At 30.9% G+C, this 576716-nt stretch overlaps 4 protein-coding genes and 1 long non-coding RNA gene across 14 annotated transcripts; all 5 read left to right on the top strand.

Moving 5' to 3' along the window:
* The first annotated feature begins 17682 nt into the window (after positions 1 to 17682).
* On the top strand, positions 17683 to 452094 carry LOC142325967 (uncharacterized). Of its 7 annotated transcripts, XM_075367953.1 has the most exons (17): positions 17683 to 17999; positions 20499 to 20633; positions 67902 to 67986; positions 136552 to 136610; positions 216619 to 216642; positions 345246 to 345476; positions 400599 to 400664; positions 401540 to 401671; positions 404356 to 404520; positions 411296 to 411789; positions 419805 to 419924; positions 420852 to 421017; positions 422868 to 423014; positions 424095 to 424336; positions 426251 to 426723; positions 430343 to 430502; positions 433515 to 434163. In XM_075367953.1, the coding sequence occupies exons 6-17, from the start codon at positions 345350 to 345352 to the stop codon at positions 433905 to 433907; spliced, it is 2685 nt and encodes an 894-aa protein (XP_075224068.1). In that variant the 5' UTR covers positions 17683 to 17999; positions 20499 to 20633; positions 67902 to 67986; positions 136552 to 136610; positions 216619 to 216642; positions 345246 to 345349; the 3' UTR covers positions 433908 to 434163. The 7 variants fall into 7 exon arrangements, with proteins under 7 accessions (XP_075224068.1, XP_075224066.1, XP_075224067.1 ...); XM_075367951.1 differs by lacking the exon at positions 20499 to 20633; XM_075367955.1 differs by lacking the exons at positions 17683 to 17999; positions 20499 to 20633 and adding an exon at positions 56064 to 56173.
* Positions 434539 to 437250, top strand: LOC142325963 (uncharacterized). The gene is made up of 2 exons (XR_012756635.1): positions 434539 to 435778; positions 435818 to 437250. It is a non-coding gene; the product is annotated as an uncharacterized LOC142325963 (long non-coding RNA).
* Positions 452095 to 469186: 17092 nt separating the features above from the next.
* Positions 469187 to 480693, top strand: Uba3 (Ubiquitin-like activating enzyme 3). Its single transcript, XM_075367943.1, has 2 exons — positions 469187 to 470057; positions 479724 to 480693. Exons 1-2 carry the CDS (start codon positions 469428 to 469430, stop codon positions 480441 to 480443), a joined length of 1350 nt encoding a protein of 449 aa, XP_075224058.1. The 5' UTR covers positions 469187 to 469427; the 3' UTR covers positions 480444 to 480693.
* Positions 480694 to 496342: 15649 nt separating this feature from the next.
* On the top strand, positions 496343 to 520565 carry LOC142325965 (enoyl-CoA delta isomerase 2-like). 3 transcript variants are annotated; one of them, XM_075367945.1, is made up of 7 exons: positions 496343 to 496445; positions 499797 to 499893; positions 501244 to 501428; positions 507750 to 507870; positions 513895 to 513984; positions 514683 to 514826; positions 518936 to 520565. In XM_075367945.1, the coding sequence occupies exons 2-7, from the start codon at positions 499807 to 499809 to the stop codon at positions 519086 to 519088; spliced, it is 780 nt and encodes a 259-aa protein (XP_075224060.1). In that variant the 5' UTR covers positions 496343 to 496445; positions 499797 to 499806; the 3' UTR covers positions 519089 to 520565. The 3 variants fall into 3 exon arrangements, with proteins under 3 accessions (XP_075224060.1, XP_075224061.1, XP_075224062.1); XM_075367946.1 differs by having other exon boundaries at positions 496399 to 496548; XM_075367947.1 differs by lacking the exon at positions 496343 to 496445 and adding an exon at positions 496652 to 496843.
* A 4547-nt stretch (positions 520566 to 525112) lies between these two features.
* Positions 525113 to 563028, top strand: U2af38 (U2 small nuclear riboprotein auxiliary factor 38). Of its 2 annotated transcripts, none has more exons than XM_075367949.1 (9): positions 525113 to 525300; positions 537637 to 537724; positions 540742 to 540808; positions 546071 to 546153; positions 549798 to 549869; positions 555055 to 555188; positions 557409 to 557510; positions 561087 to 561247; positions 562865 to 563028. In XM_075367949.1, exons 1-8 carry the CDS (start codon positions 525257 to 525259, stop codon positions 561205 to 561207), a joined length of 711 nt encoding a protein of 236 aa, XP_075224064.1. In that variant the 5' UTR covers positions 525113 to 525256; the 3' UTR covers positions 561208 to 561247; positions 562865 to 563028. The 2 variants fall into 2 exon arrangements, with proteins under 2 accessions (XP_075224064.1, XP_075224063.1); XM_075367948.1 differs by having other exon boundaries at positions 561087 to 561241.
* The last annotated feature ends 13688 nt before the right edge of the window (positions 563029 to 576716 follow it).

The following is a 576716-nucleotide window of genomic DNA, read 5'->3' on the forward strand; positions in this document are numbered from 1 at the left end:
CTTATTATGTTCCCAATCCCAATTTGTTTCTGATAGCAAGGTTCTCAAGTTTTTAATTGAATCATTGATCACCTCTTGAAAGAATAAAAGTAATCATTTACTAACTGCATATTTTCATTAATAAATGATGCTATTATTATTGACAATTATGATATGAAAGTCTGTAATCTGCACAAAACGATTGAAAGTTATCTTTTGGTAAATTTATAAAAAAATTTGACTGATTGGAAGCAGTAGAAAAGAATTGGTATTATATATTACCACATTACTAGGCTATAGTTCGTTTAGGTCACGTTTAACAAAACAATCTCATATGTAGATTAAACTATTTTTTGAACAAATTTAGAAAAGAATGCTCTAGACAGAGAGACTTGTTTTATTGAAAAACCTGAGATGCGAATTTGTGCAAGCACTTCAAGGTGAATGAAAATGCATACTAGGAAGTATGTGAAATAAAAATACATCAGTGATCTAACCCAGGTTAAAACTATAATAAAAAACGGAGGTGGTCGAAGAGCTCCAGATTTGGGTCACTATAACCTAAGGAGCCTGGATCAGGACAGACTGGTGCAAGTGCGCAGTTGCCTTCCATGGCTTGGAATGGCGCATGGAGCACAGGGAAGAGGTGGAATTGATGGCTGAACAATTCAGCCGGGCCATCAAGACTGGTAGTGATAGGGTGCTATGGTGGCCTTGGCCAGTAGATGGACCCTTAGGTAGTTGCCAGTCTGCTGATTGGAGAGTACTTGGAGCTGTCATGACCGCTGCTTCCAGGGTACCATCTGTTAAACGCAGGCAGAAACCTGGGAAAAAGTGGTGGTCCTTTGACCTTAGCGTGCTGCGTGCAACAGTTAGGTCCACTTGGAGAAGATACCAGTGTCATCCCATAACAGGAATTATCAGTGATGACATGCACGCTGAGTGTCCTGTGGATTTACCAGTGTGCCTGTAATGAGTGTGTTCATGCCAACAAGGAAGCCAGACTCAAGTTACAGCAAGACTCCATGTGCGAGTTGCAGTAGAACCCCTGGCAGCTCGCAAAATCATGTTACTGGCCAAATTCATTGCACATGCTGTCCAGGGTTCAGTGCGGGTTTGGTGGTTGTGACCACACTAACATTTGTGGCGACCTACCAGGTGTTCCTGGATACTCTGTTTCCAGATGCTCCAGAGGTGAAACAGAAGTCGGCGTCAGAACGGGTGAGACACCATTCCCTGGCCTGCGAGCTGTGAATCTCGTAGATATAGACAGAATAGTTTCTCAAATGGTACCGAGAAAGGCACTGGGGATTGACCAACTTGATCCGGATATTTTCTACCATCTAATGCCTGTCATAAGAGAAGCCAGCCGCTTGGCAGGCAGTTCTCGAGGTGCTTTAGCTGGAGCTGCTTCCTGACTTGTTGGAAAGTGGCTTTGGTGAGGGTGCTCTTAAAACCAGGAAAGGATCCTAGTGAGGTTGGCAGTTATCGACCCATCAGCCTCTTGCTGGAAAGGCTGGTCGTGGAAGAGCTCTGAGAAAACATCGATATGAACTGATCTCAATTGAGGCTTCATGAAAGGCTGAGGATTGCATCTTAAATGCTCTTGCCAAGCTGGAAAGCGCCGACTGTAAATATGTTTTGGCAATTTTTAGTGACCTAGAGGCAGCATTTACTTTCTTGTGTTGGAGTTCTATCTTCTATGAGTTTGAAAGCTCCAATGTTCCCGTAGACATACAGGCTGTAGTGCATGATTATTTGTCTAATCGTATGGCTCTGATTAAAGATGCGCACCTAGTTACAGAAAAATCCATCACCAGGGGAAGCCCGCAGGGTTCCGTTCTTGGTTTGGTGGATTTCTGGGATTGACATTCCCAGAAGGGGTCACGTCCCAGGCTTTCGCCAATGACTGTCTCCTTTTAGTTCATGGTAATTCACGACCACAGCTCCACAGCTAGAAGATCGAGTGCAGGTGACTTTATCAACTGCAGAGGGCTGGATGGACATGCAAAATTTAAAGATTTCTGTACCAAAGATGAAGTATATGCTTCTCAAGGATGCAGACATTATCGTACAGTCGTAACCCCCATATTAAATAATATAAAGGCTATGTAATCAGCCAAGTGAGGGTTCATATGTATCTAGGTGTTTTGTTTGATGAGAAGTTGCTGATTAGCAACTACATTAGGCAAGTAGCAGAGGACACCGTCTCTGTGATGCACAAATTAGAAAAAACTATGAGTAGTCGAGCTGTCAATTGTACATGGTGTACCGAGGTGTCTTTGAAAGCATGACCTCTCACTCGGTGCCTGTCTGGGTGTATAGGTTAAATATGAATAGAGCACTTGTTTAAAATTTAAGTAGAGCCTTAACTGTATGCACTGGTGTTTTTAAAATAACCTCCTACGAGGCTACCATCATATTGGAAAAGGCTCTCCCAATAACAATGGCACATCACATATAAGGGAAGATCCTTGTATAAATTTATACAGGATATAGGGAGATGGTATTGCTCAACTTCGTTTTTAAGGGCAACAGTTGACCAGGTGCTTACCAACCATGTTAATTTGAACCAATATCTGTCTTTGTTCCACCTGGCAGCTCAAGTGCTCTGTGTCTGCAAGGAGGTTCAGTCGAATGAACACCTGATGTTTGACTACCCTGCTCTTGCGGGGGGGGGGGGGCAAAGACCAGGCTACCCTGGAATTTAGAGGGAGCCGCATTCACAATGTGGCGGGAGCCGCATTATCGGACCGTGTGGGAGTTTCTTAATGCGGTTGTTTTGTTCAACTGGCATCGGTAGTTTACTTAAGGGAAAGACATACTGCATTGATGGGGGAAGCTAACCCTGAGTGTGGCTGACCACCAGCCAATTATGGCGCCAAGCGCTGTAAAATGGTGGACAGGTACTTGCTGGCATTCAGTGACCTAGTTGTGGCAGCGAATTGCTGCCTAGATGAAATAAATTTTAATTTATTGGTGTCGTATATCTTTTAGTAGTTGGCAGGGTGTGCCCCAACCCATTTTAGCTATATATGACAAGTGAGTGGTGGGACATGCAAGCCAGTGGTGTATGGCACTGTGCTTAGTCCGTTCACGCTGTTAGGTAAGCTCTAGGAGTTATTTAGGATACTGATAACAATACTGTTTTGATACTTAGTTGCCATTTGTGGTATGGAGATTCGGTCTTATGCTTTAGGGCAACCAAATAATTGATGTCCGGAGCCTTGCGTCTTGGTAGGTCAGGTGGGACAAATCCCCCACAGGTCGCTACACGCATGGTATATTTCCTATAGTATCTGATTTAGGTGCGATTAGATGGGTCTTCCCCAATCTGTATATCACACAGTTTCTCTCCGGGCGTGGTGCCTTTCGGGCGAGTTTGGCTAGGTTTCGTTTGGTGGATTTGAGTCAATGCACGGATTGTGGGACTGATGATACAGTGGACCACGACCTCTACATCTGTCCCCGATACGAGGTCGAATGTTCATGTTAGGGAATTTGAGAGCATACATTCTTTTCTGGATCTCCGTATTAACTGGGTGATCCGTGAGGAGTGGTCTAGGCTGGTTTTCTTAGTGTCCTTGCGGTGTGTAGGTCTGCAGAGAGAGTTTAATTGAGTAACTCGATTAAACTCTCCCGGGTGGCTAGAGTTTCGGCATAGGCATTGGATTGGTTACAGGTAAGCGCATTGTCATCGTGCCATGGCTATATTGGTATTGTTTATGATTCGATTTGGAGCTCCCGCTGGTGAGGGTTTTCGCTCTGCCGGGGTATGGTAATCCGTGTGACCGGGGCCGTTGCTTCCCTCCGCCGGTGGCGGTCTTGATCGTGACTTGGTAATGCCATGCAAAACATCATGATGGGACCGGGTGGTGGTGCGGGGTTTGTCCCCGGCTCCTGCGCAACCCGGAATGAGGTTACGTTCCCCTTGTTAGGTGATCTAAGTTGGTCGACTTATTTGAGTGTAGGTCAGAATTTTTGTGTTGCGTAAGACATAGTTTTGATTGGTATGAACTTAGCACTGATTTAACTTTAAATTTGTTCGTTTTCTGAGGCATTTACAGTAACCAACTGTTCTGTCATATCTGGAGTTCGCGTTTCTGCGTTTTCGGTTAGTTAGTTTGACGGAATCATGTTAGGTTGGATGTGAAGATGTCCGTTTGAGGCCTACATGAAGGCGAAATTTGATATTTATTTTACTGATGCAAATGTAAATGCCGAGGCCTGGCTGATGACTGTGAGATGCAATCAGTTTCACTGTAAATCAAAGTTACCAATTATTAAATAATTTAAAATGCCGATATTATTGCTACATAATCTCAAATTGAGATTATGTTGTCGATTTTAAATAGACTGTAACTGAAGATCGTCTCAACCAACCTTCGTAAAATTTTCTCATACATAACTTTAGTTACACTTTTACAACATATCTAAATTTCAGTGAAAATAATGTAGTAGTTTTAGAGATTTTCGAGCCAGAAAATGTTATACATAAATGTTATTTTTGTTCTCCTCATATCTAAAAACTTAAAGAAAATTCAATTTGACGCCCAATCCCAACATGCAATCAAAAGTAATACATACTTTTGTTCAAAGTAAATAAATACATATTTAATAGGTCTCCCTAAGATCTAGCATATTTAATAACTACAATGTATAGCTATACTATTACACTGCAGCTGTAACATAGCAAAACCGAGTATCTCATTTTTATTCTTGGATTACATAAACACCTACGGCACACACATATTCAAATACAAACAGCACTTAGTCCTTAGCAGCTGAAATTCTTTCTTTTATACACACAATAAATAACACTTGAGTTGTTAAAATAACCCCTAGATATTTATACTTATTAACAATCTCTATTTCATTACTACCAAAAACCATTTTTCTTGTGATGCTACCTGACCTCTCTTTCTAAAAACCAATATTTAGCTCTTCTCAGAGTAGGTTTCTAATTTCCTCTTATTACAACGCAATTTCAAAGTTATAATTTTTTGCAAATCTTTGGGTGTATGGGTAAGCAAGGCAAGATAATTTCAATAAATTAACATTCTTACATTATGTTCACTCCACCATACTCATCCCTAACTCAACCATGAATATCATAATAAATAAAGCGAACAATAGTTTAGAGGAGGTAACTGGCAGTCTTACTTAATACCATAGCTTGTTTTAAAACATTCTGTTACTCTGTGTTGCCCCATATTCCCTCACTAGTATTTCTGTATAAATCTGTTAACGCTTGTGTAAATTGATTAGACAATCCCAATTCGTGTAATTTATAGAAAGTGCACTCCTAAGAAATTGATCAAAGGGTATACTCAGATCCAAAAAACATATGATTTTTTTACATCTATCCTGCAGCTTCAATTTAACAATGTGTAAAATTAAAAATATAGGCAGTGGTCAAGACCACTGCCTATATTTTTAATATACCTTATCTAAAACCAGTCAGATATTCATATAATTCTTATTATTGTAAACTCAAACTTTCAATCTCCCTAACAACAACCTGAGAACAACTTCCCTATCAGAGCTATCAAACTAATTCTACATTAGTTTAACATCTGAGATATTGCTTTTTTTTTGAAAAGAAATATAAACAATATTTTAAAGTTATGAGGCTAACGGTACTCCTAAAAACACAATTAAAGAAGCCAATGACAAGTTGGGTGGGGCTGCGTTGGGGCACACGTCGTTAGTTTAACATGAAACTTTACCGACCTTGGATGAAGTTCCTCCAAGCTACAGATCGACCAGCTTACCTGCAGAGTTAAATGGGAGAGCCACCATCGCATTTTTTTTAACAAAACTGAAAGCTTCCAATGGAAAATTTTAGTTCCTTCATGTGGCCGACTCTACAGATAAATTTGTTAGTCTGTATGTCAGCAAGTCACTTTTAGTGTACGAGATTGAAATAAAAATGAGACATTGACTGTGTACTACTAAACATAAAATAGACACTAAATGGTACATGATATTTATTTCAACTAATATTTGACAACAAATTGAACGTTGTTGTTCAACGTTGGTCTATGATATGAGAAGTAAGAGACATAAGGCATAATAAGCAGCGGTAGAGGTGCCTGCACCTTCGACGTTGTTCACTGAATATGCCACGCCAGCTTTGCAATGCTCCCAAAACAGTCTCCTTGCTCGGCACTGGACATAAAAAAGGGAGTTTACGGTTATGATTATGGTTATTGGTTATGATAAGGGGCATAACCTCCCCTTTCCAGCGATATGTGTAATTTATATTTAACACATGTTAAATATAAATTACACATAATTTATATGTGCAATTATATAGGGAACACAACGCAATTATTGAACACATATAGGGAAAGCTGGTAAGAGCTACTCTTACCAAAGTAGAGTATATTTCTGGCTGGCTTTTGCTCAGGCTGAGGCTGACATATTGAATTTTTAAACTTTTTTACATGTTTACTTTAATTTTTTACACATAAATATTGTCCAAAATACACTTATTATTATTTAAATCAATCTATCTCGGCAAACTCTAAACACAAACACACGAATCACTGTGCTATCATGTCTAAATGGTGGGCTACACTGAATGGAAATAAGTGAGAGCAGCAGTTTTTGCTGATCTATGCTATGCCCCCTCCCCGCCAACCTGCTCACAAGTGACGTAAACTTGTATCAGCAAGTCGCAAGTATTGGTGAGTTGCGTATTGCAAGTCGTATCGGTGTGCTGACCATGTAAATTATAAAGTGACACCAAATTTATGTCTCTTGAGACTAATAGTTAGGGTGTTGTTAAGGCAGGATGATATAGACCTTATTGTTACACTACAAAATTCTGTTCTGGTTCCTGTATGTTTCAGAGTGATTTTAAAGGCGTTTCACATCAAAATCCTACCAGACTATTCTTATGAAATCACATTTGGAATACCATCAAATCCAAGAGTGCTTATCATATATATTTTCCTCAAAAAACTCAATAACTCATTCATACAAAAATGTTAATGTAAAAATTCATCTTTCCTAAAGTAATCACTATACAACAGATCCAGCTAACCTTTTGTGGCTAAACAAGCTACAAAAATGTCATGTATGTATTTATGAATTGAATGAATGTATTTATGAATGAAATCCATCTCATTGTATTCCACATCCTCATCATCCCTCACAACCTCTGTTGCGCAATACCTCCAAACCTGAAATCACCTCATTTATACCCTGACAATTATGAAATTAGATGTCTATAGTACAGCCTAAATGGTAGGTTGTGGGATAAAAATTTCTAACTCTTAGATTATGCGTATTGTATTGGTGTAATGATACAGAGTTTTAACTTACTCACTTTACTAATGTTAATACTTGATGTTTCAAATGTTGATTGCAGTGAGGTTATATTGATACGGAACAACATTTACATCCACTGTGGGTAGAGTGTTCCATTATTTCTCCCTTATGGGAGAGCGTCCACACTCAACTCCACGATTGTATCTTAAGCTAGAATTATTATTTTTTTACATGTAGACAATACAGTCATATAATAATAATATTTCAAAAGAATTAAAAAAAAAAAAAAATTTTTAACAAATCAGAATAAACACTCTGATTTGTTGTTTATAATGATGGATTTGAACAGGATGATTCACTTGGGAGTACTTTGTGTAAAAACATGAAGTACATACATTTAGTCTACCTCAACAAAGTATTTTTAATACTGACATATTTGCTGTAATGCTGTAATTATGTAATTTCTTCTTTAGATTCCGTTGTGCTGCAACTCAGTGAACACTCTTGAATCATCATTTGATATATTCACTAAGCATCAAACAATTACAGAAATTCATGAGTCTGTTTTCTTGATTCTTGCAATACATATGTGGGTTTTTGCTGGGGTTTCTATTCATGTAAAAATTCCATCCAATTAATGAGAATCACCAAGACTTTTTTGAATCAAGTCCAATTTTACTTTCAAAAATTACTTCTGATTATATAATCTTCAGCTTGACTGAATAAATGGATAAAGGTTGTCAAGAATAAGTGGATAAGTTGTCACATTAAATCTACTGTATTTATTGATTTGGAAGTTGTCAGGGCGATATTATTGCCTTAAATGCTGGATTCCAATTGCCATCTGGTGAAGCTCCAATATCTCTCTTAATATAACTCTCATGTAACTATGCATTACACCAACTACTTGCTTGTGTCTCTTAAGTGGTATTAAGTTGTTGGTTTAAAGCAGCATAGAATTGGTGTTTTATTATATCATAACATTGAAAATGAAAAATTTTGAGATCAGTTAAACTTTTATTTGAGCTGTAATTTATTTTTTTTCTTGTTCTCTGTTTTTTTTTTTTTTTTTTTTTTTTTTTTGGGTAGTTCTATATATAATTTAATGTCCGATGGCAGTAGTTGCATATAAATTATTTTTTTTTACTTTATACTTCTCAGTTTATTTTTTACTTCTTTACATGAAATAAAGGCAGTATTGTAATCGTGAAAAATTTAGGTTTTCAGATTTCAATGGAAATAAACATTTTGACCACCCCTGAATCCATTTCGATTAGTTTCAGTGTGACGTCTGTACATACATATCTATGTATCTTGCATAACTAAAAAATGATTAGCCCTAGGATGTTGAAATTTTGGATTTAGGACTGTTGTAACATCTAGTTGTGCATCACCCCTTTTGATTGCAATCAACTTGACCAAAAATGTCCAAAAAAGAGCCCAAAATCAAAAAAATTTGGATTTAAAAATGTTTCTTAACTGCAGTAATAAGCCCTCATTGAGAACTTTCTTATGATATATCAAAAGTGGTACTTATTTTCATTGATTCCAGAGTTATAGCCAAATAAAATTTTAATTAATAAAATATTTGGATCTTACAAAGGGGAAAGTACATCAGTTTGAATCTGACTTCTTTCCTTTTTTTTCAACTTTTTTTTTAGTTTAAATATATTGATTTATTAATAATTATTAACATCTGATTGTAAAAAAAAATTACAATACATAGTAATCTAATAATAACAATAAAAAAAAATTATGAAAAAAATCAAAAGTTAGTAAAATGAAATTTATGTACTTTTAAAAATGTATATATGCAATTTAATAGGCGTACAAGGAATTCATCTATTGTCCACATCAGATATTTTTTTAGAGGGATTTTCATTTCATAAAACTTCCTTCCAATGTGCTTTGTAAAACATTTCCAAGTTTATTTACTTACAGTCTAGTCTGTACATTACCATGTACAAAGTACATGAATGTATTTGCTTCATTCTTGCTTTATTTGAGAATGTATTTTTGGAGTGTTATATTTAAAAAAAATATTTTATGTTTTTATGTCCTTTGTAACTTTCCATGAAAATTTTATTTAAGTTTAATATAGTTTAAAATACTTTGCCATTTTATTACTTGTGTTTTTCAGGTGATAATAAATCCCTCAATTTTGCCTTAAATAACAAATAATACTTAAAATAAAAGTAAATTGTAAAATAACTTAAAAACACTGCATAATAGCCTGGATTCATACATGCACAGAAACACAAATATTTTGTCACCTGATATCTTTTATCATTAGCTGATGTCACCCTGAAAAGCAGCAACTCTGGTCACTTAAGATAGCTGCAAGGGCAGTTGAGAAAGCTTTGTAATGTAAATTTTAAATAAATTTGTTTATGCTTGTCATTACAAATTAATAGGTTTGCTTAACTAATATGTATTATTTTGAAAGTATTATGCAAACAGTGCTTAATCTATTTTAGTTTAATTTAGAAAGGTTGTGTTGTATTTAGAGTTTAAACTTTATCTAGAGCTTGATTATCTTAGAAGCGGTTTTTAGCTTTGAGTTGACCTGACCCTTCAGCATTCTTTAAAGTTTGTAAAAATGCAGAAATATTATGAAATAATATGTAATCTTATGCATACAGTGCCAATATTTTCAAATAATTATTATAAACTACTGCAAAATGAAAGTTGCTAGCCCAAATAATAGCAGATAATAATGTTGCAAAATGACTGCCCAAAATGCATGTTTTCTGGTGTTTGTTAAAGGTATTGGTATAAAAAAAAAGTTAATTGATGAATTCGTTTCTTTGAAAAACTATATCATTCATCTAAATGTTTCTGTTTTAAGTTAGAATATAACTTTTCTATCATAATTTTTTAATTGACATTCAATAAATAAATCATTTATTCTGATCAGTATTACCAAATGAGATGAAAAAACTTGTTTATATTGAATCAAAACAGAGCTTGCAAGTTCCTTCAGGTTTAATCTTACATTTATATATTAGGAGCCATTCAACTATTAATGTTAGTGCACAACAAAGCACTAACATTAATAACATAACAATGCACAACATTGTTTTTAGTGCATTAATGTTAGTGCTTTGTTGTTGTTAGAGGAAATTTGTGCTTTTCTCACTTTTTGTAACTAGAGACTATTTAAATGCTCACATAATATAAAACTAATATATACAACACATATCAACAAAAGTATATTGTCAGTATTTATTATTTAATGTATAATCAATGATAATAGTAATGAACATTATAATGTTCCAGATATGTTTTACATGCATTTCATTATTGTAATGTTGTAGGAAAATTCTTCATGCATTTCAAGAATAATTTAGGTATTTTGGTAAAATAGGGTAACATCATACTGAAAACTCATGTATTTATTCATTTAAATTAAATTTTTTTTTTTTGTATTGCATTTGATAATTATTAGTTCTAACTAGTATATATACTATTGTTTAATTTATATCTAACATTTAATAAAAAAAAATTGTATAAGTAAATGAACAGTGGACTGTTTTAAATTTTGTGAATGAAAATCAAAGTTATCTAGATCCAGAAGACACTAAACCTTATAGCATGTTACTTAGTAAGTTTTAATATATAGTGAAATAAAAATAATAACTAAATGTAAAGATTTAATCTAAGCAAAGGAGTATATTTATATACAAGTTAGATTCATAAAGTGCCAAGTATTAGTTTATTTTTCAAAAACTGCTTACATGAAAAAGTTTTGGATTACATTTCCTTAAGTAACTATACACACTTATGTCAATACCTATAAATTTGATGGAAACATTCCTGGATCATATTTTGAGATATAATCCTTAGCATCTTCATTACAATGGCCATTACATCATCGATGTACATGAATCTTTTTCCATCAGAGCATTTTTAAAGCAAAGAAAGAAGTAAAAATATGCTGGTACCAAATCCAGAAAGTGTGGTGAATGCTTTAGAGTTGTTACAATATGTTGTGCCGGGTATCTTTTGACAAAAATGGATCAATCAGCTGATGTATTGCCATCCAATCGATTAAAATTCACTTTCCAGCCCTCTTCCTTCTTACTGCATCCCATATACAATGAAGAACATCTACATAGATTTCCTTGTTCACTGCCTGACCATCAGGAATGAATTCAAAGTGTACTATCTTACAATTCAAAAAACTTCCAAGGTAACTTTTCATTTGGTCTTATCCAAATGAAATTTCTGTGACTGCAGAGATGATGTTGATTTCTGTCCTAACAACTGCCATTTTGTCTGTGGATGATACAGAAAATTCCATACCTCTAATCCTCTTATGGTCTTACTCAAAAAATTTTTATCTTGATCAGTGTAATGATATCTCCTCCCAGTACCATGTGAGCTTCTTTCTGAACTGCAGACAACATTTATGGAAAAACATGTTGACAATCCCAGTGCATGTTGAGATAATTATGGAACGTATTGATATGTCTTTTGACTCTCATACCAACTATTTATGCTACTTCTATGATGGTTTTTCTCCTATCACTTCAAAAAATATTTTCAACTTGTTCTATATTTTCTTCATTTATTGAGGTTGGTAGATGGCCACTACGAATGTCACATTCAATACTAAAATGCTTCTGCTAATCACAAATCACTGTTATCTTCATTGCCAATTCTCCGTGTGCTTGTTCAAGCAGCATTAGTATCTATGATAGTGGTTTTTTGCAAAAAAAGTTTTTAAACACAAAATTTGATATCTGTGTGCTGTTCAATTGTTGATATTTTTCTCTGTGAAGTACACTACATGAAGCAAACAGCTTTAGTATTCTTGAACACAAATAGGAAATGCATGATGTGATTTTATTGTAATATCATCAGTGCTAACAACATTACCTAAAGTTTTCTTATTACAATTGATATTTTAAAATGTATGAGGCAACTGATATGCAAATTACTTAAGTAACTTAGGGAACATAATCTCATAAGGTTTAAATTTAAACCATCCATTACACCAGTAGATATCTGTCTTTGAGGAAATTTATCACTCAAGAAACACATTTAATGTCTCTGTGTCTGTTTGCCCTAGCTGTGTATACTGTTGCATTATCAATTTTGGAAGAATAATGGGTTCACTATAATTACAGAACAGAGTTAATGATTACAACCTCAGTCTTTAATTTCCCAGATATGGCCCATATATTTCAATGTAAGACAATTGTAATTAAAAGTTAAGTATGATTGTGATATAATTCTTGATGATTATTTTTGTACTTGATTTCTGAGAATTTTGTTTATTTACAAATCCTGATAAATAAAAATAGAATTGTAACTGTTAATTAAAAATAATTGATGCAGATTGTAAGAAACTTCCATTTCTTGAAGTAAACACATCTTTAAAAAAAGAAATTTAATTCTTGCGTAGAAAGAGATCCATATACAATTATTTGGAAACATTCTTATAGAAAACCCTCAAGATCTGGAGCTTTACTCATTATATTATTATTTACACACTATGAATAAACTTGCTGAGATTAGGGTATGGTGTGCACCATAATAATATTATGGGTTTGTGATGATGTTATTCCTTATTTATATGGTTGTCAATCAGAGTTCATTATATTTTGAACTATTTCAAAACTGGATTATTTTGCCAATCTCTATGGCAGAAAGAAAATCTGTTTTACATCTAAAGGTTCTGGCTTCTGAGTTTGTTGGCATTTTTCATTCTTTATAAAATTCATTTAAATTATGAAACTAATTAAGAGTCAGCCTATTTCTAGAGAAATTAATTCAATTTTATCAAGAACTGTCATTATTTCATTATCATTAAACCAGTTTAGACATCATGATGGTATAAAAATTGACTATGGAAGAAATAAAAGACTACAAAAACCAATTGGATTAAATCACAGAATTTTATTTAAACTGATATAAGAAGGTATTTATTATAAAAAAACCATTTATAAATTATTCACTATTTAAATATTTGAAATTATGCAAGTATTTACAAAAGATCTGCTTAAAATATACTTGAGCTAACATACCAGAACAAGAAATACTGAAAAACAACATGCTATCAGAATTAAAACATAATTAAAATCTAAGTTTTTAATGGTAACTGTCAGTGAAAAGAACTATTTCACATACTTATAAAAAATGTAACTAAGCCATATACACTCTTATACATTATACACTTACACACTCTACTAGGCTAATTTCTAACTTTTTGGTTGAAATTGAGACAAAATTTTACGCTGGTTCTGATATAAAACTATACAAAACTATACTAGATAATCTTGTTCATTCCTCACACACAACAAACCCACTTCACTTACAGATCTCTGGAGAATATTAAACTACCAACTACTCTGTTTCCAGTATTTATTTCATTTATCCAAAACAGACCATATTCACTACTTCAAAATGACAGTAATTCCACCATAACTGACACAAAGTGTCAGTTTTGTTATTAGTAATCCTGTTTAACTAATTCCACCATATTTATCATCCATATACAGCATAAAATTTTTTTTCATTCAAAGTAAATTTCCGTTTCCCTACATTCATGTAATTGACAACCATAATGAAAAGCTCAACACAATAAAACACCTAGCTCAACATGAACTTGGTATTTCATACCTAGCCCACGCAGTAGCAACACATTTTGTTAGACAATGTAAAATATAAATAAAAATAAACATATTTAGCAATAAAAAAATTCATAAATTAACATTCATACAAAATTGCCAACCATTTCCAGGAAAGAAGTTAAAAATTACCAACTTCTGCTTTCAAAAATCAGAACAAAGCACATAAAATCTTACAATAGAATAACTTTGCACACACTGATAAAACACAAAAACTCAGTATTCAGATTATTCAGCAGTAACTACACTAAACAATATATTGAGTCAACCAGATGCATATTCAGCTATAGAAATAAAGTATGTACAAGCGCTGTACATACAACAATATTTGTAATTCACTTCAGAATGAACATTTGTAAATCATGTCGTAGATACTGGCCACATATAAAAAAGATATGAACCACAATAAAAATTAATTATATAGCACATAATGAACTTAATTTTATATGTATGAAATACCACAAGAAATTTATTTAATGACATCCGAAACTTGAAAAATTCATCATCTTTTACGAACAAAACCCAACACATGGTAATATGAGCTGGTCAAATATGATCAAAGACAGAGAGTAATTTAAAATATAATGAATTTATGTTTACATTTTTCAAATATATCTTGTTCTGTTACAAAAAAATCAGCTTAAACTAGAAACTCATCAAGAAAACATACTGAATTTAAGAATATAAGTTAGCGAAAAAATATATTTGGTAGAAACAAACAAAAATCAGTTATGATAAAAAAAGATATTACAAAAAAAGTTAAGGAAAGGAAATTCAAATAGTTAAAAGCTAAAAACTGAAAAAAAGAGCTCCATTGAATCTTAATTTGGTATATGGAATCTAATGAGAGAGGTAGATCGATAGATAGAGAGATATTGAGAGAGTAAGAGAGAGAGAGAGTGAGAGTGAGAGAGAGAGAGAGAGAGAGTGAGAGTGAGAGAGAGAGAGAGAGAGAAAGAGAGAGAGAGAGAGAAAGTGTGGATTAATTTAAGAATTAATGACTTAAAGTTAAACATTTGTAATGAAAATTTATCTGTAAGATTATCAGAAAATTAACCATTAATTTAGTAAGCTTTTTCAGTGGTACAAATATTGATAAAATAATAAAAGATAAAATAGATTCAGTAATAATATCACTAAAAACAAAAAACCGAATGGCATAAATGAACCTCAGTTACTTAAATGCCTTAAATACCTTTACCATATTATTAATACTTAAATAATACTTAATACTTAAATACCTTTTGACCATGTATTTTTTAAACTCTTGCAAAATTTGGAGAATATAGTTATAAAGGATATATTCTATAAATGGCTTAGAAAATATTCTGTTTGTGCCAAATTATGTTTAGAAATAGTACTAAAAACAAAGACAGAAGGAATAATTAAAATTATTAGTCCCAATTGTTGAATTCTATGGCACTCTTCGTCACAGATAACACTTTCATAAATATATAGTCATCTACTCAACATTTCATAAAGTGTAATTTTGTAATAAATGAAAATAAATTAAATTTAAATGCAAAAAGTATAAAGATAGTACTATTATTCATTTCTTTTGTAACAAATTCAAACCATACTAGGGAGTGAGCAGTGCAAAACCGAATCCATAATGAAACCGCTACCCAACACTATTTATGAAAGACTCTCACATAACTAGTACAACTAGTGGATAAATATATTACTACTGATTTTTGCTGCCGTTTGTTGCTGCTGTTTGTCAGTGCAGTATACATTTTGTTGCAGTTGTAATAGTGTGAGTGCAGTTGTGTTTATGTAAAATGCCTTATTCAACCCACTGGTGATCGATGGTAGATTAAAAAAGTCAACCCATCAGGTTGATAAAGGTGAGTGCATCTTTACAAATCAGCTGATTTTGAAGTTGAGAGTTCCAACGTTCAAATCCTAGTAAAGGCAGTTATTTTTATACGGATTTGAATACTAGATCATGGATACCAGTGTTCTTTGGTGGTTGGGTTTCAATTAACCACACATATCAGAAATGGTCGACCTGAGACTATACAAGACTACACTTCACTTACACTCATACATATCATCCTCATTCATCATCTGAAGTAATACCTGACGGTGTTCCCAGAGGCTAAACAGGAAAAAAGTGTGTTATTCAATCTAGGAGAGGATAGCTATAGTTGAGGCCAATATTCGTTCTAGATCATTTGAAGTATCATGTCAAGAATTCTTAGAAAAAATTCCAAATGCCTGTATCCCAGCGAAGCGTAGCATAAGAGTATATGAGTTAAAAAATTACATACAACAGGTTCGATTTCAAATGCAAAACGAAATAGGCAACATTCTGTTAAGACTCCACAGGCCATTGCCGATATTGAAAGGAGAATTACTGGCAATCCAAAAAAATCACTATGAAAGTTATCCCAACAATCTAGTGTTAAATATACATCATGTCGTAAAATTCTTCATGAATTAAAATTGAAACTATACCGCATTACAACTGAGCAACAACTGAAGGAGACAAACAAACCAAAATGACTTGATTTATTACAACTGGCTTCTCAAAAACATTGTTGGTGGACAGATAGATATAATGTCGTATCATTTGTTAGATGAGGCATGGTTTCATTTATCTGGCCATGTTAAATTGCAGAACACCAGGTTCTGAATGGTGAAGAATCCTCATGAGATATTTAAGCGTCTACGATGTATTTGGTGTGCTGTTTCTGGTAATTGTATAGTGGAACCAATATTTTTGATGAACTGTCAATATACAAGTTTACCTCAAAACTTTCAAAGAATTCTATGGTCAATTAATTAAATAAAGGAGTTGTCAGCAGAGGATGGTGGCTTCCCCATTCCCCAGATTTGTCTACTTACGATTTTTACCTTTGGTGCTACTTAAAGGAGAGAGTTTATGCATCCCTACAGTATTGATGAACTGAAGGTGAACATTGAACAAGAAATCAACACAATTGACAACAATGTTTTGCATCAGATGACTCTCAGTCGAGCACAGAAGTGCATCAATGCCCAGGGTGGTCATTTTGAACATCTTTTGTAACATTAAGGTAAATAAATATAACATTTAAATTACGTTTTATATTTTTCTTATTTAATTTATCTGTATCATTCATAAAATTTCATTCCAACATAACCTACCAATTCTGCAGTGGTTATGTTACGAGTTTGGTTCTATGTTGCACTCTGTATTTTTAGGGCAAAATAATTTTATTTAATATTATTATAAATAAGATACATTTCCCTTGATGTGTACGTCTAATTCATTTTCAGTTACCATCAATGTTGGCAAATGTGTTTTGTAAAAACACAGTTCTGACTGAAGCATGGAAAAAATAAAAAATTGTGCTTTATAATTTGTTAATATTTTAAGTTTCAGTAGAATGTATGAAAGCCTTAGTAAAGTAATATCTGCAAGTCAATAAGACTTGCAGATATTATCATTGCCATTATAACTATTGTCAGGATTTAGCAACACTGTTGTGGTGTACTTTGTACAGACTACAAAATATATGATCTAATAGAAACAGAACCATTTTCTTTAAAATTAACTATCTGATAAATTCAGTAGGGCAAAAAGTTGACAGAATATCTCCTACGATCGCTTATTATCAAATAATTACTTTTACAATAATATGGTTTTGGGGAAATAAGATTTTAAATTTTTTGCAAGATTTAATGGTTTTACAAATTCCGCTCGATATAAGTAACGAATAAAATTTTAAATGAATAAAAACTGTAGAATGCTACTATATTGCGACCTCAGGTGGTGCAACATTATACTAAATATATATGAAGTGTCGCGTCAGTGATTTGTTTCCAGTTTCTGTAAAATAGTTATAGTTTGAAAAGGTTAAGATTATCAAACTTTGTTTTTTTGTTAACAAGGTTATTACGGGCATATGTGTTTATGCCTTAGTGGTTATTAATTGTGGATAATTATTATTTTGGTTGAGAATTTACTGGCTAAAACATAATCGTTTAGAAAGAAGTAGGTTATGTCCTTCATGGCTGTCGGTATTGTATGTATTGTCAAAAGTGTATATTTTCAACTGTGCATGTGTTTAATGTTTTGATGCAAGCACATTCAAGATCGTATGTTTTAAATCGTACATGGTAAGCCTATTAACTAATGTATTTTTTTTATTTAGTACTATAATTTTGGAAAATAATTGTAAAAACTGACCGCGCCCACGTATTTAAGTTCTTAGCTACGGTTGGTTATTAGTGCACCATTAATAAATACGCTTTATATGTCCAGAAATTATGTATTTATTTATATAAGAACTATTTTTATAATTCCTAAATTAGTATTGGGTTTCGGTTTCCTAAGCGTTTCAAATGACAGCTAGCTGTACGTTCATTACGATTTATTGAACAAACGCATTCTGTCCAAAATGAAAATTGATATTATATGAATCAATACTATAAATAACGTACTGCAGTTCTAATTCGCAAAAATCGATATTTGATTTAAACTGTGCTTGCTTTAATATTAGTGTTTTGGAAGAAAATTGTATTTTGTTATGCTACTTATTTTTGTAATAACTAGTAGAAATATGGTTATCATCCCGTGTTACCGATAAGTTTTCATTGCCCGATTAAAGAAGCAAGATTTACATTTAAAATTGAAGTATGTAAAGTGTAGTTATATTATACATGATTACAGACATATAGTCTATATGTAATATGGGTATTATAATTTGTAATTTGTAAGAATTCAGATCTGTTGTATACAGTTCTAGTTTGCATTTAGCAGGAAGAATAAATATTGTTACACTGTGTTGAACTACTAATTGGTATTAGGTTGCTATGAAACGTTTTTGTAAACCTGGGGTTTACAAACTTGTTGTAACCTTTTTGTAAATTAGGTTGTCAAAAAACCTTTTTTGTAATCTTCAGAAACTTTTGTTAACCAATTTTTTGTTCCATGGTATTGTTTTATGTGGATTTTTCATTGCAGTATGATACTGTAACAATTTCAATGTGATTTAATCTGTTTAATGTAAGAAGGATTTTTAATTCACTCATTATTAGTTTACTAATATAATTTTTATTATTACTAGTGTTGAAGAGTACACATTCGTATATTGTTAAAATTTCAGTTTTTACCTGAAGTATGGCAAGTACGTTTAGTCATATGGCGGGAAGGGGGGGGGGGTGAAATTAATTTTCTTTGTTTTGGTATGGAAATACCATTCACTTAAAATGTGATTTACTTATTTATGTATTTATAGGCTAATGTATAAAACATTTGTGGCTCAAAAATCTCCAAAATATGAGATCAATTTTATTGAAATTTAGATATGCTGTAGTAGTGTGTCCGAAGTTCTGCATGTGAAAATTTGATGATTGTTTGAATCTTTTTAAGTTAAGCTTAATTTAAGGTCGAAAAAATGTTAGCAAGAAAGTTAGAAGCATTGTTCCTACGATGCTACATATTGAAACGTTGATATTTTTTTATCTTTGTTATTTATTGTTAGCAATATTTAGCATAATCAGGTAGCATTCCCTTCTTTGAAGGTCATGATAACTGTGTAGGTTTTTTTTTATCTAAGGGTTTAACAAAATAAAATAATAAAAAGTTTGTTTTCTTGTGCAGACTGCAAGAGTTTTTATTAACGTATCTTGCTTACGAGTCTTTATTTTCTTATTTCAATCTGTGTGAGAGATCATATATAAGACAGTAAGTTTATTTAGTCACTGAAAATAAGACCCTTTTACTTGGAGATATTTAATTTTTCCCTGAGCAAATCCAAAAAGTCAACACTAACGTAACAATATTCTATTTCTTTATATTTTATTCTAAAGTATTAAGCTGTAAATTAGGATAATTTGGTTACTGTGGTTATTATTTTATTGTTTTTTCAAAGGATTTTTTTTGATTTTGGGATTTTTCTAAATGAAAATGAAGGTGAGAACACATTTTTGAAATTTTCAAAAAATGTTCCTTTTAAGCATATAAATTAATGGTTTTTTTTGTCATTTAATAAACTTGAATAAAGGCTGAACTTTTATCCAATTGATGAAATTGTGGTTCCTTTTTATTGTGTAGGTGATGAAGTTATTTTTTGTTATGTCTCTAAACTTCCTTGTTTTCATTTTTATAAAATAAGAATAATTCTCTGTTTAACACACTAGGTACCGAGTCAACCGGGCGATCGAGTTCGAGACCCAGCCAGACTGAATGTAGCTATTTTTTAGGCATATTGTTCTGTTTTTCCATATTTGATCTTACAATATTTAACTGTAGAATATTATTAAGACTATAGTTATGAACTTACAATTTCTGTTACATTTTTGATTTAGCATTTTGCTTTCTTGAAAAAATAAATCACATGAATTTTGCCCAAAGATTGTTTTTGGTAAAGGCAGTTAAGTATTTGGGTCACTTTTCTTATAATTTTTGCATAGACTAAGTTGGTAATTAAAAATTAAGTAATGTCAAAATGATTTTGTTTAGTTATCAGTTAAGCGAATGGGCTACTGTTTTAAAATTTCACTTTATGCATTCATTTATTTTGTGTTACAGGCATTTCATCTGCTATGACATAATTATAGAAAATTACACTTAGATTATGAAATTTTGCTTTAAGATTCCTTACTATTTTGCAGAATGACATGAAAAACGTATTTTTCGTAAATTTTTCTCTTATAAAGTGGCGCCATTAGAACTCTTAGGAAGAGTGCCTACAATGTAGGCTTCATTCACTCAGCTGCCTCCAGTTTGGTCCTTCTTACACATACTTGGTAATATTAATATTATTGTTTATTGTATATGTTGTAGTTAAAAAAAAAATTAAAAATACAAAAAACTTGGAGGTATGATTGAAACAACTGCTTGACAGTCATAAGTCAGTGATGTTTTTATGCTTGCAAACATTACTTGCATTATTTTTATTAGAGTAAGATTGTTTTTACTCTAGTTAGATCTTCCACAATCAGTTACAGTGGTCAGTTATTGTATTTTGTACTTTGTTTTAATTCTCACTTTATTGTTTCAGTAACATTGTAAAGTTCAGGTTTTTAAATGAAGTAAAAATATATTAAATGCACCATTAACAGAATTATCAGTTAGTGTCATGTTAGGTTAGGTTGTTATAATTTTTTCATTTTCTTAACACCCTACTACAACAGCAAAAGATCATTCATAATATTTACATCCCTACATATACATTTTTGGAACAAATGATCAATCTAACAAACACAATGTTCATAAATGATGAAATGAATGTAGTAAAAAAAAGAGTTGAACATAATTTGTATTGCACAATAAATAAATTGACATTTATGGTACTCACTGTAATCCGAAATGTTTAAATAAAATACACATTTCAAAATAAAAAACTATTTTTGTCACAAATAAAAAACACACTCCACAACTACATAAAATGTCACCCAAACTTTTAAACTTGTACAACTAAAAACCTAAAACGAAAACACAAACAAATATCACTCTAGTTAAATGGTAACACAACAATATCATTATCACTGATACGATAAATAATATAGTTCTTGATTACATTCATGAAAGCAATGTAATAGAATTTGCACAGAATGAAATCAATAATTTCCAAACCACAATTAAATATGTAATTACCTTATCCAAACACCATATACTCAACCCATAACAATGTTTCTTTAAACAAATCACCTTGATGCACCGACGATTCAAGCCTTTCTAAGAATATTCAACCCAACATTTTGTAGCTCTATTATAAATTACAAAAATGACTATAAACTGTAAAAGTTTCCTGGTGCATAGACAAGGTCATAAGAAAACATATCAGAAATAAAACACAAAAACATTAGAAACTTTAACATAGGCTGTGCATAAAAAATAGCACAGACTCATAAATAAATAAAAAATATCAAATATCTAAATCAATATTGGAATCATTTGACATAGCCAACGTATACTTTATTATCCCAGTAACAGAAATGTGTTTTATTCATACAAATTAAAACAACAAAGTACCATAAGAGCACATCTGAGAAATCAAAACATACAAAAAAAATTTACATTTCCAAAAGAAATATTACACAATCCGTTACTCTTCCTTTTTGATGTAAAGAAATATAATTTGTTTACATCAAAAATTAATTTAAATGTCAGGAAAAGATTTTTGAAAGTGTATGTTGGAGTGTCGCTTTAAATGGAAGTGAAACTTGGACAATCGGAGTATCTGAGAAGAAAAGATTAGAAGCTTTTGAAATGTGGTGCTATAGGAGAATGTTAAAAATCAGATGGGTGGATAAAGTGACAAATGAAGAGGTATTGCGGCAAATAGATGAAGAAAGAAGCATTGGAAAAATATAGTTAAAAGAAGAGACAGACTTATAGGCCACATACTAAGGCATCCTGGAATAGTTGCTTTAATATTGGAAGGACAGGTAGAAGGGAAAAATTGTGTAGGCAGGCCACGTTTGGAATATGTAAAACAAATTGTTAGGGATCTAGGTTGTAGAGGGTATACTGAAATGAAATGACTAGCACTAGATAGGGAATCTTGGAGAGCTGCATCAAACCAGTCAAATGACTGAAGACAAAAAAAAAAAACAATCAGTTACTCTTCCAATAGGTTTTCCCCTATTTCCTGCTTTCTAGTTGAATTCTTTCTTCAACACATAGAACAAATACACATACTCATCAGCAACAAAAATGCTTACAAGCTATTACTCGTCAAAGTTTAGAAAGCTCAATAGACATGCAGGGGATGGATTGGCTGGATTGGAAATTTGGCTTTTTGCCACCTGTGACATCTTGTTGCGGTTCACCATCCTCTCCACTGTACTGATAGCAGTACCAACATTTTTTTTCTTGCTATCACCATGTAAGCATGAAGCTTGTGTATGGGACATGGAAATGTAATTTTGTAGTATATGAAAAATGCCATGCCTGACCGGGATTTGAATCTGGGACCTCTAGATAAAAGACCGAGACACTACCACTCCACTGCGGAGATCAGCATTACTTCAGACTCCCTGAGTAGAACTACTGTGCTGTTGTGTTCATGTTTTCCAATCGTTGATAAGTAATGATATTATATTGGCATAGATTAATAAATTTATGCCATTTTATTACACTAAGGTAGAATAAAATAGTCTGAACAATTGTTAACAAACATAAATAACATATACCACAAATTAAACTTTACAGTTAAATATGACTGAACAAATATGAATTATGTATGAATGAATTGTGCATGAATTATGTAGAACAAAGAAATGGATTTAAGAGCACAGTAATCGACTTAAAGTGGTAAAAATAAAAACAAAGATAAAACAATAAACATCAGTATACATAAAAAAAGTTCACAAATTTAAAAGTCTGGATACAACGTAGACTTCAGAACAACAAAGAAAATAGTATATAAGGTTCTGGCTACAAAATGTTTTGTTTCAGTCAAGCATAGATACAATGAATACTTGAAAAAGTTTCCAGAGCAACATAGTTAACACTTAAAAACAACTTTGATATTCTAAAATATACAAAGAAAGAATCATGTTTTAACATACTTGAACATTGTGAATTATATAAAGTAACAAACATAGCAGTGCTATATGAAATGAAGACAATTTAAATCCTGCACACTTAATTCATAATTCTCCTGCACTATACTCTGAATACGTGCCAGGATAATTATAAAAGCTGCAAATAGTAACATCAACTGATCAGTATGAGAACACAGCATCTTTAGGATGCCTTGAGCACCTTGATGTTTTTCAGGATGCCTTGAGCCACTGAGATGGTCATTGTAAACAATTATTTACCGTTTTATTTTTAAATTTATTGTATTTTACCCAGCTGTTGGAATGTAGTATTATTTTTTGCATCGATTGCTACAGCTATGGTTATTGGTAAGCGAGATCGACTGCTTGATGTCTAAGCAAGTAACTGATGTATAGCAACAGCATACATCTGTTTTGCAATGCCTAATTTTTATTTTTATAGACGTTGCTTTTTTATTGTGTTTAAATATAATCTGTTGAAATGCAAGCACCATTTTTCTAGCCGTGGTTTTGTTAACTTTTTGACCAATCCATTTTTCTGGTTTATTTCCCCTAGATATTAATTATTTTTACTGTATCGTTATTTCATGCATTTAATTTTTTTTCATCCAGAATATCTGAGTTTGGAAATTTTGTATAATAATTATTCTAGAAATAGAAACCTGTCAATGTTTTAGTTTGAACACTTCAGTAGGTTGTTTACATTTAATAGTTATTCAGAATATTTAGCCACAGTTTTGCATTTTCCTCTATTAATTAAATCTATCCCATTTCCCTTCCTAAAACAAAAACTAGGGATTGATATTTTGTCAAATTGTTTTTAAAAGCTTTATGAGTATTTCTGATATTATTTTTTGTAAATCATCTTGTATTTGGTTTAGTTGATAATTTTAATATTTCCTACTAGAGTTTTTTTAGAGACTTGTTCCCTAATCCGGATGAAATTTATTTAATCATCTTCTTTCACCAGTGAATACTATTTCCTTCAAGCCAGGTACTCGAATCTAAACTTTGTATTCTAGATTCTATAATCTGTTTTTTTTTTGTTTTGCTTCAAAAAACAATTTTCTTCTGCAGTTCTTATTACATTTTCATTTCTTCCCAACTTTCTGTAGTGTTTTTACCAAAATGCTTTGTTAAGTTGTAAGTCTGTTATTCATTTATCTATATAAAATGTTAAGATTGTAGTTCTATTGAGTATTTTGGGAATGAATTTCAGTTTAACTATGTTTAAATAATTTTTCTGTGTTTATACTTTTTTAACTTTATTAGCATTCATTATTTCTCTATTACATTTTGATATTTTGGAATTGAGTGATCTCCATGTGTTTTTTTTTGCTTTTTAGATATTTTTTTTAAAATTAGTTATATAGTATTTTATTAAAATAAGAAAATGTCATGTGGTGATTGACATTATTCAGCTAAAATACCAGTTTATACTACCACTACCATTGTTTACCATCTATATTTTTATTAAAGTTATGTTTATGGCAAATTACACAGAGTAGCTATTATTCACATTTTGTGTGTAGTCTTGAATCCAGTTTGAATTTATGTTCACATGGTTATTAGTATCTATGTACTTCTGTCATAATAAATAAAATTCTGTTGTTGGTTGTTTTAATTATTAATTGTGTTTCCAAATGTTCTGATGTTCTGAATTAGGTCAGGCTCAGCATTAATTACTCTTAGTTCATGAGCATCTCAGTTTTACGCATGGCGCTGAATCATGTAGGCTATTGAAACTGTTAAAAATTTATCTTCGAATCAATGAATACAATACCTAAGAGATTATATATCTGTTTGCTTTTTCTCTTATTTTAGATATCAGTTTTGTTATTTAACTACGTATATTTGAAACAGATGGGATTATACAATGAGAATCTTAGCTATCTATTTAAAAAAATTCATCAAATATCTTTTAAGTGATTGGTTGTCTATTGATCATAAACAGATTGTGCCAATGTGTTTGCAAAATTTGTCTGCAGCTAATTTTCATAAACTGCTTGATTAATTTTGATTGTAAATAAAATTAACTTTGAAGTACAAGGATGGTCTCAAAACTGAACATTTGTTTAAATTTTCAAAGCGGGAACTTAATTACATATAACATTAACGACTACCAGAAAGTTGAAGACATTTTAAGTAATTTTCTGCCCCTTCCATACCAAAAGTCAATGACTTGTGCTGTTTAATGAAAGACAGTGTAATCCAATCCTGATTAAACAAAATAATATCTAACCTGTAAAAATGATGTAAGTTTACAAAATAAGCATAAAACAAAAAATAATTAAGAAATCAAAGTTTTTAAATTCAGCCAAGAAACCAAAACATATTATGATAGTCTAGGTATATATACATTAAACTGGACAAAAGCTAATATTAATAAATATTAATATTTATAAAATTGTATTATAAATCTGACTACTGTATCAGTAACTGAGTGCTGATTAAACAATCTTAAAAGTATGGATAGTAACTCTACATTCAATGTGTTTGATAGATTATGAGAGTAAGTTGAGGATACACAATATTAAAACGTTAATAGAGTATTTATTCTTAATTGTATGTTCTTTTTTTCGTATTAATGGTTTTAGATGTATTATTATTACTTTTATTTAATATTACTAATATAAAAAGTGTTAAATTATTAATTTTATCGGTAAAATAATTAATTTCGATTTCTTCACGTCTATCTTTATTATTTTTATCTAATATTAATGTTTGAAAGTGCAAATCGAACATTTTATCGTAGCAATTAATTTTGTTAACATTTTATATTTATTTAAATTGGATCTAATTTAATCAATTTTTTTTTAAAGCGCTAACTAAACGACTTTATTGTAAATGTTATTTTGCAGCGAGTTGATTTAAAAATGAGATTGTTGTATTTCGTAGATATTTCTTTAGTGGAAACAATCCAGTTTATGGCTACTTTTTTATTTTTATATTTCGTTTAAATTACACCCTTATAATTAAATTTAGTCATCTGTAATCAAAAGTTTCATTCGATACTATTATATCATGAGGGATTGAAAAATTATTTTAAAGATATACAAATTAATCGAAGTTGCCGTTTATGCTACGTACGAATGTTACATTATATTTAAAAAATTACTATAGCTCACACGACCGTCACTCGAGAGGTAACTTCTAGGAATAGATTCAAAGTAGTCATCCACACGTAATGTATCATAGACTTCGAGGGTTAGCGTAAAAAATTTATATTATTAAAATGACCATCGAAGCTTTCACACTCCTGCTGATCTAACACCGTTAGACTTTTGTGTGTGGGGTTGGATGAAAAGTATTATGTATAACAGAAAAGTTCAAATGAACAGTTTGTTGTTCGTATTACAGAAAGTTACGCAGAATTTTGGAGAGCCTTCAGCGAAATATAGTGAAGTAAAAGGACAAATTTTTGAAAATTTACTGTAAACTTTACATCGGTTGTAGTTTTATTTTTTTAACATCTTATCAAATGTATGTTGATTTTATTTTCTGTAATTAACATTTTACAGTTTTCATACCGTAAGAGTTAAAATATCAAATCTTGAATCTGTCGAAGAAATCGAATTTCTTGAATTTTTATTTGTTTTTTATCGGGCTATGTTACATCATTTTTCTCAGAATTAAATTCTTTACAAGTTTTAATAATAAATTTAACGTATTTATTAGTAATTTAACAACGTTTTTGTATTACAAACGTAAAAAGACGTGTTTTCAGACTGTCATTCATATCGCAGCTGTTACTTTTGGTGGCTAACTGCTCCACGTTCCAGAGCAAACTCCAGTTAATGCTATAAATTGGAATATTGTAATTTTATGTAAAGACTAGCACCTGTGAGATAAATTTTAATTAAACTGGAGTGTCTGTATATCATTTCGTTTGATTTGTTTTTATGAAAGAGCATCAACAGGCATCAGCAGCTTATGCTTGACCGGAATTCGAACCGGGGACCTCCGCACGAAATGCCGAGACGGTACCTATTCAGCCACGGAGGTCGGCTTGTTTGATATTGTACAGCTGCTAAATGTCAGAGTGAATAGTGCAGTTAGAAAACTTATGTCTGAAAATCAGTTACCCGTATGAAAATAGGATGACAATAGTAAAAAGAATACGAATCACAAATTTTAATTATGCAGTGAATTATTAATTTTTTGTTTTTTGTTTTTTTTCGTGAGGCAGTTAAGTGTTTTAATTCTGATTTAGATCCATCTGCGGGCCGAAGGGCTGGATAGACAATGCTTAACAAATCTTTACATAAAGAAAATTTTTTTACCGTGTAAAAAAAATCTTTAAAGAAATTGTAAACGCTAAGAAAGAAGCGAGATTTTTATAGCACCTTTTATAAACTGGATTAGACTATTGTTCCTTTTTGCGTTTAGTATAAAATACATATATTTGTATTATTGACGGCCGATATGATTGTAAGTTTTGGGTATTAACGACAATTCGGATTTCCGAAAAATAAATATTTCCTATAGAAATAATCGATTAGTTTTTCAGTTTAAAAGTGTTACCGGTCGATTAAAAAATGTTTAAAATCGACTATACCATTTATTATTTGTTATATCCTCATATAAACATATGCTTGGTGCTCTCTCTTGTTGCCCGTTTAGTATTTTTATTATTAACCTTTTTTATCTTCTATAACTGTAATTATATTAAATAATTAACTAATTATGTTACTATTATTAACTTAATTTTTATTTTAGACGGTTTATTATTTACACATGAATTTTTTTATTTTTTATTTTTATCTAGTGAAAATGGAAAATGATTTAAGTCAGTGGTTCCCAAACTTTTCCGAGTCGCGGCGTCCTTTTACAATTAAAATTTTTCCATGGCGCCCTACGCTAAGTAAAAGTATGACTACTCATAAGTAAGAGATAAAAATAAATAAAACTCGTGTATCTTCATTATCTTTTTACTTTATTAACATTAAATTAATAATTATAAATGTCTTGGTTCAATTAATTATGAAGCTTTCAAAATATTTCGCGGCGACCCTGTGAAGAGGCAGCGGCGCATAGTTTGGGAATCACTGATTTAAGTAATAAATCCTCGTCATAATCATCGATCGAAACGGGCTTTTAGTTTTCGAGACAAAGAAAACTTCCAGTAGCTATCACCAAGATAGCGAAATTTGTCAAAATCAGTTTCAAAAAGTAATTTGACTGTTACCAAAAAATAAATAGATAGTTGAATATTATGTAGCTTATTGCAATTTCCGAATGGAGGGTATTTCCCTTTTGGAACGTTGATGATATTACTTCTCGGTTTACCGCAAAATGTGTACCTTTCGATGTGCGGTTTTAAGTCAGACAAGTTGGGACAACATCGGCCCAAATATAAAAAAATTCTCGATTGAGGAAATGGCAAGAGAATAATTGCGTTGTATTGTAAGCTTTCTGTCGTACGATTAACCCTTTTGAGATGTGCCAGATCAAAGTGTATGTAGCCATAAAAAATCAAAGTTTTAAAACGAAATCGTTTTGTGTCTACTTCGATAAGGAATCGGCAGATAAACGGCTAAGAACTGGAACAATTTTATCTGTCAAGTTGTGCAGTAAGAAAAGGAACTGTAGGGAGACAGACGGGATTGTTTACTAGACAAAATGGTGATGAGTGTACCGGTCGGTTAACGGAAAAATTGGAATTATTCAAACTGTAAGAAAACCGATTAAATTTAAAATGCAAACTTAAAATTCCGTAGTAAAATATGTACGTATTTCGTTTATAAGTGTTTTGTATAATGAGACGATTTTAGTGTTACTGTAAAATAATGAAGTTAAGATTTCTTTCAGTAGTAACAGCTAATTGTTATTAGAACGCAATTAATTTTAGAACAGTGGAATTTTACCAAGCAGGCGACATACTTGGTAACAGATTGCTATTTCTCAGAGCGACCTCTATTAATGTTAAGCGTTCTATTTTCTAGTAATCTGCGTTTCAGACAAAGCCGAAACGATTTCACTTATTTTTACTAAAGATCAATCGGACGTTAGTATACAAATCTATGATTTATTTAAACATTTTTGGGATATAAAATTACACGATTCCAATAAAATTTAAAAGACGATCTTGGCTTTCCACTCTGCGTAGCAGTTACTGCTGTCTTGATCAGCCGATCTCAGGTTCAATTCTATGCCCGAAGTTGTTATATAAAAATAAATTTTGAAAATAAATAACACGAAATTTTTGTATTAATGCTTTTAAATGTCAATATTTAGTTTTAAAGTATAATTCTCCTTTAGTTACTTTATTTTCTTTTGAATGTTTGATTAGAACTGTATTTGTTATTAAATATATATAAACGTATCTCTTAATAAATACCATTGAAATTTAGTGATCGATAAAAAAATTAAATTTTTTGAATCTTAACCGTAGTTTAAATGTAATTTTGAAAACAGTTTATTATATCTCCCCCTGGAACCTTTTAGGGTTCTACGTAAAGTAAACAGCCGTTTAAATTTGAAAATTACGTATATTGTAATTAAAATCTTACCGTTTTCGCAGACGATGTAAGCTTTGAACAGAGATTAATTTTTCTATTACTTAAATAAAATATTTAATCGATAGAAATTATTAGATTTAATATAAACGGTTAAATTAATAACATTATTACAGTAGGCGCAGACGAACTGACTCGCCAGATTAGTATGAGGAACTAGGCGAAACTGTTACGTTATTTTTGAAAGCTATTTCTGAAATTTTTTAGGTAATTATAAAAAAAATATGTTAACACATTGTTTATTTTATATAAATATGTATGCATTGTAAATGTATTTTAATTATTGTTCAAATTATAAAAACTATTTTATATAAATAAATTGTCTTATATAAAATTTTTTTATAGTGATCCCGCCCCCCTTAAAGGTTACACATTTTTAAATTGTAAACCTTTTTCTATTTAATTACAAGCTTTACAAGTTTTTCTTTTAACTGAACTCTAACCGAAGTGGATCTATCTTACATTATCTAAAATAGTCGACTTTAGAATTAAAATATGAAATATGAATAATAGATCGTTTTAGAGGTGGCGCCTCTGTCCTGTAAGTTGAATTACTCGTATCAGTAATAATTATGATTAATTAAAATGAATTATAAGAAAAAAACTTTCATGATTGTTGTTATTTATTGTATATGCGGATATCATATTAGTGTGCTAATGATGTTAGTCAAAGCTTTTGTATCAGCTGTAAATGAGTGATCTTGACATGAGTTTATCACTTTACTGATAAATGAGTTTCATATGTTATTTTTGTTTCCCCTCCACTATTTTGTATATTTTTTATTATTTAAAGCTATTTTTTCCCCGTTTTTCCCTTTTTAATGGTACATCATGTTTATTTATAAATGAAATAGAATGCAAGTAAATTGTTTAAGAATGTATTTTTAAAACTGAACTTTTTTGTATTTACAGTCTTGAATGTTTCTTTGTTTGGTTTCGAATAGTTAATTTCTGTTTTTCCGTTGTATATTAATTGTATAGCTTTATATAGTTTCATGTTTTATCAGATTTTTTAATGGTTTTATTTCGTTATCACATCGTCATTTTATAATATTGTTCAGTTTCTTATGGCTTTATATTAATGTAACGTTTAAAAGAATTACAGATTATTTATTTTTAACTCCATATTATTCTTTGTGGTTACATTTTAGTATTTCAGTGATAGTATCGGAACTGTTGTTTAAGTTGTTTAGTTTTGTGGATTATTTGGTAATAATAAATTTTTAACGTTCTTACTTGATTTACAATCTTTTTTTTGTAAATTTATTTTTGTCTTTTTGCAGAGATTCAAAATCTCTGACCGGATAAAACACACCGGACTGTGCGGCGCTTCTCTTTAGTCCAGTTATACGAGTACTATGCCTCTAGATCATTCGTTCTCAAAGTGGGCGGTAACGCCCCCTTGTGGTAGGAAGGCCTACATAAAATTGGGGGCGTTCAGGCGGTTTAGGAAGGTGATGGCTGATTAAAAACAAAAAAAGACAGAATTATGTTTTCTTGATATTTCAAATTAAAATGTTAAGTAAAATGTAAGTTTCAGCTCAGAAATAGGATATGCCACGTTTAAAAACAATAATTGCAATTGCTGTTTTTAAGAGCGTATCTTAAAAACAGCAATTGCAATTATTATTTTTGACAGACGGTAAGTTTAAAAATTTTGGGGGCGCTACAAAATTTTTTGATTCCCATTGTGGGCAGTTTGAGAATCGATGCTCTAGACGGAGCTTTTTTTGTATTGTATGTCGTTTCTGAACCGGCAATCGTTATTCCGTTTTCCCTTTTATTAAAAATATTTATCAAAAACAGTTATTTTTGCCTTAGGCGATGATGCTCACAATATTTACTTGCAATACCCTTTCTGCGCCGTAAATAGTTGCTATGTTTCCCAGGTTCAATATTTTGTTATCGTTAATTGTCTGTAAATTTATAAGACTTATAAGGTAATAAAATGTGACATAAAAGAACTTAATGAGGAATTAAACGTATAATAATGGAAACACGATATAATGTAAGTTGGACAATTTTATCGACAGAGGATGGACGAAGTAAAAGGTAGATATCAAAAAGAGATTGACACAAACGACTAGATTTTACGTGCAGTAAAAGAAGTTTGATAGTATCAAATACGTATCTCAGAATGAGAAACGATTGAAAATATTTTTATGGAATGTAACCGTTTACGGTAATGCAATATGAACAGCAGGAAAAACCAAGGTTAGAATTAGAAAAAAAAGATTGGGTCTTTGGATTGTCGTTTACATGATGATGTCGAGGCGTTAAAATGAATGGACCATTTATTAAAATGTTTAAATGTATTTAATTTGGGATAGGGCAATGTGTAGAGAGTAAAATTTACAGGAAAACAAAGAATATATGCAATACATAAAACAGGTTTTAGGATGCGTATTGAGGAAAAAAATACGATCCTTTCTAGATCTAAGTTAAGGCACTCAAAAACCAGTATCAGTTATATCACTAAGAAGATTTCCTTTGAGTACCTTAGTAGAAAATATAACATCCTGAAGCAACTACTGGTTTCTCAGAGAAGTAAGACGCTAGAAACTAAACTGGGTCGTATAATCGGAAGATATTTTACTAAATATCACTGTATCTCAAAAATGAAAAAAAAAAAAAATTGTTCATTGTCATTTATTAATTGTTATTAAATACCAGATATGCTATTAAGTAATAGATAAAGTATCGTAGTATGTACTTTAATTGATTGCCCCAAAATAAATAATTTGATGGTTATAAATCTGAACTTGTCGATGAATAGTTTAAATTGTGGTATACGATTTGTTCACAGAGTAAAAAATCGAAATGTGCCTAATGAGACGATAATATTTCATTGAAACATAAATATTTCGTAATCAAGAGTTAGAATCAACACTAACTCGAGATTTCTTTAGTTTAAAAGTGACAATTTTTCGAGTACAACAATTAAAAGAGTACGGTTGTTCACCAGCAGTTATAATAACTCGTTCGTGGGATCAGTAGGTATGCAGAACCTCGTCCGCGTTTAGTTTAAAATGTATCAGAATAAAGTTAAGAAAATAGTAATATATATATATATATATATATATATTTTTTTAAACTTTAGTTGAAAAATGTTATCAGTGATGTCATGTTACTCTAAAGTAGCAGTTTACCTGTTATTTATAATTTCGTTTGTGATAAATTATTCTTACACTGCACATATACTCTCGCTGCTGTGTGTACTATTACTAATTTTAGGTGGCTCATCTTGTCACAACTGTCTTTCTAATCAATTTAACTGTTTAGTCATACAGAGTGTTTAATGGTGTACAGATTAGGAAAGTGTATGTTTGGTTTTAGTATTTATGCTCGTTTACTGTAGATATACGGTACCTCGCCTTTTGTTTGTGAATTTTTATTTCTCTTTCCCATCGGGAACTTGAAATTTAAATAACGATACGGGCAATCTTCTCATTCATCTTATCCTTGTTCTGAATTCTCCTTTAAAAGCCTGTAGTTGGTCAAATTAAGGTTTTCAGTTTTATATCCATGACACTACCCGTCTAGAAATTGTAAATAAGAGTATAATTTTAAAATCGATTACGGCGGAAGTTTATGCGAGTCTGAGCTAACTTTGGCTGCGAATACGCTTCTTCAGACTTTGCCGCTATTAGCGCGGTGATACGACGGTGAATTGTTTTGTTGGATATTTGTTGTTTGCAACGAATTATTTCAAGAGTGTATTTAAATCGTGTTTATATATTCAGAATGTTATTTTTACGTTCTGTTCTGCAAGTTTGTATACTCTAATTTGTGTTGTTCGAATGTGTAGTTTTCGTCCTTTACCGTTTACTTGCAAGATTTTCATCGATGAGGTCTATGTTTGCGAGGTTTGTTTTAATTAGGTGTTTACAAAATTGAATTCCGTGGTGAAGTTTTTTGACCGTTTTTGTACAGCTCTAAAAAACTGCATCTCTTATGCATAACTTATTAGTTATAGCGGTCAATGTGTAGACTCCTGCTTGATCAATTAAAAAAATTTTTTTTTTGCAAAATATAAACAAACAGGTTTCATTCCTTTTATACCCTGCAAGTGCTTCTTATATAAGCTAAGGAAGAGGTACTAATTTCCTTAAAATATGTTCATTTATTGATTAGTACGAACAAAAGTTTGTATGTTCTCCTAAAAAGAAAAAAAACTCACGCTAATTGAATGAAAATTTGGTTTCAGATGATTTTTTTTTTGTGCTATCGTGGTGCTCCTTCATCTGTATTGCAGCAGGGGTGCATGTATTGTTAATAGCCACTTTCTATGAAATATTTATTGTATTTAATATCCGGTCATTTTTGTAAGATATCGTGTTAGAACCGAAGTTTATTTTGTACGAAATCGGTAAAGATGTAATCGATAGGACAGTATTTCTGAATTTATTATATAGAGAAACATTTAGGAAATTTAAACAGAAAATTTTTCTAAGCAGTGAATGAGTTATAATGTACTCATTTAAAACATACTGTGTACTGTCTTCCTGTAATAATCAATTAATTATCCTAATTAATTGTTAATTAATGATCTTGTTATTATTAACAATGTATTTTATTTTGTTTTGTATTTTTATGTTTATACAATTTATTAGACGTTTACGCCATACCGTAGTTTTAATTCTGTAGGGTGCGTCAGAATTCTAGAGAAAACATTAAATTATGCTATTGTATTTTTAAATGATTACTTAGCGTATATATATGTTTGTGTGTGTGTATGTGTGAATATATATATTTTATTATGTAAACAAAATTAAATATAAAAATGGGCTTGTTATGTTTTCAGCGTGTGAACCACCGAGTGAATCTCGGCGACAGATTTAGAATAAGCTATAGATGTAGGTTTTATTAAAGACAGCAGTAGCAGCTTTAGTAGCTAGGCTTTACAAGTTAACAGTATAAAATGAGAGGGTGTCGAGCGAGCTGTCTGTTCTTTCGTAGTTGGCAGTGTTGTTAACAGATGGCGTTTGAGGGTAGAACCGTCTTGTTTCTTTCTTAATCTAATATTAGAATAGACAATAAGTTGCACGTTTTATTTGCAGGCAGTAAACTAGTAAGCTAGGTGCCAACAATCTTATACCGTTTGAAATTGTGATAATAAGAAGTCTGTCTGGTTTTTTTTTGCAGATGTTCTTCGGTTCATCATACCGATCTTATTATTTTTTCTTTATCTTGCTCCTTATTCTTGTTTAAGTTATCATTCTTCTATTATTTGTTCATATATTTATTTAGTTACTGTTTTATGTTCTGTGGTTAGTTCCATATAAATCTAATCCGCATTTAATAAAATTCTGATTACGTCGTTTTTATGTTCTTCTAGGACGGATTCGGACTCACGACTAATTTCGTTTCAAACGACCCCTGATTTTTCTGCTACATAATAAAAATTTACTAAGTTTTTTTCATTTTCGGTCATTGGCGACTGGAAAATCAATGTGTATTATGAACATTTTATTTGTATTTGAATACGGGGTAGTTAATTATAACTGATGATTATCTGAGACTGTGCTTCAAGGTATATCATAAAATTCTCCGCTGATTGTTAATTTAAAAACGGCTTATGAAAGTATTATTTTATTTATTAGGAATGTGAAAACCATACTGTATTTCTGAAAAAAAGAAGAGAACCGAAAGATCAGTATTTTTTCAGCTCCAGTATTGTTTCGTCTTCTCGAAATATTTACTGTGATGTATTTAATTCGTACACTTTTTAATGTCAACAAGTTTATCTATCTATCTATATATTTATTTATTTATTTATTTTACACTGTAACAACAGGCTTACACCTTCCTACAGTTACTAGATGAATGATAAATTAATTTTGAGAAAAATGCCGTGCCTGACCGGGATTTCCGGATGAAAGGGCGAGACGCTACCACTCCTCCACGAATATATATACAGGGTGTCCTTCGAGGAAACTGACGTACTTGACAGGTGTATTCCTCTCATCAAATAATGAAAAAAGTTCATGTAAACATAGGTCTGGAAACGCTTTGTTAGCGAGTTACGGCTAGCGATATTTCACCCGGAATTCAGCGGAAATGAGTTAGTACTGAAATTTTTAGGACGTTAATTGAGGGGCGAAATTAATGGTTTCCTATTGTTTTTGACCTGAAAAATTGAATAATATAGGTTCCAGAACTGTATCTCCAGTAATTTTCATGATATCCGAAATAAAGCTGAAAAAATTGTCTGAAAAACCGTTCTTTTCGGTTTGCAATTCAATAAGACAATTAAATTATTAAAAAATGCGTAACATTTTATTATCGTAACTTGTAGAGAATTTAATTTTAAAAATAGTGGTGTAAATAAGTCCAATAAAAATCAAATAAACGTTTTAAAAAATCAAATTTTACTGAAGAAGAAACAGAACAAAAATAAATGAAATAACTTATAAAAAAAAATGTATTGTATTTAATTTTGTTTTATTTTTTGAAATTTAATTTTCATACCTTACAGATACTATTTTGATAGTTTATGCAAAATCTAGTTCGACGTATAACATCAAAGGAAGCTTTTCTAGCAGTATCACGGTCGTTCTTAAGATGTTGAAAAGCATTTAAAATTGGGTTCAGTAATTCTTCTTTGGAATTAACTTTTTTGCGTAAACAAATTTCTTTAAATGACCTCAAAGGTAATAGTCCAAGGAATTTTAATCGGGGGACCTAGGAGGCCAATTAATTGGCCCACCTCGACCAATCCATGTACTCGAAAAACTTAAAAATGCTGTCTAACGTCTTGTATATAATGAGGTGATGCACCGTCATGTTGAAATAACATTTGCTGCCTTTTTTCAGGTACATTTAGCAGAACTTGGCATTTGATTTTGTAAAAAATCTTTGTACACAACACCAGAAAGAAGAAAAAAAATTGTCCAATTAACCGGTCGCCAGGTATACCACACCGTACATTTATCGAAGATCGGGTTTGAAAGTTTGACTCATAAATTGGATTCAGATTTTCGGTTGACCACCTGTGACTGTCTTCAAATTTTGTATTCCGTTTCTTGTAAAAATAGATCCATCGGTGAATAAAATGTAATGGAGCAGTATTTCGATATTATTGTACCCATCGACAAAAATTTAATATTAATTCACTGTCACCTGGTTGAAGATTTTGAACAGTTTGCGAACGATGAGGATAAAAGTTCTCTTTCTTTAGTGTTCTTCAGACTTTATTACGAGATATGCCTGTTCGATATGAAATTCGGCAAGTAATGAGACTGCGCTGTATCATTTGAATGATATTTTCTTGTTCTAGTACAGGCGGTTTCTACAGGACGTTCAATTGAACAAGCAACTGTTGGAAAAGATTATTAATTGGTAAGTTATTGAAAACAAAGACAAATGTTTAGTGAGTAATACTCTTCTATTCAGAAATCTTCGTTCATATTCACACGTTTTGCAGCCCGGCTATTTCCATTAGTGAAACCGTAAACGAGAACAATATCTGCACATTCTTGATTTGGAAATTTGATTGGCATTTCATTTTTTTAAAAATCTGATGTGGACACTATATGATTTCCTTGTACGCCTGTTAAATTATATATACAGATTTAAAAAAAATGAAAAGTAAATAAAATTTTTTTCATTAATAACTTCTGATATTTTTTCATATTCTTTTTTTTATTGTTATTATTGAATTATTATTTATCGTAAGTTTTTTTTATAATCGGAGGTTAATAATTATTAATAAATCAGTATATTTAAATAAAAAAAAGGAGATGAAGTCTGATTCGAATCGATGTGCCTTCCCTTTGTAAGAACAAAATAATTCATTAAATAAAATTTTATTTGGCTATAACTGTGGAACCAATGAAAATAAATACCATTTGTTATATATCGTTGAAAAGCTGTCAATGATGGCTTATTACTGCAGTTAAAAAGTCCAAAATCCAAATTTTGTTGGATTTTGGTTTTTTTTTGGTCCAGTCGATCGCAATCAAAAGGGGATGTGCACAACTAGATGTTACAACAGTCCTAAATCCAAACTTTCAACATCCTACGGCAAATCGTATTTGAGGCATGCGAGATACATACGTACAGATGTTACGCCGAATCTAGTCAAAATGGATTCAGGGATCGTAAAAAAGGATGTTTCCGTTGAAATTTGAAAACCGAAATTTTTTTCGATCACAATACTTTCTTTACTTCGTACAAGGAAGTAAAAAAGCACGAATACTTTATACTTACATACAAATCATAAAAAGCGCACGAACACAACACAAATCACAGATAAAGAGACTAGTTATGATTAATAATAAATTAATTGTTGAAGCAGCTGTACAATAACTTCGATTCAAGTCTTTTTTCTGAAAAGAACAGTGTTGCCAACTTTGTTTTTTCAATTAACTTAGAACTTCAATTGATACCGTCTTCTTGAAATTCTGTTTTTGTAGAATGTTTTATAACTGTTTTGCAAGTATTAACTAAATACTATATTCGACCCACCGGGTTGGTCTAGTGTTGAACGCGTCTTCGCAAGTCATTTGATTTCGTAGTCGATAGTTCTAACGTTCAAATCCTAGTAAAGTTACTTTTATACGCATTTGAATACTAGATCGTGGATACCGGTGTTCTTTGGTGGTTGGGTTTCAAGTAACCACACATCTCAGAAATGTTAGACCTGAGACTGTACAAGACTACACTTCATTTACACTCGTTTATATCATTCTCATTCATCCTTTGAAGTATTACCTGATGGTGACTCCCGGAGGCTAAAGAGAAAAAAAAATTCTATACTGTATTTGTTTGTTTTATTAACTGTCTCTTTTAAACAAACAAATGAATGGATTGCAAAACTTTCCAGAATAAGTCACTTCATTTATTTTTTGTTCTGTTTCTTCTTCAGTAAAATTTGATTTTTTAAAACGTTTGTTTTTGTTTTTTACTGGATATATTTACATCGCTATTTTTAGAATTAAATTCTGTACAAGTTTTTTTAAAATAAATTTTACGCATTTATTAGTGATTAAACAAGTTATTTTGTTGCAAACCTAAAACAAAAAACGGTTTTCAGAGAACAAATTTTTTCGTTTTACGTCACGTCTTGAAAATTACTGGTTACACAGTTCTGGAACCTATTTTATTCAATTTTTCCGGTCAAAAACCATAGGAAACATCTATGAAGGGAGGAATACACCTGCAAAGTATGTCGGTTTCCTCGTACAATACCTGTATACATAAGCGATCCCGCTTATATTCCGGCAACCTACAGAGGGAGATGGATCTGGATAAACGGTTTATAGTATACTCAGATAATTCTTCATTTCCGACGATTCCAGAGATGGATGAGGACTTTTATTACTTACCCTGTACCAATGCACGAATGGCTCATAATTTTGAATGGGTTTTTTTTGTCTGTAAATGAAGTACAAGAGCTCTTTTACAGAGTGACCGAATGGAGATATTTTTGTTTTTTCGGCGATCCTGATCTCCAAAGCGGTTTGTGTAGAAGCGGAATCGCCCGACTGTTTGTCGGATCGATTTAGTTAGACACCGGATTCTTAAAAAATGGATAATCGGATACAGTTTTCTATGACAACGGCATAAATAAATAATGCAAACATTTTATGGTGAATGTGTCATCGAATTCAGATCGTAGTGAGTATATTAAACTGTACCCCGCAAGACGAACGATGCCGGTTTCTTTATAAACCAGAAAAAATTATGTACTTTAATAAGCGAGCTACGTTTGGCAGCAAAAGCAGCTTATCTTCAGATCGTGTAAGAATTGTACTGTGATATGTAATTCCAGGATTCCTTTGTAATATATAATTACATGATTGCTTTAGGAACTGTCGATTTTTTTCAAATGAAACTGGAAATCAAACGGTGAACACAGTTATCTTTTCGAAACCGTTCTTCGTTCTTTGACGACATATTCAGAGTACTGTTATTTTTTTGCAAACTCAAGACGGTTTATCAGGCCTGCGGTCAGGAATGGCGATCATCAGGCGATTCATCCGGTATTGGAGGATAACAGGAAGGGAACGAGTCGCAACAAGATGATTTGAGCCTAAGATAGTACCAAATGCTGCTAAGTAGGCCTGCTTAAAAATCTATTTCTTCGTATATTAAACACTACCCAACACTTATTTGTTATTCATTTTATTTTGAGGGTAGCTAATACTAAAGATAAATGCTGTCGAGTATTTTATTACCTTTTATTCACACGACGTGTGTCTCCATTCATCGAGTGACCGATCAGGAACGCTTTACAAACGTTACCGACAAACTGACCTGCAATCTGATAATTATGAAGTACATTATATTCTCTTTCGTTCTTATTAATCTGCTAGTAAATAATTTTTTAAATAAAATGAAATAAAAATTACTTTGGCACAACAAAAAATTATGTAGATAGGCTGAAAAATAGTAATTTTTTTTTAAGTTGTATGTTATAATACTTGTATACTAATGTCTTGTTCGTGTAAATTTTACAACGTATAACTGTTGTCAGTCAGCTACAGATGTTAACGGGTTCATAGTAAACAAAAGTATGGAATGCCGTCAAATACGTAACTTGTGTAAATTTAATATTACATTGTTTTTAACAGCTTCTTTTTAGTTAAAAATAAGTGACTGAATACTTTGTATAGGACTTGTTTGTAACCTTGACCGGTATGATAGATGTAAGTATTTTAAGTTTTTACAGAGAAACATGGTGTCAGAAAAATTAATAACCTAACGTTAGCGACTGTATGTACATGTTCATGTGCACACAATTATGTTATTGCTTTACGACTTTTTTTTACAATGTAGGAAATACATACCAGGTCTTTAAGCTTTTTGTTATAAAATTCAAAAGAATTGTTTGTGTTTGTTTTCGCTTTGTAAACGGCATACAATATACATCTTTTCGTATACATCAGTATGCCAAAAATAAAACAGTAACAAAAAATAAGTATGTATATCGTGTAAACAATCTATGAATAACTTGTAGTTTCAAATTGAATGTAAAATCAATATTCTAGCCGTGTTTTTATATGACACGACCGTATCGGTTGTAGGCGACTTATGAAAGACATTCTCAAAAACACCAAAACCTTTCTCGAGCATTACTAGTATCAAACGGAGGATTTCCTTAGAAAGTGAGATGTGAAGTGAATTTATCGCCGCCTTCTCTGAACCGAATGTTCATCGGTATGCCGAGTCCGGTGGAATGTAGTCACATTATTCAGTCCTACAAGTGATACCGTCATTCTCTTCACCGTACGGTAGGCAGAACATCATTTACCTTCGGGGAAAGCAACTCTGAGGAATGTCAAGAAACTCCCTTTGGTGTAACCAAATTTTCTGTGTGGAAACAGATTTATTAATTCAAAACAAGTTCTTTTTAGAATTAGCCATTTTTATTTATCTACATACAATGGTATTTAGTACAGAATAATGTAAAAATGTGATGTCTTTTTAAATTTTGTTCTATATCTAAAAATTCTGGAGTTTCATCCGGAAAAAGCAATTCTTGACATCCCACAGATTTGCTTTCCTTCTTTCTCCAGAAGTAAAGTGAACAAGAGGTGTACCTTATGTGTACTTTCGGAGAAAGCAACTCTTGATTCTTTCTTAAAAGAACGAGTATTATAAAAAAATTATTAGCTTATTAGCTAATAATTCTTTTATCTTTATTAGGTAATAGTATCGCAGAAGCCAGAATACAAATAAAAAGTATAGAAGAACTTGCGAATAAAATTGAAAATTTCTTACGAAAAGACTAAAATGATGGTTACACATCCTTTAGTTATTAATTCTGTGAATATTAATGGAAACAAAGTAGAACTTGTAGAAAAATTTAAATTTCTTGGAGAGATCATTACTTGTAATTGTAACGAAAAACAAAATTGGATTGAAAGATTTAATTAATTATTTAAAGTGCTACAAGTAACCAAAAATACTTACAACAAAAAATCGCTCTCGATTAACACTAAAATTAGACATTACAAAACTGTGGTTAAACCAGTAATTACTTACGCGAACGAGACTTTATTTAGATTAAATCAGAAAAATAGGACTGAACCTTTGCTTAAAGTTGAACGCAGGATTCTTAGAACCTGCATAAACAAAAAATATAAACACGAAAATCAGTACAGATTATTGCCTAATAAATTTCTGTACGAAAACTTGGAATCCTTAATTGACACTATGAAAAAGAAGCGAATTTCTTTCTGTGCACACTTGTTAAGATTACTGCAGGATAGGATTACTAAGAGAATTATCGATCGATTCTGGTCTTTAAAAAATCCGCCATTATGGATCAAAGAAATTAAAGAAGACATGCAAGAATTAAATTTGACTTACGAAAATTTACTTAATAAATCCGAAAAATTTAAATTTGTTATTAAAGATCCGAATACCAACTTTAAAGTAAGAACTTTTAATTATACAAAAAGGGATTATTCAGAAGAGGATCGTAAAGCAAGATCATTAAGAATGACTAAATGTTGGGAGAAAGCTAAGAACTTAAAGGCCAAAAGATCAGCAAAAAAGACTTGAATTATTCTGACTAAAGTGGTCCTTTGCGGCCTTAAAAGTAAAAAAAAAAAAAAAACAATTATAACACTCCATTTTGTGATTCTATGGAAACTATCAACTCTTTTGTGCGTGTGTATTTTTCTTTGTTTAATATTGTCTTTGGAGCAGACGAATGTACTCGTATCATTAACTCGGTAGTTTACACTCGTCATTGGTAGGTTACTTCTGTAACGCGGGCATTGTTGGTATTAAATGTTATGAAAATTAGACAAGGATGTGGGTTAGATCCTCAATTAACCAGTGTATGCTATCTCGTGGTCGGTGCATTTTTTCGTGAAAACTTCAGGTAGGAACTTTTAGATTTAAGTAGTATCTTTTAAATCTCTCTCATCCTTAAAACCGAAAATAAAAGAAATGGAAAAATATAATAATCCAAAAAAAATTGGAAAAATCTTGATCCGAATGATTTAGTTAACTGGAACGCTAAGACTAAATTTCTTTCGTACCCTCTCCTTTGTACAAAATAAGAAAAAATCACTATAAATGTTCAGGATTTAATTTTTCTTTTTTCTCAACTGGAAATATTATTTTTATAGTGTGGTATAGGACCTGGAGAGTGAGCGTGGCTACAATAATTTTCTTTGGTTTGTGGTCGGACGAGGTAATTTAAGAACATTTTTACATGGTTATTTAATTAATCATTGTAGAATTTAAAAAAGATATTACGTTTCATTAGTCAAGAAAGTTAATAAATAATAAATAGCAAAAAGTAGTTATAAAAAGGAATAATCAAAGGTATTTTCATGTGGATGAGTTTAATATTAAGGTTTATAAAAATTCCGGTAATGTTCAACGACATCGGTAAAATTGTTTTTATATATTTTTACGGAATTCGTCTTTTAAGTTTTTACAAACGACCACTAAATGACCCTATTGAGATGTGACATTACTATTGTTGTAAAATTTGACTTTTTTTATTGTTACTACAGCGACAGTTCAGAAATCGACCGAGTAGTTTGTTTCCAGTGAGCGTTTTAAAAAACAGTTTTGTGAAAAAAAATGGAAATTTCGCGTGAAGGTTTTCGTTGGATGATTTTTTCGATTTGGTTCGGGCCTAATTCAGCAGCAATCCTCGAATTGCTTCGTTTAACTTTTGGTAATGAATCGTATTCAGAAAAGGCTATTTACAGTTGGTTTACAGAATTTTGTTATGGTCGTGCTTCCTCAGCGATGAATTTCGTGAAAGTCGACCAAAATCGGTACCAAAAAACATCGATGCTTTGCGCAAATAGAAGAGGATCGGCATGTGACTTACCATAAGATAAAGTTACCCTTCGACTATCGAAGACTATAGTACATTCGGTTTTGTGCATGAACATTTAGCTGTGAAAAAGATCTGTTCCCGATAGATTCCGCATAATTCGACCGAAGCTCAAAAACAGGCTCGAATCAATTGGGGTAAGGAAATTCTCAAAACATTCGACCGAGAAAATTCAAAATCCGTTTACAACATTGTCACGAGACGAAACGCGGATATATTCGCACGAGCCGGAAACTAAGTAACAATACACTGTTTGGATGTTCGAAGATGAACCGAATCCAACAAAAGTGGTTCGTTCGCGACGCACTTCCAAGATAATAATGTTTTTTCGGTTGTACTGAACGTGTAGCAACCATTGCTTTAGAGATCGAACAGTTAATACTGAATGGTAAACAACAATTTGTTTGCCAGAAGTCATCAATCAAATCAGGAAAAACAACCGAAAACGTAACATCATTCTTCATCATGACAATGCCAGCTCTCGAGCACCACGTGAAACAATTGATGATTATTTGACGGAGAAAAACATTGAATTAATGTCTCATTACCCGTATTCACCTGATTTGATTTATCGCCTAACGACTTCTTTTTGTTCCCGAATGCCAAACAAAAACTGCGTGGGCAGCGATTTTAATCACCTCAAGAAGCTGTTGAATCCTTCCAAAACCATGTTTTTGAGGTACCAACTTCAGAGTGGAAAAAATGTTTCGAGAATTGGTTGGAAAGCATGCAAAAGTGTATAAATCTTAAAGGCGAATATTTTGAGTAACAATAAAACGATTTGTATCAAAACATTTTTTTTCTTTCATTGTTTTAGTAAAAAAATAATAAAAGGCGGCCTTCGTATCAGTTATTAAATTGACTTTTACTAATACTTTCAAGGTCTTTTGTATTGTATTATAAATTCCACTTTCATCAATATTTTTCTTGCATACAAAACCCTACGATATTTATTTTATATCACCTTAGATAATCTTTTTATCCCTTTTATCATTGGATAATTTTTTTCCATTGAAATTACATCTGCAGTTTGCCGCTTTATTTTTTCCCAAATTTTTTTATACAATCTCGCTGTTCAGACGAATCGTGTGATGATTATTTCATAATAATTGAGTTGTTGGTCCCTAATATAAACCCATCGGGTTGGTCTAGTGGTGGTTGGATTTTTAAAGACTCGTCATCGCAAATCCTAAGGTTCAAATCGTAATAAAGGCAGTTACTTTTATACGGATTTGAATACTATGTGATGGATCGTGTGTTCTTTAGTGGTTGGGTTTCAGTTAACCACACTTCTCAGGAACGGTTGACCTGAGACTGTACAAGTTTACACTTCACTTACATTCATACATACCATCCTCTGAAGTAATACCTAACGGTGGTTCCAGAGGCTAAACAGAAAAAGAAAGAAGGGCTCTAATATAAATGTAAGACTTGCAGTATAAAAATTATTGCTAACACGATATAGTAACAGGTTTTTTCTTTTTTGAAAAAACCTTCGTTTAGATTTTAAGCTATCCTTTTTTTTGTGAGTACATATTTGGCAATAAAAATACAATATAACAAGAGATCATATTCGCATATTATTCTGCCGTAAGTGGACTTTAAAAAAAATATATAAATATATATATTTCTATAATGTGTTTGTTTTGTATTAGTGGATTTGTTTTCTAGACAAAATTTTCATTATACCCGTCTGCTTTTGATTTTTCTTTCTTCGTTCATCATCAGTTATTTTACTCGATTATTGTTAATCGCATACGTATAGAATCATGAAACTAAAGTTTCATTAAGACGGGCATTTTTTTATCAGTCATATTAAGGAGTCGTTCTGTTGCCATCGGTAGCGTTAACCTACTATGTTGTTACGTTTTATATGACGGAAACTTAACGAGTGACTAAGCTTTGAATACTGTAGAGAGAAACTTATGGAAAAGGATAACTTAAATATTTTTCTTTTTTAATGAAATGTAAATTTTCTTTGGGGTAAACATTTCGCATGTGAAGTATATCTTTTATCGGACGGTAAAGATCTCCGTATTAAAAAATATTAAAATATGAATATACAGGTGATTCAAAGAAACGGGCAATTTAAAAAATTAAATAACGTTAATGAAAATTTTTTTTTAGAAAATGAAATGTAATTGTACAAATGTTGCCATATCAGGATACATACATTTTAGTTTATTTTTTAAAGATGACATCTTGCAGGTGACCTCCTCTTCTACGTAAACACTCACGAAGTCTCTTCGTTAAATTGTTCATGGTTTGACGTAACATCTCAACTGGAATTTCCGCAATTGCCTCTCGGATCTTTGCCTTCAGTTCTTCCGTTGTAGCAGGTCTACTGTGGAACACTTTGCTTTTAAGGTGACCCCACAAAAAGTAATCGCAAGCTGAGAGATCAGGCGATCTGGGAGGCCATCTAATGTGAAATGTTTTGTGAAATGACACGTTGTTCAAACAATCGGCGTACAGCTGTCATCGATATTCGTGCAGTATGTGACGTTGCTCCGTTTTGTTGAAACCAGGTTGTGTTAAGAATCGGTGGAAATCTCTTTTGTTGTTCCACAACAAAGGTTTCAACCACGGCTACGTAACGAGCCGACGTCACTGTAATCGCAAGACCGTTGTCATCCTAAAAAAAATAAGGGCCTATAACACCGTAGATGACATAGCACACCACACGGTCACTTTCTGGCTGTGCAACGGACGCTGGTGTAGCTGCGTAGGATTTTCTTGTGCCCAGTATCTGAAATTTTGCTCGTTAACAAATCCACTGAGGTGGAAATGCGCTTCGTCTGACATCCACAGTTCGTGAACAAACTCTTCGTTATCATTTATCTTCTGAAGCATTACATTATAGAATTGTACTCGCACAACTGCATCGTTCGGTTTCAGTTCCTGGACGATCTGCAACTTGTATGAATGGAATTGCAAGTCCTTCACTAACGTTCTTCGAACTCTTGAACTATGCGATTGTAAAGATGCTGCGAGACGACGGATTGACCGATATGGACTTCGTGTGACAGCATCTTGTAAAGTTTGAACATTCTGTGGTGTACGGGCGGTTCGCTCACGGCCTGGAGGTTTCTTTTTCATTGCCGAATCGGTTTCCTCAAAATTAGATATCCATGTTTTGATTGCATGTGCTGATGGAACACGGTCGTGCCGTCCCAGATTAAAATGACGGCGAAATTCTCTACGCGCTCCCTCCACACTGTCATTGTTTTTGTAAAACGCTTTGATAGCAAATGCACGTTGCGCACCACTCCAAGGATCCATGACAACTAAATGGCAGGTTAGGTTAGAGAGGCTGGCGCCACTTATCAAGTGGTACCAATCGCCCACGGCTACCAACACAACTTTCAAAATTTCCCGTTTCTTTGAATCAATCTGTATATTCGCCATTTACATTTTAACAAATACGCTTAGATAGAATTCCATATTTACCATTTAATAGATACAGCTTCTTTTTGAAATAAATTATTGACAGAAAAAAGTACGTGCAAAACACTACTACTACGTTCTGGTTAAGGAAATTTTAAATTTAAAAATTGAAATCTTAAAGCAGTCGTGACACCGGCGGTAATAAATATTTAAAAATGACATTTTATCTTTGTTTTCCTCCGATGCATCTGAGATTCCATATTTTTAAAGATTTTTTTGAAATCCAATCTGGAATTTTTTCTCCGCTTCCTGTATCCATTGCCGTAATAAACTCAAAGAAAACCTCCGTTTAGTTTTCTGGAACTGGTTCGATGAACATTTTCCACTATCCGCGTGATAAACTTTCTTCATATCATTTTTGAACGGTCGGTTGGTACCGGTGACATCTGTTATCCTACCGATAGGAATTCCCCGATCGTATTTTCCTGCCGTTAACCTTAGAACGCTTAACTGATAACACACTATGTTTGTTATTGCAGTGTTAACAACATTTTCTCAATAAATTCAATTACTTTTTCCAAACGCATTTCATCCGGTCAAGCGCAAGCCGATTGCCCATTCGACCGTTTTCTTGGTTCTGAATAGAATTCCTTCTGTATATCATCCTTTATACGAAGATTTTTTTTTTGAACGTCACAAAGTGTAAGCAATTTACTATACTCGTTTTGTCATCGGTGAAAATAGTTATCGGTGAAAATTTAGTTTCATAATATCAAATCTTGTTGACGTTTTACTAGCCTGTATGGCAAAATTTTAGACGGCGATTATATTTTATTTTCACGGTTTTATTTACACGGCCCTGACTGTATCTGTAAAGCAAACATATTATTTATTAGAATTCTGTATCCATCTATATTCATGTAAGGGATCTCACGTTAACCATAGAGTGATGAGCGCGCTCATTTTTTGTGAATTCGAATAAATCTGTTATATTCGATGCAGATATTTGCTGGGATATCTTTTAAAAAATTAATGTAATACTGTAATATTAATAAAATATAAATCGTAAGCGGGTTATATTCATTGACGCACTTTAATAGCTCTTAAGAGAAAGGATATGTATTACAAAGTGTTTTATATTACACTTATTATTTACAACTGTCGTTGTTACACTTTCTATTGTTTTATTTTTACTCTTAAGCTCTTAGCGCTTGTTTACTATGTTCGATGATTACATAATTCCTTTTAATAAGTGGTTGTAATGTAACTGATTAACTGTATATTTAAACGCTTAATGAGAATTGATTTGTAATGTTTTATTTTATATTTAACATTGAATCCAATCTGGTAAATTAAATTTCTGTAAAAAAAAGGCAATTATACGTTAGTGTATATAGCACAATATATTTTACTTTTAGGGATTACATGTTTGTCAGTACATTTTGCATTATAAATTTAAAAAAAAAAAAAATTGTAATATGTATTTACTTATTGCTTTCATGGCGATTACATTGGCATTTCTATTATTACAGTATAAAACTTTTATTTATTTGTAATAAATTATTAACGTGATTATAACAGTGAAAAACAAAGAAAAAAGGAGAATTAATTCTGTTATCTTTATCAATAACTCTAACTCTAATATCTATAACAATATTATATTAGAAAAGTAATTAACGTATAATCATTTTTATTATTTTTCCCTTGCTATTACATTAATTTAAACGAAGTATAAAATCCTACGAAGCCGTTTAAAACAATGAAGAATTTTGAAATTAAGAAAAAAATTAAAATATATAAAAAGCAAATTTTCCTGTTTTATTTTTGTGAAGCACCACCATTAGTAGCAAAAACTAGAGCGCCAGTGGCGTTGTTCAGTAGGATTTACATTTTTTTACAATATTAATCCTACTCTTACCTAACCACAAGGACACGGATTCAAACAAACAATGATGAATGTATGCGCGCGCGTGTGTAACTATATATATATATATATATACTATGTGTGTTAAATTTACGTCCATCATTAAATTTCAAATATTTTTTTTTTCTTTTTTGACAGGACGTTTATTTTTGATGACGGTTGATTCTGACAGTAAGCTATCGTGGGTAATATTTTAGTTTTAAATATTTGGGACATTAGGCTTGAGTCCTGCGTATTAAGGGGTATGTTAATGTTTTTACTCATTTATCAAATCAATTTCTGAGTATGCCAGCAATGTCGAGGTCAAACTTATCACAGCTTTTTATTTTCATAATACTTTTTTCTTGAAAAAATCTCTTTTATTTTCAGATTAAAAAAAACTGCAATTTTGTCAGTTTTTATAAAATATTAAAAAAAAATTAAATTTACTTAAAAAAAAGAAGAAATTTGTTGCTATCGTTTGATCGATAATTTATCGTATCGAATCTTTATCGTTTGTTTACTTTAAGTTATTTCCTATCGATAGAATTAAAGTAATATTTTGTTTGTCGTATTTTTCTGGATTACTTCATTCATACAGACTCAGATTTTAGTTGTTTAGTTTTCAAAAATAATGCAAAAAAATTTTTCGCTCCAATATTGTGTTAAAAAAATTATAAAAATGTCTCCTTGTCATGAATAAATATCCTGAACATAAAATATGTATAAAAAGGTGAAGTTCATTTAAAATAAAAATTAGGTCTTTGCTTCGCTCCGTTCTTGAGAAGGAACCTCGATAACTTTGAATTAGATAGGAATCTTACTTTCCTAATATAAGTTAGTAACGTATTATTTTTGTACATGAACGAGAATGCAGATTTTTTCTAAAATCTTTCTAAGTAAAATATTATTTTAAATTAATAGGTGAAAAGATCTTTTAAATAGATTATGATTCCGCTGTTAAAGTGGCATCGGAATGATAATTAGGCTGTTATCTTTTTTTTTTGTACACGAGTACTATAGTAGTTTTAAGCAAAAATAGTTTTCTGCAGCTTGGTTTCATTACGTTTTTTTTTTAATAGGTAAACAATCGAAATGGTTTACTTCGATCGCAATTGAAAAAACCGTTAATTCTGCTACTTTGTGCTCGTATAATCAGAATACTGATACTCTATCTCTTTTAAATTAATAACATTAACAAAATCTTTTATGTGAAAAATGAATGATTTAGTGTCGATATTAATTAATTAATTTATTACCATATTATACTGTAATAAAATAATTTATTTGGAACTTGTTTAATCACTGCAAACAAGCTTGGTGAGCCCCCCGCGTAACCTCTTTAATCTTATATATATATATATATATATGTATTAAACTGTCGACAAAAAAATATGTGATTCATTTTGCCAGGTCTTAATTTAGACTTGCATTAGGTTTATATAGTCGGATGCTATTTTTGCGATATGCAGTTTACGAAATATTATGTCTATAAACAGCTTAACTGTTTTAACTCGTCCCTCTGTTCTTAAAATTATCATCACCGATCATCATTCCCGGTAAAGATTAGAGATTAGACTGTACACTTTGTATTTTTAGTTAATTGTAATTTTTTTCCATATCCGCTTAAATTTTAGCGTAATACTGTATCCGTCGGATCGTATAATCTAATAATGAAAATCTCGTTTCGTCTAATTTATATACAGTTACTTTTTTATATTTATTTATTCATTATTTCTCCTCTCCTCTTTTTTACATAATTTCATAGCTACAATATATTTTCATACAAAAATGTTCTTTTATCATCTTAATTGTTAATTTTACTTAGTTTGTAGTCTGGTTCTGAAACAGTTTGTTGTTACAGTTCCTTTTAAAGGTGAAGAAAAATTAGATACTCCCGAGAAAAACCTGTATGGGAGTTACAATCACATTATTTTAATTGTATTCAATGAATTAAACAAATGTAACATAAAGGTACTGTGCTGCTTATGACAAAAGTAAACGAAATAATACTTATACTTATTACTTACCGTAAGAATTAACATCCAACCTATGCCAATAAACCTTGATACCATTACAATTGCATAAGTAGAAGTTTCCAGTATTTTAACACATCAGAATACCAAACGAAATTTTCTTACATTTTGAAAACATCTGAATTAATGTTATTTTGAACAAGCATCAAATATTGTTGTGGATTAGATATGTGGACGATATATTGGTACAATCTTATTACAAATGACGAACATATGACTATTTTAAATATACGTAACTATCATAATGACTTAAAATTCACGTTTGAAATTGAAATTAACAGGAAAATGGGCTTTTTGGATATTGAAATTGAAATAAACGGAAACAAAATTAGAAAAAAAGGCGTTTATAGGAAACCAAACATAAATCACAGCATACACAAAGAAACTAATAATTTATGGTCACAAAAAATTGGCACGAATTTTTAGAGCGTTGCAATACACAAAAAATAACCCAGATAAACCCAAAAATAAATAGGAGTTTAAATGGCTTTGATAATCGAATTGTCTAAAGAATTTATAAAAAACAAACAAAATCGAAATAGTTATCAAACTTTACTGCGGAATATTAATAATGAATTTAAATAATAGCTATTTCGTACAATACAAATATACGAATAAGATCGTAGAAAAAAATTAATGATATTTACGATAAAGATAAATATAAGAAAACATACAAACCTAATAACCACGTTTTAAAATATTTAAGGGATAATAATAATACCAATGGAGAAAATTTAAGTGGAGTATATAAGATTAAATGTAATGATTGTAATGGTATATACGAGGGACGATCAGAATGTAAGTTAACCCCCCCCCCCCTTGAAACAAACATACTTAAAAGACTATATTTTTTCTTACTGAACAAAAACTACATTTTTTTTAAATTTCTATTTTTTATCTATTTTTTGACATAATCACAAAGTTTTTCTAAACACTTTTCATACCTTGTGACATGTTTTTAAATTCCACCCTCATAAAAATTTCGTCCAATTTCCTTCAACCATTTAAGGACCACTTCCTTCAGTTCATCATCATTAGCGAAACGCTCCCTTTCCAGATCTCGCTTTAGAGGACCAAACAGGTGGTAGTCACAGAGTGCTAGGTGAGGGCTGTAAGGCGGTTGAGACCACACTTCCCACTTGAATTTTTGTAGTAACTCCGTCATATGAACTGATTGAGGATTAACGTTGTCGTGAAGAAAAACGATCCCATCATTCAATCTTCCGGGTCTTCGATCTTTAATGACTTCACGCAATTTTTTTTAAAGTCTCCCAGTAAAATTTGGCATTGTTCGTTGTTCCTCGGGGCATCCCTCAGAACCTAAAAAGACTGCCAGCATAACCTTTCGAACATGTTGGGGATGTTTTCACTTTTTTTTTTGGCTCCAGTGAATTTTTGTGTCTCCATTCACGTGATGCTCGTTTAGTCTCAGGAGTGTAATGAAGCACCCTGCTCTCATACCCTGTGATGATTGTTTCTAAAACTGTGAACCAGTCCAGCATCGGACTTTTGAACGCGCTTCTATGCTGGACGAAACCTCTAGAGGACACGCCATATTGACAACGACATTACACTTGAACTGAACGGAATTGCTGCTGGGGGAGCGTGAAGACAACACAACCAGTACAGCCATCAGAAGACATTAATACATTAATATATCCCTTTCAGTTCGAGAACATGGCAGGGTGTGACGTATTTTTTTATCCACCTCTCGTACATCGGTAAATAATCAACAGACCTTTCAAAAAAAGGTTCGTGGAGCATTATAATGTATACAAGAACAAGAACCATTTGGTACAACATAAACATACTATATCACCGATTACGAACACGACTTAGAAATTTTAGAAACATGCAAAAACAATAAAAAAATCTTAGAACAATACTACATTTATAAATTAAAATAAACACATTAAATGATCAACCAACAAGTAACTTTTGAAGACGATATTTTGATTAGACGCAATAAATTATAACTATTCACATAACAACATAATATAATTCACATCTAGCTGATTTTTATGCTTATTACTCGAAAAATTATTTATATTTTCATTTGTTTATTTAATCATAACATCACCAACTGATCATCGCAACGTCACCGACTGATGATGCGAGTGGTTTGCGAAAGTACTTCTGGAGGTTTAATAAATCAATTCTTTAACTGTGTTTTGGTATTAATTTAGTTTATAATATTATATCAATTAACACAGCGATTAATATGTTCATAAAGTATTTAAATGTTCAAAAAATAAAAAAAAGAAGAATATATATCTGTATAGAGAAGACACATCATGTCAAATAAACATTCGACATAAAGATAAAATCTACGAAATATCTCTTTATTTGGTCCTGGTGGTATGAAGTTCCCGAATGATCGTAGGTTGTGTATTCGCCAACAGTAATTTTGTTGTTTTTGTCCGCTTTTGGTGAAAAAGATTTTTAAGACCTTGTAAAAATATAGGTATCTTAAGGGTAATAAGTCCCACTGATGAAAAATCGGTAACGAATATTCAAGACGAGGTTTTTTAGAGAGTGTCCTGATTATATATTTTTGTCCCACGATCAAGGGATGCATTACGCTGTGGTAAGCACCATCCCATATCGTTAAGCCATATTGCAATTTGCTTTCGATTAAAGCGTAGTACAGAGATTTCATTATAAAATCAGGGAAACTATTGGGTAGGAAAAAGTGTTCGACACGTATATACAAGTTCTTTCTTAAATTTTTCTATATGCCCATGTAAGCTCAGGATCCATGGTTATTCCGAAATATTTCACGCGGTCAGTTTCAGTGATCCAATTACAGTTGCAACCCCAAGCATTACAGCTATTTGTTTGCATTTGTAGGGCCAGTGGTTCTTCTAAATTTGGCCTCAATTTAAAAGCGATTAACTTGGTCTTATCTGTATTCAGCCGCAAAGAGTTGTACTCAAACCACACGCTAAGTTTCCGGAGATCGTAACGGATCATCTTACAAAGCACTTTTCTATAGTTTTCCCTAAAACTTAAAGCTGTGTCATCCACAAATGCTGTGAAAGCTCCGTTAAGAATATCTCCACATAGATCGTTAATGTATACTAAAAAGAGCTCTGCTGAAAACGGAGAGACCTGAGGGATACCACAGATAATGCGGGATTCGTTACTCAAAGAAATTCCAACTATAACTTGCTGGATTTCTAAATTTAATATGCAAACCTGCCCTAGCTAGCAAAACAGTCTCCACAGATCCCTCTGACATCGGTATTTCTTAGGTTTTTTAGAAGGAATCCATGATCGATAGAATCGAAAGCCTTTTTTTTTTTATATCTAGAAATAATGCAGCAACCTTGCAGTCGCTGATTATTCTGTTATAAATACCAGAGAAGAGATTTAGCATTGCCTCGATTTTGGAAAAATCGATAATAAAGCAATAGGCCTGTAATAATTAAGATCATTTTTATTCCCGCCCATATATTTTTGAATAATGACACTTATCTGTCGTGTATCGGCTTATCTTTCAAGTATAAAGATCAAACATTATTTTTATTACAATAATATTTTTATTGTTTTTACTTCCTTGTACGAAGTAAAGGAAGTATCGTGATCGCGAAAAATTTCCGTTTTCTGATTTCAACGGAAATATCCATTTTGACCAAACCTAAATCCATTTTGATCACTTTTAGGGGGGGCGTGAACGTATCTCGCATAACTGAAAAACGATTAGTAGTAGGATGATGATATTTTGGATTTAGGACCGTTGTAACATCTAGTTGTGCTCCACCACTTTTGATTGGAATTGACTGGACCAAAAATCCAAAAAAATTGGATTTTGGACTTTTTCTTAACTGCAGTAAGAAACCCTCATTGAGGGATTTTCAACGATATACGAGTATCATAAGTGGTACTTATTTTCATTTGTTCCAGAGTTATAGCAAAATAAAATTTTAATTAATGAAATATTTGGATCTTACAAGGGTAAGGCACATCGGTTCAGATCGGACTTTCTCTCTCTTTTTTTTAAATTTACTTTTCTTTAACGTTTTTTTTTTAAATTTAAATATGTGTATATAGATTTATTAATAATAATTATTAACTTCTGGCTGTAAAAAAAGTTTTACAGTAAATAATAATTCAATAACAATTAAAAAAAAAATATCGGAAGTTATTAATTAAATAAAATTTTATATACTTTTCATTTTAAAAAAATGTGTATATATAATTTAATAGGTGCACATGGAAGTCATGAGGTGTCAACATGAGCATTTTTATTTAAGTATTTATTTTTTTATTATCAAAAGAAAAAAAAAATTAAATCTATTTTGCTTGTGAAAATATTTTTGCCATTTGATTTTATTTAGATTTAAATACTCGTATTTGTCCTTATCCTGTGATTAAGGCAGAAAATCTTCTATTCTGATAATTCATTTTCTTATTTGGTTAATCTGTCTTTGGACAGGATTATGAGCTGAAAACCCCTTTTCTTGGTACTGAACATTTTCATATCGTCATGATTTACGTTCGCGCATCGATCCCTTATAAGATACTTGATTGAAAGCAATTTCTAGTATGCCCCGATCAATATGCTTGTTCCTTTTCCTTATTACCATTGTCAATTTTTATTCATGCTATGTATTATTCGGTTATTACTTTGTTTCTAATTTCGTCCATCCGTTTTTCACTTTCTTCCCGGCCGTATTTCAAATCTATCCGAGTACTTCTTTTCAGTAATACTTACCACACAAAAATCATTCGGCAAGTCTTCTCCACCTCGGTTCTACCGCAAGCCTTCTTGCAGACAGTAATCCTGTATTTTTTCCATTGTTTTTTAGTTCTTCTTTCTGTTTCAGACTTTTCAAATAGTTTATCTCTTCTACAATTTTTCCTTTCTGCATATCGATCGGAGATCGATGCGAACACCCGAAGCATTGAACGAATGCATGACTCTAAAGTGGCCTAAAAAGAAACGAAAGAGCACAGAACTTCACAGTTTAGTCATACCCCGTCGAATTCTTGCTTCGCCAACACCATCGTGAGGATAAGGTTTTCCCGTAATTCTGTGCTACGTTTCGGAATTTATGCGTCCCAACATCAAGAATTATAAATACTGCATCTTGCATATGTTACACTAGAAACCAAAGGTAAGTAGCCGGCTCACGGATAATGGATAACACCTTTTTTTCTAGATTCATCGAGTCTGTGACAAAGAACTATTTTCTGTCTAGGGACAGAATGTTGTGAGGTACAGCCTAAATCGTACGTAATCTCTCTTGAGAATCGTCCCATATTTTCGTTAAAATCGGATCAGTCGTACACGCTGTGACAATTGAATCAACGGGAATTAATACACCTTCGATCCGTAAGGTAGATGATAATATTTAATAAAGAGTTTTAACCTAAAAAAACCTGTTTTTCGTTACCGAAGTTTTCCGTTTTGCGTTAGATGTTATAGAAACTGCGCGAGATATAGTTCTGAAACCTGTATCCCAACTCTCGAAGTCGAGAGTTCTAAGGTTCAAATGCTAGTGAAGGCAGTTAGTTTTATACGGATTTGAATATTAGGTCGTAGATACCAGTGTTTTTTGGTGATTAGGTTTCAGTTACCCACACATCTCAGGAATGGTCGACCTGAGACTGTACAAGAACATTTCATTTACATTCATACGTGTCATCCTCATTCATCCTCTGAAGTAATTCTTTACGGTGGTTTCGGTGGCTAAACAGGAAAAGAGAGAGATATACTCATCTACTACTGATAGATATAGATCATCAGGATTTCGGAATCCCTTACGATAAATATAGACCAATGCCTAAAGAAAATTACGGCTGAAATCTTAACAAAAATTCCAAACCGGCTGAATTTTTATACGCAGGTCGTAATTTTTGTGGATTAATGTAAAAAAAAAATTATTTATAGATTTCCGGTGATATGTTTAAAAAAACGGCATCAAAGTTGTGTTTTTTGGTTTGACACAGATATTTTCAAAAGGAAATGAATATTTCATATATGAGACGATAAGCTAAAAAAAGTAGAAAATTTCGCAGAAAAAATATGTGTTTATTGTTTTATATTATCGTTATTGAGTAAGATGCAAGATTAAAGTTGTGATTTTTACGAGTATATTTTTGAATAACGTTTACTTTTCTTTAACTTATAAGTTAAATATTATCTTATAAGGGGAGATAATAAATTTCAGTCCCTTTTAATGCTTGTGGTGAGTGGTATTTATTGATCAAAAAGTTGTAAAAATTTCAATCTAAAATGATTGTGATCTAATGATTATAAGTTAGGTTCAGTGTACTTCTGAGCTATTAGTTTGGAAAGTGTTTGTTTTAGTGAATTAATTTATATATATGTGTAAAATACAGTATATTTTTAAATAATATTCATAATAAAAATTACTATTTCCTTAATTCTAAAAATAGTACAGTCAAACGCTGTCCTTTTCGGTTCGATGTTTCGTATTTGATGAAGAAGACTGAATTTTGTCGGAGTTGGAATGTTTTGAGGTGACGTGGGTTCGATATCGAAGATAATTTTATAATACGATATCTTATACAATGATGTGTTTTATTGAGTTGAAGATCACTGGGCGAGACAACCAAATGTTAAGATGAATGTGTAAACTTTACGTACCCGGTATATAAAGTTCCAGAATGGTTTATAATTGCAAGTCAACGATGAAAGCAATGCCAATATTAAAATTTATGTTGTAGCAAATTTTTTAAAAAAATCCTAATATTGTTTTTAATAAATTTGTAATTAAATTTGAGTTATCATCTACTTTATATTTCTCTTAACCAATAACGTACAGGAGATTCAGGAGGAAAGGGAAATAGTTTGAGAATTGATTCTGGAGCTTGAAGTAAGGAAAAAATTTCATACAAACATATGTCCGAAAACATTTTGTTATAGAGTTAAGGCTAGCGAAAAATTTCTCTCGGATTTCCATTCTCTCCGTGAAATTAAATCATTCTGAAGTTTTTAAGACGTTGTATAAGGGGTAAACTTCATGATTTCTAATATTTTTTGACCTGTAAAATCGAATAAAAGGTTCCAGAACTGTGTATACCGTGGTTTTTATAATATCCAACGTAAAATAGAAAACTTCGGTGATTAAAAACACGTTTTTTTTAGGCTTGAAGTTTAATATCTTTGTAAATGCGTAAATTTTATTATCAAAAATGTTTAAATGAAGATTTAAATTTACTTCTGTTTGCCTTTCCTTTTGAAATATATTTATTTAAGAAAGTTTTGTACAGGTGGTTGCATAAAAAAAAATAAAAAAAACGTAATTTCTCATTTAAAAACTGTATGGCAATTTCAATGAATTTTCTATTTTTACACATATTAGTGAATGGTTTCCGTGGTTATAAAATTTGTTTCCATAAAACACACCTTAAAATATTTATATAATTTTGTTTTTCTTTTTGATTCGTGTAATTATGTATAACAATTTTCACAATTAGTATTTTTATGCTGCCTTCATAATTAAAAAAGAATCTCTCAATTTAGTGAATATTTTTAAAAGATGTTTTATAAAAAATACAACTTTTGTATTCCAGTAATACTAAACATGCTGAGTTCTTATCATTTTATGGACAAAAAGGTTTTCAGTTTCAGACATCTATTGTGGATGTATTATAAAAAAAATACGAAAAGATTCCATGAGCCCAGCAGAAATGTTTTCTCAAAACTTTTCTTAAGTAAATAAAAGAAAAGAAAATAAGAAAACGAAGTTTGTTATAAACGTCAATCACTCTCCCTCTTTACCTCTTCTCCTCCCACCATACTCGCACAGAACTGTCTCTCTCTCTCTCTCTCTCGCTCACTCTCTCTCTCTCTTTCTCTCTCTCTCTCTCCAATACAAGTATTTTTGTTGACTGATGATGGTTAAATAAGTAATGCTGTATCAATCTCCGTAAAAATTAAAATTGTTTAGTTTTCCCTTCACCTGTCTTCTTTTTGAAGTTGTCTTACCTAGTTGCATTTTAGTGAAAAACCATTGCATTTTTAAAAAAAAACTACAAAGAAACGGTTTATAAAAATACTGGCTCTTTCACCTAATGATGTAAGCATTTTCCGTATTTATTTTATTTTTAGAGATATTTGTGTGAAAATAAAACAAATCATAGCCGCTGGGCTTTGTAAACATACTGCCGGAAGTCGTGGAAACCTTTTTTTATATTAATATACCCAAATACTGCGATTCCGTTTGCAAAAATTCAGCCGGGTTGTAAATTTTGTGAGAATTTGGCAGAAATTTTACTTCAAAGGCCAGCTAATAGATTACAGTGTTACGGTTATAGTTTCTTCCACAATTCGGATTCTTCAAACGTAGATCAGATCGATTAGTTCTGATAACTCGAGACCTATGGAGCCCCGTATCACTGCTTGTAGACTGTCGTTTCCTTTGTTGGCTCCACCACAAGCCTAACAGTTGAGTACGAATTCGTTAAATCTGGGCTTCTTGATTCCTTCTAGAATAAAGGTTCAAATAAACCTTGAGGTAATGTAGCAGGCTATTTTTTTTCTCGATTAGAGATCATCAGGAAAATTTGATTACTAGTTGATCCGATCTTCTTGTCATATAAATATAATATTACTCAATAAAATGTTTAATAAATTAACTATTTTTAATAACTTTACAATTAACCACTTGTTGTTATCGGTCATTCAGGAAGCTTTTAGCCGCGGTTGGTGTAATATTTTTTAGTTTTTTTGCGTAATGTCGTATTTATTTATTTAATGCAAATTGAGTTTAAAGATGAATAAATTGTTTATAAATAATCCTAATTTATATAGTATTGTGATATGTCTTATTACGAATATTAAAAACATCTTTAAACATTCACATATAAGTATTTTGGACGGTGTACAATAGGTTTTTGAGGATGCATATGCAGTAACTATATGTACGGTAGATAAAATAACAATGATGACGTCCGTAGTTGCCCTCCATTGATGTAAGCTTACGAGGTGGCGTTGGATTTTAGTCCAACATAAACATCTTTATATTATTTGACTATCAATTAGTTTTTAGGTAGATTTCATAAGAAAGCTAATGGTACCATGATTCGACTTCCGGAAAATTTCGATATATCTTCGCGTTTCATATCCCCCATACCCCAAAACCACCGTCAGTTCAAAAGTTTATATATATACTTAACATTTTTTTGGACACGACAACTGCCGTAATTTTGCGCTAATCATCACTTTCAAATTGATACATAAAATATAACGATCCAAAATCTCGGTCGAGTTCGTTAATGGGAAAAATCGGACCATGAGAGTGGAAATGGGGGGCGTTTTCGGAAAAAAAAATCTTTCTTATTAAGTAAAGTATCGAATTCGTTTAAAGTTCTTACTATTCTTTGGATAAGGGACTAAAACTTATATGAGTAAAGTTTTTTTATATCACCAACCATTGGCTCAGGGATGGAAAAAATGGGGTTTCGAAGGCAAAAAAATCATACCTCCCTTAATAGGCACAGTATCGAATCGGTCTAAAGTGGGCATTAGTCCTCTAAACATTACCTAAAACTTTTGTCTGTAACAGTTTTTGATATGTTCAACCTTTACGGTAAGGATGATCAAAATGTTTCTGGAGTTGTAAGAAGATGGGGGCTTGTCGTATGCTAAACGTGAAACTTTTTTTCACATGCAAGCATTGTTGAATTGAGTAAATTGGAAGTTTTTCTTAACTTTAAGGTGGAAATCTTTTTTATCCCTTACTTAGCACCGGTGAAATCTACTTTCGTCTTCCGGCGTGCCAAAAGGGATCTTTGTAAATTTATTTACGGTAGAAAGTTTTGTTAATACTATTTTTATTGGCAAATTTTTTATTATTTTTTTGTTTTTGTTTTATTCTTTCCTTTTACTTTTACTCTTTAGTAATAATATTTCTTTGCTTGATGGATATAAATTTTAATTTTAATATTAACAGTAAATACTCAAGAGACTGTAGAAAATTTTGATTTTTATTAAAATCGTATTCATTTATGTAAAACATTTATTTATATACACAGCAGTGTCAGTGTATTTGCTCATTTTTTACCTCCCACATGCATTTTTTAGTGGTGTTTATTGTATTATTAACCAAATTTCATTCCAATTTACCTCTCTAATAATATTTGGTTTATAAATAAGATTCATTTAGTTACTTTTTTTTTGTTTTTATGACGTCCTTTGTTTTGATCTTAGAGAATGGATGATATCTGATATTTACTTACCAAATTTTACAACATATTATTTAAAAACTATCTCGTATATTTACTAATGCGCGCTTGTTACCTATTAATGCAAATTTTAGCATTAATAAACGGGAAACTGTTACCACAAGTATATTTTTTCTGTTCCGGATTATATTTTATATTTTATTTTGTCTTCAGTCATTTAAGTGGTTTGATGCAGCTCTCCAAGATTCCCTTTCTTGTGCCGGTCGTTTCATTTCGGTATACCCCTACATCTTACATCACTAGCAGTTTGTTACTTTGCGTATTATTTATCGAGAGTTGAACGCCGGGTCTAAAGCATTTCCATAATGCTCCGGTTCGGAAAGAGTTCTCAGTCGCGTGGTTTGTATTCTGGTCCGGTAGTCCACACTCTGCGGAATTACACGATCGGTGAAGATTTTCACAGAGAAACCGGAGCTTGATTTCGGGTGGTCGTTTAACATCCGGAGGAAAGAATTCGGTTGATTACTTTCTTTAGCCGAAATCGCTAATCAGTGATGATCGATCGCTTCGTAAGATGTTCAGGTAGTTTCCAGGTAACTAGTATAACTGTTGAGTCGGAGACCGTACGCTTGGCGTGTAATACTTGTAATAATGTGTGGGTCACTACTTGCTCAGGATGACCGGGTTATTAATAATAACCCGATAACAGTGGTGGACGGCACGAAGTATCGAAAGCCATTTCCCTAGTCGGTTGTCGAGTAGAATTAGGCTTACCAATCTTCTTTCACAGAAATTTACGAACGAAAGGTACTTAATTTTAGCGCCGCGCCGATTCATAAACTTCTCGCTAGAATAGTGAATAAATCAGATTTACGTGGCGCATAAAATAACTTTTTTTTTTTTTTTTTAAATAAAATGGACTTTATAATAAAATGTTTACTTAGACCTAAAAACGGTGATTTTTTTCAATTGGACTTATAAAAATAAAAAAACCTAAAAGCCAAATTAAACACAAACAGCTACCAAAAAATGTTCTCATATTTAATTTGGATCGAATGTAAAAAGGCAGAATTTAAAGAAAAATTGCCTTTGCTCGTGAACGCTCATAAGACAGGAATAATATGTTTTTTTTTCTTGAATTTTCGCTTGAAGATAATTTCACCCGACCTCACAAATGACCTCACGTTTATCATTATGTTGTAATAACAAAGTTTATTGTCCATAAGACAATAACGGAAAAAGTTAAAATTGTCTATGTAGGTAATATAATTCTTTCGTTAAAAAAATTCGTTTTACGTGGATAAACTTATAACAGGACACCAGATGAACTTCCTATGAAAAAAGAAAAACAAACATGAAATGAATCTGTTAATAACAAAATTTTGTTTCAGGATAAAAGATAATTACAACAAATACGTAATTAACATTTTGTAGACATGACCAAACAAAACAAAGATTAGATAATGATATCAAAAATAATCTAAAATTAATAAATAACCTAATTCCCATTAATATCGAAAACCCTTCTGCTGTTAACGGTTGAACGAAATAAAATAAAAACAATAATAATACTACCATACTGTGTACAAGATTTCCATAATTCCCCATCCAATTCACTGAACAAATTCTGATCAATGTAATTTGATTATGACTTGACCTTGTAATTATGAATTTCAGTGCTACGAAATTCGATGATATATGCACTATCTTAAACACAAGAACGCCAAACATAACACATACACACATACATCTATCTACACCGGCACACTCCCTCCAACCACACACTTACTATTATTTTCCTGTTAACTTTTAACAATTTTGGTTCCTACGTATTAAATTCTGCAACCGAACTACATCTGTAAGACCATGCATGTGTAATGAATTTTATCGGCCTTTTCCAATGTTAATTATCTGTTCCTCCATTAAGACACTGTTGCGCAGTTTAGTAGTTTTTATATCCGCTAATGTTGGTCACCTTTCGCTAAAATGCGATTCGTCTTTCTCCATCCTTATTTAATTCACCCGGACTCTTATTTGATCTCCATAGTGCATCCTCGTTCTATATATCACCGACATTTCTCTCCTGTTAAATTTATCAGTAAAATAATTCGGAGGCGACTGTAAATATTATGAATTAAAGACTTTTCCACACGTGCCCTCCATTTCTCTCGTAAATCTCTTTTCATGGATTCATTTACATAATTCAACTGTACATACCAGTCACTCGCGCTATCCACATTCGCTAAACTCACGGCCTTACCTTTCCACCTTTGATTTTCACTCCATACACTATCTCATATTTATTCTATAACTTTAGTAGCAAGTTTACGCGGCCAGCAATCTTCTTCTAAGGTTTATATATTTATAATGACTACTATAAGTAAAATGAAATAAATTAATCTTGTCCGTTCTCAAGTATACTTCATAATTAGGGATGGCCTGCGACAAACAAAATAACTTTTTAATAAAAAACCTTAAGGTTTAATCGGTAGTGCGCAGGTATACATACGCAGTTAATAACATCTTGCGGAACCTGTTAGCGAGTTCGAAACTGCCTAGGCGTCCATAAATGGGGTTCCTCTACCTCTTAAAAAAAAGAAAAAAAGCCGACCCCCTCTCCTTAAAACCATAATTTTTGTTTTCTCCGTATTAATTATTAATCCCTAGCTCATAATGTTCTTTTAGATTATTAATTAATCATTACCTGGAGTGCTTGGTGAGGACGCCACCAGCGTCAAATCATGGGCTTACAATAATCCTTTAAAATTCGGATCGTCAATCTCGCCATTGTAATCCATCAGATCATTGAAGAACAACGAAAATAAAGCGGGTGAAATTTTTTAAAGCGCCTTTTTGTAAAATTCAAAGGTTCCCCGACTGTGCCCGGGACTCATGGGGCACAGTAGTCGTTGCCATTTTACCCTCACCTCAAGGTCAAGTAATCCGAGAAATTCGCGGAAATAAATTGAAAATCGTTAACTGTACTTAACAACTTTGTTGATATACAGCATAAATATACAACTCGATAAACCCCTAAAATAAAAAAAAACCCAATAAAAGTTTATTCATCCCTCTTGTCGCTTCCTGTTCTCCATTCATCACACACAGTTCGAAACTTTCACATAATTCAATGATCCAAATTAATAAACATTTTCTTATTGCCCACCCACCGCCTTAGTAATTTCTTTTCAAATGGCCAAAAGCTTTCCCCTTTTATTCTTGGTTTCCAAGCAAAAGTCCTTGTGAGAACAATCGTGCCAGTTGCTTGTAACCTCCTTATGTTTTTCAGTATACACTCGTTATTGCTATCAAATGGAAAATGTGCGTTAATGGGGGCATTATCCGATGTTTACCAAGTGTATGAGCGCGATTAATTACTACTTGCCGATTTATTTATAACACATCCTCCTAAAGTTCCTCAAAATCAGACGATAGTCCTCATCGGATTTAAATTTCAGTCCTGTTAAATGTGAAATTATTACGGCATGGCTGGTCTTCGTAATTGTCCAGCCGATTCAAAATTTTGGTGTTTACCTTCTTCAATATTTGTACTTTTCTTTTAACGATCTATTTTCCTCCGTCAGATAGCGAATCGCAGCCTATATACCAAAAATATCTTGTTTCGTTGCCAGCTTGGCCAAGTTTTCTTCAAAGAATTTCTTCATCATTGCTTCCATACCTTCTTATTTTCAGATCTAGGGATTCGTTTTATTGCCTGATCTTCCCCTTCAGGCGAATTGAATGCGGCGTTTCAAACTTATCCATAATTTAAATAAATCGTTGTATGGAAACAACCTTACAACGATTTGTAAGGTTGTCAACGATTTGTTTCGGGTTGTCAATCGCTGACAACCCGAAACACGATTTAAAATCTTTATAAATAATATAAAATTCACACTTATTAAAAATAATACTGATTTAAATAATGTTGCATATTTAATAAAATACGAAGAAATTATAAAAACTAAAATGCAAAGCACAGTAAACCATAACAACAGGCTGATAAACGCGTACCACACTACGTTCTCAATCAATCAAGGCTAAAACTCAACTCCAAATGAGTCTGTTTACTGAAAAGTAAGGTTTGAATAAAAAAAAAGGTTGTATGAGCACCTCCGGTTTCATTTATTCATAGTGTCCTGCCATTAGGGCAATTTCTTTGTCACACCCACCGGGTTGGTCTAGTGGTGAACGCGTCTTCACAAATCAATTGATTTCGAAGTCGAGAGTTCCAACGTTCAAATCCTAGTAAAGGCAGTCGAATTTGAATACTAGATCGTGGATACCGGTGTTCTTTGGTAGTTGGATTTCAATTAACCACACATCTCAGAAATGGTCGAACTGAGACTGTACAAGACTACACTTACACTCATACAGATCATGCTCATTCATCCTCTGAAGTAATACCTGACGGTGATTTCCGGAGGCAAAACAGGAAAAAAAGGTTCTTTCTCACGGCTGCGGCTCTTCAACTTGTTCTATTCTTTGTTAACCTCTTTGTTTCAGCTTGTTTTCCCTTTTCCATAATCCCATCCATCATTTGAAATCTCTTCCTTTCCTTTCATTCAACCAAGCCTTCCATCGCATCCACTAATAAAAATATCTTCTTCTCATACAAAATCCTAGCCGGTTTCTTTTGCTACATTCAATCACATTTAGCATCTTCCTGTTCTATTTCATTCTCCTTAATACTTCTTCGTTTGTTACATGATCTTGCCATCTGACATTTATCATTCTGCGCCACACCCGCATCTCAAAAGCCTCAATTCGTTTTCTTTCTGCCTTTCTCATCGTCCACGTTTCAGTTCCATGAAGACACTCCAAATAAAAAACATTTCCATAATCTCGTCCTTAACGTTAATTTTAACTTTCCACACAGCAGTTTTCCCTTCTTTTTAAATGCCTGCTTACTTCTAGATATTTTTGTTTTAATTTCTACTGTGCAAGTCAGGCCATCAGTTATAAAACTCCCTAAGTACTGAAATTGAAGTGCGTTAAGGTTAAGAAAATAGGTTTCCATTTCCATTTGGAAATAGGTTTCCATTTTTAACGATTCAAAAGTTGATTATTAAAATTTAAAGAGAAAATAATCTGTTATTAATTAAAAGTTATTAACCATAAATCGAAAATAAATGTTTATTTAACGGGAAAGAAATCGGAAATGCAGAAATAATGAGTACAAGAATATCAATTTCTTATTATTGAGGGACTTATAAAAATAATTTAAATAAAAATGTAGGCTGTGCCAAAATTTGACCGATTATTGGTTCGGTGAAGAGATTGCTCTTAACAATAAAGATTACTAAGTAACTTTAATACTACGTTATAAATTCAGGGTCTTTTTAATGCATTCATTGGGATTTACAATTCCAGATACGTGGTTTAGAACTAACGGATCAGAAAGTAATAATTCAAAATTTATTAAAATATTGATCTGGGCTATTCTTCCGTACATTATGCGTACATCAGCGTAGATTTTCATAGTGTTCTTTTAAAACGTGTTTGTTTTATAATCATTTCATATAGGTTTTTTAAGGGTGTAGTTGTATTCTCTTTTATTTTTAACACTTAATGTTTATATCCGGTTGTTTTGCTTGGATATTATTTCAGATTTTATAATATAGTAATTGACTGTGTATTACTGTTATACAATTTTTCACTGGTTATCGCGGAGCTGTTCTTAGATTCTTCTTTGACCTCTTTTTCTTTAAAAAGGGGGCAGTTTTTGTTCAACTCATTATAAATAACTTAACTTTTCCTATTTTATTAAAGTGATGTTCACCGGTCTGATTGTTACAAGTACTACGTCGTTAAATCTATTACAAAGAATTTTGTCAGACTTTCGTTTTGAACAAAAAAATATTAGATTTTTATTTTTTATTTATTTTTTAATTCCTTGTACGAAGTAAAATAAGAAGTATTGTGATCGTGAAAAATGTCGGTTTTCAGATTTCAACGGAAATATCCATTTTGACCATCTCTGAATCCATTTTGATTAGTTTCGGCGGACGTCTCTACGTGCGTATGTACGTATGTATCTCGCATAACTAAAAAACGATTAGTTGTAGAATGTTAAAATTTTGGATTTAGAACTGTTATAACATCTAGTTGTACACCTCCCCTTTTGATTATTATCGACTGGGCCAAAAGTGTCCACCAAAAAAGCTCAAAATCCAAAAGAATTTGGATTTTGAACTTTTTCTCTACTGCAGTAATAAGCCCTCATTGAGAGCTTTTCAACATGTCATACGAGGTACTTATTTTCATTGGTTCCAGAGTTATAGCCAAATAAAATTTTAATTAATGAAATATTTCGATCTTACAAGGAGGGGAGGAAAGGCACTTCGGTTCCAATCAGACTTCATCCCCTTTTTTTATTTCTTTTTTCTGATTTAAGTATATTCATTTATTAATAATTATTAATCTCCGATTGTAAAAAAAGTACAATAAATAATAATTCAATAATAAGTGAAACAAAATATGAAGTTATTAATGAAATAAAATTTTATGTACTTTTCATTTAAAAAAAAAATATGTATATGTAATTTAATAGGCGTACAAGGAAGTCATGGGGTATCCACATCAGATTTTTTATTTTTGTTACAGCTGATTACCAAATTTTGTATTCTAATGGTTAATTGTACTCAAAGTTTATTTTACAAATTTATAATTTCATTTTTCTTGTTGCAGATATCGTATGAAAGCAGCGATGCATTTTAGCTTTATTGTATCTGAAGAACTGTACGGATCAAGAAATTCGTTTAAATAAATCTCTGTAAGTTTTTTTTTAAATTAATGTTTTTAAACATAATTTAAAATGTATAATTTACTGAAAAAAAAGAAAATGAATTAAAAACCTGTATTATAGTTCTGCTGAAGAAAAAAAAAAATTAGATTTTGGGATGATATGATTTTATAAAATACCTTTTTTAAAAAAAAAATGTACCTTAAAAAGTGGTATCTATGTACGAATTTATCTGCGTTTTTTAATTTGGTTTAATACAAACGAGTATTAAAATTACAACGGCTCAAACTTGGAGGTTTTCTTTTGATAGCCGGGAATTTTTTCTTTTTCTTTATTAATTAATCCGGTTTCTCACGGGTGGCTGATGACGACTGCGCGACTCACGGCACCTCCCGTTTTTAATTAAAGGTCTGATAAATTTTTTTCAGAATTGATGTCTGATCGCATCGAATGTCATCAGTTTATATTAAGATTTTTTTTAGATTATCTGTTTTCTAAAATAAAAAGTAAGTAAAAATATTAAAACTTTGAGCATGAAAAAATACTGTGTCCACTGTAAATAAAAATACAAGTACTGTAGTAGGAACTAGCAGCAAATTTTATGATCGTCACAACTGTTGACGGTTTCAAGGATGTTTTCGAAAATTAGTTTCCTCTAAATAAGGTGTAATCTGGTTGGTAATAGTTTTTAACCTTTTTGCACGTGTAGAGGACAAATTTTAATTAATTTTTTTTTTAACATAACGCAGCTATTGTAATTTTAAATTTTAAGCTACAATTTATTAATATTACAAGAAACTTATTTTAGCACTTTAAATGAATTTGTTTAAATCTATATATCTATAAATTATACAGAACATAAATTTATGAAAATTTTTATACACGATCTTACGGTGTAAGTTCGCACACTAATAAAGATTTTTTTTAAATACTAAGTTTAAAGGAATAAAATGGTGTAACAATGAAATTTACAAGTTTTTTTAATTCCTCGATAACAAATGAAGATAGCATTTTGATTTTTGGTGTGTAATGTAATCTTTATGCAATTATCTAAAAACCAATTTCTAGTAGATATTTGAAATTCTATCTTGAAAGGGGGGAAGAAAAGTATACAAATTTCGAACAATGATTGCAATTTTATAAATAATTTAAAACCATTTTCTGGATTTTTGAATTTTATTACTTCAGGGGTTAAATATAAATTGTTTCTACATTTTGCCGTTTTATGCTACCGTTATTGAATCTAATCTTTTTGAGGTTTGGTAAAATTGATGTTTTTAATTCTGATAATGAATTTCGCAAGTGAAGTGGCGTCGGGAAATTTAAAATCCAACTAGTGGGTCCTGCAGTGACCGAACTGTTGCTCTGAAAATACTGAATCCACTTATAGTTTTTATAAATTGAATAGGCTTTAATTTTTATTTATCATTCTTATTCTCACAAGCATGAGTTTAATGAACACAGGAGCGAAGCGACCCCTGATCGGCTAAACATTCTCTGATCGCGAAGGGAAACGCAAGTGACCATACAGAACCGGCGAAGCGACGGTGATGCTAGTTATTGATAAGCTGGTTAAAAGGAATGGTTTAAAAATAACCTTTTTTTAAAGAAAAAAAAGGTTATATGGGTAAAACGAAATACAAATTTTATTACTGTCGGCGTTTTGATAGGATTAAATTTTTAATTTCAAGCAAATGCCCGGGGAGTTTAGCAACATCATTGCCAGCTCTTCAAGTTTTATAACCGGTTCACTTTGGGAGCGCTTATGATCTTGTTCATTAGAATTACAGTTTTTATTGTAATCACTAAATCCATTTGTTACAATTGCATTTCTCAGTTTGTGTTTGTAAGACACAGTGTTACGCAGAAAGTACAAAACAAGGAGCTATTTTGCATATAGAAAGCTGCTACTGGATTTATAATTTATTTTTTAAAATCAATTTATCTTGCTCGTCTGTGGTATTTATCACTTTTCGTTTCCGTAGCTTTAACGCAGTTTCTACTTCTCATTAACAGATTTATTACTATCGGTTAAAATATGATCCTGTAACGGATTTTTGAATTTCCCATTTTAAGGTACAAGTAATAAAATTATTACACAATAATTCTGTGTATGTATGCACCGATTGTGTATGTGCACTCGCGTCGTTTGCGGCCATGTGCTTTGATTTTATTCTATGTCGTAGGGACGATTTAGCGCTCACTTTATTTGTTATACTGTTACAAATAAAGGGTATTGTTACCCTTTATATTGTAAAGTACCCTGGGTATTGTTACACTGTTTTGAATCACTTTATTTGTTACGTTTGCAGATAAGGTAATTTTTTTACATGGATTGTTTATTTTATTTTTGAAAAAATGGATGAGGGGATAATGAGATATTGAAAGTTTGGATTTATTCACTTTTAAATGTGGCGACGGCGGCGGCGTTGATAAATATGTTTCTCCTCATGAAATTTTCAGTCTTTTTTTTTTCAATAAAGACATGCGGGAATGTCATCCACCTGGGTATTGTTATCGGTACACAAACATTGATGTAATCTATTAAAACAGATCTGTGGTCACAAATCAATTACCCCGTCAAAGTCTGTATGATTTATTAATTTTAATCACTGTGAGGAACAGCTTAGTTTTGGCTCTTGTTGAAACTGCAGCGTTATGTTAACTCGATTACAATGTTCGAAAATTTATTTGAAACTTGTTACGTGATTTAGTAGAAGTATTATGGGTGGTCTTATAGTTTTTAATTGATTAATTTGTTATTTTTGTTGGATAAATTGAACTAATATTGTTAGTTATTTAGAAATATAAAACAATACGATAGTTATTGATGTTCTACAGCCTTTTTTCACACTTAAACTGTGTTTAGGCTTTTAAATTGAGTCATTATAATAACTAAAAGGCACTTTGCCATTAATGCTTTTAAATTTGTTATGTATAAATGCACTATTTCTTGTTTGTCATTCTTCCTTGTCTCTTTTTTTATTCTCTAAAACTTATCACATCAACATTTTGACACTACCCGTTCTGTTTACAAATTTCTACTTTTCATTCATCTTAATTGATTGTTTAAGAGGAAAATTATTTTAGTTATTTTCGAAGATATTTTTTCTTTTGTTTTTTGATTGAATTATTAGCTACATTTGTTTATGACCTTGTCTAGCACAGTTTGTTGTGTTCATATTGAAAGTAATCGTATCAATGTTGTGAAGGATTGTTTGTTTTCGAAAGTTATATAAAATTATCGTTCAAATAATTATTGTTATCATTCTATAAAATCGCTTTGTTTCGACTAAAAACAAAGATTTGTTGTAAATATTTCCTGGAGGGAAGGTTTTGTTTAGTTGTAATAAAAGATTTTAGAAGATATTGGAATGTTTGATACGTCCGACACAATTTTTCAGGAAAAATAATTTATTTCTGAACATAATCTCCTTTAAGTCAGTGCGCTCTCTTAGTCTTACGATGCTCAAGTTTTTCGATCGCATCTTTATAATATTTTTTTTCTAGGTCTTTGAATTAGGGAGATGTTTCGGAAATAACCTCATTACTTCTATTAAAATTCCTTACAGCAAGCCACTCCAAATTTTTAAACAGATAATAGGGCAGAAGTACCATGTCTGGCTTTTAAGTAGATGCGAAAGAATTTCGTAGCGTAATAGGAACAACTTTTTTTTGTTGCAATCGCAGTAGCCGTTGTATTACTGAAATTAAAAAGAACCTTTTTTTTTTCTTCAAACTTGCTAGTTTTTCTTTATTTTTTCATATAGTTGATCCTTCAAATATGTATAATATGGCCTGATTATCTTTTTTCACTTCCTGAGAAACCCAACGAAGATTATGATGTCTCGAGTATCCCAAATGACAGAAGCCATCCCCTAACCTGCGATGGAACGGTTTTCTCCAGTCGATGCGATACGCCGATTTTCTGTGTGTTCCTTGCGTTTCAGATCACTGGATCGATCTATCCAAGTTTCATCGGCTGTTACCATACGACGCAAAAATTCCTCTTGATTAATAGTCCCGAACACTGCTTAAAAATGTTTACTCGTTCACACTTTTAATCGATTATATCTAAATGGCATCCATCTTCCGAACATTTTTCGCATATGTAAATTTGTAAAATTTGTTGCATCCATTCATTTGAAACACCACGTACTAAGAGAGTCTACATTCTTTCAATCCTCAAACCTCCATCACCAACATATCATGGTTTTTGTTTTACCCGACTGCCCAAAAACGAATGTAATGTGTTTAGGGTGTAAGTATGTACGTTTGTTCCACCGTAAAAGCTCAACGGCTGAACCGGTTTAGATGTATGACCCCGCTTTGGAATCCCTACGTTACCGGGAGTGCCGTAGGCTATGTAAATAAATATATATATATATATATATATATATATATATATTAGTGGAGATTTTCCAATTGAAGCACACACTTTAATGGTTTGAATTAATGAACTGTGAACTGTGAGCTTCTGTCATAGATGAGCTGGGTTTGAACTGAATGATTCGAATCTATTGAATGAATAGTATTACAAAAATAATAGAATTAAATATACGTTGAAGCCAGAGTGGGGTGATGCGAGCATCTCATGCGAGGCTAGACCTGTCATCACCATCAACTGGTAACAAACGGGATGCCCCTGGGGGTGCTGTTTTGGGAGGTGCAATGGGATGCTGTTATATCTCTACAAACAATCGTCCGATTTTCAAAATTCGAACGATGTATTTGCTAGTATAATTAAAAAATCACGATGAAACCAAACCAGAACAAAAATTAACTTACACACTCAGAAATGGATCTTATTACGCGCCTATCAAAAAAGGAGTGTAATGAATTTAGGGTGTAATTATGTTTGTTCCATCGTAGCATCTCAACGGCTTTATCAATTTAGATGTACGACTCCGCGTTGGAATCCTTATGTTACCGAGATTGTCTATGTAATACGTGGCATATTCATAAAAGTATGGGCCGTCGGCTTATATTTAAATATTAGTGGGTCTGAATACAGTTTCACGCATTCAGGACCATCTATCGGCTATTTACGAAGCCACTGCAGTCGTTGTTTTGATTTAGTAGTCGTTTATTTGCCGGTGAATGCAGATGGCAATGTTCGCGACAATCGTTCGCCAGTTGTGAAGTGATGCGCATTGATTCGAATTTTGTGTGCAAAAGTATCTTCAGGTGCTGAAATTCATCGGAATTTAGTGTGTGGACCTACAGTAACGAGTGAAGGAAACGTTAGACGATGGTGTCGAGACTTTAGAAATGGTCGCGCAAATGTACATGATGAGCGGAGTGGCAGGCCGAATATTCAAACGGACGAAATCGTTGAACTAGTGAACCGAAAACTACGATGTGATCGGCGATTGACGATTAGTTCTCTGGCTGATGAATTTCCGCATGTTGGACACACCTCTATCTACACGATTGTCACAGAAAAGCATCACAAATCACAATCACAAATTGTGTGCATGGTGGGTACCGATAATGTTCATCGACCAACACGAAGAGTATAGAATATGCAGTGGACGAGCGTTTTTGGACCGCTATCGACAAGATGGAGATGATTTGTTTTCCCAATTGTTACGGGCGACGAGACGTGGATATCCTACACCAACGCAGAATCAAAATAGCAGTCGATGTATTCAAGTTCTCCAAAACCGATAAAGTTTAAGCAGTCTCCATACTTGAATCGAAGAATGTTGGCTACCGTTTTTTGGGACGAAAAGGACGCCATTTTGGTTGATTTCATGGAGGTGGATCAACAATTACAACTGATGTGCAGTGCGAAACGCTCACCAGAGTGAGACGTGCTATCCAAAATTGACGACGCGGGAAACTGTCGTCCGGCGTATCCTCCTTCACGAAAACGCGTCCTCACACCGCTGCCTTAACCAAGAAGAAGATTCAAAATTTCTGTTGGGAACTTTTTAACCACTCTCCATGTAGTAACCACCTTGCAACTGTCGACTACTTCCTCTTTTTACATTTGTAAAAGTGGCTTGGTGGACAATGGTTTGAAAACGACAAGGAACTCAAGACTACCGTTATCAACTGGTTCAATTCCCAGGCGGCGAACTTCTATGCAGAAGGGTTAAAAAAATTGGTGCAGCGTTATGAAAAGTGCTTAGAACTGATTGGCGATTATGTGGAAAAGTGAAGTAGATATGTAATAAATTAGAACTGTAAGTAAAAACCTTTTCTCACGAGTTAATTTTTTTTTTTAATAACCAAACGGCCCTTACTTTATGAATATACCTCGTATAATAAGATTCAGGTAGCCTATAACAAATAAATTTAGAAGAATGTAAAATAAATTTGTAAAAAATTATACTTCATACAAAATCTTTACCCGCACTCTCTTTATTTATCCTTCATTAAATAACAACAGTGTTTTTCATTAATGTTTTTTTTTTGGCATTCGTGTTTTTAACTTTTAATATTTACATCTTGCTTAATATTCTGTGGAGTTGTGACCTTAACAGGTCGTCCGGAACGTTCCGCGTCGTTTATGCTCATATGACCGAAAATATCCAACCGTTTGTAAACGGGTTTAATCGATGGAACTTAACACCATAATATTTATCTGTCTCGGCTTTAATTTCCTGTGCGGTTTTAGAGTAATGTACCGTACAAAATACTCTTTCGTCAATTTTTAATAAATCACAATACTTTATCGTCTCAAACCGTTTATGGCAACATCATTATAAATGTATCTGGCTAAAATTTGGTGTATGTTCCTACGGAGGTGCGAAAAGCTAAGTACCTCAACGGTGTACTACGATCACCGTCTGCTGACTTTACCCGGAGTTATCAAAATCAATGAAGATGTAAATATGATTTCAGAAAAGATTTGAACGGAAAGCAAGGAAGATATGCTCTGGTGGTCACGGTAAAAATATTACTCGATTTCTCGGTTATTGTCTAAAAAGTGAACAAAGAGTTGATGGAAGTTTTTTCAAGTTATCCAGGCGGAATTCATATACGACAGAATTTCGAAAGATCGGTCTTAAAAGGTTTTTGGAGAAACGATTATAACTTATCTACCGAACTGAGTAGTAATTATGCTCGGGACTGGTTTCATTTTTTAACAGTCATAATTCCCTGATAATTACTATTTACCTTAATATGTAATAATTTACTTATGAAAGGGTTAGGCCAGTTTACATATGAATTCGTACGAAACCAGAATGCATAGTTTTACTCGACCTTCACTTGTTATATCGCACGTGACAGGGTGTTCGTCTTTACAGGTCGGGTAAGAAACTAGGAAGATCATGGTTATCAGGCTCAAAATCTATTGGAAAAAAAAAAGAATCTGAACATTTTTGTTCATTTGACATCAATACTTTGTATGGATTATAATAGCTGTGTAATAGCCTGAATAGCTTTATTTAGAAAGTACGAATATTTGCACGAAACTTTTAAAAAATTGGTTAAATATTGAACTAAAAATAATAAAATAAATACTATTCTAAAGATTTTTTTTATTAGTTCACGCTAATGGTTTTTTGTATCTATATTCTTTTTATTTTTTATCAAGATGCGTATTTTCTCAGTTTACGGTTTTAGTTGTAGGCCTACCGTACTTATAGAGTTAGAAAAGTTTTTATTAAATAATCTTTAAAATAAAACAGATTTAAAAAACTCACCAAAAAGAACGCTTTAATAATAATAATATAGCACCTAATTGTTCTTAATAAGTACTACTTACAAATTCTTAATTTAGCGCCGACAAAGAAAAGTCGAAATTTAAGGAAAAATAAGATAATAGTAGTATTTTTTTTAATGGGTTTTTTACGTATGTTTTGTTTGAAAGTTAATAATAATAGTTATAATAAATTATTCCTATTATTGAATAAATTATGTACAATATCAGTAATAAAATAAATAAAGTTTAATACAATCTTTATCAAACGATTACAGTATTCATATTTATGTAGCCGGCGGGAACTATGTACAAGAAATAAACATTCAGCTACTATTAAAAAAATCTGGTGGACACCACATGACTTCCTTGTACGCCTATTAAATTACATATACACATCCGGCGGGAACTATGTACAAGAAATAAACATTCAGCTACTATTAAAAAAAATCTGATGTGGACACCACATGACTTCCTTGTACGCCTATTAAATTACATATACACATTTTAAAAAAATTAAAAAGTACAGTATATCATTAATAACTTCTGATACCTTTTCATATTTTTTTATTGTTATTGTTGAATTATTATTTATCAATTAAATTATTATTATTATTATTAATTATTGTTTAACTTTTTTAAAAAAAGTTAAAAAAGCAGATGTCTGATTTGAATCGATGTTCGATCGAACCTTGTAAGTTCCAAATATTTCATTCATTAAAATTTTATTTGACTATAACCCTGGAACCAATGAAAATGAGCACCACTTATGATATATCGTTGAAAAGCTCTCAATGAAAGCTTATTACTGCAGTTAACAAAAAGCCAAAATCCAATTTTTTTTTGGATTTTGGGCTTTTTTGGGCACTTTTGGTTTAGTCAGTTGCAATCAAAAGGGAAGGTGCACAACTAGATGTTAGAACAGTTCTAAATCAAAAATTTCAACATCCTACGGCTAGTCGTTTTTGAGTTATGCGAGATACGTACTTACAGACGTCACGCCGAAACTAGTCAGAATGGATTCAGGGATGTTCAAAATGGATATTTCCGTTGAAATCTGAAAACCGAAATTTTTCGCGATCGCAATACTTACTTTACTTCATACAAGTAAGTAAAAAAAGGAGACGAGATCAGTTCTTTAGTTACTGAATATTATTCTTTAATTAACTTCTTAAAATTTAAAATAAAAATGATCCATAACAATAAAGAACAAAAATTAAATTATTTGTAAAAATAAAAAAAATAAGTAAAATAAAATGATAATTGTGGATTTGCACTTTTTTAATAATTTAATAAATTAGTAATTGTATAATACGTAAATAAAAAGCAATTGTATAAATAAGTAAAAATAAAAAAAGGAGAACATTCAGTTTTTCTGATTATTGTTGTACTTCCCAGCTTATTTACCATAACGGCTTAAAATCTTTCATTTTCCTTATTAAAACACACAAATTCTATTGAAATGAATTCGTCAATTAGTTGTCAATTGAATCCTTTATATAAGAACTTTTTTCATTTTCCTCCTTTAAACACTTATTTAATTTGAGCACCGTGAAAATTCTTTGATAATGTTTTTAAATCAGTTCTGCTAACACCGTAAATTGATAAAGTGTTCAATTCCTTCTTTCCTCATATCACAAAACAACAAAATTTTATAATGCAGTTAATTGGTTTGCTTGGCATTTCTCCCCCCACCGCCCCATTCGGTTGCCCGAAAGCATAAGACCGAATGTCTGTGCCACAAACGGCTACTGAGCCCGAAGCAGTTTAGCGACCAGTGTCCTAAATAGCTCCTAGAGTTTACCTAACAGCTACTAAAAGGAGACAGTCATCGGCGATAGCCTGGGCCGTGACCCCTTCTGGGAATATAATGCAGGTAAACAAAAATTTAGTGGTTAAACTTGTCACCGCAAAATCAGCTGATTTTCGAAGTCGAGAGTTCTAAGGTTCGAGTCCTTGTAAAGGCAGCTTGTTTTCATATGGATCTAAATGTTAGGCTGTGGATACCGGTGTTCTTTGATGGTTGGGTCTCAATTAACCACATCTCTTAGGAGTGGTCAACTTGAGTCTCTTCCGAACTACTTGTTTACCGGTACATTTACACTTAACATTCAGTTACTTTAGGTCTGGCAAGCCCGTACTGGTAATTGTATTTTCCTATACACCCACCCACACGCGCGCGCGCACACAGACAAGGCAGTAGCTGTAAAACTGGTTGGAGAAAACAAACAGATTCCGTTCTTGCTTTGTAAAATTTTTTACTAAGATGAAATCTTGACTATTCTTCGAGTTATTCCTAATATACTCCTTCAGATGCGGGTAAGGCTCTGAGCGTTATATATTAATATAACATCGTAATCTCAGTTTAAGTAATTTTTTCCCTTTACTGATAAATGATTAAAATCTAAAACTATTTAAAAGTTTATTTCCTGAAATTTTGTAAAAATCGTTAACAACGTCGACTGAAAGGTACTTTCGGAACTGTACCATTCTATGTAAACAACAAACATATAAAATTTGGAAATTAATATTTGGACGTTCATAAGTTGCAGCATTTGTATTCAGTACGAACCGGTTTTATGAAGTCAAGATAGATATTTTTTTTAACTGTGTCTGTATGGTATTATTATTATTATTAATGCTATTTTTTACTAAATTTCTTGAAAATGATAATAGTAACTATAAACCCTCATTTAGTCCTTTGTACTAAAAAAATGCCTTTATATATTACGGCACTGTTCGCCCGTCATGCTGTCATCAAAAGAGGTGTATGTTCCTGCATTTCTTCCGTTGAATGTCGTTTTAAGTGCTAGTTTATGTATATTTCCAGTATAGTGTAAGTTTAAGTAAAAAGAGGTTATGAGGTGACGTCGACCTTGCTACGGCAGACTAGACTGCTTGGCTCATCACTCCTGTTTATTCTTGTCTAAAGCTCTACTTGTCGATGTATACGTATGAAGAGTAGATCACTCTTTCTACATCGTATTTAACGGTGCTACTATTTCGTTGAACTAAACCTTCTGTTGAAGCTTTGGTTCTATTAAGGAATTTTATTTTTCCTCAAGTTTAAACGGTTTAGGCGAATAAGAATTCACTCGCTTAATTTTGTGAATAAGGAAAATGTATCGAGTATTCGCATTTGACTTACCTTTTGTATAATTTGGATGAGAATTATTTTTATGTTTTGTTTTACATTTTCGTAAGTATTGAAGATTACCAAAAATATACTTCGTACGCTTTTCTCCCATCTTGTGAAAAAATACTGTATCAAACAGGTTAAATTCTCTACAGGTACTAGTTTCTAAGGTTTGTCCGCTAGATGCCGTAAAACTAAGATTGTTGATCGTGATGCTGTCTGAGACAGTCGTTTCAAAAATTGCAGGCATCCCGCGCCATAATGAATGTAACGAGTAAAGTGGTTGTAAATGTCACTTATGTATTTATTCGTTAAAAAATAGTAATATTCACCTCCCATCAAAAGAGAAGACTGGATTGTTTTCGTATAACAGAGCATAAGTACTTTTTCCTATGAGGAAACACCTTTTTTAAGTTTCATTGATTATTGTGTTACCGGTAGTAATAATAAATTACCGATCTCTTTAAAAAAGATTTCTTTAAATTATTATTTCAAACTTATTATTTCAGCTTTATTTCAAACTGGATTAAGTTTTCTTTCGTAGAACTAATATTACTTTAAATAAGTTTTAAATATGGTAACCCCAGCAAAAAACCCGTAATTTTTTGGATTTCCATTAACGTTTACCAATGTATTTTCAAAATCGTTTCCATTTATACATTATACATTTTTATCTGTTGTACTCGGTTTATTTAGTAATCATTACCTATTTTTATTTTTTTAATTGTTAATTAATTTTATGTTCTATTTTGAATATTTTTTTCAATAACTTTTTATGACCCGAGACGTAAGGTTAGCAAGTTAAGATTTGCAAAATATTCAAATAAGAAGCTTTTAACATAGAGTTATTGTATTTTATATTCTCTTACTAAGTGGTATTATTGGAAATAATTCCTTGTTTTCCAACAGAAAGGAGTGCATTTGCTTTGTATGGGAATTTACAGTAATCTTTGCCGGTTTGTACATCTTTATTTTGTAAAAATGAAAATATACAGTTGTTCTATCTTAGGTCTCTAAAGTAGAGTTAGCAGTGGTAATACTAAAGTAAAAGGAATATTGTAAAGACAGCATGAAGCCAGTTACTTAGTTGCACTAGTTTTAATTTTGCCTTCTTCAATTATATGTTTTGTGACAGGATTTTTCAATACTCATCACCAACGATTTTTTTTTAATACCTTCTTATTCACGCTCATCTTCGCAATGCCTCAGTCGTAACATAACTACATATTAAGACCAGAAGGGACGTAGAAGTACAAAGTTACTATATAATAATTAAGATTTAATATTACATTTGAAAAAAATCAGAAATATTAGGTTTAGAAATTCAAGTTCGCAAAGCTGACCTTTGCGGCACGACTACCCTTACGATACGTAAAATTAAAGGAGAATGAAATACACCGGGAGAAAATGGAAAGTTCAATACTCTCGGAAAATCTCGTAAGAGAATAAAGAAAAAATTAAACATTGATAATTTTCAAAGATGTGCGCTAAAAAAAATTGTATACATTTTTCATGTGCGGTATAAAACATTGTGTATCTTAAAAAAGCTATTGAATACAGTACTGGGATCTGCAGATGAATTGCACGCACAAAAGTTTACAGAAAATTCTGAAAGATGTTCGTTTAATACGAATGAAGACTGAAAATAATAGAGAGTTTTGTTAGAAAAACACGATACACGTTTCAAAGGAATAACTTATTTAAAACTGATGATAATTTACAGACTGGAAGGAAGACCAGTTATTTTTTCAGACGAGTCGTACTGTTACTCAGCACTCGTAAGTAGTCTTAGGTTGGATGACTATTAATGGCTACAAAAAACTTCTACTCAAAGGATCGAAGCTGATGCCAATGTATACCGGCAGTGCTGCAGAGATATTCCGAATTTACTTTTAATTTTTAAATATGGCCAGAAGCAAGAAGAATAACGGGAAAACATTGTTGAAAATTAACGAATAAATTGGCCGCAAGCTAAGTTAATACCAAACCTTTCCCCTCGTTCTGATTTGGTGGTTGATAACGCTGTTGTTATAAATTAGATAAGCCCGAATTCAAATTGAAGAAAATAAACTTTTAGATGGCTGCAAAGCAGAAATATTTCGTGATCAACAGATGTTTTAAAAGCTGAACCGTTGAAATTAGTGCGATTAAGTAAGCCCCGCAATGACGACTATTTCGATAAAACATCGAGGATTACGGTTACAATGTATTACTACCCATTAACACTGCACCACTATGAAATCAATCCGGTCGAATTGATTCCAGCTAAAGTAAAAGGTTAGGTTACGGGAGTAAGCGTGTAACGTAGTGTAAAATATAATTTAAAAAAAAAAAACCGCTGTGAAAAAATTTCTGAAGTGCAGCTTAATATTGGAGGCGGTGCTGCGGACGCTCTTAAAACGAGAACAGAATTATTATGAGATAGATAAGAATTGGCGATATGCAATTCGAAACATTTCCAATAGCTAACAGTGATAGCAATAGCATTGTCGATAATGTCAATGAATCTTATCCAATAAATTTTTCGGTTTTTACTTTTTAATTTTGTTACAATAAAGAAATGAAAGTATTTATTCTTAAAAATAAATTAAAAAATAAATAAATAAAATGTAAGTAAATAAAAAAAAGAAAGATATAAAGTTAATATATGGCCAATAAATACATAAAAATTACATATAAAAAGGCGAATAACAAAGGAAATCTCGTTCGCTTTATATCGATTCATTTGTTTGCTTTTATATTCTTGTGTCTCCCGCTCATTTCAGTCCAGGAGTTTATCTCCACTCTGCGCGTTAACTAACCTTTTTAAACTTTGATGAGTAATACTAGCGCTGCACTGTTAAGATTTTTTGTTCATATACGTATGTATTTACTAATGCTACAGCTTGTATCTTGAACGTTTGTACATTACAATCGGATCTCTACTGTATTATGACAATTAAAGTATCATCTATATGCCAAATATTATAATAAGTTTTGTTATGAAAAAAAAGGAAGAAAAAAGCAAATTAATTCTGATGGTCTTATTCTCCCATCCTACATGGCTTTAGAGATTTTATAAATAATAAATAGTACCTATGATCCCCAGTGGGGTCTGGTCGAACGGTTTATGTGTTTTAGTTAGATATATCCGTATCAGACTTAGAAGAGAGATTTTGATTTTATTCCTGAAAATTAATCATTTTTTAAAATGTTAAGTAAAGAGTTCTCTCGAGTTTAACTTTGATGTTTTTTAAGAACAATTAAACAAATATATAATTTTTTGGAGGATATTTTTTTATTAAGTTTAATTATCGAAATACCCTATTTATTTTCTATGAATATATATTTTTTTTATCTTAATTTTTGAGATAATTAAATGATTTTTAAAAACCTCAAACACCTACAAGTGAATAATTTTCTTATTTCGATGAAATTATATATATTTTTCCCGTATAAGCGGACTATAATTCGGATTGTGGCGGTATTAAAATTAAAGAGGTCCAAATTACATACGTTTGATTGCGTAAAAAGAATTACGTTTTTGTGGAAGAATGAAATTTATTTAGAATTAATTTTTTTCTACGGTCGAAATTAGGGGATTGTTTCGTTTGAAATATCGGAAGATGAGCTTTGTATACCAGAAAGTATAATAAAGGAAAGGAAACGGGGTCGCTTAATAAATCTACTTAGAAAGAGTAAATTGATCAACAACGAAGGAGGCGAATGAACTGATTAACTTAGTAAAATCATTCACCGGCATTATTCCATTCATGCTTTTAGTTTTAAGTGCAGTCTATTTTAAAATGCTGTTTGTCGTGATTTATTTACGAATCTTGTTTCCTGGTAATTTTATATATCGTAATAAGCATTGTATACATCAATAAAGTAGTATTTTATTGCATTTAGTAGGTGATCCTTAAAACGAATCGTTTTGATTTTCATTATTTTTCATGGCATTTTTTCTATTTATTACGTAAACTTTTACCTTCTATCTGTTTTTAAAACATCACTTGACATTAATCGTCTGTTGAAAAATTAATTTCTTAAAATTTATTTGTTTTTATACCCTGTTTACTCATTAAAAAAATCAACGGTTATAATTATTAGTTTTAAAACAAATGAATGTAAAGTATTAAGTCAAATGCGGAGTAAAAATAAAAAAAATTCTCGTTTTTTTTACCATAACTTTACTGTGAAGTAATTTGTATTAAAGTAATCCATTATTCATAAAAAAAAAACCTTTCCGTCTGCTAGTTAAACACGAAATACATTCATTTTTAGATATCCAGGAATTTCCCGTTTTTACCCGTAATTGATTCATAACTTGTTCACACTTTATTGTTAACTCAACTATAAAACAGGTTGTTATAGTAAATATTGTTTTAATGTAATTTATAAAGAAAACAAATTTAATAAAAATTACAGTTTCAAATTTAGAATAAATAATTTAATAGTATAATTTAATGGCAATTTATTTTCCTTAATAATATAATTGATGAAAAAAAATTATAACGATCATTTACGATATCTATTTCAATATTAATAATTCACTTGTGTTTGTCGTATTTTAACAGTGAACTTGTTTATTGACTAATTTTCGAAGATGATTTATTGTAATACTTATTTATAGTTTATTGTTGTTGGCCTGTTTTGCTGTACTGTACAGAATATAGTCCGTTATTATACAATAAGTATAGTGTGTGAGAGGAGAGAAAGTATGCAACACTTCAATAACAGCCGAAGATGCAATAATAAATGCTTTTAATCGGTAACACAAGTTTAAAAGACTTTTTTAAATCTTTTTTAAAATTTCCAAAAGTTTTCTTTGAAAATTAACGAGGCTATGAATTATGTATGCAATATTGACAATGTATCAATAGAAATTTCAATAGGAGACTATGACAAAGAAAAAACAGAAAGAAGCCTGAATTCCAAAACTCAAGAATGTGCTTTGCTAAGAAATTAAAAAAATTCAGTCGAAATGAAAAATCGTCAAAAAGGCGTATATTTACATGTTTAAAAATTTGTATTTGCCGTGCTTTGTTTAAGACTTTTTATTTTTAAGCTAATGAAAGTTTGGCCGAAAATGTAATTTTTATATAATGTTTTTTTCTTTCCCGTCTTACGCTAAGGCAATGCTCTAACGCTGGAAGGGAAAGTATTGTAATAGATTCAATTTGGGCACATGCGGTTTTCAATCGGATCTTCACGTTTTGACATCTAAGGAACCCAAAAAATCTAAGAACCGAATGGAAATTTTCCGGATATTCGTATGTACGTGTGTATATTTGTTGTCGTCCTTTAAATCACCTTATGTCTCCAGAACTACTAGATCGATTTTGACCTAATTTTATACATGGGGCATTGATGCCATTAAGTTTTCAACTAAAAAGGTCAATAGGGTGAGGCTGTAGAGTAAGGTCACCCTCAGTATCTCGAGATTTTGCTTAATAAGGTCACCTTTATTAGGCGTAGGATTTTTTCTTAGGCATATATATATATATATATATATTAACAATTAAAAAATAACATTTCCAAAAAATGTTTTTGCAAAATCGCATCCCCACCCACAAAAAAATGCTCTAAATAAACTAGTGGCTAAGTGGGTATATTGCGTCAATAGTACCTCCTCTCACCACAAGGAGTGCTAGTGTAGTACTGACTTACAGCTGCTGTAGTGTATTAGTATGTTGTGACGTCACAGTTGAGCGGTAGAATTAAATAAATGAATATTATTTAAAGTGTAAAAAAGTACTTAAAGCGGCCGCTATTACCGCCACATCCGCTCGAATGAAACACGCGCGTGCTTTAGTTAGATCATTGAATTAAACAAACAAAAAATATATTTAAATAAAATGATAAATATTTTAAATTAAGCCGTGAAAAAAGCCGCGTGTGTAATCAGATAAAAACCGCGTGACGGGGAAGTTCTACTACTGTGTTGTCACCTTTTTTCCATCTATAACTTAATTTTTCAAGGTACAGTAAAGAAAAGGGAAAAGACGAAACGTTTTAGGAAAATATTTTCTAAATAACTTAATTATATTACTTGTTAAATGTTTTTACTATACTTATACTTTACTTTGAAAACGAAGACTTTACTGTGTGTGTTTGTGTGTATGTACGCTCGCGCAACACAATAATGTTGTACTCAGCTATAGCGGTTAGTGTTGTAAATTTTTGTAAACGTATATCAAAAATCCTATATTTAATTTATTTATATTTCAATCGAGTAATAACCAACTGAAATAAAACTACCGTAAATTAGTCAGTTACTTGCATAAACATAGATTATTAAGAAAATGTAGTTGATAGTAATGCACTTTTGTTTTAGGTAGTATATACAACCATATATTGTACAGATGTATATTTTTTTTTAGAAAAAATGGATTATTCTGTTATAGTATTTTTCCCATTTTTTGTATACAGCCTGAATATATGACTAATAAGTAAGCAGCAAATAATTACTCCCACTGCAACAACGTTATTGCTCTGTAACTGAATTAATCTCTCAGTTGAACCATTAATAATAATAATAATATTCCATCAAAATTTTTATAAATAAAATTGACATAAATATCTTTTCTCTTTTGTAAAATACGTTTTATTAAAAGAAAAATCTAAAAATAGGAAAGTTTACTTAAAATAATTCTGAAAAGAAGTCGAGGAAAAGTAATCCAAACAATGGATATTTATTTATAGGTAAAATCAATTAAGGAATGAATAACATTAAAAACATTTTTCTGCTATAAACGGTGCGTTTTATAAAACACACGAATTTAATTATTTCGTTATCACGCGGAGACGTCACGGTCTTTTCTGTCAGATTCGATCGGATTTATTATTATTTATAAAATATTTCCGCGTGTTTAATTTACTAGTGATGAGGCTATCTTAGAAAGTAAACTTAAAAATTTATGATATTTGTACATTTATAATTTTAAAACATATTTACTTGTCGTTTTGTATTTCTATTTTTATTTTATGTGTTTACATTGAACAAAATTTCTGGTTAGGTAAACAGGTTATTTAATTTTTTATTATGAGATGTATGTACGTTGTAAGCTTGTATTTATTTTATTTGTATTATGAGAAAATAAAGTTGTCTTTTCAAAAATTAGTTTCTTAATCGAAAAAAGTGTCTGCTTGTTTGAAAAGTGTTTATTTAAAAAAAATTGAAGTTTTTGAAGCGTTTTTAAAAGAATAATTTTTTGCAAAAAATTGTTTGCCGGATTCGTTTTTATATTTGTTAATAAATCTTTAATGAAAATTTAAGGTGTTAATTTACGAGAAATAATTAATGTTACTCCCATCCCGTAAGTGTATACTGTACTGCTGCATTGTGCTGTTGAACTAGTTGCATAATTACGTTTTTTTTTATTCTCGTCTACTTAATTCCGTATGCTGCTATATTCTGCATATGTCATATCGGTGGAAAAAGTAGACCGAATTATTATTGTCATAGAAGATGGAGAATTTAAACCTTACGTGCAAGTAAGTTTTACACTAGGCAAATACAGCTTGATACTCGATGAAAATCCAAATATCTTGCAATTATGTAAAATTATTATTCAGACTGTATTTTTTATTCAGATGGTCTAATTTTTTCTTTTAGTTCCATTTCTCTAAGAATTTACAGTGATCGGATACAAATTTGTTTTTAAATTTCTAAATTATAATTTTAATCTTGAATAGTATATTGTTTTATGGGATGATAAATTTTAAATTAAAATTTTTAGGTACCGACATATTCAGTTCGAACTCGTTATAACACCTACATATTATTAAAAACAATTCGTCATAAATTAAAAGAGACATCCGTAGCTATTTTGCCAATTTGTTAAAATGGTAAGCGATTACTTGTTACTTGTCAATAATCGTCATTAACTTGTTATTTTGAACGAATAAATTAACGAATATTGTCTGTCAAATATTCCTTAATTTGTAGCATATATAGGTCAGCATGTTGACGTAAAATGTGTGTGTTTTTAATGTCCATTTTAGTACGACTATTTTTTTTTTTTTGGAAAACATTTTTAAAATGTCAGTTTTCGTGATACATTTTAACTATAGCTTTCGTCCTTTATATATAACTTTTATTTATTTATTTATTTGGCTTGATAAAATTAATTCACTATAGAAGCTTGTTCGTGGATTATGGAAATGGCAATTTGTAGCGTATGACAACTGCCATGCCTGACCAGGATTCGAACCTGTGACCACCGGATGAAAGACCAGAATGCTACCGATCTGCAGCGGAAATCGGCGGGGCATTTAGCTGAGCATCCTTTTACAACCATTTTATTTTCATCCTATTTATAAAATATTTTTTTTAATTTTTGGGATCGCTAGTAATTAGACGATATCAGCAGAAATCGGATAAAAAATAACTATATATTGTTAAAGCACTTAATACAATTTTTCTGTAGAAAGGATAATGCATAATGTTAGATGCCTTACGGTCTGTACTGAAATTTTTGAGTCTGATTCAAATTATTATCGTTAAAACTGATGTTGCCCGGGCAAAGCGAGAATTCTTTAACTTCACTTAGTAAAAATTCATCTGCTAGTTATGTACGTGAAATGGGATACGGCCGAACATCTTTTTCATATTTTTATGAAATTCTTCTGTAAAAGGTCCCTTAGTGTTTACAGATTTTTTCATAAACTTTTCCCTTTCAAAATATATGATAATAATAATAATAATATAAGATAGCAGTTGCCATTTATTTTAAATGGGCGGTGGGGAATGCGCCTGGAAGGAAATCCTTATCGCCCGACTACTGACGTTGGTCTTTTGCCGGATGTCGACACCACCTTCTTTTGACGTCACTCACTGCTTCCAACCAGTCTTAGCGGATTAGGGTTATATAATTCACTCGACGTTTGTTGTTATCTTAATATTCTGTTTTCTTACTGCTTTACAACGTTTTTATCGGTATATTATTAAATACTATTATCTTATGTCGGTTTTCGATTTATTTAGTTTTCCCCCCGGAATCTTATTTGCTGAAAAATAAATGGAGATATAGTGAAAGTTCATTTCCAATAATCATCAGTGAATGTTATACGGCGACCCGGAAACGTTGCTTACGATCACGCAAAAAATATTTGTTTACCCTTCGCTGTTCCCCCTGGGATCCAGAACACTTAGGAGTAAAATATTATAAATTTTTTTTCGAGTCTCTGGTATTATAAAACTAAATACACGCCTGACATCGTCAGCGATAAGGAGGATAATCCGAGGAGTCCTTTGGTTTTTCTGAAAGAAAACGATTTAAACATTTTTAAAGATCTCCTTTATTAATTGCTGCGGTGCGGTATCGGTCTACAGGTTATCGTGTTCATATTAATGTAATGAAAAAGGATGAATATCTAATAAACGGGGTGGGATCACGCGATCTCGGCCTGTGTGTTATATTGAAGTCGATAGGGGGTGCATCTTGTATGTTGTCTTCTGCAGCTTCCTTGGCAACAACTACTAAACAAGCCCACTCGTTACCCGGTTTATTTAAAGAAGAACCCTACGTCCACACGCTCGATGCAACACACGCTCTTACTGTGTTCAGATACAAACGTGATTCATTGCTCGCTTTTTGCCAACCCTATAAATTAAAATTTTTAAATCGCACATTACTACTGTTTTACTGATATTATCCTTATTATTGCTACCGGTTCGAGATTTTTATTTTTAAAGCTCTACATTAACACTCATTCCTTCTTGTCGACGGTTTTCATTTAGGTTTTATACACGTATATATATTATCTTGTCGCATCTACGTTTGATGTCGTATCCTTCGCTAGAATGTAATTCTCGTACGTAAACGATTGAGGTGAAATAGTCGTGATTTATATTAATTTTTTTATTTTTGATTTCAATTTTATTTGGCTTTTTATTTCTCTGACGTCGAACATTCAATTTGTATCTTAATCGAAATTTATATTTGTTGAATATTTCTTTTTGTTATTAATAACATAATGCTTTATCATCTTTCCTTCGAATTCGTGTTGAAGAAGCGAACATTGTAGAATAATTAGTTAAAATTGTAATTTCAGTTAAGTAAAAATAATTTTCTTTTCATTTATGTCGATCTGTTGTTAAATATGATCGTTTTCTCATAAAATTTAAACTTCGGTTCAGCTTTAATAATTTTAAAAATAAGATATTGCGCTTACTCATAAACTGCACGAAATATTTATTATATTCTGTATTTACATAGCCTAACAAGAATTCTTTCTCTATATCGCATTTCTATTTTTCACCAAAGATGAATAAAGTTCGTGTAGTTTTGGATTTGAAGACACTGTTTTCGAGTTACCCTTCGATCAATAATTTTTACTTTTCTTTGGACCCACAGGAGCGGATATTAAGGTACTATGTACTACTGTGTTTAACTGAACCTTATAATTACATGAGAACATTATTTATTCTAAACGAAAATAATTATAAAATACTTTTAAAGAAATACTTTTTAAGAAATCCTCAGAAAGTTTCCAACAAAAGTTCGTTAATATATATATCTAAATAAACTCTTGTCTAATTTATAATAAAAATATTTTAAAAATTCGTGATAAAAATATGATGTAGTTTTAAGGTGAAACGTACATTTAAAGAACATATGAATGTGAAGAATAATGAAACCGGTAAATTTATAAGATTCTTTTTATGGCCGACACATAAAATTATGAATGTTTATATTCGTACATCATAGGCGTATCGAAACGAACGGTAAAAATAAAAAATCTAATCTTACCGAGCAAAGAGCCTTGGGAGGGATTCTTCGGTCTATCAGTAAGGTCGGTCTATTAACTGAGATATAGACCGAATAAATTCCCGTATCAGAGAAGTTTAGAAAAATATCGAAGAATTCTTGATCAATAGGAGACGATATAGCTTCTACGTTTTATGAGTCACATTTTGTTGAAAGAAAAGCGTCTATATACAAACATTTTTCATGATAACAATTTTCATATGACATCGGTTAAATTTAAAAATGTTACGATAACGGAGAGTACGAATTAGTAAAGAAATGAGAATATAAATTTTTAATTATTTTATGACATTAATAATTTTAATATAACTGTATCATGAATTTCCGCTGATTTTATACGATTTTTTATTTTCGCAAATTTTATTCGTTTTTTTAAGATAGTAAAATTAGTTATGATTTTTTTGCTTAATTAAAATATATATATATTTTTTAATTCGTACATATTTATATATGTTAAGTATTTGGCGAGAGTTAAGGTTTTTGAAAATTAGGCAGGTGAAACTTAGTAGCGTCGTAACTCATTTCCTAACTAAAATAAACATAATTAGGATCTTAAGCTTCACTTTCATGGACATATATACTTAAGTTATTTATCTATTTTACTTGGATTTCTGTATTTCTTCATATGTGTAAGCTGTTATTTTACACATTTGTGTTAGGGCAGGTCGTATAATTTATTGTTGAACTTAATTTTTATAATTTTGAGTTATTTATGCAGTATTTAAACAGCTGTTTGCCGTTGTTAATAAAAATGTTTATATAGGATCACAACTGTTAGATTATTGTAAATAGTTTGTAATGTATTGTAGTAAATAAATAAATAAATAAGATGTGTCATAATACGTTATCATTATATTAATATTACCTAAAAATACGGCTACTTTTAAATCGCTCATTACTGTAGTAGTAGTGTTAGACAGTGGTAGTGGCGCCGGCAACTGTAAAGATGAGTCATATGTTATTATCATTAACAGTTTTCAAATAATTCCTTCTGAGATTAATAAAAGTTAAAAAAAACTTTTCTGTTTTTTTCATCTTTAGCGAAACATATTTACCACCTCTTTGAGTGATGTTATACGATTACTATTCGAATGAAACCCACCTTTCTTGCAAGTGTTTTTATAAAATGAAAAGTCACATTTTTACGGTTTTGCATACATAAAACACACAAAAATTATTTTAATATATTTAGTATTAGTACCTTTCATTGATGAACTCATGTGAAATAAAAAGATTTTTAACTATAAAAAATTTGATTTAAATTTGACGGCTGCCTGATAATCCTCCATGAAGATCCATAAGGCATTGGTCCAGATATTTGCTGAAAAAATTGATGTATTTCACCAAAACATATTGTTTTCTGTTTTTATTATTGAAGAGACCTCTTTTGATTGATGGTCTTTTTCCTTGCGTTAAGTTTTTTTATACGTTTAATAAACATCCCGTTTGTCGTTGTTATTCTACGCATCAATAAATAAAGGTATAAATGAAAAGCTAGCATGAACTGACAATTAAAATGATGTTAAAATTTTCCATAAATAAGTAGTATATTATATTACTGTAAGTAAAAATAACTAGTAACACGTATAATAAAAACAAAAACAAAAAACTATTAAGCAGACCGCGAACCAAATTTTAGAGAAAATATCTTCAGTAATAAAAATCAGGACCGATAAGATTTTCTTTGATTTATGTTTTTTATTTCTTTAAAATGAATAGGGTAAAAGTGAAATTCCAGATACTAAAATTTTCCATTAAATTTCAGATTTTTTTTTGTCATTTGTTTGATTTAAAGCGCTAACAAAAATAATTTTTTTTTTTTTTAATAATGTAGAAAAATGGTACCATGACAGCGTAAATAATTTACTGCAAAGTGCTTCCTGCAGTTTTTTTGTACCTGAAATTTCGTGAACTGTAAAGAAAATAAACAACCCACCTTTAATCACGTTCTAAACCAGAGTTTCTTGCGTCCCGCATCGGAGAAAGTGAGTCGTGCAGTTAACAATATGACATTTCCACTCGCACAAGTGTAAACATTTAATTTATGTAATAATATAAAATTATGTTTTTGGAATAATTAATTAATATTTTGATAACATTTGTACTTTTGATGAAAATTACTTATTTGACTGAATTTGATAAAAATATGTTTTTAAATTAATTAAAAATAACTTGCAATGATTTTGTTATTGAAAAATACAGTATTAGTTTATATTTGTTATTTTACATAAATTTTTGTGATTTTAAAATGTTCATATAAATGAACAAGTGAAGTTTGTTTATTATCATCATCGCAAAAATGATAAGTAATGTATGCATTTTAAATCCTGCTTTATCTACGAATAAAAAAAATATTTTTTTTTAGTACGATTTGATTTTTTATTTTCCCAAGTTTATACAAATTCTTTGAGGATTTTTTGTCGAAACTAAGCTAATGTTTGCCATACAGTAATGATACTGGAAGAAATAAAAAATGAGTTAACATAAAATGCTATTTTCTTTGTGTTTTTATTATAAGAGACTTATTTCGTGTGAATTAAGAATTGAAAGAGGTAAAATAAGATTTTTCAGTAGAGGTTAGTCGTTATTTCACCTACATTTTTTGTCAAAAAGTATCGTATAAGGAAAACTAACTAAATTTCGCGCTTTAAACAAAATGTGTTTAAAATAATATTAGTAAAAACTAATAAAATTTGAAGTTTGTTACTGCCTTATCCACTTGTCTGTAGCCCTAAACTTAATGTAACACAAATATCATACACAGAAATACGTTATCCTAATTTAAAAAAATTCTTGATGCGGCCCTTCACATTCTACAGGATGGGGCCAAAATGTAACAGAACTTATGTGGGCGAGTATTTTTCTAAGTTTCATGGATGCTTAGTTATCCGTTTTATTAATATCGGGTGTCCGAAAAAGAAGACTTGGGTTTCAAGAAATAGTAGAGTTTTTATATTGCAACACTCAGAAATGTTTCGTGAGTAATTTTGAAACGAGAACAATTAAATTTTAGTTACGTATTCTCCGTCAGATAGCAACTGCGTGTACTGGTTCGCAGTAACAAAATCAGTGACTCTCGTACAAAGAAATTATACGCGAGTGTATCGTTGAAATTCACCGATTGATGAAACCATACATAAGATGTGCGAACAATTTTTGGAAACCGATAGTGTTTTGAAAGGACAATTATCAGGTAGATTTAAAACAAGTGCCAAAAATACAGAAAGGATTCGACTGTCTTTCCAAAGAAGCCCAAAACTTCATATTGCACTGTTAATCATCCACTAAATATTCTTAAAAGTGTTGTCCATGATTTTCGCTAGCTGTTGAACCTAACGAAATGCCTTAAAGAATTCAGTTCGTAACGACTTCATTTCTGCTGATAAAACAACCTGTAGTGCATATTATTTTTTTTCGAAGCGAAATTTCATGTTCGTGGAGTCGTGAATCGCCGAAATTGTTGAGTGTGAAGCTCAGGAAATCCACACGAATTGGTGGAATTCTTCCGTAACTGTCTGAAAGTGAATGTCTGGTGTGGTATCGTGCATACCACACTCTTTTGGGCCGTTTTTTTCCACGAGAAAACTTATGGCCATAGTGAACTGGGAAATATTAGAGAACTTTATGTTTCCGCAGATTGGAAATATTGAAGACCTAATTTTCCAACAGAATGGAGCCCCTACACATCATGCAGAAGTTGTGTGGAGTGCGCTCAACGTCAGGTTCCCAGAAAGCCGGATAGTGAGAAACTTCTATCGCTTGGTCACCTTAAAGTCCCGATTTGCACCGATATATTTCTTCTTTTGGAGCTACGTAAAAGACATCGTGTACCGAGAAAAGATTCATTGACCTTCCATTACAAGTAATAAAACAGCAACCGTGGAAGCGATCCTGCACCTCAGTGTTTGGAATGAGGTGTATTATCTGCAGTGCTGTAAACGGTGCTCGTATTGAGCTGCATTTAGCATTAACAAAAAAATAATGTACTTTCATGTAATAAAACAGTAATTCTAAATGTAATATTGTAAATGAAAAATGCCGAATTCTTTACGGGACACCTGATATACAGGTATACAACAGAAAAAATTAAGCTAATTATATCTCCAACCCGAAGATTTAACATTTTACTGCTGTAAACTCAAAAAGTACTATCGTTGTACCGAATAGCAAGTTTCTACGATGCCTTAATAAAAATTTGAAATTTCAATATGAAGGTATATATCCAAACCTCTTAATTAATAGACTCAAGTCTAATGGTAACAATGACTTTTATTAAAAGTATTTGAGTCAAATTTCAAGTTTTTTAATGTTCAGGCAGTCTGGAGATATTTTTCAAAATACAGACCAACATTCGTACTTACGTATATACATCCTTCCAGAATTTTTTTTATTTTTTTCTGTTTTGCAATTAGAGAGAACACAAAACTTTAAGAGTTGAAAAACTCGCATCCCAGTTTGATTCATCACTATAAATTGCAGGAAAAGAAAATACTGAGGCTGTCTTTTTGTTTAAAATTTTTCCTTGTCGTGAACACGCTTATTCCTTGCGCACCTTTATTACTCATGATAATTTTAGTATATTGTATAATTCATAATTTACATTTCTTTCATGTTAGGGCTGAATCGAATTTTATATTAAACAAGAGTTTTAAATTGAATCTGCTACTATGAATAGTTTCTTAACGTAGTATTTTTAATAGTCAGTTGTTAAGTATTTTCAGGTTCCAGTCCTGCTCCGAGCCGATTCAATTTTGTTATAGAGTATTCAATCTTCGAAACAATATTAAGATGAGAGAGGGGTGAAAATGATATAAATCTATAATTTAATTCAGAAGTGAAGTTTTGATTACTGGCGATGTTTGTTTTTCTTTCCCCCACAAAACTTTTTTGCGATTCAAACGTCCATTATTAGTTAAGAATCGTATTATTTTTTCAGAAATGAAATTACAAAATAAATGAAATGTATTTTCGTTTTTACATTTTCATTTCTTTCTACATTTTTATTTTTACCGTCGTTTTGGTTTAAATCGAAAGTGATAATAGTTTTACACACACACACACACACACACACACACACACACACACACACACACACACACACACATATATATATATATATATATATATATATATGTAGTTTTTATGTGTGTGTGTGTGTATATATATATATATATGTACGTCTATCCGATTGAAAACAAATTAAGCTGTAATTCATTTTGTTAGTCATGCTCCTGGAAGCAAAATCCACTCAAGATTATAGCTTTTGACGAAAAGTTCTGTATAATCTTTGACTACTTGAAATCAGTAGGTTTATAAAAATAACAAAAAATACATAAAAAATATAGTTCTATTGACTTTATGGAAAGTCAATTTACGTAGAAACATATATCCACGCTTCTATAAAAAAAATTCTCTCATACACATTTTATTTTTTACGTCATTTTTGTGATGAGAATCTTATTTTGCTGCAGTATGATTTTCCATCCAATATTTTTTTAGAGCCCACCCATAATGTAAATCGTTCATAACGGGTTTTAAGGTTACAACCTGCAGCTGCTAAAAGTAATAGTATAAATTTAATATTGGACCCGGCGTTAAAGTATTTAAAATTTATCATAAATCGGTTGATAATTATTTGATATTTTAATTTTTTAGGTTTTGCGTTTTTCCAAGGTTAATTATTTTAAAATAAATTTTCGAAAATTTATACACGTATAAAGTTGTAAGTAATTATTAATAAAATAAAATTTTTCGAATGATTTTTTTAACAGACTTCAAAGAAGAAAGTTTTCAGTGTGACTCTTTTTTCCCCCTCTTTTATTTAGTCTATTTAATTGAGAAATTCAGCTTAGGTAAACATTTTTTTATAATTTCGTAATAATGAAGTTTAAAAGCCTATTAGTTATCCAGAACCTTAATCTTGTAATAAAAAAGTACAACTGTTTTGGATCTTACTTGCAAGTAGATGCAAAGATTTGGTAATTAAGATTTTTTAAAGAAAAATCCTGTAATGAAATAAGCGATCAATGGTGGTTATGATGATGGTGCGTATTTTTATCGAGTTTTTTTTTTAAGATCTTAGAGAATTAATTATTAAATTTTTTTTTTTTTGAAAAAAAAATTATTTATTTATTAAAAAGGGATGAAATATTTTCGTGGCGTTTACAATCAGGCAAAGCCTGGTTTAACGCTTATTCATCGTGACACGTTTGTTTAACGTTGCAGTTAATCATTTTCATACAGTGCAGTGTATTTTTTCAATATTTTTATGTATTTTCTCTACCCTTTACTTTATTTCGCATGGTATAAAGTTAATTCTGCTCTTACTTCGTATGAAATTAAATTTACTGTTCTGTACCGTGCTTATTTTTAATTACACTGTTGCGAATTAGGCTGCTATGTCTTTGGCAGATGTTGTATGGGATTAATAATGGTTACACTCTCCTTGATTCTTCGTTAGTAGACATTCTTCTTTTAATACTTATTTTATTATTACTACTGACATTACGTCATTGCATATCATTTCTAAATTTTCTCTCTTGCTTATATTACTTATCACCGAGCACAAAGTTTATAAAATTAATTATGTTTTGTTCACTGTTTTATATTGAAAGTATATAATTCATGTAGAAAAAGATAGAAAAGGAGTTAGCATTAAGATTATGTCACGTTTATTATAAAGTAATAGTTGGTGAGGAACCTGTAGCTAGAGATGTTGAGGGTTCAATTCCCGGTGTAATCTTTATACATTTTTATCTCATATTTTCATTTTAATTCCATTACTCATGTACAAACCCCTTCCGGCTTTATATTTTAGTAATTTGTTAATAAAATTTGTGTAATTGTTTCACTAAAAAGTTGAAACTATTTACCTGGTAACTGTTGTAATCCGAACCGGTCGTAATTTATTCATATAAATGTTGTTCACATGCTAATTATAATAAGAAAAATTTCGTTTTTAGATTTGATTTACTGTGGATGCACTAATAATTTTTTCACGACTAAAATGTTATGGAATAGTAATAAATTTGTAGTAAAACGTTGTGTTCGGAAAGCCTCTTTAAGCTCCCTTAACTTTTTAACGGTTGAAGATGAAAAATATGTTTTCATAACACTTACTAGACCATTATAACTATCTTTTTCCCCGATAACCAAACTCTTCACGGGTTTTGTTGAGTGCATGGGGTAGGGACTCAAAGATTTTAAATGTAGAGATAGGGCTTTTATCACGTGCCTTGTAAACCCTATTGAAAGACTAAAAAATAGTCCGAATCGGAGTTCAATAATTTATCTGTTAAAAAAATGACTGCCGATCAAGTTTGAAGTATCAGTGTTTATAGTAGTTTAAAAAAAGCTGACAACACAGTTATAGAACTTTCCTTTCACGCGGCTTACATACGCATACACAAGTTAATTTAGCACGTCAGTGCTACACTTTTTTCTTTTTTTTTTTTGTTGTTGTAGAGGTGGAGAAATCCCATTTACGGATGCTTAAGCAGTGTCGGGCTCGCTAATAGGTGCTGCAAAATGTTAAGAGTATGCGTCTGTATACCTGCGCACTACCTTCTAAACCTCCACCCCTGGGGCTCTCTTTCTGGTACCGCTAGAGCGGCATTTCTTTAGCGGGTGTTACGCCTATTCACACATTCATACGCTATAATGCAGTGCTGCACATGATAATGTATCATATACATCAAACACTTGTGACCAAACAGCATGCAGATTACATTACAAATAATATTTCAATTATGATGTAATTATATACTATACAAACCTATATTATACAAATATACATTACGTATATATATACACTACGCTAAATAATACATAGTAAACAAAATACATAAACAACAATATATGCAATTATTAACATAATTGCTTATGTTGCATACATGTTTGCATACATACTTCTTATTGCATACATTAAATCGGTATTACAAAACGTTACACCTGAATTGCTACTTTGCACGATCAAATGCGAAATACAACACAAGATAATACATACATAGACAACAGTGCACAACAAATAAAGAAAATCTCAAAATAAAATATCTTAAAACATACAGCTCAACATGATACTTCAAGTACTACGACACAAGAAAACTCAGTCAATTTGTATCATTAAAACAAACTCGTCTCATCATCCGCTCCACAATGGACACACGTCTGCTATAGACTTACCGTCTGCCGTCGCTGATAGACACACAGGCGGAGTGCTCGCGGCCTCATCGCGAACAGGTGATCCCCACACGTTCGGGGGGCTCTCTAGATACTCAACCGGCAGCCTGTCCTCCAGCGTCTCGTGTTCTGCGGAACTCTTCCCATCTTCTTAGATCTTCCATAACCACTCTAGTGTAATTAGTAGTAGCTCTCCATGCTGTTTCAGATTCGAGCAGTCGAATCTGAAACGTCAGTGCTACACTAGCACTCCTTGTGGTCATGGGGTATTATTGACGCAGTATACCCATTTAGCCACTAGTTTAGATTAAACTTTTTTTTTTGCAAATATTATTTTTTAATTGTTAATAAACGTGCTTAAGAAAAATAAGATCTTAATTAGGCGAAATCTCGAGGTACTGAGGTGATCTTGCTTTACAGTCTCATCCACTTGACCTTTTAAGTTGAAAATTTAACGGCATCAATGTCCCATATATAGACGTAATCCGACCAAGTTCGTTCAAAATCGGTCCAGTAGTTCTGGAGATATATAATGTGATTTTGAGGCTAGCACCGAACACACCACGTACATATGAATACTAACATCAGAAAAATTTCCATCTAGTTTTTTGGGTTTTCACCGGACGGGTGAAAGCCGCATATACTCCAAATTGGACCGATTACAATACTTTCCTTTCTACAGCTATAGCTTTGCTTTAGTGTAGACGAGAAAGAAAAAAGGTAAACTGGAAACCTAATAATTATTAACTAACCGACTACTAAAAATTAAAATAAAAGTTCTTAAAAAGGATTCAAACATAATATTTTTATGTATTTACTAAATAGTTTTTATTAAATAGCATACCCTAAGTCACTTATTTAAAAAACAAGTTATAAAGAAATTGTATGATATTCTCGTGTAATAAGTGTTCGAACTGTACTAATAAATTTCCTGACAATAATAGAGAATTATTGAAAGGCTCTATTAACGTTACATATGAAGGTGGCGTTTCATGATAACCTCATTCTCAGTTGTTAAGAAATATGCAAGTTTAGATTTTGTAGACTTCACATTCCCCCAAAAGAAAATATCTAACATTAGTAAACGAGCTTTGCGTTTTACCTATAAATTGAATATTCAAAACTTCAGCAGGAAAGTAATAATGCGCCTTTGTCCCGTCTTTTTTGAAAATTGTTTTCTTCAGCTCTGGCTTGATTGGCGTCGGTAATAGCCTATTACATTCTAAATCGATGTCTACCTTTAACGGGTCCAAGTATGTGGGCTCACTTAGAGATTCGTTGTTGGTAGATGATGGCTTTAAGTTCCTGTCCAAATATCATCTAAAAGTTCTGGGTGGGCCAAATGTGATTTAAAAACCGGTGAAGTTTTGTACTCTACTGGTACAGTGTTATGATGATCAATGATCTGTGCATACGGAAAAGTACATTTCTCATTAAAACATACTTCGCAGATAACCATCGTAGTTCCGACTCTTCACCTTTAGCATAGATTCACAAAACTATGCTATCGTACCATCATCCGGGTAGTCTTATAAAGTTCTTAAAGTAATTGATTGTGATTTATACGGGTGAAATTCTTATTTGTTTATCTTGTTTATCTGTGAAATGAGTATTTTGTTTATCTTCCTTTCTTTTTCCTGTTTTTAGCCTCCGGGAATTACCGTTCAGGTATTACTGTAAAAATAAGTGAGGATGATATGTATTAATGTAAATTAAGTCATTTACACTAATATATTACATAGTAATTTAGTATATAGTACTGTATAGTCTTGTACAGTCTCAGTTCGACCATTCCTGAGGTGTGTGGTTAATTGAAACCCGACCACCAAAGAACACCGGTATCCATGATCTAGTATTCAAATCCATATAAAAGTAATTGCCTTTACTAGGACTTGAACGCTGGAACTCTCGATTTCCATATCAGCTGATTTAAGAACACGCGTTCCACACTAGACCAACCCGGTGGGTATTTTGTTTATCTACCCGACAGACTTTCAACTACTACCTTACGTGATGGACATCATATTGATTATTGTTGATGGATATGAATGTAACTTTTCTAAAAATTTAGACTTTTTCAAGCCTAATGTTGTTGTTGAAGGTTTACCACTTTCAAGATACACTAAAAGTAATTCTTTCACCCTAAAAGTAATTTAAAGTATATATAAATAAAGCAACTTTAAATTAATAAAAGTAAAATTCAAACTTGAGCAGTAAGGAACTGATTCGGTTTATCTGAATACGTTTTATTTGAACAAACAGCTTCATTAGAATATTTTTAAGAGCTTGACCATACAGACTTTTTTCTATCTTGTTGCCTTCATCAGAGTAATTAATTTTTTGTGTCAAGAAAATTTACTACACAGTCAGGTGAGAAGGATTTTTAATCAACGATTTAAAAAAAAGGCCTTCTATAAGAAAGTTTGTTGGATAACGTTCCCTTGTAAATGTTCAAACTGTGTACCCATAGTTCCTTGACAATAATAGAAACATCTGCTAACGTTACGCGACTCCGGAAGGCTGTATTTCGCTACCGTCCTCTGTCTCAGTTCTCAAGAGATGTGCTTCAGTAGAATGGAATTAATCTAAATCATACGTTGATTATGTATTTCTAAAAAAAAAAAAATTAAATAAGATTTTTTATTATTATAAAATTATTTAATTAGTTTTTATTCAATTAATTTATTTTTAAATAATTTTATTTATACGATTTTTTATATTAGCAGTTGATTTTAGTTTCATTAGTATGTATCAGTGTTTGTTGTTGTTTTTTTAATGTTAGTTTATTAAAAAAATCCCAAACAAAGAAGTAAACCGCGGGTGATATGCCATTAACTTAGTAAATTTCCTTTTTATTTTAACTATGGTAAATAGTGCTTCTTTTAACATTGATCAGCCTTCGTTTTTAACTCAATCAATATCCAGCTTATTTGTTTATATCCAGCTTTATTTATTATATCCAGTTTGTTTGTTTTTTATCTAGGTTCAAATAAAATTCGTAAGCATTTAGGCAGATGTAAATCACCTATTTCTATCAATTTTTTCATAATTAAATTAGTTTCAAATTTTGTTAAACGTTTGTACTTGTTTATCGGCAACTTAATAAAGTTAATTTACGTAAAACTGAAGCGTTTTTTTTATCCTAATTTCTCGGGTTAGGAAACAGCTAGAGTAATAATTCTTGGACCTGTTTCATAATAAAAGATTGTTTTTAGTTTATTCAGTTATTCAGACTAAAAACCATGTAGAACCACCAAATTTACCCCTTGTTTTAGGTCTTAAGAATTTTCATTATGTTTACTTGGAACAAAAATCACGGGAGAATATGTGGCTAATCTTAACTGGAAAACAAAGCAATTTCGAACATACGTTTATAGTAACGTTTTTGCTTATCTAATGTTACATCAGCTCCCGAAGTATTGCCGCGTAATTATTAATCAGTCCGTACAAAAATAAACCATAAACAAGATTTCAGTCGCACTCAAGTGCAACACCAACTCAAAGATGGTAATGTAATTTCGTTATTTGGACTTTTCATTGCAGGAAAGAGGTTTTCTTGGAAAATAATAGTTCTTTTAAAAAAAAAAATGTAACCGGTTTTAATTTATGTTAATTTTCACAGCTTTTTTTTGTAATCAAATCAGTTCGAATTTTCATAAATAATCAGGGAAAATTTATAAATAGTAAGTGAAAAGTGTGTACGGTTTAAATAAACGGAACTTCTATGTTTTTTAAAGAGTACTGTACATTAGAAAAAATGTCCCCGGGGAGTCTGAGATAAAATAAACTTAGAAGATTCAAGTCGGTTGCCAACTTAAGAAAATAAATTATTCAACGAGCTGTGTTAATGTTTCTTTTCATATTACGTCATCGTTTAAGTTTAGTTAAGTTAATAATCGAGTAAATACATTAACCGGTAAGAAGGCATATTTAAAATGAAAACCGTCAGTGTACGACGTCTACATAAACGAAACTTAGTATGAAACGAGAGATGAATCTACGATTTTATCTCTGCTATGCGGGTTCACCCGAAATCCTCTGACCGTTACGAAAAGTTCAGAACGTCTGTCTGTCTTTTTATTATTACTAATACATTCTACATTTTATTTTAAAATTATATTTTTAAAAGACTACTTTACGTGACCTTTAACTTTATTTGCGTTTTTTTTAATGTATTTATTTTAGCGTACAAAATAATCCTGTAAAATTGTCGATTTTATTTTTGTAAATGCCAGCCGTAAAGTTAAGATTGTAAACACTTCAACGAGCGGTAGCGTGATGTCGGGAATAATATCCAAGTTTTTTTTTTTTTTTGTTTTTTATTAGTATTTTTGTTTGGTATTTGTATTCATGAACGAGTTCCTGACTTTGGTGTTCTGTATTTAAAACATAAAGAATGAAAATGAAAATTGAACATATTTAAATAGTACAGATTAAGAAATAAAAATAATATATATATATAATTTTCAAAGTCTATGCGTAGGTATTTTGTTAGTGTTTAATATTATTTATATGTGTTTAGTTTACATATTAGCGTTCTTGCCAAAATACCATGGCGATTAGTTTTATTTGGGATTTCTTTTCTGAGAAAATCCCACTAGATATATTGTTTACTTAGTTTGTAAATCGGTAAAATAAAAGATTTGGTTCATGATAAATTGTTATTGCTCTGAAACTCTTTCTACATATATATATATATATATATATATATATATATATATATATATATATATATATATATATAAAATACATAAAATTATAATTAACTATAAATATATATATATATCTGTTACATATAGATTGATAAAGTAATAAGAAGTGGCTATTCCCTGTTGGTTGAGCGAGTAATCCTTCTCCGAGGGTTGTCGTAAAAATACTTATGAAAGAAACTTTTTGATGAAAATAATAAAAATAATATATCTGTATCGATAGAAGTCGTATCAGGTTTAGTCGTCGTCTTGGTAGCCGCCGGTCGAAGTCCGTCAGGAATGCTAGTGGAGTGATGCAGATGATAGGTCCTTGGACGGCCTCGGGTAACTTTGCTGCTTCCTGTCCTTGGTGACTGACAAATGCGATGAACACTGCTGTCTAACTGACTTACTACGGTAGAGTGGGAGTAAATAAAGTAAGTCTTGCTCCTGGCAACTGCGGGGAAATTTTTATGTCAGGACTTCAAGGTCCTTTTCCTTTTTTCTCCTGTTTAGCCTCCGGTAACTACCGTTTAGATAATTCATCAGAGGATGAATGAGGATGATATGTATGAGTGTAAATGAAGTGTAGTCTTGTACATTCTCAGTTCCATTCCTGAGATGTGTGGTTAATTGAAACCCAACCACCAAAGAACACCGGTATCCACGATCTAGTATTCAAATCCGTGTAAAAATAACTGGCTTTACTAGGACTTGAACGCTGTAACTCACGACTTCCAAATCAGCTGATTTGGGAAGACGCGTTAACCACTAGACCAACCCGGTTGGTAACAGGATTTCGGGGTCCTGACAACGTCAAATCTTCCGGAACAATTTCTAATTTCTAATTCTAAGTCTAATTTCTAATTTCTAATTCTAGTCGTGCCTGGATTAATATTAATTATTGAAAAAAAGTAGCAGTGGCTTTGATTTTATTTAATTTAAGATTAATTTCTACGGCATAACAAAAAAATTGCATTGTTTTTCGTTTTTAATAAAATGAAAATTTCTATTACAGAGAGGGTGATACGCAATGCATCATCTATGTTTTAATGGAATAACCCCTTCAGTGTACCGGTTGATTTTAAACATTTTTTTATTAAATATTTTATTTCAAAATATTTCAATATAAAAAGTTAACAACCTCTATTACGCTAGACAAGCATTTAAAAGTAGAAAAACAACTGATAAAATAGGATATTATATTTCATTTGTCTATTAAATAAAATAAAACTATATCAAAAGTTTTATTCGAGTGCTAGTATTAGTAAAAAATGGAAAAATGAAATTAATTATAACTTATGAAAGACATAATAATATAGAAATTAAAATAAAGAAGTTAACAAAAAATAATAAAAAATAAAAATTAGAATTCCGTTTCAAACCCACCGGATTGGTCTAGTGGTGAACGCGTCTTCCTAAATCAGCTAATTTGGAAATCAAGAGTTGCAGCGTTTAATTCCTAGTAAAGGCGGTTACTTTAATACGGATTTGAATACTAGGTCGTGGATACCGGTATTCTTTGGTGATTGAGTTTCAATTAACCACACATCTCAGGAATGGTCGAACTGAGACTTTACAAGACTACACTTCATTTACACTCACACATATCATCTTCGTTCATCCTCTGAAGTAATATCTGAATGGTAATTTCCGGAGGCTAAATAGGAAAAGAAAGAAAGAATTCCGTTTCGACCCAACACCTGTGAAAAAATCGTTTTAGAATTTTTGTTAAAAATTTGAACTAACAATCTTAAGTACTTTAATTGTGAAGTCTATTTATCACTCCTCGTAATTACAATTAATAATAATAATTTATAATTTCAAATAATGTCTATATTATAAATTAACAAAAAAAAGATGATTTTTTTAAAGAAATACTTCGTCGTCAACTTATGAAAGACATAATAATAATATATCAACATAAAAATCAATCAAAAAAAAATAATATGTAGATAATTTGGGGCTATACTAGAGTCATAATCATCCCGTTCAGTATATACACATATTTAGAAATTCTTTCTATTACATTAGAAAAATTACAACATATGTTTTTTCCATTACAAAAGAATGATAAAAATTATTTTAAACTTATTCATTTATTTCAAAGACAAACTGATCAAAGGTTTTTGAACGCCTTTTTAATTACGTATATAAACGTTTTCAGCGCTCTTGAAACCGTCTACTATGAAAGTGTTCACTGAAGTTCGCGATTTTTTTTTTAATCAGGTAGTAACGTATTTAGAATGAATGGATTTGAATTTGTATCTGTTCTATATGTTTATCGTAGTATTCAAATGTGTTAAGGTGTTAAAGTTTTTGAGTATGTATAGGTTGACACAGGGGAATGTACTCATTTTTGAGTGAACATTACACAGATAATTACACCCCAAAAGTTTATTACGTTGGTTTTGAATAGCTGTAGGAGAAAATGGAATTTGTGTTGCGTAGAAAAAATCGCAACTGGAAGGTGATGTCCATCTTCTATAATGCAATTTGCAAGCCGAGAGATGAAGTTGCTCTACATGCGTTCCAGTGTCTGCTGAATGATCTGCTGCACTTCTCTACCAATAACTCTCTTAAGTTTATGTAATGAATGGGGTTTGGTCGGCGTAAAATCGCTCCTTTAATTACTCCCCACAGAAAGAAGTCGCAATACTGAGGTCGGGAGATCGAGGAGGCCAAGGCACATCACCGACCTGGAAATCAAACGACCAGGAAATCTCCTAGAATGTTTATGGAATGTCTGTCGGTGTGGGCTGTAGACCCATCTTGATGTAGTCACACATCTTGTTCCAAGTACAACATATTAAGCTCTGGCAGAAAAAAGGTGTTTGTCATGTGCGTTAACGATTGGGATTCAATGTTATCGCTACACCTTAATCTTCAAAAAAATAGGAACCGATAATACAAAATTTAATGTGGTTAACGTTACGATATCGTTTGATCGAATACGATTTCATGGTAACTGAAATAAATGTAAAATAAACGACATTAGTTCACACACATTTTACAACAGAAATAATAAGGTTTGGTGTTAAATTAGTTGTGTAATGTTCATTCAAAAATGAATTACTCTCCTGTGTCACCCTTGAATAAAATATCAAGGTTTCTTGTCGATGTCAGTAGATTTGTGATGGTCAACTCTGAATTGCTCAGAAAGCTTTTAAATTTTCAATGTATTTTCGCTTGAAGTTGCGTGTTATTTGATCGATTTAAGACATCTTACAATCAGAGCAGTTTAGTTTAAGTACTCTGAGGGAACTGGATTTCTTTCGTAGTTCTGCTGGTTTGTGTTTTGTTTAATTGGTTCTTTTAAAGGATCCGGCGTGACATAACTCTCCGATTTAAAATGTAAATAAAATAGACATTACAACAGAATTATAAAAAAGTTAAATGCAATCTGAAAAAACAGTGTTTGATATTTAATTTCATATACTTTTTATTAATTAAAAAAAAAAAATGTGTAGTTCATATGCCGACCTTCACTATCTATACAGGTCTTTAACCTCTTCCTGAAATTCCGCATTACTTTTCTTGCCATTTCCAATGGTATTGAAGCGATTTGTTGATGGATAAGGAGCTTTTAAAGAAGCTAGGGTTCTTGGTTTTTGTTTAGAAATTTCAGACTTCAGATTTCCCCAGAAAAAAAAAATCATATGCTGCAAGATCGGGTGATCGTGTAGACCGTAGGATGTCTCCTCGTTGTATTAAATAAGACGTCCGGGAAATATTTCTCTTAGGAAATTCATTGATCATCTTATTGTATGAGCAGTGCCCCATCTTGTTTAAACCATACATTTTCGGTTTGATTTCCGAGTTCATTAAGTTTTGGTACCAAGAAGTCGGTAAGCTAATGTACCCGATCGTCTTTCTTCCTTAAATGTATGGCCCTATAATTCCAAATTCAGCAACCTCACATCAAACTGTAACTCGTCTAGAGTTCAGAGGGCGCTCATGAAGTTCTAAGGGATTATTTTCTGCCCAGTATCAAAAGTTTGGTTTGTTAGCACAATCTGATAAATGATAACGGGCTTCATCAATTGGCAGCACAATCGAGCACCGGAAAATTTTCCAGCATACCCTGGCAAGAAGTATTACGGCTCATGTAGCTGTTGCACGACCATCATTTTATAAGGATGAAACTGTAAGTCGCGTGTAAAATTCTCCTTGCAATAAGATCAGAAATTTGTAACGCAGCAGCTTGTTTAACAGCCGAACGACGTGGATTGTGGAACTGTCTGTCTCACTGCTTCAGTATTTTCGGATGATCGAACGCGCCCTACCTGTTGGTTTCTTCTTCAAAGCTGAACCGATAGCTCTAAAATTGCACACCGTAACTAAATTGTCTTCTTATCGGTTATCGCGGCGTATCGACCTAGCCGTAAGTGTGAACGAAGTAATCGTTGCGTGTTGATAACGGTCATCATTATTAAAATACGTTTCAATAACGAAAGCACGACGCTCATCAATTTACGTCACGTTTGTAACTGAAATGGCAAGACATCAACTACAAAATGGCTTGCCGACATCGCGCCCTGTACTATTAGCGCCCCACCAGCAGCGGTGGGAAATCGGGGAGTTATTTCTGCCGGACTCTGTAGTTTTCATTTCGTTTATCATTTTATTTTTATTTTTGGTATGCCTATGTCATTGCTGAAAAAGCTTCACGTTAATTTTTTTTTTCAATTTTTGTTATTTAAACCAAATATCGTTTTATACATCTAAATTAAAAGGAAAAAAATTGTAATTATATAGACGAAAATATTTTTAATTGTACGGATTCTAATGTTTAAAACGATATTCCTTCCTGTTTAATGTACATCCAGATCGTCCTGAATCCTGGTAGTCGTAATTTTTTAATAAGTTTTTAAGTATTTATTCAAAAATACGGTTTTATGTTAATTTAATTACATTATTTATCATTATTTTTAATTTTTTATAATTTTAATTTCTATTTTTAAAGATCCAAACTATTTTATTTTTATTGACATTAATTGTAATAAAAAAAAATGTAATTTCTGCAGAATTGAAAATTTGCGATTTTGATGTGCGAGATATACTACAGCATGATTTGTTGATAAATTTACAGCGTATGTCTGAATATCTATGTAGGACGCCATATGTAAGTACATATCGTTAAACCAAACAACAATAAAACCATGTGTATTAATTTCTATTTTAGTTTAAAAAAATGAATTTATTCGACAATACAAGCTTGAAATACATAATGATCTTGAATTGTTGATAATCGATTTACAGCTTCTGAAGATTTATTTAAATTGAAATTTTATTGTTCTTATTTTATCTGATTTTTACTGGAAATCATATTGTAAATCATTCGTTTCGATTTAAATAAATAAATCATTTTTATTAAGATGCATTTCATCCGCTTCGCCCAAAATATTAGATAAGATAAAATTTAACTTTATAAATCTAAATTTTATGTTATTTTAACAGAAAAAGTTAATGTACAAATTTTTAGTTTGATTTTAATAAATTTAACGGTATAATTAATTAGTAGGCCTACGCATGAACATGTTGATGCGTATTTTTTTCACTCGCATAATCAAATGAAACGTATAGTTTTGGATATGTAATGATGCCAGCTTTTTCTTTTCTGTAAAAGTATGTAGCAGTTATTGTATGTACTGCGTTTATATTTATGTCTTGTAAATTACTTATAAATTCATACAGTCGGAAATAATTACCATCGTTTGTTTACTGTTATAAATTGTAAATATGTGTATTTAAAACAAAGAAATAGTTATTAATTAATTAATTCGGAGATTCTTAAATTAATATTTAAAAAAGATTAACAATAAAATATGTAAATTTCTGATTGTATAAAAAAAATTCTAAATATTTCTGGTCAGCTCGTAAATGTACAGCATGGACTACTCTTGGATCTATCTGACAGCACATATGCAAAGGCAAGTGCGCCAAATGAGCTATTTGACCTTTTTATCTTATAATATATTGCGTCATCTTAAAAAGTAATTTTATGTATTTTATATGTTTGCTTGGTACTTGTGGGTGTGCATTTTGGATATGAGTCCAAAAGTTGTCAGTGTAGCAAATGTATATTACAAAGTTTACACACCCATGTATTAATTATATGAGAACCGCAATTTCAAAATAAATGTGTTCTGTCACCTGCAACAGAAGTACATTTTTTTTTGTAATTATTCTGATACCGTTGTGTTATCTTTGTGAGATTGTTCTCTATTCTTAAAAATTCATTTTCTCTAAATTGATACCCTTTAGGATTTGCAATTTCTATCAGCCGTTCTTTTACGATACTTCATCAAACAGCTTATAATTAGCTACCTATTGTAATAGGTACCATGACTCACTTCCGAAGAATTATAACATATCTTCGCGTTTCACATCCCCTGACCCCAAAACCACCATCAAAAGTTTATTTAAATATATAAATAAAATTAATTAATATAAAATATAAAAAAAAAATAAAAAATATTAAAATATATATACATATACATATATATATATATATATATATATATATATATATATATATATATATATATGTATGTATCTCACTTGCTAGTGGACACGATAACTGCCGTAATTTTGCGCCAATCACTCTCAAATTGATACATCAGTTTTGAGTACTTTCGACCCAAAATCTCGGTCGAGTTTGTTAATGGGCAAAATCGGACAATTTTTCTTCGAAAATACAAAATAATCGCTATAACTATCTTACTATTCTTTGGATAAGGGTCTAAAACTTATAAGTTTTGTGGTATCACTAGTTGGCCCAGGGGGTGGAAAAAATGGATTTCGATAACAAAAAAAAATATTATACCTCTCTCAATAGACTGAGTATCGAATCTGATTAAAGTGGTCGTTAGTTCTCTAAACATTACCCTAAAACTTCTGTCTGAAATACTTTTTGATATGACCAACCCTTACGGCAAGGGATGACCAAAATGTTGCTGGAATCGTAAGAGATGGAGCTTGTCATATGCTAAACATGTGAAACTTTTTTCACGTGCAACCATTGTTGTATTGGGTAAATATGAAGTTTTTCTCGATTTTAAGGTGGCAATTTTTTTATCCTCTGACTTCCGGCGTGCCGAATGAGATTTTTTTGCTTCATCCAGGTGAGAAAATTAGACTGCTTCAAACGATCTGCAAATCGAGTTCTTGCTTCGGTTGAATCGTGTGGGCATTACGAATCCGGTATTTTTTGTGAATTCGATACATAGTGGTTATTTTCGGAATAGCCATTTTTGTGACGCGTTAAAACGTTTCCTCTGGACTCATCGACATTTTCTTCACAATATTTTCAAGAAATGTACTAACACGAGATCGTCTGGGCGATTTAAGATCCATAATTTTACTTTATTCTCAAATTCCTTAATCGTTCAGTTATTTGTATTTTGTCCACCGAAATTCCCATGCACTATGAACATCTCAGCGTAACATTCTTCGTATTTGTAGTACGTTCTTGTAACGGTCCAGAAGTAATTACAAAATAGACAGGTGACAAACGAGAAAGTTTAAGGCCGATAACCCCACGTAATTCAAATTTTGCGTTCTATAAGGAACGCTTTTGTTCTGTTACGCTGATGTTCGATTTAGGTTTTTTAGTAAATTGGTGAGGTTTTATCACCATCATCTTGATTTAGCCCGGAAAAAGTACTGACTGTTACATTTTCGAATATCGCTGGAATTTTTGTTATAGGTTTTTGCGCAATTTCTCGTTCATCTATAAAAATAATTTTCTTTTTTCTTTTATGATTAAAGGGCAGTTTTTGGTATGATTTGAAGTTTAACATAATTACTATGTAGTTTGAAAAAGCAGGAGAAGAATTTTTCAGATTCGTTCTGTATTTATGAGATTATCCCGCCCTTAAGACATAAACTTTGTTGATTGTATATATATTTCACAATTACTCACATGTGAATAATAAATTAGGTGTACTAATTAAACAATTTTGGATTAGCTTCAAATATAATGTTGAATTTTTTGTTGTGGGTTTTGCTTTTCTGCAACTAAAAATAAAAAAAAAGAAGTTATCTATACTTTTCAAGTAGTTTTTTTCAGTTAAGGATAGAATGCACATAATTTTAGTAGTAGTATTCGGTAAAATAATATTTTATTTAGTAAAGCGTATGCATTAATAAACAGTATTAAACTAAGTGTGTAGCGTGTGCATTGTTGACAACCGGCTATAAGTATAGTATTTTTATGAAAACCTTCTTATGCTCACAGTAGTTCGCAATATAAATGTTTGCCCAATCATAGACGATGACTGTTGTTTATCCCTCTTTAAGTGAACCGTTCGATCCGTTGCATGTGATGTGTACTTAACTTCATGCATTTTAAGTGAAGTGATTATATCTGTGAGAAAATCAGATATAAACATTAACCAGATATAATAACTTTTCAGTTCGTTGAACCGTAACATGTCAGTACGAAACTATTTCAACATTTTACATTAACCGTTGTATAAATTTGGTACGAATAAATTCAGTTATTACATTTTATAATCGTAAAAAAAATAAACTTATTAACACTAAATTTTGAGTGTTTATTTAATTTTTTACCGAGAATAATTTTTTTTATATTCGAAGAATTTACTTAAATACGCCCAAGAATTTTTCTTTGTTTTTTTTCGTTCAATTGTCATTTTTATATTTTCAATTAAGTAATAGCATTCCTTTATTGGAAATTGCTCTTTTCTGTGTGTTAAAAAAAATTTAATTTTAAAAACCCTAAGTTCTGGATTAACATCGTATTTATTTATTTTACCAAAAATAGATTGATCTTAATTGAAATTTCTATAAGCGAAATTTTAGTCTTCATAAGACAAGTCCTATAGTTTGATTAGGAATGTGTAAGTGTTAATGAAAGGTTTAAAATATTGTGATGTCCTTTTTTTATATTCCATAAAAGAATTACGGTTTTTATTACAGAAAGTAAATACAGATAATCTTGATCTAGAACAAAGTCAATTTAGTACCGTTGCAATTTTTTTTACGTTAAGGGTAGATATATCCGTTGGGACACTCAGTTTTAGATTTTTATGAAGTTTACAGTTTCAGATTCTATTATTTTAATTATATTATCTATTTATACATAGATTTACATACTTTCATTTAGTTAAGTTATTTTTTTAAATGAAATAATTCTGCTCGCTGCTCGAAACATTAACGTAACTACATTAACACAAATTTTCTATTCGATGATTAAATTTCTCACATTTTCTTAAAGGTATTAAAATTGTAACAAATACCGTGAGGTCTTTTCACCGATATCAAAACACAGCCAACGCCGGAATTTTTTTTTCTTTTTCTTACTCCCTTTAGTTTCATTTTTTTACATTTAAAATTTTTTAAATTGAATTAATTTAATGATATACGCCTTTGTTTATTTTAATAAATGTTTAATTTTTAGTTATATTCTTATTGTGTGTCTTTCTTTTGAAAGAGTATGCGTAAAATATACAATTTTCTAAATTATTATTTTTAATTTTATTTAAAACTAGCAGACCCGGAAATGCTTCGCTGTTGCTAATTTGAGTATATATATATAGATTAAATGAACACAATTTAAGTTTGATTAAACATTAACAAAATGAATATTACGGAACTTCACAAAAATATAACCTTTCCCTTTCCCACTGTTCCTTTTCCTCTTTTCCTTTTCCTCCTTTCACCATTCCCCATTCTCATTTTCATGTTTATCGCATTCCCTTCCCCATTTCCCCTCCTCCATTCCCCATTTTCATTTTACCACATTCACCTCCCCTTTCCCCTTTTCTTATCTCTCCTCCTCCTTTTCCGTTTCCTTTTCCCCGTTTCCCCTTTATTCAGTTTTCCTCTTCTTCTCTTGTTACCTTCTTCCCTTTTCAGATTTTTCTATTTCTCCCCGCGCATAAATCGGTCCAGGAATGTTTTTAGTCTGTAGCGAACACACATATCGGAAACGTTGAAATGGAATCTTAAAATATTTAGTAAAGCGTTTGTTGCTTTACGTCCAACAGAACGCTGTTTTTCAATAAAAGCATGTTTTACCTGTCACAGGTGTGACATCTTAGGTATATTTGGTATTTCTTTGCAAAATGTAGGTATAAAACACGCGCGTATTCGAATGCAACGTTGGGTCAAAATTTCAAAGCAATCGTTGAAGAACTTTCGGAGTTTTAATATTTTGAAAAAGCAAACATTTACATTTTTATTTATACAGATTCAGTCGACTTACGTTTGCAATAGTAATACAAATAACAATTTGAATTTCGGCAAGAATCAGGAGATTGATTTTACTTGAAAGGCGCTCGGGTCGTTAGGCTTATTGTATGGCCATCGAACGGAAGACGGAGTCTTCCGAACGATTTAGAAGCACCGACTCGTCGCATGATATCATGGATTAATTTGTATTCTGCTGTCATGGATAAGACCTCACAGGGTCTTATCTAAACTCTGAACTCAAAACGAAATAGAAGTCATGGATAAGGAAAGGTATGGGGTGATGAGAAAGAGTGACCTACCCTAAAAAAAAAACAAAAATAAGACGAAAATTCTTACTTATTCGAATGTTCAGGCCTTACCCGGCGGCTACCTCTCATTCACCCGCCAGCAACCTCTTAGAAGATCAAGGATTTTTCATACAGTGCCTGGATGGTGGGCGAAGTTATTTAAAATATTTATATTTAAATAAAATATTAAATGTATATTATAATAGTAAATATTATATGTTGTGTAATACTCGGGGTGTTTGATAAACCGTGCAAAGTCAAAAGGTGGTGCTCTTAGTACATTGTTGAGATCATTCTTACTTTCCCGCTTCTCCGTTAGGATTAAACACCAAGGTTTAGTCAAGATACATTTGTAATTTTGTTGTCGCCAATCATTTGAGTTGATCAAGTATTATGGTATATGAAAAGAGGACGAAAGAGAATTTTATTTGGTGATCAAACTACTTTTTTAAAGGCACAACTACACAGAAAACCAAAGCTGAGCTGGATAAATATCGTGGTGATCCACGATTAGAACAGTTTACAAATGGTTAAATGATTTTTGGATTGGCCATGTGGGTAGAAATGATCTTGAACGTTCCCGACGGCTGTTGAAGTCTCAGCTACCGAGAATATTGAAAAAATCAACGATATGGTGATGGAGGATAGAATGAAAGCGCGTGAATTTACAAAGACAATAGGGATATCAAATGAACGGATGCGTCAAATTTTTCACGAATATTTACATATGCGAAAAGTGTTCGGAGATGGTTGCCGCGTTTCGTTTACTCAAAACTGATGAAAAGCGTGATCGAGTGAATATTTCTAAGCACGTTCAGGACTGTTTCAACGTACTCGGGAGGAATGGTTGTATTATACAGTCGATGAACGTTTGATAGATTATTCCTGTAAAACGTAAGTAACAACAGAAAATCGGGGAAGTGGGTTCCAAAGAAGGCGAAAACCAACCGTTTCATCAGCAGATTAGGTGATGGTTGCTATCTTTTGGGATGCTCGTGACGTACTCTTTCTGAGGAAGGATAAAACGGTAACCGGGAAATTTACATGTTTGGTGGAACGTGTAAATATGTAAATAAAGAAAATGTGCGAAAAAAAAGGAAAAAAAGAAAATGTGAAGAATGTGCGCAAGTAAAAACCGACCTTGATTATTATTCTCTTGCGATGGATGGTTTATGATTTAGAGTTTTGATTATTACATATATAAAACAAAATTAATTCGGTATTTTAAAAATTTTAACATTACCGTACGATATTTTCTTGAACGTATGAAAACTCATTTATTGTGTTCTTTACTACTAAGTTTGTTGTTAGAATTTCTAACCGGCTTAACGGTAAAGTTACTGGAAATTTATTTTAAAGTGTTATTCTTTAACGAGACAATTCCAAATATAATTTTGGCGACAGACCGAGAAATGTTAAGTCCGCATTTAAGTATTTCCCTCTCCCGAATCGTACAGATATAATACTATTAAAAACAACCGCTTAAAAAATAAAACGAAGTAATAAATTAAAATTAACGTTATACTAAAATCAATTCTGATCGGACGATTTGAAAAGGGCGTGAGATACTGCCCCTTCCGGTTAACGTAAGTAGCTTATAAGCCGGTAATTGTAACGATTTATGTGGTGTTGAAATGTCATGCCGTACGCTGTACGTCACTAGACAATATGTACGCCTGTGTCGTTGGAAAGTAAATGATCCATGAAGTCGATAGTTCGTCGACACGAACATTGTAATACAGCGGTCCGATCCGACTAAACTAACTTTCTACCGGTATAATTGATGTCTCGCATGCCGCTTTGCAAAAGCTCTTTTTTAAAGCGAAATAAAAATAAATACATCGGGGATTATTCTTGCTGAAAATCCCTGGCTCCGTGGTCAAAAATAAACCCTATTCGACTAATATACTGTCTTTCTTCTCGTGGTATCTCATGTTTTAGGTCTTGTCGAGAACGTTAACTTGTCACGATCTTATGATATTAAAAATGTCTACTGTTTAGTTAATGATGTCGCATAACATACGCGACCGATATTACGTCGCCTTTTTCTCCTACGAACGCCACCCTCACTAAAGAATATCTTAAAAGAGAACTTTTATTTTTCTTTTTAAATAAATACGGTAATTCAAAATAAACGGTCTTTAGTAGATTCAAAGATAATCTGTGTGCAATAATAAACATACACAAAATTTACCCGTGTGCTTGGTCTTTTTATGGCGTTTTTGTTCTTCGTTTCAGGGATTATGCTAAACAAAAATGTAAGTTTTTGGAAACGATGTCGCTGAACTTTCCTAGTGCTCGCTTGGATTAGATAATTTATTTTTATCACTAATCATGTAAATTGCAGCTATGCTGCGTACATTATTGCCTTCTTATAACTTCCTTTAACTTTTTTTACTTATAGTAAAATTTTAATTAACTGTAAAATTAAAAAGTGTAGACATAAACTTATAAACAAAAATCCATATAAAATAACTTACATACGGTATATAAAACGCGAACTGTAAGATATATATATATATATATATATATATATATATATATATATATATATATATATATATATATATATTATTTATTTTTTCATTTTAATCTCATAAGCATTTAAAAACCAGGATTAAGAATTTGTGATATCCTCGCAACAGGAATTAATGAGATAATGTTGGATTACGGAATCCGGTTCGGTTTACAACCTATTAACTAATTTGTTGTAAGTTCTAGCAAACATGAAATGTACTTTTTTCATCCTGGGACCGTATAGTGAACGAGTACGGTAATGAAAACGTTTTTGCATCGAGAACTTATATTTTTTTCTGATCTTTAAAGCGATTTGATACAGTCAATCTTTTTTGCTCCACGATCCCCAAAACGTAAAAAAAAATGATAATGAATATTTTGTTGCGATTCCCAACCCCAATCCAGTGAAACCTAGTTAAAAATATTTAGCTGCGTTGATAGCGACGGGTACGAATTGGCATTTATGAAGTGTATTAACATGAGAAATTTACAGGTTCAAACTTGATACGTGATTACTTGCTGCTTGTAATTTGGTCTGCATGCATAATATTCGTTGTGAGAGCGTCATGTTCGAACAAGAATATGATACGTTTGAACGCGTCGTGCTCTCAGCAATATAAAAGAGGTGAAAGGGATTTCAAACGTCAATTTAGTTTCGAATGCGAAGCTTGCCTCTAGTACCTATGTTTAAGTTTTTAAAAGCGTAGTTTCACTGAAAATAATAATAATAATGGAGGTTTCGGTTTTTTTTTTTAGTGTTCAGTCAAACAGTGTAAATGATTTTTTTTTTGTAGATTCTTATGCAAAATGGATAAGTTTGTGAAGCATATATAAACGTACATTTTGTATACTGAACATTGAGATATTACTATCGTTAATGTTCATTTATTTAAATTTTTTATTATTCCGTACTAAAACATATATACGAGTAACTAAAAACGGATCGGTTTGATAATAATTACTAATTCACGAAATAGTTTCATAATGCCATTTATTTATATCGATGCTATTTTAGATTGTCGCTAAATAGATGATGAGTGATAAAATTTCCCGCAAATAAAAACAAGACCGAAATAGTTAAGGTGACGAATTAAAACCGATGATACTTTTTAGTTATTTTCTTCATTCGGTGATCCATACTTTTGTCATTCCGAGAGAAATGATTCTCTCTATTTCGCTTTACCCGTATGGCATTTTAATGTTAATTGCATATTTTCTAAATATAATTTGGATTCCAAATGAGAAGAGGAAGTGGTCTTAAATGTGATAATCTATATGACGTCTTAGATTATTAAAAAAGATATTAAAATTAATTAAATTAATGCATTCAGTTTTATGTTTTCTGCTGAATAGTAGTGGGTGGAACGAAAATGGTCGTCCTGTACGGGATTAATGTTTAAACAAACACATTGTTTAAAACAGGCTAGAATAGAGACAGATGCATCAAGTCTCATTTTGTAGGGAATTAATTTATGATTAATATATATATATATATATATTTGATGACTTGTAGTAAGTATTTAACAATTTTATTACATTTTTTCTAAGAAAAAAGAAAAAACTTTTTGGCTGTCAATAATACACATATCTCACATATTTAAATAGTTGCTTGTCTATGAAAAATCTTCAAAAATAGGTCAGATTTTTTTTTTAGCTGATGCATTCTAAACAGCTTATTATAGCGACTTTCAGTTATATCTTCTTTATACAGGATAATTGGACAAACTTGTCAATATTCATCGTTTAGGAATGTAAATGATAAGCAATTTAATTGAGGTTTCGACTTCATTTAAACTTCTTTTTATTACCTACTATTCACTAGCAAATAAACGAGCGTAAACGTAAGCCGCTCCAATAAGTATAGAAATTTCCGAAGCTTACAAATTTTATTTCGGTCAATTTTTAATGCAGAAGAGGTAAAAAATATAACAACGTTACAAGCTTTGAAAAGGACAACTTATGTACAAAGAAAAAAATTGAGCAATTACATTTTTATTTTATTAATAATGTCATATTTTGTTTTTATGTTTTGCAAGTCTTATCGATGAGGTTCTAATAAAATACCGATTCTTTGTTTTAAGTTAAAATAGTAGACTCTACCTGTGAAATAAGCAATTCGATCAGTGCCTATTCTTCCCGTTGCTTATACGTGTGTTGCGGGACGTATTAGCCGAACTTCAGGAACCGATTCAGGACACCAAAATGAGCAAAAACATTCTTATCGACGTAAGTCCTATTTTCTCTGATTTCGTCTGGTCGTCATTTTGTGATTTTCAACAAAAATATCATTTCTCCTACTTTTATTAAATCTACTTAATAAAAAAACCTACTTTAATTAAATTTGGGAAATCGAAGACTAGCGTTTCATTCTACAAAATGAAACATTTTGAAAACGTCACCTTCAAAAATTAAAAAATGGTGGCCATCTTAATTTTTTAATCTTTAATATCATTGTAATTATTTTTTTGATCAAATTTTTACTTATTACAAAATTTATTAAGCATTTTATTTTGAACAAAATGACACCTCATTTGTAAAAATCCGAAGAAACAATCGAATTTTTGCAGACAATTAATCCGGCAGTATGCTTACGCACCATAATGCATGCTGATAACTTTTTGCCTGTTTTTATTTCTTCCGTGATAATAATTTATTTCTTCCAAATGTAATAACAAATATTGATAATAAATAATAATAGTAAACTAATAATATTATCAGCTTGAATTATGGTGGCAAGCGTACTGCTGGGGTCTGTTTTCTATTCTAGTAGTAGTTTTAATTGACGTCTGCAGGTATCGACCGGAGATTTCGTCGATAATAAAAATCTGATCTGTTCTTAGTATTCCTTCCTCGTGGCAATTCAGTTCAGAGTAGTTTACGGCCGAGGAAGTCTGTCTATAAGAGGCTTACATGTCTGTACCGCAAAGAGAAAAGATGTTCCAGAAGGAAATTCGAAAACCGTTTTGGTCAATATGTATCCTGGAGGGGCGGTGTATGGCTGAAGCTGACACATTGTAAAATATAATGTTGTACCGGTGTGAAAAATATTATTGCAGTATCTGCATTATAATTTGTGTGTTAATAGCTTATATTTTAAATCAGAAATTTTAGCTTCGACGTATAAGTAGACCTCTAATTTTTTAACCGTAGATTCATTTCGGTTATTTACGTTCATTTTGGAGAAGTGCGAACGAACGTTCATGATGAACATAGCAGCCCAACGTCGATGTTTGATTTGATTGAAAAAGTTAACGAAAAAATTCGAGAAAACCGACATTTCACAATTATCTTTGATGTTTCACATCTTTGATATATGAAGCTTTGACTGAAAAATTTGGCTTAAAAAATATGTGGTACATGAATATCGAAGATTTTAACTGACACGAGAAAAACGTCTTGTTGCAACGCATGAATTTTCGCGGCTTTGTCAAAATGAAGATGATAAATTTTTGGTCGCATTGTTATCAGAGATTAGATCTTTGGATTTTTTATTCGAACATAGAGATCAACAGCAGTAAATGCAATGGAGGAATTCATCATTTACTAAATCGAAGATGTTCAAACAAGAACGTTTGGTAAAGAAGTTTAAGGCAAAATTTTCTTTTCTTTTTTTTTTGACAAAAAGAGTGTCTTGATTGTTGAATTTAGAATCGTGGAACTGTTGTGAATGGCGATAAATATTGAGAAACGTTAAAAAATCTTAGAAGCGCTGTAAATAACACACATCATGGGGTGCTGTCCCACAGGATTTTGTTTTGCTTGGCAAAGCCTGGTCCCGCAAGGCAAATCAGACAGTGAGGCGATTGGAAAAATTTCATAGCCAATTCAATCATCCACTCTAGCCGTGTCTTAGCTTCCAGCGGTTATTTTCTATTCTTCACCTGAAACAGTGTCTAGTATCGCAAAGGTTTGGCAATGATGACGAATTGAAAAATTTTACCACGTGGTTTAGGTTATGGCAGCAGAATTTTCTGAAAAGGGAATGAAGAAACTAGTCAAACGCTATGAAAATGTGTTGAAGTTGAAGGCAGCTGTGTAGAAAAATAGTAATGTAGTTTTTATCAGCAAGTAAAAAGTTAATTTAAATTTTTAAATTTGTTTCTATTTCAAAATGGACCTTACTTGAAAAATACGCCTCGTACCTATATGTTTTTGGTTTGTGCTTTGATGATTTTTGAATTTTAGAATAGTGGTCGTAGAAAATTGAGTTTTAGTACGATGGAAGTGTTTATTTTAAAATTCCAAAATTATAAGTTAATTGGAATTTAAGGTAGGAGGATATTAAACATTATTTCTAAGCAGTTTCCATCTCGAAAACCCTTTGACTAAAAAAGTTGAAATTTGTCCATGTATATCTCGGTTTTGGCCCGTTTTCGACTCTTATCAGACATGTGGCATCACTCGATCCATACTTTTTAATATTTTTGTTTTATTTTTTCCGGAAATTATGTTTTGGGAGGTATTGGGCAAACTTAAGGGACTGATTCAGGACGTCAAAATAAAAACAAATAGTTTTTATGGACAATTTCTATCTTGCTATATTTTAACTCAATTTCCTCCTTTTGGTTTTTTTTTTCAGTTAAAATTTATATCTTAAGAACGGATTAAGATATTTTAATGAAATTTGTTGAATATATGCCCAACAAAATCTTCTACAAAATGAAAAAGTTTGAAAATCTGGTCTTGGAAAATTCCAAAATGACTGCCTTTAAAATTGGTTAACCATTAATATCTCTGTAAATATTAGTTTTATCGAATAATGTTAAATTAGATAAATTGTTTAAATTCTGTTCAGCTGTGTTTTGAAATTACAACCGTTACGTAACGATAAACGAAACCGTTTAAATTGAGTTCACAGAAACGAGAAAGTTTTAGAAATAGTTAATTTATTGAAAACGACAATTAAAACATAATTATAACCTTTGGATAAATTCGGCTATCATTGTATGTGGGAATGTGTGCGTTTATCAGAATCACATTGCAACTTTTTTTTGTGAACGTTTTGTCCTGATGTATTCGCTCTAACTGAAAAAAAATTAACTGGAATTTAGTTGGTTTGACCCGATTTAATTTCAGCGAATGAATAAAAGTAGAAAACTAAAAACAGAAAAAATTCATAATATATATTTCTACACGATTTATTAACTACGTTAACTAGAATTAAATGAGTATATTCGTAGTTCTAAAGAGGAAAAGAGTATTATACATGAAGAGATGCATTAAATGTAAATTAAAAAGTATACATTAAGAGTCCAAGTTTTCAGTGAAGTATAGTTTTAACTAAATTATGTACCATAGTTAATGTGAATTTTAATATAAACATTTTAAGTGAATACACAAAGCCAAAGTATTGTGACTGAAATCACATAAAGACTAAACTAAAAAAACTCAGCGTAGTGGTAAATTTTTTAAGTAATATTAATTTTCATAGTCTTTTCATAAATACTCTTTTAACGTATTAAATTTAAATACGAATATTATAGTATTTATAGAGTGGTCAAATGCAATCTAAAAAGAAGTCTGATATTTTGCCAGCCCACGACCCTAACAGTACATTAATCAAAGTGCAGCTCTCTGTAAAAACGTTACATTTTTGCAGATACCATACGCAAAACTTACATTTTATGCAGAAATGAAATATTATTTAATTATATTATTAGAGAATAAATTATTTTTATTTATACAAAGTTTAGCCAAATAAATAAAATTAATGCACTTTGTAAATGACGGATATCAGACGGATATCACATAAATATGTAAGATTAAGTATTAAAACTATCTGACAGATTAAAAAAAAGCTTTTCCAGTTGTCGGCAATTTTTGCAAGTATTTTCAAATAGTATTTTTACTAACTTACAAGTAGTTGTTGCAGCTTGCAGTAGTTCATAAAAATTAAAGCAAATCGTTATCTACGATTGATAAACAGAATGAAAAATTATCTAGAATAATTAATAATAATAATTGATATAACACGGACTAGATGCTATTTGTAACAGAAAGTTATTTTAAAATAATTGCGGTAGATAGAAAAGTACTGCATGTTCGTTCACGTTTTAATAGTTAGCTATCGCTAATTGCTATTCCACAGTGCTATACGTTAGACAAGGCATCGGCTTGATAAATATCCGATAACTGGAAAACCGTAAGTTCAAAAACGTCCAGCTCAAATAAAAACTTTGAAATTAGGTTACGGAGATAATACATTTTTTTTTTAGATATTTTTTGCCCGTTTTGAGGGTCATAAAGTTGGGTAAGAATAAAAAGTAGTCAAAAAGGGAACTTTTCATAAGATTTCGATCAGCATTTTATTAAAAAAAATTGAAATGAGAGTGTAGGTTAACAGAAAAGTGAAGTAAAAAGTATCCATCGACCTTCGATTCTTAACCGTTATTATAAATCGTATTTATTAAACTTTAAAACCTACCGGCAAGACAGTGTGCAAGTAGAAATGCACATCGTATAGATCTAGTTGATAATGAGGATAGCTACTGAAGTTCAAAAATCAAGTCCATGATCATTAATTGCAATAAAATAGACGATAGAATGGACGATGTACAGTCCTATGACAAATCGGTGCGCGACTAAAGATGACGGATATGTTTGATAATAAATCGTGTGTTAAAATCATAAACATCATTCGTGATATTTACAAAGAATAAGAGCATAAAACAATACCCACCGGGATGGTCTAGTGGTGAACGCGTCTTCGCAAATCAGCTGATTTCGAAGTCGATAGTTCCAACGTTCAAATCCTAGTAAAGGCAGTTAGTTACTTTTATACGAATTTGAATGTTAGATCGTGGATACCGATGTTCGTTGGTGATTGGATTTCAATTAACCACATATCACAGAAGTGGTTGTCCTGAGATTGTATAAGACACTCATACATATATCATCCTCTGAATTAATGCCTGACAGTGAATCCTGGAGGCTAAAAAAAATTAAAAAAGAACGTAAAACAAAATAAAGTATATAAGTAAAAAATTGATGTGAAATTTTTGTAATGAAAGACATATACTTGGGAAAATGATAAAACTATAAATAAGTAGATAAAAAGGCGCCTGACAAACAGCAGCCTGAAAGGGCTTTGTTTTAAGATACGGCTTTTGAAAGATTTACTTCAGTTTAATTATTTCAGTTCATCTAGATGACACATAGAGCATTTACCAGATGACGTATGAAAACTAAAAATGAGCATGAAGCGCCTCAGTAGTGATCGACGTAGGTTCAACTGTGTTGAACCGAGGATTTCCGTCTAATACATTCTCGAAAGCCATTTCCAGATATAAATAGAACTTAAATTTTTTATGCTCATATCATTTCTATTGAATTTAGTTCAGCGTGATGTGGAGGTAGACGCAATATTTCGTGGCCACGTTCTTCAATAATTTCATCCACAATGTATTTTTGTAACAAGGCTTATGCAATTTTACTAATATCAATCATGTTTCAAGGAGGTCCTGTGGAATGCGCTATTTCAGTTTTTTAACCGGTCGTTCATAACGTGTTTCCTGAAATTAGATGTCGGATGTTTCTCTAGTAGTTTATTGTCATAAGAGACATTATCCATGATGACACGATTTGGCGTTAGATCTTCCATCAATTTTTTCTCCGTCCATTTGTTAAAATCATTAAAGTTCATATTATCGTGTAAGACAAGCTTTTTCTTTCCCGAAAAATCCTAGTGTACTTCTTTTTCGTTCGTTAAAAAGGTAATAAATAAAATAAAATCCCACAGTAAATTTCAATATTTGTGTTCATTTGGATTTGAGTCTCCCTATTTAGTTGTGGATTCCCGACTGAAAATAAGCGCCAGATCGAAACCTTGTTCGCCTACAACAATAACTATTATAAACTTGTTACTTTTGAACGTGACTTTTTCAAGCCTTCTTTGGATCCATCGATTCGTGCTTTTGATTGGTGTGTGAAGATTTCCATCGGTGTACACAATATTTCTTTTTTCTTCACGTATTTTTTGTTTCTTAAAGAATTAGTTCCTACATTCACAATGTCTTACTTTCCATTAACAATTGCCTGTTGTCTCTTGAAACCACTTTTTTAAAGTTCTTTCCTTAATTTGTCAGTAGACCCTTTATAATCGGTGTCTTCACAAAACTGTTTGTGGAATTTTTTAACAGTCGGAAATTTTTTCTGTATGAAAATTCAAAACGACTATAAAAGTCATGTAATACAAATTTTCTGGGTTTATCGTTTCGTTTTTTTCAAAGGGTTTAAAAATATTGATCTCAAACTTAAGTGTCTAATGTTTCTTTGTTGTTCTTTGTTATGAATCTTACGATCACTCTTGTTGCTGCTGCGACACATTCCTAAACGTTTGATAGGGCTATTTTAAATTTCAGTACTCTAGCAAATGATTTCACTACTTTGTGTGGAAAGGTAACGTTTTATTTTCCGCGTTACTATAAAAAAACACGCATTCCTAATTTTAATATTTTAAACTGATTGTGAATTTCAATATTTGATATTATATGATGTATATATAACAACGCTCTAAAAAGATAAAACTGATAAAAAAATACTTCGAACTAAAATCGGTTAGGTTACTGGAAAAAAATAAACACCTCTTTGCACTAGATTAAATTGTCCGGCTGTCTTTTGGAGTAACTGTTCTGCTTGCGCACTTGAGGAGACTATGATTCGACCATTTCTGTACACCCCGACTAGAACCGGTGCGCATCTTCAATCTTCGGGATTATTGAATCGGTTGACTGAAGTTAGATTATTGTCGAGGACAGTTTAGCGGTCGGTCAGTCCGCCTCCCTAAGGAGTGTCTCGCCCATTGAAAGTAGTTCTTTCAAACGACGTTTTCACAAAAACGTATTACTGGAAGTGGCAACGCGAAGGTCGGTTCCTTAGCGACGCGTGGTTCCTTAGCGACCATACTGGCGCGTTCGATGTCTGGGATTCAGCGTGGGTAGAAGAAGAATATATATATAAAATAGATTTTTAATTTTAGAAATTATAAATACGGTATAGAGTTAACAAATTAAAAGAAAACAACGATAGAGAAAATATAACAAACATTGCAATAACTAACGATCATCAATCGATGTGAGTGTTGTTTTACGATAAGTAAATTGCCAAGCTCAAATAGATCACGGGATGCGTCGGTCAGTGCTCGGTTTGGACCAAATTACGTAAAAATATTTTTATTTTTGAGATTTTAGGTTCTAAGTCGAGTGTGGTACTCCGATGTAGCCAAGTTGTTAGGAAGCTTGTATAGTAAGTTACATGAAACAGTGCAACGCTGCTTTATTTAATGGTTTTAGCACGAGCCGGGCGAGCTGCGATGCATTTTACAAGCTTGACGCAACCTTCTATCACCGCGGTCTACGATGTTTAAGAACAAAAACGTCTTTCTTTTAATATTATGATAGAGAGAACTTCTGATATTATGATTTCGGCTGGAGGAAACCGACAAGATTTAATAAAAAAACGACTGTTGTAAGTATCAACAACCAATATAAGGATGATTAAAAAAACATTAATCTAGAATTGTAACAGTTTTTTTCAATAAATAAACTCTAAACAAAAATAATACGTATATCAAGTAAAATAATGTATTCAAACTCGCTGTTCCTTTCCGTATTTAATTAAAGAAATTATACTGTTGAAGCGATATATTATTAGTCAATTTATATATTAAAAAAGTTTAACTTGTACGACGGAGCCAAAACCGGTAAAAAGTTTCCGTTATTAAGATGTCACATCGATCTGTTTGACAAGTAGACTTGGCGTTTTAACAAAAATTTCTCATAAAACTCCTTTTTTCTTCATCTTTACTCGACACTAATTCGAATAGTGAATGGGCTTACAAACAGAACATTACAGAATATAACATTCCAACATCTCTCACTGTGTGAGGGCAGGACTTTCGTCATACCACTTTTAAAAAATGTTCAAAATGAAAATAAACATGTATATATATAATAGTATTAATTTAATAAATATTCTTACCGTGCGAAGTAACACAGCTTTTATTCGATGATGTGATTCATAAAGAAGATTCCGTGAATGATTACGTGTTTTAGTAGAAGATTAATTATAGTCCATCGAAAAGTAAAAGTAAAAAAATAAATTTCTTAAAAGCAGATATGATTAAAAATATTTTAAGTTATTACTTTAAAAAATCTCCATTTACAAAAAAAAAAAAATATTTAAAATCTGTTGGAACTATTTTTTTTCACCTACATTTTGAATACATTTTTTAAAATTTTTTGTCGCTATCATTGCTTATTACAGAATTTTTATAGAGTGTTTATGTTCTGATCTAATTCTGAATTATGACATTCAGATTATGTACGCCCGAAAATTCAAGATTCCGTTTTCCTGAAGGCTTTAGCTCACGATCGTTAATAGTTACTTAGAGTTGTTTTCCCGCATTCCTTTTCTTAGTCAGTGAGACAAATTTTTCACTGGTACATTTCTTGGAAACGACTTGTTTTTACATTAAAACATAGTCTTTCTCACACGTATCGATATTTACTGAATATATTACATTATTATTAAATAATTGGTTCATTGTTTTTAAGGTTATATTTTAATTGTTGAGCATTTTTGTAGAATTTTGTGTAAATTATTTATCTTAAGGGAGTAAAAAAATTAAATGGAAGGTGTTGATAAAATTTCGACTTTATTTGATCATTTTCCGGGTAGCATTTATTGTTTTCGAGCAAATTGTAAGAAAGCGTGTAGTCTATTTTTATATTATATATATATTTTGTGTGCTTGCAAAAAAATAAACGTTTTACACAAATTACCCGCACCGCCTTTTTTTTGTCGGTAAGTAGATCGATCAGACTCGTTGAATCCCTGAAAAGACATTTTCTAGAAAATAAAGGGTATATGTTAATTTTAAATATGAACTCGTAATGTTTTTCCATTCTGTGTTTTATTAATTTCCATTTCTATAAATACACAATTCTTTGTTAATGATTTCGATACCAATTTAAGGTATATTTTAATTAATTCTGAAAATTACCACTTTTTTTTGTCCGAATTGATGAGGATTTACCGTAAATTCACGATTAGCTAAGCCATTAGATTAAAATTGGATCGTTTGAGGTTTTGATGGTTCTTGTGAACATGCTAGACTATCTTGAAATATTAAGAAACCAAATCACATTGTACTATTTTTTTCCATGTTTCACCAAGTGGTAGTGTCTAGTTAGATAAAAAAATAAAGAAGTTTTTATTAGTTTTTTGAAGACGGATTTCCGTAATAAAAGGAAATGTATCAGTAAAAGTAATTAAGGTATAAAATAAGACCATCCTCGATTTTGATCGCTGTTAAGTTTAAATGCGAAACTCATCAGCGAAGATGTAACTCAAGTATAATACGTATCGTATAGATAATGTCAACGATGGAGATAGATTTAATTTGCAACTAACAGACAACAGAGGTGAATTCTTTACGTATCGTGACCAATAGATTACAATTATTAATCTGAAAGCTGCTATACGTTTCACATTTCGGTCGGTCCAACCAACCAATCTGTGGAGTCTCGGTACAGATTGTGTTCCTCCAAGTGGAAGAAAATCTGTACACCACAGTACTTCATTTTTAGAATTTCTGTATAGCTTGTGATACAATTTCAGTTCCGTAATTACCTATTGAAATTCATTGACGATATTAAAACTACAAATTAAAAATTTAACTTTTAAATTAAACATTTTATAAACGAATGACATGAACACATTGACTATTAACCCAGTGTGAAGTCGGCCAATCGGTCTGACAGGGCTACTAAGGTCATCCAACAATAGCGAGACATAGTGCGAGAATCCTTAGTACAATAAGTTGGGTAGTTTGTTTCTACCTACCGCCATAAAAGTGCTAATTCAGTCTGTAATACCGGGTGATTCAAAAAGGACTGTACAAATTTAAAAGCATATACAAATTTATTTAATTAACTTACAGATTCGGTTGAGGTGTCACTTCATATCAAAACACGTCAAGTTTTGACTCACGTAATTCATAAGTACCGAATTCGGCCACTAGTGCTGTCACCTGTGTTTTTAAAAACGGATACATTTACTGGTGTGGAACATGCTCGCTGTGTGTTTTGCTTTCACGTTTTGCAAATAGCAGTTGGAGTTTAACGTAATTTGCGTAGGTTACGGTAGGGAGCCTCCTTGTAGTCAAACAATTTACTCTTGGCACCAAATCTTCGTTAAGACAGGTTGTTCTGTTAAACATACAAAATCAGCAGGACGCCCACGCGTCCCTGAAGCTGCTATGAAACAACTCTGAGAAATATTTGCACGTAGTCGGAAGAAATCAACTCTATCTGCTTGCTTGAAACTCCTAATAACCAAAGTACCAATGATCCTATCTTGTTTACAACCTTTATATACGTCATTAGTATTCTATAGAAATATATATAATGCAGTGGCAAGATCTTAAGATCTCTGATAAATGGGAAGGATTTGTGTCGTCTACTTTTACCCAATATTATACGTACTACATGCTTCTGAACAATATAAACAAATTTAAAAACATTGTTGTAGGCTCCACCCTATACTTTAACCTTGAATCTGCAAAAACATAATACAGTGATTTCAGAACTCTAACAGGGCAATATTTTTTTTAAATAATGGAATTTATTTATAGAAACACGTAATTGCTCTTTGAGATTGGTAATATGGACGTTCCAGGATAGTCTACTGTCCAAAGTAATGCCCAAGTATTTCACAGAAGTAGCATGTGAAATATCCACGTGAACAATCAGAATTCACATTACATCCAAACGAGTGGCATTTAATACTTCCAACATTTTCTGTCATACTTTGCAAACTGACGTTCATGTAGCCAAATTGTCTTATTTGCATTTAATGAAATTCCATTCATCACAAGCTACCATATTATGACCTTATATCAGCCTCCATGTCATAAAAAAGAGCTGTATCATCTACAAAGGTGGTCATGTGCCCTCGAAAGAAGCCTCGACATAAATCATTAATATATACAAGAAACGGCACCGGCCGAAGTACAGATCCTTGGGGAACCTCAAATTACCTCATCCATCTCACTAAGACACACTATTAACTAGCTTGTTGTTATTTAACATTCAAATAAGACTTGTACAGTCTCAGATCGACCATTTCTGAGATGTGTGGTTAATAGAAACCCAACCGACAAAGAACACCGGTATCCACGATCTAGTGTTCAAATCCGTATAAAAGTAACTGGCTTTACTAGGACTTGTACCTTAGAATTCTCGACTTCGAAATCAGCTGATTTGCGAAGACGCTTTCACCACTAGACCAACCCGGTGGGTTACTCAAATAAGACTAAACCAGTTATTGCACACGCCTCTAATTCCAGCCGCCCAAAGGTTTATCAATAACTTCTCTCATTCAATTACATCAAATTAAAAAAATACAGAGAATGACGAGCAAGCGGTGTTTATACATCTTTCGGAAAAAATATCGATGAACCTAATTATGTAATTAAATTTTTTTCTACCTTCTTTTTAACTCGGCAGAGCACCCGCCTAGTCATATGAGCGCTTAGGGTAATTCTTGAGCTGATGTTCCTGTACCGGGCTGAACCGAGACGAGCGCTCCCTATAGGTCACTTCCCATTCGAACTGGAGTGCTACAGTAGATAATAAATTACGATATATCAAGGATACTGTGCTGCCATGGAGCCCTTTAATCTGGAATAACCGTCGGGAGGTCGTTATGAATAGAGCATATTTGCCGTTTATGAATTGGGCATACTGATCTTACTCGTGGAAAACTAATGAATCAGACCGATGCACTTGTTTGTGTTCGTTGCGACTGCCAAGTAACGATACACCACATCCTTGTAGATTGCGTGTGTTATGCGGAATTGTGTCTTAAATTTAAGTTTATCCGAGATATTCTTGGAAACAATATGAGAATGTTATCGAATAAAAAAAAAATCGTCCCATTTCATTTCATCAAATACATGGCCGATTTCAGCGTGTGCTTTGATGTAATCCGGGTCGGGTCAATTCATTGTAGTATTATCATATTAGTGAAGAACGGAGAATCAAGCCTATGGTAATTAATTGTAATGAAATATATTCTTTCTGCACTGCTTAAATTAAGATCATACTAATATGACGAATTTTTTCTATTCAATTTTTTCTTTTTTTTTGTCATTTACTTCGGAGTATATTTTTAAGTACATTTACGCTACATTTCAATTTACAATTATTAATTATTTCTTATGCTTTTCATTAGTTTCCGTACATCACTTTTTGTAAACTTTTCTATTGAAGCGCAATTAATCTTATCAGGTTTGGTACTTGTAATTATCTGAATCGATTAATTGGTTTAAGTTTATTTTTAAATGTAAACTCTTTTGTTGATGCTAAATAACTGTTTTATAAAATTGAGTTTATTTGTTAATAAGTACTAATAATTTCATATCTGAGTTAAATATTTAAATGTTCATATTACATTATTTTAAATAGAAGAATATGACTAGTTCTTATTATATATTTGTTTTTTAACTCTTAAAAAATATATTCCTGGTATCGGTTGCTCTACATAATAAATTTTTCACATATGGTTTCCGCAATATATTATTTTTGTACTCTATTTTATTTACCATTTCACTACAGTATTATAAATCAAACTCATTTATCTGTGACAGTGTTGTTATTTTATTTATTATGTTTTTCTTGTAGTGTTAACCAATTTTTGAAGGTGTTGTTATAATATATCTTATTAACAAGAACAAAAAAAAACTTTTTGATGAATCGCGCCGGCATCGATAATCATGTTAAACTATAGAATAACCAAAAGGAAGTTCTGGTGACCGCAATACTTAAAATTATTTATGAGTTGAGTTCATCGACCAGAACTGTATTCTGTATTTTGTTTTTTGTAGTATAAAAGTAGTTTTACTTTTTTTTATTAAGTTGTTATAAAAATTTTTGTCGAGAATTTGATAATTCGGGTTGAAATGATTACTAGATATTTAAGTTTTTATTTTTAGTTTTCGTTTGTAAAACCACCTTTTTGGACATATCGATAATTGCTTGAAAGAATTATTGATAAAACTCAATGCAACTGTACCGTTAAATTGTATAACAAATGGGTCTGATTCACGTACATCATATAATTATAATCAAAGTTTTATTTTTTAAGAGATTAGGTCATATACATATATGCGGGTATATTTATGTATACTTACAAGTAGTATTATCATAAACAGTTCCCGGTAGACTACAGAACTGACTTAAATTGCTGCTACTTCAAGCGAGAAAAATTGCTAAGCGGCATGTTTTTTTCGTATTCTACTCCTGTACTTTCAGTTTCCCATCTGTTAGTGTAACTGAAAGTATCACTGTCATTAAGAAAATTGTCTCCCTTCCTCGGAATTTTGTATTTCTGGATGTTTTCCGATGAATCCAAATTATTATACTCCATGAAATATTAAAAATGTATATTAAAAATGTCCTTTAAAACTCTTAGGTTTGCGCTCCTTTTTTTTATGTTTTTGGCTTTTATTTTAATATTTCTCAAAAATGGATTAATTTATCATCATAAAATTTGGGTAATTTGACATCTTGACTGTTACTGCAATTGGTTCTTCTTAATTTCTGAATTGGGAGATATGTGTAAGGGTAATAGATTAGCAAATGTAAAAAATGAGTGTTTGTTAACTTATCAAAAACTAACATTATTAAATATTTTTTATCGCAAAAAAAAAGAATTATACATTCTTAGTTTTGATCCTTTTACGTACTTACGTGTTAATACTTTTATGCTGTCGACTGGGAACTCTTTATTCGTACTGGAAGATTAGGAAATACTTGCACCCGTCTTCCTTAAAACCAGAAGTTCAATAAACTTTCATAAGGTTTGATTATTCCGTTCTACGTGTGGTTTTGAAAAAAATATTTTTAACTTAACTTGGGCACGCAGAGCAGGATAAATTCTGAATCTTATCTGGATCTTATCTGAAGTTTTATGTATGTCGGGTGCCGTGACGTTACTGTTCACGAAAATTGTGTATCCGTTTTAAGAACGAACGTCTCGTTCTACCTTACTTTTTCCGAACAGTGGAAGTGATTTCCGTTGTTTTTTTACCGATTGTAATACACAGTTAATTATAGGTGTGCAAAATCCTCGAAATTCAGGTGATGTTCGATATCTTTACTCTGTTTACTCTAGGAAGTGGCTGAATAACGACTATCATTACTTTCAAAGAAAGCAACTTCTGTTGGTGTTGGTTTACTTGCGTCAAAACTGAACTAGAAAGACTGGAACGGATAGTACGATGCAACAAATTAATTTACCCCATCTTTTTGGTAACGTTGTGTCAGATGTACGACCTCCGCTAAGTGGTAAATCACACATTTTAGTGATAATAATCCTCGCCCTTAATACTATAAGTTCTAATATTTTTGTGTTTTAATCTGTCGATTTTTGATACCTTTTAAACCCGGTATGCCGATTTGAAATAAATTTTTTTAAAGGTTTATATTTCCCTGTTATCTCTTCAGACAAATGCGCAGCGAAGAAACAAATTTCCCGCAGATAAGAACAGCGTCTATATCGAATTCCCCGCATAGATGGATTGTGCTCGTTCTAATGGAAATTGTTCTTTCTTCCCAGTCCCTTTTTAATTGACATTATGTGCTTACGCTTAAATGAAGACGTTAGGAAGGCTTCATTTCCGACACAGTTCAGTCGGAAAAAAAATCCGGTTTGCGGTACTAGACAAGCCTACCTACTTAACCTAAACCAGACGGTTAAGTAAGAAAATTTAGTTTTTTAGTATTCGATTGAAGATTGGTATCGTCTAATAAATATCGATCCATTGATTGTTTCCATCCATTGTGATCCATTGAAGGATTTATCAGGTTTTCCTAAGTCCATGAATTTATGCGGATTCGACTCGTGGTTTAAACGAAAATAAGTGTTAGTAGGCTCAGAAATTACATCCTTTCCTCATTAAACTTGCCTTGTTGGACCCTGTGAATAAACATGGGATTTAGAAGTATTAATAATTTGGGGCGGTGTTCATTAAAAAAGAGGACTGCGAAAATTCGTTGATGAGAGGGATCTCGTTCCAAAATCCATATCGTGTGTAAGGTTCGGCGGAATACGTCAGATATCTAGGAAATGAAAATTTTGGATGCGAAGTAGAAACATGCAGTTCCAGAATGAATATGCTAAACATATATTTTCGGTAAGTCGGGTACTGCTCCCGAAATTATATTGTATATGCTAGAAATTATATTGTTAGTGGCTTTTTAAATATCTTATTTCTTCTGTAATAACAAAAGAAACTAAATTAAAACATTACTCGAAAAGTCTGGTTCGAAGGAAAATCGGCAGTGCCGGTATGACAGTTAAAATCCATGAAAGTCCTTTCGAGAGAACCGGTGAAAAACGGTTTAATTAATTAGTTTACACAATTTTTATGTAACTTAAGTAGCTTGTTACTTAAAAGTTTTTGCAATTGAATTTAATAATATAGATTATTGGAATCAAGTGAATTGCCACCTGGCAGATAGACGAGTCCACATCGGCTTAGGGAAACTCAGCAAATCCTTCACGTCAAGATGTCAATTGAATTGTTTAAAATCACCTTTCTTACCATGAACCACCGGGTAGAAGTAGATGTGCTCGTCTGTTAACACAATTCCAATTACACTATTCTTAAATAATATATATATATATGGATGAGAAATGAGAAACAAACAAAGCATACGTTTCATAGAAGTTTAATTTTGCAATACTTTATATACAATATTTTTTGTTTTTCCACTGTCTGCGTAGATATAAAGGCTATCTGGTTTGCCGACTCGGGAACACGCAACATACAGTTGCCCATGTGAGAAGCAATCCGCATCAAAATCTAAACCACACAATTCTAAAGATTGATCTTGAGCTTTATTGATTGTGATTGCAAATCCCAATCGAATTGGGAATTGCAATCTCTTAAATTAAAATGGTGTATCGGTCGGGATTATGGGTATTATGGAATCCCGGTCAGGCATGGCGTTTTCATACGCTATAAATCATTCATATCATCTGAAGCAATGCATAACGGTGGTTTCGGAGGTTAGAAAAAACAAAAAAAACGAATACTTAGTTGTGTGGTTTCAGTGTTACTATTTGTGAATTTTTTTCTTTGCTTTTACATAGCAAAGAACGCTAAATGACCAAAAAACGATTGTTTGGTCATATATATATATATATAAAAATAACCTAACAAAGGATTTTTTGGTCATTATGTAGGGATATTATTTTCTGTGTATTTGGTTATTTGAACTTTTTTTGTTTGCATAGTCTTAAGTCTATCTGGGCTATAAGAAAGTTTATCTGGGCTGGCTTTTCCTTTTGTTTTGGTGTTTTTTTGTTTTTAAAAAAAAAAATACAGATGTTTTAGCTGTTAAATATAATTCAAAGAAATTTGTTACTTTATCAGTTGTGATTTTGTTTGCATTGGCAACGGCCATACGGGCTCTTTGTGATTGGTCGTTGTGTTTGACAGCGGCCATCTTGCATTGATCTGATTGGTTTTCCTTTGTTTACATTTCCATCTGATTTATTAGCCTCTTATTTATTAAAAAACTGTACAAATTAAAAATAGGTATATTTATTATAAATAGATGAAAACAATATTTGATGCGGGTTATATATCGTGCTAAAATTTTTTTAAAATAAAATACAGATGTTTTAGCTGTTAAATATAATTCTAAGAAATTTGGTCGTTGTGTTTGACAGCGGCCATCTTGCATGATCTGATTGGTTTTCCTTTGTTTACATTTCCAAATTAAAAATAGATCGATAGATTTATTAAAAATAGATGAAAACAATCTTTGATGCGGATTATATATCGTGCTAAAATTTGAGCTCAATCGGTGCAGAACATTTTGAGTTTTTGAAGCCGTAGACAAACGAACTTTACATTTTTATGTATATAGAAGATATATATATATATATATATATATATATATTGTTTCTCCGCTCCTCTTTTTTACATAATTTCGTAGCTACATTATTATTTTCATACAAAAAATTCTTATATTAACTTAATAGTTAATTGTACTGAAAAATTTGTAACATTAAAGTTTCTAATATACTAATTCTGGCACAATTTATTGTTACAGTTTTTTTTAAAGTTGAAGAGAAATTAGGTACTCCCGAGGAAAAAGTTGTATGGGAGTTAGCATCACATTATTTTAATTGTATTAAATGAATAAAAAAATATAAAATAAAGGCATTGTGCTGCCTATGAATAAGTAAATGAAATAATACTCATTACTTACAATAAGAATTAACATCCAACCTATGCCAATAAACCTTGACACCATCAGAATTGCATAACAATAGAAGAAATTCCTAGTATCTTAACAGTCCAAAATACCCAACGGAATTTTCTTACGTTTTGAGATGTATAATTTTCTTAAATTATATATCTTAATTAATGATATTTTAATAAGTATCATATATTGTTGTGGATTAGATATGTAGACGATTATTGGTCATATACAATCCAACTACAGATGACGAACATATGACTATTCTAAATATATTTAATTATAACAATAATAATGACTTAAAATTCACGTTTGAAGTGGTAACAGTATATATATGTCGATATGTATATGTTTGCCGATATCTGGCAAATGCCGATATTCTTCGGTGAATGTCAACACATACCAAATACGTCGGCAAAAGACCGAAATAGTTACCTATTCTGACCTTCGACAAACAGATAAGCTCTGATAGGGGTCGAAACGATAACCAGAAATAAAAAAAAATCACCCAATACCAACCTCTAAGGTAAATGGATTATGAGAAACATCTGAGGCGATTAATCAAATCCACGGCATAAAACACGCACTGACGGTGAAAATTGAATAAAAATATTTTTATAAAAAATTGAACGTTGTATTTTACGTCTGTATGTTGTATTTGCCCATTTTAATTTTTAAAATGCTGAAAATTTGATTAATTTTTTTTTTATAAATGCGGGGAGTTTGATTAATAATCGTCTCCGGTGTTGGAGAATAACAAACATAATTTGAATATTTAACGTTAATTAGTCGAGATTAGCGAGCGTAGGTTATGTTTGGTTTAAATTTAAACTTTCTTTTTTTACGAGGGTTTTTCGTAATTTATTTACCTTAGAAATTAGTATTCGGTGATTTTCTTAATGTCTAGTTATTCGACCGCCACCAGAGCTTAACTGTGTTTGTCGACATGTTACGACGATAGTCCGAATAAGCAAACATTTCATATTTAAATTTTAATATTACTTAATATTTTACTTATATTTCATTTAATTTAGTAATTTATTTTTTTAATAATATTAACTTAGTATTTCGTAATCAGATATTTCAATTTTCATTTCAAATATATAATAAGCTAATATTTCGGTTTTCCACGACGTATTTGGTTGATATTTGTCGACATTCACCGGAAAATACTGATATTCTCTAATTTCGGTCTTTCACGGTATCATACATTTAATGAACGAAGTATTGACGTTCAACAAATTACATTACAGCGAAAAACGGAGCAATTTTGTTCTTAATTTACCGTAATTTCTAAAAGTTTGTTTTCACATAAATTGGAATTAACTAAAATAACGTAGTAAAATACAAAATTTATCGATGTAAAACTCAGTTTTTTATTATTATTCGTTAGACATAATTATTTAACGAACTGTATTAACTTAGCAGTTTATAACTCCGTAACTGTCCGTTAGTAACTCGTTAACGTACAATTCCTCATTTCATAAAGAATATTATTATACATCTTTAAGAATTTTTGCATTCCTGAGGATAAACGAAAAAGAGAGCACAGTAAAACAATGTATGCGGGTTAAAAAAAGACAGTGGTATAAAAGAATTCTCGGAATTAATATTTCAAAATGACAATTTCGCATTAATTCGAAAGTGTTTGGTTAAAGTTAAAAAAAAAGAAAATGATTTAAAGTTGATTTATTTTAAAAATATTTTTACATGAATGAGATTATTAACGCTGTCGTCATCCGCGATAGAACGTTTTAAAATAAAGCTGTATAAAATGTATATTTAATTTTCTAATACATGTAGCCTTAAATATTTATGTGTATAAAATTAAAGTGCGGTTGCCTTAAATTTAACTTATGTGTACATTTTTTGTTTGTTTTTAGGTTCATCTATGATGTTCCTATCTCTTTTAGTGTCATTACTTTGTAGTCTGAACTAACAGGTGAGTAGTTTCATTTATTATACTGCCTATATCCGCTGAAATTAAAAGAGATATTACCTCTTAAATTATAACGGCATATATATGTCTTTTAGTGGGCAAAATTCCAGTTAGTAATTTTTTCCATGTTCATAAAATCTCTTCGGACTTTTTTATTACCCTACATTCTTTTTTTAGAAATATTTATCATATAATAATAATAGTTGGGTTTTTTTTTTAAATAATGACAGAAGGCGTAGTTGTAGCATTGTCACATTTGTTATGGTATAAATCTATTACTGACTGTTTTACGATATTGTTTTTTGGGGTTTCAAATTATCTTTTTTGTTCTATTTCATAAGATTTTAATGGACTGAATGAGTGAACGACATGGTTATTTTTATTTTAATTTCTTAATAAAAATTTATAAAAACTTTGTTTTTTTCATAGGTTTGTTTTAATTTCATATATTTTGCGGTATTCTGTTTCCATTCTTATTTAAAGTATGACGTAATTAATTAATTAAAAAAGTTAAATGGATAATTTGACAGTAAATTATGAATTAAAATAAAAATACCGAGCATCAAAAGAAGGCTAGCAAATATCCTATATGTAAAACAAATTTAACGTTGTCTAGATCTGTTATAAACATGGAGACGATCGAGGGCCATTTTTATCAGATAAATACCTGGCTCCAAGTCGGTTTTATTTTTGTATAATTCTAGATAGGAAACTGAATTCCCGGACAGTGTTATAGTAATGGCCTTTTCAAAATGTACAAACACTATGACAACAGTAATTCTAACACCTCTCCGCTTCTTTTGCACGGAATCCATTGAGCGTCTTTGCAAAATCTAAAGAAGGATTCGACCCTGTGGTAGAAGAGATCAAAAATAAAGAAAAGGGGTAAATGTGAAAAGGACGACGTTCTACTCGTAAAAGAACCACGAAACGAGCTATTTTGAAATCGAAATGTTTTGCCTAGAATAGGAGCACTGGTAAGCGATTTTTCATTGACTATTAAAATGGATGCTACAATATATTGCTGCTCCTTCAGATACTGAAGACTAGAGAACAGGTTCAGACTTCCTTAAAGAAAACTTTCGCCCGTCTCCAGGATTGTGTGCCGTGGGGAAGAGCCCGACTGATTGTTAATCGTCATCCCCCCTCTGGATTGTAGTATTGTTTAAAAGATAAAATAGTATAAAACCGAAGATTTAGATAAAATCCTCTACTGAATCTTGGCAAAATATTTACTAAAGTATCTCGATCAAGTATCTCTTAGTCTCCCGGCTAAGTGGTCCACACCGACGTTTTTTCTTAAATAAGGCGATCGTCCAAATAATTTCTCAGGCTTTATTTCGCGGTTTTCAGGGCAAACGTGAATTACTGTTACTGCATCGACTGTTGGTATGTAGGAGGAACAGCACGAATAGAAAGAGTTTTCTTTTTTTATAGTCTGTAATCGCCACAATTAAGTTTTATGTATTCTGTAAAAATTGCACTTTATTCCAGTAGTATTATTGAGCGAACACCCTTTTCCTGTTTATAATTCCCGTTTAAAAGTACTTTTATTTTATACACTTAATCAGTACTTTTCAGTTTTGGTAATAAGGGTTTTAAAAAATGGTGTCTACTATCATCCACCATTCTTTTCTTTGAAAGTCGGTGTCACTAGCGTGGTTTAAACTAATCGTTTGTTAGCGTCGTGCTGCAGTTGCAGAGCTCAAAGGTACCACTCGAACATAATCTTTCCTTCTATCGTAATCTTTGTTTCTTCCTTTTCATCATCTTGTCCATTTTTTCTTTCCTATGTTAGTCCTTGACTTAACTTTTCTTTTTTCTTTTGTGCGAATAGGCAAGTACCACCAGAGGCTCACGCAGATATAATTTTTTAGTTTTCTTTCTTTCTTTTCAGAATTTCTTCATCTGTTATGATTTGATCTTTTTATTTACAGCTGGGATATTTAATCCAACTGGGATTTTTCTGTTCCACAGGTATGTTGAAATTGTACCAGAAGTTTCTAAGCTAATCTGTGTTTGAGAAACTTTCCCGAGTTGGATTGAATTTTAACATTTCTGTATTCATTTGTTTGATGTAACCTTGATGGTTTTTGTATTTCCAAATTTTATCAGAGATTTATTTATTCAATCTAGATTCATTCTTCCTCATTATGTCCCAAGAAATTTTTATCTTCAACAGTCTGTTCCTATTGTATTGATATTTTGATAAATCTCTCTTTTTGACTTATAAGTGTTTCAAATCCATATATTTTTCTGAGGACTCTCTATTTTTAATATTTTTTTCTAAATTGTTAAAGTAAACTGTTTCTATACCATAAAGAATTATTTACTGTTTTGTAACGTATAATTTTGGCATCGATGGAGTAGCATAAATTTTCTATATTTATTATTATTTTTAGATTTTTAGAATGTATTGTCAGAAAAAAGATATGGAAATTATTTTTAATTACAATATTCTCCCTTCAATTTTATATCTATATATATAAAAATGTTAAGTTCGTTTGTGTACGGCTTCAAAAACTCAAAATGTTCTGCACCGATTGAGCTCAAATTTTAGCACGATATATAACCCGCATCAAAGATTGTTTTCATCTATTTTTAATAAATCTATCTATTTATTTTTAATTTGGAAATGTAAACAAAGGAAAACCAATCAGATCAATGCAAGATGGCCGTTGTCAAACACTACGACCAAATTTCTTTGAATTATATTAACAGCTAAAACATCTGTATTTATACATAAAAAAAAGATTAAAAAAAATTAGCACGATATATAACCCGCATCAAATATTGTTTTCATCTATTTTTAATAAATCTATCTACCATTTTTAATTTGTAATTTGTACCTGTTTTTTTAATAAATAAGAGGCTAATAAATCAGATGGAAATGTAAACAAAGGAAAACCAATCAGATCAATGCAAGATGGCCGCTGTCAAACACAACGACCAATCACAAAGAGCCCGTATGGCCGTTGCCAATGTAAACAAAATCACAACTGATTAAGTAACAAATTTCTTTGAATTATATTTAACAGCTAAAACATCTGTATTTTATTAAAAAGAAAAAAACACCAAAACAGAAACAAAAGCCACCAAGAAGGATGACTTACAGTAAATAAATTAAAACACCCAACTTTCTTATAGCCCAGATAGACTTAAGACTATGCAAACAAAAAAAGTCGAAATAACCAAATACACAGAAAATAATATCCCTACATAATGAACAAAAAATCCTTTGTTAGGTTATTTTTTTATATATATATATATGACCAAACAATCGTTTTTTGGTCATTTAGCGTTGTTTGCTATGTAAAAGCAAAGAAAAAAATTCACAAATAGTAACACTGAAACCACACAACTACGTATTCGTTTTTTTTGTTGTTTTTTCTAACCTACGAAACCACCGTTATGCATTGCTTCAGATGATGATATGAATGATTTATAGCGTATGAAAATGCCATGCCTGACCGGGATTCCAACTCGGAACCACCGGATTAAAGTCCGAGACGTTACCACTCGCGCCACGGAGGCCGGCAAACATATTCGTTAAGACCCGAATAAAAACACGACTTACCAATATGGCGTTGTGTGTCAAACCAATTTTATACGGACTATAATTATTTTTAATACGCGAAACCCTTTGCAATGATTGATCATTAACTTAAACCTCTTAAAAAATTGTTCCTTTTGAACTAAGCCACATTTTGATATCATTGTTTTTCTATAACACGGCTGGAATTCTTTTCGTTTAATGATAAGAAGCGTTGTCGAAGACAATAACCGAATTCTCTTCCAACGGACATAATACACCGCTAAACTATTTCTAAATAATTCAAATTCGTGTAATTTTTTTACGAATCGGGTTTTTATCAAAATCTCACTTTTTTCTCAATTAACCTACGGGGTTTTGTTTTCTTTGGAGACCGTAATTCATTAGTAGATTCATACTCGAGAATCACGTTGTACACTGAAGCAGCACAACTTCTACTTACGTTAGCAATTTATTAACATCTGAAATCAACGCCGTTTGATCATTCTGTAATTTGTAAGCATTACTCTGCTTTTGTAAGCATTTAAAATGATGTGTTTTTTCGCACGATTTAGGGGCTTTTTTCACAGCCCACAAATCTTTATATAAAAAAATGTTAACTTCGTTTGTGTACGCTTCAAAAACTCAAAATGTTCTGCACCGATTGAGCTCAAATTTTAGCACGATATATAACCAGCATCAAAGATTGCTTTTATCTATTTTTCGCATCAGTCACATACCCGCGACCGCTAGAAAACAGTTTTTTAACGGTCAGCTGTGTACCAGTGACCGCGCCATCTGCCGGAAGCGAGGGGAACACTCGCCATACTAGCTAACGACAACCGCAGTCACATGTGAAACAATACCTGTTCCCAATTACATTTTTATTAACAAAAAAAAACCTATCCACTTGCATCTGATTCAGATTATTATACAATCTGAATTACTACAATCCGATAATTATTTTTGGATATTTATTTTGTACAACGGTATATTAGTTTACACTTAATTTTGATATTGTAGTAACATTAATTTGATCAGATTTAAAACTCCTATTTTATATTTTAACTAAATTTTTTTTATCGATTTTCTATTACACATTTCAACATAACACTTTTTTAATCTTTTGTTAAGTTTGTTTACTTGTGTGATTTTGTTTAATAATAAGTAAATGTTTATGTGCTATGCGTGACAAAGTCGTATTTACCCTTGAAATTTAGAAAGTGTATTTTCCTGTGCATTTTTTTTAAATGTGGCTAGAGCAGAGATCTTTTATTCCTGCGTTTTAAATTCTGTTTCTTGAAATGTTTATGTACTGAATTTTTTCTCTTCATTCGGAGTTATTCGTAACCGTGCGGTTACTTGGGATTTTAGTTTCTTTCCCCCACCATACATTTCGTTACGCTGAATTTATAAATGTCACCGCAATAGTTTTATTCAATTTACCTTTGGCTGGATCTCAATTGATTTATATCGATCAAGAAGTTGCCGTCGTCATTTCGTTAATTTAGCCGATGCTTACTGTATAATCATTAGATGCTTTGTTTAATCTATTAACGTTTCTTAGATATCGAAGCTTATCCCTTTTTACGATAGACGCCCTTGATGTATAATTTTCTTTTTATTTCTAGGTACGTACAGAAAAACTCAACAATTAATAATTAATTAGTGCTTGTGACTTTTCTTCAGTATTTTACCCGAATTCTTTGATCGAGGATGATTAACCGACTTCATTTTTGTTATCGACCGTTAGTTTTAATTTCTTAGCAGAAGTGCTAGTCTCCGAAATTATGTTTATTATTTTATAAATTTTAGATCGTGTGAGGTGTGATGTGTCAAAATAATTTGGTGTTGAAATACCGTTACTATTCCGGTATTTGTGATGTATATGTTCCTCTGAATTTTTCCATTGGCATCGCATCAAAAAGATAAAAACCAAAAGGAAAAGGACTTCGCTCCCTGTTGACGATGATGATATTTGTTGTCACATTTAAAGCGGTAGATAAATCGTTCAGTTTTTAGTCGATTGTACCGTCTTAATAGATGTTTTTGTTTCAAAATATCATCAAAATAATATGTTTGGACCGGTATTGTGAAATCGGTTGGACTTTAAAAATACTTGATTCCTATTGTTTTAATTAAATAAAAATTTTATTGATCATCCCGCGATTCAATTTATTTTACAGTTAATTAAAATGAAATTTTATTTATGTAATTTAGAAATAAGCTGTAAAACTTGAAAAGTATTACTTTCATACGAAGTTTTATTTTAAGATGCGTTTTTATTTATCGTATCTGTCCGGTGGTTTTTTTTGAAACGTAAATTTTATGTCGTATCCTTACGCCTTGTGTATTTCGGGGGACATAAAAAGAAATCCTTCAGTGTCTATGTTAGGAGATTATTGGCATTTTGTGTGCGGCTATCTTATCCTAAAACATTATTGAAGTTTGTTAATCGTTTCTTTTATCCTCCTCACAAATTCTGATTTATTTATATTCTTTTGTGGCATAAAAGTTTTTGTAAGTCGTTTGGTAATGCTTATTTTAAAAATTATTATTTTATTTTATTAAATGATATTAAGCTTTTTTTTTAACGCTGAATAAAGCTTGGGATTCAGCTAATAATAATTTTCATTCCTACACGTACATCTTATAGTTTAAAACATCTGTAGTCGTTTCACTTTTTCTATTATTTATTATGTATAATTTTTTGTTAAATTTTTATATTTTGGTGTGAATGTACACCTACCTTTTGTGAATTAAACGCCAAAATGAGTGGTTTACTCCTCTTTTTGGTCCTTCACCAAAAAGTGTTTTACCTTTTGATCAAAAGGTATATGACACCTCACGCATGTGTGTCATTAACACGAAGTACAGCCGATAATTTTGCTACACGATTCGGCCGCACATATCCGATGCAACTTGAATCGCTCATGTGAACCTATTCCAACACCTTCATACATTTGACGGTCTATGATTTTTATTTCTTTCCTCAATTAAAGTGAGATGTTAAGGTATTCATTTTATCACGGATGATGAACTGAGGTCGCAGGGAGACGTGGATCACGGAAATAACCGCCAACATTTTTCATTGACGGAATGAGAAAGCTGGTTCCTATGGCACAAATATGATGGAAAAGTAAATTTTTAATTATTTTAACAAGTAAAAAGTAGTTTTTGCTATATTTGTTTTCATTAGTTAGTTATGAGAGATTGTGGATTACATTTCAGCCAACACTCATATTCATATCTTACGATGCGAAGGGCCGCAGAATGATTTAATTTAACATTTTTTAAGTAAGTGTATGTGCGTGCGCGCGCGCGTATGTGTGTGACTAATTACGAAAACTTATTCGTCTACCAAAGTAAAATTTGAAACTATAATTTCCTGAAGTATATCGATACACATTGATTTTAATTAATGAAAAGTCGAAAGTCAAGAAGAATTTTAATTCTTAGAAGATGTGATAGTCATATACTGAAAATGCCACCGCAAAAATAATGAATTTGGAAAAACGTTTACCTCAGATATAATGTAATTTAGATCGGGGACTAATTGTATTATAAACACATACTGTCTCCACTGAGTAGATGAAGATTCTGCTTTATACGTAATAAAAGTAAAGTGTTTTTGTTCATTTTTATTTGAAAGTGTTTTAAATTTAAATTAGTTTGTAGGGTTTTACAAAGTTTCAACTCGCATAAGAGTACTATTTTACAATTGTTGTACGAACTTTAGCTTGCCTGATGTATGCGGTCGTTAATGTTATCATTCTGTTTGGAGGTCCATTTAACATCCGTGTCGTATATTCCCTTCATTTTGTTTCTATGAGGTTTGTATCAGCGATGACGTTTGCTTTTTACATTATCGTACAAGATAAGAAATACCACTTTACTTTTCAAATGCAAATATATTTTAAATGGTAATCTTAAAAATGCCTGTGTAAAAAGATGAATTTTTCGATGAAATTTTATAATGACAGAAGCTAACGTAAGAATATGGAGTATTAAGGTAGAACACTCAGTTTTTTTAATAATAGTGCTATTTGGTGAAAATTTATGTAACTTTTCCCGCTTCATATCAATAACTTTACGTACGAAAAAGAATGAAACCCAAACACAACTTTTACCTTCTGAAAGCAAAGCCGATAAAAAATAAACCAGTGACAATACACATTCGCTCTTGGATGTCAATTACACTTAAATTACACCTCCCCTACAGATTACCTCAGTAACTAACTAATCAGAATACCGCATTTTCCTGACCAATCACAAGTACGAATGATTGACCGATCAAAAAGTTTCTACTTCACTCCAATCACAACGTTAATGAAACTAACCAATTATTAGGCATTAAATTCCAACCAAATCATAAATCCTGTTTTTTAACTAATCATAAGATTAGCAATTGGAATACAACAAATTTTGACTAATCATATACACCGTCTCTGAATGCTGTTAACACTACATCGTATTCAGTCACAAAATTTTACATTTTATCAAACGTAAAGTCGGAGGACCATCCGGACAACAATTAATTTTGACCAAACGTAAGAGGGAGAATCATAAACATTTTTTTTATCCGATAAGCATAACAAATATTTTTGTTAAGTCAAAATCCATTTACGATTCAATATTTGTATTTGTCTACTCTACCCACTGTATACATATTTTGTACAGGGTGTCCCATATAAAACGCAACCCAACCTTATATTGGTAGGTATTGAAATAATAAAAAGGCATGTGTAAATTTAAATGTAATTTTTATTATTACCATCCATTACCTTACATTTAGAGTAAATGTTGGAAGTGGCCGCCATCTCCTTGAATACAAGCTTTAATTCTTTTTACAGCGTTTCTTGCAACTTTTTCCAAAGTTTGTGGCTGGATATTTAATACAGCTTCTTCAATATTGACTTTCAAGTGTTCGTGGTTTGTTGCTGTAGGCTTTTTCTTTGAGGTAATCCCATAGAAAGAAATCCGCCGCAGTCAAATCTGGAGATCTTGATGGCCACAAGCCTCGACCGATAACACGATTACCAAAGAATTCCTCAACGAAATTAGAAGTTGAACCTGCGTAGTGCGATGTCGCACCGTCATATTGTAACCCCAGCAGTATCTGTCTTCCTCTTCCAAGAGTGCAATGAATTGAAATAAAATATCCTGATATCGTTCTGCATTAATGGTGTACTCGAAAAAAATAGGACCGATTATTTTCTTCCGCGATATCCCAATCACCCAACTTCTGCGGGTGTAATTGTTTTTCGTGATAAACGTGGGGATTTTCAGCACTCCAAATTCTACTGTTTTGGCTGTTTACGTAACCATCCAATTGAAACCGTGCTTCATCAGTGAAAAATAACGAATCCATAACATTAATTCCCTGACGCAGAAATCGACGGAACCATTGATAATATTGTAGCCGATTTTCTTTGTCGGGCTCAAGAAGTTGATGAACCGTTTGAATGCGATAAGGTCGTAATTGTAACTGTTTGGTCGCCCAATGAACAGTTAATTTAGACAAATTAATTTCAGCAGCCAAACGTCTGATCGATTTATTTGGCGAGGCGAGTAATCGGTCTTTGATTTCAGTGACATGGTCGTTAATGTTATCATTCTTTTTGGAGTCCATTTAACACACAGATCGTATATTACCTTCATATAGTTTCCATGATGTTTGTTCAGTGTTGACGTTTTCTCTTTACATTATCTATTTTCCTAACCTATTGTAGTGTGAAGCTAGACCGTCATACCTCTGGTCTGTAATGTAACTAGACATTCTGTTATCAGATCGCAAATAGTTTCTGCATCCTAATCACGATTTTATTTACGTCGTCCATCGTGTAATGAGTGTATCCAGATTTTTCAACTTTTTCTCTTACATTGTCACCCCATTCTGTTTTTCAGCTGTTACTATGTCTATTTTGAAGTTTTGAACCACCAAAAAGTTTGTATTACCGAATTAAAAATTATTGTACCTAAGCAATGCTTTTTCTTCGGACCTCTTCACCTTTTTTTCTGAAATTCCTTTTGATATATTTACGAGGTGTTTGTGAGCGGTTTAATAATTATTCTAATTTTACTCACACGGCAGTAAAACTAAAAAAACATTTAAAATCTGAAATGAAGAAGGTTGTGTTACCGGGAATTATTAAATTTCATGAATACAAAACCTTGAAGTTTATATTTAACGATATATTTTTACTAAACGGGTTATTTTAGCTGATATACGCAGTTTAAGTACTTTTTCATTCTTTGTAGGTTTATGTTTTAAAAACAACTAGATCATAAAAAATTAAAATGCAATCGTTATCGTATTTTTAAAGGTCCGATTTATAATCGACTAAAAGTGCAGTAGTTAAATGCGGTATTTAGATTTTTACTACCGAAATTGTGTCATCAAACGTTTTCCTTGCCGTTTTAACAACCTGTTTTTCATCTCCGACTTGTGCTACACTTCTTGTGACAAGTCAGTCTGAGAATTATACAAACAACTTTTTTATTGCGTTAGGTGTAGTTATTTATAGACTTTTTATTATGATTTTTAACATATATTAAAAGAAAAACTGCTGCTGAAAAAATAAACATAGGTTTTTAATTTAATGTCCCATAAAAATGAAATAATTAAAAGGATAAACAAAAACAAATCAAAAAGAAAATAATGGGTATGTAATGTGGGCGTCTAAGTATGATGTATTCGGACGGTGATGTTTTTTTACCTCCTCCTACTTGTAAAAAACGTATTATTTATGCCAAGTATTATTCATTGTAAAGCCTGAAAAACTGACAGTGGTGTTACGTAATTGATAAAATTGTTTGGAAAATTGTCATAAATTTTTATGTTTTGGAATAACACATTATATCTCTTTTTTAATGGTAATTTAAAAATTATCTTTAACCTTTGTGTCGTTGTTTTACCGATTTATATGTATTTACACCGATTAAGTACGGAACAGCAGGAAGATATCTGCTGGATCTCCAGTCATATTAGAATTTCAGGCAATAAGCGCACTGATCATGCGGCAAAAGAGGCTTATTTGCAGCCTCCTTTCACTAATCGCGTTGTTTCGAACGATCCTATCTGTTTTCTGAAAAGGGTGGTTTGTGATGAGTGGCAGAGTAAATGAAATGCTACCGTCAGTTATAAACTTCGACCGGTTAAGGTCACTGTGTTACCCTGAAGCTCTTCGTGTAGGAATAACCGTCGTGAGGAGATTATTATTTGCCGTTTGGGAATAGGGCACACCAGGTTCACTCATGGATATCTGATGACTCAGATTGATGCACCCGTTTGTTTGCTGCGACTGCCAAATGACGATATACCGCATACTTGTGGACTGTGTCTGTTATGCGGCATTGCATCGGAAATTTAAATTTTGAGTCTAACATCAGAAATATCTTGGGAAACAATTTGACGATGTTATCCAATGTTGTACGTTTTCAAGGGTCGTCCGTTTATTTTCAAATATTTGTGTTTTCTGTAGTACGTTTCAGCTATTTTAAGCCATTTGGCGCATGGTAAATGGTAAATTTATTGTTTTAATGTAGGTTATTAATGTAATATCTCTTTACGGTTTTGTTTTTAGCACACGTCACAGGCGTTTTCAATTTATGCTGTGTTTAGTTTTTAATTTAAGTCTTATTTATCTACTTACGAATTTGAAGAAATGTAAAGTTAGGATAATCGGTTTAGACGGTAATTATCGGTTACATCCATAGATAAATACCGTATCGGTGTCATAACGTTTGCGTGTATTTCAGATGTTCCGGGTACGTCTAAACTTAAGAAGTTTTGAATTCTCTGAAAAAACAATATTTGTTTGTTATTTCGTGATTTTTTGCAGTCATTTCCGCCGTAAAGATTCCCGTAATCAACCATTATATGGTCTTCTATTCCTTTTATGTCAATAATAATTTTATTTAGCCTACTTTTCGGTAGTGTTTTTGACGTAATTGTAATGGCAGCCGGGAAAGTCTGTGTCTACCTTTGTATTTGGTAAGCAAATTACCAATAACCGAGAAAAAATTTTAATTTATAGAAAAATTTGACAAAAGCTAAAATTTTTATGCGTGTAAATTATATTTATTTTTTTAATAAAATAAAATACACATGTTAAAAAATTAAAAAAAAATGGTTCCGATTCGGTTGGTGGGCGCCCCGTATCTTCGGAATTTCATGCACTCTGATTCATGGCGAATATCAAATCTACCAGCGATTTCTTTTTTAAATCGATTGGGCTGTGCGGAGTGGTGCCTAAACAGATTGGCAAACTTCTTTGGAATATATATTCGGGCTGTAGATGCAATTTCCCATTATTGGTATGGCCTTCTCAGAGTTTTTAACAAAATTTGTACTAATCTGTGATATAAGCGTCCTTGTGAAGCGAGACTGCTTATATAGAATAAATATGCATTTTCAAAATTTTGAATATGATTCTGTATAATAATATTCACTTTTACTGGTTTTTATTTATTTTTACTTTTAGTGGAGAATGATAATTTTTATGTTTAAAAGAAATTTATGTATTTATTATATTAATTTATTTAGGTTATTTTTGGTGTGTCCTTTAAAGTATTACAATTGTTAGTTAAACTGACATGTTTTACTACAGTGTAAGTTGCCAAGATATAAGATCGTATCGGTGGATTTAACCTCTGTATAATTGGAATACAACGACTTAACTTATCTGTCAATCGATAGACTAAAGATTGTCCCTATCTTTTTCTCCGTCAGTGTGTTGATTGTCGTCCAGAAAGTTAAAAAAATAAATAAACTATTAGTGAATGAAACGATATAATTATTTACTTTTTTTTGTAACATCATATCGTTATTTGGAAATCAGTTACGTAAGTTATTCTTTTTTATATACGTTGAAGGGTTATTCCCATTCTTGTGTTTGTATAAAGGGAGAAATATATACCGTATTGTTTAATGTATTAATTAAATTATAAAGAAGTTCGTTTTAGTTTCGACTAGTAGTGCGTCAGTTAAATATTATCTTATGTTGCGTAGAAGTCGTACCCAAAATTTGTAAAATTTATAAAAAATATCTGCAACCGGCTAAGATTCCGGTTTACAGGTCTAAAGAACGAGCTCTGGAATTAACCCTTTTGACCGGCGATCGGGTCAAAATAATCTCGAGCGGCGATTAACATCGATATTAATAATATCCATTCTACTGAAAACAATCGATATAGTACTAAGTTGTTTCTCGTTAGAAAAAGTTACAACAATTAATTAATTACAAATCGGTTTTCCATATTTCTGTTGGAGTTTATTAGTTGGAAAGCGTATAAAAACTTTATAATACTAGAAGCACCGGTCGACGTCTTTTTCACTGAAAGTAAATATACGCTACGGAATACATAATTGTTTATTACTGGCATTCCGGTGATTTGGCATGCTAATAAATACATACATCCCTTCGAGAAAACGGTGGGATGTTGTTTTCTCGCTTCATTTTTCTAATAACACCGGTGTGGAATATTTGTTTTTGAGGTTGATTGTGTCGTTTTCGTAAGCGGGTTTTCTCATTTCAGACTGCCTACAACCTTTGCGGTTTTATTTGAAACAGATTTATGAAAGTCTCTATTTATTGCCTGAATCTCACTTAAATAGTACTTTATTAAAAATTACACCTGTTAATTAGATTTGCGTTTATTTTATTTTTGTATCCCATCATGTTACTTTTTAAACAATAGTTTGTTTTAAACCGTACAAAATTTGAATGCACTCGGTCTATAACTTTGTAAGATATGGATAAATTTCTGATTTGCTAAGAAATAATTATTAAAATTAATACGGTCTTCTCTCAAACTTTCCCCTCGCAATCTGTCCTAGAATCCATTTAAATAAATGTAGACATATTAGTTAACCTTTCACGTTCATTTATCACTTTGCTTTTCGTCGTAAATAGATTAAACGCATTTTCCAGTTACCAGGTTATTACATCTCAACTTTAAACACAGCCGATTATATTGTTATTTAGGATCGGTATATCGGTAAAAATAAAGGTTGAGAACAAATGAAGGTAAGGTTGTCTTATGTTTGTCATAGCCAGTAGTCTTTGGAAGTTAAGAAAACACCTGGGGAACATCTGACCTAAATCCAGTGGCAAAGCGAGATCGGATTGGATTATCGGTTGTGTACTGTCGCCAAAACTGTGTCTGGGCGTCGGCCAAAGTAGCACTCCCACCTCCAGCAACCCTCTCTCTCTGTTTTTTTTTTTTTTTTTTTTTTTTTTTTTTTTTTTTTTTTGTTTGTGAGGATGTAACAAACTTCAACATAAGTTTTAAATAATTTGACTTGAAGGTCAACGTTATTTATTTACGTAATTTCGCTTTATTTACCTCTTGAAGATTTATAATTAACTTCTTTTTTTTTCTTTAATTTTTTAATTCCTACCTTTCTTTGATTGTTGATGTTGTTCATCAAAGATCTATTCAGATGATAGCTAACCCGGATAATTTGTTTGGCGTTCGTTTCCTCTAAAAATGTATCACAAAAGATGTAATTTTGTTTTCCTCATGTTGACTATTATGATTCCTGATAATACTTGCTCAAAAGTAAGAGAAAATTACATTTTTTCTCTTCTTTTTTTTTTTTTAACATTTTGTCATAATTTCGTTTTGTTTTCCTTTCAATTTATTTTATCTACAAATTTTTATATGTCGTGATTATCTCGTATTTCTTCTGTTTCTATAACTTAATATTAGAAGCACTGCATTTATTTTCTGGAACATTCTTAAAGCGTAACATTTACCTTATTCTGTAATTACAAGTTACGTAAGAAAATTGTGTTTGGTTAGTAGTACACTACTACAGCTTGAACTTTGATTAGTATTTTAAATATTGCTTATTTAATTGCGTCTTCAGAAAATACTTACAGATTTTTTTTTTTTGAAATGCCGTGTAGATTCCTATTTAATAATTATTCCCATTTATGAGTTTAAATGTCTGTACGAATTGACTAACGGTTGTAAAAAAAAGTATAAGAAACTTCTTATAGTTTCTTATACGAAGAGAAGCTGTAGAAAGTTCTCTTGTAATTGTTGAACTTTCTGTGAATTTTTTGTAACAGAAAGTGCGTTTCACTCCTGGTTAATAATAATAATCAAATGTGTAGATGTGTAAGGTTATTCAATGCTAAAATTTATGTTAGAATGAAAACGGGATGCGGATGTAAGTCAAATAACACTGGGGAATAAAAAATAATTTTTTTTTCTCTCGGAAAGAAAAAATGTGATTCTGATAGTATTTTTTCTCCTGAATTCAAATATGATATCAGTTTTTCCCCATAACTCAGGGTTTCCTAGAGACAGACATTTATAATTTAAAACATTTTAATACTTTTTGCATTCTTAACTACACAATATAACATTTGACTCGTCCAGAAAGTAAAAAGTGACGATTTTCTGCTATATTTTTCTGTGGAGCATCCCTCTTAATGGTCCAACAATAATCGGCCAGCATATTAGGATTCCATTTGCTTTGATACCTCTTTTCCATAGCTGAAATCTCCTGATGAAAGTGTTCCCCGTGCTCATCAGTCACTGCGCTAAGATATTCCAGGAAGAAATCTAGGTGCGAGTGCAAGAAGTGTACTTTTAAGGTCACATTACAACCCAAATTTTTCTAAGATCGTTGAAACTATCATGGTAATTTTCCGCCTTTCGATTTTCCAAAAGGTGAGTAGTAACATTCTTGAATGCTTGCCAAGCCGCTTCCTCCAGTGGATTTAATAATAGTTCCTCAGACTTTTCATCATGCGTTAGTGATCGTATTTGTGAACTCAGAAATATTTTTTCTTTAATTTTTGCTTAACTAATTTTAGGAAACTTCTGTTTAACTACTTGAAACCAGGAGTATTGTCCATGGCCTTGACGAAATTCTTCATTAATTGTAGTTTGATATGTAACGGAGGTACGAGGGTAAGTCAATTATTATTCCCAATGTAGTTAAAATAAATTTTATTGCAATACAAATAGGAAACATACATGTACACCATTTTTCAACATAGTCCCCTTGCATTTCAACGTATTTGGTCCATCGTTGCACAGCTTCCTAATGCCCTCATAAAAGAAGGTTTTCGGTTGAGCTGCGAGCCAGGAATGCAACGCTTCTTTCACTGTTTCGTCTGAGGTAAATCGACGGCCCCTTAATGCCTCTTTGAGTAGACCAAACAAGTGGTAGTCAGAAGGGGCAAGATCAGGACTGTACGGAGGACGAGCCAGTACTTCAAAATTGAGTTTCTGGAGCGTTTCAGCAGTGTGGGCAGCAGTATGTGGGCGGGCATTATCGTGCAACAACACAACACTTTTCGACAACAGTCCTCGACGTTTGCTTCGAATTGCAGGCTTCAGCTTGGCAGTAAGCATCTCACTGTAACGCGCACTTTTTATTGTCGTGCCCCTTTCCTCATAATGTTCCAGTACTGGGCCTTGTGAGTTCCAAAAACCATAAGCATCAGTTTTCCTGCGGTCGGTTTGGTCTTGAAATTTTTTTTGCAGGGCGAATTTGGATGTTTCCAATCCATACTCTGCCGTTTACTTTCCGGCTCGTAATGATGAATCCATGTTTCGTTACCAGTGATAATTATGTCTAAGAAGATGTCCCGTTCGTTACCATAGCGATCCAAATGTTTTTGGCAGATGTCCAAGCACGTTTGTTTATGCAACTGTGTGAGTTGTTTGGTACCCATCTTGCACAGACTATGAAACCCAAGTTTGTTGTGGAAGATTTCGTAGGCAGAACCGTAACTAGTTTGCAGACGATGTGCCACTTCATCAATAGTTACTCGTCTGTCTAAGAAAACCATGTCACGTGAACGCTCAATATTTTCCTCATTTATGGCGGTAAGCGGTGGTCGGCTCCTTCGTCGTACGTAATACTTGTGCGACCATTTTTGAATTTTTCAAACCCTTCGAATATTCTCCGTTGCGGCAACACACTGTTCCCGTACTGTACTGAAAGTCTTCGATGAATTTCGGTCCCTGATACATCTTCCGACCACAAAAAAACGGATCAGTGAACGTTGCTGTTCTTTGGTGCAAACAGAAAGCGGAGCAGCCATGGTTAACGTCAGGGCAGCGATAATGGAACTAACCTAGCAGCATCAAACCTGCACAGACATAACAACAATTAAACCACGCATCTACGCAACACGATTGTACTACTAACATAAACGAAATAGCTAAATTGCGGATAATAATTGACTTATCGTCGTGTATATATATATATATATATATATTTTATACATACACACACACAAACACACTTACGAGGTGCTCACATACCTCACCACTGTAGTCCCTAACACGCAGTCCCCCACAGGAAGCCCATTATTGTTAAACAGAATTTAAAAAAAAATATTTAATATAATTTTATTTAATGTAAATTTAATTTAGGGAGTCACAGTTCATTAAATCAATTCATTAGTTTGTGCTTCAACCATCAAATTTCCATATATATATTTTTTTTTTCCGAGATTGATATTTCATCTCGGAAAAACCTTTTATTTAAAAACCTTTTCTGTTACGTCAAGAAACACGGGTAAAAATTCGGTTACGATTGTTTGAGTAGTTTTTTTTTTTATCTCAAACAAACAAAAACTCCCTCTTCCTCTTTATATAATAATAATAATAATAATAGAAATTAGTGTTATTATTAAAATTACTTAGTAACGTTATTTTATTTGTTATATCTTTCAAATTTATCGAAAGATAATTGAGGATCATTGAGTTATTTTGAAATTTTTGTTTCCGTGTACATCAGCATCCTTTTACTGGAATTCTTTTTTATTCATTTTTTTGAAATAGAATATACTTTCTTGTTAAATTTGTTGAATCCTCTAAATCATTCATCTAATTATCATTATTTTTACATGAAAGAGTTTATGTTTTATAATAGAATCAAGGTTTGTGTAAAGCTTATTTCCGAACGTTAATTTCATCTTTGCTGATGATTAGTTTTATAGTTCTAATTTTTATTTATTTTTTTAATAAATTGTCTAATTTTTTTATAATTTCATGGGATCGTTTTTATTTTAAACGGTTGCCAGTCGAGTTGCTTATACATAATAATTCCATTACGAACGTGTAGTATGCAATTCATCATTGAAATAGGGTATCATCAATAACGATATGGAAAAAAATTGAATTATATTTGTTGCAACTTGCAGTTAATAAATCGTTTTTTGTAGGCGTGTAACGGATGTGAAGAGATATTTATGTAGAATTTGGAGAACTTTATTTCGGTTTAGACGTAATAAATCTACATGTTGATGAAATAAATCTTTAAAATGTTTATAAAATATTAAAGGAGTTTACTTTTTTTTTTTAGTAATAATATAGGTAAAAAAAAATAATGAATTTTTATTAATAATTGTTGATTCGTGCCAAAATTAAGTTAACGGCTGAATTATTTGTTATATCTAAATAGGTTAGTTTGTTACATCTAAATAGTTTATTATTTGTTTCTAAAGAATGTATTATTTTAAAAAAACATCTGGAATTTTGAATTATTTGTAGTTATAAATATGTAACCCTATTACTGACCTCTTTGTTTCGAATTAATTTAAAAACAAAATAAGTAGATTTATATTATTATAATTGGCATATTGTATGCAATTATAAACAATAATACTCCAATTTTTGTATTGTTTTTTTGTCCCCGTTTCACTCGTTCGATGTATATATTCATTTCTCTTACTTTTTTACTTTTGTAACTCACGAATGAATTTGAAAGGAGTATAAAATTGTGTTCATTTCGATCGTAAAAAATACATTGTCAACTGATACAGTTGGGTTGGTAAAAGTAAAATATTTTCGGAAACGACAATTAACAAAAAAAATTATAATAAACAGTTATAAGCTATCTACCACTACAGACAATTGAATTACAAGTTAGTTTTATTAAAATTCAGACTTTTAACCTCCCCGCTCGGACTGGTTTATTTATTTTTATTGCCCCGTTTAGATAGCGCATAGCAGAGCTATAACTTTAGAAGGCAAAGTATTGCAATCTGTCCAATTTGGGAATATGCAGTTTTCACCGGATTTTTACGTTTTGACTCCTAAGGAACCCAAAAAACCTGATGAAAATTTTCCGAATGTTAATATTCATATGTGTGTTCGGTTTTGGCCTTTAAATCACCTTATATCTCTAGAAATACTGGACCGATTTCATCCAAATTTGGTTAGATTACCTCTATAAATTGGGCAATCAATTTTCAACTTAAAAGGTCAAGAGGGTGAGGCTGTAGTGCAAGGTCATCTTCGTATTTCGAAATTCCGCCTAATTAAGATCATATTTTGCTTAGGCACATTTGTTAACAGATAAAAAATAACAATATTTGCAAAATCGCACCCCCACGCAAAAAATTACTGCTGTACTGGTCTGCTATGTTGTGATTTCACAGGTTAGCGGTAGAATTAAATAAATAATAATTAATTAAATAATATTTAAAGTGTAAAAAAATTACTCGTCTGGCTGGGTCTCGAACTCGATCGTCCGGTTGTCTCGGTACCTAGTGCGTTAGGCTTCGCGGCTACACCAGTTGCCGACCGTACGAGCGAAATTTATTCAAGTAAGTTGGTGTAGTTAGTGCCGACCGCCGCTGTTAGTTCTGTCACACCCGCGGGAATGAAATACAGTATGCGCGCGCGCTTCAGTTAGAATCATTGAATTAAATTTACGAAAAAATATTGTATTTAAATAAAACTATAAATATTTTATATTAAGTTTTGTGTGAATGCGAGTGTAAGCCGTGCATCAGAAACAACCCACAGTGTAAGTACTACACTGTGTTCTCAGATATTTTGCTCTAAGCAAAGATTTGGTTATTTTTATTGTTAACAAGCTTATTTATTTTTTTTAAATGATATTCATTTTGCAGTCTATGCATATGCCATAAAAACATATTTAATGTATTTAGAATTGCAAAGATAAAAACTTTAGAACAAGGGCGAAATTTTTTGCTGGTTAAATTCGAAAACAAAGAGTATGTAGATCTAATATTATATCAACTTTTTGTTTCAGATTAATCCAAGGAATGGGTTCTATATATATATATATATATATATATATACACACACACACACACACACACACACACACACACACACACACACACACACACACACACACACACACACACACACACACACACACACACACACACACACACACACACACACACACACACACTGTTCCACCTCATTTTTGATTAATATACATATTCTTCCAATTAAAAAGTTTTTTAAAACGTGATTCTGATAATAATTTCATTTGGACTGGGGCTTCAAAGATATTCCTTCTTATTTTTTATTTTTTTTCAAGTGAAAATCAGTGTGAATTTATTCGATGTAATTGCACGTAAGGGATTAAAAAAACACAATGATAGCAATGTCATGGATTAAATATTTTTTTTTGAAAATACCGGTAAAGAATACTCATAATTTTCGATGTTCAGGTTTTTTTTTGAGGGGGGTTTCAGGATAACGATCTCGGCCCTTTTCTCACAGTAACAGGAGTATCTTTAGTAAGAGGAAAGATTTTCAGAATTTTCTATTTAATATTTCTACATTTTTCTATTCTTGGGAGATATATATTTGTCAGTTTTTATCCATCAGAAATTATAAATAATTGTGACTTTATTTCTGTCTTGCTTTGATCAGAGAATGTTTTCTTTTTAATTAGTAATCATTGTAATACGTGTTTTTTATATATAGTTCAAGTTATTACAATAGCTGTAATAATTAGTTTATTTATAACGTTATTTATACAAGGACAATATGCCGTTTGATATTTAACGGGGGCGTTAAGTAATAAGTTTTTTAAGTGAGCTATTTCAGTTTTTCAAGGGACTTGGATCAAGTACGACATCATCTCGCTAATGTTTTCTTACCGTAACGTCCGCGAGCAATTCAGATTTATCCGTTATTTTCTATACAGACATAAAGGAAAATATTTTTTATTTCAATGACGTTTATGTTTTTGGCTATTCTGCCAAACTGGCGCCTGTTAATGTCATTGAATCATCCTCATTACGTTAGATATTTTTTTAATAGGTAATAGTTAAATTTTTTTCGTTAAATTGCAAATCAATACCGTATTTATTGATGATAATGTTGTGTTAATGTTTGTATATTATAATATTATCCATTCGGTCCGGTTTGATTTGTAAAATATTTTATGCGGCTTGTTAATTGTAAAATTTATTATTTTTTTAAAGCAATATATTTAACTTTGGTAGCAGTGATTTTATGAAAAATAATATGATTTATTACCATTGAAAACCACAGACTGCTTAATTAAAAAAGCCCAGCAGACTAAGTAAATAAATAATTAAATATTTAATAAATGTTCCTTGTCGCCATGATTTTCAGGTACGTGGTTCACGGTCACTAATCGAAAGTATTACATATTTGTTTACTTAACTGATTTATACAATTTTAAATAGCTTCCGTTGATTCAGTTTTTTTTTGCGTTTAATGATTAACCTTTGTTTTAGATCTATCTGGTGATCCTTCAGTTAATTTGGAATTTACATTTTTTATGTGACCGACATGGATAATATTTCGCTTTTCTTAACGCTGATACAAGATGTCAACACCAAAAAGGAAAAGAAAATAGTTTAAAAATAAACAGAAGCCGTTATGTATTTAATGTAAAAATAATAAAATAAGAAAATGAATGTAATAAGCTTATAACATTATTTTTTATCTAGTGTCAGATGTTTATATATGTTGATTCCTTTTAAAGTTATTTTTTAAGTTTTTTTTAAATAATAAAAGTTAGTTATTTTATTGTTTTTCCCTTATGAGGGAATAAGAAGGTTTAATAGGGGCTTTACCCGATAAACATATAGCTCTAGATTAGATTTTATGTTACTGCTGCAGGATAGATCACATGGAGTTCCTGGATCAGTCCTAAAGCAGCGGTGCCTATTCTAAACTGTATTGATACCAAAGATATCAAAGATCGTCTGATACTAGAGACTCAAACAGGTCTTCATAACCTCAGAACGGCTGTCAAAAGGGTGTTCCTCAGAACACCTGAGAGGAAGGGAGGGATCAAGTATATAGGAAAGAGGTGGATAATAAGTATGATTCCGCAAAGGAAACGCGGGAATTGTCGTCTGTCTTCAGAATGGTACGACTTATTAAAGAAATCACTTGATTGTAAATCGATCCTTTAGATTCTGTTGGAGGATTTGCGATGTAAATAATAAAGTTTGTTTTTTAATGAACGAAATGAAAAATTGAAATTCCATACCTTTGCCGGGAATGGAGTCCGAAACCAGTGAATTTAACATCTAGAGTGCTGACCGATTTTGTGCGGCAAAATTGTAAAGTATTTTTTCATATGATAGGTTTTGAGAATTATGCCTGATGTCAAATAAAATAAAAAATATCTTTTTTTAATCTTAACTAATAAATATATAATTTTTGCGCTAGGTTTTTTTTCATATTATTTGTTTCATGTAAACGATGGAGACAGTTTTATTATGTTTGGTGAGTACTATAAAATCTCATTAGCAATTTATATTTTAAATTTTCAAAAACTTAACGTTCCTTGACTGGAACGTCAACTGTTTGGGTATTGACTGTTGGGTAGGTGACCGATGTTTAGACACATCTCCTCGCTTAATATGTACTAACTGAGCAGTCTGCGCTCGTATTTCAGAGAATAGCTAAAAGGCATACTGCAGGAATTACTATCGTTTGAAAATAATGATAAAGAAGTGTTGATTATATAGAAAATCGAGATAATGATGCCTACTTTGAAATAAAATTCGATGAGCCACGTTTTGCGTAGCAAGACAAGGTAAATAATTCAATATCAAAGAAAATAATAATAATCCTTTTGTTACGTAAAAACAATACAAAATTCATCACAATCGTCAACAATCAATATCTAGAAAATGTGCTTAAAAATCTACAGAAATAATTAAAATTTTACAAAAAAAAAAATCAAAAGGCATCTTAGTCGAGATTTAAACCGACAGAATGGGAATTTGTTTGAAATCCTCCGGAAGCCTATTAAAAAATCTGACACCAACTTGCGACGGCAAACGTTCGAAAGCCACAGTTCTGTGCTGTTGGGCACGCAAGTTATCCCTTCCTCTGGTATCGTAGAGATGTACATCTCCGTTCCGCACTAAATTGCATTTCTAACGGCAATATAACACAAGATATAAAGACAGGGCAAAGTCAAATCCCAGCACGGAGATGTAAGCGTCCCTACACAACTTATTAAATTTTAATTTCATAATCACTCTTAACAGCTTTTTTCTGCAGCCGAAACACCCTACTCAGCAACCTCCCACCACAGCATTCCCAAATTCGAATCCCGTAGGACAAGTGTGGAAATATTAGCCCATAGTAAGCCATTTTCAGCTGATCTAAAGAGCATACATTTGCGAGTTTACTCAGGGCAAAGAAGCCCGATGAAACCTTAACGCAAACATGAGCTATGTGTTTATTCCAGGTCAGCCCTCGATCAAGATGCATACCCAGGGATCTGGCAGATTCAGATTCCTCCAAGAGTTCATCATCAACCATGACGGAAGATTTCCTGTCATGCTCATGTTCTCGGAACACAAAATTTAATAACGTTAGACTTTAATTTATTGGTCCTTAAATTTATTTCTGTAAAGTGTTGAATTAATTGATTTGATGCAAAAAAAGTCAGGTTTCGTAACTATCAGAAAACTATTTCGGAATATTTTGCTGAAGAAAATGATTATATGCGGGTATAAATGAAAGTATCTATGATCGAAACTTAATCCTTTTTTTTAGATGTAAAGGATCGTGAAAGGATCTTCAAATTATTAGGCGACCTCATAAACTTTAGAAATGGGGCTTTTTTTTATAGATTCTTTGTGACTATAGTTTAAAAGAGGTTCTATTTCGTTTTATTTTCCTTCCCTTCTCCACAATACGTATCGGGGTCCTTCAGCCATAATGAACTGTTTACAAATCAGTACCGATCTCCGTATTTCCTGCAATTCTTTCCTTTTCTCTGAACTATTGGAGCCAAATACTAATTCCATGCCACAGGAGATCGACCTCTTCCTCTCTAAACCTTTCTAACTCATCAATAATTTGACACTCTTTTCCCATTAACTCTTAACTGGGCGCGCAAAGAATAGGCTCATCCACAGGCTCATCGGGTCATTTTTGTCCACCACCTTATAAAACAAAAGTGGTATTAAACATGAACTCTTAATTTTTTATTTTCTTATTAGCATTATTTGGAAACTGTAACAAAATTTAACTGTAAAAAAAATCCATTTATTCATGAAATAATCGTTACAATAATCGATCCAAAAAAGATTAAATATGTAAGAAGTCAAAAAAAAAATATTCCTTATTTTCCATGAATTCTAAACAATTAATATTGGTCATCCACAGGCTCATCGGGTCATTTTTGTCCACCACCTTATAAAACAAAAGTGGTATTAAACATGAACTCTTAATTTTTTATTTTCTTATTAGCATTATTTGGAAACTGTAACAAAATTTAACTGTAAAAAAAATCCATTTATTCATGAAATAATCGTTACAATAATCGATCCAAAAAAGATTAAATATGTAAGAAGTCAAAAAAAAAATATTCCTTATTTTCCATGAATTCTAAACAATTAATATTGGAGTGTGATTTGCAAATAAAACTTTTGTAAGAGAAACATTTTTGTGATGGTTTTTTCTTTCCTTTTCCTTCACACAATATTCATACACCAGGGCAGGAGCTCCAGCCGTTGAAGTAGGTTCATCGTTTGAAATGGTTGGTTTATCTCCTAAATGTAATTTAATTTTCACTATTCTTGGGATGTTTTCCATTTGATTTCTCAGGTTTATATGTTTTTCTACTAGACTTGTCCTCAGTATTCTCAAAAGGTTTCTTCTCTGGATCAATTCAGTTGGGCCTGCATTGTTTATTACACAGGCGTTTGTAGCACTTACATTGAGGAAGTGGAAGAATATCGCTAAAGGCCATCTGTTGGTCCTTTGGCTAACATTGAAATTAGCGCACATCTGATCACAGGTGTCCACCTCACCTTTCGTTCTATTATAAAATGTTACAGTTTCAGGCTTAGTCTTACTTCCACTAGATACATCAATATTTGCATCGTCGACACTAGTAGCACTGCCTTATTTTTAGCAGACCCAACGGAAACCATTGCAATTTCGTCAAAAGCCGAATATACTGCTGTTTATAGGCCTTACTTTTTGTGGTAAAAAGCTTATCTGTATTTATCTTTTATTTTTTCGGACAGTGCGACCAGCGTAAGTTTTTTATTCCGAGGAGGTGGTGGGCTAGTGGAACACTAGTGTACTAGTTGTCTGTGGTAATATTTCGGTTAGTACCTCAACTGATACAATCAGTCTATCCACTACTGATGAAGCTGAGTTATCAAGACGAAAGGCCTTTTCGGCTGATTCGCCACATAAATTTCATAGTCGACCAAATATATCATATGTGCATCAACCATCGCAAAAACCTTTATACCGCATCTTTTAGGTTTATTTCGTAAGTATCGCTGAAAGTGGAATTTTCCTGTAAAAGGTATAAGCTGTTCGTCGATGTTCAAAAACTCAGCAGGGTTGTAAGATGTTTTATAATTTTCTTGTAAGCATGTCAAAGAGTGCCTTACTGGAGCTAATTTGTCGAGCTTGCTTCTTTTCTCTTTTGTGTGTTTATTATCAAATCAGAGGCCTCTCAATAAAAATATAAATCGTTAACTGAACATTGTAATGTGGAATATGTCTACATCTTCCTGCAAATTCTCGTAATTTACATGAGCAGATCTATGAAGACCTGCCAGAATTAGCAAGCCCAAAAATGTTTCTAGTTCCTCCTTGTTCACATTTTTCGCATCCCTTTCTCTAGATCATCTGTGTTTGATGTAATTTATGTTTACTGTCTAGAAGCATGTTGATGATTTGATCATCAAACATAGCATAGAAGGTATCAAGAACCGAACTAACTTTTTTTGTATATTGTTTGCTACCCGATAAATGCTTGATGATATTGTGAGTTCTTGTTCTTATTGCTTTTCGTGGAAATGTTTTCTTCCATTTTATTGATTTAGCTTTACTCACGTAAATGTTTTCAGCATCACAATCATCATCGCATACTTCGTTTTCCTCATCTTCCTGTTCGCTTTCGGTCTCGTGTTCACTTTCTTCTACCTGATTATTTCTCAGAATTAGTATCTCCAACTTCAATTCCATAGTTTCCTTCTCCCTTCTGCCTCAAAAATTCCTGGAAAATTTCTTCTAGTGTGGTCAGTAATTTATTTTCCATCTAAAAACAAAACCAGTAATTATTGGATTTCCAAGGGGTACTTTGTAAATTTGTTCTAAAATCTAGTAATTTTGTCAACAAACATACTTTTTTGTATTATTTGAAGGTTATTTTGCTGATATACATATAGGTTATATTGCTGTTTTACCAATATAGCAACTTCCGTAGAAAAGTATAATTTATTTGAATATAAGAAATAATAAAACGAATGTCTTACCCTTTTATGTTAGAACACCAACGGGAGCGTGGGGTCAAAAATTATCTCAAAGCACGAGATCTACTATACAACTGCTGATAACAAGATGAACTTGTAATGGCAAGCAAGCTTGATCTAAATAATGAAGTTATTAACGAGGTTATGAATTTCAGGTGCTGCACTAGCGGAACACAACTTAAAATATTTAATTAGACAAAAACGGCCCGTGCGCCCAGTTAAGGGTTACTGAGGTAATTTTTAGTGATAACCACAGTGAAGCTTTAATGTGCTAGTAGATTACTGCTGAATAATTCGGGATATAACAAAGGGACATTCCTATCCCTGATGGGATTTAACGGAATATAACCAAGAACAACTAAAAAAAGAAGAGCTTATCTCAGAAGGACTCAAAAATGTTTCTCGGAAGCTTTTCTCAGAAGGGTGTAGCCTACATCGTCCGAGTTTCACAAAATCTTTTTAATACTGACATTTTACTTTTTCAGCGCAAACCCGGTGAAAGTCTAGTCGAAACAAACAGAACGGCTGGTGTGGAAAAAAGGAGTGCTGATAAGAAAATAGGGTTTGGTAACTAGGTGGTTCACATTCTTCTTCTTTTTCCTGTTTTAGCCTCCAGTAATTACCGTTCAGATAATACTTCAGAGGATGATATGTACGAGTGTAAATGAAGTGTAGTCTTTTACAGTCTCAGTTAGACCATTCCTGAGATGTGTGTTTAATTGAAACCCACCCACCAAAGAACACCGGTATCCACGATCTAGGATTCAAATCCGTGTAAAAATAACTGATTTTGTTAGGACTTGAACGCTGGAACTCTCGACTTCCAAATCAGTTGAATTGGGAAACGCGTTCACCACTAGACCAACCCGGTGGACCTAGGTGGTTCATGTTGAAACTATGAACGAAGCGTAAAACATTATTGAAAGGATCATCTCAAACCGTTTACCATGCAGACGAGTTTTCCCTATTTTAAACGATCGTGGTATCTACTCGGGATGAGAGCAGGACGATTTCGCGTTGACCTGTTCAACTATATGATGCTATAAACTTCTCAGGAATGGTCGAACTGAGAATGTACAAGACTACACTTCATTTACACTCATACATATCATCCTCATTCATCCTCTGAAGAATTATCTAAACGGTAGTTACCAGAGGCTAAACAGACAAAGAAAGAAAGAAAGTATGATGCTATAAACTGTTTTCCTTCCGTTGTAAATAGCCACCTATTTACAAAGAGTGAGGTTTTCTCAAAGAAAGACTAGTTCGTGTGCGATAATGAACCATTCGAGCGAACCATAAACCGTTCATCTACAACAAATAAATAATATAAACTCAATCGATTTAAAGATACGATTAACGGTAGCGATTATAAAATTAACATATTTTTAACTAATCGGATGTTAAAAAAAAAATAAATGTTGGAATGTTTCATCTCAGTGAATGTTTAGTTACATGGAGTAGTGTTACGTGACAGACGGATGTCGTGAGAAAGAGCTTCATAAGTATATATTTAGAGGAGAATCCTACTTGGAGAAATGTCTTTCACCATTTTCCTGTTGTTCGTTTTATCTACAAGTATATGTTAGATTTTTTTTTAGAAAGATGGTGCTGTCAAAATGTTGCTTTAGTCGTGCTCGTTTCACTGCGTATATTTCTTAAATTTTTGTGCGTATGTTTTCCTTGTTTTATTTAATAAACGATTATTTTGTTTAATCGACTGACTATTTTTAATGTACCTCGCACAAATTCGGTGTATATTTCTTTAGAATTTTATTTTCTCAAGTGACAAACCGAGTATTGGACTTGAAATCGCTTAATGTATGTAATTTACTAGTTTCATCGATGTCGTTTTATTCACTGTCATTTATTTGTTATCGAATAACACGATACGACATATTTAATATTACGACATATTTAATGGCTCTCGGGGAAATAAAATTTTTTAAGAAATGTAAATCTGGAAGCCTACTCGACCGACTTCCTTTATTATTGCGTTATTATTTTTTTTATTATTGATTTCACTCTGTCTTATATTTATTTATTAAAACATTACCGATTTTTTGTTAATTTACTTAGTCCTTTTTTGAGTAATTATATTTTCCGTTTCTTCGACAAATTCAATCAAGTTTCTGTTATACTTATTTATTTAGTTAAAGTCGCCGTACGGTTATTCAAATATTTAATTAATTTCTGACTTTTACATTTCAGCGACTGAAATATGCCGCGCATTATGATCGTTTAGCCGAATTACTGTCGGTATTAGCCATCTTAACTCGCCTTGACTAGTAATTGTCCGCTGGCAGTCGATACTACAGCTGGTAGCCGTAAATAGGCTACCTTCCGCCCACTGTAACTCTCTCAAAAAAATTGCCCATTAAACCTGCTACTAAAGGCTGTTACAGAAAATTCATCGCCCTAAATTAAAAACCCAGCCAAGATAAACTAGCTAAAAGCAGTCTTCCAAATAGACTGCAACAAATTTTGGCTCTTTTAATTTAAAAATTTAATAATATCTTTTAACATAAAAAGAAACGCATTTAGAAATTATCTTATGCATATTTTTTACACTCATGCGTGCGAGTTCGTATTTAAGCAGATGAATACATCTTATTAGGTGGATATTTCTATTTATTTTTTATTCTTTTCTCTTTTGAAACATCCTATAGTATAATAATTATAAGTTCTAGTATTTTTAATTGTATATTTGTATTACTACGCACAGATTGTTCAAAATTAATAAAAAACCCCATATTATAGTTTATTTTTATTAAATTTAGTTTTAGTAATACGATTACATTTTTTAAAGAACAAGAAACTGATTTCTTAGAGCGGGATTATCTATTCCAGGAAAAGGATGTAGGAATAACATATATTTCTCCTTCTCGCTCTCTTTTCCCTCTCGCCCACTCTCTTCCCCCCACCCACTCTATAGATGGATAGATAGAGAGAGAGAGAGAAATTTAAAAAAAAATAGTAAATTTCATTATTGCATTTTAACTCGTAAGAAATGAAGATAATTTGATTTTTTGTGTGTGTAATCTTCGTCTGAATAGATAAAAACAAATTTCTAGTTTTTTGAAATTCAACTTTGAAAGGGGCGAAGAAAAGTAAAAAAGCTGACAAGTGTTTCTACTTTTCTCTCTTAGTTGTAGGAATTTCCCGTCACGAGGCTAAAGCCGCGTTCCGAGAAAGTCCTACAACTGTGAATTATTTCTGATGCACGGCCTATACGCCCAACTTAACATAAAATATTTTTCATTTTATTTAAGCATAACATTTTTTCGTTTATTTAATACAATGATTCTAACTAAAGCGCGCGATGGTAATTTATGTTTGTAATTATGATTATGTATTTCGCGAGCGAAGTCGTGAAGGGAAATTAAAAACCAGCCCTGAACTAACCAAACTGTTGCGCTGAAGAAATTACAGTACACTGATAGTTTTTATAAATTTAACAGGCTTTAATTCTTATTTATCATTATTATTCTCACAATCATTAGTTTAATGAAAACAGGAGCGAAGAGTTTAGCCCTAACCGGCTAAACATTCCCTAACCGCAACGTGAAACGCAAGTAATCATATAGCGCGGGCGTAGCCGCGACTGGGGTGTTATTTCATACATAAATATATATATATATATATATATAAACTAAAATGTTAAACGCTCCAGAAATTTTCTACAACATGCTAAGAAACGCAACTTTCTTGCAACCTGCAAGAAAACAGGTTTTCTACAACCTGCTAAGACTGCTAGACAATTAAACTGTGTGGAATTGTCTGTGTACATCAGTTGATTCTTTACTCCTTTCATGAAATCGTATTTATTAATTTAATTTTAATTTTCGTTAAAATAAGTTGTTTTACTTGCTAAAATGTTATTCTAAAAACTTTCCAGTAATTATGTTTGGAATTGTCTGTTTATTTTTTATTACATATAGAAAAAACTTATTTTATCTTCTTTTTGTCAACATTTTAACGGTTATTTTGAATAAAATATGCACACTATTTTTCGTCCTAAATATTGCTAGGGATTATTTTGATTGATTTATACTTTGGAAATCGATGTAAGAAATTATTTTCATTTGATACCATTTAGTTTTAGACGGTCAACTGATAAAAATATCTGCTGTAGCAGATATTTTTCAATCTTTTTCGTCTTCTAATTCCAATAAACTCATTCCGTGGGTTTTTATCATTAGAACTAAAGAACATTAGAACCGTGGTTTTTTTAAAAATTATTGAACTAGATTTATTAGAATTATCTAATACGAGTTGTGACAGAAAAGTAATGAACTGGTAGCAATGGGAGCGATCTGGCAACGATGCAAGCTCCCCTTAGCTTGTGCGTCAGCCACTCCCAGACGCTCAGTGAATGTTTCAATCTCTTGCGGTGACTACGCGACCCAAGAGTCGCGAAGATAAGTGAAGTTGTGTTTTTGTAGCGCGTTATGAAAATGAAACAGCGAAATTTGGAGCGATTTGTGCCGTAAAATTTTGTGATAAACTCTAGTGAATCCACGAGTTTGACCTACGAAAAGTTGTAACGAGTCTTTGGGGTATATTCCTTATCAAGAGCACAAGTTTCGGTGGGACAAAGTATTTTTGGAGAGCCGGGAACAGTGACGACGACCTAGCTCAGGGAGGCCTGCAACATCGAAAACCGGGAAATATGGAAAGAGTGAAGGCTCTTATGAGGTCAGACCATCGACTAACATTGAGACTGATAAGTAGTAGTGTGTTAAATTTGAATCGTTTTACCTTTCATCACATTTGACTCGTTTTGGCACGAGTAATATGCCAATTTGGTGCCAGAAAACTTTTCCGTTGAATAGAAAGACAATCGGAAGAACTTGTGCGTTGACCTTGACAGAATCGAAAATGACCCGGGTTTCTTCAGCCGGTGAAATAAATAATTTTCAAGTACGATCCAGAAGTCAAAGACAAGAGTAAACACTGACACTTCTCCTCGATTTTGGTTCCTCGAATGAGCGAATCAAAAATCTATTCCGTGCCGATTAGTTGTTAGACAGTATAGGAATTGTCCACAGAGAATTTATACTCCTAGGATAAACTGTCAACCAAATTTTTTTATAGAAAAGTCCTTAAAAGGCTCACAAAAAGGGCCCTTCATGTCAGACCGAAAATTTTTGAACACTTGGTTCCTCTACTTGAACGCCCACTGTCACAAAGTCATCTCCATCAACCAATTTTTGACGTTAAAAGGGATTTCAGTGGTTCCTTAGCCTTAGTCTGTGTGACTTCTTTTTGTTCCCGAGGATCAAACCCCGCTTTAAAGGACATATTTTGGTACCGTCGGAAACATCCAAAGGAGCGTAACCAAGGAGCTGACGGCAATTTCAGTTGAATTGTTACGAAGACTGGAAACAAAGCCTCCGCCAATATATAGCTGAACTACTTTGAAGGTGATCACATCGGTATATGAAAATAAACTACAATTATTTTTGAAAAATCAGTCTTATTACTTTTTTGCCAAACCTTGTAGTTTTTCCGGTTTATATAACATTAAAATGTCAAAAGTGTTTTAAACAAATAGTATTACAGAACGTTTGCAGAGAAAATTTTTGAAAACGATAATAAAATAAACTCTAAAAATAAGCATAAAGTTAAAATTATTGCATACAAAATTTTAAAACTAAAATTAAACTGATTATGATTTAACTGTAATAAATTTGAATAGTCGCTTTAAAACAAGCACAATATATTAAAAAAAAACGAAAAAAAAAAACATAAAATTCTTATTTATAAATACTACATTATATTTCTGAACATAGAAACACAGAATAGAGAAAGTAAAGCGTAATATTATCTGTATGAAATAATAAACTAGACGTAAGTTATGTAGTCGTCATAAAATTCTGCGAAAAAACCTGATCAGATTTGTAAGGGTTAATAAATAATATAAAAAAATTAACATAAAAATGAATTCCCTATTAGAAGGATTAACCTAAAACATTGTTCATTATCTTGTCGATGAATAAACCAACCGTGTTAAACATTAAACGGAGCGCTAAATTGTATTGCATCCGATAACATTTATGATCATTCGTATTTGTATATATTTTCCACTTCAAATCCATTTCGATGATTACATCTAAAGATCTGTTATCATTGGAATGTATACGATCATTATCATTAGTGTCCATTAAATTTTTCTTTCTCGTTTCCGTGATTTAATTCTTCATTAAATCGTGTAAAATTATTAATATTCTGCTACTTTATTATTTTTTTTTTCACAAAAATTTGAAATTTTTTTACCTACATATGGATTTCTCAAACTTATTCCACGCAAACTTGTTACGACCAATGTTTCTTATGAAATCGTAAATTGGGCCTTAAAAATTACGTTCGCGTAATTATAGTACCTCATAGCTTTGCCTTCGAGACTGAAAACGGGAAAAATATTTGACTGGTTGTAACTCGAGAACAAAGCGCTTACAAAATATGTGTTCATTATGAAATGTTTGTATTAAGTGTTCAAAGGAATGTTCATGAAAAAGGAAACTCCTGGAGCACTGCTATTAAAAATACTATGCGTATACGTGAAACTTTCATGATTGTAAAGTTCCCTTCATTTTGTTTCTACAGTTCTTAGTTTAGCGGATCTTGACCATTGTCATATCTATTTTTGAAATAAATACTACTTTTTAACCTATTATAAAATTTTAGTCCTCTTTTTTTGCCATCTTGGATGCGACTTAATTTTTTTTAATGGCACTATGGTTATGTGACATCATTTTGATGAAAAATTTAATAAAAAAAATTATGGCAAAAACCGCGCATTGATATCTCTATCCATTTAATAATAATTATATATTAGACATTAAATACCTACTGTTTAGGGTGCTTATTTATTATCGATACCTAGATTTTGATTATCAATAAATAAATAGATTAAAAATAAAAATGACTTAGTTTTTTCGAAATTGAAACCATTTTTATTAATTTTTAAAGCTAAGTTTAAAAAATATTGAAAATTTTTATTAATTTTGTTATTAGTAGGGCAGATTCTCAAAATGGAATCCTCAAAACTCTGTAGAAAGTGATAGTATATTCTTATCTTGAAATGGTCTTCTTATATTTGTGAGAATATCAGGGGTAAGGGTTAGCAGGGATCATTAATCCTGTTCATTGCCTTTTACAGAAATTTTATAAACAGTAGGCTTTGAAAAAAGCATCACAAAAATGTCCAGTGGCCTAAGGTTTGGAGAAAGTATTGACCATTTCACTGATCCTCTTCGACTTACAAATTTTTTTCGAAATTCAGCATTTAAGATTTCACTTCTTTTATTGTGGTGTGATAATGTACTATTTTGATGGAAACCGGTTTCACTTTGCAGGAATTCTTCTCGGGTGATCAGCCTTAATGTTTTTAATTGCCGGTTTTTATTTACTTCCTTAAAAAGTAAATTAACAGTTCCTGTAAGATCGCCGTCAATGAATAAAGATCCGATTATATGATTATGTAGAACAGCAACCCAAATGTTAACTTTTTCAGGATGCTGCGAGTTGATTGCAAGTAATAAATGTGGATTAATGGTATCCCTGTAATACAATTGTGTTTTTAATTCCTTGTACGAATTAAATGAAGTGTGATCGCGAAAAATTTCAAATTTCAACGGAAATATCATTTTGACCATCCCTGAATCCATTTTGACTAGTTTCGGCATGACGACTGTACGTACGTACATATGTATGTATGTAGTGTACGTATCTTGATAACTCAAAAACAATTAGCCGTAGTATGTTGAATTTTTGAATTTAGGACTGTTATAAGATCTAGTTGTCCACCTTTCCTTGTGACTGCAATCCACTGAACCAAACGTGTACAAAAAAGCTCAAAATCCAAGAGAATTTGAATTTTTTATGAACAGCAGTAATGAGCTCTCATCGAGAGTTTTTCAACGATATATATCATAAGTGGTACTTATTTTCATTGGTTCCAGAGTTATAGCCAAATAAAATTTTAATTAATGAAATATTTGGATCTTAAGGGAAAGGCACATCGGTTGGAATCCGACTGTATCTCCTTTTTTTAACTTCTTTTTTAATTAAAATATATTGATTTATTAACAATTATTAACTTCTGATTGTAAAAAAAAATTAAATTAATAATTCTACAGTAATTACAATAAAAAAAAAAATATATATATGAAAAAGTATGAAAAGTTATTAGTGAAATGAAATTTTATGTGCGTTTCATTAAAAAAAAGAGAAAAAAGTGTGTATATATAATAGGTGTGCAAGGAAGTCATGTGGTGTCCACATAAATTTTTTTTAGAAAATACAGTTATCACTGAAGAGGTATTACGGACAAATAATGGATTACGTAAAATTACTAACAATTTTTTCGCATAATTGAATCCGACTATGCAGTTCATCTGTTAGATTTTTTGATATAGCTGTACTATAAAGATTGAATTTTTTTGTTTTAAAACTTTCCTATGTACGAACAGATGAAGTTCGGCGCTGATTCTTAAATAACTAAAGTCATAGGTCGATGTTATCAATTCTTTATTCATTTGAAAATACTTTTGTATGTATTATTTGAATGTTTAATATACTTGAAATATTAAATGAATTATTTATATATTATTAAATGTTTATTATAATTGAATTATTAACTGGAACTGTTACTGAATCCGATTGTACAAGAATAATGCGATTGTCATTTGTAGGCGACTAGCTGGAACTGCGACTGACTGGAACTTAAAATAAGTGACGACTGAAGAATGAATAATGAATGACGATGGACTTGCGTAAATAACGTTGCTGGAGCCGCCGCTTCGTCAGGAGCCGAGTATATCCGAAAGGAGCAGTGTAAACTGTCAGGAGCCGAGTGATGTCATCAGGAGCCGAGTGAATCGTCGGCAGCCGAATGCATACGAAAGGAGCCGAGTGTTCTGTAAATATCCAAATGAATCCGACAAAAGCCGAAGTTATTTAAATTAAAAAATTCTATTAAATACATTAAAGCTCCAACATTTAAACAATAATAACAAAATATAAATATGTAGTATTTAAAAATTAAATAAACCTAAGTCCCAACACTTTATAAATATATGACATATTTCACCCTTATTTTCAGTATTTTTGGTAGACCGGTAAGGTTTTCCAAAAATTCACATAGAATATTGTTTTTTTTTTTTTTTATTATCATCTAGTGAAAGTTGACTCGTTTTCTGTTTGTTGTTAATACTGCAGTTTTAGTGAATCTATCTACTGAATTTCTAAGGTAGTTTTTGAAAATATGACATCAGGAAAAAGAACGTTAAAGTGTTCTTTGTTTCGTAACAATTTCTACTACTAGCTCCAAAAATATATTTTCACTTTTTTTCCTTCAAGACTTATTTGTCATTGTGATATGGATTACAGTAGGGAGTCGACGTATATACTGGTGAAAAAGAATTGAATAATCACGGATGAAATAAATGTGCTAAATAAATAATTCACTTTTAAACAGTATTACAATAATATTGTAACAGTAAATCGTAATTATATAATTTTGTGATAAGAAAGAAGAAAAAATTAAATATTGCAACAATTAACTTATAAAAATGAAGTATTGTTCAAATCAATAGCGGTATTTATAATAGCTATTAAATGAATGCTATGGTGATTTAGTTCAAATGGTTTAATGGATTGTGAGAGAAATTCAGTGAATTTAAAATGATTCAATAAATTTTCATGAATCTATAATGGTTTTTGAGTATATATTTCTTTTTTTTTAGGTTGGAGAATTAGCTAATGAAACGTTCTCAGTCAATGGTCTTTTTAATGGTTAATATCTATGACAACGGATGGAGATATCTATGCGTGGTTTTTGCTATAAATTTTTTCGTTAAATTATGCATGGAAATGATGTGCCGTATGACCACAGTGCCGATTAAAACAATAAAGTTTTAATACAATATGGCGGTCAAATTTATTTTATGTCCAAAATAGATTTGGCATTAGTCAGGATTCTTTAAGACGAGCTCACTAATATTACATACGGTATTACAATATTGTACTTACAGTATTGTAAATACTTAAATACCGTATAAAGATTGATTTTTAAAAATATTGTTGATGTACATTTCTTAACCGTATAAAATATTTATGTACGGATATTTTTTAACATTAAATTATGCTAGCGTAAGCTAATTATTCGGGATATTTGAAATTTTAACGGATTAATATTATATGGTTGTTGGATTTATTCCAATTACAATAAGAATAATAAAAAAGAGGGTTGTTGCATGGCGTACATTCAACCGTGCTGGAGCGAGGAAGCGATGACACTAGCGAGGAGTGTCGCGGTTAATATCCGACCTGAAGAAAGAGGAAGACTGATTTAACGCCTACCATAAATCCCTTAACTCTATGCGGAACAGAACGACGGAGCTTTCCCAATGTTATTTTGTTGATGCGATTCGGTCGGATATACATTTGCGAAGCGTTCTGTTTGACGGTAGTGGTAGTACCATATGGTGTTATGAACATCTTGTGGCATCGTTGACCTTTTCTTTATATTTTTCTCATATGTAAAGAATATAAAAAATAATAATTTTATTTAAAAAAATGATCGTACTGATTTAATAAAGAATACAGCTAAAAAAATAATGCTTCTTCAAATTTATATATTTCTAAGTTGCTGCAAAATTAAAAACCGTAACTAATAACTTGGTAAATGTTACATATACCACCGATTTCAAAAGTTGAAAATATTAAAGAATTGTAAAATATTATCTTTTTGTATTTTAGTGCTTATTTCGCGTTAGTGATTTTTATTATAGAGTTCATATTATTTTTGTATTTTTTCATTTTCATTTTATATAATATACGAGTATTACTTATAAAAAGAAAGTTAATCCTGCGAAAACAACGCCGTTCACAAGAAACGTGAATGTGAGAAACATGCGACTCGATAAAAAAAAATCTGATTTGGACGCCACATCTTTCTTGTACGCCTATTAAATTACATGTTCACATTTTTTTCTGCACTTCATCTAAACTTATTTCATTAGAAAGTGAGATACGATCCTCTAATTCTTTAATAAAGTGGACAGTTACACAATTACATTGTGGTGGACATCACATTGTATCACATTTTTTTGTGGTGTCTTGATCAGTATTTTATATTAGTTTATATATTAATATTGTTTCACGTCGCTCAAGCAGTTATGTGGTGTAAGTGAGAACGTGTCGGATCCGTAGCCATGCACACATTGGTTCGGTTCGAACCCGACTTCATATACATGTATGTCTTTTAAACTTTTTTTTAAATTTAAATATATTGATTTATTAATAATAAATATTATTATAATTTATTACCATCTGTAAAAATTTTAGAATTAAAATGGAAAGTACATAATATTCACTAATATATATATTCATAATAATTCACTAATAACTTTTCATTTTTTCTTTTTTTTCAGGTTAATAATTGTTAATAAATCAATATATCTGAATTAAAGAAAAAAAAGGAGATAAAGTCGTATTCGAACCGATATGCCTTCCCCATGTAAGATCCAAATGTTTCATTAATTAAAATTTTATTTGTTTGTAACTCTGGAACCAATGAAAATAAGTACCTCTTATGATACATATTTGAAAAGCTCTCAATGAGGGCTTATTGCTGCAGTCCTAAATTCAAAATTTCAACATTCTACGGCTAATCGTTTTTGAGTTACGTTACGCGAGATACATACGTACAGACGTCATGCCGAAACTAGTAAAAATGGATATTTCTGTTGAAATCTTAAAACCGAAATTTTTCGCCGTCTCAATACTTTCTTTACATCGTAAAAGGAAATAAAAAAGGAATGGTGAGAAATTACGTAAAATGACCGCCACCGAACATGAGTTAAGTCTCTGTTTTTTTTATCAAGGATTTTCTTGAAATTTGGACGGGATTACTCGGCAAAAATTTAGTAGTGTCTTTAAATAGTTTATAGTGTAGTTTAAATAGTTTTTAAAAAATACTTTAAATAGTTTAACATTTTTAATTTAAAACCGCCTTCCGTTAAGTTATCTGGAAAGCCATTACACCGTTTCTACCAGAGTAACTTCTGTCCAAAATAAAAATTACCGAATAAGGTAAGATTGAAAATTAAAAACAAAAAAAAATACTCTTAGGAATTTAGAACCTGTGACTTTCTTTTTAAAATAGCTTATAATTTTATTTTAAAAATCATTTATGGCTATAACAAATCTGCTTTTTCTAATATATTTTGTCCTTTAGTTCATTTTTTTCAATATTGTTCGCTTTGCTCTTATTTGTTCGACCGTTTTTAATAGAAACGTATCTTGCACTGAATGTAGGAAGTGGTTTCAATATGTGTATATATTTTTTTTATTAATTTAGAAACAGTATCCCCAGTTTATATCTGCTTCTGTTTACACGGATTCTATTTAATGCATTTTCTTTTTTAACTGACATCTTGAACAGTTTTCTGTTTACGGATTCATCAGTGGATTAAATAACGTGTATACAAATTAACTTTATGTTATGTAGAGTAGCATCTGATCTTAACTCTTTTGTAGATAGCTTCTTGTTCTTTTATTTCTCATCTTCCTCTATTTTGTGTGTAACTTATATCTTCATGCGCTAATTTCTGAATTATAACATCTTCAAATAAATTGCTTCTATAAAAAGAAAATTTTTTAACGAATGTGTGCCGCTTTGTGATTAGGTTTAGATTACAAAATTTGTGTTAGATCGCATTAACTTTACGTTACTAATTTTTAATGCTTATACTTCCTCTTATTTATATTTTCTGTTGAATGTGGTGATTAATTAAATCGATACTTTATTAATTGAACAGAAATTAATGTATTTAGGAGTTTTATATTTAACACTAAATGAATATTCTTTTTACACGAACGACATTGCTATCTCTAAAATTATGAGCTGCAAGAGATATTAAATCACGATTTTAATTTTTTTTTTTGAGAATATATATATATATATATATATATATACTGGAAATGCACTTACTAAATTAAAGTCTCTCTTAAATAATTGTACCATTTTTTTTCAAATAGCTTTGTGACCGAAGTTCGACATTCTAAGGATTCATTAAGAAAAATAAGCAAACATACAGGGTCATTCACGGGAACGTAATGTTTTTAAAATAATCATAAAAAATTGAATATTTACTTTAAAAAAGTTTTATTGGTACTGAAACACTTGTTAAATCAAAGCATTTGTTACTTACTCATGAACGAAAAATTATGTCCGGCAAGTGATGTCCATTTTGGGCAATACATTGTTGTAGCCTTTCACGGTAACTGGCCTCAATTCTTTGCAGCATGTCTACATCAATCTGGGTGACGCGATGACGAATTGCGATCTTTAGGTCCTCCAATGTACGCGGTTTATTGCCGTACACACGCGATTTCAGAAACCCCCACAGAAAAAAAAACCACAACTAAAGTCGGAGGACCGAGGGGGCCAAGGTATGTCGCCGAATCTGGAAACGATCCGTCCCGGAAACAAGCTACGGAGAACAGCCATCGTTGCCCTCGCTGTGTGCGCTGTAGCTCCATCCTGCTGGAATAACACATTTTGATAATCGATTCCCCGGTTTCGTAACTCGGGGATGAAAAACGTATTCAACATCTCAATGTAACGATCAGCTGTTACAGTTACGGCAGCGTCATTTTCTTCAAAAAATTATGGTCCAATAACACCGACCTTTCCTATTGCACACCAGACAGTCACCTTTGGGCTATGAAGTGGTCTCTCGTGAAGCTGATGTGGGTTTCTTTCTGCCCAATACCGGCAATTCTGATTGTTGACGAACCCATTTAGATGAAAATGGGCTTGTCACTCATTAACAATAACAAATTTTCATTTTCTTCAAAAAACGGTAAGCATTTGTCGACAAAATTGTAATCGCTGCGTGAAATCTTGCTCGTTTAACTGCTGCACGACGGCTGTCTTGTAAGGATGGAAATGCAGGTCTGTATGCAGAATTCGTCTTACCGTACTTGTGCTCATTTGAAGCGCTGCTGAATGCCTCTGAATAGAACGGCGTGGCTTCTGACAATAGCTTCCCTTACTCGTTCGATGTTCTCCGGAGTGCTAGCAGTTCGTCGGGGGACCCGGTGGTTTTTTCTTTAATATTGAACCACTTGTTCGAAGGTTGTTTACCCATCGCAATATTGTGTTACGAGAAGGGACACTTGCATTACGATGGACATTAAACTGACGGCGGAAATCTCGCTGAACAGCAGTTACGGATTCGTCAAGTCGCACAAAATTGTCATACGCGTACAGGCGTTGGTCTAGCGTCCACGGTTCCATCTCAACGACTAAAATGTAAGTGCTATGAACAAAGGAAACGTCAGACACCAACCACGTGCCTCTCCCACCATGAACGCCCGAACACAACCCACTTCAAAAACATCCGGTTCCCGTGAATGACACTGTATTTATCAACAACACGTAAAAGATTAAACGAAATGGAGATGCCAGTACTAGAAGAGGCGAAAACATTAAACCCGCGATACCCTTCTTAACTAGAAAACTACCTTTAAGACGGGAAACTACTCTTATAAAAGTAAAAAGGAATTCAAATAAATTTTTCAAAACCGTTTATGTTACCCTTTAGTTACTATTTGTCAAGAATATGTATTTCAGCAATACTTAGACGACGTTTGTGTAACGATTTTTGAGGATGGAAGGAGAATTCAATCGACTCATGGACACGAACTTAAACTTGTTTTTATCGTTTTCCTCTCTGATACCTTACAAAAGATTTTCATCTTCATGAAGTAAAAAAAAAAAAAATGTGGTATTATTTACCTCCTAAACAGTTATTAATGGTCGATGTCCTTGGAATCAGTTCTTACCAATAATGTAAGTTTTTTTTTTCTTTGATTGAACGACAGAAATTCCATTTACGATAATTCCGTTTCTTATTGTATTTTAATTTTCACTTCGGACCTAAATTTATGTTAATTTAATTTCTTTGTAGAGCTCAGTTTATTAAATTCAGTAAAAAATTAGCATTGCCTCTCAGAGCTGCTGGTAATTAAAGTTTATTAATATTCCTTACTATTGTGAATATTAAACGGATATAACTCCTAACATCTATATGTAACAAAAGCTTGAGATTCGTTACAGATTGTAACTCCAGCATTCTATGAAAACAATCGGTAGTTTGTACGATGTACAAGGAAGTATTGGAAAAGCGAAAAATTTCGGTTTTCAGATTTCAACGGAAATACCCATTTTGACCTTACCTGAATCCATTTTATTTCGTTTAGGCGTGACGTCTGTAAGTACGTAGTATCTTGCGTAACGTAACAATAAAGAATTAGCCGTAGAATGTTGAAATTTTTGATTTAGGACTGTTGTAACATCTAGTTGTCCACCTCCCCTTTTGATTGCGATCGACTGGACCAAAAGTGTCCAAAAAAGTACCAAATCAAAAAAAAAAAGAAAGAATTTTGGACTCTTTCTTAACTGCAGTAATAAGCCCTCATTGAGAGCTTTTCAAAGATATATCATAAGTAGTACCTATTTTCATTGGTTCCAGAGTTATAGCCCAATCAAATTTTAATTAATGAAATATTTGGATCTTACAAGGGGAAGGGACATCGGTTCGAATCTTACTTCATTTCCTTTTTCTAACTTTTTTTTAATTTAAATGTATTGATTTTAGTAATTATTAACAAATACAAACAATACAACAAACAATAATTAAAAAAAAAAAATTCAAAATATATTTAATTTATAAGCTTACAAGGAAGTCCACATCAGATTTTTTAAATAATGGAAACCTGTGAAGGAAGAAATTTTCAGTAACATTCATATATTTCGTTTGCAGATTTAAATTTTTTGACTATGTAATTTGTAAATAGATTGGAGGTATGAAATGTTTGTAGATATCGAAATGGCAAAAATATAAAGAGGGAGCTTAAAAGTTACTCGTGCGAAAATCGAATTCATTATTTAGTTTTCAAACGTTGGGAAACAATTTTTTCCTAGTATCAGTTATATTATTATTAAGTATTAATAATAATATCATCAATAGTAAATATTTTTTTTTATTCGTTGTAAAAATTATTTTTTCTGTTAAAAAAAAAACGTTAATTCCGTATTTTAAAATTGGAAGTAATTAATTCCGAAAATAATAGTAAAGCATATTTAGTATCTCTTTAAAACAGACATTAAAATAAATTAACCATTTTTAATAAACTGCGTTAACAATCTACTCCATTTAAAATGACTTAAGTTTTCTTTAATGACAATTACAGATTTGCGTGGTATTACGTCCATCCATGATACTTCTACTATACTGTAGTCGTAGTGTCATGACTTCCATCCTCGGTTAGAACTTCAAAAAATCAAAATTTAGAGGAAGTAATATGATTGATTTACTTTGATGTCGATTTAATTTTTTTTCATTCTTTAGGCTTACTTTTTTTAAATTTGAGCAAGCTTACAAAAAATGTAACTGTAATGAAAAAATCCGCCTTTTGAATCTGGAAACAGTTTTGATTATTTTTAAAAAAAGGTATGCAGAGAAATGATGTAAAGAGACTGCTATTGAGATTAGCTAAAGCTGTCTGGAATACAGGAATATATTTTGTTTAACGAAGTTCTCAAACTACTTTTCTTGAATTTTTGAGTGAAAATATATATTGCATTTTTCCGTGAATATCTGGATACATATGATGGGTTAATAATCCTATACTAGCTAATGATGGGGGAATAAATAGAAAAATTAAAAAATCCAACTGAACGAACAAATGCAATTTTTCGTTTAGAAAACCTTTTTTACTAATGTAAAAACTTTCAATGTGACCTTTTTCCGAAGAAGAATAATTAAAATTTGTCTACTTGGTTTAAAGTCAGGCATGAACATAATACAATAAGCATATATAAATAAGCTTGTTTTTAATACAATAAACATATACATATAAGCTCAATTATTTTTTTAAAGATTTTGTGATATATTAAAATCCTGTAAATATTATGCTGATCTGTTACATGTTATTAATATGTATATTTTATTCAAATAGTCTTATTTTAGAAAATAATTATGATTTTTATGTAATTTAAAATTTTATGGGGGACAAAAATCAGTATATATTTGGTTCCAGCGTAGTTTATGCACATTGTTAGTGGAGTCTGACTGTATTCGTCGGTCGCCTGGACAATGAATGTACAGAGATAAAATGTTGGACTGTTCTCCTGTAGTAATTAATATGGTGCTTGTCCGATAATAAGTATTATGCATTTTCATTAATCGTTCAGTAAGATTGCTCTTAATACACCTTGAGTCGATCCGATGTTAACACAGTTCGCACGCACTGCAGTCTGTCATAGTTAATAATAGCTGCGCGTGCTCGTTTGTAGTGTGCGTTAAATCACGCAGACGCGTTGACGGTCTCTAATTTTCTAAATGATTCCACGTGTTCTTGTTTGTTGTAAGAACACGTTCGTGGTTGGGTTAAAGTTAATGATTATATTCTGCGCAAAGGAACCGTTGATAAAAGATTTTATAATATACTATTACGACACGCGAAACAAGGAGTTTACCTTTCAAAAAAATGGGCGCTTAAAATAATTTACCCGCTATTAAAATGTTTGATGTTATTGTTACGCTGAGATCGATTGAATTGATTTTGGGATGATAAGTGTAGGTGTGTCAGTGTTGTTATATATGTTATGCGTTTTCATTTGTCAGATCATATTGATCTCTTACACAGAGTTTTGGCCCGCTGTACAGTGCTTGGTATACAGTATAAGTTCTGAATGATTTTAAATAAAGTTAACGTTTACGGATTTTTTTAATACTTTTTAACGAATGATTCTTGTAGCATTTTACGCTACAACTCCTTTACGTAAATAAATAATTTTTTTATTCTTGACTGACTAATTCAGCAACCAACGCCCAGCAAAAACTACTGAAAAAATTAAATACAGAACTAATTAAAATTCTTATAGATGTTCTTCCAGTGTAAGTTCATACTAAGAAAGGATTTTTTTGAAATTCCGGGGTTTTTAAAGAGTTAAATTGGACTATCAATGAAATTTACATTTTTTTAAATTTTATATCAAAAATGAAGATATTAACATGATTTTTGGTGTGTGTAATTTTCTTGTAAATATCTAAAAATCATTTTCTATATTTTTAGAAATTCAACCTTGAAAGGGGTGAAGATAGGTAAAAGATCTGAAGCTAATTTTCGGTAGTTAATTTTCCTCTTTTCCGAGTATATTAAACTAAATATTCACTAGATTGGGCCTTCCAAATTCTCTTCAGTTAAATATCTAAAAAACCATTTTCGGGTTTTATTAAATTTCGGTTTTTTTAAGGGTGCGACGGCTGCGCGGTGGCTCACCAATACAGTCAATATTACTGTATCTATGATGCGACTTGCTGTATTTGCCTCCGGTTACTTGACTAAAATAGATAAAGGTAATTAAAAAAAGAGAGAAACGAAGTTTGAGCACTTCCTATTGAAATACGAAATACGGGTAATTAGTTTTAACTAATATTTTTAAGATGGAGACCGACTGTTTGAAACCCACATAATTAAATCGCTCAAAATTAAGAACTGCACCGAGTAAACTGTTGCTGTGAAGAAACTACAATACACTGATAGTTTAATGAACATAGGGGATCCAGGTGGCAGAGCTTCGTAGCTAGACTAGAAGAGCGACTGAAGCGAGCCTTAACCGGCTAAATATCCCTTGACCGCGACGGGAAACGCAAGTTAACCATATAGCTCGGGAGTGGTCTGCTAGTCTATATATATTAAACATGCCGTGATTGATTCATAATGAACGCCTAGCTAAAACTACTGTAGATAAATTGATGAAAATTTGTGTACATGTTTTTCTTGCGGTGTAATTGCACAATAAGATAGGATTTTTTATAATTCCGAATTTAAAGGATTAAAATGGAGTAACAATGAAATTTACTATTTTTTTAGTATCACTGCCACTGTTAACTGTGCGTGCGTGACTGGCTGCAGCTGCCTCCGTTTACTTGACTAAAAAAAAAAAAACATGTAATAAAAATTTTGATCGTGATAAAAAACACAGGTAATCATATATCGTGGGAAAAGTTTATATATCAAGTTATAAATCGGTAGACATTCTACTCTACGGATAAAAAAATGAACTACTCCTTGAAGGAACTGAAATTCCAGTTCCTCAGAAAGGAAAACTGCGGAAAACCTTGATCAGAGAGCATCATCACAAAACGCACAAAATGAAAAACAGATATGATTAATAATATAACTATTTGAAATATAAACGTATGAAATAATATTTAAGTAAATACATGAAAGTATTAAATATTACTACAAAATAAAGCACAGTTCAGAAGGCATTAATGAAAATTATTTGACATGTTTATGTGTACGTTGAACGGAATTCTGAAAATTTTGACGTTTTTGAAACAAATTGGAGTAGTAATATACAAAAGCTTTCTTCGAAAGGTTGATATCGTTTTTGTAGAAGTAAATTTTTTATTGCATTTCAAGTAAATTGGTAGGAAGATATTTTAAACGGTTCGATAATTTTAGGTAGATTTCATAAGAAAGGTACCTATTGTAATCGGGACCATGATTCAACTTCAGGAAAATTTCGATGTATCTTCGCGTTTGACATCCGCCAGACCCCAAAACCACCGTCAGCTCAAAAGTTTAAATATATTCTTGTGGGTATATATGTATTTTTTTTTTCACTTTCTTGTGGATACGGTAACTGCCGTAATTTTGCGCCAATCACTTTCAAATTGTTCCTTAAAAATAACTCGTCCCAAAATCTGGGTTTTTTTCGTTAACGTCCAAAATCGGACCATGGGGTTGGAAATGGAGGAGGGGCTCCAACCATTGGCCCAGGGGGTGGAAAAAATGGGTTTTGAAGAATAAAAAATCATACCTCCCTTAATAAGCACAGTATCGAATCAGTTAAAAGTGGTCGTTAGTCCTCTAAACATTATCTAAAACCTTTGTCTGAAACAATTTTGGATATGACCAACCCTTACGGCAAGGGATGATCAAAATTGTAAGAAGATGGGACTTGTCGTACGCTAAATATGTGAAACTTTTTCACATGCAACCATTGTCGTATTGAGTAAATTTGAAGTTTTTCTTAACTTTAAGGTGTAAATCTTTTTTATCTCTCTATTTAGCACCAGTGAAATTTACCTCCGCCTTCTTTTGTACAGAAAGGAATTTTTTTTGGAAATGAAACGGAACTCTTCTCGTAAGCTGAAGTATTGTGTTGAGTTACACGAGAACACTTCTGCTGTGTGGTTTGATAAAGATAAATGCTGATACTTTTTTTAAAGATAAGTGTCTTTTTAGCATAGATCAGTTCGTAAGTATAAACAAATGGATAATTTTATATTTTTAATTTATTTAATATTACAGTAATACACTTATTTACTACACACAATCTGAGAACACATTTTTGTTTCTTGAAAATCTATTATGACCTATATATGGAGTCCTAAGAGTTCATTTTATGCTTCTGACGGAAATAATTGTAAGCATATTAAATATTTAATAATTATGACAAGTTTAGCGTTATTTTAAGGCGCTTAAAAATAAAACGCTACGGTTTCATTTTGCGCAAACGAAATCGGTTTGTTCATTCAAATATAAATTATAATCTAAAAAATTTTATGGTTAACAGAAATATTATTATCATTAACAGTAAAACTTTTTACATGCGATTAGCATTGTTACATTTACCTAGTAAAATTTACATAGTTCATATCATTCTGGGAATAATTTTTTGAACTGCTAACGTAGAATTTTCAATCTTTAATAGTTTTTTCGGATCTATATACTTAGGAGTGTCGTATGCGAACTGAATGACACTGAACGTTTTTTCATAGTGTTTTGGGATCTATGTTTATACGAATCTTTTATTTGTTTTTGTTTTGACCGATAGAAGATGTTCTGCGATTTTTATTTCATTTTGATATATCTTCGCGTTATATGGTTATTACTTTCCAGGCATTATAGCTCTAGAATTATGCTGCAAAAAGGAAAATATGGTAATCGGTCAAAAAATGGGATATGGAGTATGTTCGTACGTACAAACATTACTCTCCACTTTTTATTTTTGGGGGTTTTTCTCAAAATTTTGCAAACATAACCGCACTTTATGTTAAGAATGGACGCATGTGCATGCTTACCTTAACCATTTTTTAGATATTTGGCTCAAAATTCCCTCCTTCATTCAAATTCGAAAAATCTATCTTTTTTTTTTAATTACATATTTCTAAAATTTTAGATCTCATATTTCAAAAATCTTTGAAAGTGGCCTCAAAGTAATACAAAATAATTTTATAAAATTTTTTAACTTTTTTTGTTTTAAACATTTCTCTTTAAACGATTACTCTTCAAATAGGAAACAATTGTCACCTTTCATCACGGAAGTAGAGTTTTACTCCCACTCCTAAAAAATAATGTTCTAATTTCTACAATCTAAATCCTTTATTATTATTTTTTTATTAGCCTTTACGGGTAAAAGGAGTAAATCTCAATCCAGAAACACGGTAAGAGTAAAAATAATTAACAGTATTGAAACTTCGAGTAATTCAGTTTTTAATTTGTACGCTAAAGTCGGAAAAGTTCAGCCAAAATTATCGGCAACCTTTTTTCTGAGCTTTTCCATTTTGCATCTTCTGCTTTACAAAACATTTAATTTTTTATAGATGATGCGTTTTTTTCGGAGCATTCGTTTCTAAAACAGCTGGTATTTCACAAAAATATTGTTGCGCATTGCCAGATGGCAATATCACAGAGGGAAATAAAGTTTTGTTGTCCTTCTTGGACGATCAGGAAAGTTCATCAGATCGTTAGTATTTTCATTACCGCGTATAAAACAGGATGAATTCAGTTGTACGTTGTTGAAATTTAAGTGCAGAAATTAATCGTTTTGACACCTTTTTATTTTTTGTAAATAACATAACACGGTACGGTTGATAAGAGAAGGTTGATTAACTCGTTTAAAACGGTAGAAGCACCGAGGGATCAAAGAATATTTGTCATAGATTGTTGGCCGCTTCATATTATGACGTACGTGTCCTCCTTTCATTCCGATCTATCGTAGGTTTGTTTACTCTTTTCCAAATCTTTCTATGCTCAATTAATATTTTAGTTTGTGAGGTGAGACTATATAAATATATCCTGTGTTACTATGTTTTTTTGTAATGCCGGCAACCTGGCGCCGTTTCCGAATTATCATTTTATTCATCGTTGTAATTTTATTATTTACGATTCTTTGCTTCTTAAGATGTAATTGTTATGCGTTTTTATTAAAAATAAAGATATTTTTAATAAAAAATATTTTATTACATAAATATATATTTATGTAATTAGTAATCGTACGGCTCTACTGGAAAGGATAATAATTGTAATATTTTTAGCTTATGTCGATTTTTTGTCAATTATAATCATTATATTACGGTAGTTTTCCTTAGTAATAAACTTGATTGTGATAGGAAAAAACAGAATGAAGACCGCTTGCCGCCGATGTTAAACCGGTAAATGAATGTATGTTTTAAAAGCTACTCGATCACATTAGTTAGATCCATTGAACATTCAGCCAACTCTTGTACGGTTGGTTGGATGATAAATTTGAATTAGCGAGTGCTAAATAATTGTTAGGATTGATACTACGGGAGAAAGAACACAGCCGTGCTTTGATGGTGTATGGAAAGCACGCTTAAATATTTTCTGGGAGACTGACTCCGATTCGGTTAGACATGTGTGTTAAGGAAAATAAAAAGAAGTATTTTTTTAAAAAATTGCGTAAAGAGAATAGGATGTGTGATAAACAGACACACATCTTCCAAACATTGGATTTTGATTGTTTCGGACAATTGTACATCATTAGGAATGAAACGATATTAAACTCCCAACCGCCACTGATCACTCGATTGCGTCCTGAAAAACTGCGATATTGAAATTTTGTTATACCTATTAAACCTTAACTACCCCAGTTGCAGCAGTATTTGTGTAACAAGGTTTCTTAATTTTATAATGAAGATTTTGGTTTGAGAATTCGGACATTACAATTTTTTTCTGTAGTGGTGACGTATGTAAAACACATGAGGTTCAAAAGTACCACTCAAAATCGCTGTATCTGAAAAAGATGCGTTTACTCGGATCCGTTCCCAGAAACGAACAGCGTTAAAGTATGTCTCGGCTAGGCCTGCTCATTTTCGGTGGGCTCAGCGCGGTGATTCGTACCAAATTATATTTGGCCATAAAAAGAAAATTACGACCGTTTTTCAAGTAATCATAGTGGATCGAGATAACTAGTTTTTTCTCCATAATTACTGCGATTTTCGGAAACATCTTTAGCGTCTCATGTATCCCGGGTCAACATTTGAACCCAGATCCAATTACGTTTTAATTATTAGAGCGGTTTTTAATATGTTATTTTTCGATCGTTTCCGTATTTCACCTACTTTTGTCAATTGTTAGGACATAAAGAATTGTTCCTTTTCGTTACTGTATTTTTGTTTTATTGTTCTTTGTTTGGAAACCTTTTCTATTGCATAAGTTAAAACGCTTATGTAATAGAAGTGACAACATTTTGTTTGTAGAAACTGTAAATCTTGTGTCGAAGCGACGTAAATATACGACCGATGACAAATATGTTATTTCTTTTTTAAGTACGAAGCTTTACCGTTTTAGAATTTGTGAAGTATAAGAAACTCACCCGTTTAAGTCTTTCTTCTCTTTGTAATACTTTAAAACATTTTTCTGTTAGTCGCTAGACGTCGGATCGCATTCTGTTATTGTGGGGTGCGTGAATGTCAGATCGTTTTATGCATCTGCGGTATATTCGCTTTAACGCTCTTTGTGCGTTTGTGTACTATTCTTGTTATTCTATCGCTTCGGTTTTCCAGTGCGTTTCTATTGTTACTTCTATTCTAAGCGACCGTTCTTCTTTCTCTTGTAAGACTTGCGTGTAATACTTGTGTCTGTAAAAGGTCACGTTTTTGGCTGTGTATACAGTCTCGCTTTAAAAACGAGGTACTGAATGTTCATAACATTCAGTACCTTGTTTTTAGGTAAATATTTATTTTTTTTTTATATTTCTTCTCGTTTATTAAAAATAATGTTGGTGTGGAATTTTAAAAAAGTTTAATTTTGTTGCGTAGCAGTGGTTATTGTTTTCTTTATCATTGATGAAGAAAATAATTTTTTTCATCGAATTTTATTGCAATATTTTTTCATATCAATTGTATTTTAGTAAATTGGCTTTGTAACTGTTATTTTATGATTATCTTTTCTGTAATTAGAATTCTTTGGAATTATATTCATTCTACATTTAATTTACAATTATTTTCGTTTGGTTTCAATTCCTGTAGTTTGAAAAAAATATTCTGTTATATTTATTTTTTCCGCAACTATCGTTAGTAAGAGTTTGATTTTTATAAGCAGGAATGGTGTTAAGGAACTCCAATGAGATAAATAAAATACATTCGCTAGACCGCCATCAATTTTAGCATTGTTTCTCACGTTATTCTCTTATGGACGTTCAGTATTTTTTTCATAACTGAAATGTTTGACTTGGCTTTGTTACCCAATGAGGATTTTGTGTACCCTTTGTTTTGAGGAAATTTTGCTAAAAATTAGGAATTAAGTTAAAAAATAGGAAAAAGTAACCGAATAAATGCACCATTTTTTAAAAATATTTATTATTTTGGAACGTAAGTTAAATAGTTATTCCATCAAATTTTTGTAACATTACTTTGTCGGGATTTTAAAATTCCAGTGCGATTTAAAATTAGGATAATATTATTCGGAAAGCTTCGGCAAGATTTGATTTATCGCTTTTTACGATCGCCTGTAGGAACGTAACGGTAGTACCATGTAACAGATATGACGGATACACGGAAAAAAATACTTAAATGCGTAAATAGCCGGCTGCAGCCGTACAGTGAACTAACCTCTTGGTTGACTTCAATATTTTTAAACGTGCTGATGAGTCAAAAACTTACAAATTGAACAAACGAAGTATGTGGAAAAATTACACTTTTTTACTTAATGTTTCAAAAGTGGTTTGTCTCCAAACTTGTTAAAAAAATGTTTAAAAGTTGCTGTTTTTTTTCCAACAGCAAAGGTGTAACTTTAAATAGGCGGATGAGGAAACCAACAGACTAGTAGGAGAATCGCTAAACGGTTTATGATTATTAGAATTATACTTTTTCGATTGACGCGGATAACCAGCAAATAGTTTCAAAATATAAAATTTCTTTATGCAAAATATCCTTGAAAAGCTAAGAAATTTAGATTCGGTATTAATTTTATTACAGTACAGACGAGTTAGAATATATCAGAAAATAACTTTTTTATCGAAGGAGTTTCGGCCCGGAATGCATATTACGTCCAATCAAAGCTTAGACGAAATAGTATTATAAATGTCATTAAAATTAGATCAGCCGCTCATGATGCCGTTGTAATGGTTGCCTGTTTCGCATGAAAATAGTTCAGAGGTCTAATCTCAATTAAAGATTGTGTCAGTTAATCAGTCTTAATGACAGAAAAATTTTCATTTTGCTTTAACGGCGTTTTTAATATATTCAACTAAGGTTGAGTTTTAACGTCAGTAATTAATTATCTCGCCTTGATATCTTGATATTTTGTGGCTCACCGACTCAAAACACGAAAATTTTTTGTTATACAGTTGTCTCTCTTTGTCTTTGTGCGCACGCTCGAGCGAAATAAATTTTTATTTCAGTTATGTTGTCTTTTGTGGGAATTTTTGATGTTTTGAAGGGATAATTGTATTAGGATTTTCAGAAAACTGTATGAACATTTTAGAAAACTGTATTCCATTTTTAATACATTTTTCTCTTCGTTCAGCCACCTTTATCTGGAAGATAAACGTTATTTCCAACTTCATTCTTTTTGGAGATTACATTTTTGTTTTTCCACTAAGGTCGAGGAAGTGTATCGATATCATTGTCGGCTTATAAATTACGCCGATTAATGAAATCGATTGAATTTGTTTCATATTTTCTAGTTAATGGGTGTCTTTTAAAAAAAATGTATTAAATGGCATAGAACCGTCACGATTATATGTTACCTGATATCAGCCCTAAACCATTCCTGAAAAGGCACAAACGTTCTCATGAATAACATAATCCTATACCGAATTTATTAGGGAAGCGAAGAGCGAATCGGTTTCGCGTTAACGTTTTCACCAAGACGAATACCGGCTTAATGGGAATATCGGGTGACCTATATCAGGATTCCTAGTCCACCGATATGCGGCTGATGTATACCACTGAAAGTGACACTTTGTCTTCGTTTACACAGGAACCGGTCGTATAGTGAAGATTATTGCTTTCAGAGAAAGGGTTTAAGATCGGACCTTTTGTATCTCTTGTGATTTACATCCACCTCAATCATATGAAAAGCTGGGGCAGAGGGTCTAAAACGATGAATGATTGAATCCTTTGTTTTGATACTAGATTCTGCCTAAAATTAAGTGGATAGAGAAGTAAATAAGTATACAGAAAAAGGGTCAAGTAAAGTGATAATAATATTAAAATTTGATTGGATGCTTTTTATTTTTTGGTTGTAAAACGTAAAAGAAATATTCTGTATAAAAAGTAGTGATAGAGCTTAAGGGATCCAGAGTTAGTAGTACGTGATCGATTAAGTATGAATTCTCTTTTTATCGAACCTGTTTGTGACAGAAGATTTTGAATTTGACGCAGATATTAATTTCAGTATGCCATGAAGATTTATTTAGAAACTTCTCTTTAAGTTGCCGTTAAAAAGTTAAAACTGAATTGAGGGTTGATTCCATAATTTTCTGTGCTACAATTAAATAGTCGATACATAGCGTATGATTACGGCATGGATTATATTGAATTGAGTTCATTAACCGTGGAAATTATAAATATGTGTATGTATGTATTTATATATTTTATGTTTATTTTAGCAGAGAAGTCTGTTTAATCTGATAACTTAATTTTATGTGTGCTATATTTTGTCTATAACGTGCGTGTGTGCATGTTGTACGCAGTAAACGAGGTCTAGCCAACATGTGCTACTGTTTCTCATTCTGTCAGGGAGAAAATCTATTGTTTTTTCTTATCTTTTTATTTTGCATCTTAATTAATCATATAAAATATGACGTGTTTTTTTTTTTTTTTTATAACTGTTGAGTTGTTGACAAGTTGGATACATCTTTTTCTGTTCAATTTTAACACTGTTGTATTAAAGCGTGACGGTGAATAAGTTATTATCCTTTAATTTTTTTCTTAATTATATTTGACACAAATATTAACTTATCTGTTTACTGAAATGTAAAGGAAAATTGATTAAGTGTTAATGTTTAAATCGTATATACTTATGTATTTAAACAATATTTGCCGGTTCAGATATTACTTTATTTTAACTCGTTACTCATAAACTTTCATAAATAAATTTAAAAAAAAATTTAATGTAAAAGAGTTAAGCTAACTTAATAACGGAGGTATTTTCAAGTAACTACTTTCTCTGCAGTTGCTTATTACATTGTTCGTGAGAATTTGGCATTTACTTATAAAAGCGAACTGTGAATTTCCAATTCTAAAATTGGATTCACCAATTTTAGTTTTTTTACATAAACGAATAACTAAATTTTACCTTTATACCTTTCTTTTATCTACCGTTGAAAATTACGGCATCAGCAAAACGCGCAAAATAAAATCACACTTACAAGACATTGGAGCATACAGGTATGCACAAAAATAAAAAAGATCTCAAGAAATGAAATAAATTGAACAGAAAGCCAATATTCGTAGAAGCCATTATTACACTCGACTCGACATTCATGTCAGTTCATAATTGTATTAATAGCGATGACATCTCCGAAATTCAGAACGATATAAAGTTAGCATTAGCTATTAGCATTAGCATTTGCTATTAGCATTAGCAAGTTAAACTCTAGCATTATCGTTAACTTTTTTTCATTTAAATTCCGGGATAACAATCTCTATGAAATTTCAGATGTGTCGCAGGTCTAAATGGAGAGCTGGTTTACGGGAGACCTTGTAAATCGAAATTTATTGGAAATAGAAACATAGTACAGGTCGTGAAATGAGATACAAAGGAAGATAATGAGAAATTAATATTAAGATGACTTGTAATATCCCGGTCACAGACATTATTATTTACGCGTGAAAATTACGAAAGGTTGACCACTTTAAAGAGAATATCAAAAGCGGATCGTCACGAGTGAGAAAAGTTATCGTGCAGAATAGAAATCTGCTGCTATCGGATATAAATCTAAAAACTGGAAAGAAATTTTGAAAATATTTGTGTGAAACCTAACGGTTTACGGTATTGATATGTGGGCGATACGAAAAGCATAAGGGAAAAGAATAGTGGCCTTTGAAATGTTATATTAGAGGGGAATTTTGAAAATAGGATTTATCGGTAAAATTAAAAATGAACTGGTCTTTAGGTGAACTGGGTGATAGAGAAATTTGTGGCAGAACCTTCTTAAGATACTAAGTAGGTCGTGGGGTCGTACATTGAAAAATAGTGTTTATTAGATAACAGAGGGATATGCAAAAGGTAAAATCTGTTGAAGACGATCATCGAATTACATAAAACAGACAACTGAAAATGTAATTATGTTGAGGTTAAAAGATTAGCACAGAAGAAAATTATTTTGTTCTGACTGTTCACAGGTATGGAGAACGGCATTAAACCGGTAAAATGACTGATGGTTCCGACGAAATACAGCTGCGTTAAATATAGTTAACTGCAACGCTATATTTTGTATGTCGTAAAATCAGCCGTATTTTTTTCCCAGCAGACGTATACGTCTGTGTTAAAATAAACAAGTATAGACTATATTTGACCTATTTATTTTAAGTAGTATTTTTGGGTGTTTGTGTGGATACATTCGTTTGTTGTATTATGTACGCGACACACACAGTCGCGTACACATATACATTTTCTTTTTCACAGCATTTCCGTGTCATACTTGCTTTTTTGTAGTTACTAGTAGTATTACTAATTTTTTACGGTCAGTGTTTGTTAAGGACAAAGCCACGTCAAAGAGTTATTAATATTATAGGACCATATTTTTAAACGAACTAACCTTCTTAACAACAGCAAACCGAAATCTGTTCGTCAAATTTTAATAAATCACTGTCTCTTATTTTTAAAAAAATCTTATTTATTTAAAAAAAAATGTAGTCTGTATATATTGATTTATTAAGTTATATTGTTTTGATGTGCTGAATACTTTCCTGTGGATCTTAATATATATTAATTTAATTGGTCTACAAAAATTTTAATTTGATTTATTATTACTTTAAAAATAAAAGATGTAATTTTATGGCGATGCTCTTTTGTTCTAGTTAACAAAAAATGAAATAAGTTCCCGTATTTGTACAATTATTATTATTCCGGCTTTGTTTTATATTTTTTGTCTTTGTCACACGCAAAATAAACTTTCATAGCTAAAATTGTGTATAATTCCATTATTTGAAAAGAAATAGAATGTTAAATAAATAGTTGAATAATAAGTTCTGCCGTATTTGTTGAGGCGAATGAACCGAGCGAGATCGGCTGTGATGATTAATGATTAATAATTTGGAAGAATTTCATCAGCATCGTTTTATGTCGACTCGGTTTATCGCAGAACATTCATGGTATGAATGTTTGGTGTCAATAGGAGGGAATTAAATAAAATTTAATTACTCTTATTTAAAGAATTGAAAGTAATATAATTCATTATAAAATTATAATTTAAAAAAAAAACCGTGTTTGCTCTTGTTGCGATTACTACGACATTTTGATAGTATTTTTTGGAACATCATCTTAATGAGAAATTGACCAGAATTCCTGAAATAATTGCCAAAACAAAAAAAATTATTTTTCAATTTTGTGAAGATATATCCTTCATGGGCAGTGGCGGCTCGTAGCTAAAATTAGTGGGTGTGCTGCTCCAGAAAACCTTTTTCTGGGCCATTTCAAGGCCATGGTTAAGTTTTCTGTAAAATAAAAGAACCAAAAAAATGAATCAAATAGAATTAGCTGGAAGCAGAATAATAATATAATTCTACACTTTATCACATTCAAGAATATGGTACACGGATGCTTAATAGCACTGCTATTGTGTTTTTAAGCACATTGTCCTTAAAAACCGTATTCGGTTTAACAGAATAAATAATAAAATGTCAGTACAGATAATATTTTTTAGTATTATTAGATAATAACCCACCGGATTAGTCTAGTGGAGAACGCATCTTCCCAAATCAGCTGATTTGGAAGTTGAGAGTTTCAGCGTTCAAGTCCTAGTAAAGTCAGTTATTTTACACGGATTTGAATACTAGATCGTGGATACCGGTGTTCTTTGGTGGTTGGGTTTCAATTAACCTCACATCTCAGCAATGGTCGAACTGAGACTGTACAAGACAACACTTCATTTACACACATACATATAATCCTCATTCATCCTCTGAATTATTATCTGAACGGTAATCGCCGGAGGCTAAACAGGAAAAAGAAAGAAAGTATTATTAGATAATAACTTAATAAAATGCCCGCTTAAAAACATTAGAGTCCGATGGTTCTTAATTTAAATTTTTATGTACACAGAAACAAATATATAATTAGTTTTACTAATTACCTTCTCTTTCGCCGTTCCAGCGTATTTATGGACAGATTTGGCAATCAAAGAGCCCTTGCTTTCCGTCATCTTCTGATCACTACTGAAAAAACAACTAAACCGCTTTCATATTCCTTCCAGTGACTAAACTAGAAAAGGAAACAAACAAGGAACAACGTTCCATATACACACGGAGTAAAAAATAACTACCTTCCACCAGCACGCCAGGGTCGACACTGCGGAGTGACATGCTCTCTCTCCCTCGCAGACTCGCGTGCAGCTTGCTATGTGCGCATGAGCACAATAGCCAAATACCAGGCCGCTGGAACTGTGAAGCGCACAGTTCCATATAAAGATTTGTGTATCTTTTTCATAAACTGGGTGAAGGCTGCTGATATTAAGCTTAAGGATTTATATTGTACAAGTATAACGAAAGAATTAAACAAAAAAGGATTCATTATATTAAATGTTATCGATAATTTCGAGTTGAAATAGTTTTGGGGGGGGGGAGTACTGCAGTTCCAAATTCCCTATACGAGAGCCACCACTGTTCATGAGCTTAAAAAAATATTTGGAAAATTGTAGCGTTCTCCAAACATAAAAAAGAGACGAGAATATGTTTATAAAATTGTAAGTACTCCGTTTTTGAAGAAGTCTATGAAATTATCAATTATTTTTCAAGATACAGGCTAAAAAAAATTTTTTTTAAATAAGTTTTTATTCAAACAATTTTCAAAAGAAAGAAATCAACAAAAAATCATGCTATTAAAATTGTTAATATTAATAGGTAATAGTTAATTTTACTATTAGTTTATTGTTTAAAAAAATGATTATTTAATTAAATATTCAAACAGTAAAGGTTCAAAAACTGTTAAAAAAAAAGTAAAATCTAAAACTAGATTTGGATTTCGATTATGAAAATAATCATCATTGGTAGATATAGGAGAATTGTATTTACTAAAACAATCTAAATATAAATAAATATTTACTAAAGTGTAATAAAAATAAATTTTCTTACAAAAAAATAAAAATAAAACCAACGAAAAAACAAGTTTAGAGTAATTCTTTGATTCCGAATTTAAAACAAAAACTTCCTGGCGTTTAATTTCGTATTGTTTTCAAAAAGTTCAAGTTTATAAATAAAGAACTCGCTTTATTTTTATAAAAAGTAGGTAATTGTTTCCATTTTTTTGTTTTTACTTAAAGTTTGAGTGGTCCGTGAAAAAAATTACATGTCAGCAACAGAAGACCTCATTACCCTGCGTGTTATAAAAATAAGACTGGAAGAAACTTCACGTGAGAGACGCTTCTGATCGTGAGCTATGCAGTCTGTAATGTTGGACTGTTTATTATATTTTCACTCTAAGTACCACTAGAACACTTATTAAAATCGATCTGTTTGTTAAGAATAAGGCTTAAAAAAACACGGGTGTTTACTGCAAATAGAAACGATCTTATTTTTGACAATAGTAAGTCGGAAATAAAAAGTTAGCCTAATTATTTTCTATGGGAAGTCCCATGAATTCCCCATTTTTATAAACAGTTAATTTTATTTTTTATTTTAAATAAATATCGGTGGTAGAAGTACTTTGTAACGTTTATTTTATTTATAAATCTTTTGAGAGTTTCAAATTTTCTATTTTATGAAGTTTTTCTTCAGATATTCAGTTGTCTCTCCTCCCCCTCACTCTGTTCTATATTTCTCTCTCACTTGCTATGCACACACACACACACACCTTTCCACCCATTTATCATTTGTTAAGATTGTTGTTGAACTTTGATGTAGGAATTTTTTAATTTTCTTTTCTGTTAAAGGTATCTTTTATGATTTTCATCAGTTGGAAAATTTTAGTTTGTACTTTCTGACCGAACAGTTGGAAGTTATTTTTTTTTAACTGTTTTTCGTGAATGGAAAACATTTAGGCTATATTTATTCAACATTGTTACTTAAAATGTTAATAAATCGATACGTTTTAATTATTATAGCATAAAAGAAATGTATGTACAACTAAATAGTAATACGTGAATGTTTTTGTAAAAACAATTTTTGATGGAAAAAAAGACGTATATAATGAACGCGTAATACATCTTTTTGTAGATTTATTGTTAACTGAATTTTTTTTGCAAATTAATGTTACGGATCCATATTAGTTATTTAAGAAAAGAAAGTTATTCTAGTCGGTGCTGCAAACCAGTGATTTATAACCGACAGATTTATATTTTTAGTGAACCGCTGTAATAACGCTTTGTAGTCATTATTTACATCATTTTTCTTTTTAATACGAGGAATATTAAATTATTTTATTCTAGCATCAAGTTTTTATTAATTTTTTACTATTTTTTTCTTAGTGTCTTTTAACTTATCGGCATACGAAAAAGAATGCGTTATTTTGTTCGGTTGCTTATTTTATGACTTCATTTTTGTTTATTTGCAAATTTAGATTTTTAAATTATGTTGCGTTGTAAGTTATGCCGTTCAATTAATTTATTTGTTTGTTGCGAAGAGAAAAATATTTTTAAAAATATCATGTGTACATCGAAGTCATTTTTTGTTGTCATGTTATTAGGCATATTGATTCATAAATGGTGTACTTTATGACCGGATGAAGACCGATAAAATGAAATGTATGTATTATTATTTTGTAAAACAACAACCGATGTGATTTTTTTTTCTTTGATGTGATGTAAAGTTGCCCGGTCGAGTTAGTTGGGTGAGCATCTCTTCGTTGTATAGAAATTTAGCAGCTGGCGGGCGTAAATAAGACTAAAACGTCTTGCTAGTTTTGTTTGTGGGTCGGACGAGTGAAATTAGTTAAAAGAGGAGGCTAAAAGTGTGCGGGAGAGGATATATAGAACGTATAAGAGATAAAGAGAATGAAGTTGTGAATTTCAGCTTTTCGGAAAAAGTAAGTAATTTTTATTACAGATTTCATTTGGGTATTTTTCTTTTTTCCTTTCCCGCTTTTTGTATACGTTGTAGGAATAACGCTAAGGCGGAAGAATCTGTAGTGAAGAAGTTAGAAATGGAAAAAAAAGTTAAATAGAGAAAGACAGAACGAGTTGAAGTAACGAGCGAGAGAGCGCTATTAGAGGATGATTGTGCCTAGAATAGAAGTCACCAGCGCGTCCCATATTTCACACCCACTCGCGTTCTGAACACAAGCTTATACATAGTGTCGGACGGACATTAATTGTCACAAAATTATACCCTCCCAGAGGGACACAAAAAAAAATCGTTACTCTATATAAAATGCCTGACGAAATTGGCCGAAAAATCTTCAACATATAAATCATGGACCGCGTTATGCAGAATGAAGTGTAATAGAAAGATAGAATGTGATGGTATAGTTTAAATAATAAATATAGAAACTTTCGTGGATTACCGACATCAACAAATTCTCGGTTCACTGGCCGACCTACTGTTTTTTCTTTTTCTTTTTTTTTTTTATAAACGTCTTCCGCTTTTACAAACAAAATGCATATGGATTCATTCACATTTTACTTTTAGTACCGTTTTATTAGTACCGTTTTATTAGTACTCTATTGAAGGTATATTTTTATTCATTCATTATTTCTGTTACCCCAATTTATCTATTATTTATTCAATATATTCTCATTTTTCTTATGAAGCCGGCGAATAAATGCATTACAAACTGTTACTTTAATTTTTTGCAGCTCAGAATTCGTAAAGCTATTGAGGTACAAGAAACACTAATACGTGTTTCGCTTTCTCTGAAAGTGATGTCTCTGTATAGCCGGTGGGTGCGATGAACAGATCGATGGTGTCTGTTGTAGTATATCATCAATATATCAGTTAGAAACAAATATATGTATATTTGGCTCGGTGAAAGTGGTAATGGGGAATAAATCTGCCGCCGAGACATGGATTAAAAAAAAAAAAAAAAAAAAAAAAAAAAAATAGTGTCATTTCCGGGAGCGATCTGTGTCTTGTTTCAGATCGTCTACGACCTTCATGTAAGATTTCGGCACATTTTATATATATATATATATATATATATATACGCACACACACACACATCTGTTCGACTCATTTTTTTTTATGTAACCGCTAGTAAATTTGTAAATGATTGACGTTGCATACACGTATTACATAAATAAACCACCCTACTATAAATTGAATGCCAAAACTTCTCTACTACTTTTAAAAAATTGGCAAGATCACTCTAATTTTGGTGTAATTAATATTAAACCAAATATTTGTTAATTATTACTTAAAATTACGAAACATTAAAGCTAAATTACAAACGATTAGTTTGATATTGATAAAAAATTAATATTTTTATTGTTATTTATAATATAAATTCTCTTTTGCATTTTAAATATGGTCTTCAGACTAATTGAATATTGGATCCATGTCGAGTTCTGGCTATAATTCATAAAAATATATAAATAATAAATCTGATGTGGACACCACATGACTTCTTTGTATGCCTATTAAATTACATATACACATTTTTGTTGCGCTTCATCCAATTCTTTAATACAGTGGACAGTTACACACTTGCTGAAATGTTAGTTTTTATTAACATCAAATATTTATACAATTATTAATTTAACAATCTTACATGAAATATTAGGATTGAGTAAAAGTCCCTTTAACATTAAGAGAAGATGATAAATATAAAGAGGAAGAAAACGTTAAGACCAAGGAAAGATTAAAATGATTAAGAGAGGATGAATATAAAGAGAGAGAAAGTTTGAAAACTAGAAAACGTGTACCCAAATTAAGACCAGAAGAATTATATCAGACCAAAGAGCGATTAAATGATTGGCAGCAAAAAACAAATAAACGAAAAGATGATCAACTCCGACTTAAGGAGAATATTGGCAGACAGTATCAGAGGAGTTATGAATTAAAAGATAAGATTTTTTTGTAGTTTATTAAAGATCGGGCATGTATGCCTCAGTGTATATGTTGTTCTTGTGAGGGTCTATTTTTCAGTAGTTAATGTAGATAAAATTAAACAGAAATTAAACTAGGAAATCAAAAATAATACGATTCTATTAAGTTACATGTACACATTTTTAAAAGTACATAAAATTTTATTTCTCTAATAACTTCTGATTTTTAAAAAAAAAAATTTTATTGTTATTACTGAATTATTAATTATTGTCAAAAATTTTTACAATCACGGGTTAATAAAATTATTAGTACATCAATGTATTTAAATTTAAAAAAAAGGAAAGGAAATGAAGCCTGATTCAAACGCTGTGCCTTCCCCCAAGATCCAAATATTTCAGTAATTAAAGTTTTATTTGGCTATCACTCTGGAACCAATGAAAATAAGTACCACTTATGTTATATCCTTGAAAAGCTCCCAATGAGGGCTTATTACTGCAATTTTTTTTTTGAATTTTGGGCTTTTTTGGACACTTTTGGTCCAGTCGATCGCAATCAAAAGGGGAGGTGCACAACAAGATGTTACAACATTGTACGGCTAATTGTTTTTGAGTTATGTGAGATACATACGTACGTACAGACGTCACACCGAAACTAGTCAAAATGGATTCAGGGATGGTCAAACTGGATATTTAAGTTGAAATTGAGAACGAAATTATTTCGCGATCACAATACATCCTTTACTTCGCACAAGGAAGTAAAAATCGTTATGAAAAATTCTACTCATGTAGCCTTATACACATATCCATATACCCTTTTTCTTTTTCCTGTTTAGCCTCCGGTAACTACCGTTTAGATAATTCTTCAGAGGATGAATGAGGATGATATGTATGAGGTATGAGTGTAAATGAAGTGTAGTCTTGTACTTTCTCAGTTCGACCATTCCTGAGATGTGTGATTAAGTGAAACCCAACCACCAAAGAACACCGGTATCCACGATCTAGTATTCAAATGTGTGTAAAAATAACTGGCTTTACTAGGACTTGAACGCTGGAACTGTCGACTTCCAAATCAGCTGATTTGGGAAGGCGCGTTCACCACTAGACCAACCCGGTGGGTTGCATCCATATACCCACGAAAAAGTTTGTCTAATTAGGCTTGAAGTTTTTTAATATCATTTGAAGATTATTCGAAATTACTCGTTTATCGAGTTAAATGTATTATTACGTTATCAGTATGTGTGTATTATACTACTATTTATAAAAATAATAAAGAAATAGAATATATAAAATAAAATAAATAATATAAAATATATAAAAATAATTAGAATCAAAGTTTGTTCGTATTGTCAAAAATCTATGATTGCTGAAAACTGAAACTGATTGCATCCTTTTTCTTATTCTAATCGTTATTCATTTATCTTAGTAAGAAATATTCTTTTTATTTATTGTACTATACCTCAATCCTCGTGACTACGTTTTTTAAAAGTTATTTTTTATAGTAGTTTTTTTTTACCATTTATCGTATGCATTGTGTGTATACTCGATCGGTAGCTACGGAGCCGGTCAGAGTTTTATTTTATGAAATATTTGTTTTTAATTTTTCATCAAAATTGCTAAAACCATTTTCAACCTCTTTCGAATTTGTTACATTTCTACTCTTTCTGCACCGTACGACTATTATCCTTTGCATGGAGATTTAATCTCTGAATAAAAGAAAAAATTACATTAATGGTTCCTCTTGATTATAGAGGTTTTTGACAGGTAATGTCACATACGTCCTGTTATTTATGATGATTGGTAATTTCATAAATTCGATTTTTCGGTTAAATTTAATCACACTAATTTTCTATTAATTTAGTCCAAAAGCCCCAAAAAATTATTTATTCTTGTCGTGGATTAAGGTTGAACTTTTACAGTTCCCGCCAAATCGTTGATATGTGTATATTAACGGTTGTTGCCGGCGTTGTAAAACGTGCTTTGCTCGCTAACCTTGACTAACAAGCGATGGTCGGGCATATTTGTCAATGAGAGTGCTATCTTTGGCGTTAACGAAGACCCTGACCTAGCCTCGCGGGAACTGCAAATGGCATTAGACATTTTCTGCGCACGGCAGAAAAAAATTGAAGATTAATGTTAATCAGGATAAATCGAATACTTGTCACTTTCACCATACGAAAGGGTGACTGTCCGAGTACACGGATGGTGTCTTGATCCCACAAACAGACAGTGGGATACCTAGGACTTCACCTAGATCGGCGTTTGACCTGGAAGTATAATGTGAGGATGAAAAGAAAACAACTGAACGCAAAGTATAGGAAACTGCATTGGATGCTCCGGAGAAACTCACGCCTTACGTTGTCCAATAAAGTTCTGATTTACAGAGTTTTCCTACGACCAATCTGGAATTATGGCGTGGAGTTTTGGGAAACAGCAAATAATAGTAACATAGATCTCGCATCATACAACGCTTCCAGAACAAAGTAACGAGAGCAATTGCAGAGGTACCATGGTTCACACGGAATGATGAAATTCATGAATATCTGGAGCTTCCGATGGTTCGTGAAGTTGTGAGACAGCCCAGTGTTAAATACCAACAACGACTTGAAAATCACGTCAACTACTTAGCAATCAATCTGCTTGATAACAGCAGGGACATCCGAAAGTTGAAACGTCTCTATATGCTTACTTACTTAGGGGCTACTAAATGATAGTTTGATAAATTACAACGCCAGATCTAGTAATATTATTCTTGTTTATATTTCTTTATAATTTATGTATTTTTTGTTTGTTTTGAGTACTTGTTTGTTTTTTTTTAATTATTTATTAATATTTTGTTTTTATGGGCTATGAAGTACTGGCAGAAATATTTTTTCTGATGAACATTAAGATTACTGCTTACTGATAACTGTTATTATGAATTACTTATTATAGTTCTTTGAGAACCTTTTATTATTTTCTTCTTATTAAACGATTTATTTATGGTTCCACTTTAGGAGGCGATCGATCGAAATTTGTTACGTATAAACTGAATTTGTGGTTCCATAATTTTTCATCATCCGAATGTTTTTTAACTCTATTTATCTATCAATCTTTGTTGAAGATTACCTACAGAAATTGTGTTGATAAAATAAAATAGTTTGCGGTTTATTAGTACTTAAGAAAATGAATTAGTGTAATTTTCGGTTTGTAATGGCGGAGTTGGGAAGGGTAGGAAGGTTGGAATATAGAATTAATTAAAGAACGTCTTTCACCTCATGCCTCACGCCCTAGTTCCTTTCACGGCCGTTTAAATGTGTGCTCTAATGCCGTTTATTGCTGTTACGATGCCGTAATGTACCGACAAACAAATATTTTTTTTCCTGTTAAAGATCATATGTTTTGTGTAATTTTGGTAAATAAATCTTGTTTATGTATAGGGTTGATTTAAAAAAAATCTTTTTCTTTAATATGTTTATTTTGGCTTTTTATCTAATGTTTTTGTTGATCCGGTGTTAATTTTTGTCTCTTTAAAAAATTTAGGCGTTAGCCGTCGTTTATAACTTTATTTTTTTTAGAGATTATTTTATAAAGAGTATTTTTTTTACTAATTTATACATAACGGTCGTTTCGTATTTTAAGTTGTTAAGATTTAAGTTACCTTGCACATTTTACGTGGTTCTTAGTTAAACAGTGTGTATTTTATTGTTTTTGCGCTTTTTTTGTATATGTTTTTTCCATTATACGTGCTGAAGCAAGCGAAAAAACTGCTGAAAATACACACGTAAGAAAAATTGTCTATTTTCCTGTCGTCGCAGGAAAAGTCAAAATGAATATATGTCGTTATTACGAGTACTATGAAGTATCAATTTTATTCTAATGTTTCATAAAACATGAGATATTTATATCTTACGATGTTTCGTAAAATATATGTCACGTATCTAACTATATTTTTAAAACTATTCAAAGTATTAACATACATACCGGCTCAATAAAATGTATAAAATATGATTGCTGAGAAAGAAGAAAATGATGAAGAAAAACGAAACCGATTTATTATTTCCTTGACTTTTTTTGTAATGTGAACCACAAATTATAAATTTATCAAATAATTTAAATTACTGTTAGAATTATTTATTGAAGTGATGTAAATATTTTGTCGCATTTGGATTACTATTATTAACTCGTTCTAGCCACGTAAATTTAACAGTACCTTCCCAGTGATTTTCTGAATTTTCGAGATGAACACATTAAACTACTTATTGGCTGTTCTTCTTACCGTGAGAGCTGTAAAAAAATGTCAAAAAGCTCTGTATTGTTATACAAACTAACAGTAGACATTTTTTTTACAGTGAGTCAATCCGAGGTATCCCAAAATCACGGGTGTAACCATTCAATTGAAGAAATTCTCTTTTATAACAGATAAATTAACAAATAATATAACCGAATCAAACAATCTGTAAAGGTCTGAAATTATTAGCCCAGTTTTATGTAGTAATCCTTTTAATGTATTATTTTCTAATTTAATTTGTTTATTATTCATATTTAAATTAAATATGATCCATTTCGTCAAAATTAAATCCAATTTCTGTACAGTTGTATGGCACTGATTTTTTTTGGTGGAAATTAAACTGTGCATTGGTAATTTTTTAATTTCATTATTATTGTTATTAAAATCATAACTTTAGTTTTATTAAGGTTAAGTAATTTAATTATACAACTGATTTTTAATAATTGTAATTGCTTTTTTGAGTTTTAATTATTGTAAGTCTCATCGATTGTATGCTTTTCTAATACTACAGTAATATTTTCGGAAAAACAATAAATTTTCCCGACACGATAACATTCATGTAATTTAGACAAACTATTTATTTATATTAAACAAAGCTCTATCGCAGTTTATCTGGAATTCTACATTGGAGATTCATAAAATATTTACTTTAAAATAAAATATTTGCTATGTACGCGCCCACGGATGATGCTGACAAGGCTACAAAGGAAACATTTGACAGGGAATTGATTACTGCTTTGGATAGGGTTAGTCAAAGGAAAGACATTTTAATACTGAGACCTAAATACAAGATCAGATAGGAAGAGTGAGTTCGCGTTGTTGAACGTTTTTTGGTGAACAAGAAATAAATGACAAAGGATGGCGTCTAAGTGATGTATGTCGAGCTTGGTAGTTAGATATTAGGAATGATATTCACCGATATTTACCAGATACTCTTGGACACCATCTAGGAATATAAGATAAGAGATTGATTACTTAATTCAAGAGCAGAAGTCTCAGTGACAAGCATTAGATGTGGAGTTTGTTGAGGTGCTGAGTGTGAGACGAATCACATGCTATTGAGAAGCAAAATTTTACTTACTTTTAAAAGACAAAGTAAGAGGCTGATGAAGCTGATGGAAGTATATCAGAAATGGGGGGTCTGAGAATAAATTTTGTCAACACCAGATATATGGTTGTGAGGGATGAGTGGGAAATTTAAATGTCAGCGGCAGTATAATTAAAGTTGTTGAAGATTTTAAATGCCTACTTTAAATTCCATTCTGTCTAAGAATGGAAGAAGTAAGGCTGATATACGCAGCAGAGTAGCTCAAGCTCGTTTGGTGGTCTGATGTTTTGCGAAAGGATACAGAGATACGGATTTACAACTCTGTAGTTAAAAGTATAATGCTGTACCAGGCGGAAACGTGGCAGTTGAGGAAGAGAGATGGTGGTGGAGATGGATGTTTTGCGAAGAAGTGCGAAAGTTTCGCGGTTACGACAAACTCAGAATGAAGAAATCAAACAGAGGGTCCAGTGACGAGTACTATTTTGGAGGATGTAGAGGTGAAGAGATTGAGATGGTATGTAGAAAGAAGCCGTACAGGTGGCCTCGAAAATTGTTGGACTGGGTACCTGTGGAAAGACGGAGGCATGAAGGTCCGCTGAGATCTTGGATGGAGGGCCTGATGGAATCAATCGAGGATTGGATATGGGTGCTCGGAATGATCGTGAGGGTTGGAGAATGGGATGCGAAAGACAGCAATTAACATAAAGCTGTAAAAAAAAATCATAAATAAAAAGATTTTCACTCAACTATCAGAGTTCGCATCCTATTATTCAAATATAAATTTCGGAGCATACTATGTAATATTGTATAACTTGATTGAGGTTTCTTTCTGTATCCTCGATATTCCTGTCAGCTTTCTTAAAAAAGTTTTTCTTAAATTTCCATCACGTCGGGCTCAAAAGACAGATTTGAGAATTAAACTTTAAAATATCCTTCTTAAGAGTAGTTTTAAAGTATATCTAGTTTTGGAAACCCAGTCCTTCTATCATCAACCCATCGGGTTAGTAGTGGTGAACGCGTCTTCCCAAATCAGCCGATTTGGAAGTCGAGAGTTGCAGCGTTCAAGTCCTGGTAAAGTCAGCTATTTTTACACGGATCTGAATACTAGATCGTGGATACCGGCGTTCTTTGGTGGTTGGGTTTCAGTTAACCACACATCTCAGAAATGGTCAAACTGAGACTGTACAAGACTACACTTCATTTACGCTCATATATATCATCCTCATTCATCCTCTGCAGTATTATCTGAAAGATAATTACCGGAGGCTAAACAGGAAAAAGAACATTTTTATTTTTCCTGTTTAGCCTTCTATCATCACTTCAGGACTGAGTGAAAAAGGTCCCTTCTTATTGCCATCCTAAGTCTTAGAGGAACGTAGCTGCCCGGCTTCAAGTCGCTAGTTCTTCCGCTTTCGGCACCCGTTTTCAGCCCCTGTATATGTAAATTACATTGAAGTTTTCTGTCAAAAAGATTGTAGTATACTTTTTCTACAAATGATTTTTTCTTTCATAAAATTATGAAAATTTTCGTCTTAACTCTCCGAAAGTACGATAATAAAAAAGTGGTGGTGAGTTTTACACACGCGTAATATATATTTGTGTGTGAGTGTTTATATATATATATATATATATATATATATATATTTGTATCTCGTTTAGGGTTTAGTGGAAAAATTCTGTTCATAACGGTCGGTAGCTTACTACCTAGGGAAACCTGCACCCTGCACATCCTTTTTTACTTCCTTATACGACGTAAAGGAAGTATTGTGATCGTTAAAAATTTCGGTTTCTAGATTTCAACGGAAATATCCATTTTGACTATCCCTGAATCCATTTTGACTAGTTTCGGCGTGACGGCTATACGTACGTACGGGTTGCATAACTCAAAAACGATTAGCCGTAGGTTGTTGAAATTTTGGATTTAGGATTGTTGTAACATCTAGTAGTACGTTTCCCCTTTTGGTTGCAATCGACTGAAAAAAATGTCCAAAAAACCAAAATCCAAAAAGATTTGAATTTTGGACTTTTTCTTAACTAAGCCTTATTGAGAGCTTTTCAACGATACATCATCAGTGGTACTTATTTTCATTGGTTCCAGAGTTATAACCAAAAAAAACTTGAATTAATGAAATATTTGGATCTTATAAGGGGAAGGCAGGTCGGTTCAAATCGGACTTCATCTCCTTTTTTTAACTTTTTTCTTTTTTAAATATATTGAATTAGTAACTTCTGAATATCAAAAAAATTTTACGATGGATAATAATTCAATAATAAAAAAATATATCAGATTTTAATGAAATAAAATTTTATCTACTTTTCATTTTCAAAAAATGTGTAAATGTATTGTAATAGGCGTACAAGGAAGTCGTGTTGTCCACATCAGATTTTTAAGTTTTCAGTTTCTGGGATTTGACCTCTTTTTTTCGTGTTTAGCCTCAGGGAATTACCGTTCAGGTATTCCTTCAGAGAATGAATGAAGATTGTATGTATGAGTGGTGTAGTGTTACATGATATGTATATAGTGTTATACGATATGTATGAGTGTGAAGTGTAGTCTTGTACAGTCTCAAGTCGACCATTCCTGAGATGTGTGGTTAATTTAACCCAACACCCAAAGAACACCGGTACCCACGATGTAGTATTCAAATCCATGTAAAAATAACAGATTTTAGTAGGACTTAAACGCTGGATCTCTCGACTACCAAATCAGCTGATTTGGGAAGACGCGTTCACCACTAGACCAACCCGGAAGGTTTCTACACATTTACCGGTACATTTACATTTAACACGTCAGACAGGGCTTTGGCATCTTTACAGAGTACTGTTGACATCATGTCACTGTGTTGTTATTATGTGATATGTTATTTCAGAAATAAATAAATATATATATATATATATATATATATATATATATATATATATATATTATATTAACGACGTTTTTGCTCTAGTTTACCTTAAAATAAATTTAACGAGTTCTTTATCTAATTTGTATTAAAAATAAATTTAGTGTGTTTTATGGATAGTGTAATGGAATGATAAAATTATTTTTACTGATTAATCGTTTATCAGAAGGGAACTATATTTTGATTAAATTCGATACAACTAAAAATAAAATTTAGTTTAAACTCGGGTCATGGAGTATCACTGAATAATTGTTTTCGGTTTTCTGCCCGGTGAATTATGTGTTGCTTTCATTTTATTATGCGTTAGTACTAATGGTATTAGGTACTTAAGTATTTGCGATAAATAGAAAAATTAATCGATTACGTCTCCGAATTTTAAACTTTTTGAAATTGTCGCTTCAGTATTTTGATTTTAATTTCAGGAATTACTTATTTTTAATTTTAAGTTACAAGCCGATGTATTAAATTTTGTTAGTTAAAAGTAAGACGTAGTGTTGTTTTTTTTTCTTTTTTAAGTTTCTTCTAAACTTTTAAGAGCGATCTATGTTTAAAATTTTTTTAAGTGATATTTTTTTTATTTTATTCGAACAAAAACTATTTTAGTCTATTAATTTTATTTATTTGTCTTAAAAGACGTTTTTAGAAAACAGATAGATGTGTATTTAATGTTACAAAAAAATAACAGAATAAGTTTGTTCACAAGAAACGTTACTTAATAAATATATCTGTTGAAATGCTAAAAGAACTGAAATACTTAGACGATTTATTAAGATTGCAGTGGGCCGCCCACCTTGTAAAAAAAAAGTAGAAGATTTTATTATTACTGCTAGTATTATTATTGTAGAGACAGGATGTCGTGGCATGATTCCAATTTATTGACAAGTTAATCATAATGTTTCGTCAGATTTTCTCAAAATTTTGTTATGCTATTACAATTATATTTAATTAAAAAGTTTAATATTTATTATATACTTTTTGTTCATTAAAATAATAAAGTAATAAAGTTGTTATTAAATTCGGTTATTCATTCATAAGTTATGCTGTGTTTTCTTTTATCATAATTAATACAGTAACCCTAAATATTGTTATTAAAATTTATGTGTATATTTATTTTGGCACATTTACAACATTATTCAGTACTTTTAAAATTTCTTTTCTTTACAACATTATGTTAGTGTTTACGTGATGAAAAGAATGAGAAGAAATAATGGGTGGAATGAATAATAATAAATAGGCCTGTGAATTTTGTTTTAGGCCGGATAAAACTAGTTAATAGTACGCGCTGTTTGAAAAGTGTTTATATATATATAATTTATTTATTTTTATATTTTAATTGGAACTTTTGCTAGTATTTTTTTTTTTTTTTTTTTTTGACAAGACGACCAATTCTTAAGAAGTTAAAGAATAAAATTTTCTCTATTTCAGAACTATTTATTTATTTAATTTCGTACGATTGAACGGATTTGTTTAGTCTTACAAAAGTTATATATGGAAAGAATTTAATTACACATTGTTTTCGTGATATTGATGCTGATTGGATTTTTGGGGAAAAATCAGATTAAATTGTTATGCTGAAAAAAATCAGTGTATTTGACAATTTTTTATCGCAGATTAAAATATACTATGTTTCGCGAACTTTTAAATCCGATGATTCTAGATTTAAACTAGTTGCGGCTCCTCCGTTTTGCAAGGAACCTTATATTTAAACATTCAAACAACACGCACCGATTTATGAATACATTTTTAGATAAAATTATATAATTAATGGAATAAATAAATTTTAGTACTTCATTGTCGACCCGTACTATTGATATTTATCAGCGGTATCCAACCTGGGGTTCATGGGTCGTTATGGGTCTGCTAGAGCATCAACATTTCTAAAAATGAAAAATAATATTAATAAAAAAGTAATTAGTTTCTTTTCGAATTAAGATTATTAAACTTCAATTTATCATGTTTTCAGTTTGTAAGAATATTTTTAGTTTTTAACTACAATTTCCAGCCTCAGACTTTACAAGAGATGTTTGTACCGTTACTTAAGGTAGAGCTGCACAACCCATTCTATCCTACTAGCCATCTTTCGTCGGCAGAACACCCCACCTCTTATTATTTTAACTACAGGGCGTTTCATAATGTTCTTCGGAGTTTCGAAAATTTATTAACAAAAAACTATTTCACTCATAAGAATAAAACAAGTAAGTACTGTACGAAAGAGTACTTCAAATAGTTTTTTCCACTTATACTATGCAGTTAGTAAACCATTTGCTCGCTAGGCATCGACAGTAGAGAAAATGGCTGCCACGGGGAGGGAGAAATCGCTTTGTGTGTTAGAATTTCACTTGTCAAAGTCAGTAATTTCTGTGCAACGTGCGTTTCGGTTGAAATTTCATAAGGAGCCACCAAGTGAAAATTCAATTCGTTATGGTATAAACAATTCAGTGAAACTGGTTGCTTGTGCAAGCGAAAATCAAGTGGTCGTCCATCAACCTCAGAAGTCAATGTCGAACGTGTGCGTGCAAGTTTCATTCGCAGCCCGTCACAATCGACTGCGGCTGCAGGCAGAGAATTAGGAATTCCGAAAACAACAGTGTTGAGAGTTGACCGTAAACGTTTATTATACAAGCCGTACCATCTTCAATTAATCCAGCGTCTTTCTGATGGAGATAAAACACGTAGGCTCGATTTTTTATTAGCTGAAGGTTTTCTAAACAAGATAATTTTCAGCGATGAAGCTACTTTCCATATTAGCGGCAAAGTAAACCGTCATAACGTGCGAATTTGGGGAACTGAAATCCCACACGATTATTTGGAACACATTCGGGATTCTCCGAAAGTAAACGTTTTTTGTACGATCTCTCGTGAGGCAGTGTATGGGTCGTTCTTTTTTATGGAAACGACAGTAACCGGCATGATATACCTGGATATGTTACAATTATGTCTTATGCCTCAGCTACTCAACGACTTCATTTTCCAGCAAGATGGTTGTCCTGCCCATTTTCATAACGAGGTTCGACAGTACCTTAAAACAACATTACGTCGGCGCTGGATAGGACGTGCGTCTGAAGAAGACCAACACATTCATTATGCTGTGGCCATTAAGATCACCAGACCTCGCGCCATGTGATTTCTTTCTCTGGGGTTACGTGAAAGATAGGGTGTTTATCCCACCAATGCCGCACGATATCGCTGAGCTAAAGCATCGCATAATCAATGCAATCAACTCCATCGAAAATGACATGTTAGAACGAGTTTGGCAAAAGCTAGACTTTCGTGTTGATGTGTGCTCCTCTGGTGACACGGCATTTATAGATTTTAACAAAAACTATTTGAGTCCCTGCATCACCTCGTACAACTTTCATTTAGGTAAGTGAAATACTTTTTTTGTACTGAATTTTTGTAACTCCTAAGAACATTATGAAACGCCCTGTATTTTGGCAGGAGTTGTTTGTACTTTGAAGCCACTTGTCAGTATTTCAGACGTTATCTTTGAAGTGCGGTTGGTTCGGACTTGTGTTAATCGTTCCTTTGGAAGTTCAATCATGGTACTTTTGATTTAAAGTTAATTTTCCTTTGAACAGTACGGGTCGCTGGTTGAAATCAGGTTCTCTAAAGCATCCAAACAGTGAAGATACCAATTCATATAGCGTTTCAAATTCACAAATACAGTTTAAGAAATGTCGAAAGTATTTGGATAGAATTCGGATTCGTAGTGTTAAGTAAGAGAGTAAGATTTGATCTATATGAAAGTAATCAGGCCGATCAGGATTTTTATTCACGTTATCCAAATATCCGGGAAAATATTGGGAAATAGAACTGCAAAAATATTTTGGAACGATCAGGGATTACGCCGATCGGGTAATTCTAAGTGATGTGTTCTTGAACTTTTTTTGCAAGGCTCAAGTAAATCCGTAACGTGAAATGTATCCACATTCGCCGCTCTTCATTGAAAGCTTGTTATAGTACTATTCATTGAGGATAGATACATAAAAACAGAAGAAATACTAACGTCAGGACAAAAATGTAAGACGATAGTCTCTTTTATTATAGTTATCTGTAGCTCGTGAACAGTTTTGAAGGCGTTTCAAGAAACACGTTCAAAAATTAGTCGTATATGAACCGTCTTCTCTAGGGGAGTGGAGGACGACCCATCGAAACTTGTTACGACCCCAGTATCTGCTATACTATCCCGGACTTTATATATCCAATTTTGATGCATTACCGCTGAGTACAAGTTCTGCCAATTCGTGATTTCCACTTAGCAGCCATCATATTTACGATAAAATCCTTTCTGTGTTTTGGTTTTTTTTATTCTCGATTGCTTTTTTAATATGAACTTTATTTTTTCACGAGACTAACGAATTTCATAGGAAGTATGCATGTTGTTTTTAATGTAAAGAAGGCCGGTTTAAATTTTTTCAAAACTTTTTTCATATAATTGTAATATTTTTCCTTTTATTCAGTAATATTTTTATATATCGCTTTGAATACAAAAGTTATCTTTTATTAATATAAACCGGTTTTAAAAATAAAAACAGATCGTTTCGGTTGTCCATTGTCGTTGCATTTTTACTTTTTTTTTTCAGTAGCCACAGCGGTTTTTTTGGTAGTCACTGCGCCAAAGGAATCTCTTGTAATGAATGACAAGTGGTCCATCTATTTACCTCACGGTTAATAGATGATTGGCGCGAGATACAAATAACTGAGCCAACAGAAAGTGTACTATTATGTACAGCCGATGTACGTTTAAACATTGTGTATACTTGTTCATACAATGTGTGTGTGTTTATGTTTGTAATGGTATGGTATGTATTTTGTTAGTAGTCACGTTATTTTCTTCCTTACTTGCCTGCCAGACAGGCGAGTTCCAATGCGATACTTAGTTCATAAATAGATACTTAGGTCGACCTATATGATGACTTTTTTGTGAATTTAATGAACAATTTTTTTCTTTCATACTAAAAATTTACAAAACAATTACATTACTTACATACTTGCGATTATTAATTTTTATCTGTTGTGTGTTTGTTATAATAAAGGGAATCTTAATCAAAATTATAAAAAAATTTACCTACGAAAATTAAAAAGTTTTCGGATAAAAAAATTCAAACGATTTGAGCACCTCGCTATTCAGGTTGGAAATATAAAATAATCGCTCCCGTAAAAGTATTCAAACTTGTACGATACGACAGTCAAAAATGTTTTAATTTTCGAATATTTGTTCGTTTTTAGAGTAAATATTTCTAATTACAATAACATTTAATATAAGTGTATCGATTTTATCGCATGTTGTTACCCGATTTTCTTTATAAAAGCCAGGTTTTATAGTTGGTATGTAATAAAAAATATTTTAATCACATCTATTGTTTTTAGACGAAGTAAAATTTCATCAAAAAGTTTTTTATTGTTTGGACGCAGAATTATAGCCACAAATCACGATCCTTTTTGTCGTTGGTCCGATTTTGGTCCGATTGAAGTTTGATTTATTTTTTCCTATTCATCATTGATATGCGAACAGTAAAAGATCGGATACTTTCTGTAGATCGGTAGAAGGATAACAAGGCTGGTCACCTTCGTCTCCATATTAGGAACCCTTAATATAGATATGAAGCCGTTTTTGTGATGGTTGATGCTATTTATTCCGAATAAAAAGGTTACGGTATTAAGGACGACTTTACATACTGCTGATGTCTTTTAAATCAGATCTTGTCACTAAATGAATGGCAAGAGAACAGGCAGGAGGTAAAAGATCTTTACCAGAGTTGGTTGTTTTCTCCTTCTGATTTCTCGATGTTTTGAACAAAACCCTTCCGGTTTTTTCGGTAGCATGCTGTAAATATCACTTAAAAGGATTTGTTTCGTTCTGAAGAAATGATAATTCGCATTTAAATTATTTGTGATGTTAAAGACGGGTTAGTAACCAATAGTACTTGGAATCAGCCACAGGACTTGATTTTGAACAACTTCCTATTCGAATATTTTACTTTAAAAAAATACGTCATATCCGTATGTATCTAGAATTCAACACAACACATAGAAGCTACTCAATTTTTATGTGTTTTTTTTTTTTAATGTTATTTGTTAACGTCATTATTATGTTGCACCGATATTCCATGATATTTTGGATTCTTACGTCGAAAAAATTATTTATTCACGCCGAAGACCTCTGCAGGGAGTTCTATTAGTCGAAAAGAAGACTTAAAAATTTTTTCTCCGCTGATCGCATTATATTTTCATTAAACGAGTTCTTCGAAATATTTAGGGTTTCATTCACTTTTGTTGAAATACGGTCAGGTTTCCTTTACGATAAGGAATTCATACAAGATCATCGCTTACATTTAAAAAAATCTGCTATCAGTTTTTTCTTTTTTTTATCATTATATTTCAGTCTTTTATCATTATATTAATAAAAGCAGGACCGACAATTTCGAGTTGTTTTAGAATTTAACAATTTTGTTTTTATATGAGCATTTTTCTAATAGCGTCGTAGCCACAAAGTTTATATAACATTTTCGTTTCACTCGGAGGAGTATGCACATATTAAGTCGACAGACTGCCGAAGTTCTCTTTATTTTATTTATGACACCTTTAACTCGACTTAAACGCAGCTATTGTTTACAAAAACTTTATTTGTTGTGGACATATATTTCAAGGCTGAAGATATTTTTGCTTTAAGATCGATATTATGTTAGATTTCTTCGATGAAAGTAGAATTATATCATTCCTTATATTGTTAAAGAATAAAAACAATTTCTCGTGAACAACTAATCAGATTCTTAAGGAGTTCCACCAGAATAGTATAGCATCCAGAAAATTTGTTTTAGTATGTAATAAATTTAAGATCCGCTCCAGTTGATGATTACTAAAATTACCTTTGAAAATTTTTATGTTTTAGTTCTGTCACATTTTCCTAATATTAAAAAGTAGTCCTAAAATACTTGAAGTATTTTAGTCTTTCTTTTAATCTTCTTAATGGAGTCAGTGTGGTGAAAAACTAGCAACCTATCGCTAGATTCTTTTCCTCGTATACCTTCTGCCTGTCGTCGATTATCTAGAGGAGATTTTAAACTATTTTTGATTATGATTACGTAGTAGAAATTTTATGAAATAATCTTTTCCTCACCCCGATATTAATTCCCTTTTTTGTTGCTGATTTACCAGTGTACAATGTCATTGAGTAAGCTAAAAAAAAAAAAAAAAAAAAAAAAAAAAAAAAAAAAAAAGTGTACGGAAATGTAAATCCCAGTTATACGGAACACAACGTCTTGGTTGAGTGATTACAGTAAAACTCATTTTTCGATTTTTTCTATGATTATTTCAACTCAAAATCGATATTGAGTTCATACAATATGAGTACTTAAAGAAAAATAATAATGGAAGTCATCCTATCCTGATTTATTTTGAGAGAAGAAGTGCGGTATAGAACATGAATTTCAAGCCGCCAGTATTAATTCACTGTTGAAATATCAGCAGCGTAGCTTTTGGTACAGTTATACAGTTATCAAAAAAAAATCGACTCGACGTATGTGTTAAATTACAGTTGTTTTAATTTATACTTAAAAGTAGATTTTTTTTTCATCTCATGTATGTTAATACAATTTTTCATTGCAGAAAAGAGAAGTTCAAAGATTCCTTTTCAAATTTGAAATAGTGGTTTTCTACGAATTAAATTTTTTATTGCATACTCATTAAAACCTTTCCGTTGTAATCATGTAAAAGAACCAGAGAAATTTATTTTAGGTTTTTCGACGGATATCGGTTGAAAATATTTAACAAATCACTGGTATCGGAGTGACCGATACCTTACTTTATAGGTGCATTATATTTTACATATATTTATACATATTATAGGTGCTTATATATATATATAATTATGTTACCTGTATAATAGTTGAAAATTTCATTGACATTGATTTTGCACCCACCGCTGAGTTCCTCTTTCATTAGACAAATTTATGTATTAATATAAATCATTGAGCTACGCCTTCTGTAAATTAGTTATGCCATTTGCAAATTATGCTTGTTTGCCGCTGTGTATAACCTAAGCCTGAATTTCTTGATTTTAAATACTGCGCGATAAAGATTTTCCAGCAGATTATCATTTGATAATTTTCAGATTTTGAGATAAACGTCTTCGATAAAAAAATCTTCGTTCGTGATTTATTTAAAAATAATTACGTTTAATAATAATAATATCTATTTATTTATTATATTTAGGTTTAAAGGTTATGTGCCGGTAAAAAGCTACAAATTTGATACTATCTAAACGTCAACCTAAGCTCGATATTATGCCAGATTTCTCTGATGAAAGTAGAATTCCATCATTTCTAAATTGTTAAAGGATAAAAGCAAGTCTTTCGGACAATTAATCAAAGATTCTTTAGGAATTCCGCCATAGTATTACCGCAGCCAGAAATTCTCTAGGCGTATTAAGCCTTGAAGTTTGAATCCAGTTGCTTTTTTTTACATGCACAAACGACTAGGCTGCTTAGAATATCTTATTTTAATTTCATACGAAATTAAAGCAGTTAAACTGACAGTTGAGATTTGTATTCATTTGTCTGTCCGGGTTTATATATATATATATATATATATCATTTTTCGAAACTGCATCTTATTATACTAAAAAAAAATCATTTTAATTTTTGGGGGGAAATGTATTTTATACATAAAATAAAATAATAACTAGGGTCGTCCCTGTGAGCGCATCATGCAAAAACAACTTTGATAAATCTTAATAAAACTTTACAGATCTCCTATTAGAATTACGATATTACTAAAGTTTTTAAGGTATCAAAGATATTCATTAAAGAAAAAAAGATTAATACTTTTATTACATCACATTATATTTCTGTTACCTTGGTAAAAGAAAAAGATTTCTCAATTCAGTTCTATTTACTAATCATTTAATTAGTTAATAATTTAGAATATTAAATAACTTGACCCAATCTGTGAATTATTTCACAGATTGATTTATTTTGTGTATTATTATTTTTGTAATTAACTTAAATTAGTATATTTAGCGAACTTTTATGGGGTTTGATTGTTTATTTTGGCTCTCGATGTTGGATTTTAAAAAGTTAAAAAAATATGGCTTCAAGAAAGAGAAGTAACCTTACTTATTATTCAAAATCTTCTAAAAGAATTAAAGTATCTCGGTCCTCTGAAACAGCTGAAGTGCTGTGATTCTCGGTTAGTTGCTGACCGAGAACGCTAAGTCCGCACTCGAGCTTTAAATTTACTGCAACCCGCGTTGCAAATTTATTGCAACGCGGGTTGCGGTTAAATTTCTCACGAGTTCATTCTAATGTTATTGTTAAGCTTCCATGGTCACATAAGAATAGAAGTGGCATTAGCTATAATGTACAGATTAAGCCTATCATGGAGATATCAGAACTTTTACGTCAAGAACGAGGGAAATGTTGCAGGAAAGAGAGCTTTTCAAGCCGGTCAAGCTTTTGTAGGAATATTTTCGAGAAAGTTAGTCTCTAGTTTTTCATAAAAATCCCATTACCTAGAATCTAGGTCAGTATCTAGAAAATTGAAAACCTATGGTAGCATGTCGCTAGAATTTCCCTTCTTGTACGATCTGTGCTTTTCAAAATGTTACTTTGTGTGATCTAATCGGTACGATTCCATTTTGACTCCATTTTTTAATGCCTTAGACTGAACGATTTCGGTTTTATGAAAGTATGTATGAAGATAGGATGTTAGTTAGTGTTGTGAAACGACCAGTAAATTTTGAACACGTTTTATTAGATTTGCGATTTTTTTTTACCATATCTGACGTCCGTTTTTGAAGAGGTACGAATAAAACTAACATTTATTGTCCAAGTATGAAGAATGTTGTAAATAGCATACGAGTATATTACTTCATCCAATGCCTACGTCGGATATTAACGTATGCTTGCCGATTTTTTCCATTTACTTTAAATTTAACTATTCACAATTTATGATTTTTGAAGTAATTAGGACTATCGACATTTTATTAATTTATTTCGTCTTTAAAGGAAATATTTACTGCCCGATTAGTTATATTCACTGGAAGATAATAAAAATATATTTTTATTTATTTCGCATTATTTACAAAGAAAGTCGATTGGATTTTTTCTATAGATTCTTTTCTAATTTATATTTTTTAAATTAATATTTATTATTAGGCTATTTTGAATCATTATACAAAGTTTATGTGTTTGTGTTTTAATTATTACAAAGTTTTAATGATTTCATTTTTATTACAGATTACGTTATTGCAGCCAATTGAGGTAAGAACTTCATGGTTTTTTTCATTTTCTTTATTTATGAACGGGTTAAAACTAATTAATTAAATTGTAAATGAACTAATTATTTAAACATTTCAACAAGTCTTAAATAAATTTTTATTGTGAAATTGTTTACAAAGGTTTTCTGCATGTCCGGAGTTAATGATGAAAACGATGAATTTTTATTAAAATAATTTCTTTTATTGTTTCTGAAGTTTAAAATTACTTGTAAAAAGTACAAAAATCTGATGTGGACACCACATGACTTCCTTGTTCACTTATTAAATTACACATACACATTAGTTTAAAATGTAAAGTACATAAAATTTTATTTCATTAACTCTTTTTTTATTTTTATTTTTTATTGTTATTATTGAATTATTATTTATTGTAAAACGTTTTAACAGTCAGAGGTTAATGATTATTAATGAATCAATATATTTAAATTAAAAAAAAGTCAAAAAGAAGGACATGAAGTCTGATTCGAACCGATGTGCCTTCCCCTTGTAAGACTCAAACATTTCATTAATTAAAATTTTATTTGGCTATAACTCTGGAACCAATGAAAATTAGTACCACTTAAGATATATCGTTGAAAGGCTCCCAATGAGAGCTTATTATCGCAGTTAAGAAAAAGTCAAAAATCCAAATTTTTGGATTTGGAGTTTTTTGGACACTTTTGGTTCAGTCGATTGCGATCAAAAGGGCAGATGCACAATTAGATGTTACAACAGTCCTAAATCCAAAATTTCAACATCCTACGGCTAATCGTTTTTGAGTAATGCGAGATACATACGTACGTACAGACGTCACGCCGAAACTAATCAAAATAAATTCAGGGATGGTCAAAATGAATATTCCCGTTGAAATCTGAGAACCGACATTTTTCGCGATTACAATACTTTCTTTACTTCGTACAAGGAAGTAAAAAGGGATTTATTTATTAAATGTGTTAGTTTTGCATGCTGATTAGGATTTATTGAAATGTTTAATGTGTATAATTATGTACACATTATTATAGAATGTTTATCATTTAGAGAAGCGTATGTATAACTGTTAAAAACTATTGTCTTCGATTTCTCTTAGTTTACCGTTCGCTATGATTTTGTGAACTGTGTATGAAACATTGGTACGTTTGTGTAGCGATCGCTAACAAATAGTATTTAGTAACGTATTGATCGATGCTGAAACGGAGAAAAAGCGCTTGTATTTTAGGACGGAATCGGAGGTATACCCGATAAATGCTAATAGGCTTAACGGGAGCTACCAAACGGCTAATGATGCCCCGGGATTGCTCCGTAAACCCCCGCCCCAATCATATAAACCGAAAACTCCACCTAGTCTATGAGATCTGGCATCTTCGGAGCCGAGAAGTCAGATCTACATTCGTAGTATCGAGAACGAGAAGAAGGAAACCCAGGGTAAGGAAATCGAACGGATAGAAAAGAGAAAGGACGATCTAACCCGGTAGGAATTTAATAAGAGATGTACATCTCGGTCTTCTCGAGGAAAGCATAAGTTATATATGTAGTTGAATATCCATTTATCTGAGAATCCCTCGGGAGATCGGGACATTCTTACCCTAAGCAACACTAATGCACGATTTCGAGTTGACCGGGTTACATTATAAATTTATGTTTGTGTATATATATATATATATATATATATATATTGTGACAAATTTTTCATTTCTTTTACTGATTAAAAAGCTAACAGAAAACAGGTAGAGGGTTCCTAAAGGAAAGACTTGGCTAATCTTCGTTATTGTGGCATGTGAGCATATCCTGCTGGACTATGTTTAGCATTGGATTTTGGGAACATAACGAAAACCGGAAGTATTTATATTAAACTACTACAGTAATAATTTTTCGTTTATAAAACAAAATTTTTTATATTTTTTATTTGATACTGCTAACACGTAACAAATCACTGTAACCCCTTTATTGTCGGGATGTATTTTTATGTACCGTATACGTTTATATATTGTATTTTTATGACAAGTTAGACGATTTTTAATTTATTGGTTATGCTCGTATAATTAAACATACTAATATAAAAGAATGAAAAAATTCTTTATTTTATGTATTAAAAAAGGCAGTTTTGTAAATTCTTATCTATATTAAAAATTTCGTACGTGTAACTCATTATAGATTGTTTACTAATGTTGTGAATTCCATTAATATGACAGAATAGTCGAAAGCTATTTTAAAAATTATTAATTTAAAAACAAATTAAGTCTATGGGAAAAAAGCGTGTTAGAATTACTACGACGAATTTGTTTTATATTTGAAGTAAACAATTAGTTATAAACTTAAAAGTCAGTTATATTCTGTTTTTAAAGTGAGTGAGATTTACGCAATATCTTACAGGAATTAGGTTTATTATGTTTAAAAAAAGAATTTTATTCGTTAGAGCTATCGTGCGTATTTTTTTTTTAATTCAGTAACCGTCTGTTACGTGTGAACCTTTCATTCAAGACAAAAACGTTAGTACATAATACTAAAATGTTTACAATTTTTACTTTTAAATTTAGTGTACTATACCTAATATTAGTTGTGTATATTTATAAACAACTAATTTTTTTTTTACGTATTGTGATCGCGAAAAATATCGGTTTTCAGATTCAACGGAAATATCCGTGTTAACCATCCCTGAATCCATTTTGACTAGTTTCGGCGTGACGTCTGTATGTACGTACGTATGTAACTCGCATAACTTCAGCCGATAAGCATTTTTAGGCGTTTTGCAAGTAATTTAATAAAAGATTCAAAAAATTATTTTTCTTTCACAAATCATAAATTGTTATATATCTTCTTTTCCCCCTCCCCACCGTTAAATAATGAATAATAATATAATACAATAGTTGTACTTAAAAGTTGTTTTTTTGAAAAAGTCTTTGTGAAATATAACAAAAATAAAAAAGTAAAATTTTCACTTTCAAAATTTTCGGTCCCATAAACCAAACAAACACTACTATAACTAAACTTCTATTATATACATAACGTTCATAATGTTGTGGTGATCAAGAAAATTTACGCTATTTGCTACCTTACATTACTATGATATAGTGTAAGTTATTCATACACTATATACATTTCGGTGCTCTAAGGAACCCTAATTGAATTCATCTCCGTATCTTCATGGCGATTTCTTTTTAAGCCTGTCTTATTGGGCCTCCAAAAGTGTTCCAACTTATAGAAGCACTGTGGATGAACACTACAGTTACAACTTTGGCACCAGAAATGACAACGGCATTTTTTGTGAGGGTGGAACAGAACAGGTATAACCGTAATTTGATTACGCAAGCGTACCAGTTGATGTCCTACATTTTATGATGGTCCATGTTAATTTTGAATATCACAAAGAGTTCCTTCATCAACTAGGCTCTCAACAATGCTGACTAAAAATTCCTCACAACAAGGGGTTTATCAGTATTCAAATTATATAAGATATAAGCATTGAACAAAGCCGTGTCCACCAAGCTGTAAAAGATTTTCTTTTTGCTCGATCACATGTTAGGCGGTACACTGGCTTATCCTTGTTATCCACCCAACCCATATTCAAATTTTATTTATGAATGACAACTGGTTTATAATTTTGTTTGCCACTTCTGCTTTGAATAATATTGTCTTCGGCATGGCTGCCAGTTCAGTTGTGATAAGGAACACAGGTTTTCGTATATGCTTTTTCCGATGACTAACTAGAAGTACAGTATTCCTTTTTTTTCTGAAATATACAGAGGTCTGAGGGTCAAGTTTTGTACTTAGTACTGACTTCGATAGATCTTGGATCTTTTACTTACTGTCCCAGTAAGAAATGTTTTGCTATATGACCGTCTTTGAGCTAAAGATTTTTGGTATAAAAATTGTCTGAAAACATGATAGCCTTTGTTCAACAGATTTGACGTACTCATCAAGTGTAACACTTTTTCAGTGAAAGGGTCATTAGAATCGGCTAAAAATTGTTTTCCATCGTAAAGTTCAGTATGCAGTATATAACTATGATTAATTTCAATCACTTCAATTTTTTTAATTTCAAGCCTAGCATGTACTTTATTTGGCATGTAAATAATATGTGCAATTTTATTTTTCATACCGATCGATTCATCAATTGATAAATTTTGGGTTAAGGTAAAATTTGTTTTGAATGAATCATTCATTGCATCAAGAAGCGGACTAACTTTGTACCATGGGTCATGGCTTGATTGCCCAGAAGGAGTGTGTTGTGAAATTACACAGAAAACAGAAGATATAACTTCAAAACGATTTAGTATCATTGTACTGGGGAAAAGCTGCATTTATTTGAGATTTTGAAATGCTCCAATATTTCTCTTTATTGTTTTTTGGATTGAGGTCCATATTTACCACTAAAGAAACATATTTTTTCATCTTAGGAATAGCTACATCGAACCGTATTTGAAGTTTGAAAAAGGGTCCCATATTGCTAGAATTTGACTTGTTTTATGCATTCTTGTGCATAAATATCATATTTATCTGTTTCTTTTACTAGAATATTCCAAATTGTGTCAGAAAAAAATAGATAGAAATATGCTAAAGGGAGATTGTTCCTCTGTGGGCAGTTGTTTATGCCACAATTCCTTTACTTTGTGAGTTTTTCTTCGATTAACAATTCTGGATCAGGAGGATGTGCTCTTACCATCTAGGTTCTGTGTGTTGAACCACAGATTCTTCGTCACCACTAATTTCTGAATCGTCGTCATTATTCCCAAATCATTTTGCGTAGATTCGAACAATTTATCGAAGATAAATCAATTAGATTATCGAAATCAAAATCATCTATTGTACATCACAATCTTCTTCGCCGTCTGATTCACATAAATAATCATAAATTTCACCACTTCTTGATAGTTCACTCATATTTCATGACCAAACCGTAAATTAAACATAATAATTTGGGTTACAACAAACAAATAACAGCTTGTACACAAAACATTCCCGTAATTTGCAGTCTGCCAATCGTACAAAATTCGCTAAACCTTTTAAGTGATGCCATATATTTATAGAACACATTTTCCTTTTTAAAATGGTATGTAAAACATTAAAATTATCTCAAAATTAAAGATGCTGTTAGAAAATTAGTACACGCTGATGGAAGCGTCGCGATTTTGACGCTTAGCGGTAGCAGGGTGGTGGCATCGTTCTGTATGTTTTGGTATTTCAGTAGTTATATGAAACAAATGGAAGTATTCTTTACTGCTTTTAGTGTAATAAATTAAGTAGATGATATTTTTCTGTTTACATAACCGTTTACTAATGTTAATTAAATTTTCAACCTTGTACGAAGATTGTAAAGTAATTGTTTTTTTACTGGTAAATGAAGAATAGTTCATAAGTTAGGTAAGTTTTTTTTTATAATCAACATCTTAGGGTGGTAAATTAAAATTAGGACGACGATTGTTTAGTTATTATATAATTTTGGGGATCTGCCAGTGGTATAACCCTTATTTTATTACTATGTTATACTACGTTTTTTTGTAAATATCGATGGCTTTGGATCGACCTTATTTCATTGCACGTGGCACGGTCGTCTAACTTTGACATCAGATGTACTTTCACAGTTCTTTTATTCTCATAAATGTTTGTTTATCGGGATGTTTGTAAACACTTGTATTATTAAAATTCTTGCGTTGAAGAGTTCGTTTTTATATTTTATCGTGTAGGCGAATATTAGGCACATAATGCTAGTTCGTCAACATGTTGATTCGTGTATTATGTACGTATACTATTTTTGTGTACGTGTCTGCATTCACGTATCGTGTATTCTTTTATTCTTTCTTTTTTAATTAACCAAATATTTATTTCAGAAATAGAATACAGAATTTAATAAGTTTTGGAATTTAAAAAAAATATAATTTGTTGCATCATAAACTTGAGCTGGTCTACGCAAAATCATATTTCAGTAACGTTGTGCCCCATCCTTGGTAAAGATACTCTAATAATGACAGCATAATAAATACCTACTGTCGTGAAGTACTCATTCTAGTAGGGCTATTTATCTCGTTTTTCATCTTTCAGCGGGTAAATTTTTCCTTACGTACAGTTCAGTTTTCCTTTTTCTTCTTGATCTTTCCCTCTTTCTCAGAAATATTCAATAGGATTTTCGTTAAACGACCGTTAAATCCGACCTAAAAATGTTTGAATTCCTTTGAGGTGTTAGTCCATAATATTTATTTAGTTTAGTAAAAAGGGCTTTACCCGTCGACCTATCCAAAAGTGTCCAATCTTTAGCCAAGAATTTTGTATTGTAAACCCAATGCATTTGTATATACGCCTTCGATAACATCCATACGCGTAGCCTAACATGGGAATTAAATTCTCATCTGAAATCTGATTAAAGACAAACCTCGTTAATTTTAAGTAATCTCTATTTTAGAGTGATTAGATGTTTCTTATCTGGCTTGTGGGAGGCGTTCATTACTTTCCGATGAAAGTTTTATTTAATCTTTTATATTAGTTTCCTTTTTGTTGTGTATTGAGAGAGGGTTTATTTTTATTCTTTTTGTCTAATAGTAAGAGTTTATTGCAGTATTAAGGGTAATCTACTTCTGATATCTTAGATGTGCGATTGTTCTATACTTTATTGAAAATATTTTACAAAATTTGTCCGTGCCATTTCTTCTGTCGCTCTATTACTTTTTTATGTTTAACTTTTACTGCTTATTAATACGATTTATTTTTTCAAAAAATTCATTGCAATGAAATTTTTATCACATTTTGTTGCTCTAAAATGTGCAACATTTTAAGTAGTAGTAGTACATCATATTCGGTGCACAGAGCGAATGTTTGTTTTCCCGGTATTTGTATTTACGATCTACCCGCGGAAGAACTGCGGTAGACGACAAACAATCCCGCCTGAAGGAAAGCTTCTCCAAGCAAAGCTGCCAATCCCCGGAAAATATTCAGTCATCCGAATATTTCAATAAAATACACTTTTTTAAAATAACCAACATATACGTACATACATATGTACATATCAACCAGTTACCCGTTGGGATAAATTGATTACAAAATATCTTCGGTAGCAAGTACCGGTGTCAGTAAATAACACTAATTTAAATGTCAATTGAAAAAGAAGGTTGATCTGTCACAAAGCTAAATCCAAACTCCATTATAACATTCATGCTCTGTCTCACACTGTTCAAATCAGCTGGTCCCCATAAAAGGCACGCAAAGATCTATCATTAACTATATGTTCCGTAGTTTGAGTGTCAAGTTCACAATCAGAGGACTGATCACACGTCAGTCCCCATTTAGCCAGAATAGAGATATCGCCATGAGGGTGCCACTAATTGTCTTCATCACTCTACTCAGCTGGACGTCAACCCGTCTTAACATGTGCACTATTTAGCTACTGGGAGCGCAGGAATAAAACAAGGACAATGCTGTAGTATGCAGGACTTAGCGTTGGCTCACGAAGTTGATCCAGCGAGATGCTGTGCAATATTGATCCTTGTTTTTACCTCCGCCCCAATTTTTTGAAGGTGGCTTCTGAATGTTAGAGAGCAATATAGAATGACTCCCAGGTAGTGGGCGTGTTCGTTGAATTAAATCCTACACCATCAAAACAGATATTAAGTTTGCAATTGGCTAGTCGATTCCTCGAGTAAAAACAATTACTTTCTTTGTTGGGTTGGGTTTGAGCTTCCAGATTTTAAAATAGTTTAAAGGCAGCAAGATCTGCCCTTAAACTGAAGTCATACTCACACTTGGTGATTGTGACTTCAGTTTGCTGGAAGTCCTTCTGTTGATAATCTAAAACAATATCATCGGTGTAGATTAATTTCTTGCGTTGGTTAGCGTGGATGTCGGCCGTATACACATTGAACAAAAGGGGTGCGAGAACAGAGCTTTGGGGAAGTCCATCATTCGAAGTGTAAGCTGCCAATAAACGCTGCTGAGGTTTTTCCTGGTTGTCAAAACCATTCTCAATGAAGGCCTTAAGAGCTAGAACCTGATCACAGCAGTTTCTTTCGTCCTGAAGCCAGTTTGTTCAGTTAGAATATTGGCATCCAAAACAGGTGAAATTCTGTTATATAGCATTATCTCCAGCAACTTATAACAAACAGTTAGAAGATTGGACGATAGCTTTCCACACACTCTGGTTCTTTACCTGGTTTCAGAGCAGCTACTATCTTAGATGTTTTAAAAGTTTTAGGCAACATTCCACTAGCTAATATTGTATTAAAAACTGCCAAAAGCCATGTTTTTACCCCGAGAAACTCCGGGAAGATGTTGTCTAATCCGTCTGCTCCCCACCACGGGTGGGGAGAAACGGTGAACTAGGAGTTTCAGTCGGTAGGGTGCGGCACACATAGGCTCATAATAACGTCTAGCCGAACCTGTACGAGTTCGACACTCCCCCACTAACGTAAGTTGAGGGGTACGTAACTGGTATTTGTCCACAACATCGATAAAAAAAATATAAAAAAAATACGCGTTTGTCGGAAGGATGACGGGCGACTTTGACAAATCCACAATTCGCTTTGCTACGGCTTCTGGTTCAGCATGTGACACTTGTTTACAACTTCTCTCTGTATCGAGAGAACCCAACATTCTTATCGGCTGTGGCGGAGTTTCCGGATTCAATAAACTCCTGATAAAGCTTCTCACATCCGGACTCTTACTTGGAATATAGTTCCTTCTCTAACCTCTCGGAATGCAGGCTTTTGCAATGAATAGTTTGAGACTGGTAATCGATCATAGTTTTTTGTTATAGGATGAATGAACCTGATTCTGTGTTTTAGTTTTGTGGTAAAGGCCTCCCAATCAACTTTGTTAAAGTTCCACCACGGCCAAGAAAAGGATCAGATCAGAGGCCTTTGGATTCCAGCTGTAATCGAGGTAGGCCTATGTTGGGTGTGGCGGAAGGCACCAAGAACTCTCCTACGTACTGTCACGGGTTTTAAAGGTCGATCACAGGAGCAGAAGCGCAAATCTGGTGAGTAACCAAGACGCAACCGAGCGGAGTATAACTTGCATCCTTTGCATCAAATACTAAGAAGTTGTTCTCGTCCAACCGGTTAGGTTTCTGCCATTATTATCATCATCAGACGAGCATCCTCTCGAACAATGATGACTATTGAAGTCCCCGACAAAAAGGAGCGAATGTTCAAAATTGGGAAGCACAGTGTCTAACCATATGATGTTAGGAGGCTTAAAAATATTAACTATAGTCATTTCAGGTACTTTTACTGCCAATATATACTGTCATCAGAAGCTTTGTGGATATGAGACTTCGATGATGTTCTCTGTTACGTATGTCGCCACGTGATATACGCTATGACATCAAGTCTCTAACTCGAGACATTGCCTTTTGCACCGTTTTCTGGATAGTCGAAATTAGTTTTTTGAAGTGCGAGGATATCTACGCTGTTTTCGAGGAGGATTTTGATTAAACACTCACACCTTGATTTGCTTAGGCCCTCAGGGTTTAATGAAATATACTAAAAAGAAAACCAACGACTTTGTTAGTTTCGCTGTCAAATCGTAATTTCCCACGTTACATCAGCTACCACTCAACCTTTTTCATCTAACCGTTGAATTTAACAGGTATGAATTACTCATATTTATTTCAGATGCGTTTTTAAATGTGTCTCGACAAGACCTTTTTATTGGGCGTTTTTTTTTAAATCTAAATTTAGTGAATTAATAACCGGCTTAGAAGTCTATTTAGATTTCATTAAGAAATCACGACCAGGGTGAATTTCCTGTCCGGTGGTAGCGGGATAATAACAGGAGGGTAGAAGGTGGCGTCCGGTATAAAAAAGGGTGGGGAGAAATCGGTGGTCGCGAGGAGAGAACTAATTTTCTCGTAAGCTGGCATATGTCCAAGGAATGCGGGCGTCGGGACGCTGCTTGAAGCGTCGAGTCGGCAGTAGGCCGCGAGTGTGCATGGAGAGTGCGTGTGTGTGCAGTGTTCTGTGACGGGAAATGGGAGGACTAGCAACATGCCTGTTAGCGCAGAACGGCGCCACAATACTTGTAAACATTGTGAAGGTACATACTAAATATCTGATTAATTAATCGATTAAAATTTATGCGAGTCCGATTAATTGAACTTAGGTCGACTTTAATTAATAGTGATATCGAACGAACGTCTGGTCCAATTAATTTAACCGCTGTTTTACGGTCACGATGGTCGTGTTATAATTACTGTACAATAAGTTAGACTAAAGATTGTTAATTTATTTTTATAATTATATAGTTTTTAATTCATTAATTAATAGATTGCTAATTAAAAATAATTATACCATTTATGGACGACTATGCACCTGCAACCGTAACGTTTTAATTTTTTTTTTTTTTTGGTTCAGTATTACATATATCTACCGGTGTTTATTTTTTATTTATCTGCTTATTTATTTTTGAAATTATTCATTCAGTGCGTGTAGACCAATCTTCGCTGAAATGAATTTCAAAAGGTTTTCGGTGAGAAATATTTTAGTACTGATAACGAAATCTTCTTTTTTATTTATGTATTAGAAATATTTTATTTTCATTATTAAATAGAAATATTATCTATTTAAAAATTCCACCTTATAATTAAAATTATTATAATTGTTTTTACAGTTGTAAAAATTATGTTTTATTCAGTTATAAAATATTTTTTTTTTAATTACTACATTTTTTATTACTTTATTTCGAACATTAATTATTTATCCGGCTAGGCATAAACTTCAAATATTTATTAACTGTAGTATGTGTAAATATTGCTTTCTTTAAAAAAGGTAATAAAAAATTGGGTTTTATTATTCCAAAAATGATATATATAGTTTGTAATTGGAATCGATCGTGATAGGCTTGTATAATGAAATTAAGTTATTATATCTTATCAGAATATTGAAATAAAATTCCAGCAGGGAATTGTATTCGTAAGCTTATAAAATAGGAATCATTCAAATTTTGTAAGAATTTCTTATTGCTCATGTAAAAAAAAAATAAATAAATAAATAAATAAAAAGTAGCGAGAAGAAAAGAAAATGATGTAATTTTAAGTCTGCTGTTTATAATGGGCGCACTAGATATTATTGTTTAGATGAGTTTATAATCTGGTAGAGTCAGTGCAAAATAATTTTGCTATTTTAAATTCGATTCACTATATATACAAATAGATTTATTCGTACAGTTTCTTAAATCAAATTTTATTGTGTTTTAAGGATAATAGTGGGATTCTGACCTAACCTCCATTTGAAAATTTACCATAGCAGTAAAATTTTAGAAAATCGTATTGGTTAGTTAATTTCTTTTGTGGTAATCAGTGCTCAGAAAACTGGCCATATATTATATTTAATTTGAATTAAGGGTTTTCTTTCTTTAACATCTTTGTAATATCATGTTGACTAGAGGCGAAAACGTTTTCGTAGGGCAAGGAGAATATAGTGATAAAACTGCATTACATTTGATAAGAAATTTGGCAGTAGTCGGTTGAAAATATTTTTGTACATTTATTTAAATAAGTAAATTATCTTTACCAATATTTGGTAGTGATAAGAATTTTTTTAGAGCGGTATGATTAGTGAACTACTAAACTGTTTTAAAATCATTGTGATATTATTTTAACAAGTTATTTTAAGGACTACGATTTTACATTCTACACTGATTTTTTTGTTTTATTTTTGTGATGAGAAAGTGTTTTTATTGTAAAATCTGTTGGTTTATGTATAATTTTTCAGTCGTGACTATATGTATTTAAGTAAAATAAAATTTAATCAATTTAGAACCCACATAAAGATTGTAAGTATAGGTTGCTTGTACATTTTAATATTCTGATAAGATATAATTAAATGTCTTTACATAAATTCAAGTCTTTCCATAAACCATACATCAAATTTTATAACGTAAAATTTACTACAAGAAATTTTTGTAAAACAACGGAAGTGTGAACACCGTTTGTCAGTTTAAAGCATGGCTAACATAGTGGATACGTTTTGTTTTTCGATTCGCTTTTTTGAACTATGGAAACTCACCGTTCAAAGCATATGCCCTAGAAGATTTAAATCGGTTAATAAAAGTTAAAAAACTGCCCCAGTAAATACGTCAGAAGGACGAATTTTCGGATTTTAGTTAAGAAAGAAAAGATGTTACACTGCTTTAATGATTTTTGAAAATTGTATTGTTTTCGGTGTTATGCTAATATCATATGTTCAAAGCGATTACAACTTCAAAATTGATTTTTTTGGACATCACCCCCTTTCCATCATACCAGATCACATGTTGGATTATTGCAAAACTGAAGTACTCTAGCGAAACTGTCTTTAATATGTAATTGGTTCTTTTTTTTTCACGGAATTTTCGAAGAAAAATATGGTATTACTTTCGGTCGCATGGTGTAGTAGGGGAGGGTTGAAAATGAATTTTCTTTACTTTTTGAGTTAGGAGAAGTACGAAAATACCGTTCTCTTAAATTGGGGTTTCCTTTATATGTATATATATATATTAAGGAACTACTAGGATGTATATATATATATATATATATATATATATATATATATATATATATATATATAGACCAATGTATACAATTATATTGCTCGAAAATCTTCAAAACTACTATATCAGCTTCAATCAAAATCAATCAGATTGTAAATAACTCATGGCGGAAAGCAGTGTGGAAGACTGAAACTTCTGTAGCGGGTGAAAATTGAAAAGTTTCAAGGTTGGTAAATCGCTTGGGGTAAAGTTGAAAATTTAAATATAAGTAGAGAATAATGTTATTACACTCCGTGCGTAATGGTAGGAAGCTTAGTGGAAGATATGTAGTTGGCGGAAAGCCTCAATGTTAGGAAAATTTTGAGGAAATTTAAACCATAAGATCTATGTCCACCAACTCGTATGTGAAATGTATATAAACTTGTATGCAAAAAAGCGGGAAAAAATCTGTAGTTTTCCCTTTAAAAGTCTCGATTGAAAATGACCGTAACCAGCGCAGTTTTCTAACGACCTGTAATATCTTGGATATTTCTTAATGAAAATCATTAGGGTACCCCTGCCAGTGTAGATACACTTTTTTTGTTTATGTCTAAGCTCATTTTCCAAAGGGCGGACGCCAAAATGGTAGATAATAATTGAAAAAAATGTGAAAAAAATAAATAAATATGAATAACGTATAATCGGATTAAAATGTAAGCAATATTTCTTCAAACAATATTTTATCGAATTTTTGGAAATAGTATGGTCAATTAAAAAATTGTTTTACTCTTTTAATGGTTTTTTAATATAATTTAAACAACCGATTAATTTTTATAATCGCATTGAGTTAAAAGTAGTTTTCAAACAAATTTTTTTTATTCACAAAATGTAATTGCTGTTAGATGAAAACATCTCACATATTTAATACAATACAATGTTATAATACAGCATCGCTGTCACTTCCATGCAAACTTTCCTCATCATCATTATCGATACATCGCTAAGTGACATTTCTGCCTCCAAATCAGTATCATCTTTATCATTACGAATTATAATTTCACTAATACTACAAGGTAGTTGATTGCCAGTAAACCATAAAAAATATAGTTATCATCATTATTTAAAAGTCATCCGTGCTTTTCCAATATCAATAGGCGATGCAATACAGTCGTGTGATCTTTGCCAGATTCTACAAACACGGCGATTCTTAAAATGTGTTGTTCAAATTCGGAATAGCAAGAAATTCGTAACTTGTTACATCAAATTTTTTTTAAATGTTTCTTTTTAAACGGTTCATCAATATTTTTCATTTCATAATTTTTCAAAAATAACTTAAATCGAGCTTTAGTTGCTGGTTCATTTTGGTTCTTATTAGTAACCCCATACGTTTGACATACAAACTTTTCAAGATCTGTTTTATCTTCAGCCATGACAAATTACCGAGCTCTGTAAAAGGTTTTTACATTTATTCGGATTCCTGAAGAAATTTAAATGGACGCAACTTTCCCTTTCCATAAAAGGATGGATTATAATCATATCCTGTAAAGCATGAAATCCTGATAGGGCTTTATAGAGAGACTCGTTCATTAATTCATAAACTGCATTAATATTTATTAGGTTTCGTGTACCTGAAACTCCTGAAATATTCAATTGAAATATGTAATTTAGTTTTAATGTTTGAAAATTACCTATTAGTATAACCGAAATATCTGTATCGGAGTATTTTATTGAAATATTGACATCACTATCCATTTTTACATATATGTAACATTATTTTCGCGTTCGCTTCTTCGTGATTAGGACAAGAAAATTGTTCATCGATTGACTGCGTGAGTTGGCTATTAACAACTTTGTATGAATAACACTTATAAAAATTCACATGAGTAGTTATTTCATTAATAAATTCAACAATGTGTCTGTTACTCCAGTGATTTATTATAAAATTAATTAATACATTTTTAAATTTACTATTACGCAATCGCTTGAAATAATCTGTGGGCCTCGGTTCAGTTTCCCCGAAAATGAAGTCACCATCAGCTTCCTCTTTGTGAACATTCGAAATCGATAAAAAATTAGGTGAATTTCGGATGATTAGTGATGGTTTGTAGATTTTTTAAAAAGTATTTCCAAATGTTTGAGGAATGTTTTTCATAGAATGTAACATATAAAATCCATCTTTTTTATTATTATATCAGGTACAAAAACTCGACTACTTTCAACATTTAAACATTTCTTCGATTTAGATTTTTTTGTACTATGGGATCGTACCATCTAAATTACAAAACGACTGTGGAACGGGCGTAAAAGGGGTTCATTAAAACCTTTACATGATTAAAACCTTTTCATATTTCGGTGCATTGAAATAGCAAGCAACCGTCCAAATAAATCTCTTTGCAATCGCACTTCGTTATTCACGATCATTATTTTTTTCTGATTACACGAGACAAAATTAAGAATTTTATTACGACATATACTTTCTTCAAACCGAAATTTTGATTCACTACATTGTAAAATAAATTTTTCCTTCAACTCATCGTCTTTTTCTTTTGTACTCGTCCTGTTGCATTATTATACTGTACGTCATTGTCCATCTCAATACAATCGAAAGGATTCATGTTATTTTATATAACAGATATAAATTTCTTCAAGTGAGTTGAAGTCTGATTGATTTTATTTTTTCTAAATCTGGTGTAACGTCTTCACTTTTTTTAACCCGGTTTTATTGAGAACGTTAGTTTCGATCAGATGCTGTGACTTCTAAACCATCGCTGACAACTGATAGTGAATTTTTAAAATGAGTAACATCGGTAAGTCTTTTAGCAGCATTAGCCTTAATGGTTTGTTCTAAAGTAAGACCTACAGGAATTATTGAATACGGTTTTTCTCTTCTTTTTACAGTGAAAAATCCTGTTTTAAAATCTTCAGCTAACGAGGGATGTGTTTCATTTACTAGTAATAAATTGTTATGATACTTCAGTGACCATTTAGCATAGTTGTTGCGACTGATTATAAAAAAACAAATTAATGAGTTTTGAAATAATATATTTATAAAGTTCGTAATCGTCAATACGTTTACTTCTGGAAAACATCAAATGGTAACTGAAAAACTCTATATACTTAATTTAATATTTTGCACTTTTAACAATTTTTCCTGCAAGCGTATCATTTTTATATTCAGCATATTTGTTCGAAAGATTGTTTGCTCTCTATTAACGAAAATTTTGAAAGTAAAATTTTATTGAAATTTAAAAATAATATTTTACGATTGTAAAATTGAATAAAGTAGTTGATATTCTCATCTAATTGCAAATTATATTTTATAAATAAAAAAAATTTGTTTGTAAACTACTTTTGTTTCAGATAATAAAAATTAATCGGTTGTTTAATTTATATTAAAAAAAAAAAACATTAAAAAAGTAAGATAATTTTGTTGAACTGACCGTACTATTTGAAGAAATTCAATACAACACTGTTTGAGATGTTGCTTATATTGCAATCAGTATTATATACGTTATTCATATTTATTTATTTATTTTTTACACATTTTTTTTAAATTATTATGTTCCATTTTGGCGTCCGCCCTTTGGAAAATAGGCTTAGACGTAAGTAAAAAAGGCATATCTACACTGGCGGGCCATACCTTAATGATTTTCATTAAGAAATTTTCAGGATATGATTGAGGTCGCTTTTCCATGATGGCGCACCTGCTCACTATAGTCGTGATGCGATGAATAATTTAAATAACCACTGAATTGCTCAAAACCCGGACCAGTAAAATGGCCAACTTGATCCCCCCGATCTCACGCCAGCGGACCTTTTCCTTTGGGGTTGGACTTCATCCAATTCCAAAGGTGATTTTTATTTCTTTAAATTTATTTTTTATTCATTTTGCTGATATTGATAAGTTTTCTGTTTGTTTCCATTTACAGTATTTTGTTCAAACATTGATAAAAATTTTTCAGTTTAAAATCGTATCACTTCACCATTAACTAGAAATTTTTATTTGTTTATTGTTTAATTTAAAAAAATATTCAAAACCTAAAAAAGTGTATTTTCTGACAAAACCTTTTCGTGTTTTACCCCGTTTTTCTTAAAACCTAAGTGAGACAGAGGTCTGGAACCTTTTTATTCAATTTCTTAGTTCAAAAACCATAAGGAAGCACCAAATTTACTCCTCAATTTGTACCCCAAGAATTTAAGTACGGTTTAATTTATCAGAGGGAGCTTTCTGCTCCCTTTGTGAGAGATTGCAATGTAGTTTGGAATCATTCTATATAATGTTCATTAAAAAATGAGAACACCTGTGTCACTGTATAAAACAATAAGTTTTTAATAAAATTAATCATAAAAAATACGTTAAACCAAAAAAATATCCAGCGTAGAATGTTAATTCGTAGTCCTTAAAATAGCTAATTATACTTATATTAAAATATGATCAGATTGCTCTTTAAGAAGTTTAACAATTAACAGAACAGTATTCTTCACTCTGAGGGATAAAAAAAAGACGAACCCACTAAAAGTAGGGGGGTTATCAGGTACTTAGGACATTTTAAAGTAATGAATCAAATTTCGATAATACGTAATGAGATACATCACTGCTTGAAAATTAAGATTGTTGTGATTGTTTGAGCCCTTTGATTTGAGATTGTTGTTGTCCTGTAAGAGAATTTCGTGTACAATCATACATATATTGAATGCATATGATAATTTGACATTTTTCCTTAATCAGGGTTGTTTTTTTTTTTTTTTTATTTAAACGATTGTTGTCCGTTTATGAAATTCCTGTGCTACCCTTTTCTTTAGTTTACTTTTTTATCTGTAAACCATTTTTAGGTTTATGGTTATCTTTTTTCGCCAAAAGTTCAGTTATCGTATTGTTTTGTATATCATAAAATTTAATTTTGCTATTTTTTCAGGTGAAAATAACTATACGTTTAAAGCGCATGAATAAAGAGCTGAAGATAATGTAGTCTATTATACTTTTTTGTGCATAAAAAAAAATTGCACTTTCAATATGGCATATATAAGCGGTATGTAAATTATTGTTACTACTACATCTTAGTCGTTACATTATTTTGTGTAATTAATTTTTCTTCCCATTTTATTCAGCGTACTGGTTTTTTTTTGCAGTGAATAAAAATAAAAGTGCTATTTAATACACTGAAAGGTTCTGTAAAAACAAGAACACACAGGTAGTTGTAGTATGCTACTGTTTTTGGACGGTAGCCTGTTTTAGGTACCAGTTTTTTAAGTACCGTCGGAGTAGACAAGAGGTGTCAGTGATGATAGAAAAGATATGGCGCCTTTTCGACAAGCCAGCAACTTGTCAGTACTTGACAAAAAGTTTTTATTGGCGGCGTTTTCTTGTTATTCTTGTGTTTTTCTTTTCCTTTTTTCTTGTTCTGATTTTTTAACTTAGCCGATTCACTCTTACTTGTTGCATTATTTCATGCGCGTAAGCATTCACCTTTTTTCCATTAACATTGTTTGGATAAAGTTGTATGTTCAACGCATACTTATTTCTTCCGACCGCATATTTATATTTTTTACAACACCTTGGCACAGTCACCCAAACCTAGTTGTAAATAGGTACTATTTTTACGAGTTCACCTGTTAGGTCGAGTAAAACTCCTAGGACCCTGAACTCGAGGTTCACGTATAAGAATACTTTTATTTTTGGTCGATCATGAGCAAATAGATCTGTAAAATCTCAGAAAACCATTTTTCACCGAATGATATTGAGAATAAGATTGATATTGAGACTAGGTGTTTAACTTGATTCGACTTTAAATTGGAACGCGTGCGCGCGCAACACACACACAGTAACTCGTTTTTTTTTTTCATAAACGAGGTCTTAGCTATTTTTAAATTCTTCGATGCCGTTGTATTTTACTTTTTTCCGTAGCCACATAATTTATGAATTTGATGATTGGGAGTTTGCTTTCTCCGCTAAGGATATATTGTTCGTTCAAAAGAAGGCAGTTACACAAATTTTGATTAAATCTATTTTAATTGATGACTGTATCAATATATATATATAAACAGATTTGTTTATATATTATATATTGATAATCGTTAAAAATAATTTTGGTGGTATCCGATTTATTCATTTACAAAAGAAATGGAGTACGCGAGTACAGGACAAGAAATAGTCAAGACCCGGCATTTCCCCAGGTGAAAATAGAAAGGCGTAGTTATTGTAGGAATTTATATTTTTTAAGCAAATTGCTTCCATTTATGGATAAGACCCCGGTCAATTTATTTCAGAAAAGATTTTCACCACTGACGATCGCTCTCAAATCCTTTTTACTCCATCGAGAAATGTGTTGCGGGTAGTGTTGTCATGACTTTTATATACCGATCTTGATGTGAACGTGGTTTTTAAAATATAATTTTGCCGTAAAAAATAAATTTATTATTACCGTTTGATTAAAGAAAGACGTTTAGAAATTCTGACCGCTATATAATTTTTTAGAAATATTCAGTGATCGGGATAGTTTTGTATATTTTTGGACGAAAATATTGATATTTAACTAACCCCGTTTGCCAGTGGTTATCGCATCGATTCGAGTTTGTTTTTGAAAGTCGTTCGAGTCTTAGGTAATTCGGCGGGCAAAAATTCCTTTACCCTACGGACATTGACGTGGTTTCTTTATATCGTCACTATTGCACGGTGAGTCCAATCGGTTAAATTTTGCGACTTTATGATTTTACTACGGATGTAGAAGCTAATGTTTTTCGTGGTTTGTGGATCTTATTGTATTGCTTCGATGCGGTATGAGCTTCAGGATGCGCCTTGGTCGATTTGTATGTCATTTCCGCTTAACGAATTTACGAAGAAAAAAATCTGGGTTGATACGATGGAGTAATCTAGAATTATAGAAAGATATTATGACAAGAATGGGGAAAACTCTGTAATAACTGGATTTAATGATCGCTATATTTTTCCATTTCATGATCGCCTTTGGATTATTAGTTTATGTAGATGCTGAAAGGCGATGGAAAATTCGATCACAAAAGTGAGCATCATGTTCATGATAATACATGTAGCGTGAGGAGGGCGTATTCAAATTTTCACGTAGATAGAAGATTTCAGGAGAAGATTGCGAATCAGAAAAATTAGGTTTAATTTTGAAGTTCATTAAGATAACATACATATTTATATACAAAACACCTTTTCCTCCATTCTCTTAGCCTGGTATTTTTATCGGTTATAAGTGTTATTACAAAAAATCCTTTTTATATCATTCAGTTAATGAATTAAATAGATTAAATTTATTTAATATTGTCGCGTTTTTGCGGTTTAACAAGGATATTGAGAGACAATAGACGTAAAAATTTCTTATAAGTACAATTTATTACTCTAAAAGAAAATAAAGTAGGATAATAGTAAACATACAAAATAGAAATTCAAATAAAAAGACAAGATTTATTTAATGACAGCTAAATTATAAATACCTAAATACAGTCCAATTTATTAAAAACTTTATAATGACGGATAGAAACTAATATTGTATTATTTATTACAAGATAAAACAATAGAAAAATCTTAGTTCATGCAATCCACATTTTGCTAGTATTATTACTTTTTCTCTTTGCAATAGACGTACTCTTTGCTTAATGGATGCGATACTGCCCCTTTCACTACTATTTACCAATAACACTCTTTCTCTTTTTCCTGTTTAGCCTTCGGTAATTAACTTTCAGATAATACTTCAGAGGATGATATGTATGAGTGTAAATGACGTGTAAGTCGTGTACAGTCTCAGTTCCACCACTCCTGAGATGTGTGGTTAATTGAAACCCAACCACCAAAGAACGACCACGGTAAGCACGACCTAGTATTCAAATCCGTGTAAAAGTAACTGACTTTACTAGGACTTGAACGCTGGAACTCTCGACTTCGAAATCAGCTAGTTTCGGAAGACGCGTTCATATCTTGACCACCCCGGTGGGTTAAACCAATAACACTGAACAACTTTTATTCAACCCTTGTCCACAAAGAAATGCTCGTGACGTACTCTTCACTTACCAAACGCTTACTGTTATCGTTGTTACGGCAACCGCGTCGAACTCGAACTTGCGAAACTACTGAATCAGCCCGGCAGTATTTATACTTCCTGTACTGCAGAACCAGTACTCGAACGTCCTTTTGATTGTTTAAGCGTAATAATTTTCATTCTCCGCGCCGTTAAGTTTTTCTATAAGTTCTTTTTCCGGCCCGGTAATTGTTCTGGTCGAACAGGAGCTTCTGTAGGTATTGTTGTCTGTGTTAAAAATTGTGAACGGACCCATTATTCTAAGAAAAGAATCCCTGTTTGTTCCTTCTAGATTCTTCTTTCTTTATACTCACTCTCTCTCTCTCTCTCACTCACACCCTCTCTCTTTTCTTTTCTTAATTAGGAGAAATTCGTTACCTAGCTCGTTTACTATTATTATTATTATTATTTTTACTTATTGAATATATATGCTTTATAAGTTAAGGATATGAATATTTGCTATGATTGATTTTACAGTATTATTTTTTTTTTCTGTAATCCTTTACTGCGTAAAAGTTAAAGGCAAAGGGATTTTTTTTAAAATTATAATAAAAATAATATTCCAAAAACTGATATCAGAGTTGCATAAATTGTCATATTATGGTTTATAAAATACAAAAAATAACTCGCATTAAATTATTAATTTACATTTAACACATGTTTTATTCGATTGTATTAAATATTATAATTATAAATTATACAAAAGAAGTAAAAATAAATAATCTGTGTATAACAACAACATTTTATTTATTGCTAATGAATAAAAAAAATGTTTAATTTAATTTTTCTATCGTTGACACCGCGTAATTTTTTTGTATACTACCAATTTTTTTTCATATTATTAGTTTCTTGTATATCTATTCTGCTATACTAAAAGATCAAAGGAAAGTTAATTTACTCATCCCGTTTAGAAAAGTGAAAAGTAGAACACAACGGAGCCGAATATAAGCAGAATTGTGACGGATTTTGCGGTCGGTTATTACATCAGCTTCCAGTGAATGCGAACGAATTAAAGTTGCACCGCGCTGACTTAAAAATAATAATCACGAATAAAGAAATAGTCGAAACGAAAACGATTACGGCCTCATGGAGCTTAGACTCCGGGATCTGTGTCAAAGGGGAATGACAACGATAATGGCTAGAAACATCGGGATCCGTTTAATTGGTTACGATTCCAAGAAGAGCTATGTAGATTTAGATGTAGATGTCGCTCGCCGGTTACATATTTTAACTTAAGAAGTGACAAAATATTGAATAAGGAATGGGACAGCTCGTCAGACTCATCTTCATTAATTTCGACTGAAATAACTTTTTCTATCTTTCTATGTGTGCTATCCATTCTATTTCATGATCTGACCTGACCGATAAAACAGTCGTAAAATTAAAATAATTATTTTTATTATTGCTATACGAAGATCATAAGTACGCACAACTGTTGCTGCCACATTTCTTTGGTTAAGCTTCTTATTTTCATCATTTGATTTATGCGTAGTAATAATAATATTGTAACCCATTTCCTTCGTATGAAAAAAAATTATTGTTTTTCATACGAGATGTACGGTGACAGATTGTTTAGTACTTCGTCCGTAATAATTCATATAACGTTCTCTTACATCTTTTTTTATCCCTCTCTCTGTCTTTCTCATTCCTCCTCCCCCTCCCTTCTTTATTTTAGTAAAGGAACGAAAGAAAATAAGAAGAAAAATATATTAAAGGAATTGAAGTTATTTTAACTATGTACAGGAATTTACAAGATTGTTACTATCTTAGTAATTGTTTATTCTCTTAAAATATTTACCGATGGACTGTCTTCTCATAATAATCTTTTTAGAATTTACTCGCTCAGAATGCACTGCATGATAATACTAATAGGATATAAAACTAAACCCGCTCAATTGTGGTGAAATCTTTTATTCCGTATTTTAAACGCTTAGTTAGCATTTTAAGACAAAAATATAATCTGAAACAATATATTCTATCGGTAACAGATTTCTCACCCCCTTTTTAAAAACCTTTCTTTGTAATTTAATTGCAAAGAATAAATTCTGCTAAAAAATTAAAGCGATTTAAGTAAACTAAAACGAGTACAATTTCTTAAAATAAGATTCACAAACGTTTTTCAAAGTTCAAACATAAATATATTTTCCCCACCTAACAGGGACAGTTTTTATTGTTTTATTTGCTGACGATGAAAAGTTGATTGGGATAAAAATTAAAACGAATAAAACTTGAAATAGTTTTCTTGCGAAAATTATATGAAATGTCTATTTAGAGTTTCCTTTCGAGTAATATTCTCGTATTAGATTGGTTCTGGAGGAATACCGATAGAATCGATGATTGGGCTCTTGGGAGCGGTGGCTTATGAATCGATCTAAACATCAGATTAGTTCTGTGATCGCCTTATGTTATCGTTCAACAGATAATTGTTCAGTTCCTCGCTGAGAAATTTTCAAATCATATCGCTGTTCGTTCTGAAGTCACAGTACACCATCGTAGTTTTCAGAAACAATACGGTTCTTTAATTGTTTTTCATGACCCTCTCACTTTTTTAATTAGTAACTGTCGCGTAAAAGGAATGGATCCTCCACAGCGTAGTGACGAATTTTATGCGCGTTGAATTAACGGCATATATAAATGTAGGATTCTTCGGGCATCCAGGCTTTTCAGGAAATTGCCGTTTTATTTATATTCTGCTAACAACTACCCAGCATAAATAACGCCCCCATAGAAATCACGTGTCTCAATGTATGGACTATCATAATCTTGTACGTATGAATGTTTAAATATAGGATAAGTATTCTGTAAATGTAGGATAAGTGAATTGCTACGAGACAAAGCCTAACGACACAGAGCATATTGCTGTGCAGTACATTATAGACTATTTCGATAGTTTATGATGTTCATTTATTTTTTCGAGTCCGGTTGCTTCTTCAATACCAAATTGCGGCTGTAAAATTTTCACCCCGCGTGTTACACCTTAATCGTCTTATGCTACAGAATTTTCAACATGCTGTGTCTACCGAAATATAAATATATTCAGACTTATGAATTTACAGCAGGACTGGTTGTTCCAAAAACATCATTATTCTTCTAAAATCTGATGTGGACATCACATGACTTCCTCGTAAGCCTATTAAATTACATATTCACATTTTTTGCTGCACTTCATTTAAACTTATTTCACTTGAAAGTGAGATACGACCCTCAAACTCTTTAATAAAGAATTAAAAAAGTTTTTCGATTTTTTTTTTTATTGAATTATTTATTGTAGAAATTTGTTTACAATCATCGATTAATTTAAATTTTTTAAATTTAATATATATATATAAATTTAATATATTTAAATATTAATATATTTAAATTAAAAAAAATAAAAGTTAAAAAAAGAAATGAAGTCTGATTCGAATGATGTGCCTTCCCCTTTTAAGATCCAAATATTTCATTAATTAAAAGTTAATTTGTCTATAAATCTGGAACTAATGAAAATAAGTACCACCTATGATATATATTGTTGAATAGCTCTCAATGAGGGCTTATTATTGTAGTTAAGAAAAGGTCCAAAATCCAAACTTTTTTGGATTTTGGTTTTTTTTGGACACTTTTGGTCCAGTCGATTGCAATCAAAAGGAGATGTGCACAACTAGATGTTAGAACAGTCCTAAATCCAAAATTTCAACATTCTACGTCTAATTGTTTTTGAGTTATGCGGGATACATACGTACGTACAAACGTCACGCCGAAACTAGTCAAAATGGATATTTCCGTTGAAATCTGAAAACCGATATTTTTCGCGATCACAATACTTCCTTTACTTCGTACAAGAAAGTAAAAACCTTTGCTTCTAAATAAATGAGTAAAATCTACCTCTTTTTACAATGGAACGATGAACTATTCGTACTACCCCTATTTCATGCGGAAATTTCGGTTTTTACAGGTATAAATCTTTTCATAAGGTAACAAGAGATCCCGCTCTAATATACAGCTATTATGTTTGTTTAAGTATTGTTGCATGTGAATTATTAGTTTTCTTACAAGTTATTAGTATTGTTTACATTCTTATTTATTCATTTAAATAATTCTTTCTTCTTTTGAATTTCTATCGGAACATTATTTCAAAAGAATCTAATTAACTAACATTGCCATCATATACAAAATCCATTTAATCTTTTTTTTTTTTTTTTTTAATACGTTACCAAAGTGTTGTCTATTGTTGACGTTAAATTGGTCATAGAAACGAAGCCACAGATTTTTTTTGATTTGTAAGAACGGGCCATGTAACTAATTAATTATATGTGTCTTAAGTAACAATTAATTTCTAAAAAAAGAACACAATGTTTTTAGTACAGTCAGAATAGTTTTTTTTTCAGTTGTGTGTATTTTTTTGTATATTCATTTAAGTCACCTTGAATTCACCTTGTTATCTACTGTAATTTGCAAAATGTAAGGGGTTAATTGTAATACTTGGTGAATTAGAAAAGTTTTTTTACATACCCAAATTAATAATTGTCGCTTTTTCTCTAATAATAATCCTGTGTTTGCTCAGAGTAAAAATAATTTTATAAATTGCAGCGTTATTTCACTGTATTACTTTTTTTTCTTTTGTTGCCAACTTAACATTTTTAAAAATATATTTATCTAGTAAATTAAGTTTTAAAATGTGTAACTTTTTTATGTGGTTTTTTCATTATTTATGATTTTCTGCTTTTATGTTGCAGAAGTCCATCTAATTTTTACTTATTCCCCACTTTCTGTCAGGGTAGTGAATTTAAACGATATTTTTATGAAAAAACTAACATAGATTTTTTTTTTTACAGAATAAAATTGATTACGCGTCACTCTGTACCCAAATTTTATATAACGCGGCTTGTAAAATTAATCGTTAAAATTTTTAAGCTTAAAACTACGGTTGTACCGTGAAGATGTATTTTTCCAAATTCAGGATAGTTTGGACCTGAAGAAGTGGTCATCCTTTTAAACTTTTATCCGTAGTGTTCGTTAGCTTCTATAATTTTTTCTTATGCTGCCTTTTTTTTAATACGAGTAGTAACGTAAGTTATTATGAAATGCGATAATAAATTTCAAACAGTGCTCCTTATAAATTTAAAAAAATCATCCGGACTGGATGGCACAATAAAATCTATGGAATTTGTATTTTACGTTACCTTTTATATTTTCCTTCATTTCAGAATTAATTACAAATATATTTCGTTAAGAACAATTTTAATTAAAAGGTATCGTCTTTTTATTTTTTTTCGATATTTAGTTTCGAAAATCTTTTATATCAGCGGCCTTAGTTTGACTCGATCTTCCTGTACGTTTTCCCTTTGGTGTATAAAAATCACACTGAAAAGAAAAATCTTTCCTTTGCTCTTTGTAATTAAATTCCCATACTCTCTTATTCGGTCACGAACTAATATTTATTGAACTGCTATAGTTTAGTTTTGGTCTATTTTTTTTTTTTTTTTGTAATTGGTATAAAAAACTATTTTTGCAGTACTTTAGGCATAGAATTTAATATTTTTGTCGATAGTTCTTCAAAAAATTCATCTCGTCATTACATACAGCTACAGTCTTTTATTTAATATATGTAGGAAAAGGTGTAGTTAATATCTAATAAAAATGTAGCAGTTATCTTCGAATATGTATCGTTGTGTGTTTTTCATATATTAAGTAATTTATTATTTCTTTAAGAATTACTTGCCACCCAGAGTGTGTTTGCTTGGTTACTTTTGTTATAATTATCTATTACTGTGTTATTTGGAGAACGAAATACATTACAATATCCGAACGAAAAAGTTTTACTAGCACCATCGGCATCGTTTTATATCTCAACTAGAAATTCAAATTTAACTGTATACTGTATTACAGAAAGCTGTCTATGGAAATAAAGGTCTTTTGTTTTGTTTTTTTAAATCGCTTAATTTTGTAGACATCAAGAGATCTCTCATATCTGTTTAGCCTTATAATTCCTCTTAAATTATACTTACATATTCGTTACTACGGATGAAATGATCAGTAAAATAATTTTTTACCCTTTGTACATTAATAAATTGTTTGCACGTTTAAATAATGAAGACACGTGCTTGCACGCAATCACTCTTAGAATATCTAGGTTGCGTTAGATTAAATGTCGTACGGCTTTGTGAGCATGCTTTTCAAAGTCTTTGTATCCATGATAAGATCTGCGATAGGTTTTGTAGCTTATGCGATTATATATTTTTGCGTACGCGTGCGTGATTAGTGAACATACATTTGTACAAAGTAGTAAGTGGCGAATAAAAAGCGGCGTGTATACGTATGTACTGCCAGAGTGTACAGTGGGATGATGTGTGGTGCTTACCCGGGTCTATTCCTGACATGTGGGTCGCTCCCGATCTCAAGGTCACCGCCGTGTACCTCTCCGACCGACCTCGTATCCCTTCTACTTATCTTCTACCTTGTTCAACTTTCCAGGTTCACAACGGCTACCACAGGTGTTGCACTGGACAATATTATCTTAATTCCATTTTCTCGGCACTTTTTTTTTAATTGTTACATTTATTTGTTGAATACATTTAAAAAAATATATAAAATGTGGTTTGAGAAATATAATAAATTACAAATAATGGAAAAAGTATACACACAATTTACATAGCAGCGTGGTCTCAGACTATCATTCCGGTTCGAATCCAATCCGGTCAAAATCTCTGTACTACATATTTGTGCGCAGACTGTCAACTTATGTGGTGAGTTCATCTTCTTTGATGAAGGCATCATCTTTTGTATTCGTCCATACCACTTTTAATGAATAAAATTACCTTTAAAATTTTTTGTAATAAAATAATTTTTTTTTCATTGAACTAAATATTTACATTTTGGCCATTTAAATGACCAATTAAAAAACTCTAAACTTTCTAAACAGATCCTTTGTGATCGCACCTATCTACCCATGCGGTTGTTTTTTTTTCAGAGGTTTATAAAAAGCAGATATAGTAATACTAAATCTCGCGAGCAGTGTTTTAAAAATGTTAGCCGGTGATTTAAACTGAATAGATTTTTTTATTTAACCCGCTTCGAAAAAGGAAGAAACTTGTGTTTTATGTTTAAGTCTTATTCTTTACCAAATTATAGATTTCTACGATTCTTTTTCTATTTTGTTGAAGAAGTTATACATATCCGGTGGTCCCGTTGAAATTAATCTAACCGAAATATGTTTTAGTTATTTTACAGGTACAGTTTATAGTTATTTTTTATTCGTACGTAACCATTATTTCATGGTATTGAATCGCTGTAGCGCAGTGACATACAGCCTTACGTCATTCTGACATTTTGATGTTCAGTTTGTTTTCAAGAATAAGTTAAAAAAAAAATAGTTAAAAAGTTTAAAACAATATGATACTGAAAAAAAATCTAATTTTAAATGTTTACTCTCATTTTCCATTGCAGCATAGCTCTAGAGTTAGTGTGTTGGCGTGTTTTAAGCTTAGTAACGTTTGACTGGGTAAATCGTTTGACTGGTTCATCATTTGATGAAATTTTCTACAGAGACTCGTCTATATGGTGCAGTTTGTGTCTATGGTACAAAATGTTGATAAACGTTTGGGATCAATATCTCCGGAGGGTGAGGAGGAGTTTTTTGGGGTTAATTCTCCCAAAAAATTGAAAAATCTCACTTTATATCAACCTCAGTACATTCACACATACTTATCATTTGTAAAAAAAAAATTGCTTTAAAAATTCCTCTTCATCAAATATTTGAAAAAACTATTTTTATTTGTTATTTATTGCATATCTTTTAACAAAATTTTTGTCGTGTTTTCTTAGGCATCGTAGTAGTGTGTGTCAAAAAAAAAAACTTTAGGGATAATATTAGGAGTTGGGGACCCGATCAAAGTTTAAAAATATAGATTTTCTGAAATTTTTCATACTTTTTTTGGTTTGTTTAAACTTTTAATATTACAAGAAAAATTTGATAATTCGGTACTACTTCAAAAAAATAATTCTGTGGTAACTTTTTATTTGTTGAACATTTTTCAGTGTGATTTTTTTTTTTAGTTTCTTTCATTCAACATAGTAAATGTAGAAAAATCAAAAAAATTTCTTGGAAGGTGATTTTGGAGGTTGGGAGCATAAAAAACTAATCACAGTATTTTATAATAAAACTTCATCAAAAAAAAAAATCATAGGTAAATTTTTTCATCTATCATTGTCTTTCCACTATATAAGAATAAATAACCAATGCCAGGAAAGTATTACAACTTTGTTGTCAAATTTTGTTTGTTTACTCGTGCTTATTTTGCAGTTCCACTTTAATTTGTATTTTTAAAGTCAGTGCTAAATTAAAAACCACCTACTAACCTTTAATTAGACTTCAAAAATTTGAAATTTAAAGAGAAGTTACAAAACAGTATGTACTTACAGGTTGTCTAAAAATTACTGAGTATTTGGAGGCCAAAGTTGAGAGTACGTTTATTGCTATTGGAAAATAACATTATGAACCCAAATATTATTTACTATTTCTTCGATTACCTTTTGCCATTTTTTCGACAATAGTATAATTCCGTCGGTATAGAACTTCTGTGGTTTCTGGTCAAATATTTGTGACACGTGGTTCTCACAGGCCTATTTTGAAACTAACTTAACAGCATGAAGGTAGTGTTGCAGAGACCGAAACAAACGGTAATCTGACTGTGCCAAGTCCGGGCTTTACGGTGGATGCATTAAATCCTCCCAGCCAAGTTCTCTCGATTTCTGACGGGATGAAATAAAGATATATGCGTTTTGGCGTTATCAGCATGGTGTACATAATTTCTGTTGACCAGTTTAAGGTAGTTTCTTTTGAATTGCTAGGTGCAATTGCGCTAATTGTCGACAGTACAGTCTGACTCAAGCAGTTCGTGATGCTTGTTGCCATAATCCCACCAAACGCACAACATAACCTTCCTGGGCGTTAGTGTCGGCTTTACCACAGGCTGTGAAGCTTCTCGTCGCTTTGACCACGTTCTTTCTTTTTGATCTTTTTTTTTTAATTTTTACGATCTTTTTTTTGTAGGTTATCCGCTTTTCATCACGTTGATCTACCGCTTCAGAAATGGCTTGATTTCTTTATGATTTACGCAGATAGAAATTCGATCGATTAAATTTTTCTGAGTCTGATCATGTTACACCCAAACGTCGAGCTTCTTTTTGTAGTCAGCTTTTTCCAAATGGTTTAACACTGTTCGGTGATGGGGATGTTCAGGTCATTGGCGATGTCATGACTGCTTATATGCATGTCTTCTTCGACTTTTTCAAGAACATCATTCACTTTTTCTGTGATTGGTCGCCCACTGCGAGGAGTATCTTAGACATCGAAATTTCCAGAACGAAAGCGTCTGAACCATCTTTTGGCTGTTGCTTTTGATAACCTGTCTTGTCCATAAACAGCACAAATTTCTTCACGGGCCTGCGCAGCATTTGCGCCTTTATCGAAATAAAATTGTAAAATGTGGCGCAGTTTTGCGGGAAGTTCACTCATTTTGCACATCTACTAGCTTCAACTGCCAGATGTCAAATGACGTTCGACCTGACCCACTGTGACTCAAATACCTTTTTTTTTCTCTTTTTTCCGTTTAGTTTCAGGCAGTCACCGTCAGGTATTACTTCAGAGGATGAATGAAGATGATATGTATGAGTGTAATTGAAGTGTTGTCTTGTAAAGTCTCAGGTCGACCATTTCTGAGATGTGTGGTTAATTGAAACCCTACCACCAAAGAACACCGGTATCCACGATCTAGTATTCAAGTCCGTATAAAAGTAACTGCCTTTACTAGGATTTGAACGTTTTAACTCTCGACTTCGAAATGAGCTGATTTGCGAAGACGCATTCACCACTAGATCAACCCGGTGGGTTGTGACTCATATACTCTGAGATTTGGAACACTAACGCTGTCTCGTTTGCAAAAGGCTCATTGCTTTAACTTTTCTTTTTAGTTGTTTTAAATTGGTTTTAGTTAGGTGAAATTTTTTTTTTCAAATAATTTTCTTTATAATTTTAAAAATAATTGTAAAAAAAATAGTGCACATAGAGTTAGTTTAAAAATGAAATCTTGTAAAATAATGATCACACTTATAATCCAAACGTTAGCCCTTTTTATCAGTGTTCAAGAGTAGATTTTATATATATATATAAAATTTGCATTCGTTGTATCAGTTCCTTCAGTGAGCTCATGATACTTCACCAACTTTGGGGCTCCATTGTGTTTTTTATTCGCCCCTCCTCCCTTTTTTACGTAATTTTCTTTATGTTTTTTGTTTTTAAATTCCAATGTTTTAGGGCAATTAATTGCAAAAAGTATATGTTTATTTTATGTAAAAGTAAACACAAATGAGAAGAAATGAAACAGAATAAGTGGAATTAATTATATTTAATTATTTATTAGTAGATGCACAAATAAAAAAAATATTCAACAGATTTCTTCGTTTTCTCGTTGTATTTATATGACAAATTTTATCCGACTTTTTTCAGAGCGGAAATTGTTTTCTATTAAAAAAGTAAATAGCGGTAAATTAAAATAATTTTTAGTTTGTTATAATGTCGTTGTCTATTATGTGAATGCGTCGTATTTATATTACAGTGGTGAACAATTTATTAATGAACGCGACCGCATAGAATACATTTTTCAAAGTTTGTCAACAGGAAGGAAAAACGATTTGCTGGAAGATCGTCAGTTAATGTATTTTAAATTTGTCACTTATAAAGTGATAATAACCGAGCTGATGGAACCGATGCTATTTAAAAGTTAAAAAATAAAATTTAGGTCCGGTTCGCCCACATGTAAAAATAGCTCCATGTTAAGTTTGATTGAAGAGACGCCGTGTTTTGGAGTTCAGCTGTTGGCGATAAATCACTACTCTAGGGAAATTGTAATCTGTCATGTCGGCAATGACATATACATCAGTAGTTCCGCCATCCTCGAATCCTTAGTTTTTAGTTTTTGGCAGTTGAAACATTCAAATTAGGCTAGAGGATTATTAAACAGATTTTTGGCAGTTTGTGCGAAGCTTTACTGGTTAATGAATTTACGCTGTCATGAAAAATGCAATTCAAAGAAACGTTATGATCATTTTTTTTAATTCTAGGACATTTTTTCTCCTTTACTTAAATATACAGCGGTATAATTAAATTTTTCTTCACGGTGTTGCATGTTTTTTACTCTAAATTAATTACTTTTTCGTTGTTGTTATTATTTTTAATTTTATATTCATTTTTTTTCCACGTAATAATTTAATCGCATTGTCAAAGCAAATTTTATTGTGTCCTATTTGTTACAGTAAATATTCTTATTGTGATAAGCAAAACTCTTATTAAATTTAATACACATATATATGTTGTACTCCTTTAATTCTTTTTCCTGTTTAGCCTCCGGTAATTACCGTTCAGATAATACTTCAGGGATGAATGAGGATGATATATGTGAGTGTAAATGAAGTGTAGTCTTTTACAATCTCAGTTCGACCATTCCTGAGATATATGATTAATTGAAACCCAACCACCAAAGAACATAGATATCCACGATCTAGTATTCAAATCCGTGTAAAAATAACTGACTTTACTAGGACTATATATGTACTCCTGGGTAATGTGGAACGTACGGTTGGATTTATGTAAATCAATGGTAGATTTGAAATACTAGGATACTACACTACCTTTGAGGAAAAGTGATAGTAAAACTAGCTGTTGTGTATGTGTATATATATATAATTTATATTTTTTTCAATTAATGTAGAAACTGTGTTTGCTCGTTTTTTAAAATGTAATTATTTATTTTTAGACATAAATTTTATTGATCAGACATAAAACCGACTCCTACTTAACATTTTCGGTCAAACTAGCCAGATTCTTCATTTTCATCCGGAGTAGAATGTAACTTCGTGTCCAAGAAAATTAGTATCATACAATGTTGCGTCTTTAAATTGTCTCCCGATCTTGTATTTACTCATTTTTTTAAAGATTGGCTATGCTGAACGGTTATTGACAAAATTACAGAGAGAACAGATGATATAATATCAATTGTTTAACGGCTAACCGTCTTATCATCAGAAGATTAAAATAATTTACATTTTAAAATACAACAAAAGAAATAATTTACAGAAATAAAATTTTACTTCTATTTGCTTATTTATATATTCTACTTTATATATATATATATATATATATATATATATATATATATATAATTCTACTAAATATATATCTATAACTGATGCAAATAGTAGTCTAGGATGCTCGGGTGGACTCCTGGAAGGAGAGTTCTCTTCAAACAATGCGAATCGGTAAAGACACATGCTAGTTTCATCATGAATTTATGATTCGTATTAGCGTACACTATTCAGTATGACTTTTTTGCTATGAAAATATTTAGAAACTAAGACGTATTGCGGTAGACGGGAAGGAAAGAAAAGGAGAGTTTACGGTTATAATTGGAATAGTTTTAATGTGAGTTTTTGTTAATTTCTTTTTATTCCAGATCGTTTAAATAATTATCTTACAGCGGTGTATGTATATTTGCTAGAGGTAAAACAAAACTCTTTAAGACTCTTAAGGATTGTTATGATCATTTGATTTTTTTTTCAAACTAATGAAATATATTTTTATACTTGACGTAAACTAACTGTGTTGTCCGTAATTTTCAGCTAATGACTGGTTATATAAACCTGGATATTTTCCATTAACCTAACAAAAATGTTGAATTTTAACTCCTCTTGTGTAAGTTAAATCCCATTGTATAGATTTACCTGAGAAAAACTTGTAAAATATGTAAGGATAAATGCGCATAGCAGACTTTAGTCTGTGGGACTTTTTGCTTGAAGAGGATAGTAATAAATGTTACTATTATACGGAACCTATCGCACGATCGAACTCTATATATGACGGGCTTGTAGTCTGTGTCATATTAATTTCTTGCGACCGGGAATTTTTACCGAAGTAGAATTAATAAACTGGTTTTAACATGCCTGCACGCACTACAGACCTTTTAGCCCTGAGGTTATTTTTTTAAAATTACAAACGAATACTGTTAATTTATCTATGTTATTAAATCATTGAATTGAAATAATTGAATTTTATTCATTATTATATTGTCTAATATATTCATTAATTTGTGCAATTAGAAAAACATTATTAGGTAAAAACTATTAATGAAAAATTGCAGTTAAAAATTGAATCCATTGTCGGCTGTTTTTCCCTTGGTGCGATTTTAGCGTTCTATTACTTTGTTAAGAGAATATATAAAAAATTATCTGAAGATTAAGGAAAACGGTCTTATGAAGTTTTTATAGTTTTAAAAGTGCATCTTGACTAACTTTCGGTATAATTTTTTCGACACTCTTTAAATTGGTCACCCCAATATTTTCTGTCCTTTATAACACTTGTTGTTATTTGTAAATAACAACTATAGCTTGCTAACATTATAATTATAGATCAAAATTAATAATGTAAATATTATTAAATTAATTTTATTTTTTTATTCCAAAAGAAATGTAATTTTTTAAACCAGATTAATTTGTTAAAATTTAATGTTTCTAAAAATTTCTTGTGTTAACAAATACTAACCAGAGGAAGGTTGTGCAGAAATTTCACACTTCTAGTTAAAATAGTTGTTAAAATACAGCTTCCGAAATGCAAAAAAAAAAAAATACTTGAACAATTGGATTTAAGAGTAACAGAACTTTTTATATCGCTCCCATCGTAAAAAAAAAAAAAAAAAACAGTACTGTGCCGTTCTTCAAGATCATGGTCTGCGATATTCCTTTTCAAGTTTCGTTACGCAATTTTTTTTTTTTATCTTATTGGAGTTTCCATTTCCTTTTCCTCCTTTAAAAACTTACTAATATGGTTTGTCTTTAGTCCTATTACGATCCGACAGCGATTCCGAGTCTTTTCAATAGATACGATTCTGGTATCGCCGTTCCATCATTAAAACAAATAACTCTACCATATGTATCGAACAGTAGTGAATTTATTCTTACAAAAACCGTTTTTGGAAGGGCCTACCAAACCCTACTGTTGAAACTTTCACTCGCGTTTTACGTATATCTGTGAAGACATATTTTTTTGGAAGACCGTCTTTGCAAAGCTTTTTGAACGCAGACGTTATTGCTTGTACATATTTTGATATTTAATAAGTAATACATTAAAATTAATAAATATATTTTAATATTAACGGAAAAAAATAAGAACAGTTTGCACAATGAAGATTCAGATCGGCAGTATAATGTCGCACAATAAATATATACACAGAGCTGTACAAAAAAGGCACCCGTACTATTTTTATTGGTTTTGAAAAACTTTCCATTTTTAATGATGTATGATGTATATTTTTATTAAACAGAAAATTATAATTTCAATTTTTGTAAGTTCAACTCATCTGCTTTCCTTGACATAGTTTAATTTATCGGTTAAATATTTAAAAAGAAATTGAGGGACAGATTTCAGAAGTTTTTATATGACTGAACCGAGGTTCAGTCTTATGTTTCATAATATTTAAATAAATGAACCGGGGGTAGATCGAGTAAGTTATGTATGCGGATGATATTTCAATCATCCTTTTACATGTTAGTTTACATAAATCAACTCGAAAAATTGCCGGCTAGATTTACAGCCAATCTTTGAATATCTAAATAGAAAAGGAATTATTTAAAGATAAAGAAACTTTTTTTTTTAGATTTAAAGTAAATAAAATTAGTAAGAACGCAATTTATGTGTGAGCGTAGATGAATAATATTACGGACGGTAAATGAAAATGTTAGTTTTAAATTTCTTGGGGTTACCGTCAATAAATTATTTTTGCCGATAAAATAAATTCATGAGTTACGCGATAAAATAGCACCTGGTATTTATGCTTCAGGGAAAAATAGTTAAACGATAAAAAATTAATACAGCAATTGATCAATGTCTCATTGTGACACGTATTAGAGATATGGAACTGATTTGTGGATTGCCTCATTATTTCCTAATTTACAAAGTATTTTTAAAATTTAGAAAAAGTATAATAGAACTTAGTTAAAAACATTAGTATAAGAAGAATTTTCATAACTGTTGGCCATCACAGGCTATTATATTCTGTTCGCTCTGCGTACAAGATGTAACATTTTTTCGTAAAGCAACTATACTCTTATCTGATAGGCGGTGAAGATGATCTGTGTTACGAAGAGTTTAAATAGTATTTTTATTTTTTTTATTTTTATGACTGTTGTATTTAAATCGAAAGAAAAATACTTAAATGACAAGTTTAATAATTGAGCTGTTAATTAAAAATTAGTTTTTTTACAATCTCTTAACGAAGCTATGGAGATTGAAAATAAATTATCAGGAAAACAGGCTTAAAACGCGTAATTTTTACAATTTTTTTTCAAATAATTCCTTCGGTAATAACAGAAAAAAGCAAGGTCTGTTAACGTACAAAATTAAATTTTTTCTTTGTAACGTTGTTCGTAATGTATAACATTATAACTCATCAAAGAAAATAATTTTCTTTCGTGTTGGAATATTACAGTTAATCATCATGTTTATTTCTATGATTTCGACATCGCAATTATTTACATGTTTCTATTTATTTGCGTAAAAGAAGAAGGCCGACTCCGTTCGGCTGTCACTTAATTTTGCGCTTTCACCTTTATGCTTATCTAAAGCATATCTAATTTCTACCCCATTATTTTTTCTTCGGTTTTTTGTTTTGTTATTTTTTCAGTTGGAGTCGGACATTTTTTTTATCTGGCTGTAAACTGTGTCATTGAGAAAGTAAATGATAAATTGTATTTGTATTATTCGTTAATTAATTTTCATTTTTAAAATGACAAAATAGTCGTAGTAAATACATTACGATCATTTTATCGTGCACATCATGATACTATTCCACTGTGGACTATAAGACAGAGATACTCGCATTTGATTTTATTATGGAATGTAGTTATGCAACCGGTAATGTCTTACAGCAAGTGTTGGAATTATCCACCATATCAAGGCAGGTCCTAACTTTTTGCACCATATTTTTTGACCTCCTTCGTAGGGCATAAGGGCTAATGGAATTCATCGCTGTAGTAATGGCTCGCTCCAGGTTTTGTAGAGTACGCGAGTTTTCTCGATATACAAGTCCTATTAAAAAAAACCCAGAGAAAGAAGCTTAAACGAGAAAAGGAAGTTTTGTGACGATAAGTCAGGGACCCCTTACTAGAGACTTTTTGAGATCATGCGATCACCCAAACATTTCTTCCAAAAATTCCATGGTGTTTTTGGATATATGGAACGTTGTACCCTCTTGATCAGGTAACAATAGCGTTCATTAGGCTGAAAAAAAGATAAAAATTGCATAATTATAATCTGGTATGCCGGACTGTCAAGTCTCGCAAAAAAAAAAATAAACATCGGACCCACAACTCGTCGTCGAGAAATGGGCCACCAAACCCCTACTTTTTGTAAGTGCAGCGACGTTTCATGTTTGATTCGTGGATTTTATGTTGATCAATATCTGTTGTTCTGACTATTGATGCAACCACCACGGTGAGAATACGTCTCATCACTGAAAAACACATTATACAGTGTGCCCATCTCATTACTTTCTTCCTGGTCGATAAACCACTGGCAGTACCGTATTCTTTTAACAGTGTCTGGGGTTACAGTACCTGAACGCAATGTATTCGGTATGAATGTAAACCTAATTTCTTGTGGTCTTTTGTGCACTCCCGTACGATATTCCTGTCTGGGATCGAACTTTTCCTTATAGACTGTTCAAGTAACACACGTAGTGCGCGATAAAACGATCGCACTGTACTTATGACTTAAAATACTATAAATTATATTTTGATTTCTGTGTGGTGCTAGCAGCTAGCTTGCTTATGTGTGTTTGTGTTTGTGTGTGTGTGTGTGTGTGTGTGTGTGTGTGTGTGTGTGTGTGTGTGTGTGTGTGTGTGTGTGTGTGTGTGTGTGTGTGTGTGTGTGTGTGTGTGTGTGCATTAATATATTTTATGGTCGTTGTAATTAAATTTAACTGACTGAATCGTTTTGGATATTTTTGCTCAGCGTTCTGGCTCATAAAATAATTTTAAGTTAAAAAAAATATATTAGGATTAATTTAACGTTGCAAGTTTACTTATTCCAGTCGCTTACTGTGTTTGATTCTTTTCTAACGTCATTTTTTTTCTAACCGTTGAATTACATTAATTGTTATTTCTTGTGTGAATGCATTTAACAAAAAAATTATGAAATAATCAAGTTGATAATGTAGTAGTTCGATTCATCTTGGTAGATTCTTTTAAATGCCCCGACGTATTTATTTGAAAAAAAAAAATTATTGTAATGGAAATAGTTTTACAACAGTATTATTGTAATAAAAATAAAAATTTGTAATTAAAATTAACATTGTAATAGAAATATTTCTTCTGAGGAATTTTTGGTAATTTTTCTGTTTTTACCTACGTCAAACAAAAAAATTAGAAGAATGCGCGAATAAATCGGGCTTCAAATTTCTTACGAAATACAGAATGATTTTCAAATAGCAAAAATAAAACTTAAACATTCAAAATCTCAAAAGAACAAACAATTAAAAGAGCCCAAAATTTTAAATTTCTAGGGAAAATTATAACAATTTGGAGGAAAAACAACTTTGAAAGCTAGAGTATAGAGAAGCTGGAAATAGCATATCATGTAACAAAGTATATACAAGTATATAACAAAGTATATAACAAGTAATCCCTTTCCAAACATACAAAAGTAAAACATTAAAAGACAGTAATATTTTCAGAAGTTCTATAGTGGACAGAGCGTTTACAAAAATTTTCAGAAAAAGAAATTAGCAAAATAGAAAAAAAAAATTTAAGAAAAATGCACGGTTCAAAATATGAAAACAGTATTGAAAATTAAGAAGAACAGAGGAGATTTATATTAATTTTGAAAAAAATAGAACGTACTCGTGCAATGAAGAAGATTAATATTTTAGTCACTTGTTTACAAGATAACTAAACAAACTTAATTTTCTTAAAAAAAAAAAAGGGAAAACAAAAATAAGCTGGTTTAGAGAAACAGAAAAGGATTTGAAAATATTCATTTATCAAAAACCAGACTCTGAACAGATAAACGTTCAGAAAAAGGATAAATGAATCTGAATTCCAGAAGAACAAAAGAAAAAGTAAAATCGTAAATGGAGTAATGAGATAAAAGATGAAGACAAATTCTGAAAAAATTGAATTTAATGTTTTATGAATTACATTTTATTCTCGTTTTACTTGATTTGTTCTTTTTTTTGTTTACATTATTTAGATTAAGAGAATTAAACGTATAAAAATTGAACCAGAATTTACAAGTATTCTATAAGGTAGACATTAAATAGCTTTCATAATTGAAGCGAAGGAAACTGTTTATCGTATCTTGAAAAAGATAATGAGGGGAAAATAATACAGTAGGTGAGTGTAAGACTTAATTAAAGGACAAGTAATTAGTCGGGAGATTTATATATATGTATATATATTTTTTTAATTTTATCTAAAGATCTTACATTGAAAAATGTGTTCGTTTGTAAAAAAAAAATATATATATAGATTTTAATCTACAAAACCTGTCGATAAATCAGTTACGTAACTGTTCAAAAATGTTTAATTAAATTAAACCGATATTTATTCGACAATTTCTTTATTTATTTTTTTTCAACATTATTAATATCATGTAAAAGATTTTTTTGTTAAGTCTGATCTCCTTGTTTTTATACATTTCTGTTTAAAATAACCGTATATGTATGTATGCTTCTGAGGTTTAAAAGAACTAGCCGCTTTACTGTAATTCTAGATAAATACACCTCACGGTTTAGTCTTTGTCATGGTACATTTTTTAAGGTAGCACTTGATCGAACCAGCCTTTGTAACGATAACCCACCGGGTTGGTCTAGTGGTTAACGCGTCTTCCCAAATCAGCTGATTTGGAAGTCGAGAGTTACAGCGTTCAAGTCCTAGTAAAGCCAGTTATTTTTACACGGATTTGAATACTAGATCGTGGATACCGGTGTTCTTTGGTGGTTGGGTCTCAATTAACCACACATCTCAGGAATGGTCGAACTGAGAATGTACAAGACTACACTTCATTTACACTCATACATATCATCCTCATTCATCCTCTGAAGAATTATCTAAACGGTAGTTACCGGAGGCTAAACAGGAAAAAGAAAGAAAAGCCTTTGTAACGATAGCTTACGCAGACTAAAACGTTTTTTTATAAGTTATTAGAATGGCTTCGTCATTGCTAGATTTGAGTATATATATAGATTAAATGCACACAATTGAAAGTTTTATAAAACATTCAAAAACTGAATGTTACGGAACTTCGCAAAATTTAACTTTTCCTTTTTTCCCTTCTTCCCGTCATCCCTTTTTCGCATCTTCCCTTTTTCCCTTCTTCACTTTTCCCCCTTTTCCCTTTCTCCGTATTTCCATTTTTCTGAAAAATATTTCTTTTCACGTAACTAATATATATTCTGAATATGAGCACAATCGGACCATAAATACAATCTTTCGAAATATCTCGACCCCAGCACCACCTAGAGGGTCCATTTTTTGTAAAAAAAAATATATTTCTTTTAACGTAACTAATATTTATTTTGATTCAGTCACATCGGACCATAAAAACAATTTTCCGAAATATCTCGATCCCAGCACTACCTAGCGGGTCCAAACTAATTCAGAACTTTCGCGGGCGTGCGCACAACTCACCAAATTTTCATCGCAGTCGGATGAATAGTATAGAAACGCTTACGGGACGAACAAACAAACATTCATTTTTGTATATATATATATATATATATATATATATATATTGCTTATTTGTCAAAGTATACACAATAAGAAAACAAAACTATTTAATTTAAACAGTAAATTTTAAAAAATAGCTTAAATCCAATTCTGTGTAAGTACGAGTAAGTACTTACTCGTAAGGTATCATTAAACGTCGTTTAAAACTGTTAAATGTAATATATTTAGTATATTTAAAAACACTAGGTAAATAAAATGTTAAAAATTTACTACTTACCTGTAAGATTATCCTTAAAAATACTTAACTAAGTAATTGTAAACTAAGTAAATCACCTCATTTCATTAGATCGAAACTGTACGATCGAAATACATACTTAGTTTTTTAATTCGGAGTTATATTTAAATAATTAAATATTACCGCTTGCAACTCTCTCTCTCTCTCTCTCTCTCTCTCTCTCTCTCTCTCTCTCTCTCTATATCTATATATATATCTATATATATATCTATATATATATATATATATATATATATATATATTCTCTCTATATCTATAATTTTATTTATATGTTATATATTATTTTTCACTTATATATTTTATTTCACGTTTAATTACTTTAAATATCATCAGTCCTGCTTATGATGAATTTTTATGAGTATCTTATGCAGAAAAGCACTGGTTGTTTACCTTACCATTCTATAAATTGAAAACTGTTCCCGTTATGATAATCCCCTATTTAGAAAAAATAAAAATGATAGTACTGATCGATATCCCCTAATCCTCTAATATGGTTTTGAAAACTCTTTCCGCGCTTATGTTCCTCAGTTTAAGAAAAAAATCACGTCCAGAGGTGGAATGGTTGAAGCCTGTCGGTACTTAAAAATTATAAATATGGAACAAAAGATGCTCATACAAATTTAAATATGTTAAGAAATAAATAAAATATATATAAGAATCTATTCCTTAAAGGGCGTTACGGACAATTATTAGATACAATCATAATTTTTTGGATATTTTACATATAAATGCGGAAAGTTTAACTGTTACCCAAAAATTTAATGAATTTAATCAATACCATACGGTTGACGGTTCATTAAATAGTCTTTTGAAACGTTAATTCAGTATTTTCCAGTCCTCTTAAAATCTAGTAAAGGCTGTTACTTTTATACGGATTTGAATGCTAGATCTTAGATACGGGTGTTTTTTGGTGGTTGGATTTCAATTAACCACACATCTCAGGAATGATCGACCGGTGACTGTACAAGACTACACTTATTTACATTCGCACATATCATCCTCATTCATCCTTTGAAGTAATATCATTGAAGTGGTACCGGAGGCTAAACAGAAAAAGAGAGGAAAGATACCTCAATTTGTTACTGATTTCACGAGAGCTCGAGGTAGTTGCATTTTTTTTTTATATATAAAAGAAGTCCAATGCGTTTGAATTTTTTGATTAAAGTCTTACGTCGACTGATGAGGCAAATTATATCATTTATCAACCAGACACTTCTAGAGATTTCCTTTATAAAAATCCACATTGAATGGCTTGTTCAACTTACTTTTAAATACTTACTTGTCACAAAAAACGTGCTGAAAAAGAGAGACCGCTAAAATCACCTTCGGATACATATATTTTTGTCATGTACGAGAAGAGGAAACGATGAAAGTTTCGAGATTTGTGACAGATCGTTAATAAATAAGAAAAGGAAGGAACGAACGCCACTTCTATGCCACCCATAATTGTGTACCAATAACTTTACCGTCGAAGTAGAAATCAGGGTGAAATTTTTCGCTAGTGGTAACTAGAAAGAAGCTTTTCCGGCCTCATGTTTATATTTAGTTATTAAAATAAACATACGCATTAAAATCAAACCGAATATATTAATTTAAAAGTTGGTTTTTGTTTTCTGATACATTAACTGTTAATTTTGTAATTATTTATTTTTATGATTATTATTTCCGTTAGGATAATTTATTTGTAAATGTTATTTTAAATATAATTTAGGTAGGTTTTGTATTCTTGCCTAATTACCGAAAAATAATAATATCGGACTAAAACTAGCGCGTTGTATCATTATAATTTTGGAAATAGTTTTTACTAGTTGTGAGGTGGCTTCTGCTTCTGTACGTCTTGTTTTGATGAAACAGGTGTGAGATAAAGTAGTTTACTATATGAAACTTTATACTAATGATGGCGTAAACTATTTGTGTGGCAAAGAACATGGTGATTAAAAAATGATAAAATTGTAGCGGTATATTATACGTTTCGTAGGTTCTTTTTTTTAACGTCTGGAAATAAATTCACTATTATTATTTTTGTGTTTAATTAAATGATTTTTATCCGTATATATTTTTTTGTATAATTTGTTTATAAATTTAGCGGTTATTAGTAAAATAGTGATCTTATGATTTATTATCTAAATTTTCTTTGATCAGCCAACCAACCAGTTTGTCTTCTGTATGCATTTGACGGTACATAATTTTGCCAACTTTATATTAATTTAAAGATATTAAAAAATTTAATTTATATAAACTATATAGAAAACATATATATACGTCGGTTATTAGTTGTTGTACGATAGCCGGGATTTTGGCAGAGAGTTATATAATGCAAATTTAGAGAAACGGATTTAAACTAAGAAATTTATTTGCTCGAATGTCTTTAAATTTTCCTTAGCGGTATTCGTATAATAGGTCTATGAATCCGAAAAGAGTGTATTATATTGGCTTAAATCCAGGTGTTCCTCTCCATTGAATCCTAGATATGCCCTTAACAAAGATTTACCCTTGATTTAAACAGTTTTCATTTGACGATTCACTCTTTTTGAGTCTTATTATAAACTCTTAAAAGCCTGTCTGTAATGCGTTTCGGTGTCTTTTAAATGGTGTCCGCTGTTAATGTTGTGTACAACCGAACCGCTCTAACGACTAAATTCTGGGTCATACTTGCTGTTTATTTCATATATTACTGCTAATGATGATTTTAATGAATCGAATGAGTCATCTAAGTCGATGTCGATGAACATCTGGTTAGAAGTAATAAAATATTCACTTATATATAAAAGTGTTAAAAGCTATCGAGATGACTGTGGATTTTTTTCTTCTAGCTAACATGTTCTAAATAACTTGAGTTATTGTTAGCGTTTATTTAGTTTTAAACTTGTTACGTGCGTAGTCTGTGTAAGGTAAAAACGCTTATGTGTTTCCGTTTAAAAACCGGCGTATTTATATATATTTTATATCGACTGTTTAGTTTTTTTAAGGTTATATAAATAAATCTTCTATTTTGATCGGTTCAAAATAATACATTTTATAGATCACGTTAAGAGTGAGTAGATAAACTACGGTTTCAAAAAAGAAAAATAATTTCTTGGATGGATCGAGGGAAGTTCTTCTAAAACATTTATCTGAATAGCATCACAGAATATACAATTAATTACAAGATAATAAATAGAAGTGAATAATGTCTATATTAATTATTTAAAATATAAACACATCAAATTGTATTACAGATACACTATGAAGATACTAATTATAAAAATGACTATTAAATAATTCACAGTGTAAAAATATGTATTATACATAGAAAGATAATCTAAGATAGCGTTAATGAAAACTATTTAATCACATTTATGTATGAACAAGAATGCAGAACATCCGGGGTTATTAAATTCTTCAGTTACCATTATTTAAAAATTCATCGACTGTAAAAGACAAGTAAAAACGTTTCTGTAAAAGATAATCTTTGAATCTTATTTTATTTATAAGAAGTTTTGTGAAATGGTTTTAATGTGTTAAAATTGAACTAATTTATTAAATAGATGGCAACGGAAGCATAAAAAGATCCAATATCTGAAGTCGAAGTATTGTGATTAATTTAAACGAAAACAGTTTTGTTTTCTGGTTTGGTAGAGGTGTTAATTGTAGTTCTTTTTTATTTAAGAATAAGTGACTGTTGTTTTTAGATTTCTCATTCATAAAGATAAATAGTTGGATAAGTTAACATATTTAATTTACTAAATATCGGTTATATGATACCTACTTTTGGGCGCCAAAAAAAAAAAAAATCATACAGCTCATATTTCTATTTTGAAAATTCATTGTGAAATTTTGAGGGACTCCCAAGAGGTGTGATATTACATTTCAGTTAGATATCTGCCCAGGAGTAATAAATATTATGTATGAAAACAAGAGTTTTATTAAGGCATTTCAAAGAAAAACAATACGATTTGATTTTGCTGCAAACGAAGTTTGTTCATTTTGAGAGAATTTGTCACGTAACAAAACCCCCAGAAACTATGATTTATTGGCAATAGAAATATTATCGTTTCCCAAATTGGAATTCTATCTATGCCATCAGCGATGTTATGTCTACTTGGGAAGCCTAATATAACGATTACATCTATAAATATAAACTATATATATATATATATATATATATAAACTATAATAATATGAAAAAAGGATAAAAATGATTGGTTCAAGATTTTCAGGAAATTTAATAAGAAAAGCAAAGGAATCTAGGGCATTTCCTTGTAACACTTAGCGCTTTATTATCGCGGTGTCAGTACGTACATTTTATATTACTGCCCTTATTAAAAGAAAACATGAAATTTTAACTATTTGTTTATGGTTGGTAAGGTATGAGTTTTACCAGTTGTAAGCAACTCCTTTGATATCGTGCCCATTAAGTCTTTCAACGGTAAAGTGTGTGAAACGAAATCGAACACATTACCGAGATCGAAAAAAATTAAATATTGATACTTTTGTTATGTACATTAAAAACTCAGAATGGTTGTTTGGAAAATAAATTCTTCCTAAAATCATATCGAAAAGTTTATCAGTATGCCATGCTTGTTAAAAAATGTTAAATGTATTTTTTCGTCGGTTTGACAACCGATGGAAACTGCTGCAACCTGGCCGCGCTTGACATTCTCAAGGGAGCTACAAAATTTCTGTTTCCCATAAATAACTTCTGTACAACTCTCTTGAAAAAATCGATCTCTTCCTTCAGTTCGGTAGGGACGGAAGCAATCGTGCGACCTTTTTCCCTGAGCGTAAAGAAATCGGAACAGAACAGCTCTGTTTTAATTCTGGAACCTTCAGATTCGAGTAGTTCATTTTAAAATGTACTTAAATGCAACAAAAACATTAAATATTAACATGGATTACTTTCAGAAAAAAAAGAACAAAGATATGAAAGACTTTTAAAGGTTTAAGACACTTTGAAGCACTTAACGTTGTGAAACACTGAAAATGGTTTTTATTTAAATAGTAATTGTAAAAGAAATAGAATAAAGTGAAGGGTTTGAAATAATATTAAATTCACTCTTAAAACTTTACCTTCCAGATCAAGTCAATTATAAAATTGAAATATACATACAAACTTAATGTAAACACGTCTGCATTGCATGAGTTTCCTTTTTGGTCACACCGATCACTCAAGAAATTATCTACTAGATGAGATATCCTTGTTTGGTGATGTTGAGGTTTTCGGGTCGGGCTGTATATTTGGATTCGCAGTTTCTTCATAGGTTGATCTGTTCATCCTTTAAATATTTCATCTTGTTTCTATTATTTATCCTTTTCTTTTATCGTCTGTACCTTCTTGGTTGTCTACGTTAATATTTCTGCGGTTTACTGGAATTGCTTTATCCGTATACCTACTCGGGAATTCTCTTATTCGATAGCCGAACAGACTGAACTAGAGCTGAAAGCATTCTAGATCCGAAATATATATCTAGTTATTTGAAGAATCTTTTGAAAATATTTGTGTAAGCAATTATAATAGTAAAATATCGACATTAGAGGATACGTAAAATAAAAGTATAGACTTTTAAAATTTATAAGAATTTTAATATTCTTACAGGCTTATGTAGAAAGTTAAAGTTAGAAACGAATCTTAGGCGAACAAAAATAAAGATCTGTGACAGAATTTTGGTTTGACGGACTGGGTCGGTGGTTGATACATTTGGACGCCCGGTTTAGGTAATTTGGAATTCAGGAATAGTAGAGGATAAAAATTTAGAGGAAGGCAAAGATCGGATTATTAACAGATGACCGTGTAGGACGTCCGAAGTATGTCGCGTATAAGAGATTAATACAGAGAAGGTACTTGCAAAAGTTGATTACGTTTAATAATTTGGGCCGTCGTTATCCAGACGTTTTTAACGTCTCTGCACTTATCTTTCAAGAGTTTTCTTTCTTTCAGGTTTCAAGCTACAGTAATCCTTTAAAGTTCTATCGACATAACTTTTACCGTCTGATAATTATCTGTAGGCAAATCCACGTACGAATAAATATTAATTGGGATGGCGTTGTTGTTACTGTAGACTTAATGCTCTTTGGCTAATTATAAACTCACAACTTTGTAACAATTTCACATAATTTGGATTTACTAAAAATTATTTGGTGAATCGATAAATTGCTATGTCGTAATTACGTTTAGGCATTGTTTTTTAATTCGATTTTATATGCTCAGGTTTTAGAAAGATTAACGAGTTATTATTCATGTCATTGCATGTTCTTAATCGTATTTTTTAAACCCGTTGCTATTAATAACATCGAGAGTGAATGAAAGTTTACGTTAGCCGGTTAAATCGGATTTATTCGCTTAGCAGAGCGGCTAAGGTACATAGTGTAAACTTTATCTGGCATAAGACGTTAGATCTAGGCAAGTATGTTAGGGTTCATGCAGATGTATGGCACATATGCGGATAGCATCCTACCGGCCGGCCGAGTTGTTGACATTGCAATGTTGACGCAAGCGAACGGCGGTGCGCCATGCCGTGCTGGGCGCTTTGCAGCCAGAAATAGCAAGGAATTCTGCGTTATGGGCTGCACACTTACATCAACCATCCATCTATTCTGTTCATTTGTTACTAACTTAAGATTATTACAGGGTAAAAGAAATTAATGGTCTTCGTTTATTGTATTTCTTTGTTTACGTTAACCAATCGAAACAACACACGTTATCTACGTTAAAATCGGTTCCTAATATCCTATTTATACAAATATAAATATGAACATATATATTCATACTTTGTAAAAAAAATTAATATTTATGATAAAAAAGAATTTTTAAATTTCGTACCGTACAAAGAAAATAAAACGGTTTGTGTCTTAATTTGTGAATCTGTTATGAATGAGAGTAGTTCCATCGACGTGAAAATATTTTTATATTTTTCTGTGTTAATTTACTTCATTTTCTTTTTTATTCTATTGTCTACTTCGCTTTATTTATTTTACTTGATCTTTACACCTTTATCAAACGATTATTTTTGTCATACGATGCAGACTGTGTAAGCGTGACGTTTCAAAATTATTTCTTCACCTTTATTGTTCATTTTTACTATCTTTTCTTGTTTCAAAAACGGAATTTAGTACTTATTTCATTTGTAGATGTTGATTTCATGTCGATGCTATTCCTTGTCTTCAACACATGCAATGAGAAGTTGTATTGAGCCGTGTAGTGACTGAAGTTTGAAAAAGTTAGAATGATCAAAAGTCGAGTAAAGTAAGTCAAATAAAAGTTGCGCGCGTGTGTGTTAAAAAACTCGAATCGCAAGGTAAATGTGCGTAATATTTATAGGATTTGTTTATCGAAGATACCAGTAAATCTGGTTGAATTAGGGTTGTGGTGAAAAAGCTTTTGGAAGAACCGGATATACGATATGTCGACTTTAGTATTTTACGTGTTTTTTATAATGCTTGTAATGGTCAACCTATTATATACATATCTGACTTTGATTTGTATAAAAGGAACGCACTCAATATTTAATTTATATTTTGAACAGACGTATACGATATATGTTTAATTACTTTTATATCATCAGATTCTAATTGTTTAAAGATAGTCGACCGTTTTCTAGGTAGAAATTAGCAGAGAAAGAAAATGATGACAACACCGGTCTCAAGACCGTGTCTTAACGTAGGTCAATAATAATAAAATTAGCGAACCGAGCAAAGCGAGAGTCCTTTTTTAATTTCACGTTTTGATATTTCGTCCGCCTTTGTATGTTTACAACGCGGTTACTGGCGAACGCTTTATCCGATTTGTATGATTGTGTTGTAAAGTTTCTTGTTATTAAACTGAACGACTTATGAATAATTTTTCATAAAATTTCATATCAAAATAGCGACAGTTGTATTTATTGGACATAGCACCGCTGTGTCTCGTTTTACATATTAGTTTGTAAATAACATTGTTATAACAATTAAATTCAAAAACATATAGTATTATTCAAAAACATCGATTATTCTTGGTTTCATCGAGAGTAATCGGTCAGTGATGTTGGTGTTCCCGGAAACGATCGATAATGTTAACGCTAACGAGATAACATAATTTTGGCAATGGCTAAATCTTCCGTAATCAATTAACCTTCGAAATTTTCGTTGTAGAGTTCAGTTCATTAAATTCAGTACAAAGTGAGCGGGGGCGTTGTCTATTGCTTTTCGCTTAACTATTTACTGTTCATATTTTATTATTGATTTTGTTAAATTAGTTAAAGCAGTTTGAGAAAAAAAAATATTGGAAACTAACGAGGATATTTGTATATCTGTGTAAATTAGCAAAGAAGGAAAAATAGTAAGGAATTACACCAGGATCCAGACGAGTCATAACAAACCTTGTTATCAGTCGATATATGTTATAAAGGACGGTCGTAAACTCTTTTAAGCTGTTATTACCTTTGACCCGATTTTTCGTATTCCCGATCTTTCGATCTGGATAGGCTCCTACGTGAGTCCACCCTCGTGAGTCTAGTGACATATACCTGTTCTACTTATATTTGTTCATTTTAATATCTTCCTGCTGATTCATTATTTATTAAACCCGAAAAAGTAACTTTTTATTGTTAAAACTCTTTATCATTCGTACTAAATATCTGAAATCTTTCAGATCTTCATTTCAATCTCTGTAAACTAAATTATATTCTCTTTTAAATAAATGACAAATTTTTTTTTTGTATAGGCAACATATATGTCGGCTGCATTATATATACATTTTGCGAAAAATATCTTCTGTATTATTTACTTCGTCTGTGTTTATTAATGAAAATTTTATTTTAATTTTACAAAATTACGTTGGATATTCCTGTCTTTCACTTCAGATATTTTTTACAATCCATTGTGTTTTATTTATTTTAGTTTATAACAGAATTATATTATATTAGTATATTATTATACTAGTATAATAGTATATATTATATTAGTATTTACTAATTAATTAAAAAATATGATCTTCGCATTCATTTTAGTTTTATTAATTTTGAAATATTTTAATGATTAATACTGCTAGGATAATGTTGTTACGGAATTATGATAATACACTGTTTTGTTTGAATATGCGAGTCAAAATTGGTCGTGTAATGTGTAATCTTATGTTCTGTCGAACAATATGTTTAACCGTTCACGATTAAACCTCTGTACATCGTATAGAACGCATCGTAACTAAAAGATTGTAAAGGTCAAGTCATTTCCAAGAACAAACATCCCTTGTCGTATGTACTAACGTTAGAAGTGAACCGATTTCCTATCGTTTATTTCACTGAATGCAATATACTGCGGCATATCGCAACGAAGAGTCTAGTAAAATTAAAGTTATTATCTTTCTATTCTCTTCACCGCAAGAACTGAATGTATAATTACGATCTTTTTCTCTTGAGGAGTTTTCTCTTGATCATTTTCTCGTATTGGACATGTGAGACAGCTTTATAAGATAGTTTGGGGTAGTTAACGTCCCAGAAATCGAATTAATTTACTATTTTCTGTATACTCTTTTTTAAATGTGAATTATAATATTCGCCTTATGCGCTTGAATAATAATGAATCGAGAAAAATCCCTTTCGGCACGCCGGAAGGCGGAGGTAGAGTCCACCAGTGCTAAGTAGGGGATAAAAAATATTTCTACCTTAAAGTTAAGAAAAACTTCAAAGTTAATCAACACGACAGTGATTGCATGTGAAAAAATGTTTTACATGTTTAGCATACGACAAGCCTCATCTTCTCACAATTCCAGCAACGTTTTGGTCATCCCTTGTCGTAAGGGTTGGTCATATCAAAAGTTGTTACAGATAAAGGTTTTAGGTAATATTTAGAGGATTAACAACCACTTTCAACCGATTCGATACCGTGCTTATAAAGGGAGGTATGATTTTTTTTTGTCTTAGAAACCCCATTTTTTCCACCCGCTGGGCCAGTGGTTGATGATATCAAAAGACTTTACTTAGATACGTTTAGGCCCTTATCCAAAGAATAGTAGGAACATTAAACGAATTCGATATTTTACTTAATAAGAAAGTTATAGCGATATTTTAGTTTTTCGAACCCCCCCCCCCCCATTACCGCCCACATGGTTCGATTTTGTCCATTACCGAAATTGACCGAGATTTTTGTTCGTTATATTTTACGTATCAATTTGCAAGTGATTGGCGCAAAATTACGGCAGTTATCGTGTCCACAAGAAAGTGAAATATAAATGTATGTATAAACTTTTGAACTGATGGTGGATTTCGGGGTCTGGGAATTGTGAAATGCGAAGATATGTCGAAATTTTTCGGAAGTCAAATCATGGTACCCATTAAAATAGGTTTCTTATGAAATCTACCTAACAGTGTAAAGGTATGATTTCGGATAACAGCAGTATGCAGTTTCCTGATTTTCAGATTCTACTCATCGATACTGATTTAGTCTAGGTAGCAGTAAATAATTGTTTTCAGTTCATGTAATATTATTGTATTACATGAACTTACTTCTCAGATTTTTCGCGTCGGTTACCGAGTGACAGCTAAAACAGTATAATGGCTTTGTATTGAGGTGCGGAAAAATATTTATATGTTCATTATTAATATAATTAATTTAATTAAATAGTAAAACAGGGCGACACGTTTCGTTCTTATGGTTTAAAACTTTACTCACCGTATTCTTTACACGAATAGAGCAGTAGTTCGATTACACAGTTTTATTCCTGAAATTTCCGAAAATAAATTCTATTTTTGATGGGATTTCAATAAAAGGATATATTTTTTATGTAGCAAAATTTGATGCCAGTGCATTATTGCATTTTTTTACGTTGTTTTAAAAAGAATGGTAGTAACATCCTTATTACAATTACGTCTTAAACTGTTGGAATCCTACTATTTAACTGGTTTGTTTAATATTCTTAAGAAGATAAGTCACGTCACTTTAATTTAGTCAAAATTAAAGCAGCCGAAGAAATTTAGATTATTTTAATTTATTATTATTACCTAAAAAATAAATTACGTTAATATTTGTTTTATTTTTATAAATGTTCAATAATTAACTCTTTTTTCTTTACAGGTAAGACAGTTGTGGATGATTCACAGAGTTCGTTGTTTGATTAGGTATTTATTTGATTAAATTTGTTCAATGTTAGCGGTCGTTATATAGATAATTTAGCTGAGGAGTTTCCTTCCGTATTTCATAAACTTTTCCTAAATTAAATGGAAAAAAAAAATTTGAACTGTAGGTATGGATTATTTATTTCATTCACGTAATTCAGATAAAATGTTTTGTTCAGAAAAAGTTTTAAACAGTGCATTTATGTAAACTAAATTTACGATACAAAATTAGCTATATTAGGTACTATGTTAGCTAAAAAAATTTTAAATTGTAGTTCAGATCACTTTATTATTTAGATATAAAATTATAAATACGTACACATATGTTTTTTTCACGTACATAAATTAACTCCTGGCCTTTTATTTGTAGTTATCAAGCGTTTTCTCCAAAAAATATTCACTCATTTATTAATGTTGATATGTATTTTTACGTTTTATTTGTAGTTATCAAGCGTTTTCTCCAAAAAATATTCACTCATTTATTAATGTTGATATGTATTTTTACGTTTAACATAATTCATTCTTAGTATTATTTTAAAATAAGTCGGTACCAATCCTTTCCAGGATTGTTGTATTCCTTTGGAGTACCCTATAATACGACAGGAATCTCCTGCCGTGTATTGGTTTGTTATACGATTTTTTTTTATGTACTTTTTAACGAATTGATAAATTTGCTGTACTTCTTATAAATGATCATATCGTTTCTGTTAAAATTTCATTTTTCTTGCTTTATAAGACGTATATATCTTTTTTCTTATTTGGTTATTTCCAGTAGCCGTGACTTGCTGCTGCTCAATAGTTTATTTTAGAACTTCTTTACTTGTAGTGAATTGGGAATTCAGTATGAAAATTGGCATGGAACAATAAAATGCTGCGTTAAAATTAAATTATCCGAGGAATTTGCTAGTCAGTTTTCTTTTTTATTGTCCTATATTTGTTATGCAGTATCGATTGAATTAAGAACATTTATTACGATGAATTAATTATGTATCGTTTCTTTTTTACTTTTAAATCAAATGTTTGTTTTTTATCGTTTTTTTTTTTGGTGTTTTAAAATTGTCGACTTGTAAACGATAAACTTTGTACTCGTAGTACGCTGGAATTTATTTATTATTATCATCCTTTTTTTTTATTGACTATGTCAGAATAATTATGTAGACGTATGAAAAAATTAGTGTTTAATCTGATTATGCAGAAAGTACGAATGAATTATTATTGATAATGATCATTATTTACGAATAACGGGTATGATTTGAGCTAGCTTTCATGACGGTTTGACTAAATACAGTCATGAAATATTTCATGATTAAATATTGTCCGAATTTAGTTACCCTTTACAACAATATATGTTTGTAACAATTAATTTTGGTAACTGTAAAGGAAAATCTTCAGACACATTCTAACGAATTATATTTTATTGGATCGATTACCAGTAGCAAAAATATTAATACATTTATTAAATATATTGATACATTTCAGTGTCCATGTGTTAACCGGCCGAGAAAAACTTCAGAAACTAAACAATAAACTTATTGACAAAATAACTTTCAGGCTTATAAATGTACATATATTTAAGTAGGATTATTCTTTTATTCCAAACATCCTATCGTCATTGAAATTTACAACGCGATCGCTGAGTTGAATAATCGCAACACAGAAGTAAGTTTTTGCTGGGTCTCTAGCCACGTAGGGATTCCAGGTAATGAACAAGCAGATTATGCTGCCAAAGAAGCATGTATTCAGCCTCCTTTCCCCACTCGAGTTACTACCTCTGATTTTATTAATCGTGTAAAACAATCACTGAGAGCAAGGTGGCAACGTGACTGGACGACTACCGTTGATAATAAACTCCGGCAGATTAAAGGTGCTGTGTTGCCATGGGACTCTTCATGCAGAAAAATTCGACGTGAAGAAGTAGTCCTCTGCCGATTGCGGATAGGACATACAAGGACCACACACGAGTACTTAATGTCAGGAGGACACGCACCCCTATGCACACGATGCAACTGCCGCATGACTGTTCACCACATACTCATAGGCTGCATTTGTTATGCGGCATTGCGTCGTAAATTTAATCTACCCAGAAACATCCGCGGTATCTTGTACAATGATAATGAAATTTTGAACCGGATGTTTCTGTTTTTGCGTAGTACTAGGTTACTGCAAAAAGTTTAATATTGTTATTTATATTTTTTATGCTAGAAGAATTTTTAATCATTTTTCCCCTTACTTTCAATTTTGATTTTTTTGGTTCTATATCTTTAATTTTTTTATCTGAGTAGGGAGCCTTTTTCACTCAATATCAGAATTAGTTAAATTTTATATACTTTCCTTTTTCTATTATTTTAGCTTCTATATTTTAAAGACTCGATCTGTGATATTAGTTTTCAGTTTTATTTCACATTTTTAACTTTTGTTTTTTTACTTTTGTTTAAAATTTTTTATTATATAATTTATATTAGTTTTAAGCCTTATTTATTTTTATTATTTTAGTGTTATTTTACCTTTTTATTAAAAAGAAATTCTGGGCGATGATAACGCACCCAGAATAATAACATTATTCTGTAGAAAAAAGTATTTAAATTCGTTTATTGTATTTTTAGGTGCTTTTGAGCAGAATTTTAGGATTAATTTGATAGATACGGATTCTAAGCGGAAGAACATAATAATAAAAATTAGACACCGTGTTCTAGAAAAAACCCTTTCAGTTTTTTTAATGCAAATCTATTGATTCGCTAAATTCCGAAAGTCTCAAGATGTTAATGCAACTTTTTCATTTGGAGCTTATAGGTACGATCCTCTTTTGTATAATGAGCCCAGGTTATATTTAATGTGCCCCCTCCCCCCCGGGCGTGTGAGGGTCGCCTTGGCGCGATGAACCTGCGAGCACTTCGCAAAGGTGTTGGATGGGGGCCTGGTTGGCTGATACTTTAGGTGTGTACTGCACCTGTGAACGAGAGTAATAGTTATGCACAGTTTCTGTGGGTTGCGCTTCTGGTGTGTCATACTTTGTACATTCTTATTATTTATTATGCATATGATGTATGATGTTTAGTTTTAGGTATTATGTAACTTGTATGTATTCTATTTTGTGTATGATAATATGATGAATAGTTTGTTTACATTGTTTTGTTGCATACGAGTATATTATGTTCCTTGATTAGCTGTATTTGTATATGGGTGTCTGGTACTATTGTGCAGTCTGCTGTGTACTGATGCTGCTCACTGCATTGTTCATTTGATGTATTGTGTTTTGTTCTGATTAATTAATTATTTCATGTAAGAATTTGTATTGTATTTTCAACTTATGATCCGTACTTTTTGTATGATGTGACGTACGACTGTGTGTGAGGGCGATCGCCCCTTTCCTGATGGAATGCTTTATTACCAATTCAGGGATGGTGGATAGTCAGGGTGGAGGTTTAGTCGGTAGTGCGCAGGTATACATACGCTCTTACTAAAACCTAGCGGGACCTGTTAGCGACCCCGACACTGCTTCGCCGTCTGTAAAATGGATTCCCCGCCTCTACAAAAAAAAAAGAAAAAGAAAGTTATATGTAGTATATCATTGATTGTCGTAATAAAGACGTTTAAAAACTGGAATCCAACAGAAATTCGGTGGCCAAGAACAGGGAAATTTTCAACAATTCAATTTTTAAACAGGGAAACAGGGTATGGAAAACTCGCCAGCTTTAAAATATACTCGGTTCGATTTGCCTTGAAATATTAACCCCTCCCGAAGAGGAAGGCTGACGCTAACCACGTGCACCACCTTCTGTACAATGACACACGAAAAAGCTTGAACAAAAGTCATTCAGTGCGGATTTTTTTAAGAAAATTTTTAGAAGTGTCTGGTTGTAAAATTATATAATTTACCTCATCAGCTGACGCAAGCCTTGAATTAAAAAAAACGCAAAAACGCATTGGACTTTTTTTATCTTAAAAAAAAAAAAAATACAACTAGCTGGAGCACTCTGAAATCTGTAAAAACTGGTTGTATCTTTTCTCCTTTTTCTGTTTAGCCTCCGGAACCACCGTAAGTTATTACTTCAGAGGATGAATGAGGATGATATTTATGATTGTAAATGAAGTGTAGTCTTGTACAGTTTCAGTCGACCATTCCTGAGATGATGTGTGGTTAAATGAAACCCAACCATCAAAGAACACCGGTGTTCACAGGTTTGAATGGTGTATAAAAATCGGAAGTTGAAGTTTTTTGATGGTATTTTTTTTGTTTGTAGAAATCCAGTAAGAATTTTTTTTCAACCCGCAAAGTTCAAAAGAAGGAAATTTACATTTTTATTTAGGCTGATGTTCCGCGGGTGGAATTTTAGATTTTTAAGGTATGGGCGTCGGAATAAGTGCTTCAAACTTTCAATTTAATATCATTTTTAATCTCCCCTGTCAATGAAATGCTGAAATCGATTTCAGCATACATTTCGACCAAATTTACATTTCAGCGTGCATTTACACCAAAAGTTTACACCAAAAGATTATTGTCAAGCCACCCCATTGCACGAACACCCTTTTCCCTGGATTTGATGCCACGATATTTTTTTTATAAATTTTCATTAGACATCAAGTATTTGTTCTACATTTTTCGCCTAACTTTCGTTGTCGATGAACTTAAAAATCGAATCGCAGTCGTAAGAAGTGACATCGAGTATGTCGAATCGAGTTCTGGAAAAAACTTATTTTTTACAGGTCTACCATATCTTTGACGCTTACATCGTACCGACGTAACTTTTTGGCGAAAAAGATGATGCATTTTGTTATTAAATGATAGTTCAACCTACTGTTAATATTGTGAATAAATTTCTGTATACTTTCAAAGTTTTGTACTCCTTTACTTCGTGTAATTTATTTTGTTATATCGTTAGTATAAATGTTAATTATTCATGTAAAATAAAACTCGGCAAGTTTTTCACTGAAATAAAATACAGATTATATGAAAATTATTTGTGGTACTGTTATTCATGGGATTGGAATTACTTTGCTGATTTATCGATGAAAAAGTTTCAGTCTGATTAAAATTCGCTCGAAAGAAAACCAGAAAAACATCTTTATATATAATTTTTTAGCATCGTACGAGAGGTTTACTCGGAAAAAGTGAGTAATGAAGTAATTTTTCGTTGTGTTTATATACCGTTGCGTTATTTATTTTTATAGGAATAAATATTTCAGCGTTTTAGAGGAAGTTATAAATGTATTGGTTTTATACATGTAGGCCTATTTCAACCTACGTAGATAGTGATTTTCTCTACACGTATATCTGTATACGTTTCTATAAACTCTTGCTTAATTATGTTTTATCCTATCTATGTTAGTTTTAGTTAAGTAATTTCCTTTAAAGATTAAAATTGTAAACTGAAGCTAGTACCCGTAGTTTAAAATCATTTCCTGTAAAAAATTGCAAACCTGTCGTTCAGTCGAACGAAGTTCGATATTATCTTTAATTAAAGACCGGTCCGGTCTTTTCGAGAACGGTGTTTGAAATTTGAATATTTAATATTATTGCAAACACGTCAGAGTTTAATGTACGCTTATTTCTTTTTTTTGCTTATTCTATACTTTGTTCACAAGCTATTTTTGTAATATATTAATATTTTCAACTTGTACTTAAACTGCATGGTTAATTTATTAATTATAATTATACATTAATACGTATTTTATGATAAATCTTTTCCATGTTAGCTTATACTTATTTTGTTTTACTGCTCATGATCCTTTGATATCTATCTGGTGATGATTCTGTCTGGCATGGCCTTGGGAAACTATTTTTCATTTTTTAATGGCAGATCTTATTCTTTGGGTAAATACTGGTATTATAATTGTAAAATAAATCCCTGACTTATTTAATGAATTTCTTGGTAGCTACTATGTAATTATTTATAAGTACAAAATGTATTAAATGTCTTCGCTGAGACATTTCTTTCGTATTTATACCACATTAATATGCGTAGAGCGTTTGTTAGTTAAACATTCTGTAATGATATTTCTAACATGTATCGTATAGTATCCTCGGTAACTTACAGTTTTGGTTATAGTAGAATTTCCAGTAAATGTAATAATATTCCAATACTGTTATACGCGGTTATTAACGATAATTCTTTTTTGTATAAATTTTCCCTACTTTATCCTTTTTACTGCGAATAAAACAACTTTTTATATGCGTTAGCTGTAACTAATAAACTTGTAAATTAAAGTTTATTAATAAACTTTGTTTGCATCATTTGTTGCAACATTATGCAAACGATAGGTGTGTGTGATAATTTTATTTTTATCGATATTAATCTTAGTTCCTTTATTGTAAATTGTTAAAAGTTCAAATTTTTATAAGAAATGCTTAAGATTTTTGTAAAAACATTCCTATTTCTAGATTTTAACAGGCCGATTACAACAGTTTTCGAAACTTTCTTTTACTGAATTCTTTTAATTTGGTCTTTCTCGAAAACTTCCGTAACCGTTGAAGATTTGGGATTGATTCCCCGACCCAGAAAAGTAGAAATGTTTGGTGTCAAAACGTAAAATCTTTAATGTTTGCCGCAGATTTTCTTAAAAAGTATCTTGAAACGGTCATTTCCTGTTTCTACTTTATAAAATTAATCTTCGGAAATTATATGTATCTACTTCTAGATACAGAAGCTGAAAAATCATTTTGCTGATTTTGAATTCTAGCCTAACTAGTGGTACTTAAGTCAGGATGTAGTACGTATTAAATTTAAGATATGGCATTTTACTGTTGTTTTTTTGATGGGGCGGGTTGGTTTTTTGTTTACTACTAATTCATAAGTAATAATACACTTGTCTTGTCATTAATTTATGAATCTTGTTTATAATTTTTATATTTTTTTAGTACGATATGTTTGTAATGTGGATCAAAAGGATTTGTGTATAAAATTTGTCAACTTTTAGTTGAATCTTTTACATATTTTTACCGACTTCAGAACAGAAGGATGTTCTGTAACTGGTCCTTCTGATCCTTATTTTTGAATGGTAGTTGGCTCAATATCAAATCCACCGGTTTCTATTACTTTTTTTCTCCTAATTAGCTTTTTTCTATACCACATCGATGCAAAATGTTTTTAAACGAAACATTACACTATCACAAACGATTTGAAGATATGTTTTGTTTACGTCATCGTTGATTAGTATTAGACTGTTTTAGCGTAATATAGCCTAAACTTATTTTGACAATCAGATTATATTAATGATACACTTAAAGAAACTTAATTGGAAAACTGTAGATAAGTAATATATACAGGTGATTCAAAAAGGTCTTTACAACTTTAAAAGCGTATACAAATTTATAATTTAGATAACCATACAGATTCGGTTGAGGTCTCATTTCATAACTAAACATATCAAGCTTTGATTCACGTAGTTCATTAGTACCGAATTCGGCCACCGGCGCTGTCACTAGTGTTGTTTTAAATTGATGCATTTGTTGATGCAGAGCGTGCTCGCTGTTTGTTTTGATTTCTGCAGTCAGTAACTGCAGTCCAACGTAATATTCGTAGAGAGTACGGTAGGGAGCTTCTTAGTAGACATACAATTTGCTTTGGGCACTTCGCTGAGACAGGTATTTCTTTTAAAAATACAAAATCACCAGGACACCCACACTTTCCTGAAGCTGCTGTGAACAATTCAGAGAAAGCTTTGCACGTAGACCGAAAAAATCAACTCGACTTTTGTCACGTGAGACTGGCATTCCACAAACGACTGTTTGGAGCGTATTGCGTAAACGATTGCGCTTGAAGCTGTAAAACTAATTACGGTTCAACACGTTACAGATGACTACAAAGTTACTCTGCTGCAGTTTTGTGTGGAAATGATGGATAGAATTGCAGACAACGATACATTTTTAGACAATGTAATTTTTAGAAATGAGTCGACGTTTTACATCCAGTGGCAAGATGAACAACCATAACTGCCGAATATGGGGTAGCAAAAACCCTATTCTATTACAACTTTACAGCACAAGCCCTAAGCAAATAAAGACCGCACGGTCCGTTCTTATTCCAGTAGGCAACTGTAAATGGTATCGATTATCTGGGCATGATTCAAAATTGTCTAATTCCGCCATTAGACGACGATGAGCAAAATGGACGCCATTTATATGCAAGACGGGACACCACCTTATTACTACTTAGAAGTCCTAGATTTTCTTGATACTCGGTACCCAGGTAGAAATTAGACCGCACTGGATTTTTACTTGTGGGGTTACATTAAAGATCGGATTTACGTACCACCTTTGCCTGCCGATCTTGTTAGCTAAGACCTCGAATTAACGCAGCATTTTGACCTCTAGCGGAAGACACCCACCATGTGACGGGTCCGACCGCCACGCCACCCCCTCCGTACCTAGCCCTTAGGGGCTTCCGGAGGTCATCTTTAATAGATCAAGACATTTCAGTCACAATGCCACGAGTGATACTCACATCGGTGTACTTCGCTTAACATGAATACTAACCCTAAGCTGATACCACTTATCAGTCTCAAACGAGACCACACCAATTGAGCTGCTCGAGCTACCCGAGGGGAGAATAATCTCAACGAATAACACTGACGAGAACTAGGTACACACGAAACCACAATAATAAAACACTAATCAAAACGACAAATTATTAAATCAAAATATATAAAACCTGCAAATAGGAGACACTGATGAGAAAATAAGAACAATCAAATCATTCAAAAAATAACCCAACTAAACTCAAAATAATAAACAAAAAAACACAAACACTAAAAAATTAACTAAACCCTAACAAGAAGACAAGTAGCCAAGCAAAGTAATAAAACTACAACGAAATAACAAACCTATAAAAATATTCAGGCAAGAGAACAACACCCATAAAAATATCAAAACTAGGAAAAATCGCGAAGCAAGAAGCAACAGCAACAGAAACACGAGCAGTGCGATAACACACATTACAAAAACAAAAACATAGAAACCTAACGAAACAAATATGAACAGAACATAAACGTGAAAGAAGCTGTAGCTACAGAGGTAACTGCTGACTGGCTACAGTATGGAATGAAATTGAATTTGGGATATATGTCGCAGTATAAATGGAAGCCGCCATATCGAACCAAAGTTAATGTTAGGTGACAAACGTGATGTGTCTTTTTTTCTATGAAGTAAAACCTCAACCGAATCTGTAAGTTTTCACAATAAATTTTTGTATACTTTTAAAGTTGACAAGTCCTTTTTGAAACACCCGCATTTTAGAAAGTCTTAGAGCTCTCAATCGTTGTCGATCTCGTCATTAATTACGGTCAGTTCTCTTTATTCGCTTTTCTATTTTTATTAAATTCATCTTCTCGGCTTTTTTCAGAATGTTTTTTTTTCTGCAGACGCGTCGTTTTGTAGAGCTACTATTGTTTTAAATAGAAATAAAATTGCACATTGTAAATAAGAAACTAATTAAATAGAATCAACTTCAAGGAACCACTGTAAACCGGTAATATTATTCATTTGATTAGATTTCATCATTTTATGAATAGTTTTCCCACATTAAGGGTCAGTGATTTTTTTTGGGGGTCGCCAAATTAAAATAGTTTAAATTTATATGATTTTAGTCAATGTAACTGTAACGAGTTGCTGCTATAAACCATTTAAAAATTTAATGATAATTAAAATCACCTTATACCAATGAAGTACACGAAAGAATACTCACTTGCGCTTGCAGCTTTTCATGCCCGGGTGTAAAATTTTAAAATGTGACGTCATAATAAATATTTATTCCCTTGTTAATCAGAAGCCTGTAACTTGTTTTTTATTCTAGCAAAAATGGAACCGAATGGTTGCTATGAATCGCATTTCTTGACTAATTTTGAATATCTTTTAACACTGTTTTGGATGGAAGGAGTGTGTGGATAGTTGATATGAGGTGGTTTTTAATTATCTGTATTAACATTATTTGATGAATATTTATAATTATTTTTCTTAATAGTGAAGATAAAAAACAATTAGTACTATACACAATAATACTTTGCTGGCGTCATAGCAGTACTCCGTTATTCCTTTTAATTTTTTTTTTAGTCTCTTTTATTATTATTTTGAAGTTTATCTTATTACTTCACATAGTGTACTGTATAAAACCCTTATTCATTATTATTATTATTACTATATTATGAAAGATTAAACTTGATTAAGTTTTCACTCAGTTTGTTGAATATCGATACTGTTAAATCGTTTCTGGATTACACACACGCTCTAAAGCGTGCGCAGATAAGCATTTTTCATATGGTATGACGTATATAATATGTATTACTTTTTATTTGTGTGCATGGGTTTGTGTTTGTTTTTAAGTTTCGCAATTGATTATCGTTCGAATAAACACATTTATGAATGTTAATTGCAGTAATTTAATTTTATTACAAGCATTTTATTACGTTATGAGCATTTAACTCGCTTAAAGGTGGTTATTTATGGCTATTTTAATGATATTGTTTTTATCGACTATAAGATTTGTAACAGATAAATAAAACGTTCAAGTTGATTAACAAATAAAAATTAAAAAAACGCATCATTTTCCTTTTTAAATTTATAAATTTCATATTTACTTAAATTCTTGATTTTTTTTTATAGTTTTGTTTGTTTTATATCATTTTTTCTCCTGGCAGCAGTGCATATAAGTAATTGTTTCTCTGCAGAAGTTCATTAGTTTGTTCTATTCAATAATTTTTTTTTAGTCGTGCCTGCGTCCTACGACTAAACCTCCTATCTCACCGATCCTCCCCTCCCGGGGCCGATCCAGCAATTAAGATTAGTCAGTCCCGGGGGATGCCTTCGAGCTCAGGGAGTCAGGAATTCCCGTGCCTCATCACCGACGCCCATCTTCGCAAACATGGACGAAGTCGGTCTTTCACCCCCTCGCTCACGGGTCCTTTCCTTCACCTGTTTCACAGGCCTTTTATCAGGTGCTCTGTTCTTCCTCAGCTCAAGACTTGGTTGATTATTCAATCGTCAGCAGTCTAACTAGTCCGCACACCACTCACGGTGGTCTGCTTCCTTGTGTTGTATAATCCTCGCAACGTAATCCTCTACTAAGTCCCATTCATTTTTTCCAGTAAGCATATAAGTAACAATATTCTCTGGTCTAGTCCGTTCCAGACCTTAATCTGCTCTTATCTGCATCCGCCTAGGACAGACGAAAAGTGTGTGCCTAGGCGTATCGTATTCCCGCAGTATGTGCACCACAGGGAGTTCTCGATCCCAAATCGATAGAGATAGGCACCAAAATCGCCCTCAGACAAGAATTGTGACAGAACTGAAATCCTACCTCTCTGTATCCTTTATCGAGCCATGACTCCAATCTGGGGACAAGCTTCTTAGTCCATTCAGCTTTGTCTGTGCTTTCCCACTCAGCCTGCCACTCACATGCCACATGAATAATTAAGTCTTGCCTCGTTCTTAGTCATTCTGTCATACGTCCAAGTCAACCAGTAGTCTCTTAAGTGAACGGGAGGGATGCCCGCTAGAACCTCAGCAGTTCGCCCCACTTCTACAAGTTATTCCATTCTTTGCCAATATCTTGCTTTTAATGTAATTTTTTCATCTAACATCCTGATGTACTCGTATATGTTGAATATATTCTTTGTCTTTGTTTACTGATTTTACACTTTACTGTTTGTGAAACAGAATTTGAATATCTAACTGTCACTTCCTTTTTATCTACTTCCTTTTTGCAAGATTCTGCTGTAAATTTCTTTCCTTCTCAGATTCCTTTTAAAAGCTGCCCATCTTGCACGCGTACTCTTATCGTCTTACCTCGTTTTCATGTTCTATATCATACCATACTTAAAACCCAGAAATAAAAATTCTGATTTCTTAAGTACTAAATTTTAAATAAATATTTTTTCTTCGTTAAATTTATTTTTTTTAATATCGATAGACCTTTTTTCATTACGTTGTTGTAAATTATATTTTATTTGATGATTAGTTAAATTATTTTTTAACCCGGGAAAGGTACTGTTGGTAAAAACTTGGCTCACAGTAACGCCCGAAGTTTGCATCGGGGGCTACTATTACTGCTCTATAACAGCGGTAATATTTACTTAAAATCAGGGGTTTCTTAACAGTTATTTACATTTGTGAAATTAGTTTGAATTATGCATTACTAATTTTTTTTAATTAATCTTATAAAGTATTCTATTTTAAATTTGTACAAACATTTTTTTTTTACATCGGAAAAGTCTTTAGCGATTTTGTGTTGAAAAATTCCAAGAGTAACAAATACTCGTAAAGTAGACTGGAAGTAGTGGGTTTTCGATAGTCACTTGCAAACCTTGAATTTCAACTTCGATGCAGTATTTAATCCTTAATTGAAAAGTATGTTAGGTTTTGAACGCATAATATAGTAACATTATTAAGCGTGACTCTATTTACTTTATAAATGTATAGACCGTAGGTTATTTGTTGTAGATTTACTCATTGTAGTTTACGTGACCTCATTTTTAACGAATAATTCTTGTGCAGTCGTGTAATAATGGAATATTTAGCTAACGACAACCCGCAGGTCAAATGCACTGCCAAACTTTCACTGTCGAGACGTGTTGAACATCGCTTTGATACGGGACACCGTCCGTGAAGCAGGCTCTTTCCTCTCTCACGTTTTATCTGTGTATTTTTTATGTATATGTATTTGTATATTTCTTTGAATTGACATAATGAAAATTTGGACCTCTTTCAAGTAGAGCAAACAACATCTCTTCTGTCGTAGCTGCAAATCAACTTGCATGAGAAAGTAGAACGTTATTTCAGCATGTTTGGTAGTTATATTTGTTGTGACTTAACTTATTTTATCAGTCCGTAATTTTTTTTTATAGAGAGAGAACAAGTGATACATGTTTCGTGCTTTTCATTTCTTTTTTTTTAAACTGAACGATCATATTTTTTTCTAATGCTAATGATTATTTGCCTTGTTTACAATACTTTCAGGTACTAAATATTATCGCTTAGCAAGAATTAATTATGCATTATTACTGCTACACTAATTAAACTTGTGAAAGTATCATTTTATTTTATTTTTGTTTTTGATTAGTTTGTAATTTTGAGTTACAAATAGACGCATTTATTTCTTCCCATATTCTGTGAAATTTAACTAATCAGTGGGTTAGCTCTTCTTTTATTTTCTATTGATGAGATTCCCATTGGAAATCCCGTTGTCGTCCGCATCCGATCCATTCCTGATGCTCCTTTCGTTTCGTAATTAATCTCAGGTGTGTTCAATTTAAGTATCATCTATAGCCGAGCTTCCCAGCTTGACTTCGCAAGGAAAAAAGATGTTTCCCGGGAAGGAAAATGACTGCTGTTACGGGCGGTAGGAGGAGCAGTGTTTTTCGTAGTAATCGGTATTATATCCGAAGCGGTCTTCTCCAATAGACGTCTCTCTCTTGCGGTTTGATATTGCACTCCTTTAACCCGTGGTGGGGTTAAATACAACCGGAAAAGTATTTCGACCACGTTGCCAGCTTTTTCGTTCGTTTTACTTTCGCAGCTGCTAAAGTACATAACATAGAGTAAGTACTAGGCGTACATAAAAAAAAAATTGTCCTCGTAGTTTTTAACAATTTGACGTTTAGTGGTTCTGCGAGCCAAAATTAATTTTGTTACAAAATTCTTTACTCATGTTTATGTATTTATGCATGTTTATGTCTGTTTCTGACGCTAGATTAATCGTTTTTTTTAGATATAATCATGAAGTCATTTGATGTGGTAGCTTATTTATTATTAGATGAATTGATGGTGTTAAATTTTTAAAAGAACGGATGAGGTATGGATTGAGTACTATATCGCGCAAGGCGTATACTTATAAAAATACGCTGTAAAGAATACCAAAACACATAAATGAATTCGTGCTAATTTTTATATTTCAAGAACATAGCGAAAATTCTGAATTTTTTTTTATTGTTTCTTCAGTTAGAAAAGAAAAGTTACTAAGGTCGTAACAATAATTTAATAACAACGTAAGTTTCAATTTTATTGCTACTTTAAAATTTCTTGCTCTACGAATTTTCGGGAAGTTTAGTAGGTAATTCATATATTATACAGAATTTTTTTTGTTTAATGTATTAAATTTTATTTTTATTTTTTAAATTTCATTTACGTTGTTCGTTTACAATACGGAGATTTAGATAAAATATTAAAAAAAAAAAAACATGCCGAAGAGGTAGACCGAATAAACCTCTAATGACTTATAATGATTTCTGGATAATCGGTATAGAAATTTTAGTAGATACTGTTCTGTTTAGGTCGGTCACTATTCGAGATTCCCGAATCGTGAGTTAAAGAGGTCGTCATTAGGTTCCATTTAAATGTTGTAAAGTTTTATCCGTTCGTAAGTTGCAGATTAATAAATAATTGATTACATGTGTCGTCTGAGAGAAATTCCCTTAGAGTTACTTCATCACATTATTCTAGATTTTTTTTGCAGATGGTTATATAATGTGGTGAGAAGTAGCAAAGATTCTTCTTTTTTTAATTTGAAGGACGGATCTCTTGGAATGTTCATCAGTGAGCGGTTATATTGTAAAACTAAAGAATCAAGGGCGAGAATACGGTAGTGACTAGGTCAGTGGTGAAACCAAGAAAGAAATTTCTTTGAATGACGTCGTTGAAAGATATTAGATTGGTCAGTATGAAACAGATTGTGTATTCAATAGTGTCAAATTGTTCGAATGGATTGAGCTTTAATTTTTTTTTTTTTTTAATGGCAGCTTAAAGAGTTCATTTGTTGGCGCAAAGCCTGTAATAACAATAGTAATTTTATTAGTTACAACAAACATAAAAAATTAACACTTAGCGTTTAATTATTTTATATTTTGTTAAATTTATACGAGTAATATATCGACAATAAATAATAAATAAATAAAAATGATTGTATCATAATTTTCGGATTAACGTTATGAAAAAAGTGCTGTTTTATTTTGAAATGAGCTTTCCCGATCGGTTGCGAAATTAAGTTTAGTTTATTTCGTTAAAATGTCTGTCGTTATTTTACGTTACAAATACTGTGATTTATTTTTAATGATTATCGAGTTATTTTTGAAGAAATGCTCTTAGTTGTTATAATATAGAGTTATGGTTAATTACCCAAAATAGATCGGTAATTTGATGTGGATTATTTATTTTTAAAAGTATTATTTTTTTTAAATACATTCATTAGTTTAAAGAAACGATAAGTTTGGTATTTTCTTCTGTAAGATGGTCGGCGATAATGATATGAATTTAAAATTACAACTTTTGTTATTGAAAAAGGTATTTTTATTATTATTATTAAAAAAAATCATTCGGTGTTAGTTAGGAAAGCCGAATAAATTCTTGCCTGTAAATTTTCCGGTAATAAATTTGCATAATTCCACATTTGTAATTTTTTACTTCCGAACCGAAGCTCTACCTTGTGGAAAGATCTACCTTGTGGATAAGTTTCAGGACTTCTAGATATAGACTATAGCAAGAGGATGAGAAGGCAAGCACTACGTCCACCTTTGATTTTACTGTCAGCGACTATGAGGTACCTCCAACAGTCAGAAATCCGACAAGTTTTTGTATTAACAAATTTTAATCGGACCGGACCAGACCGAAGTTAGTATTCTCAAATAGAAAAGATGATGTAGACTTTAATTTGTGTTAAATAATGTTTGTAATGTAATATTTATTGCAAAAATAAATAAAAAATATGTATTTATAGGTCAAATATGTATTTACTAGATTTTTGTCTTCCTTAATATTACAGAGCTCGTTTTTCTTTTCTTGAAATATTTAAGGGTAATCCGTTTTACTTTTTCTGGATTATTTTACAGCAAACATTCATTTTTACAACTTGCCTTTGTACATTTGCAGTAGTTAAAATTTCGTTTACAGAACAGCTTTTTAAAGCCGAGTGTTATTTACGAGTTAAAAATTTTAGTGTGCAAAATTTGTTAAGTTTGGGTCGGCGCCAGGGTTTACGGTGCGGAGCGGTGGGTTGCGATGCGGAAGGTGTTGCTGGCGGTGGCGGTGGTGGTGGTGATGTCGAGCCCGGCGATGTTCTGCAGCGAGGACTTCGTCGCGTCCCTGACCATGCAACGGTGAGTCATCGAACTAGCATCGCGGTAACTTAACCGGCACCTACCTACACATCGGTCGTCGAACACCCACTTATATCATAGGTCCTCTCACGAACACGTTTTTAGTCGACTTTAATCCTAATTTTAATTCATTTACTCTATCTATCATTTTGAAATGACGTATTTTTGGATTAGCATGCTACAAATAAGGAATTCGTTCATTTTAAGAAAGTATACTCACCAGAATTTTTTTGTGATTGATTTTTTTTAGTCTTTGCAGTGACAGCAATGTTTTCGTAAATAACATGTATTTTATATAATAATCGTTACCGAAACTTGTTCCATAAAAAATTTATTATTGTATTTTAAATTTAAATTTTGAAATCGACTAGAAATCGTTTTATTGTTGTAATCGGTACTTTATACGAGCTATTTTCAAATCTTTCCGAAGGATTAAAGGGAACGAAACTTCCCTTAAAATACAAGTTGTGTATTTTAAGCTCTAACTTTACAGCTTCATCCTACGATCTTGAATTATATTTTATACGTTGATTTATCTAGTCGTTTCGTTATCATAGTGGAAATATTTTTTTTAATTTTTAATTATCACAGAGGTGGAGAGTGCCCTTTTAAAAATTAATCTTTCTTGCGCAAGTAACCCAAATTATTGGATTTTTTTAGTATTTTTAATTAAGTGATTAATTTTTAATCACGTTTCAGGTGGGGTAATTTCTGGTGTTTTTAATTATGAAACCGTACTTTAGCAGAAGGTTGAGTTCGTTACAGAAGATTTTTTTATAGGTTTAGCAAGACATTCTACAGCAGTTTTTAAAATTTTTTTATTTTGATAATACGAACAAACGTTCAGAAAAATCCCTTACGGCACGCCGGTTGGCGGAGGTAGATTTCACCGGTTCTAAGTAGAGGATAAAAGAGATTTCCATCTTAAAGTTAAGAAAAATTTCAAACTTACTCAATACGACAATGGTTGCATGAAAAAAAAGTTTCACATGTTTAGCATACGACAGTCTCCATCTTCCTACAACTTCAGCACCATTTCGGTCATCCCTTGCCGTAAGGGTTGGTCATATCAAAACTTGTTTCTGATAAAGGTTTTAGGTAATGTTTAAAGGATAAATAACCACTTTCAACCGATTCGATTTTGTGCCTATGCCTATTAAGGGAGGTATGATTTTTTGTCTTCGAAACTCCATTTTTTCCACCCCCTGAGCCAGTGGTTGTTATCAAAAAACTTTACTTAGATACGTTTTAGGTCCTTATCCGTAGAATAGTAGGAACTTTAAACGAATTCGATATTTTACTTAATAAGAAAGTTATAGCGATATTTTGTTTTTTTCGAAAAAGCCCCCCTCCATTTCCGCCCGTAATATTTGTATTTTTACAATAACCTTCATGGATGGTACTCTTACCGCAAAATCTCTAAATTCATATTTTATAAATAAACTGCAGTAGTTTCTGTTTTTATTTCGTGGTCCTGCTATGTTTTACGAAATTGATTTGGTTTTAATTCTCCCGACTATCTATGCGGATATAAGTACTATAATGTAATGTATCTTGGATCGGTCGTTATTTTGATCATTCGTATGTGAACACAAGGCAGACGCAACACGACATAATTTTTTTAATTTTTCCATTTCATCTACTTAAATAATGAATATGTTTTTATTTAACTAATTTTACTAAACTTGTAAGTTCTATTTTTAATATGTCTTCGGTGTACGCGATTTTTTTCGATTTTAACTATTCCTCAATTTCCGATTCTCGAATCGAATCGTTTGGAATCTTTTCAGTTTTTAGGCAACGGTAAGGCGCATTATCCACTACTACGACGGATCTTTCAGCAACAATTTTGACAATTTTTTTAAACCGCTGCATAAATTGTCACCATTCATTTCATCGTGGTACTCTTGGGAAGATTTGGATTCAAATACCCATAAACCACAGTTAAAAACCCATTTTCATTTCTTACGTACGTTACTATGAATCATTCACCTTTTCCGTCCGGGGTTTTCACTTCAGTCGACAAACCTTTCATAAAAGCATCTTTTACGCTCTTTATTTCTTTATCCACGCATATCTTTTCAAGTACTTGTCCCTCATTAAACCAAGTTTCATCTTTATAATAAGTTGTCTCTTAACAAAATCGATGATTTCTCTTAAATATTCCCTACGCCGTGAAATAATATCTTCGCGTTCAATCGATTAAGAATTATTTTTCTGAACGTGAAACGAAAATTAATCGATTTTAAAACACGATGTAATGTATTTCTAGAAAAATTCGGCACTTCAGAATCGGTATTCTCGACATCTAATATTTTATTCAAGTTAGGAAGCTCGTTATTGAAATAAAACGTATGAACTTTTTTTCTGATAGCGGTTTCAGTAAAATCTTCTGACTTTTCAATCGTTTTCCCGTGCTTTCGAATTTTTTTAGGGCTAACATGTTTACCATCAATTTTGTGTTTATTATATTAAAGATTGTTCTTTCGCTAACGACTATTATATTACTTGTTTTCCGAGCGATTACTCTGACTACAGTTTCGTGGGTGTTTATCTTGTTTTAAAGTTATACATATGTTATCGATTTTTTTCAGTTTATGCTTCACGTCAGAATCACTCCTTAAACCTGATTGGCACAAAAACACAGGGTAAATTAAAATTAATGAAAATAACACCGAGTAAAGCTGTTATATATAAAAGTGAACTAGTTTCATCATATTTGTTTTTCCTAGACAGCTCTTCACAACTTTAAACGTTTTACAATTTGATATTCATCAATATGGATGTCTGTCGTGATACTCTCAAATCGTAATAATATTTACTGTTTCATAAATTAATAGCACGATCATAAAATCCAACTGTATACGATTCTTGTTGGCTTAAATTTAATAGCGACACAAAAGTTTTCACGACATATTTACATACACTACGCAAAACTAAATTGCTGATCTACTATTATTGCAAATTCATGAAGTATAAAACTTCTCAAATAATTTAATTTCTTTCGAGTTATTTTTAATTATTATTTATTTTATCGCTAAGAAAAAGATTCTTTTTTCTGTTATATTTTGATCTGTTTTTAATTATTCGAATTTCTAAAACCTTTATTTGTTTCCTTTTGACGTTATTTACATCAATATTGCCAGAAATAAATGCTTTACAAATTTAGTCGGACTATATTTATGCATTGAAAATTCACAGTCGATTAATTTTTTTTGTTTTGCAACAGTTATCGGAAAGTATCAAATATTACTTTTATGAGAGCTATTTTATGCAATATTTTTAGGTCAAAAAGAAAAACAGATAAAATCATCAAATCGCTATTTAATTTGACTCCCGTAAATTTCAGTACGGTTTCATTTTATCTTTGGAGCAGAAATCAGGACGAAATATTTCGCGAATCACTTCTTAGAGTATTACTGTGAAGTTTTTAATTGCGCACGTGTCAATTATTAATATCATTTTACGTCACAATAATAATATAATGTAAAAAGTATAACAAAAATAGTAATTACTATCGTTATTGTATTTATTAATAATGTCTAGTTAAAAAAAATAACTTTTTTAATATTAGTATTATGTTTTATTTAAAACAGACAGATACTTACCTGTTTTAGTTTTTGTCAGTTTAACACACTTCGTGTATATTATTATGTACCTCAGTGCAATGTTTATTTTCGTAGCTACTTAATGAAATATTAAATAATCTGCAACGTCTCTAAAAGCATATCACTTTTCGTTTCAGTTGATTATTGTTATAAGATTGTTTATTTAGTTGGATTTTTTTATAAGCAGCCGGCAGTGTACGTAGTAAATAGCTTATTTCACTCTCTTTATGCCAGCAATCTTTGAAAACTGTACGAAAAGTTTTAAAATGTCCGATTTTCTAGGTAAATTATTTTTATATTTCATAGACGACTGCGTTTATCAATTTCTGTTTTAAAACTGTTTACTACCGTAGAAAATCATTTCTATACGTCTTATATTTCTATAAAATATTATTCTATAAAATATTTCTATAAGTCTTAAGGCAGAGATAACTTTTTTTGGTAGCTCACTGTTCCACAATAGTCACCGAAACGGCCGAAAATTCATAAGTATAAAAAAATATAGTTTAACATAAGAACGTATGTTGACATATTTCACAGAAGTGTTGTGTGGAAGTTGAAGAGGTCGAAAATTGCTTACACTCGAACAAAAAGATTGTTTTTTCGCGTTTTTCTTTATATGAAGTGGTTTTTTTTTTAGTAAACAACGTAAAACAAAATGACTAGATTCATAAACATTGTTTTATTCTCCTTAGCTCTTTTGTTAAAAAAAGTAATACGGCTGTTACACTGGTACCTTCTATAGATATGTAAATAAAATCTGTCAATTAAAACTTGTCATTAGATAATAATTATCTTACGAATATTGCTATCACTTGTTTTTTTTTCCAAGAAAAAATAAATTATAATTTGTTAGAGTGAACAGTATTCGTCGGGTTGGTAGAAGGAAACATGTTGGTACAAAAGTTTTCTTTGTGTAACATCTATATCTCCATATTTCGAGTTTAAGTTTGTAATTAACGGTTAACGTTAAATGTCTTGAAGAAGTCTACTTTTTATTTTAAAATTAACGTTTTCTAAAATGCTACGGGCATGAATTCTTGTAGGAGAAATGCAATAAGATTGTAGAAGAGTATTAGTTCGTTGACACCACCGAACAGTGCTTCGCTTTAAGTTAATATCTGTTGTTTTGTTGCTGTTAATGACCACCAAAATTCAAAGTTTAGAATTTGTCATATTTCAGTTATCGTCGGACAAAACGTCGTAGTGTAAATCAGTTTTTTTTTTTTATTATCAAAGACCATGAATTCAGTCAAATATGTACAGATTAGTCTTTACTTAAACTTTTTAGAATTATGAATATTTTCACTATTTATGATATTAAATTACCTCGCATTAAAGCTGCTCGTCCACTGGAAGAGACTAAGAGCAAGTACAAACCACGCGACTACAGCCGACATTAATTCGTATGACTGAGAGAGACTTGGGGTCGTCCTTCATAGGCTAGTTCGCGCGGCTGTCAGTTGGCTTTTGTACAAAGCTTACATAGTATTTATAGTATCGGTGTCTGTATTTTATATTTACCGATTTTTCGAAGAAAAGTACGGTATTACTTTCGGTCGCAAGTTGGGAGGCGAAAATGAATCTTGACGTATGAGGCGTACGAAAAATCATTCACTTACATTGGGGTTTTCTTACTGTATGTGTGTGTGTGTGCTTTTAGGTCTATGTATAAAATTTTGTGGCTCGAAAAATCTCCAAAACTACTTGGAGAAAAAACTTTTCTAAATTGGAAAACTTTTCCAATTTAAATATGCTTTAGTAGTGTATATGAAATTGTGCATGTGAAACTTTGATCAAGATTGGTCGAGTCGTATTAGAGTTCCGCTCAATTTAAGGTCGAAAAAATTTGGGCGGGGCACGTTAGAAGCATGACAGTTGGAACGTGGGAACAAAATAAAATAACGAAAAGTCGGTCTTCTTGAGCAGAACTGCGCAAGGTTTTTTTAGATTGTTGTAGTCTTTTTTAAGGTGTTGAAAAAATGTATGACCCCACATATTCTGCGTTGTATATACCGAGAATGATAACGCTCTTGTACCATATTCCGTAGAGGTGATTTTTTTACAGACTGCACTGATCAATTTTTCATTATCAATAACCATGTTAAATACCTAAAAATAATAATAAAATAGCACGGTTTAAATTGCAAAATTTATTTATGACGACAGGTAGACGATTAAAAACAGCTTAAATCATTAATTCTCAAACGTTTTCGCCCACCGCCCACATAGAGAATCAAAATTTTTAAACTTACCATCTATTAAAAATAATAGTTGCGGTTTGTAAGATGCGCTCTTAATAGCGCATTGCAATAAAAAGCAATTTCAATTATTGTTTTTAAACGTGGCATATCCTATTTCTAAGTTGAAACTTACATTTTAATTGAGAGCAATTAAGACGCGTATTTAATCATATTTGAAAGTATTTTTATTAAAAATGCTTTCAAAAAGATTGCAATTGTATCTATATAGTTATATAACAACAATAGTGGTAGCACATTCAATATAACAATACGACAATTAAAACAAAGCTTACAATTGAAAAATTACACTTACATTAAAGTGAATGATGAATCTGATGTGCTTTAACGAGTTTATTTGTTAATATCAACCTCGAATTTTCAAAACAACCGTAAGTCGCCGCGTTCGATAACATGCAGCCGATTTCTCTTTTTGGTTAGCAACGTTGCTACAGCACTAAATCCACGTTCAGACAAATACAACGATGGGAATGCTATTAGAAATCGTTAAAAAATCTATCATAATCCAGGGTATTCATTTTTTTATCGTAAAATATAGGTGTCCCTTTATTTTTTTGTACTAGTGCAGTAGGTATTTAATTTTAGTTTGAAATATCAGAAAAAAATAATTTTGCCTTTTTTTTTATCAGCCATCGCCTTCCTAGACCGCCTGAACGCCCCCAATTTTCTTTGGGCCTTCTACCGCTCTCCCTGAAGGCCTCCAGCGCCTACAAGGAGCATTATCGCCCACTTTGAGAACGAATGGATTAAACGAATGCAGTGTATTAGCGACTACGAGAGGCAAATCCCAATTCGAAGGTAATTGTTGGTTGTCGCCTGATCTACGCGGGATATCTCTAAAGTAAAGACCGCTGGGAAATCCTCTTATTAAGGTTGGCGAACCTGTGTCGTTTATGGCCGCGCTAGTAATGTACGCACTGCATTGCTGTCTGTAAGTTGTCTCGTTGTAGTATCTTTGATTACGTATGAGTTATTACGTTATAAAATTAATAACAAAATCGATGTTACCGTCAACTGTGAAATACTTGGAGTCATACGTTTTTTAAACTATCAAAACGTTAAGCCGGCTGAAATTCATAGGCAGTCGGTTGTTGTGTACGGTGATAATTTAATGAATGAAAGAAACGTTCGAAAATGGTGTGAAAGGTTTAGAAATGACAGAATTAATGTACACGATAAAGAACAGCCGTTCTTCATCGTGCATCGTAATGAAATGACTGTTCGCGGAGGCCCTCGATAATCACCGAGGACTTGTTGAAACGCATCGATGATGAAATCAGAAAAGATCGTCGCTCAACGATTTCCGACCTGGCCTTTCTTTTTCCTGATGGTTCAAGAGCTGTTATTGATCGCATTGTTCATGAACATTTAGGCTTCAGAAAGGTTTCTGCACGTTGGATGCCGCAAGTCTTAACGGAATGTCACAAAAAAATCCGATGGGATCTGCTTTGGAATCTTTGATACGCTACATAAAAAAAGGTGACGAGTTTCTTTAATTCAATTGTTACTGGCGGTGAAACATGAATTTTGTATTAAGCGCCAGAAAGAAAAACGGCAGTCAAGTGAATGGGGTCATCCTCAATCACCAACCATACTAACAAAGGTCAAGCCACAGCCATTTGGACGCAAACTGATAGCTACAGTCTTTTGTGATCGGTTTGAAATGCTGCTGATTGATTTCATGCCACGTGAATCCACTATAAATTTTCGCCTACTGCGAAAATCTACGTAAGTTACGGCGCGCAATCCTAGTAAAAGCAGTTAATTTTTTACGGATTTGAATACTAGATCGTGGATACCTGCGTTCTTTGGTGGTTGGGTTTCAATTAACCACACATCTCAGGAATGGTCGAACTGAGACTGTACAAGACTACACTTTATTTACACTCATATATATCAACTTCATTCATCCTGTGAAGTAATACGTGAACGGTAATTCCCGGCGACTAAAGAGGAAGAAAAAAAATGTTGCGGGTCTGACACGCGATTTACTCAGAACATTTGGATGGAAAATTTATGATCACCCACCCTATAGTTCTGACTTAGCTCCTTCTGATTACCATTTGTTTCGGAAATTGAAAGAATTTTTGAGAGGTAAGCAATTCACGGGTGACGATGAACTTAAAAATGCTGTTAATCAGTGGCTAAATCTCGTTTTTTTCTGACTGGCGGCAGGAAAAAACCAAGTGGGTATATTGAAGCTGGTGCATCGCTACGATAAATCTCTTAATTCATGCGGCGATTATATAGAGAAGTAATATAAGGTATGCAGTTAAAGAGATAAAAAATATTTATAAAGTTTTCAGAATAAACATTTTACAATGAAACGGTCTTTACTTCAGAGATAAACTTCTCGTAGCTAGTTGACGCACAGTCTACCGCTGTAGATCGCTTGCAATGGATTCAGTTCCATAGTACTCTGCATTGGGATCAGACGCGCTGCTACGTACGTACTCGCGTGACCCAATTAAGGGATATGTAATATCTATTGCGGTATTTATAAAATTTCAGTGAAGTTTTCATGTACAATGTACGTATCGATTCATCCGTTTAACGCTTTGGAATTATTGCATTAAGTATGTTTTTAGTACGTAAACTAGTTGCTATTACTTTCATAGCTTACATTACAACGTATTCATTACGTTATTGTACATCTTTTATACGCGTTATATATACCACTTCTTGTTAATGTTAACGACTGTTAGTGATGTCATCATTACAATTTTAAGCAGTGCTGCACTTGAAACTGTAATACTAATAAAACAATAATAATGCTGTTTTATATAAGCAATACTGGTTTTTCCTACTATAAAATGTGTAATAGTTATAGAAATGACTGTTCATAATACTCCATGCATACCTTTCATTCGCAAACCCGCAGATTGCTGATTAATGCTTGTCATAAAACTTTCACTTTTATCTATATGCATGTTCGTTGTTTTTATGTTATAAATTTTATTTGTTTATTCGTTCTATTTAAAAGGCTGTTAAAATTAAGTTTCGTGGCCAGAAGACCTTTTAACTTCTAAACTTTAAGTTTGTGTTTTTTAAATGTTTATTTTATATATTTTCAGCATTTCTACGAATTTATCTGCTTTTGTTTTCTCATATTGTAAGAAATATTAAAATGATGTGTGTTAAACATTCCTATTTTTTTTATAGCTAATGTGGACAATTTAATTTCGTTTTATAGTACCGCAGAATTATCTATCCGTTCGAATTCAAGGAATCAAGATTTGTTTACCGTTTATTTGTGTTTTTCGCGTTCTTATTTTCAGTTAATAAAGAATATGCCTCTGTATCAGAGGCAATAAAGAAATTTATTAAATCTCTTCACGTTTCATATTTTTTATGCGATTGATTTCGTGACGCTCATTGAGATAGAAACAAGAGAACGAATACAACCTTAGTTTCATTTAATGTACATAAGATTTTTCTTGTAACCTTTGTTGTTGTGTTAAGCGAAATGCACGTAGTAGAATTAGATGCATTTATTATTCAGCACGTAGTAAAATTTGATGCATGTATTATTCAGCGCCGATGTTATTCAGTCTTCATATATTATTGCAGCGCCGATAGACAAAATGAACCTGAATATTTTCGGTTACCAATCTATGACAAAAATTTGTCACAACATTACGGTCTAGTCGTTCTTATGGCTTTGACACAGGTAGTAGCGACGTTAGTTCGAGTTGCTTCTCTGAGAGTGGCGTCGTTATACAGCTTTTTTCAGCTCGACTTAAATCAAATTTTATTCTTGTTTGTATGTGTCTTTTTTAGTTCAATAAAATAATACGATTTGAAATCAGGAAAACTCTGTAGGAAAAAACAAGCACCCCTCAAAAAGTTTTTATTTTTATAAAATTCGACTTCAATTTTTTTAATTATAAATTTCAACTCGAAATGTTTATATTATTTTTCTATAAAAGGGGCTTTTTTCAAGGTGGAAAGTTTTGAACCTTTATCTCTAAAAAGAATTTCTATACATCTTTACGTTCACGTTTGACATTGATTTGTAAAAATTATTCAGCATTTGACTCGATCGACTTGAATCTATTTCTATTGTTCCTCTAAAAAAGAGATATACTCTGCGGGAAATATTTTCGACATTATTATACGGAAGAGCAATTATTCGATAAAGATGTGAACTGTATAATTTTTAATCTTAATTTTTTATGTGATCTCATAAATTCGTAATTAATTTTTAAATGATAAAATTTTTCACAAAGAAAGGCAAAAAAAAAAATATATATATATATATAAATAAAAATAATTATATTTCCATATAAATTAAATTAATTATATGGACAGTAGTTTATATTTTAATACTTTAAGACAGATGTCTGATTCGATGCCTAACCTAAGATCTGCTGTTATGGATCGATGTACAAATTATTACTTTTAACCCATTATACAAAATCAGCGTAAAATGCTTATTTTTCTTTTATTACTTTTCTTTGCCTAATTTAGATTGCGAATTTGTATATAGTTGATTGGTATTTTTCGACACTATCTGAAGGATAGCAGTTTTAAATGTTAAGCTCTGTATAAATGTTAATAAAGTATTGTAGCGTTCTCGGTTGCTATTTTGCACAACTTTTTTTTCGTAAGCCTTGCCTTTTTTCTTGATTTACGTTAGTGTTAATTGAAAAACCTAAAAAAATACTATTGTAGAGTTTTGTCGTTATTCCTTTATTATTTATTTTTAAATTCCTTATTTTTTTATCGTCTTCTTATGTGATGTTTTACGTCTTATTTATGAATATTTATGCATTATTTACAAAATTTATTATTGCATTTAGTTAGTTTTTATTTTTCTACTGTTCTATTTGTTGATGGGTTATGTTAATTTATAGGGAATGTGCTGAATTTTTAATGAAAAAATATTTTTTGAATTAAATAAAACTTGATAAAATTTGAATTCTAAATTAATAATTTTTTTAATGAAAAATTCTTTGTATCCTTTCTCTTTTTTTCATAGTTTTTGTAGCATTTGAATCTGGCTCTTTAAATTTTTTTTAAGTATACTTTTAGGAAATCGGGATAAATATACATATTATAAATAATTAATGATCTGCGGACGACGGGAAAACTCTAGTTATTAATTAAATATTTTATAAATACTAAAAAGTAATTCGAGATTAAAAGTGTATTTTCATTAAAAAAAAATTATACTTCTTTTTTGTTTGATATGAAAATTTTTAATTTTTAGTTTGAATAAACTTTGACGATTTCAAACATCGATCCACCATCGATTATTGTGTAGTTTCTGCGGGTTTTTTTCCTTATATGTTTATACCCTCTCGTAATTTTTTTTTAATCTGTATTCTGTTGTTTATGAAATATTCATGAGTCGTAGCTGTAGTCTCGTTTGTCCTCCGGAGATAATTTTTTTTCTATCTTATACATCATGCGACTTGTCTTGTACATACACCTGTCGAATTCTACTCTACGGGTTACCGACGAACCAGTATTCAGATATTTGTTAATTTACTTCGATCGAATTCTGAGTATTTTAGATGTAAATCGGATCATCTTCGTATCAACGATTAACAGAAGTTGTGATACAGGTTATTCGTATTACAACATTCTTCCTTCTTTATTGTAAGCTATTATTAACGTTATTTAAAAATGTATGCGTACTACTGAATTTACTTAGCATCGTGTTTTATTTATATTTTATTTTATTATTCAAAAAATAAAAAAAAATATTTAAAAAAAATTAATTTTTATTAATTTATTGTTTTTTTTTAATTAGTTTTTTTTAATATAAATAAAAATTATTTTAAAATAATACTTTTAAAAATTATTATTTATAAAATTATTGTTATTTGTTTATTTTATTATTATTTTTCTTTTTGTTTAATTTTATTATCTCTTTATTTCGTCCAATGAATTCTGATTTTTTTCTATTTATTGTAAAGGATATTTTATTTATAATATTTTAATTAATAGTGGTTATAAAAGTGGTTATAAATAAATAATTTGTGAATTTTTTCACACCCGTAATAAATATTATTTTTATGTTCACTGTTCTTGCCTTTTTTAAAACTGTGATAAAGAATAAACAATCAAGCTATTCTTTAATAGATAAATGTTGTACGGTAATATAAAATACGGGCTTATTGTCATGATTTTTTTTCTTATACAAAATTAAACATATTTCAAAATAGATATAACCTGGGTACAAAAATTATACCATCCGGTAATCTTAATCACCATATCTCTCTCCTTACGATACTTTAATTACAGAAAAATTTTTTTTTAATTTTATAGAAAAATTGCGCCGTTCCGAATAATACATATTTCAGTCGAAATAGTACAAGAATGTTTATCTTATATATATATATATATATATATATATATATATATATGTGTGTGTGTGTGTGTGTGTGTGTGTGTGTGTGTGTGTGCGCGTGTGTCAGGATTATATAGACCTGAAACGTTTTATATTTCATGAATATTAAATAAATTTACTCTCGTGCATCTATACAGGAAACTATAAGTATGTACCAAAGTAAGTAATTACATTTAAACCTATATCTTTTTTCTTATTTGTATTTTAGATAGCCTATTAAACTTATTCTGATTCCAACCGAATGGCTAACTGGCACCCTTAACCGACTAAATCACCTCGAGAGCGGCTTGAACTGTTTCTGCCATATATTTCCTGACTACCTCGGGTCATAAACCCGCTGGGCTGTAATCTATACTTGTTGATCTCGAAACGACGAAGAAGGAATTAAAAACTAGAAAATGAGTGGGCAGCGTGAAAAAATGGTCTGACCTGGAGTATTAAACGAATTACTCCATCTAGATTATAGTTTAAAGGCTTCCTCTGTAGGTCACGATCCCTTGGGAAACTGGTGCAAATGTGCCTTGATAAGATTTCCAGGATAGTTAGTCGATTATCGGCTTTGTTTTAAATTTATGCGGTAAAAAAAATTGTTCTTTCGGGAATGAAAGAGAGCACTCGAAAGTAGGAGTCTCTCTTGCTTATCAAAGTCAGTGAGTCGATTAGATCGTCATCTATACGTACCCGAGTTCAGTTATTTAACATTTTATTTAAAATTAAAAAAAAAGGCAAAGTGAAATATAATGTATTATATAATTTTCACGAGAAATTTAAATATTTCACTTTCTCCTTGTAATATTTATATTATAAAGATATGTGTTCTTATACAGTTCAAAATTTGTGGAATTCTATTTGTTTATTTGTGATTATGTTAAATAAAAATAGATGTTTTGAAATTTATTGTTTGTGTTTTTTTTTATTTAAAAGATGCATTCTCTGTGTTGCAATAAAAATATATTTTTAGTTAAATTTAGACTTTTCTGTCGAGTAATTATTTTAAAAAGTGTTCATATTTCTGTTAAAAGAAACTCTTTTAACGGCTCTCTTGTTTTATATTTTTATTATTTAAATTTTCACTAATTAGTGAGTTTTACCCGTTGGTGATTTTTGTATTCCTTAACAAATGTAATGTATGATGAAATAACGAATATTTAAAATCTGAAGGTAGTTTTATTAACGTGAATAAAACATTAACGTGTTATTTATCGAAATTTCGGTTTTTTTGAGATGTGGGCATCGATTGCTATGATATTTAGCCCGAACGGAGGTTTGTGGCGTATGAAAAATGCCATGCCTGACCGGGATTCGAATCCAAGACCACCAGCTCTGATAGGTTCTCTCTCTTTTTTCTGTTTAGCCTCCGGAACCACCGTAAGGTATTACTTCAGAGGATGAGTGAGGATGATATGTATGAATCTAAATGAAGTGTAGTCTTGTACTGTCTCAGGTTGACCATTCCTGAAATGTGTGGTTAATTGACTCCAACCACTAAAGAACAACGGCATCCACGATCTAGTATTCAAATCCGTATGAAAGTTAACTGCCTTTGCTAGGATTTGAACCTTAGAACACTTGACTTCGAAATCAGCTGATTTGCGATGACGAGTTTAACCACTAGACCAACCCAGTAGTTCCGGATGAAAGGTAGAGATACTAACACTCTTTTTTTGTTAAGCTTTAAATTCAGTAAATTTATATTTGAAAACTATGGTGAGCGATTTTGTAAGTAAAAAATATAAAGTTTTTGCTGGAGGATTAGCTTTTAAAAACAAAAATTAAAAAAAAAATTTGAATTGTTTTTGAAAATAACTTCATATTGTTTAATATACTACATACAGATTTATATTTTGTTATTTAAATTTTATTTTGTATTTTATGTAAGTTGATTTTTGCATAATTTATGGTTAAATGGAAAAGGACCTCGGACTGGTGGTCCTAAATTCTCCACCTGACTAAAGACAGTTATATATCTAATTACTTAAAATTGTAATAAAGATTTCTCTGTTCCATAATTTAATTATTTATAAAAGTATAATTATTTTTGAGATTTTCTTCAACGATCAAAAGAGTATTCATTTTCATTCAGTATTCATTTTTATAGATCTAGAGCTATAAAAGTAGCGTGTTTGAGCTTAATAATATTTAACTGGAAAAACCGATTTTAAGAAATATTGTGCAGACTCGTGTATATGGGCAATTGTTGGTAAAATTTTGGGGTCAATTTTCTCAAAATTTTGCAAACATAACCTCAGAACCTGCGTGCATTAACCTCAGTGTATGCGTGCATGTTTATCTTACCATTTAAAATAAAAAATTGCCCCAAAAGTCCATGTTCACAAGTAATCAAAAAATCTATCTTTTTTTATTTATTGCATTTTTTGTAAGCGAATTTTTTTTGTCTTTCTAGGCATAGTATATTTTTTTGTCGTTCTAGGCATGTGTCTGGTTGCTAGATTACTGCCGAACTGTGGGGGATCGAGGCATCAGAGGAGGAGGTGGCTGTCTGGAGTGATATACTCCACTTTACTTTACGGTGCCGAGATATGGGGAGGAGTCACTAGATAGGCGTATTGAGGGGTGCTCTCGAATCAATACACAGACGGTGCTGCCTCTGTATTACAGCTGTATATCGCACGGTTTCTCGAGAGACAGTCAAAGTGTTGGCGGGAATGTTACCTGTAAGAAGATTAAAGAGCAACGGGCGTCAACACCTGCAGAAAAAAGGAGGCTCCATTTGGAAGAAATGAGGAGAGTGGCAGATGCGGTAGGATACTAGTGATAGCGGCCGATGACCTTACCGCATAATTGGGGACCTTGAGAAGTTGGTGCGAGAGGGCCCATGGCTCTCTGGATTATTGTTTCGCACAGTTTCTAGCGAGCCATCGGGTTTCAGAGAATACCTTTTTAGGTTTAAGCTAGATCACTCCGCTAGTTGACCGGTGTGTGTAGACGAGGAAGAGACAGCATATCACGTATGACTTCTTTTGCTGCCTCCGATTTGAGGATGCGAGGAGGGCAATATTGAACACCGTAGTTAAAAGAGAAATGTTCCCCCCAGAGAAAATGCAGCAGATCATGTTGGAAAGGGCGGAAAACTGGACAGCTGTAGCAAGGTTTGCTAAGAAGATCATGGAAGAACTGTACGTCTGGGAGGAGTCTCGCAGGTGAAGAAGAAGGGGTCGTCGTAGGGTGCGGGGGCGAACAGGCACGTGGCTGAGAGCCTAGAGGGTTCCCCCTACGTGTGATAGTCGCCTGGGTGCGATGAGATCGTGGACAATTCGCTCCCGTGTCCGATGGTGACCTATGCTGTAGGTCACCATCCTGTAGATGAAGTATGCTGTAGTCTTCGATTGCTTGTGAGGTGTTATGTATGTACGTTGTATTTTGATATTATTCCGTGATCCTAGATTGTCTTTTTCTTCAGGAAATTAAATCAAAAGATTTCTAGTAAATAAGTTTTTGTCGTGCAGTTTACAATCTGCAGCTACTTCGTCAGATCAGACGATCTGACGAAGAGTGAAATATTCTAGCTATTTTGGATTTCATTCTTCTCTTCCTTCTTTGAGTTAATGATGTCATTTTCTATGAAATAACGCTTGGTTTGTATATAACAATCTCGGTTCTCTGATTTTTCGTTATCGTTCATCATCCGTTCTAATAAGACGCCCAAAAATCCATATTAAATTGTCTTTTCAAACCATCTCAGTGTTGTGTATCATAATCTACATTTGAGAATCGCATGCAGCACTAGGATTCTTATTAGTATAAAAAAGAAAATTAGTAAATTATAATTATTCAAACATGGACTTTTTTTGTAATAAGTTCATCGTTTTAATTCTGTTTATTGCTCTTTCTGTTGTATTTTTTAACGTCAACATTATTATTACATCTTCAGTTATGTTTTATACGTTCCAATCTTTCTTTTCCGTTGCAGTTGTCACTTATTACGCATCTTCCTGTTACCAAATTAACTTAACCTGGATGTATTAATTTGGAACCTACCGTATTCATCCGTGTACAAGATTTTCCTCTTATTTCCTTGTCTTATTTCCTTCTCTTATTTCCTTCTCTAATCGTCTTAAGCTTTCATACTGTATCGACCTCCTAATTTTAAATGGTCTCCCTTATCACTTCAATTAAGAGGTTACCATTGGTTTCCTTTACGTTTTTCCTATCGTCCACGCTTCACTACAATAAAGCGATACATTTTTAATTATCTCTGTTAATTCTTCCATGTATATTTGATACTAATATACTTCTTTTCCGTATTAAACTTTTTCTGGATGTCCTTGTGCTTTTGAAGTAAGGATGTGTTCCTCACTTCGTGCATCCTTTATTAACAAAATAGATATCTTTTTCGCATTCCTTTATCTCTCTTTTATCGGTATTTATTTTCAAACTGAATTTCTGAAATACGTACACAGTTTACAGTCGGTAGAAATTAACAGACGTTATATTTAAGCTGCTCAAACTTCGTTAGAGCAGGTAAATTTAATTCTTGTTAAAATAAATTTTGTTTGTTTATAATTAAATATTTTTCCTTTACAATTTATACGTTTAGGCTTTCCTTTTTAAGATTAGGTATCGGCAGTTGTTTACCGACCGATTGAACACGCGGATAAAATGATAAATGAATCTTTTTAAGTTAATTAGACGTAGATTATTATTATTATTGTTAATTTATTTTCATATAAAATTTACCGTTAAATAATTTTTATACCGGTACATTCGGTTAATAATGCATAACCTTTTAATTATTAACGAACGATCCTGATCTGTATTCTTTGTATACTCACATATCTTTCTATACAAGCCGCGATGCTCAATACGGGTAGGAATGTATAATCGGCATTTTCGTTTAGTTCTAATTAAACAGGATGTAAGCGATAATAGTGATATAAATATGAACGTGGATTTTGATTTACACGATCGAAAGATGAATTAACAAATACCACAGCATATAATATACATTTGTGTGGTTTTGTTTATACTAATTACGTAGAATAAGAAATGATCGGGTTGTTTTGGGCGTTGAACCATATTTATAAATAATACCCGTTTAGCCATTCTTTTTTATTTATATTTTGATGCAACGATTAAATTGGGTAACTAGAACGGAATGTTAAATATAATCAATGTTGCTGTTGTTATATTTATGTGGTATTATACAACAACAGATGTTATATTTCCGTAAATTGTGTACGTATTAACAGTTTTGGTTAAATATTGTCTACAATAGACGGTTTCGTTGTATATGTTTTTGTTAGTTCAGTATTAACAGTTTTAGAATAATGGCACGGCAGATGATAACCAGATCAGTTCGATTTCATTTATGCGTTTTGCTTTTCTTATTGTTGCTTGCATCGTTGAAAAGTAGAATTCGCCTTTTTCTAAATGTAAACATAAGAAATGAATCACTAAGTTTTTTCAATGCCGAGTAATTTTTTTTTTCAATTGAACTGTTGATAATTACGTTAAATACGTTCGTTCAAGTTAATGTATTATTTATTTATTATACGGGGTAGTTCCTTGTATCAGAATCCATATTAACGTTGGTAAATATTTACACTTGCTTTGTTTTTCTTGTAATATTAAAACTAAGGAAATAAATAAGGTTGCTGCTTTTGATAACTATTTTAAGGTTTAGTGAAGTTTACATTTAATTTTTGTTGTTCCGAAATTAAATGTTCTGTTGCGAAATGATAACCGATTTGTCTGAAAGTACATTTCATATTTTTCTAAGCTTGCCTTTCTTTCCATTTTATTATTCGCTTCATTTCACATAGTATTCGTATTATTTTCCGTGCTTAAAAACAATTCTTAATGTTGTGACTTTTAAAAAAATTTTAAACGACATTTGTCCGTTTCCTTGGTGGTAGGATGATTGTGTTGGTATTATTATTACTATTAGTGTAATTCTTTTTTTACCGATTTCTTATATTTAACTGGCATTTTTTACCTTTCCTGGTCGGATCTGAATCAATTTTGATTTCAGTTAATTACTAATTAGTGAAGTAAGAATAAATTTACTATGGAAAACGTGGTATTAAAAAAAAAGTACATACAGATATTTTATCTTTAAAAAGTGTTTTTATTCGATCTATACCGGAAAGTAAAGTAAATTTTATTCTTTTTCAGCCGTTCAAATTTTTGTTCTCTAAAACATAAAAGCGTGGGTTGCTCATTGTTAAAAATTTCTTTAATGTTCATTAATTATCGTCAGGATTTGATAAAATAAAATGAAAGCTCTTCATTTTCGAGGTACTGTGAGTACCTTCTACTTTTAGTTACCTTTATCTTTATGGCTGAACAAAGATTATTCAAAATTATGATTCCATTCATCGATGTAAAAAAATCTGATGAATACACTACATGACTTCCTTGTACACCTATTAAATTACATATACACATTTTTAAAAGTAAATAAAATTTTATTTCACTAATAACTTCTGATTTTTTTTATTTTTTTTATTTTATTGTTATTGAATTATTTTATATATATATATTTTTTTTTGGTAAATCACAGGTTAATTATTAATAAATCAACTATATATATATATTAAACAAAATATATATATAATTTTAAAAAAAGTTAAAAAAGAGGAAATGAAGTTGAATTCAAACCGATGTGCCTTCCCCTTGTAAGATCAAAATATTTCATTAATTAAAATTTTATTTGGCTACATCTTGGGAACCAATGAAAATAAGTACCATTTATGTTATATTGCTGAAAAGCTCTCAATGAAGACTTATTATTGCAGTTAAGAAAAAGTCTATAATCCAAATTGTTTGGATTTTGGGCTTTTTTTGGTTCAATCGATTGCAGTAAAAAGGGGAGGTGCACAACTAGTTCTTACAACAGTCCTAAATCCAGAATTTCAACTTCCTACGGCTGATCGTTTTTGATTTATGCGAGATACATATGTACGTACAGACGTCACGCCGAAACTAGTCAAAATGGATTCTTGGATGGTCAAAATGGATATTTTCGTTGAAATCTGAAAACTGAAATTTTTCGCGATTACAATATTTCCTTTACTTCGTACAAGGAAGTAAAAATATGGGTACACTAGGATTATCGTTCGTTTTCACTTAAGAATAGTTTCCGTCCACTAATGGCAGTTAGGCGATCGTCTAACCACCGAAATGAAAAACTGTCGCTCAGTAGCGAATGTTTTCAAACAGTGATCGATCTTAATGAAAATTCTGTCATCGCAGTCATCTGGTATCAACTCCTTACGGTTCCAAGGGCGAAAATTCAACAAGTTGAGATATATTACCATAATTACCAATAAAGAGGGTTAAACATATAAATGAAGTTTGCAAATCGGGGTTTATATTTTTTATGTTACGTTGTTTCGAATCAAATTACGTTATTTTCGTACAACCTTGATTAGAGATTTTTACTTTGATAAGGCTAATAGATAATCGGTTAAGAACGTAAGACAATCCATAATTAAAATATTTAAACATAAAATTATGGTTTTTAAATACCAGTAAATCACCCCACTAAGTGAAATTCAGGTTTTAGTAAACCCCAGCCTGTAATGTAGTCCTGGAAGTAGGAACATCCAGTTCCTACGAAGTAGTTTAAGGAAAAAATGAAAAAAAGTGAAGAACAAAATAACCTTTTTTGTAATTTTTCTTTTTTATATCATTTTTGAATTGGTTGCATGTATAAAAGTTGTTAGTAAATTAATTTTTGTACAAATTCTTAGAAAAATGAATTTGGAAAAAACTTTTTTTTTTAATTTTTCATATTTAATAAAGTAGGAAATGTAAAGGAAGCTGGGTATCAATAAATTGCTGAAAGGTTTTTTTTATTATTATTAAAAAGAATTGTTTGTTAAGAAAATGCTTTTAAGTAATAACTTAACAAAACAATACTCCTGAACGATAATTTTATCACGTTATGTATTTTTAATCCATTAAAATGTAGAATCCAAATATATATATATATGGATTCTACATTTTATATATATATATATATATATATATATATATATATATAAACACACACACACAAATGCTTTATTCATTTGGCTTTTATTTTTTTCACTTTTATATAGTATTGGTTATAGATAACTGGTAGAAATAGAGAGAATATTTTATCCTCCTTTGTGAAGATAAAAATGGAATAAAGGGAGACAATTTTTAGCTGTTTTAATGTTAACTACATTTCACTTATTATTTTTTTATTTTTTGTTTATTGAAAATTCGCTATAAGATTGTTTTATTTTAATTTGATTTTACGTACAAAAGGTAACAATAATCTACAAATTTCATCTTACATCGAGTATTTAAGATCCCTTTCATAGCAAAAATATTTTTTTTAAAAATTATATTCATTTGTATTTCCTTTGTATTAACTTTAATAAGTAAATTTTATTAGAGAAGTAGTAAAATTCCAATTTTTTCAAGTACAGACTAAAGGTGTATGAAAGAGGCTCATGTTTGGAAATCTGTAATTTTAAAAAGTAAAATTTTGTAAGTTAGGTTTTATTTATTTATTTCTCTTATATTAAATGAAACAGTTGGTTTGGTTGTTTTATAATTAATTTAGATTTAATTAAAATTCTACTTTTAACGTTTACGAATCGCTGTACAAATCGGACTTTTCCAGGCAGATCTTTTTTACTATTGCCGTATAGCACTTCGTTCTTCCGCCGACCAACTTGCCCGGCCGCAGCAGTCCTCGACGAATTACAAAATTTGTGCGCTTCCTTTACTGCATGCTCGCTCATAAGGCGGTGGGCGGTGTGGGTGGAGTTGTTTCAGCTCATAGTCGATTGTTTATTTATAGTGGCTGTGACAATCACGACTTGCGTCACTTTTGGATTCCCTTCGACTTGGTCCCCCGAGTTAAATTTACTCGTACAGTACACATCACTTAGCCAAAAAATGCATCACCACACTCGCGTGAATTCATCCGGTTTATTTACAGTTGCTCGGTGACTGCCTTCAGAATAACATGACGTCATTGATGACATTGTAAGTTAAAATGTTTTTCTTTTTGTCACTTTCTTTAGTTATAATTTACGAACATAATTTGCCGCATTACTTCAGAAAACCTCTCATAATATCTCGCTCTCTCTCTCTTTCTCTCTTTGTGTGTGTGTGTATGTGTCTGTGTCTGTCTGTCTGTGTGTTGTACACGTGCGAGCGCGTGTACTCACATGAATTTTTACATACTGAATTCACTGTTGAATTTGTACTTACCAGTTAGCCGTTCTACAGAGTGTTATTTAAGAATCAATATCTTTGTGATTTGATGTGTCATCAGAGATCGCTGTATCGTACTATTTTTGTTTCTCTAGATTAAATAAAGTTTTCTTTAGAGTAATCATTTGAAAAAAAAATAATAATATGATAATTATACCCAAATTTTGTTCCATCTGGGTGATTTATGTTAGCTAGTTTAATTTACTTAAAAATTTTACAGCTGTTACAAAACCATCAGTTTAAAAAAAGTACTAATTTTTCATATTAAATTAAATCATAATTTAAATCTTCAATTTTTTTTTGTAATTAATACTTTTAAGAGGACTGCTAGTCACAAATATGAGTATATTGATAAGCGTAGAACAGGCTAAATATTGAACTGCGTAATTACTTGAATTTTATATAAAACATAAATTGACGTACGAATTAAAATATGCGTAAATCATTGATTTTTTCAACAAACTCGCGTGAGTTCTGAGCGAGTTAACTATCCCGATCGGAGGCAACTCCTCTGTGAGTCCTTTTCTTCCCCTTTTTTCACTTATTTTTTATTTCTTCTTCTTTAGATGAGTTGATGGCTGCTGTCACGGTTCCATTCGAAATGTCATGCTGACTCTACTGGTAATCAACAGCTATTCTATTGGGGGAGAAGTGCAATAGGCCGAACACACTTATTTTTTAATGTCCAAGGATTCTTGTTCCTATCTTGAGGTCGCACAAAAAGCTGAACTAGCGCCTTAGATGTGTGACTACTGAGTAAAACCAAGCCTCCAGCACGTTATAAAATTTAACTCGATAAACACGCATTTGTGATCTGTTACATATATATGTTGTCGGTTTTAACCGTTATCATTTTTTTAAAAAGCCTCCTATATCGCAAATTTATTGTCCGGATTTTCGGTTTGGCCAGTTTCGACTACCGTTTTACGTACAGAGGCGGCTCCTATTTACGGAATACTAATCCTAGAGAAATTTGTTTTGAAATTTCGTGAGAATCGAGTGTGTAATAAAAACTGTTTCTGCTTAATGAACAATTTCAGACGACAATCGGATGAAAAGTTATCCAGAATGTATCTAGTTTATGACCTATGTAATGTAAAAAAATTTCTTTGAAAAAATTTTGTAATTAAAATTTTTCGTTCTATCCGGAACAGTTCAAATATTGTATTTCTTTTAAGTTTATTTAAAATATGTTTTTTTATAACAAAATTTCATGTATAAGCTTTTTCATCTCTAATGAATCGGACGTGAAAGGAGTTGATCTAAGTTATGAATATTATATATATATAAAACGTGTACATAATAGGTTTATGTATGTTTTCTATTTTTTTCTGCAATTATTAATTTAGAGAATCCTGAGTAACGGAATTTCTATTTTAGACATAAATCCTACATTTTAACCTATTCTAAAATTTTGGCCGCCATATTTTTCCACCATATTGGAATCAACTTTACTCTTTTAAATCTCACTGTGTTCATATGGCACATCTTTTTCATGTACAATGTAGCAAAAAAAATCGATGGCAAAAACCGCGGATCTACATCAATCCATTTTTAAGATTATTCAAAAAACCTACCTTTTTAATTGCTGAATTTTTTAAAATAATTTACCTACCCAGTAGAAGTTTTTGTATAAGCAATACTAGTGTTAAAGAATGATTGATTTTAACACCGATTTAAACGTTTCAATAACCTGTGAAGGATTGTTTATAAAAAATGAAAATGTGCAGCGTTTAAAAATATAGCTTCGATGTAGATCACGTGTAACTTAATGATTTTGTAAAAATATAACTTAGATATAGATCACATGTATACGTAAATGAAACAGTTAAAAATGAGTATAAATACAAAAGAAAACCATAAAAAACAAATAAAGATAAATATATTAATAAAATAACATCTAGTGGTGAGACTGTACTCTTAAAAAATCATAACACGCATTTGGTTATGGATTTCACTGAAGGCCGGATGGGTTGATTTTATTACGCTATTTCTTTTGATACTTTTTATATCACATCTATACTTTTAACATGAGATTACTTCACCGACTCAGGGTGTCGGTCGAATAGAATCTTTTATATATATATATTTGTTTTTAGTTTTAAATGCAAAAGGTCGATGTAATTTTTATGAAGATTATTTGTTTTTAACTATAACGTATTAAAATATTGATTTCGTTAATCGCAATATGTTGAATATAATTAAAGAAATATTAAATGAAATACATTCTATTTAAAAAAGTTTTTAATCGAATACGACTTTTACTGATTGAAAATCGTTGATTAAACATTGTTGCTCCTGCTTTTGTTTATTGTATCATTAGTTGGCGAATTCATTTAGAAACAAAACCGCTTAAAAAATGGAAATTTATTTTATTTACTACATATCGTGAGGTCGATTGACGAAACTAAAACTGTTTACATAAAGAATGAGTTATTGCTAAACGGTTATTGGAATAAGATACTAATCCAAGAATCGTTTAAACTAAGTAAAAGTCGATGTTTAAATCTACACTTCGATTAATAAACAGTCTTCATCAGTAATACTTATAAAAGAATAGTCCAAGTGAAAGCATCCCTTTCAGCTTAGAATGTTCGAGTCAAGTGTTTTTCTATTTAGGAATGAATGTATATAAAAACATTCCAAGTGTAAGCAGATTTTTTTACTCGGATTCTTCGTTCGTAAAAATTTCGTTTTTTTATTTTATAAATAATGTAGATAAGTAATTTTTGAGATTTTTTCTTGTTTGTTTACTTTTTAGGTTTTATTTATTTTATAAATACTGACGATGATTGCTTAATAATCGATTTGCGCATTTAGTTCTTCATCTTTACGTTGTGTAAACTGTTTTTGATTTTTATATGTATTTTTATTATCTTAATTAAATTCTTATTCGTACTTTAATGAGAGAATTTGACTACTATTCCCGTGAAGTCTTATACGTATTCCAATAATTTCTATATTTAGCTGCCTTTAAATGGAGAAAAAAAATCACGATAAGTTGTTAATATTTGTTTTAGGTATCGGAATTTTTAATCATTTTATTTTATTTTCTTATCATAAAGTATTTATAGCTAAAGGAATGTTCGTTTGATGTCGACAAATATTTGTTTAAATTAATTAATTAATTTAAAAGATTTTTTAGGCTAATATTTTAACGTTATTCGTTGTTCATATTTCAGCTCGTATTTCCAGTATTTCAAAAACGAAACTCAGATTTTGTTAATTGTACTTTAGCTTGTTCAATTTATGTTCCTATGCTACGAGATCGTGGAATCATTTATGTAACATTCGTATTACGTAGCTTTTATGATGCCGAAATTTCTTTGGGGTTTATCTCTTTATTGGTAAATATTTCACTTTTATTACGTCTTGCGTTTTTAACGGAACAAATTCCATTTACAATAATAAATTTATACTATAATATATATTTTTTAAATTATACATACAACATTATATTAGGAAATTACTCTGTTGTTGAGGATGAGTTTAATATTTTTTCGGTGTTGGATGCATTTTTTATAACTTTGTTCCTTCCTTGAATAAATTTTTTAGTGTAAGCATTGTAATCGTACAATATAAATTAATAAAATCTTAAGGGTTGAGGTGTGACAGAGTCAATAGGTAACAGGTGTATAAGCGATGTGTTACGTATAGTGTGTAGTCGCGGTATGTTGCGATACGGAGGGATCTACGTACTTTGATCGTCAGTAACGACGGCCTTGTACATAAGCTGCTCACCACAAACAACACCACACAACGAAACGCCACTCGGTATTTGTTGTGTTGTATTATAATATTCTCTCTCGGTTCGTCGCAACTAGTTAACCGGTATCGGTGTCGCAATACTATCGTAGTCGTCATCCGTTGCCGTTTAGTAACGAGTTGTTCTTGTAGAAACGCTTTTTAATGCTGTTTTGTGGTGCGAGAACGGCCGCGGAGTGCGAGCGAAAGCGCGGGTGAGATAATTTAGCGATTATAATATGAGTACCTTATTTTTACCTATTATGAAAAAAACATCTGGTCATCTAATTTCAATTTTGTTTTGCTGTCATTTAATACGTAAAGAAATCGTAATGTTAATTTAATTACTGTTTTTTTATTTGTTAATTAAATTTAATTGTATAATTAAGCCTGTTATTTTGTTAAAAAATGTACCGGTGATAAATTAACTTCGAACGGTAAATGTTAATATTTTTAACAGTTCATGTCTTATGGATTATGATTAGTTGTGTTTGTATATTCGATACGTTACAGGTAAGTTATTTTTCATTATCGAATAGGCCTAATCGTTAGACAGCTGTAGATATGGAATTATATAAACTGGAAAACTAGTTTAATAAGCGGAACAATTTTCTTGTACCTTATTAAATAGACATAAAGAAGTTTTTTGTAAATCCATTTTTTCATTTTATTTTATTTTTTTACAGGATTTTTTATTCTTACTGAAACTCTATTGTAACCTGAACTTTGAGGAACCAAGTTCTGCTCTATATTATAAATAAATAATTTTGATTGTCGTAATAGTTTGTATGAAAAAATCCAAAAAAAGCCATATTTTTGGGAAATTGTGTTTCAGATTTCATTTCAATCGGTTATAATGTTAAACGAGCTTACTTTCAAAAGTACTGAAAATCTTAAAGAAGTTAAATAGCTAAATTGAAAATTACTTATAAAATAAAACTACGGGAGTTTAATAAGTTATGAAAAAAATGAAACGAGATGTTAAAAAATAAAGATAATGGAAAATTATTTATATAATAATAAATATTGCCAAATAATATTATTTTTGTATATGACGCTTTTTGAGTTTCTTTATGAATTCGCTTTGTTTTCATTTATCTACGTAGAAGTAATCGTGTTAAATTCGAATGAATTGCCTTTGAGTAGCTCGATAATATTTTCATCAAACGGATTCTTTCGTACAAACTTAAAATCTCGGATTCTAAAGTTATTACAGAGATTGTGTGGTTAACAGTTTATAATAAATGAATAAAAACGTTTTCGCAGATTCATACGTAATAATTCACTGTATAGATGACTTCATAGAGATCATTTTAATTTACATTTTGATAAAAAAAAAACTTATTACATATTTTTGCTAAGATTATAAAGGTTTTTAGAGATCTGCTTCTGTATTTATATCGTTTTGTAGGAAGTGTTTTCTACGTATGAACTTTTCGACCATTCTTATCCAATGTTCGTAAGGCGCTGTTGGATAACATTGGGCTGTTGGTCTTTTAATTTTTCTTAATTTTAAACATATGTTTCGTACTATTATCATTTGTTCAAATTATTATTAAAAAATGCTCCGTGTAAAGTAGAAAAATTGTTAAATAAACTAGATACATAAATATTCATTACTAATCTTAGTATTTATTATAATTTAATAAAAATTGTTTCTTATTATTTAATGATAATTAATTTTTTATCGGATATTATTTTAAGTAAAATATTATCTTTTATGTTTGCTATAAGTTTATTGTTCAATTAAAAATATTAAGACTTCTGATTCTTTCGGAGATGTTATATTATTGTCAAATGCGCTGTGATCACTGTTCAATGGAATACTTATCGATAAAGTTACTTTACAAAAAAAGTTGACTAATTCAAAATTTGCTAAGTATTACTAATTTTCAGTTAACCTACCATACGACCATTTTCGTTCGTTTTATTCTTTTATTACAAAATAAAAATAAAAATTAATAGACGATTTAGATTTGGTAATGTAAAGATTAAATACGTTTTTTAGTTTCTGAAAAAAAGTTGTACATTTTTGGGTATTTTTGTCGATTTATCTTTTTCTTATTAAGTAGTACAACCTTACAACTGGCTTTAAGCCAACTTAGGGAATTTACTGTCTAGTCTTGAGATATTTAACTATTAAAACCGAGTGTATTATTGTAGGTATTTAAATCCAATTAAAAAAAGACGTAACTTTAATTAGATCTTAATCCTCATCCTTCGGCAGAATAAAACATCTGATTATTATCAATGTCCATAACCGTATTTATGACTGATTTATTGAAACGAGGAATATTATTTATAAAAGGTAGATGAGAAAGTAACGTTCGCTGATGTTCGGCTCGTCTTCTTTTATTTTGTATCGATCGATAAATCGAGATGTTGGCCGTATAAAGTTTGCCGATCTGCATGTAAATTTCAGTCGAATGAGTATTATAACCTACGGTTTCGTTTGTGATTATAAAAAAAGAATAATAATGCGGAAAAATTTGTATTTAATTTAGTTACATCTTTATAGACTGTGTAGGCTATAGTGTACGTGAAACCTTTAATTTGTAAAAAGCCGTACCCGATTTCATGGTAACAAATCTGTTTGGATCTTGTAACCAAATGTAGGTACAATGTACGCAAATGTATTGTATTTCGAGGAATAGACGAATTTATCGATCGGTCCATCATCGGATACATAATAAAAGTTATTATTTATAATTTCTATAGATGGTTTTTACTTGAATCGATTACGATATAAGATTTTCCCGTAGAGTGGTTTTTTTTTTCAAGTTATTGATTAAAAGCACTTATTTATGTTACATCGTGTAATGCTGCATCATTTACGGTTATTTCTGTTTAACAGAAAATATTATTTTGTATTTCTTTTCTTTTAAGATCAGAAATATTAAAAAAATATTAATATAAAAATATAAAAAATATTAATTATTTACCAATTTTTATTAAAAATTTCAGTTATATGAATTTCTATTATTAATAGAAATATTAATAAAAATATGAATATGAATAATGAATATTCGAGTAATAGACGTGATGCAAAATCACAATGTAAAATTTAAGAGGTACCCTCTGACGAAAATATTTTCTCCTTTATTAACAACTTTAAAACTTTCGAATTTAATAACTTTACTTGAAATATTTATCGGCTTTTTTTTACTAAATAAACGGGAAAGAATTAATTAACATAGACCTGAAATTTGCTTTGGTTTCGGTCGTTGTTATGGTCTAATATTAGTGCCAAATCCATCTCAATAAATTATTTATTTAAAAAATACAATAAACATTTCAATATAATTTTATTTTATTTTCCAATAATAAATTCCGATAAAAAACAATACTAAAATATACTATATTTACAATTATATGTTATTTAACCGATTTAAATTTTGTTAGTGATGTAAGGAAATGTTATTTTTCGTTTAAAAAATAAATTTAGTAAAATACTAATTTGATTAATTATTAAAAACCCTTTTACGTAAATTTAACCGAGTTGATTACGTAAATATTTGTTTTTTTCTTTGGCGTTTATTCAAATATTTGTAATATACTACTTAAATGCAAATTGTGAATAATTATTCTCTCTCAGCATTAATAATAATTATTTAATTTATTATATAATTGCTTGGTCTCCTCTCGCCCCTTTTAGCTATTCCCAATCTTCATGAAGATACCTTCTACATCTAGACACCTTCTACACAGCGAAGAGGGGAAGAGATCAAGCTAATGTAGAGAAGACCTGCAGCAGAGCAATCATAATATATTACGATGCTGTACGAACTTATCGTGGTATTTAAATTGGTCAAACATTTAAAATATTACTGTAAAATAAACAACGCTTTAAACTAAATGTAATTAAATTCACTATTATTCGATTATATACTAGATCAGAAAAATAACACCTAATAACTAAACTACCTCAGTTCAGACTAAAAGCTATATCAAGTACGATAAACAGTGTACATATACTTACTATTATTCGACAGAAACATCATCTCTTACAATAAATCAATAAAAATATGGTATGAAAGTATCTCCCAGTATATTTTTAAAAGAATTACCTTTCTCATTAAAAATATCTACTGCACTTTCATTAATGCAATTAAGGCTTTCGACACGCTTTGCCGAAGTTGATAATGTATCAAAGTGACAATATTTAAATAACTTATCCGTTCTGCGATTTACATAAGGAATTTTGATATCTATACTATAAATGCTAACATTGATGAATTCACGCATTGCCTTATACTTAAAAACATTACATGTATTTTTCTCCGCGTCGTTTCCAGGACCGCAATTTTATATTCTGCTACTAAAAACTTTGATACACAATTATATCCCCCTTCATTGTAAATTGGAAAGGAACTTGTTCCGAACTGCTTCAGTCTTTTAATTGGTAACATCCCTGTTGTACCAGATTATAGAAAACAGTACAGTGTAGATCTGATCAGTGTTTTGTAGAGATACTGAATATTGCTAATTCGTTATCAACCAAAAGTTTACTTTTTTGTGGTCGTCATTTCTTATTGTTAAATTTTTATGGCATAATAGTTTACACTGATATCATATGATAATTAAATCTTCGAAAATTACTTAAAAACGTTTATTACATATTTCCATATGCCAATGAGTCTTGTAAAACTCGAGTACTCGTTTCGTCTGAAATGGTCCATGTACAGTTTTTGTCCTTTGCCTATTTTAAGTTTAAACTTTAAAGTTTATATTTATTTTTAAGATTAGTTTAAAATTAAAAAATTAAATATATATATATATATATATATATATTTTTTTAAATTAATTAAACCAACCCAACAAACCACTCCCCAAAAAAACGTCAATTAAAGTTGACTTTTGTATATGTGATTATTACGCTGTTTGTTAAATTTTACATTATTTTAATTTGGAGTTATATATATTAAACCCAAAACTAATTTATATTTATTTTGAAGAGGTTTCATTTATTATGTGTACATATCAATACTAGTAACAATGGACTAGGTTTATTGTTACGTGATGCTATAAGTTAAAAAATTTGCGTCAATGTATCATTGTTTCTAAACTGTCTCATTTTACAACTGATATGCTCAGAAGTCAGTTATATCAATAGTTAACAGTAATGGCTATCATGTTACTATATTATTATTATTGTATTTACTATTCTGCGCCTTTATTCTATTGTTTTATATCTTCTTTTTATGCCAAGCTATAACTTTATAATACTTGGTGTTAAATTTTATACAAATATTTTACAATACTGTTTTAGGAAAAACAGTGAATTCAACTCCGGTTAATTGATTATAATTAAATTAAAAAAAAAAAATTATTAAAATAGAATCGCATAATTTTCGTATTTTGTGACAGTTGTTTCTAATGAGTGCTTTTAAATTTATGTAAAATTTTAGTAAATATAGTATAAAGATCAAACGTTAAAAAAAAACTGCAAAGGTTTTTGTAACTATCCCAGCTTTGCTGTTGAAAGATTTTTATTTCAAATAAGTCGTTCTATATTTAAATATTAATGACTTAATTGTGCAATACAATTGCGAAAAAGATTTAATAAAGAATTTAGGTGCGATTTTATCCACTTAATCTAATGATGTTTTTACCTTATCAGTTTTGCAATATTGAAAGTTATAATTGAAAAAAAAATATATATATATTTATTTTTGTAGAATATTTTGGCCCCAGTTGATCGATCCGCTTGACCCAAGTGACGTTTTGAGGTGACAATTTGTTCACAATAAAATGTTTAACATTTTATCTAATAAAACTCGATATAACTAATATTTACGGAATTGTTAATGATTTAAAAATGTTGATGGTCGCCGTTTTTTAATTATCAAACTCTTTCATTTTGTAAAAGATTTTGTTGGGCATATATTCAACAAATTTCATTAAAGTATCTCAATCCATTCTTAAGATATAAATTTTTATTGAAGAAAATAAAACAACATAAAATGGCGGACAGACGGAAAACAAGTAGACTACCCCATTTTTCCGCATGTAGTTTTTTGTTATTTTATTTTATATACTGTATCAGTCTCTCAAGTTTGGACAACATACCCGGGACCCTGTGTAGGTATTTGGGGGGGGGAATTAAATGCGGGTACCGTGATGCTCTTTGTCCGATGGAATCGGAAATCGGACCAGCGCTGGAATACACATAGTCAAATTTCAACTCTTGGTCAACGGGTTTTCCAATTATGGGGAAAACTATGTAGGAATAATGTTGGATATCACCATCGCTAAATCTGTTTGATTTAAAACTTTGGAATTTTAAATAAATTAATAAATACTTTCATCGTACTAAAACTCAATTTTTTACGACCACTGAACAAAAATTTAGAATGGTGATAATACCCGTCCCCTTTTTAATTTTGTCTAAAATTTAATGTCCCATATATATTCGTTTTTAGGTACTTTTGAAGAAGTGCTTTTAGATATTTTTGAACACTATGTTGATCTAGTCCGGAGATATTAATCAAAATACAGACCGGAAATTTCTATGTTTTTTACGGATCTTCAGGAGGTCATGAAACGTTGAAATTCACAAAAAACCTGACATCAAAATTTTTGGTCGATCTATAAGCTTCTGATTAATAACTTCAGCTGCTATACAGGAGCAATGTACCTACCCGGGAAAGTATATATTCACAGATTATGACTAGTTATGATTAAAAATTTATTTTTGGCTTAAATATACCAATTTTTAATAACGTGATGTGAACGATCACTTTTTTCTAGAGCCAAAGCATGTTTTTATTATAATTACCGATAGTAGGTAGTTTTAAAAACAAGTTAAAGGAGTTTATATTGTCAAATATTTCTGTGTTATACGTCTTTAAATAGAACTTTAAGTTTAAAATTTTTGCCTCATACCATGCAACAGGGCAAATATTCCTATCGCTAAAAACAAACATTGCACTTCCGATCTCGGTTTCGTTGTATTTGTTAATTTTTTAGAGACCTTTAAGTTGACGAATATTAAAATCTTGGTTGGAATATTCCTTATTTGCACTTGCATTAACTTCTACATCTCATCGGTTTATCGGGCAACGATAGTCTTTAGGAAGGGTCTTTAGAACCTTCTCATATGAATTTAAGAAACGTTTCTTGTATTCATTAGGTGAATATCATGATTTCTATATGAAATCAGACGTCATGCCCTTGGCAGATGTGTTTGAATGCTTTCGTAATAAAATTATGAAAATAAACGATTTAGATCCTTGTCATTATCTGTCTACGTCGCATTTATTGTTGTTTACCGCCGTCGGACACAAAAATACTATTAGAACACGTTACAGACCTGGATATGTATTTGTTTTTTGAAAAGGCGTTCGTGGAGGTGTATCGAGTCAAACGAAGGTGTAAAATCAAACGAAGGGTTATAAAGGAGAAATGCGGAGGGAATTTTATATTTAATGGTTGGATTTTATAGAAATCTTTCTCTTGTATTTTGTTTTTTCACCTTATCAAAAAATACTGCTATCGTCGTTATCGTCGGAAATACTGACTACGTTTCCCGTCCGTGGCCGCTCATAAAGGTACCTTGATCGGTTATTAGTCAGTCCCCATAAAATTCCGAATACAAATATATGAAACATATGTACGGCGAGTCGTTTAATAATTTATCATTTTTCTGACATGTTTTTTAAATTATTAATATTCTGTTAATTTTTTTTATTACTCCTTTGTTTCGTTTACGTGTGCCATGCAGGAGGAGATAAAGATTGTAAGAGATAAGTTTGTAGTTTTGTAGTTAAAGTTTTAAGTAGTTTAACTAAGCGTTTATTACATTATCCTCCTCCGTTACGTAATCTAAATTTTGTTAAATTTTTTATATAATGATAACAGTAATAAAGTTTTATAGTATTACTGAATCATTTCCAACTTTTTGATTTTCATTCATTTTACAGTAACATATATAGGTGTGCTACCAAGCTTAAAATAATTACACAGCTAGTTGCAGTAAATATTTTTGCTTAATTTTGTTTCTACATACATTATTTTGCAATATCAAATAAAATATTCATTCATTCGTGTACAAATAGTTTCATGTAAAGTATCTATTTTGGCTGTTTTGGCCCAGGTTCTATTCTATATTATTTATAAATGTGTTCCTCCGTTGTACACCTCCTTTTCCTATATATTATATTTTTTTACTACTATTATCTCTCCTCTCAGAGTTTTTGTTTATTCTATTATACTTCCGTTTTCTAAGAATTATTTTCGGTATTCTTTTTAAATGTTGTCTGTTATATTCATACGTATTCTATATTTAGTTAGATTTTGTTAATACATGTCTTTTATGCCGGTATTCAAAATCACTTTTGTTTTCAAATGATATTTAAGGTTATTTATTTATATATTTATTCGCTAAATCAATTTATTATTGTTTTTAATTTTATTTTTAAAAACAGATACCTTATTGTTTCGGAAGCCGTTATGATATTCATTTTAACATGTTTGGTTTACCGGTTATAATCTATTGTTGTGGTCTGACACTTGTTTTCGTAATTTAATTTTTTGCCTTGAATTTTACGTGAAAAAATCTGTTTTAACAAGTAAAAAGCTGCTCATTTAACGGCGTTAATCATCATTAACGGTGTTTGGATGCGTAAATAATGAAATAAAACAAAAGTCTGTAAGCTTGAACATTCTTTAAAAGCGGGTTACATTTTGATTTGGAAATATTTTTTCTTAAGCCAACACAGACATATTTATTTTAATCTCTGAAAAACCTTAAATAATCAAGGACGTAGCATGCGTGGCCGAATTCATTTTTACGGAACGTATTTTTGAAATGTCTATTTCTGTGTGACCATTTAATATTAAACTTATATTCGCGATAGATATATATCGTTTCATCAGCTTGTTTAGACCAATGTAACATTTTTACATCATTCTCTGTGTTATTTATGTGTAGACAACAGTGGAAGACGTACTTAGCTTTAAAATACACGTACAAAGAAAAATATAAAAAAAGTACACGTACATGGCGTGTATTTTCTTTCAGTGTAAACAGCCGAATTCGTTGAGTCAATATGATTGGGATATTTCTCGATTCCTTATAACGTATTCTCCTTTTTCGTTCATCTCCGATTATATATCTATTATGGATATATATCGTGATATTTTTAAAAAAAAAATAAACTTTTTACAAAGGGCCAAATAAATCTCACCAAACATATTTTATTATTTTCATATTATTTTTTTTATATTATTTTTCAGATTTTTCCTATCGTTTGATACTAAATTTATAGTAGACGAACAATTTGTTTTAAAGCAATTGTATGATGAAATCCAAGCGTATCTCATGAAGCGTGCGTTTGGAAGTAAGTAGGAAGAATGAAACTGATTTCACAGAAAATCAGTGTGTGAAATATAAACTATTTATTGTTAAATTTAGTTTGGACCTATCCAATAAATGGCTCTTTCTTCACAGTTTTACCTATATTCAAACACCCGAAGAACCAATATCTCTCTAACGTAAACTACGTCCTCTGTTGGCTTCAACCGATGAATATTTTTATGTTGTAAAAATGAGAGCACCTATGAACGTTAAGTACAGAAACGGACCCGCTCTTTACGTTTTTATAAGTTGTTTCTGAGTGCAAATAAAACGGTTTAATCGCTCTCCCCGATTGTACAGTCGTCAACTTGTCGAATTTTGATAGATTTATTATGCGTCAGCTTTCTAATTAAGTTTCGTCGAAGACACTTATCCTATATTGTAGTAATAGTAACAAAAAAAAATACTAGTAATATCGCTGTTAAAATATTTATGATAACATAAATATTTAATATAAATTACTTCGATTGGCTGGTCTCTATGTATAAGAAAATGTCTGTGGTAACAATCATAATTAGCTGAAGCAATTCGGGGAATCCATTCGACTCAATAAAAAAACAGTTCAAAAATTGTTGGTTGTATTTAAACCATTTATTAAATTTTTGTTGACAAAAATTCTATGCACGAATTGACTTTAATATAAATTTAAGTTTAGTTTTTATATTAACCGTTTCTTTTAACAGTAAAATACTTTTTTACTTCCTAAGTACAAGGAAGTATTGTAATCGTGAAAAATTTAGGTTTTCAGATTTCAACGGAAGTATCCATTTTGACTAGTTTCGGCCTGACGTCTGTACGTACGTACGTATATGTATCTCGCGTAACTCAAAAACGATTAGCCGTAGAATGTTGGCATTTTGGATTTAGGACTGTTGTAACATCTATTTGTGCATCTCCCGTTTTGATTGCAATCGACTGGACCAAAAGTTTCCACAAAAGCCCAAAATTCAAAAAAAATTGGATTTTGGACTTTTTCTTAACTGCAGTAATAAGCCCTCTTTGAGAGCTTTTCAACGATATATCATGTGGTAATTATTTTCATTGGTTCCAGAGTTATAGTCAAATAAAATTTTAATTAATGAACTTCGAATCCAGCTTCATTTCATTTTTTTTTTTTAATATAAATATTTTGATTTATTAATAATAATTATTAACCTGCGATTGTAAAAAAGAAAATTATAATAAATAATAATTCAATAATAACAATAAAAAAATGAAAAAAAATCAGTAGTTATTAGGGAAATAAATTTTTATGTACTTTTAAAAACGTATGTATGTAATTTAATAGGCGTACAAGGAAATCATGTGGTGCCCACATAAGATTTTTTTGTTTGTTACAGTTAAGCCGTGTTCAATATATATTTTTATTTTGTTTTAATACTGTATTTTATTTTCGTAAAAAAAATAAACTAAAATATTGTTGAATTTATTATGTAACATTTAATTTAATTTATTACATAACATAATAATAATAATATAAATTTATATAATGATTTATTTGTTTTATATTGTATTTGCGTGAAAAAAAATTTGTTGAATTTATTATTTTTAGCTTACTATAAATAAACAGTATTAAGATATAATATTGCTTTATCGCATTAACCTTAATGTGTTTTACAGTTTTTAAGTATTTATGAGATTTAATAATCTTTAATAACCTTTACCAATTTCTCGGCATATTTGCTTGGACCTATTTTTTATATTAATTTAATCACAATTTGATTTTAATTCGGAGCCGAATTTGATTTATATAAATGTTTATATAAAAATACGTTGTATTCTGTAATATTTACATTAAATTCATTTCGCCTCTTAAATAAAAAAGTTTCTATTAAAAGTTATTCAAAGTTGTTTTTAACAAGATTTTTTATTATGTCGAAATCCAATGTGTACTGCAACGTTCAAATTACCACTTTTGGAACTGTAAAACCCTACCTGAGTAATTATCGGGAAAGGTTCTCATAAATAAGAAAACGGATGAAAAAATCAATTCAAAAAAATTTATCCTTTTAAGGGTAAAGCTCGTAGCTTAGTTAATTTTAAAAATAAACAGTACGTACCTGAACGCAATTTTACTTGTTACTGCTATAGGTGTGTTGACCCACAGCAACGGTAAACAAAACTGTGTTCGGGTACGCGAATATTATTTTTTTTAACGGTTGTAAAATAAAAAACAAGCAGCATTGAAAATAAAGACGTTTAAAAATACTGAATGAATGTTACGATGAAGTCCAAGGATTTAAAGCAAAGTTACTCAAATTAAAGTTGTTTTTAACAGAAGAATAGAACTTTGCTTTAAATCCTTGGACTTCATCGTAACATTCACTCAGTATTTTTAAACGTCTTTATTTTCAATGCTGCTTGTTTTCTATTTTACAGCCGTTAAAAAAGATATATATATATTCGCGTATCTGAACGCAGTTTTATTTACCATTGCTGTGGGTCAACACACCTACAGTAGTAATAAATAAAATTGCATTCCGGTACGTAATATTTATTTTTAAAATCAACTAAGCTGTGGGATTTATCCTTATAAAAGGAAACATTTTTTAAATTTAATTTTTTCATCCGTTTTTTTATTTATGAGGACCTTTCCCGATCACTACTCAGGTAGGGTTCTACCGTTCCGAAAGTGGTAATTTGAACATTACACAGTGCACATTGGATTTCGATGTAATAAAAAAGATTGTGCCTATAGCTACATCGTGTTTAATTAGATTTTAAAAATCAAGTTTTATCGTCTATTAAATAATTTTATGCAGTTTCGTGCTTTATTGTACTTTCAATCGTGGTATTAAAATGCATAAATTGTTTTTCAATTTATATGTTTTATTGCTATATTATAATGAAATGTTTTCTTCTCTTCGACATAAACACCTGTTAATACGAAATTTTTTACGTTTTTTTTTTAACCGACCGAAGTTTTATTTAATGTTATCTTTCATTCAGTTTAAAAAATCATAATACTTTGCGATACATTTTCGAAAATTAAATTAATAAATAAATAAAAAAACGAACAGCTGCGCAGAACGTGATTTCGGGCAGGTCACGTTTCACTCGGTGTATTAGGTGTGTATTGAATAGTGATAGCGGAGTTGTTTATATGTGTATTAACGTAACTCATGAGACCAGATGCTAACTTGTGACGCCATTGCGTGGCCATATGGTCACTCTTAACAAGTAATACTCTAAAGATGCGCGCGCATCTTTAGCGCGCGCTATTTTAGTTGTTATCCCTGCTTCTTATTATCAGCCGTGTTGTTCAAGATCTTTCGCAGTTTAATATTTTAAAACTAGATTTGGGTATTTAAAACTGGGTTAATTTGATGAATTGTAAAACTATCTTTAGTGGTTTTTTTTCAATAACAATTTTGTAGTTATTATTTAGCCATATGTAATAATTACGTGTAAAGATGATTATTATATTGTTCGTTATCAAACGTGCACGGTTTATTGGAGATGGACCTGTTAATTTTTTTACTTTGTTTGCTGTATATGTAAAGTCGATGAAATTTTGTTTCATAATGACGAGATAATACATCTCTTAATGTTTGGATGTGTACATTGCTTTACACTTTGTCACAGATTTTTTATCTTAAAGGAGGTTACATAATTTTTTCGCCCTTAAAAAACTCCAGTAATACTTCTCTTATTTGTTAATATATTACGTGTTTTACTATGATTAAAAAAAGGAAGAGGTACCGAATTAATATTCTTGATGTTACGAGCGAATGTATCGATCTCTAAATTCACTTTATTTAAGTTATAAATAAATAAGATTTTTTAATCGGTATAAGATTTGTTAACTAAAACCTTATACGTGTCGGTAAATGATCTGATAATATTGAATTTGTTTGTCGTCATTATTACCGATATTTGTTTTAGCTTGATTATATATAGTGTAGTCATTTTTATAATAGAAAAATATTTTCACGCAACAATTGAAGAAAATTGCTTGAAAATAACATAAATATTTTCTGTACTTCTCATATCTCACGGTATTACGTATCGTTTTTTTCTTTACATTTATTATTTTATATGGAGGAATAAATATAGGATTTTTAATATCGAAGTCCTACATTTTGTTTTTTACGTTTCGGAACTCGCTTTTTTTTTGGCTTATCTGTATTTTAAACTAGAAGTAGAAAATTTAATATTGCCTAAAAGTAATCATAAAAAATTACTAAAGGTACTTAAATTAACAATCGGATATTTTTTTTGAAATTTTGTGCAGACTTCAAAATATCCGAATTCGAAGGAGAATCAAATAGTTTCTTTTTACGTTTTAGTGTTTTTGGGAATCTATTTTTTTTTTTTTAATGTATTAAGATTACTTTTTTTTAATCAATAAAGCTCGAAATTGTAATGAACAATTAAAAACCTTCTTTTTTATGAAAGTTTAAAGCTTAACATATTGTTAAGTAAATACATTCGATCAAACCGTGTTCAGTTTTTAATTTTAAAAAAATGTATTTTTTTCTATACCGGCTTTGAAGTACATTAATCTTTTTTAAAAGTTTCTAATTATTGAATTTAAATTGTATTTAGTTTATTAATTTATTTTGATTAATTTTTTGTTAGTTATAAAGTCTTACCATTTCAAAATCTTATGTACAATAGATAAGATCTTTTCAAATTTTTTGTTATGTTACGACCTCTTTAAATATAATATAAACTTTGCTTTTTTTTTATTTAAAAAATAACTGTGTTTACCATTTGTTGTTTTATTTTATTTTTTAATCATATCATTATATAATTGTCGTCAAATAATTTTTATGTACACGTAATCGTTAGAAAAAAAACCTGTTTTCATGAAAAATGATGTGTGATCCTTATGGATTTACGGTGCACGTAGAAACATACCGCTCGAACATATCCTCTGATGTGGGTGAATTTGAAATATTTTTTCTTTAAAAAAAATATATAATATTGAGTGAATCTATGTATATAAAAGGCAATGTTCATATTTGTGTCCGATATAAATTAAAAAACGACTGAACCAATTTACGCGCGGTTTTTGCAAAATGGTCCGCGTTGTCCGGAGAAGGTTTAAAGCTATTGAAATCCTTTATCTGACCAGTAGAAAGAAAGTTAGGGGTGTTTTGATTCGACTACTGTGTTTAGAGAGTAGTTTGAATTGAATCCGATAGGTGGTGCTGTTGTTTTGACATTTGGATTTATTTACATTCTGACTTTTATTAAGTGAAAGGTTAAATCTTGTGAAGTTCCGTAATGTTTTGTAAGTTTCTTAATGTTCAGTATTAATTGTGATAATTTTGCAGCTATATCTCTTTCCGTTAAAAAGTTATTTTCCACCGATTACTAGCATTGCAATGAACTTAAAATAGAATAAAATAGGAATTACAATTTATGTAATCCAAAACATAAAAATAATAATGTATATGTAAATATCTAATTTTAACTAAATTCAGTAATTGATATCAAACTTTCAATTGTGTTCATTTAATCTATATATATATATACTCAAATCTACCAATAGCGAAGCATTTCCGGGTCAGCTAGTTATAAATATTATTTAAAAAAGATTTTCTCTCACTTTTAAAAAGTTTTTAAAAGTTACTGTAAATTTATGCGGGAAAAATTAAAATAAATTTGGATATTCTGTTTTATAATCCGTTAGAAGAAAAGTCTTGGTAACTTAAAATTAAAATGCAAATCTGCTTATAAAAACAAATATGTAATCGTTTCTTTTTATGTAAAAATGTGTTAATTTATAAAATATTTATTGTTTTACTACATTATATGAAATTATATACGGGGAGACAATTAAACGGATATCATAATGGTCCTTTGCTGCGATAACACGTAACCAATCAAATAAGGGATACGAATTCGTAAATTTTTGTAATTTCTAATACCGATAAATTTTTTTTTCGGTTTTCATAAATTTAGACATAATTTAAATCTAATTTACTTGTATATATATTACTACAATTAAATGGTTGTCACGTTTTAATGCTGTTTTCATGTACGATTATTAATTATTACATTTTAAACCTATGGAATGTTGGTTAATTTTAACTCTGAAGTTTGATTTTAAAACGTTTTTACTATTCCTATGGGCGTTTTGATGTAATTAATTAATAATGGTCGGCTGTTGGTGTAATATGATTATTTTTTCCGGTCGAACTTTTTTTATGTCTAGACCCAAGACCTTACTAGTTTTGGATATTGTGAATAAAACACTATTCATTAAAAGCGTTTTTGAGAGTCTTTTTTAAAAGGGATTTTCTTTTTGTTTTTCCATATTTAACCTTACTTTGTTAATGCCGTAGCATAGTTTTTCTAAAGAATTTAATTAAAGTATTGCGTTACAGTTCATAATTGTAATCCAGTCTGAATTTATAAAAATTGACCAATATGCTTCTATTAATTAATATTACTTACGAAAATAGTACTGCTTTTTTCCTTTCGTATTTACCTTGAATTGTTTGTGTTTCTATAATTTATTTGAACGTAGCCCTATGGTAATGCGGTGCAGTATTACTGAAAGAAAGTATAGGTGTTTAGTAAGTAATAAAGCGTTTTGTATTTAACAAATACATAAACCAAATGTTATAATATATTAATATTACCGTCCAAACAACAATATTCAAGGCTTTATTTTAAAGCTTTCTTAGTTATGTGCGTATGTGTTACGTACGCGCGGTTGTGAAGTGTAGTGTGTTATTCAGTTGCGTGTATCGTGACTCCTCTTCCCCAATATCATCCGTTCGGTCCGCACAATCTCTGTTAGCGTGCTGTGTAACCACCTGTTGCAGGTTGAAATAAATGCTTCTGCTGTTGCAACGATTACCTTTCTGACCGTTACCGCGTAATATGTCTTTATACAAATAATATGCTTGTAGTATACCAGTGAATGGGCGGTTCGTTTTTTTATATTAAAACATTGTTGCTCATTCTATTTATTGGATATTCTAGTTTTTATTAATATACCTGTATTATTTACACTTATCGCCAAACCTTTCTACAATTATGTCAAATTTTACTTAATAGTGTCATATTGGCGATTTTATTTTAATAGATTTTTCACATCCAAATTTCTTATTTCCCGATTATGTATTCTACCTTATTTTTCTCTTGCGCGATTTAATCTCAAAACTAACTTTTTTATGATATTTTATAACTTTCTGAAATTATTTATTTCACTTGTACATATTAATTTATATTTGTAATATAGTTTTGGGCCGTAAGATGTAGTCGATAATATTTTATGCGGTGTAATATTTTAGTGATATGTAAGAAACTGGATTTTAAAATTAAGAAAAACTCTACTTCAGATAAACCGCCGACTACAGTCTATTTGATCTCTATTAAATCATATCGATGCGTGTATAAAAGTAAAGTATCTATTATGAATAAAAATAATTCTATTTACGTCTACTTTTACTAATAAATTAGTGAAGAAGTAAATAAATGTAAGTACGAGTAAGTATGCGAATGTATCTGTGTACATATTAAACTGTCATTGATAATAACAGTCGTCTCAGGTTAGGCTTGTTGTAAAAATGAGGAGTAAATTATTTTCTTCACAGAGCAACTGTGTTGTTTTATATCGGCACGCCTAGCCTTTCGAAATGCAAGTGATGTCCCGCCACTGTACGCGATGACACCTTTATTCTGTTCACCTGGCCGTATAAATAAACATTGTTATTCTTAGAAATAACAACAGTCATCTTATAACAAACATTTTTTTATCGCAAACGCATTACATGCATAATATTCTGACGGAAATAACAGCTTATATAACGGTTAGGTGGACACTAAGAGAGGATTTTTTAAATTTCAAGTTTAAAGGGTTAAAATGGAGTAACAGGGAAATTTATTATTTTTTATTTTTTAATTTCTCCGTAACAAATGAAGATGTCCGCCTGATTTTTTGGTGTGAGTAATCTTCATACGAATATTTAACAAATAGTTTTTAAATTTTTCGGTACTTGACCTTGAAAGGGTTGAAGAAAAGTAAAAAAAAAATAACCGATGATTGAAAATTTTCCCCGTTTCCGACTATACTAAACGAGATATTCACTTGATTTGGGCTTCCAAATGCTCTTCAGATAATTATCGAAAACCAATTATCGTGTTTATTGATATGATTTCTTTACTGCGGAGAGATTAGCCGTATCTATATAATGATATAAAATATTTAATTGAAACATCGGATCAGTGAGCGAATTTTAATATTTAAAGAATGAGGTTTTTAATACCAATAATATTTATTTATAGGTTTTTTTTTTAAATTAATCGTTTTACTTTAAAACATATTTCTTTAAAAAAGATATGTAATTTAAGTTCTTTCTGTTTTTCATTTTAATATTTTTTTTATTTTTATTAACTGAATAATCGCGGTTATTACTCGGATCCAACTAATTTAAAAATCTTTCATTAAAGATTAAAGCTAAAAAGGCAGTATATTAATTTTATAAGAATCAGCTGGTTTTTATTACGTTATATGTAGTTTTTTCGTCTGAAGAAAAAGTTTTAATGATCAGTATTTTTAAATATTTATCAATGAGCACTTATCTTACATTTTAGAATTATTATAAAAAGTACTGCAATTTGGTTTCGGCAGTTTTATTGTGTGTGAACAAAAATTGTAATAGAAAATAAAATTATTTTATTTATCTTCCAGTTCTCTTTTATTTCTATATTTTATATTTTCTATATTTTATTTCTCTTAAATTCTATATGTTAATAGGTCACGTATTTTAAATTGAGGCGCAGGTAATTTCTAGTGGCCCTGAATTATACAAGATTTGACTCGAGACCGCTGTATGACTAGATATTGCAGTTGTTGAGGCCAAGGACTTCAGTAAAGCTAAAAGAAAGTACAATATTATTACTGTATACTATATCCCGAGGCAACGTAATTGTTAATTTGGAGTTTTTATTACATACATCTGTAATTAATATACAATAAAAATGACATTTTAATATCTAATTATATATTTATTGTTGTAAATACATTTTCATTTTATTTGAAATATATATATATATATATATATATATATATATATCAGTCGTTTGTTTTATGTATATATATTTGCTATTTATCGAAATAGAAGGTGTATTTATAAAGACCGGTTTTAAAATGTAAGTTTTACTTGTTCTTCTTAGTCGATTGCATATCGCTTTGTCTTTGTTTCTTTTTTATAAATTATATTTTCGCTTTCTCGTTTTTACATAGGCCGCCCTACGACAGCGTTCAGTCCAGTGTTTCATTTCTAGTCGTTTACTCATTAACCGGTTTTTTCTTTTTTTAAATCTGATTTACTTTTTGTCCCCATGTTTCCTGAATATCAAAAGTCATATTATACACGCGCTACTACCACCTCTTTCTCGCTTTACAAACATTTATACACTCATCCGCACACGCCTCGTACACATGTTATGTGTGTGCCAAGCTATCATATATATTGTGTTTAAATACGCGCGCGCGCACACACACACAAACGTATATATATATATATATATCTTTTTAGGAGATATGTTGTACATTTTTTCTTTATTTGATCATTTAAAAAAACAAAACATTTTCTTATTTTTAATTGTGACTTTGTTATGTAATATATTTTTTTGTTTATTTTTAACAATAATATTTTGAAAGAACTAAAAAAATTATCTATTTTTAAAATTTTATTTCGCACTTTAAAAAAGTTGTTTTAATATTTAGATTTTATGTTTTTATGTATATGCATATATATAATATATATATATTTTTTTTAAATTTTATTAACCGCGTTTTTTATTACATGATATTTTTTATGACAGTTTAAAAATTGTATTAAGATTTCTTGTTTCTAAGTGGAGTTTTCTCAATATCTAAATTTTGGAGGGAGAGGGATATAAAAAAATTAAGCATGTACCATTATTTAGTTTTACGGAATATAACTAGATAAAACGTTCGATTTTAGCGTTTTAAGCATGGATTTTTACGTAAAAATCCTTGCAAAATAATTCACACGGTCGATTTGAAGCTCATACACTAGGCAAATCTGTATTTAGCCTTCTGTTCGATAGCAGTTGTATCTGTATTTCTTTTCTTATTTGTATCAAAACATACGTGTTTTGAGTTTTCTGGAAATTATTATTTTTTCATATGTACTTTTTTTATTTTTTATTTTTTAATTTTTCATATATACTCGTAAATAAAAGTAGTAGACTAAACAATTTCAAATGGAATAAGCTTTGTAGGAAAAACTTAACTCACGTGGAAAATATGGTCTTTTCAATGAAATTGAAAGTACATTATTTTTATGAAATCGGCAATATATTTTTTATTTTTTTTACTTGAGATCGAGTATCGAAATAATTTTCTATCTTTATCACAGTAAGGATAAAGTAATTTTTTAAAACTTGCTTGATTTCGCATTTTTATGGTTTCGCCAATTCATATTGAAAATATTTTATTCTAGAAAAAAGAATAAGGACATAAGGTAAACGTTCTTTTAAATTTTGTTTCCTGCAAGAAATTCGGTTTTACGCTTCGTACAAGTTTTTTTTTGTTTCTCCACTTTACGTATTGAACCGATATTTATCCTCTTATAACTATTTACTTAAAACTAGGTTTCAAAATAATATTCTTAACTCCCGGGCACATAATTCAACTCTTACAATTAAAAACTCTTATAATACAGTTATTGTTTATTTTGTGTTTATTTACATTAGTAATTGAATATATTAGTAAACGATAGAAATAACTAATAATTAATTATAATTTTTAATATATCATCCCGGTTAAACGTCTAATAAATCAAGTTAGTGACAACTAGTTTTATAATTTTACTACTTTACGACGTACGTATCGTTGTGCGGTAGTAGTAAAATTGTTATCGTTTATGAATTTATGAATGCGGCTCCATAGACATATGTTTTCTTCTTTTTTTCTGTTAACTCCGGAACCACCGTAAGGTATATTACTTTAGAAGATGATACGTATGAATCCAAATGAAGTGTGGTCTTGCACAGTCTTAGGTCAACCATTCCTGAGATGTATGGTTAATTAAAACGCAACCACCAAAGAACACCGGTATCCACTATCAAGTATTTAAATCCGTATGAAAGTAACTGTCTTTGCTAGGATTTGAACCTTAGAACTCTCGACTTCGAAATCGGCTGATATGTGATGACGAGTTCACCACTAGACCAACCCGGTGTCTTATATTGTGACGATATAATGTTCCAATAGTAGTAATTAAATTTTCAGTTCTGAAGCAATTTTTCATTCATTCCGTCAGTTGCCGAGAGAATTGAGACCGGTGAAAGGAAGCATTACCACGCTGTATGTTAGATTCTTCTGACCACAGCAGTTAGAAGTTAAATAGTTGTGTACAGAAAAAATGTACTAACGCTATTGAAATTGCTACGGTTTTGTGGATCGTGGTGTCTGAAGATTATTTTAATAAAAATATTGACCTCCGTGGTGGAGATGTAACGTTACTCCCCTTCATTCGGAAGGTCCCGCGTTCGAATACCTGTCATGCATTACATTTTTCTTATTCCTATACGTGTTCAAGCTTTGAGCTTTTGCGGTTAATTAATCATAAAAAAGATAGAAATGAAAAAAAACCTGGGTTCTTGGTTAGGTATTTGTAAAGAAGTACATGACGATTTGAAGATTTTGCGAAGGACGAAATGTTTGTTTAAAATAAAAAATTATTTTAACAAATTCTGTTTTAAGATTTCTTGTTTTCGAGATAGATCCTATATTGTTTTCAACCTTTATTATGGAGGTAGAGCGTGTATTTTTTTAAAACTAACTTTCTGTTCTAATGGTTGATGTATTCATTCCATATGATTAGGAGTGGGATAGTATTGAGTTTTGTACTTTAAAACGGATACCTCAGCACAACCAAACCTCAGCACAAAATTGATATTAGTTATGGGCTATTTTTTATTAATAGAAAATGCTTCATTTAAGAAACAAGTAATTAATAAAAAAAGAGGTTAACCGGTTACAGTAATAGTAATTTTGAATTTACTGATGTAACAGTTAAATTTCTGTCCAGCGGGGAAAGTTCAGCGATATTGTCGACGGATTTCAAATTTTGTTTCTTAAAAGTTCTTATTAGATTATGACTCGGGAGTTTTACATCTTAACAAAGAAAGATAAAACAAATCAAATTCGACAGCTACTATTTTAAGCCGTGTACTTTACGTAATCATTTAATCAGTAATGCTAATTTTGAACTTTGTTTCGTCAAAATGTGCAATTTTTGTATCTAAAGTCTTTTGAAATTCTTTTCTGTCAATTTTTTATAGTCCTTTCCTTTCTTTATGGTATATTAACGTTTGATTCTTTTTTTTAAGTCTACTAAGTTAAAATTGTAAATTTTATGACGTATTAAAAAAATATTCTACTTTGAATAATCTTAACAGTGCGTATTACTAATTAATGTTTATCTTTAATTAAATTTTAACTTAATAATAAACATACATTGTATTTTTCCTCTATTAACAATTTACGTAATTGTTAATGTTAAATTAATTACAAACAAAAAAAAAATCATTAAAAATAAAATGTAATATTTATTAACAACAACTACGGCTACTTATTATAAGCTCATCATTGTAATTATATTAACCAATTTATTTTAAAATCCGTATATAAAATAAAATTTGTAGTAACTGAAATTTGGCACAAACAACATCATTTCCCAGTTTTTTAAATTTAAATTTCTAAATCGTTAAAAAGTATACATATATATATATATATATATATCTTTTAATTTGCAATTGAAACATTTTTATAGTAGTCTTTTATGGCATTTATCCAAATAAAAAAAGAAGAAATTATTATCTTTGTATAATGTTTTTTAATATTTCATTTAAAAAATAAAAGATTTGGATGCACAGAAATTAAAAAAAAAAAAATTTTTTTCAATTCTTTTTTGCTTGATAAAGTAGTTTTTGTTTTAAAAATAAATTCATTGACCGTTTCCTCATTTCAGTATTGGCAGTTTTGTTTTTACTCTTTTTCTTAAAAGTCATACTTAGTTAAATAACATTGCGGAATGCACAATGGGCGGTTTTGTAAACATCTTTTTATAGTTTTTATGTAACTATTACTCTTAATGTTGTGCATTTCACTTTGTATAGGCTACATCTTGCAAAACAAATTCTTTTAATCGAGATTATCTTTTGATTTATTTACCTTAAAAATTGTATTTATTGTTAGATTTTAAGACACTGTTATTATTTTCGTCAGTTTAGCAGTTTGTATTATTGTAAATATCTTAAAGTTATTTCTGATGGTAGAATTTTAATTTAGAATTTATAATGTAAAATGGTTTTGATTAATTTGTAATTATATTTTACCGGTCAAATATTCTTACTTAAATTTAACAAACATGTTAAATTTGTTAAACATATAAAATATAATCCTTTAATCATTCGGAATTTTAAATGTTTTATTAATATTTACTGAACGGCAGAGTGATAATATCTCCTCCTTCATTCGTAAGGTTATAACGAACCACACTTCTATCTTGCCCCGCTTAAATTTTTTGACTTTAAATTGAGGGCAACTCCAGAACGACTCAAATAATCTTGATGAAAGCTTCCTATGCACAACTTCAGATACACTATTACAGCGCATCTAAATTTCAACGAAATTGATCAAGTAGTTTTATGGATTTCCAAACCACAAAATTTTTAGGACACCTCCAGTTTAATTGAATGGTATTTTTGTACTCCTCATACTTCAAAAAGTAACGAAAATTCTCTTTCACTCTCCACTCCCACCGATGGTAATCGTACTTTTCTTCCTAAAGTCGGTAAAAAATGACTTCGCTTCTCCATTTTTTATATTTTCGACTTTCTGCAATCTTCTGAAAAATGATAAATGTTTTGATTACAGAGTTTTGCATGTAATTTCCATGTTTGTGCTGACCTCTGTTCGGCTTAAAATTTCAAGAAAATTTTAATCGATCGCGAAATTTGATATCAGGGTTTGTATCATTACAGCTATTGATTTTCTTTTTGTCATGATTTTCTTGTTTGAAATTGATTCTACTAGATTTTTTAAAAATCGAACTTAACGATGAAGGATTTTGAAATGTTATAAGTTGAAGGGGATTGGAATTTTTTTTAAAGTTGTATTTTTTACCTTTTTGAAAACTGGCGATATTTATTTATCTCTAAATGATATTAATTAGTTCCTGTACATTTTTCAACAGTTGTAAAGGTAGAATTAGTATTAACAGTTACCTCTAAAACTTGGAGTTAGAAAAATTTAAACACCGATTCGTCCTACCAACTTCACGTTTTCGAATTTGAAATGTTTTAATCCAAGATCATAAAGATATTTTTTTCCTATTACTCAAAAATATAATCATTTTATTTATCTAATCGTGGCCGTTGGTTTTGCATTTACTTTTGGTCTTAACCTAATTCTAATTGTTTTCTAATTTTCTTCTTACAATAGAAACTCTTCACGATGCACTGTAATGAATAAACAGTAATTGCACCATGCAACTTTCCAAGTTGATTGGGATAGTATACAACTTGTTACTTTAGCTAATTTTAATTCTTGTTTTCATTTTCCTCTGATTATATAGTTACAGTATTACAGTGAATAAGTAGTATACACTGAATATATTTTTATATATATATAATTACGTAATTGCTTCCACACATCACCCGATCGTGTAGGCGGATGAGGATTTCCCTTATGGAAGGTTAAATCTTTATTCGATTGGTTCTTTTGTATCTAGATGAAAAGCTACTTTTTTGTGGCATGTACGTGAGCCGATCAACGCAAAATCGTTAATGTATCGCTTCTTCCTGGGTAAAGATACCCCGAACTGAGAAACTGCGGGATCTATTTTCGAAGACCCTCTTCGGGAATTTTCTCACTCTTTTTCTATTTCCTTATCTTTGATCCCATTTTTCCACGAAATATTCTGTTGATACCGACCAAATGCCCGCTGTGTCATTGTTAAGCATAGAGAAGAAATGATTGTGCCCTTAGCATTTGTGTGCTTCAGTCGGGCCGGCGATGCTTATTGACCGATCTGGGAAAATACGTTTACTGTTTGATAATAGTATAGAAGGCTTAAGTACCTACTGGTAAAAGCGGTGTCCTGTTTCATATTCTTTATTAAAAATAGTTTAATAGTTGGATTTTATTAACCGTCTCTATTTTTTGTTTTAAATTATCATTTATTTAAGTTAATAATTTTATAAGTTAATAACTTAACTTCTATAATTATTATTTTTAAACGCGTCGCTAAATATTTTTCGTAGAAGTATTTTATTATTTCCATGTACAATTTTTACCTCTAGCATTATGAATTTCTCATTACATATTTAATTCATTAATGGGTCAAATGAAGTTTTAATTTATTGAGTCTAATTATAATTAGGATGCCTAATTACTGGAACGTAGAAGAAAGAAGTAGATTTTTCGCATACTGTGACTTGCCTGGTAATTGAAGACTGAACAGGTTAATTATTTATTTTATCTGTTTTTTGTCTGTTGTAGAGGTAAATTGTTTAATAAATCTTTTTTAAGGTTAAATTGTAATATTTCTTAATTTATGTTAAAAATCTACATATTAAACTAAATATTTATTTTAATTTTTTTGTGTAATGTTATTCCTAAGATTTATATATTTTTTTAATATATGTATTGAAGATAATAGTTTGAAAAGTTGATGCAATTTTTTACAATGGTTTTACTAATATAATTGTCGCAATTTAATGCTTTGCTTTTTTTTTTACTATGTGACTGGACAGGTTTTTTAAATGTTGTATATAACCTTCAATTATCAGAATGTAATTAATTGTACAGCCCTATTAGTGATGTTAATATTATTAGTTATAAAATTGTAATGTATAAAAATTATAATGTATATTATAATTTTGTATTGATATACTTTTTGTTTTATAATTATTATCATATAATCTTGTGTCAGAATTTATATATTTTTTATTTTATTATAATATATACGAGTACATGCATATATATCGTTTAATGATCGCTTTCAGATTTTACTCGTATCACCACTTGCTAATAGGCGTGTACGCAAACGCTCACAAAACAGTCCAGTTATTCATCTATATATACACATTATTAATTGTACTTATCTAGCCTATACACATGGTTCGTATTAAATTAGGTTTTATTAAAATTGTTAGTATGATTTATTGCTGCACTGTGGCTACATTTATTTTTTATATAAGATTATATAAAATATAGTAGTAAATCAATTTGGTACATTCTTTTGTGATACTATCAGGTCGTATTTTCCCCTTGTTTGTGTATCTGTATTACAGTACTTTAATGCAAACATTTACGGTATGAACTACTAGTATTCGGGTGGATATAAAATGTTTCTAATTATTAATTGTGATTTAATTTCTAGATTTATTTAACCGATATTTTTTTATTGTTTTCATCTACAATGGTTTTTTTTTTTATGTTCGTACAAAGATAGGATATTGTTTGTAAATTACGAGAGGTTATCTTTAAAGTAAAGACCGTTTCATTGTAAAAAAAATTATTCTGAAAACTTTATAAATATTTTTTATTTCTCTTAAACTGCGTACCTATACTACTTCTCTATGAATCGCCACATGAATTAAAACATTTAACGTAGCGATAATTCAGCTTCAATATATTCTCATCGTATTCTTCTGTCGCCAATCCATTTTGCTACTGATTAACAGCATCGTTAAGTTCATCGTCACCCGCGAATTGCTTACCGCTCAAAAATTCTTCCACTTTCCCAAACAAATAGTAATCAGAATTACGTGTCGGACCCGCAACATTTGGACGTGCATTATCGTGCAGCAGGACGACGCCATCGGTCAGCCGTCCATGTCGCCGATTTTGAATGGCGCGCTGTAACTTGCGTAGATTTTCGCAATAGGCTCTACATTTATAATCGATCTACGTGGCATGAAATCAATCAGCAGTATGCCAAACCTATCCCAAAAGACTGTGGTCATTAGTTTGCGTCCAAATGGCTGTAACTTGACCTTTGTCGATCTGGTAGGTGATTGAGGATGCGCCATTCACTTGACTGCCGTTTTCTCTCTGGCGTGTAATACGAAATCCATGTTTCATCGCCGGTAATAATTGAATTAAGGACTCATCACCTTTTTCTGTGTGGCGCATCAGAAATTCTAAAGCAGATCCCATTCAGATTTTTTTGTAACGTTTCGTTACGACGTGCACAAACTTTTCTGAAGCCTAAATGGTCATGAACAAATGCGATCAGTAACAGCTCTTCAGACATCGGGAAAAAGAAGGGTCAAGTCGAAATCGTTGAGCGACGATACTACAACGCGACAAGTTACGTCAACAATGCAGTGTGTGCATTACTAGCGTGGCCGTGAACGACACAGGTTCGCCAACTTTAAGGAGAGAAATTTCCCAGCGGTCTTTACTTTAGAGATATACCTCGTAATCATCTTCTCGTAATATTTTTGGGGTTTAAAATGAAATAAATTTAACTGCATTTATTAGTCTGTGATAATTTTTTTTCTAGTTGTTTGTTATAGAAGTGAAGATATTTTAAGATTTGTTTGTAACGGGTAACAAAGTATTCTTCTGTTAACGTTTATTTTTATGTTTCTTTCATATTTGCTTTTTGCTCACTAGCACGCAAAATAGAAAGAATACTTTGGAACTTTTTTTGTCAACGGGTGAAATTTTAGGTATATTTTAGGATTCTAGCACTTTAGACTGTTCGATGTATGATGGATTCCTTCGTATTCTTGGGTTCTATGATTCAGTAAGTGCTCTTCGTGCATTATCTGTCTATTTACTTCTCGACCGATAAATGCAAAACGTCATGCGTTTATTTCTCTTCTCAGCGATCGAAATTTACGATACAAACGAGCGGCTAAGGAAGCTTGCGCTCGTCCAATTATCAGCGATAATATTATTCTTTTCGTCTACGCGCTTCGTCAAACGTCGGCCGAAGGCGGCTCTGTAGAACGATCGGTCAAGATCGTCAACAATAAACTAAGTTGTATTAAAGATAGTGTGTCGCCGTGGAAATTATCGGTGCGAGAACTTTACGGCGGGTCGCCGTAAAGTTGTCCGACGTTATTTGGGTTCAGAGCACACCTGGTTAACGCGTGGCTACTTCGTCTTCCGTGATGCTCCGATTGTTCCTCGAATAACTAAATTCAATCTTTGATTGTATCGTGCTCTTCTTGATTGCATACAACATGCGGAATCCCGTCAGCGATCACGACTATCACATACAATCGGCGGAATTTTGGATGATGTTCCGATCGAAGTCGACAGATCTTTCGAGTGTTTGTAGTCCGTGCTTAAGATAAAAATTCGAAAGTATTTTTTTGCTTAGCTCAAGTGTATTTCCTGTTACTTTTGTGGGGAACCCTTTAAAAATTCCATTCTCGATTACTTGAGATTCATGTTTATAAATAATTCCTTGTTAATTATTTATACAAGTGTATACCGGGTGTTCTTAAAAGGTGAGGCCAAACTGTAGGAGGTGATTCTACTTAAATTACTGAAGAAAGAATATCCAGTAAACATAGGTCCAAAAGCGCATATTTTTCTGTCTGTCCACCATTTTGTTTTTTTTTAAAGAAAAATGTCATTTTTCAAAAACGGTTCGAGGTAACGCATTAACATTTTGTACTTTATTTTAAACTAACGTTGACAAATTTCAAAATGGCGGTCGTTCAATTTTTCCATATTATATATCTTAGGAATTATTAGATTTATCAGATTGTGTATTTATATATATATATATATATATATATAGTCTTATTTTCCGGTAAAAAAAAAAGTATTTCATACAAAACGTGTTTTATTCTCATTCTCTTTAGCCGAGGAGGAGAGAAGAGAAATTCATGGCAAAATCTTGTGCAATGAACTCGGTCAGATCGGTGGGACATAACGTAAGGCTTCCGGGGGTCAGTTAATTTAGAAATAAAGAAACTGTAGGTGTTAGTTGATAACAAAGAATATAGAATACAAGATATTTATAACTGAGTATGACTGCAAATATTTCTAAATAAAAAGGTTATACAATGGATCAGATACGGAATGAAGAAAAGCATTAAACCCTTCGAATGAATGACAGAATAAAGTATGTTTATTCTTGTTGGGAGAAAGTTTCAATGAATAACAAACATATTTTTAGATAGCGTGTGACAGTATGCATGAAGTTAATCTAGTTTCAGTCTTAAGGGTGGTGATGGATAGAATAGTGTTACATGGAAGTATATCATTTATAATCTTATATAAATTATAGTTGGAGTAGCAATTATGTTTTTAATTTATCGATTTGGTCTGGAATATTGTATTTTTAAGTGAATTTGATGTAAGTCATAACAAGCATTTTATACAGCGAGTATAAAATGAGATTTTTCACTATAAATACAAGAAATTATGAAATAATTTCTTTTTCTGAAAAAAAAAGTTTATAGAATTTTCTAGTTTCGAAAACATAACGTTTCAAAAAATTTTATAAGATAAAAATTCCGATAAAATTGGTTTATTTTTTTATTATTTGTAATCTCGTACCTTGGAACACGAAATGCATTAGCTATTCTTAAAAAAGAAGAAAAAAAATACAGTTCCATACTTCCATTTATTAGTAGTTTACAGAGAGTCCGTATTTTTTCTTTGTGCAAGTGTTTATATCAGTTAACAAGCGATTATTTTAAACGGATATTGATAAATTTTTATTTTCATAGCAGTTATAACTGAACTGTGCTTTCATCGGTCAAAAATTAATCTCGAATTTTGAAGGTTATGGAGATATTACGGATACCTTAAAAACGTCTTCAGGATTTTTTTTTTTTGGTAACGAATCGGTGAAGTAATGAGCAATCTTGCCTATCTTAAAAAAATACTATTTTATTTATTTATTAAAAAAAAAAATTAATCATTTTTTTTTTTAATTTTTAAGAGAATTCTTTTTTTTAATGTTTTTATATCAATTGTCTAAAGATGTAAAACATTTTTCAAAAGAGGGTGTTGTACGTAACAATAGGTTTTTTGAACTTATCTCAAAATCGTAGGAAAGTTATTCGAGAAGTAAATAAATCTGTATTCGGCCTATGCCGGTTTACCGTAGGATAATCGTTCGTTGTATGTTTAAAAGTAACAGTTTTAATCGCTTTCTCACTTGTTACTCTGATTATTTTCTCTTAGATAATTTTAATCGACTTATCTTTTAAATAATTTATTAATAGTATTCCTAATACTGATTCTGCTGTAAAAAAATTTAATATATTTTTTTATTACGTTATTCTGTTTCCGGCCTGTTTTCTTTTTTGAGTTTGAATCTTATAAACAATAATAATAAAATGATTTATTAAAGCAGTACAATAAAAATGTTTTCATCGAGAAAATGAAGATGATGCAGGTCGAGTTCGATATATTCTATCGGTCATCACGATAGATACGTGTACTCGGGATCTCCTCCGGTGTTTGTGACGTTACGATAGACCTTGAAAAGTACGGGAGTGGCTGCGTGGTCGTCTCGTCCACCCACTTTTATTCCGTTCATCGTGTACCCTTCCCCCTACGCAAAATAATAATCGGCCTAGCAGGCTCGGTTGCTTAAATAATAGTAATAATAATGTAACCTGTGTTTATCATCTCTATGTTATATCGTACTCGATTTTTTCGTGGAAATACATAACTGATTTACTATAAATAAACGAGTTTATTTTTTCTTTATTGAGAAATTATAACCGGTAAAATATTCCTTGAGAATGTTTTATATTGATTTTTATCGTAATTTTTTGTTAGATTATTATTTAATTTTGAAGTTAGTTATTATGTTTAACGTAAGCAATTTAATATGATTAAGCTTTTTTTATAGTTGTACAGTGTTGATTGTAATCGTAGTAATTACAATTTATTGAATCGTTATCGTTGGAAAACATTTATGGTAATTAAGGGATAGTGGGATTGTCTAATGAAAGAGAGGCTTTTGATTATTCATAATTCAAAACAGCATTTGTAGCAGAATGCTAACAAGAATTAAATATTATTAATTCTTAGATGCAGGAATGAATTTCAAACTTGGTAAATGTAATAAAAATAAATTACACCACGAAGGTTTTAAAGTTCTGATAATGAATTTAATCGTTAAGAGAAGTGAACTCGATGTGTATTAAGTATGATTTGTGGTCTTTTGAGAACACATTAAAAGAAAAAGTATTTAATTTTAATCGATTTAATTTAATTTAATTTTCCATTTTTATACCATTCACCACATAAACTCACACTTTTGTGGCGGGAGGTATGATATGAAGTACGTATAATGTATGAAAAATTCTGAGCCTTACTTGGATTCGAACCCACAACTTTCCGGATGAAAGATGAAGACAAAGTTGCCGTTTCCAAACATTTTTGTATAAATCTTAAAAAATGGCACAAATACACTTTAAATTAATTTCTTATACTTATTCCTTGAAGACAACGTGAAAGCACTAGAATTGTTTTTTGGTAATTTATAATATTGACTTTATTATTATTATTATATTTATTACATTTTTTATATTAACTGCTCTGTGAATATAGATATGTTTGAGAATAAATAAAACAATTTATAAAATGAAATAAATGTACTATTCCTTATAAAATACCTGAAATTAAAACAAAACTAAAAATATTTCTATTAATTCATCTACCCAATTTCTGCTTGGTTAAATCACTGTCCAAACATGAGTTATCATGAATTGTCGTTATAAATACGTTATCTGGGTTACATATTTATTTTGAAGCGTTGGAAATGTACGGGCCGTTTTTAATAAATACACATAGGTAACCGGTTTCCTTTCTTCTCTTTTGGTAACTAAATGCAACACAGGTTTTTTCTTTGTAAATTTTGTGGTGTACACTGAAATGTAGAATATGTGCGATAATTTAGCGCAGCGCAGTCGACGAGTTGTATTTTACATAGCGATAATATACGCTTCGTCATACATTTCATCATATTTAGTCTTATTTATCCTTTTTTATTATATCGATCTTAATGATGAGTGCATCCATGGCCTTCAGGATGACAAGTGGTCCTACAGCCTCCAGTAAGAGTTTAATGGTGGTACTGGGAGTCGATTTAAAAAACGTAAATAAATAAACCGCACGAGCTCATATTATTATGATTCTCACTTTTGCTAATTATTACATCTCCAAGTCGACAGTAAAGGGTGAAGCTATTAATCACAGCTAGTGGCAAGGATAGCAACTTAACCTTTTGGGGTTAATTATTTACAGAGTACAGTGTAACGTATTTAGTTGTAAAATAGTAAATAATCTTCTAGTGTAAAGAAATTAATTTATTAACCGGAAGTTATCTTTATCTTATTAAATTTAGGTAATTTAAAACAAAATTATTTGTCTCAAGTTAACCGATATTGTTTCGTTTATATAAAATGTAATCTTCTTCTCAATATTTTATATAAACGAAACGATATAGGTTAACTTGAGAAAAATAATTTTGTTTGATATTACCTAAATTTAATAAAATACAGATAACTTCCGGTTAATAAATTAATTTCTTTACACTATCTGTTCCGGTCTAAAGTTCGCGTGTAAAGTAAAAAAGACAACGGAAGACCACTTTATCCTTCATTTTCTCAGTAAGCCTGATACAGAATCCTTTTTTTTACTTTAATAGAAGAGCTCATATTTTTGGGAGCGATATTAGGCATCTACAACTGTTTTAGATTTTATAAGAAATCTACCTATTGTAATGGGTACCATGATTCGACTTCCGGAAAATTTAGACATACCTTCGTGTTTCACATCTTCCCAGACCCCAAAACCACCGTCAGTTCAAAGGTTTATGTATACATTCATATTTCACTTTCTTGTGGACACGATAACTACCGTAATTCACTTTCAAATTGATACGTAAATTATAAAGATAAAGACCCAAAATCTCGGTCGACTTCGTTAATAGGCAAAATCGGACCATGGGAATGGAAATGGAGGGGTTTTTTCGAAAAAAAAAATATCGCTATAACTTTCTTATTAAGTAAAATATAGAATTTGTTTAATGTTTCTGCTATTCTTTGGATAAGGGCCTAAACCTTATCTAAGTAAAGTTTTTATATCACCAACCATTGGCCCAGAAGGTGGAAAAATGGGGTTTCGAAGACAAAAAAATGATACCTCCCTTTATAGGCACAGTATTGAATGATTTTAAAGTGATCGTTAGTCTTCTAAATATTACCTAAAAATTTTTTCGGAAACAATTTTTGATATGACCAACCCTTACTGAAAGGGATGACCAAAATATTGCTGGAATTGTAAGAAGATTGAGATTGTCGTATGCTAAACAAGTGAAACTTTTTTCACACGCAACCATTGTCGTATTGAGTAAATTTGAAGTTTTTCTTAACTTAAAGGTGGACATTTTTTTATCCGCTACTTAGCGCCGGCAAAATTTACGTCCGCCTTCCGGCGTGCCGAAGGGATTTTTTTTTTGCGTATCTAATAAATAGGTAATGAAAGATAGACGAAATCTGAGATATTTATTTATAGAATTTATACAATTTTTGGCATTTTTATATTTAGTTTTTTCTTTTGTTTACGATAATGTTTTCTATCTCATATTTATTTTAAAATTTAAAAAATAAAATAAATAGAAATTAAATAAGTAGTTAGAAAATATAATAGCAAAATAAAAAAAAATATTTGCACCATTTTATAATTTATTTAACTATTTTAATATTATTTAATTGATCATCAATTTGAGGAAAACCATTTAATTTTTTAATCTTCAACTTCATATAGATTAGTTAGAATTGACTGACCGCTCGAAAGCTTTTGTTAGTGAAGCCAGATGTAAGGCTAGATCCTTATTGTTTTCTTTTCTTTTTTTTTTTCATTATTATTATTATTATTATTATAACTTGTTTCGCCTGAATCTCTCGAAAGAGAAATGCGTATGTGTAAAACTTTTCTTATCGAACTCGGCCAAAGTTGTAAAATTTGTGAAGGATATTACTTGGAATACCTAACATACATGTAAATATTTTAGTTTACAAAAGGGACTTCTCAAAGTTTAAATGAATGAAAGAAAATTTTGTATAAAATATACTCGTATATGTTTTGATCTCCCCTGAAATCTTTTACTGTTATTTATCCACAGAAAATAAATCACATTAAATAATCTTTGAAAGCCCGGGAAGGTACTGTTAAATACCTTAATACCTTTCTCTTAAATACCTAATTTGAATTATTCGAAAAATGTTTTCTTTTGAAGTTTTTTACAATTAATTTTCATAATTTACTATTTTTTGCTGAAATGTATCGTTAGTAATCATATATATGTATATATGATTACTAACTGATAAAAATGAATGTTTGTTTGTCCCGTATGCATTCCTAATCATTCATCCGATTGCGATGAAAGTTTAGTAAGTTGTGCCCACGCCCGCGAATGTTTCTGAATTAGTTTGGACCCGCTATGTGGCGCGCTGGGGTCGAGATATTTCGAAAAATTGTATTTATGGTCCGATTTGGCTTATATTCAGAATAGGTGTTACTTACATGGAAAGAAATATCTCTGCAAAAAATGGACCCGCTAGATGGCGATGGGGTCGAGATATTTGGAAAAATTACATTTGTGGTCCGATTTGCCTCATATTCAGAATATATATTAGTTACATGAAAAGAAAAATCTTTGCAAAATACCCGCTAGGTGGCGCCGGTGTTAGATATTTACGAAACAAATAGACTTTCGTCTTCTATATATATATATATAAAAGGGAATGTTCGTATGTGTGTCCGCTATAGACTAAAAAACTGCTGGACCGATTTACGCGTGGGGAAAAAGGAATAATGTCAAAGGTAAAATTTTGCGAAGTTCCGTAAATTTCATTTTTTTAATGGTGGGGTAGCTGTTATTCTAGTTTACTGCTCGAAACAAAAATTAATAAAGGAATGATGTTCTAAATTTATTCTTATTTGAAATTTTTTACTTAAATTAATTCTATCTTTTAAAATAAAAACAAAGGTTTATCAAAAAAAAAAAAAAAAGGTTTCTTATGTTTGTTTTTTTTTAGGTTTTTTTATGTTCAACCTGATCTATAAAAATACGGCGTGCTCTATGTCTAAGACTTACCTCCTCCCCCGTTAACCACTTACGGAATTAACTAAATAAATTTACGCCTAAGATCATCCTTAAAATTACGATAAAAACCAGTGTAAAAGAAAACCGTGCGGATCGGATATGCGTTTCGTGTAATTTAGGTGAATATTGATGTGTATAAATAAACATATACGATTTATTATTTTTACCGTTTGCAATTCAGTAAAAGTCGAGAATAGGTTTATTAGTCATTAAAATTACGGTACGTCGCTTCTTTTGGCGTTAACAGTTTTTGTTGTTTGGATAATGATTTCTGAACTTAAAAAATTGAAGTAAAAGGGTTATGGATTAGTGAGACATACACCCGTACACTACATTAATTAAAATTGTATTTGGCTATAACCCTGGTACCACTTATGATACATCGTTGAAAAGCTCTCAATGAGGGCTTATTACTGCAGTTAAGACAAAGTCCAAAATCCAATTTATTTTTGGATTTTGGGCTTTTTTGAACACGTTTGGTCCAGGCGATTGCAGTCAAAAGAAGAGGTGGACAACTGATGTTACAACAGTCCTAAACCCAAAATTTCATCATCCTACGGATAATCGTTTTTGAGTTATGCGCGAGATACGTACGATCATCCCAACCCCCGTAGGGGAAGAGCTTGTGTCGATTCCGGTCGCCACCCCCCTCAAATATCTAACCCTGACAATTTCCGTTGAAATCTGAAGACCGAAATTTTTAGCGATCGCAAATACTTCTGTACAAGGAAGTAAAAATGAAAATAATTGCTTTGGTGTTTTTAAAAATATTACTTAAAATGAAATACAATTTCATTTAACATTCGGTGTAATTTAGAAAGGATACTATGGTTGTAAAAGAGCCTAATAATACACGCTTTTAAAATGTTAATTAGCGATTCTATTCTGGCCGTTTTCTTTTCTTGTAATTTTCTCTGTTTTCCATAATATGTATTAAATCATTTATTGGTATTCCACGATCGTTAAAATTGTTGCTGTGAGTTACAGAGGTGTTATGAACTTCTTCACCCTGAATGCTTTAACAGTCTTGTTTTAAGCAAATTTCTGTAATTTTATTTAATAATGGAAGCGCCATTGTAATTCTGTTGTAATAGAAAATATAGTTCAGTTCTACGATAAAAACTATAGTTCTGTTACAGTAGAATAACAAAGTTTAGCTACAATGATTATTTTAACAGAATTCCCTTAAAAAGAATGAAAATTACGAATATAATATATTATTCCTAATCGTTGTTTTTTATCCGTATGTAAATAATATTTATTTTTTAATTATGTGCATTTTTTTTTTACAGAAGGAGGGGAGAGCGATAGTTTGCTGTGGCGAATCCAATTGGATCAAGATTTGGTGGACACATTGGTGGGCATTTATCCGGAGTGGTTTAAGGACGTGAAGGTGATGGCCGCCGGGGGCTCCACAGGGGGGGCTGCTCCCCCGCCCCCACCACCCCCCTTACCACATTCACCTCCCAAGGCGGAGGTGGATGATTCTCCCCTTCAGAATTCCATGGACAAAAATAAAGAATGTAAGTATAACTTCTTAATTTCTGTAATTCCATTTTCATTGAATTAATCATGATCGATATACATTCATTTTTTCCTGTATTATTAGAATAAAGCTGGACTGCTCACGGGCTAGAAGATGAATTAGATTAATACTATACGTAATCGGGTTCGGTTAACTCATTACTGAGGCTAGAGTTCCGGGTTTACGTTTTATTTAAAAATGTGGTTTCTTATTAATTCGCAGATATAGTTCTGTGATAACCTCTAGGGTTGAGAGGTTATGCGAATACCTCCTTCAGTTAGATTGATCCCGTGCCTTTCCAACAGTCATCAAAGATCGATTTAATCTCGTATGTATAGAAGAATATATAAAATATATATACGAAATACATTTTATGTTATCATATATATTATATGATTAAATAAATATATTACTGTATTCATTTCATAAAAAAAAAACTTCTGTGACATACTTTTAAAACAAAAGTCTGGAATAAATATTTTAAAAATCAGTTCTAAACAGTTTATTACGCAGATAAAACACTGACTTGTCCTCATTCTCGTTGTGTGATTGGCTATATACTGCAGTACACGCACACACGGCCCAGCCAGTCTAAGCTGATTGACGGCGTTCGTTTACATATACACTTACGTTTGATTAACTTATAAGATAACCCATTTCTATAATTAACAAAACAGCTTATAAATCTTTAGAGATTAGCCATGTATGTACGAAAACCGACTATAAAACTACTGGTTAGTATCAAATAATGTGATATACGTTAATTAAATAATTACGAGACGTTTAATGACTAAAATCAAAGTTTCTTGTATTTTAGTCAATGAATTATATTAAAATTTGTTGTGCTTTTCATCTATTACATAATATTATTTTCATTAATTCGAATAGTTTTACGTGTTTAGGAACCGTTTAATTTTATTTATAAATCACCACGGATCAATATAATAACTGGTGATAGAAGTTGTGTGAACTATACTTTTTCCGTTGAAATGTATATATATTTATATATTATTGTTTTTATCAAGAGGACTTGTTTTTTCGTCTATACGTAATAACTAAAGGTCCTCCCACGTCCTTAACGTTTTCAAAAATCCAATCTTTAAAAACCATTACTTTTTTGTTTAGATATTAATGAGCCACCTGAAACAGGGGTCAAACCTTCTTAAGGAAAACTCTTTCCGGTCTTCAGGATTACATAGTGTTTGCTGCAGCGAGATCTACCCCCGTTGACTGTCAATAAATTTCTCCCGTACATAAGTTACTGTGTAATCAAATTTATACACAATTTGTATATGACAATTACTTGATTTTATGGTGTTTGCTACAGTTATTTAAGTAAATAAATTATAGAAAGTAAGAGACAAGTAGGAAACGACAGATTTAGTTGGAATGGCCTACAGTTTATCACATTGCACATCTCGATATTTAGGTTTTGACATAAAGATTAATCGCATTGCTTTTTTGAATGATAATTGTTTCAGTTGTATTATTTTTTATTTTTTTTACGTTATTGAGAGGAGAAATAGTTTATTTTGGTATTCGAATATAAAGTTATTCTTAATATAAAGTAGCGATGAAAATAATTCCCAATTGATTTTTTCGTTGCGGTGATGAAATAATTATTTTAAAAAAAAAACATTCGAAAAATTATTAGATGTCTAGGTGATTAGAAATAATAAACTATTTATTTATTTTTTTAAATTTATTTATTTACCACGTAATTTCGAAGCTTGTACCGTGGGAATATGAAATTCAAATTTTGTAGAGTATGAAAAATACTATGTCTGACACCTGTTTGTATGGAATTCAAATCCGGAACCTCCAGATGGACCCCTTTGAATTTTTTTGCACGATGAGTTAATTCATCACAGAAGCTTTTACGTGGGAATATGGGATTGGAAATTTTGTATGGTATTGGAAAAATGGATCCCTAACTGGAATTCGAACCCACACCTCCAGATCAAAGAGCCGAGATTTAACTACTCCGCCACGGAGATCGGTAATTTTTATTTTGTATTTTATGTTGTTGTTGATGTTAATATTAATATTATTTTTCTTTTATTAGTACTCTTACTACTGTAACGTTTATTTATTAATTTATTTTTTATTAAAGTTGTTCAAGTAAAAGTATATACGTATATTTTATTTGTTGCATTTATTAGGATTATCAGACTTGTATTAAAGAAAAATAACTAATTTTTGTATGTTATTTTAACGTTTAACCTCATTAACTTTAAATAAAACGTATATAAATTAACATTTGATAAAGCTTATGCAAATAAAAGCCGATGTAAATGTAATATATCGACTATCCGAAGTTAATTATTTTCGCGGAGGACGTAGCTCGGAGAAATATCTTCATAAACATATTGCAAAATCGTACAGTTTCCACGGATTTATAATAATAGGCTAAGTTTATACTGCAATGGGGTCCACTGTTGGCGAGTGTCTTAACACATTTCCTTCTAGTATTGTATATGAATACGACGGGGCGAGTTATGAGGAAACTCACTTTAGTTTGATATGTCGGTTTACACTCTCCCGCTTCAGATTTCAAATCGTAAAGTTTGAAATAGGACAGAAAGTAACATTGTCTTACTCAGATCGATAAGTTAAATCGAATGAGGCTATCTAATTTGTTCTCAGTGTTTATAAAGATATTGTTATTTTATATATTACTTTTCCTTGTTTTATTTTATAAATCAATCGCGTCCGTCTATATTATTTCTCTGTTTTCATTATAAATAAATTTCTGATTAAAATAATAAGTAACTCTTGTTCTTTAAAAGCAGTTTTATTTTTCCATTTACCTTCTTTCCTTATTCGTTACATTATCTTCTCTGAATCCATCTTTTTCTCTTTCTTGTCAGAATGAAATGGACTTCGTTAAGGATGCCGTATATGATTTGCTATTTCACAAAAGGAAGAAAGCCAATAAAAAAGTTAATTAATCGAAGGATTTACAAAAATTTGTTTTGGGTAATTTAGAATAAAAAATTCATTTAATGAATTCTTCTTGTTATACTTACCGCATATACCGACACATAGCGCACTGTCTGAAGAAAGATTAGCTGTTACACTAAGGTAAAAATTACATTTCTCTCGGTAAATGAAACCGAGAGATTTAAAAAAATTGAAACCGAGAGATTTAAAAAAATTAGGTAAAATATTGTCAAATTAAATATCACACTCTTATACACTTAATTGCAAAGTTTTCCTAATTCTGGTGCGTTCTTGTTATTAAGAGCTAGTCTTTTGTCTACTTCCAAAATAAATTTCTGACTTACAAAATACTAGACTAAAATACTTTTATAAATACTAGAAATACATGAGAGATCAGGATGTGCTATCTAGTTGCTGTGAGGCGTTTGAAGCGGTTGTTTAGCTGTACGTGGACGACATAATCAAGTGATCCATTCCTGAAAGCGGCGACTGCGTCGACATGAAAATAGAGCATGTTGCTTTTAAAAAACCGTTGCGATAAATCTACACCGCCTTTGCGTTTACTGGTACATTAAATCAATATGCTAGATAAAATCTGTTAAAATTTCTCTGCTGCTAAGCAGCTGAGAAAATCTTGGATAAGGTTTGAGAATTGTTCTGACCCTGATGATTAATGTAGAAAAAAATCGCCCATTGAACTGGAACAATAAAATCTTTCAAAAATGTTTATATGATCATGCTTTTGTTAAAATAATAAATAACATCCAATTTGTGCATTTTTGGTTTTAGCTAAATATTATCTTACTTATCGAAGGTGTTCTAGTTAAAATTCAGATAACTTGATTTTCTTAGTCGTTTAAATTATGATTTGCATTTTTTGTTTTATTTTGGTATTTTTTAATCCGTCGAATATTTTTAAGATTAGAAGTTTTTTAATTAGAATACCGATTTTCTTAGGTTGAATTCCTTGATCTTTATTTCTTTCTATGGATCTCAACCATCTCTAGCAATTTTTGTTTCTTTTTTTAGCAAGCGTGTATGAATTTTAATGTAATTATTGAAATTTTAACTACAAGGAAATTAGTACATACCTACATACAGATGTATGTACGATTATTTATTTTTTCCTATTACGAGGGCTGTTCAAAATATAATGATAATAGTGACCCTGAGGGAAAATGTGTTGCAAAGGGTAATACTGCACACCATCCTGTAGCCCATTCTTTTAGTTATCTATTACGATCAGTTTCAAGTCGATCGGTGCATTGAGTGAACGTATATGAGGATTCGCATAACGTGTGTTAGATATTCGCCTACCATGTCCAACATGGATAAAAAATCAGAACAACGTTGTAACGTGAAATTTTTAGTGAAATTCGGGAAGAACCGAAAAGACGCGTATGAATTATTAACTACGATGTATGGTGAAGATGTTATGAACCAGGTGACCTGCAAATGGTATAAAGCTTCGAGGATGGTAGAGAGAGCATCGCCGACGAGCCGCGCGAGGGACGCCCTTCAACGTCTCGCACCAAGGTTGTAAAGAATGCAGCGCCGTTATCGTCCGCGAAAACAACGAATTACCGTTTGCGAGGTCGTTGCATGTCTAGACATTTCAATTGGCAGCGCATTTTCGATTTTGCACGATGATTTGGCCAAGCGACGCGTGTCTTGCAGTGGTTTTGGCGTGGGGGGGGGGGCTTGCTCAACAAGAGCAAATGCAACATCGTGTCTCCGTGTGTCAAGACTTGTTATCGCGGTTTGGTGGGGAAGCAAACGAATAAATGAATCGAATCATAACCGTAGATGAATCTTGAATGTATCACTACGATCCGGAACTGAAACAACAAAGTTCTCAATGGAAAAGGGCGCAGTTGCCATCTCCGAAAAAATCAAAGATGAGTCGCAGCGCCGGAAAGGTTATGATGATAATCTTCGATTCCGATGGTTTTTTGTACCAACGTGCTGTCCCTCAAGCCCAGACGATCACAGCAGATTATTATATCGGTTTTGATCACGATGTTGCGTAATTTTAAGAAAAAAACGACCGCACAAGAATGCTTACGAAATTTAACTACATCATGAAATTGCGCGGCCCCACGTCACTCACACTGTAGTGATTTTTTTAACGTTCGTGGCATCGCTACTATACCCCACTCACAGTTCAGATTTGGCCCCGTGCGACTTCTGGATGTTCCCCGAAGTCGTTTCCGCTCAGGGAGGGAAATTCAAGACCAATCACGAGTTCATCAAAGCTGTGGAGGCGCGCTGCAAGGAGCTCGAGAAAGATGGTCTGGTTGTCGTATTTAAAAAGTGGCAGAAGCGGTGGGAAAAGTGTATTAGAACCGAGGGGGGTTATTTTGAAAAAGGCATGTAGATTTGGAAGACTAAATAAATATTTTTTTTTATGTAAAGCGTTTTTTCATTTGTGCAGTCCCCGTACGTTCTCCTAGTTATTTCTTGTTAATTTTATAACTAAAATCACTGTTTTTAATATGTTACATATTGTTCTATTATAATGAGGTAAGTTAATTTTTTCCAGCATCCTTATAAAGTTAACCTTTTTATCAGTGTTAAAATTAAAATATTTGTAGATTTTGGCTGTTTTCACGATATTTCAATAATTTTTTCCCCCTTTTTGTGGTAGTATGATAGTGTTATTTTATGGCGGTTGTAAAATGTTAAAGTGCAATATTTGTTGGTTGTAAAACGATATTAAAAATTAAAAAAGAAAAAATAAACAATTCGTATAATTTTATGAAAATCGATATTGAAGATTGAGGGGAAAAGTTTTATAGTTAGCGTTGCTTATGTAGAGACTAAACCTTAAAATATTTCTCCCTAGTACCTGAAATAGTAACAAACAACGTTTTTACCCACATTAAAGATCTCTGTAATAAATTTTATTGGAAGTCGTATGACTATTTGAGTTAACGTCTTATACGTTATATTTATACTCGCCTCGTTAAATTTAAACTAGCTTCAGTTAGGAGTTACATGAAGCTGTTTTTTCTTTTCTTTTTTATTCTATAATAGTCAGTATAATATTTAATTATTGTTTATTAGAATTTCTATGTGTTAAATCCATCTATTCTAAAACAGATTGTACGGTTTAAAAAAACAAAATATACCGTATATACGTAACAAGCAGAATAGTCGAGAAACTTACTTTATCTGTAGTGGTAATAATGAAACTTCATTTTTGAACAACGATAGTGAACTGATATCCAATAGCTTGTTTTAATTATAAATGTTTTAAAATTCCGTTTGAAAGTTTCAGTCGTAAGAGCATTAAATATCTCCTCCCGCATTTGTTGGAAGGGATAACTGTTTGATTGGCTTAAAGTTCGTGTTATCTTTATCTTTCTTTACATAAGTTTTATTTATCCAACCTATAAAAAAAGCTTGCTCTAATTCGTGGTGAATGCATGTTTTTTAATTGGTTTAGAAGTTTTCAAAATAAATTTGTTTTTTGTTGATATTTCTTGGAAGAAAAAATCTTATATTTCCTAAAATTATTGGTTTTTAAGTATTTTAAAGTACTGTTTCGTACATCATGTTATTTATTAATATTATTATCGCTTTGGTTTTTCTTAAATATATTTTTTATATATAATTTTTATAAATCTGCTGATTATTGTTAAGCAATCGAATTAACCTTCTGGATTTAGAATTAAATAAATCTTTTTTTGTAAATTATTCATAGAATACAAACTTGTTTTTAAATTTATCTCAATAAGAGTTTATTAGCGTAGCTGTCTTATTTGTAATCGTTTATGTGTATGTTTATCAGTTCTTTAGCGTTTTTTTTTCTTTTTTGACCACTTATGCTTCGTATTAATATATTTTGTCACGTTTACCGTTATTACTCTGATGCGATAATTCTCATAATTTTATTCGATTAAAAAAAGAAAAAACTATAGTTGCATTAAATAGTACTGCATAATAACACTACCAGAGCGTGCTTGAATATACATATTTTATGTAAACAATTTCGCTAACTGAATAAAAAGTTTTTCTTTGTTAAAATACTTTTTTTTCGATTAAAACTATCCCGTGATAAATTACGGTCGGGCGAATAGCCAGATCCTTACGCCAGTTAACATGGTTTAGATAGTTTATTTGTGTTTATACTAATTATTATATTATCTGAAGTTCATCGTTATGGAATACGGAATAAACCCTCCATAACTGATTGTAGTTAAACCTTCGGCGCAGTCGGATTGACGAAATAGGGGAAATAGCATATTACGCATCGTGAATATAACATTTTTACGAGTAGTTGTAGTTCATTTTAATAAAAAGTTGTTAGTAATGTAACTTAATTATAATATTGGAGCAAATGTAACATTGCTGTGTAATCTTTTTTACAGTAATGTAGACGAAAGTTATTGCTTCATGATTTCTTTTCATTTGATGAATCTAACATAATACTACCTTCTAAAGAGATGTAAACGACTTCTAAAGACGGTAAAAAAGTATTTATTAACAAAAATGTAAGAAAGTTGACTTTAAAAAAACGAAAAAAATTGTTGATAATTTTTTTCGTTTAAATCCGATACCTTATTTGCATAACAGAATTCCCTTTCCTTTTGAATTGAAAGCTAATTTATGATAACACCTTAGTGAGTGGTTATGTTAAGATAACGGTTAAGTTTTATCATTTAGATTCTTTTCCCTCTAGTTCTATTCGAAAAGAGGATTTTGTTTACTTCCCTCTATTTTATATTGTTTAGTGGTAAAGTCACAATCTTCCTCACCGAATGAGATTTTGTCACCGAGTGCAGGTTTTTATTTTGAACAGCGACGTTATTTATCTCCTTCAAAATTTCTTAACCGGCGTTTTCTCTAGTTCATTCTATTAGTGTTAAATTTTTTTTCTGCCCCTGATGTATCCTGGTGTTCTTACTTCCTTGTACGAAGTAAAGGAAGTATTGTCATTGCGAAAACTTTGGTTTTCAGATTTCAACGGAAATATCCATTTTGACCACCCTGAATCCATTTTGACTAGTTTCGGCGTGACGTCTGAACGTAACGTATTTATTTATCTCGCATAACTCAAAAACGATTAGCCGTAGGATGTTGAAATTTTGAATTTAGGACTATTGTAACATCTAGTTGTACACTTCCCCTTTTGATTTCAATCGACTGGATCTAAAGTCTCCAAAAAACCCCAATATCTAAAACATCTGGATTTTGGACTTTTCTTAACTGCGGTAATAAGCTCTCATTGAGAGCTTTTCAGCGGTATATAATAAGTGGTACTTATTTTCATCGGTTCCAGAGTTATAGCCAATTAAAATTTTAATTGTTGAAATATTTGGATCTTACAAGGAGAAGGCACCTCGGATCGAATCCGACTTCGTATAATATATTTTTTAACTTTTTTAAAATTTAAATATATTGATTTATTAATACATTATTAACCTCTGATTGTAAAAAGATTTTTGCAATAAATAATAATTCAATAATAACATTAAACAAAAATAATATGAAAAATATCAGAAGTTATTAATGAAATAAAATTTTATTTACTTTTCATTAAAAAAAAATGTGTTTATGTAATTTAACAGGCGTACAAGGAAGTCATGTGGTGTTCACATCAGAGTTTTTATTTTAATTTTCATCGTCAGTTTCCGTTACGTAGCTTATAATTTGTTCCGACAAGTTCCCAGTAATTTTTAAAATGTTATGCGTTCCTTATTTTTGGTTCCCATTCTTTTTCGAGTCGCGGCGCCTTTTTTCAATTAATATTTTTCCATGGCGCCCTACCCTAAGTAAAAGTATAACTACTCGTCAGTGAGAGATAAAAATAAATAGAACTCGTGTATCTTAATTTTTCTATTTTATTAACCTTAAATTAATAATTATAAATGTCTTGTCAGTATTTCGCGACGCCTATGTGAAACCTCCCGGGGTGCCGCAGCGCACAGTTTGGGAATTACTGCTACAAGATATTATACAGATATTATACACTGATATTCTTGTTCTTCCGATATGTCTTCCAAAAATGCTAGATTTTACAGAAATATACCCGTACGGTCGGTTTTTAAACATGCAGTAACATTTCGGTCCATCGAATCGAGCGAAACAAGTACGGTAAAATAAAAACAGTCCTCAATGTGATGGGTGGAAGACGAGAGAAGTTTTTTCTGGATCCGATATACTATGTATTTGATAAGTCCAGAAATTTAATTTTTTTAAAAGTTTTGTTTATTTATTATTAATTTTTTTGTTAATATTAATTCTTTAACGTTTTAACTTAGGGTATCGTTTTATTGAAGTTAAATATTTTGTTCTACTCGACAGTCTCGTGTTAACAGAGATACGTTTGAGACGTTTATGAAATCATCCGTTTGTAAAAGAAGCAGTACGTTTTAGTTTCTCTCGACAGAACATGACTTTATTTCGTATACGTTTATTTGTATTTTAAATAAAAACCGTTGAGTTTACTATTCGCGCTAATATTATTCATCATGTGTGTGGGAGCGTGTTAATAACAGGAATGAAGGTTTACATTTTAGATCTAATAAGTTACAAATTTATAAGTTTGATTGAATTTCAGAATAAATATAATACATAGATTAGAACATAACTGGGATGCGATTTAACGAAAATATTAAATAAGATAAGGATTTCTATCGGTCGTTATCGTCAGTTGCTTGTCTCGTCGTAACTAACGACTAGTGTGGTAAACCAGTAGTAACGTTTGGCATCGGTTAGTGTATATTTTAAAATTACGTAACTGGACGGTAATAAAGCCGACAGTTTGTTACGGTCTAATTTTTTCGTTTGTTATATTTGCAATTAATTTTTTTTTATCAGTTCACCATGTAAGCTCAAGGCTTGCGTGTGAGTATATGAAATGAACATTTTACAGTGCATGGAAAGTTGCTTGCCTGAGGATTCGAATCTGTAAACTAATGGATGAAAGTCTGAAACGCTACCATTCCACTACGGAGTTGGCCAATTACTTTTTCGGTTGCCAAATGATGTTTTAATTACAGAGTTTTTTAAATCCATAAAAGTATAATTAGATCTATGTTAAATATGAAACAAAGAGAGTCATGCCAGCAGATTTTTGTTTTCTACAGCCTACGTAAATGCGGTTCTCTTGTAACATGTGCGTTTTGCAGCGTTGGGTCAGAAATCTAAACTAGTACATGTTATTGGTGGATTGTAAGCGATGATAAGACAGAAATTAAAAAAAAAAAGTATTTAAATGTATGAAATCAGAAATCATGCTTGAAATCAGCTTCCGTGTAAACTTTAATCTTAGTTGCTGTTTATTTTCAGAGGAAGTCTTTACGTACGTGAGTTAATTGCAGTATATATATATATATATATATATAAAAACTTATATGTATAAGTTAGTACATGTTATTTTTATCTTAATTTATTTATTGGTTACTTCCCTCCGAGTGATGGATTTGTCCAGTCAGTCTTAAATACCGGCTTTTATCGTTTATGGGATCTTGCTTCCTTTTGGTTATATGAGGCCGCTTTCCATATTTCATCTGTTATTTTTTACGTCTGTTTCTTTTTCAATTTACTAGAAAAAATTATTTTTGTTTTCTTACAGTTTGCCTGTAGCTTATTTGGTTTTTTTTGTTTTACAGGGGAGAATTATCTCTTTGATCGTACATCTACAAAAACTAAATAAAATTTCAATCGCTGAAAATAAAAAATTGTATGATTCACGGGCCATATAATTTTTTATTACAAAAATATAATTTATTATTAAAATATAATATTTTTTATTTTATCACGGTAAAATTATAAGTAATAATAGCCGTGTTCATATCGGACGAGTTATTTTAAAGTACCGACCATAAATGAGCTCCAAATAAAATAAAAATATGTTTAACTGTGTGAATGATTGTAATATATATATATATATTTTATCTTTTTTTAAAGATTTTTAAAATCTTTGCAATTTTATACACTGTTAATATTGATGGCATTAAACTGATGAATACCTTTCATTTGGACCTTGCTTTATTATTGATAATGGTAGCATACTGTATTCAGGCTTTAAGGTGTAAGAATTAATAATTTCTTGTAAGTTTTATTTATATAATGTATACTGTTTCGTTCTGTGATGCTGATTTATATTGTTTCTGTGAAATATTATAAATATGCTTAAAAAAACTAGTAAAAAATAAATAAACCGCATTGACGCACACCAAGTTATTTAATTTTCCGTTTAATAATTTAATATATATATATATATATATATATATATATATACAACAAATAAATAATTAACCGTGAACCGATGATTTATTAAAAAATTAAGTGAAGTATGTAGAAATGTCAACTTTTAGCCGTAAACGAACTCTTTCTCTGTATATCTTGATTTTATAAAAAGTATTAGTATTACGTTTGAACATAATGAATTGTTAAATTTAAAAAAAAATAGTTAAACATTTTTAAACCGTTAATACGGTAGTTGTTTTATTTTTATTAATATTTTACGTAGTCTTATGTTAATGTCTTAAAATCATCCATTTCTCTCTGTCAAAGGCAATAATCTGTTTCTTCCGTTTCAAAAATACTCGCTATCTCTACATCTCTTATGTTAGTATCCGTATATTCGAGTAAATGCGATCAGTTGATGGATAATTCACAGCTATTGCTACATTTTACGTCCAGTATAAAAAAAAAACTGTTTATAACTTACTCTGATATTATTTATATTATACGTTTTATTATATTTACTATTACATATATTCTATTCTTCTTAATCTATTACGCACATTAAAAATGTTCTTATTTTTGAATCGGAAATGTAAACGACTCGTTAACAGAATCGGTTCATGTTATCTATCTTGATCTTTTTATTGAATGCGATGCAGGCAGTGCATTGTAAAAATTGAGGTGCAAGAGACAGCGAATGTAATAATATCTTTCTTTGTACTTAAAAAAAACAGTGAAGAAGTCGTTTGTAAGGCTGAATATCGATCGCTTAGCATGCAGATATGCAAAGGTTTAATGTTCGGTTCGTTAAAGAAAACGACGGAAAACCGCTTCATTTATACTTTTCTTCGTTAGCCCTGGCACAGGATATTCCTAAGTTATTCCTGGCAACGGCCGTGCCTTTTTCTAATCTCATTAGTGTGTTGTGTTGAGTCCTTTACAGCTTCTACGTTTACGACACCTAACATGCGTTGAATTCTTATTAAAGTCATTTAAACCGCTAAGACCTGAAATTCACAAAAAAACCTTGATCGTGCTGAAACCCACTTTACTGTAAATATTCAGGGTGTTCGACTTGAAAGAGGCTCCATCACTCGTTAGTTAATATTAAATGTATATTTCTTTTAAATGCATATATTGGTAAAATGATACGGAATATGTTTATACTACTGGAGCTAGAGTGGGGAGGACTGTCTATTGCTTGCTATTTGAGTATTGCCAGTTTGTGTCGAGCATTGGCTTTTGAACAAGGTTGCGTAATCGTGTCGTGTGTTGTTTGTTAAAATGCAGTTAACTGTTGTACAACGTGTATTCGTGATGGAGATTTACATAGAACCGAAATCTCATATTGTGTGTCGGCGAAAGTTCAGGGAGATATTTGAAAAGGAACCACAAGTGAAAAGTGTTTTTCAGAAGTTAGTTAAAAAATTTCGTGAAACAGGTTCGGTGTTAGATAAGTAACGTGGCCGTCACAGGTCAGTTTTATCGACACAGGTCGTACAGGACGTTAAAGAGGTAGTTACAAGATCTTATAAATCTTTGCGGAGATTAAGCAGGGAAAAGAGCATTTCTCCCTAGGTTTAGCTCACACCCCAGTGAGAAGATTGCTGAAATGTTATCCGTATCAAATGAAGGTTTTCCATGACCTAAGTAATTCTGATTATGCTAAAAGGGTTCAGTACTGTCAATGGTTCAAGAACTTAATTAGAGGCAATATAGGCATTTTAGATCAAGTGTTTTTCATACATGAAGCGTGGTTTCACCTTGGTAGGTTTGTTAACAGTCAACTACAAAACCTGGGATACTGAAAACTCACACTTTTTTTAATCTCTCCTACACCCACAAAAAAGGTAAATGGTGTGTGGTTTCAAGGCGACGAATAATAGGACAGTTGTTTTTTTTTTTAAAAAACTGTGGATGTTGTCATCTACCAAGAAATTATCCAACAATTGGTAGCCTTAATGCAAGATGATGAGCGTGGCTGCTGGTTACAAGATAGCGCCATTTGCCATACTCGTTCTAGTATGGAGATGGTACAGGATTTTTTGGTGGAAGAATCATTTCTAAAGGATTGTGGACATCAAGATTTCCTGATCTGACTGGTCCAGACGTTTTTCTATGGGGTTACTTAAAAAAAATTGTTTGTTGGAGCAATTCAATCCACACACCCTACAGGAGTTTAGGACAAACATTACCAATGCTAACCAGGAAATAGATAGGGTACAGTTTACAAGAGTAGCCAAGAACATGGTCAAAAATGTGAACAAATGCATAGAAGTGAATGGAAATCATTTTCAACACACCTTCAGAAAATTATTATGTAAGTGTTTGCTAGAGAATTAATTTTTAGACTAAACTAAGTAATGGGGTCTTTTTTAAGTTGAACACCTGTACATTCTGCTCGTAGCATTGTAACTATACCGATGAGTTTAGGGTCCTATAATTTGCTTACGGTAAAAATTGGAGGGTAGTATTGTTTTATCCCCGATTAGTTTTATGTAAACTTATGAAATTTGACTGCTTTACTGAAATTTCTCTTCAAAAAAGTGAAAAAAAGCTAGGGAAATTTACCTTTGTAGACATATTTTTTTAGAATTAATAATCTGGCTAACCAATAATCTTTTCTGATTGCCATCCCAGAGATGTTGGCGTTTTTAGACTAACGATTTCGTATTAATCGCTTTTTTCTCAAGTATTAACTATTTATATATATATATATGCTTACTCTACATATTTGCAATACACTTTTGTTGACGTAGTCGGGTGTAAAAGAAAAACTTCTTCATATTAATAAATTAAATAGAGTAAAATATCGATGACTTTCGTTTTGAATTTTTAAATTATCCAACGAAGCTGCTTTGTCAAATGTTCTCTGAATATAATTTACTGCGAAATACATTTTTTGTAGTTTCCGTTGTATTTTCCATTGTTACATAAGTAATCAGAGTTTTCTTTACAATCCGTTAGAGCGTTTCACTATTCTTTACATACATCATTCAGTCGTTTATTTTTTATGTCTTACTTTGGTATCTATTTTTTGTAGGTTGATAAATAATTTTAATTTGTAAAGTCATCGAATCCTTTTTTCATATTGTTAGATGAGTAATAATTATTTCCCTGATTGTTGGTCATTAAAAAAGTACTTTTTGGATTGGATACGACTTATCTTCGTGTACGTTTTCAGTATTGTGGCCTCGCATTTGGTACACGCACATTTTAGCGAGGAAAATGAAATGTATGCAAAATTAGCTGAAAGAAATGTCGAATTAGCCTAGTTTTTTTTTTTTTTAAATAGAACCGTTAACAATTTGGTATTGTGTTGATTTTTGTAACGTATTTCCTTGTTCTAAAATAATCTGTTATAGTAGGGAAAGTATCATCGTTTATAAGCTGTAAAAGAAATTCATTGTTAGACGCTTAACAGTTGTGTTGTAATGGATCATTTTTTTTTTAATGAAATGTTTTGAATCAAACCAGCTATGGTGTTAATTTTACTATCTATATTCTGATATAGAGATAATCTTTTGATTATTTGTACGTTAACACCATTCTATGTTATGCCCGTTACATGTTATGGACGAAATGATAAGTTGTAAAATTATATCGTTTGTATGTATCGTGTATAAACCATTTTGATTTTTTCTTAGATTTATTCTTTTGTGTAGTAATCCGCGTATTCTGAAGATTCTTGTAAGTTTTTAATGAAATATAAAATTGTATTTTATTATTTTATTGTTATTGTAATAGATAAACAACGTTATTTACATTGATCGGCAGGAGATAATTTTTTTAAATTGAACGATTTCTAAAATTTTTACTAAACTTGCCCAGTATGGTATCAAGTTTAATAAAATATATGTAGGTGAAGTACCGAGTTAACTCGAGTGTTATAGTTATGATCGCTACAGAGCACCGTGCGATATACACGGTCGGTTACTTATTTATCTGTTATTAAAATCGTTGCATCTGACATCATCTTTATAAGGAGAGCATTAGTTTGAGGTCGCGTTTGTTTGTATGTTTTATATCCGTTTGTTTATTGTGCGCGTTATACTTCAGGGGTAAACAAACTGGTACCGATGTTGTTTAGGTTTTGTAAAACGGTTTGTTTGAGATGTTTACCGTTGTGGATTTAGATCGGTGAGTGTTTTTAAACTGATAAATCGTATAGCTTCATTGTCAGTCAACTGGGAACGCATGTCGTCCCCCTTGGTACGTGTTCATGATTGTATTATTTGTTCCGTGGGACGGTCACGTGCCATCTTCCGTAACTTATCGTGCTATTGACCCTTTGAGGAAGTTTTAATTATTTAAATTTCTCAACGTAATCCTTGTTTTTAAATTTTTGCGAAAGTTAATGTTAATTTGAAATCCGGAGTGATCGATTCGATCGAGTACAGGAGGTCAACGGTTGGTTTTTTACCTAATCCGTATTCGGCAAATTTTTGGAAGGATTTCCAAAAATATAATTTGATCGTTAGGTATCTTCTTACTTTTTCTGATATTCGTACTTAATTCATCGTATTGCTTTCAAATAAATGAAGACGGTTAGGATATGGCAATTTTTGCTTGTGAGTTTCTTTATCCCCTATACTCTGATATTTTCATCGGTCACTTTTTCCTTTTTAATTTTACTGATTTGTAGGTTTCTGATTGTGCATGTATGGAGAATGCGTATTGTTCTTTAAGTTTGACATAGAAAATGCAACTGTAGGCATAGATTGTAACTATCGTAATGTTCAGCTAGAGCTTAACTGAGAGATACTTCCATAATGCAATGGAGAGTTAATATTTTTATTGGCGTTGAATTTTTAAAAGGTGATGTTTACGTTTATATAAATCAGATACAAGATCATACGTCATTAGGCATTTGTATAGGTTTTTTTTTTAATAATTTGTTAAACGTTAAATAAATTAAAATCTGCTGTGCACTGTTGTACGTCAAAGTTAAAACATTATTATACAAAACAATAAGAATTAATTTAATAGGATCCTTTAGTTTCACTGTTTATTGATTTTTCATTGCGATGGGAAATGATTTTTTGAGTTACAGACCACAAAAGTTCCAAATAAGTGATGAAAATACAGTATAGTTTGCGAAAGATATCATTTTGGTGCGGATACTTTTTTATGAATGAACTTGTCAAGTTGTTGGTCCCCAAGGTGTGTGGTTAATTTCCAGTACATCTGAACGGTTTTTTAAAATTATCGTAGATTAAAGCTTTTTTAATGATTAATATTGAGGTCTATTAGTGAATTCTAATTGATAAAAGAAAACTGAAATTAATTATTTCTAACCTAAAATACTGCATGTAATTATTAACAGGCTTTGAGAATCCAGTATTTTATCGGTTTCAGGAAAAAAATTGTTTACGAAGTAGTTTTATAAATTTTGAATCGTAAAATTGTATATTGTACATAAATTAACCTTTCACGTAAAGTACGTATTATAAATTTAGTTCAGATGTTTCTTTAACCGGATTTACGAAAAACGGTTGAATCAGTGGAACCGTCATTTTTATTTCATATTATTCACTATGTTGTATGAAGCTCTGTTTCATAGTGATCATAATCTGTTTGTGATTTTATCAACATAAATTCAAAGTAAAATAATTATATAAGTTACAAGGCGATCTAAAAAGAATAGAAGTGATAATTTCCATAAGAATGAGTTTTTTCTTACTATATATATATATATATATATATATATAATCAGTTTTCAATTTTTATACACATAAATTATTCTCAGTAATTAAGTAAATTTTTTAATTAAATACGAGGGATATCTAAAGTAAAGGCAGCTGGGAAATTTCTCTTCTTAAAGTTGGCGAACCTGTGTCGTTCACGGCCACACTAGTAATGTACATACTGCATTGTTGACTGTAACTTCTGTTGTGGTATTTTTGTTTTCGTGCTAGTTATTACGTTACAAAATGAATAGGAAAATCGATGTGGCCGCCGACTGTGAAATACGTGGAGTCGTACGTTTTTTAAACCATAAAAACGTTAAGCCGGATGAAATTCATAGGCAGTTGGTTGCTGTGTACGGTGATGATTTAATGAATGAAAAAATTCCGAAAATAGTGTGAAAGGTTTAGAGATTACAGAATTAATGTACACGATGAAGAACGTTCGGGGAGACCCTCGATAATCACCGAGGACTTGTTGAAACGCGTCTATGATGAAATCAGAAAAGTTCGTCGCCCAACAATTTCCAACCTGATCCTTCTTTTTCCTGATGTTTCAAGAGATATTATTGATGGCATTATTCGTGACCATTTAGGCTTCAGAAAGGTTTGTGCACTTCGGGTGCCGCACGTCTTAACGGAACGTCACAAAAAACTCCGAATGGGATCTGCTTTGGAATTTTTGACGCGCTACACAGAAAAAAAAGGTGTGAGTTCCTTAAGTCAATTGTTACTGGCGATGAAACATGGATTTCGTATTACACGCCAGAGAGAAAACGGCATTCAAGTGAATGGCGTCATCCTTAATCATCAACCAGACCGACAAAGGTCAAGCCACAGCTAATTGGACGCAAGCTAATGGCCACAGTCTTTTGGGATCGATTTGGCTTATTACTGATTGATTTCATGCCACGTAGAACGACTATAAATGTAAAGCCTACTGCGAAATCTACTAAGTTACGGCACGCCGTTCTAAATCGGCGACGTGGACGGCTGACCGATGGCGTCGTCCTACTGCATAATAATGCACGTCTACATGTTGCGGGTGCGACATGTGATTTACTGAAAATATTTGGATGGGAAATTTACGATCACTCATCATATATTCCGGACTTAGCTCATTCTGATTACAATTTTTTGGGGAAATTGAAAGAATTTTTGAGCGGTAAGCAATTCGCGGGTGACGATGAACTTAAAAATGCTGTTAATTAGTGGCTAAATGGATTGGCGGCAAAAGAATACGACGAGGGTATATTGAAGCTGGTGGATCGCTGCGATAAATGTCTTAATTCATGCGGCGATTATATATAGAATTTGTATAAGGTATGTAGTTTAAGAGAATTAAAAGTTTTCGGAATAAATTTTTTTACAATGAAACTATCTTTACTTTAGAGATAGCCTCTCGTAGATCTGCGTGTTATTTTAATTTGCATCGTCTATGTATGCGTTCGCATTATCAGTTTTAAAATTGATATGAAAAATGAATATTGTTCCCGTAATCCGCGGTACGAAAAAATGTAACTAAGTTAACCGATGTTTACTTAGTATTCGTATGTGTGCATTAGCGATCCGGCTTTACCCGATATGCACCTCGGTTCCTGGCCTGATTTTTTGTAGTCACCGACTAGGAAACTGAATCTCGAAACGAGAGTAATATATTTTAAAATGAATGATATTGTAACTCAGTACTCGCATTATACCCTGAAAGAGACGGGGTAGGTAATGCAAATGGAACAAGAGGAAGGAAACCTTCTGAAAGAATGCTCTTCAGCGTGTAAATCACCATCTCGTTCGCATCCCTCGGGACATTGGGGAATCTATCTTTATCTATTATGGGAGGAGCGGATTATCGATGGATAATGCTCTGGCAGGTTCGAATTTGTTTTCCTCTGGATTGGAAACTGCCGTGTGAAAAACGTGAGGAAACTGTCGCCTTCTTTCTGAACCTTGTCTGATTTGTGGAAATATCCGATTGAACTGTTCGGTTGGTCGTAAACTTTTTGACTATATAAATTTATTGTTTAAAAATTTCGTAAGGGGTTTAATCTCTGAGCATTTTTTTTAATGGTATTGATTGAGAACTGTACACTTGTACGTGTTTTTATACGTTTAGTAAAATACATTTAAATTTTGTTCGTGTTTTATAATGAATTTGTATAAAATTACTGTGATAAAATTAACATTCAAAGGTATTAACTAGATAAGCTTAATGTGTAGGCTATACATAATGCGCTGTTATGTTTCAAACGTAGCCTAGTACTTTTTTTTATGTCGTACATTATCAATACACGACTGGTTTTCTTTTTTTTCATTATCATCTACATCAATGTGTAAATATAAGTGTGTATTTAAATGCACACGCACACGCGTTTGTACGCAATCGTTAAACACGTGTCCGGTTGTTTTAATGTTAAAATCATTATTCATATTCAAGTACTTTCCCTATGATAAATGAAATTGTACGTTTAAAATAAGCTGTATTTTATATTTTTAAATATCCTAATAAATGTACGGTTTTTCAAAATTTATTATTCGCGTTGAAACTGTTAAGTTATCATAATTTTTTATACTGTTAGTTATTTATTGTGATGTACAAATCACATTGTTATTATATTTATTATATCATAAAAAAAATTGATCGCATGAACTTATTGTCTTTCCTAACTGTAATATTCTAACTAGACCTAAATCCGGTTGAGATCGGTTAGATCGATCGGCTAATGTACGGAGATAATAATATAAAAATAGTGCTATAAAAAAAAGTTTATCCATTAAAAACGTGTGCGTAGCATCATCAAACTGATACATGTGATAAATATATTACTGTGTTACCCCTGCACCTTATAAAACGCATATTTTTTTCTTTTTTACCAAAATTTGTTAAAAGGTAAGTTATTAAAAATATTAACGTAATTTGAAATAAAATATTTGTTACGAAATGCGTTGACTTATGATGCTGTTGAAAGGTTTTTGATTTTGAAAATCGTACGTATACACAGAGGCAGAGGCACACCGATAAAAAAGTTGATTTTTAATTTTTTGCGTTTAACATTTTTCCGAAATTTTAAATGTTAAGTGTTGTTTATACTGATTTGGTCATTTTAGTTCAATTTTTTTTACGTATATGGATACTTAAATTTTCTTTAGAACTTAAGTCTTCATAAGTTTAAGAAAGCGAACCGGCGTCGAAGAAGTTGGAGTAAAGATTGAAATTCGTAATCAAAGGGAGTGAGTCGACCAACTGATGTACTCTGTCAGAAATTTTAGAGTTTTACATTCGACAACCGTACGAAATATTAGCGTAGATGACTTGTAGAAGTAGCTTAACATTTTTTCTAGTTTCCGCGTGGTAGAGCATCTACTCGCCGGAAATGGAACGCACGGAGTCGCGAACTGAGTTCAGCGAGTTTTTTTTTCTGCTAAATTACATAAAAAGTAAGTCCCATCGGTAGAGATACTTACTACACTGATTCTCATTCGTAAAATTATACGATAAAGTTTTACATTACAGTAATTCTTATAGCCTTCCCGATTTTATCGCGTCATGTCACTTGAAAATTTTTAATTACTCTTCATTAAATTAAGCGACAATTAAATTGAAAAAAAAATCTTATTTTAAAAATAAAATTTAAAAAACCCTAAGGTATAAGTTTACTTTAAAAATTTTATTACGGTTAAAAGCGGATTAGGTTAGTTTAAAACCTACTGTGTCATTATTTGTTTTTATTTTATTTTGATATTTCGAAGTCCTAAAAGTTTTCTGTTGCATTTAAATATTTTTACATAATTAAACCACCCAAAGAAATGAAAGAAAAATTTATTTATTAATTTTTTTAATATAAAAGGCTTGTCGTTTAGCCTTGTTTCTGGATGTCTTTATAGAATAATCAGTTTGAGAGTTGGTTTTACTTGATCTGTACTCGTCTGTTGGGGAACGCTTTTTACATTTGAAGTACATTATTTATTTGCTTCTTTTTTTTGGTTGAAAACCTAGAGTGTACCGCATTATTTGTAATGTGTTTCTTATATCCAGGCTCTTTGTAATCGTACCCCTCACACTCACATCTGTGTCTATTTTTATTATTACCAGTTCTTTTGATGATTATTATTAACAGATTTATTGAAAATATTTTTTTTCTTAACATTCATAAACTGTCGAATTTTTTGTTTAAAATTTTCACTTATTAGTCTACTCATTAAAGTTGCTTTGATAGATTAACGATTGTTCACGTAAAAGTGTTTATTTACAGCAACAATCACCTATAATCTAGTTATGTTATTATTTGTACAGTTTAATAATTATAAAGATGTAATTTTAGTCGTTTTAAATGAACATAAGCGTACATAATTTGTGTGTTTGTATGTTCGCGCCGCATTCATCGGTTCGGACGGTAGAGTCACGTTATTTATTTTAATCATCTATTTGTGTGCTGCAAGTACGAAAGGAAATAGTACACAAGTAAATGATGATAATTTATTGCACGTACTGTACTAAGTCGTAAATACACGTGGACCGTGTCGTGTAGTGTGTCTTGCGCGCTATACTATTGAGTAATATACTGACAAATTATACAAATCCAGCCGGCCCAGTTTACCCTCTTTTATACCCGTTAGTTGTTATTTACATCATTTAATGCTTCATATTTTAGTCGGTAATAAATTGAAGCTAAAAAATTGAAGTTTTTACCGGTTAAAAGTTTTATACGGTCGTAAGTATTTATGAATCTCTTTTTTAATAAATTTAATGGTTTTATTAAATTGCAACTGCAGTTGTTACATCGAGAAAGATGACTGGTTTTTATAAATTAATACGTTATCTAACTTTTTCTTACTCGGATATCATAAAGAAACGATAACACTCTAACAAAAATCGGCAAAGGAAATGTATTCGAATCTGTAATCTAAGATTCTTTAAAAATTAAAGAAATGTTACAACATCGATGTAACATTTCAGCATCATTATGACTTTATAATGATCTTTCAAAAATGTTGTCGTTTGGATTTTTGCACAGTTTCGTTTTTTGCTGTTAAAAGTTGAGTTTTATAACTTCATTGATTTCAATTAAAATCAATTCATCAGCTTTTGCGCAGATATGCACCCGGTAATAGTGTTTGTGGGTCGCTAAATTCTATGGACTAATTAAAATAAAATAATTTATTTCTTTAGTTAATTTTATTTATTATGTTATTTAATCACTTAAGATTATATATATATATATATATAAATCGTAAGATGCGTGCTACTGTTTGTACGTTTGTGAAGCGGTAGTCTGTATTTATTGTTACTACAAATCGATTATATCTGTTTGTATCGAAAAAATCGTTGATAGATCGATATCTGTACCGAATCGGTCTAATTCTTTGTCATACACATAACAAATCTTTTTCCGAACATACATGTTATTACTGGTTTTTGTTTTACGAGTAACTATCGGTTTTATTAATTGTTAAGTATTCTATTTGCGTAGTTATTTTACAATTATGAATCGAAATAATATTTTTTCTTACATTCGATACATAAGCCGCCGGATTAGTTTAATGGTTAAATTCGTCATCGCAAAATCAGCTGATCTTCGAAGTCGAGAGTTTAAGGTTCGAGTCCTTGTAAAGCCAGTTGCTTTTATATGGATTTGAAACTAGACTAGATTTGGTGGTTGGGTTTGAATTAACTACACGTCTCAGGAGTGGTTGACCTGAGTCTATTTTCAGGACTATATGTTTACCGGTACATTTACAATTACATTTGCAGCTGCAGGCCTGACAAGCCGGTAGCAGTAATTGCATTTGCCTATACACACTCACCCAGAACTGGGAGCAAGCTAGAAAAACTAATTGAAAAAAAAACATATATATATAATAGACACATAAGTTGACTTCCAAGTTATGTAATCCATTGTTTATATTCCCTATCGACCAAAACAGAATCGATTAAGGGCTTATTTTTTTGTAATTCGGGTGAATGTAGAGAGAAATTAAAAAATCGGTTGCATCTGAAAAAGTAACGGCCTTATTGAAAGTGTATAAAGGGAACGACGCGACCGATATTAACAGTCTTGGTGGAGCGTGGAACCTATTTTATACCGAAGGCGGAAGATCGATGTCGGTAAGTGAAGAAGCCTAGGTTGTAGCCTAGGGTAGTAGTTGCAACCCCCGTCTATTATATGTACGAAATAAGGAGTGAATCGGGAGTATTCAAGTGATGATACCTTAAATATTCTCTTTTTGATTTTCTCAGTTACCACAGGCGAGCGAAAATTTACGTAACCCGTATAGGAAAAAAGTGAGGCAACCAATACGTGCAAAGCATCATTAAAGTTTAAGAAATAAATAAAGATTAATTAATTTCATAATTTATAGCGATTTTGTTATAATAAATCCTCTAGTTGTTATGTCTTTCACATGCGGTTATACAAATATCAACAACACTTTTCTTCAAATTAGCAGTCGCCCTTTTAACGATTGCAGCGCTGATGTGAAATATTTGGACTTCAGTATACCGTTTGAGTCGATCAGTTGTATGAAGAATATTTCTGAACACTTCTCTTTTAAATAACACCAAAGAAAAAGATTTACGGGAAGTAAATCTTTCGACTTGGTGAAAATTGTTATTTCATCTCATCCTCTTAAGCAATACCTAATGGTGATCCTGGGGGCAAAAAAAACCATACACTACAGGAAGCTTACAACCAGCAATCGCCTTCATATTCTTTTAGCAGCGCTATGAAGTCAGTTATAATGTTCTGGTAGTGTTCAAATGTTAGTAATTCCGTGAAAAATATTAGACCCGCTATTTTTTTCGGGGAAATCGCGAACCAAACTCCGATTTTTTTTTTAATGTAATGTAGTCTCTTCGAAAAACGTGACCGTCCTCTGTACGAAAGTATCGGTTACTCTGGCTGTTTACATAACCGCTTAGATGAAATCATGCCTCGTCTCTAAAGAAAATTTTATTCATGATCCGAACATTTCTTCTAATAAAATGCATAAACCGTGAGGAATAATCGAGTGTCTTTTTACGATCGGGTTTTCGTAATTCCTGCACTACGTGAATACTTTACGGACGTTATTTTAATTTCTTTTTGGCTATGTATATACTCCCATTTGACATTCAAATGGCTTAGATACACTACTTATTGACTTTCGAGATGATCTTTCAGTGGATGCACAAACAACTACTAAACATTCATAATTTAAAACTGTTGAGCAGCCGGACCGTTTTCATTCAAATACATTACCGGATTCTCTAAAACGACGACTACGCGTGAATTGTTGACTTATTTGGTAAGTTTGATCGAGGAAAAGCTGCAGCAAATCTTTGTGGCATATAAAATAGCTCATGTATTTGTGCGCATTGAAACTGTAAAAAAAAACACCATCATAGCCTTTTTATACCGCACCTGCCACTGACAGACACAATAGGGAGAGATTACTTGATTGTTGTGTGTTCATTATTGCTAGAAAGTCAAGCATTACTAACACACCCATAGTAGCAGCCTAAAAGAAAATTTCCTACTTCAATGATTTAATGAATTGAGGGTTACGTAATTTTTACTCGCTGTATTTTAATATGATCGTCAGTAATGTCAAAAAATTTGTGAGATTTTTAGAATTTAATCTAGTCATGTGGTCGTTTTATTGGGAATTCTATGATGTTTTTTTTTATTGTTTGTACTGAATATGTATGTAATATTAAGGATGGAAAAAGGACATTCTCCGATTTTATTCTTAAGTATTTCATTTTCATTCGCATTATCAAACTTTATGTGCTTATTTACTACTTTTTTCGTTACACCTTTTGTTTATCGCCTCATTACTGTGGAACGGATCGATCGATTTTGATGTTTTAACATTTGTTAATTATTAACTATGTGCTTCTTTAATTCTTTTCCATTCATTAAATATAACCTATTATACAATTTTTCATAGAATTTTTTTCAAGTATTTTAGAGAGTTTATGTATTTTAATATAAATTTTATGAATTAAGATTAATTGCTTTTATTCACGTTTTCATAATGTTATTTTCAGTTACAATAGACGTGTATGCTTTTTTTTACTATCATTTATGACTATTTTGTTATACACAATATTTTTCAGCTACCAAGTTGATTAATTATCCTGAAAAATTATGATAACGCGAAATCTTTTCTAAAATGAATTCTTGTAAAATTGAAACATTTCTTCAAATTATGAAACGCATCTTTTTCTTGTAATATAACTACGGTGATATATTTCTAAGAGAGTTTTTGATTGGACGTTTGCCCGTGTTGTATATCGCACTAATAATACAAATTTTTTTAAAAGTAATTTATTACGTAATTTTTTATAATTTGTTCTTATTAATATGAAATGTTTTATAATAAAAAATAAACAATGGATGTCGTTAAAGTTTCACGAATATTTTTATACTGTTTACGCTATTTATTTTTGCCGGTTGACGTTACCGGTCTAAATGATTTCATAATAAATTTGATAGCAAACTAGTTAAAAAGTAGAAAGAAGAATCGAATAGGGTATAAAAACAAATAAATAATTATAATAATGAATTGTATAAGAAGTGTTACTAACAATAATTTTTAGTTAAAAAGTTATTAATATAAATAAGGCCGTAGAACGGCTATCGGAAGGTAGAGAATTGTGTCATTTTTTTTGTAGTTTTCTGTCAAGGCGCCAGGTCCATTTTTAGAAGAAGATGAGCCTCGAAGAATAATTGTGTACAGGTGAAATATTATGTACCTTTTTCTTTTAGTACCGTAACTTTAGTTTATTTTACCTGTAATAACATACGTGCCAGACCACTGTCACTACTGTCTGGATCACTGCACTCCGTGCGTTTTACACAAACATGCTCTTTATATTCTTGTCAACATTGTTGTTAGATATGTATTAAATTTATCCATAGTTTCGTTATAATTTATACATGGTTCTCACGAAAATTTATTTCTTATATGATTTTTTAAGGACCAATTATGTAAATCGAATAGAAAAGTTTGAGGCGTAGATTTTCTTCACAGTTTACAGGCGTTTTTTCGTTTCAGTTGTACTTATCCGCTTGAGCTACATCTTGTTTGCTAAATCGCTAAAGTTGCCGAAATCCTTGGTTAAACGGTAGCATCTTTGCCTTTTATCTGAGAAATTCTGAATTCGAACCTTGGTCAGGCTTGTAAATTTTCCACAAGCAACAAAAATTAATTTCTTATAAAAAAGAAAAGAAGAAATAGGTAGATGTAATTGAACAAAGACCGGCATGTAGTTAAAGAAAATAACTAAATATTCTTATGAAGAAAAAATCCAGAGAAAGACATTTCGTTCGTACTGCTCTGGAAATGAGTCTAGGATGATGTGGGAAAAATCTTTTAACTGAAATTCTTTGTGATGATATACTTTTAGAAAAATATATCTTCTATCGATAAAACGTTATGATGAGGGAAGTGCAGCGTTTTATAAAATTTTACTTAAAGCCGTTTGCTGAAGTGTCGGTTTCATTTTAGGTAATTTCATAAGAAAGCTACCAATTATAATGGGTACCATGATTCAACTTCCGGAAAATTTCGACACATCTTCGCGTTCATGACTCCCAGACCACAAAACCACAGTCAGTTCAAAGGTATATATATATATATATATATTAATTTCTCGAACATGGCACCGCTGATATGTTAAATAAATAATATTAACAATTAATGAAATCCACCTTACCAGCACATTCATATGAATTCAAGATCTTTAAGCTTATTTGATAGCCATCATCAGAAGAGAAAATTATTGCATGAAAGTAAAAAATTTAAAAGAACACATCTAAAATGTAAAAAAGTCGTGACTGTCCAGTCCTACCAGTATATTCTCTGTACTGGAATATATATATATATATTTCTCTTTCTTGTGAGCACGATAACTGCTGTAATTTGCGCCAATCACTTTCAAATTGATACATAAAATATAACGTCCCAAAATCTCGGTCGAGTTCGTTATTGGGAAAATTCGGACCGTGGAAATGGTGGGGCTTTTTCGAAAAAACAAAATATCTCTATAACTTTCTTATTAAGTAAAATATTAAATTCGTTTAAAGTTCCTACTATTCTTTGGATAAGGACCTAAACGTATCTAGTAAAGTTTTTTGATATCACCTACCATTGGTCCAGGGGGTGGAAAAAATTGGGTTTCGAAGACAAAAGAAATTATACCTCCCTTAATAAGCACACTATCGAATCGGTTTAAAGTGTTCGTTACTCCTCTAAACATTACCTAAAACTTATGTCAGAAATAATTTTTGATATGACTAACCTTTACGACAAGGGATGACCGAAATGTTGCTGGAATTATAAGATGATGAAGCTTGTCGTATGCTACACATGTGAAACTTTTTCACATTGCAATCATTGTCATATTGAGTAAATTTGAAGTTTTTCTTAACTTTAAGGTGGACATTTTTTTTATCCCATACTCAGAACTGGCGAAATCTACCTCCGCTTCCGGCGTTCTGAAAGTGATTTTTTCAAAAATGTTTTTTACTTCATCGATCGTCTGACGAATCGCAGTACATTTTATTTAATGTAAAGATGTAAACTTTTCTCCAAACGTTATTTAAAAATTTACATAGAAAGTTACGTAAAATTTAAAAATATAATTTAAAAAAAAAATGTATTTGTGAAAAGCATTACGGTGCCGTAGAGTTTAGACTTTTCTTGGACTCCCTTAAATCCTTCATTCCCTAGCTCCTTAAAACACGTACTGTTTAAATATTTTGTTACTAAAACACTTTTTTCTCACGGACAATGAAAAATTGCAGATCGAAGTTAAATGAGGTTCAAAAAACTTTACCTGCAGCCCTCTGAATCTAAAATATTGTACTGTAGGAATATCCTATTCGTTACTTCTACGGTCGTGCTAAAAGTCAATAAATAACTAATTTTGTCGAAAGTTTGAACCCCCTTGTGAATTTTTTGCGTACACATTCTAGATAGTCTTTTAGTGTTAACTAAGGGGTTCGACTCTCGGCCCTCCTTTCGTTCCCTTTGCGCCCTCAGGCTGTCGTCAATTATGAAAAGTTGATAGCCTCCCAGTTATATAAAATAAATGATAATGGAATTTTTGCTTATAAAATAAAATTATGCGTACTACTGTAGACAGTAACAACTTTTACGTTTAGTATTAAAAAAAAATTACTCCTGCAAACAAGTCCATTATCATGTTTATACCGTTAATGTCGGTTAATTTTCTCCTAGATGTTTAGAAACCTTTTTGAAGCGAATTTTTGAAACTTCAAATGCTCACTGACTCCCTCCCATTGTTTAACGAAAGAATTTTTTACGATTTACTTGCCCAGTATTAATATTATAAATTTCGAGTGCAACATTTGAAATAAGTTTTGTAGAAAACATTTAACTTCGATCAAAAAACCTTTTCTATACGAATTCAATTAAAATTCATAAATTCAATTAAAAGAATCCAATTAAAATTATAAAAAAACTGTATTTTTTACGTATTTGACGCTATAAATTTTTTGTGATAAATTATTTTGATGATTATTCTCAGATTTCCTTTGTAGTCGCTTATTAATTAAAAAGAAAATTTAATTGTAATCTGCGTGTTGCGCAGTCCTATCCTAGCTGTGATTATTTAAATAGTTTTTTTCTTTCTTTAATAGTGAGTTAATTTTAATGAAGAATGTGTTTTAAAGTAAATCGGCCGCCGTATACTGATACCGTTTATTCATATTTTTTTGGCGTACGTCCATTCATATTATTTATTTATTTAAATAGTTAAATTAGTTATTTTAAATTTAAGTTCTTTTAAGTACTAGTCTACCTTATTAGTGTCAGATGATACGCGGTACCGATATTCGGGCTACTCGATTAAGCGCTGGACGAATAACACTTCACGCTTGAGAATGTTTACTTTTCCACTTTTTTTGTTTCTTTCGGGTATAGCCGATTGTTATTTCTTATAAAAAAAATTGATGTGGACACCACTTGACTTTCTTGCACGCCTATTAAATTACATATACACAATTATTAAAAATGAAAAGTACATGAAATTCTATTTCATTAATAACTTCTGATATTTTTTCATATTTTTATTTTTTTATTATTATTAATCATAAATTTTTTTTACAATTAGAGGTTAATAATTATTAATAAATCAATATACTTAAATTAAAAAAAAAATTTAAAAAAGGAAATGTCTGATTCTAACCGATGTGCCCCTTCCCCTTGTAAGATCTAAATATTTCATTAATTAAAATTTTATTTGGCTATAACTCTGGAACCAATGAAAATAAGAATTACGTATGAAATATTGTTGAAAAGTTCTCAATTAGGGCTTATTAATGTGTGCAGTTAAGAAAAAGTCCAAAATCCAAAAAAATTGGACTTTTTGGGCCTATTGGTAAAGTCGATTGTTATCCAAATGAGAGGTGCACAACTAGATGTTACAACTGTCCTAAATCCAAAATTTCGACTTCCTACGGCTAATCCTTTTTGAGTTATGCGAGGTTCATACGTACGTACAGAAGTCAAGGCAAACTAGTCAAAACGGATTCAGGGATGTTCAAAATGGATATTTCCGTTGAAATCTGAAAACCAAAATTTTTCGCGATCAAAATACTTCCTTTACCCCGTTCAAGGAAGGAATAAAAGACATGATGTAATATTTTCAATATTATGTTTAGTTTTATTCTTTAAGTTAGCGACCGGATAAAATAAGACAAAAAAAAATTTAATTGTATAAAAAAGAATGAAACCTAAAGTCAAAGAAACTTAGCCAATTTTTGTTTTATTTTTTACCTCGACTTGCTGTTTTTTTTTGTTCTCCTTTTTTTCCCAAAAGAATGGAAGTTTTTCCGGTAGCTTTCGTAAAGGAAAAATTAATACTGAAAATCTTATATTTTAATTCAGCTTCAAGATTATACAGCAATACTTCAAGGAGAGTCCGAATCATTCATTAATACAGGCAAATTGTTCACATAACCATGTTTTATGAAATGCTTTATTTTTGAAATTACGGGTAGGAAATTATCAGGAAGTATTTCTTCCTGATTTCTAATCCGAGAGTAAAACGTAGCTATGTTGAATCTAGATAGAACCCAAATTAATTGAAAAATTTGGTGGTTTATTTGTTTTTGGCCTGAATATGTATTTGATTTGAATATGTATTTGACGGAATATGTACTTAAAAATCATTTTTACTTCCTTGTACGAAGTACTGCGATCACGAAAAATTTCGGTCTTCAGATTCCATTTCCTTTTTTTAACTTTTACTTCTTTGTTCGAAGTAAAGGAAGTATTGTGATCGCCAAACATTTTGGTTTTGATATTTCAACGGAAATATCAATTTTGACCATCCCTGAATCCATTTTGACTAGTTTCAGCGTGACGTCTGTACGTACGTATGTGTATGTACGTGCATATGTATCTCGCATAACCCAAAACGATTAGCCGTAGGATGTTGACATTTTAAATATATCGCAATTGTAACATCTACTTGTGCATCTCCCATTTTGATTGCAATCGAAATTAAAATTAAAAATTTAATTGATGAAATATTTGGATCTTAAAGGGAAGGCACATCGGTTCGAATCAGATTTTATTTCCTTTTGTTTTTTTTTTTAATATAAATATATTTATTTAATAATTATTAAACTGTGATTGTAAAAAAAGTTTTACAATAAATAATAATTCAGTGATAATAAAAAAACAGAAAAATATTATTAGTGAAATAAAATGTTATGTATTTTAAAAATGTGTAAATGTAATTTAATAGGCATTACATATGTTTATATGCAATACATTTGGTGAAACATCTGATAATTTAATATTAATTGAAAATTATAATTTAGAATAGTATTATCTTTTTGATTTTCTAGTTTAATTTCTGTTTAATTTTATCTACTTTAAAGTTAACTACAGAGTGACTGAAAAGTAGACCCTCATAAGAACAACATATACACTGAGCTATACATTCCCGATCTTTAATAAATTGCCAAAAATTCGTATCTTTTAGTTCAATCCTCCTCTGATATTGTCGGCCAATATTCTCCCTACGTTTATTTGTTTTGCGTTGCCAATCATTTAATCGCTCTTTGGTTTGATATAATTCTTCTGATCAGAATTTGTTTACGCGTTTTCTAGTTTTCAAATTTTCTCTCTCTTTATATTCCTCATCCTCTCTTTTTATTATTTCCTTGGTCTCAACGTTTTCTTCCTCTTTTTATTTATCATCTCCTAATTTTTTTATTCTTCCCTTGTTCTTAACATTTTCTTTCATGAAAAAGAACGTGATGAATTAGTTAAAAGTAATTTGAAACAATTCAATTTTTTAATTGAATTTCCGTGAATAAGGAATCTATTTACTTATCTCACTTATGAATGTTATGAAAATACATGCCGATTTTAAAAACGTAAATTAGTTTTTATAAATTAAATATAATGTTTGAGAAGTCCTTAGTAGCCATTTGAAGGCTATTGAATCCCGCCACCAGATATTACCAATTTTATTCATCTGTTTTCACGACTTTCTTTTCAATAGTAAAAATCATTTTTTAACGCTTTCGATAGATTTATTGATTAATTTAAGCAAATATCGATTATGGTGAGGGTTTTTACATGAACGAAGTTTGTGTTAATTATTAAGTCTGTTTTATTGAATTCCACCTGTTTGTATTTATTTATTTATTAATAAAAAAAAACAACTACAGAATGACGCCCAATTATAATACTATAATGGATGATAATGAATATTGTTGTGTGTGAAAAATGCCTGACTAGACTATGTAATTTAAAAATGATTTATCTGATTTAAGTGATGTAAATAGTAATTGCAGTACCAATAAATGGTTTATTGATTTAAACTTTCGATCGTCTGAAGTCATCTTAGTATTACCTCTAAAAAAAATCAATAAAATTCTCTCGTAGTTTATTGTTAGACTCATTTTGCGGGTCTATATTTTTCTACACGCGTATGTCATAACGGTTGTCGTATTTATATACGTACTGTAAGGATATAAGCTCGATTGCCGTTTCTTATCTTATTAGATTATTTATTTCGATTTAGAATTAATGACTAAAAAAAAATCTTATGAGGTCGCTCGGCGTCTTTACGTTGGAATTTACATTCGTTGTTGGTTAATAGAATTATAGATTAATAAAAGTAATTAATTTTTATATCTGCAGGTATATGGAGTAATTTTCTTTTTTTTTACGTTACTTGTTTATTTTATTATTATTTTTTTTTTGGAGGTCAGTAGGGAGAAGTTTTTTTGCTCGATTATTATCGACTTGTTGATTGATCGATGTGTCTTCAGTGTGTGGTCTTAATGGGTCAGATCGGGAAGATTTTCAAGCAAAATAGATTCCTCCCCCTTCTAAATAAGGAGTGACTGGCGGGGGGAATGCCCCTATTCCAACTAATTGCTCTGACAGACTCCACTACTTGTGTGCCAACCCGGTAGCAGCTGGACTCTCTAATGGGTATCCTACTTTTTTTACTGTCTCTCTTCTATCCCTCTTTATCTTTAATTCTCTTTCTTTCTTTAACCTTTCTTTTTCTTACTAATTTCTTTCACCTCTCTGTCCTTCCTTTTTATCACTTCTTTATGCTATATATATATATATATATTTTTTTTTTTTTACTTTGATAAAACTATGTGCCCTCTTTCGACGTATTTTCTTTCTTTACTGACAGCAAAAACAATTGCTGAATTATAATTTACTTCCATTTATTTTTTTGTTTATAATTAATTAAATTAATCTTTGTTTATTTCACTTCCTTTTTTATTTATGTTGTTTATACTTTTTACTCCACTACTTATTTATTCTTCGATAATTATTCAAAACAGATAACGGTATTTAGAAGTTTATTATTGTATTATCTGATTCTGAAGATAAAGAAGTAACCTATGGCGCTACTAATTGTTTTGTTTGATGTAAATTGTTTTTACGTATGTCTGAATTGTGTTCTGTTAACGACTTAAAGCGTGCTTCTTGAGATATTTGGATATTTTAAAATTTCACAAGATGAAGTTAATTTAAACAAAAGTAATTGTGATAGTACCTGCTCTTTTCTTAATAAATGAATATGTATACTCGTGCAGGAAACATAATGGTGTTAGGCGGGTTCACAGGAGGTAAAGTCATTCCCAAAAATTACAAAGATATTCTCAGAAATAACAATCCTATGCCTGGACATCTCCTGAAACATTTAGCCGAATATATTGTGCATTCAGGACGCCGAAATCAACGAAGTCAAATGATGTTTGGCCCTACGAGTGACACCTTCACTCTGTTCACCGCAGATTGTGGTCGTATAATTCATTACTCTCGGAAAGCGGCTCACATGTCAGGTGGTGGTTTAATTTCATCATTGCCGTATTAAAAACCGGTTACATGATACATTTTTGTGTAGAGAAGTAATGCGTTTTGAGATCGCCTCGGTTCATTAACGGAAGTAAGAGTCGAATTTAATAGTACTTGTAATATCGCTACAGATTTCATTCTTAAAAGGATTTTAGATAACCGGTAATTTTTTTAAGTCTGCGTAGGGTTCCTTCAAGAATTTGATTTGATTTATTGCTGCCTAAAATTTGTGTAATTAAACACTCAGTCCAATTTATCGATCGAATCGTAATAGAAACTTTTTTTTTGTAGTTTATATTGAAAGAAAAACAATAATCAAGTTAGTAGTTATTTTTAACGCGGTCAGGTTTTATTTTTTCTTCTTAATAGTGAAGCGGTTCTAGAAATATTTTTTTATCTTAAATATATTATTGATTGAGACAGTGTGTTTAAAATACAACAGTGCAGTTTCGGAAGAAAATTCTTATTGCCTACGACAGTTCTTTCTTATGCCAGAGCGTATGTCACAATATTATCCCGAAATACTATACTCTGGCGCCAAACTTCTGTCTGTTATATGAACGATAAAATGATACTATGTGTATGTGTGTGATAAATATATTTAAATTGTTGACAAATCTACTTTCATTTTATGTTACATTTTTATTTGTCGTTTTCCGGAAATACGTAAAGAAGATGGATGTTATATACATAATTTTTCTAATTTATTTGTTATGGAATATTTCGAATTTTTTTCTTTTCGAATTGATATATTTATTAGATAATATTTGGTTAATTATTCTTTTTTATTTGGACGGATCTTGTTCTATTTTTACTACAATTTTTACGATTGTATATGCTATTCAAACTATTTCCGTTTACTGTTTATTAATTTTGTATTCTATTTTAAAATTAGTCGCATCAGATATGAAGCTCTGGGGTATTATTAAAGGAAATGAAATATTTTATAACGGCTATAGATGTCGAACGAAATAAAAGTAGAAAAGTTGTGTTTATATCGAAAAGAATTTTTTATTAATTGAAATCATGAGATTATTTGAATAAATCATTTTATCACTACTTGTCGAAATATTTAATTCACTTAATTTCTTGTTTTCCATATTCTTCAGCGTTTAAATTACGAAAAGATATTGTAGAATCTTTATTGCGATTGGCTACATGTTTTTAATTATTACGTAGGCTACTGGCTACTTATATCTCTTTCGAGTAGCGACTGCTTGTCTAATACATCGTTTCACAGCTGAAAGGGATATTCTGGTGTTAATTTGCGGCTGTACAGTGTCTTTCCTAATCATTAACAAGGTCTTGATAGATGTGTCTTGATGCTTAAGGTAACTATTATTCCTTGAGAATAATGACGTTTTCCTTTATTGAAATTGTCTTTTACGGAGATGAATGTATTATTTAAATTTCAGCCGACTTTTTTTTTAACCTCCGGGACAACCGTTAGGTATTGCTTCAGAGGATGAAATGAATGACAATTTTTGTAGCATGTGAAAATGCCATGCCTGACCGGGATTCAAACCCGGGACCTCCGGATGAAAGGCCGGCAATTTCAGCCGACTTGGAGTAATGATAAGTAACGGTAGTAGTGGTTTCGGTTCGTTGAGGAATGTAACAAAGAATTATTTTGAAAATTGTTTTTTTAGTAAGCCTGAGATCCGAGCTTGATATTTTTTTAGAATGTTTTTTCAGAAAATGAATTACCCGTCATTTCACCTAAAATCGTTTTGTAATAACACCTGACACATTATTTTTTTGAGTTTTCATTTACGGAGTACAAGTATAATTTTGATTTATGATTCAACTGCAATCATACATCTTTCATCGATTTTCCAGTTAAATAAGATAAAAAGTAAATTTTTTATGATTTATCCGCGTATGAGAAATTTGTTTTTCTGAAAAAAAATAAAATCGATCATATTTTTTTGATTGGTCTTTTTATAAATGCGTATCAGTTCACGGGTAAAATTTCTCTATAAATATAATTTTTTAATCGCCAGCAATAGATATGAAAGCTGTAGATATTAGTAAGTTTTTTTCATTTAATAACAGTTTCTATCATTTTCGGTGATGAAAGTCGCATTAGAGTAGTTCTCATTCTAGCATCACCTTTCTCTTCCACGTTTTAGGAAAATTTCAACTGGCCTGCGTTCTTTTTAGAAAATGTTTGGAATAAATTTACTCTGCAATTTTCATTTATTTAAATCATTTTTAATAAACAAATAATAATCTTTTTTCTTCAAATTTTCTTTGCCGGTGTATCACTAGATTTTATTTTAATTTATTAACGGAATAAAATTTAATAAAAGGCCTGATGTTATTAAATGAACTTTTAATGCATATAAAAAAGTCGCTCTTATAAGCGAATTTTTCCTAGGAGTTAAAAACGGAGGTCTGAAATTTCATGAACATTTTTTAAACTAGTCAGATGTAATATAGATATCGTGTTTCACTTTTTAATTGTAAATTACAATATTTTACGATAAAAATTTATATTCATATTGATTAAGTTTTATAAGTCGAGGTCAAGGAATAATTTTACTTTTAAAGAATACCCTGTTTTTTAGACTAAGGTACGTATTCCATGTATATTTTAGTTTGTGGAACGCGGTAATTAAAACAAAAGTTAGTTGCTTGCCGATTCGATAGCGTAAAGTTCTTTATTTATTTATCATTTTTTTGTTTAATACTGGATAATATAATCGGGTTTCAGCTGTTTTTATTTGTATTAAATCATAATCGGACTACTATTTTGAAAGTGTAGTAATTTTTTTTCAAGATTTGGCGTAAAAAAAAAGCAATTCTTTATGTTAAAATTTTAAAAACATAACCTAAAATACAATACGATGTTTGTTTATGTATTTATTTATTTACGGTCGAACGAACCTTTAGTAAACAAAAAATTTGCGAGAAGTCGTATCTTTTTTTAAAGTTATATCTCGGTCAGTTAAGTTATAGTTTGGAACATTTCCTGGTAAACACATCGGTGACAAGTTGTAATATTGGTGCGTGGGCTTCAGAAGCCAGCTGGCAAAAAACAAATAGCCTACATTAATTAGCTCTTGATTTAAGAATTAAAAGGTATAGAATACAAGAGTATATAGATAGGGAAATAACGGCTGTAAAGCGTGTGTAATTTTTCATAAATTTCACGCGAATGTTGTCACGTCAGTGTGTCTTAAAAGAATGAAAGAAAAAAAACGTAATTGTGGGTCGTGAAGGCCGATATACAAGTCTTATTATTCTCGTTTGCCTACACTCATCGGTATCAGCAGCAAACAACTCTTTTCTTGCTGCTCGTCCTACACGTATATATACGTCATTTAACATAAATGTTTGGTGGTAGGGCTTTTTTAAATGATTGTGACATGCAGGGGAATAAAAATATACGATATATCTTTATAGCCGGTTGTAAACAAACTAATATTGTTTAAAATCTATTTTTAGGTAGAAGCTGCTTGTTACACAATTGAACTAATCTTACTAATTTAATTTCATCTCGTTATATATAAAAATATTTTAATCAAAAAGAACCGTGATCATTATTCTTCTTTAGCTAGTTTTTTATTTAATTTAGTTACTTTGTATTTAAGTTTTAACACAGTATTAGAGCGCATGTTTAAAAATTCTAAAAGTTCCATTTGTTTGAACAGATCAGTTAATTTAAACGTTGACTTTCAATTATAAATAATATTTTCAGTTCTTTGGTGGAAAATGAGTATAGTGCACTTTCAAACTATCGGACTGTTTTATTGTAAAATTAAAAGGCAATTATTGCTACAGTAAGAGGATGTTTTAATTTCGTTTATCTTTAATCTGATCAGCTTTCTGATTTAGAGAAAAGAAATAATACAGTCGTTTGAACTGTTTTATTTTTAGCCTTTCTTATTAAAACTTGCAAATATTATCCTGATATATTATCTAAGTACAGTATATTATGAAATCCTGTTTATTAACATGTTAAGAATATGAAGTACATAATTTGTATATTTATCCTAGATGTCGTTTTATCTTGATTGCATGTTTTATGTAGGCTGAAATTTGTGCTTATTTTCTCCTGAGGAAATAGTCCAGAACATTACCCGGAATTTTTTTTTCGGGTTTCCTCCAATCCTCTTTTTAGTTAGCAAGGATTTTCCCGTTTATCACGATCGGGATTAGAGCTTAGATTTTTCAGATTTTAAAAGTAAAAGCCGCAGCGGTATCCGATAAGAGCTTAGGCCGATAATTCTTTGGGCAACCCCTGTACAACTGAAGTACAATAAGAAACGCCACTTCTATTAAATCTTTCATAAAAAGGTTTGTCTGGAAAAGTATAAAAAGTAGCGGTATTTACCTAATAATTATTTTTTTTAAAGAGATTTAGTTTCAAAAGAGAGGCGAAGAAGAAGGTAAAAGATACAGAATCCGTTGTATTTGTTATTGTACAGAAGTAAATGTACGAATATAGGAAAAAGTTAAAAGACGAATTACCATTGATGTAATTAAACAGGAATTATGCTCTTATGCAAATTATATTGATATTTTGAAAAATTATCTACTGCAATTAAATTGTCAATTGTAGCGTATAATTTGAATATTTTTTAATAAAAGCACCGCTTGACTCTGATTCGGACGTAAATCAAAATACAGAGGAATATTGAAAAAAAAATCAAGTAGAGGGATTGGACGGTTGTGTTTGGAGAAATTAAGGCCGTTTGATGCATATCAGATACTCATGGAGAGGGTCTGTCGTGTGAATTTCTGCATGCGAGAGGTAATTCTCGGAATGTGATTTCGCAATAATAGTGATATTATATTAATATTTTATGAATATTCTTTGCACAGATTTAGATACTAGTGATAAATTAGTAAAACGTTATTTATACACTCATATTTATATATGAACCATTATAAGATCGGTTCTTGCATCAGTAAAAATTAGCAGCTTTACGTATAATAAAATTCATGCATTGTTATTTTATTCTTTGATTCACTCGCTATCATGGAACCACATGAAAAACAGCTTTATGGAGGAATCTCGTCGAATACTCATCGCGGAGAATACTTACTGCAGTTGAAAACTAAAAAAACATCAGTTGTTTATTCTTGTTTTATTTTAATTTAGAATATTTGTTAACCAGATTAATACTTATAATATTTTTAATTATCTGTTTCCGCTCCTGATACAAGGTAGCTGTTTCCCCTCCGAGTTCTACAACTTCTTCATAATTGTTTTATTTGTGGGTTAAGAAGGAGTAGTGTTTTGATTTGAGGCAGGTTGAGGGAAGTTTTAAAAGTTTCGTTTACTTTACTCTAAACAGTCTTTAAGTGGCCTGGTAAACTTTCACCGAATTCCACCTGTAAGATTGTAGTCATGAATGGTCCTAAAAGGTCGACTTTTTTGTCCGATTCGTCGTATTGATTTTTTTTTAAACGTGTTGTAGAGGGTGATATAAACATTTTTTTACATTACTGTACATGATCTTCAAAATTCAGTGATATCCATATCCAAAAGTAGTTATTGGTTAGGGGAAACTTCACCTTCTTGTCTGATTTTCATAAAAATTTAATTGAATTAATGAACCCCTCATTATAACGGGTCACTGTAGCAATGTCATGATTACCTGTTCACTCGTTTAAAAGATATAAAATAAAGTAGACACCGATATGTACACGAATCCGTACATACAGACTAGTTTGTAGCCTTTAAAATTTGGGTGACCTCAAAAAGTCGACAAATGGAAAATAATGGATGCCCAGAATTTTTAACCTTTACAAGCTTTTCTCTTCGGTGTAGTATGTAATAACTGGAAAGTAAAAATTATAAAATATAATTTACTTAAATAGGATGCCTGGTTATCAAGTTCTCTCCCAAGAGAAAAAAATTATTGTTGAAGATTCAATGTTCAATTAATTTTGTGTATCGTTCTTATCTGTTAAGCTTTTGTAGGAATTATTCGATTACATAATGATTTCGTCCAAAGATTTTGTTTTTACAATTTCGTTGATAGATTTCCCGTTCTAATAATAAATGTATTTATTGTTATGGAATATTGAGACTATAATAACATTCGATCGAAGGAGTTCGTGTTTATACTAACGGTATTTAACTGCTGTATGGGATCTTTACGTCCGTATCAACAACCGGACGGATTGTTTCGTTGTCGGTGCGTGTGAGGAAGTAAAACTGTACGGTACGTTTGGAGGAGGACATTTTTCTTAGGTTAAGCACGGGTACACGGGCCCGTGTACGTGCCGTTGCTGTTTTTTATGACGTCATTGCTTTTTATTGTCGGAAGGAAGTTTGCTGTATCCTGGTAGAAGAACGTCTCCGATCGCATCGGGAATATCAATGTAAAGTAACAGTCAGTCAGTCGGTAGGTGTCCGCGCGCACCGGCCAGACACCTCTACTATCGCGACGAGAATAATCTGTGTTTTTCGTCATGTCATGTATTTATCGAAATTGTTGGATTGTGTTTTTTGTTTCTATCGATACCGTTAAAATATCTGTTTTATGTGGTGAGTTCATACATATATTTTGGTCTTAAGTGGAGTGCTTTCGCTCTATGTAAAAAGAAAATATAAAAATTAAACTGACGGATTATAAAAGCGAAGCGTTCACTCACGTACTTAAATATGAAGAAACGTTTTTGGAGTTTTATTTAGAAATATGTGTCTCTAAATTCCTAAAAAATAATTCGTAGCTGTAGATATTTAGATGAAGCAGTTTTATATTAAAGAAAAATTTCATAACTTCTTTACTCTCCCGCTTACAGGCGTAGGAGTAGTGTGTGAATTTTTGCCCTATAAAATGATAAGACTGTCCTTTATGGTGGAAAAATGGAAGATTATTTTCCCGGTTTAATTTAAATCATATTAAAATTATTTACATTAAACATTTTAACAATTGAATTGTTAAAGACGATGGTTGAGGTGTGTTGCGTGATAACCTTTACATTGTGTTAGAACAGAGATAACGATATTTTTATCGCATTATTTCATTGTCATTTCTCATACTTTTGAGAGTATAATACTAATAAAAACGTATAACTGAGTGTTCTTTGCCTCAGTTTAATTCATTTTTTCGTTGAAAAATGAAAATCGTAATTTGTATGTAGTTTAAGTCATCCTTTTTTGCGAGAAGCCACTACCGGTTTGATTTATTTAAATATAATCTCGTGGTTAATACGAGTAGATTAGATAAAACCTGTAAAACAGGGTAGTAGAAGGTTGAAGTAGAAAAAAGTTTCACTCTTAAATAATTGTTTTGTTAGAAATAGAGGTAAATAAACTGGTCTTATCTTAGAAATTAACGAAAGAAGCGATTACTACGGTTTCAATTCACTTTCTGTCGATATTAGTTGTTTTTATACTGTTTACGTATTGATGTTTTTCGCTCTCGCAAATTTGACCCGATTTATGTTAAATAAAAGCATTTCATCCCTTTACCATAGGTTTTTTTTTTCTGTAAAAGTCTCCCTTCTCTATTGTATTTATTGCTTTGTATAAATGTTTCGTTACGTTTTTAATGGAAGTTTGTTTATTTTTTACTTCAATATATTCCGCATGTATGCTTATGACACCTTAAGCTTATTACTATTCGTAGGTTTTGCTTTTGTAATTCTATTTTTGTCAGTTGGTCTCGCTGGAATTTTATCATATTATCGCGTGCTCGCGGTTCGATCAGGATATTGAGAGATTGACAATTGAAAATATTTATATAATTACAATTGATTGGTTTAAAACATAAGTAAAACAAGACATATCAATAATAATAATAATGACAATAGTAATAATAATTAGCAACAGTTATAAACAATTTACAATAATAATTAGAATAATGACAATATTAAATAAATAAATAGTGATCGTAGTAATAACAACTACAACAATAATAATAATAATAATAAATAGTACAAAACAGAATTTAAAGTAGAATTTATTCACAGGCAGATAAATAATGAAAACCAGAATTCAGTTCCATTGGCAAAAGCCATTAGCATGACCTTAACACTTTTAACCACTAGTCTTGTATTAACAATAGTACAATAGATAAGACAAGTATAAAATTCTTTCACTACAAATACTTTTGCTGTTCACAAATAAAACTACCCTAATAATTTATGAATGAAATTTAGTACATTATGTCTTTCACTTATAGTCAGTCTTACAGTAATTCACCGAACCATTTCTTGTTTTCATATACTGGAATTACTTGTAACGTCACCGTAATTGCGTCGAACGTAAACGAGAAATTCGCTCCTTCAATGACCTCCTCGCAGACTACTCTTGCAGAACTCACATATCGCAGACTGACATCATAACGTCTCGTTTATCATAATGATTCGCAGAACTGATTTTTAATGGTCTTCCCCAGAGTATTTATACTCCTATCCTCTTTACCTGACGGACCGGACCCAACTCGAAGAGAATGATCGACCGCCCTCACATTTTCCAATGAAATTCCAACCTTTGGTCCGGTAATCCTTCTCACAGAATGACACATGTTTAGTGTGTCAAAGATGATTGTTAAACAGACCTTTGCTAAAAGGGCTTCTTTTAGTCCCTTTCTGGATTTCCTCCCATTATTATATTTTCTACTACATTCTTCTTAATCGGTAGGAAATAGTTACTCAGATCCGTTATACCGGTCTTGTTACAATATGTTTTGCAAGGACATAAAAGATAGCCAGCCTTCTGTGGATCTTGCATTTCCAAGATAAATTAGTTAATTGTATAAATTTGGTAAACTTTTTACTCATTTTATTATCATTGAATTTATCATTGTTTTATTATAGAATTGTTCGATCCTTATAAAAAATAATAAATATATTTAGATCTAAATAATAATTAAAAATAAAATGTTATTGAAATAAAAACGCAAATTGGAAATCGCTCAAAAGCTGTGTACGAAAAATAAACATCTAAAACTAGATGTGCATTTTGTTTATTAAACAGTCATCGCCCAAACTAAAAATTATTTTTGCTTTTGAATTAATTGTAATCAATTAAAAAACAAATAGCCTTTACTTAATTGGTAATTAGGATAATTAGAAAATTACACACCAGTGTGTGTGTAATTAGAAAATTACACACCAGTGTGTGTGCGCGCACACACACACACCCACACACACATTTTTTTCCTTTTAGGATCTAATTAAAATGCACTTTCGCTTTCACAACATAACAGCGAACTTCTGTTTTTGACAGAGTGCAACAGACTAGCAGTTTATAAAATTTTACTTAACTAAGAGGAATTCGGTCGAGTTGATCCATAAATAGTGTGTATAAGCAAATAATCGACAGATGTTTAATAAAACGATGAACGGATAGAGATGAATGTTTGGTTTATTCGTTGGATGCGGGTGCTCGATCGGTCGGAAGATAATGGAGACAATCGGATTGTTTTGTATGGCTTATTGCCAGATAATCTTTCTATTTAACCGAGCAAAGAAAGTCAAATAAGAAATGACACCTTCCTACTTTACCGTACAAACATTCATTATTGCCCTGTGTTAGTAAAATTTTTTACAAAGATTCTATTTATTCATTTTATTTTTAATTTATAAAAAATCCTAATTTATTTATATTTGTACTGTTATTTTTTGTTATAAGTGATCTTAACTTTTATAAAGCTCGATGAAAATTACTTTTTAAGAATTTATTTTTATTTCAAATTTTCTTATAAGGGATTGAGATCATACAACATGACTTTCAATATTTTTGGAGTTGTATGTTCTCATAGTTACTATTTGATCGACCGACTGATTTGAAGAAAAATTGTTTTTTGGGCATTGAAATTATGTAATTTAAGTATAAATAATGACTTACAGGATTGAGCTTTATTATTAAATGTTACCGAAAATTTTCCGAGGAATGCTGTCCGATTCATTTTGGTAAAATGAATCTTATCTATCTTAAATCAAAAAATAATAAAAGTATTTCATTGATAATACGTAACTACATGTCTTACGAAAGACTTAACTTTTTATGTTTTAGATGGTGCGTTAGCGTATCAGCTTCTCATCAGGAAAGTACTTCGGCTCGAAACCCGTTTAGGGTTTACTGATGTATTTTATCATTATCAAAGTTTCTGTAAGGTATTATATGGTAGGAATAGGAATTATTACTGGCTGATCACTGAATTTCTTATTCCGAGTTCGAATTTGGGTTCGGCCGAATGTAATTTAATAATTACATTAAATGTAATAAATTATTTGTTTTGAGTTTTCCGCATCGCTGTAACCGGTATACAGTCTTTAATAGAGGATTTTTAGGCGGTCGGAACCGGCTATAAACAAATAATTCGATTCGCCTTTATACTTATAATGTCATAAGAAAATCAGTACGTGTATTTTTATATAATACCCTCAGAGTGGTGATCTCTTGCATCGTTGGATGTGCGATCCTTATTAAACGAGCTATTTGCTAATCGTAAAAATTGTACTTAGTAGCTGTGGGCCGGAGATAGTGAAACACGTTTCGGCGGAAAAAAATAGCAGATCTTTATCGTAAAACTTCGGTGCTCGGTTTAACGTTCATTTTATTATAAAATGCGTTTGTTATGCAAATTAACGATTTCTTATTTCATAAGTTTGAAAGTTCGTGCGATTGTTGCGATTTCTTTTACAGCTGTTTAATTTTTTCAGTAAACCAGCACCGTTCTATTTTATTGCTTGTAATGTGCTTACAGAATTGAAATGCTGATGCAATTTTTTTTTTATAGTATAAGATATATCGTATGGATGTTTAATGTTTACATTTTAATACGTTATGTTATCAACACGTGCTCGTAAACGATTATACTCTGACACGAATCCACCCGTTCCCTTTTTTTTTTTTTTTTTTTTTTTAATTAAATGCATTTGAATTTTCAAGGCGTTAAGGTTAAAATTATTTATTCATATATCTTAAATGTTTTTTATAGCAGAGGAAACAGTATATGCTATCTCTGTATATATTATTTGAGTGTTGGCTTTCATTTAACACACGCGCGCGTGTTCAGACGCTACAGTACGCACAGTACATAATGAACATACTTTTTAATGTATAAAATCCATTTCCGTTAATTCTTCTGAATACAAATTGAGCGTTGGAGCCGTGATTGTTGTGAAGATAAATTTTTAGGCTCCTGTCGAACACGATCGTTTCACTCATCTCATCGTTGTCTCATTCCTGTCTATAATTTATTAATCGTCATTATGAACTAATGAAATACTTGACCGGTCACTCGTATAAAAAGTCATTGCGCACTTCCGAAAAAAATTCTTAGAATTGATCAAAATTAGCCGGTAAATTTCTTTCGTAAAAAACATTTCTTTAACGGAATTAATAAACTTCTAAGTTTATTGTGCAATATTTCGTCCGATATAGTCAGGACTTACCACCATAATTTTTTATTGTCGGTTCGGTAATTGTAGTAAGCTGGGACCTAGTAAACATTTTTAAAAGTTTCTAAAAGAAAAATAGTTTCATGATTGAATTAAAAAAAAAAATCTTTTAAGCATCAATTTATACTAAATTGTGAATAATGCGGTAGAAAATCTATATTTTTCAAACCTTGCTTCTTAATAACGATAAGGAATTCTATTTTATGGGTTTTTCATGCAATAGCTCCATCCGCAATAGTAGCTTGCAGTCGATGTTATTTCGTGACGTTGTTATACTTTTCCATTTTCCACAGCAGTTAATGCAAGATTTATTTAAAAGAATAAATATCTTTTTAATTAAAATTTACAGTGATTTTTTTACAGTATATTGATGTTAAGTTATTAAACTTTAAATTTTAAATAAACGTATACGGCGATAATAATCGTTACGAAAAAATATATATGGTGTAATTAACCTTGTTACCTTCTGTATAATTCTTAAAATTTTCAATTTATTTAAAGAAATCCTGTAGAAATCGACGGCAAATTACGAATGAAGATAACCGAACGACTCGATTTTTGTGGTAGCGCGTAGTATATTTAAGAACAGAACTTTAACTGTCATGTAAAAATTCAATAAAAAATCTGATGGTCAGTTTCAATACGTCAGCTATTTACTCGTCAGCGAAACAGCTATTGATAAGGACAACAGGCACTCATTTCACGTTGTTTTTATATGAAGCGGTATTCTCCTTAACGTCAACGGAGGATCCCCCGCCCGTTTTAATGAAAATAATTTTTTTCCTGCTCATCCTTTTTACTGTCCCATTTTTTAAATAGATTTATGGAGTTATGTACATAACCGAAATTGTCGATATACATAATTGAGGGGAAAAAAATTCCTTCCCAACCAAGGGCGGAAATAGTAATTTCTGACTTAAATGACCGCTTTTTTAAAAGAATTAGTTACTAAAAAGCTTAAATAATGAACAAGTTATTTACTTTGCTTATTACCTTATTACACAAATATAATACAAGTTGAAATTTGTTTGAAGAAAATTAACAAGTTATAAATTATTTAAATAAAAAAAAATATTTATAAAAAAAATAATAATATAGTTTCACATAGAAGATCCTTTAAAAGCGAAAGTACTCAAAAATGATAATACTTTAAAAAAATTACAATTGTACAACTATGAATAAACTTTATGCTATTGTGCTTTATGATTCATGCTTGTGCAATTAAAAATCTTAAACTTAGAAGAATTATTTTATATTTCCTCCCCCTACGGAAAGAGAAAAAAATATATTTATAATAAACAGTTAATTAGTGAAAGAAATAGTATAAATTGGAAACTTGAGAATTTCATGAAAATTTAAAAAATAGATAAATAAAGATCATAAAAAAATAATAAATGGAATAACTCATTTTTGTAACGATACAGTATTTAACGACTTAATTCTTAATAAATACTATTAATGATAAACGTTTAACATAATTAAAAAAAATTGCAATTTACATTAGTTTTCTCAATATACGTATATTTTCAAATTTGTTAAAACGCATGTTTCTGTTAGACATTATAAAAACGGTAAAATTCTTTTTAAAACGTATAGCAGGTACGTTTATTAATTTTAATTAGGAACTTTAAATATACTAAAATTAAATTATATTTAAAATATAATTTAAAAAATTTTTTCTGTACAGTACTGTAAATAAATATTATTTTAATTCGTTTAAACGAAATAATTGTGATGAAAGTATTAGCAAAAATCCTTAAAACAATTTTGAAAATCTTATTTAATAAATTAATACTAATTGTAAATGAAAATAAATTTTTATTTGACCATTGGAATTAAAAAAAAAAGAATTCGAAATCGGCATTGATAAAAAAGCTGCAAGGTAAAAGTAATAACAGACAATTTTTTTCCTAATGTGGTGTACGTTACAATCTGTTCAACTATTGAACAATAAGCAACCCTCCATGGACCAATAAGATGAGGATGTTGTGTGTGACATGTAAATGAGATGTAGTCTTGTACAGACTCAGGCCGATCATTCCTGAGACGTGTAGTTAATAGAATTCCAACCCTAAAGTGCCCGCGTTCGAATCCCGGTCAGGTATTTTCACACACGCTACAAATCGTTTATTTCATCCTCAGAAACAATATCTAACGGTGGTCCCGGAGGTTAAATAAAAAAAAACCCATCAAAGTACGCCTGTATCCACTGACTAGCATTCAAATCTGTATAAAAGCAACTAACGTTTACTAGGATTTAAACTTCAGAATCTTTGACATCAAAATTCAGCTGTTAAACGACTGATTTGCGACGTCTAGTTAACCACTAGACCAGCCCGATGGGTTAATAAATAAATAATGTGAGGAATTTTCGAACTATTTAACTTGTTAATGACATTCTATTCGTCTGGGTTGCTACTCCCTTCCGTTGTACATCATATGGTTTTTCTGTTTCCTCTGTGTTACTCATGATATTGATGGCAGTTTCCGATTTAGGGTCGTGTACACACTACCGAAAAAAATATAAATTATTGAAAAAAATGTGTTTTTCAGCACATTTTTTCATGGCCATGATCGAGAAGAAGTGACGCATCGTCATATTTTTGAAACCTTGTTGAACCACCTTTTTTATCAGAGCTAAGTTTTATTAAAATCGATCAGATGTTAAGGAGTGATGCTTAACAATAGACAGATTTTGTTCGTAAGTTTATTATACACATACAAAATATGCATTTCTCTCCGTTTTTAGTTCAAGAGATGTCAGATTATGACGTTTTATTTTACAGTATATTGTATAAAAAGTTTGTCTATTACGTATGTGTGTGTTCCGACCGCAGTCCCTACCTTCTTACGAAAAAAAAATCAAAAAAAACCTTTATTTATTACTTCGAATTTATTTTTACTCGTTAATTTAAACTGTTTTACGAAATACATCTGTTAATTTTATCAAGTATTTTCTCCCTCATATGTTTATATTTGAAGCTGTTACTTTTTTCGTTTTGCATTTAATACTTCTTTTTTTATTTCTCTTTTCTGTATTTTTAAAATAAACACTGCGTCAGGATTTTCTCTGAAATCTATTCTTTTTTTTTGTAATAATTAACTGTGTTTGGTAAAACTGCTTTTTTAAAATTAAACTTATAGTAATTGTGCTGGAATGCTGTTTATTTTTTTCTTTTCGTTTTTGCTACGCCCAAGCAGTCTGTTGACTGGGATATAATACGTAATTCCGTTTGTATTTGTAACTTACTGAATTTTATGGTTTCCTTTATCATGAGAAATTAAACAATTTTTTTTTTTTAATAATTTCGCTTAGGCTATGGCAGTAAAAAAAACCCGTAGTAAAATGCGTAATAAAAAAAATTCGATTGATAAAAGGGTGTGTGTGTGTGTGTGTGTGTTTGTGTTTGTGTTTGTGCGGGGGGGGGGGCTTGTAGAAGGTACGATGTAAATATCATCAGCGAACACAGCAAGCAATGGGCCATTGTTACGATCAACGGTATTCGCCCTGTAAACAAAATAAAAACCTGTATTAGTAAAAAGTCATTACAATTAAAATTGTATTAGGTTTTCCAGCAGTAAATTCGTAAAGACCGTAAAATTGGAAAAAAGGATTAGTAAAACTTTTCACTCTAACGTGAGTGATACGATTATATGGTAGATTTCACCGATATGGTTTTGCTCTTTTATATTATTCATAATCCGATTACAAATGAATAGGGTTTCAATAAAATAAATGTAAGAGTAATATTCTTCCTTTACTTAGGCGTCATAAAAGACAAAAATATGTATTACCGCTCGTCTCAGTTATTTATTTTTTTTTTTTTCACTTTAATGTTGCACAGTGAGGTAACGGGTTCTTCTTAACCGGTACTAGGTGTTTATAAACGATTTTGATAATTTTAAATCGAATTCAATTTTTTTGAATTTAAATGGTTATTTTAATCACACAATAAAGAAGTAGCGATCATATCGTGTCTGAAGTACAGTGAATTATTAAAAAGGTTTCTTGACAAGAGGAAACGTATTCTTCATTCGGTCTATAATAATGATCTTCGAAAATATTAATACAAGTCTTTATAATAAATGGCATTTTTTAGAATTTTAGACCGCCAAGTCTGATAAAACGTTTAACTATTTGAGTCTGATATCTGTACTCGCGAATATATCAGATCTCCATGGAGGAGTTGTAGCGTTTCGGCCTTTTATTGGAGGTCCTGGGTTCGAATCCCGGTCATGGCATTTTTCATATGCTACAAATTTCCATTCTCATAGGCAAAAATGACCGACCAACGCAGTCGATGCCCGTCATATCAAAAAAAAAATAAATAAATAAAAATAATAAATAAATATATGTATACTCGTATATATGTGTCTTATATTTTTGTAGTTTTATATCGATTATTACTTCCTTGTACGAAGTAAAGGAAGTACTTTACTTCGTACAAGGAAGTATTGTGATCGCGAAAAATTTCGGTTTTCAGATTTCAATGGAAATATCCATTTTGACCATCCCTGAATCCAATTGACTAATTTTGGCGTGACGTCTGTACGTATTTACGTATCTCGCATTAACTCAAAAACGATTAGCCGTAGGATGTTAAATTTTGGATTTAGAACTTGTAACATCTAGTTGTGCACCTCCACTTCTGATTGCAATCTACGGAATCAAAAGTGTACAAAAAAGTCCAAAATCCAAAACGTTTGGATTTTTTACTTTTTCTTAACTGCAGTAATAAGCCCTCATTGAGAGATTTCCAACTATATATCATAAATGGTACTTTTCTTCATTGGTTTCAGAGTTATAGACAAATTAAATTTTAATTTATAAAATATTTGGATCTTACAAGGAGAAGGCACGTCGGTTCGAATCAAGACTTCATCTCCTTTTTTTTAACTTTTTTTTAATTTAAATATATTGATTTATTAATAAATTATTAACCTCTGATTGTAAAAAAAACTTTTACAATAAATAATAATTCAATAATAACAATAAACAAAAAAGTATATGTAAAAATATCAAAGTTATTAATGAAATAAAATTTTATATACTTATCATTTAAAAAAATATGTATTGTAATTTAATAGGCGTAAAGGAAGTCATGTGGTTTCCACATCAGATTTTTTTTATTTCGTGTGTTCGAGTAATTTGACGTTTTATTGTTTAATAAACATGAAGGAAATGAAATGGTGTTGATCATGAATATTTTCAAGAACAAAATTTTGTTGCCGATTTTAAATTATTTTTTATTTTCATTTTTTTTTGGAACTAACTAATGTTCTATGATCAGGATGTAGGACGTAAAATTATTAATCGCAAATTATGTAAAAATATTTTTATTATTCTTTTCCAGCGTTTCTTGAATTACTCCACGAGGAATATAGCGTACTGCTGCCCTGAATAGTGTCTGCTCAAGGTCTCAATTATTAAATCAAAGTCTCTGTGGTGTTTTGTATAAAATCACTCATGTTCACTCAGAAACACACCCTTATCCACTAGTATAAAAAATATCAATATCTTTTATTTATGACAATATGTTACGTTAGTATATTTTCTCTGTTGAAAGTCGTCTAGTGGTACATTCTTTTCCCTAAAAATGTAAATTCTATAATTTTTTTATTAAGTACATTTTTAAAGGTTTGAAACTTTTTTAAATTATAAATAAAAAGTTATTATTAGTGTAAACTTTTTTTTAATTTATGTGAATTAAACTTTTACTGGTTAAGCAGAAGAATATAAAACTTTTTAAGAATTGATCTGCTTGGTAAGTCTATAAACAATCAGTTTATATTCAGTCTTAAGGATACAAAGATTATTCAACTCGACTGGGAGTGAGGGTTTATTTTTTTTAATGTTGTGCTACTATGGAGAAAGTTCGCCGACATCTATCTTAGATTTTTCTTTTTTCTCTGCTACTAGGACTCTTCGAATATAACCTCGAACTTATTTCATACCTTGAATTTTCACACCCATATTTCGAATGTATACGGTATGCACTGTCTGGGTACTCTTCTCAAACCGTATTCGTCTCTGTTACCGAAATTAAAGAAGAATCGATTTAACTTTTTGGAAATTTCACTTTAACATTTTTTTTCTTTAAAGCATTCGGTGCTACAGTACAGAATAGTTTTTTAGTCGAGATATTATGGAGGCGGTCAGGTGGGATGTTTTAAGTCTAAGAGTAGGCGAACTTGTTCTTTGTTACAGAGCTTGCGGTCTTAAAAATTATTTACCGAACACCTGGGATATAACAGTGTTCGATTTAATTTATGCGAGTATATAATGCATTTATTATTGTTATATTAGTATAAACTATCATTATTCTGTGATTATTAACATTTTGTTTATACCATCTAATAAATATTTGTTATGCAATTTTAAATAAAATAATTTTTTAGAATATTAAATAATTTAAAAAAAATTATATTCTTCATTGGTTTTGAAATAAACGTCTAGGTTTATTTCACAATAACTTTACGTGATTACTTTTCCATTTACTTGGCTATCTTCTTTTTTTTTCAAAAATCCTGTACAAGTTCTTGTAAAACGTCTTTCGATCGCTATGTTCTGATGTTGTCGAGTCCATACTCATTCTTTCCGATTTCAAACTCTGTCTTCTTCAATATACGAGTGATACCGTATGCTTACTAGTAAAAAATAAATATAAACTGATATCGGAGTAAACACTGTTTTCCTGGCTTGAGAATCCCGTCTTCAAAAATCACCGTTTTCTTCTTCCTCTTGTTTAGTAATAAATATATTTTATTTTTACGCTTTCTACATATATGTTGACATAATGTATTAAATATTTACTGTAATGAGGGTTTTCCTTATCGAGTTTTATCGATACTTTTTAATGTTTTACTTTAACTTAGTCGATTGTTTAGAGTTACAGGATAATTTTTTTAATAAAATACAATTTTTATTAAATACTATTTTTATTTTACTTTTTTAATAACATAATTATATGTTTTATCTCTAAACTAAGGATTTTGGATTTTTGGAAATAAGAATGCTTAAATTAAGCTTTAAAAATTCGACGGTAATTGTAAACAAAAAGAAAACGCTAAGTTTTTTAAAAACCGAAAACTATTTTTAATTTATATTTTATTCCAATGTATCTTGACGGTTTTTCTTTTCCATTTTATTTTCAGTAACCATTTAACACATCTCGTTCTTTATAAAAATAATGATCATTGAAATTTTGTTCCGCTAATTCCTTCCGATATATTATTTAGAAATGTGATTTTGTAGTACCAACGAATGAAGCATACGTTGAGGTCTTCTATCGGATACGATGTTGAAAACAAATAATCGGTACTTTATTGATGTTTTAATTTTATTTTTACGAATTTGTTTTTTACTATGGAGCTCGTTTTAAATAAAATATTTGTTGTTTTATTCGTTGTTTTTGTCTTTCGTATTGCATCAAGCTGTACATTTTTCTACGCGTATTATTATGAACGTGTTTCTCAGAAAACATTTATGTTCGCATAAAAATAAATCTTATCGGTCTGTATATCGCTGTTTTTGTATCTTGTCGTTTCGCATATACATTTATATTTTATTTTAAGTTTGCTCATATAAAAAATTTAAATTGCAAAACTCGGCGATAAATGTAGGAGATGCTACGGGTCGTGTTATTAGAATATAGATCAGGGAACAGATCGTGGAGATCTGGTCGGGGCGACGGCCGGCGTCCCGACGGCCAGACCGCGTGGGCGTAGCGGCCATCGCCCCCGCGTTATTTACAGGCTTGACAACATACTTATCAACGTCCGAATTATCACTACCGACGACCCGAAACACCAAAGAAAATGATCCTTTTCTAAGATTATAAATCGGCGGATAAATCTTCTTTTAACTACTTTGTTAACACTAAAAGCCTGTCTGTTGTAGAAATGAAAAAAATAAAGTCCAATAACAGTATTTTAATAGGTAGTATAGATTTAAATTAAACAGTCTGATATTTATTGCTCTCTTTTGAGGGAGAATTATCTTTCTTTTTGTCATGAGGAGAAGCCTTATCTACTATAAAATATGAAAATACAAAATAGTATTCTTTAAAATTTTATTCCACAAGATTTTATAGATTATAACTGTTATTACATAATATGATTTTCTCCCTTTAAGGGTCTGTTTTTTTATTTTTATTTCTAAGCTAATTGAATAAAACTTCAGTTTATGAAGTATAACTATGAAGACAATGTCTTTTAACGTGAGTTCCCTCCCTCCCAAAAAAAAAAAAACAACAAAAAAGCAATAGTTAGACTCCTAACCTATTGTTCAATATTTAAAAAAAAAAAAGTAAAAAATATTTATTTTTACACATCAAGGTTACATACGTGAATCAAATTTCATTGATTTTCATACGATAGTTCATGAGAAATAAAAATTTTCAGCAACGTGCATGAATTTAGCGTAGGGGTAGTGTGTGGGGGGGGGGGGGTCATATCCAAATTCTAACACCATAATATTGTATTGTCATAGAAGTTACATACGTGCAAAATTGATTTTCATTTGATAGGTCAAAAGATATAGCAGTTGCAAGATTTGATTATAACTAAAGCAAGTTAAATAAAAGCTTATAAAAATGTTTTCAGAAAATCGTCCCTCATTTCACATAAAAATAAATTTCACAGTTTACTTATATTTTTTAAATACCAACAAAAATATATTTGTTGGTATTGTTGATATCAGTATTAATTAATGTAAACAAAATAGTAAAGAAAATCTTTGATAATCATTTAAAAAAGGTAAAAATCTGTAATTAGAGGTACAGTTCAATTATTTAATGATTGTTCACTGAAATTCAGCTATGAGTGAGACCTAAGACCTTAACTAAAGTGTTCATCACAGGATCTGTCTGTACCGCAGTAGTACTGACGGTGATTTTTTTTTCTGTACACGAAACAAAACCGTAAGAATTACAGGAACAGATATGTAGATCAATAAGTTACCATAATTCATTTTATTGTAAAAGCAATTATATTGCTTTAACTTAGCAGGAGAATAAACATTTTTGTGAAAAAATCATTAAAATAATTTTTTAGAAAGTAAAGTGACAAAAATTTAGCACTGTTAAAAAATTGTCTTCTATTTTTATAAAATAAAATATAAAATAAAGTAAAAAATAATAATTTCAGTATGAATAAAGTTGACATTTTTTGTTGTTCCCAATATTATTTATTCAATGAAGTAACTGTGTAGGTTTACGTCCACAAAATAAATTAAGGCTGTACCAAAGATAAATTTATTTCAAGTCACCTTTTGTTATATCTCCAACTTCTTTTAATGCAATTTGTTTTTTGCTATTCCTCTTTGAAGTGAGCCTTTTTTTTGTTATATTTTCATTAAAATCTTAGGAATAAAAGAATATATTGATTACTTCCATAATTATATTTAAGAGTTTGATATTTCTTCCATGCAGTGATGAATAATAATAATTAATAATACTAAGAGTTGAAATTTTTGTTTATTTTAAAAATCATCTAAAATAAATAAAACTATAATAAATAAATAATAAATGATGTATAATAGTTATTTTCTTCCACTCCATTTATAAGCAGTTACCCCCTTTTTAAATGTTGAATGATATACAAAGCTGATAATAACAAGTTACTGATGATAATACAGAATAAAAATTATAATGGATTAAAATCTATTATAAATAAATATATCCTGATCGTATAATTGTTGCAAACTAGTATTACATGATTATGGGATGACAATGAATAAATGAAGTTTTAAATAAAATTGTCATAAAAATACAGTTATTGGTAGTAATATAAACTGCTGGTCTCAGCTAAGTCTGTTAACTCTTATAATGAGAATTACATAAGTGTGATTTTCTCTCTTCTCCTTTTTCTTAACCTTCATTTGTTCTTTCTTGAAAAATGACAATGGGAATTGTGTTGGCCTTTCTGGTCAGCATCATGCCAATTAATCCTGCTGGCCATTTTTTTTAAACTAGTATTTAAAAAAAAAATTATTTTAACATGAAGGAAAAAATATTGTGTTTGCAGATCATTGAGGATAGATTCATCTTTGATGTAGAGTCTTTGTTACTTTCTGGAGAATCAAAGAAGGCTTAACAGCTGATATTAATTATTGCCCTGATATTTGATATTAATTATTGTTTTGTCCAAGTTCATGTCTGTATTAATTCAGCACGATTTAAGAAAACATAATAATGGCATGATGCTTTTTAATGATTGGCAACAATGAAAATGTAACTGAAATTGTGAACACTAATATGGGTCAGCTTTAAGTGTCTTTATACTCAGCCTCCAGTCCTTTATGATTTTCATCTATTTAATCCATTCAAAAGTTAAGGTTGGAAAAAGTAAAAATTCAGTTACAATATTGGCTTCAGTATAAAAACAAATAATTTTTTGCTACCAGAATAAAGTTTGATAAAAGGATTTGACATAGTGATCATTTTAATACAAGGTTATGTTCTTAAACATCCTATTCTAATCTCTTGAGTAATAAATCATGATATAATTCCTGAATTACCTTTCAGACATTTAGCAGTCATTTTAACTATTTTTTTTTTTTTCAGCACTAAAAGTGAAGTTGATGCTTAGACGTCCAATCAACCAACTGGTTGCTCAAGGCATCATGCCACGTAAGTTTTTTAATAAGTTTATATTAAAAAATAATAAATTTAATTATTTTACCATTTTACTGCATAACTTTACTAAAATGTGTTTTCTTCATTCAGCTCATTCCTGATAAGTGTTTTTCAATGATCATGAAATGATGTTCTGCTTCAACATTCAAATGATACTTTGCATGGAAGTAATATTTTGTATTAAGATTTGAAGGTAGATGTAATAAGTACTTTTTGTAGAATCTAAAAAATATTAATACTTGTACATTAAAAAATGCCAAAGCATTCATTTAGTTTTGTGGCTGTGTATTTAATAAAAAAAAACCAAGTACTTCAAAGATGATATGTATGCAGTAAACAGAACATATTATTATTCTGCTTGTAGAAAGTTTGCAGAATGCATGCTTAATAATAGTAATTGTCGAATAAAATTATAGTTATAATTTTAGTGTCGGTAGTAGTTTTTTTAATATGAATAATGGCATTCGGGTATTTATTTCTTAAAAAAAGTTTATATATGTTTTCTAAAATAAATTTTAAATTAAATAATTTTTTTATGTGACATATATATATATATATATATATATATATATATATATATATATACAATTTTTTAAAAATGTAATGCAAAAAATTTAGGAGAAAAATACAGCTACAATTATTGAAATTAAAAAACTACTCCTGACAGTTAAATTAAAATTATAATTTTATTCGAAAATTATTATTATAAATCTATTATTATTTATTAATTATAACAAACTTTTTTGCTTCTTAATTTCTTATTAGAAAATTCCAGTTTATTTCTAATAACATTTTCTATTATTCTTTTTAACTTATTTTAAAGCTTTTTTGTTTTTTTTAACTACATAATCTTTTTATTTAAATTTTAGCATTAAAGACTCCACCTGCTTTCCATGAGCAAAGGCAGAAATTAGAACGAGCTAAAATGGGAGATCTACTTAAGGCAAAAATACAACAGCGTCCTGATCGTCAGGAACTTGTGCGACAACACATCTTAGAAGGTCTTTATAAAAATCTTTTGTTTTGTTAAAATCTTGTATTTGCATTTATAAAATTGGTTTTTTACTTGAAATTACTTGTAATAGAATTAGTTACAATGATCTTTTGATTGTAAAACATGTTCTGATTCCATGGGGGAAGACACCTTCCATGCGATAGTTTTGGTCGCCACCTTCTCTGCCACAAGTGACATTCCTATCGGTGTCCTACTAACTAACACAAACTCAAAACAAAACTCATCTAGCCAAGTCTCAAAAAAGAGTGAATGACTTTCTAAAAACAAAGAAACTGAACCCTACCTACCCGAAAGGTAAAAATGAGTTCGACACATAACGAATCATAAAATGCAACACAAAAACACTAAAAAAATATAACAATAAAAATAAATAATGTAACATAACAATAACATAAAATATAACTAACAAAAAACAAACAAATCTATAATCAAACAGAAATAAAAACACCAACAGTTTAACAAACCATAAAACAAAATAACAGTAATACCAAACATAAACACAAAGAAGGAAAGTCCAAACATGTTCTGTGCGTCCCTTAAAAATCCCAAATTAGCATATTAAAATAAATCACATTTATTAGTTATATATAATATGAAGTAGTGGTTAAAATCACATTTATTAATTAGATATAATATGAAGTAGTGGTTGTAGTAATCAAAAGTTTGTGATCATTAAATAAAAATATAAATATACTGATGAAATGATGAAAGTTATATATATATATATTAAATTCTACTTTGTCAGAAGTGGAAAAAAAAAACAGATGATAAGAGTATTTTCTTGTAAATATATACATTTTTTAGAAATTAATTTATATTTTAATATAAAAACACTTTTTTCTATTTATTTGTTGTATTTTGTTTTTCTAAAAAATTACATTTTTTTATTATGTATTTGTTGTAATTGTAGTTATGGGAAAAAATTCTTTACAGAAAAGTCCCAATTGCTTATATAAAATGATCATGATACTTAAAAATTTGATACCACTTCATAAGCTATAATCATGTGTCTTTAGATTAAGAAACAAGTTCTTATGATAACATTTGATTGGGATTAACATTCTTGACATCATTTACTTTTTTTATAAATTTTGTAATAAATTATAAAATAATGTGTCACAGGTATGTTTAGTAATGTTGTATATATGTTAGTGTCACAACTGCAGTAGTTGTAGGTGATCTTGAGTTGAGTCACAAATTATTCTTGTAAATGACACAGCTATTCTCAAAAATAACAAGTACCCTACACTATGCTTACTAAGGGGAACAGGGAATGAAGTGATTTCCTATTCCCTTCTTTATTGAACTGAATATACAATCACATATCAGCATGTCAAGCGCACCAAAATTCAGCCTTACAATGTCAACCTAACACTGCTCACCATAAGGTTTGGCTGTTAAAACATAATCATTCTCAGAATTAGTGATTGTGACTGGTGCTTCTTGTATCTCAAGTGTTATGGAAAAAAGATGTTATGGCATAAATTTGTTCAAACAAAATTCTTGTTTTTGTAACTAAAAAGAATTTTGTGGAATTTATGAGTCCCTTTGGACATTACAGGAGAAAATACATAGAGTAATTCTTGAACATTTTTTTTTTGTCTTAGTTAATATTCAATTTTCTATTATTGTTCAGTATTGAGCAAATGTTAAATATTAATTTTGTGATACATTTTGAAACAATTTTTCTTTTCATTCACACAAAGTTTTATTTTGCAATTGTACACAATGAAGGCATTAAGGTTATAGTTCTTGTTCTACTATAGAACTTCCATATTTTTTTTAATGAAGTCAACAAATTACACACCTCTTATTTCTAAACAAGCATCATCAGTTACTGACCTTGCAAACTTACTTCTCTTTTGCTGTGGTCTTATAATAGTGTAAATATATTTTATTTTTTGCTTAGTAATGGTTGCTTTTAGGCTAATCTACAGCATGTCTTTTGAATGAAGAATTAACTTTTTGTTTGTTTCAAAACATCTGCATTGTATAGTGAGTGGAGTGACAAAAACTTTGGCTTTTATAACACCTTGCAAAAAATAATGCAAGGAGTTAATTGTAGTCGGAGGCTTATAGATAAGGTTTCACTGTCTACTTTGAGTAGAGCCATTAACCACTCACTTAGCATGTTGTGATAAATGCTTCCAGTTACTGCTTATTTGTAATAGAAGAATGTCCTATCTATGCACATACATTCACATAAATAAACATTATTGCTACCAATTAATTCACTGATGGCAAAAAAAAGACTAACACAACTATGTAAAATATCCTAATTACAATACCAGTTCATAAAAAAAAATCAGTTATAAAATATACAAAATAACTGTATTTCTAATATGTAGATATATGCAGATCTAATGCAAAGATAAGGATATAATTGTACAATTTCCTAAATGTAACAGTGTTTCTGAATGAATTAATTCCAGTGACAAGATTAATTACAGTGATCAATAATTACAACTGACTCAATATTAAGTTAAATGATACATTTATTAGTTAAAAAATGGAGGAAAAAATTTTACAGGGATAGAGGATAAATTTTAATTACATAAATGTAAAAAAATGGAATAGGAAGAAAGAAAAGATTAGGTGTATTACATAATGTCTATAGCATTGTGATTTGATTGTTCTATTATATTATAATAATAATTTTTTTATTCACAGATGTGGGGCACGTTGATCCATCATTAGCTGAGAGACAACGAATGCTCAAAAAATGTAGATTAGCTGATCAATTAAATGACCAACTATCACATCGACCAGGTCCACTGGAACTGATCAAGAAAAATATACTTCATACAGTTGAACCAATTGAGAGGGCTGTCAAAGGTAAATATTTAATAGCAGTTCTTGTAAAAGTAAATTATTAATCTAATATTACATTTAGTATTTTTTTAAGTTTTTCATTTACATCACTCAGTCTTCTGAGTACTGCACAGCTGAAAACAATGGAAAAAGTACGGCTGTTTTTTTTTTCCAAGAAAATGTCTGCATTTTTATATAACAAATATGAAGGCATCTTCCTTGATAAAATATTCCGGAGGTAAACTAGTCGCCCTGTTCAGAACTCCAGGTGGGGACTACTAAGGAAGGGATCACCAGAAAATTAAAAAAATAGCATTCTACGAATTGGAGTGTGGATTGTTAGAAGTCTAAAAAAGTTTGGTAGGTTAGAAATTTTAAAGAGGGAAATGGATAGATTAAATGTTGGTGTAGTAGGAATTAGTGAGGTTTAGTGGGAAAAGGAAAATGACTTTTGGTGATGTGATTTTAGAATGATTAACTCAGCATCAAACATAGGACAGGCAGGAGCCTTTCATAATGAACAAGAAGATAGGGAAGAGAGTAATTAGAGTATTTCAAAAAGTGTAGTGATAGAATCATTGTGATAAGGATAAAATCAAAATCTAAGCTGACAACGATTGTTAACGTCTATATGCCTACAAGTGCCCATGATGATGATGAGGTAGTGTGTGTGTGTATATACAAAGAAATTGACAAAGCAATTAAACACATAAAAGGGGATGAAAATTTAATAATAGTTGGAGATTGGAATACAAGCTTCAGAAAAGGCAAGGAAGGAAATATTGTGGGTGAATACGAACTGGCTAAAGGAATGAAAGAAGGGATCATTTTACAGAGTTTTGCACGAAGTATAATTTAGTAATTGCCAACACCTGTTTAAAATCATAGTAGAAGAATATACACATGGAAAACGCCTGGTGATACTGCAAGGTATCAGATATATTATATCATGGTTAAAAAAAGATTTAGAAATCAACTCCTTCACTGCAAAGCATATCCTGGAGCAGACATTGATAGCAACCATAATTTACTAATAATTAAATCTGGATTGGGGTTTAAAAACCTGAAGAAAAGGTGTCAGATGAATCAGTGGAATTTAAAGAAACTTGAGAAAGAGGAGGTAAAGAAGATTTTTGAGGAGGACATCACAAGAGATCTGATTAAAAACAATAAGGTAGAAAATATAGAAGAATGGGAGAATGTTAAAAAGGAAATTCTTAAATCAACAGAAACGAACCTAGGTGGAACAAAGAGAACTGATAAAAAGCCATGGATATCAGAGGATATACGAGGTGCGACAATAAAGTAATGAGACTGATTTTTCTTTGCAAGATGTGGCAACCCTGTAGCTTGCGTAGGCACACCATCTTTGACCTTGGTCCATAAGCTACTTCTAGTCCAAGCAGCACATTGATGCAACTGCTCAGTCATGAGTTGTGCTGTAATAAGTGAACATGTATTTGTGTCTCTCGTCACAGAAATGAAACCGCAAAATATTGTGCAACAGTATGCCATTTCTTTTTGCGTTAAATTGGGTGAAAACGCGACGACAACTTATGGTAAGCTTCAGAAGGCTTTTGGAGAGGAGGTTATGTCAAGAGCTGAAGTTTTTCAGTGGCATAAAATTTTTAGTGAAGGCAGAATGAATGTTGAAGATGAAGACTGCAGTGGATGACCATCAACCTCACGGACAGATGTCAACTTGACCAGGGTGTGTGAAATCGTACGATCTGATCGAAGATTATCCGTGAAAATGATTGCAGAAGAACTCAACATCAATCGAGAAACGGTTCGTCTAATATTAACTAAAGATCTTGGTATGAGAAAGATTTGTGCAAAAATGGTTCCCAAAAATCTCACAACAACAGCGAGAAACACAGAAAATGTGGCAGCTAATCTGTTAGAGCAAACGGAAATCAATCCAGATTTGTTGACATGTTATCACTGGTGATGAAGGTTGGTTTATTCAATATAATCCCGAGACAAAACGCCAAAGTTCGCAATGGTGCTCAAAGGGATCACCCAGACCAAAAAAAGCTCGCATGTCAAAGTCAAAAGTGAAATGCATGCTTGTGTGCTTCTTCGATTCCAAGGGAATTGCTCATAAAGAGTGTGTGCCTCCTGGAAAAACAGTTAACCAATATTTCTACAAAGAAATTTTAGAAATACTTCGTAAACGAGTTCTTCGTGTCCGTGCCAACATTGCTGATAATTGGATTCTGCATCACGATAATGCGCCATCCCATACTGCTCTGTCAGTACAGCAATTTTTAACCTCAAAACAAATTTCAGTACTACCACAGCCACCTTATTCACCAGATATCGCTCCGTGCGACTTTTTTCTATTTCCAAGAGTCAAAATGGCAGTCAAGGGACACCATTTTCAAACAACACAAGATGTCCAAAAAGCTGCGACGAGAGTCTTGGAGGATATTACAGAAGGTGAGTTCCAGAAATGTTACCATCAATGGCAGAAGCGCTGGAATAAGTGTGTGCAATCAGAGGGGAACTACTTTGAAGGAGACAACACTAAACATGACTAAAATGGTAAGCAACATTTTTTTTTTCACATCAGTCTCATTACTTTATTGTCGCACCTCGTATTTCAGCTGATGGATGAACATAGAAAGTATAAGAATGCTAGTGATGAAGAAGGTAAAAGGAACTATAGAAAATAAAAAAATACTATAAACAGGAAGTGCAAATTAATGAAAGAAGAGTGGATTAAAGAAAAGTCTTCATAAGTTGAAAGAGAAATTGATTTAAGTTGAAAGAGAGTTGTTAAAATTGATGGAGTATAAAGAAAGTTAAGGAGAATTTTGTGATACATAAATAATGTGTTAAATAAAGATGATACATTGATTTATAATACGAAAGAAAAGGCTGATAGGGCTTGGAATATATTGAAGATTTATACGGAGGAAATGAATTAGAAACTGGTGTTATAGAGGAAGAAGAGTAAGTCGAAGAGGATGAAAATGGAGATACAACATGCACTAGATAGGGAATCTTGGAGAGCTGCATCAAACCATTCAAATGACTTAAGACAAAAAAAAAATGTTTTTCTTTGTGTGTAGTATAACCAAGCACATGGACTGTGAAAAAAAGAAAAAAATTTCAAAAAGTGTAATATTTGATTAATCATTTATATATATTCTACTGGTATGGTACTGACTGTTGATGAGTGTATGGTATGTGTTATTTTAAAGGTGTATGTTATGAGTCTTTTAATTTTTATAGTTATATATACAATATATTATATAAGTTATATTATATCAGTTATATATTTTTATACAGTTAATTATATATACAAAATTTAAAACTTGTAACTTACACACAATTACACATCAGTAACAAACATTAAAAACACATAATGTATGTAGATTACCTAAAATGTATTAAATTGTATTCTAACTTTAGATACGTTGTAGTAACATTTAATAACTATATTATTGTATGTTTTTAATGTGCTCAGTTTTTTTAATGTTGTTTTCTAAAATTATTTTCATAATTAGGTTTTTGTTTATTTTTTATTATTTTTAGTATAGTTTATTTACAAAATCAAACAAAAGGAATTAGATACAAAGAAAGCAGGCAATTGCAGTTATTCATACTCAACAAGATTACTTACTTGTAATATTGTATAAGATTACAAGATTATCACTTTTTTCTAGAACATTCTGTTGTAGAAAAAAGTGATAATCACTAAGCAGTAATTCTTACTGCTTCCAAAGCTGAACTGATTTAGCTGTATTTACAGTTTCAGTTTTTTCCCCAAAGTGAAACTTAGTTTGGGGTTTATTCATTGTTCTTTTAGCTATTTTAATTTTAGTATACATACAATATAGTTTATCTGAAACTGTTTGTAACTTATTTTTGAATGTTTACTAAAGTAATAAACAAAGAAACTATCAGTGAATTATAAGGTTTTCATTCTGTGTGTGTGTGATTCATTCACTCCTATCTTCTTCATTTGTTAGCTCAGTAGATTACTTAGATATCTTTCCTTGCATTGGAATTGAAATATTGAAACTACATACTTGAGATTTCAAATTATTTCCTCAGTTAATATTTTGCTGTATTCAGACTGAATACAGCAGATGAATTGACAATTCATACGTCAGAGCTGACTTCAATTCATAATCTATTGTCCATTTGTTTATTAATAATAATTTAATAAAATAGATAATTTGGAAAAAATTTCTGTAACAGCTTAATAGAAGAGAAGAATATTTGAAAAATAATTTATTAACTTCCTAAATTCTTATAAGTCATAACAAATTTTAAAATTACACATAAAGCCTCAAGAAATTATTTGACTGCATTTAACTGCCATTAAAATTAGACATCCTTGCCATGAAAAGCCCTAGTCTCTTTTAGCTTTGCTACAAGAGATTTGGTTGATTTTGATCTCTTACATTTTGTATTATTTTGATTATATTCCATAACAATTTTTATGGACACTTATTTGAAACTTCTCTAGATGTTTTATGAAGGGCTACCCAGTTTTTCTGTAACTATTTAGAAAAGTTGTTTCTTCATTAAATATTATGCATACTGTTTAATGTGTTTTTTGATGTATGTGAAATAATTTATAGTAGATTTCCAATTCTTAAATGAATTTTCATACATGTTCATATTTATTTTCTCATATTGTTATATTATCAATCTTAGAAACCTGCTAGATTAATTGTTTTGTTTCTATTCATTGCATCTTTGTTAATTGATTTAGTAATGACTGTGTCCTGAGTAGATGCTACACAACAGCTTGGAGCTGTATGATTAATTACAATGCTGAAATAAGTCATTGTAGTTACCAGATTTTATATATGCTAATACATAATCTGATAAACATTTTTTTAATAATTGATAATGAATTCATAGATTCGATATGGTTATACAGAGTGTATCATGAAATTCTCCTAAGGCTTTTATAACCTATTCTTCTCATAAAAATAATGGGAAAGGTTCATATAAACATATGTTCTAAAATGCTTTGTTTGTGAGTTGCAGCTAGTGAAAGATTTCACTCAGATTTCCACTATCCTGGTGAAATGAGGTGATACTGAAATTTTTAGAATGTAATTATTTCTAAATAAAATTCATATTTTTTAACCCTTTTTCATTTTATTCAACTGATCTTACACCATTTTGTACAGAATAAAATTCTTTACAAGTTTTTTTAAAAACTTACCCATTTCTAAGTTTTTATTACCCATTTAACAAAGATATTTTATTTCAAACATAAAAACAGAGGTTTGTTACCCCTGTTTATTGGTTTTCACCACAGATTTCTCAAAAACCACTCCATATACAGTTTTGGGACCTATTTTATTCAATTTTTCAGGTCAAAAAACCATAATAAATCACTAATTCTGATCTTTAATTCACGCCCTAAAAATCTCAGTACAACCTCATTTCAGTGAGGTAGCAGAAATCTGAATGAATCTTTCACAACTCACAAACAAAGCATTTTAGGACATATGTTTATATGAAATTTTTCCATTATTTTCATGTGTAGGATATGAAAGTTCTGAGGGAAGTTTGTGGTACACCTGTATAAATTAATAAGTTTTTATTTTACACTTGCTGTTTTGGTGTATTTCTTATATGGTTTTTTTTTAACAATTATTTATTTCAACACTCTAGTTCAAGAAGACTAGTTAGGGATATATGGTTTCTATAATGTTAATATTGATTTTGATATTACATACCCACAAGATATCCAGAGATTTTCTTTTTCTTTTATTGAATCTGTCTGCATTGTTTTTTGGGTAATGGAATCAAACAATGTATCCATAAAAAAAAGCAAGGCTCCCATAAAATATTTTTAATTTCATAATTTTTTATTATGTTAAGTTGAGGTAGTTTATTATTAGAAAGAATTTTCATTAATTGCATGTTATGAGAGTTTTATAATGATACTGAAGTTCTTGTTAGTCTTCAGTTTTACAAGTAATATTTTATTTAACCCTTTCATTGGTTTATTCAACTTTTGTCCAATTGATGAAATCTCCTATCAGCACTTAATTCAACTTTAGTCAACAACAGTCAGTTTTTTCTTCTTTCATTAATTTACTTGGTTGTAGTTTTTAGTTAACAAAAATAAGACTGCTAAGTCCCTGATATTTGCAGCTACGTAGTGATAGCTTATGAAATATATGTTTGAACACTCAACTGTTCATAGTTCCATTGGTTTTGTTTGTTTTCATTCTCACACATAGTGATAGTACTTCTTTGTTTTTAACATAAAACAGTTATTTTTTCTTATTTAAATCTGTTAAATTAATGCGATAACTTTTAAATTGTATTAATTAAATTTTTATAATGGGAAATAGGTGTAATGTTAGCATGCTAGAAAATTTTTTTACCAAATTTTTTCCTTTTTGATGATTAGTTACTTTCTTACTAAATGTACTTCATCTGTTTAACATAATTTGTGATTTAAAATGTCTTTAAAAATGACAAATATAAAATAAACCTTAACATTTGTATAAAGGTTCCTAGCAGCTGCAAATTTTTGTTCAATATAAACATAATTTTAAATTATACTGCCTGTTTTTAATTTTGTTATAAAAGTTATTCATTTTTTGGCAAAAGTAAATACAGGGGTGTATTCATACTGTTTATAAAATGTAATTTTAAATATGTACATTATACAAATATTTTATTTTGGACAATAATATCAGTATGGCATATAGCCTGAAATTAATAAGCAGTGAAAGGGTTAAAGTATCTTTAAAACAAAAATATATATAGTAAGGTGGTAATCATGATGTAAATGTTTTCTTTAATACAGAGGGTCACATAGAATTTAAAGCAACGTGTGAAGGACAGAAGACAAAACCTCAACCGCCAGATCATTATATGACTTTAGATGATGACTCTCAAAGTTCTGAAGCAACTTCACCACAAGAAGCTGCATTAGCTTCACCGCCTAGAGAGATAGTCGATCAATCATTATCACAAGAGATTTATGTGGATTCGCTAGGAATAAGAACTGATAACCAAGTTAATAAAGATATTATATCTGATACCTCTGTGAACTCAAGAGATGTCCTTGAGACTGCTGCTGCTCAGGCCGGCATAGTAACGGTTCTTGTTCCTGGCACATTACTAACAGCCGCTCCATCACCTTCGCTGTCATTATCATCATCCTTATCACCATTATCGTCTATCAGCTCACCTCCGTCTGCTCGACCAGCACCACCTCCTGGCAAAGACAAAAATCGTAAAAAGTCAAAAACAAAAACACAACCTAAGACTAGAACTATAAAATTTCATGAGTATAAAGTAAGTTAATCTCTCAATTTTTATTGGTATTTAGCAGTGTTCTAAATATTCATTTAGTATTATTAATTTGACTTGTTAATTGTATTATGATTCTCTTTTGCTGTCGTAGTGAAATATAACAGTTACTTGATTTACGCTATATGGTTCACCAGTAACTCATGACTCATGACTTTTAACAAGGAGTTAACTCAAGGTATCATGATCGTTACTTCGTTTCCTCTTGAATCTCTTCAGAATGGTGATTAAGCTTTAAACCAGCAACCTCTGTTGTTATCATCAGTATAAAGGTCTCCAATATCTTGTTCTTGATAAAAAGCTATCCTGAGTCGTGGGTGGCACATATACGTGTTTTATCGTTATTATTTTACTATATATAATAATTTATTATCTTATTCTGCTTTTCTAAGTAGATCTATTTTTTGAGATTTTATTTTTTCATTTAAAATATTTTATTGCATCAATTTTTTAAAAGACAACCTTAACATAATTATGGTTATAGTTTGATAAAATGTACAATAGTTCAGTATATTTTTTTATTTACCTTATTTTACTTGGTAGTTCCTCATCTATAGTGGTAAGCAGTGACGTTATAAGTAAAGTGTTCATCATCGCAGCTTAGTTTTTTTCCAGTGTGCTAATTGTGTCTGTTCATCAGCACAGTGCCAAAATGAGATAATTAATAGACGGGAAGACTAAGTGACTGGTAATTCATGCAGCATGATGGGTAAAATTTATTTCCTAATGCAACACTAGTCACTACGTCATTTTCATTTACTAAAAATAATGAGGAACCTAACATTACAATCACTGTAAAATTTATAAAGAATTGATATAGAAGATATCATGATACCCTGAGAAAAATTTTGCATCTTAAAAGGCCCCACCAGTAAAATGGCTATTCATGAGTCACCGGTGGTGATTTTTAATGCATCAAATGTATTAAGCTTAGTGTTCTAAAAATGATCAAAGATGGAGAAAATAAAATTAATTGTTTTATCTTATTAATTTTTATGTGATAAAACATTTATGGTGATTGTTCTGAATAAAGGCCAGAACTATTTAAAAAAAATTATATCTATTAATAAATTATATCAATTAAATATTTTATAAATGTAATCAGTACTTAACTGATAGAAAATTTAAACTAATTTAAAAAAATTATCTTTTAAAAAATGTGATATCAAATGAAATATCTCAACCACATTACGAATACACATACACATTATTGTTCACTATAACATTTTTCACACAAAGTAAAAGACAGTTTTCATAGAAGGATTGTTTTATAATCACAAGAAGTCAGTTTGGACTTTCTGCATCAAATAAAATCAGTCTGTACTTATAAATTTTAGTGAAATATTATTATATTGCTAACATGTATTGTTCTCAATGTCATACATAGTTTGATTTTTTAATAATATTACTCACAAAATTTAATAACGGCCACAAAATTTGATCATTGGTATAAAGTATATTTAATCTCACTGTTACGGAATGACACAAGTTTAAACAATGTCAGGGCCTCTAAACTTGGTAGAACTACATATACAACATAAATGATTTTTGTTTTTCATTTAATCAAACTCTTTTCTTCAAAAATATTTTATTTCATGCTATCATATAGCAGTAATAGCCCTAGAAGGTATGGTGACATCATAAACTAATGGTTTATTACATGATGGCATCTAGTTCTTTGTTTACTTTATGACAATTTATTATTGATTATGTTTTTTATTTTTTTATTTCAATGTGTTTTATAAAATTATGTCTGAAGATGTCTTAAACAGCATCAGCATGATCTAGGTGAGTGTCATCATCATTTTCAATTACCTTTTTAATTAAATAAAATTTATAAATATACAGAATTTTCATTATATTTTTTGAACTGTATTTTCAATTTTAGCAGCTTGAAAATGTTATATGAGGGTTATTTTTTTTCAAGGTCCGATTGATCACAAAATTAAAACCATGGTGAAAATAAAAAGTTTTTTATTTGTAACAAGTACTTACATAATTATGCTATTTCACTACGTAGTTGCCATTCTGATTTAGACATCTGTCATAGCATGGTATCAACTTTCCAATACCCTCGTCATAGAACGGAGCTGCCTGTGTTTTCAGCCATGTTTCTACACTGGTCTGCAGCTCGATGTCTGTGACAAAATGTTGTCCTCCTAGCCAGGATTTCATGTGAGCAAAAAGGTGAAAATCGGAGCCAAGTTCGGGCTGTATGGTGGGTGATCAAACACTTCCCAACGAAAACGCTGCAGAAGCTTCTTTGTTATAGCTGCAGTGTGCGGCCGAGCATTGTCATGGATAAAGACAATGCCTGATGACAACATTCTTCTCTGCTTATTCTGAATTGCCCTTCGTAGACATTGAAGAGTCACGCAGTATGAGGCTGCAGTGATGGTCGTGCCACGTTCCATGAATTTCACCAAGAGAATTCCATTCCGGTCCCAGAACATAGTAGCCATACACTTTCTGTTGGAGAAGGTTCGCTTGAACTTCTTTGGTTTACTGGGAGAATGAGAATGCATCCACTGTTTGGATTGTTCTTTTGTTTCTTCAGTTTCGAAATGGACCCGTGTCTCGTCCCCTGTGACAATTTTTGTTCAAAAAATCTTCTCCTTCATTGTGGTAGTGCTGGAGAAACATTAGGGAGGTGTCCATTCTCATTGTTTTGTGATGGTCGGACAGCATCTTGGGAACCCATCTCGCACACAGTTTGCAGTTCTGAAGTCTCTCACTCACAATGGTGTAGAGAGCTGACCTTGAAATTTCAGGAAATGAATCACTCAATACAAAAATTGTGAACCTACGATTTTCTCGAATTGCCTCATCCACTCGCTCAACGAGATCATCAGTTGACACTTGCTTCCTTCCCTGACCACCTGCATCATGAACATCTGTACGTCCTGCTTTAAAGTTCCTGCACCATTGTCGCACTTTGCTCTCACTCATTGAAGTTTCACTGTACACATTACTTATTCGTCAATGAATTACCGCACACTTGGTGGGACATGCTATTGTTGTAGACATGTTTATGTGCTAGCTGCATGTTCAGAACTAAACGAAGTGACGCCGTGTGATTAAAGGCCATACTAGAGACACTGCGAAACACATATGTGCAAAGGTTCATCTGATTTTTGCGCAGGTTTTTATTTTGCGACTTATCGGACCTTGAAAAAAAAATAACCCTCGTAGTTAACAATAATGTGTATGTGTATTCGTAATGTGGTTTAGATATTTCATTTGATGTCACATTTTTTAAAATATAAATTTTAAATTAGTTTTTCTTTTCCATCAGGTAAGTACTGATTACTTTTGTAAAACATTTAGTTGAGATAATTTATTGATAGATTTATTACATACAATTTTTTTTTCATTAGAATCAAAACTTTCAAGAAAAGATTCAAAGATTTCTTAGTAGAACTATTATTTTTTTCAAAATTCTGGACTTTATTTTAAGGTAAAGAAATGCATAAATAATGATTTAAAATCGTACTAAATAAAACAAAATTTATAGATAAAAAAATTACTTAACTATTTGTAATAATGATTTTTAAATTGTCAACTGTGGTTGAAAATTAAAATTATATTTTCAGTTTACGTGATAAGAATTACCGTACACTTTATTGTAATAAAATATACCCAAAAAAAGTAAGCTACTTAAAGTTACTGATTACATGTTTGATGTTATTTATTTATTACGTTTCATTATAAGACTGTAGAATAAGATTTTTTTAATGTGTAGAATAAGGTTTTTTTTTTTAATGTGTTAGTGAGAAAGAAAAAGAGAGACTTTGAATAAGCAGTATGTGAAGTGACTATTTGAAATCTCAAAATTCTTGAATCTGAATATTCTTAAACATTTCCTATGATAATAAAATAATATTAATGTCGTTTTAATAAGTTTAGCCATGAAGCATTTACAAAATATCTGTTATTGCAATAATTCAAATTATTAAGTAGTCCAGTAAAAAAAAAAAGAAAAAAATATTAACAAAATTTTACCTTTTTTTAATAAATAAATAAATAATCTCTTGCCAACATCAAATGATTACATTGCAATATATGTTTTGATACATTTTTTATCTGAATCCATTACATTTTCTAAAACTGTAATGTTATGGTAACAATAAGTCAATTTAACAAAATTTTTAGTATGAATTTTTATATTTATAGTTTGGGATTTAGTATATTAAACATAAAATAAATACCTACAAGTTCTGTAAATAAAGTAATGAGACTGATTCAGAAAAACTTTTTTATAATCTAATTATTCATGGACTCTATCACCTTCAAAGTAGTTCCCTTGAGAAGCCACGCAATATTTCAAACGGTCTTCCTGCTATTCATAGCAGTGTTGGAACTCAGAAACCAGAATATCCTTCAGATGTTTGGTTACTTTTTTTTTTATGTTTACTACTGTTCCAAAATGATGTTCTTTGAGGTGTTTTTTTAAGTCAGGAACACGAAAAAGTCGCAAGGTCTGAAGTCAGGTGAATAAGATAGTTGAGGAACTAACTACACAAATATATTTCTTTGCCAAAAACTCATTAATTGAGATTGCAGTATGACAAGGTGCTTTGTCATGATGCAGCATTGAGTTGTCTTTGATGGCTGATGTCACACAAGTGACATCAGCCACTTTTCTAGTCTTTTCGAGTCATTCAAGAATTTCTCGGTAAACATATTGATTTACAGTCTGTCCTGTAGGCAAAAACTACTTATGGACAATGTCATTACTATTGAAGAAACAAATTAGCATGGTTTTAATTTTTGATTTGCTCAATTTTACTTTTTTGGGACGTGATGAGTTTGAAGTGTGCCACCCTTGCTTTGGCGTTTTGTTCCTGGGTTGTACTCAAGTATCCAAGATTCATTACCAGTAATAATATTTTTTTAGAAATGCAGAATCAGTTTCAATTCATCCTAGAAGATTGCAGCACACTTCCATTCTGTTGTTTTTCTGTTCAACAGTGAGGTTTTTTTGGACAAATTTTGTACAAACATTTTTCATGTTCAATTCATTTGTCAAAATTTGATGGACTGTGGTATGATTCAAATTCAATTGTTCTGCAATCATTCTGATAGTTAATCGCCGATTGTACCTTATAAAGTCTCTGATTCACTCATCATTGTCATCACTTTTTGACATTAACATCTTTCAGAGCGTGGATTATCCGCAACTGATTCCCAGTCATCTGAAAATGCTTTAAACCACCTAAAAAACTTGGGCTCTTGACAGAGTGTCATCTCCATATAATCTTTTCAATTTTGAAAAAGTTTCAGTAGCATTCTCACAGAGTTTAACACAGAACTTGATTACAAAATAATTAATATCACTCATTTTTGTAACGCACAACAAAAACTTGTTTCATAAAAATTTTGTTTACATCTCACATGGCAACAATATACTAAAAATATTAATACCTAATATAAATCAGCTGTTCATATAACCATATGTTTACTAGTAACTTTGCAGTAATGCCACTTTGGCTGCCAAAAAAAAAAACTAGTATCATTACTTTATTTACAGACCTCGTATTGTATAAAAATTAGAGTAACGTAATTATTTCCAGTTCTATAATTAATGACATATTGTCTGGATAGAATAATTTTATGTACGCTGTATAAAAATTGCTTAAGTATTACAACTAGGTTTACATTATCTATTTTAAAGTAAAATATTAATAGTAACTGTCGAGTTAATTTTGTTTGTAAATATAATCATGCATATATACAAGCGTTACATAATTACAGCTATATTTCTATTATAGTTATAAATATCATTCATCTAGAAGATTCTGGGTCCAAATCTTATATAGTATAGTATTTTTCATACATTAAAGAAATTTCATCTGTCATTAAGCAACAGTAACTGGGTGTCAGTTATTATCAGAGGAAGTTAAATAACGGGAAAAACTTAGACAACATTAATTTAAATTTTGATTAAAGTCAAATGCGATTATTAAATAGAACATGTGGTTATTTAAATAGAAAAAAAGTAAAATAAAAATATTTTTGTTATTTAATTATGATTTCACTCCTAGCAGTGACAACTAAATCAAAATCGTAAATTTTCCTAATAATAAAATTTAGTAATATTGGCTCTTTGTATTATTTGATGATTATATGCAATGCTGTCCTAATACTGTAATTCCAAACATTATTCAGTAAGTTAACTATTTACTTGTTACTTGTATCTATCTAAATTTAGACAGTCTAATGATTTCCCTAAATTTAAAAATGTACCGCAAAATCTTAATTTTTCACTCCATTTATCAGTTAATGTGCTACTGCTAATACTGTTAACCTATTTTTTCTGAAGCCAAATTGATTTTCTAAAGGGATATTAAAATCTATTACTCTACCTTGTTTTAATGAACTGTAACTCATTAAAAACAAGAGATATTTGTATATTATTTATTCTAGACATTATTATGTCTTACACTACATTTATTTATATTATTATATATGTGTATACACTAAGAAGTTTAATTTTGTGATTGTGTGGAAAAAACAATGTTTAAATAGAAATCATCTCTTTTTCTAAATTACACGCTGCTTTATCAAATAAAAACACTTCTGTTATTATATATATATATATATATCCATTAGATGTTGACTATTCACTGCAAATATAAATTTACTTACTTTTTGTTTCTGCTAGTAACCTGATTATTTAAATTATTTCATGTGGTGGAATGAATATATTCCCTAGGCTTATGCATTATTTTCTCATTATTTTAAAATGAAACTATTAGTAAGTGATATAATGTTAAATTAGTAACGTAAAAGTTTTAGAATATGTTTTATAGTTTTTCAGACTTATTAACATGATTTTTGTTCTAACACACACAATTTCCTAATAAAAAATAAAAATAGTTTTTTGTAAAGTTAAAACGGTTGCCAGGTGAGCTAGGCATTAAACTGTAAAAGAAATTGTTAATAATGGGTGGCCATCATTAATCAAACTGATTTTTTTTTCATCTCCTAAATATATACAAATCAATTAAGTTTTCACTTTTTAAGCTCAGGCATCAAAAGGACTTTTATAATCCTGTAGTTTCAGAAAAAGAAGAAAAGAAGTTAATATACTTATTTTATTCCATACATAGTAAAAAGAGATTTACAGATTGTGGTTAATTTGTAGCATTTATTGGTAGCTAGAAAAAAATTAATTTCAATTTTTTGAAGTTCAACAGAGAATGATTATAAAATTTTGGTTTGTCATTTTGAAGAAAACCAAATTTGCTAATCTGAAGTTTATTTAAGGACTATTCAGCTTGAGATATCATGTATGTAGATGATGTTGGGAACATGTATTGATTTAGAAAAGAAAAATATTTAAGATAACCTTGTTAATAAAGCCATTTTAAAAAAATACATCTGTATAGCTTATGAGCAACTATTCAGTGATAAACATGTTATAGATAATTAATCACTTGGAAAACATATTATTAAATATCTTAGAACTATTGCTACATTTATAACTGCTTCTACTATGGTTACAATGTTGGTGTATAAAGTGGGATAAATCTAAGATATGATATTGATTCAGTGGTGTTTGTAAACAATAGAATTGACACAGTGTGAAAGTTATGTCAGGAAAATTAACTGAGGAAGGAAGGAAGAGACCCAGTTATGGTTATGACATTTAAGGGAAAAATTGGAAATCAGAAGATTTATTCTAAAAATAGAATAATGGATGATTGTAAGATATAAACACATAAAGTTGATTGTAGATAGGTTAAAGGAGTGTATACCAGAGTAACTGAGTACAGCAGAATTAAAAGATGCATTAGTACTATTGAATGTGAGATGTAAATATGAATAACATTTATGATTTCTTCAAGAAATCATAAATAATTCAGGATGCTAGAGATTCAATGAGTTTCTTAATTTCATCAGGGGCCAATAATTGTAGTAACTTATTTATTTTATATTTGATTTTCTTTTTCTTAAACTTATGTTCTGCTTTCTTTAAATCGGTTAATAATTTTTAGGGCCCTCCAAATGCTCATAAGAATTCATCATTGAGCTCATCGCCTGCTGAGACATCCTATGAGTTATTATTACAACAGCAGCAATTGTTCCTTCAATGGCAACTTGAATTGCAGCACAAGGTATTGTAATTAAATTTAAAAATTGTGTTATCAATATAAAGAATTATACTCTTAAATTCCATTTTTTTCCTATTAAATATTTTCCTTTTAAATTAATTTTTTATAAATGGTACAAATATTAGTGTGACTATTCACAAGTCAGAAATAATGATTAATAATTGCATATCCTTCAAACAAGTTTTTTAAGTCGGTGCCATAATAATTTTATTAGAAGTAATTACAGATGTTCTATAGTGTTATAGTCATTTTGTTTTTGTAGTAGTTTTGTGCACTCTAATAATCAATTGTTATAGCAATTACATTTTAAATGCAACTCCTGCATCAATTAATGGCATCTTCTGCTTTTCAGGGGTTATGTATAGGGTAATATTGAAAAGTTGGGTTCTACTGATTGAAGTCAGTTACCTTGGGAGATAACACAATTTTGTTATCACTACCTGTGATTGTGCGATGAAGTATGACATGGAGTCACTTATGTACATGGAGTCTTTATCATATGTCTGGGTTGTTCAGTGATCTCGCAATGGCTATTGAATACTAGATAAATATGTGCCAAAATTTTTTTTTGAGCTCAGGCAACAGGAACCTAGATTCTTGAATTGTGCCGACTTTTAGAGATGAAGTATTAGTTCATATTATGTACAGTGCTTTAGTGATTAACCATAAGAGCGATTAAACTTTGGATGAAGGTGATGAGTTCTGAAATGGCTGATGCAGTTATGGAATCTGATAGATATTCTTTACAAATGCTTTAAATATGCTTTGTATAAATGAAAATTTCATCTGTAGATAAAATTCCTGTTCCTGTTGCTTAACCTGTAAAAGCAACAAATGGTTTATTTAATTAAATGCATGTATAAGATAAGCGACATTTTAATATGGTTTGTATTACTATCATTGAATGTGTGACATGTTTTTTTGTTTCAGTATCCGCTTTTGCTGCCAGCATCTCAGAAGCCTCAAGAGCAAACCACCACCAGCTTGATAGCTGTCACGAAAGCACCACCTGCTCCACCCCCACCATTAGCTCAACCTCCTCCTCCTCCTCCACCTCCAGATACTAGGCCTCTCAGGAACTTAGAGGATATGAAAGGTATTTATTGTTTTGGTATAGTTTTTAAAATATTTTGTTCAGAAATAACTTATTTTTCAGAGTATTAATGTATGCTATACACGTATAAATAAATTAAAAATTAAATTGTCGGTTATAGTTGAATACGGTAAAACTATAATATTGTTGTTATATGTGAAATATAAGTTATAAGTGAAATATAAATTATAACAGATAAACTGTAGTAATATTAAGCAAAATAAAAAAAAATTATATAGCAGTTTAAAAGAGGAAACAAAAAAGAGTACAAAGAGAAAAATTGAATATGGACAGTTTAATTGAAAATAAAAAAATATAATTATTTATTTTTAGTGTAATAATAGATCTGAGATATATCTTGTATTAATTCAGTAAACAAGAAATAGTTATTTACACTTTAATAGGAATTTAAAGTAATATAAGTTGCTCATGTAATAATTATCCTGTAATATTTCTTCTTAATGTCTGTGACTCTGATCCAAATATTTTACTTAGTTCAGCAGTGGTAAAGATCCTAGGTCATCCTTATTTGAATTAAAAGAAGTGCAATTATCTTACACACCAAAAGTTGATTCTATTGATGTGGAATCCAAAATTCAAAACAATATTCTATTATATTACATAGAAAAGTCTTATAAAGACACAGTAATATATCTTTTCTACTATAATAGACATATATATACATTTTTTTTAATGAAGTTTAGATGCATGTTGGCTCTATAGATTACATTTTTAAGTTACTTATTTTTTGCTTGATAAAAATTTCAAGTGAATGTCGAAATTAATTTATAAATCTTTTACAATACTGATATAATTATAGCGATTGTTATTAATTATGTAATTGTGATAAGTAGGACTCCTTTGATTGTGAAGGAGAGAATTCTTCACTTACATCACTTTCATCTCAATACCATTAACATAGTAATTAGATTACCTTTCTCTAACTTGAAGCATAATGCAGTCAGTCAATTGTGAATTTCCCCAAAAGTTTCCTCATCATCTCATTAAATAACTCAAATACTTGATAAATTATTGTTAATATTAGTCAGTTGATTGATAGCCTATGTTTTGAAGGTGACTGGTCTACATGTTATTAATTATTCTAATTAATTGCAGGATGGTATCTAAGTCGAAGGTTTGTATAAGACTTCTTACAGGTTTCATATTTTTTTACACTTCCTATGTATGAAAAATAAAATTCTGAAAGTTTGTTTGGGTGATAATCCCCAACAATATTAACTAATGTTAACTATTCTATATGAGAAATCATCAGTTCATATTATTACTCTAAACAGCCTTATATTATCGAGCTTTGATATTTGTTTTAGAGTAAAGATATTTAAGCTCATTGATTGCAGATGTAATTTAAAAGATAAAGGTTGTAAGAGATTATGATAAAATTGTTAAATAGATATTCAAATCATTGATTTTTTATATTTTTTTTTATTTGTGATAGAAATTATTTGAATTTACTTAAATAAGTTTGAATTAAGGGGTTGGTGGTATGTTGTGGTGCTTTTACATATTTTGTCATATGTAGCAGAGGATGCTATTATTTAAGCAAAATTACAGGGAGTTAAAAAAAAAAGTTAAATTATTCAAAATTAAATTAGACATTTTATTACATTTTTGCTATCGTTTTGTAGTTTCCGTTATTATTATTTCTGATTATTATTTAAAAAAGAAAATAGCTTATTCTCACTTTTTTCAGCAATAATTTGTTTAACTTGTATATTACATTCCTTAATTAGATTATAATTATATATTTTAAGGTCAGTTAAAAACAAAGAAGTATATAATAATTTTAAAGGTTTGTTCATTAATTTGGATCAATTTTTTTTTAACAAAACTAGTGAGTGACCTGAAGGCAGAACTGAAAAAACGCAACCTACCTGTATCAGGAGCTAAGCCTCAACTAATAGAGAGGTTAAAGCCTTTTAGTGAGTCTTCCAATATAGCAAATATCACCATTCCACCCTCCGATGACTCCCTTCTTTCAGGTAAGTTTTTTAAAAATAGTACAATCTGTAAACAATCTTAAACATAATGGTGTTAGTATCTGTCATATAAAAATTCAATAATACATTAATGCTCCAAAATTAGGCTTTCACCAGTTTGAAATTTTTTATAGCATTTTGGTAAAGTTTTTTGAAAATCTAACTCTATCAAGCAGAGAGCTGAATGATCACTGCTTGAAGCATGTGTTAATGAAAAGTGCGGGTGAGAGGATAATCTGATAATATACTTGGCAAAGTGCTTCATCTAATTTGTAATTTCTTTAAAAAAAAGTATAATTTCTTTAAAAAAAGTCACTGAAGTTATTAGTAATTCACTGACAACTTTGTAATATCAGTTAAGCTGGAAGTATATTGAAGAAAATTCTTAATAAAGAAAAAAATTGTATCTTTAAAATCTAAAAATTCATTTTCTTTTCTATATAAATGATTAGTTAGTTAATGAAGATAGTGAATCTTCATAAAGTTACTTATAAAGATAATGAATCAAGATTACTAAGTAAGAGTTCATTACTTACATCTAAGGAAGTCATCAATAAAAACATCTGGAAATGAAGGTGAATAAATCAATATAAATAATTTTCCAGATTCTGGAAACACTTTTTTTAAAAGAAATTACAAATTAAATGAAGCACTTTGTAAATTATATTAAAGTTGCATACAGTTATCAAAATGTGAATGAAAAAATTTTGCTATTGCACTACTAAAGTAGAAATTGTTTTAATTCAAACTGGTTCTGAATTCTGTACCGTTTGGTTAATTTTATTTTACTCTATTTTTAAGACCACATTTATTTCAAAAATAATTTTCTCTATACTTCAGTCTCACTGATTTAAAACATAGCTTTCACAACTGCTACTTGTGGTCAGCCAGCATAAATAACTAAAAAGATTTGATCAGTAGAACTGATGCTTTTTTATAGCAATATATATTTAGGATACACATTTAAGCCATATGTTAACTTGCAACTACTTTTTAATTTCTGTATAATAATTTTTATTTTATGTATTTTTCTTTGATGTTTTATTCAACAGTTCTTTAGTGTAGGTAATTTCTGTTTTTCAGTGTGTAATGTTTCACCACCTCAGTGTAGTGTTAGTGAGCCAGATAGTCCGCCTTCATCGGCTCCACCACAGTCATTGACCCCAGCACCTTCTACACCGGCAAGTCCTTCACCTTCTCCATCAGTTGCTATGGAGACTGAAGCAAGTGAGGAGATTATACGGGAGCAAAGAAGGAGAATAGATGAGCTACAGAGACAACTACTACGCTCACAAATGCAACTTCAGCAACAGACCACATTCCAGGTAATTAAAGAAAAATTGCATTGGAATATTTTAAACTTAGGTTGTTGGTTGTAATTTAATTATTATACCTTGGTAATAATCAATCAGTTATAACAATTTCTTCCAGACCCATGCAAAGTAGACACATTTTACACCTGTTTATTAGTATAACCAATTCATAATAACTCTCAAAATTTATTAAAACTTTAGTTATTGATGAATTGAACAGAAGAGAACAATTATTTTTGTCTATTCATGTGTTCTTGAAATATTACTAATGAATTGCTTTTATTACATGCCTTAATCAAAATTTTCCTTCCTGTTGAATGCTTTTCCATTTCAATGTTAGTTTAACCATTTTACTTTAACTTTATTTTATATCCAAGAACAGTATTTTTTAACATGAATTCAATTTTACAGTGGGGTGGATGTGGTTTATACTTCTCTTAGTCTTATTATTAATTGTGATTATTTTTGTTTTAATTCTGTTATAAAGGTTGTTCTGATCACTTATACAACATTGTAAAATCACATTGGGAATGGTTTGTTGTAAAAAAAAAAGAGCTGGTATAACATTTAGTGGGAAGATCAAGGGAAACCATGGAAAAATCTTGATCAGAGTAGCACTGCTAAGTAAAAAATTATATGTTATAATAAAGAAAAATGGTTATAATCTGTTTCAGAACATATAAAATTTATAACTTTATGAAAATAATCATTCAGTTTTGCACATTAATAAAAAAAGTTGATGCACAATAAGAAACAAAATTAAAGGAATTTATTGCTAAATAATTGAACATGTAAGTTTACTTTAGTGAGTGGGTTAAATGTTCATACCTAATAGTATTATTTAAAAACTCATGGAGTAGTATAGGCAATTTGTGGCTTTATATGAAAGTCAATCTTATAATTAAATTTTAAATGAATTTGGTGGAAGATCTGTAGATTGTCAAGTAATTTAAAAAAAAAATATAACAACATCCTTTCTTTAAGTCAAAGTATTATGTAATGTTTAACCTGAAAACAGTAATATTATATGGTTGGATACAAGAAAAAATGGAATTTTTTATCTCTATAATTTAATTTAAATATATAATTCCATTCTGCAATATTGATTGGTATAATGTATTGATTGTAAGAATTTCTTTTTGAATACTTGACTTTTATAAGGTAGTCTCTTCTCATATATACAGTCTCAAGAATTACTCGGCCCATTTTATTTTACTAAAGTTTATATTCATGACTACTTTTTCAGATGTTAATATCTACTTTTATCAGATGTAGTCTCCACGTTTTTTCATTCTTAGAATGGTACACATCAGGTCAGAAGTTATAAGATATTCTTTATGATTTTCATTTTTACATTTTCTATAATATATTAACAATTTATCAGTTACCTGTAAATTATTTTTTTTCATACTTAAATAAAGTAAATCATCATACTGTCTGTCAATCTCCATTCTAAATAATCATTTGTTTTGTATATTTCACGCTGTACTCTTTATTTCATTTATCTCATTTTCAGCATGCAGTTTACTTATTTCAATGTGATTAACTATTTCTGTTTCTTACATTTTGAATAGTGCAGGTGATAAATATAATGATATATAACAATATAGAATATGCCGAGCACTGATGTATATCCAAAACATTATAGTATCTAAGTTAAGATGATTGATTATTTTAGTAGTTTTTGTAGGCCATTAGTCGATTTAATAGCAATAAATATATATATGTTCCTTTTTCCATTGTGAAACTATAGAATCTTTTGCTTTACTCTTTTACTCAAAACTACTCTTTTATTTCTCTTAGTATTGATTATGTTGTTCTTTTTACTAGTACAGTACTGTACTTTCTTCTAAAAGCTTTTTGATTTTAATTAAAAAGTTTTTGTGAATTCTAATATGTTCTATTTAATTTTTTCTTTTGTTTCAGCCACAGCAGACAATGAATGCTAAGGCAAGTTTAGCTGCATTCCTTCAACAGCAGCAATTAAATCAACTTTTGTTACAACATCAACAACAACAACAGCAACAGCAACAGCAGCAGCAGCAGCAACAACAACAACAGCAGCAGCAGCAGCAGCAGCAGCAGCAACAACAACAACAACAACAACAACAACAACAACAACAACAACAACAACAACAACAACAACAACAACAACAACCACCACCGCAGCAACCTCAAATAGCTCAATTACAACTGACTGTCACAATGAATAATAACAATAATAATAATAATAACAACAACAACAATAATAACAGCTGTAACAATAATAATTTAATTATTAATAACAGCAATAATAATAACAATAATAATAGTAACAATAAACAGCCGCGGGTTGTATTAGGCCAACAGCAAGCAGCATTAGTTATCAATCAGTTGAACAAAACAAACGGTCACAATAGGTAAATGAAAAATTTTCTAATAGAATGTTGTTGTAATATTATGTACTGCTTTCATAATTTCTCATTTTTTTACTACTGTGATTGATATCTCTTGAAAAAATCTGAAAGAATCCACATCTGACAATGCAGAGAGTGCATTACTAATCAGTAGTGCACTATCTTATGACAATTCTCAGTAAGCATATATTAGTGTATCAGCGTTATTGAAACTACGAAATACTCAACGTAAAAGAGGCCCCATCACTTAGTTTAGACTATAAGTAATAGTTTATTACCAAACACTTATAATAATTATAGAAGGTGTTGAAAATGATGTCCATCCTCTTCTATGCACTTATCAGTAAGTTTGACCATGATCCTGGTTACTCTTGTTAGCCAATAGACTGGGTACACCAGTCTATTTCCTGGATGGCACTGGTAAAATTTGTCTTCAATTCCTGTAGAGTGTGTGGATTGCTCCTATAAACAATTTCTTTTAAGTAACCTCCACAAAAAGAAGTCTGGACTAGCAAGATCAGGGAACTTGGTGGCCACAATCCTTTAGAAATAATTTTTCCACTGAAAAAAATCCTGTAGCATATCTACAGTAGAATGAGCTGTATGGCAAGTGGCGCTGTCTTGTTGTAACCAGCAACAAGCTCATCTTCTTGTAGTAAGGCTATGAATTGTTGGATAATATCTTGATAGATGGCAGCATCCACAGTTTAAAAAAAACCAAGGTCCTATTATTTGTCGCCTTGAAACTGCACACCATTAACCAATTTTTTGTGGGTGTAGGGGAGATTCAAAAAAAGAAGTTTCTGTACCCCAGATCTTGTAGTTCTGACTGTTAACATACACACCAAGGTGAAACCATGCTTCATCTGTGAAAAACACTTGATCTAAAATACCTGTGTTGCCTCTAATGAAGTTCTTGAACCATTGACGGTAGTGAACCCTTTTAGCATAATCAGCATTAGTTAGTTCATGGAAAACCTTCATTTGATGTGGATAATCACCATTCTCCTCAATGCAATGGGGGCTGAACCTAGTGAAATATACTCTTTTCCCAGCTTAGTCTCCACAAAACTTATGAGGCGATCTTGTAACTGCTGCTTTAATGTCTTGTACAACCTACATTGTAAAAATTGACCTGTGTCCGGCATGTTACTGACCTAACACTGAGCTTGTTTCAGAAAGTTTTTTAACTAACTTCTGAATAACACTTTTCACTAGTGCTTCCTTTTCAAATATCTCCTTGAACTTTCGCTGACACAAACATGAGATTTCATCTCTAAATAAGTTTCCATTATTAATACACATTCTTCAACAGCTAACTGCATTTTAACAAACAACATATGATTATGCAACCTTATTCAAAAGCCAGTGCTTAACAGAGACTGGCAAAATTCAAATGTGCAAACAAGAAACAGTCCTCCCCATTCCAGCTGTAGTCATACCAACATCTTCCACATTATTTTACCCATCTCTCAGCAATATTTACATTTTAATAAAAATATGCATTTATTATAAACTTCTGAGTGATGCAAATATTACTCTTTTAAGTTGAACACCATGTGGTTTACGTTTATACAAGGCGTGCTTTTTAAGTAAGGGCATTTTCAATTTACCACCATTAGATGTAGTGGAAATTGATGGCGCTAGTGTAGCACGTTTATTTATATCAGTGATCATCTGTTTGTAACAGTAGGTTACAAAGAGATGACGTTATTCATGTTGCTGTGTATAGCCTGGCTGAAATGAGTGCTACAATAAATAAACCTGCGAGTTGAGAAGTGTAATCAGTAATTCGTTATCTATTGGCGAAAAACAAATCTGCTGCTGACATTCATATAGAAATTGTCATTTGTTTCGAGGAGGAGAATGAATGTTCATGATGAAGAATGTAAAGGTCACCTGCCTGACGTCACAGATGAATTGACCGAAAATGTGAGTGCAAAAATCTGTGAAAAAAAAGGTTTACTGTTTCTCAGTTATTGATTAAATTTTCTTTTGTTTCATGATCAGTAATTTACAACATTTTAACTGAAAAATTGGCTTACAGAAAGTTGTGTTCCAGATGGATACAATAAATGTTGGCAGAAACACACTAAGGAAAATTTCTTGCTGCAGCTTAGACATTTTTGGACACTATGAAAATGAAGGTGATGATTTATGGAAACACATTGTGACCGTTGATGAAACATGGATATTTTACCCAAATGTGTGACAAAGCAGCAGTCAATGCAGTGGTGGCATTGATCATCCTTGAAGCCCAAAAAGTTTAAGGGAGAAAGTCCATTGAAAAACCTTATGGCTACGATTTTTTGGGACACTGAAGGAATATTTCCGATTGAATTTCTTGAGTGTGGAAGAATTGTTAATGTTGATACATACTGTGAAACGCTTACAAAACTTAGACATTCAATTTAAAAGAAAAGGCACGGGAAGCTTACTAACAGGATTTTCTTTTTCCACGATAACACATGGCAAACAAAACCACTGAACAATTGTGACGATTTTGTTGAAAAATCTTTGAGCATCTGCCTTACAGTCCAGATCTTGCACTGAGTGATTATTACCCTTTTCTCCATTTAATCAATGGCTTGCTTCACAGAACTTTGAAGAAAATGATGGATTGCAAAACAGAGTAATTAATTGGTTTAAATCACAGGGAAGAGAATTCTTCAGTTACTGAATAATGAAGCTGTTAAGCTAATAACAAAAATGTATTGCAGTGAATGGCGAATATGTAGAAAAATAGTATAAATATGTAAGTTTATTTTGTTTCGCTTATTTCAATTTTTATATTAAAATGGGCCTTACTTAAAAAACATGCCTCGTACATAAGCAGTGATACTAGTGCTTGACTGGTAGTGTCATTTTTCAAATCTGAGGAAGATGCAGGAGAAAAATACAGTGCTTCCTGAGCTGTAATTTTAAATGATTTTGTCTATGAAAAAGTATAATAAAGTGTAAAGATGAAAACATTTAATCAGCATATAGTACTTAAATATCAGTGACATGTGATAGTTATAAGTAATCCAGAAACTTGAATAACTTATAAGAAGTGTAAAAAATGTAAAACTTACTGACAAAGTGATGTTTTTGCAATATAAACAAATGGTTAACTTTAGATGAATACTAAAGTTAAAAGTCACAAAGACATTTCTTAAACTAGAAAAAAGTGAGATTACATGAAAATCCAAGAACTAGTTTAAGAATACATTTTAAGTACAAATTAGAAATTAATGTGATTAAAATGTGGAGAATAGTTTTATGAGGAGAAGGGGATGATAGAAAATAGAGAATATAAAAATGTAAAAGGTTTTTATTTGGAATTAAGCTTGTAATGGCTAATATTGGTCGGGATGATGATGACAAAGTAAAAAAAAAAACTCTTACTTAGCCCTATTTAAAGAAAACAAAATATTGTTTTTTGATTTTATTTTTATATAATCACAAATTAAATTTAATAACTAAAGTTAATTATATATATTTTGATAGATCAATGAATATCCACTTGAGTACAATTATTTACATCATGCACTGATACCTTATCTCTTAATATAATTGCATAAATAAAAAAATACCTTGTTAATTAATTAATTCTTTTATTTGATTATTTCTTTGATTGCAGGATGACAACAACGCTTCCTAATTTCTTGGGTACATTTGTGAGCAGTGTTCCTAGTGTTCTGCCCGATACAGTCCCTGATCTCTTAATACAAAATGATATGGACGAAAAACCGCCACCACCTTTGTATGAGGATGCTACCAAATTGCTCAAAGTGAAAACAGTAAGATTGTGTTTGTATTATTGTAGTTACTTTTAAATTGTAATTATTCTGGCTTTATGTATATGTTGACACACACACAGACAGGGACAGGGACAGGCACAGGGAGAAAACCAATAATGTTTTTTATGTTTGACCTTCAATAAATTTGTTAAATGTAAAAGCACTAGATTTATACCGTTCGTGCTGAACACTCACTTACCCATGGTTGAGTGTATTTGTAAATTTCTTACTTGTTCATGCTGGCAGTTTATGTTAACTAATTTTCAAGTCTTTTAATTATAAAAAAAATTTTTTTTTCTTGTTTTATAAAAGACCTAAGTTAATGGGTTTTACTTATAAAAAGTATATGTTAAATTTACATGCAATAAATCCTCAATTTATTCTGTATTTTAATAGCCAATTTAAATTTTTTTATTTTACTTTGTATCAGTTAGATTAATTTACAGTTTATTTTCATCTTATTCATCTACATCTGACTTCTTTACTACCTGAAAATTAGTTTTTATATAAATTCCTCTGAACGTTTTAAACTAGATATGACAAATAAATAATGTAACTATATTATTTATGTTTTGAACAGACAATGAAATAATATAGTTTATTTTTTACATTTTTATAATAAAATTAAAAATATTTATGTATCATATATTTTATTATAAAGGATATAAATAATCATCAAAAAGTACTAATTTAAAATGAAAATAATAATAACATATAATTATTTAAGTAATAGTAAGACATAATTGTCTAACCAATACTAACTGTAATGCAAAGAATTTATAAAATAAATCTATCATAAATTATCCTCTTTCAAAAGTGATGGAAAGGTTATGCAAATTTAAAAATCCACCAAATAATGCCAGTTCATTGTAACTACAAATGAACTGTACAGTAACAGAATATAAATATTTCTGATGCGCTAACATACAATAAGATATGTTAACCCAGTAGAGGTAGAAAAGCTGCTATACTAGCATGTGTACGTATGTGGTCAACAAGTTACATGTGTGCATAGACTATGTGTCTGCAAGTGTAGAGCACTGAGTGTGTTTATCTGTACATAACAGTTGTATGCTATCAGCTGGTTTTTTATTTTAAATTTAAGCCTATTACATAGTAAAACATTCAAAAAAAGTTGTTAATTATCTTCTCTGAGCTTCTTTATAAGATCATTATTACATTTCAGTGTTATTTATCCTTTGGAATTTCAGTGATTATAAAAAACAACATAGGAAAAATAATTCATTAGATGAGTCATCAAAATGACTCACTGTATCACAGGGTTTTGAACCAACAAGATTCGTTATAATTCTGATTTATATCTTATTTATTAGAATTTAGGTATATTCTTAATATTTTAATACATAAAGGAAACTATAACTGACAAACCCTCTAATGTGTAAAATATTGCTTTGCAAAGATGTTAAAAATGATGATTTTTACATCATGTAAATTTAACTTGTGAATTTGCAGCTATATTTTACAACTAAATTGCTTATTTATCATTTTGCTACATTTAATGAAATTGTTTATTCTTTAAAGTAATTACACTCATTATGGTTATAACTACAATTACCAATTTTGGAAACCTTTAAATATTACTGTCTAGACAATACTTTCATACACATATTCTTTGGTTCTTTGCCACTAAAAGATAAACCAGTTACCAGTCATGAGCATTGTATTCTATGCTTATTGTTTTTGCTAATGATGATATCAACTGATTAATTAATGTTAAATAATAATAAACACGAATATCATAAATATCAGTTAATAATACACAATAGTGTACACCTTCAGTGAACTATATGTTTGTCAAACATTACCACTGGTGCCAGGAGATTAAAAATTCAAATAATTTTGCTTCTGTAGCTTTTTGACATTGAGTTAAAAATTACATTGTATGTGAAAAATTTGAATTTTAATAATTTTTCCTTTTTGGCTATAGGTTTAAAATGTACTTATTAGTGTGAAATTGGTAAAAGCAAAAATGAGTTTTATAGAAATTATTTTCTTTAAAAAAAATATCTTAAGTTTTTGCAAAAAAAAAATTAAATTTTTCATTGCAATCATGTTCCCTTAAATATTGAAAAAAGATAAGGTAGGTCTTGGAGTATATGCCATTTTCCATTACTTTATTTATGCTCTATGATTAAGAATGGACAAAAATGTGTTCTATAGACATTACAGATTTAAAAATTATTCATTTTCATTAAGGTGTGACAGTTATACTATTTGTCAGATTATTAGTATTATATTACTGCAGCTATCAGTGTCCCTAGCTGTTTGGTGGAACAATGTTGATTGGAACAGTGACAGAAAAGTAGCAGTGATTTTGAATGTTCTCTGGCCTCTATGACCAGTGCTGTGACCACTGGCGAAAGAAAAACAATTTAAAAAAAATGTGGAATGAATAATTATGGAATAGAAATTTATTTTATGTAGATGGCTAGTGTCTGTGTTATAACTAGCATATTTCCTTATGTAGCATTCTTCAACATAAGATTAATGGTATTGGTGTGTGATTGATGTTAACTTGTTAATCTCAATAAATTGGTGTGTCATGTGCCCTACGTTGTAATTTGGAACAAAGAATATTACTGGCGCAGAAGCTGATAGTACAACTCACTGCTTTGCATTTCATGTTTGTATGTTAAATTACAGCGAATTGATAAAACTGCAGTGTTTGTGCCAAACAAAGAGCAGTTCAGTACAACATAATTTTTTGATTGGCATCTGCTCTGCTCTTTTTGAGCCATCATTGATTTTAAGAGTGATCTAATACTCTTATTTTTTTAAAGGTGAAATTTGATATTGCATAGTCATTATATTAAATTATTTACTAGCTGGATATTTGGACTGAATGAAATCTGCTTGTGTCTTTGATTTTCTGGCCACCAAATTTTTCCTATTGCCTTTAAAGAGTATCAATATCTTGTAAATTAGTAAAAGCTTAAATTTTAATTGTTTCAACTTTCTCTTGATTTAAACGTTTATTTATTCTTTTTAAAGGAACCAGAAGATGTGAAGAGTCAGATAGTTGATGATGTACTTGAAATTCTTATAAAAAATGGAGAACTACCACCATCAGCTGCTCAGGATCCACCTGCATTTCTTCCAACTCCTAATTTTGATTTGAGAGAACTAGGTCTTGACATCGAGCAACTAGATAACGTTGAATCAATGGATTTGGGTGTTGGTGAAGCAGCTCATGAGTTAATGGATGTTGATACCGAATGGCTTGAATCATTGATGGACAATACACCACAAAATACAAATATTTCTGCATCAACAAGCCATGACCCGCTTTTAGCTCAGGACCCATTTGATCTCTTCAACATGGATGAAACTGATTTCAAGATGTCACCTGATTTCGGATGGGACAGAGTTGATTTCACCACATAGTATGGTTTAGTTTTTGTATTTGTTAAGTTTATTTTATTGTTGTTATTGAAATTGTTGTTAATGATTTCAATATTGTTTAATGAAAGCTATGGTCATATAATTAAAAAAAAATGATTTTATTTATAAAAAAAGAAGAATTAAATAGAAATATCAAAAGAAATAAGATTGCTAGTATAAATTTGCACAGTTTAATTCTTAAAAAAATATATTTAAATATTTTTTATAGAAAAAAGAAAGGAATCGTCAAACATTTTACATAGAAATTAGATCTATATTCAGTTTTTTAATCCCTTAGAAAACTTTTAGGTATTTTTATTTATATGTTCTAGACTCTGAACTATTAATTGTAAAGAATATTTGCTTATATTTTTATAATGTATTATTTTTCAAGTTTATCATTCCTTTTTACTGTTTTATTATATTAAGTATCTGCCACATTTAATGGTAATTTAATCATTTAATTATATATATTACACCTAAAAGTAAAAAAAACATTTGCTTGTTTTGTAAATATATATATATATATATATATATATTTATATAAAATGTATCAGTTATAAATACATGATAATATATTATTTAATATAATAATTTAATCTTTTCCTTTTTTAGAGGTTTAGTAATAATTAATTCTGTACATTTTACATATTTTTTTATTAAAAGTGTATTTAATGTTTTTTTTTTTTTTTTTTACTGTAATGCGGATTTTTTGTTTCAAGTACTTAATAGTTATCTAGGTTATATTACTGGTTGTTAGTTATTTATAGTAAGGTTTTTAAAAATTAATCCTATTTATCTAAATTTTATTTGTTGTAAGTTTCTTTAGAAAGTTTAATTTCATTTCTATAAATTCATATTTCTATTATTTACTTACAATTTTATTATTTTAGTCTGTTAAACCAGAACTAATTGAAGGATAAAATTGAGCTCTAATGGTTATTTTGATGGTTGTGAATAGTGCTAGAATATTCTAGCACTAGATATGTAGCAAGTAAGCTTTATTTACTTTACTGGAGATGTAAAACACAATTAGTATTTACTCAGTTCCCTGTTTTTAAAAGATTGATTAATACTTTTCTTAATTTTTTTTTTATAAAATATATTATCAAGTAGTCCTGTCTGATAATTTATAGGTATAACATATTTTGTGTATTATAGGTGCCTGTAAATATAAAATCTATCAATATTTTTTCAGTATAAAAACTAAAAAGAAATTTTACCCATGAGTTCAGGATGCTATAAAAAGTCTTTACCAACAACCGATTCACTTAGACTTCACTCATGTAATGTTTATTTCCTTGAAGTTTTTGTGTAATTTGAATGTGACATAGTTCACAGAAAACTTGCTAACGAGCATATTTGTTCATTTTTAAGTTCATTAACATATTATTTTTATCATTATGATTAAAAGTGGTAAAATTGTGTTTAAAATGATTTTTTAATTAATGAACAAACTCTACCACAACATGTAATTCATTGAGCAAATCTTATAAATGGCTCAGGGCTCAGTGTAAAATGAGAATATTTAAAAAAAAATTATATATATATATATATTAATAAAGAAGGTGATTATATTGAGTAAAGGCATGGGAAAAAGACTAGAGGTGGTTTGACTTCTCCACTCACTTAAAAAAAGTATTGAGTATGTTTAATGGTTGTATTTACTATATCAGTAATTACTATGTCACTATTAATGTAATAATATTACTATATCAGTATAGTAAGTTTTTAATTCAGATTAATTTCTAATTGTCCACAATTAGTATTATGTATCTTTTGTGATGTAAAACTGCATTGTTAATGGATCCTGTCTTATCAAATTTAAATATTTTTCTACTATGAACTTTAAAATTTGGGTATCGATTATCAAGGCAGGGCTCTGGCCTGCCTTGATAATATCGATTATCAAGGCCAGAGCCCTTAGAGCATCATCATCTATTCGTAATCCAAATGCTTTTGATACCGCATTATTTCCATTTCCCAGTTTTCAGATGCATAAGGTAGAAGGATAGTGCACATTATTTATTAAAAAAATTCATCATTTACTTTGACATTATTTTAATACATAGCCAAGATCTGATGTTATCATTCAGTGTAGATATGAATGAATTCTTTTGATAAAATATTTTGTGCTGGACCATGCATAAACAACCCTAAATTCAATTATTATGTTTTATCAGCATTGCATTACTACTTTCAATAAATTTAACATTCATTCAAGGGTATTTTTTCATAAAAAAAAATGAAGTAGTTTAATTGTTGTAAGTATTAATGGTGATAAAATTTCATCAATTTCTTCTTTTTTTTTACTGAAATTTATGTTTTATTAAATTTATTTTATTGAATATTTTTGATATAGTTTATTTTAATATTTATAATTTTGCCTTATTTTTTTAATTTCTTGCCTAATTATTTTACCATTTATCTTTTTTATAAATTAATAATATTTTAAGTGTTTAGTACAAGTTTAATTAATTTGATTTAGTGGATTACTTATTTACTTGTAGTAGAATTATTATGTCCATAGCTTTCATTATAGTGTATTAAGTGAAATTAAGAAAATAAAAAAGTTGATTAAAAAAAGAAAGTGTTTTAAGTGCCTTTCAGCTGTTGTGGAACTGACTTTGGATATGTATTAAGGATGTGATTTGCAAAACTGATGTTGCTAATTATAATCATGAAGAAGTTTAAAAGACTTAATTAAAAGTAAATTAAAAAACTTTGCTCTCTTCCTCACTCTCTCTCTCTTATATATATTACAATATAATATGTATATCTTTTGTTTGATCTGTATGAAAAATATATGTAAGATCACAGCAAAGTTCAGTAGTTTTAATTTTTAGTTGTTATATTATGAGTCATAGGAATTTAATTTTTTATTATTATTAAGAGGATTCATACATTTTTTCCATATTATTCATTTTATTTGTTTGTAAATTCATTGATTCATTCATTTTTAAGGACCATACTGTATATTATTACTGCTATTGTATTATTATAATAATAATAATAATAATAATAATAATACATTATCATTATATAAGGCCATTGGATTTTATTTTCAGGAGGACTTTTTACTTAATTGTTTAAGTATCGCCTATCAGTAATATATTATTTATATAAAGTAATAATAGATTACTAAAGTTATTGTTTTGCTGTATTACAATTTAAACGAATTTATTACTATAAAAAATATAGTATATTGTTATATAGTGTTATATTTTTTTATTGCAATTATCTTGCTTATTGTTATTTAGCAGTTTTATTTGTTTAAAGAATTTTTATTTAATAAGGTTTTGTTTTCTGCCATAAGAATATGTAATAAATTGAATTTTTTTTTTCATTTAGTTTATCTTACTTTATTACTATTTATGTCACACAAACTGGAGTGGGATAAAATAATGTCATTATTGATTACATTTTCAGTTTTTTTCAGTTAAACCTTTCTCCCTTGAATTCTACCGATTCCAGCTTATTACTTTACTTGAAAGATACACTTAACAAGAACATTATGACCGGCAATATTACCTGATGCAGGCAATTGTGTTATGTATTTCTATTATTAATATTCAGCCCTATGGTTGTCTGGTTTCATTTCTGAGATGATAGTAGTTACCGTTAATTGAATCTTTATAATTAAAGAATTTTTAATACACATGTTTACTAATATAATTATTCAGAACAATTATATTCCATTAACAACTGATCCTGTTGCATTAAAGAATATGCCACAGCAACTAATGATAACCGCTAATCCGATCAGTTGATTTGGTTTGTTCTTGTAACACGATGCACAAATATTATTTCCCGTTACAAGAATGGAACGCACAGGAACAATGGTGAGAAGTTGCTGCTTTATTTATAATTTTCTCAGCAGTTTCTTGATGATGTAATTTTTTTATCAAAATTGAACTATTTTTGAATAAATGTAATTTTCTGGAACTTCGTTAATAGAAATTTTTAAGTGGCCATGATTTTTTTTTAATTTCTTACACGTTTTTATTGGTCATAGGTGAAGATGTTCTTATTACTTTTATCATTTTCAACTGAATAAATCATGACCGTCTTGGAAACAACTGCTCATTTATTTACGCTATAATTACCAAGAGCCTTTTGCAAAATTTTTTCCACAAAATTTTGCATTCATTTATAAAGTAAATTATATCTAAGTATTTGATCCTGCATTATAAATTCACAACGTTACTCACTTCTCAGTCAAATCTAAAATATTCTACCATTATGAATGCATGTACAGATAAATATCAGGAACAAAAAAGTTTTTCATCCAGACATTTCTACTCTGGGAGATTAAAAAAAAAACTGCAAGTAGTTTTTTATCAAACCTCACGTTTATTGAGTGACTTTTCTATTTAAAACCAACAAATACCAAACTTTTTCTCATCGATTTAGGATTATACTAACCCAGTAATACTATATTTATTACTAGCATGTATTATTATAGCATGAAAAATATATTTATTTCCTACTATGTTGTTAGCTACAAAACAATTTTACCTTGTTTTCAGTTGTATGCTTTTTTATTTAAATCTTTGTGCTTTTAAGATTTTTAACATTCCAGTCATTTTAATTTTGCTTCTGTTTCCATTTATTTTCCTTTGTATTTATAATCATCTATATCTTACTTATTCTAAACAGCAACCAGGTAGGTGATGGTTTCATTTTACAAATTTGATCCTTTCAAAATTGCAATTAGTTTGTGAATTTTTTATTATTTTTTTATTACAGCTTGTATTGAACATATGTCACTCATGTTTCTTTAGCAGGAAAAAATCAATAGTATATCTTTATGTCAATAATTTTATTTATTTCATTTTTACAGCTTTGGCTCCCAGCCTGAAATTTTAATCTAATTTCCTTTTCATAAGAATTGTTTAAAAAAAAAAATTTTTTATAAATTTTGATTTGTTTTTTATCGGTTTTGGTGTTATATTTTTTTGTTATATTTATCAATTTGCAAATGTTTAAAAGAAAATGTTGGATTAATACAGACAATATTTAATTAGTATTTTTTTTATGGTAGTGTATTATTATATAAGTGCTCTCAAATTCTTTTCTATTACATATATATCAAAATAAATTATAATAAAATCATTAATTAATAATGAAAGTTTTTGCAGATTATTTAGATTAAGAAAAAAAATAAGATTTTTGTACCAAAGATTTTTCTATATTTTGCACAATAATTATTAAAATAAATATATGCTTAAATATATATTTATATATAAATATAAATAAATTTGGTGCCATTAATATTAGTAGTATATATATATATATATATATATATATATATATATATATATATATATATATATATATTTATTTATTTATTGCATTTGGATTCATTGAATAAAATAGACAAATAGAGAAAACTATTTTTAGGTAGAAGAAAAAAAATTTTTTAATAAATTTTGTCAAAGCTTTATTTGTTTTTTATTCTTTTTTTTTTTTACAGAAATAGTTTATTTTATGACTAGTCGTGAGAGGGTGCCAAGATTAAAAGAGAAATGTTTAATTTGGTTCTATATAATGCAAAAACATATTTTAAATGGGTTTTGTATTTTCAGTTAAAAGTTTTATTATTTTTGTAATTTATAAATGTAGATTATAAAATTTTGTTTAAATATAATTCTATTTATGTATTCTTCATTAACTGAGAAAAAGAAATTAATTTACTGGGTGAATATTGTAAAAAAAGTTGTCACATTATCTTTACCTCACTTAATTTTTTCCTTTTTTTTAAATAAATAGAATAATTTTGTTATGAGTTAACTTTTCTTTAATAGTTATCTTTATTTAATTTTCTTTTATAAATATTTTTATAGCAGTGTAAAATTCCCTCCTCCCATTTCCATGGGTATAGCAGTGTAAAATCCCCTCCTCCCATATCCATGGGTAATATGTTCCAAGATATACAAAACTACCAAACCCACTGATAGAATTATTTATATATTATATAGTATTTAGATTATATCAGTGTTTTATATCAGATAATTTGTGTTTGTACGAGTCAGTTATTAACAAATTATGCACAATAAGAAATAACAAACAGTTATTAGCAATAATTTGTCTTCAAACTTCTGTAGGTTGCTGAACTCCATAATTTATTAGCAAATTAAATTTTTAATAAGTTAAAAATGAACAGTATAATAATGCCAATCAGTAACTATTTTAAATTTAAAAACTTTTTATTCTTTAAAAAAATAGGAAGTGAAAATATTTTTTTGGTTATTAAGAAGTTATAAATAAAAAATAATTTTTCTTGATCTTAGAAAAAAAGCTCAGTTAAGCCTAACAAATAATCAACCATCTTTCTTTCTTGTAATCTGCTGAATAATAGGTTAGACTCTATTATCTTCCCTTAGCTTTTTCCTCATTGTTTATGTATATAATAGCGTATAATATTGTTATTTATTCATGCATTTTATAAATTTCATTGATAATTACTAATTTTTTAACCAGGACAAATATCTGCAGTGTTAATGATTTTAGTTGGTCTTCACTTTCTTGTGCTACATAAACCTAGCTGTTTTATAGAGTTTGGGATGCTGCTTATTTCCTTCTGATCTTTCTTTTCCATATTTGCTCACTTTCTTTTTATAGTTTATACATGTGGTCCTGCTCTGTAGTACTGTGAACTATGTAGGTAGGTTGACAATATTAACATTTTCAAATATCAAATCCCTTGTAACTAAGCCATCTGTTTGAGATGATTGGTATTTAATCAGTGGTTATACTGGATGATTATTGGAAGCATTGTTTATATACCTCTGTTATCAATTGCAAATATTAAACATTTCTTTGTTAACAGATAGTTGTAAAACCTACTGCTGTTGTGGACCTTGCTTTTATTTTAATTCTATAAAAAAAACCATTCATTTTAACTTTCTTACTTATTCTCAGATTTCTCAGTTTCCTATTAGAAATTTGTTATCACATACTTATCAGAGATAGTTCCATTTGACAACTGTATTGATTCAGGCCCAACATTCCCATTTTTCAGAAAAAGTTAATTTCAGTTATGGCCATTAGTGCATATAATTTCATTTTTCGTAAGATATGAAAATTTTAGTAAATTTATGCCCTGTGATTCATTACCTGATAAGTTATACACTTAAAATAAATACTTTGCAAGTTCCATCGGTAATGGATTTGCAAATGTGTAGTTTATATATATAATTTTTTAATTAATTGCTTTCTTATCTAATTTTTTTCTTATCGGCTGTAGCAGGTTAACAGTTGAGTTGGTTGTAATCATTCAATACAGAGTAAAACTAATTTATATGCAGATAAAATGTGATCTTGTTTGTGTTATCTGCTGTATCTCTTCTGAATAAACTCTTTTGTTTTACTTGATGTCCCTTTGGTCACTAAATGATACCAGAATGAAATTAAAAATTAAATTATAGATATAGTTTACTTGAATAGAAATGGGTAGTAAAAATGTAAACTTGGGAGTAGAAAAACATAAAATTTAATTATAAGAAGTGATTATTTGCAATGTGATTATTATGTGGAAAAATTTATATTTTGGCAAATGTGTATAAATTTAGTGTAATAAGTTGGTGAAGATTTGAAACTTGACATTGACACAAAAAATAAAAAATACTAACTACAATTAACAAAAAGTCAGTGGAGGGAGGATAATGGAATTTAACTAGATAATAATGTAATTTCGTAGATAAAAATTCATTGTAAATTTTTGAACACGCAAAAGAGTGTTTTACTTATATATTTCAATAGCATATTTTTACACTTACTAACCTAAATCAGTAGCATTCATCATTATCAGATGTTGTTTCTTTACCATTCAAAATAATCTAAAAAATTGCATCAATTAATCACAAAGCAAATAATTATTAGAGAGAGAGAGAGTTGAGTGAACATTGTAACTTAATTCGTTTAATTTTTTTTATTATTTACTCCTGGAATTTTTTATTTTAATATTTTCAGGCTGCTAAACTATGGATTATGGAGGTGCTGCTGTACTAATTATTAAATAACACATAAAAAACATTTTGGCTTTTGTATGATATTGTGAGTTGTTGGCTTTTCTTAAGTGTAATGTTTTTACTGCTATCCTTTTTTCCAATTCCAGTTAATATGTATTATCAATGGTGCTGTCATGAAATAAACCCCAGGGAACCCACTGAATGGTGAGTTCTTCTTCAATAGTGTTGTATGTTGATGGAAAAAAATAAAATAACTATATCCAAAATTGTAATAAAATATACTTGCAACATCTTTGGAAAAAACTATAGAATAGAATCAATCAACTGAAAAAGTTTGTATGTCTACAATAGGAAAAGAAAATGTGGTTGTAAAATATTATGATTTTAGTACCCACTTTTTATTTAAATTAATTGATTTTAAGAAAGTAAAAATTAATATAATCTTCAACAACTCAGGATTTTTTCTTAATTTTTTTGTACCCGTGCTTAGAATACACTAATAACAAGTTGGTAAAATTCATTTTCTTTCTGCAGAAAGGTTCACACAAGATAAACATATCAAAAGACATATGATATGTCAGTAATTATTGTTTCTATTTATTTTATTGTGGTTGCTGTAAAATTTGTCATGTGGTAGACTTATTAATAAAAAACAAAATTAATATGAAGAAATTAAGATTGACTGATTTGATTGGGCTAAATCCAACAAATTATTTTCAGTAACATTTTGATGAATAGTTGTGAAACATTAGTTCAAATATACTCTTTAAAAGATTCTAAATAATTATTTTTTTCAATGAATTATTATTTTCATAATGTTTAACTTTGAAAAAAGTGTGCAAAAATTGTAATCTGATTTTCTGATCATTTGGCATTCACTTTTGCATCACTGAATAAGTAAAGAGAGTGTTTTAAAATCTTTATTGATTATTAATAAAATAAGATCATTCTGCTCAGCACTGCTATCATTTGAACTTTGAATTATTATTAGGTTAATCTTATTATTATCACTTCATACATACATAAAATTTACAAGCAGTGACAAAATAATTATTTGTTAAAAATAATCAGTTTATGTAAAACTGGATAATTCATTTTTTTTTTAATAGAATTTTCCTGTGATTATAAAATAATGAAATGCTGAAACTATAAACAAATGTGATCACTAATAATACATTTATGGTGTTGTACTGATTAAATGATTTAACTTCACCAAATTTATAAAACAGATGTTTATTTACTAGTCTTAATAATAATAGTACTTAATATAAATCTAGACATTACTAGATTGTAAAGAAATTTATTTCCTCTTCATTCAAGTATATTTTATTTTTAAAAAACTCATTTAAATATATATTCAGCTGTTTTAAAATATGATTTTAAGGATTTTCTTACAACTTAGTGAATGACATGGTAAAATTAATTATAAGAGGAGGAAATGGTAGGATTTAGAAAATGTGACACTTTTGATAAATAACAATTAAAAAGTAATATTTTATATGATGTAGTGAATTATTTGCTATTTTCATAATAAGTAGTGTGTATATACATATAGAATAATTACATTTATTGTTCTTAAATATTGTTCATTTTTTACTGTATTTGTTAAGGAGCATTTATTTTAAATTGTTTTTAATTACAAAAATAATTGGAAATTATTTATTTATAATTATATTATTTGAAATTATTATTTTTTTTATTAATGTTATATTATTATGAGTCAAGTTCAGAAGGTATCTACAGTTTCCATGCACTATGCATGTTGTTATTCCTTGTTTATTTGCTTTCTGCAGATACCATTACAGGCACACACTATGTGTTTACCATTTGTTTTGAAGCTTTTAAAATAATTCAGATAATTGAAGGTCTTGCTGATTATAAGTATGGTCTTTAACCTGGTTTTTAAATGCCAAGTCTAAGTGATGGAATGATGGAAAACTGGGTTAGGCAGTTTAACAAAGTATAAACAATTATGTCTTTAGACATACTTGTTGGGCTTCTGTGTCAATGATAACAATTAAACTGTTGTAAAACATTTTTATACCATTCCATCACTAAGTATATTTTCACAGACAACTTCACAACAGACTTGCCGATAAAATATCAGCAGCTGTCGTATTTCATGCTGTTCAAAAACCAGGTAGCAGTTTGTACTTCACTATTGGTGTCAAATTCAATACATTTTAAAAACTCAAAACAAATTGTAATTAATTACTACTTTGCCCTCATTGAGATCTGTAGATATCTAATAAACAAGAAAAAAGGAGTGTACCTGAAGTAATAATCACAGCAATTTGATGGTCAGTGTGTAAACAGTACTTACTTTCTGAATAGGCCTGGTAAATTTTAATTTTTTTTTAGGAAATTTTTTTTACTTTTTTCTTTATGTAAAAATGGATTCTGTTCAAGTCACTGATAAGTTTAAATGGATTTACTGTAGAGTTGGTAATTGTTTTTTATTCATATGAGTGGTGGACTTAATGAACAGGCAGTTCAGGATTTGCTAATTGGGTCAAAGCTCTGATAGATTTGGTTCCACATTACACTACAAATATAAAAGAAGTAATAATAAAATTGTATTAAAATCAGTATATTAAAAAGTAAACTCCAGTCATCATGGTTTAGTGAAGCTAAAAGCAAGATGGGAGTCTGTTAGCTTATTGCTCATTCTACATGTACAACAGTTTTTCTTATTTCTTACTTTTTATTATTTTGTAATATTATAAAAATAATTACTGAAAATTTTTTAAATTATGGAACTTGTTGGTGTGGAACAAAACATTTTTTATTTCTGTATTGAGTGACTGAAAACAAGAAATTGATACTGGTTTCATCAAGGGAAATCAGATTATAACTTGCTAAAGATGAAATGTGTAAATTTAGATTTAAATTATGACCTAAATAACTATTATAGCCTAAACAAGCGTTTTATTTTCTCATTTTTTTATGTCCGGAGATCTTTATTGTGAAATTATTATTTAGTGATATATCTTAAGAACATTGTTAAATTTTTTATTAAATCCACTGCTGATATGTTCATTCATAAGTTATTGTTGATTCATTATTTTTATTCATTAATTGTTTGTAATGAGTAAAATGTAATGTATGTCTAGAATTAAAAATAATTACAGTTTATTTTATATTTATAGATATGTAAGATTTAGCCCTGGAACTGGCAGCTAAAATAATTTAAATGACTAACAAATTAATTGAGAGTTTGTTGTAATGATACTGTAATTAAAATTTAACAAAAATAATACAAATTACACTTCAGATTATTCAGAAAGTAAAATACATTTTTAATTTAAACATTAAATTTACCTTTTTACAAATTCTTGTTTCTTTTCCTCCCATTTCATTCAATTAAAATCTCAGGTGTTTTATATTGTATTTTGCTTGTATTTTAAGAGAATTTAGGAAGCACTCAAGCCATTAGCCTTATTGTGCTAAAAATAATGGCCATTTCAGAGTCCTTGGATCAGTCCACTGATGATGACCAGATAGGTCCACAAAAAAAATCCAAAAAATGAAGAAAAGTTAAAGGAAAAGTGGTGAGAGAAAAAACAATTTACCCTGGGAAAGAGTACATCATAATAAACAGTCTCACCCAGTGTTCACCCAATAGTTCAAGTCTCCTTGTGGTATCTATTCTGTCCACAGTCCTTTGGCAAATTGGGACACTTTTACCTTTGGTGGGAAGAACAGTTCATTATTGATCTACAATTTTAAACTGACTAACTAACTATATGTTGCTACAAAAATTGCTTTTCCTCCATAAATTAAATAGTCAGTCAAGAAAAAAGTTCAGTCTTTCTAAAATAAAACCTTATTCATTCCCAGTAGAAGAAGTTCAAACTCATAAAGACACTTTCATCCATGAAATTGTGAAATCTGAGAAAGCATCCTACTACATGATGTACCATTCAGCTAGACCTGCATTCAGAGGTTTTTACATAATAAAGATAAATTATAAAATAATTTCTTCTTAACACATTTTTATATTTTTTCTTCAGTGAAGAGTATAAATATTTTGTAGTTCACATCTATGCTTTTTTAATATTGTAAAAACAGTAATTACATTATACCCTTCTAAATTCTTCAGAACTATTATGAAATTACTGCTGTTACTTTTATATTAAACACCATACAAAAAAAAAATGAAACAACATTGGTTTCTATTACTACTACTACTACTATTTAGCAACATTGGTCTGAGTTTGATGGCAAACTGCATTCTTTACAATTTGATGGTTCTGTAATATTTCAGGTAATTATGCTAGAAATTAAAGGTATGAAGTAGGGTAAACTGTATATGGCCAGAGATATGTTAATAAACCAGTTTCCATATATCATTAAAGTCAGTAAACAATGTTGGGTTCAATTTCAGTATATAGTATTGGCATTTATTACTAGGTAACGATCATAGCAGTCAAACCCACTTAAAAAAAGAACTGTTGTTTCTGAAATTAAACTGTGATATTATGTAACTTTCACTATGGAGTTTTTCTAAGTAAGAAGCCTGATTGATAGTGTTAAACAGTTTTTTATCTTATTGAATTGCAGGAAAAAATAATGATTTTACTACAAACCAGAATTTTCTGATTGATAAAATGCGAGCTGCTTCTATGGTTTAAATTGTGATTATCTGTACACTTAGGGTGATTATTTTGTGGTAAACTATGAAATGTAATTAGAGATAATTTTGTTTCAGAACTGCTCACTATAATTATTACTAAAAAGTTACTTTTGTAGTGTAAAACTTTACAACTTTACTGTTTTATTTATCAGCATGTTAAGTTAAATATGTTTTATTGTTGTAATACAGATATATATTACTGTGAAATTTTATTACATTTTTTGCTTAATTGAATTATACAAAATGCTGTTTATTGTTTTGTAACAAAATATATTGAAATATATGTAAATATTCATTTTTCATGCAAACAATTTTTTGTATAGAATTTTTTATTGAAAATGTTAAATATGATAACTAGTACTCAGGTGATTACCCTAATTACTTCATGATAGTGAGTAATTTTTATGTAGATGTCTGATCTTAAGTTGAACCATATTTTGGTAAAATTGGCAGTCTAAGTAAGATTCTGACTTCCAATTTATTAAAAATCTTATTTAATATATATATATATTTTTTATTACACAAATATAAAAAATTTCATTTATTATTGTCAGGAGAATGTCAAAAGTGTTGTCAATTGATTTGTGTGTATATATATATATATATATCTGTAAATATAATTTATATATATTATACAAGTATAATTTTTTTTCTTTTATCAACACCCTGTAAACCAGCACTCCTGAATTGCTGACCTGTAATTTAAGGCAACATTGCATATTACTGGATTGCTGGAGAAAATAATTAATATATATAGAACGGTTTTGTTTTGTAAAACTTATAAAAAAAAATAATTCATTTTAAAGGTTTCAGTGTGTTTTAGTCAATGATATATTGCATTTTTCTACTGTCAAAATCAAAATTTTTTTCTATTTTAATGTTCCACTTGTGGTATATCCTTCTATTATAAAAAATATTCAATACCTTCTAAAAGTGCTGCTGTATTCAAGTAAAAATTTCACAAAGGTTATTTTTGCTTTATTAGAATCAATCTTTTGTTATTGCACGTACAGATTTTTAAGTCTTCGCGAATTATATACATTTTTTTTGCAAGTAAAAGAATCCCGAATTCTTGCATGCAATGTGTGAATGTGTGAATTATAAAATATTATTTGTTATTAAATATCAAATTTTGTAAACAAGATTGTATTATATAATATTCAAACCTTTTGTATATATACATTCCAAAAAAAAATATTTAAATTTTATTATGCTTAATTAAATTTTATTATATGGACTCCTGAGTTAGTTTAAACAATGGCTTTTGCTATTTTTATTTAGGAATCCATAACTTATGTTTAATTTCTTTACGTTTAATGTTTCTTATAAATTTGATGATCTTGTTAGTAAAAAAAAAAAAAAACAAAAAAAAACAGAAAACAATCTGTAAAAAATTTTTTCCTAGTGTTTTAACGTATAAAAAGCAAGTTTTTTTAAATTAAAAAATGGCTTTGAGTATGTAAAATGTATACAATAATTGTCTTAAGTAACAATATTATTGGTTTTTATTTTTTATTATTATTTTTTAACAAGTTAAAAATTTAATTGAATGTTTATTAAAAAAAAGTTTTTGTTAATTGCATTTGGTGTGGTTTTTTACTATAACCTTTATTAAGATAATATTATATTTAAGCCTGGTTTAGACTTTATATGAAAATATTATAATTATTAATTAGAAAATATTACAAAAATTGTTAAACTGATATAATTTACAAGTGATCTTATTTTCTTTTATTGGTTTTTTTTTGTTCAATAAAAGTTTTATTTTAAACATTAAAAGTTTATTGAGGTATTATCAGTCGTATTTTTTATTTGATATATTTATTTTCATGAGAAAATCAGCTTCTGTTGTATAATTGCTTGCATTGGTTGTTTGTTACTATTTACGAGCACTAAACAGCAAATCTGACTTACAAGATGAGCCGTTCGGAGAATGAAACTTTTCATATAAATCTGCTATCGCTAATTTAAATATTACTGCTGTAGAATTTTTAATATGTGTTATCTTTCCTTATAATTCAGTAATTTCTAATTTAATTATTTTTTAAGTAATATTTATTTTCTAAAGGAGAATGTGTTAATTACATTACATATAATTTAATTTATTATTTTTTTTATTATAGGAACTTCATTGCCTTTGTTGTAAAATCTTTTATTACATATGATGTAATTTTATTATGAAATGAATGTTTTATTTATGTTTAACGATTTCATCAGAATTAATTTAACAATTGAGATTACTAAATAAAAGTAATGTAATTGTAAATGAGTTTGGTAAAATGCAGACTGTGGTGTGAAATGATTGAGATGTATCAATTACATCCAGTAGAAGTAAAATGGATCATTTTACTGTAGCACAACTTACATAAAGTAGTGCTGCTTCTTTGCCAGGATAAACTTATTGCCTTGTCAGATTTTACATATTTTCAAATTAGATATTAGAATGTAATCAGCATTAAATTGCTTTTATTGGACTATTATTGTGATTTGTTCTGTATAGTATGAGTTTTAAAGTTTCAAAAACTTTGTGTTTTTATATTGTTTATCATTTTGAAGCTAACTATTTTTAAAAAGATTCTTTAAATGTCTCCTGGTCATTATTTCCTTTCTTCTTTTATATCTTCTAACTTCATGTGTTTATCATATGGGTCAGTGAATAGTCCCGAGTTTGTGAACCTTTCTATTTTTATTCTTTCAGGAATTTCTTCTTTTTCTGATATCCTTTTCAATTTGGTCTTATTTTCTTTTCATAGAACTGCCAGCTATCGTCACTAATTATATATACTCAATGTGTCAAATAAGTAATGAGACAACTAGCATTACATTGAATCTAAGAACTTTATTTTAATTTTGCAGTTACGTGGATACAAAATAATCCCTTTGCATCTCCACACAATGTTTCATCAATCATACAAGCTGTTGAAAGAACGCTGGAAATCCTGATTGTGTACCTCCTTCAGTCTGTTGGTCACAGCATGTTGGATGTCCTCAATGTCACTGAAACATTCTCCTTTTAAAGCACATTTAACTTTTAGAAATAGAAAAAAGTCTGCAGGTGCCAAATAAGGTGACTAGGGTGGTTGTTCGAGCACACAGATCTGTTTTGATGCTAAAAACTGTCACGAGTAGTGCACAGTGAGCCCGTGCATTGTCATGCAGAAGAACCCAACTCTTGCTTTGGAACAGATACATCCTGACATGACGTATGCGAGCAAAGAAACGTTGCATGACTCCTAAGTAGTACTCTCTGGTCACTGTTGTGCCCTCAGGGAGAAATTCACGATGGATCACTCCAGAAGCATAAAAAAAAAACAATCACCATTGTCTTGGTGTGTGATTTCTGCAACCTGAGTGAGTTTCTTCTGTCTCAGTGACGACGTTATATGCCATTCCATTTTATCTCTGGGTCAAACTTAAACACCAACATTTATCCCCAGTTACAATTCGTTTCAACAGATAAGAATCCTCATCAACTGCGGCAATGAAACTTGCGCAATGTGCAGCTGGATGCTCTCTCTGCTCTTCTGTCAATCAATGTGGCACAAACTGGGAACAAATCTTTCTCTTGTGCAAATCTTTCTCAAAAATGGACCTGGCCATTTCCTTACTGACACTAAGTTCCACTGTAAGCATTCTGGTGGTAATTCGTTTATCACTGGCAACAATTTCCTTGGCTTTTTCCACATTTTCATCTGCCTAAGCAAACACAGGACGTCCGACGCATGGTTCAATTTCTACAGATTCTTTTCCATTCTTAAATTCTAAAAACCAGTGGAACACTTGTGCATGACCAAGACAATTATCTCCATGAACATGTTGTGTGTCTTTGTAAACTTATGTTGCCGTTTTTCCTAAATGTACAGTAAAATTTTATCATAGCTCTTTGATCCATAATGCGACGACAGCTGCTACTTGCACAACATTGCATTCATGGCTGTTGTGCATGCACTGTCGATGACTAAGTCAGTCATCGACACCATCGAAGTGTCTGCGTGTTCAGCACAATCTAGCAGGTGAAATGGTTACCACATTTGGCACATTTCTTGAAAGTGTTCCTGGAAAAAATCAGTCTCATTACTAATTTGGCACATTGTGTATGTATTCTGATAAACGTATGTATTTTATAATTTTTTAGCATTGGATAAGAAATCTCTAACCCTGACCTTTTATTTTAAATATTATAAAAGGGTTATTAGTAATATTAGAGTATAAATATGAGAGAGCTGAATGATAGCATCTTTTTATTTAATCGATGTGTTAAATGTCTTAAATTCAAAAGTATAAATTTTTATATAATTGTGTTCAATTATTTTTCACTTCTGTTTATGATAAAAATGTTATTCTCTATTTAATTAATAAACAATCATTACAAATTATTTATATAATCCAATCAACTTTACAGAAGATTTTGTTTCTTGCATTAACATGGAAATAAAAGTTTGTATAATCTAATCAATTACATTGTTTAAAGTTAAAAATTGGGTGCAGAACATTGTTTTTTAGCTCACTATTCTACTAAAGCGGTATACCAAAACTTCTATTAAAGTTAATATAATATACAGAACAAATAAGTGAGATTTGGACAAAAACAAAGTGGGTGTTTTGTTAACAGTATCATTAATAAAACCTTTTGTATGTTTGACATTTGAGAAATTAAGAAGAAATTATATAATTGTGAAGAAGAACAGAACCAGTGGATTATAAGGTGGAGCAAAACAGGCATTGTTTTCATATTTAAATTGGCACTCTCAAGACAATCTCTTTCAACACTGTAATAAACTGATTTATGCAGCAGCTCTGTGACTTAGATATTTTATGTGGTATAGAATGAGGGTGTTATTATAAGTAAAATTTTAATTTGTGTACTAATTTAATTAAAACACTTTTAATCGTAAACCAGTGATTAATAAAAAGCAGTTTAAACATTTAAGAGAGTTCTTTGATTTTCTATGATATTGTATAAAAATTGTGTATATGGGATCTGATTATGTCTAAATTTTTAAAATGTTATATTTAATTTTTAATTATTCATTCAACGGTTTTGTATTGTTAAATACTTCTGTATGTGTGTGTAAATAGCAAATTGTATGATTGCAAGCCACTGCCGTACATTTTATTTTTTGTCCTAACATTTTTATTAATTTAATAATTTGGGACCAGCCAGTTATTGACACAGTGTACGTTTATTTCTTTTACTTAATATCATATTTCGTGAAATCAATTGCAGATCAGAAGGAAAAGTGATTTTTTGGGGGTTTAATTAATTTAACATCTGTTAGTTTTATAGCAAAATATTAGTGATATAATTAAATATAACTTCTTTTCCAGTTGCTTTGGGCCAAATAGATGATTAACATTATTGTCATTATTTTTATTTTAAGTTATACTTGTATATTTTATGCTCTTTTAATATTTTAAAAGTTATTAAAAAGATTTAAAAAAATGAATGCTCTTCATGCTTCTATAAAATAATTATTATTATACTGTTATGTAAGTTTTCATTAGCTGTAAATATAAGTAAGATTATTGTAAAAATGGATCATGTGTGACTTATTATTTGTAAATATATTATTTACGAGAATTGTTTCTCAGTTATTATTTTCTACCTTGTTTGAATGAAATAGAAATAACTTCAAATTTATGACTTAATTATTCAGAAAAATAAGTATGCCTAATTTTAGTCATGTGAATATTAGCATTGTAAACTATAATTGTTTTATGTTTTATGAAAGCAGAATATCTCTAGTGCTCTGTGAGCTGACTTGTTAAGAATACTAGAAATATTGTGAATGAATTAAAAAATTGCAACAAAAGCATGCACTTTTGCTGACCTTGAACTCAAACGTAGTAAAAAGAAAAGAAGTGGATATTAAAAAATGACAGCCCACCAGGACAGTTCAATGTAATTAATAATGTTGCCCAGGTCTGTATATTGAGCTATTCATAACTAGTAGTTTCTTTACTTTATTTTCTAAGATATAAAATTAAACATTTTGTAGGTATAAGCCAGTAGATTTATCATGATTATTCACTGATTAAATAGATAGGATTTAAACATAATTGTTTTAATAGAGTTTATGCATACATTGCTTTAAACATTATATATATATATATATATATACATGAGTATACTAACTGCAGAGGCATGTCATAGGCAGGCCCTCTGTTGGGTTGCCCTGGCAAGCAGCATGTTGGTATCAGATTATTAGGTGTCCAAAATTGATTACATTGTGTAAAAATATTTTTTTTTGAATGATAAAAATTGATATAATGAAAATTAAATTGAAATTTAGCTCTAGAAATAAATACTAACGAATTGGGATTTTCTGCTAGTGATCAGTACATTCTGGTAACTATTTTTTGGTTATAGTTCATTATTTTATGAAGAAAAATCATATAAATAAAAAAACAAAATATTAATATATATTTTGCATATATATCGATATGCAATAATATAAAAAATATACATCTGACCACCATGAGACATGTACTAATGAATCGGGATTTTCCACTAGTGATCAGTACAATCCAGTGTTAAGCTAAGGGGGATGGACACACGCAAACAGACACACAACACAAAACTGCCCATTAGTAGGGTAGGATATTTAAATGTTTATTTGCTATTTATTAAGCTGAATATAATTTTGCACTGCTATTCAGATGCAGCACAAAAAAAACATTAGAATCTGCCAAAATCTTTGTTGACAGTGTTATTTTCCAGCTGTAGTGATTTTACTACCGGGTTGGTCTAGTGGTGAACGCGTCTTCCCAAATCAGCTGATTTGGAAGTCAAGAATTCCAGCGTTCAAGTCCTAGCAAAGCCAGTTATATTTACATGGACTTGAATACTAGATTGTGGATACTGGTGTTCTTTGGTGGTTGGATTTCAATTAACCACACATCTCAGGTATGGTCGAACTGAGAATGTACAAGACTACACTTCATTCACACTCATACATATCATCCTCATTCATCCTCTGAAGTATTATCTAAACGGTAGTTACCGGAGGCTAAACAGGAAAAAGAAAGTGATTTTCCTACCACTAAATTCTGTTGGTATACCATGGCAGAGTGGTAGCATCTCTACCTTTCATCTGGAGGTCCTGGTCAGGCATGGTATTTTTCACACGCTACAAAATTCATTTATCATTCATTTAGTTACTGCAAAAGGATGTAAATCTGTTGTTACTGAATAAATAAATAAATAAATAATATTTGCTGTTTGAAAATAATAATCCTTTTTTAGACATCTCTCTTTCATTTTTATAGAATACAACACCAGTTTTTCATTTTTGTTGGCTGCTTAAACAGCATGATATTATGGGAATTTTGACTTTAAAGTTCTTAGCCCAAATTCATTCAGAATTCTCAATTTTTACTTGAGATATATATGAGGTCTGTAAATAAAGTAATGAGACTAGCTTTTTTTGGCAGCCAAAGTGGCAACACTGTAAAGTTACTAGTAAACATATGGTTATAAGAACAGCTGATTTATTTTAGGTATTAATATTTGTAGTTTATTGTTGCCATGTGAGATGTAAACAAACTTTTCATGAAACAAGTTTTTATTGTGTGCTACAAAAATGAGTGATACTAATTATGAGCAATGTTGTGCAATCAAGTTTTGTGTTATACTTTGTGAGAGTGCTACTGAAACTTTTTCAAAATTGAAAAGGGCATATGGAGATGACGCTCTGTAACAAGCCAAAGTTTTTTGGTGGTTTAAAGCATTTTCAGATGGCATTTTCAATTGCAGACAATCCACGCTCTGGAAGACCGTTAACATCAAAAAGTGACAACAATGTTGAGCATATCATTGACATGATTCGGTACAATCAGTGATTAACTGTCAGAATGATTGCAGACATGAATTTGAACCGTACCGCAGTCCATCAGATTTTGACAAACAAATTGTACATGAAAAAATTTGTGCAAAATTCTTCCCAAAAAACCTCGCTGTTGAACAGAAAAACAACAGGATGGAAGTGTGCCGCAATCTTTTAGGGCGAATTGAAACTGATCCTGATTTTCTACAAAAATGTTACTACTGGTGATGAATCTTGGATATTTGAATATGACCCAGAAACAAAATGTCAGAGCAAAGGTGACACACTTCAAACTTATCACGTCCTAAAAAAGTAAAAATGAGCAAGCTAATCAAAAATTAAAACCATGCTAATTTGTTTCTTCGATAGTAATGGCATTTTCCATAAGGAGTCTTTGCCTACAGGATAGACTGTAAATCAATATGTTTACCGAGAAATTCTTGAAAGACTGCAGAAAAGAGTTGCTCGCATGACACAGCCATCAAAGACCTGTGGATGCTGCATCATGACAATGCACCTTGTCATACTGCAATCTCAATTAATGAGTTTTTGGCAAAGAAAAACATTCCTGTAGTTACTCAACCATCTTATTCACCTGACTTGAGCTCCTGCAACTTTTTCCTATTCCTGACTTTAAAAAAACACCTTAAAGAACACCATTTTGGAACAGTAGAAAAAAAAATGTAACCGACAATCTGAAGGATATTGCGGTTTCTGAGTTCCAACACTACTGTGAATAGCAGGAAAACTGTTTGAAGTGTTGCGTGGCTAATTTCTGGGAACTATTTCGAAGGTGAGTCCATGTATAATTGGATTGTAAATAAAAAATTTTTCTGAACCAGTTTCATTACTTTATTTACAGACCTCGTATTACAGTAATAGCTGTTTTAGTAAAACTTCTTGATGTTAACTTTACCATTAATGTTTTTAAGAAAATTTGTATTTGTGGTTTAATTGCTCAAACTTTTCAACCCTTTAAAAAACAAATGAGATTTCAAGACAATTGCAAAAATGGAGGAAAAGTTATCTGAGTGAAAGTTTGAGATGGGGTTAAGTTATGTAGAAGCAAGAGGATGTAACAAGCGGCAGGTGGGGGCATAGGAGAAGGTAGAGAGGCCTAGAATATATCCAGATCCAACAGGAGGTAAACATTGTCCCTTTTGTGGTAACCTTTTAGAATTTTTTTTATGTATGTCTCTTTAACTTAAATTAAAGTACGTAGTGATCAGAAAATACTGCTTTTATGACACACCAGTCATAAGTACAGCTATGCATATTAGCAGTTATGGTATCTGTAGCTGAAGAGTTTTATTAGAGCATTGGCTATCTAATTTACTTTTAAAGTCAGCCATTTCAGGTTACTCATTATAACATTTTAATTTACTGCCCTTTATAAGACTATCAAAACATTCATATTACATTTACCCCAAAATTACTATAAAAATGACCACTTTATCCATATTAAATCAGTCAGCATTAGGTCTCATTATCTAGAAACAGTTTGAAATTTCCATGTGAAGGTATATAAATACAGTGATGTTTTCCCATTTCACCTTAATTATATAAGTACACTGACTAATTCAGTGTGACATTTAAATTACATTTGTTGATATTTGTGTCAGAATTAACGTTATATGTCAATAAAAATTGCCTTCCTCCCTATTTTTTTACTATTTCTACAAGGCATAGTGCAACTCAAGTTTAAGGGTTATACTAATGCAATGATTATCCTCATGACTTTACTTTTCTGTTAATATCAGTAAAGTATCAATTAAAACGCCCAATTAGCTTTTGTTAGTATCCTCAGCTTTGTTTGGTAGGATTAATATTCAAGTTATTTGTTTTGAACCAATATATTCAGACTGGTCGCAGTAGGGTCCAGTTTTTAAGAATGAGGCAGGTCTTCCTGTCTAATTTGACACAATTCATATTCATAATCATTGAAAAATCATCACGTAAAGGTTGCTCAGTGTTTAAAGTACAAATATATTTTCCTGTCTATAATATTTTTAGATATAAAATTTATTATTGTGCTTTTCTTACCAGAAGAGTAGTGTAAACCAAACATTGTGTAGCTATTTCTATCTTTAAAATTTACATATAGAAACTTCATTTGAGTTTAATAGTTCAAAATTTAGGAAAATTTTTAATGAAAAACAAATAACTATAACATATGTGATACAATTTGGGCAAAAAGTGTAATACAAGCTTCCTAAATTGTAAATTAACTGTGTTTGAAAAAAACATCATTTGCACTATAGATTATCTCACAAAATAACTGATAATATGAGAATATATTAATGAATTTATAAATTGTAAATATAAAGAAACATGTTTAATTTTACTTAACATGGCCTGTTGGTGTATATAATTTATAAAAATATAAGTTTCCGCTTACCAGCAATTGTGATTAATTAATTATGTTCAAGTGCTTTTGGAGATATTGTCTTCCATCTTCAGGAACATATGGTGATTGAGTGTATTTTATAAATATTAACTTAACATATTAAAAGTTGAGATAGAGTAAAATAAATTAAAATTTAAATAACAATGATCATCATGGTAATAAAAAAAGTAACATTTATACATTTTGTCTATAGAAGAATCTCAATTGTTAAACAATTGAGAAGAGAAGTCAATATATAAACGTTGACTTAAATTTTATTACAATGACAAACATTGTTTTATTCATTAAAAGTTTTATTTATTTTACTCAATTTTTAATATGTGAAGTGAATATTTATAAAATATACTCGATCATCATTTGTTCCTGAAGATGGAAGATATTTCTAAAAGTGCTTCAACATAATTAATTACGTACAATTATTGGTAAGCAGAACTTATAATTATATTTTTAGAAACATGTTTGGGGGCAATGGGCATGTTTTTAGTTATTTTAATGAACAATCATTCAATTTTAATGAACTAAATGAATGTTAATTTAAAATATTTGATGAATAAAATAATAAATGAACTATGATAAAAAAAAAGATTATAAACAATTTGCTTTCATGCTTTTACATGACACTTGACCTCCCAGTGTCCGAGTTACCGGTTATACTGTCATTAATGTTTTAAAAATGTATGAAACACTTTAATGTCAGTATATTTGATCCATGTTGTGTTTCTTCATTAAGTATGTTGTTTTTGTAAAATTTTGAGCCTTTAGTTGAGATATGATTGTGGAATGATGTATTTTTGTGCTCTTTAATGATATTTATGTAACTTCGTAGAAAGCTATAAAATTGATTAAATGATTCAGAAATATAATTTATGTGTTTGCAATTAATTTAGTTGAGTGAAATTAGTTAGTTAAAGTGAGAGAATCACATAAATTCATTAGTGTTTGGAGAGTAGGTACACACGGAGCCTCATTGAAAGATTTCATTATTTTTACAACGCAGTATAAATCTCTAGGCATCAGTAAAACTTGTTAGGAGATAGAAGGTAGTAAGTCACAAATCTGAGTTTTTTATATATTGTGGAGTAACATAATAAAATGATTGACTGCCATCTTATTCTTTCTTCATACTTTTGGAATGCTGCCTTCTGAGACATTTCATATATTGGGAGGAATAACATCAGATTGTATTCTGTTTTTTATCTGGGACTTTTGCTGCTTTCTTGTCTATGATGATTGGCAATGTTAATTAAAAATTTTAATTTTTCTAACGAAAACCAAATCTAAATGTTTTAGAAAAAATTACTTCCAAACATTTTCTGTTATCATCTGAACTTGCCTATATATTATAAAATATATAATCATACAAAACAGAAATAAACATACAATTCAAATTGTACAGATTTCATCGTGTCTGTGTGATTAAAAATCTGATGTGGACAACACATGACTTCCTTGTACACCTATTAAATTACATTTACATATTTTTTTAAAATGAAAAGTACATAAAATTTTATATCATTAAAAACTTATGATATTTTTTCATTTTTTGGTTGTTACAGAATTATTATTCATCGTAACATTTTTTTACAATGAGAGGTTAATAATTATTAATAAATCAATATATTTAAATTAAAAAATAAGTTAAAAACAAATGAGATGAAGTCTGATTCAAACCGATGTGCCTTCCTTTAATTTCCAAATATTTAATTAAACTTTTATTTAGCTATAACTCTGGAACTAATAAAAATAAGTACCAATGTGATAGATACATCGTTGAAAATCTCTCGATGAGCGCTTGCTACTGCAGATAAGAAAAAAGTCTAAAATCCAGATTGTTTGGATTTTGGGCTTTTTTCGACACTTTTGTTTCAGCCGATTGCAATCAAAAGAGGAGGTGCACAATTAGATGTTACAACACTCCTAAATCCAAAATTTTAACATCCTACGGCTAATCGTTTTTGAGTTATGCGAGATACGTACGTACAGTCGTCACGCCGAAACTAGTCAAAATGAATTCAGGGATGGTCAAAATGGATATTTCCGTTGAAGTCTGGAAACCGAAATTCTTTGTGATCACAATACTTGCTTTACTTCGAAGAAGGAAGTAAAAACCCGCTATAAGCAGTATCAGCTGACGCCATTGTGAAACAGTAGCACCAGTTAGTTATTGAGGATGGCTGCAATGATTGAAAATTTTATGAAATTTTTAAAAACACTTAATCAAAAAATCTGGTTCGGTTTGTTCAAAATTTGTAATACCGCCGATCGTTATGTACAAGAACGAACAAAAGTCCAAAATAAAAACCTATAACATCTACAATCTAATGATTTTCCAATACCTCAAACGAGTAAATGACTAACTTCAGGAAAGTAATTACAAGTGAAAACTTCCTCGCGTACGTGATCTAAAACAGTTTGTAAACCACCATTTCCATTGAAGTCGTTAAGATATTTTCGTAAATAATGAATAGTCCATTACAAAACTCAGTACGTTCCTAATATTTACAAAGCGTAAGAGTTTGTAATCAAAAATGGCCTTTAAGAAAAAAATATGTATGACTACACAGACGAACATCAAACTAAAAGAGTTATTCATTTGCATATTTTAAGAACTGCTGGTCCTTAAATTATGGAATCAAATTGCAAAAGGATTCATTGTTTCATCACTTAACCGAACTGACCTTAATTTATTTAGAAGACCCTTTAATTACTTTAGGAAAGGTTATGGTACGGTTCAAATAATGTTCAATAATTCATTATAAGTTCGCTAGGACCTTTAATTCCATTGTTCCATTTTACACTAACTTTTTCCGTGGTTAAATTGTTACAGTTAATTGTATACGGTACTATAGGATAATCGACTTCCATTTTTATTATATTTATTTGAAATAAATTGATCTAAAATGGTGTTTTAGTTTACTTTATTTAATTTGTAGCAAAATATTACTTCGAATCTCATGCTTAATTTTATTGTTCCTTTTTTAATTCCCGTTCAAATTTTATTCCACTAAGATAACAGATTCCAAACAACGCAAATTATCTCCAGTAAAGATTATAAATTGGCTTTTTTAATCTTAAAACGAAACCAAAATTTACATACGTAACAATAGATATCATTCATGCCCTGTTTTTTAACATAATTTATAGTTCATACTTCTGTATTATATTGTTTTACCTGACCGATTATACTTATCGACAACGCGTTATCTTTCATAACAAATAATCGTTGCTATGAGTGCCTCGTAATCGTAACAATCGTTTCTTATCATTTTTTTTCTGAATATCATAAATAATGTTAAATTTACGGTTACAATGAGATTCTCTTCATGTCTATGGTAAGTAAATCAAAATTTTCTTTTCCCAGTGATTTTCGTAGTATATTAATATTATTTTACCGGTAACCAAGCAAATGTGTGAATATAACTTGTAAATTGTAAATATAAACAAACGTGTTTGGTTATTTTAACGAACTATCGTTGATATTTTTAAGTTTTATCAGGTTTTGTTTAGTAAATTAATTTCTTTATTACATAAATTAAATTAATTTTAATCTATTTTAAATAATAGTTGAATAAAATAATGAAGGAATTCTGATAATACTTTGAATTAAAAAATAATAAACAATCCAATTAAGTTGGATAGAAATTGACCTTACAGAGGGCTGAGAACTGGTGACATTGTTAATAGCGCCCGGTTTAAAAAGCTTAAGAAAACGTTTAGTTCTAACCAAACAGTATATATGACTATTATGTCTGCTTTAATTGCAACTTTAGAAAGTTTTAACTAAATTTTAAAATTTTTTTGATATTAAAAAAAAAAACATTTAACATTTAAATTATATTTTGTCAAGCTGATAAAAACAAATATACAAGTATCATGAAATTCTTGAAATTATTTTTTTTGAGCTTTTATTTATTTTCTATTACCTTTCATTTTTTTCCATCAGTTATTTACATGTCCTTACATTCTTAACTTCCAGTGTAGTGCATACCTTACATTGTTTGAAGAATGTTCATCAATGTATTTACTTCATTACTCCCTATATATTTAGAGAAGGTTTAATTTTATATACATATTTTGAAATTTTTATTGGTATTTATATCCCTTATAGCAATCTACTGGTTATGTTTTTTCTCACATGGCAACAATTGAGCTGGTCTTTTACATTTAAAAAATAAAAGTAAAATTGCAGTTTAAATCACAATTATGATCTTTAATCATTAAATAGTTATGATTAAAGATCATAGCACGCTATGGTACCTCCCAGAGTAGTATGAGCCAAGCCCTAGGTGTTATATATTATATAATCTTTCATCAAATGAAATTGTGGCACAAGAAATAATGTCTAACTGTTTGTTATTCATGTATACTTACACTTTAAAATCAGGATTTTATTTACTCACTGATCTGGGTTTTCCATCTTGAAAATTGATTATGTAATACATGATATTATATATTTCAATTTGTGGAATATCCACCCTTAATGATGATGGCTGGTTAAGTGGTAAAAGGTGGTGTATCCACATTTTTATATTTCAGTTGACTATCTTTGAATAATATTTGAAGTTGAAAATAGAATGTTGATATACATTTGAGTTGAAGTCAAACTTATTTTTTTCCCACAAAAATAACTACTTGGAACCTTACTTAAATTTACCTTGATACATGTTTTAGAATATAACAAGGCAGCCTACACACACATGCAAGAAAATATTTTTTGCAAGTATGAGAGTTCATGAAAAAAATAAGATGTAGCCTTGGTAGGCTAAACCAAGGCTACAATTGTAATGTAATTATATATGCATATAATTACAGGTGTTCCGCTCAAAAAGAGTCCCTTCACTTAGTTTATTCTATAAATAATAGTTTGTTGACAAACATTTATATAATAATTTACAGCAGGTGTTGAAATGATGCCAATCCTCTTCTAAGCACTTGTCAATATGTGTTCCTAGCTACTCTAGTTAGCTGTACCCTGTCTATTTCCTGTATGGCATTGGTAATGTTTGTCTTCAATTCCTGCAGGATGTGCAGATTGCTGATATAAACAATTTCTTTTATGTAACCCCACAAAAAGAAGTCTGGTCATATCATATCTATTTTATGTCGGATCACCAGTATATATATATAATAAAAAGACATATTTTACTTAAAAATATTCCCTTTATTAATTTCTTGTGTTAACCAATAAACTATATAAATTTATAAATTAAAAACATAACATTTCACTTAGAATTCTCTAAGCTTCCTCAGGTGACAATAACATTTGTTAACACATCATACAAAATTCTCTTACATTCTAAGAAATTAACTGGTCTCCCCATCATAGATAACAATATTTTATCTCCATCCTCGTTGTAATAGACCCCCCTACTCATACCTGAGTTATCTTATCTTTTGATAATTATCTCTTTATATAATCTGATTTCTATTTGGTGTGTATTGAAACCTTTACAATGCACATATTTTTCTCAAAAATTACAAACATTAAACATTATTTTCTTTAACTAAATTTGCAATATAAATATGATTTTTTAAATTAAATTAACATATATGTTGCTTAATCTATGTCCATTCCATTGTTGACAGCATTTGTATTTTTGATGCATATAATTTCTAAGTGGTCCTTTTATATGTATTTTGTTCTTTGTCTAATATTTTGGTGCTGTTGAGATTGAACGAGTGTTCATGTTCTGTTTTATGTTTTGTGAGCACTGTCACTTCCTTTTATGTATATTTATGGGCTTCTATTCTTATACCAAAATTATTACTTGCCCAATTCTATTGAAACTTCATAGACCTTTTAACAAATGGTTTATGAAGATACAACATTTTAAAAATGTTGTATGAATATTTCAACCTTTTGGAATTTACAGAAACAAAATGGTGGCTTTCAAATAAAAACATCAGTTTCAGATGAACCACATTTTTTATTTATTACAAAGTAGGTGGTAAAAGTGAATAAAAACAGATGAATTAAAAATGAAAAAAACTCCTAAAATTATGAGAAACTGAAATCCTATTTAAACTGAAATCCATCAACAGCAACACATTCATGACATCGTAAATCCTGTGTATGCATTCGTAAAGAAATATCTTGGAATTTGTGTAATTTCTTCTTCTAGTGACCCTTTTCAACTCTTCATTAGTGTTAAGGCAATGGGAGTACACGTTTCTTTAAATAATTTCATGAGAAAAAGTCACAGACGGTTAGGTCTGGCTATCTCGGTGGCCATTCCAAAAATTCACTTGAGTATTTAATAGCAGTTTAACTGAATTTGCAAAATGAGGTGCAGCTTCATCTTGCTGAAAAATAGCGTATCTCATTTCTGGAACAGTAAAATAAGGCATTATGTGTTGATTTAACACACCGGTATAGGTATATTTGCAGTCATTTTGTTGTAGGATAATACACCTTGACAGTAACAGCTGTCCAGACAGTAATGCCTTTTCATTTAAGCTACTTCTGCTCAAAAATATAAGGGTTTTTGGAATTGCAGTAATTACAATTATACCTGCTTAACATACCTTAAAGATAGAAAGTAGATTCATCTGAAAATACAACACATGTTCATGCCAGTCTGGGTCAACTTCATGGTACTCAATAATATGCAAACAAAATTCAACTCTCCTATTTGGGTCAACCTCCAAAAGATTATGAACCAGGTAGCCTTTAAAAAATATACTTCATTCCTTTTTGCTATTCTTTGGACAATTGCTATTGGTACACCAGTATCTAAAGAAACTTTTCTCTCTGAATTAGGTTAATGAATTACAAATAATTAATGAAGTACACATAATTTCCTCTTTTCCTCCATCAGTAGATCAGCTGTATTTTTTACTACACTGTCAGTTTCCTGCAACAAACATTTCCACTTAGAAATTTAAAATTTTATTGGTGGATAAATGAAATTAAATGAAATGACCCATGTACAACATTTAAGTTTTTCTTCAGTTGTAAATCTCATTTTAACAATTAAATGTTTATACAGGAAAGTGAAGCAAGGTTATGACTAATTATTAACTTGTTTTATTCAATTTGATCAGCAGCTTAACAGTAAATCATCTGGTTTTAATGATTTTTACCAGCTATTTTGTAATGAATAAAAAATATGGTTTACCCAAAATTGATGTTTTTTATTTGAAATACGCCATTTAGTTTCTATAAATCCTACGTAGAAATTTTCACAGAACATTTTTAGAACCTTCATTAAAATATCTGTAAAGTTTCAATAGAATTGGTGGGGAAATGGGTGAGCGAAACTAAATAAAAAGCGTATACCTCTTTCTTGGGATACATTGGTGTGTGTGTGTGTGAGTGAGTGAGTGAGTGTGTGTGTGTGTGTGTGTGTGTGTGTGCTCATGCATGCAAGTGTGTGTGTATTATATACACTTACAATTAAATATAATTTGGTTATTAAGTATCAAACAATCACAACTGAAATCAAGCATATATCTAATATTATTAAATATCAATCAACTTTATTTAAAAAAATGGAATTCTTTCTTTCAAAGGACATTTCAGAGCTAATTAGCAGTCCATCTTTCATCTGATGAATCATTTGATATTAAATAAAATTTAAGGTAGTTACAATCAGTTATAAATTATTAACAACTAAAAAACATTTGTGAAATTCTGTTATATTAAAATTATAGTTTTATATTTTATTTAAAAATATTTGTGTGTGTGTGTGTATGTGTTTTCTTTCAGTGTATTCATTTATTACTCGATATATGAAGCTGAATATTTATTATATGTTAATGCTAAAGATGAAAAAATAAATAAAATAAAAGAATTTATAGATGGTAGTAATAAATATTATGATAATTTTTATTATAATGATTACATTAGAAAACAAAAAAATTCTGAACAAAAAGAAAATGAAAAGAATGGAAAATATATTGCTAATAATAATTTAGTAAACTTAAAACTAGATGAGTTCTTTAATGGCAACAGATATAAAACATATTTACCAGAAACGTTTTATTTAGGAAATGCTGCTCCATTAAATGACATACCAATAGACCTAGAGTCACAAATTACATATAACGGAGGATTATTTAATTGTTTTAATAACATTTATGATGACAATAACTTTAAAACGAATCATATTGCTAAAAAAATAAACCTAAGTAGTTTACTTTATAACTCCAACCATTACCATGAAGGTGTGAAGAATCTATCTAAGAATAATTCCAATCCATTTAATCAAGTAAATATTTATAAAAATTCAATTATACCAAAGCAGTTAGAAAATTTTATCCTCCCAAACATCCAAGCAGCTTTTAATGGTTTCAATACACATGCCCGTTCTTATCGTTCAGATATTGCTAATAATACAATCGGTACTAAACAACAAGTCAAGTCATCAAATTTAAGAAAAAATGTGGCTGTTAATAATTCATTAAGTTTTCACGATAAAAATAAAATAACTAAGTCTAGTTTGTCTTCAGGTATGCTGCAAAATAGTAACAGTAAAATTAATAATTCTTATACATATCAGAATTGTATGGATAGTAATTTCACAAGAGATAATCAAAGCTCAGTGGTTTATATAAGAGGTAGCAAACGTATTTTAAATAATATTTCATTTCCACAAAAAGTTCATAATATAACAGTAAAAGATGTTTTGTTAAATAAGAATCATCATTTAAGAAATGGATCAAATGAATTATCATACAATTTTAGCGATTTTGATAGCATAAAAATTTATGATATTGGATCATATACTGCGGATAACAATAATAAAATTGAACAAAAACAAATTGGAAAATCAGCTGATTATCAAAATCAAATTCTTCATAGAGGTAGTAACAAAAATGATAATATTTTGTTAAAACTACATAAAAATTCACCAAAATTACATCAGATACGACCTATGAAACCATTAATGCATTATAAAGTAAAAGAATCAATGGAAGAAAATCATACAAATTTTGATTACAATGTCAGCAAATTAATGCATTATTTAAATAGTACAGAAAATAAAAATAATATCAGTATTTTGGGAAATAATCCTATTATTCAGAAAACTCACAAAAAAACAAATGTAGGAAACAATAACAGCCAAACTGTTAATTTAATTAGTGAAGGAATTAGTACTAATATGAACAATAATTATAGTAATATTATTGATAATGATAAAAACCATACTGGTTGTGGTTTTACAAAATCAGAATCAAAGTCATCAGATTATCTTGGGTCCCAACTTACACCATTCAGCAGCAAAGTTAATATAAAAGATCCAAACATAATTAAATATTTGAAAAAGATTGATATGTCATTATTAAGTTTTCCACCTGCTTTTAATTATGGAGCAATTATCTCTAGTAAACTAAAATCTAAATCAACTGATAACTGTGCATCAATTCATAAACGCAGTATTTCAAGAATTAATGTAGGGTTATCAAATGAAACAAGTGATTTAAAAACTAGTAATTGTAACTACAACAAATTAAACAGTGATGCAAGTAATATTGGGCAACAATTTTTACAAAATATAATGTATCAACCAGAAAAACATGATAAAAATGTAATGCAGATTATAAAAAATTATCTACAAAACAGTAATATTTCTCCTGATAAAACATTTCATCAAAGTATTACAGGATCATCAGGGCTGAATAATATGAAATCAAGTTATATAAATTATTTCCCAAAAAATATTTCAAATGATTTTAAGAACAATTATTTAGTTGATCCTGGTAACTCAAATATAAACAATAAAATACTTTTGGATGAATCTAGTATTCCTTCAAAAAAACAATTAAGTCATATAAATTATTTATATAAAAAAAATAGACAATTTTTTCCAGGAAATTATTCTTATTTTAGTGCCAACAAAACACAAAATAAGACTCAAGCAAATGAACAAGAAGCTGAGGGAGATATTAATTTCATAAAATTTATAGAGTTAAAGAAAGGGCTAACAATTTTAAAAGAAAATAATATTTCACTACCATGTATAATACAAAATTCACCAGAACTGATTTCTCTGTTGTGTCCTAAGATAAATAGCAAAGTAATTACTAATAATACTGATAATGAAAGTAGTAATAGTTTGAATGATTGGAGTAAAATAAGTAATGATTCGTATCCAAATAAAGAATTGCCAAAATTACTTTATTCTTCATACAGTTCATCATGGGATGATTCAAAAAATAATCTGTTAAATGCTTCTCCGTTCAACACAAACACAAAATATCAGTACATAAAAAAAAATAATCATTATTCATCATCTCAACAGCCATATCATAAGTCACTAACTACATCAGCAGAATTAAATAAAAAATTGTTTTCAGCAAATTTAAAATTACAATGGCAGTTTAATAAAAAACCAGGAGGAGCAGGATTATTGCATGCAGAAAGTTCAAGATACATAAAACAAACAAAACAGTATCAAGATGATTATAATAAGTCTAATTTATTAGCTGGTACATCGACATATAAAAATCAACTCTCACATATAAAATTATTAGGATTTGTATTTGAAGATAATGATCAAAGTGGTTTTAATCCATTGGTTTCAACACCACCTGTTGGGTTTAATCACTGTACATTACCAGATTATCAGACAGCAGGATTTCAGTTATTAAAGCCCATGTATTTGGCTGATAACAATGATGATACCACAAAATTGAATAATTATTTAAACATAAATGACAATGCTAGTGGTAACGAGAATGCTCACGATGATGATAATCACAATAAAACAATACAGATAAGTAAAAATCTACTTTCAGCTCTTGGTAATCTACTGAATTCAAGGCTTGGTCAACAGCTTATTTCTTTATTACAGAAATCAAATGCCAATTTAATGACTGCAGCAAATCATAATGCTGTTAGAAAAAGTAACAACTATTATCTTAGTAATAATTCAATATCATATCAAAATGTACCATCAAATACTAACAATTCAACTTTGAATGATTCTAATTATCTTCAACACATTATTTCCTTACTGGAAAAAAATAAATTGTTTTTGAATAATACACCTTTTTATGTTACTCACAAGAATAGTAGTAATAATAACATTAAGGTTTCACCTTATCAAAATGCTTCAGTAGAAACTTTATGAAACTTTGGATCCAAACTTTATGAAAGTGTTAGCTGTGGTCAGAAAAATCTAGAGACTTGTCTGAAAAAAAACTGAATATTAAATTTAAACTTATACAGAAAAGCATATTATGAAAAAACAATCTGATCAATAAAAACTTACTGTCTCAATAACAACTGTTATTTATTTCTACATATATTTGTATAAAGTAATTTTTCTAATATTTACACATCTGTATTAAATGTACAGTGTGTTGATAAAGTATGGGAATCCTTAAATAACTTTTAAATTGTTAAATATGCAAACATGGAATTCAGCTAATCTTGAAATTATTATTTCTTTCTATGAGACTATTACACTCAACACCAATAGGGAGAAACTCAAAAAAATGTTAATTAAAAGGTTGGTGACAGATCATTTTAAAGCATTATTTAGTGCATTAAAGAGCATTTAGGAATTGCTCTTATCTCCCAACAATCTATTTTTTTGTATACGACCACTACTTGGGTATGGTGTAGACAGTGTTTAAAGTAGCTGTGAAAAATGTTAAAATGGCTGACATTTTGGTTAGGATTATCAGTCTGAAATTTTTATATGCAAAGTAACATTTTTAAAGTAAATAAATTTAATAAGCTCATAATTCTACAGTTCAAATCCCATTGTAATTTCTTATAGTTAACCACTTTTTGATGGTAACAAGCAAGAAGGTACAGTAAATTTTATAAGTGATAAGTATAAAATCCTACTACAATCTGCGCGCTTTAAACGCGGGGTGTTTTGCACGCTGTGGTGAGGGAACTACTAATTGAACTACAGAGTGAGGCTTAATGCACACTCGGCTCAATTGATATTGGTTTTATTTAAATGTGTACAAAAAAAATCTACTTTCAATTTGAAAAAAGGTGTTCGCAAGAAATGGAAATACGAAAAACCTGCGTCTTTACTAAAATAAAAAAGAAATAAAGAAAAATTACTACTAGGGTTTTGGATACGGGAATGTTGATTTTTTCTACCATAAATTTTCCGATTAATTTTCTTGAATTTTTGGGCTAAAATAATTTGAATATCAGGATAACATCATACTACATCAATTCAATATTAAGAAGTACTGAAAAACCTCTAATCGTCTACAAAGATAATGTAATATTTCATTAAAAAAATTAAAAGTTAAGTTACGGGTAAAATTTTCAGTCGACCACTAATGAAACGCTAAAAAAATATCTTGGCACATTTTCGTGTTAGATTTTAATACGACAAAAATTATATGGATTAGAATTGAGAACGTACGTTTTTAATGTCTGATAAAAATCTTTTGTAACAAGATGAATGTAAATAAACTATGAAAAAAAATTCTTAACATATAGATTGTTACAAACGGATAATAGAAAAAAATATCCGTTTCGAATTCGAAGCAAAGATAATTATATTTTACACACGCATCTATATTTTAAAATTAGTGGTTTACACATTTTATAAGTCGCAAAGGTTATAATTATATTATTATAATGTGGATTGGTAATAACATTTTTGTCAGATAACCAAACTTGCTTAGGTTATGTTTACAATCGGCAGATCGCTTGGTTAGGCTTGTTTTCCGTATTACGTCAGTGGATTAGTTTTGATTTTTATGATGGATACTTCACCAAGCAGTCAAGAAACTTTACCAAGGAGATGGTGTCATTTAAGAAAAGTGTTGGAACGTTCTGGGCCGTTTTGTCATCCAGGTTTTGAGCCGTCTTCCGAAATTCTTAACTTTATTATGTCGTCTTGTAAAATACTAATTATTGGTGCCGGTGGATTAGGATGCGAACTACTAAAAAACTTAGCATTAATGGGATTTAAAGAAATACATGTTATTGATATGGATACAATTGACTTGTCAAATCTGAATCGTCAATTTTTATTTCGTAGAAAAGATATTGGTCTACCAAAAGCAGAAGTTGCTGCCAAATTTATTAATACAAGAATTCCAGGTTGCAATGTTACACCACATTTTAATAAGATTCAAGATTTTGATGAAGATTTTTATAGGCAGTTTCATATTGTCGTTTGTGGTTTAGATTCAGTTGTGGCTAGGAGGTGGATCAATGGTATGCTTCTCTCTCTGTTGTCTTATGATGAAACTGGAGAGATCGAACAATCTTCACTAATTCCTATGATTGATGGAGGAACAGAAGGATTTAAAGGAAATGCTAGGGTTATACTGCCTGGAATGTCAGCTTGTGTTGATTGTACTCTGGATCTTTTTCCTCCTCAGGTAACATTTTTGCTTATTGAATTAATTATAAGATTAACTCTAGAATAAAATATTTAAAATAATAATGTTAATCATTAGTATTCGTTTGTTAGGTTTTGAGAGAATGAAAATTAAATATTTAAGGATACAGCAAGAGAACACACTTGCTGTTGCAATCTATTAATTACATATTTTTGATTACATCATTCATTTTTCTTAATAAGAATAAAATTGTATGAAACATATATGAAAATTGTTTCAATTTTGAGATTATACTGCCTTATAATAGGCTGAAAGGCTTATTATAATATACGGTTTCTTGCTAATATTACTAAATTGTTAGCTAAAACCGAGTAATATGAGCACTAGTGATGTTCTTCAGTATCATAGAAAGATTGATGATAATAATAATTATTGATAATTTGATGAATTTTCAGGATTTTTTTCATTTGCTTAAGAAAATGTTACATATTATATTTCCTTACCTTGAGTTTGTATGATGATTTAATCACAGAATGAGGGAAAAATAAGAAATAAGTTAGTTTTAAATAATTTTAACTGAAAAAATTACCTGAGTTTAAAAAATGCATATTTTATTCAAGGCAGAAATAAAAATTTATCAGTAATTGGGCATTAATGCATGTGGTAATGACTAATTAACAATATTAATTGATATCATAACATAATCATGATTTAGTGTTTCGCAAAATTGCTTTCGAATCTTCCTTTTTTAATTTTCATAATCTTATTGTATGATTTTCTTATAAATGGATGTATTAAATTGGTTGTCCAATATTTTTGAAGCATATTCCTTACATCAGTATTAGGTTATATAAACATAGATCCAGTAATATTTAGTTTTTCACTCGTTAGTTGCATTTAAGAGGTTAATTTTACGTTGTAGCTCTTGTTATGACTCAGATTTTATTTGCTCCTTTTTTTATTAAAAGGAGAAACTTTAATTTTTGTTAAAGGAGATCTTATACATTTAAAAATAAAAAATTTCACTTTTTCTCTTGATCTTTATAAATTCTCACCTTTTTTGTTACTCTGTAAATTCTCTTTTTTTATTACTATTAATTGAATTGGTCTAATGCCCTATTTTTAGTCAGTCTTGTTCCATTCTTCAAAGATTCAACATTATTACAAGTGTATAATTAATAAATTAATAATGTTATATATACTATATGAATTACAACAAAGATTATAATAAAAATAATTTATATTATAAACGAAATGAAGACTTTTATTTATTTATTTGAATAAACCAGCAAATAATAAAATGTTAAGAGTGATTAAATCTAACCGAGTTATTAAACCAAGGTGGCATATTATTCAAAATTTTTGGTCCTCCTGTCGCAGATATAATTTGCAACTTTGAAGAATCATTATTTTTAGTTTTCCAGAACAACAAATACAATCTGCAATTTTGAAGGATCATAATTTTTAGTCTTCCAGAATCACGGATAAAATTTGAAATTTTAAAGATTCATCACCTTGATCCTCCAGAATCGTGGATATAATTTAAAATTTTCAAAAATTTTTATGTTCAACAAATTACTACAATAAAAGGGTTCGCAGCAATTTGATCTACATCATTATTTACGTAATATCTTTTTTAATTTACATTGTCTCATCATTTATGTAATAACATTTGATTCGTTTCATATTTGATTTACTTTGTTAATAATTCACATTGTTAATTTAAATTGTTAATATTATTATGGATAGAGAGCAAGCAATTAATTAGACAAAGAGGGTGGCTTAGTAAAGGCCGCTATAACTTTGATTGGCACATTTACTAATAATTATGATCCTTCTCAAGGTGATATTCCCACTTTACAAATTAAAATAAGGAATCTTCTTATATTACACCATTTAATCAGAAATTTAATTGCAATATTTTGATGGTGTTTTAGCTTCTAAGACTTGCATACTATAGAGTCCAAATTGCAACATTTAATTATCTAAAAATCATCTGATCAAGAATTTAGTTTAAATACTAAGTAGTTAATTATGTACTATAGTACTATACGTAGTTCTGTTCTGTACAAACAGAACTACAGTTCTGTTTGGGTTATAGTTAAGAGGTTTAGAGGTAATAGTGGCAGCACCATTTTAATATAGAGTCAATCCATTTGAAGTGTCCCAAAAAAACATAAGCTGGTTGCTTGACCAATTCAAAACTGAAACTTGAATTCAAATTGAAACTTGCCCACTTGTTTCCTACATGTCTCTGGACCTTAAAGTTATTTTCTTTAAATTTTTTATTTAAGTAATTTACCTATGGTGGGAATTTTTGTTTCGGTGCGCACACCTAGTTTTGTGATTGTAAGAGTTTATGGAAAAAATCATAACCAAAAACCTATAGGTTCTGGAAGGATGAAACAAAAAGTAATTTATTCGTATTTTTTCAAGGTAAAAGATTGGTCCAGTAGTTTATTTACCTATCTCTTCTTTTTATAAGAAAATTACCAATAAATTTGAACGTGAAAAACTGTGAAATTTCACTTTTGGTAATTTTTTTCAAGAGGCAGGGTGGCATACACAGTTTTAATTATTTTTTTATATTAGGTATATGTTATTACTTTTATCATAAATAATATTAATGGTGATATACTTACCCCGAAATATTTATGCATTTTTGAAAACTAATTTTTTTAAAAATTCAAATTTTGGCTTCAAATAACACTGATGGGACTGGTGATAAAAATCTCAGGTTTGCACAACTTGCAGTGTTTTTGTAGATGTTTGTGGCAAATAAAAAAGTTTCTTGTGTATTGTAATAAAACATTTATAACTTCTCAAAAATCATGAAAACCTGTTAAAAGCACAATACCATTTTGAATCACCAAATAAGTGCTCTAATAGAGTTTCTTGTGTTCTTGGAACTTTAATATTTTTGTACTTATTACTATAGTTGAATAGACTTGTTTGAACAATTCAGCTGCAGTGTTAATGTTATAACAGGCGCTTGAACTCTCCGGTCATCAGGAAAATTTGTGTTGCAACATGTTGATTTATGCTTTTTGCATCATTTATCATTGGAGTTACAGACTGGTCAGTCAGATATTAGTCTTTGAACTGTTCACATCTTTACCGAGTATTTCAAATTTCATCCTATATTTGGAAGTGTTTATTAAATCCTATATTTGGAAAGTTTAAATAAATAAATAAGTTTAACTTAATAATATGATATTTGCAAATTTTAAAATCAGTTAAATTTTTTTATTGTCTTCATGTAATTTCAAATAAAACAATGGAAGAACAATGTTTGGTAGGAATTTGTGTGAATAAAGGGTATCATAAAACAGTGTGTGGTACAGTGCCTGAAGAACTCATTAAAATTTGTGAATTTAGGAACTCTGTAAAAATAGAATCCGTAGATATTTTATCCAAATTTATTAATGAAATTTCCTCATATGTGAATTCGCTTGAATCAGTGCAACTCCCTTTAAACATATATGAATTTATTGTCATCCAATTTCTAACATCAAAATTGGACTACAATACCTCAAAATTATGGAAGGAAAAGTTGTCAAATAAAAAGTTTCCCATCTTTGAAGACTTTTATCAAATTTCTTAATTCCAGATGACAACTTGTAGAAAATATTAATGCATTCACTTAAAACATGCAGTGAAAACAGAAAACAAAACAAAAAAGGACAGCGTCATAACAATTCAGCCAAAGTTTTTAACAAACACTTTACCTTGAATCATAACAAGCTATTTAAAGGAAATAATGTCAGTTTTTATTCAAAATTTAAGTCTAAGCAGTGTTTATTTTGTAATTCAAACCATCATTTACAACAACGTGAAGAATTAAAAAAATTGTCCATCAATGAACGCAGAGACTTTTTGAGGCATAATAATTGTTTTATATGTTTAAATAAAGACCATTCTATTAACGAGTGTTACTCAAAAAATTTATGTACGATTTGTACTAAAAACCATAATACACTTCTTCATATGGACAAAATTAATCATTCCAATTTAGATGGCAATAAGCGTGAAGGTAATACTTATTGTTTATTTAATAATCACTCAAATGAAAATATACTTTTATCAACAGCCATTTGTAACACCAATGATATATATGGCAATCACTATTCATGTATAATGTAATCTTAATGGATTCTGGTAGCCAGGTAAACCTTTGCACATATAAATTTGCCTGAAAATTAGGACTAAACTTATTAAAAATGATCTCCCCATTTCAGGCATGAATAACCCATCACAATCCAAATACAGTGTTACACTTACATTACACTCTCAATATAAGAACTTTCCATTCAAAGTGCAATATGCTGTTTCATCTGATATATCAGACAGCCTTCCATCAATCATTTGACATTTCTAATCTTAATCCTCCTCATAATATATTTCTAGCAGATCCCAAGTTCAGCATAGCAAATAACATTGACATACTGATTGGAGCTAAAATCTATTTGATTCTTATCTTGCCTGGGAAATATATTCAAAATTCCAGGTATCCTATTAGTTAGGAAACTAAATGTATTCCTTATTGGATTATGTAATATAAACTAAATATTAGGATAAACTAAATATTAGGAAGGCGACCACTTAGTGGTCGCCTTCCTAATAACATTAAAGGGCAACAATACTGTCACATCTTTTCTTGCTAGTAATACTCAAAAAAATCCCTCAACTATACACGAGAATTTATGCGTAATTGAGTAAATTAATATTAATGCTTCAGTTAATGAAACCTCTACATGTGAAAAACATTGTCAGTACAACACTACTGGAAATAATCGAGGCAGATTTGTTGTATTGTTGCCATGCAAAGATAATAACTTTCAACAAGGTGATTCTTTTGTTAATGCTAAAAATAGATTCTTATCTTTACAAAGAAAACAAATTAACAACGCCAGCCTTAAAATGGATTACTGTGCTTTCATGCAGGAATACTTAGAATTAGGTCACATGTCATTACTCAGTTCCAATGATTTGTTAATTAATAAATCGAATGTGTGCTATTTACTACCCCACCTTCCAGTGTTCAAACCTTCTAGTCTATCCACTAAAATTTGAGTTGTCTGTTGTTTCAGCTAAAACTGCTAATGGCCTATCTCTTAACGATGCTTTATTAGTCAAACCTGTAGTCCAACAACAAGACCTCTTTTCCATGTTGCTTAGATTCAGAATCCTTAATTATGTCATTACATCTGACATAGCTAAAATGTATCATCAGGTATTAGTTAAACCTAGTGAATATCTTCCTATTTTCCATAATATCCTCACTTTTTTTGTTACTCTGTAAATTCTCTTTGTGAGAGTAACAGAATTTACAAAAAGTTGAGAACTTTTTGTAAATTCTCACCTTTTTATTACTCTTATTAATTGAATTGGTCTAATGCCCTATTTTTAGTCAGTTTTGTTCCATCCTTCAAAGACTTACCATGTGTTTGTTACGCATATATAATTAATTAATACAGTAATGTTATATTTATGAATTACAAGTTCAAAGATTATAATGAAATAGTTTATATTATAAACAAAATAAAGGCTTTTATTTATTTGAATGAACCAGCGAATAATAAAATATTTAGAATAATTAAACCTAACTGAGGTATGAAAGCAAGGCGGCATATTATTAGACAGCTCTTAGATGTGCTTAGAAAAAAGAGATTAATGCGGGTGGTTCAGAATCTTGCACTGTACCATAAAGTAACATCTAAGAGTGGCCACACTCAAGAATAAATGTGACTATTCATAGTTGTTTAAAAACCTTTCTTTATGCAAGTTAATGTTCATGATTTAAAATTATCATATAGAGTTTGGCATCTTGTTGCACATCATCAAAAAAGGAACAATTATTATACAAGCCTGATGTGAAATGTTTGTTAAGTTGATATACATTTTTCAGAATGAGTGCTTGAGTAGTTGACAAAATAATATTATTGTGTTGGACATTAACATGAATTCATATTTTCTGGATGTTACTCTTTTTTGAGAAAATTTGAAACAGATGATTTCATTTACCTAACAACACATTACAGATATAATTCAAGCAACTTTCACTTCTTCAAAAATTGAAGGAAATTTTGGATTTTGGGTGGCAGTTAATTGTGAATTGAAAGAAATTGTCAAACAGTAATTAATGGTAAAAGATCATTATGATATATTATTTTGAATCTTATAAATACTATACAAGGCTCAGTTTAGGTAGTAATTACAGAAGTGGGCTGAAGGATATAATTTTAATTTAACTGTAGTATTTTTGTTTTTATTAAAATTGTTTGCAGTTAAGTTGTCTACCTTCAAGATAACCCTTATACATATAATTTACATTAGTGTGATGTGGGTGTATTGTTGTCTTCGAGAAAAATATGTAATCTTTACAGTAACAACATAATAAAAGTTCTGTGTCCCTCTTTAAGTTTTGACAAATGACTGTGTTACAAAGGGATCTCAGGAATACCAGCTGTTATATTTCATAAATCAGAAACAGCATCATTAAGAATAGTCCCTTGGTGCTTAGCTATAAACAGATTAAGAGGCCCAGCTGTCCATTTGTAATTTCCAAATAAGTTCATTCTTATACAATTTTTGCCATGAAATATGGAGCCTTGAAAGAAACAACATCTTTTAACATCAATGTCATCATATATTTGCCATATTTTAATGGTGTAAAAAAAAATTTACTCAAGAAAATTTTCAGATTTGACAGACCCCTGACCTTTTTTAAGATTCCTAGGTGAAGATTATTATTATTATTTATTAATATTATTATTATTATTATTAATTATTATTATTATTTTATTATTATTTATTATTATTATTAATATTTATTATTTTTTATTATTATTAGGTGATAATTAGGCAGTTGTGCACATCTTTGAGGATTATTTATTTGTGTAATGCTAATTTCTGAATTGTATGAAGAATCTTTTGATCTCATGATGAAATGCTCTGGAAAATCAATTACACAATGCAAAAAATAAATTCCATTAGAAAGCAAAGTATGCTTGAATTTTTTACCAAATTATTAGTAAAAAGTGAATTTAAATTCAGATTACATACAGCCGTCCTTGGTTTCTTGTTTCTCTCTCTTTCTCTCTATATAATATATTATATCTCTGAGTGTATTATATATATATATATATATATTTGATTCCAAATTACATAGCAACCTCTCAGGCGATGATTTTGTAGTCAAAAGTAAGAAAGAAGTTCATATAAATATAGGTCAAAAAACAGGTTGTTAGTTTCGTCTTGTGAAACATAGCCCTGCTTTCTGCTTCTTCTGTGACATTAAACCATACTAAAATTCTTGGGGTTCAAATTGAGGGATAAATTTGGTGCTTTTCTATGGTTTTTTAATCCAAAAAATTGAATAAAAGTGCTCCCAGACCTCTATCTCACTTAGGTTTTAAGAAAAATGGGGTAAAATACAAAAGTATTTTATTTGAAAATACACTATTTTAGGTTTGGAGTAAAATAACTTTGTTATTTTCCAATAAAGAAATATAAATCTTGTAGTTAACTTTGTAGTCAATTCTGAGAAAATTGATGTAAGTAACATCTATTAAAATTAAACACAAATTTGGAAAGTTCAACTTTAATTAGAAACGGAACACACAAACAGGATCAGAAAAGTGATATGATTTTAAATAGAACAGTTTACATACAAATGTTAAAAAATATAACAATAAGTTTGAAAGACATCCTTCTAAACATATTAAATTTTTTTATTTTTTCGTAGGTTGGCAATAACTGCTGAAGTTATGTTGAAATTAAGTTTATTATCAAGCATTTGAATATTCATTTGAATGGTGTTTGTGCTGTTATTGTTAGGTTAGTAATTCACAGTGGTTGACATCACAAATTTGTTTTCATTGGGAGAGTTGACAGACATGTTAATTTAAAAAAAGTAAATAAAAGTGGATTGGCTGCTGTGCATGAATGCTGGGAAAATTATCCAGATCTATGAGTACCATATCATAAAACATTTGATGAGGCTTTGGAGAGGCGAGTTTGAGAAACAGGCATGCTTAAACCACAGCGAATTGAAGCTGGTTGTGAACATTTTGTGAGAAATGCTAATTCTGAAAAAGCAATATTGATTGCGGTACAATTATCTCCCACCTGAAGTACCAGAAGGTTGTTACATCGCTTTCATGTTTCGCAATCAAGTGTGTGGTGAATGTTACAGGAGCAGCAACTATACCTATTCCACAAAACACCTTTTCAAGAATTACTACCACCTAATTTTGATAAATGGATGAAATTCCGTCGATGGTTAATTAGAAAATGTGAACATCATCACGATTTCCTAAGTAATATTCTAATTACTGATGAATCCTATTTTATAAGAAATGGTATTGTTAATTACCGAAACACACTTGGGCAGAAGAAAATCCCCATGAGACTGCTACAAGTCACTTCCAACACACTTTTTTGTTTAATGTTTGGTATGGTCTTCTTGGAGATAAATCTACAGACCTTTTGTTCTTACCACCAAGGGTGAATGGAGAATGGTGCTTGCATATTTTGCAAACAAATATGATAGAACTCTTGGAAGATATTCCACTTGTAGATAGAGTGCAGATGTGATTTTTCAATGGTTGTGCTCCTGTTGAACTCAAGGAAGATATTTTACTTGCAGATAAAGTGCAGATGTGGTTTTTCAATGATGGCACATCCGCTCACTGCTTTCATGATGTGATGAATCATTTAAATAACACGTTTAGTGAGCAATGGATTGGTTGGAATGAACCAGTAAAATGGCCACCTCGATCTCATGCCAGTGGACATTTTCCTTTATGGTTGGATGAAGTCATTAGTGTATGCCATTCGTATTGGCACACAAGAAGAATTGAGATATTATATACTAGAAGTTGGAGCTAATATTAGGAATAATATTGATGCTATTAGATATGCTTAGCTAGCACGGATTGGCCGAGCTGAGCTATGCATTGAACAGAATGGCGGCCACATTGAGCAACTGCTTTGAAGAAATGTTTGCAACTTTACCAAGTAACATTTTGATATTAATAATAATTAATAATTTTTATATTTAATAATGCTTAATGTTAGGAAAAACCAAAAATTATGTGATTTTTATTTTTTAAATGCATTTTTTATATTTTATTTTTTCTGTTATTGATAAATTTTCTTTGTTTTCATTTACATTATGTTCAAACATTGATGAAAATTGTTCTGTTTAAAATTGTACTCTTTTTCCAATCCAGTTTCTGTTTTGTTTCTAATTAAAGTTGAACTTCCAAAATTTGTGTTTAATTTTAATAAATATTATTTTACATCAATTTTCTCAAATTTAAATTCTCTACAAAGTTAACTAGAAATTTTTATTTGTTATTTGTAAATTAACAAAGCTATTTTACTCCAAACCTAAAAAAAGTGTATTTTCAGACACAACTAAATGTTTATTCATTTGAAACTCACTAACAAACTGTTTTCTGACCTTTGTTTATGAGTTTTTTAATTATTTCTGGCTGTAGAATCATCTTCCGAGAGATTGTCATGCAATTTGGAATCACCTATGTATAAACATTTTGTTTATTTTCATTTATGTTCTATTATAATTAAATAAATAATTAAACATAATATATTGATATTTATTTTTTATATTTTTGTATTAATGTTTATTTTAATATTTTTAATGTTATTATGTTAATTTTAATATTTTTAATGTTTTAGGTTGTCTATCCATTATGCACTATAGCTAATACGCCACGTTTACCTGAACATTGTATTGAATATGTTAAGTTAATACAGTGGCCTAAAGAAAATCCTTTTGACACTGGAATTGATGGTGATGATCCTGCCCACATTAACTGGATTTATGAGAAAGCAAGTGAACGTGCTAATCAGTTCAATATTCAAGGTATGACGTATAGATTGGTACAAGGTGTTGTGAAAAACATAATTCCAGCTGTAGCTTCAACTAATGCGGTTATAGCATCTGCTTGCACAACTGAAGTATTTAAAATAGCCACTAGTTGTTGTATGCCTTTGAATAATTATATGGTTTTTAATGACGTAGATGGTATATATACTTACACATATGAAGCAGAGAAAAAATCAGATTGTTTAGCTTGTAGTCAAAAAGCAAAAACATTAGAAATAAAATCAGGTAATATGAAATTACAAGAATTAATTGATTTTCTATCAGAGAATCCTGCATATCAAATGAAAAGTCCTGGTATTACTTCTTATGTCGGTGGAAAAAATAGAACTTTATATTTACCAACTGTGGCAAGCATAGAAGAAAAAACTAGAGACAACTTAAAAAAGAGTTTATTAGAACTGGGACTTCAGAACGGTTCAGAAATAATGGTTGCAGATGTTACTAGTCCTAATACAATGATTTTTGTTTTAAAAATGTTAGATTGCAAAGAAAATATGATTATTGGTTAATGCTAAGGTATGGATTGAGGCTTTCATTGTTATTTCTTTGTTTTTTGATTAAATTATTTGCAACTATTTTCAGTACAGATGTTTAATTTTTGTTGTAGTCTTTATACGAAATGTGTATTGTAATTTTAACTGAAAAGTAATTTTGTCTAAGTAAAAAGTCATGTGTTTATACTTATAAAAATTAATGCTGTAAAGAACCATGTTATTTCTTTTGTTTTCATTGCTAAAATAAACTTTAATGCTAAAAGTATGATAATTGAGTTGATTTTTAGTAACATAATATATACTGCATCATTACACTGCCACTACTTCACATGGATGTTATGTAGGGGTACTGGTTTTTTGGATTCTGTATTTACCAGATCCAATTAGGTAATTCTGATAAACTTCTTGTTATTTCAGACAAGCTTGAAAAGGGTTGCAGTAGATGAATCAAAAACATGTAATGTAAATAATTGAAGAAATTACAGTAATCTTATAGTAAATAAGAGAATATAAAAAAATTAAAACTACTAGATCGTTATTTACTTCTAATAATCTTCCTTTATAGCTCTTAATTATCTACTCCTGAGGCCATTTGTTCAACTTATGGTAGGCTACAAGGAGATGATTAGAAAATAAACTGTTGATTTCTTGAAGTAAACAGCAGCATCCAATGGGGATTTCCCTTTGTGTTAGGCAAGAATAGAAGAAGACCTGACTTTACCTGATATACTACTTCATTAGATGTATTATGCAGTTGCTAGACATGAATAGACATGAACCTGAGTTGGTTTACAGACAATAGCTTTCACCATAACACACCAAGAGTGTACTGGTTCTATTACATTCAACATGTAGCAAATATAGTCAGGCTGTGCACTTGTGGAAAAAAAAAGAAGGAATCAAGGGTAAGGAAAAGTTATAGTGGTGAGATAGATGATTTATCCACGGAGGAACTGTAATAAAAGGCAAACAACCTCATCAGAGGGAAGGGTCAATGCCCTTCAGAGAGCAGACACTAACACTGCCCACAGTTTTTAAGGAGATGGAAACATTTTTACCTAAATGGGAGGAGCACACTCCTGATCAGTGATTTTTCAGACCAGCCAAAAAACTGTTTTTCTTCCACAAGTTAAATACCATTATTAGGAGTGGTAAAGTGTTCCTGAAGAAACAATGCTAATGCTACCCATCTGTGACAAGTGGAAGTATTGGGTGAATTTTAACTTTTTACACCCCCTCCCCCTTGAGCTATAAAGACGATCCTGGTATTAATCATTATGACCAAACTGTCTTTAAGGAGTCTCAGAAACCTGAAGCACTTTTGGTGATTGTATGGTTTCATAGTACAATTTTAGAATCTAAATTTCTAGTAAAAGACAGGAGTGTACTACTTCAGATTATGATTTGGTAGAATAATTCATTTTATTTTATAAACAAGAAACTTTTTAAATTATGATAAATGTTAAAAATTTGGATTTCACTCATGAAGTAATGTATAAAATGATTTGTAATTTTTTTTTTTAAGTACTGTAAACATAATGTAAATTAAAGTTACACGATACATTATTGTAAATTGAAGTAAAAAAAAAAAACTTCTAATTTTTTAATCTTAAGGGGTTAAAGAATTTATACTCTAGAAACATTTTTTTTAGGTCTTTGATAAAATTGCTCTAGCTACATAAAGAGTGGCATTATTAACAAAGTATTACTTGCATCACCACTGGCAAAGGAGCCACAAAATAATCTTCTGGAAGCACATTCAGTTTGTATAGAGTACCAACTATTTGAACTAAATATGACAAAAGTCAGTTTGAATTTTCATTTTTATTTATTTTTGAATATAAATTTAATAGTTTATATTAATAAAACTGTAATTCAATAAATTCAATTATAATACATAAAAACATATTTTAATTGCTAGTTATTATTTTTTTTTTTTTTTGTCTTCAGTCATTTGACTGCTTTGATGCAGCTCTCCAAGATTCCCTATCTAGTTATTATAACAAATTATAATTATGAAATAAAAATTAAAGAAATTAATAAATAGAGATTATAGTTATTTAATTATTTATTACAAAATTAATAAATAAGAATTATAATAAATAAATTATAAAATTAATAATAAAAATATTTAATTATGAAAAAAATTTGTCATTAATACTCTTTATCAGGCTGGCCAAGAATATTCTTTTTTTTTGACAAATTAAAAGTTATTAGAAGTAGTTGATAATTTTTTGTTGTGCAGTTTTTTCACTTATAGTTTAATTCTGCAAGATCTATCATATTTTTTTTTTTTTTTAACAGAAGTAGTTAGGCACAATTCATGTTGACACATTGTTGAGTTAGCAAATTCTTAAAGGCGATGAAAGTTCCTTCATAAATAGGCCTGATGTTGATATCTACTCATTATCAGAATCATTCTCCCTAGCACAATCTTTTAATCAGTTTTAAAATGCCATCCCTGTTTAAAAGTGGAAACCATTTAAAAGTGGTGTATGAATATCATTTCATAACTATTCTTTTTTATCTTTCATATTACAATCATTAAACTTGAGGATTAAACAAAAAGAATTAGGCAAGGTAGTATTTATATGCCATCATCATAAGTTCAAGTATGATAATTTGTTTGTTTCCGGTATTTTTTTTACAAAGGTTGTTCTCGGCTTGACACAGAGATTGTGCAAGTATGACACAATGACTATGATATCTCAAGTATGATACTTTAGGCATGCTGTGAAGTTTTAGACACGTGTGTTTAGTTGCTATTTTCTGAAAAATGGATAAAATTAAAGTTCCTTGTTTTAAAAGGTTTAACGTGGCGGATATAAAAAAATACTTAATATTCGACTTTAAAGGATTCTTTTTTGTTTTTGATAGTAAAAAAAAGTGAGCTTTTGAATTTAAAAGTGGAATTTTTTTTTTCATCCATTCAAGATGTTGAATGCTCAGGCCCAAAAACTGGTATGACTCACAAAATTGTTATGAAAATCCTCAATGTTGTATTAAATGATTGTTGAATGAAGGTATGCAAACTTGCTGGCATTGCAGAGAATCCAGTAAACTGTGTTTACTACATTCTACTAAAGTTTTGGATATGAAAAAGCTTTCTTCTCAGTGGATGCTGTATTTTTTAATCTCTGGTCTCTTTTCACGAACAGAGGTTTGCATTGTATGAAGTCTTTTTTGAACTGTGTTGATCTTTGATTTCACATATTTGATCCAGTATTATTGCCTCGTCTAGAATTCTGCTGAGTGGCTTTCACAGCTCTTGTGTAGGATTTTGAAAATCTTGCCTCAAAGCCTAAGGCAGTAACTGCAGTTCAGAAACCAGCCCTGGTCCCGATGCAGCCGTATAGGTATGCTGAGCTAGTTAGGGGTAGACGTGAAACCAGCCAGTCCAAGACACCTGAGGAGTGTTTGTTAGCAGAAGAGAGGGCTTGACAGTGTTCAGCAGTCAGCTGAAGAAAGACCTCCAGGTTGTCCTTTGGGGTGACTGGAAGGGTCTTAAAATCAGAAACATCAAAGAGACCAACATGGGATTAGTTGTAGTAGCAAACAATACCGAAACCATTCAGGGATTAAAGATTCCACTGTGGTTAAGCGATTGAATGTAAAACTAAACCCAAAGAGAACGTGTAGGCTCCGCATTATAGTCTATGATATTGACCGTAGCCTTACCGATGAGGAAGTCTTGTCCCTCACTAGGGAACAGAACACTGATTTGGATGAAGCCGCCTCCCTGCGAAACTGCAGGCTAGTCTTTAAAACAGGTAGGTGTAATACCCAGAAATATCACAGAGTCTTTGAAGGAAGTGGGTTCTGGTCTCTTTCAAAAATTTATGTTCGCAGGCAGACTGTTTATCGATTTCAGGTCCTGCCGAGTAAAAGAGTACGTGGATGTACAAAGATGTTTCAAATGCTGCAGATATGCAGCATTTGAAACATAGATATGGCTAAATTTTGTAAGTTTGCCTTGGTGTGTGCCCATTGTAGTGAGGAGGGCTACAAGCGTGATTGTTTGCATAGGTCCGAGGCTGCGGCCTGTACTAACTGTAAGAGATTGCACAAGAATTATGAGCACCTAGTTGTTAGTAAGGAGTGTGGCTGTTACATAAGGGCTGTTGAGCTATACTTTAATTCCTTAGATGGGTAGGTTTGGTCAACTTAATCCTCAGGGTGCTTATTGTAGAGAAATTGTACAGTTAGGTAAAATTATAGAGAAGTTAGGTGAAATTGTAGAGAGACAGAGCCTCGATGTTGTCCTTCTGCAGCACCCATATGCAGTTAGGGGTGATCTGCCAGGCTTTCACAGCTGGAAAAAGTTTTGTGTTGGGCATACCTGTATGTCTGCTACTCTGTGCAGGAAGTCGTTTGATAGTGTCTTTATATGGCAGGTTTCTGACGTGCATAATGTTGTGGTCAGATTTGCTATTCGCAGACAGATCCTTACTGTTGTTAGTTCGTATTTCCAATACAGGGATCACACTGAGGAACATCTAGCGAGATGGGATAGGATCCTTCATATTGTGTGTTGTGTGTAATGGTACAATCCTTATTGGTGCCGATGTTAATGCGAAATCGCTTCTCTGGCACAGTGGGATCACTGATCATGGTGGTGACTTGATTGATAGTTTCATCGCGCAGCATAATTTTGAGGTCTTTGATATTGTAGACCAGTTGGCCACTTACGTCGGTGTGGTTGACAGATGAAGGGACTTCTCAGGTACAAATATTGACGTCACCAGTAGTAGGGACATTCCCGGCAGGGTCCTTGACTGGTCTGTGGTCGACGACTGTTCTATAGCGATCATCGGTTGATATTTTTCTCGAGACCTTGACGGCCTGCCATTAGATGTCCTGGGTGAAAATTTCACTTCTGCGGTGGTGGCGGCGGCTGAAGCCGCCATTCCTAGGGGCACTGGCCGGGAACATATATCTGGTTCGTGATCTCGGAATCTGACGGCAATGAAGCAGTCTGTGAATCAACTCAGAAGGGCTGCGCAACGAGAGAGTAATCCCGATCGGCGCGCGGTCCTAATTGCGGATTACTGCAGAGGGAGGACTATGTACTTTCATAGCATTAGGTCCTGAAAGCGTAATTCCTGGCACTTCTTCATTCAGGAGCAAGGAAATAGAGACCCTTGGGGCGTTGTGTATAGAATCCTTGGACATAAGCGCAAGAAAGATGTCCTATTGTCAGCTTTGTCGACCAGTGAGGGTGTCGTAATCGAGAAGTACCGTGTCCTTAATATTTTGCTAAAAGATTTGTTGCCGGATGATACTATAGAGGGTGAGGTTTCATGCCACCGGTGTGTCAGGCGGGAAGTCGCGATTTTCGAGACCTACTTATCTTCTTAGATCACTGAGGTGGAGGTGCGTCAGGTGATCTGCAGTATGCCACGGCACAAGGCTCCCGGATATGATTGTATCACAGTGGAGCTCCTCGTCCGAGGGCTTCCAGTAGTTCTTAGTATTCTAACTAGAATATATAATAGGTTGCTCTTCGCCAGCCACTTTCTGGTGTATTGGAAGAGTGGAGACTTTGTATTGTTGTTCAAAGGTGACGACAAAGATCCTACTGTTAGTTCTTATTACGGTCCACTAACACTCTTGCTTGCGATTGGCAAGGTTTTTGAGAAGGTTATTTGCGCATTAATGTTAGATTGGTCACTGATAATTTGCTGATGGACAACCAGTATGGTTTGCGACCGGGTAAGGGCACTGAGGATGCCATACTGAAGGTGATGGATATAGTTCATGCAAATATGTATTAGGGATTTTTCTGGGTATATCCGGGGCTTTTAATAACTTGGTGGCCCTCTGCCCTGTTTCAGATGCAGAAGCGTAAGTGTACACGAAATTATTTATTCAGCCATCGGCTGAATAAAGTTATTCCAAGTTATTCCAGCCATCGGACCGTTTCCCTGAGTGATGGTGGCTTGGAGGTTCGCAAAACCTTAACTAAAGGATGCCCTCGGTGATGTTCTGAGTCCCCTTTTTTCGATCATGGAGTATGATTCCATGTTGCGTTTGAGGTTGCCATGTGGTTGTCGTGTCATTGCTTATGCTGACGATGCGTTGCTACTGCTTGAAGGGGATTCGCGTAACAAGATAGAGTTCCGAGCTGCTCATGCTTGTGAGACACTCTGGCTGTGGAGTCTCCAATATAAGATGATTTTCAGCCCAGAGAAAATCACATTGATATTGCTTAAGGGCTTAAGAATTGGCTGCTTCCCAACGAATCCGGGTTTGGATGGCTCGTCTCCCCATTTGGTAAGTTACGACTCGTAGTCATTCATCCCAATTGGGGGTTAAATTACCGTACCATGCGAATCCTTTACAAAAGTGTCAGCGAAGCTATTATGCTATATGCTGCACCTGTCTGGGCTTACCGCTTGGCCTTTAGGTGTTACCCGGACATTTTGCTGCGGGCCCAGCAACTCGTCTTACTGGCTGTTATAGGCGGTTATAGAAAATTCTCGCGGAAGCAGTCTGTGTTATAGCCAGAGTCAAACCAATAGCGTAAGGAACGCTACATTTCAAAGATATATATAACCTATTGACGTCAGAACGAAAGCAGGAGATTGTTGACCGGGGAGTTGCGTCTTGGCAGGTCGGTGGACAAATCCCCCACAGATCGTTACACGCATGCTATATTTACCATAGTGTCTGGATGTAGGTGCGATTAGATTGGACTTCCCCAATCGGTATATCACAGTCGCCTTTAACGGTATATCACTCGCCTTTCGGGCGAGTTTGACTAGGTTTCGTTTGGTGGATTCGAATCAATGCCTGGATTGTGGGAGTGATGATACAGTGGACCACGTCCTGTATGTCTATTACCGATACGAGGTCGAACGTTCACGAGCTGTTAGGGAACTTGAAAGAATACATTTCTTTCTGGATCTCCGTATTAACAGGAGGATCCGCGAGGTTTGGTCTATAATGGCCGGTTTTCTTCATGTCCTTGCGGTATGCAGGTCTGCAGAGGGAATTTAATCGAGGTATTTGATCGTGGTAGGATCCCGGTTGGCTAGGGTTCGGTCTAGGTATTGGATTGTTTAGAGGTAGGCACATCGTGCCACGGTTATATTGGTGTTGTATGTGATTCAATTTGAGACTCCCGTTGATGAGGGGGGGCGGGCGCTGCCTTGTATTGTAGCCCGTGCGACCGGTGGCGTGGCTTCCTTCCGCCGGTGGCGGCCCTGGTTGTGATTTGGTAATGCCGCGCGAGACTCCATGATTGGACCGGGTTGGGGTGCGGGGTTTGTCCCCAACTCCTTCGCGGACCGAAATGAAGTTACGTTCCCCTTACTAGGTGACTTAAATTGGTGAGCTTGTTTGGGTATAGGTCTAAATTTCTACGTTGTATAAAACGTAATTTTGATTGGTATGAGTGTAGCACTGATTTAACTTTCAAATCGTTCGTTTTCTGACGAACGGTGCTATCAAATCTGGACTAGGCGCGGGGTTCGCGCTTCCGCGGTTTCGGTCAGTTAGTTTGAGGGAATCATGTTAGGTTGGATGTGAAGATGTCCATTTGAGGCCAATGTGAAGGTCAAATTTTATTTGTATTTTATTGATGCAAATGTCTGCTGAGGCATTTACATCGTGGCATTCTGACTGAGGCCTGGCTGATGACTGTGAGATGTAATCAGTTAGAAGGTCTAAAGACAACCTCCGGTAAAGCCCCTCAGGGCTCGGAATGGAAGGGGTGGTTTGGCTACCGGTAATGTCACAAGTTGGGTGTTTTTTCCCTACAGGGTTGGGATGTATTTGTTAGTCAACCAAACACGGATTTGACTGAACACTTCTCGAGGGTGTTTCCATTTATGTAAATGTGATTTCACTGAATTTCTTTAAAATTTTATAGCAGCAGATGATGGATTCACCAATATATCCCAAAGATGAAACAGTGGGTAGGAATAGTTACAAGTGTCCCAAAGAAAGTAAACACAGTTACATCTACAGGAAAAATCATAACTACATATTTTTTTTTTTTGAATTCTCGTAGTATGCTGACAGATTATCTGGCAAACTCCAGGATCACTGTCAGATAGTATTATGCTTCACTGCTGGTTCTATTGAAGGGTGCTATTCAGGCTGAACATCCACATCTGGCCAAAAATGAAATATTCTTTCATCACAATAATATGCCTGCACACAAACTATGATCTATGCTACAAAGTACTTTCACCAGAGTCATATTTGGCTTCCAACAATTACTTTTTCTTAAACTTCAAGAAAGGCTCACTGGCTGAAGATTCACTTCAAATCATGAGGTCAAAGCTGAGACAACCACTTATTTTGTATATTTGGGCAAATTGCATAATACTGAGGACATTAGAAGATTGGAAAGTTGTTGGTTTAAATGTATTTAATTGCAAGGTGACTACATTGAAAAATTAAAAAAATATAACAGAAAAATCTTGTTTTCTCTGCGAGAGAGAGAGAGAGAGAGAGAGAGTGAGAGAGAGAAATATATAATATATATATATTTCAGTAAAATAATTATATATTTATCAGTCATTTTAAGATTCATATTATTCTTCTGTACCTCAGCACCACTTCATTTGTCACTTTATCCACCCATCTGATTTTTAACATTCTTCTATAACATCACATTTCAAAAGCTTCTAATCTTTTCTTCTCAGGTACTCTGATCGTCCAAGTTTCACTTCCGTATAAAGCTACACTCCAAATATATACTTTCAAAAATGTTTTCCTGATGTTTAAATTCATTTTTGATGTAAACAAATTATTTCTGACTGAAAGTTTGTTTCACTTGTGCTATTCAGCACTTTTTTAAAAATATTAGAAATTATTAAAGATGACATAAAATTAAATATTAGAAAAATATATACCTAAATACAACAAAATTTCAATTCGATAAACCATCAGACAGTGTTGAGCTTTTTTACCTGTCTGTGAAGTTGGGGCCTTTGAATGCATCAATTGACGCTCAATTTCTGGATCATAAGTGAAAAACCAAGATTCATCACATGTTATCACTCTTTCCAAGAAGTTTGGGTCATTTTCAATGGCATTCAAAGCATCAGAACAAACATTTTCACGAGCTTCTTTTTGTTTGATTGTGAGAATGTTAGGCACCAGTTTTGCACACACTTTTTGAATGTTAAAATTGTTATGTAAAATTTACCTTATGCATTCTTTGTCAATTCCTATAGTTTCAGCAATCGCACGAATAGTTAATCGATCATCAGATTGAATCAGATTATTAATTTTTTCAATATTTCCGAACATATCTGCCCAAAACACAGCGCCGGGTCTTTTCTCTTTTGTTGTACCTACCATCCCCTGGAGTCTCCAGAGGATCATAGACACTGGCACACTTGCATGCCAGTCCTCACCTCTGGGGCTGTCCTCCCGTCCCTATACTAATATAGCCTCGGCGCTGCTTCTCTTGATCATTACTCCTGATTACCTCCGCGGCATATGTGTTGACTCTCCTCCAATATTCCTCACTTTGTAACATGCAGTTCACAAGGATATCTGGTGTGCACTGTGCGATACCCACCGTATTGTGTTGTATGACCAACTTTCGGCATTTGAAGACTACATGTTCAATAGAGTTCTCGTCTTTGTAAAACATACATGACGGTGATGCACAACTGCCTATTTTATGCAGGTAATCTTGAAAATTACCATGCCTCATTAATATCTGCACTATGTAGAAGTTTACTTCACCAAACTTTCTGCCATTCCACGCGTCTAGGTAATGTATACTTCGCTTGGTCCAGTGTGCCACCCCTCTTGCACGCCATCTGTTTTTCCATTTGGTCACCATATGTATTCTAGCATCTTTCTTGCCCGAGCCATGAGCTATATTCAGTCTTTCTCCCACTTGGAGGTCAACTGGCAGAACCGAAGTGAGGACACAGAGGGACTCGTACGATACTGTGCAATAGGCAGAAACTACTCCTATTAGGACTCTCCTGTGAACACTGTTAACTCTAGTCAAATTCCTTTTTATGCATAAGGATGTCCCAGACACTGGTGCTGCATATAAGATTGATGATGTTATTGTTGACACTACCAATTTCCTCCTTGACGTCCTTGGTGCACTTTGCAGTGTTAGTAAAGCATTCAATATTTTTATTATGCCTTCCGCCTTCTTGCAACAGTTAATGATGTGGTTAGTAAATTTACTGTTCTTATCCAGTAACATTCCTAGATATTTTAGGGGACTTGTCTCATGAATTGGTTGGTCTCCTGTTACTAAATTTATCAGCCAAATTTGTCTTTTGCCTGTCATTAGGATGTTCCTGCATTTTGTAGGTGCCAGAGTCTACCCTTTTTCCCTCATCCAGTTATCAATCATTGCTAACAATTGATTACCTTTATCTTGTACTTCCTTTCACATCTTCCTCTCACCAAGATCGCTATATCGTCCGCATAGGTAATGGTCTCTACCCCTTCTGGCAGTTGAAAGTCCCAGAACCCCGTTGTAAGCTAGAATCTATAATAATGGCCCCAAAACTGAGCCTTGTAGTACTCCTCCAAATATGCGGAATCTAATCTGTTCTTCTTGCACGTCCACAGCACATCATCTGTCGGATAGGTATTCTTTGATTTGCCTATGCAGGTATAGACTTATTCCTTTCTCAGCCAGAGCAGTCATTATAACCCTCCGTGATATTGACCCGAATGCGTTCTGTATTTCAAGAGAGATAAGGAGGGGAATTTCCCAGGTCCGCCAGGTCCCTGATCTAACTTCTCTTGCCAGTCAGTAACTCTGGCAATGGTCTGGACCGATGATCTATTCTTCCAAAAGCCAAATTGATTATGGCTTATCCCCGCTCCACTGTTCACCTCGTCAATTAGTTGATTCACCAGCATCTTTTCCACTAACTTCCTTATTGTGTTAATCAAGCTCAATGGGCGGAATTCTATATTGTCATTCTCTCGATTGGGCTTTGGCAAGAACACCACCCTTGCCTCTCCCCAGCACCCTGGGAACTCTTTGTTTTCAGTACCATAACTGGTCATGTTGACCATCTCCCAAGGTGCTTTTTTAACAAGTCCTTTCAGTAGAGCTGCTGGGATGCCATCAGGTTTTGGACTTCTCTTATTGCCTGATTGTGCAACTGCCTGTGCTACTTCCTCTAGGGTGAATCTTCTGGTCTCGCATTCAATCGCTTCGTCCATCACTTCCTCAGCGCATGGGAACAACATTGGTATTTGTGTTTCTACTTGTGTCTTTGACAGGGTTGGTAATCTCCTGCCAAAGTGCTTGTTGACTATCCTATAGGCTTGACCCTGTGGGTCATTGTCCAATTCTTGGCACAATCACTTCCAGTGTTCTCGTTTCGATTTTCTTATTTCTTTGTTGAGTAGTCTCCTGTATTCAACATACCTTAGGTGTAGTAACAAACTTAGGCGGAACAAAGAGAACTGGTAGAAAACCTTGGATATCAGAAGATATATTGCAGTTGATGGATGAATGTAGAAAATGTAAGAATGTAGAAATGTAAGAATTTACTTTCTTCATCATTAGATGAAGAAAGTAAAATGAACTATCAACAGCAAGTGCAAACTGGCAAAAGAACAGTGGATTAAAGAAAAGAAGTTGAAAGAGAAATGGTCATTGGTAAAATAGATGGAGCACACAGGAAAATTAAGGAAATTTTGTGGTACATAAATTAAAATTGAATAATGTGTTAAACAAAGATCGTGCATCAATTTATAATATGAAAGGAAAGGTCGATAGGTGGGTGGAATATATTGAAGAGTTTATAATTCATTTCAAGGAAATGAATTAAAAAATTGTATTATAAAGGAAGTTGGATGAAAGGGGAGAGACAATTCTGAGATCTGAATTTAAGAGAACATTTGAAAGACTTGAATGGCAGAAAGGCTCCTGGATTAGACGAAATACCAACAGAATTACTGCGCATTGCAGGTGAGGAAGCAATAGATAGAATATAAAAAACTGGTATGTAATATTTACGAAAAAGGGGAAGTTCCGTCAGACTTCAAAAAGAGTGTTATAGTCATGATACCAAAGAAAGTAGGACCAGATAAATGTGAAGAATACAGAACAGTTAGCTTAATGAGTTATGCTTCAAAAATCTTAACTAGACTTCTGTACAGAAGAATTGAGATGAGTGGAGGAAGTGTTAGAAGACCAATTTAGTTTCAGAAAAAGTATAGGAACCAGGGAAGCAATTTTAGCACTCAGACTAATAGTACAAGGAAGATTAAAGAAAAACATACTAATATACTTGGCATTTGTAGACCTAGAAAAAGTATTCGATAAGATAGACTGGAATAAAATGTTCAGTATTTAAAAAAAATTAGTATTCAAGTACAGAGATAGAAGAACAGTTGCTAACATTTACAGGAACCAAATAGCAACAGTAATAATTGAAGAACATAAGAAAGAAAAAAGGCTGTAATAAAAAATGGAGTCTGACAAGGAACAAGGATGTTCCGTATCCCCATTACTTTTTAATCTTTACATAGAACTAGCAGTTAATGATGTTAAAGAACAATTTAGATCCGGAGTAACAGTACAAGGTGAAAAGATAAAGATGCTATGATTTGCTGAAGATACAGTAATTCTAACTGAGAGTAAAAAAGATTTAGAAGTAACAGTGAACGGCATGGATGAAGTCCTACGCAAGAACTGCTGCATGAAAATAAACAAGAACAAAAGAAAAGTAATGAAATGTGGTAGAAATAATGCAGTTGAACCAGCTGAATATAAAAATAGGAAGAGAAAAGATTACAGAGGTAGAAGAATTTTGTTATTTGGGAAGTAGAATTACTAAAGATGGATGAAGCAGGAGCGATATAAAATGCTGAATAGCACAGGCGAAATGAGCTTTCATTCAGAAATATAATTTGTTTACATCAAAAATTAATTTAAATGTCAGGAAAACATTTTTGAAAGTATATGTTTGGAGTGTAGCTTTATACGGAAGTGAAACTTGGACGATCAGAGTACCTGAGAAGAAATGATTAGAAGCTTTTGAAATGCGGTGTTATAGAAGAATGTTAAAAATCAGATGGGTGGATAAAGTGATAAATGAAAAGTTGTTGTGGCAAATTGATGAAAAAAGAATCATTTGGAAAAATATAGTTAAAAGAAAAGACAAACTTATAGGCCACATATTCAGGCATCCTCTAATAGTCGCTTTGATATTGGAGGAACAGGTAGAAGGGAAAAATTGTGTAGGCAGGCAACATTTTGAATATGTAAAACAAATTGTTAGGGATGTAGGATGTAGGGATATACCGAAATGAAACTACTGGCACTAGATAGGAAATCTTGGAGAGCTGCATCAAACCAGTCAAATGACTGAAGACAAAAAAAGTGTTATGAATAGAATATGAAAGAAAATAAATAATTTTGTAAATGTATACATTTTTTTTTTTTTTAGAAAAAATTAAATTAATAATTTATAAATACAAAGTATGGTATTGTCAATTAAAAAAATATTAACATTCAAAATTATAATTACTGACTTATTAAATTTTTTTTTGTGAGGAATAAGTTAAAACAGCTTTTAAAAAATATTATATTTTGTAATAAGGAAAAATAATTATTTTTAAGAGGGGAGGGAATTCTCATTTTTTATGTCATTAACATTTATAAAAGTTTAAAGTTAAAAAATCACAAAAATATAATTATACAATTTTTTTCAAAAACCTCAATATAAGTGTAATTACAAATGCAATTACAATTCATCCAATTAAGATGCCAATGTTTGTTCCTATTTTGTAACATATGTTTTGAGATTTTTTATAAATAAGGATTTATTTAGGAAGGAATAACTTTTAACATTATCTCAAAGAAATGATTACTATTAACAGTTTTAATATTTGCTTCAAATAATGCAAACTACTGTAATTTATGGTTTTTATTTTATGTATATTTTATTGTATCGTAAGAAAAAGTACTACAGTACATTTAATATATACTAATCTTTAATCATTTTAGGATATTTTATATTCACAAAGTTTGTTTTTTTATCTGAAATAAAAATAATAACTTAATACTGTAATAGAAAAGTTAATTATTAATTAAAGCAATTACAGTCAAACTTCAGTTTGGAAAGATAAGAGGTTCATTTTTTTTAAAATAATTTTTATAATTGTTTTAATTAATCCATAGGCAGATATTGAGGGTGTGATATGTTTATATATAGAAATAAATATTTGAAATAAAGTATAATTTTTTGTACTTGGGCATTAACTATCATGCATACATTTTTTTACATATATAGCCATTTTATATTATTACAAAATATATATATATATGTTACGGTAAATTTGATTAATCAGTGATTACACACAAATAAGTGAATTTGATCAATCACTTCCAGTGTTGGAGAATAACATATACAATTTGCATATTTAATTAAATGAGGTTGGTGGTTTTTCCATTTGCTTGCATTCGGGTGAAGGGCAGAGCTGCTGTAGCAACAAGGGGATGAGGGACAGCTCCCTTCTGAACTGTCATTTGTTTGAGCTTGCACAGATGGATGGATGATGAGGCATGGGGAGACTCTCTTCTCCTCTTGTGGGGGTAATGGTAAAGACCATAGCCCCGGCGGGGATGCCCTTTTGTGTGTTTCTATTAGAGGCAAGAAGGCATTAAGACCGAGTCCTGGCTGCTGGGGTGGGGGAACAGGTACGGCATAGTCGGGCCTGGTAACCCTACCCCTGGGGTTAGAGGCAGGCAATAAAGATTCAACCGGCGAGCCGACTTCTCCTGCCGGTAGACGGCAAGGCTCGTTAGAGTAGATGGACACCCCCATACCCACCGGGTTGGTCCTAGGGGTTAACGGGTCTTCCCAAATCAGCTGATTTGGAGAGTTACAGCGTTCAAGTCCTAATAAAGCCAGTTATTTTTACACGGATTTGAATACTAGATAGTGGATACCGGTGTTCTTTGGTGGTTGGGTTTCAATTAACCACACATCTCAGGAATGGTCGAACTGAGAGTATACAAGACTACACTTCATTTACACTCATACATATCATTCTCTGAAGAATTATCTAAACGGTAGTTACCGGAAGCTAAACAGGAAAAAAGAAAAGATAGACACCCCCAGACTGTATCGTGCTTCGTTGTGGAATCCTGTCCGGGGTAGGGAAAAAACGAGTATACGTTATTTTTGATTAGGTTATGATAATTTCTCTAACATGGTACTGCTGAATGTAAAATGAATAAATTAACAATTAATGTAATCCACTCTAGATCTTTCGGCCTACCCGGAAGCCATCAACATTTGTTAAAATAAATATATTTAAAGTCAAAAGTTAAATAAAAATAATAGTCATGACTGTATCGGTCCTATATGTATATTCCTTCAGTATACTAGTAGGACCGGGACAGTCCTACAGTCATGACTGTTAACTATAATTTTTTTTTAACTTTAAATATATTTATTCTAACTCCTGATGATGGCTTCTGGGTAGGCCGAAAGATCTAGGGTACATATCAACGTGCTGGTAAGGTGAATTACATTAATTATAAGTCTATAGGTTATGATAATCGAAGTAACTAAATCTAATTAACGTTAGATTATCATTTAAACAAACAACGTACGAAAACCTCGACTAATTAACAGTAATGTTTTGATTATTTAAATAATAGCTTCGTGTATATAATAGCTGTATATATAAAAAAATATGCGTGTCGGTTAATGCACAAGAACTAAAAAATTTATTTCAACGTATAATAAATTAATGCTTGGCTGACAGTTTTTAATCAAAAAAGAACTACAATAATAAAAGTGACAACCTAAAGTGCGTGTACAGGCTCCTTATTATTGAATATTTTTTTCACCTGTGACGTCACTGTAAAGCGTTACTTTTGTTATTGTTTTAGTTATTCGACGACTTTCTCGAATACCGACGTATAATCGATTATAATGTACTGAAGTAGTTTTAAGTTGAAACTCAATTCGATATCAGTTATAACATTTTTGATATAGTTACTCTTTCTAAACATAACCTGTAACAGTTCCCTAGTACTCAACTGCTGTACGTATTTGTAAAGTTTATTCAGTTTTGGAAATGACAGTACTAAAACATTTTAAATAAATTACTTGATATATAATTTGATTATAATATATTTTTGTTTATGGTATTTATTTAATTTTAAAGTTTATTATTAAAGGAATGACGTTTTGCTGTGGTGGTTTTTAAAAAGTTTTTAAATAATTGTACCAAATTTCGATAATAAATACAGTATGACGCGGTTATCCGGGGACGTACGTGACACCCGCGTTATAGGCTAACAGCGTTATTTCGGGAAGTAAATTTTAAATCACAAAGATCAGTTAACAAAATAGGCAAAAAATCAAGCAATAATAGTTTAATATAAAAATCTAATACAGTATAATGTGTACTTGGAAACAAGTTAAGTGCAGAAGATAACGGTATTTTTTCTTTGAATGTAAATTATTTTTTAAAATAAGAAGTTATTGTTTTTTGTTTCGCGGTTGTATGTTTCTTCTTTATGATGACTTTGCACTTTGTAAATGACGATCATCTCTATCACTTTGTTGCTCCATCCATGTTATTACACTATTTATATTTTACAGAACGTCTTTTATTGAGGGTGTAGACCTCTTCGTAACCGCGACCTCTGCAACATCTTCCCCTTCTTCATCCGACAAATTATCGTTAGGTTGTAGAACGGAGTTTACAATTTTTTCTTCGGTCATGTAATGGGCAACGGGTGTCTACTTGAACCCACTCATTGAGATCACATGGAGACAATTCCTGCCCGGTTGAATTTTACACTTCCAGTGCGTGTTCGTCAGGAAAAATCTGAACATTTCCTGTCAACGTATTTTACTCTGTGACAATACCGACCAACAGTTTTTAATTGTAATAGAATTTTCGGTACTACATGCAGTTGCAGTGCTGTATACAACATTTTTTAATGACACAGTTTAAGAGATTCTGTGACTTGTAATTCTGAATTAATGATAGCGGTCAGTAGCTCTTGTCGGTAATAAGTCTTAAATGCCCGAATAACTCCTTGGTCTAATGGTTGGTGAAGATGTGTTTTTTGGTAAAAACATTGCGATTATTTTCCCACCTTTAGATTTCAGCAAGTCAGTAGGCGGACGAGCAGGGCAGTTGTTAAGAAGTAATAAAGCTTTTTCTTCCAATTTTCGAACTCGTAAATAATTTTTAACACAAGGCACAAATTCGTCGTTAAACCACTTTAAAAAAATATTACACGTCATCAAAGCATTTTTAAAAATAACCGGTAATGAATTCAGCTTCAATTTATGATTTCCTGACTTATTGGCACACAAAAGAAAAGTTACCCCTTCTTTGTTCATTTCATATCACACTTATTTGGTGCCCGCTTCGCATCTAATGTTTTTGTTTGCAATATTTTTTAATACATAGCAGTTATATTACAATTATACAACTGTTCGTCACTGAATTTATTCCCTTCTCTAACTGATTGTAATATTGTTTGTGAAAAATATTCGGCTGCGTCGCATCTGCTGAATGAGATTTTACTTCGATATTTACTTGGCCTATGCCATGACGGATTTTGCATCGCGATAATAAACTGCTAGAAGCACCGAATCTTCTTTTTTCAGATATTCAGATATTTTTGGGGGACGGTTATATCCGCATCAGGCGTATATCGAGCCGCGTTATAGCGGGGCTGTACTATACCGTTATTTGTTCCAAATATTGTTATTTACTTACAGTCGATGGTGTCATTGTATTTTTATCAGTGCACGTTCATGTTAATGAACGTATAAATGCTACAGCAAATTTGTTTCCTAGCAGAAAGAGAATAATGTACAGTTTTGTATATAATAAATCTTGTATAATAATTTTATATAATAAATGTGACAATATTAAGTAAAATACGTAATATTGTCAAAAATATCAGAATAAGAACGTGTCCAGGGAGCAGAGCCTCCTGGCTAGTACTATATAAAGCATATTGTATAATGGGTTAAATTTTGCAGGTCAGGATTTTTTTGAGGATATTAACGTTTTCCCCTAACCAAAAAAAAATAAAATTTTAGCATTGAAAAATAATAAGTTATGTTACATATATGGTCTGTTTTTTGCTTAATATCTACATACTAGAAGACTGGATTTGTTATGAAATATTTTACAATAATTTTTTTAAACAGGGCATTGATGCTACCTTCTTCATAGGTAAAAATTTGTCAAGAGGCCAGGAAGACCCCTTGAATTTAATAAGAGGACCTATATTATCTCACAATTTTTGCTCAAAGGATAGGTACATTTATCACACTTTCAACTTTCTGATGGTATTTGGTTTTATCAAATCCCCATAAAGAGAGGAGTAAAAAATCCTTCTTTTTTTTCTGGAGACAAAGTTACATCCTCATTATAATTAGATTCCATTACTTATTATGGTGACATAATACCAAAGTGATATAACAAACGTGATTTGGTTGTTTTTAAGTAATTTCATTCGTTCATGAGGAATAATAACCCTAATTTTTTTCATTAGTTATAATTTTGTCTCTCATTTTCAGACTGGATTAACCAATTTTTATAAAGTTTTATATGATGGCTCTTGAATATTGTTCATTGATGCCATTTAATTTTGGAAACAATTGGTGAGGGGATGGAAAGATTGGGTCACCATCTCAAAATTTTACTCTGAGAATAATAATTTTCTTTTCTAATTTGGAAAGTTATTTTTTAGGAGTCTATACATTTTGGTTCCTGTTGTGTCTATCAGACCCAACAGTTAAAATATGAAAGAAAAACCGTAATTCATGATTTGTAAAAATTCTCTTATTTATTTTGATTAAAATGGGTCACATTAAAAATATTTACATGATTTTATTTTGAGTAAGTTTAAGAGAGATTTGATAGTCTATATTTAGGAGTAATATCTTGTTAATTGTTATCATACAATATTGAAATTTTGCTCAAGTATCAAGAATTGACTATTTTAGATTGAAATCACAATGTTCCAGTTTTAATCACACTGAAAATGGTTGACATTGGTAACCATTAAACTGACATTGGTTGCATTAAAAAATGCTACTGTTTGTGTGAAGCCACCAACATTGATTAACATTCTTCATAAAAATTCATTGGGATTTATTAGCATAAATCCCAATTGCATTGGGATTTTATTAGTAAGAATATGTAAGAAAATTACCGTATAATATGCTTAAGTAAATAAAGTTATTAAATTTAAGGGATTATTAAAAATTTTCTTGCCTTTTTGGCAATGTTTTTGCAAACTCTTGGCAAACTTTTTTTAATGAGTCATAAACCAATTTACTGCAGTAAAGTTTTTGCTTGGGCAACCCTTATATTCGATCATAAATCATTATATTAATACACTTTTAATTTTTTCAGGAAGACTGAGATGGAAGATTTAAAGATAAGTGTTGATAAAGGAATTCAGAAAATAATTTTCAATAGACCAAAAAAGAAAAATGCAATTACATCTGAAGTAAGTATTAATCTGCAATAATTACTGTAAATTTATGAAATCCATTTACGTTGCACTTCAAGACCTATCATAATTATTTTGATCCAAGTTCCAGATTTGTAGCTTACATTGTTCAAAATAAAATTGAGTATTTCTGTATTGTTTAAACCAGTTAGAATGTAGAAAAGAAAATTACTTCTGTTTTAAATAAATATTTAGGTATTTGTGTTCTAGTAAAACTTTAATGTTGAGTATAAAAACTTAAATTTATATAATTTTATTTTAATTAAGTTTTAACTTAATTTAATTAAGTTTTTAAGTTAATATTCAATAAATAATAATGATTTACTTGAATGTGATAAATTGTTACTGTAAAAACAATTAGAGTATTAATAATGAAGTCTAATATGAATGAACTTACTTTCTGTTACATAATAATAAATTTTTGAGAAAAATTTATTAAATAAACGGTATTTTCATGCACTTTCTAACCAAACACTTTATGTCAGTTCATATAAATCATTTTTACATTATTCCTATATTTCTTACATGAAGATTAATTCTACTTGTTAATGAGGAAAAAAAAAATTTTTACAGCATTCTGTGATTTTATTGCATCATTCCATATAGGACCTTTTTTGAATGAACTAAGAATACAGAAATTAAGTTGAATTACTTATTGGAATAATCATTTGTTAAGAAATTAAAGTTAAAAATTAATTTACAAGTTACCATTTCTGTTGTATCTTTTGGGGTTTAGTCTTGCAACACTATGTCTGAATATCGTTAGCTTATCTCTGAACTGTAATTCCTAGTAAATTAAACAATCAGTACAGTGCTTTCATGCAACTTTTTAAGCCATTCATTGGTTAGATTATTATTTAAAAAATACCAGCTTGTGCATTTTAGAGCCAGATAGCAGCTCTGGTCAATATTATAAGGGTGCAGTTTAATCCTGCCTTAAAAAACCACATTAACAAAATTAAGATATGAAAATTTAGAGTAATATTATGTTACTGTAATATAAAAATATGTTTAATTTTAACAAAAACTATCATATATGGTGGCACAGGAGTTAGAGGTAGAATGTGTAAAAAATTGTTTTTTCACAATATTCAGTCATCAGATGGTTTGAAAAAATCACACATTTAGCATCAAAAGTATATGAAACATGTCTGAGATTCATTTATGTGGAGTTTTTTCATTTACCTTAGCCTATTTTAATGTTCATTCAAAGTAAAATTTATTTATAGTCTCAGACTTCATTAGCTACTTTCTGTCTACTTTCACTGTTATCATCTCCATCAAGACAAGATTTGTCATTTATAACTATCATTATTCTTTGTTTAAAAAAAGTATTTTTTCACACAGATGTACAAGAAGATAACTGAAGCACTTAATTCTGCTGCAGTTGATGATAGTATAATAATGACTGTGCTGACTGGTGAGGGAGATTTTTATAGTAGCGGTAATGATGTAATGGAGTACATATCTTATTCGCCTGATGAATATTCTGATTTCAGTAACTTTATTATTGAAGCCTCAGAAGTACTTAAGTAAGTGTCAGTGTCATATGTTATGGTTCATTATGTTGCTAACTGTTTCGATTTTGATTTGTATGATATTCTGGAAATCTGGATTAAGTATGTGGACATTATAATATTTTTTTTGATGAACAAACAGTGTACTTCTTTTCAGCGATTTTGATACCCCCAAGTAAAATAAATAATTACTCTTTATGGATTTTAATGCTTTTATTAATAATATAATTAAATCTTTGGGGTTGGTCTGACTGTACAAGACCCATACCTAAAAGAGTTTCTAAGTATTATTTTTTTTGTGACAAAAACTTCACTTTCCTCTGTAAAGATTCAATTTCTAGTTTGATTTTCAGGAAACCCTAAAGCCCCATCATTTAATGGATCATAAAAGAGAACCAGAGCAACTAATAATCCAGCTAATAATCCAAATATTTGGCTTCTTGAAATACTGGAATTCTTGAATCTGCAGAATATTCTGCAGATTTGTTTATAGACTTGGATTTTTCAATTACAAGTTCATTAACATCTGAACATTGCTGATTCTACATTAACTAAATTAACTTTCTTGTTGATTTCATTTTTTTTTTAATATCTTTTCTGTTTTTATTTCTCTTCTTACCACAGGAAGACTAAGTTTACATGCACAACCTGACCTTATATAAAAAAGGCCTTAACATGTAAACTGTGGTTTCCCCCTCTACAATAACCAAATGCCATTTACATACAAATCAGATGAATTTTTTAAATTCTTTGAATAAATGACTGTCCTTGACCTCATGAGTTGGTGTTCACATTGTGAGGGGGAATTTTTTCAAATATTAAATGGAGGTGGTTGTTGGATATTTGTTGTTTCCTACTCTTAAACTGTAGTAAGAAAGGTATCTTATGGGAAAAAAAAGATTATCACTTATTTTCCAAAAAAGATTTCATGTACACTGCATAAAGAATCGCTTTTGTTCAATGAAGTTATTACTTTCATATTACTCCGGTTCTGATCTCTAGAGTCAATACGATTTTCAGTATTTGGGTCTGATCTTCGGAGTCAATACGATTTACTTGCTTGTGACATCAAGAGTCGTTACAAGGTGAAGATATTGTTTCACAGTAGTTCGTAATTCTGAAATAAGTGTGACTAATAATGCACAAACTTGTTGGTACATGTCAAGATGTGAGTTAGATAAAATTTACTTCTTTATCTTTAAGTTTTGTAGTTCAGTTTATCTGTAGTGTTTGTATTAGCCTGTGCTGTTCTTCTCTTGCCATATTCTTGTCGCGAAGTCAGTAATTGGTTGACTTAGCTTTAGCTCAAGGTGTTTGGGAGAGTAGTAGTGAGAGTGAAAAGTACTGATGATTCTGATGTGGGCAAAGACTATGCACCATCAGATGAAAGAAGTTGCAGTTGTAGTGATATACTGATTCTGAAGATTTTCTACCTGAAAATAATGTTTCTGAATCAAATATTACATTACCAAGTACTTCGCATAAAAACAGAAACAGCTGATGAGGTAGTTCAGCAGAATAATACTTCAGAAACTGTAAGTACTGCATCATTTTGGCAGCAGATTACATTATCAGATCCTGAATTTTCTGATTTTCCTCATCAACCAAAAATTAACTTGGAATTTACTGATGTTGAAAATCCTCTTGATATTTATCAGTTATTTGTAAACGATGATATTATTCAGATAATAGTTGAAGAAACAAATGATATGCCACAATGAAACTTAGTAGCAAAAATAGTAATAGAAAATCACATGTACAAAATTGGTCGGCAACTGATATAGCTGAAAGTTAAGCTGATAAAGTTTTTTTCTATTCTTTTAGTAATGGGATTATTTCATATCCATTTTACTGAATTGTACTGGGGTAAAGATAAAATGTTTCCAAATGAGCTTATTGCACAAGTCATGCCCAAGGGTCGGTTTTTACAACTTCTTAGCTTCATTCATTTCTCTAATACTGAAGAAAAATCTAATAACAGACTGAGAAAAACACAAACAGTATTAGACTTGTTGCTAAAATATTTTCAAAAAATTCTTGCACTCTTAAGAGACTTGGTCACTGATGAAAGTACGGTTCCATTCAGCGGTAAATTAATATTTTGGTAATACTTGCCAAATAAATCTCGCCAATATGGGATTAAGAAGTGCAATCTCTGTATGGTGGACGGATATACATATAATTTAAGGGTTTATTTAGGTCGAGGAGATACAACTTCTGGCAAGGAACGTACCAAAGCAGTTGTAAAAAACTGCTTGATTGTGTGCAGAAAAAAAAGGAAGGCACTGGATGCTGATAACTTTTAATCAGGCATTCAGTTAGCTGTTGACATATATGCTGAGAAAATTATTTATAGTGGAACACTAAATAGGGACAGAAAAGGTATCCCTGAAAAGTGCAAATTAAAAAAAATGAAAAAGGGTGAAATAATAGGAGCTCAGCATGGTAAAATTAAAATTATAAACTGGAAAGGTAAATGTTTGGTATTAATGATTGCAACTGATCTTGAACATGATACAGCATTAGTACCATCTGGCAAAAAAAAATGAGATCAAAACCCAAGTGTGTCTTTGATTACAACCAAGCAAAAAAAGGTGTCAACCTGAGCAATTAGATGTCTGCTTATTATCAGTTTTGAAAAATCAAATAAATGGTACCAAAGGGTAATGTTTGAGCTGTTGTTGGGAACTGTTGCGGTCAACTTGTGGTACTTCTAACAAAATAGCTACATCTAAGCACACTTAAAACACTTTCACTGATCATTGGCTAAACTGCTTTCCAAATAACGAGCTTAAATAATTCCAACCCTAACCCCAAGACATATTCACACATTTGTTCAACAAGAAAGTACTGGAAGAAGGAAGTGTAAAATGTGTGTCAGATGCTATGCAAAGTTGCATCAAAGTTTGAACAGCAAGGAATCTGATAAAAAAGCTAAATAGGTCATCAGTTACTGTGACAATTGTGAGAAGAAACTTGATCTTTGCTTAGACTGTTTTAGTGATTATTATAAAAATTTTAACTAGTTTTTGTTTTGTAGTGCATTTATTATTATGTCTTAACCTTACCAACTATGATTGTATTTCATGTTTTCTTTTTAATTTAATTAGACAGTAACTGAAGTTTTAAAAATTGTCATACATTTTAAGTTTAAAAACCTTTAATTGCCGTTAGAAATTCCTAACACTAATATTTGTAGGACATTTTTATGTACCTTCATTCATGTTGCTACTATTTTTAATTTTTTTGACTAATATTTTTAGAAGTGTCAATATTAAAAAAATGGTTTATTTTATTATAATGTGGTTGTAACTTATATTTTTATTACTGTATATATTTGTTTTTGCTTATATTTCTGTTTAAATTACTTATGTTTTATTTAGACCTATAATTTTAAAGTAATCTTGATCTATTTTTATGTATTTGTTTACATTGCTTATATTATGATTAATATTTTAGTTAATCATTTAAAAATATATTAAAAACACATTTTGTCGTTTTAAAGGTGTCTAATGCTATTTACTTGGATATCTTAATTAATCATATTATATATTGATAATAAATTTTCATGTATTTCTATTCAAAATGTTAATGCTTTTATTTTGATGAATTTATTACCGATTAGGAAAAATTAATAAAAAAAATTTTAATTCTTTAAAAGCAGTTCTTATCTCTGGTGTCATAAACAGCTGGCCATAATGAATACTTTATTCAGTGTTTAGTAACCTATAGTGGTTGTCAACTCACTAGCCACCAATAGATGACTATCGAAGAAATTCAGATACTTTGGCCTGGTGGCAATAACCAAAGTTTTTATGTAGATTTCATCAAAACACAATAAACTAACTCATATTTTATTCTTATCTGTTATTCTACCAATAAACTTTTATTCCATTTTTTATTTGACTCCACTATATACGAGTTAGCAATACTGATTTTTAAAATTATTTAAGTATCACAATACACATATTTGACAATTTATTATCATACATACTTCGATCATTTCGATACTTTAAACTTCTAAAAACATATTTATTTCTTATGAGGGTGACTCTTATGTAATTATACTAACCTGATGTGTCTGTTGTGTCATATATTTTATGTGAATTTATTTTTTGAAACAGTAATATACAGGATATACTCAAACCTTCCAACATTTTTCAGGGCAGTGTAGTATTATTAAATATAGTTTAGTATTATACTAACTTGATTTTATAAGAAAATTTATTACAGGTATCTTTAAAAATAATTTATATTCAAATTTTATTGCATATTAATAGTACTTTTTTAAGCTTGATTAGTTTCTTTTATAGTTCTTAATTTGATTTGTTTTTTAATTGCCTGATTTTACTGAATTAAAAAATTAATTATTCTTAGCACCTAAGGACCTTCGGGATAAAAGGTTGAGTTGCTACCACTGCACCACATAGATTTGTGGTATTTTCCTTTTATTACAAATGTTTAATAAAATAATATTTCTTATTATTTTGTACAAACTTGCATAGAAGGGAAACTTGTGTAGAATCTTAATTCTTATTAAGATTTACACTGTAATTTTTTTCTGTGATAAATTCACCTTATAAGTCCAAAACTTTTGCCAGGAAGTATGGAATGGAAGGAAATTTGGGTAGTACATGAAAAATTCCATGCTTGACCAGATCACCAGAGACCTTCCTGATGAAAGGCTGAGACTCTACTATTCTGCCACAGAGGTTGATGAAGTATATTTGTAGGTCTATTTATAAAAAAATAGCTTCTTAAAAAACATCTTATTTAGAGGTAGTTAATAGTACAAGGGTGAATCAAATATAAACAATAATTTTTTTGAATAAATTTATTGCTTAATAATATACACAATTCATACCTTCATCATTTCTTTATATAGTCTCCTGCATGATCTACATACTTTTGCCAATGATGTAGAAGCTTGAATATTCCTTGTTCATAAAAAGTTTGAGGATGAGTTATCAATCAATTGTGTACACGCTCCTTGACATCTTCATTGCTTTCGAATCGTTGCTTTCCAATCAATTGTTTCAAGAGCACAAACAAAAAATAGTTACTGGGAAACAAGTCTAGACTGTAGGGAGGGTGGACGAGGGTTTCCCAGTGCATTTTTTCTAATTTATCTCTTATCAAAATTGCGATGTTTGGCTTGGCATTATCATGGAGAAGGTTAACATCTCTGATGAACGTACCCCGTCTTTTGTTTCGGTAGGAAGCTTTTGTTGACTGTAGCAGCTGGCAATAGTAAGCTGCATTCACTATTTGTTGATTGTGAAGAAAATCAATGGGTAAAACTCCCCTTGAGTCAAAAAAATCATTGCAAGAACTTTTCTGGCTGACAAGATGGGTTTTGGCTTTCATTGGGCAGCCCTCACATCCTTCCTTTGCCACTCCTTATTCACCTTTTTTGACTCTGGAGTGTAATGATGGACCCATGTCTCATCACATGTGACGATGCACCTCAAAAAATTGTCCCCTTGCCGAAATCGATTTAGAAGTCTCTCACAGATCTCTATGCCGAAATCGATTTAGAAGTCTCTCACAGATCTCTAACCTAACCTGTTTTTGATTTTTTTGTCAACAATCTTGGAACCCATTGAGCACTAATTTTTCTGAAACCAAGATGATCAGTGATAATGGATTGAGCGCTCCTGTAGCTGATACCCACTTCTGATGCGATTTCTTCAACAGTGAACCGGCGATTACCTTTGATAAGCTCTCAAATGGTGCAGATGTTGTCAGCTGTGAGACTTGACCTTGGGCGTCGATTATGACTTTCGTTTTCTACACTTTCTCATCTCCTCTTAATTTGTCAGGCCCATGTACACACTCGGTTCTGGGACAGTGTAATGTCCCCAAACTGTACCTTTAAACAAGTTAAAATTTCTGCGGGTTTAGTGCCTTCATTAATAAAAACTTTTATGATTATATGTTGTACAACAGATGATGGAATCTCTTGCTCACTCATGGCTGTACTGATGATAGATTAAAGCGGAGGAGCTAGCCAAGCTGGTTTCCCCCTCTCTAACACTCTGAACATTAACCCCCTCACCACTCAGCCATTCAGCTCAGAATTGCTTGCTGCATAAAGTAGCAAAATTATTGTTTAAATTTGATTCACCCTTGTAAAAATAAAAATGTTTGGTTTCATACTTTGTGATTATATTAGATTGCATGTAATTCTTCTGTAATGTTCTGAACATAGAATTTAATTAGCAAATTAAACAGTGAATGTTATTTATTTTGAAGTCTGTTGTTTTTATTTCATAGACACTGGTTAAATTATGAATTTAAGATTATATCTAATTTATTGTTCTATTCTGTTTTAAGGAATTTTGTTTCTGCCTTTATTGATTATCCAAAAATACTGGTTGCTTTGGTTAATGGACCAGCCATAGGTATTGCTGCTACAACACTTGGACTCTGTGATATAGTTTTTGCATCCCATAAGGTTGGCTTGATTTACTGATGTTTGTAAAGAATTAATTGCATGCTGTTTTCTCTATAATTAAAAAAAAATCATGTTTTATCCAGAAATAATTTTCATGAAATTAAACTAAATGTGCAATTTCTTTTAATTGATGGGTGTTTTTTTGGTGAGGAGGGAGAAGTTTACTAGTTTACCTTAATTTTTATTCTGTTGAACTCTATTTAATTTTTTCTTTTGATCAAACAAACAAATTTTGTTAAAAATTGTTGTAGCCACCATTGTGACATGTATTAAAAATTCTGCTTTTGTACTTTTTTCTTATTCCTTGTATTTTAGAGCATACAAAATTGTTAATAATAATTTTACAGTAACTTAAAAAAAAAAGAAGTTTTTATTTAAGCTTATTTTTCTCAAACAGCATCAGGTTTGTTATTTTGCTCAATTAACACACTACACGCTAAACCATTTTTTTATATGTATCACCAGTGATGATTTTTTTTAGTGGAATTGGGAATTTTACCTTTAAATATTTTTAGTCAGTGTTTTATGCCTTAATTCATCATAAATATTTAATTATTCCAAAAAAAAATCTGTGAATCATTGTCCTCAATTATTGGTAATATCTTTGTCTGTAGTGCTTGTAGTTATTAATTAACTTGTTTTGAATTACAGTTTCTTTTATGTAATTTTTTGTGTATATATGCATATATTCTGGCACTACAGCTCGGCATGACATTTGGCCTTCTCCGTGATTCGCTTTCAATCTTCCCTATCACTTGCTACTTCTCTTCACCATCTTCTCACCCCTATTACTGTCAGATATTGGTTATGTTGGTTGCCAGATATTCAGATATTTGGTTTTTTTTTTGTTTATTTCGAGTCCAAACTTTTTTATCTTCTTCTCTATTTGTATAAATATCTCCTTCAAGGCTCCTTTTTATCGCTACCAGGACATCATCCGGCTGTACTTGTACAATTTTGTTTATGGTGTCCAATCGTTCTTGTGATATTAATGTTCTCCTCTGTCTTTTGAAGCGCCAGATTAAAAAGCATAGCTGAGAACACATCCTCCTGCCTGACTATCTGCTATGTCAAACTCTACTCATTCTACTGTCGCTCAATGGAACATTCTCATTGCTTCACCCACTTTTTGGAGTACTGTAACTTTCTAGAGCATTTAATACTTTAACTTAACTCAGTCTGTCAAAGGTTTGATTAAAGTCAACAAACAACAAATGTAAACTTATGTCATGTTCATTAAACTTCTCCATGGTTTTCCGTGAAGACTTCTCTAGAGAAGACTTTGTAGGCTATACCTAACAAAATAATCCCTTGGTAATTGCTGCAGATCAACTTTTCATCTTTCTTGTATATAGGGCACACCAATCCTTTCCTCCAGTCTCTTGGCATCATCTCTTTTCTCCAACTCATAGATCAGTCTGTGTATCCCCCTTGCCAGTTCCTCTCCTCCATACTTCCACATTTTTTCTATCACTGAATCCTTACTAGCTGCCTTCTCATTCTTCAATCTCTTCACCACCTCATTATTCTCTCCAAAGGTGGGCTCTGGCACTTCTTTTTCAGCTACATGGTACTCTGGCCCAATCTTCTATTTTCTGGGTATTTTCATTTTGGGAGCATAGCTCTTCAAAGTGATCAGCCCTTCTTTCCATCTTTTTCCTTTCCTCCCTAGATTCCTTTATAGTCTTTACATTCCCTGACATTAGTCTGGTACCCAGTATTCGTTTACTCTAACTTTGTAAAACCTTCTTGACTCGTTTGCTCTATTGAACTCTTTTATGTTTTCTAGCATATTTTTCATGTACTCTTTCTTTTTCCTTCTTATAACTTTCTTAGCTGCTCTCCTAGTCTCTGTATATTTCTCTTTACTCTTGTCTTGTTTCCCTCTGGATCATCGACATTCTAAGCTGATTCTTTTTTAACACCATCTCTGTACAATATCCATCGAACTATTCCACATTCCTTCCCACTCTTCTCTCTTCAGTTGTCTCCTCTGCTGTTTCCATCACTGCCTGTTTTGTGGCATCCCACATCCTGTTCACATCACCTTGTTCTCTCTCTATTTGCCTCTGGGAATCTTCCAGTTTGCCTTTCAGGGCATTTTGATACTTTTCCCTCCTTTCCTTGTTCATCAGTTTCTTTATGTCCCATCTTTGTCTTCTTTGTGCTGGTCCTCTATCAGTCATTGACATTTTTTGCAAAATTGCAGTTCTGACCATAAAATGATCAGAGTTGAGGCCTCATGCTGTTCTAAATTTTTCTCTGGAGCTTCCATGTCTTTTGGATACCAGGATATGGTCAATTTTTTTATGTTTGAATATTGTGCTGACAATTAACAATTCTTGTCCCTCTGCAAAATCTGCAATCATTCTTCCATTCTCATTGTTTTCTTTGTGGAGTGTGTGCTTTCCTGCTATAAAAGGTTCCTTCCCAATTTTTGCATTGAAGTCTCCCAGCAACAGCAGCATATCATATTTTGTGATTCTGATGCACACCTTGGCCAGATTTTCATAGAAGGTTCCTTTTTCTTCTTTTGCCACTTCTTCTGTTGCGCATAGGCTGAATAAGTTTTATAAATGAATTGCTCTTTAATTCATATTTTACATATTCACTCACAATCTGGCTCAAAAGCCAACAGACATCTTACTTTTACATTTACCATGAAAGCTGTTCCTTACCTGCCAGGTCTTTCTTCATTTCCACTGCAATGTAGGCTATAACCATTTTTGTCCACTCTACCTGTTCCTCTCCATCTACCTCTTATAGTGCTATTATATCAACATTGTACTTCATTTCATCATTTTCCCTGTTTTCAAAATAGTTTTCACATTCCAGGAAGCAATATTTAAAGTTTGTTTTGCCATTTCTGGTTTTGATAGTTTTTGGCATGCCCATTTTCATTATCCATAATTCCAGTCCTGATTCAAGACTCATTGCCTGGTTTCATAACAGTTTTCTTTTCTAAGGTGGAATTGCAAATACCACATCCAGTCTCCAACCTAGAAGAGCAGTGGATTCTGTTCTAAAGTTCCATTCTCCTAGACAGACTGGTTCTTCTCCAGTATTCAGATCTCTGTCTACTTTGGATTTTATTTGGGTTATCTCCCATGTGCTGTTGGGATGTCTTCCATTTCCACCTTCAGGGTCGTTTGCCATCTTCACTGGTGTTTGTCATGCTGGGTATTTTATTTACCCAGTACCCTCCAATGAAAGTTGGTGAGCAAACCCCATCATCAGGGGCAGCCCCAATAGCTGATCCAGCAACAGGCACGGGAATGTTTTGTGTATTTTTATTTATGTTACATGATATTTTGTAAGTAAATGTAGGCCGACTTCTAAAGACTTGATAGGAAGAAATAAACAAATCTTATTAAATGTAACAGTAATATTTTTTACATATATGTTACTGATTACATAATTACTATTTAAAAAAAAAAATTATATATAAATGTATATATTATAATAATATTCATACATGTTTGAATTTATTCTTAGATTTAGTACATCAGAAATGTTTTTTTATTTAAAATATATTTCATAATATAAATTTTTTACTCTGAAACAAAAAACTTCTGTAACATACTGTAATAAAAACTATCATATTAAAACTGGTAGGTCTACTCTAACTAGAAAATATTGTATAAAAATAAAGCATGCAGCATACAAATAATGATAGAATGGAAAAAAATCATAATCAATAATAATCAGTGGAATAAAAAATGCCCATCATTACTTTTATACATTTCAAAATTGATGAACAACTCTTGTCATTTTACATTTTATAGAACATTGTTTGATTAGATGTTCATACATATTATTTGACATTTTTATTCCTTGTCAGTTTGCAAATTGGAAGTTGTAAACAGGAATTAAAAAAATACTTTTAAATCAAATAAAATTTGTGGCATTTATTTATTTTACTTAAATTTATTTATAATAGAACTTATAATAAAATATTGTAAAGAATAAAATTCCTTATTGTTATAAAATAAAATTTCTACCAAGTTAGAATGTTTTATTATAATCTACTAATGTCCAGTTAAAATAGGTTCTTAAAGTTTATTACTGTAGTACAATAAAAAATTATTATCTATTAGCAAAAAATGTTTTTTTATAAAAAAAATTCTATAAGGAATATGGATAAAAATTTTCTGTAATGAGATTTTTTTTAAGAGGATAAAAATTTTTGATAAGTATATTGTGTTGAAAGGATGAATTTCAACAAGGTTAGGGAAGGGTTGGGGTTTTAGTTCACATAAAAATTAAATGGAGCGTGTAACAAAATGAACTGGTCAGAACAGCTATTTAGACTAAAGTGGTATAGAAAAGACAATAAACCAACAAAAACTTATATTCCAAGATATTCTAATGACTTTAATAAACATTTGTGGACATTACTATTAGTAATTGTGATCATTAATTGACGAGAGACATGTAATATCTTCGGGATTAAACTAAGACAATTTATGTTACTTTTAAAAGTATGGTTGAAGTTCTGTAAAACCGGTTGAAGTTCTGTACAGTTTCATTTTGTTTGGAAAATTAGGTAACCTTAACCTAATACCATCTCCTATTACCTTTTACCTTTCCTTTACCATCTCTTCCTTTCCTTTACCATCTCTTTTCATGTACCTTTTCATCAAACTTGTTGAAAAAAGAAAACAAGTCTTCTTATTGTATACATTAATGCAAAATAAAAAAATTGTCTTACATAATAAAAAAAACTACATTAATATTAAAAAGAAACTTCCTTGTTTTGCAAAATACATTTTTACTGTTATATTTTTAATAGTTTTTGGTAACAAATTAAAAAATTTAGGCCTTAATTATAACAAATTTTATACACTTCTTGGTCTGAGCCAGGAGCTTACTTTCTTCTTATAGAAAAACACAGAACCTGAATATCATTCCTATTACCAGTTTGATGGTGAAGTACCATGAGCATTTTATGAATATTAAAATCTTAAAGGATAAAGAACATAACACTATTAAATAATGTAAATGATATTTATATTACACTATCACGATATTTATGTTATTATAAAGGATATTTGTGTTGTACTCTAATCTATGATAAATTATTATTATGACACATTTTTAAGCTATTTTTGAATTGTGTACCTTCTCAACACTCAATCCCAAACTGCAGATTCAACTGTGTAAATATAAGAAAAAAAGAAGAGCATTCTAACTGTATTTAAAGAATACTTTCTGTTTGTTCTAGAATTATTTATATTTCTTTAGGTAATTTATTTACTTAACTACTCCAAGTAAAGCTATCATCAACAATGATATAACTTGATGTTGGTCTCTAACATGTTTAATTTGTATATGATCACATTTATCTCCATATCTGTTCCATGCCATCTTATATCCATATCATCTTTTTTCCATATTATAATTTATTAAAGGTTTGAAGATATGATATTTCTGTCTTTTGCTCTTAGTTAAAATAAAATACACACTTTCTTATTACTTAAAATAACAAAGTTGATTAAACAGTGATTAATTTTACCATCTTTAATCCTGATAATAATAATTAACATTAAGATAATATAATTTGTTATTATTTAGAATTGTACTTTTCACTTAAGTAAAAAGAGATATTTAATGGATTTTCATTTTTTAAATGTGTGTTTTTTTATTTATATAATATTTGAATGAGTTGTGATTTAAAGGCTGAATTATAAGTTTGATCAGTGTATACATTTTCATAGTACTTGTTGAGACAGTTTTAATATACATATTTTTATTTTTAAATATAGATTATATCCTTATTTCACATCATTCAATTTACTACCAGTATCCCTGAGATATTTCAGGTGGTGTGGAATTTTCAGTTCGTCAATTTCGCATAAAAAATAATTGAAAATAATTAATTGGCTGGATCAGTTATACCTAGTAGAAGAAGTAGACAATTCAAAGAAGTTATTTTTCTTTTTGTTATCTCAATCATTCAGTTTTTTTATGAATATTATTTTTTTTTTTAATAATATCTTGATGATAAATAAATTGGTTTTGCAGGCTTATTTTTCTACACCATTTACGGAATTAGGTTTAACAGCAGAAGGATGCTCATCATTTACATTTCCTCGATTATTGGGTCCAAGAAAGGTAATATTAACTTGTATTAATAAATTTAAAATTATTTAAGTATCTAATATAAATTATAATGTAAAAAAGTGCTATTTATCTGCTAAAAGGGTTTCAGAAGATATGGGTTGTCCTTCTCTCCTATTCTTTTCTTTTACTGTTTTTTATGCCAAATTACTCCACTGACATTCTATCTTCATTATACTGTCTATTAGTGGTTCATTAGTAGTTTATGCAGTTCTTAAAGTACAAAAATATCAATTTATTGAGGTCTTGTCATTCAAGATCAAAAGTTAGATTTTTCTTCACAGACTATTTGGTTCTAATCTGCTTTCTTCAAAGTGGCAGCCATCAGAAAAAAAATATTTTTTTTCTTTCAATCTTACATTGTTATGAATCTTTGACTATTCTAAAAACATTTTTGTATTCTGTGTCCATTAATGTTTGTTTTTTAGTAAAATCCATGGTAATCATCTGGTTTCATAAGGTTGTAGTAAATTTTAGAGCTTGCCATTAAAGGAATAACTTGTCTCATTTCTCCCGGTATGACAAAAATTACTATAATAGAAATAAGACAAATTTTTAAAGAAGTAATTTGCCCATTTGTCTATTCATACTGTGATATCTACCAAATTCTTTTGAATCAAATGTTTTATGTAAAAACACTTAACAAAATTTCATCGATAATTATGTAATGCTTTTCTATTCATTTGTTCCAGGCAACAGAAATGCTGTATTTTAACCACAAAATGTGTGCTGAAGAAGCAGAGACTTTGGGTTTTGTTACTAAAGTTATACAGCATGACAGACTTCATGAAACAGTTTGGCCCATTTTATTCAGATACGTATCACTGCCCCGAGAGGTAGTATTATATTTCTTTTAAATGTATTTTCTGGCAATATGAAGCTTTATGTGCCATGAAGCATTAAAAAAATTCACTAGTGAAAGATAGCCACTGATTTAAGAAGAAAAATGGGTCTTAATTTAGTATTTATAAATGGAGCATGCTTTCAAATCAGAATCATTGTTTAGTACTATTCCTCATGTTAGCACAAGTTGTCTTGATAATTTTACTGCTAAGTAATTACGTATTTTAACATCCAATTACTAAAATGAATATTTCTATTTTGAACATCAATAGTATAAAAAGAGTGAACTATTGTTGGTAAAAAAAATATGATATTTTGTAATTAGTAATTATCTTATTAAAACTGAGTATTTTGATGGTGAGTTATATTTATACAAGGTTCTGTAATTTTTTGTCTGTAACCTTAAACATTTTAAACTTTCCCACTTCTTTTGTTCATCTGCTTCAAATTAACCATCAACAAAGTGATTACATTGGTAGGATGACCTTTTACATACATGATCAATATATAAGGTAATATTTATTGATCACAATGTGGTGATTATGTTTTTCTGTGGACTTTGGCTTCTACAAATACATTTATAATCTTATCAAATTCTAAGTTATTAGTCACTTCAATTTTTAAAGTAGCTAACGCTGAACGCTTTTCTTCTTACAACTTATTCCACAAAAAAATTTTAACTTTTTTGACTCTGTCAAATGACATGTTATTGTTAGCTGATTGACATTTGCTACATCTTGGGTTGAATCCAGAATTATAAAAAAACTATTATATATTATATAGTTATGAACTGGCTTGCCCTGTAGTACAATAAGTTCATTACTGATGTATAGTTATTGGCATACATTTTAACTGCTGAGCTAATGAATAGTACAGAATTTCCAGTTGCATAAATAATGAACTGTACAAAATATTTATTGGTTGGTCTATAATAATTCACATTGAAAACATGTTATTTTAATATTTTAGAGTCCGTACACCATATAAATTCTTTCTAGAAAAGATTTGATACATTGTTTAAACTTTAGAACAGGTTAACTTTTAGGATCCTAAAAAAATTGTATAAGTTACTCGTTTAATGAATCGTGCAAGACTAAGGAAATACAGAACAATATGTTTGTCAAAAATCAGATAAAGAATAATAAGAAATTATAGGGTCACCAGACTCTTTACAAAAGAAAGAAGAAATTATTACTTCATGTCTGATTATTATGTCTAATTATTGAATTCATGTCTGAACAACAGATGTGCGACAAATATGAAATTTTTCCTGGGTTTCCATATCCCACAAATTTGCCTCTAAAAAGTCATTAAATTTCACAAGCAACTCTACCATGTGAAGACAATTACCACTGTGTGATGATCCTAGTTTATCACCTATGGCACAAAAATTTACTTCTCAGAAAGATAAGACTTGTATTTCAGACAAAATTCTTTTCAAAACTCTTCTGTAATACCTTTTTCTTCATGTTGCTCTTTTAAGGCTATGGTCAAGGCCTTTGGTAGTCGATAGCCTTTTAATGGTACAGTTATTTTTTCGATGATCAGTGCTTACCTCATGGCTCATGAACTTTGGAGAAGAATCCTTCCAGTCATCAAAACTGTAATTAGAAAGTGATAACAAGAAGCTACTGTGCAAAAACGTGTACAGGCGATACAATAAATGTTTTTCTAAGTTTCTGAATACATTGGCCAAAATTATCAAACTTGAGTTCCATTAGATAGCTTGGTAAAAAAAACCTTAACATTTGTAAGTTTCCTTTTCACATCTGTTACAGAAAATTGCTAAGGATTAGGTCAATGACCATACTGTTAAGGTAGTTATTGAGATTATAAACTATATTGTCAAGTACAAGTTAATCCACGTGGTAGGATCATTAACTGCTACTGTATTTGTAGTTGTAGATAAGCATGAAGTACTCAGTCTTATGAGGTTCTTTCACTTCCTTGGTTTTCTTTGGCAGAATCAGCAGATGAGATTACAATTGCATTTTCACGTCTTCTTCCATAGGCTTCTCATCTGAAGTAACCCTTGTACTCATGCTCGCACACAGTCCAGGCTCAGTCTTGTGAGTCACAGTCTGGTCATTTTATTTCTGCTTAAAAAATGACTCGATCTTTGTATTTTTTCTTGCGCACTCAGCTTTATGTTCTTCCTCTAACACATGATTCTTTTTATACTGATTACCATTCAAACGCTTCCTTCTGTCACTCATTTTACTGTTTTACATGTCACACAGACAATAATAATAAATGTGACCCTTTTATGTAATGTACAGGATTAAAAAAGTCAAGAGATAAATGAATGAAAAACAGAACAGAAATGGAATTCTTCATCAATTAACAATCATTCACATATACTGGCGCTATACATGATATACTGATTACTGATGCCCGGTGCTATCTAACCGCACCACCCACTGTGCAGGTCATAACTTGTCAATTTAGTCAACATACTTGAGATGATGAGTGATGGTTTGTTTTTTCACTTGTGTACGTTGAACATTGTCCGTTGCATCACTTTCTTCTAATTATTAATACTTTTTCCTTTAACTTTCTTTTCTTCTCTTGTTTCTCAAATATTTTTATGATTTTTCTTTTTTTCCAAATTTTTGTTGCCCTAGGCAGCTGCTAATTTTGGTTTTGCATAAAGATCCTCCTCTTTTCATGAATGATTTAAGTTATTATTTGTACTAGCTTCTCGTAACCATTTCTCCTCTTTTATTGATGCTTTACCACTTTTGAAGTAAAATTATGTAAATACTGTTTAAAATTCAACTTCCAGCCACAAACCAGAATATATTGATGAATTGAGTACTTTCATTTGTCTAAAATTATTCTAAGCTTTTGTCTAATGTGTTATAAGGCACATACATAAAAGTGTTGTTCATACATTACTTGTTTTTGATAACAATTATAGGAATGGAAGCATATATAATACACAAGTATTAAAATGTTTAAGACAGGGATTCCGATACACAGCTCAGAATTTTATGAGGCCTAGGCAGACTCTTACTCTACTAATTGTTGTAATCTATCTTTGATGATGATTTTAAAATCGTAAGTTATGAGGTGTCTAGTTGAGTTCGCATACATTTTCTTTTAAATTTAAGAAAAGTTGGTATGAAAAGTATGAACTTTCCTTTTCTGTATGTTAACATACTATTAAATTATTGATTACCTTTGTAAACAATGAATGCTAAATATTAGATTCTCAGATTTATGCATTTTTAAGCAATTACACATTTTTTAAATAGTATTTGTTAACATCTCTGATGAAGTTGATACTTTTTGTGAGATAATTTGATATTAGTTTGTTTCTTGTTTTGAATATTAAAGTTAATTGTTATTTTTTGCCTAGTTCCTAACAGTACAGTGTTAATGTCAAATTTTATATTTGTATACCTACATGCTTTTAAAATTTTCTATACAGCTTTATTTTTATGTTAAGCTTTTATGTTAATGATCCTCATTACATAGAAGCACAAAAATCTGAACGTTGATGTAAAGTACTTTCATAGAAAATAATTTTTTTATACATTAATCTATTCTTAATGGTATAGAAATAATACTATAATTTTCTCAAATATAATCCAAGTGTTTATAAAATGTTAGTTGGTTATTTACTGTTACACTTAATTTTTTTCTAGCTATAAATATGTGACAAAATCTTGCTGAAAAGATTAAATAATTGGATTGTCTTTTAATTAAAGCATCTAATTTAATTAATTTGGAAATTAAGGATTGAATCTGGAAAGGAAGATAAATTTAGATTATTTATACTGAATATTAAACTCTAGAATTGGAAAATATATATTATAAAAACAAAACTGGAAGTAATTGAGAAGTACATTAAATCAAATAATAAATGGTAGTTTATAGTTTGCAATGAGATGAGTTGTAATGATCTTGTTTCACTTTGTTAGCTTAACAATTAGTTTCAAACAGAAAAATAGCTTCATGGCAAATTAAAGTAACAAAATAAATCAATTGTTTTTTCATAAAATTAAAACTGTTTTCTTAAATAAAAAACTTATATGATGTAGCTTTTGTAGTAGTAGTTAGTGATTTTGATTTTAAATACATGCTTAATCTTTTTCAGTCATTGCTAAGTGTAAAACATCTTGTTAGAAGTGTTGATCGTAATGCATTACATTTGGCCAATGTTGCTGAGTGCAGGGAATTGGAACAACGCTGGCAGTCAGAAGAATTTATGAATGCTCTTCAACGTTTTCTTACAAAATCAAAGTTATAAATAACATAATTAAAAAAAAAAAAATTTAATTCTACATAGTTAATGTTATCTTAGAGTAGATTCATTTATTAAATTACCTCTGTGTTGGGTAATTTTATACTTTTTTCTTTAAAAAAAAAAAAAATCAGCATTTGGTAAATACTGATATAACATATAGCATGATCAAACTGGTATTAAATGGTAAGGTCTTTTTAAGATTTGTATAAAAAAATTAGGAAACTTATTTTCTGAAAAAAAGTTAAATAAAGTATTCTAATTTATTACTATATTTTAATATTCTTTATGTTGTCATTTATTTTGGATAAATTTTATAACATGGAGATACAGAAGAAATGTGAAGTACATTTAATCCTCTTATATGAACATAGAATAATAATATTTTATTTACTGTTACTTAATATAGACTGTTACTGTTAACTCAGACAGACTTACTTAATGTAGAAAATAGTCCTGTTCTTGTACATTTATTAAGGAAAAGGAATATAGTTAATTATCTAAATCTAATTCATAATGATCTGTGAAACTATAATGAATCAATTTTGAATAAATAATTGTTTTATTCAGTAAAATTATTCACTTTGCAGGTATTTGTATTTACACTTTTTATGCATTTATAGTTTTAGTCTGATGTCTGTAATTTTATTGTGATTATGAATTTAAGCTTACATACAATCATTCATATTTTTCGTTGCCTTTAACTATAACATTAAAAGATCATTACTGCTTTTGTATACATTTAAAAAAAATTAAATGTGGAAACAGTTTCTAGGAGCCACAGTTGTATTATCAGAACTGTTGTGTTTTATTACCATACAATAAAACTGACTGCAATAGGTTATTGTTTTTCTCACCTCATTAGTTACAGAACTTCAGCTGAGATGTGGCTTTTTGTCCAGTCTCAGATTTGATCTTTAATTGCATACTGTACAACAAAATATAAAGAATTATATAGAACATTTGTTATAAGATTAAAAATTTCTAATATTTGCTGAAAATGTTAAAAGAATGTAATAATTAATAGTACATGATGTAAAACTGCTTGAGAATTAAATGAATTTAGTATGAGTTATGACATACATAAAACAAATCTAATATTTTCAACAAATTTCATGATTGAAGTGAGAAACCATCATTTCTTCCATTAATCTGATGTAAATTCTGAGAATGTAAATGATTATAAAAATAGCATGTCCAACTTTCTAGGTATCTGAGCACCTTTATTAGTTGTAGTTACTTAATGGTTATTGTGCACTGCCAGATATTAAATTATATATATTTTTTTAAATCAGCTGTTATGCAGCTGCAAATTTTTTTATTAATTATTTAATATTATTGTAGTTTTATGTATTTATAAAGTATGTAATTTTTCAAATTTGTATTCATATTTGCACATGGATATATAAAATAAAAATCATTTGTTAATGGTGATGTTTTATATGTATTTAATTTCACTTAATGAATAGAGTTTGTAAATAGACCTGGTAAGGTTGATTTTCATTTAACTTTTTGTATAATTAATTTCATTCACCAACGATGTCATATTTGGAAAATTTAACTTATCACCTCTTTTAGTTTAAAGTTTCTTCAGAACTATTATTTGATTAAAATATACATCCACACAATAAAAATTTATTGAAAATGTGGAGTCTATAGTAAGTGTGAAGACTACCATCTAGAATATATTGGTTTGACCAACCATACTTTTTCCATTAGAGTTAAAGAACATATTAATAGTATAAGGAAAGCCTATTTAAATAAAACCCTGATAATTTTATTAAAATATTAGATTTTCCAATGATTTTTATAAAACCAGCATTCTTGAAAATTTCCTTACATGTTATTATAACAAATAAATTAATCAATGAACAAACCAAGTTTGAAGATGATAATTTGTTTAAACAAATAATTAATAATTATCAAGTTACCTAACCTGATTATCTCCCTCCAACTATTAGTATTAACAACCGAGACAATTTTACGTGACGGATGTAAATACTTTTATAATATGAAAACCAGTTATGATTTTAATATTTTATTTTTTAATTTTACTGTTTTAAATTGAAAAAAAGAAAATTTATCTCTTGAGGATGGTCGAATGACTGAAAGTACTAGAGAAGATTAATATAAATTTTTTGGTAAGGTTGACTTTCATTTAACTTTTTCTATAATTAAAAAAGATGAATTCAACAATTTAATAATTTTGAAGCCTTTTTATTATATTATTAATAAAACACATATTCTAATTTTTAAAAAGAATGAATTTTAAGTTTCATACCCTTTTTCAAAATTGTTCATTTACTTTTCACCATAGTTTTTATATAGTTTTTTTGACATGATTACAGATTTTTGTGGATGATGATACTAACTTAAGATATTATGTCCCACTGTTCTAATTAGATCTTGAAACTGTTGTAAACTTCATACTTCTAATAAAATAATAAATAGATCAATTATAAACAATCAACCATATTACAAAATCAGATTTTTTTAAAATCACTTCTATGAAGAAAATAATAAGAACTTTTTGAATGGGAGTTTTTTTTTACTCTTCTGGCAAATATTTAGCCTTGCTGTTTTCAGAGTACTATGACTATTCCAAAAATTCTTGTATAATATAAGAATTTTTGGAATGCTTCTTTTTAAATGCTGTGCAGTTCTGATTATGAACACAGTTGTTGCAGCAGGCTAAAATTTAGTGTAGTTATAATTCAGTAACAAGTTTTTATTCCACTCTGCCTGATTATTGTTTTTGTGGTTAACTCCTTTATTAGTATTAAAAAAGTATAAGTCAAGTACATTTTAGGATTAACTGATTTAATTAAAATTTGCAACTCCTTGTAAATTTTAATTAGATTCGTTGTCTTTGTTTTAATTAAATCGTCGGCCATTGAGCTTCTGTCTTCTTCTTGGTCTTCTCCAGGCGGTGGTCAACGACAAATTGAAAATTCATTCTCATGTATGCTGTTTTATTGGAGTCTGCGAGTGGTGGGGCCACAGTGCTGCTATGCTAGGTAGGAGATCTGTGCAGTCAGCTATGTGGTGGGAGTGATGCTTGTGCAAGCGTATACGTATACTATACTCCCGCTGACATCTGAGTTGCTAGCATTGCATCTGCTGATATTAGGAAGCTAGGCATATATGTGGTAACAACTCCCCTCTCATCAAGGCGGGCACAAACGGATCCAGATCTGATGGATCTTGCTGTAGTTGAATTTTCAGTGAGTGGTGTGCAGGTTTGAGATAGAGATCTGTACCTTTAGCCAGGTGCCTTTTCGGTCGATTTCATGAACTTGACCGTTCGTTGAAGGACAATGTACGAGCCTTCCCATGGAGCCTCGAATCCTGCATATCGACCATCACAAGCAAGCAAGACCAGTGTGCTGCCTGGTGAACACTTTGTCGTCCACCTCAAATTTCGGTTGCTCTTCTCTATTGTCTATGAACTTCTTTTGACAGTAGACGTCATGGTGTGATGCTGTCTTCTCCTCTCTTTCCTCAATGGATTGAGGTGGTTCCTGTGCTTTTGGGTGCTGCCAGTCCCCAAGGTCTCTTTAACTGTTTAACCAATTAGCATTCGTTTGGTAGTGTGCCGGTCACGGCATTAGCATGATTTTTTAATGCGAAGACCACTTGTGGCACACTCTTATCCCAGGTTAGATGTTGGACATCCTGCTCGAGGGCAATTCTCAGTGTATTCTTCACCTCCTCATTACAATGCTCTGTGTGGGATTTGCCTGTGGATGGTATACAGGTCTAGTCCAGTGTGCAATGTGTCATTGGCGGCACAACTTCTTCCACTTTTGGCTTGTGAGTGCAGTCCTGTTATTTGTCAGGACGACCGCAGGTTAGACCCAGTGGCAAAACCCCTCCTTATATAACAGCGGAAAATTGTGTTCGTGTCAGCTCGAAGAATGGGCCTAGCCTCTACCCAGTGGAAAAACAGGTCAGTCTCTACCACCTCTAATAGCCCCCAGAGCACCGCAGTATTGAGTCATCTTTTGCTGGTGCAGCCAAGGTGATTTTACCTGAACAATTCCATGCTGGACCCGCTGGCCAGGGCGTTTGAAGCCTGGCGCTGGGGCAGGAAAGTAGCGTCTACACCCAGCGGCTCCTGCGGTGGGTAGGCCAGCAGCCTGCTGTTTCGGCAGGAATGTTGGCATCCATTGAGAAGTTCCACATTGAGCTGCCCAATGCAAAAGATAAAAGAAGAAGATGGAACTTCTTCTTTCTTCTCCCATCATCTTCTTCTGCTTCTTTCCAGGTGTGGTTTACAACAAATTGAATTTGCTCTGGTGTTCACTCTTTTATTGGAGCCTGCGAGTGGTTGGGCCGCAGCGTCACTGTAGTTGGAGAGCTGCGTGTCAGCTACTAGGTGGAAGTGACACTTGCACAGGCGTGTATGTATACTGTACTCACATTGACATCTGAGCTGCTAACATTGCATTCACTGATTTGAAACTCAGCATATTTGTGGCAACAAGTTATATAAGCTACTTCCATGAAATGTAGCTCATTAAGGTAGATAGAAGTGCCAGAGTGCTATTATTTCATAAATTAAATTCTGTATGTAAGTATCTACTTATAAATATTTTGTATGAATTGAAAGATTAATGGTCCCTGCAACATCACTTTGACTGTTCAATGTATGGTAAGTACTTAGGAATGTTGGTCATCTGATGTTTGGTCAGAATTTCTTAAATTAGTGTTTAGAAAGAAATTTTTCCTGATGGATGGAGCAAATATTATTTTTTCCTACATTGGTTCTTATTAACTTCTTCAGAAGACATTACATTGTGTTAGACAGTACTATGTATTTTGTCTTAACTTTGAAATAAACGTTTCAAAAATTACATCTTTTTGCGTGCATGATGTTCTTGATTATATTTATGATAAGATTTTGTTTACTAAGCACAGTATCATTAACCATTTTCAGTAATGATGCTCTTCAAAAGGCCTGTTTCAGTATCATTAGCCTACAGTCTGTTTAAATTCTATTTGTGATTTAATTTAAAGATGAACTGTCACAATGCATTTGTAAACATTCAGCCTATTCAGTTTTATAATTGTAGATTTCCTTAAAAATTGTTCAGAGACTCTTGCTTTGCTTTTTTAAGGTATAAATCTGAAATGTTATGGTAGTACTCCATGTTCTACTCATTTTTTCTCTGTCCATAAAGAAACAGCTGTATTGCGTGCCAGGACATCAAGACATTGAATACTTGAATGAGAGAACTGATGTGTTTTGTAAGTTAGTTTCAATGTGTTCTTTTAAAAGCTTTAAGGCAGTTTGTAGTGTACATTAAGTTGTTGCAATAGCTATAGTTCTCAATTGGCTCTTAATGGGTTTACTAATAATTGTAAATATTAGTGTCAGAATCAAGGGAAGGTGTTAATTTACAAATCTAATGAGTCTTTGATACAGTTATAAATATTTTTTAATTTAGGTATAAACTTAATACAAGAAAGCAGGGCTGGTATTTCATTGACACATTTTAATATTTTACATTATAATGTTGATTTTTTTTGTTGTATACATTCAATTTAGTTAAGTTTTGCGTGTGATCGTTCCCCACCTACCCCAACAATGCTGTACAAATTTGAAATTCTTTGTTTTTATAAAATAAGACTTCCTAATCTTTTTGGCAGAATGAGTATTTTCATACTTCATCGGAAGGTTGTAGCATAATTTACTACCAACATTTTACGTTCCCAGACAAAAACCATGTTCTTATGTAGTAAATTTAATTTTTAACTAAAATTTAACAATATCGCGAGAAAACTAACGTAAATCCATCTACCACGGCAGTAATTTTGAAATGCTGTTGATCACGGTTTGTCATGTAAATTTAATGTTGTAGTTCGTAAGCAAATCGTTGAATGACAAAAAGTTTTGCTAATAAATGCATTTGAGTTAAGTGATTATTATCAAAAGACAAATAAAATATTCAATAATTATTTTGTGCTATTATTGTGTCAGCATCGTGCTCACTGCTTGATTGATGAAAGATCAAGTTGCTCTATGCGGTATAAAGTATCCGCCATTTTGAAATTTGTGTTTAGGAGTTTTGCTACTTGCTGGTACGTTTTTATAATGCTTTGCTTTGATTAGTTTGTGGCGTAGTGTTCTCTGATGGTTATAAGTTGATATAATTCTGCGTTGCTGTTAAGATGGCTGAGTACCTCGCATCTATTTTTGGTACCGAAAAAGACAAGTGAGTTCTAGTTGTAAGATTTATTTTGTTGGTTAGTATTGAACTTGAAACGCGAAAATATTTATTCCTCGTGTCGTTATTTAAATTATTTATTTGCAGGGACCTCTGAATTCTTGTTTTATTGATTGCGGAATAGTTTTGGTATTACATTAACTTGAGTGTTAAGTTAATACTGCATCTTTACGTTAATATGATAATTCCGGTTGTTATCTTAGCTTTATTTTTGTTAGATTCAGCGTGTTATCTGATGCATCTATTTAATTGTAGTAGTGAGAAATATAGCAAGGTGTAATTGTTAAACAAAATTGTTAAAAAATTAGTTGACTAGACAAACCAAAAACTTACAAAAAAATGTCTTGTCAAATTATGTTTTATTGTTATAAACATGTTACATTTTTGTTGAAAAGAATTATATAAAAAGAAACAAAAAAACAGTAAATATATTATTTTTCTGTGTAATCAGTGCTAACATTGACCTTATTATCTGTGCATTTTTTGATTCTAAACAGCAGAAATAGTTATCAGTAGATTATGCATTATTATATAGAGTTGCCACCAAGTCCTTTTTCTTATAAATAAATAAACATTAACTGATGTATTAGTTTATTTAATACTTTTATACATAGAATATTCTTAAAATTACATCTGCATATGATCTCCATTTTTTACATTGTTTTATTAGTTGCCAGTTGCATTTAGACATTCTCCTCGTTGATGGATCAGTTGAAAAATAGTGTTTCTGACAGTTTTTGTTTCATCAATGTTGTTTATCCACATGTGGGAGATTTTTTCTTTGATTACATGCCACAAAGTTGAATTTTCACAGGTTGTTAAATTTGGACTTCAAGTGGTCACTAAATTTTGAAGCTCCTACCTGTCCACCTTCCTTCAAAATGTTTATTTAAAAAGGCCCAAACCAACAGCATAATGAGGTGGAGCTCCATCTTGCTGTAAAATGGTAGTTAGTTCCATTCCAATTAAATGAAACTTAGGAATAAAATAATTTTCAATTATGTTAAGGTTTGAAATGTTACTATTTCCTTCAACCAACTACTGTCCTTTCAGTGCATTTTAGATAGCCTGTGTGCCATTTCTGGAAAAAAAAATTGTAGCCACTTTATAGAATGAGTCTTGGTCTTATGGTAGTATGTACTACTTCTTAGGAAATTTTGCCTTTCTAAATTTTAGTGAATTATGTCTGATGTGTAACTTTACAGTGGGGGTTCTTTTTTAAATATTGAATAATGATGGCAGTTTCTGAAAAACATTAAATTTATTGTAAATTAATAAGTGTTTTTACCTCTTAAACATATTGTTTTGGTTTTTATTTTTTTATCTTTAATTAATTGGAGATTCTGAGCAGTTATTTGATCACCTTCAATCTTTTTCATACATTAATATACTATGTTAAATATGGTATATTTTCTCAAGACAGATTAGCATCTGAACAGGTCATCATAACTCACAAAATTTATTGCTAATTGACTAGACTGCTGATAACTTGAACCTTGGACATGTCAAATACTGCCCAACCTGCTTTCTGATAGATCTTTTGTTTTTCTGATTCTAAGCATTTCTACTATGGTATATTAATGTGTATGAACCGAACTGAAATTGATCAATTAATTATTCAAAATTACCAATTAGTTTTATATTTTATGATGTGGCTCAGTACATCTTTCGTTACTAAATACTGTTGTTTAACATCAAACTTTTAATGGTAATGTTTAAACTGGAATGTTTTATTTTTCCAGTAGTGCTTTATATCTTTCCGTCTCTAAAAGAGTTAGAGAAGCTTAAAAGAGCTGCTTCTGACTACTGTTTAATCTTTTAGTGATATTCAGATTTTATCTTCATGTACTCTGTTGGCTCAATATACTCACTCTTCTGCATTAAGTTTAATTTTTTTCACATGTTTAATGATTTTAATTTAGTACCTTTATTTTTCTCCTCATACTAAGATGAGCATTTATAAAGACAGACCATTATGAATTGAATAATTAATGAATTTTATACTAAGACAGACCACTTATTTCTGTGTGTATTATTATTTAGTCACTAAACTCTGTTAGTCTGCTTGTTATAGTCCTGTTTGTTTATTTAAATTATTTAATCACTGCTTTAGTGTATTTTTTTTAGTGATGAGAGCGTTCGATGTTTACAGGCAGAGAAGATCAAACATATCCTAGTTAGCTAGTTTAGATTGATATAATCCAGTAAGTTTAAAATTAAAAATTTTAAAACTTTCACAATTTTTAATGCATTATGCTGTTGCTAGTCTATTATGTGTTAAATTATAGTGGAAAATTCTCAATTTTCCACTTTTTGTGAAAGTTAATTTGACATGATGAGTGTATAACTTTGTTAACTGGATATAAAAATTCAAGAACCTAGGCTATATTGAATTATTAAAAAAAATCTGATTACTAAAAGATTGAAACATTTCACTTTCAAAGTAATGCATTTGTTCTATTAATTTGAAATTGTTAATAATGTTAAAGGTTTTATTTAAAATTGTTGATTAATGTACAGTAAATGTTTGTTTGCATGTGATTGTTATACAGGGACTAGAGGTAATGAATATATCTATTGTCTACTAACTTGATTTGGTTTACATGATCAGTCTAAAAAGAAAAATTCAAAGCATATCATGTGTGTATTTCCCCCCATATATTGTGGTTTTGTTTAAAAAGATTCTTATGGGTCACTTATTTAAGGGTTTGTTTAATTTAATTATCAACTGTTATGTTATCCAGACTTATTTCAGGCAACCTGTGTTTAGTGCTGTGATGGCAAGTCATTTATTTTAACCAACATTTTCTGTGGTTCATTTATAAATATGTAAGTAATTTATCAGATTTTAACATTATAAAATAATTAATCAAATGCACTATCTTTGAGTCAAATAAAAGAAATTAATAAGTAAATGAATTAATTGTACTTAACATATAAATGAAAGTGGACTTAGGCTTCCTATTTATAATATTATTTAATTATTTAAAATATATTTTTTTTTGTCTTAAGTCATTTGACTGGTTTGATGTAGCTCTCCAAGAATCCCTGTCTAGTGCTAGTCTTTTCATTTTAGTATACCCCCTACAATCCTACATCCCTAACAATTTGTTTTACATATTCCAAACGTGGCCTGCCTGCACAATTTTTTCCTTCTACCTGTCCTTCCAATATTAAAGCCACTATTCCAGGATGCCTTAGTATGTGGCTTATAAGTCTGTCTCTTCTTTTAACTATATTTTTCCAAATGCTTCTTTCTTCATCTATTTGCCGCAATACCTCTTCATTTGTCACTTTATCCACCCATCTGATTTTTAACATTCTCCTATAGCACCGCATTTCAAAAGCTTCTAATCTTTTCTTCTCAGATACTCCGATTGTCCAAGCTTCACTTCCATATAAAGCGACACTCCAAACATATACTTTCAAAAATTTTTTCCTGACATTTAAATTAATTTTTGATATAAACAAATTATATTTCTGACTGAAGGCTCGTTTCGCTTGTGCTATTCGGCATTTTATATCGCTCCTGCTTCGTCCATCTTTAGTAATTCTACTTCCCAAATAACAAAATTCTTCTACCTCCATAATCTTTTCTCCTCCTATTTTCACATTCATTGGTCCATCTTTGTTATTTCTAATACATTTCATTACTTTTGTTTTGTACTTGTTTGGTTTCATGCGATAGTTCTTGCGTAGGACTTCATCTATGCCATTCATTGTTTCTTCTAAATCCTTTTTACTGTCGGCTAGAATTACTATATCATCAGCAAATCGTAGCATCTTTTATCTTTTCACCTTGTACTGTTACTCCGAATCTAAATTCTTCTTTAACATCATTAACTGTTAGTTCCATGTAAAGATTAAAAAGTAACGGGGGTAGGGAACATCCTTGTCGGACTCCCTTTCTTATTACGGCTTCTTTCTTATGTTTTTCAATTATTACTGTTGCTGTTTGGTTCCTGTACATGTTAGCAATTTTTCTTCTATCTCTGTATTTGAACCCTAATTCTTTTAAAAATGCTGAACATTTTGTTCCAGTCTACGTTATCGAATGCCTTTTCTAGGTCTATAAACGCCAAGTATGTTGGTTTGTTTTTCTTTAATTTTCCTTCTACTATTAATCTGTGGCCTAAAATTGCTTCCCTTGCCCCTATACTTTTCCTGAAACCAAATTGGTCTTCTCCTAACACTTCTTCCACTCTCTTCTCAATTCTTCTGTATAGAATTCTAGTTCAGATTTTTGATGCATGACTAGTTAAACTAATTGTTCTGTATTCTTCACATTTATCTGCCCCTGCTTTCTTTGGTATCATGACTATAACACTTTTTTTGAAGTCTGATGGAAATTCCCCATTTTCATAAATATTACACACCAGTTTGTATAATCTATCAATCGCTTCCTCACCTGCACTGCGCAGTAATTCTACAGGTATTCCGTCTATTCAAGGAGCCTTTCTGCCATTTAAATCTTTTAATGCTCTCTTAAATTCAGATCTCAGTATTGTTTCTCCCATTTCATGCTCCTCAACTTCCTCTTCTTCCTCTATAACACCATTTTCTAATTCATTTCCTCCGTATAACTCTTCAATATATTCCACCCATCTATCGAATTTACCTTTGTATTATATATTGATGAACCATCTTTGTTTAACACATTATTAGATTTTATTTATGTACCCCAAAATTTTCCTTAACTTCCTGTATGCTCCGTTTATTTTACCAATGTTCATTTCTCTTTCCACTTCTGAACACTTTTCTTTAATCCACTCTTCTTTCGCTAGTTTGCACTTCCTGTTTATAGCATTTCTTAATTGTCGATAGTTCCTTTTACTTTCTTCATCACTAGCATTCTTATATTTTCTACGTTCATCCATCAGCTGCAATATATTGTCTGAAACCCAAGGTTTTCTACCACATCTCTTTGTTCCCCCTAAGTTCGCTTCTGCTGATTTAATAATTTCCTTTTTAACATTCTTCCACATTTTCTACCTTATCTTTTTTACTCAGACCTCTTGTGATGTCCTCCTCAAAAATCTTCTTTACCTCCTCTTCCTCATGCTTCTCTAAATTCCACTGATTCATCTGACACTTTTTCTTCAGGTTTTTTAACCCCAATCTACATTTCATTATCACCAAATTATGGTCGCTATCAATGTCTGCTCCAGGGTATGTTTTGCAGTCAACAAGTTGATTCCTAAATCTTTGCTTAACCATGATATAATCTATCTGATACCTTGCAGTATCGCCTGGCTTTTTCCAAGTGTATATTCTTCTATTTTGATTTTTAAATTGGGTATTGGCAATTACTAAATTATACTTTGTGCAAAAAAGTCTGGGAATGATTACTTTATTACCCCCTACTCTACCCCCTACTTTATTAAGTCTGTCCCCTCTTTCATTCCTTTTGCCCAGCCCGTATTCACCTACTGTATTTCCTTCCTTGCCTTTTCCAATGCTTGCATTCCAATCTCCCAACTATTATTAAATTTTCATCTCCTTTTACGTGTTTAATTGCTTCATCAATCTCTTTGTATACACACTTTACCTCATCATCATCATGGGTGCTTGTAGGCATAGACTATGCTATGCGTTTTGAAATATTCTACTCTCTTCCCTATCTTCTTGTTCATTATTAAACCTACTCCTGCTGCCCATTATTTGATGCTGAGTTTATTATTCTAAAATCACCTGACCAAAAGTCGCCTTCCTCTTCCCACCAAACCTCACTAATTTCTACTACATCCACATTTATCCTATCCATTTCTCTTTTTAAATTTTCCAGCCTACCAACCTTTTTTAAACTTCTAACATTCCACGCTCCGACTCGTAGAATGTTATTTTTTAATTTTCTGGTGACCCCCTCCTTAGTAGTCCCCACCCGGAGATCCGAACGGGGGACTAGTTTACCTCCGGAATATTTTACCAAGGAAGGCATATTTTAATATTTTACCAATGAAAATGCTGAGAGCCACATTTTCTTGGAAAAAAAGCAGCTCTGTAGTTTTCCATTGCTTTCAGCTGCGCAGTACTCATAGGACTGAGTGATGTTGATATGGCCGTTAGTCATAACGGCGTAAGTCATAAGGGGCGTAAGTCATCCTGACTCACGCCCCTAACAACTACTGAAAGAGCTGCTGCCCTCTTTCAGGAATCATTCCTTAGTCTGGCTCTCAACAGATACCTCTCCGATATGGTTGCACCTTCGGTCCAGCTACTCTGTATCACTGGGTACTCAAGCCCCCTCACCAACGGCAAGGTCTCCTGATTCATAGAGGAGGTTATAATATATAGGTTATGAAAAATTTTATTTAAAGCACATATACACACATTTGAAAGGGAGGAAAATTCTTCTATTCAATTTTTACCACAAAAATTTGATTAACGAAAACTCTGCATTTTATCCAGTAACTTTTGAACAAAACTAACTTGGCATTTTAATCAAACTGTATGTTGAGTTGTGGTGTTTATGTATAGTCATTACATAATGTTTCTGTATGCTTTGTGTAACTTATATTTCCTATACATCTGGTAGTACGTTTAGATTGTTCCACGGTTAAATTCTTGATCATTTTATTTCTTAGGCAGTGCCTTATCATTGTAACCATGTATCTTATTATTACAGTTATCTTCATACTATTATGTGATATTTATATAGCCAGTTCACTTCATTATCATTCTGTGGAAGAAGGAAACTTGATCATCATTTGGATTTCTTTGCTAAGATTTTTATTTTAAAGGTGTTATTTTAAATGTGCCTATCTGCTTACCTGATTTGCACGTTTACCTGCATCATTATGAGCATTTTTCTTTTTCATGAGTTTTTGCTAGTACTTATTCATTAGTTTTCATGTTAGTCCATCTGGTTCTTGTTACCCCTATTTAGCCACATCTTAAGATTATAATTTGTCACAACCTGGCATTCCATTAGTCCATGACCCATCCCATACATCAGCACACAAACAATTTGAAGCTTTTTTCCTTTTTTATTATGTTTAAGCATTAGTCGATTCCTTTTGTTTGGGAATGGTTGTTTATTAAAAGCTATTTCTTTTGTAATGTTTGAGGTATTGTTAACCTTTGTTATTATATTTCCACTACATTAAGGTTTACTTCTAATTATGGTTTTAACTTTTCTATTCCGCCTAAAAATCACCAATATTTTAAGTTTTCTTATTATTCATCTTTAGTTCTTCAAATTCTTCAACGGTTTTTGAAAGCAACTTTGTTGAAAGCTTTTTCAGAGTAATGAATTTATTACACGTCCCTTAACTTAACATTCTTTAATTACTGTAAGCATGTTGCATTTTTTCTTCTACAACAATTGTGGAATTATAATTTCTCATACAATACTCCACATTGTTTTGGTTCATCATGTAAAAACTAAATTTGATAAGATTTTTTGTTAATGTGCAGAAGAAAGTAGTAGATATATGATAAGAATAAGCAAATATGGAACTAGTAAACAATCTTTTAAAATTTTACAATCTGTCATTAATTTATTTAACAATAATTAATTGCATGCTGTCTGATTTTAAAGACCTTAAGTTTTAAATTGCAGCACGCATCCCATTAAATAGGTTTGCAGAAGCTCCTATGTTATCTTGTGTAAGATCATTTTTCATTGAAAAATTGCTAGGATATTAAGGTGATAATGTAATAAAAAAGAGTATTTCACCCCTTAGATGTATTCCTTCCTTGTCAATAGGAGATCTTTAAACAATTACAGCTTTATATTATACATTATATGCAGTACAAGTGAATTTAAAATACATGCTTATATTTTCAAAATATAAGATTAATTCTGTTGCTAAAAAAAATAAAATAAATGAATATAACAAAGAATACTTATATAAACATTTTGGTTCATCCATTTGAAGTGTCCCAAAAAAACATTAGCTGGTGGTTTTACCAATTAAAAAAATTGAAACTTATCCACTTGTTTCCTATATGACTCAGGACCTTAAAACTATTTTTTTTAATTTTCTATTTAAGTAGTTTACCTGTGGCTGCCATTTTTGTTATGGTGCACACACCAATTTTTGTGATTGTAAGGGCTTACTACCTCTTACTTACCTAAAACACTATTGGTCCTGGAAGGAAGAAACTAAAAGCAATTTATTCACGTTTTCTCAAGGTAAAAGATTGGTCCAATGGTTTATTTACCTATCTCTCTTCTTTCTATGAGAAAATTACCAATAAAGTTTAACATGAAAAATTGTGAAATTTAACTTTTGTTAATTTTTTTCAAGAGGCAGGGATGGCATACACAGTTCGAATTTTTATATGTAGGTGTATGTTAGTAGTTGTACCATAAATAATATTAATGTTGATATACTTACCCCTAAATTTTTATGGATTTTCAAAAACTAATTTTTTTAAATATTCAAATTTTGGCTTCTAATAACTGATGGGCTGGTGATAAAAATCAAATTTGCGCACTTACAGTGTATTTGTAGATGTTTATGGCAAATAAAAACGTTTCTTGTGTGTTGTACTAATAAAAAAGTTATAACCTCTCAAAAATGATGTAAAACCTGTTAAAAGTGATACAATTTTGACTCACTAAATAGTGCTCCAATGGGGTTTCTTGTCTTCTTTGCACTTTACAATTTTTATGTTTAGCCCCTATGTTGTTGAAGTTGACGTTTTCAATATTTTTAAAATAGTTTTTTAAATTATTAATGATAGGTCATAAGTTAATAATTTAACCAATACCAGTAACCTAATACAATTTTGATTTGAAAATACTTGTAAAACTTACCCAAACAGAGATTTCAATGAGTAACCTACATTTTTTTTCAAGAATTAATTTTTATATTTATTTTTGTAAACACTATCGAAGAAAAAAATAAATTGTAGCAAAATTGTAATTATTTGTCAATGAAGTAGCCTGTTTTTGTAGCAGTGAAAGTTTATTATTTAGTGTGGTTAACCAACAGCTGTGATATCTGTTCTGATAGTTCTCTTGAAATTGTGTGAGAACGACCCATCACTGTAGGTAGTTAAAGTGATGTGTACTTTCTCAGGACTTTGCAGATCGGTACCCACACTTTGTGTTGTTGAGACTTTTGAAATGATGTACGTGGTCCAGCTGGGTGGACAGATGTACCTGTACATCGTCATTCTCGAGGCTTCAAAAAAATACTTTTGAAACAGTTAACGCAAAGAGACTTTCCAGGAACTAAAATTAAATTTGGTAAAATGTGTTCTTTAAGACCTTGTGTTAATGTTATTTGTTTTAAGTTTTTCTTAACAGTTTTTTATGAGTTTTCAAAGGGTCAAAACAGAACTGTCCATACAGGTGACTGAATTTTGACGAAAACTTTTTTCATGGCGTTTACAAACACTAGTGACATCTGAATTAACATTTAAAAATATAAGTTGTTGGTTTTCATCACTAAATTGACAAATTTTAATGAGTTTTTTAGGCACTGTACCATACACTGTTTTATGATATTCTTCATTCACATAAATTCCTATCAAACATTGTTCTTCCATTGTTTTATGTGAAATTACTTGAAAATAATGTAAAAATTTAACTGATTTTAAACTTTGCAAATATAATATTATTAATTAAGACTTATTTATTTAAAAAAACATTTCCAAACACAGGATGAAATTTAAGACACTGTAAAGATGTGATCACTGACTAATATCAGACTGACTAGTCTGTAACTGCAAAGCTAATTGATGCAACAAGCATAAATGAGCATTATTGAAATGTCGACGGAATGCCCTTGGTTAACAGCGTTGCAGTAGATTTTAGAGCAAAGGTGGACTGTATGAGTTCATAGGTGATGAATGAAGACAACACCTTGTTGATTACCAAAGGATTATTTAATTGTATGCTGTCTTGGTTTAAAAAAATTTTGAAACATAACGCAACTTATAACTTAATGTTAAAGATAGCAAACATAAACTAAATAAAACTTAAAGTAATGTTCATCCGGACAAGAATTGAGAGAGTCCATCTTCTGGACACGACTGCCTTGGGTTAGGTATGAGTGCAGACTGGTATAAGATTCTACGTACAGTGCTCGAGGAAGCAGCTTGTGACATAGAGTGGGGCGTGTTGGTCTGGCAACCAAGTTTGCTGTGGGCACCCTAGCCTTCGCTAAGTTTCAGCACCCGACGGCAAGAGGGGGTGAAAATGTAACAAGCATGTTGCAACATGAATTTTCCCGACGACTGGAAATGACTTCAAGTGCATGTTATAACTTGAACACTGTAGTTGAATGGTTTGAACGAGTCTATTTCAACTATAATAATAAGTATAAAAATATTAAAGTGCCAAGAAGACAAGAAACCCTCTTTGAGCACTTACTTAGTGAGTCAAAATGGTATCGTTTTTAACAGGTTTTTCATGATTTTTGAGAGTTTATAACTTTTTTATTAGTACAATACACAAAAAAACTTTTATATTTGCCATAAACATCTACAAAAACACTGTAAATTATGCAAATTTGAGATTTTTATCACCAGCCCATCGTTACTGGTTTTGTCCCCAGCCCGAGTTACTTGAAGCCAAAATCTTAATTTAAAAAAAAAATAGTTTTCAAAAATTCATAAAAATTTAAGGGTCACCATTAATATTATTTAAGGTAAAACTACTAACATGTAGCTATATATAAAAAAGTAATCCAAACTGTGTTTGCCATTCCTGCCTCTGGAAAAAAATTACCAAAAGTGAAATTACACCATTTTTTATGTAAACTTTATTGGTAATTTTCTTATAAAAAGAAGAGAGATAGGTAAATAAACCACTAGACCAATCTTTTAACTTGGGAAAGTATGAATAAATTTCATTTTGTTTCTTACTTTAGTGTTTTAGTTATGATTTTTTCTGTAAATCCTTACAGTAAAAAAAGTAGGTGTTCGTACTGTAACAAAAATGAATCCCACAAGGAAACTGCTTAAAAAAAAAAGATTCAAGATGCTGAGATATATAGGAAAAAAGTGGATAAGTTTTCATTTTTTTGAATTGGTCAAGCAACTACCCTTGAGCCACTCCAGTTGGATTGACCCATTTGTAACTTTACCGATTGCTTGATCTATTACATGATACAAATTTAGGGCATATAAAAGAATTGCATGAGATCAATTGCAAATTCATGTCAAAAACTAATTATCAAATAACATCAGAAATTACATAGAAATATATATATATTTTTTTTTTTTTGTTGAGGTTTTTAGGGGCATCGACCCTAAATATATATTAGTAAAAAAATAGAAATAACAAAAATTACCAAGAAACAGCTTATTGCTTTAAATATTTTCTGACCCTTTTTATGTACTTTTGTTATTATTATATTGTATATTATTATAATATCATCTACAATACTGCTGAGTGATAGTTTCCCATAAAGTGTCAAATAGATATATGGAAACAGTTTTTCAGCAATTTGGAAAGTGAGTTGTTTTTATTATTGTACAGAAGAGTTTTGTTGTTTCATTCTGGATACATAAAACTGCTCTTTTTTATTGTGTGAAGAATTAAAATGTGTGTTTGCCTTCTGTTCACAATTCTATCTTTTTAAAATATGTTTTTTAAGTAGGTCTGGTTGCATTAATTTTAAATGATAATTTAATGCTTAAATTTTTTCACATGGGTATGGTTCTATATGCATCTCACAATGATTAAGTTATTCAGTAGACCAGTTTATCTGTGTTTATTCAGGAAGTTTAAGAAGTTTTTCTTTATAAATAGATATTTCTGATTATGTCAACACTGTATTTAAGATTTATTGTGAAGTGGTTAGATAATTGTAATTGTGTTAATAGTTTATTTTAGATTGATAATATTATGTAGGCTATTTCTTCTTCTTTGGTTAGCAACCTGGAGGTTAGTTTGCAGAAGTTCTCCATAGTTCTCAATCTAGTTTTTTAAGTTGTTTATACAACTGACCACCAAAATCTTAAATCATTTGATCAGTATATTCCAGCCTGTCTTCCTCTACAATTATTATCCTCCATAAAACCTTGCTTGATATTTATTAACAAGCAGTTGTGCCTAAACACATGTCCAATCCAGTTATTTTTTCTTTTCCCCATGTGATCCATCAAACATTGTGGTGGTTCAGTATTTCTCAAAACCTCTTCATTGCTTACTTTCTCTGTTTGTGTTATTTATATTTTTTTATTTAAAACTTAGAAAAAAGTTATTTGTTTATAAAAACTGAATTAAAATTGTATTCGTACTATTGCTTTGCTTTGTTTCATTGCAGTGCATATATAGTGTGTTCTGTGCATTTTGAGTTAATTAATAGAAACTTGATAAAGCTTTTTTTATAAGCTTATAATTTATATTTATCAATTTTTCAGAGTTAACTGTTCATTTTATTTTAAAATTGGTGCTTGTCGACATGGTGATAGATGTTCAAGAATTCATAACAAGCCTACATTCAGTCAGGTAATGGCAACAAAATTATTTATAGTAATGATAATTTGTAGTATACATGATAGAGTGAGTAAAGTAAAAGGTAGGTATAAAGGAAACCCACCAGGCTGGTTTAGTGGTTAAACTTGTCATTGCAAATCAGCTGATTTTGAGATCAAAGGTTCAAATCCTAGTAAAGGTAGTTACATGGATTATACTTTTATACACAGTTATACTTTTATATGGATTTGAATAGTAGATTGCAGATATCAGTATTCTTTGGTGGTTTGGTTTCAATTAACTACACATCTCAGGAATGGTTGACCTGAGACTGTATAAGACTGCACTTCATTTATATTCATACATATCCTCACTCATCCTCTGAAGTAATACCTTATGGTGATTATGTAGGCAAAACAGAAAAAGAGAGGTGTAAAGGAAGAGGTAAACACTTGAAAAATGGGAGAACATTGGTTACATTGTTGTTTATAGAATATCAATATATTATACAATATCATTTAAAAATAAATATCGTGGAATGGTTTTTCACTTATTTATAAAAGTACACATAAAAAATTAAACCTATTATTTTTAAATTTGATTGCTCTTAAGATAATTTCATGAACTTTTTTAAAGTTTTTTTTAGATAAATCTAAGAAGGACGTATTTTTAGACTTCTGATCTTTTAATATATAACTAATATATCATAAAAATACAGAGTGATTCAAAGAAACGGGAAATTTTGAAAGTTGTGTTGGTAGCCGTGGGCGATTGGTACCACTTGATAAGTGGCACCAGCATCTCTAACCTAACCTGCCATTTAGTTGTCATCAATTCTTGGAGTGGTGCGCAACGTGCATTTGCTATCAAAGCGTTTTACAAAAACAATGACAGTGTGGAGGGAGCGCGTAGAAAATATTCCCGTCATTTTAATCTGGAACGGCACGACCGTGTTCCATCAGCACATGCAATTAAAACATGGATATCTAATTTTGAGGAAACTGGTTCGGAAATTAAAAAGAAACCTCCAGGCCGTGAGCGAACCGTCCGTACACCACAGAATGTTCAAGCTTTACAAGATGCTGTCACACGAAGCCCACATCGGTCAATCCGTCGTCTCACACATCTTTACAATTGCGTAGTTCAAGTGTTTGAAGAATGTTAGTGAAGGACTTGCAATACCATCCATACAAGTTGCAGATCGTCCAGGAACTGAAACCGGACGATGCAGTTGTGTGAGCACAATTCTGTAATGTAATGCTTCAGAAGATAAATGATAACGAAGAGTTTGTTCTCGAACTGTGGATGTCAGACGAAGCGCATTTCCACCTCAGTGGATTTGTTAACAAGCAAAATTTCAGATACTGGGCACAAGAAAATCCTACGCAGCTACACCAGCATCCGTTGCACAGCCAGAAACTGACCGTGTGGTGTGCTATGTCATCTTACGGTGTTATAGGGCCTTATTTTTTTAGGATGTCAACGGTCTTGCGATTACAGTGACGTCGGCTCGTTACGTAGCCGTGCTTGAAACCTTTGTTGTAGAGTAACAAAAGAGATTTCCACCAATTCTTAACACAGCCTGGTTTCAACAAGACGGAGCAACGTCACATACTGCACGAATATCGATGGCAGCTGTACGCCGATTGTTTGGACAACGTGTCATTTCACGAAATGGTGACATTAGATGGCCTCCCAGATCGCCTGATCTCTCAGCTTGCGATTACTTTTTGTGGGGTCACCTTAAAAGCAAAGTGTTTCACAGTAGACCTGCTACAACGGAAGAACTGAACGCAAAGATCCGAGAAGCAATTGCGGAAATTCCAATTGAGATGTTACGTCAAACCATGAACAATTTAATGAAGAGACTTCGTGAGTGTTTACATAGAAGAGGAGGTCACCTGCAAGATGTCATCTTTAAAAAATAAACTAAAATCTATGTATCCTAAAATGGCAACATTTGTACAATTACATGAAATAAAATTCATTTTCTAAAAAAATTTTCATTAACGTTATTTAATTTTTTAAATTTCCTGTTTCTTTGAATCATCCTGTATATAACTGGATAGTTATAAAATTTTAAAAATAATTTGTAATGGTGTTTTAAATGGATCTGTTGAATTCCAAATCTCTGAATTTCACAATTTTCATGTTTTATATAGGTATAGTATGTTCATCATGTTGTGATATTGTGCCTGTTGGCTGGTCCGTGGCACCACTGTTTTCTCCCATCTATTTCTGTCCCATGCTTTTCTTTTATGGTTTGTTGATCTATGGTTTGAATGCTCTAAAAATGGAATGTGGTTGTATTACGGTTGCTCTTCTCTAACATATTCTCCAAATAATAATTAAAATATTTTTGCTCAGAACTGCATAAGAAGACACTTAAAAAATTTCTTAAAAAATGAAGTACAATAAAAAATAAGTTACTGTCATTAGATTCAAAAATTTGTTTGTTTGGTACCTGTGTTGTCACAGTCTGTTTACTCTATTCATTTTTCTTAAAGTGATGACTGTTTTTCACTTTTCTGTAAATAAACTCTTTATTTTACTGTCATTGTTATTCATTTGGATGCTCTTTCCTTATTTCTTTCAATTTCCCCTTTATAATAATAATTTTAAATTATTTAATGCATCAATAATTTAAAAGAACGTACTACAGTATTTTAGAATAAGTTTTGAACATTATAAATAAATATACTTTGCAATAGTATTATTTCTGGGTACTGTTATCATAAATTAATTATAAAAATTAAAAGAGTTATTTTTATGAAAAATTGTGTATAAAATTTTACAAAGTGGCTAAAAATTGTAAAAAGGCTATATGAACTTAAATCCACCACTTAATACGTATTGTTTTTTGGTTTGTGTACAATAGTTTTAGTTTGTAGTTTGTAAAAATCAGCTGCTGTGTGGGTGTTACTGTATTTTAAAAATAAGTCTGCTTCTGCTGGTACTATAATATTTTTTTTTAGATTTAAGTAACTGATGATTATCTTTTGTTTACTTTTAGTTGTTAATCTATTTAAAAATTTTTTTTCACTTTATAGACTGTGTTACTCCAGAATTTGTATGTAAATCCTCAGAATTCTGCGAAGTCAGCTGATGGATCACACTGTATGTATTCAATAATTTTTATAAGTCTTTGTTTATTTTATCTAAAGTAATTTTTTTCAACCTGTAGGTTGCAATTCCACCAGGGGTCGTGGTGATGTAAAAGCGGGTTACAAAATTAGCCTACAATTTTACACTTAAACAAAAAATGAAATCATATTTAATGAGAAAAAAATCACATGTTTATATACATTTTATACATGTAAAGAAAGAAATGTGAAGTACACATGTAAAGAAAATATATTACTGAGATGGTTGTGTTAAGTTTTTTTATTTAATTTAAAAGTTTCTCCTTTTCACAGAAGTAAGACCCAGCAAAAGAGATTAATGTTTTCAATGCTTCTGTGACTAAATTTCCACATTCATTCGATGAACCTGCCAAAACTTATCTTAATTTTCAGATTTGAATTGTAGTTTTAGTGTTTTTATTGGCAGATATTTTGATGAGCTGGTCGTGAATCTCTACGGGTATCTTACCAGCTGCCACATTTTCCCCAAATGGATTCAGTACCCATCTCTTCAAGAAGTCATTTTTATCTTCCAGAAAATACTTCGCCAATTGAATTTTTAGCTCAAGCAAATGTATCTTTATGCCATCTGTACTGTAGTGAATATTAGTATGTTCTTCATTCATATTTTTCTCAACATAATCAGAATTGTGTGGAAACATCAGAATTTTTGGTTTGAAGGTGAATTATACAGATATCAAGATTTTAATGAAAACATGAACTTTGTCATTAATAAAATATTTTATCACGTCCTTGTAAATACATATTCAAGTTGTTTAAGATTTGAAAATACATCAGCTAAGTAATCCAACAGCAACATATACTCATCATTCTGTAAAAACATTGAAAATGGCATCTGTTTATCCTGAAAAAAAAATTATTAATTTGTCTCTCAATTCAAGTTAATTCTTTCCTCTGCAATAACCTGATTTCTATATAGAAAACAAGAGATTTTTTATTTTCGCTCATTTCATTGCATAGTTTAGCAAACTGCCTATTCTGTAATGGTCAACTTAATATAAAATTAGCCATTTTTACAACTTCACCAAGAATTTATTTGAGAGTTTCTGATGTACTTTTTGTGGCAAGAGCATGTCTGTGAAGGAAGCAGTGTGGCCACTCCGCCCTTGTTATAAGATGATCATTTAATTTTTTCAGAAATCCACTGTTCTTTCATGTTATCATCTTTGCACCATCATTACAAACCGTGGAGATTTGACTCAATAAATTTTAATTATGATCTCATCATATATAATAAAAAATAAATAAAATATTGTTTTTCAGCAAATGTTTTATCGATTTCTATCGAAGATAAACCCAGACACAGTAATGTACACAGATTTGTACATGGTTGAAACACAATGATAATGTTGGATGTGATTTTGTTGTAAATGACTATATATATATGTTTGGTGTACCTGGTACAATGCTGAATTGTATGCCATCAATAAGGCTTTGAATATCATTAATCCAAAATACTGTCACATTCACATTTATAGCAATTTGTGTAGTGTACTTCAAGCTTTAGAAGATTTGCATTCTAAACATCCTGTCATCACTGAAATTCATAATGCAGTAGTTGAGTTGAACCATCACAACACACAAGTGGGTTTCTGCTGGATCTGTAGCCACATCTGGGTTATGAACATGCGAATTTCACTGCTAAAGGCGCATGTAGTCAACCATATTTCACCACTCATCTTACTACTACCGATTTTATTAATTCTATTAAATACACTCTTTGAGGCAGGTGGGATAGTGACTGGACTATTAAGATAGATAATAAACTCAGACACATCAAGGGTACTGTGCTGTCATGGAGCTCTTCAATCTGGAATAACTGTCAAGAGGAGATTATAAGAGGAGAAATAACTGTCTGACTCATATGCACATTTAATGAGTTAGACTGATGTATCCGTTTTGTTTTCATTGCAACTGCCAACTAACGTTATACACTTACTTGGACAGTGCATGTGCTATGCAACATTGCATCATAAATTTAATTTAGGAGTTAACATCCAAGATAATTTACAAAAGAATATGATGATAATATCGAATATCTTGTTACTTCTTAAGGCCATGCATCTGTATTCAACATATTTAATATGTTATCAACATATTTAAATATGTTTATTTTAAATGCTTATTTAAAAATGTTTTCTTTTGTAATATTGCATTATATTTTTTCTGTGCAATGATAATGCAAAAGTGTTTTTCACCCTTCAAAAAATAAAAATAAAAAAGTGCATGCTGCAATATGATTTGTTTGATCTATTTTTTAATTTTTAGTAGCTTCATAAAAAACATTTTCCTGGTGCATGACCAGGTATTGATTTGCAAGACAACAAATTTCCTTCAGTCGATCTGTCCCTATCACATTCACATCTCACAATAAGAACTGAGAAATGTTTCCCACATCTGTTGATTCATCAAATTGAATACTAAAAAATTCACTTGAACTCTTTCTGAGTTATTGATTGCGAACATCAGCAGCCATGTCATCGATTCACCTTGATAATGTGTCTGTTGAAATAGAAATTTTTTCAAATCTTTTTTCTTCCTTGCCTATTAAAACACTGACTATATCAGTCGGAGCTGGCAGTATGAGTTTTTCCGTGATTGTATTGTATGGGGTTTGGACACCTTAGCTACTCTTAATGCTATGATAAGATGCTTCAAGTGTACTTTTACCAGTGACTTGATTTACAAATAGAAGTTTATTTATTTCACAAAGTATGCAATTTTCTTTCAAAAAATTCCAAGGGTTTGCTTTTATGATCGGGATGTTTAGTTTTAAATTGTTGAATTGATTTTGATGACTTCATGCTTTCATCAGAGAGGAATTAAAACCACAACACACTGTTGTTTTCTATCCGGTGAGGTAAAATCATAATTTAAGTAATTGTTATTTTACCTTGTCTTTTTACCAATTGATTCACTGATTGCAGATGGCTCTCTTGATTTTTTCATGAATTAATCCATTTTACATAAGAATCTAATTGAAAAAAATAAAAATAAAAACAGTTACACCATTTGGCACACACTAAAAAACTGAAACCTCAATAATTATTATTTTCAATGACACTACACACTAGATGCATGCTTCAAATTTGAAACTAAACTGACTTTGCACATAAAAACTTGGGATTCAACACATAAAAACTTGGAGAATATTATTTAATATCTATTTTTTTATATAATAAGTTAACTGGAAATTAATAGTCATTATTGATTAAAATTACAATTTTGACTGAAAGAACTTTATTCTTTTTTTGTTAATGGTCAATATTTATATTTGGGTTGTAGGATGAGGAGGTTCAGATTTACTTCAAAGGCACATTAGCCATTAAGCTTACTGTGCAGCTGCCAATCTGGTAACATTTTCCTGAATTGATCCACAGACCTCCTTCAGTCAGAGGGTGTACTGGCTAGATAAATCCTGGAATTCTTAGTTTAGACATAGGATAACCATTCACAGAATCAAAAAAAATGTGATGAAAGGAAAAAGGGTATTGGTATTAAGAAAGTATGATCAAAGCACAGAGGAACTGAACTGGTAACAAAACACGACAACCTCTCCCAGAGGTTGGCTCAGGGCTTTTCCAAGCTACAGGCTTTGTCTTGTCCATAATTATTCATGAAATCTGAAATTTTTACTCAGGATTGGAATAATCTATTATTGATAAATGATTTTTTTTTTAACCAGTTAAGTGTTTGATACTGAAAATCTTCTGCAGATATGAAAAAATGTACGGATAGGTACAGGTATTCTAAAAGACAACTTCACTTGTTCATGGAATTTAACTAGACCCATAGTAGTGGGTAAATGTCTTAGTTGACTAAAAGCGATATAGATGTAACGACATAACTTACCCAAAAAGGAAAAGAAACACAAAGAGGTGTTCATTTGCTTAATTTGCAATTTTGTTATAATATAATTACAACATAATGCTTTTTATGGAATTACAGAAAATTACTGAACATATGAAAAAAAAAATTTATTCAGCTACATATATAAATTTTCACAAGACCTGTAGCACAGTTCTCAAATTACATAGAAGCTCTTTATATTTAGTGTATGTATGTTATGTAGAAGCTTCCTTCCTTCACAGAATTAAAACATAGATAAAGTATTCATACATCACATTTAATGCACTTATTAAAAACCATGTGTATGTTGCATGATATAACCAAAATGGTTACAAACAATCTGACAAGTCATTTTTGAAACTAATATATAGCCATTCTCAAATCACATCATCCCAAACTTGCTGTGGATATTGAAGAATAATGTGGTTTCTTGTAGCCTTTGTTCAGCTGAATGTAGTATCTCATCTTAGCATGGATATTGAGGAATGTAGTAGTCTCCAGTATGATGCTTCATTGACCTGAATATAGTGTTACGTCTTGGCATGCCAAGATCAACAAAATGCATTCAGCTCTATGAATCATATCTTCAATCTGTTCTGTTCATCGTAGGAACTGGCTATATACTGAAAGTCATTATTCATGAAAACAAGCTGGGTAATATCTTTTGAACTTCAGCTGCATTGTGTGCATCAACCATACGAAAGACTTGGCAGTTAGTGTAAAGCAACAAATTAATGTATTCTTTCTGTTAAGAAAATATAATATATATGCTGCGCGTATTTCCTCAGGAGTTTAAACTCCTAAGTAAGACATTTTAGCTGGAAGAGGAAGCAGTCAAGTACTTTTGTTCTAACAATATTTTCTAGAGGGGGAAAAAATAAATTCTCGAAAATAAAAATAATTAAATCAAGTAAAAGATTGTGCTTAGTTACAACAAATAAATAAATTGAACAAAAAAAAAGAAGAAATTTCAAAATAAAATAAAGAAAACTCTGCTACTTGTAAAAACACATACAGATTACATGATATAGTATGGGTGGTTAACTGTGTGGTGATGACAAGTCCTACACTGATAACGTTTTGTAATAACATGTTCATCTTGATTATATATGTGTTTCTATGGTTGCTTTTAACAGTTTTACCGCTATAATTATAATAACAAAATTAAAGTGTTACCATCGTTTGAGTAAATATGTTATAATTTATTCTGCAGCTTATCTTTCTAATTACTGTTTTTGTAGACTTTAACATAATAAGTGGGTTTCATTTAAATTGTTTTATTAAAAAAGGCCATATTGAGAAGCTGAAATTAAGATAATTTCAGTCAAATAATTTAATAAAGATTTTATTATTATTATAATAAATTACTTAAACTTTTTTTTTTCAGTGATAAGTAATGTCTCAGATGAAGAAATGCAAGAACATTATGATAATTTCTTTGAAGACGTCTTTGTAGAATGTGAAGATAAAGTAAGTTTACATAATTATTATTGTATAATTAGCAATTTAATATTAGATTGTAATGTTTTTTGCCTTCAATTTCTTTGAAAATGAGAAATGCCAAATGGATTTTAATACAAAATTAAGTAGTGAGCCATGAACATTAGTATTTTTCTTGGGTCACGCGCTCATTAGCTATATCTATAGACTTCTTAGCATTTATTTTTCAGTGAAAGTCCATTTGATTCAAGACTATATAAATAATTATAAGTTTAATGGGAACACCACCAATGAGATATATGTAATGCTTAAAATATTTTAATTTTAACCTTTTCCCATCACAATGATCCGCGCTTTATTAGCGCTAATATTACCGCGAAAATATGTTTGTATCTGATTGCCTCCCTTCATAGTCTTGTGTTACCTTTTTGTGAAAAAAATTTCAAAAAATTACAGTAATTAAAGAGATTTAATAGATTCTGACAAAAAGAAATGTTACGATTGGATATTTTTTATGCCTGTAACAAAAAAAAAATTGAAACTACAAAAATTACGATTATTTAATTGCAGAATTTTTTTACGCATTTCTATCGCGTTTTTTATTAGCAAAATTTTTTTTTGCTTTGTGTTTATGAAACATAGTTTGCTGATTTAAAAAATAATACTTTCAAGCAAATCGGTGGCAAATTGGGCAAAATATGATGAAAACCTATGTCATAAATCACAGATTAATAACATATGTTAGTATAAGTGAAGGTAGATTCAGAAAAGTATGTTTTATAAAAATCTCCACCACTGAAAAAGGTATTCAGATTGACAAAAAACAATTTTTACTGTATACTGTTATTCATTACGAATCGTTATGTGTTACATGTGTACCGATATCATTTGTCAGAAAAGATATTTATAGACCTCAATTAAAAGTGACGTATTTATGACCACAAATTCCTTTTTTTTTGTGTGTGCCGTATATCATAATTTATTATCTGTTTCAATACATTGATATGTTGCTACTAAGATAAGCTATTTTTGTAAATAATAAATAAATCCATAATCGTCATAGCAATTATAATACACAAGTCATACACACACACAACACACACACACACACAATTTCTGAGAAAAAAATGGTCATATTCTTTCTAGTCTAAATAAAACATTTACATCGTATAATCATTATTCAAATTGTGTAATAAAACTGATTCCTTTGTAAATATAAAACAAAATAACTGACTTAGATGCCATATAAAATGATTTTGTAACAGCGTTTTAAAACTGACACTGTACATAACCAGTTCCAAGACTAAATGATCTGAAGAGGTTAAGGTAATTCCCTTAAATGATAAAGAGTTGAAGGAAATGTAATGTTAGGCAAGGAAGGAACTAGATTGCTTATATGAACTAACATAATAACTATCAGTTCTGTAGTTAATGGTTACTTAATTTAAAATGATTGTCTAGAGTTAATGCATTGGTTGACAAATTATAACTAATAAAAATACTCGTATAAATTTTAAGAATTGACTTTTATTTTATATGAAAATCACTATTTTAATTGAAATAGCTATATAGCTATTTCAATTCCAATGGAATCATCTTCAGTAGTATAATATAAAGAAAATAAAAAAATTCTTAACATTAAAAAACCTATCAGTACGTTTAAAATACAGAAAGGAGAACATGTAGCTTCAGTGAAGATCTACATTCTACATGTTTCTTAGGACAAGGTTGAAGAAAAATTGCTGGAAGATAGGTAAGTAATGGTGGGGGTTTGTACATAAATTGGTGAAAGTTGTTAAACCAGGAAGTGAGGTGATTATGTTTGTTTAAATTTAGATAATACAAAAAGAAAACAATAATATCCAAACATACCTATATAAATAATATTTATGACAATAATCAAACTAAAGTCTGATAGCACTTGTAACTTAAAGCTTAGCTTATTTTTCTGATGGCTCCTCAGCTCAGTATGAAAAAAAAAAAAAAATCATAAATTTGTGCTACCATCAAGAAGATTTTGAAATTGCAGCTGAGTGGCATTTTTTTGCCTCATACAATGGAAAAGGACAGTATGATAGTATTTGTATAACTGTAAAAAGGATTATGACTAAAGCAAGCCTTCAAAGGACAGTCAACATTCAAATTGTTACACCTTCTGAAATGTACAATTAGCAAAGACAGTTTTAAAAATATATTTATTTTCTGCTCTAATAAAGATGTTCAAGAGACTGAAGAATATCTCAGTTCTCGTTATCAGGTAATCGCAACAGTCCCAGAAACAAGAAACTTTCACAGTTATGTTTCAACAAGTCAGAAATGCATTCTGAAAGTCTGGGGACCTCTGAATCAGAAACATTTACCTTAGTATCAGTACACAAGAACATTAGTGTTTCTGATTGGTTTATAGGTTTACTAAAGCCAAAATGTAAATGTTGTTTCTGCTGCGTATACAATGGCAAGTGGTGGTTAGGCGAAATCATTGAAGCCAAAATACATGAAAAAATGAAGAGGAATATCGAATAAAATTTTTCCATCCACAGGGTCCTGGTACTTCATTCAAGAAATCATTGAGGGGTAATCAAACATGGGTTCAACTAGAAAATATTTTAAAGATTCTCCCGTCTTAAAATCTTTTTCTATCAACTACTGGAAGAGCATATTTTTACACCAAAGATAAATAAATATTTACCAGTTTTACTCGATAAAAAAATGGCAGGAGCACTAAGTTGTATTAAGTTTGTTATCAAAAAGTGCAAGATTTATTCATAACTTCCATTAGCAGGAGTAAAATAAGGTAAAAGAGAATTGAACAACTTGTTAATGAATTGTAATAGACTATTTATTAATTATTAATTCATTCATCCTGAGTTTAGTAGTAATTTTTATTATCTGAAAAAATACATATCAGTATTTTTGGATACGTTGTTTACGGTTAGAAGGATTGGTGTTTTTAGTGGTTTTGTTGGCTTCATTACTTGTCAACTCCTTTGAGTAACAAAATAAATTTTATGTGGTTTTAAAGTACATAAAAAGTTCTTATTGTTGTAAACATTTCAGATTGTTGTCGTGCGGTTTTTGGGCCCCAAAAATGGGACATTTTCAAAATCTTAAGATTTGGTGGCCTTTTCTTTTTAATGGTCACTCGGTAACAGTCCCAATTTTTTTTTAATAAGTACTACTAGTACCTAAGAGAAGCCATTCATTATTTATTTTGGGCCAAATTTTGAAAAAAAATTTGTAAATGGAACTTCAGTAAACATTACAAGATTTGGTTATGTAACAAAATGAATTTTGAGTACACCAAGCTCAGGTTCCATCTTTACTTTTTCCAAAAAGCCCCTTTTTTACCCTCTGTACATTATAAAATAAGAATGCTACAGCTCATTGAAAAATTGATAAAAAAGGCTTTTTACCTTTTGGTGAGTTAGAAAATAACTCAAGAAAAATTTTTTTTAAATATAAAAAAATATTTTTTGGTCCCTTCAAGGTGGGTAGTTAAATGAACACTGTTCATTTGTTGAATTAAAATGGAATACCCCCTCTCTTTGTCCTTGACTAAAATTGCAGACTAGGTTCACAAGGGTATAGTTTTTGAAATGCAGATTGTATGTAACTTTATTTACTGTGATTTACCTGAACTTTTTTTTCTATAATTTCTGTTTTTTATATTTCAGTATGGTGAAATCGAAGAAATGAATGTCTGTGACAATCTTGGTGATCATTTGGTTGGAAATGTCTACATAAAGGTAAGTTCTTCTTTTATGTGGTTAGCATTACACTACTAAATATCTTACTTCTTCAATTTCTATATAATATTTACGTACATGAAAAACTATGGCAATATCCATTGAAGGAATAAATATCCTTGCAAAGGAAAACTGTGTTTTGTGTTGTTTAATTACAGTGATATGAAATATAATTTTATTTAAAATTTATCTTTCTATTTAATGACTTTTTCACTCTCCATTTTTTGTCTGGTCCTTTCTAGTAGGTCAGTCTTTACTTATTGTTCATGCATCTTTTTGTCATTGTATGCTTCTTTTTACCAAAGTTGTTTTGTACTTTCAGCCTATTTCTATTACTTCATTTCAAAATTAATTCAGATTAAATAATCTTAATGTTGCTTTTTTATTTCTGGAGTAGAGGTAATAACAACATGATGGTTGTTCACATAAAAAGGAGGAATAAGCTGTTAGTAATTTATTTGAAATCCATATTTTCTGTCCCATATTAGGTGGCACTTCATAAAGGCAGTGTTAATAATTTTTTCTTATTCATTCAGATTTAAACAAAGGATGTTACAAACAGTAAAGTGAAGTGATTTGCATTAATCTATTACTTTTCTAATTGTGTGATCTTGCACTTTAAATTTTACTTTAAAATATTCCTATGTGAAACTGCTAGAATAACCATCTTAACGATGGTGAGAGATTATGGCGAATGAATTGGATCTGTTGAAGTGGCCAGTTTTAACATATTTAACAATCTCTATCAAAATCTGGAATTTTAAGAATGGTTAAGACATTTTGAAGATAATGAAACTACTAGTCACTGTGAAAGATCTTTATGTAGACAAGCAAAAATAATAACAATTGTTGAAAAATCTGTGGAAGTTTTGAAGAACTGCCTTTACTAAAAAAAAAAGATTACAAAAAGTTTTCATTAAAAAATGACGTATTACCAGTCTAAAAAAAAAATCTTTTCCGGTTCTGCACAAGAACTTTTCATAATTTTCTTTTGTTTGAAAAGGTCAAACTAAGAGTCTAGGACTCATTCTAATGTAAAAGTTTACAAAGAAGTGTGAAAACTGAAAGCAGTATAATTTGTTTTTTTATTAAAATTTATTTTCTAACAAAATTAAGTTAAAACTGTAATTTAATGAATTTACAGTTAAAAAAAAAGTTATTATATTTTCTTATAAATTTCAAGGAAATTGATGTAATAGTTTTGGAGATTTTTGAGCCATGAAAGTTTATATATAGGCTTACATGTATATAAACATATAATGAAACCCCAATTTAAGTGAATGGTATTTTTGTCATCCTCATACTTAAAACGTAAAGAAAATTCATTTTCAACCACCACTCCCACCATGCAACCAAAGTAATACTGTATCTTTCTTCAAAAAGTCTAAAAAATAATGTAATTAATTAATTTTGAGTGATGTGGGGATTCATTGTCAGACTTCTGTTAAAGTTACAAGGCCTATATATAAAAAAAGTCCCTGTCGGGGAGTCCTATTCTTTAAGACTTTGGGGGGGGGGTGTCCCCACAGCCCTAGCCTTTGCAGCTTTTCTTCCCACTATACCCAGAGCTGCAGATCATTTTACACTATACAAGAACGCTACACAAATTACAACATATACTCTTGCACAACTACACAACATTATCCTGCATGTTTTCTTCTTACATTTACACTTGATGGTGTTGCGATATCTTATGAAATCCAACCGTAACTCAAAGTGGAAACTATTGAGCCGATGAGTGAATGGCTCTATGTAGGATTCTTGAACAATGTCCTTTGGGCACCTGGGTGAACCTCGTTGTATTTAGTTCTAGCTCCAGTACATGTGCGGTTTGCTGGAGTGGTCCATTATATCGCCAGTACTCATGGGACCAAAATTAGTAGTCCACAAAAAATCTTGGATGGTTGGTGGTCCATCTGAAATAAAACCACCAGTATATGTCATGTGACAAGACCTCACTTGGTGTTGTCCGATGAGGATAAAAACTGTATCCAAGAAAATACTGTGAATGGTGATGCTTCTCGTCCACAGTACAAAAACTTAGAATTTATCATTCTCAAAACAATCAGAAGGAGGCTTCTTTCAAAAGGTCTCTCCCTTCCTGATAAATTAAAGTGATAACAGGTTCAGGTGGTTCACCGAAAAATGTCTGGAAGTTAAAGAGACAGATCAATATTGGTTGAGACATTTAATGATTAACAGAGCCGATCCATCTTAGATATTACCAATACTGGTAATATTAACATAAAGGCGGTATGCCACAAATCATTAATCACTAGCCAAGGAGTAATCTTTTGCCGGGATCTTCTGGAGATGGACATGAATGAAATAGACTAGTGAGCTTTGTATTCAGGAAGTTGTGGAGGTAAAGTGAGTAATGGAAAGAAAGGCAAAGCAGAGTGGAAGAACCTAACCCCCACCGGGTTGGTCTAGTGGTGAATGCGTCTTCCCAAATCAGCTGATTTGAAGTTGAGAGTTCCAGCGTTCAAGTCCTAGTAAAGCCAGTTATTTTTACATGGATTTGAATACTAGATCGTGGATACCGGTGTTCTTTGGTGATTGGGTTTCAATTAACCACACATTTCAGGAATGGTCGAACTGAGAATGTACAAGACTACACTTCATTTACACTCATACATATCATCCTCATTCATCCTCTAAAGTATTATCTGAACGGTAGTTACCGGAGGCTAAACAGGAAAAAAAGAAAAGAAAGGGTGGAAGAACCTACACCATCCCTTATTCTGGCATTTAACCTTCTGGTATCATCAGAGAAAATAAAAGAAGGTTATCTATCAGTTAGAGTATGATCATTCATACCCAACTCATGGTGATGTTTCATATGCCAAGGGTATGGTCACCCTACAGTGTCTTGCTTAAAATCAGAGATCTGTGCTCGAAGTGCTAAGAAAGGCCACAGTGATACCAACTGCCAAGAAAATGAGAAATGATTGAACTACAGTGGTTCACATGCAGCCCGCTTCTGGGATTGTGTAACTTTTAAAGAAGAGAAGGCAATTCTCAGAATCTGTACGGAGCAGAAACTATTCTTTCCAGCCGCACAAAGAGAATATAGAAATTGAATCAACTCTCGCAACTTAGTTAAACCCAATATCTTTCACTGCCATGACCTTTAGCAAAGCTTTAAATGCAGATAACCAAGAATGTGGATCCTGTAATGAGCTGATAATGCTTGTTCAGATGTTGTCTGATCAGGTTGCTTCTCTTACTACAACTATTTCTGAGTTAACAAAGATGAATAAGAAATCAGCAGTTGAAACTAACACTAGTGGGATCCATCTGAAAGTTCCTGTCCCTAAAGTTTTACTTTTGCAGACTGGAGTAAATACAGCTAAATAAGCTCCTTGTTAAAGGGAGCCCATACAACCACCTCCTCTGGGATGTTGCCTGCAACTTCCCATTTTTTAAATTTCCTTCTCCAACACCACGTTCACTGGAGGATATAGTAGAGGAACTTGGAACATGGAGTGATCCCAGGGTTTTGGATTTTCTGAAAATCAAAAATTTGAAAAAGAAAAACTGGATCACTTATAACTAATTTTGTCATATATTTACTTTTATTTCTGCATCTAACGACCTTTTATTTATGAACATTATTCAGTGGAACGTAGAGGTCTTTGGTCATACATTGAATATGTTAGAGTATTGATGCGCACACATGAACCATTAATAATGTGCTTCCAAGAAATGCATCTAATACATCAAGATGCGGTAACACTCAGAGGTTATACATGTGAGAGCTACGACTGTCTTGCTGATAGTAGAGAGAGTAGTGGTGATTTGCTGTTTTCATGCAGAACGAGGTGTCAGCTACAAGGCAGTGCTAGCTACCCTCATTCCTGCTGTTGCTGAAAAAATTTCAGTCCTCTTTAAATTACATATCTGGAATTTTTTTCTCTCACTGAACTCTGAGTTCAATGCTCTAGCAATGTCAAATCTCCTCATGCAAATAATTAGGAAGTTTTAGACAGGGTGTTGCAATTTTTACAAAGTGTTAATATTTTACACAAAATTAAAAATTGTAATATACTTTTCTGTTCTAGTGTTGAAGAATTATTTTAATATGTTTGTTTTTATTTTCATTTATTTGTTTTGATTTTTATTTTTCTTATTATTTGGCATCTGAAAAGAGAGACCTTTTACACCCCTAAATTTATCTCGTTAAGTTTTCCACTGTGATGATGTAAGTTATATGTTTTTTTAGGGATATTAGTTTTAAGCTTTTAGCGATATTTTATCTTTGTTATTAGTTGTAAGTTTTAGTTTTTATGTTAGTTTTTCCATTGTCCGAAAAGGAGTCCTTTACACCCCTCTTGGACTTTACTAATTTTAACTTTATTTCTAGTTAAATTTTTTTACTTCATTTTATTTTATCTTTACGCTTATCTTTAATTCAAAATATATGACTGTGATATTAGTTTTAAATAGTTTTTAAGGGAACTTTTAACTGTGATATTAGTGTAAGTTTGTAGTTTTTACGCTAGTTCATTTCTTTTATTTTATAACATTTTATTCTGGGTGATGATAACAAAGCGTTTTTCGCTCCCCAAAAAAAAAAAAAAAATACTAAAAATATGTAAGTAGTAATTGTATCAATTAATGTTTTTAAAAAGTTTTTTAATTGTTTGACTCTCTAATACTTTTGACTCTTCTTATTTTATAAAATAAATGATTCCTTAATTTAAAAAATGACTTAGTATTTAAAAAGTGGCTTAGCATTATTAACAATTTTAAAATTGGTGTATAAAGTAAAATAAAAAGTAATCAACTTATAGGAAACATAATAGTATTAAGTAACCTTTATACTTTTTTATTGACAGTTAAAATATTATTGAAATAAAAATCTAAATAGAAAAAGAATTATAAAAAAACATAATAAAATGGGAAGGGACAACCAAAATGAGATGCTATAGTTATGTAAGTTTTTATTGAATATAGTTATAATGGGGTAATGTTTTCACATGTAGGCAAGTTGACATGTATAAAAGTTTAGTACACAGTGTTTCAAAAAAGAATAATTGTCATTCATATTATTTCACCTGACCAAGGTTTTATCACAGAGCAATTTTGATAGATATTGATTATTCTGAATGGAATGTCCATCATATAAAATTATAGTTTTGATTACAGTTTATTTTGCAATAAAATATTAAAATATTTTCAGTTTCGTCGGGAGGAAGATGCAGAAAAAGCAGTGGCTGATTTAAATAATCGATGGTTTGGTGGCCGTCCTGTTTATGCTGAGTTGAGTCCTGTTACAGATTTTAGAGAAGCTTGCTGCCGACAATATGAGATGGGGTAAGTGTAAACAAAATTTCTTTTATGTTTGTGACAAATTATTATGCTTATGGTATTCCATTGTATGAAATTCATTTAATACATTCTTGTTGATAATTCAAATTTCAGATTAAAGTAAGTATTATAGCTCACTTACAGAGGGAGTTAGAAAAGTATGAATAGATTTAATTTTATAAAAAAGGTCAAAAATGTCTATTTTGACCTGGGTCTTCAGAAATTAATTTATTTGGAACTATTGAAGATATCATCTTGAATTTTTTTTATTTTTAATTATAAATATTCAGTTTTCTTTAGTAAGTAGACAAAACACTGTTAATTATTCTATATATTTTTTAAGGAAATATAGTACTTATTGGATTTAGAGGTTGTCATTGAATTATTAAAAAACTATCTCTTTAACCAATTAAAATTTTTGTTACTTTTGTTAATTTTGTATCAATCTGTCATTTTTAAAATTTAATAAAATTTTCAACTGTTTTATTTATAGTTTTGCACTACATTTATAAAATAACATTTAAAAATAAATAAATAAAGTTATCGGTTTTTTTCACTTGGTTTTTACTTCCTTGCATGAAGTAAAGCAAGTATTGTGATCGTGAAAAATTTTGGTTTTCAGATTTCAACAGAAATATCCATTTTGACTATCCCTGAATCCATTTTGACTAGTTCAGCATGACTTCAGTACATATGTGTGTACCTATCTTGCATAACGATTAGCCATAGGATATTGAAATTTTGGATTTAGGACTGTTGTAACATCTAGATGTGCACCTCCCCTTTTGATTGCAATCGACTGGACCTAAAGTGTCCAAAAAAGCCCAAAATCTAAACAATCTGGATTTTGGACTTCTTCTTAATTGCAATAATAAGCCACATTGAGAGCTTTTCAATGATATATCGTAAGTGGTACTTATTTTCATTGGTTCCAGAGTTAGAGCCAAATAAAATGTTTATTAATGAAACATTTGGATCTTAGAAGGGGAAGGCACATCGGTTTGAATCAGACCTCATTTCCTTTTTTTTTTAACTTTTTTTTAATTTAAATATATTGACTTATTAGTAATTATTAACCTCTCATTATAAAAATAATTTACAATAAATAATAATTCAATAATAACAATAAAAAAAATGAAAAAAAATATCAGAAGTTATTAATAAAATAAAATCTGATGTACTTTTCATTTAAAAAAAAAGAAATGTGTGTATGTAATTTAATAGGTGTGCAAGGAAGTCCACATCAGATTTTTGTAGTTGTTTTGGGACTTAATGATCTTTCACAGAATAAAATTTAATCCTTTTTCATACTTAATATAAATGATTTGAGATCTTTTTATTTTTTCTCCGCTTGCTTTTTTAATTGAATGGTATACATTAATTTTATTTTGTACAGTTCTTTGTTGCTTGACTCATTTATGGGAACAATGCAATATTATTCAGAGAGAGATAGAGGAGAGGGTTTTTTCTTTGTGAATGTTATACTCTATTTTATTGGATCTGGTATTTAAAGGTTACGTAGCATTATGGTGTGATAAATATTTTTTGTATCTTTTTTTGTATTAATACCAGTGGTGTCAAATGCTTAGTAAATTAAACATCATTTATTTATACATAATAAAATGAATATTATCATTATAGACCATTATTAAAAAAAAACTGAAGTTGGATTTGAGATCACTGATGGAAATTACAAATCAACTGTAAAGTGGTATTTCTCTGTGTAAAAAATTACATTTATTTCTGTTTGGGTCTTCTAATGATCCTTAATGTGCTGGGTTAGATAGTCCCTACATTTCCTTACACACTGTTTATTCGTGCACGCACGCACGCAGGTGAAAAAGTTTATAAAATTTCATTTTCAAATTTTATATTCAATTTACATAAAGTGAAATTTGCCCAGCTATGGTTTTTTCTTCTTTATCTCTTGATTTTCTGGAAATCATTTGTCCCATCAAACATTACACATGCCATATTGATTTTTCTGTTTGAAGCTTCAGTTACAGCTGGAAACAATTAAGTCGCCATCTTGTTCAATTTACTAAAATTTTCAAGTACTTTGACCATTATTTATCAAACAACAGTTTTATAATAAAGTGATTATCATTCAAACAGATTTAAATCTAGCCACATTGAATTTGAAGTTTTAAGATAACTACTTCAGTTTGAAATATTATTGATATATTTTAAAGTTGTGTTGGCTAATACATTTTCATTTTTTCATAGTGAGTGTACTCGCAGTGGGTTCTGCAATTTTATGCATTTGAAACCAATATCGCGTGAATTACGCCGTTATCTGTACAGCAGAAGGAAGAAGAGCAGTAGAAGGTTAGTACATTTTTTTTGCAATAAAATCCAATTTACAATTCCTATTTACTTGAGTTATCAGTACTTTGTTTAAAACTCACTCTTATGTTCATTATGATCTAAGGTTTGTCATTAGCTAAGTACGAGGGATATTCAATAATTAGAGACAAATTGATGTAGAAATGAAACAGTTTATAGGAGGAGTTTTGTACTTTCATGACTTTAGGGTTGGCATCACTGGGATGAGCTGAGAACAGCTGACGGATAAAAATTGTTTTGTTTAAACCTCAAAATTGCATTTAACGATGGCATGTCCGCTTGAAGTTTCTACATTAGTTGAACAACGTTCAGTGATCTGTTTTTTGCTTTCTGAAGGTGAAAAACTGGCTAAAATCTTTTTTAAATGATTTTACAGTATGGTGAAAGTTGTTTAAATCGCAGAAATTTTTATAAGTGGGTAGAACAGTTCAAAAGTAGTCAAACCTCAGTAACTGAGTGTCAATTCCTTCACGTGAAACCCGCATTGACAACATTATTCATGAATACCGATGTATTACAGTTGAACATATAGCAAAAACAGTTGCAGTAAGTGTTGGTGCAGTTCATAACGTTATCAGTAACAGACTCAAGTACAACAAAACATTTGCAAGGTGGTTCCCAAAACGCAACACAAGGAAACAAAAGAAAGTGTGTACAGACTTGTAAGAACGCTATAAAAGGGAAGGTGACCCTTTTTTAAATAAGACTTTAATGTGTGTTGAAACTTGGGTTCACCATTTGAACCAAAAGACAAAGCATGGAATGAAAGCATACCAGCTCACATGTTCGAAAGAAGTTTAGAATGTAAGCATGAGTGGGAAAAATCATGCTGACCATCTTTTGGGATGCCCAAGGTGTTATCTTTTGTGTTTATTTGTAAACTCAGCATACTATAAACAGTGTCTACTACTCAGACGTGCTGATGAAAAAAGTAAAGCGAGCAGTGAGAGAAAAACATTGCAGATCTCAAAGAAAAGGCGTGATATTGCTACATGACAATGCCACACCGCCCAGCTGACCCAAGAAATTGTTGGAAAACTGGGTTGGGAGATACTATCACATCCTCCATATAGTCCAGATTTGGCTCCCTCTGATTTTCATTTGTTTGGTCTACTCAAGGAGGCATGTGGAAAAAAGTTCAGAAGCAACGAGGAGGTCAAAGAATTTGTGGGAAAGTGGTTCAAACAACAACACAAAGACTTCTTTGAATCAGGTGTAAAAAAAGTAGTTAATCGTTTGGACAAGTGTATTAATATTGGTGGGGATTATGTTGAGAAGTAGTAAAAGTCTATTTTGTAAAAATACACAGATTTATTTCTACATCAATTTGTCTCTTTAATTATTGATGTCTCATATATATCCACTCTTCAAAGTTCCTATTCACTAAAAAAAAAAAGAAGTAAATTGATTGTTATAGGAAGGTTACAGAGAAGGTGATTTGTACTGGATTACTGTGCTTGGTCAGAAGAGTAAAAAAACATGCTATCTGTAATAATATACCCAGGAACATAACAGTTTGTTGGTTTTTAGAAATGATTGTAATGCAAGAAAAAGTATCTGACTCAGCTTTTACCCATGTACAGGTTTTAATTTTTTCTTTAGTTGTGAAATATTTTGGTTAAAGAAAGTAAAACATGTAATAAGTAGTTTTCGTTCTTTAAAGAAAAAAATGTAAAAAAATTATGTTGGACCTAAAAAAATCAAATTAGACCTGTTTCTTTTAAATTTCATAAAATAAATGGGCAAATTTTTATGAATTTTAAGTGATGTTGATTACTGCAACTCATTAGCCACTAATAAATCTAAATCTCAAGAACAAGCAGAGAAACTAGCATCCAGCACCATCATTTAACTTTGATGATCTAAGGATTACCGAGTGAGCAACTTAAAACCAAACCAACCTGGCTCAAACTGCAATTAATTATCAGCTTTAATAATGTTAATACTTGCACTGTTGGTTGTATATATTACTACTCTTTTCAGTTGTAAACTGTTCATGGGTTCAGTGCAGTACAGTTTGATTCTTGAAATTATGTTTTTCTAAAATGTCTTATTTGATTGAGGAGAGGGTTGCTATAATGGAAGGTGTATATTCTGGATCCTTTAAGGAATGGGGTTGTTTTCAAAGACAGAACAAAATAGCCAATAAATATTAAAAGAAGGATTTCTGCCAGTCTGCAAAAATCTACATGTCAGTTATCACAACAAAATGGTGTAAAATATAAAAATTGGTATATGATTCTTCATGATTTAAATTTGAAACCAATAGCATAACAACTGTAAAATTTAATAGAACAGGCAAATTGAAATGCCTGAATTGTGACTGATTTCTCAAAAATATAGACAATAGACAGGTAGACCCAATGTTAAATGATGCTTTCATATTAAACGAGGCTTGGATTCATTTATTTGGGCAATTAATTCTCACATTACCAAGTATTGGTTGACCAAAATTCCTTATCAGATGTTTGAGCATTACTTTGTGATGAGAAAATCAGTGTTTAATGTGCTGTTTTTGGTAATTGTATAGTGGGCCAATATTTTTTGACCAGAATGTCAGTATAGATGTTATTTTTATAATTTTTTAGAAATTTACGTTCAGTTAACAAAGTTTAAAAAAGCGTTTAAATGTGCCATACATCAAACAATTAACTGGTATGTATTAAAGCGGTTTTTACAGAAGAACAAACTCGGGAGAGGGCGGTGGTCTCCGTGTTCCCCAGATTTGTTTAGGGACTTTTTCTTTTGGGGCTATTTTAAGGGTAGAGTTTATGGATCCAATCCCCATACTAACAATGAACTGAAGGCAAACATTCAACAAGAAATTGACAGCATTGGCTGACAACAGTGTTTTGAATTAGATTACTTTTATTATGATCAATCTAGCACATAACTTTATCATTTTGTGGGGTGCAAACTTTGAACTCCTTTTGTAAAAATATGGTGAATTTATGTAAACTTTTGTTAATTTAAATACAAAATTTAACATAATCTATGTTTTCATATTTTCATTTTATTCATAAAGTGTTACATGTTGCACCTATATTTAGTTGATAGGGGTTCAGATTTTAAGTTGCACACCATGGTTCTTGATTAAATGTGATTTTGGTTATTGACACTTTAACCTTACTTCACCCTTTCAATTACCCTCCCACTGAAATATTTCACGTGTGGTAGGACTATCCAATTATACTGCAGTTTTTTGTCTTATCCAGTACATTCAGAATTGTTTTATGTTTGGGAACAATAATGTAAAGTAGAAAATACTAATTTTGAGAGAAAAAACTAATAAATTAATATTTCATTTGAGTCTGTAAAAATAATATAAAATTATAAATTTCTGTTTTCTTCTAAGTTTATTTGGATGTATAAACTTGGTTCATAGCCTGTTTTGAGATTGTATAACCTTAGAATTAAATTGAAGATGCCGTAAATTAAAAAGCTCTTGAAAACTGAATTATATGATTTTACTTAAATGGTAGGTTTTGTTTTTTCAAAACACATTTTTCATAAGAAATGTTTTGTTAGTACTGTTAAATATCCATTCTTTTTTAACAGGTCTCGTAGTAGAAGTCGTGACCATGTTGGATCAAGAAAATCTCGGTCACCAAGACGTCGTGATAGGGATCGTGATCGTGACCGTCATCGTTCTCGTGAAGGACGCTCTGGAAGATATTAAATAAATTTATGGATATTTACTAAAAGTTCATTTTGTAAGTGTATGTATTGTTTTATGTATGTGTTCAGTGAACTCCTGTGGTTATTTTGAATCATTATATTTAATTGGGAATTAGTTGTGGTTATACAGAATTGAATGGTTGATAATAAGTTGTCAGTGTAAGATAAAAACAATTTATAAAACAAGCAAAGTATTGTTTTGTGTTGTCTTATCAAGTAAATACATGAGGTAAATAAAGGAAATTTATTGAACTTAAGGTTTTGTTGTGGCGGGGAAGTGTAAGTGATAAAGCTAAGATAAATTGCTTTTATTTTAGTGACAGGTAAATTAAAATATTTAGGATGCAAAAAGTAGTTACTAGTCCTGGAAGTAGAGAATTTATCAGATTTGTGTTAAATGAAATTGAATTGGAAAATATCTTTAGAAAGGTGAATAATAGAAAAAATAGAATCTAATTTTTATAAAGTTGATAAAATATTTAACAAAATATAAAAAAAAATATTTAACAAAGGGTACATATGTGACGAATCTGCGGACACACTAATGTACAAACCATATAGAATGTTCAATAAAAAAGAGGCAGGGGGTAGTGAAAGAGTGAGCGAGCGAGTGTCCAAGTGGGAGTGTGTATGTGTGAGTGAGTATGTTGCAAATAAATGTATCTATTCTATGCTATGTTAAACCCTAAAAACCAGTTTATTGTATGATTATCAATCTGGTAAACAATTAGACAACATTTCAGTAAGTCAGTGATATTTATTTACTAATAAAAAATGTATTTCTGTTCTTAAGCATAAGAAAATATAAAATGTTTTATAATTATAATTAGAATATGAATAAACAAGTAAATTTTTTGGGTAATGTAAGCGATTACAGTACATTACTCCTTAGTGCTCATATAGGGCAGTCAATAACTAATAGTAGAATTTCTTCAACATCCAAATTCATTAAACTTGGAAATTTTAATATGCCTTATGAATATAGCCTATCCTGTCTTTATAACATTGTTCTCCCCAGAGACAGATGTATAATGAACCTTTGATAGAAAACAGTGATGACCTCCAGTGCCTTTACTAAAGATTTATTACATATGTGAGAGCCATTACAAACACTGAAAAAGGTATTGTAAACAAATTAATTTATCCTTTTGTGTAGGAAATATAGATAGTGTGTAGTAGTATATAAACCATCTCTATTCTGTAGAAGAAAATTAAAGCTACTTAAATATATTTTTAGTTAGTGTAATTACTTAAATTAGTATAGTGTAGTAATTAATTAATTAGTTAACTAATTAGCCTCTGTTTTTCATTAAAAAGGTTCTGGGTTTGAATCCCAATTAGGGTTATTTTAATAATTTTATAAACTTCATCTTTATAAAAAACGAAAGGCAGTTGTAATTGAGTGTCACCCTGTAATTGTGAGTAAATATATAAAATAATTGTCGTATAATTATGATTGTTAATTTTTTTTAATCATAGTAATTAATTTTCAGTTAAATTAATGTTATTAATGAGTAAGTGTTATTATTCATTTAGAAAAGATGAAATAGTTGTATTTATAAATGTATTGAAATGTTTTACAGGTGTATTTATAATTGTATTGAAATGTTTTACATGCATGTAATGCATGTTACTTTGAATTCTGTTTTCTGTTACAGGTATGTGTTTGGTGAAGAGATTTCCAGCAAAAGTATCATGATTTTTTTTATTTTATACTTATTGAATTATTTGAAACCATCTTAATTTTAGATATACTGCTTCACATTGCAGATTCATTGTAATATTTTATAAGAATAAATAGTTTTTTCTGTGTGCGTGTGTATGTATGTTTTGTGTTATTTATTACCCCCAAGTGTAAGTTGCAAGTCGTACAAATGATTTGTGATTTGGCAAAAAAAAAAAAACAAAACAAATCTTTAATTACCAGTTATTCAATTTTTATAGTGTGCTGTTAATCCATTACATCTTACAGTAACAGTAATAATTTTTTTAAGAAATATTTTTCAGCCAAGTTCATTTGTCTGTCTGGAGTTTATAATTTTTTAACCAGGTCATTGATTAATTTATTAATTTTATTGAACTGATTTTATTTTTGTTTAATTTCAGCTGATTTTATTTTTGTTTTAATTTCTTTTATTACCCTCAAGTGTAAGTTGCAAGTGGAACAAAGGTTTGTGATTTGGCAAAAAAAAAAAACAAATGTTTAATTACCAGTTACTCAGTTTTTATATTGTGCTGTTATAAATCCATTACATCTTACAGTAACAGTAATAATTTTTTTAAATAATATTTTTCAGCCAATTTCATTTGTCTGTCTGGAGTTTATAATTTTTTAACCAGGTCATTGATTAATTTATTTATTTTAATGAACTGATTTTATTTTTGTTTAATTTCAGCATCACTGTCATTCGTATTAGAGTTTTTATTTCACTGTTATGCAAGCATTATCCTGCTTTAACACAAGTGGTTTATACTGTTTGGAATTGCTGACTTAGTAGTTGTAACATAGTAAAACTCATGAAGTGTAGTACATAAGCTGCTTTAATTTCAATTCAATTTTTTAAATTGAATTGATGTAAATTGTGGTTTCCGCTGAAATGTATAGTAGTAATTAGTAAACTCAACACTATTTTTATTTTTATTTTGTACATCCTTAAAATGTCTTGGAAGTTTATAAGAGAAGGAATTTATAAAATCTTATTGAATATAAATGAATTGTCATCCCATGATGATAAAAGTCGCCTAATTTATAAAACATGTTGTTTTCAGGGAAAAACATAATTACATAGCTGCTGCTACGTAATTATGTGTTTTATTTTCTGATGAAATATTGTGCAGGTTCATATAAATATTAATTTCTTAGTTTATTGCACTTTTGCATTAGAAGAAATTTGTTAGCACTATAGTCATTAGTTATTTTGTGTCTTATGTTATAAATAGTCAAAGTTTAAAAAGTTTAGTTGATATTCAGGTTGGGGATGAATTGGTAAACTGGTGACTGAAGACTGACAATATATCGTATTGTCATAGGTAGGAAACCCTTCACTTTAGTATTAACAGTGTCAGCACTACTTCACAGACCCCAGGTAGAATACTGTCATATCTACATGTTAACGCTTTCAGAACTTTCGTGAGTAATACCGACTACATACTCCTCTGACGAATTTCAATACACAGGTTATAAATTATTGTCAAATTTTAAGTTTCTATGGAGTCCAAAATCTAATTATTAACGTATACTGAAATAATTTTAGGTATATCTCTGTATCTTGGTAAAATCCAATAATAATATAATTTTAACTCTGTTCTTTTTTTAATGGTGTATTAAATATTTTTTCACCTCAATAATATGCAGGAACAAGATTATTAAATGTGGCACTGGCTATTGGCATTTTTTCCATAATTCTTGCCTTTTTTTCCTTGGCTGCAACACCTGGGACGGTTATTTTATATGTGCAGTCTAAAAAAATGTTTATGATTGTATTTTGTGTAGAAACATAAAATACAGAAGGAAATTAGAGGCTTTTATTTTGCATTTGTTCTAAAAATGAATGATTACGCTGTGTATGTATATTCTTAATGATTCATAGGTAGTTTTGACAAATGTTAAAACTAACTCTGAATTTACGTATATCTAAGTTTTTTTTACTGAGGAGTTATTTACAGTCAGTTTTAAGTAGGAGGATCATGCTTTTTAAAAGATATTTTACTTGAATTCTATGTTGTGTACTGTTTATGAGACTTAGTTTCATTCTTTTATTACGAGACTCGGCTGATAAATTTTGCACATATATGTGTAGCATGGGAATGAAATAAAAAAATAATAGATTCCCATGCTACACATATAAGCTACATAATGCAGTATTTATTTTTCAATATTTTCTGTTTACACCGATACACTTTTCGCAATTTGTTACAAGTTTTTGTATTCGGTCACTGAACTGGTTGTCTTTCTTGGATCCAAGTGGCCACAGCTTTCTTCACCTCATCATCGGTGGTGTAATGATTACCTTTGCAATTCCTCTTGCGATGAGGGAAGAAGTGGAAGTCGCACGGGGCCAAATCCGGCAAGTATGGCAGATGCGAAACAGGCTCAAATTTCAGCGTGTGGAGAGCCATCAGAGAATTTGTGCGGTACCCATCGTACACAGATTTTACAGTAACCCAATGGCTCGATAATATGGCCTGCTCATTCTTTAGATATGTCTAACTGAATAGCAATGCATGCTGGGTAATTGATTCACTGGTTACTTTGAAGCAAATCATCTACCTCCTTTCGATGTTTCTTGTCAGTCACAGAAACTGGTCATCTGTTGTGAGGTGTGTCCTCAATTGTCGCTTTACCAGCTTCATATTCGGCTTTGTCCGGATATCTTGAATGTCCTACATCATTGCCCTCTGAACTAACTAACAGAGTTCGCGGAAGCACGAACCCCGGGTCTAGTTCTACTTTTAGTGAGCTACTTTATTATAAATGTCTCATAGTTTTGAGGCAAATTTAAAAATAGCATACCACCAAAAATACTAACAAAATTTTGTCCTAGTTCCCCATAGTGACTACAAACTTAGTTCATATCTCTTTTTTTTCCTGTTTAGCCTCCTGTAATTACCTTTCAGATAATACTTCAGAGGATGAATGAGGATACTATGTATGAGTATAAATGAATTGTAGTCTTGTACAGTCTCAGTTTAACCATTCTTGAGATGTGTGATTAATTGAAACCCAACCACCAAAGAACACCGATATCCGCAATCTAGTATTCAAATCCGTGTAAAAATAACACACTTTACTAGGACTTGAACACTGGAACTCTCGACTTCCAAATCAGCTGATTTGGGAAGAAGACGCGTTCACCACTAGACCAACCCGGTGGGTTCGATCATACCTCAGACTTAGGTTAATTTACGCACTTCAGTCTGGTCTATAAGGGAGAGGCGACCAGACCTTCTACTCTCATTCAGCTCCATCGCAGAGTCCTGTGTTACATATACTTGCTTTCTACCACTGTCGAGATGCTGCTACAGCTCACGGCTGCATGGGATCAATGACCTCGGCAGTGCAGTTGCCATCCCGCCGACGGTGATGTTTGTTCATCCAATCTTTGAACTACAGCCCATATGTGCCTTAAATCTGGTTACAGCTAAACCGACTCGGGTCGATCAAGCCAGGACCAACTAACACACCTCTCCTGTCATCCCAACCCTGTAGGGGAAGACACTCGCCTTGTGACGCTTCTAGTCTCCACACCACCCCTGTTCTTAGCCATGATGGGCTTTAATGGGGACCCATCCCTGTCTGACATGCCCGATACCAACCTTTCGGTATCAATCGGAACATGCCGCCCTATCACCAGCAGTGAGGAGAAGGGAAGCCAAGTGGCACAGAAGGGAAACCACAATGATCTCCAACCCCGGCGACCAGGCAACACAATACAAGACTAAAGAGCATAGATGCCTTAGCAGCTAGATTTGAACAAGCCTATCTTCCATTACGAAGGTAGAACTTAAGTAGGCCATAGCTTCATGTAGCTTAGTATAGGTTTAAAAGCTTGTTTCCTGAAAGAATAATGACCACTTGCACATTGCTCCACTCACATTTGCACACCCATACACGCATACACACTGATTCACGTCGTGCTTGTCTTCTGTCTGAGTTCAGTGAAGCTCCGACAGCATCTTTCACAGAGACGACCCTGTCAAGCGGTTCGGCGAATCCTCCTCATAAAGAAATAATACCATGCCGGTCTTCTTCAACCATCTTCATTTTTAGAATGTTGTAACACATGCTAGATACAGCATTCCAACCAGACTCTTGAAAGGAGTATCTGCTCCACAATGCATCCCTTGTCAAGTGGCTTGGTGATGGTACAGCAGAGCTGTTTACTCCTCCTATCGGATGCAGTGAAATATCACAAGCACGGGCGTGTCCATTGCACATGCTCTCCAGTGTTCAATGCAGGTACCACCAAACCTGCATTTGTGACCACACTCTAACATCTGTGGCGACTTACTAAGCCTGGATACTCTGTTTCCAGATGCTCTGGAGTGTGAAGCAGAAGTCGGCGTGAGGATGGGCGAGACAACATTCCCTGGCATGTGGGCTGTGGAACTTGTAGATATAGACCGACTGGTTTCTCGAATGGCATTGTGAAAGGCACCGGGATTGACCAACTTGACCCGGATATTTTCTATCTGCTGCCTCTCATAAGAGAGCCGCTTGGCAGACTGTTCTTGGGTGCCTAAACTGGGATTGCTTTCCGACTTGTTAAGGTGGCTTTGGTGAGGGTGCTCCTAAAATCAGGAAAGGATCCAAGTGAGGTCAGCAGTTATTGACCCAGTAGCTTCTTGCCAGTAATCGGCAAGTTGTTGATAGGCTGGTTGTGGAATGGCTCTGGAAAATCATCGATATGAACTCATTTCTAATTCAAGGCCAGTATGGCTTCATGAAAGGGGTTGGCACTGAGGATTGCATCTTAAATGCTCTTGCCGATGTGAAAAGTGCTGACTGTAAATATGTTTTGGAAATTTTTATTGACATAGAGGTGGCAGCATTTCCTTCTTTGTGTTCTGTCCTCTGTTAGTTGGAATGCCGCAATGTTGCTGTAGCCCTGCAGCCCGTAGTACATGACTATTTGTTGGATTGTACAGCTCTAAGGATGCGCACCAAGTTGTTGAAAAACCAATCAACAGGGGGAAGCCCGCAGGCTTCTGTTCCCTTGCTGTTGAACCTGGTATTCGACGGATTTTTTGGACTGACATTCCGGGACGGGGTCACTGCCGAGTGCAGGCAGCTGTGTCAACAGCAGAGGGCTGGATGGGTATTCAAAATTTAAGGATTCTGTGCCGAAGACGAAGTTTATGTTTCTCAAGGGTGCAGACAAATTATTATACAGTCTTAACCCCTGTATTAAGTAGATTCTGGCAGAGATTCCTCCGCACTAGATTCTGGCAGTCTCTGACTGTCATTCGAAGGCTCATTTGTGTGTGTTACAATTCTATTATTGTTCAGTCAAAATTTTCACTTCATACAGTTAACATGTCCATACAATAAATTACACATATTCTTTAACAACGTAACATAGACATTAAATTAAATCTTAAATATGTTAATATATTTTGACCATTATAACTTATGAAAATATACTCCTTTAATATAACTGAACAGTGCATTTTATTTACCATGAAATATGAACCAGTAAGATTAATATACAATAAATACACCTTACCAAGTTATGGCACCAAGGCGGTTCTAATTTGACAATATGTAAGAAAGAGATACTTTCACAGCTGTTCAGTACAATAAAAATTAAATAATGTACATTAGATAATAATATCAAAGCTGTATTACAATGAAAAAACTATACAGTATATAATAAAATATAATATGTTAGAAAGTAATATTAATATAAGAATTAAAATTAAGATATTACTTCGTTAAATCTCTTTTCTGAATAAGAGTTCTCAAGGGCTAAGCTTACATAGTTTAGATGTATCTTTCATTGCCTATTCCGTGCTATTGTACGACCAAAATAACATAATTGTAACTTTTCTTGTACTTCTTTCTATCATATTTCATTAAATTTATATTATCTTTGTTTATTTTCAATTTAAATTTCTCTCTAAGCAATGAATCTGTATGTATTATTACTACTTCCAGTTCATTCACAATTTCAATTAAATTATCTTTGTCTAAGAATTAATATACTTTTTATCACTGGAATATACCAGTTACCAAAATTTTTCAACAGTTCTTTCATTTTTTCTTCCATTTACAATAAATCAAAATAGTTAATGGAAAAGATGAGGATACATCCTCATCTCATATGTTTGACAAGTTAATGTCCACCATCCAATAAGTAAAACTTCTTGTAGGTGTTATCATAATTAAAATTGAAATCTGTAAATATTCATCTTAAGTTGAAAACTGGGTGAGACACATGTAATGTTTCTCTTGAAAACACTTGTGACATTATTCTGATTAACCATATTCGTGACAGTTACAAGAAGTAAATCATAGTTAGAAGTGTCAGAGCACCTTGTCATATATAATAACCCTTATGACATATGCATTTGACCCTTCGTTGGTCAAACGTATAAAGACTTATTTAGTATGTATTAAATGTATAAATGTGAGTTCATCCGTCCTGCATGTTGTTAGTTCGATCTCTGAAATCATTAATCTCTGGGGTTACTCCTAGGTAACAATGGAAGCAGTTAATAGAACTGAATAATAATGTCACATCCAATAATTTATAGTGCTACTTATATGTCTGAACGTTGGTTGATGGTGGATGTTTGTCATGATATCCAGGAATCGGCAGTATCTGCCTGACTTCTCCTTCACCAGCAAAGCTAAAACATTGAACCTCTAAAAAGAGTTTCTTTGAGAAAGTTAAAACAGATCATGGCTAAAAATATTTATTTCTACTCTTACCAGTGATCTTATTAGAACATTTGCAAGCTTCTCTCTTAAACATTCTAGAAAATAGGTTTCAAACCCCATTTATTTAAATGACGTTTTTCTCCATGAACATTGCCTAACGCAAAATTTTCTTCTTTTACCACATTTCATTCAATTTATATTATCCTTGTTTATTTTTAACTTATATTCTGTATTGGCAATGAATTTTACACATAATTTATTTTTTTATCCCAATTTACTTTGTGCTTAGAAAATAATATAAAGTAAACATATTCATTTATATTTTTTTTGGGTCTACTGAATTATAATTTAAAATTGTGAAATATATTTAATGTTAGTATTATGTTCCCTCAACATTGTTTTATTGACACTAATGGTTTGGAAAATTATGTAGTTTATAAAATATTAAACTTTTTTCAGGTGATAAAAAATGTTTTTCTCAGTATAAAAAAAGTAATTTTAAACTTTATATTTAATGCCAATGACTATAATGGTCATTAGCCAGTAATAAATGTTAAGGACATCCATTGAGAAAGCACCCATCATTAATTAACAAAGAGTTCTGTGGAAATTGGTATCTGTTAAATGTTTCTTGTGAAATTTTTATTTTTTTCAAACAGAAGGGCCTTGAGAGTTCAATTTAAAAAATAATTTAAAAAAATAGATTAGAGAAGAAATAAGAACTATCGGTCTGTTACTATTTTGTAAAAGTGGTTATTTGGTTGTATTTTATTAAAATTTTTTTTTATTACCGGCAATTTCTCATATATTTGTTACTGTTTTATTTATTCAAAGTAATTTACAGTTTCTATATTTGAACATTGATTACATATGCAAAATATAAAGGTATAAGGAAAAAGTACTCAAATACATATTATATTCAACTTTATTGTTTATTTTATGGTATTTTAATTTTACATTATTATTGAGTTATCTCAGTGACAGGTCTAAATCAGTAGACATTTTGTATTGATGACTGTCTAAAAAAAAAACAAGTGAAACATATTAGTCAAATGCTTCTTCAAAAATTAAGTTAAAAATTTTAAATGCTGTGAAAAACATTAAAAAACCTTAAGAAGAAAAGCATAGAAATGAAGCACCAAAAGCAGATTCATATTGATATCCACAGTCTGTAGGCAAGGCTGTAGAAAAAGTTATATGGCCATCACCACACAGTCCTGGGAAAAAGTTAGCAGTAATAAGAAAGCTTTTATGTGATTCACCTGAAGTCAAAAAAGATCTTTTTGAGGAGAAAAGTGCTCAACAAAGACAGACTTCCCTGAATGAAACAACTCGACAAACTGTAATACAGTTTTATTGTTGTAATGATTTGAGCCAAAACTGTATTCTAATGAAAGCTCATATGATGGAGAGTCTAATGCACTTGACATACAAATTAGAACTCAATGACTTTGGTCTGGTTGAATCTGCGGGTAAGAGGTCAAAGAATATACTTTGTTGGCCAAATTGAGGGTAAATAAACTAATGATTATCAAATAAATTTCTTACACAAGAAAAGAGATTCTTGAATTTTCTTCTTTTCACAACAGGACAGCAGTCTTGTGTCTGCAAGTTATATTGTTATGAAGCTACCTGAGTTATCATTAGCAGGTGGCACATTAAGGGCTGCTTCCACCATAACATTCTGAATGGATTTGTCACAGTATAGTGTGGATTGATGTTTCTGTAATTTTTATACTAGATCTATGTTATATTTCCTAAAAATAACTATAATTACATCTAATTAGTGGTTTTTATTGATTTAATGAAACATATTAATAAATAACTCATTAACTCCTGAAAATAACAAACATTGTTGTTAAAAATTAGACAGCGTCACACCCGGCCAGAAAAGAACCTCTTTTATTTACAAAAAGCGACAGTTAGTTAGTATTCTTGCCATGGAACATAATCACTATAGAATGATTTTTCACATTATTACCAGTTATCAGATTAAAGTCTATCAAATTAAATAAGGACAAATTTAAAAAGTGAGTGTGTGTGTATATATATATATATACAAGGTGCTACCCAAAAGTTTTGGAAATTTACCTAAAAATAAAATAGCTTACCATAACTTATAATTTCACTGTCTCCTTCAAAGTAATCCCCTTGGGCATTGATCCCAGCGTTTTTCCCATGATTCCATGCAACCCTGGAAGTCTGCAGGTGTAAGTGTTAAGAGCACGTTCTGGGTTTCTTCCTGAATCTGCTCAATTGTGTTAAAACGACGGCCTCTCAATTGAAATTTTATTTTCAGAAAGAAAAAAAGTCGCACGGGGCAAGGTCAGGCAAATAGGGCGGGTGGGCAATCACTACCGTCTTTTTGGAAGCCTGGAAATTCCAAACGGCTAGCGATGTGTGCGCGGGCGCGTTGTCATGGTGCAGAACCCAGCTGCTACCCCACAACTGAACGTTTGCGCCTAATGCTTTCACGTGACCGCTTCAAAAGTTCACAATAGAAAATCCCATTGACAGTTTGACCAAGAGTAACAAATTCCTTATGGATAATGCCTTTGATGTCGAAAAAAACAATCATCATGGACTTCACGTTGCTGCGAACTTGGCGTGCTTTTTTTGACCGCGGTGAACTTTCAGGGTCATACCCGTATATCCATGTCCCATCACCGGTTATGATATTGGAGATGAAGTTAGGGTCATCAATTGCTGAATTTTTCAATTCACTACAGACAGCTAAGCGATTTTGTTTCTGGCCGCTGTTCAACAGTCTCTGTACGAATTTTGCAGCAATGCGTCTCATGTTCAAATTGTGTGACAAGATGCGTTGCGCGGACCCATATGACATTTGTACGATTGCACAAACATCATGGATTGTTTGTCTACGATCTGCAACAATAGCCTCTCGCACTTTCGCGATGTTTTCCGGTGTTGCGCTTGTTGATGGTCTTCCTGAACGATCATCGTCATCGTCTGTCGTTCGTCCATCTTTGAATCCCTTTGTACCACAAAAAAGTTTTACTTTTACTCATAGCATTGTCACCAAATGCTTCCACAAGCATGCGATGCGTTTCTGCACCAATTTTTTTAGGCATGAAGCAAAATTTGATGCATTCTTTGCTCTTTATAATCTGCCATTTAGAACTTCGGCGAAGCAGTAAAACACAACCGCACGAAAGTCATCAATGCAGCCTCTCACAATCACATCTGTTGGAACACTGATTCACAGAGTACTGTTAGCCACATCTAGCGGCAGCAGGTCGTACCAGCAATGGTTCGCGCGCGAAATTCAAATTCCCCGAACCTTTGGGTAGCACCTCGTATACTGCTATATTTATACTATCGACATCTGATGTTCTTCAAAGTTGGGAATATTGTTAAGTAATGTTTTTTAATTCTAAAGAGAGCAAATCCTTGTGAAAATGTCACGCATGTGACAGTGGATTCACCCTAATACTATTTTGGTTAAGTTCCCTAATATGCTGGTTTTCTATATTTATGCAAAACTTGACCTTCTTATAACTATTATTATTTTTTTAAACCATTTTGATATGTTCTTAAAAATATTTTCTTTTTTTTCTGTTTAGCTATTAATTTTATTTTGTAATAGACAACAGAGTTCTCAGATTTGTTTGTGTTTGTATTTTTGTCTTTTCTCTAATCATCTAATTAATGATTTCTACATTACAAACGATTCTAAAGTGTATATTCAGTTTTGGTTTTTAAATCTTTTGTATTCTATCATTATTATGAATCTTTCTATTTCCATTTTTAACCTATTCCTATCTTCTAAGAATATAATGAATATATAATGTTAATTTCAATAATAATTTAACTTACTTTATTTTATAACTTACTCTGTAGAACCTCATGCATTAGCCATCATCTGATCCACTACCAATGCCACTCGCCGCCACCGCCGCCGCAACCACCACCACCACCACCACCACCACTGTTACCACCTCTTCCTCCCCCTCTTCCTGTACTATATCCATTTAAGTAATTCCAAGAATTACTATTACTACCTGGGACACCAGGAGAACCCTGATCATAATTGTTACCAGGAGCACCCTGGCGTGCTCCTGGTAACGGTGTGTGACAACATGAACAACAGAAAGAATGAGTGACATTTCTTCAGGTCTGTCTGAAAACAAAGGGTAGAAATGTAAAAGAAGTACAAGATGTATTAAGTTTACTATGAAGACACATTAATGAAGATCAGTCTTTCATGTAACGAGTTACTTGTGCTCAAACATCTGAACACATTAAAAAGAATCATATAACTCTGTATGATTTATGTACTTGTATGGTTACTGTCATTTTAGCTGGGTTTTACAACCTGATTAGTGTTATTTATCAAGAATATTTTTTGGCATAGAAACTCATCAATTAATTATGTATTAAGTAGGATTTCCCTATAAATTGTTCATTTAGATCTTTAATCATATGAATTGCTGACGATTACTTAGCTGTGCAATATTGCTACCTAATTATTACAATTAGAATTTAGTTTACTTATCTATTTCATGTCATTAAGCAGAAATGTAACCAAGTTATAACATTTCATGTTGCTAAAAGTCATAAAATAGTTATAATTTTGCAAAGTAGTAGGACTATTATAAGTGATGGCATTTCATTTTCTAATGGTGATTATTGGAAACAACTTACTTTTAATAACAATAAGTAATCTTAGCCCTCTATAAACAATCAGAAATTCTAGTCCTTATGTATGCAGAATTCTCTATCGTCTATTATATATTCAATATTGATTGTTACTTCTAGTATAACAGTCCAATTAGATGAGAATTTATTTCAATGAAGTGTACATTATGAGTAAAAACAGAGTATTAAATTTTAAATATTAAATTATTAAATATTTGATAAGATTATTAAATTTAGACAGAATATTAAATTCTTAGTAATTTACATAACTCTGTAGTTTAATTTATAATTAATAAGAATAAAGTGAATTACAGCTATTTTTATCTTGTCTATGTACTTATACTTGAATAATTTACTATTTAAAGAGTAAATATTGCTGTAAAATATTTTATGATAAATGATTCAAATTTATTATTAATTTTAAATGTTTATTAAATGAAAGTATGTATATGTACAGCAGTTCTACCTGGGAATTTGTGTTGGCAGTGCTGTTAGTTCAGTAGAAAAGATAGTATATCTTCTCTACTGATAATTTATTTCTAACTTAAAAATCTTTTGTCTATTTATTTGTTTAAATGATAATTTTGTTATTGTTACTAATAACAATATCAGATTTTAGTATGATATTACTAATATTAAATATTCAATAAAATAACTATTTCAGACATTTTATGACCATAAAAAGGAACATTATTTTTATATAAATAAAAATAATGTATTATAAGTATTTTGACGCTAAATCTACATTTCAACTTTAATTACAAGCCTTACAAATTACCAAGAATTAGTGAATTTATTGTTATTTGGCAACAGCGATCCACTGCATTGACAAAACCAGAATCGATGTCTTTATATCTCTTTGTCTTATGTCCACTGTATTGGTCATCTCATGGCTTCGTGTGAAGTTCTAGTTTGTCTCAAACATTCTGGTACATCTGCGAAACATTTGTAAATGTTGCACCTCATTCAATTCCAGTTAGTCTCAGCCGAGCCAATCCTTCTATCACTCTCAAATCTATCGTGAATGTGTGTGTTGCAATTTCTATGCTAATTGCAATTCACAGTATTAAATATTCATGGGAGTAGGTTTATACAGAATCATGGATAAATTTTTAAGTGAGTGTAAGTGGTCATTTGACGATAGTGAAGCATCAAGTGTACAGATGAGCGTGGTTTTGAAAATAAAATCAAGAATATATTCTCAAAAATTATTAGATTTTTGGTTTACCAGTACTGAAGTAAATGAAGAAGAAAAGGCCCCTGTGTGTCATTTTCTCAAAACTTTTGGCAGCAGACAGCATGCAACTTCATAAACGACATTTGGAAACACTTTATGAGCATGTTAACAAACCCCTGAGAATTCTACAAATTAAATTAAAATCATATGAAAAGCAAATATCATTTTTAAAAAACTATCTGAATGAAAAAGCTTTACTTACTTCTAACAAAGTTTCACATAGAATAGTAAGATGTAAAAAAAGACAAACCATTGGTGAAGAGCTTATTTTGCCAGCTGCAATTGAAATTGTAGAAGCTATGTTTAGACATAATTTTGCCAAACAATTGCAGTCCATACTTCTATCAAATGATACTGTTGCTCGTCAAATAGACGAGCAGCAGTATTTGATAGAGGTCCCTTGAACAAGAGAGGCCCAAGGGAGTCACTAATTACTATTAAACTTGTTTTTAATTTAGTATTGATAAATCGTTGGAGAACGTTAAAGCAAAAAACCTAGAAATATTTGCAAATGTGGATGAATGTATTAAAATGTACAAGGCTGAAAAACAACATGTGAAAGTTGTTTTTGTAATTATTGAAAATCATTTAGCCATGCTGGCAAAGAACTTTAAAAAGTATTTTCTTACTGATGACAACTTGGTGGCAAGTTGAGTGGGTTAGGGATCCATTTCAAAATATTCCTGAAGGGCTCTCTACTGCCAGAGAAGAAATCTTCACAGACTTCACTGCAAGTGGCAAAATCAAAAGACAATTTAGTAATCAGTTTTTGAATTTTGGGCAGTGATGGATGATAAGTTTTCTGCAATGAAAACAAGAGCATTTCATGACTACTGCCATTTTCAACATTCTACCTTTGCGAAACCGGATTTTCTGCGGTGGTTGCCTTGAAGACAAAATATAGATCTCGGCTAAATATTGAAAAAGAACTAACTGTCTATTTTTAATATTAAACCTTTCTTTGAAAATTTTGAAGAGAGGCATAAGGGAGTCACTAATTACTATTAAACTTGTTTTTAATTTAGTATTGATAAATCAATTATTAAATACGTTGTGCAGTACTGATGCAACCCTATTTAAAAGTGTATTATATCAGTAAAAATGTGTATTTTATTATTTATTATGTCAGATTATATTTTGTTTTGGTTTCCTTTCAGTAAATTAATAAATTTTTTAAATTATATTTTCTTTTTGATATGCTTGCACTCCCATTCAGTGTTATTACATCTGT

This window comes from Lycorma delicatula, chromosome 6 (genome assembly GCF_047948215.1).
Source record: "Lycorma delicatula isolate Av1 chromosome 6, ASM4794821v1, whole genome shotgun sequence".
NCBI lineage: Eukaryota > Metazoa > Arthropoda > Insecta > Hemiptera > Fulgoridae > Lycorma > Lycorma delicatula.

Excerpts from the sequence above, each read along its gene's own strand:
- LOC142325967 (XM_075367950.1), top strand. The coding sequence starts at position 226,607 with ATGCCTGTTAGCGCAGAACGGCGCCACAATACTTGTAAACATTGTGAA. Across the intron at positions 226,656-345,245 it reads TACTTGTAAACATTGTGAAG|AAGGAGGGGAGAGCGATAGT; the intron begins GTACATACTAAA and ends TTTTTTTTACAG. Across the intron at positions 404,521-411,295 it reads AATTGAGAGGGCTGTCAAAG|AGGGTCACATAGAATTTAAA; the intron begins GTAAATATTTAA and ends TCTTTAATACAG.
- Uba3 (XM_075367943.1), top strand. The coding sequence starts at position 469,428 with ATGATGGATACTTCACCAAGCAGTCAAGAAACTTTACCAAGGAGATGG. Across the intron at positions 470,058-479,723 it reads TGGATCTTTTTCCTCCTCAG|GTTGTCTATCCATTATGCAC; the intron begins GTAACATTTTTG and ends TTAATGTTTTAG.
- LOC142325965 (XM_075367945.1), top strand. The coding sequence starts at position 499,807 with ATGGAAGATTTAAAGATAAGTGTTGATAAAGGAATTCAGAAAATAATT. Across the intron at positions 507,871-513,894 it reads TAGTTTTTGCATCCCATAAG|GCTTATTTTTCTACACCATT; the intron begins GTTGGCTTGATT and ends TTGGTTTTGCAG. Across the intron at positions 514,827-518,935 it reads ACGTATCACTGCCCCGAGAG|TCATTGCTAAGTGTAAAACA; the intron begins GTAGTATTATAT and ends AATCTTTTTCAG.
- U2af38 (XM_075367949.1), top strand. The coding sequence starts at position 525,257 with ATGGCTGAGTACCTCGCATCTATTTTTGGTACCGAAAAAGACAA. Across the intron at positions 525,301-537,636 it reads TTTGGTACCGAAAAAGACAA|AGTTAACTGTTCATTTTATT; the intron begins GTGAGTTCTAGT and ends TCAATTTTTCAG. Across the intron at positions 549,870-555,054 it reads TTGGAAATGTCTACATAAAG|TTTCGTCGGGAGGAAGATGC; the intron begins GTAAGTTCTTCT and ends AAATATTTTCAG.